This window comes from Mus caroli, unplaced genomic scaffold (assembly GCF_978045245.1).
Source record: "Mus caroli unplaced genomic scaffold, Mus_caroli_1 scaffold_7, whole genome shotgun sequence".
Classification (NCBI taxonomy): domain Eukaryota; kingdom Metazoa; phylum Chordata; class Mammalia; order Rodentia; family Muridae; genus Mus; species Mus caroli.
Genome location: NW_028227262.1, coordinates 59,569,423 through 60,146,138, shown reverse-complemented (window position 1 = coordinate 60,146,138; position 576,716 = coordinate 59,569,423). Strand labels below are relative to the sequence as shown.

The following is a 576,716-nucleotide window of genomic DNA, read 5'->3' as shown; positions in this document are numbered from 1 at the left end:
CTCCTGTCAACCCAATTGCCAAGGTCTGAACATACCTGCAATGGCAGCTGCACAGGACTGTCCCCAGAGACCATGGAGGGTATAGGAGTGGTCCTTGGCTTTCATGAGCCCTAAGCCAGTTGGACCGTCCCTTGGTTTTGCTGAAGCCTATCACAGGCTGGATTCCCCAGGCTCAGCAAAGCCCAGAGACACCTGCTACCAGGTGGGAACCTGCCGAATGGCTTCCTGGCTCAGGGGACAGGAACCATGAAGAACTTGCCTGTCTCAAAACTGTGGGTGGCATCCTCTCCTCTCTGTCATTAGCCTTTCTTCCCAGATTTATTGAGTTCTAACTGTATTTTAAAATTTTGAAACAGAGTGTCTGTGTAGCCCAGGATAACCTTGAACTCACAATCCTCCTGCCTCAGGCCCTAGAATGATGAGAAGACACGATTGAGCCAACACACTCGGCCATTTCCACACTGTTATTTGAAGAATTTCAGTTGTTGAAATAATAGGAAGAATGGATACTGTTTTTTTTTTAAATCTAAATATAAAGACAGATAATCCCCCTGGCCCCATGTCCACCGCATTGTTCTATTCAGAAACAAGAGCAGTTACAAAGGGCCACATACCCATCTATCAACCTGTTAGATTATTCCAACCCAAAATGCAGATGTCTGCCAGGTTCTTAAACCTCTAAGAAAGGAGACTGCTTCTATATGGCCTTCTATCATGATCACACAGATCAAAATTAGTGCTCTCATGATCTAGTGCTCAAAATGCATTCAAATATTCTCTGTAACACCATACACTTTATAGCTTTGTAAAACCCAGGTGGAGCCTGTGGCTAGTCACATGTCTTATTTTTGGTGTGACCAGGTTTTTCTTGCTTTCTTCCTTGAGCTGGTATGGGCTGTGTGTGTGTGTGTGTGTTTATGCATATTATTATCGAACATGTGCATGTTTCTTTAAATAAAAGTGTTAGCTATACACATTCCCTGTGGCTTTCCTCTCTCTTGTCTATTTCTTTCTGTCTCTCTTTGTGTCTTTCTCTGTCTCTCTGCCTCTGTCTCTGTTTCTCTCTGTCTCTGTCTCTCTCACAGTACATGCTGGTATATGAGTAAGCTCAATTAGTCATACATGTATGTGGAGGCCAGGGTTGATATCAGGATCTTCCTCTATCACTCTCTGTCTTATTTTTTGAGAGCCATCTTTCACTAAACTTGGAGCTCACTGGCTCAGTGCGCCCAGCTGGCCTTCAAGCCCTGGAGTTCTTCTTGTCTCCCCAGTGCTAGGATCTCAGGCACAAGTTCCATGCCTGGCTTTGTCCCTGGTCCTGGGGCTCTAACTCTGGTTAGTCACAGCAAGCACTTTGCTGCCTGCTCAACCATCTTTTCAGCCTCCTTTTTACTTTTCAAATGGCATCTGGTGGTCAGCAGTTCTGAGTTGTATGAAGATCTAAATTATTAAAACTTCCTCTTTGGGGCTTTGAAAGATGCAACTGATTGCTTTGTCTCCCTCAAGGTTTTGGATAAGATCTCTGAGTTTTTTTTTTTAAACTGAAGCTTTATTCTATTACAGTATTTTATGTTTACATCTGCTGGCCCTCTGACATTTATTTTGAAAGGTAGTGACTTCTTACTTTGGGCCTAAGATCTAGTACTTTAGAAGATTTCTTTTGCAAATTTTAAGATTCCTTAGTTGTAGGATGTAGTAGTCTATGCCATTTAGGTCAAGTTAGTTAATCATTTTGTTGAATACTTTCATACTATTGACCTTATTGTTGTCTTATTGCTGTTGCGAATTAAAATATCAAGCTTGAATGTAAATTATTCCATTTCACCTCTTAGTTATATTGGTTTTGCTTTATATTCTTAAACTTATACTATTTGGCATATACACATTTAGTGTAGTAAGTAATATCTTCACAACAATGGGTGGGTCCTTTATATCCTTATAAAACATCTCACTTGGCATCTTTCAGTGCTTGGAGCATAGTCTGGCTCTCTACGGCTGTGTCCTGCTCTGATTTCAGTCAGTTTGTGTCTTTGTGTGCAGCTGTGCCTCACACACAGCAGATGGTGGCTCTGGTTTTTAGATCCAGCCTGATTTGTTCTTTGTCTTTCAGTTAGATTGTTTCTTTTCCATTTATATTTAATGAAATCACTACTGTTATTGATCTCCGACCAACATCCCTCTACCTTATTCTTTCTACTTACTCTACTCTTTGTTATTTAGTACTTTTCTCTTGGCACCTTTCACACAAAATATTCAGATGAGATCAGTCATGTTTGGGGTAGTATGGTTAGAAACCTTTTCATAAGGCAACCAGCATACCTTTTATTACATGGTTCTCCTCCATCACTGTTTAATTATACAGTCGTTTGGTAGTCACTTTAGAAATTATAATATGTGCCCTCCATGCCCTGATCTGCTTTACAGTGGTATATTTTGATGCTTTGTAAACAGGTTGTGCCTTCCTACTGTTGTAACTCCTGTCTTCCATCTGCCTTGCACCCTATTGTTCGAATGTTACTCTAGTTCATTCTGGAGAAGGGACCTTATTGCATTAGCACACATGACCTTTATCTCCAAACATGTACCCAGTTGTTTCTGTTTCCAGCCCTCTCCTCTCCTTCCTGGATCTCCACGCCTCCACCTGAACTCGTTTTCCTTCGACCTGGAGACCTTCCATGGTGCATCTGTGGTATGTGAGAAAGTCTTTCCCGTTTTTATCTGTCTGGGAACATCTCTGCCCTGCTTATTTTTATTACACTATCTGTACAGATTTAAGGGAGATATTAAAAAGTCAAAAAAAGAAAAGAAAAGAAAACAAAACAAATGCTGGCTGGGATGCTGAGAAAGGGAACACTTCACACTGTTGGGAGGAGGGTTATTCGTGCATCCGAGATGGAAACCACCATGGAGAGGCCATTAAAAACTAAAAATAGCATGAATAGTGTGATCAGGCAAGCCCTCTGCTGTGTGCACATCCACAGGAACAAAATCCTATCATCAGAGAGACACCTGCACCCCCCCACCCGACACACACCCCTATTGAAGTACCAGGCTCAACAGCAAGTCTGCTGATGGATGAGTGGATAAGGAAAATGTGCTGTGTGTACAGAGAACATATGCACGGAAGTGCATCAGCCTCTTTTCTGAAAGTGAAATCCTGAGCAGGGTGTGTGTGTGTGTGTGTGTGTGTGTGTGTGCAAACAGTGGAGATCCCAGTATTTGGGAGGACTAGGAGGATCAAGAGCTTGAGGCTAGCCTGGGATACACAGTGAGACCTATCACAAAAGAGAAAAGAAAACGGATACACAGAGACAGACAGACAGACAGACAGACAGACAGGCAGACAGGCAGACAGACACACGGAGCAGGGGTATCATTTGCAGCAGCCTGGGTGGAATTAGAGGTTTTTGAGGAACATATGCACAGGTGGCTGCACCTCATTTGCCAGCATGCCTCCTTTGCCTGACTCCTTTTGCTCCGTTGGCAGGTTTTCCTTTATGTCTCCTCTGTTTCATGGAGGGATTGTCTCACAGAACAAAGAGGCTACTTTCAAAAATGGAACTGCTGCTCAGCCATGTGATGGGAACACCCAGTACCCCAGAACACCACTGTAATTTTTTTTTTTTCAAATTATGAGCTGTAAGTTGTTCCCATTGCTCCAGGACAAGGTACATACAAACCAATTCTTTGTGACTTATTGCTCTTATTAGTCCAGTAAACTTTGTAAATGTATTCTGAAGTATGTATGTTTGTTGAAGGGGTTTGTATGCATCCATTTGACCAAGTTACTAAAGCGAGGATCAAATCTTTCAAATGCTTGACTGTCATTCTTAATTGCTTGATTGCAACTTTAATTTTTTAAACCCTATTTTTAATGATGGTTCTTAAGCAAGTTAACCTCCCTTTTAACCACCAGTCTCCAGAGGTAGTGGAAAAGAAAGGATACATGGATATGGACCTGTTTATAAAGGTTCTTTGGAGCAACTCCCGTCTGTGTTGTCTAGAAATCGGCAGTTCAGTTCACAGGTCAGCAACAGCAGCTCGATCCACTCAAAAACTCCTCACGGATACACCAGCAATCCAGTTCTGTAGCATGGGTATAGCAAACACCAATCACCTAGCAGAGACAGCTAGGCCTCAGCCTCGGCACTGAGCCATCTGGGGAGACCAGGAGGACTTGGCTGTGTCTCTCTCAGGGAAGTGAAGACATTGTATGGCTAGCTCTATGAGTAAGCCTAGCTCAGCCTCCATCACTGTCTGTCCAGTCCTGCAAACATCAAGTGGCCTCCACAGGTCTGTGTTGGCTGTTGAGCTGACACCACCCTGCCAATCAGCCTGAGTCTACGAAAGCAACAAGAAACTGCACGTCACCACCAGATGTTTTTCGTTATGTTTCTTTCTATGGAGTCTTGAGAAATTGAGCTCAACTATACAGTGTAAGTCGGACCAATATATATGTGTCATTAACAAAAAAATCCTTCATCATGTGACCCTTTATGTGTTTGCTTTAGCAGAACATCCTCTTACCTGTGTCTGCTTCTGCAAAATATTATTTTACAAGTCTGCCTTAGTCTTTTACCTGTGTCCACTTGAGCTAGCAAAACACCACCCAACCGACTTAAAAAAAAAAAAAAACCCTTAAGTTTCGATTTCATTTGATCTTTGTGTTGGTTAAAGACTTATGCAGAGTATAGGATTGTTGAGCTCTGTATTACTCCTGGTGTTTTTGAGAACCTTACAAATTGCAGAAGTATTAAAAATCTATTTAATACAGCTGGGAAGATGGTTTAGTAGTTAGGAGCACTTGCTGCTCTTGCAAGTGGATTTCCAGAGCCGGCATGGGAGCACACAGCATCTGTAGCTCCCATTCCAGGGCCTCTGACACTGTCTTCTGGCCTTTGCATGTGTATACACATGGTGCACAAACATAATAAAGACAAAACAACCATACACCTTAGGATAAAATGTTTCCTGAAATGACAACAAATCCCACCAGCCCTTTTCTGCACTGCCTAAGCGTTATTTTGCGTGAATAACTTGTCGCCTCCCACAGCCCACAGAGTAGTGAGCCACGCTGACTCACACTGGCTACACTGAGACGAGCAAAACCAAGGCTTTTATTTTGGAAATGTATCTTTCACTGTATTTGTTGACATGGAATTTATAACAACTTACACAATGTAAAAAGAATCTAGTTGTGTTTTCTTGCACTAAATCTTACCAGTTTTGAATTCCAGGTAATACGGCCTCAAGAAGTAACTTGATAAACAACAGAAGTAAATTTCACTTTTCTTTTTTTGAGAGGAAAATTTTCCTCTGGAGGTTACTTATAAGAAGGTTTTGGAAATGAGCCTATAAAGCTGTTCATGGTTGGGATGTTTGAGGAATAGTAGGAAGCTATACGTCTTAGTCTTTGTCAACTTGATACAACTCAGAGTCACTTAGAAAAAGGAAACCTCAATTGAGAAATTGCCTCCATCAGACTGGCCTGTAGGCATGTCTGTGGGGGCATTTTCTTGATTAATGATTGATGCAGGAGGGGCCAGCATACTGTGCGTGGTGCCCTCCCTGGGCAGGTGGTTTGGGTAATAAATCAGGCTGAGCTAGCTATGAAAAGCAAGCCAGTAAGCAACACCCCTCCATGGCCTCTGCATCAGTTCATGTCTCTAGGTTTATCCTTGAATTCCTGCCCTAGCTTCCCTTTATGAAAGACTGTAAAGTATAAGATTAAATAAATCCTTTTCTTCCCAAGTTGCTTTTAGCACAGCCACAGAAAAGCACTAAACAGAAACCATCAATTTGCTTTTTCATTTACTTGCAAGTTGGTAGTGTTTGCATTTCTTTTTTTTTATAAATATATACACATTTTATTAATTTTTTAGGAGCACTTTTATCATGTGATTGGGTGTTTGCCTGCACTAATGTATGTGCATAACATGTGTGCAATGCCCACTGTGGCCAGAAGAGGGCATTAGATCCCCTGGAACTAGAGTTATAGTTATGAGCCATCTGTGAGTGGTAGGAATCAAAGCCAAGTCCTCTGGAAGAGTAATCAGTGGCCTTAACTGCTGAGCCATCTCTCCAGCCAAGTGGACTTCTTTTGCAGTTGTTGTGTATATTTTTATTAATATCAAGTTGTGCTGGTTTGAATAAGAATGGCCCCTATAAACTCATATATTTGAACGCTTGGTCCCCAGTTGGTTGGACTGTTAGGAGGGATTAGGAGATATATCCTTGTTGGAAGAGGTATGTCACTAGGTGTTGGCTTTTGAAGTTTCAAAAGCCCTTGTCAGGCCCAGTCTTTCTCTGCCTGAAACTTGTAAATTAGCTGTGAGCCTTCAGCTTCTGTTTGCTGTCCTGCCTGGCCACCTGCTCCCTGCCACCACACTTCTCCAGTGGTGATTGTCTTAGTTAGGGTTCCTATTGCTGTGAAGAAACACCCTGATCACAGCAGCTCTTATAAAACAAAACATTTAATTGGGGCTGGCTTACAGTTCAGAGGTTTATACCATTATTGTCATGGTGGGAAGCATGGTAGTATGCAGGCAGACGTGGTACTGGAGAAGTCGCCAAGAGTTCTACTTCTGGATCTGAAGGCAACGGGAGGAGAGAGAGAGAGTGAGACAGAGAAAGAGAGAGAGACACACAGAGAGAGACAGAGAGACACACAGAGAGTAACAGAGAGACACAGAGAGAGAAACATAGAGAGAGAGACAGAGACACAGAGAGAGACAGAGAGACAGAGACAGAGTGCCACTGGGCCTGGCTTGAGTATTTGAAACCCCAAAGCCCACCCTCCAGAGTCACACTTCTTCCAACAAGGCCACATCTCCTAATGCCACTCCCTCAGCATTCAAATGTATGAGTCCCCAGGGGCTATATTCAAACCACCACAGTGATGATCATGGACTGACACTGAAGTGTCAGCAAGCCCTTCACCTTTCTTTTGTTTTTTTGTTTTTGTTGTTGTTGTTGTTGTTGTTTTCTGAGACAGGGTTTCTCTGTATAGCCCTGGCTGTCCTGGAGCTCACTTTGTAGACCAGGCTGGCCTCGAACTCAGAGATCCATCTGCCTCTGCCTCCCGAGTGCTGGGATTAAAGGCGTGCGCCACCACTCCCGGCGCCCTTCACCTTTCTTAACTACCAATATTTTGTCTCATTTCCTGGTGTCATTTTTTTTTTTCAAATTATATTGTGTGTGTGTGTCCGTCTGTCTGTCTGTGTCTGTCTGGGGGTATTCCTCTGGAACTGGAGTGACAGGCATTTGTGATGCTGGAATTGAACTTTGATCCACGGGACCACTTTTCCTCTAAAGCTCAGAGCCATGTCTCAGGCCCCTGCTGGTGGTGTTTTTTTGTTTGGTTTTGGTTTTTGATTTTGTTCTTCATTTTTTTTTATTATTTTATTAGTTGTGTTCAAACATTTCTTTGTTTTGTTTTCACGGATTTGTCCATTTTTCTAACATAACTTGAATGTGCAGTTCTCTCTCTCTCTCTCTCACTCACTCTCTCACTCGCTCACTCTCAAGGTCTGCATTTTCTGGAGAGCACAGACTGTTTTAGGTTTGGGTCTGCAGTATATTGTCACCATCAGGAACCCTGTAGAGCACAGGAACCCTGAGTGAGACCAGCTACCCCCTCCCCTCCTCTCCAACCCCTCCCCCCCAAGCCTTTGCCACATTGCAGTAGCTGCTGGGACCAAGCTTTGCTGAGCACTGACTGGGTGCTGAGCTGCTCTTCGCTGCTGCTCCTCTCTGTCCACCTGCACATGTGTACACAGCACCCATACTTGCTTTGTGTACCCCAGCAACTCTTCCAGGTTACTCCACTGCAATGGCTATTCTTCACTGTCAACTTGACTAATCCAGAAGTGGGCACACCTGTGAGAGAGGTAAGAAGACATACCTCTGATCCAGATCTTGAGGCTGGAAGACACACGCCTTTAATCTGAGCCACATCTTCCTTTGGAAGCCTATATGGAAGAAAGAAGGTATTTGCCCTCACTTTGCTAGCACATCCATTCCTTCACTGACATCGGAGCCTACTTCTTCAGGATTCCAGCATATGCAGACTAGCTGAGACTGCACAGCCAGCCTTGTGGGACTGAGCAACTACTAGATTCTTGGATTTTCCATTCACAGCTAGCCATTGTTGGACTGTAGCCTGTAAGTCATAAGTCATTCCAATGAATTCCATATATGTGTGTGTGTGTGTGGTAGATAGATATGGATGGATGGATAGATAGATAGATGGATAGATAGATAGATAGATAGATAGATAGATAGATAGATAGAGATTCATTCCATAAGTTCTATGACTCTAGAGAACCCTGACTAATATACTCACACTTAGACATGGGCCTAAGCGACTGAGGCTCACTGAGCAGGCCTGAGGAAGACCTGGGGAACCATATGAAGCTGCTGTGGATATGGCCGTTGCTCTTTTGAGCGGAGTCAAGAATGTGCTCAGCACAGATGGTGCAAGGACTTTGTTTCTCAGACAGTTACAATGTGCTGTGTCCTGCCTTCTTGTGGTCTCACCCTGACTTGGCTGAGCTTGGCTTTCCGAGATTGCTCATGTCTGATGAAAGACCAGCCCTGCCCCACAGTAAGCTCTAGCTGGCTTCCCAGTGCCAGGAGCTGCTCTTTTCTCTCCTCACAAGGCATCATGGAAACGACCCTCATTGCAGTTTCTCAATCTCTGGATGCTCCTGCTTAGACCCTGGTGGGGCTCCTCACAGCTGCCTTCAGCCAGCTTGGATACTGTCTTGGGGTTTTTATTGCTGTGCAGAGACACCATGGCCACAGCAGATCTTATAAAGGCAGGCGTTTAATTGGGGCTGGCTTGTAGATTCAGAGGTTTAACCTATTGTCATCATGGCGGGAGGCATGGTGGCATGCAGGCAGACAAGGTGCTGGAGAGGTCACCAAGAGTTCTATATCTGAATTGGCAGGCAGCAGGAAGAGAGAGTGACACCAGGCCTGGCTTGAGCTCCTGAAACCTCAAAGCCCACCCTAAATGGCACACTCCTTTCAATAAGACCACACCTACTCCAGCAAGGCCACACCTCCAATAATGCCACACCCGATGAGTTTATGGGGGCTATTTCATTCAAACCACCATCGATACCTATGAGCCTTGCCTTCAGGCTTCCTGATAGATGGTGATTCTATCACTCACCCTGAGCATGAGAATCACAGGGGATGAGACATTGGTAGCCCCTTCTCTCCAGACGAAGAAACAAAAGCACACAGACTGAAGGCCCAGCTTACTGCTCTAGCTCTGGTAATGACTGAGCTAGCCTCCCATAAGGTGCTGGTGCTAGCATTCACTGAATATACTGTCCCTGGGTCTCAGCTCTGCCCCCTTCCCCACCGCCCCTGCTCCCCTGGTACCACTGGCTTTCCAAAAGGTCGTTCCCTAACGTGCCCTCCCAATGCTGTTACAGCTAGTGCTAACAAGTGCTGACATTAATTGAGAGTCTACCATGTGCCTGAGGCTACAAGTGACTCCTGAGCTTGCATGACAGCATTACTAGGCTGGTGCCACCCTCAGGGCCACCACAGAGATGGAAAGCCTGCCAGAGTGACTAGATGGTTTAGAATCAGACATGCCATATGAAGTTCCACTCATCCTGAGGGACAAGTCCAACTGACATCCCAGGGAAGCCCCTCAACTTCAGCTTCAGACTCCAGCACAGCACCTGAGCCTCCCCCACATTTCTTACATCACCCACCACTCTAGAGGCCCTTGCTTTGGGCCCATTTACTCCCGTGCTTGTAGCTTAATGATGTTAGGCCCAGACATGGGGCACAAGCCTTATATCAGGAGGTAAGGCTGCCATGGAGGTTCTTCGGCCCATGTAGATGAGAGCATGGGGAAGCCCACTCTTGCTCCATAGAAGCCAGACGTTTTCACCTGCTACTAGAGAAGTAGGCTCATAAGGTGGGAAGCTTCCAGCAAAGCTGAGGACCAGGGCTGAAATTCCTGAATCTTTTGGGCAATGTTAGCTGCACATTCCAAGCTAGGTCAAGGCCCTGGTTCTCCTAGGCCCCAGACCTAGGGTGTTGAGTCGGGAGCAGCAGTCAGCCACTCTGGCCCCACGTTGTTCTCCAACTCAAGCCCATATGTAACTAGAGATCTCAGATACTTTACTAGTGACACCGACACCGTGTGCCTGTAAGCAGCTTCTTGTAACACCCCAGGGGTGCTGACTGGCTGGCCTATATTTCTGGTCCCCAACTTTCATCTCATAAGGAGAGCTGTCCTGCAAAGTGGCTGCACCTTGCCCTTTATGCATAAACCAGAGGTGTAAGAGATGGAAGGAGGACCTCCAGAGGTGGGACTAGTGGCTTGTTCAACTGGGCTGCAATGTGGAGCAGCTTTGTGGACAGGCCAAGTCATCAGACCTTTTTGCCTTTGACATTAAGAGTCTTCTGTCTGCCGTTGGTGGGAAAGAGGCAACCGATTGATGCTGGCTGGGAGGATGCTGGAGCTCCAGCATCCATCTGAACCACTTTTACACACACTGGAGCCCCACTGAACTTCCCAGCTTCCCAACAGAAGTGAGAAGTGCTTGCCTTGTTGGAATAGGCTCAGCACCATGGTTATACCTGGAACAAGGAACCTATTTTGTACTTTGCTCTCAGATAGTCCAGGATGAGGCAAATGGGGATCTCATTGGAAATTCTCACTATAAACCTTCGGCCAGCTGATAATATCTGCCAAGAAGAACCTAGCAGCTGGCAGGACCATATTGACTGGGGCACGGATGCAAGATGGGACACAAAAACTATGGATTACTTGACTTGGGGGAATGTAGGATAGCCACAGAGACTATGGCCTCCATGAAGGTGGTTGAGCCTTCATAAAGAACAGGAGTCAATTGGTGAAATTACAGCTCTTGCTGTCCATCAGTTGGCCCCCGTGTGGCTAGGGCCTCTGCAGGAACAACAAAGCACCTGTCACTCAAGTGCCAGGATGGCTTCTTGAAGACCCTTATCCTGGACAGGGGAACAGTGGCTGATGGCTGCGGTGTCCCAGGAGTGGTGCTTTCTTCCAAGAGCTACAACAAAGGGCATGTGTTGCTGTGTGCTCAACGGGAAGCCCTGGGACATGGAAGACTGTGATCTGCGCTCCACCCCCTCAGCTGGCAGGATTCTCAGGAATATTCCCAGGCTGTTGGAGCCAGTAGGCAGAGACTTTGAGGGGTCTGAAGTCACGCATAATCCCCTCTGTAAGCGAGGCCACTCCAGTGAGACAGGACTCCTGGGAGTTCAGACTGCCCACTCAGTGCTGGGCCCACACGGTGCTGTCCACAAAACCAGTGCAGTGAACGGAGGGCTAGAAAGAACAGTAAAGTCTCATTTTGTTTCCCCGTGGGAGAAGAGGGTGCTGATGTCATGGAGCAGGGACAGCAGATGAAAGAAGTCCCTGGGGGCTGGATTATGGCACTGTGGTGTAAGCTTGCCTAGCATGCATGGGGCCCTGGATTCCATCTCCTGCCCTGAATGAGGACAATAAAACTATTGAGAAGATGCTGGGGGTGGAAATGTGGAGCTTTGAAGACCTGAGCAGCAGGAGACAGAGAATTAATGAGCCAGGAGATGAGGCTGAGCTGTTGCTTAGAAGGCAAGAGGAAAGGGCAGTTAAGAGGTGTGAAGACCAGAGCCCCCACATCTGGATGCTGGAGTCTCAAGGGAAGACAGAAAAATCCTTAGAGAAACAGTACCCGAACTCTTGGTGACCTACATTTGCCAGAATTAAAGTCACTTTAAAGAGTAAGACACTGAAAAGAAGAGGGAAAGCAAACACCCACCATCTGGACCCACAAGGAGATGCAACACTTTCCAGCAGAAGGAAACCTCCAAAGATTCCCAGTAGGGAAGTTCCGAGCAGCAGGGATGCTCTACCCAGGGCAGGCAAGGCTTCCTGGTCTTGCAGCTCTCCACCCTGCTCTCCCGGATGGTCACAGGAACCCAGAGGGACAAAAGAGAAGCTGGTGGGCACCATGTGGCAATGCTAAGCTACATGGAACTGCCCACAGTATGAACCAGCAGCTGTCACACCCTAGAGACCCTGACCAAGTGTCACATGCCAGGGGAACTGTCCCATCTAAGCAATCAAGTTCACTGAGCACACCAGTTCCTGGTAGGTTGCTGAGAAGGACGCCTGCTCTCCCTCCTTCAGCTCTGAGCATCCTCAGAGCCACCCTGGGTCATATCTTACAGGTCTGATCTGTGTGGGTCTGAAGCTTCTTTCACTGTTTGGAGCAATAACTGTCTTGCACTTCATGCTGATCTAATGAAGCCGAAAGTCGAGGTATCATGAGGCTCCAGTTCTAACCTGGTGGAGGTGCTGTGCTTGAGTCTTCTGCTAAATGAGGCAGGGATCCAGGATCTCATCTGTAGGAGAGACAGCAAAGGAAAAGGACAGCATAAGATCCCCAGTGATTACGTCATCCTGGGCAGCATGCTGAGGAAGCTCGTAGTATGCAAAAGTGCAAAAAACAAATGAGAGAGAGAGAGAGAGAGAGAGAGAGAGAGAACCTCTTGTTTTCTAGCTAGGGGACTAGGAAATGGGCAGACCAATAAAGTAGAAAACCTGCAGATAATTATTAATAATGCCAGCCAAATACCACAGAAAACTGATTTCAGTCCATAGGCAGAGAGAACCCAGACCCTACCCTTGCCTGGTTCTAAAGAAGTACTGGGATGTTTGAGAAGGCTGAGTATGTTGCTGGAAGCCACTAGGAAAGCCTAGGTTTCCACATCACTATGCCCCTCCCCAATCCTGTCAGAAATGCCTTGGGAGCAAGCCAAAGCTTCATCATCATCATTCAGAAGATGCCATCTGGGGAACAGAGCAGGGTACCCAGCCTTCTCTGCTATATTCATGGAAGCTGGTGAGGAGGCAGAATCTCATACTCTTCCCCAGGATGCCCTCCCTGCTCGGCAGGCTGAGAATGCAGACCTTGATCACCTCTGAGAAGTCACTGCTCCCTTCTCACCACATCTGGAACCAGAGGAGCCCAGGGAAAATCAGGTTTAAATACAATCAGAGTTTCATAACACAGTCCCCAAAGGTGCACCAAGCCACAAAGACCGCCTGGAACTGAGAACCCAGGGAATTTCAATGTAAATAAAACAACAGCCAACAGAAGCCTGTGCTGAGCCAAAGTCAAGGTCAGAATCACCTTCAGGGGTCCCCTTCAGAACTGGGATGCAGCTCAGCTGCACGAGAGAAGGGACCTACGTTCCATTGCCAGCACCCCTTAATTAAACAAGTAACAAACCCAGGAAGGATTCTTCAATGAACAGTTCAGAATGTTCTTGAAATAAAATAGAAAACCTTGGCAAAGGAAAAAAAATACAGCAATCAGTGAACACTTAAATAGTTTGCTGCATATGTCTATCGGGTGGGGCCGGGAGCACACATCTGTGCACACAGGAGCACCAGGAGCTTGCAGCAGTCTTGTCTCTTTCCACCATGTGGGTCCTCAGGCTACACAGCAAGTGCTTTAAAGTGCTGAGCCAGCTCACCAAGTCCAAATGGACACATTAGAACAGAAAACCACAGTATTGGAAATTTTACAGCTCAAATAGCTAAACAGCTCAACAAGCTAAATGAAGAAAACTTATTGCCCAGCCTGAACACTGAGCGAACCTTTGGGATTTGTGGATCTCTAAGTAGACCGTCTGTTGGGAGAGTGGGCAAGCAAAAGAAGCCAAAGGGGTCTCTCAAACTCCACCGAAGACTTAAGGGACCCTAGCCAGCTTAAGCATGGTAAACATGGCTCCAGCAAGCTCTGCCTTTCTCCCATATTTCCTCTGTTTTGCTGGGGGGCGGGGGGGACCTGTTAGATTATATTCCTAAAGCTCACCACCAAGGTCTGGCCACTTCCTCCTCCCGAGGCTGACTACCAAGGTCCAGCAATCAAAAGGCCCTTTGGCTCACCCAGTTAACACCCCCAATTAAAGTTAAACACCTCCCCCTAGCACTTACCTTTATAAACCACCATTTTCCTATGGACCACATCTGTCTCCTCTGTCTCCAGAGGCAGTCACTTGTTCTCCAAGACAAGTATCCCTTGGCCCTCTCCCTTGTTCTCTTCACCCTTCTCCCACACCCTCTATCTCTGTCTCTTATTCCCTGCTGTTTGTCCCTTTGGGGCCTCCTGGCTAACACAGTCCATGGATGGGAGCTTCCGGTGGGTGGTAGAAGTAGCCAACTGCCATGCTATACATGGAATGTTCTAGCTTCCCTCTCCCCGAAGCTGGTGCCCAGCAAGGTTTCCTTTGGGGTTTCTTGTGAATGACATGGAGGAATTGAAAAGGAATGGCATGCAGGGGATTTTGTTTCTTCTCTTGCAAGTCTGAGGATTGAATCTAGGATTTTAAACAATGCTAGGCAACTACTCTGGCCCTGAGTCCTAGCCCAGCCCCTCAGCTTTAATCTTTTCACTTTCTGTTTTGAAATAGGGTCTCACTGAATCGTTCAGATTGGACCCGGCACTTGACCTGTAGGTCAGGTAAATAATAATATTTTAACAAAGCAGCAAGAAAGAAATACAAACCCTATTATAGTAATACAGTGTTGAGAGAATCTCTTGTGTGTTGTATGGAAATGTCATCCGTCAATAAAAGACTGATTGGCCAATGAATGAGGCAGGAAATAGGAGATGGGGGTTCCAGCAGAGAGAGGGTTCTGGGATAGAGTGAGGCCCATCAAGAGATTCTCCCCTTACTCTGAGGAAGAGGATCACATGAGCCTGAGAGTACCATGTGGCAGAACTTAGAATAGAATAGAATAGAATAGAATAGAATAGAATAGAATAGAATAAACAGGAGAACTGAGTTATGAGCTAATGGGTCCAAACCAAAGCTTTTGGCCTAGGCAATTCTTTATAAATAATTCAGTATCAGAGTGGACAAGCCCTCGGTTACAATACAGATATAATAATAAATGAGAATACTGACCTTATCTCAAAAAAGAAAACTGGACTCTGAAGTGTGATGCAGATTACACATAAGGTACAGGGACATAGACCACAAACAAACCATGGTGCCAAACCTAGCTCCTGCCTCCATATTGTATTTAAGCAAGACAGGATGTCAGCACTGGAGGAGAATGAGACCTCTCTCTCTGAAAAAAACATTTTTTTTTTGTTCTGGGGGTCCCATGGTTTCTCTGTGTAGTCTTAGCTGTCCTAGGACTTGCTCTGTAGACCAGGCTGACCTTCAACGCACAGAGATCTGCTTGCCTCTGCCTCCCTAGTGCTGAGATTAAAGGTGAGAGTGGCCATCACTTTCTCTCTGCTATCTTTACAATTTCCCGGAAGTCTGCAGTAATTACACATTTGAAAGAGTCACAGATTGTAACCAACAAACCTATTTTAAAAGACCAACACACTCCTTTCATACAAAGAAGAAATGAAGTGCATTTCCCAGGCTTGAGAAGTGGCTCAGCTGGTAAAGGTGACATGCACAAAACCCTGGGTTCAATCAGCAGTGCAGTGTGGTGGTGCATGCTTGTCACCCCTGCACTGGAACAGTGGAGGCAGGAGGATCAGATGTTCAAGGCCAACCTTCACTATACAAGTTAAAGGCCACCCTGGGCTACAAGAGACCTGATATATATATGTATGAGATCTGATGGCATAATTTCATGCTTTCTAGGGTGTCATGCCCATATATTTACATAAGGACACCTTTTAATATTTATACATTGTGCACGTGTGTGTGTGGGGGGAGGGTATATATATATATGTATATATATATATATATATATATATATATATATATATATATATACATATTCATTCCCTGGGCTGATAAGATGGCTTAGCAGATAAGGGGATCTCTTTGTCAAGGCTGATGACCTAATCCCTGGATCTACAAGGTGGAAGGAGAGCCCCTGTGAGCTGTTCTCTGGTCTGTGTATGTGAGCTGCCAACTATGCATGTCCCCCCCCCCCACACACACACACACGTGCACAATGTATAAATATTAAAAGGTGTCCTTATGTAAATATATGGGCATGACACCCTAGAAAGCATGAAATTATGCCATCAGATCTCATACTACCTCTTACTAATAAGTCTGGATTTGAGAAAAAAAAAAAGCAGTGTTATTTCCACACCAAAAAAGAAAGAAGAAAGAAAGAAAGAAAGAAAGAAAGAAAGAAAGAAAGAAAGAAAGAAAGAAAGAAAGAAAGGAAGGAAGGAAGGAAGAAGAGAGAGAGAGAAAGAGAGAAAGAGAGAAAGAGAGAAAGAGAGAAAGAGAGAAAGAGAGAAAGAAAGAAAGAAAGAAAGAAAGAAAGAAAGGAAGGAAGGAAGGAAGGAAGGAAGGAAGGAAGGAAGAAAGGAAGGAAGGAAGAAAGAAAGGAAGGAAGGAAGGTAGGTGGGTGAATAGCGGTCACATTGGCCAGTGTTCAGTGTGTTTATATGTAAAATGAGTTCTCTTCTAGGCTTCAGTGGCTGTAGAGCGTTTCACCTGAAGGACAGGCACACTGGCACATCAAGGACAGCTATCCCTAGGGAGGGACGGCTGGCTGCTGGAGCTCACCCAGATTCTGTAGTTCCTGCCCACTCTTCAAATATCACAGCAATCAGAAAAGCCTCTGAATGTTTTCAGATGCACTGGGTAGAGAGCTGTCGGCCACCATAGAAGCCAGAAGCTAGGCTCCCCTGGGGACATGCCATCCTTCTGTCTCTCCAGTGTGACAGTCCTTGCTGTGTTGCTTGCTTTTCTACCTACTTCCAGATGCCCAGGCATGTGCCTTCCAACTCTTTGCCCCATCCCAGACCTCTTGCTCTCTGAATTCCCTCAATCACTTCATCACTATAGGTCTTGTCATTAGTAGAAACTATGTCCATTCCTAAGTGACATTAGGACATTGTCTCTCCACAAAAGTCACTGCCTCTCAAGCTCACTCTACCTAATATCCTCCATTCTAATGATTTCTTGACCCATTTAAAACTCCATTTGAGCTCAGATGTGGTAGGGCATGTCTATGATTTCAGCCCTGTAGAAGGCAGAGGCATGAGGCCCACACTTAAAGAGTGAGACCTAGTCAAACAAACAAACAAAAACCAAAATCTGGCCATTTGTTTAAACCCACCATCTTCCCACCACCCTTGCCACCACTCAAGTCTATCTCATGAAACATCATCCCCTCATTCTTTCTTTCCTTATCTATCTATCTATCTATCTATCTATCTATCTATCTATCTATCTATCTTGAGATGAGATTTCTCTGTGTAATCCTAGCTGTACTGGAACACTCTCTGTAGATCAGACCAGGCTGATCTTGAATGTAGAGACCCACCTGCCTCTGCCTCCCAAGTGCTAGGATTAAAGACATGCACCACCTGTCCTATTGACCTACATCTCTCTTTAGCTTTACTGCCATAATGTAGCCTTAGCCAAACCTAGTTCTCCATGCACTCTATTTATACTCCCAAGAAGAAGGTGAGTTGAGCAGGAACTTCCATCATGCCATGCACTATTATCTTAAACTATCTTGGAGCACTGTGTTAGTGTAACTTTAATTTTTTCAATGATGGTTCTTAAACATGTTAAGAACCCTTTAAGCTCACCAGCCTCCAGAGGTAATGGAAAGGAAAGGATATGGGGAAGTACACCTGTTTTAGAAAGTTTCTTGTCTGGTTGTCTGGAAATCAACAGTTCAGTTCACAGATCAACAGCGGCAGCTTGACCCACTCACAAACACTTCATGGATATACCAGCAGTCCAGTTCGGTAGTGTAGGTATAGCAAACATGAATCAAAAGCTGTGGGCACAATCATCAGGAGAGACCAAGAGGAATGCCAGGAGTTCTTGGCTGTGCCTTTCTCAGGCAATCAAAGATCAGCAAAGAGGAGAGACCAACAAGCATTGTACAGCTAGTTCTATAAGAAAGCCTAGCTCAGCTGCCTCATAGTCAATGGAATCTTTTTGTACTTCCTCCAAACATCATGTGTCCTCCACATGCCTTGCCTCAGCACGGGAGTCTGTCTCAGCTGTCATCACTCTGCCAATCAGCCCAAGTTCAAGGAAGCAGAAAGAAACTGCAGCACAACACCAAAAGTTCTTGGTGCATTTTTCTCTATGGCGTCCCAACAAATGGAGCTCAACTATACAGCATAAGGCAGACCAATACATGCTGTTAGCAAAGAATCTATAATGTGTCCTTTCACTTGCTTGCTTTAGCAGAACATCCTTTCCCTGTGTATGCTTCAGTGAAGCGTTCCTTCACAAGTCTGCCTTAGCCTTTCATATCTTTGTCCATTTCTGGAAAATATTCCTTCATGTGTTTGCCCCAGCAAAATACCATCCAACACAACTGACTTTCCAAAGACACCAGAAGTTTCCACTTAAGTGTTAGGGTTTATTTTGCTGTGATAAAACAACATGAGAAGGAAAGGGTTTATTCCACCTTAAAACTCTCAGGTTACACTCCATCACTGAAGGAAGTCAGAGCAGGAACCAAAGGCAGGAACCTGAAAGCAAGAACTGAAGCAGAGGCCTGGATGGCTCATCATGACTTGTTCAATTTGCTTTCTTCTACCAGGAGGACCAGCAGTTCAGAGGAGACGCCACTCATAGTGGACTGGGCTATCACACACCAATCATCAGTTAAGAAAGTGCACCACAGGCTTGCCTACAGGCCAATCTGATGGGAACATCTTTTCAATTGGACTTTCTTCATCTAAAATGACACTAGCAGTTATCAAATTGACTTAAATTTAGCCAGCACAGCATTTGAGGTAGTTTGGATGATAATGATCCACAGGGGTTCAGATGATTAGATACTTGGTCACCAATTGTTGGTGCTGATGGGAAAGTTTAAGAGGAATGTACCCTTGCTCAAGGAAAGATGTCACAGAGGAAGAGCATTGAGGGTAGAAAGCCTCATTCCAATCCTAGTTCACTGTCTCTGCTACCTGATAGCAGTTTGAAATGTGAGCTCCCAGCTTCCTGCCCCAGCCAAATCTTCCAATTTTGCCATTACAAATCATTATCTCTCAGAAATTGGACACCATCATTAACTTCTTCCTTCTGTGTTGCCTTGGTGATGAGATGTTCTCAGAGAATTACTAAAGAAACTAATACAGGTATAAGTGAAGCAATACTTGAATATTTTGGATGAGCATTTTCAACTAAGAATCTCCAAATAACTGAAAAACACAGTCAAAGCCTAGAAACCAAGCATGACTGATCTTAAAAGTCTATGCAACATTGCTCATGTCTGAGCAATAAACATAGTAATTACAGAAGCACCCAAGGAAAAGACCACAAACTACTGAGAGAGGGCAAGAAGAAGAAATTAAAGGAGAACATAGGGAACATTAAAGCAAAGTCCTCTAAGGCAAGCATAGGGAAACACAGAAAGTTAGGTCTGTGAGTACAAGACTACCTTGCTCTACACAGTAAGCTAAAAGACAGCCAGGTCTATGAAGACAGAATCTTTATCAAAACAAACAAGTAAGCAGCCATACAAATATCACAAGATAGATTGGTGTATTCCGGCACTCTCCCTCCCACTGGCTCTGGGACTGGGGCTTCTTCATTCATCTCTGAAGGGAACAGGCGTCTGAATTGGGAGTCTGAGAGCATTTTCCATTCTGGTCACCCATCATGATGGCCCTTAGGGGCTCCAACCTGTCTATGAAGAAGAGAGAAAGATGAGGACCTAGATCATCCCCCCAGCCCCAGCACGGCACTATACTCAGAGTTCTAGTCAATAGGATGGGAAGGCAGGGCAACACACTCTTCAACTCAGCACAACCAAAACCTGCCCTAGAAGGAGCCTACCTCCACAAGCTGAGAAAGAACCTACCTAGATTACCAAACAGGCTGTGTGTCTTGTGTGACTCATTTTCCTGGATTGGTCTTCCTCACAACATGCTGATGAGAAAACTTCTCGGGCTGGTGAGATGGCTCAGTGGGTAAGAGCACCCGACTGCTCTTCCAAAGGTCCAGAGTTCAAATCCCAGCAACCACATGGTGGCTCACAACCATCCGTAACGAGATCTGGCGCCCTCTTTGGGAGTGTCTGAAGACAGCTACAGTGTACTTACATATAATAAAAAAAAAAAAGCAAAAGCAAAAACAAACAAACAAACAAAAAGCCTAAAAAATGAAAAAAAAAAAACCAAAAACCAATCAATATATAAAGTATGGTGTGGTGGCTCAGGCCTTTAATTCCTGCACTGGGGAGAGAGGCAGATGGCTCTCTGAGTTCAAGCTAACATGATTGCAAGAGTGAGTTACAGGAGAGCCAGGACTATGTAGAGACACTATGTCTCAAACAAGCAAGTAAAAAACAAACAATCACATGAGTGAGAAGTCATTTAAAGCTCATGAAAAAGAGTGATGGTTCCTGCAGCCTCCCTCCCTCCAGCCTCCTTTCTTTCTACACCAATGCTAATTCCCAGTATTAAGAAATGAGACAAGAACCAGAAAGTAGAGAACACTTCATTGCATAATGCAGCAGGGTCGTTCCAGGAGTGACAGTGGTCTGTGCTAAGGAGAAAGGACACATTGTAGGGCATTGGGAGGGTGGTCTCACATCATTTGAAAGGCTAGAACTGACATCTGGGCAGGGCAGAAATAGAGGATGGGGGTGGGTGATGGGGTCCTTTCTTAGAGGAAACAACAGAGAGTCCTGTTACCACCTTGGCACAGTGGAATGCCCTGGGGGGAAAAAACTTCAAAAATTGGGAGCCAGCACCCAGGGGACAAATCCTGCCAATCTGGGAACCAAGGGAGAATCCATGAGAGTCCACAGTGCTGGGAAAATCTCTCAAGCTGCCCTCCTTGCTCTTTGTCTTCTGGAGGTCCGACTCTGGCTGAGAGTTGTTCTGAGTCAGGTTGTGGATTTTATGCTGGAGGGCTCAGATGCACAGCCCCCCCATCACAGCAAGGTTTCCTGAAGTAGGTTGCTTCTGACCAACCAGGGGTATGAGATGCTATTGGGCCAGTACAGAAATGGCCTTTTCTGATGGAGTAGACCAAAACTCTAGGAGGGCATCTTGCAGGCATGTCAGTGAAGATGAATGCAAGGGTCTGTTTTAAGACTGTAGATGAGAGCTAAGGGGTTTATGACCAAAAATCCTTAAGACAGTAGAGCATGGACCCTGGCCAAAGAAACACTGTGTGGGGTGTTTCTGGGGAGCAAAGATAAACCATGGAGCCTTAAAAGAGAAGGCACCGGGGTAAAACCCTGACACTGGAGGTGAGAAGGTGCTCCAGGGCTGGGCTGGAGGCTCAGAAAGAGGCAGGAGTTCTGGGCTGGATTCAGGTTTTGGAAAGCCAGGATCCCATCTTCTTATACTGCCTCTCAATGGAGTCTATTCTGCAGGACTCAATGAGTTGTCTGGTTCCTCTTCCTCTTCTTCCTCTTCCTCCATAAAGTTGAAAAAATCTCCTGGTAGAGTGAAGACCACCAAGGGGTTGGGTTTTTCTGGTCCCATGGGATGATGACATGGGGCAACTGCGGCCACTATGCCAGCAATGTGTTGCTCCTCCTTTGTGGAGAAAATCTGCAGGTCCGAATTGACCACACTACCAACGAAGCAAGAGTCAACCTCATCCAGTCGTCTGTCTCTTTGGGGGTCCAGTCAGACATTTGGAAATCAGGGTCATAAACTAAGTGGCTGGATTGTGGGAGCTTCTTGGTCCATGGTTCAAACTGGGGCACGGAGGTGATGTCTTCCTATGAGAACTTCCTTGCCCGAAACCAGGGATCTTGCTGCATCGGCTCTGGGGCTCTGTCTCCTTCATTCATCTCTGAAGGGAACAGGCTGTCAGAATCCAGGGTCTGAGAGTGATTTCCATTCTGGTTTCCCATCATGACTGCACTTAGGGGCTCCGACCAATCTGTGGGGAAGAGACACAGATGATTACAAGACATCGAAGAAGAAGATGAAGCCAAGACCAAGAAGCTGTCCTGAGATGAACAACTGGAGAGGAGACCAAAAGTCAAGGGCACAGCCTGTGGGGGTGGGACTGGGCCATTACAGGGGCTAATCCCCAGAGTAGCTAGGAAGCCACTTTAGGACACACAAGCTTGGACATCTAAACACAACCTCTGAGGCAGGAGGACTCCAAGTTCATCCTCTACATGACCTACAGGACAAGCTCCAGGCCTAGATCTCAGGCCAGCCTGCCTGCTTTTGAGAGACTATATCTTACAAAACAAATTCATAGGATCAAAAGAGCTGAGGGGCTGACTTGGGGCTAAGTGCCAGAGCAAAGACCCAGAATAGATGTGAGTCAGGAATCCATCTGAAGAACACAGGGCTAAAACACAGTCTTCCAGCTGCCATTCCTTTTGCAATCTCTCCATGTAATTCACTAGAAGCCCCAGGGGGAACATTGCTGCTGTGCTTGAGTTCCCTAGATCATTCCCCCAGCCCAGATCGGCACTACATCCCTACTCCTTCTGCCCAACTCAAAACCACTCCTGATTCCCATTCACCCAGCATGCTAGCCAAGAGGCCAGGACACAGGGCAACACACTTTTCAACTCCACATAACGACTCCCTGGCAAGAGGCAGCCTACATCCCCAGGCTGAGAAAGACCCTACCTGGACCTCCAAATAGGCTGTAGGTGTTGTGTGACTCATTTCCTGGCTTAGTCTTCCTAACATTATGTTGGTGACGATTCTTCTCCAAATCTGCCAAACTGTCCTTTGAGAGGGTGTGCCTTTGCTCCTACTGTGTTCTAGAACCTGAGAGAGAGCTTGCCTTCACTCCTACCTGCTTCTAGAAGCTTTGTCTAGGGTTGTCTGTGACCAAAACCCTGGTTTTTGCTCTTTTATATCCCGGAGATGCCTGGTGGGTGTGGCTGGACATGAAGAGTCAATCACTCCATGGAGATGATTACACCCGTATTGCACACCTCTAAGCTTAGCTTATCCCACAAGACATTGGCAATTTTTGTCAAGGATAAAGATGGAAAAAGATGTAAAGGTGCCCCCACCTGAAACTGGGTGGCCCAGCAAGGCCTTTGGGAGATGCCCTTTGGGTGCTTCTCTGTGCCCATTCGAGTACACAGATTCATTCTTTCTTTCAAATGACTCAGTGGCTGGGGTGCTACTTATCCAATATGGGCTGCCATAAATTGCAGGACATGAGGGTTTAGTAGTTGTTTTGGTGTCAAGGCTGGAGGTCTCAGCTGAGATTCACTATAAACCTGCATGCTGATACCCCTCCTGTGCCCCAAAATAGGCTCTAATCCCAGGGAAGGAGTGGACTGGGTCATGAAGCCAAGGTTAGCAGGCAGAGGGCAGAAGCTTCAGTTTTCCCTGTTCTTACATTGGCTTCATGTAGATTGCAGGTAGGTGTGTAGGGGCCTTTCACAGGACTTTTGAAAAGGTGGAAAACACTGAGACAACAAACATGTTTCAAGTGAATTAAAAAAAACTAACAAAACAAACAAAACAAAAATCATTCAATATGAAAGGCAGGGTTTGGTGGTTTAGGCCTTTAATACCTGCAATTGAAAGATCCTGACAGAATGTAAAAGGTCACAGAAGCCCTGAAACTGGCAAGATAGATGACACTGTTAGCAGAACTAGCTTCACTGATTTAGAAAAATAGAGATACACAATGCTCTGGCCACTCCTTGAAACTGTGTGTCTGCCAATGTTTTGACCATTCCTTGAACCCATGTGTGTGCCCACTGATGAAGCCCATTGCCAGGTGTTTGTGGTATTGGTTGCTGAGAAAGAGTCAGAAAATCTCCCCAGCGACCACAGCCCGGCGAATCCTGAGTTACTACATCTGCCCCAGAGTCTTTACTTGTACCCCTCCCATACCCATTTCTTAAGAATAGACATTGCTTAGATCTGAAAATCCCCTACTCCCCCCCTTCTCCTTTCTACCCTGAGGGCCTATAAAAACTGGGACCTTTATCCCCTCGAGGTAGACTCCTCTACCCATGCGTGGGATATGAGTCGTCCCCAGAGCTCTGGCTTTCCCCAAATGAAACCTCATGTAGTTTACATCAAGCTTGGTCTATTGTGAGTTCTTGGGTGTCCGCTATTGTCCAGAGGCCTGAGCAAGGGGCTCATCTCGGAGTCTTTCACAATGAGGAGACATAAGCAGGTGGTTCTCTGAGTTCAAAGTGAGTTTCATTGCAAAAGTGAGTTCCAGGACAATGTAGAGTCACTCTGTCTCAAACAAACTATCACACAAGTGAGCATCCTTGTAAGTCTCCCGAGATAGGGTGATGGTTCCTGCAGCCTCCCTCCCTGCAGCCTCCTGTTTCTTCCTTGTACCCCAACCCCATGCTAAATAACCTGAGTTAAGAAATACGACAAGACCCAAGAGTCAATCACTCAATGGAGATGGTTACACCTGTATTGCACGCCTCTAAACTTAACTTATCCCACAAGATGCTAGAAATTTAGTCAAGGATAAATATGGAAATAGAGGTAAAAATGTACCGACCGGAAACTTGGTGAACCAGCAAGGCCTTCAGGAGACGTTCTTTGGGAGCTTCCTTGTGCCTGTGTGTGACTGCAATTTTTTTTTTCCTTCAAATGGCTCAGTGGCTGAGGTGGTACTAATCCAATAAGGCCTGCCTCAGATTGCAAGACCCAAGTATCTAGAACCTTTTTAGGCTGTAAAGCTGGAGGTCTCAGCTGAGATTCACAATACACCTACATACTACTGCCCCCTCTTTACCCCTAAATAGGCTTTAATCCCAGGGAAGGATGGACTGGGTCATGAGCCAAGGGTAGCAGGCAGAGGGTAGATGCTTCCATTAATCCTGTGCTTACACCAGGCTTACATTCACATTACATGTAGGTTTCTTGGGGTCTCTGATGTGAGTTTTGGGATATGGTATAATGTTGAGACGTTAAACATGTTTCAGCTGAATAGAAAAACAAAAATGTATGTCTGGTAGGGCTTGTTGGGTCAGGCCTTTTATCCCAGCAATGGGTAATCAAAGGCAGATGGATCTCTGAGTTCAATCTCAACCTTGTTGCCATATTGAGTTCCAGGAGAACCGGGATATATAGAGACCCTCTCTCTCAAAATAAACAAAAGAAAATCAATCAAATAAAAGGTGCATTGAAAAGGTGTTGTGTGACTCATCTTCTTGAATTGGTCTTCCTATCACCATGATTGTAAGGTTTCTTCTCCAGAATCTGGAACATTCTTCAGGTGGGCTTGCCTTGTCTACTACCTAGACCTTGAAGCTGTGTCTAGGGCTGTGTGCCACCAGAAGGCTGCTATGGGTATTTTGATAGCCTCAAGATGCATAGTGGTAATGGCCCAAATACCAATAGTCAATCACAAAATGGACACTGTTCCACTGGATTTGCAGGCATAGCTCTGCTTAGCTTATCCCACAAGACATTGGCAATGTTAGTCAAAGATAAAGATGGAAAAAGATGTTAATGTGTCCCCCACCTGAAATGGGGTGGCCCAAAAAGGCCCATGGGAGTTGTTCTATGGGTGCTTCTCTGTGCCCATTCCAGTACACAGATTCATTCTTTCTTTCAAATGACTCAGTGGTTGGGGTTCTAATTATCCAATATGGGCTGCCTCAGATTGCAGGACATGAGGGTTTAGTAGTTGTTTTGGCGTCAAAGCTGGAGGTCTCTGCTGAGATTCACTATAAACCTGCATGCTGCTACCGCTTCCTGGGTCCCCAAACAGGCTCCAATCCCATTGACATTGTGGACTGGATCATGGGTCCAAAGGACACAGAGGAGGGAAGTATCTTCTATTTTCCATGTTCTTACACGGGCGTCATGAGGATTACAGGTAATTTGTTGGTTCTCTGATAGGACATTTCAAAAAGTAAAACTTTCAGACACCAAATATGTTACAGGTGAATAAAAAAAAAAGCTAAACAAATCAAATAATCCAAAACAAATACCAATTAACATGCAAGGTAGGGCGTGGTGGCTCAACCCTTTAATCCCTGTACTGGGGAGACAGAAGAAGATGGATCTCGAGAGTTAGGACTATGTAGAGACACTCTGTCTCAACCAAGCAAACAAACAATCACACAAGAGATCATACTTGTAAACCTCCGGCAGCAGGGTGATGGTTCCTGTAACCTCTCTCCCTCCAGCCTCCTCTTTCATCATTCTACCCCCAGCCCAATGCTAATTCCCTGGGAAAAGAAATGAAACAAGGCCAGAATGTAGAGAAGAATTTATTGGAGAATGCAATGAGATGCTTCAAGGAGTGACAGTGGTCGGTGCTAAGGTGGGATTGGGGGGAGGGGGGCCTGGTGGTCTAACATCATTTGAAAGTCTAGAACTGGCATCTGAGGGCAGGGCAGGGCAGGGCAGGGCAGGATTAGGGAATGAGGATGGAGGTGGGGTGATGGGGTCCTTATCAGAGGAGGCACTAGAGAATCCTCTTGTCACCTTGGCACAGCATAATGACCTGAGTGAAGAAACTTCAGGAATTGGGAGCCTGCACCCAGGAGCCAAATCCTGCCAATCTGGGACACAAGGGAGAATCCATCAGAGTCCACAGTCCTGGGAAAGTCTCTGCCCTCAAGAAGCTGCCCTCCTTGCTCTTTGTCTTCTGGAGGTCAGACTCTGGCTGATACGGGTGGTGGATTCTATGCTGGAGTGCTCAGATGCACATACCCCCACACTAATGAGGTTTCCGGGGGCAGGCTGGTCCTGAACACCCAGGGGTGACAGACCCTATGGATGGGGCCAGTACAGATGCTGGTAGAAGTGGCCTTTTCTGATAGAGTGGCACTACACCTACACTCTGGGAGGGCATCCTGCAGGTGTGTCAGTGGAGATGAATGCAAGGGTCTGCTTGAAGCCTGGGGATGAAGGCTAAGGTGTTTATGACCGAAAACCCTTACTTAAGGTAGTAGAGCATGGACCCTGGCCAAAGGGACACTGTGTGGGGTGTTTTGGGGGATCTAAGATGAACCACTGACCCTTAAAAGAGAAGGCTCCCAGGTAATACGCTGAAAACTGGAGGTGTGAAGGTGCTCCACGGCTGGGCTGGAGGCTCAGAGACTTAGGACAGGGAAGGAGAAAGAATCAGGAGTTCTGGGCTGAGATCAGGTCTTGGAAAGCCAGTATCCCATCTTTTGATACTGCCTCTCAATGGAGTCTATTCTGCAGGATTCAATGAGTTGTCTGGTTCCTCTTCCTCTTCCTCCATAAAGTTGAAAAAATCTCCCGGCAGAGTGAAGACCACCAAGGGTTTGGGTTTTTCTGGTTCCATGGGACGACGACATGGGGCAGCTGCGGCTGCTATGCCAGCAATGTGCTGCTCCTCCTCCTGTGGGGAAAATCTGCAGGTCCTCATTGACCACGCTACCGATGAAGCAAAAGTCAACCTCATCCAGTTGTCTGTCTCTTTGGGGGTCCAGTCAGACATTTGGACATCAGGGTCATACACTAAGTGGCTGGATCGTGGGAGCTTCTTGGTCCATGGCTCGACCTGGGGCACCGAGGTGGTGTCTCCCTCTGAGATCCTCCTTGCCCGAAACCAGGGATCTTGCTGCATTGCCTCTGGGGCTCTGTCTTCTTCATTCATCTCTGAAGGGAACAGGCTGCCAGAATCTGGGGTCTGAGAGCAAGTTCCATTCTGATCACCCATCATGACGGCTCTTAGGGGCTCCGACCAATCTGTGGGGAAGAGACACAAATGATTGTAAGACCTTGAAGAAGAGGACAAGATCAAGGAACTGTACTGAGATGAAGAACTGGAGAGGAGACCTAAGTCAGGGGCACAGCCAGTGGGGGTAGGACTGGGTCATTACAGGGGCCAATTCCAAAAGAGGCTAGGAAGCCATTTTCAGACACACAAGCTTGGGCACCTAAACACAACCTCTGAGGCAGGAGGACTCCAAGTTCATCATCTACCTGACCTATAGGTCAAACTCCAGGCCTAGATCTCAGGCCAGCCTGCCTGCTTCTGAGAGACCCTTTCTTACAAAACAAAGTCATAGGATCAAAAGAGCTGAGGGGCTGGCTTCGGGGGCAGGGCCTAGCAAGCACCTCCATGGGTGAGAGCCAGGGATCCAACCTGACAACCACAGGGGGAAAATAAATAAATCCTCCATGTGATTTTTTTTTGAAATCCCCCCACCAAGTCATTCACCAGAAATCCCAGTGCTGTGCATGAGCCTCGAGAGGGCCTAGATCATTCCCCTAACCCCAGCTCTGCATTACATCCCTACCCCTTCTACCCGACTCCAAAGTGCTCCTGACTCCCATTCAAACAGCACAAGAGCCAAGAAGCCAGGAACACAGGGGAACACACTCTTCAACTCAACACAACCACTCCCTGCCAAGAGGGAGCTTACTTCCCTCCAGGATGAGAAAGTCCCTACCTGGACCTCCAAACAGGCTGAAGGTGTTGTGTGACTCGTCTTCCAGGCTTGGTCTTCCTAACACTATGTTGGTGACGATTCTTCTCCAAATCTGCCAAACTGTCCTTTGAGAGGGTGTGCCTTTGCTCCTACCGGGTTCAAGAACCTGAGTGAGGGCTTGCCTTCACTCCTACCTTCTTCTAGAAGCTGTGTCTAGGGATGTCTGTGACCAAAAGCCTGGGTTTTGCCCATTTATAGTCTGGAGTTGCCTGGTGGGTGTGGCCTAGACACCAAGAGTCAATCACTCTATGGAGATGGTTCCACCTGTATTGCACGCCTTTAAGCTTAGCTTATCCCACAAGAGATAGGCAATTTTCCTAAAGGATAAAGATGGGAAAGATGTAAAGGTGTCCCCATCTGAAACTGGGTGGCCCAGCAAGGCCTTTGGAGGATACCCTTAGGGTGCTTCTTTGTGCCCATTTGAGTTCACAGATTCATTCTTTCTTTCAAAAGACTCAGTGGCTGGGGTGCTACTTATCCAATCTGGGCTGCCTCAGATTGTAGGACATGAGGGTTTTGTAGTTGTTTTGGTTTCAAAGCTGGAGGTCTCATCTGAGATTCACTATAAACCTGCATGCTGCTACCCCCTCCAGGGCCCCAAATAGGCTTCAAACCGAGGGAAGGAGTGGACTGGGTCATGAGGCCAAGGTGAGCAGGCAGAGGGCAGAAGCTTCAGTTTTCCCTGTTCTTACATTGGCTTCATGTAGATTGCAGGTAGGTGTATAGGAGCCTCTCACAGGACTTTTGAAAAAGTGGAAAACACTGAGACAACAAGCATGTTTCAAGTGAATTAAAAAAAAAAAAACTAAAAAAACAAAACAAAAACCATTCAATATGAAAGGCAGGGCTTGGTGGCTAGGCCTTTAATCCCTGCAAAGAGGAGACAGAAGCAGGTGGGTCTCTGAGTTCAAGGTTAGTGTCATTACCATAGTGTGTTCCAGGTCTATGTAGAGACACTCTGTCTGTAACAAACTATCACACAAGTGAGCATCCTTGTAAGTCTCCCGAGATAGGGCGATGGTTCCTGCAGCCTCCCTCCCTGCAGCCTCCTCTTTCTTCCTTGTACCCCAACCCCATGCTAAATAACCTGGGTTAAGAAATGGGACATGACCCAAGAGTCAAATCACTCAATGGAGATGGTTACACCTGTATTGCACGCCTCTAAACTTAGCTTATCCCACAAGATGCTGGAAGTTTAATCAAGGATAAAGATGGAAATAGAGGTAAAAATGTACCGACCGGAAACTTGGTGACCCAGCAAGGCCTTCAGGAGACCTTCTTTGGGAGCTTCCATGTGCCTGTGTGTGACTGCAATTTTTTTTTTCCTTCAAATGACTCAGTGGCTGAGGTGGTACTAATCCAATAAGGCTTGCCTCAGATTTCAAGACCCAAGTATCTAGAAGTTTTTTAGGCTACAAGCTGGAGGTCTCAGCTGAGATTCTCTATACCTGCATACTACTGCCCCCTCTTTACAGCTAAATAGGCTTTAATCCCAGGGAAGGAATGGACTGGGTCATGAGCCAAGGGTAGCAGGCAGAGTGTAGACGCTTCCATTAATCCTGTGCTTACACCAGGCTTACATTCACATTACATGTAGGTTTCTTGGGGTCTCTGATGTGAGTTTTGGGATATGGTATAATGTTGAGACATTAAACATGTTTCAGCTGAATAGAAAAACAAAAATGTATGTCTGGTAGGGCTTGTTGGGTCAGGCCTTTTATCCCAGCAATGGGTAATCAAAGGCAGATGGATCTCTGAGTTCAATCTCAACCTTGTTGCCATATTGAGTTCCAGGAGAACCGGGATATATAGAGACCCTCTCTCTCAAAATAAACAAAAGAAAATCAATCAAATAAAAGGTGCATTGAAAAGGTGTTGTGTGACTCATCTTCTTGAATTGGTCTTCCTATCACCATGATTGTAAGGTTTCTTCTCCAGAATCTGGAACATTCTTCAGGTGGGCTTGCCTTGTCTACTACCTAGACCTTGAAGCTGTGTCTAGGGCTGTCTGCCACCAGAAGACTGCTATGGGTATTTTGATAGCCTCAAGATGCATAGTGGTAATGGCCCAAATACCAATAGTCAATCACAAAATGGACACTGTTCCACTGGATTTGCAGGCATAGCTCTGCTTAGCTTATCCCACAAGACATTGGCAATGTTAGTCAAGGATAAAGATGGAAAAAGATGTTAATGTGTCCCCCACCTGAAATGGGGTGGCCCAAAAAGGCCCATGGGAGTTGTTCTATGGGTGCTTCTCTGTGCCCATTCCAGTACACAGATTCATTCTTTCTTTCAAATGACTAAGTGGCTGGGGTGCTACTTATCTATCCAATATGGGCTGCCTCAGATTGCAGGATATGAGGGTTTAGTAGTTGTTTTGGCTTCAAAGCTGGAGGTCTCTGCTGAGATTCACTATACACCTGCATGCTGCTACTGCTTCCTGGATCCCCAAATAGGCTCCAATCCCAGGGACGGAGTGGACTGGATCATGAGGCAAGGACACAGAAGAGGGAAGAATCTTCCATTTTCCATGTTCTTACACGGGCGTCATGAGGATTACAGGTAGTGTGTTGGTTCTCTCATAGGACATTTCAAAAAGTAAAACTTTCAGACACCAAACATGTTTCAGGTGAATCAAAAAAAAAAAAAAAGGCTAAACAAATCAAATAATTCAAAACAAATACCAATTAACAAGCAAGGCAGGGCGTGGTAGCTCATGCCTTTAATCCCAGTACTGGGGAGACAGAGGAAGATGGATCTCTGAGTTCAAGCTTAGGCTCATTGCAACAGTGAGTTCCAGGAGAGCCAGGACTATGTAGAGACACTCTGTCTCAACCAAGCAAACAAACAATCACACAAGAGATCATACTTGTAAACCTCCGGCAGCAGGGTGATGGTTCCTGTAACCTCTCTCCCTCCAGCCTCCTCTTTCTTCATTCTACCCCCAGCCCAATGCTAATTCCCTGGGAAAAGAAATGAAACAAGGCCCAGAATGTAGGGAAGACTTTATTGGAGAATGCAATGAGATGCTTCAAGGAGTGACAGTGGTCGGTGCTAAGGTGGAATTGGGGGGAGGGGGGCCTGGTGGTCTAACATCATTTGAAAGTCTAGAACTGGCATCTGAGGGCAGGGCAGGGCAGGGCAGGATTAGGGGATGAGGATGGAGGTGGGGTGATGGGGTCCTTTCTCAGAGGAGGCACTAGAGAGTCCTGTTGTCACCTTGGCACAGCATAATGACCTGAGTGAAGAAACTTCAGGAATTGGGAGCCTGCACCCAGGAGCCAAATCCTGCCAATCTGGGACACAAGGGAGGATCCATCAGAGTCCACAGTCCTGGGAAAGTCTCTCAAGCTGCCCTCCTTGCTCTTTGTCATCTGGAGGTCCGACTCTGGCTGATACAGGTGGCAGATTCTATGCTGGAGTGCTCAGATGCACATACCCCCACACTAATGAGGTTTCCGGGGGCAGGCTGATTCTGAACACCCAATGGTGTCAGACCCTATGGACAGGGCCATTATAGAAGCTGGTAGAAATGGACTTTTCTGATAGAGTGGCACTACACCTACACTCTAGGAGGGCATCTCGCAGGTTTGTCAGTGGAGATGAATGCAAGGGTCTGCTTGAAGCCTGGGGATGAAGGCTAAGGTGTTTATGACTGAAAACCCTTAAGGTAGTAGAGCATGGACCCTGGCCAAAGGGACACTGTTTGGGGTGTTTTGGGGGAGCTCAGATGAACCACTGAGCCTTAATAGAGAAGGCTCCCAGGTAATACCTTGAAAACTTGAGTTGTGAAGGTGCTCCACAGCTGGGCTGGAGGCTCAGAGACTTAAGACAGGGAAGGAGAAAGAATCAGGAGTTCTGGGCTGAGATCAGGTCTTGGAAATCCAGGATCCCATCTTTTGATACTGCCTCTCAATGGAGTCTATTCTGCAGGATTCAACGAGTTGTCTGGTTCCTCTTCCTCTTCCTCCATAACGTTGAAAAAATCTCCCGGAAGAGTGAAGACCACCAAGGGTTTTGGTTTTTCTGGTTCCATGGGACGATGACATGGGGCAGCTGCGGCTGCTATGCCAGCAATGTGCTGCTCCTCCTCTTGTGGAGAAAATCTGCAGGTCTGCATTGGCCATGCTACCGACGAAGCAAAAGTCAACCTCATCCACTTGTCTGTCTCTTTGGGGGTCCAGTCAGACATTTGGACATCAGGGTCATACACTAAGTGGCTGGATCGTGGGAACTTCTTGGTCCATGGCTCGACCTGTGGCACCGAGGTGGTGTCTTCCTCTGAGAACCTCCTTGCCCGAAACCAAGGATCTTGCTGCATTGCCTCTGGGGCTCTGTCTTCTTCATTCATCTCTGAAGGGAACAGGCTGCCAGAATCTGGGGTCTGAGAGCAATTTCCTTTCTGGTCACCCATCATGATGGCTCTTAGGGGCTCCGACCAATCTGTGGGGAAGAGACACAGATGATTGTAAGACCTTGAAGAAGAGGACAAGGCCAAGAAGCTGTACTGAGATGAACAACTGGAGAGGAGACCTAAGTCCGGGGCACAGCCTGTGGGGGTGGGACTGGGTCATTACAAGGGCCAATCCCCAAAGAAGCTAGGAAGCCATTTTCAGACACACAAGCTTGGGCACCTAAACACAATCTCTGAGGCAGGAGGACTCCAAGTTCATCATCTACCTGACCTACAGGACAAGCTCCAGGCCTAGATCTCAGGCCAGCCTGCCTGCTTCTGAGAGACCCTTTCTTACAAAACAAAGTCATAGGATCAAAAGAGCTGAGGTCTGGATTCGGGCTCAGGGGCTGGCAAGGGCCTCCATGGGTGAGAGCCAGGGATCTGTCCTGAGAACCCCAGGGGGAATAAAATAAATCTTCCACGTGATGTTCCTTTTGAAATCCCCCAACCTCCCATGTCATTCACCAGAAATCCCAGTGAGTGCATGAGCCTCGTGAGGACCTAGATCATTTTCCCAGCCCCAGCTCAGCACTACATCCCTACTCCTTCTGCCCTACTCCAAACTGCTCCTGACTCCCATTCAACCAGTACACTAGCCAAGGAGCCAGGAACACAGGGGAATACAGTCTTCAACTCAACACAACCCTGCCAAGAGGGAGCTTACTTCCCTCCAGGATGAGAAAGTCCTTACCTGGACCTCCAAATAGGCTGTAGGTGTTGTGTGACTCGTCTTCCAGGCTTGGTCTTCCTAACATTATGTTTGTTTGTTTGTTTCTTCTCCAAATCTGCCAAACTGTCTTTTGAGAGTGTGTGCCTTTGCTCCTACCAGGTTCTAGAACCTGAGAGAGGGCTTGCCTTTGCTCCTACCTTCTCCTAAAAGCTGTGTCTAGGGATGTCTGTGACCAAAAGCCTGTGTTTTGCCCTTTCATAGTCTGGAGTTGCCTGGTGGGTGTGGTCTGGACACCAAGAGTCAATCACTCAATGGAGATGGTTCCACCTGTATTGCACGCCTTTAAGCTTAGCTTATCCCACAAGACATTGAAAATTTTTCGTAAAGGATAAAGATGAAAAAGATGTAAAGGTGTCCCTACCTGAAACTGGGTGGCCCAGCAAGAACTTTGGGAGATACCCTTAGGGTGTTTCTTTGTGCCCATTCGAGTTCACAGATTCATTCTTTCTTTCAAAAGACTCAGTGGCTGGGGTGCTACTTATCCAATCTGGGGCTGCCTCAGATTGCAGGACATGAGGGTTTAGTAGTTGTTTTGGTTTCAATGTTGGAGGTCTCATCTGAGATTCACTATAAACCTGCATGCTGCTACCCCCTCCAGGGCCCCAAATAGGCTTCAAACCGAGGGAAGGAGTGGACTGGGTCATGAGGCCAAGGTGAGCAGGCAGAGGGCAGAAGCTTCAGTTTTCCCTGTTCTTACATTGGCTTCATGTAGATTGCAGGTAGGTGTATAGGAGCCTCTCACAGGACTTTTGAAAAAGTGGAAAACACTGAGACAACAAACATGTTTCAAGTGAATTAAAAAAAAAAAACTAACAAAACAAAACCATTCAATATGAAAGGCAGGGCTTGATGGCTAGGCCTTTAATCCCTGCAAAGAGGAGACAGAAGCAGGTGGGTCTCTGAGTTCAAGGTTAGTGTCATTACCATAGTGAGTTCCAGGTCTGCATCCTTGTAAGTCTCCCGAGATAGGGCGATGGTTCCTGCAGCCTCCCTCCCTGCAGCCTCCTCTTTCTTCCTTGTACCCCAACCCCATGCTAAAAAACCTGGGTTAAGAAATGGGACATGAGCCGGGCGTGGTGGCGGGCGTGGTGGCGCATGCCTTTAATCCCAGCACTGAGGAGGCAGAGGCAGGCAGATTTCTGAGTTCGAGGCCAGCCTGGTCTACAAAGTGAGTTCCAGGACAGCCAGAGCTACACAGAGAAACCCTGTCTCGAAAAAAAAAAAAAAAAAAAAAAAAAAAAAGAAAGAAATGGGACATGACCCAAGAGTCAATCACTCAATGGAGATGGATACACCTCTATTGCACGCCTCTAAGCTTAGCTTATCTCACAAGATGCTGGAAATTTAGTCAAGGATAAAGATGGAAATAGAGGTGAAAATGTCCCCACCTGAAACTTGGTGACCCAGCAAGGCCTTCAGGAGACCTTCTTTGGGAGCTTCCATGTGCCTGTGTGTGAGTGCAATTTTTTTTTTTCCTTCAAATGACTCAGTGGCTGAGGTGGTACTAATCCAATAAGGCCTGCCTCAGATTGCAAGACCCAATTATCTAGAAGTTTTTTAGGCTGCAAGCTGGAGGTCTCAGCTGAGATTCACTATACACCTGCATACTACTGCTCCCTCTTTACAGCTAGATAGGCTTTAATCCCAGGGAAGGAATGGACTGGGTCATGAGCCAAGGGTAGCAGGCAGAGGGCAGATGCTTCCATTAATCCTGTGCTTACACCAGGCTTACATTCACATTACATGTAGGTTTCTTGGGGTCTCTGATGTGAGTTTTGGGATATGGTATAATGTTGAGACGTTAAACATGTTTCAGCTGAGTAGAAAAACAAAAATGTATGTCTGGTAGGGCTTGTTGGGTCAGGCCTTTTATCCCAGCAATGGGTAATCAAAGGCAGATGGATCTCTGAGTTCAATCTCAACCTTGTTGCCATATTGAGTTCCAGGAGAACCGGGATATATAGAGACCCTCTCTCTCAAAATAAACAAAAGAAAATCAATCAAATAAAAGGTGCATTGAAAAGGTGTTGTGTGACTCATCTTCTTGAATTGGTCTTCCTATCACCATGATTGTAAGGTTTCTTCTCCAGAATCTGGAACATTCTTCAGGTGGGCTTGCCTTGTCTACTACCTAGACCTTGAAGCTGTGTCTAGGGCTGTGTGCCACCAGAAGACTGCTATGGGTATTTTGATAGCCTCAAGATGCATAGTGGTAATGGCCCAAATACCAATAGTCAATCACAAAATGGACACTGTTCCACTGGATTTGCAGGCATAGCTCTGCTTAGCTTATCCCACAAGACATTGGCAATGTTAGTCAAGGATAAAGATGGAAAAAGATGTTAATGTGTCCCCCACCTGAAATGGGGTGGCCCAGCAAGGCCCATGGGAGTTGTTCTATGGGTGCTTCTCTGTGCCCATTCCAGTACACAGATTCATTCTTTCTTTCAAATGACTAAGTGGCTGGGGTGCTACTTATCTATCCAATATGAGCTGCCTCAGATTGCAGGACATGAGGGTTTAGTAGTTGTTTTGGCGTCAAAGCTGGAGGTCTCCGCTGAGATTCACTATACACCTGCATGCTGCTACCGCTTCCTGGGTCCCCAAATAGGCTCCAATCCCAGGGACGGAGTGGACCGGATTATGAGGCAAAGGACACAGAGGAGGGAAGAATCTTCCATTTCCCATGTTCTCACAAGGGCGTCATGAGGATTAAAGGTAGTGTGTTGGTCTCTGATAGGACATTTCAAAAAGTGTAAAACTTTCAGACACCAAACATGTTTCAGGTGAATCAAAAAAAAAAAAAAAGGCTAAACAAATCAAATAATCCAAAACAAATACCAATTAACATGCAAGGCAGGGCATGGTGGCTCAGGCCTTTAATCCCTGTACTAGGGAGACAGAGAAAGATGGATCTCTGAGTTCAAGCTTAGGCTCATTGCAACAGTGAGTTCCAGGAGAGCCAGGACTATGTAGAGACACTCTGTCTCAACCAAGCAAACAAACAATCACACAAGAGATCATACTTGTAAACCTCCGGCAGCAGGGTGATGGTTCCTGTAACCTCTCTCCCTCCAGCCTCCTCTTTCTTCATTCTACCCCCAGCCCAATGCTAATTCCCTGGTAAAAGTAATGAGACAAGGCCCAGAATGTAGGGAAGACTTTATTGGAGAATGCAATGAGATGCTTCAAAGAGTGACAGTGGTTGGTGCTAAGGTGGGATTGGGGGGAGGGGGTCCTGGTGGTCTAACATCATTTGAAAGTCTAGAACTGGCATCTGAGGGCAGGGCAGGGCAGGGCAGGATTAGGGAATGAGGATGGAGGTGGGGTGATGGGGTCCTTTCTCAGAGGAGGCACTAGAGAGTCCTGTTGTCACCTTGGCACAGCATAATGACCTGAGTGAAGAAACTTCAGGAATTGGGAGCCTGCACCCAGGAGTCAAATCCTGCCAATCTGGGACACAAGGGAGGATCCATCAGAGTCCACAGTCCTGGGAAAGTCTCTCAAGCTGCCCTCCTTGCTCTTTGTCATCTGGAGGTCCGACTCTGGCTGATACAGGTGGCAGATTCTATGCTGGAGTGCTCAGATGCACATACCCCCACCCTAATGAGGTTTCCGGGGGCAGGCTGGTCCTGAACACCCAGGGGTGACAGACACTATGGATGGGGCCAGTACAGATGCTGGTAGAAGTGGCCTTTTCTGATAGAGTGGCACTACACCTACACTCTAGGAGGGCATCTTGCAGGTGTGTCAGTGGAGATGAATGCAATGGTCTGTTTGAAGGCTAGGGATGAAGGCTAAGGTGTTTATGACTGAAAACCCTTAAGGTAGTAGAGCATGGACCCTGGCCAAAGGGACACTGTTTGGGGTGTTTTGGAGGAGCTCAGATGAACCACTTAATAGAGAACCTTAATAGAACCTTAATAGAGAAGGCTCCCAGGTAATACCTTGAAAACTTGAGTTGTGAAGGTGCTCCACGGCTGGGCTGGAGGCTCAGAGACTTAAGACAGGGAAGGAGAAAGAATCAGGAGTTCTGGGCTGAGATCAGGATTTGGAAATCCAGGATCCCATCTTTTGATACTGCCTCTCAATGGAGTCTATTCTGCAGGATTCAACGAGTTGTCTGGTTCCTCTTCCTCTTCCTCTTCCTCCATAACGTTGAAAAAATCTCCCGGAAGAGTGAAGACCACCAAGGGGTTTGGTTTTTCTGGTTCCATGGGACGATGACATGGGGCAGCTGCGGCTGCTATGCCAGCAATGTGCTGCTCCTCCTCTTGTGGAGAAAATCTGCAGGTCTGCATTGGCCATGCTACCGACGAAGCAAAAGTCAACCTCATCCACTTGTCTGTCTCTTTGGGGGTCCAGTCAGACATTTGGACATCAGGGTCATACACTAAGTGGCTGGATCGTGGGAACTTCTTGGTCCATGGCTCGACCTGTGGCACCGAGGTGGTGTCTTCCTCTGAGAACCTCCTTGCCCGAAACCAAGGATCTTGCTGCATTGCCTCTGGGGCTCTGTCTTCTTCATTCATCTCTGAAGGGAACAGGCTGCCAGAATCTGGGGTCTGAGAGCAATTTCCTTTCTGGTCACCCATCATGATGGCTCTTAGGGGCTCCGACCAATCTGTGGGGAAGAGACACAGATGATTGTAAGACCTTGAAGAAGAGGACAAGGCCAAGAAGCTGTACTGAGATGAACAACTGGAGAGGAGACCTAAGTCCGGGGCACAGCCTGTGGGGGTGGGACTGGGTCATTACAAGGGCCAATCCCCAAAGAAGCTAGGAAGCCATTTTCAGACACACAAGCTTGGGCACCTAAACACAACCTCTGAGGCAGGAGGACTCCAAGTTCATCATCTACCTGACCTACAGGACAAGCTCCAGGCCTAGATCTCAGGCCAGCCTGCCTGCTTCTGAGAGACCCTTTCTTTTTTTTTTTTTTTTTCTTTTTGGTTTTTCGAGACAGGGTTTCTCTGTATAGCCCTGGCTGTCCTGGAACTCACTTTGTAGACCAGGCTGGCCTCGAACTCAGAAATCTGCCTGCCTCTGCCTCCCGAGTGCTGGGATTAAAGGTGTGGGCCACCACGCCCGGCGAGAGAGAGACCCTTTCTTACAAAACAAAGTCATAAGGTCAAAAGAGCTGAGGTCTGGATTCGGGCTCAGGGGCTGGCAAGGGCCTCCATGGGTGAGAGCCAGGGATCTGTCCTGAAAACCCCAGGGGGAAAAAAATAAATCCTCCACGTGATGTTCCTTTTGAAATCCCCCCCCACCTCCCATGTCATTCACCAGAAATCCCAGTGAGTGCATGAGCCTCGTGAGGACCTAGATCATTCTCCCAGCCCCAGCTCAGCACTACATCCCTACTCCTTCTGCCTGACTCCAAACTGCTCCTGACTCCCATTCAACCAGTACACTAGCCAAGGAGCCAGGAACACGGGGGAACACACTCTTCAACTCAACACAACCACTCCCTGCCAAGAGGGAGCTTACTTCCCTCCAGGATGAGAAAGTCCCTACCTGGACCTCCAAATAGGGTGTAGGTGTTGTGTGACTCGTCTTCCAGGCTTGGTCTTCCTAACATTATGTTGGTGACGATTCTTCTTCAAATCTGCCAAACTGTCTTTTGAGAGGGTGTGCCTTTGCTCCTACCAGGTTCTAGAACCTAAGAGAGGTTCTACCTTTTGCTCCTACCTTCTCCTAGAAGTGTGTCTAGGGATGTCTGTGACCAAAAGCCTGGGTTTTGCCCATTTATAGTCTGGAGTTGCCTGGTGGGTGTGGTCTGGACACCAAGAGTCAATCACTCAATGGAGATGGTTCCACCCGTATTGCACGCCTTTAAGCTTAGCTTATCCCACAAGACATTGGCAATTTTCGTAAAGGATAAAGATGAAAAAGATGTAAAGGTGTCCCTACCTGATACTGGGTGGCTCAGCAAAGCTTTTGGGAGATGTCCTTTGGGTGTTTCTCTGTGCCCATTCGAGTACACAGATTCATTCTTTCTTTCAAATGACTCAGTGGCTGGGGTGCTACTTATCCAATATGGGCTGCCTCAGATTGCAGGACATGAGGGTTTAATAGTTGTTTTGGCTTCAAAGCTGGAGGTCTCAGCTGAGATTCACTATAAACCTGCATGCTGCTATCCCCTGCTGTGCCCCCAAATAGGGTCTAATCCCAGGGAAGGAGTGGACTGGGTCATGAGGCTAAGGGGAGCAGGCAGAGGGCAGAAGCTTCAGTTTTCCCTGTTCATATATTGGCTTCATGTAGATTGCAGGTAGGCTTATAGGGGCCTCTCACAGGACTTTCGAAAAGGTGGAAAACACTGAGACAACAAACATGTTTCAAGTGAATTAAAAAAAAAACTAACAAAACAAAACCATTCAATATGAAAGGCAGGGCTTGATGGCTAGGCCTTTAATCCCTGCAAAGAGGAGACAGAAGCAGGTGGGTCTCTGAGTTCAAGGTTAGTGTCATTACCATAGTGAGTTCCAGGCCTATGTAGAGTCACTCTGTCTGTAACAAACTATCACACAAGTGAGCATCCTTGTAAGTCTCCCGAGATAGGGTGATGGTTCCTGCAGCCTCCCTCCCTGCAGCCTCCTCTTTCTTCCTTGTACCCCAACCCCATGCTAAATAACCTGGGTTAAGAAATGGGACATGAGCCAAGAGTCAATCACTCAATGGAGATGGTTACACCTGTATTGCACGCCTCTAAACTTAGCTTATCCCACAAGATGCTGGAAGTTTAATCAAGGATAAAGATGGAAATAGAGGTAAAAATGTACCGACCGGAAACTTGGTGACCCAGCAAGGCCTTCAGGAGACGTTCTTTGGGAGCTTCCTTGTGCCTGTGTGTGAGTGCAATTTTTTTTTTTTTCCTTCAAATGACTCAGTGGCTGAGGTGGTACTAATCCAATAAGGCTTGCCTCAGATTTCAAGACCCAAGTATCTAGAAGATTTTTAGGCTGAAAAGCTGGAGATCTCAGCTGAGATTCACTTTACACCTGCATACTACTGCCCCCTCTTTACAGCTAAATAGGCTTTAATCCCAGGGAAGGAATGGACTGGGTCATGAGCCAAGGGTAGCAGGCAGAGGGCAGATGCTTCCATTAATCCTGTGCTTACACCAGGCTTACATTCACATTACATGTAGGTTTCTTGGGGTCTCTGATGTGAGTTTTGGGATATGGTATAATGTTGAGACGTTAAACATGTTTCAGCTGAATAGAAAAACAAAAATGTATGTCTGGTAGGGCTTGTTGGGTTAGGCCTTTTATCCCAGCAATGGGTAATCAAAGGCAGATGGATCTCTGAGTTCAATCTCAACCTTGTTGCCATATTGAGTTCCAGGAGAACCGGGATATATAGAGACCCTCTCTCTCAAAATAAACAAAAGACAATCAATCAAATAAAAGTTGCATTGAAAATGTGTTGTGTGACTCATCTTCTTGAATTGGTCTTCCTATCACCATGATTGTAAGGTTTCTTCTCCAGAATCTGGAACATTCTTCAGGTGGGCTTGCCTTGTCTACTACCTAGACCTTGAAGCTGTGTCTAGGGCTGTGTGCCACCAGAAGACTGCTATGGGTATTTTGATAGCCTCAAGATGCATAGTGGTAATGGCCCAAATACCAATAGTCAATCACAAAATGGACACTGTTCCACTGGATTTGCAGGCATAGCTCTGCTTAGCTTATCCCACAAGACATTGGCAATGTTAGTCAAGGATAAAGATGGAGAAATGGGGTGGCCCAGCTTGGCCTTTGGGAGATGTTCTATGGGTGCTTCTCTGTGCCCATTCGAGTACACAGATTCATTCTTTCTTTCAAATGACTCAGTGGCTGGGGTGCTACTTATCCAATATGGGCTGCCTCAGATTACAGGACATGAGGGTTTAGTAGTTGTTTTGGCATCAAAGCTGGAGGTCTCTGCTGAGAGTCACTATACACCTGCATGCTGCTACCGCTTCCTGGGTCCCCAAATAGGCTCCAATCCCAGGGACGGAGTGGACTGGATCATGAGGCAAAGGACACACAGGAGGGAAGAATCTTCCATTTCCCATGTTCTTACACGGGCGTCATGAGGATTACAGGTAGTGTGTTGGTTCTCTCATAGGACATTTCAAAAAGTAAAACTTTCAGACACCAAACATGTTTCAGGTGAATCAAAAAAAAAAAAAGCTAAACAAATCAAATAATCCAAAACAAATACCAATTAACATGCAAGGCAGGGCGTGTGGGCTCGGGCCTTTAATCCCAGTACTGGGGAGACAGAGGAAGATGGATCTCTGAGTTCAAGCTTAGGCTCATTGCAACAGTGAGTTCCAGGAGAGCCAGGACTATGTAGAGACACTCTGTCTCAACCAAGCAAACAAACAATCACACAAGAGATCATACTTGTAAACCTCCGGCAGCAGGGTGATGGTTCCTGTAACCTCTCTCCCTCCAGCCTCCTCTTTCTTCATTCTACCCCCAGCCCAATGCTAATTCCCTGGGAAAAGAAATGAAACAAGGCCCAGAATGTAGGGAAGACTTTATTGGAGAATGCAATGAGATGCTTCAAGGAGTGACAGTGATCCGTACTAAGGTGGGATTGGGGTTCAGGGGGGTGGTGGCTGGTGGTCTAACATCATTAGAAAGTTAAAACTGGCATCTGAGGACAGGGCAGGGCACGGGAGGGCAGGGCAGGATTAGGGGATGAGGATGGAGGTGGGGTGATGGGGTCCTTTCTCAGAGGAGGCACTAGAGAGTCCTGTTGTCACCTTGGCACAGCACAATGACCTGAGTGAAGAAAACTTCAGGAATTTGAGCCTGTACCCAGGAGCCAAATCCTGCCAATCTGGGACACAAGGGAGACTCCATCAGAGTCCACAGTCCTGGGAAAGTCTCTCAAGTTGCCCTCTTTGATCTTTGTCTTCTGGAGGTCTGACTCTGGCTGATACAGGTTTTTAATTGTTTGCTGGAGGGCTCAGACACACATCCCTTCATCATAACGGGGTTTCCGGGGTCAGGCTGATCCTGAACACCCAATGGTGTCAGACCCTATGGACAGGACCAGTACAGAAGCTGGTAGAAATGGCCTTTTCTGATAGAGTGGCACTACACCTACACTCTAGGAGGGCATCTTGCAGGTGTGTCAGTGGAGATGAATGCAAGAGTCTGTTTGAAGCCTGGGGTGAAGGCTAAGGTGTTTATTACCAAAAACCCTTGAGGTAGTAGAGCATGGACCCTGGCCAAAGGGACATGTTTTGGGTGTTTCTGGGGAGGTCAGATGAACCAGTGAGCCTTAAAAGAGAAGTCACTGCCAGTAGGTCCTAAAAACTGGAGGTGTGAAGGTGCTAGAGGGCTGGGCTGGGGGCTCAGAGTGTAGGGCCAGGGAAGGGAAGAGAGGCAGGAGTTCTGCTCTGAGATCCGGTCATGGAAAGCCAGGATCCCACAATTTTGGACCACCTCTCAATGGGGTCTTTTCTGCAGGATTGGTTGAGTTGTCTGGATCCTCTTCCTCTTCCTTTTCTTTCATAAAGTTTAAAAAAATCTCCTGGCAGAGTGGAGATGAACAAGGGTTTGGAGTTCACTGTTCCCATGGGAAGATGACATGGGGCACCTGCGGCCGCTATGCCTGCAATGTGCTTTTCCTCCCTTGTTGAGAAAATCTGCAGGTCCTCATTGACCACACTACTGCAGCAGCAAGAGTCAACCTCATCCAGTTGTCTGTCTCTTCGGGGGTCCAGTCACACATTTGGACATCTGGGTCATAAACTAAGTGGCTGAATCGTGGGAGCTTCTTGGTCCATGGCTCGATCTGGGGCACTGAGGTGGTGTCTTTCTCTGAGAACTTCCTTGCTGGAAACCAGTGATCTTGCTGCATGGGTTCTAAGGCTTTGTTTCCTTCATTCATCTCTGAAGGGAACAGGCTGTCAGAATCCAGGGTCTGAGAGTGATTTCCATTTTGGTCGCCCTTCATGACAGTGGTTAGGGTCTTCCACATGTCTGTGGGGAAGAGAGACAGGGGATTACAAGATGCCATTGAAAAAGACTCCAAGACTAAGAAGCTGTCCTGAGATGAAAAACGGGAGAGGAGACCAAAGTCAGGGGCACAGCCTGTGGGGGTGGGACTAGGTCATTACAGGGGCCAATCCCCAAAGAAGCTAGGAAGCCATTTTCAGACACACAAGCTTGGGCACCTAAACACAACCTCTGAGGCAGGAGGACTCCAAGTTCATCATCTACCTGACCTACAGGACAAGCTCCAGGCCTAGATCTCAGGCCAGCCTGCCTGCTTCTGAGAGACCCTTTCTTACAAAACAAAGTCATAGGATCAAAAGAGCTGAGGGGCTGGATTCGGGCTCAGGGCCTGGCAAGGGCCTCCATGGGTGAGAGCCAGGGATCTGTCCCGAGAACCCCAGGGGGAAAAAAAATGAATCCTCCACGTGATGTTCCTTTTGAAATCCCCCCCCCCCGTGTCATTCACCAGAAATCCCAGAGCTGTGCATGAGCCTGGAGAGGACCTAGATCATTCCCCTAGCCCCAGCTCAGCACTACATCCCTACTTCTTCTACCCGACTCCAAACTGCTCCTGACTCCCATTCAACCAGCACACTAGCCAAGAAACCAGGAACACAGGGGAACACACTCTTCAACTCAACACAACCACTCCCTGCCAAGAGGGAGCTTACTTCCCTCCAGGATGAGAAAGTCCCTACCTGGACCTCCAAATCTGCTGTAGGTGTTGTGTGACTCATCCCCACATGAAACTGAGTGACCCAGCAAGGCCTTCAGGAGAGGTTCTTAGGTTGCTTCTCTGTGCCTGTGTGTGAGTGCAGATTTTTTTCTTTCCTTCAAATGACTCAGTGACTGTGCTGCTACTAATCCAGTAGAGGCTGCCTCAGATTGCAAGACCTGAGTATCTATGAGTTGTTTAGGCTGCAAAGCTGGAGGTCTCAGATGAAATTCTCTATACACCTGCATACTGCTGTCCCCTCCCCTGTCCCCAAATAGTCTGTAATCCCAAGGAAGGAATGGACTGGGTCATGAGGCCAAGGGTAGCATGCAGAGGACAGAACCTTCCATCATTCCTGTACTTACACATGCTTACATGTACATTACAAGTAGGTTTTTGGGGGCCTTTGACATGACTTTTAAAAAGTGTATAATATTGAGACACCAACCTTGTTTCAGCTGAATCAAAAAAATAAATAAAACAAAACAAAAACCAATCAATATATAACGCAGGGCGTGGTGCCTCAGGCCTTTAATCCCAGCACTGGGGAGTCAAAGGCAGATGGATCTCTCTGAGTTCAAACTCTATCTGGTTTTCATAGTGAGTTCCAGGAGAGCCATGGCTATGTAAAGATACTTTTGTCTCAAACTAACAAACAGAAACAAACAAGCCCTGTCAGAAGCCTTGCTCTCTGCCCTGTTGGCTGAGGTGTGAGTGGCAGCAGTTGAGTGTTTTGTGGTTTACTTTCTAGATTATTTTGGAGGCTTGTCTCCAAATATTTTTCTGTATATCTTGTATTTCTGTGTCTCTGTATCTCTCTATTTATCTATATATCTTACTATGTCTTTATATATTTGTCTATTTATCCATATATATTCCTTGATGGATAGATTCACATGTATATGAGATACTTGTGCTCAGCCTACTTTGAAAGAGAAAACTGTCAAAAGATAAACCTGTAGAGCCATTTCGCTCAGTGTCATGTGAATCCTATGGAGATTGCTTCAGCCATCTAGCCCCCTACCCTCCTGCCTAGGCTATAAGGATGCTAGTTTCTATTCTTAAATAGCTAGTTCCCGATGATGTCTAGATTTTACATCAGAACAAGTAGCTCTTAGGAACAGAATTCGGAAATCTATGTGTAGTTGCTTTTTCTTCTTCCCTGCCTCTTCTAAAACAGTACCAAGATCTGTTCTGAACAGATTTTAGGCTTACCTCCATTAGTCCCACTCTCCCCTAGGAAGCCCACAGTAGGATCCAGAAAAAATCAATTAAGAAAAAAATAGCAAAGCCGGTGTATATATACCAAAAACTCATGTATCAGTCCCAAAATAAAGAGTAATGAAACACACATTCCCAGTTGTTGCAAGGTGTCAGGCAAAGTCATGTTTTATTTGTCCTAATTAGACAATAAATACCTGGAGAGACAGTTCAGCAGGACACTGCAATCAGCCTGAGTTGGACCCTATCAGAATTTGAACCAACAAATGGCTTTGGGAGTGTAACTGTTCCAAGGTCACATTTACACTGAGGGATGCTGAAGTTGAATTAAGGTGCCATTGCTTTGACCTTGACAGTCTTTGCCAGAGTTCCATGCAGCTCCTATGCAAAACAAAACGGAACAAAACAAAACAAACAAACAAACAAAACTTGTACAAAAGGTTTATACTTGTCTTATTCCGTAAAAAGGAACTAAACTGAAGCCATTTTCAATAACACCTCCATTTTGAACAGCTTTCAAATAAAGTTTAAGTCCCCTAGGCCTCTCTGGGTAACTTACATATCCCTTGGCAGAAAGAGATATGTCGGTAGGCAACTGACTTCCTGGTTGTTAAATTGCAACATGAATGCTAGGCAAGTTGCCCCGGCACTGTTGAATAAGCCAACCAATTGGAACAGGATAACTGTTCACGCTCCTAAGGGAGTCTCTTATCCCTAAACTCCGATTGGTGGCATAACTTGGCACAGATTTTTGAAGATTTTGAGCTTAAAATCTCTCTACCATTTGGCTTGGGGTCCAAGTTCACCTCCTGAGTATTTTTTGGTATCCACGATCAATCAGCAGCAGCCTGGGTAGGATAAATTTGTGTCATCTGCTTAGATACTTACTAAGATGAATGTTTGAAGATGAAGTCAGGTCCTGAGTCTGTGCTGTTGTCTCTGACCAGTCAATTTTTGCTGCTTAATTTAAATAAAGATCTTGCTTTGCTGGACTTTCATGACTGCTTGGGTTGTGTACTGGCTGGTTTTGTGTGCTAACTTGACACAGCTGGAGTTATCACAGAGAAAGGAGCTTCAGTTGAGGAAATGCCTCCATGAGATCCAACTGTAAGGCATTTTCTCAATTAATGATCAAGGGGGAAAGACCCCTTGTGGGTGGGACCATCTCTGGGCTGGTAGTCTTGGGTTCTATAAGAGAGCAGGCTGAGCAAGCCAGGGGAGGCAAGCCAGTAAAGAACATCCCTCCATGGCCTCTGCATCAGCTCCTGCTTTCTGACCTGTTTGAGTTCCAGTCCTGACTTCCTTTGGTGATGAACAGCAGTATGGAAGTATAAGCCAAATAAACCCTTTCCTCCCCAACTTGCTTCTTGGTCATGATGTTTGTGCAGGAATAGAAACCCTAACTAAGACAGGTCGTTTTGGTTTTTTGGACCCCAGCAATTCAGATCTTATACTTGGTACCCCAGGTGCAGTCAACAGCCTCTGTCTGAGCCCCGGCTCCCCATTATCTCACCAGCCCTACCTTTTCAGGCCAGAATTGGCACTGAGGTCATTGTTTATATACCTCTAGGCACTTCACCACTCCCCCATCCTTTTTTCCTGCTTTCCAGGATTCCAAAATTAGTCCCTTCATTCAAGATTCAGCATGGACACCCCAGACAGCAGTCTTCATAGAGACCCAGCTCTGAATTCTCCAGAGGTTCAGCCCGGAGTTGTATTTTGTCTGAGGATATTGTTACCAAACACACTCTTTGTGATACTGCCAGTGTTTTTCAATTAATAATTTGACTTGGTTCACATTTGTTTAATCTCAAATTAGCAACCGACATCGTTCTTCCCCTCCAAGGAAAGAAGCCACTTACCATCCTGTGTTGTCTTCTGTGAAGCTCCTAGCACCCTGGGTGAATGTTTGGAATCTTGACTTGATCTCAGTGTAAATATATATATATATATATATATATATATATATATATATATATATATTATATCTGTGCTTAATTAGAGTTGGCAATAGCTCTCACACATGACTGCTCCATCACTTATGACCTACATAATTCCTTTCTGAATGCATTTCCTTAAAATTTTCTTCTTCAGCTTCTATAACATGTAACTCATTGCATTCCATCATTTACATTTTCCTTTTATTCTTTGGCGAAGTTGGAAAGGTTTGGGGTATTTTGATTGACAATCTGTTTGGGTTTAGAATTCCAGGTGCAGAGTCTTTGCCATTAGTTTGTTTGTTTGGTCCTTATCGTTTAATTTACCTCTTTCCTCTCTTTTGCTGCTGAGAACTGTGATTTTTATCAGAATCTGTCTCCTTATAAATACTCTTTTTTCTGCTTGGGAACTAACAGGATTTCCCTCTTCCTTTGATATTTCGACCTGTCACCGGGTTGTAATTACACCTTTTTTCCCTCCTGCAGGGGTTGTTCTGCTACACGCTTAGTGTGACCTTTCCACTTGAAGTTTAATTTCTTTCTTCAGTTTCAAACATCTTACACATTCATTATGTTGATTAATGAGCTGCCGATTTCACCAAAGAAGTCCATTTCTGATACCTATCATAGCATTCAGCCAGAAACAACCAAGATGATCTTACAGAAGAATGAAGTTGGGGAATTTACAGTGCCAGAAGTTAAATCCTACTAAAGATACATCAAACATGTCAGCATGGTATTTACGTAGGAACAAATAACTAATGAAATAAAACACAGGGTCCGTACACAGACCCATAACCATGTGCAGCAGAGACATGAATAGCTCAGTGCAGAACTGAAGGGCTTTTCAGCTAATGGGGCTGGAGTTCATGGGTTCACATATTAGAGAGAGATACACAATTCAGGCATCAGACTATATGTGAATTTGCAATGATCACAGACCTAATTTAAATGACAAAATAGTAAGGCAACTTAAAGAAAAATGTACTTTATTTCTTATATTAATAGTTGTTTTCTGGTTTTATATGACAATAAATTTAAGGGCAGGTAAATGGCATTGAATTTTCTAGAATGTCCTGCAGCATTCTGCAGATTTGAAGTTATGTTTAAATAAACGTAAAAGAAATTAGGACACCACTTCCCTAACTTTGAGATATCCAAAGATTACCTAATGAGACAGTTAATGTTGACTGTCAATCTGAGGAGTACCTGGAGTCACCTGGGAAACAGAACTCCAGGCAGACCAAGAGGGATTATTTAATTCAGGTTATCCTCTGGGCAAGCCTGTGAGGGATTTCTTAATTTAATTGAGGTGGAAAGACACACCCTAAAGGAGGGCGAGACGAATCCCTGAGGTTGAGTCCGGGACTGCATGAAAAAGTGAGCTGTGCATGATATTTACAGACCACCCTTCCTGACTGTGGATGCACTATGCCCAGCTGCCTCAAATTCTGGCCACTAGGAATTCCCTGCCATGGAGGATTCAAACTGTGAGCCAGAATAAATCCTCCTCCCCCTCCTTCCCCCTCCCCACTCCCCCCCTCCTCCTCCCCCTCCTCCCCCTTCCCCACTCCCCCCCCCTCCTCCTCCTTTTAAGACAAGGTCTTCCTATGTAGTCCTGGCCATCCTGGAATTTGATATGTATTCCAGGCTGGCCTAGAACTCACAGAGATCCTCCTGCCTCCTCAGAGCTGGGATTAAAGGTGTGAGTGACCACCTGAGGTCAAAGCAGTTAGGACTCACAGCCAAACAAGCTGAGAGAGCCCTGGGCCCCACCCAAGAGCACTGTAACAGTAAGTACTCGGGAACACCTGGAAGACAGAAATTAGAGGAAGGCAACGAGGAGACAGAAACACCAATTAAACTGACTTGGTCATTGTCTATCACATCCCAGGATGGAAATACCTACCTCACCATATCCCATAAATAGTTACAATTAAAATAAATAAAAAGTCAATGTCACAGTGAAAAAGAAAGCAAAGGCTTCAAATTACCAACTTGAAGCATAAAATATGATGTATTATGATCTCAACCTGTGCTGCAGGAGCAGATTCACGAACATCCACACCCAGGAAGGGAAGTGGCACACTCTCAGACCACCCTAGAAAGAGCAGCTCTAATTGGGTCAAAAGATACAAAGTGGCAGGCTTGGTGGCACACACCTTTAATCACACCATTTGAGAGGCAGAGAGGTAGGCAGATCTCTGTGAGTTGGAAACCTGTGTGGTCTGCAAAGAGAGTTCCAGGACAGAGAGGGGACTATTTCACAGCCCCGGAATCATAAAAAAAAAAAAAAAAAAAAAAAAAAGAAAGAAATTAAAAAAAAAAAAAGAATACAAGCTGATGCCTGAAACAACAGTTATTAATGTAATCATAAGCGAGGGCACAGTAAAACCACCCAACTGAACCACCCCATGGGTATAAAAAAAAGTGTTAGTGGGGATCACATTGCCAAGGCCAAGGCCAGGGTGAAAAAAGGCCATTTGGTGGAAAAGCCTTCAATTTCTATCCCAGCAGAGTGGTATCTTTGAGCTGATACAGGCTGTTTGGGTTGACCAGAAATGATGCCCTTGACCAAGTTACTTCTTGATCTTTGGGACAGGTTAAAGGAGGCTCCTGGTAAACAGAGGCCCAGCTTTAGGCCTCTGTTCCCAGTAACAGTCCTTCTGTTGACCTGGTGAACGTTCTTCTGTTTATGACATTGTCTCCAGAACTGTCATTTGGGAGAAGGGGCACTTAGGACCTAACAACAGGGTCCGTGGGCAGTACCTTCGGGGCTGTGGGTTAGCTATGACTACCAAAGTATAAGCAACTAGAGGACAGCTGTTAGGCTTCCCCCACCACAAACGCAGTCAAAAAGCCTGAGCTTCAAAGGAAAATTGCCTAGCAAGGCAGGATGAAAGAACCCACTTTTAATCCCAGCACTGGGGAAACAGTGTCAAGGTCAGCCAGACAGAAAATCCTGAATTCAGCAGGGAAAGGGGGCTTAGAAAATATGATGGGCCTAGGAGGCACAGAGCTTTAATCCCAGCACTCAGGAAAGAGAGGCAAGTGGATCTCTGTGAGTTTGAGGACAGCCTGGTCTGCATTACAAGTTTCAGGCCAGCCTGGGCTCCATAGTAAGACTTGCCTCAAAACCAAACCAAACCAAATGGTGATAGGTTGATCTTGTAGAGGACCTGAGTTTGGTTCCCAGATCCCACAGGCAGCTCACAAACATCTGTGACTCCAGATCCAGGGTGCCTGATGCCCTCTCTTGCCTCTGTGGATACCAGGCATGCAAGTGGAACACACTGTTAACCCCATCGGGTAAGAATAAGACCACTACCACAATTTTGAGCCAAATTTGAAGCACCCTCAATAGCTGGCCAGCATCTACCTCCTAAGTCAGGTTTAAGAGTCCGTTTCTTGGGCTTCTTTTAAGGAGGAAAATCACAAGTAATTACAAGGGAGGTTTACAGAAGAGAGACAATGGAGTAATAAGCAAGCACAGAAAAAAATAATCTCAAGAAACACCATGTGGCTGTCATGGGACTGGGGGAGGTAATTATAAAGAATTAGGGAGAGTTAGGGAGGGCTGGGCGTTCTCAAAAACAAGTCAACTCAGAGGATGGCAGGTTAATCCCTCCCTTTAATTCCAGCACTCAGAAGGCAGAGGCAGGCAGATGTCTGTGAGTTCGAGGCCATCCTGGTCTACAGAGTAAGTTCCAGGACAGCAGGGCTACAAAGAAAAATCCGGTCTCAAAAAAATAAAAAACAATTAAAATTAATTAAATAATAAAATTAAAAACCATTCAGCTCCTACGGTAAATGGGAACTTATTTTCAATAATACAACATAATGGCTTCTGCCTTCAAAATAGAATCAGGATGTTTTGCCAATTCATACATGTAGGCAAAACACTCATACACTAGATAGATAGATAGATAGATAGATAGATAGATAGACAAATTACAAAATAGAGCTAATGAGTTTGGTGAAATGGAAGGGCACTAGTCATACATTTTAAGATCTATCTTATTTCTGTGGTGGTACAGTTGTACAATCTCAGCATTCCAGCGGTAAAGATGGCAGAGGCTCACGGTCATAGTGAATTTAAAACATATCTGAGCTACAGCGCTGATCCCCATCTCAATCCCTCCAAACAAACCTATTATATTTCAGTCACAGGAAGCAGTCATAAGTGAAAATTAAAAATCCATTTATAATGACATCAAAAAGTAAGATATTTAAGAAAATATTTTGCAAAAAAAAAGTCTGAGGGTTGTAACTGAAAATGGCAAAATATCACTGACAAATATTAAACAATAAAATAAATAGAAAGGCATCCCATGTTCACAGATAGACGGCTTAGTAGTGTTAAGATAAATACTCCTTAAATTGATCAGATTCGCTATAATCCCTGTCGAAATCTCCAGCTGGCTTTTTGCATAAATTAACATGGCTCATCCTAAATTTGTATGAAACTGTGGGAACCAGAAAACAAAAAAATGAAGAACTTCCCTTCTCAGTTTCAGCAACAGTAGCCACCCCTGTAGACAGCTGAAGAGGACCGAGCAAAGCTAGAACCACTCACTGACAGCTGAGTGATCTTAGACGAGAACTCCTTTCTGGTCTAGAAAAGATCTCAGGTGGTTCAGCTTAGCCAAGTGACATTTTTTGGTTTTGATTTCTATTTTTAGGTAAGTTTCTTATTGCACATGTTTTTGTAATCATTCATCTTCTCACATGCAACATTTCAGCCACCTGCCTCACTTGCTGTACCCTGGTTGCCCTGGAAGCTGACCTCTGTGGCCTGCATCTCTCTCTGCAATCCAGAGACCAGAGAACAAGGGACGGGGGTTTCTCCATTTTTAGTTTTCCAATGCATAGCTCCTCTCTGCAGCCTGCAGGTGGGCATCTCTGTGCCTGAACAGCTGCTGCTTTTCTTCAACTGCAGTTGTTGTGGATCCCAGGGGTCCCACTCACTGCTTCTCTGGGGGGGGGGGGACTCCAGCATTTCCTGTGGGCTACTCTAGGCTTCTCAATACCTCTGTGGATGAAGGAGCACTTCATAAATATTTCCTCTCATAGCTATTGCTAAAATTCCTTCTAGTCTGATCTGATCCATTGGTGTTGGGGTGTGTGTGTGTGTGTGTGTGTGTGTGTGTGTGTGTTAAACCCAGGGCCTCACACATTCGAGGTAACTACGCCACCACTAAGCCACATTCAGCCTGCTTTTAGCTCTCCCAAGTGGTTTTGCCTTGAACCTCATTTTGTCCTGTGTGACTAATACTTCATCATATTCCTTTTTTGATACTACCAACTAGCCAGTTTTCATCTCATTGCAGATTTATCTAATCCATTCTCATCTACTGACCTTATTTGAGAAAAATCAATGTCATGGTCTTTCTAGATGGAGGCAGCCTGCATGGAATTATTTTTCTCATCTTGTTTCACAGATCCTCAAACAATCTCTAATCAATACTTCTGTAACTTGCTACCATTCCAGGGCAGCTCCCTGTCTTCCATGGTTTCTATCTGGAGCTTGTGCCAATGCTGAGACCCTCCAAAATTGGGTTCCTCTGGTGTCTAATGGTGTAGTAAGTCCCTCTAGATTCTTTTTCACTCTATACATTCTTCATCACCTCTACATCTTAGTTGAAGATGTGCCTCAATAAAGAACTGTGGAAGTTTGAATGACAGTCATCCCCTAGGTTCACATGTTTGAATACTTGGTCCCCAGCTGGTAGAACTGTTTGAAAATGATCAGAAGGTGTGACATTGTTGAAGGGGGTGTGTTGTAAGATATTTGATCACACCATGACTACCAAGATTGTATTATTTATTGGGGGGGGAAATCCCTGTTTCTAGTTATGGTATGGCTCAGCCCAAGAAGAAAGACCTTTAATCCAAGAGCTTTCTATTTATTGTAAGCATAGTTAAATATAGTCAACTATAGGTCAAGAGGCAGAATAATCAAGCAACCACTGAACAGGGAGTAAACATAGGGAAAAAACTTAGATTGGGAGGAAGTCAGAAGGTAGGATAGAAAGTCACAGGAAGTAGAAAAAAAGGACATTCCATTTGCAGGGTTTTTAAGACAGTGTGGAGAAGGAGACTGGGCTTTTTCTTTCTGGGACATCCATAAAGAAAAGGTCAGCTGTGTGCTTTCTCTGCCTCTCTGAGCTAGCAGGCTTTCATTCCAGCATCTGGCTCCTGCATTTTCATTTGATAGAATAGAATGATTGGGATTTTGTTTTACAAAACAACATTTTGGTACTCAATGTGGGGCATGACCCCATAGACAGAGAAATCACTCCAGCTGTAGACAAGCTAAGATGCCATCAGATTTGGTAAGTCACCTGTGAAGTCCTCAAGGAGAGAGTTAAGGATGGGAAATACTGTAATACAAGGTGATAAGACTCTGCATAGCACTGCTTTAGATGGCTTGAAAATAGAAGCAGAAATGAAAACCTAAATGACTTAATTATAATTGGTTCGTTACCAATTGCGATTGTTATCGTTTTGGTATTTCATACTTTATCCTTAATAGCCATAGTGGCTTTTTGTACCCTTTCAAAGAAAAGAGCTTTAAGGATAAAGAAAAAAATATGAAAAGTAGATTAATAAGATACAAGCCTTAAAATTTTTTATAGATAAAAATAAGAAAAATACTCAGACATAGAGAAATTTAGACAAGCCTTTGAAAAACGTATAGATGGAAATAGGAAAAATACTAAGACACAGAGAAGTGTAGTCAAGAACCTACCATGCCACTATATGATGAAACTGAAGAGGGGCATCCCAAGGTTGCCTAGAAAACCAATCTTAGTCTATCCTATAACTAGACAAGACCTCCCAGGATGATAGGCACCCTGTAGGTTATGAAGAAATTAAGTGGGATCCTATAGCCATATTAGATTTGAGACGATTTAAGAAAGAAATTATTTCATATGGTATGCATTCACTCTATGTGAAGCAGAAATTAAATTCATGGACAACTCAGAACAGATTTATCCTCCAAGACTGGACAAATTTGGCAACAGCATTATTAAAAGCTGGTTCTCAGTTACAGTGATGAACATGGTGGAACAAGGAATCTAGGGCCATAGGACAATGGCATAGCCTAGAGGTATTAATATTTTCTGGATTGGTTACTAGGTGAAGGTCAATATACTGAGTTACAAATTCAGCTTGAATTTGATATTCACACCTTGGCACTATGTTATTGAGCAGGTTTAAATGCTTGGGACAAAGTTGAAGAATCAAGAAGGAGGTCTGAGTCATTTACTAAAAGTATACAAGGCTCAAAAGAAGTCTTCACTGATTTTTTTTTTTTTGCAAAGATTGATTTCAGCTATAAATAGAATAGTATCAGATTCAGAAGTCAGATAAATATTAGTCAAATCTTTGGCTTTTGAAGTGTTAATTTAAAATGCAAAAGGGTGATTAGACATTTAAAGGCAAGATCAGTTCCAATGATGAACAGATTAGAAATACAGCTGATATTGTTTCTCACATTTATGATGATACTCTGATAGAAGAAGTAATTTCTAAAAGTTTTAAGAAAAATAAAAATGTCAAATGTTTTAATTGTGGTCATTTGAAAGCAAGGTCATTTAAAAAGGGATTGTCAACAAAGTATTCCTAGAAACAATTTTTTTTTTTTCTAGAGATAATCCAAAGAGAAGTCCCCAGCCTTCTGGAGTATGTAGAAGGTATGGCAAAGGCTGACATTGGACTAATAAACACAGATCAACAAGGGTTAGGCAAGGGAATCTTTTGGTGTTGGAAAATGTCCTAAGGAAATTCCCACAGGCCTGATATCAACTTTGATTCAATCATTCCCTGTCACTCATCCACAGAACAATTGAAAGATTTAATGCGGGCTGGTGAGATGGCTCAGTGGGTAAGAGCACCCGACTGCTCTTCCAAAGGTCCGGAGATCAAATCCCAGCAACCACATGGTGGCTCACAACCATCCGTAACAAGGTCTGACTCCCTCTTCTGGTGTGTGTCTGAAGACAGCTACAGTGTACTTACATATAATCAATAAATAAATCTTTAAAAAAAAAAGAAAAAGAAAAGAAAGATTTAATGCCTGTTGTTAAAAACTAGACTGCTCTGGATATATTCAAAGACAAGTCAACTCCAGTGAAATTGAAAGTTTAAGGAGCAGATGTAACAATCTTGGCATCCAGATTGATCTCTGCAAGAAGTAAATTCTCACCTTCTAGAGTTTGGAACTTTATCTCTAGTAAAACAAAGTGCAGGATGGGTTGACTGTATAGGGCTGGAAGAACAAAGAGGAAAATTAAAGCCACAGGTGGCTAATATAGTCATGAATGTATGGGGATGTGGTAATGGGAAACACTGACTAACATTTCTCCAGTCTCAGAAACAAACCATAAAATAAAAAAAAAAAATTGCTTCTGAGAAAAGTATTAAAATGTATTATCAAGAACAGTAATGGGGCTGGAGAGATGGCTCAGCTCTTAAGAGCACTGACTGCTCTTCCAGGGGTCCTGAGTTCAATTCCCAGCACCCACATGGTGGCTCACAACCATCTGTAATGGAGTCTGGTGCCCTCATCTGGTGGGTCTGAACGGAGTAACAGAGTACTCACATACATTAAATAAATAAATCTTTAAAAAGGAAAAAAAAAAAAAAAAAAAAGAACAGTCACAGATTGTCCAGATTGTCTATAAGCAGAACACAAGAGCTGCAGAGAGACATTATATTGTTTTTTTAAATGCTGAATTAAATCATGCTGTATGTTTTTAATCTGTGGACCTCACAATGGAAACCGGATATGTGTTACAGTGGGGAAAGGTTTTGCCTTTGTTTTCAGAGGAAAAGAAAAGCTGTGGATACCATCAAGATTGATAAATAAACATGAGATTTAAAGAAGAGAGATCTCCTGAATACAGAGAGGTGATAATTCATTAGACAGGTTGTTCATTCAGTCCACACTAGTTTATAAAGACTAACAATTGTACTTCACTTGTTCAGGCATGGAAACATTGTTTCCAAATGATAATTTACCAAAGACACACTTGCCTTACTGGTTTTCTTAAACCACATGTCTTAATTCCATGTTAGAATGTTAGACTGTAGATTGCCACATGGCTCACTTTATCTTGGACATCAGCTTTTGAGTTTTCTTCTTAAACAAAACAAAACAACAACAACAACAACAACAAAAAAGGATATTTTTGTAGTTTGGAATTAAAGACACAGGTAAGAGATTTCACGTGTTTTAAATAAAGTCAAAGGTTTACTACAGCTCAGACTTATTTTCTAAATCTCTAAGAGTTGGAGCAATTTGAAGCTAAGTTAAAATATTTGAGTGGGGCAGTGCTAGGCCATGCCTTTAATCCTAGTAGAGACAGGCAGGTTAGTTGTTGTCTAAATTCTAGAGTTTCAGTGAACAAGGTGGTGGTGGGCCACACCTTTAATCTAAGCACTTGGACATCAGAAACAGGCACATAAGAATTACAGTGATTTAAATTTAAAAGCCTCTTACAAAAAGCAGGTTGAAATTCAAAATGAATGTCCTTTGTGATCTAAAAATAAATACACTTAAACCTTAAATGTATACATAAAGAGAAAAAGAAAACATCTGTATATTTATCCACTAAGATATATTTAGTTTCAAATTTTCAAAAGATTTTTTTTGTTTGTTTGGTTTTTTTTGTTTGTTTTTGTTTTTGTTTTTCCAGACAGGGTTTCTCTGTATAGCCCTGGCTGTCCTGGCACTCACTTTGTAGACCAGTCTGGCCTCGAACTCAGAAATCCGCCTGCCTCTGCCTCCTGAGTGCTGGGATTAAAGGCGTGCACCACCACGCCCGGCCAAAAGATTTTTTTTTTAATTTCAATTGACAGATAATACTTTTTCTGTTGTCAGAAAAACATTTTGCCTAAGGAAAGATATAACCCGCCAAAATAGAAAGCCCCATAGTTAGGGTTGGGGCAGGGTTTTGTTTTTATCTTTCCAGGAGCATAAAAGCATCCAACTAAGGAATCCGACCACCAGACAAGTGAAACATCTGAAGGAAATGACAGATCATCAAGAGAGAATGTCCCCCCAAAAAAGAAAAAAAATTGGCCAAGTGGTCTTGCTGCCCTCTATAGACCTAAGTGTCAAATGGTCTTTATGTGGTCCTAATTCGATTAAAAATTAAAGCTGGCTGTGGGGTTGGAACATGGCTCTCTTCTTCTCTAAACTCATGAATGCTTGTTGAAGGAAAATCCAAAATCTCTGTCTTATATCTGAAGAGCCACCTGGTATGGAACAGAGGAAAAAAGGGGGAGCGGGGTGGGGACTATTCTATAGCCACTATCATAATCTTTTGGCTTCATTTGACTATTTAAAACTTTTTAAGGTATAAATTTCTCAAAATCTACAAGACCATGATATATACACTTTCTGTCATGATAGCAGTTGTCATAGAGCACTAACTAATTCTAGAAATACACTTCATCCAGCCTCATGTTTGTGTTTTCAGGTTTGAGTCTGAAGTAGATAACTAGGAACTTGTGACCTCAGATGAACTTAATAGATTGTGGTCTTCAAACCTTTCTGACAACTGCTGAATATGGCATTTAAAATTTTAAAGTTTTCCACCATGTCTAACAGAAACCTTGGAGGTCTTCAAGAAGATGTTGGGACTCTGCAAAGATGAAGCCACATGGATTGTGGTAACACTAACCCCTGGGGAAAGTTGTCCCATGCCTCTCCTGCCACCAATTTTGCTCAAACAGTGGACAACTTTGAGATGAATGCTCTGCTCTACCTAACCAGGATTGCCATTAAGCTGACAAACACCAGCCCAAGAACAGCTTTGGACTACAAACTGCTCAGGTTGTTAAAACTGCTGAGTTCATATGAGATTGACATGAACATTTTACAGAACTTTGAACTCAAAAATACTTATCCTAAAACTGCCAAATATAACCAAGCTGAACAATGTGGGAAGATTGGCAGACATAGCTTCATTGTTGTAAATAGTTTTACTGTATTAGAGTTAAAAATCTTTCCTTTTATTTAGAAAAAAAAGGGGGAAATATTGCAGGATATTTGATCATGCTATGAACCCTGAGATTGTGTTTTTTACTAGAAAAAAACCTGGTTCTGGTTATTGTGTGGCTCAACCCCAGAGCACACCTTTAATCCAAGAGCTTTCTGTTTATTGTATACAGGATTAAATAATGTAAACCATAGATCAAGAGGTGAAGCCAGCAACCAGTTGACAGGGAGTAAGCATAGGGAAAAAAACCAAGAGAGTGGGAAGAAGTCAGGAGGAAGGACAGAGAGTCGCAGGAAGTAGAAGGAAGGGACGTTCAGTTTGCAGGGTTTTTAAGACAGTGTGAAGAAGGAAAATGGGCTTTTTCCTTCTGAGATGTCCACTGAGGAAGGTCAGCTGTGTGCTTCCTCTGCCTTTCTGAGCTAGCAGGCTTTCACCCCAGCATCTGACTCCTGAGTCTTCATTTGGTAAAACTGAACAATTGAGATTTTGCTTTTAAAAAAAACAAAAATGTGTCACTGGAAGCAGAGTTTGAGGTTATAAAACATGTAAGCCATTCCCAATTTTCTCTGACTGCCTCCTACTTGTGGTCAAGATGTGTACTCTCAGCTATGCCCCGCAGCATATGTCTGTTTCATCATGGGAAGTGTAAGCCTAATTGCACTCTTTCTTTTATAAATGACTTTGGTCATGGTGGATTTTTTTTCATAGCCATGGAAAAGAAATTAAGACAGGGTTTAGTACCAAGGAGTGGATTATTGCTGTGTTATACCTGACCATGATGTTTTGGGAAGGAATATGGAAGACTGGAACTTTGTACCAGAAAAAGAGGTTGAACACTGTATGCAGGGCTTAACAGACCATCCTAGATATTGGAAGAGAGTAAAGCTTAGAGCAGTGTGGACCATGGAGGCCAAGCCCAAAACATTTCAGAGGAAAATGATATTAGCAACTTTGGTAGAGACCATTCTTATGATAGTTTGGCAAAGAATGTAGCTTCTTTCTGCCCCTATCCTAAGAATTTGCTTGAAGATAAATTGGAAACTAATGGACTCATTTCTTTGGTGGAGGAGATTTCAAGACAGATTAATATTGGCTCTGTCACATGGTGAAGAACACCATCAGAAACAGAAAGTTGGTGAAGATGTAATAGATCAGGAGGGCCATGTCCCAGCCCCAGCAAGCAGCAGAACTTGGCAGCTTCAGCCATATGGTTCTGGCTGTAGAGTCAAGGATAGAAGAAAGAGGTTATAGATTTTCCTTCCTCAACTAAGGAAAGCGCCATTGAAGCCAGGCAGGTGTCAGGGGTACCCCTGCATGCAGGCCTAGAGAGGGCATTACAGGAAGCTGGGATGGTGAAGCCTGAATTGCCTTGGAGACCCCAAAATGTTGGATATGACAGAGCTGTGGGATACCTACTAAGGTTGGTTGCTAACAGGGGGTGGAACCATCCCAAGAGAAAGAAGTATGTTGCAGTCAACAAAGCTGAAAGGATCTGGAGATCTGAGGAGTGCTTTGACATTAGACATGGAGATGCAGAGTTTGGAGTTTGGTCTTGCTTTTATCCAGTATTTCTTCATTATGTTATCTTTACTCCCTTTTGGAATTGTAATGTGCATCCCATGCTATTGTATGTTGGAAGTATGTGATCTGCTTTTTCATTTTGACTTTATAGGCAATTATAGTTAAGAAATTGTGTAAGGGTGTGGTGGCACATGCCTTTAATCCCAGCACTTGGGAGGGAGAGGCAGGAGGATTTCTGAGTTCAAGGCCAGCCTGGTCTACAAAGTGAGTTTCAGGATAGCCAGAGCTATACAGAGAAAGCCTGTCTTGAAAATAAAAGAAGAAGAAGAAGAAGAAGAAGAAGAAGAAGAAGAAGAAGAAGAAGAAGAAGAAGAAGAAGAAGAAGAAGAAGAAGAAGAGAAAGAAAGAAAGAAAGAAAGAAAGAAAGAAAGAAAGAAAGAAAGAAAGAAAGAAAGAAAGAAAGAAAGAAAGAAAGAAAGAAAGAAAGAAAGAAAGAAATTGTGTAAGTCTCAGAAGAGACTTCGAGCTTTGGACAGTTTTTTTAAATTATCTATCTATCTATCTATCTATCTATCTATCTATCTATCTATCTATCTACCTATTTATTTGTGAGTACACTGTAGCTGCCTTCACACACAGCAGAAGAGGGCATCAGATCCCATTCCTGATGGTTGTGAGCCACCATATGGTTGCTGGGAATTGAACTCAGGACCTCTGGGAGAGCATCCAGTGCTTTTAACCACTGAATCATCTCTCCAGCACTCAAACTTTGGACTTTTAAACAAGTTTAAGACTGTTATAGACTATGGGGGCTTTTGAAGTTGGACTAACTGCATAACTGGAGTGTCTTCAGGGCAAGACCCCCACCCAGCTAACCTAAACTTGTGAACACAAAAAGCCTAAGGAATTTTCTGCCCCTAAGAAACAACAAAGGAAAGTTGTTGCAAACATAATTCAAGAGGTCCAGAGTCTACCTCAAGCTAGTAGTCAAATTTGGTAGTATAGTCCACATGATTCTGGCATTAGAGTCATAAATGATACGTGAGTGTGATGGTTTGTATATGCTTGACCCAGGGAGTGGCACTATTAGAGGTGTGGCCCTGTTGGAGTAGGTGTGTCACTGTGGGTATGGGCTTTAAGACCCTCACCTGAGCAGCCTAGAAGCCAGTATTCTGCTAGCAGCCTTCAGATGAAGATGTAGAACTCTCAGCTCCTCCTGCACCATGTCTGCCTAGACACTGCCATGCTTCCTTCTTTATGATACTGGACTGAACCTCTGAACCTGTAAGCCAGCCTCAATTAAATGTTGTCCCTATAAGAGTTGCCTTGGTCATGGTGTCTGTTCACAAGCAGTAAAACCCTAGCATGAGTAAAGGGGTTGTAGAATCTTTCCCTGTGGTTAAGCTGCTGAGGTCACGTGTGTAGCAGGGGAGTCCCTTCATGGAGGTCCTGCAAGGCCATTACATGAATCGGTGAAAGTCAAGCTTGGAATGCATTGGAGATCCCAAGATGTTAGAGGTGACAAACCCATGGGATATCTGTCAAGTAGAGTTACACACAGTGAGTGGAGCAAGGCAGAGACAGTGATGCATGTTGCAGATAGCAAAGCTGGAAGCACAGAGCCTTCTAAGCTTTTTAACATCAGGAGGGAGCTAGATGATTTGAAGTTTGCCCTGTTGAGTTTCAGGCCTGCTATGGTTCAGTATTTCCTCACCATATTCAAATGACACCCCCCCCTTCTGCAATGGTCAAGTATATTCTGTGCTGTTGTATGTTGAAAGTATGTAATTCACTTTTTGATCTTACAAGGGGTTATAACTAGGATATTTGCCTTGAGTCTCAGAAGAGATTTTGAACTTTGAACTTTTAAACAGTGTTGAGATGATGAAGGGCTTTTGAAGTTGGACTAAATGCATTTTGAAGTATGATATGACCAGGAGGCATTGTGGGTGGAATGTGGTGGTTCAAATAAGAGTGGCTCCCATAGGCTCATATGTCTAATTAATGTCTTATTACTTGGTTTCCAGTTGGTGGAATTGATTGGGAAGGATTAGGAGGTGTGGTCTTGTCAGAAGTATGTCACCGAGGGCAGAGTTTAAAAAAATAGTTCTCAACCTGTGGGTCATGACCCCTTTGGGAGTCAAATGACCCTTTCACAAGGGATGCATTTCAGATATCCTACACATCATGCATTTGCATTATAGTTCATAACAGTAGAAAAATTAGAGTTATGAAGTAGCAATGGAATAATTTTATGTTTGGGGGTCACCATACCATGAGGAGCTGCTGTATTAAAGGATCTTTGTATTAGAAAGGTTGAGAACCACTGCTTTGGGATTTCAAAAGGTGTGTGAGCTCTCGGTCTCCTACTTGTTGATCAAGAGGTGAACGCTCAGCTGCTCCTGCTGCCTCCATGCCTTTGTGCCACCATCATGGACTCTAGCCTTCTGAAAACATAAGCTCAATTAAACTCTTATTTTATAAGTTACCATGAGCATGCTGTTTGTCACAGCAATAGAAAAGTAACTAAGATGAGAGCTAGGCTAGGGTCACTATGCACAGCTTTGTGAAGATATAGTTGCGTTATTTCTAGTCTTAGCTGCTGCCACTTATATCCAGATCTCATTGTAGGAAATCTCTTGAGTTTGGTTGGAACTTTCATGGAGTTTCATTTATCTTGATGTAATGAACTTTAACATACTGTATCCAGTTTTTTCTTTTTGTTTTATGGAGATTTTATCTTCAATATGTTCCACATATTGATTCAACTTGAAAACTGTTTCATGCATTCTAGAGCTTCCCAGCCTTATTATTGGACAACATGACAGACACCAGCTCTCCTTCTGGTCTGTTCTTTGTCTTTCTTGGAAATCTTGTAAGTAGGGATGGAAAGCCTAGTGTCTCTTCTCTCTCTCTCTCTCTCTCTCTCTCTCTCTCCCTCTCCCAGAATTCGCTTCTTCTGTGCTGCATTTCTCTGCAGTGTGTTGAGCTACTAATCTGTTATATGAAACATCATATACTCCATTCCACAAACCCCTTGGGTTCTTTCTCATACCCCTGTGCTTGTTATGGATGGAGTTTCTGATCTTTATATCTCCAAGCATGTTAGACATACACACAGAGACACACAGGGTGTGTGGGGCGGGGAAAGGTAATGATAGAGAGTCTGAAGATTCACAAGTTCTCTTTCTCATGCAGGGGGATGGCTTTAGCATCTCTACATATTTGCTGGCCCTAGATGTACTTGGTGACTTGCTCACTCACCACCCCTCTGGACAGAGATTTTTCTCTGCCATGTGATCCCATAGACTGTGTGCACATAGCCTTGGGTCCACCCAGTAATCCTCTTCTTATTCAGGTGAAACATCTATTTCTGTCGAATTGTTGAATATTTGTATTTTTATATGTATTTAGCCCAGAAAGGGGCAAGCCAAAGCTTAGGTTTAGCACAGGAAAGGAGTTTTAGCTTACTTTCTCTAAAGAAACATAATCGGTAGGAGGGAGAGATATGGACTAATACATAGTTAACTAGGTAGACAGATAGACAGATGATAGGTAACTAGGTAGATGGATGATTAACTGACAGATGACAGAATAGAAAGGTAGAGAGGAGAGAGAGGGGGGGATAGACAGAAAATTACATTACTAATACTAAGATCAAGTACTTGACATCAGCAGCTTACAGAAGGACAGGTTTACTTTGGCTCATAGTTTCACAGTTCGGAGTCAGTCCACTACAGCAGGGAAGGCATGGCCAGGAAGGAGGTGGAAGCAGCTGCTCATAGTGCATCATTCACAGTTGTGGGAAGCAGAGAGAGATGAATGCCGGTGCCCAGCTTATGGTCTCCTTTCTATCATCCCGGGAATCCAGCCCAGGATGGGTCTCCCTATCTCAACCTAATCTAGGAAAGTTCCTCAAGACTTTCCCTGAAGCTCATGTCCATGGTGACTGTAGATCTTGTTGGGTTACAAACAAGATTGACTATACAGGTTGGTAATTAGGTAGCCCAGGGTAGAAGGATGTTTATTCTAGGAACTGATTCACATAGAAGTACAAAAATCCACCTCCACCTCCATTATGTGCAAGTTGAGATCCAAGGATGGTCTGGAATTCACCCTGAGGTACTGTCACCCTGAAGTGCTGACATCTAGGGGCAGAAGATAGGCTTGCCGGCTCAGAGTGTGAGGTACCTTTCCCAGTCTCCCCAGCTGGTATATGATGCCTCCTGCACTAGGGAGGGTGAGTCTTACTCAGTCACTGTTATAACACCAATGACTTCCAGAAACTTCCCTCAGACACATGAGACATGACGCCTCACCAGATACTTGGCCATCCCTTAGCCCAGCCAACTTGCTCTGTAACCTCACACATCACAGGGCCACTTCAGTATGCAGAGTCCCCTGTCTTGGGCTAAGACTCTCCTCTGTTTTAAGTTTTTATTTAGACTCATTTGAATTTTCATTTTTAGTTCTATTTATTTTATTTTATGCGTATGGGTGTTTTGCCTGCATGCAATATGCATCATGTTCATGTCTGGTACCCAGAGAGGCCAGAGAGAGTGTTAGATCTCCTAGAACTGGAGTTACAGACAGTTATGAGCTGCCATATGGGTCCAGGTCCTCTGGAAGAGCTCTTAATTGCTGATCTATCTTTCTAGTCCGTTATTTAAGATTTTCTACTTAGTTATTTTGTGTAGAGCCATGCAAACAGTGTGCCTTGCCGGGTGTCCATCCCTGGAAGGCTGTCATCCACCATATATCTGCTCACTGAATCCTGAAGGAAGACAAGTTCCTCTGGAAAGGTGATGGGCGATCTGTCTCTGTGCCGCTCATATTTTTTAGAAAAGCTATTTGCTTGCATATATTTATCTTCCATTTAAACACCTACAGAAGCTTCTTGACTGTAATTAATTTTCTCTCTATTGAGGGGGATGTAAGCATGCCCAAATTAATTCATGATGAATGTATCTGTTTACCACAGTGGTCCCTCCCATTTCAGCTTCTTACGTTAGCCAAAAGCAAACACCCACAGAAGAAAAGTTGCTGAAGGCAGCCATCACTGAGAACCCCTGTGGCTCTTGGTGTCACATTAATCTCCTGCATGAAACCAGGCATTGCCAATGTTGTCTTTTCTTCCTCTTAAAGGAAACTCAAGTCACACCAAAGCTCAGCAGATGGGGTTCAAAGCAAGAAGAGCACATGTCCAGAACACAGCAGGCCCATTCCCAGTGTCTTGGTTAGGGTTTTACTGCTGTGAACAGACACCATGACCAAGGCAACTCTTATAAAGGACAACATTTAATTGGGGCTAGCTTACAGATTCAGAGGTTCAGTCCATTATTATCAAGGTGGGAGCATGGAAGCTTGTAGGCAGAGCTGAGAGTTTCTACATCTTGTTCTGAGGGCAAACAGAAGACTGGCAGCTTCCAGGGTGAAGGTCTTAAAGCTCATGCCCACAGTGACACACCTACTCCAACAAAGCCACACCTCCTAATAGTGCCACTCTCTGGGTCAAGCATATACCATCATACTCAGCATCTGTGTTATTACCATGTATTGGTGATAAGCCATTGAAAGATCATTTGATCTTTATGAGTCCCATCCCACACTCATCTTGACAACTTGTGCCTACTGACCAGCTCTTGGACTTCATGCTATGCGTATAAATCTCCACTCTAGAGCTTCTCCCAGAGATCTCTTCACACACATGACTCTCCAGCTCTTACAATCTAACTTGCTATAGGTTGGAAAGTTTGGAAAGCTCACTGGTACTGGAGACAGAGGTTCTCATGTACACCAAGGTCTGAGAGCAAGTTGGTTCTGCTTTCCCATGATCCTCTGTGAGTCATTCCTTCCCACCTAGGGACAGTACCTATCATAAGAACAACCTAAACAGGAGGGGACTTTCAAAGATGCTCCTATCCCTGGCTTGACAGAGCATGCCCAGATGGCAGAGGGATGGGTGCTTTGAGCTCACCCCTTCATTCTGTCTCTACTTGTCCTTCTCAGAAGGACCTTGGGTCTTCATGTGTCCTTTGTGGATCAAGCTGTGTGTGCTGCCCTCCAAAACCACACCTGATGGCTGTTTTCCTCTTGCTCATCTTCGCTTCAGTTGTGCCACTGAAGACCCTCCTTGGATCCAACAAGAACCTGGGCCTCCTTTACAGATCACACCACTGGCTAGATCAGCCCCAAGATGTTCCTGGACTGTCTGAGGCCTCCAGCACTAGCTAATCTCCTGAAAGACAGAGGCTGGATCGGCACACCTTGGCATCAGAGTAGCAGCTGGACTGGGACTGTTCAGGGTTCATTGTGCCCAGTTACAGTTTCTTTTTCCTTGGGGCCGGTGGTTCTGACTCTCCTGTTCTGGGGAAGCCTGGTGGTGCTTCAACAGATATTTTTGTTTATGTTTTCAAAGAGTGAACTGCATTCAGAGAAAGTATGAGATAATCGCCCAGGTGGCACAAGCCACTGAGAGACAGAGAGGAGAACCGCTCAAGGGCATTGCTCCACAGACGCTAGGTATCACCTGATGTGCAGGCTAATTCCACCCTACCTGTATGGATGCCACATGCTGAGGTCCCTTTGTGTCTCCATTCTTCTCTACACCCCCCCACACACACACTCCCCACGCTTCTCACTCTCTCCCTGCCCCCTCCATATCCTTTCCACGTGCCCTCCATGTGCCTGCTTCTCTCTTCCATCCCACTTTGTGAGTTCAGATACTCCCCTCATCCTTCCCCGTGCATGTGGCGAGAGTGAGGCACAGGGAGGTGAAGAACTGGTCATAGGCTACCCAGCTCAGTAGCTTAAATCTAGGTGGCCTCCCACAGCACGGTCCCATCCACCCTACCCTTTCTGCTTGGCCTTTTTGGCCATCAGTGGGACGGAGACATGCCTCCATCAGGCCTCCAAGCCTCCATCGGGGCACCGAGTCCCAGGCAGGCAGGAGAGTGTGGCTCCTCAGTGTTCTCCCAGACTATGGTTGTGTGATACTGGCAGCAGAGGTCGCAGCCCTGGTGTCCAGCCCCTTTCCAGACACGGGTGTGTTTTATGACTTAATTAAACAGAAAGGAGCATAATTGACGTGCAGCCCGCTGGGCGCTGCCGCTTCCTGGCTCTTCCCCCGTGACTCAGATGCCGAGTGTGGGCTAATAGATTCGCAACGCTGATCGCTGCTCCAGACCCACTTAGCGAGGCTCTGGGAAGCTCTCACCGCCCTGGGATTGAATTGAATTGCTTTTCATTTCTAACCACGACCCATAAATCCCTCACACATCAGCCCCCGCAGAGAAGCCTCCAGGCTCAGGTCTCTCTGCCCGCCCCAGCAGTTAGCGGGACGGCTGCCTCATAGAAGAACCACTCTGGCGCAGGGTCAGCTGCACGTTCACGGCCTGGACAAGCATCGGCATAAGGCCAGCCAGACCGGAAACTAAAGAACCGGCCCACGGTCCTTGTGGCAGCCGTGGCTTATGCTTTCCTGGGTCACTTTGGACTGAGGTATCTTTCCCACTGGGGGAAAAAAACGAAAACAAAAACAAAAACCAACCAGCCAAACAACAAAATTGAAGCAATACTCACTCCACACCAGGGGCAGTGGAGTACCTCCAGCATGACAGACATGCTCTAGGGACTAGGACCTTGGTTGTGAGACTGTAACTGTAACACGTTCCTGCCCACTGAGAGGTGCTTTACCAATGGAGAGAAGCAGACGAGGCGGCGGGATAGAACCACCAAGACAAAGAAAAGCCCGTGCAAGTACAAGCTCAGGCTGTTTGATAGGACAAGCTCAGGCTGTTTGATAGGGGAGGGGCTGAAGCCTAAAGGACCAGTGAGAGCCAGAAGGCCAGAGACAAGACACACAGGGTCAAGGCTCAGATCAGTACCGCTACAAAGAGACCAGAGGGACCAGCCAAGATCAGATGGAGATGTGTTGTGTGAGGAAGGGACAGGTTTCTTTGCCACTCCCAAAGGCTAATGGGAACACACTGTGTATGCTTTTTTACAGAACCACCCAGAGCACTTCCTCGCGCCTCACCCCAGCCGTGCCTGTCTCTCCACGTCACCGTCAACATCATTCTCCTTTGTCCTTCCTCTCTCCAAGGCCATGCTTCCCAGCAAACCCATACCTCCTACACCCCAGCTCTAAACTAGGACTGAGAAGAACCTTGTCCCCTCCTGCAAACATCTCAGCAAGCGGCCATCAGACTCAATTCTCCGTCATCTCCTACAGAAAAACAGAAAGCACACATTTCCCTCTTTGATTCTCATGCCCTAGCTGCCCTGCTTGTTGTAGCCCCAGAACCCTCTCTCTTCATGCATCGTCCTGGGGTGACATCAGTGTGACCAATGGGGTCCATGCTAATGGGATCCAGGCTCTGTGCTTTAGCGTTGAGGGGCCAGGGCTCCAGGAATGTGTCATGTCCTATCTGGGCCACAGCTGCTACTCCTTGGGCTGCATGGCTGACAAGCAGCTGGGACTCCAAAAGACTCTGTGATGCGGGACGGTCAGCTCCGAGGTGAGGACCCAACATGGGCAGTCCTGGGTGTGGTCATTCCTAACTACCTGACGTTCCTTCCAAGACTGCTTTGTCAACACTGATATGTCACATGGTCCTGGCTAGACAAGAGACCCTGGTTTCATGCTTCTCTGGCTCAGCTCTGTGATGGCCACCTATATCCTGTGGCCCCACCTTTGCTGTCTAAGGGAGATATCAGCAGGCTTCATCTTGCCCTGTGGCCAGCCATGCTGGCCACACGCTAGAGAGTCTCCTTGGCAGAGTGCCTGGTGTTCCTGCCTGTGGAAGGTGATCTCATCCCTAGGCAGTAACCATGGAAACAGGGCTAGGAGCAGCTATAGCTTATGTGAAGATGAGGTCTCTTAATGCTCTTCACCTGAGCTGCCACTGACTCCCCAGCCCTGCAAATTACCCCTTCTAGTGTCCTCGAAAGAAGGAATGGCATCCACCCTCTCTTGGGGAGGTATCCTGACCCATCCCCAATACGTACCAATTTGCAGCCTCTGTTACCCACATGGGGGTACTTTAAAAATTCTAAAGTGACTGTGTTTGTACTTGTTAGCCCATTGACAAGTCGCACCTTGCTTGCTCCTCAGAGAGGGCCAGGGATTTTCCCACAGTTCACGGAAAATTTGAATTCAAGCCCTTGTCTCCTCTCTCCATCTCTGTAGGTCCAGGGCATTATGGGGAAGGTAGGGAGAGACATCATTAGCCTGAAAGGTGGTAAGAGAGGTGATACCTGAAGCTAGGATGGTCAGATGTGGGGCACAGGCTTCTGTAGCTGGGACTAAAGCTATGTGTGCTCACACAAAGAGCCGAGGCTGGAGGGAAAGACTCAGCCTGCTGGATGTGGAGAGTGAATCACTCGTGGTCAAGAGTTAAGTACAGAAAGCACTTGCTCCGTGACGCTGAGCTCACTAGAGATCAATTTGAGGAAGGGGAAGGGACAGGACTAGGAATCGCTACCTTGCACTGTAGACTCAATTACCCGAGACACAGTTGGTGTCAGTGTCCATATTTGGAAGCACAAATGCCCATCTCAAAACTGAAAAGACAGAGATGATGTAAAGCTAAAGCTGTAAAAATAGAGCTTCCTGACTGCAAGCTATTTTTTAAGTGTGTGTGTGTGTGTGTGTGTGTGTGTGAACCAGAGGTTGGTGTAGGATGTTTTCCTCCACTTTATTTACTAAGACAGAGCCTCTCACTGAACCCAGAGCTTGCTGGTTTGGTTAGTTTAGCTAGCAGCTTGCCCAGGGCATCCTCTATCTCTGCCGCTGGAGCCTAGGGTTATGGCAGCTTCCAAGAAACACCCAGCATAGATGTGGGTTCTGGGGGCTCAGGTTTCAGTCCTTATAGTTCCATAGGAAGCACTTTGCCCACTAAGCCATCTTTCCAGAGTCTATATGCAAATTAAAAGAATATAAAAACTGAAAGCTAGCAGGACAATACACAGATTTGCATCAGGAAAGACAAGGGTCACCAGTGGGTCAGAAGCATTTTCCAAACCAAAGCTCCTGTAGGTTCTTAGGGCCTAGTGAACGTGCCCTGTCCTCACCCTTCATCCGGAGCTGGGGGTCAAGTGCCGAATGCCATGTCAGTTTTATATCGAGTGACCTCATGATGTGAGGAATTGAGTGGGTGTCAGCTCTGTTGCCGTGCAGGGACCCCGGGTGCCCCATGATCAGCACAGAGTCCTCATCATCCTGTGGACGCCCGACCTGCCAGCACATGTCCGGAGGGGGGGGGGGAGGAAATCATGAAACTCCCAGCTTCAGTAATTCCACCCCTGGGAATTCTCTCTGAGCAAGCAAGGCAAAAAGGACGCAGGGAGAAAAAGCCTCAGGCGAGAATATACGGGTGGAAGCACTTTTTAGCATTGATTACGGAAAATGTCAACTCCACACAAAAGTAGAGAGACAGGAATAACGAATGTGTGCCAGCCGCAGCTTGGAGGCAGCATCCACAGCCGGTGTGCCTCCACCCCCTACACTCCCGTACACACGATCCGTGTGGCAAGTGAGCCTCATACGTCATCGGACCATTTTATCATAAATATTTCAATTTGTGTCTCTGGCAGATAAGGAGTTTAAGACATCTAATCTTGGTATCATCACGCTCAACAGAATTAATAATTCTTTAATATCGTTTAATTCTCAGCCTGTGTGCGAATTCCCAGATGTCTCCAGTGATCTCTTTGGAGTTAGTTCAGCAGCGGCAGCAACCGTCGGAATGCAAACAAGGATTTGCGGTTGTTGCTGCTGCATTTCTTTTAGGCCTCTTCTTCCAGATCAGCTTTCTTTCCCTTCTTCCCTTTCCACTCATGGAAACATTTTAAAATAATGTCCTCAAAATGGAAAACAATCTCACATGTCCAATGCCAAGGACCACTTAGGCAGCGTATGGTCCCTTGGCCTGGGGAGCCCCAGCGTCCTGCTGTCCCTGGCTAAATATAACCACAAGCAGCTGGCCGTGGGCTGCCTGGAACGGCTCTGGCCTGGCCTGGCTGCCCGCCACCCGAGGTGCCTGGCCTTGCTGGCTTGGCTGTGCCCTCGGCTGCCCTCCTTGGGATCTGGCAAGCCACTCATGGCATGTCAGACCTGGCCCTGAAACTCCAGCCAAGCAGCTGTGCCCAGCAGCTGGAGCAGAGCCCACCAAGCTCCCCTGATGACAGCACTCAAGTGTTAAATCATCAGCCAGGAGACCATTGAGCTCTACGTGGGAGTAGAGAAAGATCACTTGGAACTGTACATGGCTCTATGTGGGGGTAGAGAAAGATCACGCAGGACTGTACACAGCTCTACGTGGGGGTAGAGAAAGATCACCCAGGACTGCCCACACTGACACCTAAGAGCGTATGTGTGGGAGTATCATAGGAGAAACAGAAATGTCCATCAAGCAAACAATAAGACAGATTCCTGAGAGAAAGCCAGCAGTCACTGTAAGGAGCTAGGAGAAAGTTGAGCACGTGTGATTTTTTTTTTCCTGGATTGCTTTCAGATGTAGCTATGGCTATAGCAAACCTCTTCATCCCTTGTTTATCCACCATCCATTCTAGCTGGATCCACCTGTTGGAGAAAAGGAGTGGCTACTGTTTGTTATTCACTGGGTTGCTATAGGAACACTCTCCTTCCAGAAGAAATGGGGAGGTCCCAGCAGGAGGGGAGGTGTGGACTGTCACTGCTACCCCAGCGTGGGCTTCCTCTGCCTTTCTTCCTCTAACCACAGGAGGTGGCTGGCTGGCAAGGAAGGAGGTTGACAAGCACCCTCGGGTGTCTTCAAAACTGTGAGCATTTCACGATATGCTGTCATTATTATTCAGGTGTGGTGAGAGCCACAGGTCAGAGGACCGCTACTGAAGGAAAGATGGCAGTGCCCCACTTTTCCCTCACAGCATTAGGGCCACAAAAGGACAGGGCTGCACCAGGTAGGTAGGGTGTGGGGCATGTGGACATGCAAGGCTGTGGCACCTGCAGAAAGGACAGGGAGGGGATGAGCAGGGATGGGCAAGGGGCTAGTAGGACAGGGACCATCTCTGCCTGATGATGTTGGACACTGGGTTATTCAGGTGGTGGGAATCCAGGAACCCAGTGGAGGAAGTGCTGGGTGTGAGAGTGTAGATGAGGTGGTCTATGTAGGAAAGCTGTGACCCTGTGTGTTGTTTCTAAACTCTGGCTACACTGAAGAGAGCCTTCTTCTCTCTGGGGATAGTAAAGCTCCTGGTATCAAAGAATAAGACTAAGAAAGAACGCTCTCTTTATCTCAGTCCATCTGTCTAATCAGCAATTGCTAAGGAACAGCTTCCACATGGAAACCTGTTCCTTCCATTGCCTCTGGCTTTCACCCAATAAATACCCTAACCCCCCTTGAATGGCGCTGTTCCTTGTCTTCACACCCCACCCACTCATCCACCCCACCTGACCTCTGCCCAGGGAAGACCTCTTTTCCAAAAATTGTTGACACAAAGTCTCTTGCTCCTCATGATTTCTGCATGGTGGCTGGCCCATGCTGCACATAGCCCCAAACGAGGTTGATTGCTTCCTTTGTGTGATTATGAAGAAGTATTAAAAAAGTATAGCAAAGTAAAAACAAAATTCGAGGCTTTTGGGCCCAGGCTTGGGAGTGTAGCCTTTGTGGCTTAGTGCTCCAGGTACTGGTCATAAAACAGATAGCGACATTCCTCCACCTACCCTCTTCCTGGGTTCAATTCAAAGAATGGCACCCTGACCATTACTGGAACCTGCAATGCAAATGTGCTATCTTTAGGGGCTCTTAGATTGTTAGGGGCTCTTAGAAACTGTCTTGAGAGATAACCTGACACTTGTGACTTTATACTTCCTTGTGACTCTTAACTGGTATTTTTGGTATTTTCCAACAACACCCTCCCCACCTCCATGAATTGTGGTTTCTTCCTTTAAATACCCCCTTACTCAGCTACTCGGGGCGCCATGGTCCTCTACCCCTGCGTGGTGTATGACCATGGGCCCGAGAACGCTCTCGAATAAAAATCCTCTTGCAGTTGCAGCAAGATCGTTTCTTGTGGGTGATTTTGGGGTGTCGCCTCTCCTGAGTCAGAACGTGAGGGAGTCCTCACGTTGTGGGTCTTTCAATTAGAACTCAAAGAGCAAGAAATGATGGTAAAGATCCCGTAGAGATGGGGAGAACTAAGAAAGCGGGGGAGGGTTTTCTGCCTTCGACGAGGGGCAAGGGTTGTGTGAGTACAGGAGAGAGCAGAGCCCATTGTCGTTAGGTTGTTTCCATAGCAGCAAGAGTTAAGACACTCCAATGAGAGATGGGAAAAGTGAGCATGAAGGGTGGTCAGGAGCTCACAAGTCCTCCAATGGTAAGAAATTTAGCGGTTTTATGTGGGCGCAGTATACATTGTGTTGTTAAGTTTTAGTGAATCATACGAGTGTCTTAGTTACCCTTCTACTGGTGTGATAAGACACCATGACCATGGCAACTTATAGAAGGAGCGTTTATTAGGTGTTGGCTTATAGTTTTAAAGGATGAGTCCATGGTAGGGCGCCTAGGAGCAAGCAGGCAGATGTGAGGTGTGGCACTGGAGTAGTTGACACATCTCCAAAAAGCCATACCTCCCAATCCCTTTCAAACAGTTCCACCAACTGGGAACCAAGCATTCAAGCACATGAATCTATAGGAGACATTCTCATACAAAATAAAACACACACACATACGAGTTAGGGTTGTAAAGACTCATTTTTATATCTATGGAGCCTCTGCTCTGAGCCTGGCACCTCACTCACCCTGAGAAAGTCGGGGTATAAAACTGATAGAGAAGCAGGCTCCGGGGGATAAGCCAACAGCCACAGAGCTAGGGCGGGGCAGGCTGAGGCTTAGCCTGAAATCCTGCATGTCCCAGAATTCCCAGGTAATAAGGAGATATCTTGCACAACAAGTGGGCCATCAGCCCCCACCCAGGAGCTGGATCCCATCTGTCTGGTCCCCATTACTCTTCAGGCCATGAGTAGTATGTGGATGTGTAAAGGCAGGTCTAGCCATCTGAACCTTGTTGTGTGAATGGCCAGCCTGGTCCTAATGGCCTGTGTGCTGACCCCACCCAACCTGCAGTGAGGTCCCTCCCCTCATCTCCTCCCACACCTGCCATCGGCCTGGAAATGATTGCTGTAATTACAGCCTTGTCTTCCCAAGGTCTTGTTTGCAGAAGACCATTCTCTCCAGGGAACAGGGAATAGCTACAGTCCCCTCCCTTCTTCTGCTCCAAGGCCACCAGGAGGTGCACTGCCGGGCTTCAGGCTTCGGAAAGGTTCTCCAGAAGGTAAAGGGCACGTTTGAAAGTTCAAAACATGTAGAGGGTCAGAGACTGCAGGGTTAGCTAGTGACTGATGCCCCTGGAGACTGCAATATCAGCATTTTCAGCACGGCTGGGTGGACAGCTCCACACCTCTCCCCCTCCCCCATCCCCAGGCTGCACCCTGCTCCCAGCCTGGGCTGAGGCTGGCTCAAGAGAAGGAGCTAGATACTCCATCAAGACCAATTCAAGATAGAGACTACTCCATCCAGGGTACAATCTATCCCCTGGTGATCCCGGATCTGTCCACCTGTCACAAAGCAGAATTTCCCTCAGGATAGAGACCTGCCCTCATATTTTCTTTAGCCAGCTGCTGCAGCCTCTCTACATCCCACCCAGCCCCTCCCCCTCCCCCAGCTCAGTCTTCCCTTTTAAGGCATTAAGTACAGAGATATTAAAAGGGATTGTTCGGGCCGGTTAATTAGCTTGGAAGAGGCCTCTGCAGTGGCCTGGGTCACAGACGTCCACCTCTCTTTATTAGCTGAATTGATGGAGACAGCAGGGCCCAGATGGGAATAAATTGAATCCGATGGAGAAGAGGCTTTTGCACGAGCTATTAACAGGAAAAAGAGTGGGCCTCACACCTCACTCCCCTCTATGCTCTCCTACCACCGCACGCTTGCAGATGTCTACTCAGGGGCGTTCCTCTGAGTGAACATCAGGTCCTAGGAGATTCCCAGGGACCCATTGCACAGGGCATCAGGGAACATCAACCCAAGGTACGAGGAGTGCCTCAATCAGCCAGTGCTCAGGGTCCTACTCCAGTTAAGGCACCAGAAACCCTGAAGTCCAGGGACACAGCACCTGTTTCCTGAGCACACCATCAGCTCCTTTGTGTCTTCTCAGCATCGTGCTCTGGAGAACTCTGTCCCCACAATTGGGGCTCCCAGGTGGCAAAAGACTTGTCCATGTTGCAGAGCCAGGAAGGGCCAAGCAAGACACTTACCAGCAGCCACTGTCCACGCCGTGGGCTATAGGTGATGGATTGCCCCTCATGCAGCAGCCCATTGGGTGGTCACTGATGCCATACAAGCTGCAAGAAGAAAACGGCTCACAGTAGCTCTGAAGCTTGACTGGAATCCTCAGCAGGTGGGGCAGCTAGCAGGACACAATATCTGAGTCCATCATTTTAGCTCCAGACAAGGCCTGGATTGGTTGGGGTGAGCCAGAATTAGTCCAGGATGGAGCTCAGCATAGTAAGTCACACCCACAGATGGCAGGCACTCACGTCAACTCTTCTGCAGCCATGTTCACTCCTTTCGGGTTCCTGTCTCAGTACTGCCTCCTGGTCACCCAATTCTATATCCTCTTCAGAGGTACCCTTGAGGTCGAATCCCTGTTGACTTAATCCTCATCTCCCTTGGGGACAGTCTTGTTCACAGACCATTGGCCTCTGGCTGCAGGAGACCCTGATTGACTGTAAGTCAGCCTGTGTGGCAGGGACCGTTGTCACAATCTAAATACTGAACACATTATAGACCTTCATGCTCCTTTCAAAAGGAGAACCTACTTGTCACTACTCACTGGGTCACTAGGTGGGACCCTGAGGAGCAAAGGTGTGGTCGCCGAAGGAAATGGTGTCCCCAAGGCCACAGCTACCAGCTGCCACCCAGAATCTGCCTTCTTCCTTCTCAGCCCTGGGGACAGAATGCAGGAACTGTCAGTTAAGAGAGTGGGAGATAGCCAGCATAACTTCCCAGACCCTGGAAAGGTACAACGCATTCTGGAAATCTCTGACCCACAGCAGAGGATCCAGGAGTGCTAAGAGCCCCACCCCACCTCCCCCTAGCATCCATTGTACCTCTGTTCTTATCTCCATCCCTGAGCCTCTAGACCTGTGCCCTTTTACACATGGTCCCCTGCTCTGCTTTCTCCTGGTCTATCACAGTGAATCTGTACTGAACTCACAAGATTCAGTTCTGCCTACCTACAGATAGTCCACCACTTCTTCCTGAATGTGGGCTCTAACTTCCAGGGCTAGGACTTAAAATGCTGGACTCATAGCCTCCTGATTCCTCCAGCAGCAGATGGGACATGGCTGATCCTGGAGGTGTGGAACAGGGGTCCTTGTGTGGGGATTCTTGCCTTATGAACCTCATGAGCACAAATGGTTCTCCATGATTCTTTGCCAGGTGCAGGCATGTATGAATAATAAGTGACCTCCAAGTATGACCTAGATGAATATCAACTTGAATTCTTGCTTTTCTCCATTCCTCACTTCCCTGGAGACCTCAAAGGATAACCTCTCCTGGGTTCCCAACTCCTCAGTCACAGATGTGCAAAACTCCAGGAGATTCTGGGGGGAGTCGATGCAGTGGGGAGTAGCCCCTTGGCTTCTAGTACTTTCCAACTCCAGCTGGTACCCCTGCTGGTAAGAGAAAGCCATCCTGTCATTCAGGCATTCCAAGCTCTCTCCAGGGCAGCATCTGCACTGAAAGGTGCAGGGGAGCCTGGTGGGTGTCAGCCAGTGGGGTTCCTCTCCCACATAGCACAAGCTTGGAGCTCATACAGGGCCTGGCTCTTAAGAGAAGCATTTTCTTGGAGTGTTTATTGACTGCCTGCAAACCAGTCACAGAGTCTACGCCCGCCTTGCGCACAGAGTCAGTCATGTGCCTTTAGCTGACATGCTAGCTTCCTTCTGGCAGAGGGCAGCTGAGCAGCCAGGGCAGAGGAGGCCTAGATCTAGCTTGGTGGGCAGCCCTACCCTTGGACAGCTCCCCACCTCCCTCCAGATCCTGATTTCCTCAGCCATAGGTGAATTTTGCATGGCTTGGTTGAGCCAAAGAAATGGCATTTGTACAGCTCTGCTGAGAGCCAAGTGCACAGGCACATGGATGGAGCCCACCAGTGCCTCTGCCTGGACTGCAGGGGCCACTGAGCTGGAGGATGCCCTTCCTCATCCTGCTCCAGGATGCTGGTCTCCTGGGCTGCGGCCTGCTCGGATCAAGCCAGCAAGGACATCAGCTAATCTGAACAGTCCCCTTTCCAGAATACGGGGGTGAAACGGGGAGTGGGGTGGCAAAGTCCAGTTGACCACTTCTACATCCATAACCCTGGGACTCACTCCAACCCTGGCTATGTAACCCTCTATAAGGCCCTCATGGTGGCGCTATGCTTCCCTGGGACAAAAGAAACCCTGGAGGCAACTCATGTGCCTGCCCCCCAGAGAATGCAGATGTGCTGGGCATTCAGACAAAGGGGCCACTTGCCTCGGCAGTGATTAATGTGTAGGTACGCACGGCAGCGGGAACTCGTGGCAGAGACAATGCCCCTGACAGAATCAAGTCACACAAGAATACACAGGTCCGATTCCATTTGCATGATGCTTTTTAAGAAAAGCAGCAAGCCCAAACAGTTCAGGGGAGGGGGGCTGGGGAAGTGGTTGGGGAGGCAGCTGCATGCCACCAGGACTGGCCAGCAAAATGGCGTGGCAGTGTAGGATATGGAACATGGAGTTGGGGGAGCCATGGGAGTCAGACATGTCCTCTCATTTCAGATTCTCTTAATTCTTTCTCAACCCAAAAAACATATGGCTCAAGCTTTAGAGTGGGTCAAATATTTGACAATAAAGCTTTTTTTAAGTAAGGGGGGAATTGAATGCTGGGGGTCTGTTTTAGGAGAATTAATAGAAGGGAGAGAGTTGGTGAGAGATAGAGCCCGAGACCTGGGAAGGCACACACATGCCCCCTTGCTCCCACACTCATCTCCTCAAATGTGTTCACACACTCTCAGATGATACTCACACTTACACACCCAAATACTTGCATTCACACACAAAGGCCACCACAGCCCCAGCAGGTCCTCTGACTGCTTCATCTCCTCAGCCTGCCCCAGACATGCATCGCTGTTTCAAGGTGTTGTCCCTGCTTGCTCTTAGCCCTTCTTGACCCAACAAAGCCACTAGTAGCCCTTGTACCAGGGGAGCCTCTCTAGCTTCATCTAGTCTCAGAGCCCTGATCAGGGACAACCACTGGATAAATCAGGGGTGCCATCCAGGATGACTCTGGACCCTGTTTCCATCTGACCATGGCTGTGGGAGAGGCAAGGGAAAGCTCACCTGGCTGTGTCCACCCGTGCACTCCAAGGACCAGGAGAAACATGAAATAGGATCCCAGTGTTTCAAGCTGCCTTAGCCAAAGCTTTGTGTCACACCTACGTACATGGGTTAACCCTCTACCCATAGTGTGTCTGGAGGAGGGGTCCTTCGTATGGGTAGACAGAGCCTGTGGTAGAAAGTAAGCTAGACACTTTGGGACTAGCACAGGAGGATACAGCAAGATGTGGGTGTAAAGCTGGGACACAAGTCCTCGCCCAGACTAGAACTCCCTGGCTCCTTGACCCTGGGTTTCTAGCCTCCCAATGTGGTGTGTTTGTTATGTAGACTGAGCTGACAGAGACAGAAAAGTCCAGGACGTTGGGCAGCTCACAGATCATTGGATAACATTATGTGGCTCATACTTTATGTGTGAGAGAAACACACACACACACACACACACACACACACACACACACACAGAGTTAATGATCTGAGTGTATAATCCTTGATGTAACACTTTCAAATGTCACCTAGAGAAGCACCCAAGCCTCAGTTTCCCCATCTGTTAAAAGAGATACCAACAGTTTCTGCCCCACAGCTTGGAAGGGAGGATGGTGTAAGTAGGTCTGTCTGACGTGTCTGATTGGCATCGGGCACTGAGCAATGTTCAGCCATGTTAGATATAAATAGGGATGGCAGATTCATAGGAATTGAGAGTTGGTACTAGTGAGTATATCTCAGACCATTGGGTGTTTGCTGCTTGCCCTATTGTTGGGAACCATGAATGCCTGGGTAAAAATGCTGTGTTTGGGCAGCAAGTCACAGAGAAGGGACATCCAAAGTGGTGGGCTCAGGATGGGAACCTCAACCCTGACAGAGAGCTGTATGCTTTGACCCAGCTCAGAAAAGTGAACCTGGTCGACTAGCCTGGCCTGAGTCTGTCCTGGACTCCTGCTGAAATCAGGCAGAGGTGCACCTGATTAACTGTACGCACAAAGCGGAATGCAAACCCTTGCCAGACCCTGCTGCTCCTGGACCCTGGAGCAGCTACCAGCCTGGTGACCATGGCAGCACGAGCCAGAAGGGCGAGCATCGCACCTGGACTTCCTGTGAGCCATTCCAGGGCACAGGTGGTCTTGGGAGGAGCTAGGGAGGAGCAGATATTTCTAAACCTGCAAGTAATTTACTATGTTTATTAAGTAGTTATTGTAGGTTAAATAACCAACCCCAGCTTATTAAAAATCCTCTGGGATGGTAATCGCTCGCGCGTTTGTTCGCGCTGGCAGCAGAACTTGCCATCCTGCTGGGAGCCGGTTTCCTTAATGACTCTGCAAGGGCCTTGTGTGGCAAGCAACTTCAGGAATCCTCATCTCCATCGCTCCTGACAGCTTTATGCTCCATAAATACTCAGAGATTATTAAAAACATATTTATTTAAGATGAACGGCTCTCCTGCAGATACAAATCTAAGCCGATAAGGCTCATAAGCCCACTTACAGTTGTCAATGACAGTATTTAAACACACCAACAGCCTTGCTTAAATTCCAGGTGCCTACCTCTGAGAGGAGACCTTGACTGGGCTCCCATCAGTAGGGGACCCTAGGGCACAGAGGTCGGGTCAGGCCATGGTAGATAGAACCCACTTCCTCCATAGCAGCTTCATCTTTATAGATCTGTTTTCTCGTTTATACTAACGGCTGTGGTGATTTGTGTTAATTATCAATTTGACAAAAGTTAGAAGATAAGCCTGTCTATGGGGACATGCCGTGAGAAACTCCCTCCTCTAGCAGACACTCGTCCCTGTAAATGCCACCTCTCCCCCGCAGCCTTCCTTGACTCTCTTTCTCTGAGCAAAGTGTTAATGGGCTTGGCACGGCTTAGTGTTGGAGATCAGATGAGATCTGGTGTGTTCAAGTTGATGTGGCCACAGATGGCTGTCCCCCGTTATCATGGCAGATCATTACTAGAGTCTGAAGGGTGACTTCCTGTCTCCTCTCCCTGGACCAAGAACAATCTCCGCCCCCAATCTAGTGTTTACCGGGTTGGTCCTTGTGCCCAGCATGGAGCCAGGATCCAGTGATGTGGTAGTTTGAATATGCTTGGTCCAGGAAGTGAGTGGCACTATTAGGAGGTGTGGCCTCATTGGAGGAAGTGTGTCACTGTGGGAGTGGGCTTTGAGGCCCTCTTTCTAGATGCCTAGAAGCCAGTCGTCTCCTGTTTGCCTTTGGATCAAGATGTAGAACTCTCAGCTCATCCAGCATCATGCCTGCTTAGATGCTGCCATGCTTCCTGCCATGATGATGATGGCCTGAACCTCATAACCTGTAAGCCAGCCCCAATGAAATGTTGTCCTTTATAAGAGTTGTCTTGGTCATGGTGTCTGCTCATAGCAATGGAAACCCTAAGACAAGTGAGGTTCAAGTTTACTTCTCACGTGTGACCAGAGGGCTGAGCTAGCTGAGTCTGTGAAAACGCAGCTGTATCCTGCAGCCCTTGCTGCACCAGACCCAGGAGCCTTTTAGACTTCAGTTCAGGGACCATGGCCTTCCTGGCTTTCCTATAATGGGTTAAATTTGAAAGGCACATTGACCAGCTTTGCAAGCTTTTAAAAACAACCTTTGCTATTTTAACCACTTCATCCTTAGTTTTAGTAGTTTGTTAGATCCCCCCCCCCTTGAATCCTATATTTTGATTGGGTTACTGGGAGGCAGGGATGGGGTGAGACTCCTGTAGGTGGGCTGCAGTGGGCGGCCACACTAGCGCTTAGTGTCTTCAGAGGAAGCTTCTTTTACTCTGAGTTATCTCTTCACATGTGCTTCCTCCACCCACCTCTCCTCCTGAGGGGAGCAGCCAGGATTGTGGGTCACGGTGCAGGTGCTCTGCTGAAATGCATCCCCAAGGGATACAAACAGCATCATGTTTAAGGCCCACCTGAGACTGCTCCCCCACTCAGCTCTGTTTACTGGCGAGGTGGTTCTGTGTCCTCAGAGTTAGCCTGTCTTCTGTGACCAACTGCCACAGCGTCAGTTTGCCCAGCCCCTAGCATGAGCTGCCTGTGCACTTCCAGGGACATGTACAATTCATGCTGACAGTGAAGGGACTCCTACCTGCTGGAGTTTTCTGCTGTATTCTCACCCAAGGTCCCTGATGTGTGGCCAGTGTCACTTTTTTCCCATTTCTTGAGACAATGTCTCTCTATATAGTCCTGGCTTCCTGGAGTTCACTATGTAGACCAGGCCGGCCTGGAACTCACAGATATCCACCTACCTCTGCCTCCCTAGCGCTGGGATTAAAAATGTGAGTCACCAAGGCCAGCCAGTGCCACTGCTTGGGCAGAGGGACATGTAGAATCAACTCTGCCTTTCTGACTCCTGTGAGTTTGTGCCCAGGCATCCCCTGGCATGTGGCTTTCCTCTGGGTCTCTGAATGATCTGCAGGAGCTCCCTCTAGGTACCTCCTAGACACCTTCTATGAGGTTGCCTTTGTCCCCAATTCCCACCTATGTGAGGGCACTCTATCATGGGAAGAGTTTGAGGCTGGCTGTGAAACAGGAGGCCACAAGCCCCAGCTGCAGACAATCTTCCACTGCGTCAGCACAAAGGCAGCAAGTTCTCACTCCTTCCTCCCATCACAGAGAGGCTGGCTACTTGGCTGTGCTTGTAATAGGATTGAGATGAGCAGTTAACCCCAAGACTGGAAGCCACCCATTCATCCATCCACACACCCATCCTTCCTTAACATCTATTAAGTCATCTAGGTATCCACCTATCCCTGAAGTGGAAACTTCTGGTTTCTTTGGAAAGTCAGTTATATCAAATGATGGTTTGCTGAGACATGCAGATGAAAAGATGTCTTGCTGAAGCAGACACAGGAGAAAAGATGTTTTGATATAGCAAACACGTGAAAGGACTCTTGATGAAGGAGTATAAATATGACCCCACAGACAGTGGGAGACAAACACTGAGCATTGGTTTGCTCCACCTCGATATTCTTCACTAATGACAAGCATGTAGTGGTTTGCTTTACATAGCATCGTCGAGCTCAACTTGTGGTAATAAGACCATTGAGAGAACTTGGCAAAGAACTGCTTGGGAGGTTCCTGTGGCAGCTTGCCACTTCTGCCATCTTGCCTCAGGTTGGCTGGTGAGCCTTCAGGATTGAACTAGAGCTGCTAGTTCGTGCATGGTGTCTGCCTTCCAAAAAGACTGTAGCTGCTGGTTCATGTGTGGCATCTGCCCGCCTAGGGGACTGGTCTGTGGCTGCTGAGTCACATTTGGTGTTTGCCATGGGACTGAACTGCTGCCAGAGAAGATTGAGCTTCACCCCCAAAGAACTATTGCTGAACAGGTCCACTTCCCGTATATCGTAATAACTTTTCTCTTCCACTATCTCTACTGATTGGTGGGCTAGAGGAGAGGTTGAACCCTTATTGAAAGTAGGTTGCAAAATATCCCACCCACCCATCCATCCTTGTAACCACCCGTCTCTTAATCCATTCCTTTATATACCTGTTCATTCATCCACCTACCCACAATCCATTCACCTATCTGTCCACCCATCCGGCTGTTCACCTGCCTACCTACCACTCTTCCACCCACTTACCTACTCACCCATCCATCCACCTGTCCATCCCCAACACCAATCATTCACTCAGAATCATCTGTAGCTGCTTGTCAAGCACCAGTGCAGGATATAAAGGTAAATAAACAGATATAAGCACTTATGCCCATGGGCATCCAATCCTGAAGGAACCAACAGACAGTCCTCAAGCTATAGAATATAGCAAGTAATTACGGTAATGCAGGTAGGAGGGGGATCAAAGCAGAGAAGGGGGTCAGGGGGTCAGGGGGTCAGGTAGGACTGAAACTTTAAATGTGTTGCCAAATGAAGCTTCTCTGGGGCTGCACTATTGAGTACAAGATGCTAATGAACTGGGGGACAGGTGAAGGAAACAAAGACAAAGGGGCCACTGCCATCCAGAGAACACTGGGACCATGGTGAGGTCATGGCCCTACCTAGCAGTGTCTGGAGATGGGAAGGCAGTGCAGGCAGATTGGGCAGTCAAGGTGTGGGATGGTTGTAGATGGCAGTGGAGGTGAGGAAGTGGACAGGGTCTAGGTAGCCCATGAAGATGAGGTTTTTCACAGTGGAGCAAGAGAAACAGCCATAATAGACACTGAGTGCCTAGCTAAGGTGAGTGTTAACTCTGGGTGAAGGTAGAGATGCCAGCCTCTTCCTTACAGGGGCTGTACTAGCAATGGGAGTCTGGGGAAGGCCATGTGTGAGGACTCCAGGCTAGTGGGATGTACTGGAAATAACACTGCACTAGTTCTAATCCTAGACCTCAGAAGGCTTACTTTCATACCCACCCTGGGAACTCTGGGATCAGAATGTGAAGAAGCCCAGGACAGCTTCAGGAGCATACCACCTGTAAGGAAGACTGTTATCCCAGCTGAGACCATGCAGGAGTCAGACCCAAGAGAACAGCTGAATTGGTCAGCCTGAATGGCCAACAATAGAATGGGAAGCTCAGTGAATAGTGGGTGTCCTGGTTGTCTCCCTTCTCTTCCCTTCCCCCTCCCCTTCCCTTCCCCCTCCCCTTCCCTTCCCCCTCCCCTTCCCTTCCCCCTCCCCTCCCCTTCCCTTCCCCCTCCCCTCCCCTCCCCTCCCCTCCCCTCCCCTCCCCTCCCCTCCCCTCCCCTCCCCTCCCCTTCCCTTCCCTTCCCTTCCCTTCTTCCTTTTCTTTCTTCCTTCCTTTTTTCTTTTCTGTCAGTTTTACACAGGCTAAAGTCTTCTGAAAAGAAAAACCTCAACAGAGAAAATGTCTCTCTCGTGTTCCCTGGTGGGATTTTTGCAGGGCATTTTTGATTGGTGATTTTATATGGGAGGCTCTGTTGTGGATGATATTTCCATTGAGCTGGTGGTCCTGGGTGCTATAATAAAGCTATGGGAGCAAACTAGTAAGCAGCATTTATGTGTCTCCTGACTTCCCGCAGTGAGGGAGTGTCCCTGAGACTTGTAAGTTGTCTCCTCACATTGCTTTTGGTTCTGGTGTTTTAGCAGAGCAATAAAACCTAACTAAAGGAGTGGGTGTGAAGCCATGAAGCTTTGGAGGGTTGGAGGTATTTGGTAATGCAGAAAAGGTGAGCTGATACAGATCCCGCCTGTATTTTCTTAGCCCCAGAATGACAACCTCCTCTGTCAAGTCCCCGCTGTCTCACGCTACCTGCACTCCCCATCACACTACAGCTGCTTGGGTCTTTTCCTGGGCCTGCTGCAGTCCTGAGCTCTTCTGCAACAGCTCATAGCACATGCAGTGGATGCATGCAACACTCATGCACACAGAGACAAGTTCACATTCAGAGGCCCACACACAAACATAGGTACACGTGCAAACACGTATTACACCAAATCCTTACACAGAGTACGTACACTGTGGTACACAAACACGCATGCACCTTCCCATGAACATGCAGCTGCCACATGCACAGACCTGCAAACACTCACAGGCCCCCACAGCACACGTGGGCACACACGCACCATCTCAGGGGAATGCTTGTCTTCTGCTAAGGTATGAGACATCCCCAGAGAGCAGGGCTGTCTGTCTAGGCTCAGCATGGATCTCCAGGGCCTGGCAGCCACCCATCATGCATAAAGCATGAGAAGTTCCTATCTGGTTGGCTGGAGCCCCTGTGTCACGTGGTTGTTAAAAAGACTTAAATATTGAATCCTCACTACAACAAGTCAGTATTAACCACTGGCTTAACAAGCCACCGTGGACTCAGCCCATGACAGGGGGCTCTGACTCGTCCTCACCTGAGACACTGATGTCTGGATCCCATTCTTAGAATCCTAACTGGCTGAGAATGGGTCGGGTCTTCAGGCAGTAGCCTCCATTCCCCAGAGCTTCTTCCCATCAAGGTTGATCTGGGGCCCTAGAGCCTCCCTCCTTCCACCTGTCAGCTCCCTCTGACATCCTCCTCTCTCCTCCCCTCCCCTTCTCACCTCCTCCCAGGAAATGTCACTGTGACAACATTGATAAATATTTATAAAGGCAGCCGAGGAGATAGCGTACCAACAAACCAAATAAATAAGCACATTTTAAACTGCAGTGCTTGACAGTTGACTTTCAAGCATGTGTGTGTGTGTGTGTGTGCGTGCGTGCATGTACGTACATGTGTGTTAGTCATCATGCACATACATATACATACTACCTGCTGCACAAAGACACAAATAATGCCAGAGTCTTTCAGGTCATTTCTAGGCAGGGTCACTCTACCCATTGATATAGGCTCAGAACTGCTCAGCTGGGTGTAGCAGGTAAGGATGCAAGCCTGGCTCCTGCTTTATGCGAACTCATACAGGTCCTGCCACCTAGGAGGGGGTCCGCTGTGACTTCAGTCTCCTTGTCTCCTACGATGCCCACCTACCTGCTGCTTCTGCTTCTGACCTCCACACCCCATTGTGCCTCAAGTATCTCTATCTCCAGAACATACTCTCCACCTGTGATGGCCGCTCCTACAGCACCTCCCGTGAGGCATTCTAGTCCTTATTAAACTGATGTAGACAGAGTCTTCAGTAGTGACACATCCCAGCCAATAGGGACACTCTGCAGAGGTATGTAAGCTGCTTCCTCTTCCCCAGCAACCTCTCCCCAGACTTGAGCTCCCAGCATCTAGCATGTACCTACGTGGCTCTGGACCCCAGCATTCACACAGAGCACTGAGATCAAGAGAGCACCATCCTTCTAGATCACAGAGACTATCTTCTCTTACGAGTTCTTCTCCTGAAGAGCCTGGGAGCCTATGAAAGGGAGCTTCACTCCTCAGTTTGAGTAGAGTCTGCAGAAGCTGTACATGTGCCAAGGTGTGATCCAGGCCTGGGGCAGGCTGACAGCCAAAGAGCCCAGGGTCTGGGTTGGGGCACAGCAGGATACAGAGGTTAGGCAGGAAGCAGAGCCTGGGCTGAATCATATCTGAGGCTCCCCTATAGTCACATGCTAGTGGACATGGGAAGATTCAGGACGTTCCTGCTGTGTGTGCTATCTCTATATCGTTGTTCTCTCTCTCTCTCTCTCTCTCTCTCTCTCTCTCTCTCTCTCTCTCTCTCTGTGTGTGTGTGTGTGTGTGTGTGTGTGTGTGTGTATGTGTCATCTCTCTGTTTTTTGCTCTTTCCCGTTCCTATTTCCTCTTTGTCTCTTCTCTCTTGCTGTCTCCCATCCTCTGCTGGGAGGCCATCTCTGATGACCTCTTTACCCTCTGTATCTCTGCATCTGTCTTTGTCCCTCTCTCTGCCTTTCTCCATACCCTTGTTTCTCTTTTCCTATGTCTCACAAAGACACACACACATACACACACACACACACCCCACTCCCAGCTCATCATTCTCACAATCAGCCTTGCTGCCTTTAGCCCAAGCCCAGAGCTCAGCATCTTCCCCTCTGGCCCCTCCTTTTCCTTTTCCTTCCCCAATTAGCCCAGGAAACAGGGGCTGCAACAGCCAATTCAGCCTCAGCCTGGGGCACGCCCGCAGCCAAGAAGCACCTGTCACTTTCAGGTTGTGTCTCAGCTCACTGACGTCTGGCAGAGTACACAGCACACTCTGCATAGAATGTGGAGGTTTTCAGGGCCTGAGGGGTGAGCAGAGAGTACACGGGGATGGAGCCCCACCCCTGCTTAGCCAGCATCCCCTCAACCCTCTCTATTCAGCCACTAGAAATATCTCATGCCCTCTGAATGGTAGGCTCTTTGCAAGTCCATGGGTGGTATCCTGACCCCCCCAAAGCTAGCCTTGCCCTGGATGGGAAAAACCTGGCATCTAGAAGAAAATAGATGCTCACAGGACTATGCATGTCCTTGTGTGCCAGGCGCACCTGTAAGCATGAGCAGGTAAGCTCCTGATGTGTATGCCCACTACCTGTACTGCAAACTGATACAAAGGAGCTCAAGACTGCTGCAGACATCTCCTGTCGCTCACAGTGTCTGTTCTACTAGGTCACACCTCACCCCACACTCTCATCAGTTGGAAGAGCTGAAAGTGATCTGCCGGTACACAGCGAGAGGCAGGCAGTGGCCTTGGTGAAGGCCTGAGAAGCCTGTGTCTGGGACATCTGAAAGCCAGAGTGCTGCACAGGACGACAGACAGAGCATCAGGGATGTGAGCTGTGTGGGGGCTGCCATAGGTAAGGCCAATAGGAAACAGGCACACCCAGCAAGCGTTACCCAGCAGAGGATGCTGTGGCCCCCAGAAGTCTTCCCAGGGGCCTGGTACTAGAAAACAAACCCCATCATACAGAACCAGAGGGGCCCTGAGATCCTCTGGTGGTACTGGAAAAGGCCAGCGTGAAAAGGAGCCCCAACTTCCTTTTTCCAGCAGAATCAGCTGACCTGTGACATAAACATAATGAATCAGTGAGTTTCTATCGTGTAACACACCATCTAGATGCTTAAGGCTCAAAAGAACCAAGCTCTGGGCATCTGGGTACAGACCTAACCCAGCTCTACCAGGCTCTCCCATACCTTGATTAACAGACGGGACCATTGCTCACTCCCAGGCTCCCTAGCTGAGTCTCAGCTTTCTCATCCTCCTACAATGGTTGCCTGGCTCACCCCATGGCAGCCTCTGCAGACAGCAAGTTCTTATCCATGTTTCCCAGTGCCCCTTGGCTAAATCAAGTCATAAGGCCGGGCCTATTCCAAATGTGAGTAAGTAAACCCCTTCTGGAAAAGAAGGACTGCAGAGCCCTGTGATGAAAGTTAAGCCCAGGGAGAAGTGGAGGGAATACGTGGATGGACAGTTTTACAGGTCAGTCCTCTGGAGGACGTGTAGCCATCCCCAGTGGCTACCATGCAAAGTCACAGGGCTACACCGGTATGGTGTGCAGGCAGAAGCCAGCCTGGGTGCAGCCTACTGCAGGAAGTCAGGAAACTGTGGCTCACGTAATGACATCCTGTCTAAGCACCAATTCCACCCAGCACAGGCTTGCCACTTGCCGGTGTGGCTCCTGTTCCCAGTGGTTCCAGAGAAGTTGGCCATCTATGACTTCACATGAAGTCTCTGGAGTGTTGAACGTTATCCACTAATTAAAACTCTTCCAGTGCTCCTGACAGCGTCTGCGCTTTGGAATGCTGTTTAATGATGATACCACATGCCACAAGGGATGTGTCAACCCTGAAGGGACATGCAGCTCCATGAAGTCCTTGTGTGGCTACAGAACCTTTGGCCGGGGGCAAGCAGAGGGGCTAAGCCAGACCCTGAACTCCCTGGAGGCTGGTTTAGGAGCAGGATATTGGGCAGGGGCGGGAGTGTGTGTGTGTGTGTGTGTGTGTGTGTGTGTGTGCTTGAATAGCAGAACTGCAGACACTGGAGTCAGAGGGTGAGGAGGCTGGGAATGCCACAGGCAGGCTGCTGGCTTGAGATAGGCTCCTCTCTCATCTTGCTGCTGTTCACCTAGGTGGACATAGACTTCTGTGCTCAAGAAAGCTGAGCCTGACTGGGCTTCTAGGTCAGCCTTGGCTGATTAGTGTTGGGCGCCCAGGAAGGCACCGTAGTCTGTCTACAGTAGCTGTAGCTATTGTTCTGCAGTGTCTGCAACAATGAGAAGAGGCTGGAGCTGGGGTAGGCGGGGCAGGACTGTGGCAGATGACTGAAGGCCTGGTGACCTGATTAGTTTTGTTATTTTGACTCAGCTAGTGTTATCTGGAAAGAGGAACCACAACTGAGAAGATGCTTCCCGTAAGATTGGCCTGTGGGCAAGTCTGTGAGGCATTTTCTAAATGGTTAATGTACAAGGGCCCAGTTTACTATGAGTGGTGGCACCCCTGGGCAGGTAGTCCTGGGAGGTCTAAGAAATATACCTGGATGTCAGCCTGAGGAGTAAGTCAGCAAGCAGTGTTCCTCCATGGCCTCTTCAGCTCCTGCCCCTGGGTTCCTGCCTTGGATACCGGCTCTGACTTCAATTCATGGTCGACTGCTAGTTATAAACTGAAGTAAATTAAAGTTTGCTTTCTATTACTGCTCTAAAACACCATGACGGAAGGTAACTTGGGAACTCCCCCAAGGTTGGGTTAGGGTTAAGAATTAGGGAGACTAAAGTTAAACACCATGAAAGACCACAAGTCTCTAGAAACCTGCACCCTGGGGTTCCACCTACCAGGGACTCCAAGGATAAGACTGAGCCTACAGTGGCTCTGTCTCCAGCTTATAGGGGAAGCAGATAGACCAAGGAAGGCCTGGTTTCTCATTTGTGTGACTGTGTGTATTGAGGCCCCAGCCCGGATTCCAGGCCAGGGGTTCTGAGAGGGACACTGCTCATCTTCTGGGTGGGGGTATTACTCATGTGCTCCCCAGAGCTTGGCCTCATCCAGATCCTCACACAGAGTGGAGTCCATCTGGATGGCTGGAGTACTATGCTGGCTACAGGATACCATGGCAATGGGAACCTGGAAGAGAGGCCTGGGGTAGAGCGGCGGTACTGTTATAAGAGGTTCAGAGCTTGCTGAAGGGACACAGGAAGCCAGGGATGCAGCATGCTGGAATCAACCTGCCCACTTCTGCAAAAGCAGCTGTCTAGGTGTCCAGCATCCAGCATTAGGGCCTGCTCTTATCTAAGATGAGCTACCCTACCTGGACAGGTCTGAGTTCCATCACCTTACAACCTGCCTTCTGTCAGGGTTAGTACATGGCAGGGCTGTTCCTGATTCCCCCAGGGATGGCTAAGCTATACCAGAATCCCTTCTAGAGAGGAGAAAAAAGGAGCAGATGGCTAGCTGGGACTGGGGTTCCTGGGAGCTCTTAGGGAAACTGACACAGCGTGGAGGAGAAAATGACAGAGTGGAAATTAGGTCAAACTCTGAAGGAGGAGAGAAGAGCAGGCGTGATGGCAGAGAGGGGCCCAAGAGGGCCAGCGCTGCCACACGGAGAAAAGGGTGATGGGAAAACTTTCTCCAATTATGTGCAGGAGAGCCAGTGTGTGTCAGCCAGGCTGCCTTATGATAGCAAATGACTGGGAGAAGCAGGCGCTTAATGGGTTTTTCACTGCCATCAGTTAACCCGAGCAAGTGGCCCTGGTGGCAGCATGGGACAGAGGAGGGTGCTGGGCTCAAGAGCTCTTGGGCTGGCTGATTTCCAGTCTGGGTTTGGCCACAGGATTTCCGTGACGGTGACAGAAGGATGTACGGGACCAAGGGTGTGCTTACTCCTCAGACCTGCCTCAGACCACATGCTCTGCTTTACCTGGCCTGGCTGGGACCCAGGGCTCACTAGCAAGAGCCACACGCACTCCCCTCTAAGGGGCTACTGTGACGAGGCCAAGCAGCGCAGTTGAGACGGAGCTTGTACACACGCCTGGGGCAGCTACGCATAGATGCACAAACATGACTATTCTAATGCCCGCCGAGTCTCTCATACACTAACACACACACAGATACCCAGACCCACTGGAACACGCAGGCACACAGCAGGACACAGACCCACACACGTACTCACTCATGAGCACAGGCATGCTTATAGACATCCATGGAAATCCAGACCCAAAGGTAACAGATAACCAGACAACAGACATCCAACATACCTCCTCACAAAGCACCCAGGCACAGAGAGAGAGTCTCTGAAAGAGACATAGGCAGATAACGATACCCCCCACACACACACATACATATTCATAGGCACCCAAGGACACACAAATGACACCCCAGACACTCCCAAAAGCTCATGATCATACACATAAATAGTGACCAGAACTTTCTTCAGAACACATACTCACATAGTCACACAACGCTCACAAACACAGCCCAAGTAAAGCACAGCGTTCCTCACGGTCAAATCCCTCTTCCTCACAGTCAAGAGCCAGGACCCGACATCAGAGCTCTGTAGTGTGTACACTTGGTCCTTTTGCCTGGTTCAGCCTCCTATTGCACCCCTTTCCTTCCTCCAGGCTTTCTACATCCAATCCCCACCCCCACTAAAGGGAAACAACCTGGAGCCTAGCCCAATCTCATACCTAAGGGACAACCACATCCTCCTCCCGGCACTGCTGAGCTTCCGCTGACTTCTGCCTCATGTTCACTTGATCAGCCAGTGAAGCCTGCAGACTAGGGTGAGGCTGGACTGTAGCCACTTGAGCTACACATGTAAGAAGCTCACTAGCCCTACAACCCATCACACTGGGACCAGAAAGCAGTGGGAGCCAGATGAAGGAACTGAATTCCAGGAGAGGAGTCCTGGAGAGGGCAGGGGAGGCACCTGGGGTGTGCACAGCCAGGGCAAAGAGAAGCAAGAGGGCTACCATGCACCCTGCAAGGGAGGGGGCGTGCCAACTATAAGACCAGTAAGACAAAGAGGGCATCAGCCTAGGCTGCACAGGCCCTGCTGAGGGTCTGCCATTGAATGAGACATTCACAACTGGGCAGCAGGTGGGAAACGTAGGCATGGTTCAGAAGAGAGTCACCAGGTTCTTCCAGAGGGTTTTCATGAAAAAATGAGGGGGAGAGGAGCAAGGCTGACCATGACTGAAGTCTGAGGCAGTGAGCCCTCAGGAAGTGCTGGGGGGAAGGCAAGGCTAGAGTTCTGTTTGCCTGGTCTGCCTAGACAAATGTCCTTACAGATGTCCATATCCCAATCCCCCAGACATGTTGCAAGGCAAAAAAAGGGGGGAGGTTCCATATGGTTACTGAAAGGACCCTTAGGTAGAGAGGTGGTTCTGGGTGACCCAGGTGGACCCTCATGTCATCCCCAAGACACTGCAGGAGGTAGGAGGAACAGAGTCACAACACTCCAAGGGCATTGGTGGTAGATGACTCTGAGGGTCATGGCAGTTATAATCCATTACCTCTGCTGGGCATGCCAGGTTCTCTTAGCCACTTCTGTCTGGCTTGTGACCCCCTAAAAGATGACACCAGGATCTGAAGAGTAGAAGAGTCTATGAGCCAGGAGACATGGAGCTTTGAGAAATGGATTCCCCATCCTTTCCTGAGTGTCAACACCTTGACTCTGGGATGACCAACCTGGAGCACCGAGGAAGGGTAAAAACTGGCATTGCTGAGGCCCAATAGCCTGTTTGTTACAGCAGCAAGAGAAGGTTCCTGTGATAGGTTGGCGCTGGAGGGTATGTAAAGCACTTAAAAGTGGAAGTTGTTGGTTTCTAGGAGGTCCTGATGCTGAGATAACCCCATAACAGGTACAAGAGAGGGCTCTGCACAAGCCCTGAGGTTCTCAATAGAAGGTCAAGGAGATGAAAGAAACCAGAGAAGGAGGGTGGGGAGGAGGCCTCTCGGAAGCTAAGAAAGCACGTTTTTCAAAAGGTAGGGTCCACGTGCATGCATGTGTGCATGTGTGTGTGTACCTGTAGTACCTGCCTTGGAAAACACTTCCACACCATGAAGAGCAGCACTGCCTGTCCACACCACGTGTCTCCACAGCATCCAAGCTGAGGAACAGATTCTAAGCTTCTATCCCTCGTTGCAGTGTTGCCCCAGAGCTGTGGCTGGGAATAATAGCAGTGATAGAAGAGAGGAGGCTCTCGCAGTGCTTCAAGGGTTCTACATCTGATTTGTAGCAAAGGCTAGGGGCAGGAATGCATTTCTAAAGACTCAGGGAGTGACCAGCTATTTCAGATGCTGTAGACAGATGAAGCTGGAGAAGGACTGAAGCCAACCAGCTTCATGACACTCATGAGGCATGAACCAGACAGGGGTAGGCAAAAGAACCTGGTTTATCCAACAAAGGCATGAACTGTGACAGCCTGAAGCAGGTGGAGCCATCTGTCACCTTCACTCCTAGTTGGTCAGTGGACCTGTCATGTGGCCTGCTAAGTTAGCAGCACAAGGCAGGGTGACTCAGGGAGAGAGGCTACAGTACTTCCACCTCTATTCTCTATGGCTGGATGTTGTCGCATGAATGTAGGGAAGCTGGGAGCTACAGCAGTCATACTTCCACCACCACATGACACAGGAAAAAGCAGAAACAAAAGACTGTCATTCCTCAGCTTTCTGAAGCTACCCTTGGCTGGCTTCTCTCCATCCTTCTCAATGCCTACCTGTGCCCCCAAGGATGATCATGAGCTCCCAGCCCAGCCTGTAGGTGGCTCCTCTGAGAGTCTCCCCTTCCCAGCCATAGTTAGCTACCTTAGGAATCCTATAAGTTGGAGATTCCTTCACCAAATCCTAGAGACTATCTCTCAGAGGAAATGTTTCAGTTCCACTAATCAGCTACATGACAGAGGGGAACAAAGATTCCCATGATTTTTTCCCCCTTGCTCTGCTCCGTGCCAGCTCTGGAACTGGACTTCAATATTGTGGGGAAGCCAAACTGATCTGTGGTCCACATGCTGGGGTGAGCTTTGAGTCAGCCATGCTCTTCATCTATACCCCTGTAAGGAAATCCTCAATCATACCCCGTGAGTGACCCCAATAAACTCCATGACTCAGCAAAATAGATCTGTATGGAATCCTCTCTCTGGTTGGTTACTGGTGTCCTGTCTGCGGTGAAGACTCATTTATTTGTTCATGTCTCCCCAAGAAAAGTCATGAGACACTCTCCCGTCCTAGCTCCCTCCTCCTGATCCCCTATAGCTGCTGTCATTCTCTTGGAGCAAGCCTGTCCCTCCACTGGGTCAGCACTGTCTTCCCCCTGCCCCCTTCAGCCCTGGGAGGTGGCAACAGCTGCTGATTTCTGGGTATTTCAGTGACCCTTGAGATTTTCTCTGATCCTGTCTACACCAATATAATAACAAAAAAGTCCCTTTGATGCAACCTCCTGTGTCCCAGTTTACCATTAGGACCATCAAATAACTGGTTGCATTGGAGTACAACTTGTCAGTAAGTGTTCCCAGGAGACAGGGGTCCATATGTCAGGAGCTGGTACCATCCCTATCAGAGGCCAGCACACCTCTGGGCATAGAAGGGAGCCAATGTGTCCCAAGCAGAAGAAGGTACAGTCTATATCAATCAGGACATACCCTAGTGGGAATCTTCAATAGGAGGCCTCCAAAAAACTGTGTTTTGTTCTCTGCTATGGAAACTAGAAGCACAAGGTCTAAAGTGGGAATCTGAAGGGATAAACACACACACACACACACACACACACACACACGCACACACACATACACACACACACACACACACACACACACACACACCTTGCTACTCTCTGAGATCCATCACAAGCCAAGAGGATGGGGAGATGGCTCAGTGGTTAGGAGCACAGGCTGCTCCTCTTCCAGAGGACCTGAGTTCTATTCCTAGCCACAGCTCACAACCTCCTGTAGCTCCAGTTCCAGGGGATGGACACCCTTTTCTGACCTCTACATGCACTGTGAATACATATAGAAGCAAGCAGGAAATATACCCATAAAATAACTTTTAAAAAACTTTAAAGACAAAAAAGACAACCATAGAATCTGCCATAGGGAAAGAAGAAACCCGGAGTGAGGAGGCAGATGAAGAGAGGGACTATTAATTACAGTAAGTGCCTGACACACTGTTTTACAATAACCACCTAACGAAAGAGCCAATCGTTCCATGAGGAGTCAGACGATAACGGAGTAAGTACCATTCATATGAGATCCTTCTAATGCAAAGTTATAAAAGATAGAAACACACCAGCATAAAAAATCCGAAGGAGCCTGTGGGTCAAGTGCTCACTTGAGGTTCAGTAGCATATGACAGAGAGCATCCCACAGGGCAGGAGGCACAAATGGTCATGAGATCTTATGTACAAATTATAATGCATTCTAAAAGAAAGTGAAGCTTTTTCTTAGGTTTATTTTTGTTCATGTGTATATGCCCATGTATGTATGTGCACATGAGTGCAGTGTCCATACAGGACACTAGAGGCTTGCAGATCCCTGGAGCTGCAGGTATAAGAGGTTGGGAGATGGCACACATGGGAGATGGGAACTAAACGCAGGTTCTCTGCAGGAGAAATAATTGCTCTTAACTGCTGAGTCACCTCTCTAGCTCTGAAGCGAGTGAACTACAATTTATTTTTCAAGCTCTTGATGGCACGAGGAGACAAAAGAAATTAACAAAGAATGTAAATATGTTATTAATGGCATTGTGTGCATGCACAAGCTCATAGTCATATATGCTTAGATGTGAAACTTGGAATCTGACATGTCAGCCTTTCTTCATGACAACTCAGGAGTAAACTAGTCAAGTATTCAAAATAAACTGTCAGGATATATAAATAAAAAAATTTGATGCCACACGCTTTTAATCCCAGCACTTGGGAGGCAGAGGTAGGCATATCTCTGAGTTTGAGGCTAACCTGATCTACAGAGGGAATTACAGGACAGCCAAGGCTACATAGAGAAACCTTGTCTTGAAAGAGAGAGAGAGAGAGAGAGAGAGGAGAAAGAAAGGAGAGAAAGGAAGAGAAAGAAAAGGAAAGAAAAGGGAAGAGAAGAAAGGAAAAGAAAAGAAAAGAAGAAAAGAAAAGAAAAGAAAAGAAAAGAAAAGAAAAGAAAAGAAAAGAAAAGAATTTAAAGGGCAAAAGAAAAGAAGTAACAGCCACCAAAAGTTCAAAGGGGATTGCACAGACCCTGTTCTCTGCCCCCAGTGTAATTCTGACTAGGAAATTTTTAACTTCCATTTTAACTACAAAAGTTTTCAGAGAGATCCTTCAGAAGGCTTGAGTAAAGGCAGACACATGCCTTATCATTGCTCAAAAAGGAGAAGCCTTAATGTGGCTCACTCAGCTTTAGCCCAGATAGGATGATGGCATACCATAGCCCACAGGAAATTTCACCTCAAGAGTACTACAGAACTGAACAGGAAGGTGTGGCAGGAGTGGACAGAAAGACTTGAGAAGCCAACGGGAGACAGATTCACTCATCCCCCTGTATCTTCAATGCACCCCTGATGAAAAACTCAGACATCCACAGAGCAGTGCCGAGCACAAGGCAAGCACATGCTCCTGTGACGCCCATGGGTAACAGGACAGTGAACAGAAGAGGCGTTGTGTAGTAATATCAACTAGCCAAAAAGCATTCAGCTCTAGGGGAAAAATAATTTAAGAGACTAAGGATGTTATTCAATAGAGCAATACTTGCCTATCATACGCATAAGACCCCCAATACTGTAGATAGATGATAGATAGATAGATAGATAGATAGATAGATAGATAGATAGATGAAAGGTAGATGATAGATACATAGATGATAGAAGAAAGATGATAGCTATATAGATACATAGATACATAGATGATAGATGCTTAATCATAATGTCAAAAGCAAAAGTCACAATATTTGACTTTACTGTCACCTTAAGCATCTTCAGGGTTAAACAAATGGAATAAAGAAAATGAAAATTAAAAGCCAAGTAGAAAAGAGGTAATGGGTGTGGGGAAATGATTTCAGTGCTCCTGTATGTACCCAGGTAAAGGGTTAACATTTGTAACACATTAAAGAAACAAGAAAATATTAACATACAAATAGAAAAATGAACAGGGACTATGAACCCCCAACTTTCGATGAAAGAAATGAAAATATCAAAAAGCATTTGGGGAAAACGCTCAGCCTCATTAGTATTCAAGTACATGCAAATTAAAACAACAAGCCCCCAATTTCACCTATGAAACTGGCTCTTCATTATTACTGTTTTTGCACCTGGGTTAGGGAGTGGGTGAATCTGGGCGTTTCTGCTTCCGGGCAACCTGAAGTGGCATTGCTTGTTATGGGGCAATTTCATCTTCCATATCCATTCTGCTCACCTTTGACCCACCTCTAGTAGAATTTTGTCTTGAAAAACAAAGAATTAGCTTGAGGGTTGCTTATTGCTGCCTTTGCCTTTTCTTGTAATGTCAGTTAATCGGTGGCTGTCTCTCTCTCTCTCTCTCTCTCTCTCTCTCTCTCTCTCTCTCTCTCTCTCTGTGTGTGTGTGTGTGTGTGTGTGGTGTGTGTATTTTCCATTTTCATACAATAGAATTCTATGTCCATCCATGACAGCATTGCACAAGTCTGTGTGAAATGTACTATTGTGTGAAAAGAGCAGGTAATGAAATAATGCATGCAAAGATAAACCAGTCTCTGTAAAACTCGTGCAGGGTACACCTGAGGTATCAGCACCTTCCCCCTGCATTGTGATTATTCCCACTTTTAAGTCTCTACAAAAACCATGCATTAATTACATGATACAAGTACGCGGTTTAAAGGACATTGGAGACCACATCAATTGCAACCCCATCAGACCGTCACAATCAACAGCCTGGGGAAGGTGTACTGTAAAATTGTATGCATGATATGAAAAGATGGTCAGCCTGTGTCCTTAAGTGAAGACAGGGTAGCACAAAACAGTGTGTGTGCCATAATCTCCTTTTTGTTGAAAACAGAAAATACATCTATTTATATGCACCGGACATAGCAGATTATAAAGTGAAAAGCCGGGAATGGTTGTCTCTGGCTGCCACAATAGGATGATGCCAGCACGCTCTTTGCTTTCTGTATTTCTGCATCGTCCGCATTTTCTGCAGCTAAAATGTATTATTCTGAAATTAAAAACTGTCCTTCTTTCTAAGAGGCTTTTCATGTCCTTATGTAGTACAACCCCACTGTGCCACCTCTGTTTTGAGGAAATGGCCCATTTCTGTGTCTGCTTTCTCACCCAGTGCTTCTGGCTCCCAAGGAGAGTGTCACAAGGGCCCCAGAGCATCTGTCACACTGCTGACTATCACTCTGGAGATGCACGTGGCTTCTGGAAAGAGTCCTAGGACAGTCCTCCAGCAAGCACTGTCTGCCTCAGCTGTGAAGGATCTGAGGCCAAGAGCCCTGTCTGAAATCAACACACTCGCCGTTACCACTTAGAAAGCAGAGCATTTCCTCCCTGTCTTGCAAAGGGTCACATTCAGAAAAGCCAAAAAGCTGAATGTACCTAAGAAGACATCCAGGAGCCTGGGGCATATGGAGGGTGTCTCATTCTACAGCAATCACTATAGCAGTCCAAGCATAAATCTCAGGCCATTTCCTACCAGTATAAGAAAATGCCCAACAGGGGCTAATTTATGAAGAAGAGAGTTTATCTGGCTCAGGGTTCTGGAGTCAGGGAAGTCCAAGAGCATGGTGACATTTGGCATCTAGTGACATTTGGCAAAGACCTCAGTTACATCAAACATGACACAGGTTATCACATGGGAGGCGGAGCATCATTCAAGTTCAGGCCTCTCCTCTTCTGCTGATGTCACCTTGGAGGCCTCCTTCCCGATCTCTTTTACACCCAGTCACTTCCCAGACACTGCATTTCGAGACACCATTAACATGTAAGTTTGGGGATGGAATCTCCAACACTTGAGCTTTGGGGGGTGGGGGGAGGCATATTCCAACCCCAGAAGCACACCAAACAGAAAAGAAAGAAGATTCTACACACAGGGCTGAGATGGGAGAGTGTACAAGGCTGCTCAGGGTCCATGCTGGCTGGAGGAATAGCTGTGGCATTGCTTCTGTGATAGAGCCTCTGCAGTGCGGTGCAGACAGAGCCCGCCCCACCACCAAAGGAAAAAGCAGAGCCTCCTTGCCTTGTACCTGGGGCCAGACTACCACAGCTGCCATCTCTCTGTTGTCCTTCCAAGTGACATCATTAGCTCACATTGACATGCCGGCTTGCAATGAGCCCAGAAAACACAGCTCCCATTCTTCTAGCCTTAAAGAGGGAAGCTTGGATTGCACCCTCAGAACCCAGCCACTTCCTTATTCTCCCAAACAAGAACAGCACTGGCACATCCCATTTGTAGCCATTTCCTGGACACATCCTCACATTCTCACCTCTCCCCAAAAGGCAACATGGACCCTGCTTTCAGTTCCAGTCGCCGTGCAGCCTAGATACTCTCTGGCATTTGGTTAAATGTTAAATGCTATAGACTAGTAACAGGGGACAGAGAAGAAATCTGGAAACATTAGAGAATAAATACATCCTACGCAGAGGAAGATAGCACGGCTACACTCCCTGATTCTGCAACCAGAGTTCTTTCTTCCCCTCTTCTATCTGCTTTAAGTTCCCTTTGATTCCAGCCAGCCCCTCCACTGTAGTTCTTCACTAACAGTGAAACCAGCTGGCCTCCACTCTAGCTTTTTCAGGTCGCTATCCTCTTCCACTGTTCTTTATCACCAAAGATCCACAGAGGTCCCCAGAGAGATTCCAGACCTGACCCCCACAGTCCCTATCACCCATTTCCCTTTGACAGACAGATCTGTTCCCGACAACCAATACAAACCTCTCTTCCTTCGTTGGCTCAGAACCTGTAAAGGCCAGGTGCATCACCAGGGGAACCACCACTGCAGTCCCTGTTGGAAGCATGGCCACCCAAGAAATACAGTGTCTAACTCAGCAGTGCCAGGGCCCTGGGGACGGAGCCCCAACTACAAATATATTGCCTCATGTGTTCTTGCTTCTTCCCTTGATTCCAGACTCACAGTCTGAATATGGATAAAACAGTACCCTGTGTAGGTCACAGGTCTAAAGCCAGACCCCCTGTGAACATCTTCCTTACTTGCTCCACTACTGAGTCTCTGGTAGTTTATATCAGGGCTTGGCAAACTGCAGGCCATGGGCCAAGTCTAGCTTGTCTTCCCTGATACTCTGCCTCTTTTGAGAAGTTCACCCATCCTCCTCAAGTCTAAGCCCCACTCCCCATGAACATGTAAAGGAGCACACTTCTGTTTGGATCTGTAGCCAACCAAACAGACCTCATCTTCATGAATTGCTGGTCTGGAAGCCTTGCTGTACTAAACAAAAGCATCTGCAAACTGGGGATGTGTTTTTTTTCTTGCTCTATCAATGGGTCATAGGAAAATTCCCATGGTACCATAACGATCTCCTCTGAGACAAGTATCCTGGGGCACAGGAAGAGGCTTCTGCTGGCAGCTCAGCAGACGAGACTCCATGTTCTCCTGGGGAAGTTGCTCCTGTGAACTCCTCACGGGCTTCTCAGGAAAGGAGAGACTCATCACTCCAGACAGCAAGAAGCAGCTGTTTTTCAGACTCATCCAAGTTCAATAACATGCCCTGGCATCCTGCTCCTCTCTGATCAGTGCCCCGGCCTTTATAAAACACATCTGTCAGAGCTGCAAATTCAATCGACGTTGTCACTGTGCACCCGTGTGATCAAATTGTGAGTCTCATTTTCAGCTGGATCAGCCCTGTAGCTACAAAGGAAAAGAGATTGCTTCAGGATGCAGTGAGGCCCTATAATTCCTCTACCCATCTCGGATTTCACAGCCTGCGTTTTGTTGCTTCCTCTCTGTATGTTGCCTGGACAGTCAGAAACAGCTGGACACTCCCTGGGTTCCTATGGTCACCACCCTGCCCAGCCAGTCACCTAGTTGGTAGCTGGGTAGCTTCTGTCCCGTACCCTGAGTTGGTATATGGCAAGAACTGGTGTCATCATCTTCAGGTAACCAGGTGATTTTTCCCTTGCCATTCCATATGTTCTGTTATAATTTTCTCTAAGATAAACTTCCATCCCATTCTACTGGGAAACCCATTAAGCTCAGAAATAAAACAACTCAAAGCCTTCAGGAAGTCCCCGAAACTGACCAGATTCACTAAGTCCCTCCTCCCCAGGCATATATGAACTGCAGAGAGACAATCTCAAACAAGCTCAACTGCCTAGCAGAAGCACAGACCTCCTGAGCTATCTGAAGGTAACATCTCCAACCTGTCAAGTTGTCTACATGCTGTGTCAAGTGCTGCAGGTATCTAGACTTCATGAGCTGCCATCCCTGCTGAGGTTTTGGTGATATAGTTGTCTTTGAGTCCCTTCTTCTCCTTTAAGTAACTCCTCACCCATACTCTTGTAGGTAACTCCAATAAACTCATTGGTTTATTAAGCTGGACTCTGGTTTATCATCAGTTTCCTATCTGGGGTAAAAATCACATGTCCCCAGGAATAGTGTCACCACAGCTTGTGAATTGTGTGACACCATGACCCCAGCTACCAACTCTAGTGCCAGGTTCATGGTAGGCACCATAAAGATGCAGAACAGTTGTTGATGAAAAAGATCATACCCCTGGGGTCATACAGCCAGGAACACAAGGGAGCTGGCTTGAAGTACCAAGAAACACAAGACACTGGGCTCTATGACACAGGTGGAGACAAGGTCTCTCCAGCATAAGCAGAAGACTGGTTTCTGCCAGCTATCTCTTGACCGCAGATTTATCTCCAAAGGTAGAATGTCAGAGGGACACTGCTGATTGATCCATCTTGAGACTCATGACCTTCTATAACAAGGCCTATCACCCCTGACACTTATGTCAGCTCCTCAGAACCATATAGTAGGACAGGGATAGTGAGCTATGCCCAAGATGGGGCTTCTGATTTACTGAAAGAGACACATACACCACATATGATGCACATATATGATACATGCACACAGCATACATGTGTATAGACTCTTGCTTCAGTGGAAGCTTATACATCCAAGTTATACAACATATATGCATTGCTTGCATACAACACATGCACTCTTGAGATAGGGCTCCTGTTTTATTAAAATGAGATGCACCAAGCATTTGTACTTCACACATCCATACATATATACAGGGCACATGCCACAGATATGCAATAGAACAGATACGAACACTCAACATGCATGCATAAAGTTTATGTACAGCAAACACACATGGTATGGTAACCATTTCATTACAAGAAAGAAGGAGCTGGAGAGTTGGCTCAGCAGTTGAGAGAGTGTGTACTGTTCTTGCAGAGGTTCTGGGTTCTGTTCCCACCACCTACAGCAAGTAGCTCACAACTGCTTATAACCCCCGTTCCAGGGGATCTTATCCTTCTGACCTCTGAGGGCACCTGCACACACATGGCACATAAACTCACAAGGGCACATACATAGATGAGTAAATGAATAAAGAAATAATCATATCTTTGCTGGGCATAGATGTGTGTGTGTTTAATTTCAGCACTCAGAAGGCAGAGGCAGGTGGATCTCTGCATTTGAGGCCAGCCTGGTCAACACAGCAAGTTCCCAACCAGGGCTACATAGTGAGACCCTATCTTAGAAATAAAAAGAAGAAAAGAAAGAAGACAGATACTGAGCGCATGACACAGGCACACATCGCACACATGCACAGCACACGGAGAAACATATCTTTGACTAAACAGAAAGAATTGGAAGCTATTTGACTGTCTGCCAGGGACTTGTTAGGAAATCACGTTGTATTACTAAGAAGAATGAGAGAGCTATACAGAGACCAAGAAATGTCTCAAAGCACACCATCACCTCAGAGAAACCCAAGATGGCATAATGGTACACTGTGGGCCCATTTATTTTTTAAACAATAATTATATATGTATATGTATGTGCATTTTTAAAAGGTTAGGACAAAAACACAGATCTTTGATAAAAAAGAAAGTCTTCCTGCAGGGTGGAGGGGTAGTGTGGGGGAGGCAGCCTCCGGCAGACTGCAAGCTTGCGTTCTCTCTCCCCTACTCAGCTCAGAGCAGCACACAAGGAGCCAAGTTTCCCAACTTGATACGAGTCCTGAGGCAGGAAGACCAGCCTGTCATCTGCTTCTGACTGGGTTCTCAGCCTCCCTTGGGCTTCTCACGTGGCTCCCCACTTCCTGCCCCATCCCCTCTCTTGCCCCTCTACTGTACCCCACACTGCTTTCTTTCAGCCTCTGGACCATGTTCCACTATATGGGGCTTTCTTGTTTTTTCTACAAAAACCAGACAGGCCAATGCTTTGCCAGCTTGTGAAATCAACCCCATATGTTGGGATCGTGGCTTCCATCCTGCATGGCCTGGTAATATTTGCCCCCATCCTGATTCTCAGGGCACAGAAAGGAAAGAGCCTACAGATACCCGCAGACAGTTCTTTCCCACCAGCACAGGGGGGAAAGCCTTGTGTGTGGCAAGCTCTAAGGAGGGTGGGATTGCAGACAGACTGCAGGGGATGCATGGGGACCCAGGACCTCAGGATGCACCAGTGTCAACCTTCAGCACAAGTCAGCTGTGGGATGCAGTGGTGGCCCTCACACTGGACAGACACAGGAACCAAGGATGGAGGCTGGGGTGAGGGAGGGAACTGCCCAGGACATGTGGCTGAATCTGACAGAGCCCTGAAGAGATTCTTTTGAAACAGCCCCAGACACCACTAGTTCTGTGCTATGTCCTGGCCCTCCCCTCCCACTCTGGCTTTTTGCGATCTGCAGCCCACACTACAACCACACAGCCTTCAGGGTCTCCTTTCTCCTTCTGACCTTCTCAGCTGAAGTGCAAGTCCCCAGAGGCTTCCCAGGCTAGACCACTCCTAGAGATCTTCCCTGCACTTGGATGCTTACTACTCACCTGAGTGTTGGGAGATTGACTGTCTCCCTAACTTGGCTGCTAACTTTCAGATGTGGAGACCTGTATCCATCATTTTCACTTCCGTTATTTCCTCGTCCCAGCTCAGGAGCACCATGTGAGAGACACTCAGTCACTGTGGCCACAGTAGTTTACCTCACCAGGCATCGCAGTGCACGCACCAGGCATCATCACAGAGGGAGCACCAAGCATCACAGAGGGAACATCAGGTACTGCAGAGGGAGCACCAGGCACCGCACAGGGAGCACCAGGCACTGCAGAGGGAGCATCAGGCACCACAGAGGGGCTACCACAGAGAGGGCACCACACAGGGAACACAAGGCACTACAAAGGGAGCACCAGGCACCGCACATGGAGCGCCAGGCACTGCAGAGGGAGCATCAAGCACCACAGAGGGAGCACCAGTTTGGTACCCTTGCACCTGCTATACTTTTCTCACTGTGTGTGACCTTCAGCAGTCACTCCATGTCCTCACATGACCCTGACCAACGAGAAATGTGTCAGAGTGATTTGAGGTGATGCAGCAGGCCTCCCAAACAATATAGGCAATACATTCCAGAATACTCGCCAAACTTGCAGTGGATGTCTGGAGCCATGGGCAGTATCTGCCTTAATCACTGCCTTCTCACCTTAGCTACAGGATTGGCACGATAGCTATAACTTTTGGAGTTTGCATGGTCTCAGCAGAGATGACCCATATATCTTTTTCTGTTCTTAGACTTCCAAGGCTGGAAGCTTATTTTGTCTTTAAGTCTTAACAGTCTTGGTGTGTGTGACATTTTTCTTCATTAAGCATTGTGCTTTATGACTCTTCTGTCACATCTGAATAGCCAGTTCACTTGTTCTTTGGGGAGACTGGAAACCACAGCAAGAGCCTCTTCGTGACAAGCACTGCCATACTGTGACAGACAGCCTAATCTCCAAGATGATTCCAAGAGACTATTGGGAGGGTAGTGCATACACTGGACAGGGGCGGGTCACATCCTGACCAGGACAGGGTAATATAGTACAAGATCTCATCCCTCTACCCAAATGGCATGTAATTTAAAGCTCAAAAGCAATCAATTGTCGTCCTCCATTTAATATTATCAGGTCCCAGGTGCCCATAGGTGGCTGAAACTCTGAACGTGAAGCCACCAGTAAAGGAAAGACTGCTTAGAGTGGTGTCAGGACTCAGGACAAGTCACATCAGTGACAATTCGAGTCCAAGTCAAAATAAGCAAAGGGCAGGACTAGATTAGGGACAGGACTACCTGAAGGTCTGGGAGTTGTGCTTTGTCCATCTGCTTTTCTAGGTCAGGAGAGTGAGGAGCCTACAGGAGATATGTTCAGCCAAGTGGCACTTCTCAGAGAGTGGTCAGCAAGCAAAGAGGCTGACACACTGGGCTGCGGTCCGCTCACAAAGGACAGTCCTTCCTCTAGAAAGGAATCAAATTCACCAAGGTGATTTAAGGTGGATGCAGGTATGTGTTTCTCAGAGTCCTCAAGGGGCATGCGTGCCAGGGATACACTGGGAGGCAGGTGCCCTCATACTTTTATACTTATAATCTGTCTCCCCAGCTTCTCAGTCGTCCAACCTGGAACTTCAAACATCCACCATGGTCCTTGTCTTCTCCTGACAGGTTCAAGTCGGTCTCTCCTCTCCTCCCACCTGAGCCAGAGAGGCATGCACCAGGAAAAAAAAAATCAGGAAGGCACCTAGGGGCCTCTGGATGGACACCTGTCACTGCTCAGTACCCAGCATTCTCTTGGTCAGGAATGAAGCATGCGGCCTGAACTCAGGATCCGGAGTTTTCTTGCACGGGTGGTGTTCCCTGTGCTCTGCAGTTGCTGATGATCAGTCATCTCATCCATGACCCGGGAGCTGAGCTGAAGAACACAGAGGACCATGAGACTGCACAAGAACCAGGACAGTGTAGAGTGGCCATGTCCTCAGGTGACACTGAGATGTGACAGGTACAGGGGACAAACTGTTTCATGTCAGTTAGCTTCTGCTATGTAAGAGATGAACCCTAAAGCACACTGAGCTGTGGGCTCACCATTTATTTAGCTCAGAATTCTGGGATTAGTGTTTAGGCATGGGCTCCCAAAGGGGTCTTTTAGTCCACTGCTTTCAGCTGGCTTTGGGCACATTAACTCTTCAACAACTGGTCATCTATTGTACAGGACTGTCCCCCACACCAAACTGCCTCTATCTTCAGGAATCCAGCTGGACCCTCTTGGTATTGACCTTCCCTCTTGGAAAGAAAGAATGAGGAGGCTCACGGGACCCTCACCTGAGTATCCAACTACCTTTTCCAGCCAGTAGCATGTGATTCTGCTCTAATTGAACATAACCTTGGAGTCTCTGGGAGATGCTAGAGGATCTGGGTGGTGAAGATTAAGGGAGTGGGTATCATCTGCACACCCACAGGGAGCCATCATCTGATTTGGCTGTGGACAGTCTATGTTTAAGGTTACTCATGCTCTTTGCCTGTAACCCCTCACTGGTTACTCTGTAAGCCTAATAAATGCCTTGGTTTCTCAGAGTGAACATTGGTGGAATCACATCTTCATTTGTCTTTGGGGTTGTGGGAGGAGGGGCAGGTGATCTCCACATGGGAAGGGATTTTAGCAATACTGGTGGAAACGGGGCTCAGGATGGACTCAGCAGGCAGTCTGTCCCATATAAGTCCCATACTATGGTAGGCTAGCCAGGGCTGGTTCCCAATGCATGAATACAAATCACCCACTGAGGCTGAAAGCCAGTACATTCTACCAGCCAAGACAGGTCTCAGCCAGCCTTGAGTCAAGGCTGGGGAAGGGACCCAGCCCTTAGCCTTTTGTAAGAGATGCTGCATGGTGTAGCCAAGATGCGGGATGCAGAGAGCAGCTATTCTTGGTACAGGTGTGCAGGTTGAAACAGGGCAAATTGTAGCTATGTTTGAAACAGTCCACCATAGATTCTCTATCACTGATGGGCACCAAGAAATTCTATCAAAACTTCAGCAAACAATTTCCACTTACTTCTAAACTTGATGGACCAGACCCAACTAGATGGCTCTGAGAGACCTGCCAAAGGCTCCTCTTGAGGGAACATGAAAGGAGCCCTTCCTTCAGAGATGCTGAGACTCTGGTACAGCAGGCCAGTAAATAATTGAAGAATCCCTGTTGCTGACAAGCAAAAACCGAATAAAATATGACAAGTGCCTCTTTAAAAGAGCTAGGCTGGGCAGTGGTGGTCCATATCTTTAATCCTAGCATTTGGGAGGCAGAGGCAGGCAAATTTCTGAATTGGAGGCCAGTCTGGTCCATAGAGTGAGTTCCAGGACAGCCATAGAGAATCCCTTAAAATATGAGAGGGAGGGAACAAGGAGGGGGGGAGGGAAAAGGAGAGGGAGAGGGAAAGAGAGAGAATATAAATGGAAAAAAATGGTTTTAAAATGGGGGCACAGTCAGAGAGGCAAGTATTTGTGGACTGGAAGGGTGGGAACTCAGACCCTGAGGGCACTGTCAGGATGAGACCTTGACACAGGACAAATTGGAACCACTCCTGGTTAAAGTCTTAGGGTACAGAGACAGCCTGTCCCAGATGTGAAGGTTACTCTCTGGCACAATGTACAGCATTTAATGTATTTATGATATCCAACCCAGGAGTGCCAGACAGACCTGTGGGAAGTCAGTCCATGGTCACCACTGCCAGGATGAGAGCCCAACGATGTGCTTATGATAGCCTACCCAAGTGTCCAGGATGTGGTTAAGAGTGGACAGCTTCTGTAGCATTGACCTGTTTGCAATTTAGAACTAACTGGAGGTGCCAACTGAACAGACTCAGTGTCACACAGGACCCCCTCAGTGTCACACCATAATAAAATAAACCAGAGGGCACTCACAGGACTGTCAGAGCAGATGTGGGACACCCAGTTACCATGGCTCAGTGACTCACAGCAGAAACTCCTAAGGAGGAACAAACAAGAGTTCAGAATGGTTCAATGTGAGGAAACAATCTGCTGTAAAGTCCCAATTCGTGGTCGGACCCATTCCAGTAACTGTCAGGGACACCAAGGAACACTCAGGGACACCCACTCCCACAGGGCTCACTCGGCATAGTACCCAAGGTCTTGCCTTGTGCAGTAAGACATGACAAGGAAATCTGGTTTGTAAAATCTGGGAAAGAAAAAACCAAAAGCGATCCCCACAGCATGTGATGGGACCTGATGTGGAGAGTTACAGAATTACAAACAATTTAGTGCAATTAATTCACGAGTCGAGCAAAGTTGTGGGGCAGAGGAGCAGAGCACAAAGAGGAACTGTGTTCCTGTGCCACGGCAGCTTTCAGAATTTTTTAATTTTAAAAAGATGCTGGAAAATACAACAATGCCTGTATAGGATTAGAGAGAAATCTAGTATAAAGTTATGCATAATCTTTGCACAGAAAATTATAAGACCTTATTGAAAAACATAAAAGAAGGCCGGAGCAAATTAGTCAGATATACCACACTCACGGATGAGAAGGATTGATGTAATAAAACTGACAATTCTCTCAAATTGATCTATAAATTTAATTTAATCTCAACTAAATCCCAACAGAGAATTTTAGAGAACATGACAAGCTAATTCTAAAATTTACGTGGATGAATAAAAGAATCTGAAGAGTTTGAGCTGCTGAATGAAAAGGCGGGGCTCCTGCTGGGGCTCTTAGATCCCTGAAAATTCCAGACTGACAGAGTGAGGTGTTGGGCTCAGGAAGAAATCAAACCAAAGAGACAGAGAGAGCATGGCAGGAAGGGACAGGGGCTCAGAGTACAAGGAAATGAACTGTCAAATCCTGACTTAGGAAACGGGATTGAAAACTGGAGTGTCTGTTGTATGTCTGTCTGTCTGTCTGTTAAGACAGGGTCTTACTATATAGCTTTATCTATCCAGAAACTCTCTATGTAAACCAAGCTGGCCACAAACTTGTAGAAATGTTCTGGGATTAAAGGTATGAGCTAGCATGCCTAGCAAAAGTAGAACTTTCTAGAAAGGAGAATATATATATATATATATATATATATATATATATATATGTGTGTGTGTGTGTGTGTGTGTGTGTGTGTGTGTATGCCATTCTTTTTGGATAACATGACAAATAATAAAAATAAAATTCTTAATTCAAGGATAGATCACTTTAAAATCCTGGCATGTTGCAGAATTAAACATGAAAGAAAAATCACAGGCTGGCAAGATGGCTCAGTGGTTAAGAGCGCCAACTGCTCTTCTGAAGGTCCCAAGTTCAAATCCCAGCAACCACATGGTGGCTCACAACCATCCGTAATGAAATCTGATGCCCTCTTCTGGAGTATCTGAGGACAGCTACAGTGCACTTACATATAATAAAATAAAATAAAAAGAAAAAAGAAAAATCACGGACTTCTAGGAGCTGTGTGTTTCAGGTGGAAATGACTCTTTGACAAGGGTAGAAGATCACAAAATTCAGAGGAAGAGACAGAACATACTGAAGGCATTCGGATGTAAAACTCAGGGAGACAAACAACGCAGACCAAAATGAAAACACAGGCCAGCTGGGCGAGCTGTCAGCGCTACAGTTAACCCAGAAAGACTGGTACCGAGACTATGAGAAAGGCTGGAGTCAGGGAAATGCTAAGGGTCCCAGCAAAGAGTAAGCAGAAGAGGGGGGCAGGGTTCAGGAGGGGATTGTGCAGGGTTGAATCTCTTGAGAAGGACTCTCAGCCCAAAGGAACCTAGAAGGCACAGCAAGAGCTCCCACTGGCTTTAGGTTTTTGGAGGGTTTTGTTTTGTCGTGTTGTTAGAGAGTGTGTGTGTGTCTCTCTGTGTGTGTCTCTGTGTATGTCTCTGTATGTGTCTCTGTGTGTATGTGTGTGTGTGTGTCTGTGTGTGTGTGTGTATGTGTGTGTGTGTGTCTCTGTGTGTGTGTGTCTATGTGTGTGTGTCTGTGTGTGTGTCTGTGTGTATGTCTCTGTATGTGTCTCTGTGTATGTGTGTGTGTATGTGTGTCTCTTTGTGTGTATCTGTGTGTATGTCTCTGTATGTGTCTCTGTGTATGTGTGTGTGTGTGTCTCTGTGTGTGTGCATGGTGTGTGTATGACTATATGTATGTGGTGTGTATTTGTTTGTTTTCAGATAGAGTCACACTTTATAGTTCAAGCTGGCCTTGAACTTGTGATCCTTCTGCCCCTGTCTTCTTTGATGTACAGTTATTAATTGCCCACCTTTCATGGGGCAGTTGTCTGCCACTTAGAGCACTGGATGGTTCTTACACTGAATGTATGTACATAAGTAGGGGGATTTGTCTACCCGATGACCCAGCAACTCCATTCCTAACCCCATATATGACAAGGACACCCACAAATGCCCACAGATTTTATGAAGAAAAAAAGAGAGAGAGAAAAGAAATCTAATTGTTCAGCTCAGTAAGACAAGGCATACAAATTGTCTATTCAACAAAAAACTCAAAACAATTGTCTCCTTATGCAATGAAAAGCAGCAGGTTGCAGAATTTTGCACATGACACCCCATCTCCTGAGGGATTTAAAAGCATGTGATGTCTCTGTGTATATGTCTGTATGTGTCTGCATACAGCACTACTTTCCCTGGCCACCAAATACAGCTCTAGTAAAAGAATAAACTTCTGTATAAACTTGAAAAACAAAAAGCAAAACCCAAGCTCATGCTGCTAGCTTTGTTACAGGGGGAGCAGAATGGACAGGGACAAGGCACTTGGGGATAACACCTAGGGGGAGCTCCCTGGGGGTTGCACAATCAGCACACTGTCCCCAAGGACAGTAGTCTTGGGACATCCTAAATAGCATCCTGCAGATAGCACCTTGACACAACACCCTGGGAACACAATCCTGGAAGTAACTCCTTAGCACCCTCATAAGTACCCTGACACTCTGACACAGCACCCTGACATAGTACCCTGGAACAGCACCCTGACACAGTACTTGAAACAGACTTCTGGGGGGGAAGTCCTGCTTCTGCTTTCACTTCCCTTGGTGTTAAAGACCTCTCCTAGTCCTGTCCTCAGTTCCCTCTGCTAGGACTGGCCTGCGCGTCTGAGTCATGCGCCTGCACAGTGCTGGGTGAGGTCCAGCCTAACCCTTGGAGTCAGCTGGGGTACTGCAGGCCTGCCTTCCCTGGGCTGGAGTGGCTTGCTGCCTGTAAACATCAAGAAAGGGTGGCCTGCCAGAGGACCACGGCAGTAACAGGGAAGGAGAGGCCTGTTTGGACTGGCTCCGTACTGGCAGACCAGCCATCCCTACAACCCATTCCAGTGGCCTTTGCATGGTTGCTTCCGTCCTTCCCTGAGCCAGAGGAGTCTCAGATGGGTGGGGTCCTCGGGTAGATCATAATGCTGCCGACCAGCCCTGAGCTGCACAGACAGACAGACAGCTCACAGGATCATCTACCCCTCACAAAGGCGTTACCTCCCTCTGACCCAAGATGGTCCAGGAGTCACCATCTTCATTTCAGAGGAAAGAAGCTTGAGGACCAGAGGACCAGAGGGGTGGGCAGCAGAGGGTAAACTGGGATGTCTACTGCTCCCTTTATGACCTCTCTTAAGATTGTCTTTCAGGCTCTGCCCTTGCACCCATGTCTAAACATACTTCTCCCAACTCTACCTCTCCCTTATCTCCACCCAGAGGGTAGCTGAGAATCAAGTTCCTAGATCCAAGCCTTTACCCAGCTCTTCCCAGTGTCCAGGCAGAGCCTCGCTCCACCTGTGGGGAGAGGTGAGTGACAGACGGAGGCAGTGCTACCACACCTCATCCAGTGTCCACCCTCCAGAGTGGCAGCCCCATCTTTCCTGAGCCCCCTCCTTGGTCTCCACACATGGGCCTGGACCAGCAGTGTGGCTGCTGTTGGCAGATTAGTCTTCTTAATGGACCGACGTCCTTGGAGAACCAAGAGCAGGATATGCCTAATAAAGTCATTATTCTGCCGCCCAGCTGCGCGGGACGTGAGGATGAGAGAGGGAAGTGGAAACTGGCACTGGGAGGTCTCCAGAGCAGGGACAGACAACTGAGCCAGTTAATTATCAAGCTGCAGACGCTGTAAACCTGCATACAAGCAGGTCCCAGCCGGAGGGGGCTCTTCAGAGCCTAGCCTCACTCCATGGAGCTGGTGCAGAAAATGCAGCATGGAGCACCCCAACCCCGAATTAGCTCACTCCCGGCAGGGCTAGTTTCTGCCCTGACTCCAAGCCTAAAGAAAGGGGGTTAGGGAAGGGGGAGTCCAACCCCAGAACCACACCCCCTCCCTCCTCCTCCTTCCAGCTGCAGACCCAGCCCTGTGCTCAGAAAACTGCTACATGAGAATGAGAGGCAAAGCCGGCTCTCTAAGATGTAGCTGAGTCAGGTTCTCCAAAAATTCTCTCCTCCACAGAAGCACGGAGCACCCTGGCATAGATTGTCAGAATCAACATTTCAGAACTCTGAAAATTAACCAAAGGCTGGCAGCCCTCCGTGGGCAGAGTGGCACTTCAAAAAAAAAACAACAACATCAAAAAAAAAAAAAACCAAAAAACAAAAAACAGCTGACTCTGGAAAAGCTCACAACTCAGTGGCATTTAAATCTGTCCCATCCCATTCCCCTCCCCCCAACTTCTCCAAGAGACCTCAGACTCCAACAGCCTACAAGCACTGAGAAGCCAAGTAGTAGCAAGCAGCCAGTAGAGGGGCAGGGTCTTTATTTGACCTGTCTGGTGTCTTTATTTGCACAAACTCAAGAGTTTACTTAGGACAAACAGCCTGTGTCTCAGAAATATTTGTCCCAGACTTTCAGAGACAACTGTGGCAGACAGACAGGCCAGCAACAGGTTCACCATGGAGTAAAGGAAAGCTGGCAATGGGGTTCCACAGGGGTGGGGATGCTGAACCCACCTGATGCTGGTCACCTGTAAGATGTTGCAGGAATGAAGGGGGAGGGAGAGGGGAGGGGAGAGGCTGTGTCTGCACACCAGGAAGTACACATGCAGGCTCAGGAGAAGGCCTTTAAGGCTGAGGCTGCAAGCATCCACCAGCTGGCTGACTCAAGGGCCTGCGTGGGAGGAAGGTGGAGCAGCCTGGACTCACGCTGGAGGTGTGTCCTGCACAGAGTCTCCTCATCTACTAAGACACATTGGCTCCAGAAATTTGGGAGATCTCTGCCAACATTTGAGCTGGCCCAACAGAGAAACCCCAAACCACAGAGGACACATTTGCATTGAACAGTTTGCTGTACTCAAAGGAATGGAGGGTGGTCACATCCCAACAGTCCAGTCAACTTCAAATTACAAAAAAGAATCCTGGTCTAGGAGAGGCATGCAGGGCACAGGTCGTCGGTCTCCAGTGCTCACCTGTGCCCACTTTCATTCATCTCTGAATGTACAGGCATCCTGGTGTTTGTCTCAGACTTTTGAAAAATTTGATTAATTCATTTGTTTTATGTTTATGAGTACGGTTTGCTTGTATGTACGTGCACCATGTGCATGCAGTGCCCAGGAAGGCCAGAAGAGGGTGTCAGATCTCCTGCAACTGGAGGTACCAATGGTTGTGAACCACTTTGTTGTGTGTGTGATGGGAACTGAACCTGGGTCCTCTACAGAAGCAGCAAGTTTTCTTAGTCCCTGAACCATATCTCAAGTCCCTGTTCTCAGTTTTTGACACTGTCTCCTGATCCATTACAGCCCAGACATGCGGGCATGTGCCATGAGGGCTGACCACAAGGGCTATCTCCATGGAAAGAGGTTCATCCACAACTCAGCTTGCCAAATGTGTACCAGCTCTGCACTGGAAACAGCCTGCTTCTTGGTGAGAGCCTGGAGCAGTGGCACTAATATCAAAGCACAAGTACACACTCACACATACTCAACACATGCACATGTACACCACATGTCAGCGCACATTCATGCACATCTACACGTGCACGCGTGCACATGCACATTCTCACACATATACCATGCAGTGTTCCCACTTTCCCAGATTCTTCTGTCCTAAACACACGGGTGCTCAGGAGTTCTGCAGAGGGTTAGAGATTGTCACTCCCTGAAGCATGGGTCCTTTCTCAACTGTTCTACTGATGACAACCTTGTAAGATTTTGGTTTGTTCTAGGAATTCAATGGCGGCTCGGTATTAATAGTAAGAACATGACAGTGATAACTTAGAATCTGAGATCTACTCCAGATTAAGGGTCAGAACATTTATTCCATAAAAATCTGAATGACAAATGTCAGGCGTTACCAGCCATATGCAACCTTTGTTGCAGATTGTAGCACGCGTCTTTAAATAGAAGGGTGCTCTCAGCTCACAGAAACAGGCCACCTAGATTATGTCCTTGGATCTGCCAGCCCCTGATCTTGACAGATATATGAAAAGTATTTATGAAATAACATATATTTTTCCTAATATAACTGGTGACAAGCTAAAAATGAAATAAGAAGTTTCCAGACTGTGAGAAGAATTGCCTACTTTAAATTAGAAGCTAAACTCACTCTTACTGTAACACAGTGGGAGAGTTTCCACGGACTGTACTCAGAGAAGAGTCAAGGATGCTAAATATGGCTGACACCACTGTTCCAAGATGCCTTGGAAGTTCAAGCCAGTGCCATAAGACAAGAAAAGTAAATCAAATTTTACAACTAAAACATAAAGTGATTAAATTGTCTTTGGTAGAATTAACTGAATGACTACTGGAGGTATAGTATTTTATTAAGTTACTGCACAAAAATCAACCTATAGTTAAGCTGTAATATGTATTGGGGGGGTGGCGGGGACACTTCCAGACCTAGCTTGGTTGGATATTAAAACACTAGGAGTACTGTGGAGATTTTCCTGAGAGCCCCGAGTGTTTTCAGCAGTCTCCCTACCAGGCAGAAGCAGATGTGGCCTCTCTAGCCCTCTCACCTGTGAGGAGGCGTCATTCTGGGAGTTTCTCACTTCCCAGCTTGAGTCCTCTGAGCCCACTGCCACAGGAATAGAAGGGACAAGGGCGTTCTGCTTAGCCCAGATAGCATGCATTCCTCTGGACTTGGTGGCAGGAGAAGGCCACCTGTGCCACAATGGTAGAGCAGATGCTTCTCTGTAGGAAAATCACCTGCTATAACAACAAAGGAAGGAAACTTAGCCCTGTGCAGAGAAAGAAAGAATTCAGCCCGTTCTCATTCCTCTCCTGGCGTGATATCTCCACTGTCTTTGATATCTTCATGGCACCTCATCTTCAGCCCTGTCAAATGGAACCTTTTTTTGCTAGTAGAACGTCTAGTTCTTCTGAGATCCAGTCCCTTGCTCAGCAGCTGCTCTTAGAGAAAACAATTAGTGAAAAATGAACGGCTTGTGCCAGTCCAGACTAGATCATACCAGAACAGAACCGCTCAGATTAGATGAAAAACACCAGAATAGAGCGTATAAGCCCAGTTTAGACCAATCCAGACAAGGCTGGAACTCACCAGAATTAACCAGCCAAGACCAGCTCATATCAGACCAGACCCAGCTAGACTCTATCAGCACAGACCAGACCAAAGAAGAATAAACCAACCCAAAACAGACTACTATACACCAGAACAGAAAACAGAACAGAACAGAACAGAACAGAACAGAACAGGTTAGATTTAACTAATCCAGACCAGGCTAGGACATACCAGCACAAGCCAGACCAGACTAACTTAACCAATCCAGACCAAACCAACTACACCAGAATAGTTTAGACTAGATTAGATCAGGGTAGATCACACTACTGTAGGCCAGACTAGACTAGCTTAGACAACACAAGAATAGACCAAACTGGGCCAGGTTAGACCAAACCAGACTATACCAGCCCAGTAAAACTTAGACCAGCTCAGAAGTTAGACCAGAATAGACAAGCCCAGGCCAGCTTAAATGAATATAGGCTAGACCTAGACCAAATTAGACCAGCCCAAACCAGATAAAGCTATATCAAACCAGACCAGATTCCAGCAGTCCAGTCCAGATTAGCTTTGATCAGAACATTCTACTCAGTTCTTGGTCATGTGATATGGGCTGGGTCCCAAGGGCTGGCTATATCCTACACAAAGCTCACCAAAGGTCAGAACAGGTGACAGGAGGTCACAAGTGGATACAATCTGCAAGTCTGTCTGGGCCACCACTGTTGAGCCATTGTTCCTATTTAGACATTAGTCCCCAACAGTGCTCCCTGATACACACACCAGTCTAACCTCTCAGAAAGGAGGGAGGCCTGGAAATGTGACCCCTGGCCCACCCCCTTACACACAGGCCCACCTGGGTGGCAGCATCCACAGACTGCTTCCTTTGAGCTGGACCCCTGCTGTTCCTGATGTCTGAGAAGTGCTGGTTTCACTGAGATCCCAGCCCCGCCACGTGCAAGCAAGGCAGGCTTCCTGCTGAAATCAAAAGAGGAAGAGGGACCTGGCGGCTGGCTTTTACCTGCTCATCATTTCAACCCCCCTCTGGGAAGCATCCCCTTTCCCACTGCAAAGTGAGCACCAATCCAGGTGGAACATAATGAGGAGAGAGAGAGAGAGAGAGAGAGAGAGAGAGAGAGAGAGAGAGAGAGAGAGAGAGAGAGAGAGCTGAGCCAGGATCCGAGATCAAAGATACCAAGCAAGGCTGAGGCCAGTGTGGCAAGGCCTCCCCGCCCACTGCCCTGAGTGCTCCATCTCCTGGGGACAATAGTGGCCTCCTCAAAGGCATGGGCTGGGTCAAGTTGTGCAGGAGGGCAGGGTCCTCATGTTGGGGACTTCCACAGCACAGCTTTTCTCCTTCAGCTTTGCCTTCATAGTTGGAGAGCAATGGCATGTTTCTCTCATATCCTGCAACCTCCGTGATGACAAGAATCTCAGTCTAGGGGCTAGGGAGGTGGTTCTGCAGTTAAGAACACTGATTGCTCTTGTAGAAGACCCTGGTTTGGTTACTGGCACTTACATGGCAGCCTACAGCTGACTGTAACTCCAGTGCCAGGGGATCCAACACCCTCTTCTGGCCTCCAAGGGCACATGGTGCACATACACATAGGCAGGTAAATACACACACACACACACACACACACACACACACACACACACCCTCTCAGCAGGCTGGAGGACACAGTGCCTTTTATCCATCAGCAGACAGATGGGAGGCAAGCTGACACTCACCCTCAGTGGTGTTGCCCAAGGCCCCCAGACTAAGTTTACTCTGAGATGACCTCATTCTGTCTTCTCAGTTTGAGATTTAGTTGCCAGGGCAACAGTGTAAGGGGTGGAGCTTAATGGGCGGTGCTAAGGACAGAGGATTTCCAGCCTCAGGAAGACAGGATTTTAAACACAGCTGGTTTTGGTGTGCTGTTTTGTCCAGAGCTGGATGAGGCAGAAATAGCTCCCAACCTTGAACTTTCCAGTCTTGAAACCAGGAGAAATGCATTTCTTTTTCTATACATAGCTCTTCCTGCACCAGCAGAGAGAACACACGCCCCTTCATGCAGTCTTCATTCACACATTACTACCTACACTTTCACTGTCTAAGGGGCAGGTCATGAGAGACACCCACAGACCTTAAACATTCTGGCTGTTACTATTGTGTTCACGCATGTGTGTGCATGTGTGCGTGTGTGTGCAGGTGGACATGAGAAGAAGTCAAACATCAGTCTTGGGTGTTGTTCCTCAGGAGCCATCTACCTTGTTTTGTGAGACTGGGTTTCTCATTGGCCGGGAGCTCTCCAAGCCCAGAGCAGATTACAAACACATGCTACCGTTTCCAGCTTTTTCTTTTTTTAAGCATGGGTTCGGTTCTGCAGGTTGAGCCCATATCTCTGTGCTTGTAAGCCATCTCCCCAGTCCTCTTATTTAGCTTTGCTATTTGAGACAGGCGCTCGTTATAATAGCCCAGGCTAGCTTCAAACTCCCCAAGGCTGGGATTCACTACCACTGAAAGACCCACAATGTGAGGACTCCCCCACGTTCTGACTCAGGAGAGGCGACACCCCAAATCACCCACAAGAAATGGTCTTGCTGCAAACTGCAAGAGGATTTTTATTCAAGAGCGCTCTGGGGCCCACGGGGGTAGAGGACCGTGGTGCCCCAGTAGCTGGGTAAGAGGGTATTTAAAGGAAGAAACCACAACTCAAGGAAGTGGGGAGGGGGTTGTTGGAAAATACCAAAGATACCAGTTAAGAGTCCCAAGGAAGTGCAAAGTCACAAGAGTCACAAGGAATACCTGGTAATTGTGCAGGTTATCTCTCAAGACAGTTTCTAAGAGCCCCCAACAATAGCACATTTGCATAGCAGGTTCCAGCAATGGTCAGGGTGACTTTCTTTGAATGAACACTCTTTGAATCCAGGAAGCAGGTGGGTGGAGGAATGTCGCTATCTGTTTTATGATTAGCATACCTTGGAGCAATGAGTCACAGAGGTCACATTCCCAAGCCTGGGCCTAAAGGCCTAGAATTTTGTTTTTACTTTGTAAAACAAACCCAGCTTCATTTCTCCCTTTTTAAACGGGGATTTCAGGAGGCAGAGGCAGGCAGATTTCTGAGTTGGAGGCCAGCCTGGTCTACAGAGTGAGTTCCAGGACAGCCAGGGCTACACAGAGAAACCCTGTCTCAAAAACAAACAAACAAACAAACAAAAAAAGATTCAATTTATTTGTATTCATGTGTGTGCACATGTGGGTACAAGGCACCAGATCCCCTATAAGTGAAGTCCAGGCAGTTGTGAGCCACCAGGTGGGTGGTGGGAACTAAACTCAGGTCTTCTACAAGAGCAGCAAGCCCTTTCCTGACTGAGCCATCTCTCCAGCTAGGTTGTCACATTTTTTTTTTATGAAGATGCAGGGAGAATACATTCAAGTTTATTAATATGTATAAATTATTTTCCCGTCACTATGAACTGACACAAGATAAGGAAGGCTGCTATACAGTCTCTGCTACTCCTTTTGTCCTGTGCACGCCTTGGGCTGAGGGCTCCCCATCTTAACATTTGGGGGGGGGCAGTGCTTCCAAGACCCAGAGTGTCACCTGTCCAGAGTGCTCCACCATTGAACCACACCAGCCCTTCCCCCTCTGCTGCCCTCCAGAGATTCTGAGATTCTGGGCCTTTGATGAGCTGCTTCCTGTTTCCGGAGATTACCCAACTCCCTCCCAACAGGTGCATATATTTGCATACAATTGAACTGTGAATACCTGGGTTTAAACTGCTATGGGCTGTTTTCAGCTGACAGAGCTGGTCCTCTTAAAGGGGAAACAGGTTTCTTTGTTCTGAGAGTTTGAAACTATGGAGATGCTGTTTTCTGGACAAAGAACCTGGTGGCTTCCTTGATGACTGGGATGTTTAGGGCCAGGAGGCCTCATCCCTTCTGGCCCCTTGTTCTTAGCTGCTCTTGTGGAGAGAGGCACAAACCCGAATAGGGAGTGGGGTGGGAGGCCTACTGGCTGGGCTTTGTTTGATGAACAGCTGAAGCCCCTAGAAGCTCACTCTGGGAGTGCTGTGGCGAAACTAACTAAGGTGACCTGGGATCTACAGGGATAGGACCCACAGCATGGCAAATAGATAGGCCTAGAGACTTTAGGGTTAGGTGGGCCAGGTGGTAGTTGGGGGTATTTAGGAGTGGAGGGAGGATTGCGGTCCCAGACTTTGACCCCAGACTCCTCCTAAGTCTGTAACACTGCTCCAATGTTAAATGAATCCTTTGGGATCTCTGAGGTCTTGAGTTTGCTGAGCAGGGGTTCAGGAATTTGTGTTCCCTGGTCCTTATGGGCCATAGGAAGAAGAGAGTAAAGCAGGAGCTGGGGACCAGAGGCTTAGGAAGGTTGGAGTGTGTCTCACCATCCCGGGTGAGTCAAGCCAGGGTCACACAGTTGTGCTGAGGCCGGATCCAGACCACAGCACACATTATTCAGGAGTGGGAACCCGGCCTGGTGTGTTTCAGTGTTGGGAAGCAGAAGTGACTGGATGGACTCCAACCCCTTGCTTGCCCCCAACTGTGTTTCCCTAATGAAAATGCTAAGCAGCAGAGAGCACACTGAGAGCTCAGTAGCACCTATAGCTGGGAAAATGCAAACCACACTGAGTGGGCACAAGCACAAGCTTGTCATGGCAGCATTGTGGAGCATGGCCCACCTGGGCTATAGCAGGAGTTCAAGGCTAGCCTGGGCAGTTTAGTGAAACCTTAGTTATGGTTTCTATTGCTGTGATGAAACACCACGACCAAGAAGCAAGTTGGGGAGGAAAGGGTTTATTAGGTTTACACTTCCACTGCTCATCACAAAGGAAGTCAGAACAGGAGCTCACCCAGGGCAGGATCCTGGAGGCAGGAACTGATGCAGAGGCCATGGGGGGGGGGGGGGAGGGATACTGCAATACTGCTTACTGGCTTGCTTCACCTAGCTTGTTCATCCTGCTTTCTATTGAACCCAGGACCACCAGCCCAGCGATGGCACCACCCACAATGGGCTGGGCTGGGTCCTCCCCCATTGATCACTAGTTAAGAAAATACTTTACATCTGGATCTCATGGAGACATTTCCTCAAATGAGGCTCCTCCTTCTCTGATGACTCACAGGGAAAGGTTGAACAGGTAAAGTGCTTGCTATACATAAAGGCCTGAGTCCAGATCCATAGCCCCACAAAGCCAGGCGGCATCCCAGCGACTGGGGAGGTGGAGACAGGGAGGACCTCTGGGTCTTATCCGCCAGTCACTCAAACTGGCAAGTATTCTCCAAGTTCAGTCTCAAAAAAAAATGGAGTGAAAAGTGGTTGAGGATGTGCATACACAGGTAGATAGATAGATAGATAGATAGTAGATAGATAGATAGACAGATAGATAGATAGATGATAGATAGATGGTTGATAGATGATAAATAGATAGATGATAGATGGGTAGATAGATGATAGATAGATAAATAGATAAACAGATGATAGATATAGATAGAAGATAGATAGATATATTATAGATTGATAGATGATAAATTGATAGATAGATGATTGACAGGTGGTAGATAGATGATAGAAAGATATAGATAGATGGGTAGATAGATGATAGATAGATAGATAGATAGATAGATAGATGAATAAATAGTTAAACAAGGACTGGGACCATAGCTTAGTGGCAAGCACCTGGCAAGCATCCAGGAAGCCCCAGTTCCATCCCTAATGAGGAAATAATAGGAACCTAGATGAACTTTCCCCTCACACCCATTAGGATGCTCACCATAAAAAGTGCAAATTGCTCATGGTATGGGTTGGTGAGGATGTGGCAGCCTTGGGGGCCCGGGACACTGTGGCCTGCAGTGTACAGTGGTAACCCCACTGCAGCAAAAGACTGGAACTGAGGCAAGATCTCTAGCCTCACAGCACAAATGTTTGCACACAGCACAAAAACAGCGCTTTTCAAAGCTGTATTTTTCAATCAAGTAAAAGGTCAAACCCTCTAAATATATCCATGTACTGAGTAGAGTTAAACCCGGGAGGATTGAAACATACCATGGGATACTATGGTGTATAGGTATATGGTATATAGCCTTATATAGGAAGGCATTCTATACATGCTAGAACATGTGTGAGTCCTGAGGACACAATGCTATGAAAAACGCTGGTCACTAAGATAAGCCCTGTGTGTGTCACTCACAGGAGAAGTCAGACTCTTAAAGTCGTAAGTGGAATGTGACTGCCAGGGGCCAAGGAGGAGAGAACAGGATGCTTCACGAACCAGTGAGGAGAGTCTCAGAGCATGCTGCCCTGACAACACTGCTGTTATCAACAACGGCAGAGATGATACTGTGCTCTGCACATTTAACCGTGGTTAGAAAATTTACAAACAATAATTAGAATGTCCACAGCTAAGATATGACCTCTTAGTAAAAAATAAAATGTACACAACAAAGTCACAACAATATCAAGTGGGGAAATGTGTCCCTCCTGCCCTGCAGGCTGCAGGCCAGGGACTGCAAGCTGTTCTGTGCCATCCATGACCTTCCAGGTTACGCTGTCTCTGAGCTGGCACGGAGAGGCACCAGCCAAACAGTGTTGACACGGGCTTTCGGAGCTGAACAGTTGGAGGTTCCAGAGGGTCCACACAGGGTGGCCGAACACCTGGAGGGTCACGTGCTACAAGCAGTGCTGTGCCTGCTCTGTCCCTGTGGGAAGCTGCAATGGCTTTCCCACTGACCAGCCAGAAAGCCAGAGCAGGTAGTTATGTAAACTAGTCATGGCCATCCAGGTGGACAGTCATAGACAAGGTGCATTGCTCACCCCTGCCATTTAGGACAGTCCAGGGATGGAGACTCCAGCTTCCCAACAAAGGACTTCCCTCCTGCACTGGCATCTGTATCATCAGGTCCCAGGCAGATGTCAGAGCTGCAGAGGGTCCAGAGCCCATAGCTTGGTATCTAGCTATACTAGATACAATAGGAAGTGGGTGCCATGAAAGGGGTCTGGAAAGACTGGCTTGCTTTGCTCTTGTACTCGCCTGATATGACAATGGCCCAGCAGGTGCTCTGCAGCAGGAGCCACACATGCAGGGGGAGGGGGCTGGGCATGAGTGTGACCAGTGCTCAATCATCATCGCACTGGGAGGCAGACAGCTGAGGCTCTCTGCAGCTCTCCATCTTTAATTAAAGCATGCCAGACCCAGGGTGTGGTCGGGGAGGGGTCAGTGTGGCTTTAGGCCAGGCTGCAATTTCACCTTCCTCTCTTGGCCCTTCCCAATTTTCTAAAGCCAGGACAGAGATGCTGAACAGGAGACAATAGGTAGACAATCTCTGCCACAGAACTGGACAGAGGCAGAAGGGCCAGGAGGAGGCAGTGCCCTCATCCCCTGATATCTCAGGCCCAGGAGGAGTCAAAGACCTGGATTCAGCTAAGCAGCTTGGCCATTGTGAAGGGATAGAAGGAAGGTCAGACTTCTTTCAGCCTACAGAAACAGGATCTCTGTTCTCCACTCTACCCAGAGCTAGAGTCCAGCAAGGGCTCACTTGGCCTTCAGTCTTAGTGGCCTTGGTTGAGGAGGTGATCACTTCAGAGGAGGATGGGCAGGGCTGGGGACACACATGCACATGAGATTAAGGGACCAGAGTAGCTTGGCTTCATCCCAGGACAGGCAGGGGGGCAGGTGCTATGGGGTCTCTCATTCCCTGATTTAGGATGACTTCCATAGCCTCAGCTCTGCCCCGGTTCCCTAACTGGAGGGAGCAGGCCCACTGTAACTTAATTAACTGCTGGCCTGGGTCCTGCCCTTGCTACTACAAAAGTGTGGCCCTGGCAGCCACTCTCAGAAGCTATAAGGCTCGAGTCTCCATTTAGTTCTGAGAAAAGCAGCCTTCAGACACAGATATCTAGTCGGCTCATTCAGTATACGTTGTGGCCTCGGCATGCATGATGCCCTGGCCAGGAACTTGGTCCCCCATGCTCTGTGCAGTGTTTTTGATGAAATGTCACTCACAAGGCACTATTCCTCGGCCACCACTGTCCAAGGGTGGAACTTGGGGCTTTTAGCTTTGGAACACTGGGAAATGATTTTAGCAAGAATCCTAGAAATCACCAAGTTTAGATTGCACAGAAGTCCCACTCAAACCTGTGTGAGTGCCAAGACCCCTGGCATGAAGGTAGAAGCCTCATTCCTGCTTTCAGTTCTAGATGAGCCTCTCTCTGCCTCAACCTACAGAAAAATAAAATGTTGCTGGGCCCAGGTTGCCAATGGCCTTGAAGCCCAACCCAGCCACCAGCCACCTCCAGGTCGGTCAGTGCCCAGTGCCAATCAGAGCCACAGACCATGCAAGGCATGGACCTGGGGTCTGTGAACCTCCACTCATAGCCTCATCCTGCTGAGCAACTGACTAGGCTGTCCCTAGCCCCACCCCCAGCCCAATAAAAATAATCATAGCCCCTGCTCTACTGTGTCCCCAGCAAATGACAGGCTTTTCAGGCCAGGGTAGAGACTCAGCCCATAGATGGAGCTTCTCTGGTGGGGCCATGGGAGGGGCAGGCACAGAGGAGAGGGAGCTAGGAGGTGGGCTTGAGGATGCAGGGCCTAAGTGAGGTTCAGCCAGACCCCTGCTAGACCAGCATCCTGAGTCCCTGGTTCCACACTCACCTCCTGGCAGGGCTCACTCCTCATTCCTCCACAGGAAGAAGGGCCAGACTTAACCTTCCTCAGTGGATACGGGCCCATCTGAGGTATGCTGCTGGCTGGCTCAGATCTCCTGGGCTTCAGAAGACATGTGAGCTATGGGACCTGCTGAAGGCAGGACCATCCTGGTCTCTCTCAAAGCTGAGTCATACCTGCTCCGGTGCCCCAAGCCCATGTCACAGCAGTGGACACACACTGGGATTGTTGCTAGTCCTAGACCACAAGAGACAGATAACTCTGGATGATGACACACTAACCCTACCCACTCCAGTCCATCTTAGCCGAGCCTGGGTCCCAGGACCTAAACTCTATGTAGGCCTGCACGCTCCTCCCTGGTCTCTGTTCTGGGAGAGCCACATTAGAGCCACTGATATGACCAACTTACAAATAAATGAAGCTGCCACAGGTCATAGAAGGGGCTGAGGGGGCCTTGAGAAAATGACACGGAGGAATTTTAGGTCAGAAAGCCTACAGATAGAGGGCAATGGCTGCCCACCAGTCGCTAAGGAAACTGTGAGAATTTCCAGGTCAAGTCCACAGGAGAGATACTGATCAGTCAGGAAGTAAGACCCAGAGAGAGAGACTCAAGGAAGGAAGGAAGGAAGGAAGGAAGGAAGGGAGGGAGGGAAGGAGAAAGTGAAGGAGAGAAGAAGGGAGGGGGGAGGGAGGGAAGAAGGGAGGGAGGGAGGGAGGGAGGGAGGGAGGGAGGGAGGGAGGGAGGGAGGGAGGGAGGGAGAAGGAGAGAAGGGGCCCTTGAATGACCTTGCCCACATGTCCAGCACAGATGCCCCACAGAGGCATTGGGCAGAGCAGATGCTCACAGTGGTCCGCATGTTGGCCTTACAGACAACAGGCAGGCTGTGTCTAAGGGGGCTTCACTTAGAGGAGCACACAGCCCAGACCCAGCACCTAGAGAACACACTTACCATCCCATAGTTCCTCTGTTGCCTGAGAAATAGCATAGTCCTTGTTCGCACAAGCTGGAAGCTAGACCTCACCCAGCTCACCGCTCTGTCTGGACTTCATGATGAGAACATAAGGCACAGAGCACGAGGACACCACCACTGACCAGTGAAAATCTAGGGTGTCCCAGGCTCAACAACCTCAGGCTAGGCTCAGGACTATGGCTGAGACGCCTCCTCCCCACTTTGACCTCCCTCCTTCCTTCCTCTTAGCCTTGTCCATCCTAACCAGGTTCTCATGCTTCTATTCAAGAGATCGAGACACCTATATCAGCCTTTCTCTGGGGACAAATAGGGCTTCCCTGCCCATCTCCCAAATAGTCTCTGCAGCCACAATGTGTGTTCTGGTGACTCACAGTCAGAGCCTTGGCTGTGTCCAGAGAGCAGAGCAGCCACTTCCCACTGCCAAATCCCCATCCCCTGCCCCACAGAAGAGTGTACTTCCCCTGGGACCCATGACCTTCCCCTGACTGACAGAGATGATGACTGCTGGTTTCTCACGGGACTTGGCACTCATTTCTAGGCAGTGGAGTTTCTTGAAGCCTTTCTCTCCCCTGGGTCAGTGGGTGGCTGTACCCCAGCCTGGTCAGTTACCAGGTTTTCCTCAGTCAGTCTAAGATGGACAAAGGAGGTGCCATTATATGTAGCAACTGGAGAGAGGTGCTAGAGGGCTGAAGAAGGCCAGCTCAGGGCAGCCCAGCATGAATGGTCTACTGAGACTAGAATGAGAACAGAGATGTCAGAGGAAGGACAGGAAGAAGGCTGTGGCCATCCTGGGTATGTGAGGCAGGTATGTCCCTGTTCTGGTTTGGGAGCCATGATGCTTTCTCTTCTCAAGCCAATTCCACTCAATCCACACCCCACACCAGCAGGGACCAAGCTCTTCAGACACTGCAGCCCAGGGGCAGCCTCCTTGCCACAGCCTACAGAAGGTCTGCTCTCAGCCCTCATGTTGGCACTTCACCCTCAGCCCCACCCTGTCCTCCATTCTACGTCCAGTGTCCCACCTTGGAGGAGCCACTGGTCCAGAGGAAGCAAGAGGAGAGAGGCAGTGAACAGATGCAGGGAGTGTACAAACTGCAGCAAGGGCTGCCTAGGAAACTCAGGGAATGTTCCAGAGCCCAATAGAATCTTCTGTGAGATGGGCCGCTCTTCCCTGGCTGATTGTGAGCGATGGGCTCCCGTGAGATGAGGACCTGAGGTTTTTATGCTTTATTGAATTTTAAGTAATTTGAATTAAAAAAAATGGAAGCTCAAATCAGTTCAGATATTTTAGAACTACTTGGGTATGTAAATCTCTTTCAACATAAACTCTATCAAATCTAAATGCAGATCGAGTGCTTCTGATAAAAATTTAGCTTTGGAATTGACACGGGCCAAAACTATAAACCTCATCAGATTTCACAGACTTAGCACAACACAAGAGTATGAGAAGCATTCGTTGATATTTTTACATTGGTTACCTACGGAATAGTAAATATTTTTGATATGTTGGGTTAAAGGGAATTAAGATAAATATAGCTAAATACTTAATATGCATGTAAATATTAACTGTCCCAATTAGCATTAACTGTCAAATTGTTACCACCTGAGAAAGAGTCTCAGCTGAGTAATTGTCTTTATCAGATTGATCTGTCAATGTGTTTGTAAGGGATTGTCTTCATTGATGATGTGGGAGGGCCCAGCCCACTGTGGGCAGCACCATTCCTAGGCAGGTAGTCCTGGGGTACATAAGGAAGCTAGCTAAGCATGAGCCTAAGAATGAACCAGCAAACAGTGTTCCTCCACAGTTCCTGCCTCCAGGTTTCTGCCTTGAATCCCTGCCCTGACTTCTTCCTTCAATTACAGATGGACTGTGACCTGAAAGTGTAAGCCAAATCCTTTCCCCATCAAGTTGTTTTTGGCCAGAGTATTTTATCACAACAGAAAGAAACTAGAGTAGGAACTAAATGTAACTTCTCATTAGCCAGGCTGTTGTAAACTTTTAAATTACCTACATGGCTTATGTGATCTTTCTAGTCTACGGTCCTTTTCTAGAACATTCTTGGATAGAGGAAGAAGGCCTCTCTGAAAATGTAATATTGGTACTGAGCCCTTCAGGAACGGAAAGAGCCTGGCACCTGGGGACCAGCACATGCAAAAGTCCTGAGGCCCTTGGATACATTTGGCATGCACGAAGAACTGAAAGAAGATAGGTGCCTAGAAATGAGCCAGCAAGGGAGGAAGCAGACCCCTTCGACAGGCAAACCAGGGGCAAGTTGTACACAGAGCCCGATTTCCTGTCTCATGTGCTCTTCTGCATGAGTGGCACAGCCTCTCCTCCCTCTTCTCTGCTAGAAAGACAAGGTGCCTCTGCACACTGCTTCAGTGTGGAAGCTGTCCTTCCAGTGTTCACAACTCACTCCTGACACCGTGCTGAGGATTATGGGGAACACGAGCCAGTTTGGAGACACCACAGGCACAGTATAGAAAGTATATATACCACCTAAGGAACTGGAGTCCTGGACCCCACCTACTGGGAACATGTCATGGAGCACTCCCTCGCCCTGCTGTGTGGGACACTGGGAGAGGTTAGGGTTGGAGGGGAGGGCCTGTGACCTCAGTCCCTTAAGGCAGTCCAACCTGCTGGTGGAGCCTTCACACATCCCGGCTCCCAAGGCCTTACTCCCTTCAGTAGAATCAGGACATCACATGGTCTTCCTGCCCCACAGCCACCGATCTGTTGAGGCCCACTAAAGAGATTACAGCATGCCTTCTACAGACACCCAGGGCCTCGAGGCCAGCACCACTAATCCCGACAAAGGATAACAGCCCCTAATTAATTCTTCGAATCTGATGGTGGTGTAAACGCCAGCCAGGCTGCCCGCCTTAATGAGTTTAATCGACTGGACTTGATGATTTTATTTGAAACCTAGGGCCGCAAATTAAGCTCTTAAAAATGTACTTGAACTTGATTGGCAACTGTAATCCCAACAAAGTCAGTTTAATCCCTGGGCTGCTTGGGCAAGAGAAGCCTGTGTGGTGCTCTGGGCTCCAAAGCACCCACGGGAGCCCCTCCTTCCTTGGTACAACTGGCTGCCCTTGGCCTCAGCCCTAATTTACCCTATTGGCCACGTGGTGAATGACCCTGAACCCTTCATCAGTTCCTCTTAGAGCTCCAAATGCGTAGCTCTGTCTGCAGTCCCCTTCTCACCCACTGTGCTCTCCAGGGCAGAGGCCACTCTTGAAATCTGCTGACTAGGCATTGAGATGGCCAGTTTGACCGCACTGCCCCACACGTGAGCTCTGTGGCCTCATGCCCATCTGGGGTGGTGGACAGAAAAACTGGCCTCAGGATCTCCCTCACTTATACCCACAAGGTTCCCGGAAAGTTCTGCCTACCTAGGACCCTTCCTCCCAGCCGGCCTTTCCTCACACAGCTTCTGCACACAGTAAGCCTGCCCCTAAGCTGTGTAAGGTCCAGTGCAGAACAGCACAATCCAGTCAGGCTCAGCCCAGCCCAGCCCAACCCACAGCATCTATCCAGTTTAGTCGTCTTTGAGAGTAGTGCTTGGACCATTGTTTTTGGAGGTGACTGATACATACTGCCACTTCTGTCTTCTTCCCACCTCTATGACCCAGCTCTCCACACAGCTATGCTATGCCCCTCCTTTGATCTTCACGGCCTCAACATGTTTGGCAGTACCCAGCCTTAGCAATCAGCTTTCTAAGACTAGTCCCTGAGCACAGCCTGGCCATACCACCCTGCACATACTCTGGTCAGCTGTCCTGTCCTCAGCCTTTGCCCACATGTCCCTTCCACCAGATCTGTGAGAGATGCCTGAACAACCCAGAGGGCACAGGACCCTATACTTATACTATACTTCCTTCTCCATAGACAGACAGACACACACACACACACATACACACGCATGTACACACACGCACAACACATTATCACTCACATGCACACACATTCACACGTACACATCTACTCAGACACATAAACACATGCACACGCATGAGCACAAACACATAAATACTCACATGCAACACACGTGCACATACATGCACATGCATGTTTGCAAGCCTCTGTGCTCTAGTTACATGAACAACCTGCCCAAAGAAGGCAACCTCTTTATGCTTCTTTGAATGGTTTTCCTTACCAAATTGGGCAGGCTCTTTCTGTTGGCAAGACCTAAAGCTGTACCCTGCTCATTGCAGGCACACTTTGAAAAATAACTGATATCTTCAAATCAGCTCAGACAAGGGAATGGTGTCTCTGCCCGCACAGTGGGGACACAGGTGTGTTCCCTATATACCACCCATTCTAAAGTCACCTAAGGGCATGATTTTGGTTCTTTAATATCCACCAAGTGCCAGGGTAAGGAGTAAATGGAACCATGGCAGTTACAGGCCTGGGACCCTGAATGTCCTGTCCCCTGTGCCTCCTGCACCCGGTACCCACATTGCCATCTGCATTGCCCATGGACGCAGAAAGCTGGTACAGCATATTTTCTGTCCCCCTCCCCACTGCAGTGCACACACTAGGCACATCCTCAGCTCTCCACCCGGCCCCACCCCTGGAACATCCTGGGCAGTCCAGCTTGATCAACAGCAGGATGCCTGGACTCCCCCACCCCCACACCCCCACCTCCAGGCTCCTCATGCTTGTGACCAGAGGCCAGTGTTTTGATGAAATTTTCAGAAGCTATGCATCTTTCAGGAGCAGGGAGGTGGAGAGTCAGTGTGGAGGTGGGGAGTGGGGGATGGAGGTGGGGTAGTGGTAGGGGTGGGGGTCGGCATGGAGAATGGTACTCCCTGGATATTTTCTCTTTGAGGAAGTTTGAGCCCAGTATCTGGCACAAGCCAAGGCAGTGATGTTGGCTGTCATTCGGCCCTGGTCTAGACAGGCCTCTCGTGTCCTTGTCCTGCACTGAACGGCACAGGAGAGGAGCAGCTTCTAGCTACTGTCTGCTGGGCTCATCCAAATCCCAATCTAAGTTTCTGAAATTTAGATGCTAATGGAAGACAGAAGGTGGGAAATTAAGGGGCCTGAGGAATGGAAGAAGTCCCTCATCCTGGGGCCCAGGTTGCCTTCCTGCTGACTGAGCACTCGGAAACTTCAACAGAACCGATAAAATCAAATTGCCCACAGAGATAATGCCTGCTTTCCTCAGAGACAACTCTCACAAGGCTGTGGAAAACAGTACGTTCTGCTTGTATGGGGATAGAAAGTCTGTCACCTGGAGTTTGACGCTGAGTGTTCTCTCATCTAAAGCAAAACAGGGCTCTCTGGTAATTTTACTCCTTCAGGAAAGAGAAAAGTGAGCCAGTGCCTATTTCTATGCTTAGATTTAAACATTGTTAATCTTTAAGCCTTACTGTAAATCACACCCTTTGGGTGAGTGACTTGGTAAACCCCAGGATCAAAGGAAACCATTCTAAATTCTCCTAAGAGTGCCTTACAGCCTTGCTTGGGTGTAGCCTGTCTTTTTCCCATGTGCCCCTCCAAGAAGTGTGTCCTCTCGTCAGCTTCTTTTCTGCTTAGAAACTCACCAACTCTCTTCACTCTGGCTTATCTCCAAATTACTTTTTTGCTTGGGTGTAGTCAAGGACCTGACTTCACCTGAGTGGAGGTCGCTAGGATCCGAGGGAACTGAAGCTGCTCACATCCCTGCTGGGCTGTGGACGCTGGCACATCAGCAGACTCATAGTCAGCCAGTTCTAAGAACTCATTGCGGTACAGGATGCAGGCCACAGGGTCCAGCTGCCCAGAAGGGTCGGTTCTGGCAGGAAGTTTTCCTCTTCACAGGAAGGAGGAACTCTGTGGCTTTCTGGCTTGTTACCTCTGCTTTGTCTTATTGGCTGGTGCACCATCGATCTCTCTCATAGTCTCCCCGCAGCTGACCATGGTCTGCTCTCCTTCCCCGGGCCTGGCGGCTTAGCCTGGAACAGGCTGGGTTGCCTCTGTGTTTTTCTCTCCATTTTGCAAACGCATTTTTACTCGTAGCATCTTAGCCCTTGACCCTCATTTTCCATCTCCAGTTTCATCTCCTTAAGCAGTCTTATCCTTAATCCCTGCTCCTTTGCAGCCTTCCACGGGACGCCACTGGCTGCATGGTTTCTATCTCTCCATCTTCAACATTACCTTCTTACCTTTTCCCATTCTCTACATGTGAAAACTCTCCCCTTTCTTAAAATCTCAAATCTCTTCTTTCTAAATCCATGTCAGACATGATGGTGTCTATTCCTAGGTTTTGCTGAATTCTTAACTTTTGTCTCTGTGGGACCCTTCATGTCACTGGCTCCATCCGTGGCTGCTCTTCACAGTGGGAGGATCAAGGGAAGTTGAAAGTTGATGGTGGCCCTGGATGACCCACAGCTTTAAGGACTGTTCAAGGAGCTTCACTGGGACCGTCATCCTCTGGACACACCTGCTGAGTGGTTCATGGTACCTCGGGATCACCGTGCCACAGTGTGCGGGAGTTGTCCTTGGCCTGAGGCCCACCCAGTCTCTCCTCCTACAGTTCAGCACCCACCACGGGCAGAAGACTGGTTTGCTGAGCCTCTGACACTACAGAAGGTGTCTTGAGTTCCAGAGGACCCCTACCTACCACTACCCAGGCTCTGGCCTCCATGGAGGTCTTCCTCCAAAGCCTGAGAGCAGAATTTACTCCACACGAAAGAGCTCTGAGCTCCACTTTCAATCGGGCAAATTGCACAATAGTGTTTGCGTAGTCGTAGTTCAAATCTCAAGTGTCTCTCCCAAAAGCTCATCAGCGGAACACTTGTTCCCTAACTGGTGGAGTTGCTTGGGGAGGTTGAAGAGACATTAGGAAGTGGGTCAGTAGGGCTAGGTCTTTGGTTGTTATAGCCATCCTCCTGGTTATGTCCTCTTTGTTTCCTGGTCCTGTGTGTAAACAGCCTCTGCCACACCCTCGGTCATCCACACACAGCCACTCCTCCCTGCCCTCCCTGCTGTAAGCGAGTGAAACTGAGATAAAGTAAACCTTCCCCCCTTCAGATGCTCCTGTCAGACATTTTCTCACGACAACACAGTAACTAATGCACAGAGCCCAGCCTGTTTCTAACGCACATAGGGATGCAGTTCTGTTTTTTTCTCATGTTTTTCTTTTCTTTCTTGAGGAGAAAATGGTGTGTGAGTGTTTGTGGAGGAGTGTGTGGAGGTGTAGATGTGTGCGTAAATAAATATGTGTATGGAGTATGTATGAGGAGGCGTGTCTGGAGGAAGGGTGTGTTTGTGTATGGTGTGTGTAGTGGTGTGAGTGTATGTAGAGGGGTGTATGTGAGGGTGTCTTAATTAGAGTGTCTTACTAAGTTCTATTACTGCAATAAAACCTCATGACCAAAAAGCAAGTTGGGGAGGAAATGGCTTATTTGGCTTACACTTCCACAGTGTAGTCTATCACTGAAGGAACTCATGCAGGAACTTAAACAGGAGAGAAACCTGAAGGCAGGAACTAATGCAGAGGCCAAAGAGGGGTGCTGCTTACCAACTTGACATAAAACCATCCAGCTCAGGGGGTATATATGGGAATGTGTATGGAAATGCATGTGTGTTTGAGGGTGTATATGGGGGTATGTATGGGTGTGTATGCAGGGGTGGGGGGAGGGCAAAGGTGTGAGTGTGTGGATGTATATGGAGAAGGTGTGTATATGTAGGGTGAGTATGTGAATAGAGAGGTATATGTATGGTATGTGTATATATGTATACATATGTGTATATCTGTACACACATATGTATATGTGTATATATGGGAATGTATGGGTGTGTATATGGGGGGATGGGATGGGCCTATGTGGGATGTATGTGAGTATAAGGGTGTGTGTGTGTGTGTGTGTGTGTGTGTGTGTGTGTGTGTGTGTGTGAAAGAGAGAGACAGGGTACATCGGAGAACTCGTGTCAACACCTGTAGAAGGGGAAGTGGACTGCTGAGGCATCCCCAGCCCTGGTTCTCAGGAAAGTGAACAGGTATTACACCTTGGCATTTGTTCTATGCACCTCTTTGCTGTATCTTCCTAGGTTTTTAGTAACAGTCTTATTAAAATAGAATAAAGCATGGGGGTCTCCAGTACAGGATTCTCATTGCTCCCACTGGGAAGCTGGAGGATCATCTGGGTTCTTCACCAGTGGTCCCCACTCAGCTGGAGTGAGTGTGAGAGGGGACCCTGGGACTCAACTGGAGTCTAAGGCATGGGAGAAGGAACTCTGGTTCATCTGCAATGGATCACTTCAGTTAAAAGTAGCCAAACATCTAACCTTGGGCCAATAGACATAAAGCCCTAGAAAAGCAGGGGAAAACTGTTAGTATGTATCCTCGGCGAGGGACTCAGGATCCCCTGAGAGATCTGACAGTCCAACCCAACTGCCTTCCTTGAGGGTGTGGTTGTGGTATACAGGGGAGAGGGGTGGCAACACAGCCTCCAGGCCAGAGACTGACAGCCACGTTCCTTCCAAGTTCTGTCAGTGCCTTTCTCTCACATGACTTCCCTTCCCATGAACTTAGCCACTGGCTTGGGCAGACTGGAATGAGTGGCCTAGGACAGCTCTACCTTAGATGTACTTGACCTGACCACGGCTGCCTCCTACAATGTGAGCATGAAACATGGCCCTGAGTTATGAGAGCAGAGGGCACAGATATTTTGAGGGTGGAAACCCAGCATGGCCCACAGGGAAGGGCTGACGGGTCCAAATCTTGATTCTTCTATTCCTTCCTAGCTGTGTGACTTTGGGCAAGTTGTTCAACTGTTCTGGGCCTCAGCTTCATCTCCAGGGGAGCCACAAGCAAGGACAGTTCTCAAGCGTTTAGCCCTGTGCTCGGTATTTCTCTGAGGGATCCAGACTTGGTGGAGGCCCCACAGGTGATGCGCAATACCTTCTTGCAGCTGAGGGCTACAGCTGTTGAGGCTGCAGAGGACCCTCTGATATAGACACATGCACCAGTAGGAGCATGGCTGTCTCCAGAGCATGGAGCAGCATCAGGTATCCAAAGAACCTCATGCCTCGTCACAACATGCCATCTAGCATCTGTCCAGTATGTGGACACAGGTTAGGGTGGTGGCCCTCCTATCCAGTCTCTTCATTCTTCTCAGTCCAGCAACCAAACTCAGCACCACCAGAATACCCCGCTTGCTCCAACCTACCAGGGTTTGTTTTCTATGCTGTTATATTAATTACTTTTCTCCTTGCTGTGATCAAACACCTGAGAAAAGCAACCCAAGGAAGGAAGGAAGGAAGGAAGGAAGGAAGGAAGGAAGGAAGGAAGGAAGGAAGGAAGAAAGGAAGGAAGGAAGGAAGGAAGGAAGGAAGGAAGGCAGGCGTATTTTGGCTCCCAGTTAAGGGTACAGACCATCATGGCTGGGAAGTCATGACTGCAGGAGCCTGAGGCAACTGGTCACATTGCATATGCAGTCAGGAAGAAGAGAGGGATGGATGCTCGTACTCAGCTTGCTTTCTCCTTCTTAATGACAATGCCTGCATTTAGGGTGGGTCTTCCACATAAATTAATTCAAGCTGGAAAAGCCCCTCACAAATGTACCCAGAGGTTTATCTCTTAGATCCTAGAGACCCACACGTTAACGGTCAGTGTTACCATCACAATCATATAGCCAGAAACTACTCACTCAGTGACATCAGCCATCACCTCTGAAGACCTGGTGGTGTCTACAGGTCCAAGAATCCATCACTAGGAGGTGGATGCTTGTGGGTTCCATAGACTGGTTGTGTGTCTGCCAGCTGGACTATGTTCTTAGCCAAGCCTAGCTTCCCAGGTTCTCCTTCAGCCCAAATTCTGTTGTTGACAGAATTTGGCTCCTAGCAGGGCCAGTACGAATATCTCCATGGTCTTGGTAGCAGGGGGAGGAGGCACCTTGATCAGACCCTGGTTACTGTGCTCTATAGGGACCTGACAGCTCATGTCATACCAGTAGGGGAATCCTTTCTGTGATGGAGTCCCCAGTGGCTTCCAGTCACTACCCTGCCATAGGTGGAGTCTGACAAGTACCTAGCATCCCACAGTCACAACATGTCTTGGTCAGGAATCTGTGGGCTGTGTCAAACATGGGTCGTCATAGCCTGATGTACCTTAGCATTCCTGAGGTCCTCAAAGAGAGAGCCTTGACTCTTCACTCATTATGAATTTGCCTAGCAACAGTTGCCAAGCAACCACCTTCAGAAATCGAGGCCAGAGAACTTAGCTTGTGCTCAAGGTTGGAATGAGGAAATATAGGTCAGTGGGTGCTGGGCTCAGGGTCCACCTGGATTCCTCTGTAGGTCTTCCTGGGTACCAGGTCATCCTCTACTGTGGGACCCTGACAAAGTCACGTGACCACATGGGAATGTTGGGTTCCCTCTGTTGTAGAGATGGAACATGTCTAAGCAGAAAGGGAAGGTGAGAGCAAGGGAGTGGGAGACTCCTAGGCCCTGGAATGCTACAGCTGCATAGAGGGAATTGCATCAGGAGGCCAGCTTGGACCAAGCATCCTCACTTCTTTTTAGTCAGGACTCTCAGTAACCACTTTGGGCACACCCCTGTGAGTACCCCCAGGATCCTTCACTTGCCTGCCCCCAGTCACTCATTCATTGGACAAATTTGCTGAGAGAGAAGACAAGGAACCATTACATGAGATATTACACAGCAAGGAAGATGGAGAGGACTCAGCAGAGATGTAGTAGAACAGTGAGACAGAGCTATCCAGAGCGTGAGAGCTACAAGTTTAAAGCTCAAATCAAGTAGCTGGGGCTGGAGAGACGACTCAGTGGCTAAGAGCACTGGCTGCTCTTGCAAAGAAATGGGGTTCAATTCTCATCACCCACAAAGCATCTGGCCCACAACCAACTGTAACTTCAGGAGATCTGACTTCTTCTTTTGGCCTCCACAGGCATCAGGCACACATGTGGCACATACATACACAGAGGCAAACACTCACATAAAAAAATAAAAGTAAGTCTTTTAAAAGTTTTCTTACATAAGTAATCGAGGAAAGTCTTTTTTTTTTTTTTTTTTTTTTTTTTTTTTTTTTACCTAGAGCTTTGAATGACACCAAAGGACAAAGACAAAACAAAACAAAACAAAATGGCCAGGCGTGGTGGCACACGCCTTTAATCCCTTTAACACTTGGGAGGCAGAGGCAGGCAGATTTCTGAGTTCAAGGCCAGCCTGGTCTACAAAGTGAGTTCCAGGACAGCCAGGCTATACAGAGAAACCCTGTCTCGAAAAACCAAAACAAAAAAACAAAAAAACAAAAACAAAACCAAAAAAAAAAAAACCCAAACAAACACCCCCCTCCCCCCCCCCACACACACACACACGCACCACACACACACACACAAATCCACCGGTATCTGAGGCAAAGGGCACAGGCAACAAAGACTAAAGAGCACTTAAGGTTCTGCAGGAGAATCAGGAAGTGACTTCTAATCCATGCTTGCTAGGAAGCTGGCAAAAAGGACAAAGCAGATGTAGCTGTGCCTGAATAGAAAGAAGGATGTCTCTGGTAAACTCTAACTGCAACGATCAGCAATCAGGAGACTGTTGGTGGTCTCTAGAGAGTGGTGGCTGAGTGATGGCAGGAGGAATGGGGCTGGGTGGAGCTGGATGAGCAGGAGGCACACCTGTGACAGACAGGAGGGAACACACTGGGAAGGAAGCCCTTGTCCCTAAGACAGGAGCTCTGTCTAGAGCTCTGGAGAGTCTGGAGTCAGAGTCTGGAGTGCTGTGTGAGAGAGAAGGGAATCTGGCTTGGTTCTTGACAGGGCTGCCTAGACTGACCATGACCCTGCTTTTGAATCTGAGACAAGCCAAGCATGATGACTCATACCTGAAATTCCATTACTCAGCACTGAAGCAAGAGAATTTCTGCAAACTAGAGGTCAGTCTGTGCTACACAGTAAGGCCAAGCTTCCCCAGAATACAAAGACATGAGATAAACCTATGCAGGCACCAATGAGCTGCTAGCCACTGGATGTTCTTGCAGTGACAGGGAGTTCTTTCTTGAGGAGTACATCTCTGTGGCTGCCATGGCCACATGACCAGAGCAGCACAAGGGGAACATGGACACAGATATAGCATACTATATTTATACACTATACTTGTTTTTGTGTGAGGAAAACTTGCTCCCAACAGCTATGACATGAGGGAGTATGACAGTGGGGAGACTGTGAGAAGCCTATTCTCTTCTATGTTGCTTTTCATCAAGATATGTGTTACAGGGATAGAAATGAAACTAGACACCATAACAAATGACTTAAAGGAGGAGACAATGAAGCATTAGTGTCAAGTACTGAAGAAATGTGAATTCCCAGCTAGGATTCTATACCCAGCCAAACTGTCCCCTGCACATTGTTCACACCAAGATTTTCACATGCTCAAGTCACTTACAGTAAATGGTGCTATATTTACATATAACCCATGCAAACCTTCTTTACACTTCAAATCACCTCAAGGTCACTTATAAAAACATGATATGCATTTACTTACATGAGTAGGTAGATTAAATAAAATAGCTCATATATGGAGTACTTACAATGCCTTGTAATATAGTACATTGCTGTTGTGCATAATCCCAGTGCTGTGGAAACTGTGTCAGGCTGCATTGTCCTTTGCAGGTAATGTTGTTTGGGGAGGTGGGAAACCATTAGGAGTCAGGGCCTGATTGGAGGAGATGGGTGTTTGTGGGGTGGGTCTTGAGATTTATGTCCACTTTGTTCACCATCCTGTCTCTGCTTCCTCATGCACCCAGATGTGAGTGAGGAGCCTCAGGCTCCTGCTGCCATGGCTTCCCCGCCATGATGAACCATACTCTTTAGACTGTGAGCAACAAAGCTAGCTGCAGGACCAACAAAGTGGCTCAGGGGTAAAGGGGCTTGCCACTAAGCCTGACAATCAGAGTCCTGTCCTCAGTACCCACGGGGTGTATCTTGTCCTCTGACCTTCGCAAGTGCTTGGCATGGATACCCACCATACACATACGTACAATACAAAATAAATGCAAGAAAACCCACACATAACAAAACTAAATGGAACAAACACAAGTGCCCTTTGTCTGAAATTTTTAATTCTCTTTCCCTCTCTCCCTCCCCCTCCTGCTCCCCCTCCCCTCTTTCTCCTCTATCTCTCTCTGGAGAGCAAAGATAATTTTATTAAGGAAAAGTGAGAAAGAATTTCTGAGAGTAGAAGGGGCTCCAGAGGAGGAATGCCCCCATATATATTATTTATGGACATAGGTGTTTGCCTGCATGTATCTGTGCACGATGTGTATGTAGTGCCCTCAGAGGTCAGGAGTGGGCAGCAAAAACTTGGGGCAGGAGTTACAGACAGTTGTGAGCCACCATGTGGATGCTGGGAATCAGATCCCAGTCCTTTGTAAGAGCTCTCAACCACTGAGCCATCTGTTCAGCCTCTAAAGCTTTCTCTCTTTTAATTTTTTATGTTTATTTATCTATTGTGTGTATACATTGACATATATATAGGTTGGAGGGAAACTTGCAAAAGCCAGTTTTCTCCTTACATCATGTAGAGCCAGTGAGTGAACGGAGGACTTCAAGCTTGGTAGTAAGTTCCTTTGCCTGCTAAGCCATCGAGCCAGCCCTCTCTCTCTCTCTCTCTCTCTCTCTCTCTCTCTCTCTCTCTCTCTCTCTCTCTTAACTTTGGTGCTCATGTTCCTCAGAAGAAAATTTACAGCCCTGGTGTTAGTAAGAAGGGCTGGAGGTAATTTGATCCATTTCCAACTTAAGAGTTAGGAGAACAAGACACTCATGACTGTTCTTCAGGCCCTCCTGTGTGTGAACACACATTCCATGAGCTCAGTCTCCAAGAAGAGCAGCCCTCAGAGGGAAGCTGATGCTTATGCTGGTCTTTCTGCATGGGCCCAGGTGGTTCTCCCATGCTAAGGAAAGCTAACCTGGGCAATAGTGCAGGTGACTTTCAAGGCTGACCACAGCAGGCACCAGGGCCTTCCTCGGGCTTCCTCTCAGGGAATCTTCCCTGGAGAAGACAGCTGCTGTATACTAAGGATGCCTGAGTGGCTCCTGTGGGGATTGCCTAACAACAGTGACAGGTGTGCCAGTGTCCTCGGCATCAACTGCAGCAGAGTAAGGAGCAGGACTTTAAGGGGAAAGCTGGTGACACAGACAACCAAGAATGGTGGCAACAGCCACTATAGCCTTGGGAGGGTGCAGATCAGATAAGACCCAGCTGGACAGGACATACCAGCAAGGACGACTCTGTAGCCAGCCTGTGACTTAACTTGCTACCTCTGGGGGTATGAGATGTCCCCATAGTGCCCTTCTGCAAGCTCTGTTCCATATAAATCAGAGGTCACCCTGCTGTCCACAGGAAGCTCTGGCCTCTGCATCTGGCTGACTCTGGCTGTGTTTGGCCAGCACAGCTGAGCAGTGTTATCACATGTAATGTGTACTGACCTCCTGAGGAGTCACATACCAAGGAACTGAGCAGGCAGCTTGAACCTACTGAAAGCCTCATGACAGAGGTAGGCCTGGAGAGCGACAGTCCGCTAGGACTTAAAAAGATGATGGCAAGGCCTCACCCACCATTAGCAAATCACCAACTGTTCCAAAGAAAGACTCAGCTAATGATATCATTTTAGCCTTGAAGTATGGGCACACCCAGGACTAAAATATGCACTCACGACTGAGGCAAACAATGAGCTGGTGTGAGCCCCGGAGGCTCAGCACACACTGGGCAGGCAGGGGAGTAGGGACCCACTGGGTCGATGTGCAAAGACTGTGTAATTCAGAGCAGAACATGGCACTGGGACATTCATTTTTGCCATTTCGGGATGTTCCTGGAACCCTAGTGCATAGAGGGAAGTGGCAGTTTGGGACCATATGCTGAGTTCTAGAGCCCTTGCAGGCAGGAAAAGCAAGCCACAGGTGCCAGGTCACCTTGGGTGGGGAGGGCTCAGTCAACAAACAGGGACCCATTCTGCTGTGAGGCTCATTGTTCTCCCTCTGGGTGTGGTCACTGCTCCCTTGACCCTTCATTGTCCAACTTCAGAGGATGGACATTAATTGCCCATGGCACCCACACCATTCTTCTCAGTCTCTCAGCCAGTGTCTTAGTCTCTCTCTAGGCCCCTGCAGATGCCAGGACCTGGAAGCCAAAGGGAATCTGAACGCCAGCCATAGAGGCCATTTAAATTGACCCAGGACTCACAGCTCTCCAGGGAGGTTGGGAAAACTGGAATAAGAGAAAGCCACTGCCAGGACCATGGCCAATGTCACACCACAGAACCTCTGAGAGGAGTCAGGCTCCCAGAATGGGGCATCCTCGCTCAGCTGTCTCCCAGCAAGCAGTTCCTGAAGCCTTGGGGACCTTAGTGATCTGACTCTGCGCAGGTCATGGTGTCCTGGCTGCACAGGTGGAAGGTCACACTTTGGTGAAAAGCTGGCAAGATATACGGGGAGAGTAGCCACACGGGTAGAATCTGGGGCACACCAGGCTTCTCTAGCCCAACAGTAACCCACAGAGCAAAGGCTGTCTGTCATCCCAGTACCTGATGCACATGCCCTGGCCAACTCCAGTCAGTCTTCCACAGTGTCATGGCTTGAAAGCCAGGGCTAGGGACATCTGGGATCCTGGTGATCACTCACTAGAGAGGCTTGGAGGACTACAACTCATGCTGGAACAAGAGAAGCTACTTTGAGACAAACTTCTAAACACAAGCAAAGAAGAAGGAGGAGGAAAGGAAGGAAGGAAGGAGGGAGGGAGAGAGGAAGGAGGTAGAAGAGGAGGAAGATGGAGAAGAAAGGGAGAAGAGGGAGAAGAGGAAGAAGAGAGGAGAAGGGGAAGGAAGGAGAAGGGGAAGGGAAGGAGAAGGGGAAGAGGAAGAAGAGGAAAAAGGGGAAGAAGGGAAAGAAAGAAGGGGAAGAAGGGGAAGGAGGAGGAGGAGAAGGAGGAGGAGGAGGAGAAGAAGAAGAAGAAAGAAAGAAAGAAAGAAAGAAAGAAAGAAAGAAAGAAAGAAAGAAAGAAAGAAAGAAAAGCTACCTAATTCCTTCAGTTTACCAGCATGCTATGGGATTTTCAGTGTGGCCTGGAAGGATACTGGAGATGCCAGCTCTACAGAGCCCCTGAAGCTTATAATTCCAGGTTGTGTGGCTTCTGGAGACCATTCAGGGTCTCCAGGGGCTGATTCCCATAAGTGGGTCAGCATGATGGTATCCTGCTGCCTCAGGAGGCCTCAGCTCTGCACACTGTCAGCTGGTGCTGTTTGATGAGCACTGCAGGGTTGGCAAGAAACAGTCCTGATAAAGTGAATTCAAGCCAAAACAACGTCCAAAACCACATTTCTTACAGTCAGACACTTATCAGGTGGCCCAGTGCTCAGCCTCCTGAAACCCTGGGTTCACGCTTCACAGCCCTGACTGCTCACAGGGTCCCCAACTGGCCTTTTGGTTTTCTGGTTCTCCTGTGTATGCTTAGGGACAGCTTGTGTCACAGCATGTCTTGGGTGGGCATAGTTGGGGTGGTTGGCTTCTCTTTGCAAGGTCTCACACCCTCCAGCTGCCTCTTGGAGCCTCTGAGTTGTCCAAGACAGAGTGAGGCAGCATCTCTGCCACGCCTCTTTGGTTAATTCAAGTCACCTGTGACCAGAGGTGGGCGTGAGGGACTCACAGTCTTCATGAAACGAGCAGTTCAAGACAAGGTAGGGCAAAAAGATAGAAACTCTTCTGCGATTAGCCATTTATACAGCTTGGGAAACAAAAACCTGAAGCCCATGGTGACTTCTGCACAGGAGGAACACATGGAGTCTGTCCCCAGAGCTTCCAGCGACACAGAGATGGCAGCTGGGATCACAAGGAAGAGCCAGCCTCGGGAAAGATTTGCAATTTCTCCAAAACACTCAAGTTCTGTTCTGGGATAAGGAAGGGTTTGGATTGGAAATGTCCCCCAATACCTACACAGGCTGAGTGGTGGCAGGGTCTCCATCGCAAGTGGAGCTGAGCTGGGTCTTTGGAGAGGTACTAGCATCACAAGGCTCTTACCTCATCTTGGGTCACTCCACTGATGAACTTCTAATACCGTGGTAGTGCTGGCAAGGGATAGAGTTAGGAGGTGGCCCAGATGGAAGAGGTGGGTTGCTAGGGTCATGCCTGGGCAGGGATTCTTTGTGCTGTGCCTCTCCTGTCTCTCTATCTTTGCCTCTTGGACAATATGAGGTAAGAAGTTGGGCGCAGTTTGCTCTCTCTCCATGATGCTCAGCTCCATCCCAGTCTCATAGAAGGAACAACTGGATCAAAATCGCCAAGCCTGTAGCCAAAATGACCTTCTCCATATTTAAGTTATTTCCCTCAGATATTTGGTCTCAGGGACAATAAATTGATCAATACAACAGCCCATCATAGTAGGGCCTGGCAAGGCCCTGGGACCTATTGGAAAAGTCAAGTTCAAGGGAGATGGGTGACAGCCTGGTGCACTTGCCTAGTCACAAACGGGACAAGGTCCACAGAGATGTACAGACTGCATGTGTGCCAAGACTAGCATGTGGTCATTCATCCACTCAGCAAACACGTGATGAGCACTGAGTGTGTGCCACATATCATCCTAATGTGGGATGGAGACAGACCAGTCTACCTGCCCTCACAGGCCGGCAAGATAAACAAAGCAATAGCAGCGTGCCATGCCGGGGAAAGATTGTTGTAAGGTATGGCTATTTTGAATTCAGTGGCCACCAAGGATGTAACACTGATGTACCTGGAGGGAGAAAGAAGAACCACAGCCTTTCAGAGTAACTAACACAATGTCCTTTCTAGAACCCAGGGGCAAAGCAGCCCTCAGCCAGGCCCTGCCAATCCTAGTGAGTCAATGAAGATCCTGCATTGAGGGGGGGGGGGAGGGGAGAAGGCCCACCATGGGAGAGGATGTGAGCCAGTGACTGTGGGAAATGGGAGCTTGAAGCTGGCAAGAACTCCAAAGTCACGACCACCCGCCTGAGCTTCGAGGGCCTCTGCCTGCAAGACTTAATGGGCCTTTAGCAGCATGCTGAGAGCATGCTGGAACCAAGTGGCTCTGGGCTGGCAGCTTCCTAATCCAGGATTAGCCCACCGTGGGATACAGCCGTGGCTTTACCCTTTGTGTTGACGTCTGCAAGTGAGTCACAGTGGTCCCTGACTTGTGGGCAGAAGCCTGAGGGAACAGTTTCAGGTGTGTGATGTGTGTGTGTGTGTGTGTGTGTGTGTGTCTGTCTGTCTGTCTGTCTGTCTGTCCAACTGAGCATACTGCAGTCTCTAAGTTGGCCATATCAGCTCTGAGCAGACACCTGGTCCCAGGTGACAGATGAAGGGCCATTTGCCTCTCAAAAGGGACAGCCACGCTCTGCAGACCTGTCAGGCCTCTCAGGCTAATGTGGCTGACGGTGGGAAACAGATGGGCAATGGTCAGTGCATGGGGGCAGTATAGATACCTCATGTCTTGGGTCCCAACCCTTAGAATGAGCTTCATAGCTGGACAGCCCAAAGAGGACCCACAACTCTCTCTTCACAGACTCTGCCCCTTGTTACAAAGTAAAATCAAACCAAACCTGCCACTTTTTTTTTCAAGGAAGAAAGCTGCCTCTATGGTAGCCTGGTGAGCTCTACCTCACGGAGCAAGCTCTGATTTGCCAGATGTCACATGTCTGCCAGCCCTCAGAGGAGGAGGATTGCGACCCCCACACTGCCCTCAGCTTGTGGCATCTGTCGTTAAGTGCATATACACGCCGCTCAGTTGGGTTCCCCGATGTGCTTCCAAACCATCTGTGACTTCTCCAATATTGCCCCACAGGGAGGCAGGGTCAAACCTCAGACTTTAAAACTGCCTCAATCCCATGCTATTAAACACATCTTTTTTAACAGTCTCTGTTTTGAAAATGTCTTGGTTCCAGATCATCTTTCCCAAGAGAAATGGCTGCTCCCTTCCTTTTCTTCTTCCCCAGATGGCTTAAGGTCACCCATGGCACAGCACGTGGGTCTCCTGACACTAGGAAAGAGAGCTCAGGTCCCTTGTCAGCTCCAGAGGAAATGTCACCTTGAACAGCTGGGCAGGCTAAACACTGAATGTTACCATGGGTGATGTGAGCACAGACTGTTCTCTTGGGTGCTGTATCCCATACAGCTTGGGTCCTGGAATCCCAATTAGGAGCAGTGAGGGAATGTAGGAAGGACAGTCAGATGGACATATGTACAGTCAAGCTGGGATGCAGTGGAATTCTGCTCCCTTAGCATATTTAGTAGGTATAGCAGGAGAGTGGGGTTTTTGCTAGTCTCTACAGGAAGTCTATAGGGAACAGTCTCAGACTGTACACATCCTGCAGGAGGAGTTGCAGTTGCACACACTGATAATCATTCATAATACTTGGTCTCCTAAGGAGAGCATGGCCCTCTTGAGCCTGGCCCCATAGGTCTGAGGGTTTGGAGTCCTTCACATGGGTCGTCGATGTCAACAACAGCCATTCACTCAGGATGTCACCCATGCAGGGCTTCCTTAGCTCAGCTTCCCACACCTTATAACTCTCCTCTGTCCCTCAGCCCTGAATGGCCCTGTCAGTTACTTGTTCGTTTGGCCCCAGCAGCCTTCTCCTTCACTTGGCTCCTGGGCCTTGACAGGCTGCAGCCAACATCAGGGGCACAGTCCACCCCAGGAAATGTCCTCTTGTACAGCTGGGCAGGTTGTCTCCTTCTCTCTCCTCAGTCCCACCAGGAGAGGCAGGATCTTTCTGGCTTGACCTCTGACCCCTTGATCTCTCCACATGAACTCTTCTGATGGGCACTCAAGGCAGCTCAAAGGCTTAGATACTCCTCCCTCGTGCCCATCACCAGGATGCTTCAAACAGTAAGTCAGCCTGTCTGACTTTTTCACAAGCCTTCCCCGACTTCTGCCAGTGGCAAAGTGCAGTAAGGAGGTGATCCGATGTTCCTGCCAAGCTCAGCTACCCTCCCCACCGCATTAGTGGACGCAAGTGCATCTAAGTCATTTACTCCTAGAAAGACAAGTGGGATTCTGGGTCTTCTAAAATCTTATTAGATTCACTCACTCGTTTGTTTCTTTGTTTCTTTATGAGCAAATAGGGTGGGTACTTATGGGTTCCAGGGGTGCAACTTAGGTTGGGTCATTAGGTTAGGTTAGATAATAAGTGATTTCACCAGCTGAGCCCATCTTGTCTGTATACGGCTCTTGCTTGAGCAAAAATTCTGTGTCCTTCCTCTGGTCCTTTTGGTCTTAGCCAATGAGCAAAAGCCGGGAGGAATGTGTCAGTTCCTCCGTGGAGCCTTCCAGGTTCCTGGCTTCCAGGTTTGGGCTTCTGTTTGTGTGGGCCTGGCACCACTAGGTATGGTAAGTTCCCTACCACACAGATATGACATGGAACCGCAGCAGAGACCCTCCCAGGTAAAACAGAAATAGTAGGACAGAGAGCTTGTCTGGGGACAGCTCTGAATAAAGATCATGGCCAGACCCAAGCTGCAGGTAAGCTGGTGGGCTGACAGTGAAACCAGAGTTCATGGGCAAGAAGAGCTAAGTTTCTGTTTTAGTTCAAAGGTGTGAACAAACATCTCTTGATAGCAGATAGTGCTGGGGACCCTCCTGAAATGAAGAGCTGAAAGAGCTGGGCGGGCTCTCTTTGACAGCCAAAAGCCACAACTGGTTGGAGTGGTCCAGGGACAATCAAGAGGTTCCTCTGCCACCATCTGACTGCCTTCTTACCTCTCAGTTGTTCAGGTAGCAAGAGAATGAAACACATGTGCACACACATGCACACACGTGCACATACACACACACTCACACACAAACGCACACCCTGACTGGTGCAAAGCCCACACAAGAACCCTGGGATGCAGCAGGCTGTATTGGGCAGAGAGGATTGAACAGTTCTGGACTTTTGATAAGGCTGCCTGGTTCCAAGTCCCCAGGATCCTTAAGCAAGTTCAGTCTCTGGGCGGACAGTACACCAAACAAGAAGAGCTATGGGGAGATTTCCACCTTTCCAGCTTTCTCTGAAACATGAAATGGGCATAGGTATCTCTCAAAATTTGGTGGGTTTCTCTTTTCTCTTTGCGGTTTGATAGCTCTTCGCTTATTGGTCCCATTTTATATCTTATTTGCATTCACATACATTCAGCCAATCAGCGTTCACTTGGTCCAACATCAACCCTTTCAACACTTCTCTTTGCAGCATACTTTGACAGAGAGAAGGCTTCAGAGCCAGCTCCTGGCTCTGGTCAAGTTTCCACATCCTCTGTGGAGAAGAAAGACTGACCTCAAAATTTAAGGGGGACAGTCCTATCAGAGGCGTCCATGCCTGAGGGTTCCAGAAACCCTCTAGACTCTGGAGTTGTAAGCTTGCTGCCAATCTCTGGGCTGGTATCCTCACGTCTGCCTAGAACATGGAGCTGTATGTAAGACCTGAAGCCTCTCTTGGTTGGTATCCTGCTGCCATGGAGGCTCTCAGGATTCCCACTTTCCTGTTATGTAAATCTTCACTCCTGTGTGGCAACGTAGGTTCCCTCATTCCCTCCTCTCTCTCTGCTCACTCTCTTGTTGGAGGCAAAGGACAAGCATCCAAGAAAGCAGAACTAATCATCTCAACTGGGCACCAATGACTGACCAAAGACGATTCCACCCAAGCCTCACTTAGGGAACCAACAAGTTTATTGGTGCATGGGTGACTTCGTAGCAGCTGAACCACTGAAACGTCTGACCTAGCGTGGAGAACCACTCTCAGAATTTGCATCCCTGGAGCTCCCTGCACAACCTTCAGGCAGTTCCACAGGGAAGTCTCCTGCTCAGAAGTTGTCACTGCTGACTGGGGAAGGGGGAGGGGCATGTCTCATGGATCTTACAGCTTCATGAGTCTTAGAAGCCCCCCTTTTCTCTCCAGGAGGGAATGCTACAATGCCAAAGAAGTTGGGCTTAGGACTGTGCAGACCAGGACCTGTGCATGGCCACAGCTCTGAATGATTGGCAAAACTCAGGCTCAAGTGCACTGGCCATTCTCCTGGGCATGTGCCTATGTCCAGCTAACCAGACTATCTCCTCCAGGCCAGATTAACGGGCTCAAACACTTGTAGCGGTCCTAAAGGTGGCCAATGAAATCTCCACCTAAACCAAAGAGACCACTGCAATTCGACAGCCATCAAGGAACTAATTTGACAGGAGGAGAAAGATGGGGTGCTGTGACCTCACAGCCACCTACCAGAGATGCCTGCATCCAGCCAAGAATAAAGTACCACTGGGGTTGCTATGTGGAAGACATCTCTGGCAGGTGGCTGTTCTAGTCTCTGATTATCTATGAGGTGACTGGCCACACCTAGTTAGGCACCTGGGTCAGAGACTACCAGCACAGCCACCTGCCAGAGATGTCTGCCACACCGCACTCCCAGGGGATGAAGCTGTGCTTTGGCAGAGGCCTCCCAGCAGCCTTTGATGACCAGCTGGAGCCACCAAGAGCAAACCTAAGTCGGCTTCCTGCTTCCCAAGGACTGGCACCCTCATTCCTCTGTAGCAGCCTGTCCTGGCTTCTGTCTCACACAGGCCTCTCCTAGGTCTCTACACTGGCCCTGATGCTTAGGTCACTCCTGCCTCTGCAAATGGCCCGTCCTCTCTCCGGGCTACATGGTTGGCAGGTCTTCTTTCTTTCTCCCGCCCCTGGCTGGCTTTGGTTGGCTCTTGATCCGGCCCTCTGAGCCTCTGCTAGGCTTCCCCACATCCTTGAGGCTTTCAGTAGACTTCTTCTAACATGGTTTTCATCCCAGCTTACTGCTTTGTCCTCTGCTGGAGTCCTGGGGCTGCTCTTGGACCCAGGAAAGAAATGCAGTAAAATGTCCCCTTGATCCAGTGTTGAGGACAGGATCTGTCCTCATGTCAAGCCTCTGCCTTAGGTGCTCAGAGCCACCACAGTGCTGTATGGATGGATTGCTGCCTTCTATAAGCTGTGTGGCAATCAGACCCTGCTTGCTCTAATCATGCTTGATCACCCTGTGCAAGGGCACTGATTGCTGCTTTGAGAGGTTGCCTCAGTCTCAGATGGCAGGGCTGGAGCCCGTGGCAGGCTAACGAGGGTAATTCAGGCAGAGCTGATTGTGCCAGAAAGTTGGGAGGGCTCAAGAGACAGAAACGGGCCATGTCACACCCCAAACGGGACCACATTTGCTAAATCTGCTTCCCATGCAATTTTATGGTGATTATATTGCCTTTTTTTTTTTTTTTTAAATAACTGAGCAGGCTGGCAGGACAGTTCGGCTAGGAATGGAGGACTGATTGTGGCTTACGGAATGCCTTCAGAGCCCAGGGGGGCAGTGTGGCCTGGGGCCTCTGAGGACAATCTCACCTCACCACTGGAAGCTCACTCCCTAGCCTTGGGCAGTGGGTAAACTATCATCAGACATGGCTCCTAGGGAGGTGGTATGCCTCCACAGCAGAAAGCTGTCTCTGTCAGTGCTACTGTGCCCAACTTGACACAACACCCTGCCAAGCTGAGGAGGGCAAGGTGAGGTATCTGAGCCACATCATCAAACAGCAGACTTATGAACTCTTCGCCCATGAAACTGGATGGGTGTGCACATGGGCGGTCCCACACCAGGCTCCTTAATGGGAGGCCATGGTGATCCTGCCTTATACATGGGTGGCTCACAGTGATGACTGTACATGGTCCTGCCACACAGACTACCACTGAGGAGGTTCCTGCTCTGTTCCAATGAGGGGGTATGCTGTTTGTTTTCTGCATTAGATAAAACTGTCGGGCAGGAGCTCCACGGTGCCCACTGTTACCCCTGAGGATATAAGCTATTTCTGTGGTCACCTCTTGGATTCCCATTCCACTAAAATAAGACTCAGAGCCACGAGCTTTAGCAAAAATGTTTAATCTCTCCTTAATGTGTTTATTTACAAGTACTAAATCTGAAGAACCGTAAAATAGGAAATAGCCGTATATTTACACATCTGATGGCTGAGCGTATTGGCTCTGCCGCTTCCAGAGAAGCAATGGCCGAGGCCTGGTCTACTCAGACCATCCAAATGACCAGGGATTTTTTGGGTCCGGGTGGGAGGAAGGGGGTAAGAGGGAGTGTTCTGCGGCATTAAAGGACAGCTAATCATGGGCTTCACCTTAAAAATATCTTTCTCTCTCTAAATATATCTACTCTAGCTTGTGTAGCACCGATGTGAGCCACCAGATCCAAACTGGGGAAACTGGAGTAGAGGGTGGCGGTCGGGCCCCTCTGAACCAACAGAGGTTGCTGGCCTGTGCCTGGACTCAATGCAGTGTCTCTTGGGGACACATCAAGGCCCTCATCCCTGCTGCTCTGTCTATCTGTCCAACCATAAGAGAGTGGGGCAGCTGGAGAGCAGAGTCAGCCCAAGGCATGTGGAGGCCAGGCACCCAGGCCCAGCTTGGAATGGCCCAGGCACTCCTGAGTCCAGGTGCAAAGGGAAAGACCAGGCAGGAAGGGGGATGGGGCCCATGGCAGGACGGCAGTACCAAGAGTGTTAGGGCCAGGCTGGCTGGAGTAGTGCTTGCCCACCTCCCTGGACCCTAGGCCTGTAGAGGGTGGCTCTGAGCATCCACCACCCAGTGTGCGGTTGGCTCCAACCCCAAGCCATATTGAGGCTGGAGTGGAACCCTTTACAGGATACCACAGAGATGGATGGCTCTTGAAGACCAAGGACAAGCAGATATCAGAGCCCAGTCCAGAAGTGGCAGGGAAGTGAGGCCTGGCCCTGATGGCTGTGCCAAGAAGATGCGTGGTAAGAACAGCTAGGGCAGTTCGCATGTAAACAGAAATGCTAAAGTGCTTGCGAACAAACACCCTGGGAAGCTGCTCCAGGCCACCTCACCTCCTACCTGACACCCACATGGGCAAGGTGGCCTGTAGGACAAAGTGAGGCTGGCCTATTCTGAGGGAGCCTGGGGACGTGGGGCTGGATAGTGAAGGCATTGAGCCTAGAAGCTGTGCGTGGTCCAGGCAGAGCTGGAAGAACTGGGGGCTTCCATCTGAAGCCTACAACCAGGGAAGACTTTAGGGGAAACTGAGGCTCCCACCCAGGCACAGCCCGGAGGCATCAGAAGGAAGAGAGGGGTATATCCATGGGTAGAACCCCAGGCAACAACAGGGGCTTCTGAGAAACGGCTATATCCAGGCTCTGACCCTAGTATCAGCCCAGGGAGTGAGCCACAGAGTTGGGGTGGGAGTCTGACCAAAATTCATGGCCCAGGGTGTCTAGGCTCATGACTACCACAGAGGAGTTGCTCCCTGAGTCCTTGTACCTGCCACATAGCTAATAAAGGCGCAGCTCTAATCTGACTTCCACCCTGTCCCATCAGCTCCCTAGCTTGGAGTGTGAGGGACCACAAGACTAGCAGCCCATGAATGTGGAGTGTGCTGTCCCCAGCACTGATGATGGGCCTGGCCACAGTTAGCTGTCCCTTAAAATCCATTATAATCTTTAGTACCATCAAAAAGGTGAACTTGAAAAGGGAATAGGCCGCTTGCTTGCTTTTCCAATGACTAATTTAAAAAAAAAAAAAAATTTAAAAAAAAGGGTCTAACCACCTCTAGTATTCAACACTTGCAGTTTGAAAAGATCAACTCAGACTAAACGCTAGCACAGTCATGCAGGTCCACAGCTCTGCACCCAAAGCTCGGGGCACGGAATCGTGGGCAGCGGCTTCTTCCATCTTGGGGAAGTAGAGGCCACATCAGATGGCAGCTCCAGGGTCCTTGGTTTTGCTCTCTTCCACCTGGGTTCCTCCTGAATTGCCTTTCCGTGTCTCCTCCCTCAAATAATTGTACAGCACCCCATTGGGGCCAGGGCCACACACACATATATATATATACACATACATACATATATATATGTACAGGGTCCATTAAAAACGTACTGTTGCTCCTTGAGGGCAGAGGTGGACACAGTTGACCTCTAGTCCCTTGGGTCACTGCCCATGGTCAGCAGGGTGGCAGAAATGCCCCCCCACATCCCCAGGGCAAAATACCACAGGATTTCTTGTTCCCTTAAAAGCAGTACCCAGATGTCCCACTGCAGAGGGGCCAGAACACTGTTGAGAGGCCAGACTGGAAGCCACCAGGACCATCAGGGGCGGGGAGGATAAAGGATGGTGGGAAGGTGGCCTGGTATCCTCCAGAGCTCTGTGGTGGGCTGCGATAGGAGCAGGAGGCGGGGAATAAATAACGGGAACATGCACTCTGACTGGAGCCCCAGGACCAGGAGCTCCCAGAGGCACAGCCCTGAGGACAGAGAAGGGTTCGCCTAGCCATTGTCCACATGTCACTTGGAAGTGGGGTCTGCAGGCCCTCCATAGGAGGGGAGTGGGGCCTCTCTCCCCAGCAGAAGGATGTGGCACTCCAGCCTTGGCCGCGCAGAGCACGCGGTGAATCTGAGGGTGGTGGCAAGCACAGGGTGCTAGAGTAGAGGCTGGTGGGACAGCCCCAGGCTGTGACTTATGTGGCCTAGCCTTGGGTATCTCACCTCTCCCTCAGACTCTGCCTGCTGGTAGCAGCTGGAGAAGCCAAGAACTGTGAATTGGTCCAGCCCCTTGTCCTGCTGCCCTCCTTCTGGAGGGCCTGGCCTTCTATCTCGGCCCCTCAGAGGCCACCTCTCTCCCAGGAAAACCACTAGCAGCTCTTGTCAAGCAGCAAATATCCCTGGGCAGAACCAGCCACGCTGTGCTATCCTTGCCCCATGGCAGCAAGCCCCAGGCACAGAGGCGGCTCAGCAGGAACCCTTACATCCACAGCGATAAGAATTGGCCCTGCATGGCAGGGAGAGGAAGGCGAGGGCCAGGACCCAACCGCAGCCCCCACACCTGGCACTTGGTACAGGTGGGCCAAGGGCTGTCTCCTGGGTCCTCTGCTGCCCTCCTGCTCTGCCTCCTGCTGGGTGGGCACTTCCACGGCTCAGCTGCTCAGGGCCATTGTGTCCACCACCTGCTCCAGTTTGCTTCGAAGCCGCTGCCTTCGAGCCTGTTCATCTTTCTCCAGAGCCACCAGAATCTGCAGGGGTGGGGTGAGGGGTGGGATAGGGTCAGAGTCAGGGTTAGCTACCCACAGACATGGGCTGGAAGCTCTAAGGGAAGTAGCTGGACGACGACACATGACCTTGGTGTGCCTGACTCCCAGTTCCTAGCTGTGCCAACAGTTCTGATCCAGAGTACTACAGCACTTGAGGGTGAGCCCCCAAGCTCATTACCTCCACCCTCATCTCCCTCAGCAATAGGCTGTGGCTCCTGGCCATGGCCTCTCCCACCTTGTCCTTCTCAGGCTTCTGGGAGTCTTCTATGAAGTGCTCCATGCCCTGCTTCTGATGTGGCATGGCTACTGTTCTCTAGTGTGGCTGGGTTTCTTATGCTCTTCGGTTGTCTTCTTGAGTATCACACTCCTACCTAAGTCTATGTGGAAGCTCAGGCCCAACCTCCCATCCTATTCCTTAATCACTACAACCTGTGAGCCCTTCCATGGCTGGATTGATCCCAGAGCCCTTGGCTCCACGATCTTAGACCTGTCTCTGTGGCTTCCCACCTCCAGACAAGCTACCTGGTTATCTACCTCACTGGCTCAGCACAGCCAAGCAGACCATGGTCTCCCTGCCTATCTAGATCTATAAGAATCCATCAGGCTCAGGGACACAGCCAAGCTCCAAGCCTCCACACCTAGGTCACCCTGGTCTGTATATCTTCTGCCTCTGCCCAGGTGGGCCCTAGCTCAGCCATGTAGACTCTATGGATCTTGGCCTGCCAGGCCCTCTCAGTGCCTTGGCCGGCACTGCCCACACATACCCAGTCCTTGGCTATTGGTACCCATAAGCTCCAGCCCAGAGTCAGAGACAAGTCATTCCAGAGAGAAGAGGCAGGGGAGCTGCTTCTTGGCAAAGGACAAGGAGCAACCTTTGCCAAGCCCAGAGATACCATCCAGCCCAATAAACTATTATAGGACCACAGCTTTCCATTCCAGGAAAACACTGTCACCCTGTCTCCCCACCCTGCCCCAGAGAGCCTTCTTTGTGCCCAGAATCTCTGATTTTCTTACTAGCCCTAGGAAAAGCTGGGCTGTCAGGTACAGAAGCAAAGCAAGTATTGGGTGAGCTCTGAGACACAGGTGGAACTGGGGTCGGGGAAGGGCGCACCTCGTCCTTGTACTTGGCGATGTAGGAGTAGATCTCGTGCAGTGCACTCATGCTGTTGAACTGGCTAAGATGCAGCCGGGACTGCTCTGCCAGGTAGGCGCTCATGTCTTGGTCACTGATTGCGGGCATCTTGGCAATGTCAGCATAGTACCTGACAGTAGGTGGCAGGGTCAGCACGGGTGGGGTCACAGGGCCTACTCACCCACCAACCTGTGGCCCCTGCATGACCCCTGCTGGCCACCTACCTTTCAACCCAGCTCTTGTAGTTGGGGATGTCCTTGGCATAGAGCAACTTGTTGGAGGGCGAGTCTTTGCCCAGCTTGTGCTCTGATGTAGAGCAGGAGTCCATGAAGGTCTGCGCTACCACTGAGAGGCAGGCATCTGTTATGCTGTTCTTGTGGATGTCGAACACGAACTGAGGGTTCTTAATCACATTCACCCAGAAGCGCAGAGGGAGGCTGTGGACAAGCAGGCCCAAGAGTGCTCAGGATGGCCATTCTGCAGCCCATCCCCTTCTGGACAGCAGCTAGAGTGGCCTGACTCTGTCCCCCAGAGAATGACTGGATGCCCACATGCTCAACTGGGACAGGCCCCTCACCCCACTGGCCAGACAGGACATGCTGCCAACAACCTGGTGCCTCTCAGAGCATCAATCCTCACGTTCAGCTTACGTCCATGGCCATCCCCGAGGCCTGCACTGGCTTATATCCTGCCCCTGTGCTCATCTCCAGTCCAAGCACATATGCCTTCACGCCCACCCCCTATGCCCCACAAGGCCTCAGACAGCCTTGGCTGGGCACCCAATCATAACACATGCTTTTCAAACATTAACTAAATAAAACTGGAGACTGAGGCTATTGTGACCATAGGCATGTGCCAAAAGCCTGCTAACTCCATATGGCTGAGGCAGTTGCTCTAGAATAGCCAGTGCTGTCCCACAGCAGCTCCTCCCTTGCTGGGACCCCTGACGGGCAGCCCAGATGGACCTGGGCCTTAGGCTCCCACAGCCCTGGAGGGAGACAAAGATAAAAACCAAGAGGGATCTTGAGAGGGGAAAGGAGGGATACAGGGCTCTAGGCTGAGGCCAGGACCATCCAGCACACTAGGCCAAGGGTCATGAGATTAGGAAAGCGAATGGCCAACTCTACTTGGAGGTCAGAGCACAAATTCAGGGTAAAAGGTGCTAACGGGTGTGGACATGAAAGGTGTGCCGCCCTGGTGGGAATGTAGAATGGAGGTCTGGTGCAAACTTGTAGGAGAGGAAGGTCAACTGATCAGTCTTCAGTCCAAGTGGTCCTCCTCTAAAGTCGTGGGCTATGGGGGTGGGAAGACCACACACAGTGGTAGAGCCTGCTGGGTCAGGGTTACACACAGCAGAAGCCCACAACTGTGCTTGACAGTTAAAGCCAGAGAATACTGAGCAGCCCCAATCGGGAGCACGGGACTGAGGGGCCCATGGTTAGGTTGCAGGCATCAAGGGCTGGTCTAAAAGTATAGGTGGTCTATTCTGGGAGAAGGCAGGTCAGGGCTGAGCACAGGGGAGTCACAGGAAGCACTGGAGTGAACCAACTGGGGTCTGGGTGGCTTGAATTCTCAACTGCTCTCTGAACACAGGCTTGTGCTCTGAACATCACTTCCTCTATGTTATCAATTGGGTCTGGCCCACCAAACTCTGTTTCTTACATGGCAACCCCCCACCCATGGAATTCCTACAGGCCAGAGTAGTGGGGTTGTGGCAGGATCCAGGGCTGGAAACTGGGAAGGTCCAGGGTGATCCTGGCACTGTAAGGCCCGGGCCCTGGCAGTCCCACCCCTATGGTAGTCGCACCAATTGCTCTTCCAGGTATGGCGCACATCTGAGTCGTGGATCTGGTGCTTGTCGGCCTGCTCATCTAAGAAGTCAAACATGTACTTGATGGCCAGAGGTAGGGCTGAGCCACGGTGCGCCGTGCTGAAGATGGTCTCGAACAGGTCATCCACGAACTTTTGTAGTGTTCCCTGCAGGGTGAGTAGTGAGCTTCAGGGCTGCCCAGGGCACCACCCTTCTAGGACCTGGACAGGTCTGTAGGAGCTCAGGATTTGGTCATGTGTTCTGGGCATTTTCCCATACACCTACCTTGGTGGCCAGCAGCCTGGTTAGGTAGATCTCAGAGACCATCTTGCTGCCACGGTCGCCTTCACGTTGGTCCAGGTGGTCGTGGTTCTTCACCAGGTGCCACAGTTTTGTTCCACTTTCCAGGTCTGGCGTGATCATGGGTGTTCGTGAGCGTAGGCTGTCGGGGCTACTGGCTGTACGCAGCATGCTCTCTGCAGGAATAGCCTGTCAGCTGGCAGGGATGTGTCCCTCACCCATGGCCAGACCCTGCCCTACCCCAGCCAGTTTTCCTTCAGAGGGCACCAAGGCTCCTGCTAGGTATGTTGGGGAATAGCCACTGTGGTCACATGAGATCCCTTGTTTATAGGCTATGAGGACAGGCATTGCTTCAGAACTGACAGGAAGGCCAAGAACCACGAGCCACATGTCCCCTTAGTCCTGGCATCCAACACACTGGCAGAACAGTAGGAAGGGCATCCCATCCAAGTCCACTGCCCACCCACTTCCTGCTTGCAACCCTGCCGGTCCCTCACCGTATCTGCTGAGGGACTTAGTGAAGGTAGAGGAGTTGGAGATGTTGTAGGCAGATGTCTGCTTGGGTACTAGTGCCACCGATGACCCATCCGTCACCTGTGGGCAGACATCAAGGATACAAGTCCCAGGGTGCCACTAAGTGTCCAGCCCAACCTGGGAGGATCTAAAGACATCCGTGGTTCTTCCCCTCAAGGCAAGTCATGCCACCACTCTGAACCTCCACTGGGATGGCTCCAGGGCAGATAATTACTTGGGCATGGCACAGTCCACACCTGACGAGGCACGTTCCAGTTTAAGGGAAAGAAAGCCCACACAGTGGTCCCTGGACGGTAGCGTTACCTGATAGTGAGCTAGTGTGTTCAGCCTCTTCCAGTCATTGTCAATTTTAGTGGTGACGTCCTCATCCTGAAGAATGATGCGTGCCATGCGACCCTGGCGCCACTCTACAGGAAGTAGGGTATTAGAGGTGGGATCCCCCTTCCTTCTCTCCCTCCTTTTCTTCCTCTCTACCTTCTATCCAAGCTCCTCATTCTACTGGCACATAGAACAAGGGAGTGGGGGAAGAGAGGAAGACAGGGAGGGGCTTGCTCTGCACTTGAGGAAGAGCCTGGGATAGAGCCAGAAGCTGAGGCTCCCCCACTGGATAGCTACACTCACAGGCTCAGAGGTGGCATAGTCTGCCCATGGGGTTGGCCATTCATCTGGTGCCTGGTTGAGCCCAAGAGGTAGGCCCTGCTCTACCCAGGTTCCAGACATATCTCCTTGGGATCCCAGAACTGTGTCCCACATTTTTTGACTTTTGACTTTCCCCAGTGCAAAGTTCTCTTCCTTCAGCTCAGACAGCCCTGGCTTCCCAGAGAATACCAAACTTACACCCAGCTGCTTCTCCATGGGTCTCCTCCATCACTCTACTCTGGCCTGCAAACCGTAGCTTATTCTGTCACCTCCCTTGAATGCCTTCCTACCATAGGACAGCCCACCACTCACCCAGGTCCATGTCCCCGGCCTTCGGCCGCTGTGAGTAAGGCACACCCTTGTACACAGCATCCAGGAGCTTCTCCTTGACCTGGGTCACGGTGTCACAGTTCAGCCCCTTCACAGGAACCTCCGGCGCATTCTCATGTTCAGGGTTCACACAGTTCAGGGTCTGTGTGTGAGGAGGGTGGTATTGTAGCACCAGTCACACCCCTCACTTCTGCCAGTCCTGTCTACTCAGTTCAGTTCACCGGAAGGGGAGGATCCAGGAAGGGGGGGGGGCGGAGTGGTGGGTGGGCTCACCAGGGTCTTGTAGTCAATCTGCTGCCGAATGAGCTTGTCTTCGCTCAGAGAGTAGCGGGCCTCCCCTGTGATGGCGTCAATAGGGCCCTTCTCCATCTGCTGCTTGATGGCACAGTACAGCATAAAGAGCGGCTCCCCAGCACACTCCTGTGTGGGGTGGTAGGGTATGAGGCTGGGATAGGACCTGTCAGCCCTTTAAGGGCTATCTAGCTATTTCCAGAAGCTCCATCTCCTCTTGAAGGCAAGCCTGTCTCTGGAGCCAGCACCAGGCAAGGATATCTAGTGAGCGATACCCCCAGTATCCTTATGACTGTAGACACAGAAATCCTTGAAATACTACCCTCACTCACACCAAGTGCGATCGTGATCTGCTAGATGACTAGAGGCCAACCTAGCCAGAAGTCCAGCATCACGAAGAACATGCTTTCACCACAATCACTAGCACACACACACTGACTCCTGATGTTCCTTATCACCAAGGGACAGAGGAACCCACAGACTGGTGGCAAGGAGAAACAGGGACTGGCAGGGTAGCCTCTGCACACTTGGCAAGAGCCTGCATTGTCCCTACCCTCAGCTGTCATCTGGCTTTGTGCACTGCAGGTGTGGGGCCAGAAGTAGGGCCACATTACTCAGCAAGCTGAGCGGAGCAAATGCTGGAGCTCAGGCTGGTCCCATGGCCCTGAAGGCCCACCCCTGACTGTAGCAGTCACTCCTCACAGAGGCTGCTGGCTGAGAATGCCTAGGCCAGAGGCTAGCCCAGGTGGGCCCTTGGCAAGCCCATGGTGACTCTGTACCCAGATGTCCTAGCCCCTTGTTAGCATCTGAGGCAATTAAAGAGACAGCTGCTAAGGAAGGAACAGCCAGGAGCATAGATCATCCCTAGACCTTCAGACAACACGCCTATCTTTGAAATTATGTTTCATTTGCAAACTTGGCTTCATTAAGTCAGCTAGGAAGTGGGAGGGAGGGGGAGCAGGTTGGGACTCAGAGCCATCAATAGCTGCCTGTTTTGGCAAACACTCCCTCATAAGGTTTCCCCAAGTTAGAATGCCTGCCCATAGGTTCCTGAGCAGAGTAAAAGGAGCAGAGGGGGCAGGCCAGTGCCCAAGCCTTGGATGCAGACTTGCCCAACCCTAATGCTTCTGCCCCAGGAAAGCCAGGGCTTCTGAGAGAAAGCTCAGACCCAGAAGGACCTGAAGGCCTGGACTATCACTTTCACCAGGCTTTCCAAGACGGTGAAAGAGCAGTCAGAGCCCAGAGCCCAGGGAAGAGGCGGGCCCAGAACAAAGCAGACCTAAGCCTAAGGGCTCTCTCTCTCTGGGCCTCATTTCCCTGTCCCATTACAGGGGAAAGGTAGGGCCCCAGCTTCCTGTCAACCCTGCTGAGAAGGTGTAGAGAATAGTTCTTTCATAGAGAGGCAACAGAGCAGAGGAGCATGGCAGTAAATGAAGCAGGGCACCAGCTTTCCATCTTCAAGGAAAGCCAAAGTTAACCCCTACCCATACCATGCACTTCACCTGTAGCATAAACACTACAGATGATGGAACGTTGGTATTTAAAATACCACCCCCCACCCCTTTACCAAACTAAAAAAAAAAAGAACCCTAGAAAATATACAATTGTGGCTTCAAAGAAAATGAAGGTGGCTAGTCAAGCAAGTTGTTTAACTTGTAGAATAAACGGCAGTCAAGGAAGCGTGCTGTCCGTACTCATGCACATCTCCAGGGATGGTATCACAGCACCCAGGCCAGGAAGGCTCTAAGTCAGCAGAGCTTATGCTGCAAATGAGGATGCACCTGTACTCATTCTGGAAGCCCTCACAGCTCCAGCAGAAGGCTGCTGTGTTGGGGAGAATTCACATTCCCCTAACACCTCTGCCAGTGTGACAGAGGACAGTGAAAGTGACATTACTGTGTGCCACCTGAAGACATGGGCCTAACCCTCCTGGGGTGGGGTACTAGGACCCTCTGTGAAAATCACTGAGGGTAGGGGGTGAACTTCGGACCAGCACGTCAGTACAACCAGAACTCAAGACAAAAAATGTGAACAAAACCTGTTCCTCTACCTGTAGACATTTGCTTCCACTCAGGTCAGTGACCCACACTGGATAGTGATGGCTGTGACCACCAGAGCTGGGGCCCTGCCCCCTTACCTCACATTGTTGACAGTGTAGTGACAGGCAGGCAGAACTACCTCCCTCATACATTCTAGTCCCATGCATCTGTGAGCAGGGGATGGGCTCAGATCCTGCCCAAGTGCAGACTCATGAGAACACCATGCATTCTGCTTTCTTTCCCTTCTGTTCTCCCCAGGCAAACTGAGCTGTGTATGTGGGATGGCTATGCTGGCCAGGCAGGGCGATTCTCATTCTAGGAAGGGTCTGCTCATGCTTCTCAGAGAGTTCTCATGGCTTAACACACCTGCATTTCTAGTTGTCCATTACATACTGTGTGCTGTAGTTGACTACAAGCGACTGACCCGAAGGAAAGCACAGTAGCAGTGCAGGCCACACACCTGGGTCAAACCAGCCAGCAATGCAAGGTCTTCATGGATAATTCTGCTTAGAGGGCATCCCCACATCAGTCAAATTCAGAGGCAGAGATGATAAAGGTGGTACGGTGGAGGGAGAGAAGAGGGACAAGGAGTGTACCATGAAGACAAGACCAACGGTGCAGAAGATGTTGACAAGGGCTGCACTTTACAGATGTACTAACTCTAGTGACTTGTACACACGCCAGAGGCTGAAGCACGAAGGTCATGAGTTCCAGGACAGCCTGGGCTATCTAGGGAGACCTTGTCTCAAATAGTAAGATAAGGGTTGGTGAGATAACTCAGCAAGTAAAGAAGCCTGCTGCCAACTCTGCCAACTTGACTCTGATCCCTGGGACCCACATGGTGAAAGGAGAGAACCCACTCCTGCAAGTTGTCCTCCCACTTCTGCGTGTGCATTGTGGTAGACACCCACATAATAAAGAAAAAAATGTAATTTCAAAGAAATCTAAAAGGTAGTGTATTTTGTATTATGTATGTTTTAATCCAGTAAAGCATTTTTTTAAGTCTGTGGCATGGTAAAAAGAGACCAACTATTAAACCATGAAAGGGTGAAGGACCCTGTCTTATGCCTGAAAGAAAGCACTCTGGAAAGCTATGTAGAATGTGAATGGAGCCTTAGACTCCAGAGAAGGCAGAACTATGGGCAGGAGAATCTGCTGCAGCTCAGGGAAGTGTATCTTCTCTCAGCACCACAAAGCAAACATGTATCAAGAGGCCTATGTGTGGCGCCATGGCCACAGACGGGGGAGAACAAGCCCAGGCCAATCTGGCTCACTCCTAGAGTATCAGTTTTCACTGTACAGCTCAAAAGGCCACACAAAAACCAGAGCCGAGGAGACTAGAGGACCTGAGAGTAACCCTGGGGGAGTCGGCCCATTTCACTTCTCAAGCTTTGCTTCCTGCTGCTCCCCCAGTCGCCTTGCTCCCCACCCCCATCAGCATTCCTACACCCTGACTGCTCTGAGACACATGCCCTCCGTGAGGCCGTCCCAGATGTCTGATGGGCTCTGCTCCCCCTGCCCCACACTGACAGGTGCAGAGCCAGCTCTGCCAGCTTCCAGTGGCGGCCTGCCTCCCCACACTGCAGCAGCAGACATTGCAGAGCTGGCTCAGGATCTGAGACCAACGGGGTGAACTGCACCCGCTCTTCTCTTGCTGTGGAGAATGAGGATCAAACAGGGTCAGCGCGTGTCAGGACCCAGCATGGGCACAGCTGCTGGAGTGCTGATGCTTTTGCTCGGCCTTGCTGCTTCTGGTTCAGAGCCTGCTTTAATGACCATGTAAACAACTGTCCACAGAGCGGCACTTTCATAGGAGATGGGCACATAACTATCATGGGGGCCGCTGTACACACAGGTCCCCTCTCCTCACCTGTCCCTGTGCCATCCAGGTCACTTTTCTTCATCTCTGGTCCCTCAGACCTCCCGTCTCTTACTCACTGCCATGTCCTATCACTGGCTCTCCTCCTAGCAAGTAAAGGCATCCCACCAGGGATCTAGTTCTGAGCAGACCCACGTGCTAGCACTTCTGGCTCATCCAGAGCTCATGGGGAGGACAGAGTCCAATGCTGGCAGACTCAGCACCAGCCCCACCCTTGCCACTGAATCCACACAGCACTGGTCAGGGCTGACACACACAAGTTACACTCCCAGGTAGACCCACTGTTACCACTTGTGACATGCATCCCATTGGCCATGAGGTCAGAGGAAGCCAGACTTTGGAACTGTGTAATTACCCAGTCTCTTAAGTGCAGGCAACCAGTTCAATCAACCAGCCCACCCTGGCACCTGCAGGGATTGTGGGAGCTCTGGAGAGCCAGAAGCCCAGGACAGACTCACACCCCACCAAGGGGCACTCAAGGGCCAGTGTCAGCCCTCCCTCAGAAGCCTGGCTAGATGTATCCTCCTTCTGAGGCTGGCAGCCAGCTCCAGGTACCAAGCAGAGATCCAAGCTTATATCCAAACTCGAGCTTGGGCACTGACTTCAGAGCGTGAATGTAGCAGCAAGTATCAACACAAGAAACAGCTAAGAACAAGTAGTCTGGGTGGCTGGGCTGGGCCCTAGGACCTGGCCTCTGCCTTCTTGGCTTCCTCCCCTCCCCAGCCCTTCCCTCCACTCATTGGGCCCCTGAGGCCTACCTTGAGGAACTTATACAAAAGGAAGGTGAACCAGTTGGTCAACATCTTCTCTGCCACTGATTCGGTCCTGTGGGGAGGGAAGCAAATGGAAGAGAGGAGTCGCTTTCATCCCCAGCAGGTGGTCCCCACAACCCCCACAGTGACCCCACCAGCCAAGCTTCTCTCACTGTACCTCCGTAACAGGAGCTTGGGGTGGTTCTTGCTTTCCAGGTTTTTCTCGATGAGGTCGGACAGCAACTGCTTTAGCACTCCTGTGGCATACTCCATCTCACCCTGCAGGGCTGTCATGATGAGTGAGGCCACGTTCCCACGGTCACGCATGGAGAAGCTACGCTGGGCCTCCAATGTGCGGATGAAGGTTAGCAGGAAATGCTTCTTGGTCAACAGCTGTCCGAACAGTGTCAGCGACTTCTCCACATTGGCCTGCACCTGGGGGCACATAGGCCTGCTCAGACCACGGGGTACATAGCTCCAACAGCTAAGGCAGGGGAAAGGTCTTCTGGGACACCGAGCTACTTGGGCCTGGAATACACAGGTAGACCAGATTGCCCTCACTGCACATCGAAGCTCAGTACCTAGATCCTCCAAGGGACCCAGGCAGGTGGATGGCAGAAAGCCCCCACACAACCAAGCATAAGGAGAGGAACCAGGATCTCAGGCTAAAGGGCAGTTGGCTTGGGTGAAGCCTGGGGCACTGTTCTATGCTTGGGGTCTCCTTCCAGCCTCCTGAAGCACTATGGGCAATGGTGTCACCCAAGGCAAGCTACCTGCTCCAGAAATCAGGCCCTTGCCCCAGAGCTCAGGGTCCCAACCCTGTGTTGGCACCAATATGGGTCTGACTCCATACTCCCAACTTGGCCAAGCCCTGGAACTTTCTCTGGAAGGCCATACCAGCCCCCATTTCCTTGGCTGTCCACCAGCCCCCAGGGACCTCTAAGGTGGCAGTCCTACCTCCATCTCCTTCAGTACAGGATGGTCCTCAATCCCAGGAAACAGCACTCGCATGGCATATGTGCGGTAGTCAAGGAAGGGGATGCCAGCACCATCCAGGTCACTGGTCAGCTCATGGATGTCCGTCTGTAGCTCTGCAAAGGCTGTGCCCAAATGTGGGGTCAGGGGCAATGTGAGATTAAGGACAGCACATTTGAGGTTCCTCTCCCCCTTCTCAGTCCTAGTCTGCCTACTGTGTGGCCAGGATCACTGGTCCTGACCTTAAAGAAACCAAGTGCCTTTCTGTGCCTCAGATTCCCTAGTTTAGAACAGAGGGGCAGGGCAAGCTCTGGAGCACCTAGCAGGTTTGGTGAAGTGCTACAGCTTCACTTCCTGGTTGCTGCCAGGCATCTGGCCTCCCCTCTCTAGCAGGTCTTGGCCCTGCACAAGTTGGCAGAGAAGGTATCACGTACACTGGATGTTCAACCTTCCTCTGTAGGTTGGAGCCAAGGGCCTTCATTCTCCAGTCCTGGCTCATGTCTGCTTCCTGTCCACCAAAGTGGTCTACAGGGCAGGGTCCCAGCCAACCATTCGACTATCTAGGACTCTCAGGGGCTAAGCATGATCACCTGTATGTACTCTTGCCTCACTATGGTTATCCAAGGGAGTGGGCACTGTTTCTGTGCCCATTTGACAGACCAGAAGATGGATATAAAAGATCAGATGGCATAAAATTATAACTAAATTATAGCTGTATAGAAGGTGGTCCTTTTACCAGTGGGACGATTCTGCCATCTGTCATCTCCCTGGGACTGAGCCAGACAGAGCCCAGTGGTGGTGACTGACTCAGCACTCAGACTACCTCCCTGGCTCTGGCCCTACCCATCTCCCTGCTGACCTTCCTTGCACTCGAGGGCCACCCGTGACTCCAGGTTGTCCATCTGGAGCTGCAGCCGCTTGAGGGTACGGTCAGCATCCCGGGATTTGCGTTTGTAAGCGATGAGCACAGCCACGATGACCAGCAGCAAGAGGCCACCCCCACCACCGATACCCACAATGGCCGGCAGTGTCAGCAGGCTGTCCGAATACACCTGCAGCATCCCAGGTGAGAACTCGAAGCCCCCGGCCCGCACCTGCCAGATGGAGTAGAGGTACTCAGAGGGCATCGGCCCCTCAGAGCCTGAGGCCCTGTGCAATGGCCCTTAAGTCGCCCACAGCATCTATCTACCTGCCTGTGGACAGTATCTTTCCAGCAGGTGACAAAAGTGGATAATGGTGCAAGATGCTGGGACATGAGCAGACAGATGCCCAGCTCGTTAACGTCAGTCGAGAGAGGGGCTCCAAGTAGGAAAGATGGCAAGGACTGAATGGGGCCTGCATTAGAACTCAGCTCCATGGGGATTTTCTCAGAGGTGGGGTTGCTCTAGTGGGGGTGGGGTCAGCAGGTCAGGAGGGTGGTTCCAGGAGACCACAGATAGGCTGTGACAGGGATTTCCTGGCCCACTGCATAAAGAAAGCTTAGGGTATGTACCGTGACTTTGTGCTGCCCCGTGAGGTTGGGTGCTTCACACAGCAGCTGTGTCTCAGACACGGTGAGGATACAAGGTGTGGAGCCGATGAGCACCGTGTAGTTGAGCCGGGAATTGCCAGGAGCAGGTGGCAGGAGATTCCGCCCCTACAGAGGTCAGGGTGAAATGAGGGCAATCCTGAGGTCTTTCCACAAGCCCCATCCCAGAGCAGGCTCTGCAGCAGGAGGCCACAGTGGCTGAGACCTACCTTGAGGATGAGAGGGGAGCTGGGCTTCAGCTCCAAGAGCCCAATAGGGCTAAGTGGCTCCAGTACAGGGTCCGGGTAGTAGAGGAAGGCGGAGCTGTTGAGTACTAGCAGCGTGCGTACATTGTCCATGATGAAACCAATCTCATCTGGCCGCTCTCCCAGCTCTGGCGGGCTGCGCTTTGGGTTGTCTATAGACGGCGCCCGGCACACCATGGTGGTGTCATTGTACACCATGCAGCTCTGGGACACAGGTACCAGGACCTCAGACAGGCTTGCTTTCCCATTGTGGGCCAGCTACCCAATAACAGCCCCACCCAGGGAATGACAGCTCCCTGTGTAGATGACCTAGGCACCAAGGGAACGCTTGTTCAAGATGTCCATTCTTTTCTAGTCTGGGAGCTGGACAGGCCCAGGGATCACCCCTAGCTGACCACTTTGTCCTCAAGGCCTCAGCACAGACAGGTAAGCAGGGGGAGGCAGAAGCAGGGGTGTTAGCAGCCGTGGTTACCAGTCTAGAAAATACCCATATGGCCAGGAGGGGAGTGAGAACAGAACAGAGTGAGGCAGGGGATCAGAGGCACAGGATATCCACTCACATTTTCCCTCTCAATGCCTCCATACTTGGCCCGGATTCGAGGTTCACGGACAGTGGCCAGATTGGTGCCTGTGACTGTTAGGAGGGTCCCACCACTAAAGGAAGAAGACAGGAATCAGACAATGCCCTAGGCCTAGAAATATAAGAGACACAGTCTCTTCTTGCATGAGCAGGTGGTCAAAGCTCAGCTGGAGCACTGCTTGCCAGGATTAAGAACCTTAGGAGGCTGCCACTGAACAAACCACCATAGACTACCCTGGAGAGGGACTCCCTGACCCAACGTGGGGGACAGGGAGAGGCTTCTGGCTTCACAGCAGGTCTCCTACCTGTTGATGCTCCACTCAGGGTCAATCCTCAGGATAGTAGGGTCTTCAGTATAGTTGTACTTCACCTCGGGGTTGGAGAGCTGGGCACGATTGATGTTGATAACAATAGGGGCGCTGCCAGGAGCGTGCCCGGGTGGTGTCAGGCAGCGGATCTCTCGTGAGTTTCTCCTGGGATGGGGTGAAGATGGGCGTGGGCACTGTGAGGGCAGCATGTCAACACACCAGCAGCTCTCCACTGGTGGCTGAGAACTGGCTTCCAGGGAAAGGCTGGGGCCTCCCTCGGGTGGCTACTGGGATGACTACTTTTGACCTTTGAATGCCCACCACTGTCGGTCCCTACCCTAAACCCTGACTGGCCTCTCTCATCCACATTGGGCTGTATACCTACCTCCCTTAGTCTTGCCTTCCACCGCACTCTAATGACATCATCTCTAATGCAGATGGATGAAATGGATCCTGCCTACTGATGCTGGCTATTCGGGAGACCCTGGCTAAGCCTGTCTTCTAACAAGTATCAGCCAGCCGTCCCAGTCTACCCTGCCAGGCTTGGGATAAAGACACCTTGCAGATGACAGGCTACTGCTCTGGAGGTCAAAGAGACTAAATTACAGGCCTGACCCTTCCCACCTGTCAGCACTGCCTTCCTCAGACCCCTGAGTATAGAGTCCCACTACTACCTACCAAGTGCTTTGAACTAACCAGCTCCCTTTTTCCCTACTGTACATACACCTGGAAAAGACCCTGCACCTAGCAACCGTAAGCTGGCCTGGAGCATGGGGTCACAGGTCACCTTCACTAGCAGTCAGCAAGGCAATACCTGCTCTGAGGCCCTGTCACTTGGCTATATCACTGCAGCCTGGAGGCCTCATAGCCTCCAGACTACAAACACCAATGATTAGTTTGATAACGGGTAATTACCACAGGAAAATATTTAAAGGGCCTTTCCATTATCATCCTTAATCTAAAATTATCCACTTCAAGTCTCGAGGCTTTTGTTAAGATGTCTGTTTTCTCTATTAAACTTTTTTAAAATACTTTTTATTTTGCTTGTAAGATAGATGTCCCCCCTTTTTAGGAGGAGCTACTGGAACCAATAGGCAGTACCCTCTGAGGCCAGGCCACACCCCCTTTCTACTCTGGAGGCTGGCCCCCTATCTCCATGGCAACCTCTCCTGCCTCTAGGTTTCCATAGTGATCACCCCAACCAGGTTTTCCATACCCGTTGCCCAGGCAACAGGAGGGGGACAGCAGAGCCAGGAGGGAAAGCCCTGTGTCCCCTGACTCCTCTCACCCCATACCAGGAGAAGGAGCAGGGCCGACCGCCAATGGACACAGCTACATCACTGCCTGCATTCAGATGGCTCCCTTCGATGCCAATCCAGGTACCTCCAGACAGAGGCCCACGGGAGGGGCTCACTCGGTAGAAGGTTGGTGTCTGCAGGAAGATGACTTGTTAGAGGGAATTCCCTCTTAGGTGATCCTCTAGCATCTGGGCCCCTTACCCTGTGTTCCCACACAGGCAGCCCTGGGGGCAGGGGTAACCACTCCCTTGTAGCTGGGCTCAGCCTAGGTATGGGCAACGGGTGCAGTGCCCTATACTAGAGATGAGTCCAGGCCTACTTCTGCAGTATCCTTAACTACTTTCTGGGGGCAGCAGGAAGCAGAGGGCAGTGGGGTGGGGCTTACCACAAAAGTGAAGCGTTTAGGGGACAGCGCTCGGTAGTGGAGGGAGCAGTCCCGCACACACACCTCCACCAGGGCATCATGGGCCCGCAGCGTGCTGGCATCTCCAATCTCGCAGACAATCCTGTGGGTACGGTGGGGCTCAGCACTTCAAAAAAGCTCCCCCGGCCACTGAGGCCCTCACCACCCAGCCTAGTCTGCCTTACTGTTCTGCGCTGATGTACTCGCTCTCCACAGGGCTGCAAAGCACCTTGCCCACGTGCACGCCTAGCCGCACATCCTCAAACCGGAGGCCCAGATTCTCACCGGTGATGGTTAGTCGAGTCCCTCCCTGCCGAGGGCCTGTCTCTGGGGACAGCTGCAGGAAGGCAGAGGCTGGGGCGGACATAGCAAGGTCTACCATGCAGGGTGGGAGGAGATACTGGGTGGGCTTACAAGGGTGGGGCTGCCTAGGTGTTGGACTGGGTTTCCAGCTCCTACCTTGAGAATCTTGGGGTCTGTGCAGCGGCTGCTGCCATGGTGGGCATGCATCCAGGAGGCTGGTGAGTCAGCTGGGCAGTGGTGACGTAGGGAACAGCGGCGCTCAGCTACACACCAGCCGCACTCAAAGCGCGGGTCTGCCTTGAGGCAGAGGCCGCAACTCTGGCGCAAGGCTGGGCACTTGTAGAGGTGGGCTATGATGGTGGGAAGGTTAGTCAGCACGGACCATCCACCATCCACCCACCCAGGCCACCAGCCCCGCTACTCACCCTGGATGTTCTGGGGGTTGTCAATGACAAAGTTGCCATTCCACACAACTGACAGGTTCACGGGCAGATCGCTGACATCATTCCCCTCATAGGAGTACTGTTGGAAGCAGGCACAGTGATCATGCTTAGGGTGGTAGGCTACCACCCTGTGCTACATGCAAGGTCATTGGTGCCTGTGGGGGCCCCTCAACATCGTTGAAACTGACTACTGAATGGGCTTGCCTACATGTAAGCTGGACTAGAACACATACAGCTCTTCTGGTCATCTTTCCACACATGGCTTCTTTTCTAGCTCCATGGCCCTGCTCCCTCCTGCCAAGTTCTATCTCCTACAGCCATGAAGAAACCACATCAACTGCCAGTCTCCATGTGTTATCCTCCAAGGCTGTCTCAGACACTACTTCTAAGAGCAGGGCCATCCTGCCTGAGAGGAGGTGCAGTCAGCTGTCTGGGAGAGTAGGGCTAGCTGAGCCCAAGAGCATCAGGAAAGCTCTGTGAACATGAGTTTTTGTCTGCTGAGTTGGCAGGACTTCTGAGGTGTGTGTGCTGTTCCCACATCTCCCCAGGCTGGCCTGCACTTAGGGTACAGCCCCTCTCAAGGGCCAGGCCTAGGCTTAGTTGCCTCCCACTTTCTGCAGCTGATGACTTCAGCTCTGTACTGTGTTTGGGCCCAGGCTTGGTATCTCAAAGGGGTGGCTCAGCAATTCATCACTATTTTATCTTGAGGAATTTAATTGAATCCTATCAAATTTCCTGATACCCTTTCTTCCCTTTAAACACTGCTGAAGGGAAGATAAATGGGGGTCTGCAGAGAAGAGGACAACAGAGACAGGGATGGAGAGACACAGGAAGCAGAAGCAGGAAAAAGGGGTGATAAGAGTCAGAGGGAAGTGTGGGTGGTGCAGGTTATGTGAGGAGCCAGTAAGAGAAGGATGGGAAGTGAAAGAGGTGAGTACAGCCTTCCCTATTTGGTAGAGAGCTGTCTACTCTGACCCCAACTCCTACCCTGTAAGACATTCCTGTCAGCCAAGGGCTGCTGGAACCAGGGGCGAGGACAACTGAAGTCTTGCCAACAACCCGGTGTACACAGCTCTAATAATCTGGGCCTAAGCCTGTTCCAAAAAATTCATTGTCCTCCTGACTGTACACTTCCTGGACGGGGAAAATGCGGCCTGCCAGTAGTCAGGAGCCAAAGGAGAGCTCAAAACCTGAGCTCAGGTGTCCCGTGCACACCCTGAAAGGGTTTGTTCTCCAAAGAACTCTCTGCTCTAGGAAAGTCCTCAGTACCAGACTGCTAAACTCAGTGGCAACTTTGGGAACGTCACTGTGAGATAGGAGATTTCCACCATGGGTTTTCCCTACCCACCTAGCAAGGCCACCTGCTGATCTTCAGACGGCCATGGTGTGGGTAGTCTTCCTTTATGGCCAAAGGACACAGACCCAGGCTTTGGTCGCTTTACCTGGCTGTTTCACTTAAGAACCTGATGGTGCAGCCCCACCACCACCCCACTCAGCTACACCACCCATACTCACCCAAGGACTCAGTGTTGGCCAGGAAGCCAACAGAGCCCTCAGATCGTGGCCTTTCTTTGCTAACAAACCAGGTCTTGGGACCAAGTAGGCAATGACCCACTCCAAAGCATGGAGCATCCCACCTGCCTGCCCGACTGCTATTTTCTCACCGAGGAGTTTTGGCACTGCAGGCTGGAGCTGTTGAATCGCAGTGCAGTGACTCGGGCTGGGCTGCCTGGGATGTGGAAAAGGCACTCGTACCCTCGCTGACCCGACTGTGGCTGTGGCAGGTTCCGTGCAGCCAGGGTGATGGGCTTCACCACACCCACTGGCACATAGATGTGGGTAGAAGGCAGGATCTGTGGGCAGTCCTGAGGACAGCAAAGCACTGGCTGAGCTGGGTGTGATGGCAGCAAGAGGTACAAGTTCCATTGCGGCCCAGGCTATGGGGACTCACAAAGCCAGGTTCCCTGTGTCACTCTGCATGTGGGCACCGCAAAGACAGTGGTCTTCAGGTCCTGCTCCAACCAGGCTGTGGCTGCATGGGGCTAGCCTTTTACTCTTGCCATATTCTAGGACCTCACTACTCACTCTCGTGGCCACAGGTACCCCATCTGGCCCATAGCTGCAAAGACTTGAAGCAGGAGCCAAAAACAGGGTGCTGGGGTAGCAGGCTCTCAGCTGGGGGCCCGTGGAGTGTAAAAATAGCCTGGGCCCTGTAGAAAAACAGCAGGGTCCCCCAGGGCCAGGGTTTCAGCAACAATAACTGATGCAACGCCCGGCTTGCTTGCAGCATGGCTGGCAGCAGCCTCAGGAGGAGGCACCCCGTGGGAGCGTGTGGTGCAGCTTTAAATAGGGACGCTGAAAACAGGCCTGATCCCTGGGGACTGGCTTGGCTCCCAAGATGTAGGCCCAGGATCTGCTCTGCAGAGCCCAAAGAGCCTAACCTCTGACCCAGCCTCTCATGGTTTGACCCTAGAAGATCTGGACAGGCTCAGTGGGCAAGACTGTGGGATGGCCCTGTGTTTACTGGCCATCAGCCCCAACTCAGGTGGCAGCCCTGGTGAAGACACTGGTATGCAGGGCCACATCCACATTGCTGTCTTCCATACCATCTGAGGAGCACTTAGTGACTACACCCCAAGACTCAGGCTGTGATGGGACCTAGCTGAGAGAACAGCAACAACTTAGTGTCAGCCTCCCCTGAGCCCCCAACGGCCCCTGTGAGCTGAGCTTACCATCCATCTAGTATAGCATACCAGGCCCAGAGCCGAGCATTGCTCACTGACCCCTGTAAATACCGTTGGGTGACTGCAGCAGACTGAGGGCAGACATGGCTGAATCCTCCTGCCTGCCCCACTAACCCAACACTGTCTTCCCAGCTCAGTCCACCAGTCACATCCTGGATGGAAGACCTGCTTGGACCTCCGGTGTAGCTTCCACCTCACCTAGCCTCCTGTATCCTATCCAAGCCCAGCAGCGCATCTTCTAATTATAGATTCTAGAACTCATAGGCCAGGCTGAGTGGGACCCTTGGGGCACACAAGGTCAAGCTGAATTAATCCCACCAGACACTTATACCTCAGGCCCTGCTAAGAGGAGGTCACAGAGCCTTTGGGGTCTATTGGTTCAGGGACTAGCAGCCCTGAAAGGTCTAACTATTTCCTTGTTTCTCAGCAGCCCAAGGTATGCCTGGGAGACACTGCAAACACTGCGGAGTGGAACCAGTGTCCCTGCCTAAGGGCTCCTGATTATGCCTTCACTCCAGGACCAACCTGGAAGTAGGCAAGACAAGGGGATGTTTTTGGACTTTGGTCAGCTCCTAGTCATCTGACCCACAGCCCTCTCCCTCATGCAGACAAATCTACTTCCCTATTGAGAACTCAAGGTCATCCTAGGGCTTAGCGAGGGAGAGAAGCCAAGAGTAAGATCCACCAGACCACTGGGAAGGCCACTCTCCACCCCTACAGCAAGGTCAGAATGTGGAACTACTAGGACATGCCAGGTCCCCAGGACTGTCAGCGTGAGCTCTGATGACCAGGTTTCTGTGAGGTTCCTTCTAGGGCCTAGCACCCCATGCTGGCTGCCTATCTCACTACCTGTTCCGCAAGCCCCCGAGTACAGGGTGGCAAGGTGAGTGCTTACAGGTCTTTCTGCATCTTCGAGCCAGTATTCTGGGCACAGAAAAGGATCTTGGGTTAGAAAGTTTGAATCTGCATGAGGTCCCCCAGAGCCAGAGGCAGGGAGATGGGGTGTGCTGCCTGCCACTGTATATGCTATGTCTATGGCTATATAACACTGGTGACCTTCCATACAAAGCTGCAACTAAAGAAGAGTATGCACACATGGGATCAACCCATTCTCCAAAAGTCCCTTCCCTGACGCCAGCCCTGTGCAGACAAACCAGGCTCTATGCTGCCCATCCCACCCAGAATACTATGGCTGCTTGGGTATGAGAACCTGAGTAGGTTACCATCCAGGGGGAGTCCTCTGTTAATAAAACTTCCTAGAGGTGATGGGCTACTCAGAGCAGGATTAGAGGGAGACCAGAGAAAAAACCTGGACTGCCTTGGCTTCAGGAACCACCAACAGGGGTCTCCCCTGCCTTCTACTAGCATACTGCTGTCTCCAGGGCACTGCACAGGCCTCTGGAAGTGGCCTCAGGCCAGCCCTGGCCAGGTCCCAAGGCCCCTGACTTGGCTCCTACTTCCTACCCTAGATACTATGATCCAGTTCTCCAACTGCTACCCTCCTGGAAACACCCCCTCACCCCCACTGTGTCCCCACTCCACCCACTGTCACAGCTCCCCTCACCATTAGGTTCAGGGTCTTGTATTTTACTGCCACCTTGTCTAGGAGACATGAGACCAGGAAGCAGCAGAATGGTGGGAGGGTACAAGAAGGAGGGACAGAGGAGGGCAGCTCATGGGGCCCCATTCACATATGAACTTCTGCCAAGTTTTTCAGATAAGTCCAGTCTGGCTGCAGCTCCCACAGACCCAAGTAACAGAATTCAGGGCCTCCCCTTTCCAAACTCAGCATAGTATTCACAATGAAATGAATGAGTCCTGACTTAGGTTCTGCTGCACACCAACATGTACCCTAGGACCCTGTCCCCACTTCCCATCCTGTATGCCCAGGATGTCACAGGTTCCAGGAGAAGTGGCTTTCCACTCATACAGTCAAGACTCAGCAGCAATTACCATGTGGAGCTTCAGAAACCCCCACAGCACCACACTGGTAACTTCCCTCCCTGTCTGGGAAAAGAACTATTATGAAACGTGCTGCTCAGGCTGCCCTGGCACAAGCTACCACAGGGCCTCTGTCTCTCAAGGACTACAAAGGACACCCATGGCCACCAGTAAATAGTCCCAGTTTGGCCTCAGGCTATGACATTCAGGAAGTTGTCCCCGCCTTGGTCACACCTCATAGTATACAACTGGCACCCTAGCCACCCATGGATATTGTTGGGTGATGATACCCTGAGGCCCACTGGTACTTCTGAAGCCTTCAGGCCACTTATCCAGCCTTACCTCAGACATGTTGACGCGGCCTTCCAGAAAGGCGCAGTCAGCCGCATTGTTGGTGCAAACATGGCGGTATTTGCACCAATGGCAGGGGAAGGAGCCGTTGACACATGCCAGGCAGCTGCAGGGGGAAATGAGACAGTTAGGCCTAGGGAGTTTCAGCTTGTGCTTCCACCACAAGGACCTAATGTGCTGCTTCTCCTTGAAGTGTTGTCACCTCAGGGCCTTTGTAATGGCTGCCCCTGGCTGAGAGAAGGTCACCAGACCTGCTGCCTGCTGCCCAGGCCTCACTGAGTATGGTCTTCCCTCCTCTGACTCTCTTCCTCTTCAACCCAGTACTAGTCACTGCAGTGACCCCTGGTCCCCATGACAGAAACAGAATGTACTTGCAAGTACACCAGAAGCATGTGTCACACTCTCCACTTCAATGGGCTCAGGCTGGTGCACGTGGGGAGTGGCTCCCTAACTGCTCAGGTCTCAGTCCTCCTCCGCCTGCCCTATCCAAACCTGTTCTACTTAGGTAGGAGCTGTTCAATGTGCATCTCATAATCCTGGGGGCTTGCAAAGAGACAGCCTCATGGCCTCCAGAATACACCTCCCTGCCCTATAGGACAGCCCTACCAGTTCTGGTCACCTTGCTCCTAAAGACAACTCCAAGAAAACTGTGGAGTCTCTCAATAAATGAAAGCAAGATTGAAAAGCCAGCCAACCCCATGTCCCAGGCCAAGCCTGATATGATTGTCTCTGAAATCCCCACCCTTGCCCTGGTCTTCTAAGGACCCTCTCTTGACCAGTAATGAACCTTAATATGTCCCCAGCTTCCTTATATCTGAAGCTAGGTGCTTACAGCCAAGATGAGAAAAAGCAAACAATGTTGCCCCTGCCCAACTCCCTGTGCCACCCAGAAGCCCCAAGAACCAAGCAGAAGCCAATGCCTGGGTGTCCTACTGTGCAGCAACTATTTCCAGGCCCAGAATCAGCACACACTGAGTTGTCATGTCTGGGTTCTACAATGGCCCAGATCAATGTCTCCCTTGGAGGCCCTGGTCCCACTCTGCTGGCCAGCAGGGCTTCTCATAGGTCATATCTCTCCTACCCAGTTCCTAAAACAGCTCTCCACAGGTGCTGCAATACCAGCCACAGCCTCCTTCCATGATGCCCTCAGGGCCTTTCCCAGATAGCTCAACTGGCAGGCTGCTTTTGTGGGGTCTCTTATCCTGTCTGCTTGACTGGATGTCAGCTGCAGGAGAGCAGGCCTGCAAAGGAGTGTTTGCAGCAAGACCACAGGGATGCGACTGCAGCAAGGGCAGGATCTAGGGACACTCACGACTGGTGAACACTGCAGTTATAGAAGACAAAGTCCACAGATGCAAACTTCTTCCCTGTCTCCTTGGACTTGAGGTAGAGCTTCACCACCCGCTGGTCTCCTGCAGAACATGAAGGCTAAGCCATCAGGGTCAGAGACCACAGACCTGGCACCCACAGAGAAAGCCCAGATATAAACCAACACATCACTCCTCTAGCCCGGGCCCCAGGTAGCTGATGCCCCATCCTTAACTGGCCAGTAAGGAATCAGAACACAGATCCCTCATGAAGGTTGGGCTAAATGGGATATTTGCCAAGCACTGACTGAAAATGGACCTTAGCAGGCAGAAAGGCATGTGCTCAAACCAGCACCAGGCTTTCCTCCCACGCAGCACAGACATTCCCCAGCTCCACTCTGATCCCTTCTGAAGCTTCGTCTGGCTCCACATACCTCCTGCTTTTGACTCTCCTCCTAACCTGCAACTGCTGAGCAGGAAGAACCCACTCACCCTGACCCTGTGTGATGGGCGCCACTTCCCGGGCAGAAGGTGAGTGGCAATGGATGCGGCCATCTTCCAGGATGCTCTCAGTCTCCGTGAAATCCTCAAAGGAGCAGTTGACACCAGCTGAGAGGTCAGGCACATTCCAAGCCTGCAGCACGAGCTGGCCATGGCAGAAGGAATGGGTAAGTGCTTACCTGCCCCCTCCCGCCCCCCACTGCTCCCTCCCAGCCATCTCCAACAGCCACACTCACCGGCACCTGGGACATGGTGACTGACACATTGCGTGGCTGGACAGTTAACTGCACACACTGCAGCAGGTCAGAGGCAAAACGCTGGGGCTCTTCTGCCCGCTCACAGGCATCCTGCCTAGAGCAGCTGCAGGAAGAATATGCCTAGGTTGGGCTTATAGGTCCAGAATCTCCAAGGCCACTGGAGAGGGGTCCCTGGGCTGAGGGCATGGATTCCTCTGCCCCCACCTGTTAACACCCCCATCACTTGTCAGTGGGGTCAAATGAGACCTAGGGCAGCTATGACTATGTGAGATACACACAGTAGGCTTCCAGGGGCCACTAGGCCAAATGCCACCCACCTCTTCAAGCCAGACCTCCCAGACTCACATGCTGTGCAGGACACACCAGCCACAGTGGGGGTCCCGAGACCCCAGACACAGCTCACAGGAAGTATATTGGACACAGCTTTCCACAGGCACCTGCGTCACCTGGGGAAGGATCACAGTGAGAGGCCTAGCTAGACCCATCCATCCCAGGTTCCCAGCCCATCCTGAAGAGCTCAGTGTACTCAAAAGCCAGGCTGGGTCACCCTGCCTCGGCCAAGTGGATCAATAGGGACAAGAGATCCAAGGCAGGCAGCTAGCTGGGACCTACAGTTGGGACCACACTTTGTCTCCCATCTGTCTGGACTCCTTTATGGCCTGGACTACTGAGGAATGGAGACTTGTCAGCTTGGTGAAGGAAGACTGGGGCCAGCCCAGTGGTGCAGAGGAGCAGGCCAACTCTGGGTCTCCCCAGGTCTCAGGACCCACCCCAGAGGCAGAACCAAGAAGGATTGCAGAGGAGAAGCAAGAGCTGACGTTCTGCCTGTTCCCTTCCAACTACTACCTGCCCATCTGCCATAGGGATGCCAGTTTACATAGAAAGGGGAGGAACAGGCAACAAGCTGGTAAAGCTGGGCACATAAGAATACCTTGAAGACCTAGGCAAGCCAGGCTGGCCATGTCTTGCCAAGGACATAGCCACAACCCACTGTAGACAGCCAGAGCCTGAGCCAGATAAGCCCAGCCCAGCGTCCCAGTTCAATCCTCCAAAGGCACCTGTGCTTGGACAGTGCAGTCACCTAAGTACCAACTTCCAGGGTTGAGGTCACAGGGAGAGAACAAGGGCCTTCCATATGAGGCCCTGGGGAGTCTGAGGCTACATGGATAGCATGGAACCCTCATAACCACATCTCTTAGCAGGCCCACTGCTCATCTGTCTGTAGAGTGTCATGTCAGGTATTATAGCCAACAGGACACCACCATGGGGGAAAGCAGCCTCTTGACTCCAGGCAAGCCATTCCTCAGGTTCCTTATGACTGGGATCTCTGACCGGGGATCCCACCCCAGCCACCCTAAAAGCTCATGCCGATCAGCCAGCAGCACCCACCTGCTTCTCCGTCATAGCATAGAGGTACTGGCGGTTGGGGCTGAGGACCAGGTCACGCAGGATAGGGTTGCCCTCCTGAGCCACCACACTCTCATAAGCCAGGGCCGGCCTGCCACTGGGGTTTGCAAGGTCCACCAGAATCTGTAGTAGCAAAGGGTGCTCAATGAGGCAGGCCCACAACACACTATCCTAGACCCACCTTACCCAATGCAAAGGGTCCAAGCCCTCTAACAAGCACCTTCCCACCAAAGAACCAGGCTGATTCAGAATGAGCCAAGGCTGACCCAGTTCACTGTCCCTGACCCAAGTCACCCCAAAGACAGAGATAGGACAAGACACACTGGACAGGTGGGTGTGCCTTGGTTCCTCTACCAATCCAGACACCAAAACTCAGTGGTAGGGTACACGTGGGCTCCAGTGCCTACCATCAAGCTGCAGGGAACCTGGCAGGCAGGAACCTCTTTCATGGGCCACCATGAGGCTTGTGAAAGAAAGCAAGTTTGAGGTAAGAGGGTAGGAGGAGCCCTTGTGATTGGTATAGTCGAGGAACAAGACCAGGGGCTCACACACAGAGAGGCCAAGGCTGGCCTTGGTGTCTTGGGATGAGGGATACCCCAGCAAGAAAGTGGCAGGGAGAAGGGGACCTCATCAGCGCGGAAATATAGTTCAGATCCCAAACAAGCCAGGCGCTAATTAGCCTGATCCTCTCCTGCAGCCTTGGTGCTGCAAGTATTTTTAGTTGCTTTTACCAAACAAATGTATTTAATTAACAGAGAGACCCATGGGGGCTTTCAAGATGGGACTCGTGGGGCGCGTCTGCCCAGCTCAGCTGGGCCCAGGCACAGTCTCCTGGCACAGGACCTGCAGCTTGCTTCTACCCACTGTGCAGCTAAGGCAGCCAACATCTACCTCCAGCTTCTAACCCATCTGGCCTACCTCTCTACTTCTGGGTATAAGGCTGGAGTGAGCTTGGCCTTCTTTGTACCCCACAGTAAGGGGGCAGAGCAGACCTGGGGGCAGCAAGGGCAGCAAAAACCAGCACCCTGCCATAGGCTAGCTCTGTCAGGAGCTGGGCGAGGGGCCAGCCAGGGTGGGGCCTGTGTCTCTGGGCCAAGAGACTGCTAGCTGGGAGAGAGGGGGAGGGTCACATTCCTGAGAGCCTGGGCCACCCCCCACATCCGCTCAGCTGCCGCTCCACCAAGACAGGCTTAAGTCAAACCAGACCCGGAAGAGCTGGGTAAGTAGGGAGGTCCTGGGAGGCCTGAAGGGGCTGGGCTAATAGTTGCCCAAACTTTATTCCTCCGGCCTCTGGATGGACAAGCAGGAACAGCTAGCTGAGACAGAAAGGGCCCACAGCAGCCCAATAACCCTGGGGCTGGCGAGGACACTAACCTTAACCTAAACCTACCTAGCCTAGCTATGCCAGAGCAGGGGAGGGAGCCAGGTCCTGGATGACTGCTAGAGCAGATCATATTAGGCTAGCTTACACTGCTGTATTAAGTGGATAGCATGCAGTCAGAGACAAGGCTGGACTCACACCACCTAGGCCAAAATTGGCTTAGATGTATCTGTTTTCCTACTCCTGAAATGGGAATGAATCATGCTTCCCCCTCCCCACACGGTGACAGAGACAGAAAAGCTTGCCTGAGACAGGTGCCAGGAAACAAGCCTGTTCAGTGGGCAGGGGACCGAGAACTCTAGACCAATGTCTTACAAGCCTCCAAGACCACAGCCATGACTCTACTCCCCCACACCCTAGGCTTCACCCACATCCACATCCCAGAAAGATCCCATCCTCCTCACCCCTGGGTGGTAGCCTTGCACCCAGCATACAGGGTGCCCTGGACAGAGACTAGGGGAGTTTCCTCCTGCCACAATGACCACGTAACCCCCAGCCCTATCTTGCCTGCCACCACCTGCTACCACCCTTCCCAGACTGGGTAGACACACTAGCTCCAGGCATGCAGGAAAAGGACAGGCCAGAGCAGAGAGCAGGCCTTTCTCTAGAGTCCATAAGGAAAGGATCACAGGCCATCCAGGCTCAGGAGGCCCTGCCCCCAGCCTGCCAGCCTAATTGACTGGGACAGGTGGTCTCAACAGCTGCAGTTGGGGGCATGTGAGTTCAGCTGTCCATCCACCTGCCCAGCAATGGTCCACATGCACAACCAGGTCCTAGGGACACAGCTCAGTAGAGGCTAACTCCAGGGAGGAGCCACTGGCAGAGCGTGGAAACCATTCCTCAGCTAGAGGAATGTGGGCATCAGGGAGGTTATAGACATGAGTGTGTAGCAGTACTCTGCATTGAGCCAAGCCATGCTCAGGCCTGACAGGACCTTTGTGCACATCAGTGTCACAGTGTCTCTGGGTACATATGCGATGACGGAGTTTATGTTTTGAATATGAAATGCCTGCCATAGGCTCATGTGTTTAAATACTTCATTCCCAGCTGCTGCCACTGTAGAGAGAGGTTGCAGAATCTTTCAGATGTAGGAGTCTTGTTAAAAAGTACATCACTTGGGGTGGACCTTGAGGTTTACAGTCTGCCTCCACTTGCTTTTCTACTGCCATGACCTCCCCTACTATAATGGACTCTATCCCACGGCGAGCAAAAATAAACCACTTTCCTCTTAAATTGCTTTTGTCAGGGTAGGTATTTTATCACAGATTCAGAAAAAGTAAATACAAGACACCTGTGACAACATCTGTGTGATGGAGTCTCTAGGTGCATGTATGATGGGGGTCCCTGTGTGTCCATGTATGTAATGGAAGTCCCTAAGTGTACATATAACAGGGTCGGGCCCCTGGGTGTATAGCATGTGATGTAGTTCCTAATGTACTCCTAATGGGGTCTCTGTGCACATGTGGGTAATGAGGCTCCTTTGCATACATATGATGGGATCCCTGTGTATACACACGGAACAGGTTCCTATATGCATACATATAGTGTCCCTATGATCATATGTGCAACGGATGTATCCATGACAAGTTTTTGTGTACACACCAGTTGATGGGGCTCCTGTGTACACACTTGGGACAAGGGCCATAGACCTTACATGTGATGATGGGATTACTGGGCACATGTGTGATAGGGCCCCAATGTGCATATGTGTGAACGGGGTCTCAGTGCATACATATGATAGGACCCTGTGTGTACACATGTGTGATGATGTGGCCTCTGCATACCCAAGTATAATGGGGCATATATATGTACATACATGTTCTAGGCTCTGAATATAAATATGTGATGTTCCTTTGTATACACATGATGAGTGTGTGAGCACATGGACATGTGAAGCAAAACCTATGAACACATGTGATGGGCTCTCCATACGTACATATATAATGGGTCCCTGTATACATGTATAGATAGTCCCCAGGACAATGCATCACACAGTCTTTAAGGGCATATGTATGAAGGGAGAAACTATACACGTGTAGGATATGATCCATGTGCACACATGTATGATGAGGTCCCCATGTACATGTGTTTGATAGGACCTATGCAAGCACATGTAGTGGAGACCCCATATACACACATATGATGAAGTCTCTGTATATACCTGTTTGATGGAGTTGCCAGATGATAAAATTCCCCCAGGATACATGTGTGTGATGGGACCCTGTCTATACATGTATGTAATGGAGCCCTCCAAGCATATGTAACAGGGTCTCTGTATAAATACATGTGTGAAGGGGGTCCCCATTGTATATACCTACGTAATGGTGGTTACTGTGGATATATGCATTTGATGAGGTCCCCAGGTGCAAACATGAGGGGAACACCTGACTGGAATGATGGTCCCCAAGTCATGCTGTATCCCACCAAGCTAGAGTCACTAAAGTACAGCCAGCTTCATCAGACCACATAGACAGTAAACTGAGACTCAGAGAGCCTGTGAGAAGAACCAAGTTCTAGGCACCTGATTGTAACTGGGAACACAGTCTGCCCTGGAACATTGGGGAGCCGGCCAGGAGGGCATCCCAGGAGGGCAAAAGCAAGAGCTTCAGAAGGCAGAGTAGGCACAGGGCCAGGGCAATAACAGCAGGGCAGCACTGACATGGCAGCAGAGCCCACGTGCCAAGGGCTCAGCCCACAGCTGTCCACTCTAGGGCCACCCACCTGGAGACAGCTGCTCTGGCAGTCCCTTGCAAAGCAGCTGGGCAACTGGCAGAACATGGGAAGGCATGGGCTGGGGCATCCTGGGTATCCTTACCATCTCCAGCTGTTGCCTTCTTGTTTCTCATTCTTTTCCCCAGACACCAGAATCCTCTATAACTGAACAGCACATTGCCTCTAGAAGCTGTGGTGGAACCACCTAGCCTCCTTGGACACAGCCCCAAGCTGCACCAACACCTACTCACCCTATCTTGGTGACATAGTCTTTTCCATCCTGCCTGTGCTGCTTAAGTCTCAGGTCTCTATCCTATCTGCTGAGATGGACCTGAAATCTGAGCTGACCCAAGAGAGAAGCCAGGTCAGACTCTGATCTCTCCAATGGACAGGAGGACCCTGCCCATGGGTCCCAGGACACTTCAGGAGAGGCCATACAGAGGGGAACCTGGTCAGGCTGGAGAGGAGGCTGTCACCAGTGGGGAAGGCCAGAGCCTCCAGGCTTGCCAGCCTGCCTGCTAGGCTCCAATCACCTCTAAGGCCCTGGCCAACTGCTGCAGGGCGGGTGGGCAGGCAGCTGACAGCCTGGCCAGGTCAGCTGTCCGTCCAGCCCTGAGCCAACAATGGGGCCATTATCCAGACCGAGGGCAGGCGGGGTTGCTGAAGAGGATGTCTGGGCTATCCAGGCTGTATGCCAAGGCCGGCACGCGCCCTAGCTGCCCGGAGGCAGGGGGCTGCCCAGTTTTGCCCAACCTAAGAGAGGTTGCTCTGCTTGCCCCAAGATAGCAGATTGGGCTGACCCTACAAACTACTTAGCCCTGGCCTCCCTGCTTGTGAGAGTGTACTGGGTGATCTCACTCTCCAGGACAGGGTCTAGAGGAGAGAAGAGATCAGGGGCAGCAGCCAGTGAGCATAGTAGTTTCTGCAGATAAAACTGCCAAGCCTGTCTTCTGTAGGAGGTTGTCATAGAAGGGGCTACATAAGGCAGCCTCCATTCCCATAAAGGCCCTTCCTCTAACCCCCTGATCACCACCACCCTCAAAGACCAGGCAGGTTGACAGTATAAGAGTAGCTGGCACTTAGCTGTCCATAACTGGATGACAAAACATGGTTTGCAGGTGCCCAATAGCTATAATTGGGCGAGGTATAGGCAGTGGTTCCAGGGGTTACATCTTTCACCTCTAACTCTGTCACACATAAAAGAGGCTAGAGCTCTAGGCAAAGGACAGCCGGGGCTGTGAGGACCAGCTAGCTGTAGCTCGCTCCAACACTGACCTTCCCCACACAGTGGTCACTCAGGCCAATACTCACCTCTTGGGACTGAGAATTCAGAGGCTAGCAGTTCTACAGGAGGGAGCATCTGATTAGAGGTTACTTGGAGACTCTCTGCTATGGCCCCACTGTTTCCCACTCATAGAACATGTTTCCTAGGACAGCCCTGGGCTACACTACTGTGGCCTCCTCTGCCATGGATGGAACCTAACTGCTCCCAGGGGAAGAGCTGCCCAGGGTAGGTACTAGGAGTAAAACACATTAAGAGTGACTTCCATGTGCATCTGGGTAGCCTGTTGGCCACTAGGAGCTAATATGCCATCAGCCTGGGGCTAGTAGCTAGATAGCACTGATCAGGTCTGTGTCTTGACTCAGTCCCTGATGGCAGGTCTCCTTTAGAACCAGCAAGAAGGAAGCAGTGCTCCCAGGAGACACAGATGTCTGCTCAGCACTACAAGAGTACATGGGTGCCACAGGGGCACATCTACTCCACAGAAGACAGACAGCCTGGGCCCCTTCGTTTCCTACTTACAATTAGCCAGGGGAGAAAACAGAAATGGGTCCTGCTGAGTAGACATGGGTCCTACCTAGTGCTTGGAACAAGACATTAGTTGAGAAGTTGAATAGAAAGACCAAGATCAAAGCCCTGCAACTCTTCCTGCCACCATCAGAACCTATGCCCCAAAGGCTGGGTCCTTGGAGCAATGCTGCATGAAGCACTGCATGGCAAGCAGAGGGTTGTATGCCTGACCTGTATGTGGCCCACAGTGTGGAGCTCACAGACCCAGAGCAGGCCACAGCTTGGCACTGTGGTCAGGATGAGCCTGGCGGCAGCTGAGCAAAAAACACAAAGGAAATACACATGACTCAGCCCATTCCCAGAACCTTAGCCACAAAGGGTCAGCCAGGGCATCCCTGGAGTAGGCAGAGCCTGGGAGGGGCTCTGGAGATGGTGATGTTGGTAGTGTGTCCTCCAGTGAGCCTTCACCATGGGCTCCATTATGGGTGCCTCAGAGGACACAGGGTCTCTAGCAGGGCTGGGTGCAGAGGAAAAAAGGGCAAGCTGGAGGCATCCAAGGTCAAGGGCCTGTGTTGGCAGGCAGGGCTGCTTGTCCCCAGGCAGCCAGGCTGCAGCAGCACAGACTCTGATAGCAGCAGAGACAGCTGTATATGAAGGCCACTGGCACACTTGAACTGCAGAGTAAGCCAGTTGGAGGCTTCACTCCTGCTCCAGGCTTTAGATGTGCTGAGCAGAGCTGTGCTCACCCCTCAGAATATCATCTGGAGACACTGTGATTAATACCCTGGGGAGCATACACCCTTGGGAGAGCCAGATATCTCTGCCTGGACAGATGGGGCAGCACAGGCTGAAGAGTAAGGCCTTCCAGGCTTGTGAACATGGTCTGGCAGGACAATGGGCACCGCAGCCACACCTGTTCCAAAGGATCACAGCAGCAAGAGGGCAAGAGAGAATGGTGGTCCTGGGTCATAACTAGAAGACCACTACCCCATCCTACCCCGACCCCAGTCCCATCTTCCACCCTCTCCAAGCCTCTGGCCAACTCACAGGGAGGCTTGGCCTCATGCAAGTCCAGGAAAGGAAAGAGGCTTCAGGGGAGGCTGGCTGATCAAGGTAGACCTCCTCAATGGTTGGGCCCCATCAGGCCCCCCGAGCAGACGAATGCAGCCTCAGGTGCCGCCTGAGGTCCTTCCTTCCCTCAGCCCTGTCATGCCCTTTCTCAGCTGTACAATGCCACAGCATGGTTCTCTGGCCCCAAACTAGTGCTTCATATGCACATTAGGTGGTTTACAGAGGTTTCCAGAAACAAGGGGTTAATTGCCAACATTGAACAATCTCTCATACATTAAAAAAAAAAAAAAAACCCACAGATAATTTAGATTATCCTGAAAAAAATGAAACAATAAACAAACAAACAAAAATGCCCTAGCAAAAGAGGCTATATTCTCCCTGGCACGCTTACCAGGGGACCTGGCTGGACCTCAGGCCTGAAGTGTAAGTGGACAGGGTTACTGTCCTGGGGTACCCCTTCCTTCCCTGGGCAGGAGTCCAGAGCCCATTTTTGTAGAGGTACCTGGGCCATCTTGCAGGACCAAACAAGGCCTGCAACTACAAACTCAGGCCAGAAATGGCTCTTTGGAGGCTGTAGGGGGAGCTACTCACAGGGCTGGGTCTCTGGAGGCCCAGGAGGATGCTGGGAAGGGCATTCCAGAGAGATGGCCTCTATTTGGGGGAGGGTCATGTTGGCAGGCAGGGCTCTGGAGAAGAAGGGGGAGGTAGGGGCACCCCAGCCAGCCTTGAGCAGCTGAAGTTGGCAGGTCTTAAATTAATCGCTACAATTTTACACAACAACACGTTTGGCAGGGCCTGGCCTAGGGCCAGGCAAGTCTCTGGAGCTCCCTAGATGCTTTTTAAAGCCCTGGAAGTCCCAGGCCTGGGAAAGATGGGAGGGGCCTGCCCAGCCCGCCTGCCCTAGGTCAGGCAATGGCCTGGGGTCCCCAGAGTACAGGTTCCAACAAGCAGTGCTGAGAGCTGGGGAGGAGGTGGGGTGGCGAGCACCCCTGCATGCAGTTAGTCAGCAGAGCCAGGCCCAGAAGCCTCAGGGGTGGGAGGAGCCTGGATAAAAACAAGAGGGCTCAGGAGGCCACTCCAAAGCCCAGATGCAGGAGGTGGCCTGCAGCCCACAAGCAGCGGACTAGTACTGGCTTGAATGGGGGACCACAGAAAGTTGCCCATCTGTCAGGGCCATGACCCTGGGGAAATACAAGCTGTGGGAATCTTGTTGCCTGGTGGTAGACTAGGCCCCAGGCCCAGCAGTGGGAGCTTCAGGCATTTCCAAGCCAGGCCAGCAGGTAGAGGGGATTCCACCCTACTCCCAGAGACAATCTAAAGCACTACATGGAGGCCATGCCAATCTCAAAGGCCATCATAGCAGCCTGTGATGCAGTCCTGGGGACCAGCAACAGAAAGGACAGCAAGGAAAGAGGTTCCCCCAATCACTGAAGCACAGTCTGGGTCTCAGAGCCCTGCTAGGTTCCAGTCATCCTCCAAGGACCCTCTAAAGAGGGGAGGGAGGGAGGAAGCAAGGGCCCTGGAGTCATGTGACATGACTGCTCTGTGCCTCGGTTTCCCAATCTGTGAAACAGATGCTGGGATTGTTGTGAGGCTTCTGGCAAGTCAATCACAAGAACACTGGGCATATGCTCACAGCAAAGGAGCTTGTCAGGCCCTGGAGAAGTACTGAACAGAGGGCTTAGAGAGGCTCACACAGCCAGAGAGAGCGAGCTGACGAAACTTCAGAAACACCTCATTTGCACAACACTGGCAACAAAAGATGATGGATAAGACAGGAACGCCAGTTGAACTGTTTGATGAGATCCCACAACTGGGACAGGTGGATCGGTGAGAAGGTTCAGATGGCAGGGGCCCCAGGACACAATTATATCCATGCCCTGGGTGGCGCAGCACGTACCCAGCTCAACCACAGAGCTCCAAACAAAATGTCAGTCCAACTGTCTACCCTCCCTCACACACATCTGATCCCTTACCCCAGAAAGGCCGCATCCACTCAAGAGCTGCACTTAGTCCAGATGCAGCCAGAGATGCAAGGAGCCTAAGTCACAGGCAAGGTGCTGGTGGGCACAAACAGAGGCCCTTTGGCCTGAGGAGGACACTGGCTGGGGCAAAGGGTCACTCAGACCACTTCCTCAGCTGGACTGTCTAGCGGCTGTCCATACACAATCTCAAGGCAGCAGAGGGGACTCCACTCCTACCTGCCCACCCACCAGCATAGGTATGGGCAAGATGGGAGTAGGAGAGAGGATTGGGAGAGAGCTGGGAACTCAACCTCCTCCACAGGGTCACCCACAATGCAGTCTCCGCTCATGGACCGTCTCCAAGGTTCCACACGCCAGGACTCCGTTTCCTTTCTGTGGGAGCACTGCCAATCTAGACTCCGGGGAACAGGTAAGCTCTGAGCTCACCAGTCAAATCCTGGAACCAAAGGGGCCCCTGGGGCCCAGGAGGCAGCCAGGCGAGACAGGACTGGAGAGACCCGTTCTCCTAGCTTCACTTGGGCCTATCTGCCACCCCCTCAGTCCACAGGACATCAAAAGGGGCACTCCCAACCCGGAAGCCCATCTCTAGCTGGGAGGTACTAGAGAACCCCAAGAGAAAGTCTCTAGGTTTTCTGCACCCTACCTTCCATAATCCCTCTCAACACACATCTGACTTCACTCAGCGGCTCCCCAGGCTCATGGACCTCCTTGAGGCACACCAGTTACAGAAGAGGCTATACTGGAGCTCCAGGGCACACCTCTACCACCTAGGAGTCGCAACAAACAAGTCAGGGCTCCAAGCGCAGTGGAGGCCTGGTAAGAGCTGCTCAACCAACCACCTCCACTGATCAGGTGCCTGGCTCTACAACATTGAGTCCACAGGATTCCTTGTTTACTGAGCCCCTCAATTACCAGCTCAGGCCCCAGGGCCTCAAGACCACCAACAGCACCCTAGACTAGGACGGTGACCAGAGAACAGGCAAGGATGGGATGTGATTCCCACATGCAAGGCTAGGACTGAGAAGAGGCCAGGGCTTCCTGGCCCTCCCTGGGCCCAGTCTCACCCACCGGCTCATGAGCAGGCAGGCCAGGGGGAGGAGGGCTGTGTCAGCAAGAGATCTCAGCTGTTATTTCATCTCCTGACCCTCCTGGTCCTTTGGGTACCCAGGCAACTCTACCTTCCAGTGTTATTGGAGGCTTCTTCCACCCAGGTGGGGCCCCACCTACTGCCCTTCCAGTGACAGGCCGATCCACAGCCTCTGGAAGCCCTCTCTGTCCTAAAAAGGAAGAGAGTCTAGAGACTAGACAGGCCAGTACATAGAGCCAGGGTCACCCCAAGGCCTGAGCCGGGCCCGCTGTCACTCAAGTCACCAGCTCCCTGGGAACCAGGAGGGGTATGGTGTGATAGGGGAGGGCTCTCCCCTTGCCCTGCCCTTGGCCTCAGCATTGCTTTGCTGCATGGTGGGTGGGAGTGGGGCTGGCAGAGGCAGAATGCTGCTTCAGCAGACACCAGATCTCCCAGGGCTGAAAGAAGGGCCGAATGGGGAGGGGGGCTGCATAGTCCTGCCCAGTCCAACATCGACACCAGCTCCCCACCCCCAGCATCTAGACACACCCAAGCCTCTAGGACCCAGGCTTCTTTCTGAACAGTAGCCCTGAAAACCCTGTGCAGCAGAACAAAGCCAATCACAGGAAAGAGGGAAGCACTGGCTCCTCACAAGCCCATTTACCCATGGGTCCTCAGACAAACAAAGAAGGACTGGAGAAAACTTCCCATGGGAAGCCCAGAAAGAAGGGAGCCTTTCAGAGGCACCCAGACATCTGAGTCCTTCAAGGTCACTGGGCATGCACCTACCCACCTCATGCAGACCCAGTCTCCCTGTCAGAGAAAACCTGGTTTCTCTTTCTTGGATGGGACCTGAACACACACAAACACACCATCCAGGGGTGGCCCTTCCAAGCCCACACAGGCCTGACCTTGCGGATGCGGCCGCTGCGAGTGCCAGCAAAAACCACGGTGCGGCCTTGGTAGTCATAGGCAGCCACAGCAGTCAGGCCATCTTCCTTGTCCACAAAAAGGGGTGTGCCCTCGATGGTGACCGTGCCCCCCAGTGGCTGGTTGAAATCCTGCCCGCAGAAGTCGTCATCAATCTGCAGGGGCTGTAAGAAGTGGTAAGGTTAAGTACTTAGCAGCTTCAAGGACCTTTGCCTACAACAGGGACAAGGCTGGGGAAGGCAGGCCTGGGCTGGGGGCTGGGTTTTATGACACCCAGACCTAAACAAGGCTACACAATTCTGGAGAAGAGACAGAGTCTGTGGCAGCCCAGGTCCAACGAATGCCCAAAGTGGGAGATGGCCCAGAGAAGGTGACTTGAAGGAAGGGCAGGTAAGTCACAGGACCCACAACTAGGCCAGCCCCTCAAGAAGTTGTCATGTTGGACAAAGAAAGAAATGGCCTCGAGCTGGGAGGCAGCCAATGGAAGTCTTCCTTCTGCAGATCTTACATTTGCACCTTGCAAAACAAAAGCTGTGTTTAAGGCAGGAGGGAGTGGGTACAAGCAGAAGGCACAGAGAAGAGAGGGGGACTTGCTGTGCGTGCAGGAAGCGATCAATACCTCAAGGTTTCCGGAGATGGCTTTGAGTGGAGGCACCAGGAGGGGGCGGAAAGGCAGGACAGCAGTTTGGGGAGAAGGAAGAGGACAGCTGGTCCTTCTCTGGGGACTGAGGTTTATTGGGGTAGAGGCTACTACCATGGATGCAGAGGGAGGCCAGTCTGGCCGGGAATCCCTGGAAATAATCAAGGAGTAACGGGCAGGTCTGAGACCAGGGGCAAGGCATCAAGGGGACACATGGGGACACAATGCCTTTCCTGAGAAGCCAAGAGAAGAGCGGTGGCTTCACCTCCCGCTGCACTCAGAGCCCAGTCACACTCACATTACTCCTATAGGAGCCAGGCACTCCTGCTGCTCTACTCTATTCTGAGGAGCAGCCTGTGGCTCCAATTCTGAGATAGAAAACCTGCTGTCTCCTGAGGGAATAGCTGGCTTGGGGGCAGGGAACACTGGCTGCAGAGTATCCATCACAGGGTATCTGGGCCGCCCCTGTCAGGGCCCCTCGGAGTGTATCCACCCAGCGTGCACTCAGCACTCACTGGGCACAGTGGGGGTCCTGCCGGGAGGATTAACTCCACAGAAGCAGTTCCTGGGCTCCTTGTGATTAGCTCCAATCTCATTCTACCTCTAACTGGCTGTGTGAGCTTGGGCAAACCAATCTATCCCTCTGATCCTCTATAACCTCATTTGTAAAAGGGGAACAAACTAAAAATGGTCACCACCACTCAGTGTCCCAAGGGGTTTGGAGCTGTGTGGACAGGTGCCACCAGCCACTTCCTAAGGTTCAAGGCAATGTCATGGTTAGAAGCAGACTTCAGGCCCAATATGCTGGGTTCAGGTCCTGCCTCACAAGGTTGGGGGGAACCAGGGAGGGGAAAAAGTAGAAAGCAGATCCAACAAAGAGCAGGGCCACCAAGGTGTAGGTGAAATGTGACCCCAGGAAGGGTGGCGGGAGCCCCCACCCACACTGCCCTACTCCTGCTCACCGAGTTGATGCAGCCCAGCTCCTTGTTAAGCAGCCAAGGCAGGGAGAGCTTGCCTTCTCCACGGTAGCAGGATTGGATGCGCTCCTTGATTTTCTCCTTGATGGCCCTCAGTGTGAACAGGCACAGCGCTGACTCCTTGGGTGGCTTCACACGGTTCTTCTGGCCCTGTGCGAACACGGTGAATAACACCTCCTCATCCTCAGCCAGGCCCAGTTGCTTGGCCAGGGCCTGTCCCGGCCGGCTCAGGTAGGCGTCCTGCACCAGGCGGTACTCCACGCCAGCCTGCTCACAGCCAATGGGGAACTCCACGTAAGAGTAGAACTTGGGGTCATTCACGCACAGCCGCACAATCTTGGAGGTGAAGAAGTGCTCGCCAGCGGCGTCGGGCGAGGTAAGCTGCGTGTCCAGCTGCAGGGTGAGGTAGTATACGAACTGCTCGCTGCGGAAACTGTACACATAGTAGATGTCAAAGGCCGGGAACTTGGACAGTGTGTCTGAAGGGATCTTGAGCTGAGATGACACAAACTCATCCTGGTACACAAAGCCAAACATGTCAGCATCTTCCTCGTTGGCCATGAGCCGGCGACTGGACAGAGTGGGGAAGTACTCTGATTTGCCATCGATGGGTGTGCCCACGAAGAGCTTGGCCTGTCCCTGGCCGGGTGGCCCAGCAATGAGCACTCCCGCCATGCTGCCAGCCTCTCGCACACTGGACAGGTAGTGTTCCTTGCGGTGGTGCGGCTCGCCCAGCTTGAAGAGATCGTCCAACCTCAGGAACTGGCAGATGCCCTGTGAGGCACTGCCACAGGCCAACAGGCGGTTGGCAGCATAGTCCAGCAGCAGAAGCTTGTTGACGTTGTCTGTGCTGCCCAGACCATGTGGGCACGATTGTACACTGGGGGGTGGGTAGCATTTCTCATTGTCTTCTACAGGGCCTGTCACATGGGCCCGAAGCAGGGTTAGGTTCCCCGACAGCTTGTAAATACGGTTCACAGCACCAACATATACCTCTCCTGTCTGTTCGTGAACTACCAGGTGAGTGAGGCCCCAGTCACTGGCCACAAAGGTGCGGAAGGCAGGTTGTGGACCCAAACCAGCCGGGGGTGAGCTGATGGCTATCCACACACCCCTCAGCAGCAGCAACAGCAGCAGCAGCAGTGTCCGAGAGCTCAGAGGTGGCAGTGGCATGGTGGGCTGGGGCCTCAAGCCAAAGTATTCAGGTCCTATAGGGGCGAGCATCATGGGACTGGGTTTCTTGGCCCTGGGAAGAGCAGGGAAAAGAGGGTGTGAGTGTGGTGCTGCCCACATATGCGCAGGGCATCCATGCACGGCCTTCTCATTCTTTGAGCTATTCACCTGTGTGTTTGCCGCTGTGCTATACAGATACAAAAAGACCCTCTACCACGACCCAGACAGATTAGAGCAAAGAAGGCACTTTGGTGTCCTGAGACACAGAGGCAGCAAGAGTGAGCCAAAGTGTCACAGGCATGCAGCAGTAGCATAGGATACCTGCCTAGCAGCGGGGCGCTCAGCTATAGCCTGGGCTTTGCCACCCTTGGCAAGACACGAATGGGCCCAGGAACACAGCGACTTCCAAAGGTCTGGGGTATATATGACGCTGACCCAGAGCCTGCCCATCCCCTAATAAGGATCAAGATCCTTCAAAATCCTCAGTCTCAAATGGGTGACATGTTTCCTGCATCAATGTCCCACCAAAACAGGGCAGAAATAGGCTGTAATTACACATATGCTCTCCCCACAGAGTGCCAGTTGCTTCGATGCACCATTTGGCTTAGGGTAGCCATGTTCCACACTATTACATACCCTCCAATGTGTGGACTGCTCCCGAGACTCTAACCAGCCCCCAGCACAGCATCCACACCCACAAGGGCCAGAGAGTGTTCCCCCCACCCACGCAATAGTTCTGAGCTTGGGTCAGGCTAGTCTGGGCCACTTTCTATGGAATCTTGACCCTGGCATTGCTCCCTGGCTGACCTTGGCCTGGTGTCTTACAAATTCCAAGGCCAGCACTTTAAGGACAGATCTAGAGGCAGCAGCTCCCACTAGAATCCCCACATCCCCATGCAGAGGACACTCCCCATGATGCCTCCTCCCAGGTACTCCACCCTCACACTGGACTCTAAGCAGAGAAGACTTCCAGAGAGATTCAGGGCTTCCTAAATTCCAGCCCTCAGACCTCACGCCTGGTTCCTCCAACATGTCCACCCACGGCCATGATACAGTTTGGGCCACTTTTTAGGCCTGCACTGCCTCCCAAACTTTAGCATGACACCTCAAATCCAGCTGTATACCCACTGTCCCTGAAAGGTGCCACCTTCCAGGACTGAGTAGTGTCTGTTAAATGTAACTGCCCTAATGGAGACAATCCTTTTTCCTCAGTTTCCCTAGCTGCCAAAGGAATGACAACACTTGTTTCAAACTGGATTAAACAGTTTGAAGATCATGTAGGCGCCACACTCTTGAGGACAGCAGGGCCACAGAGCCTGCCCTGTGGGCTTGTGGCTGGGGGTTTTACCCCACTCCTTGGCTGATATCTGACCATGGAAGTGTTTAGTGTGGTGAGTGGGCAGTCAGCCAGTATACACAGCTTCTTTATACTCCCACACATGCCCTCCCCCACAGCCCCACTCACAGCTGGGAACACCGAGGCTTAAAGATGATGCCTTCTGTAAGTCCAGGTGGGGAATTAGCCAGAGGCAGGAAGTCAGTCACAGGTGCTCAGCCCTTACTCCTCTGGTCAGAGTCTAGAGCGCAAGGCACCTTGCTCTGCTCTGCCCCACACCTGCTCAGGTAACCCTGAGATGCATCTTCTGATCTGCTTGCACAGGCAGTAGCTGGCAGCACGCAGGTGCCTGTCTTAATCTGTGGCATAGGTCTGGCTAGTGGCTCTGGCTTACTTATTGCTCAAATGTTCTCCCAAAAGATCATAAGCTGGGTGCAAATAGGTCACTCTGTCCAGAGCCACCGGGCCCAGGCAGATTCAGCAAACACTGTGATTGAGTGAGCAAGTAAGTAAAGACACTAGGAGTGGCCAGGCCTGGGCAAAGCTATCCTCACCATACATGCAGACGGGGAAACTAAGGTTCAGGGCAGCAAAGAGTGTTGGCCTAAATCCCAGGGCAAATGCAGGGTGGTACTTCCTTGCAGGAACCCTCCTTGCAGGCTGTCAGCTGCTTTATGTCCCTAGACCAGCAGCCAAGAGGAGCCTCCACAGGCACCCAGAAGGGGAGCACAGCATCGGCCTCCCACCCTCAAAACCAAAGCAGACTAGAGAGCAGGTTGCTCGCAGACAAAACGGGCCTGGGCTGAGCACTGAGTCTATGTGAACTCTAAAGAAAACATGAATCACTCACCGTTTATCAGTTCAAAGCAGGCCTGCAATTACCAGGGGCTGGGCTCTCCCCTCCTCCGGGATAATTATACACGTCTTAATGCAATTACGGGCCCTACTTTTTATATTAAACAGGAGGGACCTGGCTGAAGAAGCCACCATCCAAACTCCAGCCTGGCCCTGGGCCCACTCCCCCTCCTCCCAACAGAAGCTGCTGGGAAGGGATTGGCCCGGGGGTACAGGGCTGCCATCCAGGGAAGAGGGGATCCCAAGCCTACACCTACCATGGCACAAAGACTAGCCAAGACGCCCAGGCTACGTTCCCCAGATACAAAGACTCAGGATCCAGACAGATCCAAGGTCACACAGCCAGCCCTGACAGAAAGGAAGCAGAGCTGCTGTGGAGACCCTGGCAGCACAGGGGCCAGGTCCCTCCGAAAACAATGTTTGTCTGAGAAGCATGGTCTGATACTGCCTGCTGAGCTAGGCTTGGGGAGGGGAACAGACAAACTCTGGGCTCTGCGAGCTGCCTGGCCACTGTAGCCTACGGAAACTCCCAGGTGACGCCTTTCCACCTGCTCTACAACAACCAGGTCCACTGGATGCTGGTGGGGTGGGGGTCAGCATGGACCTGCTGGACACGCAGATGGGAGCACTACAAACGGCCATAGCTCCCCGATCCGGACAAGTGAGAAGTCAAACAGGAGGGCCATGGTGGTGCTGGGTGTGTGCAGCAGGGACCAGGAGAGAGAAGCTGGGCTTGCAGATATGGTGGGGACTCGGCCAGGGGCCACGCTGGAGCAGGTCTCCAGTGGACTGCAGAGAGCTGGTACTCTGCTCTCTCCCAACCCTGGGTAACACTATGGTTCTTGCTCAGAAACAAAGCCCTCAAAGCCCTCATAGGAGGACAGCTTGCTCCCTGTGCCCAGCTGCTCTGGAGCCTTATGGTTGTGGACAGGCTTACTGACATCTCACCTAGTGGTTCCCCATCAGCGGCAAGAGAAGGATCGCCCTGCCTTGTCACCCTGCCCCACCCTGTGGGAGGTCATAGGAGTTGGTCTCCAACGGTCTACTCTCTACAAGGAGGCCCCGGAGTCCTGCTCTCCAGAAAGGGTGCAAGCTTCTAGTCTTCCCTGGGGTCCCACACTTCCGGTCCAGGTGCTCCAAGAGATGTGGCTTTGTCCACCACATCTTGTCTGGTTCCAAACCCAAGAACACATTCCTCAGCCAACACTGACCACACACCCCAAGCCTCCACCCATGCTGTCCTCTGTGCCTTTAGACACCTTTGGTGGGCTTCAAGTGGCCACCTCTCCACTGCCTGACAGCCTAGCCCTGAAGCAAGAGTCCCTGTTTTGCACCTCTGCCTAGGGCACTGGCTGAGTGCTTCCCCAACCCAGCAGACTCTTGGCCAGCCTAATGCTGCACCACCTCCTCCTGCTCACCCCCAACAAGCAATGGACCCGGAAAACTGGGGGTGCTCCAGGAGGGCTGGAGAAGCACAGGATAGCACCACCCTGATGGGACTGAAGACCCGCAGCACCTGCTGGAAGAGGTAGGTAGCACCAGGAGCCAGAGACAGAGGTAGGAGCCTGGCAGAGGGGCAGAGGCTCAGTTCGTTCCCATCCCCCCCCCCAACACACCCCTTTCTTTCAAGGGGCGTGGCCCCAGCACCCCACCGATGAGACTGAGAGGGCTCCGGCCACCTAGTAGCCTTTCTGAAGCCCTCTCGTATCCTTCCAGGGCAGCACCTGGGATCTCTGCAGCGGAGGGGGCCTCCCAGGAATCTACACTTGCCCTTCCCTACAGCAGCCAGAGTCAGCCCATCACCGCCGCCGTCCTCGCTGTACACCAGGCCTGGGACTGTCCAGGAAGCAAGAGGGGAATCCTCCGGGGAAGGAATGACCCGTGGAGGCCCTGCGCAGGGGGAGGCCGAGGAGGCCCGAGCCGGCGTCCTCTCCGGTGGCACCGCACCGCCCCTTGCAGCCGGGTGGAGGGCCTGCGGGCCTGGGTTGGCTGCGGCGCCCACTCGCGCGCCGGAGCCGGAGGGGGCGGGGGTCCCCACGAAGCCTTGCAACTTCCACCCCACTGCCTCAGGCCGGCCCGAGGCGCAGCCAGGGACCTGCCCCGAATCCCGCGGCCCTGCCCGGGCCTGCCCAGCGCGGCGCTCGCCTGCGGCCCACGTCCCCACCCGCGGCCCGGTCCGACCCGGCGCAACACGGGCCGACATGGGCACCCGCAGGGCCCTTCCCGCGGGGCCACTGCAAACTTTCTCTCCTGCCTGGAGGAAGGGACCGCAACTGCGGCCACAGACATTGCGCCCCCCCGGATCGTAGGGCCCCGGACGTGCTGCGACCCGCCGGGACGCGGCAGCCCATAGCGGAGACCGCGCCCGGACACACGCGGGCGCCCGGCCGGAACCGCAGGACACGCCAGCCGCGGACACGCGCGCCGCAGTCCCCGCGCACACCCCCCTGGCCGCCGCCAGCGCCCCCCGGCCACTCGGGACCCCGGGCCGCGACGAGCCTCCCGCCGCCCGCGGGGAAAGTTGCGCCCCGACTCACCCGCCAACCCCGGGCGCGTCCCGCCGCTGGCCATCGTTGCGCCCCGCCGCTCGCCCCTCTGCGGGGCCGCCCACGCCGCGCAGGCCGCCCAGGCCGAGGCCGCCGCGCCCGGGCTCCGCTCCGCTGCGTGGCTGCGTCGCCGCTGCCCAGCATGAATGGGGCGCTGAGCTCCGCGCGGCTGCGGACCGGCCTCGCTCTCGCCGCCCCGCGGAGCGCCGTGCCACGCGCATGCGCCGGCCGAAGCCGGGGGGCGGGGCCGGGGGCGGGGCGGGACCCGCGATTGCCTGCAGGGGGCGCTCGGCCCCGCGGCGAGAGCGCGCGCGGCGGGCCCCACCGCTTGCCTTCAAAGGGCGATGGCCACCTCAGCCTTAAAACTCTGGACTGGGGTGGGGGTGGGTGAGGTGGTCCGGGTGGTCCCAGGAGTCGATGCACTCTTTAAGGAGCACAGGCTGGAAGTACAGCTTTCGTGCACGGAAGGGTAAACTGAGTCCGGAGGCAGCACTTGCCCTGGTCCTATTTGCTCATCTCGGCCTGCGCAACGATCGCTTAGGTGGGACCGGCACTGCACCCCGCAGGCCCCAGGAGGTGGCGCGTGCCAGGATGCCTAAGCTCAGAGGACGACTGTCCGGTCCGGTACGCGGTCCTGCAGCGGGGCGTGTTAGAACTACCCCAGCAGGATAGAGACCTCGCCGGGTCGATCGCGGGCGCGGGGCTGGCCTGCAGAGCTGGATTGCGCCAGGTCTCGGTCGCGTAGAGAACCTTTCTCAATAAGGCCACCCAGTGCAAGGCATCCAGACCAAAGCAGGCAGCTGTGCGCAGAACAGAACAGAGCAATCAGAAAAGGTGGTCGTGGGAGGGGCGAGTGCTGACTGGGCACAGCCTGGGGGACTCAGTGCAGCTCATCCGGTAAGGACCATTGTCCGTACTCATTCGTCTCCCAGGCAGTCATCACCCTCTTTCCCTGTGCTCATCCTTGTCTGGTTTTTCTTTGGGTGTGACCGTTTACATTTTGTCTCCCTGAATGACATATTCTTTTGTGTAGCTTGTTTGAGGATGCTATAGAAATGGTGTCCCACCTTCCTCTCTGATAGGAATGCAGGGTCGTGTGGTCAGTCTTTGCTCTCACTGTGTGGCACAGGCTATTCTGGATAGTTAACCCTCTCTTCTGCTACTGGACTGGAGCCCCCTCCTCTAGACCTTGGTAGGTATGTCTTTAGCTTCAACAGAGGATGCAAACTTGGTTTTTCCCCAAGTGAAACCCCACCCCTCCACGTGATGGAGAAGTGTCAGCAACAGTGGAAAAGGCTATGGTTTGATTTTGCCAGGCTGAAAGTAGGCGCTGGTTCTTTCTGCTTCTGAATGGTGGTGAGACCCTTCTTCCACAGTTACATTTACCGTCGGACTCCACAGGCACTACATACTGAATGTACAAATCTCTGCTGTGCTGTACAAACGGGGTAGACAGACTGTGCAGGCCCTGTGACCTGCCTGCCCAAGCTCCCTTGCTGGTTGGTGGCAGAGCCTGGAGTCTGGCCCAGAGGTGCAGTTCAAACTGTGGTCTTCCTAGTTGCACAGCTGTCTGCTTCCAATAGTTGGCTCTGCTTTCCAGCCCACAACCTTACCTGACTCACAGATTTGGTAATCTACTTGCAACGCTTTGGGGAGGTTACAGGCAGACTGGGGATGTGCCTGTCCAGCTGTTCCCTGAGTTGCCTCTGCTCCTTAGCTTCAGAGGCTTACTGCCTCTGCTCACACCTGCCTTTGCCAACCTGTCTTCCGAAGTACAGCTAGGCAGGTGCTCATGGCTCTTCCTGTTTTGTGACCCACACACAGTGGATAGGTATCCAGAATACATGAAGAACGCCAAAGAAGCTACACAAAGAAGGCTACCATCCCACAGGAGGGGATAGGTGACCTCTGCAAACCTTTTTCTGGAGGAAATCCAGCTAGGGGCTATTGGTTTGGATCAGTTAGTAGTTTCCACTGATCCCTCTCAGCTGCACTGTGCCTCCGCTGATGTCTCAGCTCTTTTTTATGTGGTCTTATTGAGTCTCGAGAAGCAGCAGAAGAAGAAAGCCTGTGACCATAGGAGAGCTGGAATTGAACCTGGGCCTGCAGCTTTGGCTTGACCACATTGCAGAGAAAGGAAGTGAGTCAGCACAGCTGCTGTGACTGCTGCTGCCAGGGCTCCTCCTTCTGCATTTCCCCTTTGGGGGTCACTTCCCTGCAGGAACTGGAAAGGAGAGGAGTCCCAGGAGCAAGGTTCTGGTCAAGGGGACCTAATAAGGTTCTTAAGGCCCCTCCCTTCACATGCTCCAGCATTGAACAGTTTCAGGGCCATTTCTGCACCTGTGACAGACCCTCCTACAAATGGGCTCAGCTGGCTCTTCCTCCCCTCAGACAGCCCCATATTAGGGGTAAGAGATAAGGAAGAAGGCATAGGGAGAGCCCAGGCATGCTGGAGGACCCACTTCTCCCAGACCCAGGTTAAAGCCTCAGGCCATTTCAGTCTTCCCCCTGTTCCCTCACCAGAGCCTCCTAGCCCATTTCACCCTCTTCCCTCCTGCCACCTCCTAGCTGGGGGGTTGTGGGCCCTTCTTGTCTCTGGCTTCCACCCATGACTCAAGGGTCAAAGTAGAGTTGGTGGAGAGCCTCCTGTTCAGAATTCTCCACATATATATGCATGCACATGTACACACATCACACAGGTATTCATAAATGTACAGGTACATATACATATATATATACTCAGATATATAAACACATATGTACTCATAGGCACGTATATGGGACACTCATGTATAGGCATACATACATGCATACATACATGTACTCAAACTCAGGCATGCATACAAATGTACATATCCATGCACTCACACTCAGGCCTATATACATACATTCACTTATGTACATATACTCAGGCATATGTACACTGTACATACACATTGCATACACCCACATCTATAGCCATGTACACACAAACATGAGCTCACATAAAGACACATGCACATACCTGGGGAATACTTGCATATACAGAACATATTCACAAACATATACTGTACAGCTCTCCATCACAGAGGGCTCCATATGTCCACCTGTTGGCCTGCTCACCCCTCTGGTTTACCAGTATGCCCCTCCAGTTCATGCATGATTTCCCTCTCCACACATACCCACACCCACACATGAGACAAGTCCCGCTCTGGCCTCTAACAACATTCCCTCTACTGTTTCTGCCACAGCTTTGCACGGCCAGTCATACCCAGCCCATGGCATGGTCCCCTGGTTCCCCTGATGTCTGTTGAGCAGGTGTGTGAGAGAAGAGCTTCCCACCCATTGGCTTGTTTTCACATCCTAGGACAGGAGAGGCCTGACAAGGGGCCAGGTACAATCACCTGACTCTGGGAAGCCCACTCTGCTCCCTGAACAGAAACCATCAGTGTAAATGCAAGCAGTTGTTCAGGGCCAGGAGCAGGAGGGTGTCCGTGGAAAGTATTTACAGGCCCCATGCTTGGTCTTGGCTCTTGTCCAGCCCTCTAAAAGGAAGAGAAAGAGAAGTACCTAGGCTAGGAGCTGGGACTGCAGAGAGAGGGCTTGCTTGGCCACAAGCACCCTCATAGCCTGCCTATTCTCTTCAGGTAGATGGATGCAGCTCATCAGGACCTGGGTTCTCTGGGGCCTTGGCACTCCAAGTCAGTGGTGCTGCTGATGTCCTCAAGGATGGAAAGCTTCTTTAACCACTCCAGAAGCCCCCATGGGAGCTCTTGGCCACTGCAGTGCCAAGTGCCAGAGAAGCAGGACATGAGCCTCCTGGGTGCACAGGAGATTTTTTTGTTTGTTTGTTTTCTTTCTTTTTTTTTGTCTTGTCCAACACCCCCACCCCCATGGCTCTATAAACCACTAGACAGAAGTATAGAGGTTAGACTTCTCTTCCCTCTTGACAGTGATGGGCAGTGCCACTCTGACCTCAGGTACTGGGTAGAAGAGAACAGCTGTGACATAGAAGAAGGAAGCAGGATCTAGAATCTCAACAAACCAAACTCAAAATATTCAAGGGCTGATTAAAAAACAAACAAACAAAAACCTGAGAGGCAACCAAGTGCTACCTCTATAGTCTATTGTTTTGGGAGTTACTTTGACTACCCTGACCAACCATTTGAAAGGAAGTTTCTTGGAACAATGGTGATGTCTATAGACATGTTAACACAGAAGGGGATCTGACCCATAGACAAAGAACTACTGGCAACTAATGACTGCTAGGAGAAGGAGACTTAGCTTCTTCCAGGGATGAGCTCCTTTTGTTCGTCCAGTACAGAGTGGTAAGCCTTGGAACCCCGTACACACAAACAACATAAACAAACTCAATAGGTTCTATTTCTATAGGTATGTGAGCATATGTATGCATGTAACAACAATGAAGAGAAAAAAAAAACTATCAACCTAAAGGTGGGAGGAAGACACTGGAAGGCCTGGAGGGAGGGTAACTGAGGGGCTGGAGGGAGGAAAGGGAATGAGACATGATATAATTCTATTTCAGTGAAAATATTTCTAAAACTCACCTGTCATAGCAAGGACCATCTCAAATGGTATAAAAGGTATCATCAACAAGGATGACATCAGTATTGGCATGGTCTGAGGATTTTAAAGCAGCCATCATAGAAGATGTCTCAATGAGTAGTTATGATCGTGAAGGGAACAATAAAAATATGGCATGTGACTAAGGAAATAACTACATTGTATAAAGACAAAAACAACCCCCCCACACACTGATAGTGCCACAACATGACAAAGGGGACAAAGGAACAACAATCTAGTGGTAGAAATATAAGTGGTAGAAACTCTCCAGTCTGAAAAGCAGGGGAAAAATAGTTATGTGGGGGAGGGAAGAAGCTCAAGCCTCCTGGGATAGAACAACCTATAACATCCATGTCATCCAAGTACCAGAGGGAGAAGAAAAAGGGGGAAGCTGGAATAATGACTGGAAATTTCTAAACTCGGCCAAAACAGAAGTAGCCATAAAGATTCAAGAATTTGAGTGAACCCCAAAGAGCAAAACCTAAAGAAATACACACTAAGACATACCACACTCACAAAAACTTTTTAAAAATTCTTGAAAACAGCTTTAGAGGAATCCCACTTTCCTTAGGGGGGTATGCGATTCAAATAACACAGATTTCTTATTAGAAATTATAAAGTCTAGGCAGGGCAGTGATGGCACACACCTTTAATCCCAGCACTTGGGAGGTAGAGGCAGGTGGATTTCAGAGATCAAGGCCAGCCTGCTCTACAGAGTGAATAGGACAGCCAGGGCTATACAGAGAAACCCTGTCTTGAAACCCATGCCCCCTACCCCCAAAAAAGAAATTATAAAGTCCGGAAAGATGCAGAACATTACTAAATGCTGAAAGAAGACATGATAATCATACATTTTATACCTAGTAAAACTATCCTTCCAGGACCTCAATGGAAAAATCCATAGGCAAAGGAGAAATGAGAGGTGTTCACCAGCAGACTATCCAGTCCATACATATGCACACTCCTTGTAGCTAAAGAAAGCTATGACACAGCAGAAAGGAAATGATAAAAGGAAGAATCTTGCGATATTTTTAAAAATAAGAGAAAGCTGACAGATATATGCAATGGACAGTTGCAGCGTATAGAAATTTAGATGTTGTCTGGTGTCCCAGTAGATGATGTAACACTAGCCACAGAAATCTGTACACACTAAAAATAAGGTAGAGAAGACAAGATTAAACACCAAACAGAAAAAAGAAAACAAAAACAACAAACTGGAAGCAAAGCAATATTAAAATGCAGATAGCCATGTCATCAATAGTTACAGTAAACAAATGACATGATTCCATTTGTATAATATTTTTGGGATGACAAAATTACAGAGATGGAGGGTAAACTAGAGGCTACAAGGGTGCTCTGGTCTGGCTGTGATTAGAGCAGGGCCCCTGAGGTTTGTATATTCAAGTTTAAGCCCCCTGTGGAGTTTTAAGGAGTAGAAACTCTCCCTATGTTTAGGGCCAGGGCCTGTGGGAAGACTAGGATATAGAATGTCAGATGTAGACCCTCTTTGAATCCTGGTGGCTTTAAAAGAAAAGGGAGGCAGGACCAGAAAATGTACACACATTCATGCTTCCTGTCCCTCTTTACATGATACCCTGAGCAACAAGATTCCATAGCAAGAGACCATCACCAAATGATACCCTTGACCTTGGACTGCCAGAACTTCAAGCCAAGACAAATTTCTCTTCTCTTCCTTCCCTCTCTCACCTCCTGTCTCATCTGAAACAGAATCTTACCAGGTAGCATCAGCTAGCCTGGTACTCAATATGCAGCCTAGGCTGGGCTCAAACTTGCAGCAATCCTCCTGCCTCAACCCCAGGAATGCTGAGGTCATATGAGTAAGCTACTATTTCCAACTCAAGGGAATAATTGCATAACTTGACGTTGGTGATGGTGATATAAGTCCACATGACAAAATGACACAGAAATTGTTGACCCCAGGATCAATGCCCTCATCTCAAGATGGTGTGACCACTGAGGAGAACAGTAAACACAAGACTCCCTCTGCTCTTTCCAACTTCCTGTGAGTCTATAATAATTATGATTTCAAAATAAAGTTTTAGAAAATTCCTTGGCTGTTTCTTTGACCCTTTCCCAGCTTGCTGCAAGTTTTGCTTCTTGGACAAGGCTGCTACAGGGCCTCCAGGGTCCACTCTTGGAAGCTACTATAGGGGCTTAGAGAGCTCTAGTCTCCAGATCCCAGAACTCATCTCTTCATTCTCCGGGGCTGGCTCACATCCTTTCTCCAGAACCCCGAGCCCTTCATGGGAGATACTCCCCACTTGGGTTCATTATTCCTCAGCTCTTAGTACTCCTTTGTCAACTTAGCTGTAATTGGTTACCCCAGAATGGGAACTTCATGCAGCCAGGCCCCATCACCCTTACCATGTAGTTCCGTGTCTGCCACAGCTAGAGTGTGGCTGGGTTAGGGATTGAATATGGCATTTATTAATGTCCTTAGCCCCTGAGATGAAAGGCTTCTGAAAGCAGCTGTGTAGTATCCCTGACTTCTGCTGGGTATTCAGAGAGGCAGTAGGAAGGGCAGTCTATGTTCCAGTGGCTGAATCCTTAGAGCAGGACAGCCACAGGCTGTGGTTCATCACTGACCACTGACATGTTGGCTGTGTAGGTTACAACTCTCCTGAGGCTGGGATCCTTGGTGACTTACCTGATCCCTGTGTGGCTTGTGACATGGCTCCTCCTGCACGGTAGCTTCAGGGCATGACTCCAGGAAGGGGGCCTGGAAAGTAGCATCCCTACCTATGTGGGGAGAGTGCCGATCTCAGCCTCATGCCTATCTGTGTGAGCACTTGGAAATCCTGTTGAGTCCCTGGAAGATATAGCCCAGCCCTGGGGTGGCAGCAGGACCTAGGGCATGGCCCACAGCTATGCCACTTGATGCTCTGCGTCTGTCTGTCACAGTTCATTTGCTCTGAGTCTAGGGTGTGAATGGAGATGAAAAAGTTAAGGATGGTAACCAGGGAGGGTTTTCCAGGTAGTCCGGTCACTTTCTATCCCCACTGCATCAACTCTACAAGGAAGCCTCCATTACAGGAATGGCCCAGGACAGTCATAGTCTCCCTCTGAAAGAGCACAGGTCTACAAGCACAAACAGGCAGACACCTCAGCCTCTTTTGGGGGCTCATGGGCAGATTCAGGGTCACTAAAAACCAGAGCAAAAGCAAAAGGTAAAGACTCATGCTTTGTGACCAACAGGGGAGGTGTGTGTGTGTGTGTGCGCGCGCGCGTTAGTGTGCATCATCAAGAAGCAGAGTGACATGCTCTAGGTCAGAGTAAGCGACCCTGGATGGCCGGGCACCAAGTCCAGAGAACCTGTGACACAACAGTTTGTGGGGAGAGAGGCTCTTCTCTGCAGCTGGCACCACCCCGAAGACTTGCTCTGCCCCTGCTAGCCTCTAGGGATTTCCCTGACACTATGTGCTGTGTGAATGGTACTCCATTCTGGAAGGATATCCTTCCGTGGGATCATCCTATTGATCTTAGCTGTGGCTTCAGACTCCCCAAGCCTCTGCTTGGGCCAAAAAAGTCTGGACAGAATATCAGCATCTTTTGCTCTCTGGCTTGTGCTGACAGTAGCTCAAAAGCAGTGATATCTGTCATGGGCTTTGGGATTCTTCAGCATGGGCTTAGATCCACAGGGACTGTGTGAAGGTACCAGAGCCATTGCTTCACATCCAACTGCTCAGCCTGCTCCTCTTAGGCACACACTACTTGGCCAATACTCCATGCCCTGGAAGCACTGTCCAGAGTAGCAATATTATCTGACTCAAGGAGCAGACTCTAAAATGACGTTCCAACTATTTAATGACTAGAATGGACAACAGACATCAGCAATGGGCAGGAGCTCACAGGTGTGGGCTGGCCGACATCCGTCCTTGTGGAAACCCGGCTTTACTAACTGCAGACTCACTCTGGCCCAAGGACATTGAGCTTTAGACATGGCTGAATCCAGGGACACTTTTCTTGGCTCCACCTTAGCACTGTTCTCATATGCTGAAAATCCATCCTTTTCACATGGCTCTGATGCAATAGAACCACACAAAACAGTCCTCCTTTGCTGCCACAGTTTAGGAAATACAAGAATTTTTCTTAGCCTAAAACCGTAGCACGTACCTCTCAACTGTGTGGGGCAGCATGGTGACAGCCCCAGATCCCTGCACCTCCATGCAGCCCAGCCTTTAGCTGAAACAACTACTGTTTTCATGGTTAACATAGGTGTTCTTTTCTTTTTATTCAAGTAGTACATAAAATGAAACACAATTAGAAGCTTTTCTTCAAGTCCCACTCAGGACAGCAGGAGAGAAATGATAGCAGCCTGGGCTCAAACAGCCAAGTGCAGGACATCTCCAGTCCTCTGCAGACACAGTCTGTTACTCAGAAGCATCCATGCATGTATTTAGTCTGTCTTTCCTCTTACCAAAAGGTTGAACGACTACTCCTCAGGAGCGCCTAAAGATGAATACCTCCCCATTTTCTCTACCCTGCCTCCTCTCTATTTCTCCTCCTCCCCTTTCTTCCCTTTCATTTCCATAAAGTGCACAGGCTTAAACATGCAGCACCACACCATTTTATGATTATATACATATATGAAAGTCCCTCATTCCTGATGCCATAGCATGTTTACCTACTCCACATCTAGGGTGAGAGTAGAGATGACAAAGGAAATGAAAGTATCTAGGGAGGCTTTTCCAGGTAGCCCTGTCACTTCCCCCCGCCCCTGCCCATGCCAGCATGAGTGCTGTAGTCCTGCATCTATGATCAGAAGTACTATGTCACATCTTTGCCTCCTCTTAGATGTGTGATTAGCTTCTAGATAGGGCAAAGGAGCGGAGATGCTCTGAACATATATATGTTATGCAAGAGAAGAGACAGCCTTATAAAATCAAGGGCCATGAGACAGCTGGTGACAGCCAGGGACACACAGTAAAGTTTTGCTTTGGAGGAGCAGTCTGGTCACTTCTACTCTGCAGCCTGAGTGACTGATGATGCAGGTGACTGTGCCCAGCATCAACCCAGATTGGTGAGATGTGTGCTGGGCTAGCCCAGGTTTGTGGTCCTGTTGGGGAGGGAACAAAAGCAAGCAAACACATGGGTTGGGAAGATGGCTCAGCTGCTTTCCCAGAGGACTGGCGTTTGGTTCTCAGCATCCATGCCAGGTAGCTCACAACTGCTTGTAATTCCAGCTCCAGAGGGATCCAACGCCTCTGGCCTCTGTGGGAACCTGCATTCATGTGCATGCATGCACACATACATGAATGCACACGATTTTGAAAGAAAGCAAACATAGCAGTGGGTTCTGTGAAGGTTTTCTCTCTTGCAGGACTGCATGGTTCTAGTTCTTCACTGTACAGTGTGACTTCTCAGGAGCACAGGTAGGTTGGGGCTGCTCTAAGTCCTTGGCTTCTGTGAATAAATCTATGTGACATCCTGTATGGGCAGAGAGGACAAAGGTGGTCATTCTCTTGAATGCCAAGCCAAAGGTGAAGCAACGGCATCTCAGCTCCTTAAGAAGCCACCAGCGGGTTAAGAGCACTGACTGTTCTTCCAGAGTACTGCCATTCACTTTCCAGAATCCATGTGGTGGCTTAAAACCTTCTGTAGCTCCAGTTCCAGGTGACTCTATATCTTCTTCTGGCCTCTGCAGGCATGGAATACATGTGGCACAGAGACATACATTCAGGTAAAACATCCACACACACACACACACACACACACACACACACACACACACACACACACACACACACACACACAAACCAAACCAAAAATCTCCCTTCTCTCCAAACCCCACCAAGCCATTTCCATCCTTTCACACCACTTGTCCCCAGTAGCAGCATCAGGGAGCCTGTGTAGGGCTGCTTGCTCTTCATTTCTGCCCTGGCTAGGTATATAGGACTTTTTATGGTTTTATTTTGCATTTCCTCAGTAAGTTATCATGGCTTTGTTCGTGTTCCAAGAACAGGGCCCAGAAGTCAGGGCTTCACACACATGAGACAGGTGCTTCCTTGAGCTGCACCTATGCCTATATTTATGAAACTCTCAAGAGTTTCATGATGTTAGATATTTAGTTGTAAGGTGGTTTAAAAAAATGAGTGTGGATCACCAGGCTGTGGTGGCACATACCATTAATCCCAGAACTTCGGAGGCAGAGGCAGCCAGATCTCTGAGTCTGAGGCCAGCCTGGTCTACAGAGTGTTCCAGGATTGTCAGGGCTACACAGAACCAACCAACCAACCAACCAACCAACCAACCAACCAACCAACCAAATAAAAATGATCTCGAATCCCAATCTGAAAGTACAGGGAAAAGAAATTTCATAGGGTTAAACTGAGGCTTTGTTGGGACTTCCAAGGGCAACAGAGAAAAACAGCTAAAGAGACTAGGTCTCAATAAATGGATTTTAACCACTAGATCTAGCTATGCCTGAGGCTCTTTTGAACAACTCAATCTGATAAGAATTTTTATTTAAGGTGGCTGTCGGTCAAGTCTGTTGCTCATGCTGAAGGACTGTGATTTCATATGACCCCAGTATGCCTAGACGCTGATTCTCCAGGATATGAACATTCTTTAGGGCTCCTATTCTCTTGGAAGGAAGCAGGAAAGGAGCTCCTCTGAGCCAGGCTCAGCCGTCCCTACCTGCTGCTAGTCTATAACCCACCTCATTACCACGTGTGTCTTGAGGCTGAATAACCATGTAATTGGTTCATACATTCCATAGTCAAACTTTAGCAAATATGTTTTTCATAATTAGTTGATGTTTATTTAACAGGAATAACCAGCACATTAAATTTAATGAGGCAGGTTTTCATGTGAGGTGGAATGTACTTCCTTCAGAGTGAATTGCTTTGGACTTCCTGGTCCCAGATCTAGGGTGACTGCAGGCTAGCCTGAGTCTGCAGTGGGAACCTGGAGAGGGGAAAAGAAGAGCACCAGAGTCCACCTCAGGCATTCTGTGACCCTACTAGTTTCCTTTTATTATGTCTTCCCACAGGTCTCCACACTCAAGGGTACCCTCCCCTGGTTTTACTCTGTGCTGTCTTCAGCAAGTGCCTAAGAGTGACTGTGATGCACACCAAGACGGTCTGTATGGGTATCTGGTGGGTGCAGAAAGGCCTCTTGCCTGATCGTCTCTCAAGGATAAATACCCTAGACCCTGCCTTTCTGCTGGCCTCTGCTTAGAAGGCAGAAGCACCTTGCTGTTCGAGGAGGGTCAAACTGTCCAGGATTGGAGCAAAGCTAGCCTTTGTAACAAGAGCCAAGGGCTCAGATACATAGGAGGGAAGAAGCTGCCTGTCTCATGACCTGAGGCTATAAAGAGCCACACCCTCTTGTTTGCCCATTGCTGGAGCAGGGGGAAAGCTCAGTTAGTAGACACCTGTCTAGCGTGCAGTAGGCTTGATACTGAAGCATTATATAAACTGGCAGTGCAGGTCTATGATCTCAGGACGTGAAAGACAGGGGAATCAAGAATTCAGGGGGAATCTGGAAGAAAGACACCTAGGTACTCATTGTGGGCACCACTATAATGAGAGAATAGGTGATGAAAAGATGGGAAAGATGGAGTGTGTAGTGGAGAGTTGGGGGAGAAAGTGATGCTGAGGGGTTTATACACTGGAGGAAGGTGGACTGGAGACTCCATGCAGTGAGAAATGGGCAGATACAAGGATTCTGTGCTGCCACTTGAGGCCATGGTGACATCCGGGCCCATGCTGCCACCAAGCCATGTCTTGGTCCTTGGTACTGTAGCAGCAAGTGACTGTGTTGATGTCTGAGGCATGTATTACTACCAAAGGACATGCAGATAGCCCTGGTTTGGGCTGCTACCTGAGGCCATGTTGATGTCCAAGCACTGTGCCGAGCTGGTCCCACCCCATTTGTGGTGTGATGGCATGGGTGAGGGAGAGATGCTCTCATCCCCATTGCTCCTTGCCACCTGTGCAGGTGGAGAGCTGGCCCTGCCCTTCACCAGCTATGGCATTGAGTGAGCTAGCATGGGCAGTGCTAGAGAGCTCTCCCTGGGGTGTGGGTGCATGAGAGCTAGTGGGCTGATGAACTCAACTATCACCCAGACCCAGTTCCAGGGCTTTGAGTTGGCCAACCACATATCTACTCCATCTATGAACTACTGGAGCATGTGAGGGGGCAAGTTCTACAGATCCAAAGCTCTGTACATCTCCATGACACAAGGCAACAACAGTATATCTGAGGGGAGTCCTGAAGAGGACAATACCCAGTATTGCTTGTATAGCAGAAGCCAGAGGCTTTGAACCAGACCAATGACTCACTGCAATGAACATTTGCAAGTAAAGATATGTGGACCCTAGACATAGGTATTCTGTGTGACACACTACAGCTGCCACGATGAGAATTTTTGTTTTGTATGTTTATTTATTTTTTATTTTGGGGGGGAAGTTGCAAGGGTGGAATGAAGATATAGACAGATGAGTGGGATTTTTGGGTGCATGATGTGAAATTCACAAAGAAAATCGATAAAATGTTAAAAAATTTCAAAGCCACTACTTAGCTACACAGTTGAGTTTTGGGACATCCTGGGATATGAGAGACCCTAACTAAAAAAAAAAAAAATGTCAGTTGAGAATATTAGAAAATAGTATTAGTATCACCCACAGCCATTATCCTATTCCCACGGGAGAGCTGATAACATGCTCTGAACCTCTGGCCTTTCTCTCTGGATGGACACCCATCTTTGTGTCTTGGTAAGTTTCCTTCCTTCCTTCCTTTCCCTTCCTTTCCCTCCCTCCCTCCCTCCCTCCCTCCCTCCCTCCCTCCCTCCCTCCCTCCCTCCCTCCCTCCCTTCCTTCCTTCCTTCCCTCCCTCCTTCCCAAGAGGCTTGCATTCATTTCTGTGCTGCACAGCAAGTACCTAACACTCTTGTTGGAGTGGCCCTGCTTATGGATTGATCACTCTGTCTTATGTCCCCTACCCACAGGCATGTGGACCTTGCCCTTACAAGGCACTTACTTCACCAAGCCAGTTCTGGTTTAGCTCTGAATTCAACATTCCCTTTCTAATCCCTGCCTCCTTCCACTTTGATCCTTGAGCGGGAGGACCCAGGCTCCAAGCTCTCAGGGCTTCCCACTGATGGACTCACCATACCCGACACTGGATACCCATCTCTCTTGCTGGACTCTGACCACATGAGAAAATGGACTGCGTATGACCCTTCCTTGAGAGTCCTCAGGACACAGTGATTATGCTAGGACACTCATTCTCTGTGTAGCGATGCAGAAGCAAGGAGTAACCTGAGCCTGCAGGACATTTATAGAGAAACCTTGTGCTGGCAAAGGGCAGGCAGTAGAGGCAGAGGGAGAAGCAGGGCTACCAGAGTCTCCTAGCCCTTGCCCAGCCCTGCAAGGACCTCCTTTTAGTTACCCCACACTGAGCACAAGAGCCAGCCTGAGTCACTCCTCATCAGATGTAGGATCCAGTCCTCAGCTTGTCCTTCCTGGAGGAAGAACTCAGTGTTCTTACCAGCAGCCCACAGTGGCAGGTCTTGGAGGAACCAGGTGGGATCTCAGCTCCTACCACTGGCAGGTTGTATGGGCACATATAAAGAGAGAAGGTAGATGGCACAAGAGCTGCTCATGGCCAATGGAAGAACTGCCTTGGGCTCGTCTGTCAGGCCTTTACAACTTGGCCTGAGAAGATGCCTGGATCAATATTGTTATGCATCCATGTGAAAACTAACTCTTCCCTCACTCCCTCACACTCTCACCCTCCACTTCTAGCACCAGTTCTGACAACTGCTGGACACGAGTCATGCAAATCCTAAATCTGTAAATGCAGTGTTGGTTTATTCAGTCAAATCTGCAAATTTGACCTTGTATATTTTGCAGCTTTAGTGTAAGGTGTGTAAGGCTCCCGTGAACTGTCTCCCTGTTGTTCCAAAGGCTCAGTCTGGTAGTATCCTCTGTCTCTGTCTTGGATTGCAGCCTTCTCTGCTCTCCTGAAGGCAGCTGCAGGCATATCTTTTTCTACCCCTACCCCCCTTTCTTCTAGTCAGCTCGTGACCCCAGAACTAGGGTGCTATCTTCTGTATACAGCACATAGAAAGCTTTTACTTGCTCGCTTTTTGTGAACTTGGAAACTCTGTTGTTAGTCTGTGGCACTGGACCCACAGCCTGGCAACTAGGCAAATCTACCGCTGAGCTACATCCTCAGTCCTTGGGAATATTTTATTTTAGAGACAGGGTTTTGTTAATTAAGTTGTCCAGGTTGGTCTCAAACTTGTAGTCCTCTTGTCAGCTTTCTGATTAGCCAGGATTACAGGTGTGCACTACTATGCTCTGTGAGACTGCATTTACTTAATTATACATTGGGCGTTCGTTCAGCATCCACATATGTCTCTGCACTACTCTGTGTGCCTGGTGGCAGTGGAGGCTAGTGGATGTCTGATCTGGAGATTGGAGTTACAGGAAGTTTTGAGCCACCATGTGGATGGTGGAAATCAAACCGGAGTCCTTTGGAAGAGCATCCAGCGCTCTTAACCACTGCACCATCTCTCAGCCCTGGAATCCTCCATTTTAAAAGACAAAGTTTGATGCATTTACCCAGCCAGCACCCCTAGGAAGTCACAGTGACTGCCCTGCTTTGTACTGAGTACTCTCATCCTCTTGTAACCCCCTGCACTAACTCTCTGGGTGTCTGCCTAAGGTCACAATGGAAGGACAAAGTGGGGCAGATCAAGTCTGTCCCAATTTGCAAGAGTTTCAAGGCTACCTGGCTGCTGATACTGACTCATTGTTGTGGACAGTAATGTCATGAAGGAGGAATGGGCTGTCATCATATAGCCTCTACAGCCAACACTAGGCTTGTGTCAGGGTCGCTGTTTGGGTAGCCAGGAACAAGCAAGGGCATTTCAGAAGCAGGTTAAGGGTAGCTCTGTCCCAGACACAGCCAGGGCCCACCTCCAATAGGTGGTGTAGGCTGAGGGCAGGGGTTGAAGGCCAGGCTGCTCTGAGTCCCGTCTTTGGATCTTCCTGTGTACTCTTTGGCAAGTTACTCACATTTTTTACGCCTTACTGTCCTTATCTATGAGATGATTATAGTCGTAATTATGCCATATTGCTGTGTAAGGCTTTAAACAAACATGCACTGTTCTGGTTCCTGTTTAAAGTCTGTCAAGTGCTAGGTTTGGCTGTTGGTATCATTCTCTGCCAGCTGTCCACTACCTGCTAAGACAGGGTATAAACCACACAGGTCCATGCCCATCCCTGCACTGACACCCACTGCTCATGGCCATCTGGGCACAGGCACACATGCCACCACAGAGCAGTGAGCAGCTGCATCACGATTCAGATCCTTCCTTCTCAGTAGGGGCAGCTGCATCTCCCTCAGCTGCCTGAGCCTCTGGTTCCCTGCTGTGTCTAGCTTTGGGAGGCTCAGTGATGATGGGTAATGGGATGAAGCTCACTAAGCAGGGGACAGTTCTTTCTCCTCCATGGGCAGCCCTTCCTCTGTAGCTGTGCCTTGTACCCTCTCGGCATCCCCATGGTACCAGCAATCCTTTCTCCTTGTGACTCTAGCCCTTGGTGGGCCAGGAGCTTCCTGCTGTTGCTCATCTAGAGTTTATCACAACACCCAGCTGAGGTTTCTGTTCCTGTCTCTTTCTGTTCCCTCTGGCCTCAATAATCATGGTGTTCTCTACTTTTCTGGTTACACTGAGAATGACAAATCACATTGTTCTCCAGCAGTAGGAATTATTAGCATTGCTTCAGGACATTCCTGAAGTGCACACTGTCTAACATACCCCTCATCCAGGCAAGGTTCTGGGTGTACCAATGTGCATACACAGAATACACCATGCATTGTCTCCCCCCCCCATACACACACACACACAAACACACACACACACACACTTCCTAAAGGGAAGCTTGCTTTTGGCATCAGGGAAGGCATGGAGGTGGGATGAGGTCCAGCCTATATCAGCAGGTGTGCTGAGGGAGGCTGGCCACTTGGGTACACAACAGTATACACAGGAGAACACACACCAGACCATACATACATACACAAAGCACAGAACTCCCACTCCTCTATGGACATGTGCACACCCACACTTGCACACTCATACACCATGCACACACAATCTCTGTGACCCAGGAAGAGAAAGGTGCAGTGAGAAGTCAGCCATACCCCCTCCAATCCCACCAGGGGACACACAGAGACAGGAATCTGGCAGAGGCAGTTAACACACCCTCATTCTTTGGAGTATCAAGGTTGGGGTAGGGACACGGGGCCGCTAAGGGTGGGTAGGATGCCTAGTTGAGATGACCACTTCCTCTCCCAGCACTGGTGTCCCCGACTTGACCAAAGCTGAGTGGAAGAGCTCCTTGGGTGCCTGTGGAAGATGCTGCTGCATCATTGTTGCAGCCCTTCCTCAGCCCAACAGCTTGGCTCAGGAAGAGGGGAAGTCAAGATACTGTGACAGGGTTTTTTTTTTTTCTACCACCATGCTCTGTCCTAGGGATTCTGCTGCAAATGACAGAAAACCTGTGACCACCACACCTGAAAAGAAACAGCCTTGTTAGCTTCAGGTCTAGCCCCTCCAGGCTCTCTCTGACCACGTGCGGTGTGTCTCTGTCTGCTCTTCTTCTGTGGGAGGAGAGACTAGGGCTGGGAGGTGGCACTCCCTGCAAACTTCAACTGTTTGTCCAAGAAAACAGAACACTTCACAGTCATCCCTAGAGATCCCGGACCTGGCTTTAGCTGTTTTGTAGATGGGGAAACTGAAGCTCAGGGACTTGCGGGACTGAGTCCCTAGGTCTGAGGCCCAAGTTCTTTCTCTGGTAACCACATGCCAGCTTTCCCACTCTGAGTTAGAGACAAAACCATTCCAGAAGCAAATAGTATAGCACAGGAAATGATGGATGAGGCTTTCGTGATAGGTGGTCTGTCCACTCCAATGACCCACCTCAAGTCTCAGGAGTTGTGGAGGCTCAAGGACCTCAGTCTGGATGTGCTGGCTTTGTCAGGGTGGCACTGGGAGGTGGAGGCGGAGACTTTATGGAAAGCTTTTCCTGAAGTTCTGCTGCCATGAGGGGTGCTTGTGGTACAGTAGGAAGGGAGGATAGAGGCTGGGGGTGGTGTGCCTTGAGTTCTGGGGAGGTAGTAGGGGAGAGCCAGGCCCACTTGCAGTTGGAACAGTACAACCTGCTCTTAGGACTAAGCACCAGCTAAGGAAAAGCAGAAGGATGTGATATGGTGTGTGTGTGTGCGTGCGTGTCTGGTGTGTGGTGTGAGGTATGTGTGTGTGTGTTGCAAAGTGTGTGTTGCAAAGTGTGTGTGTGTCTGTGTTTGGTGTGTGCTGTGAGGTGTGTGTATGTGTGTGCTGTGTGGAGAGACACAATGCTGGGAGACCCAGGCTAACAGCACTGTTAAGAGTTCACAGATGGCCATTTTTCAGATTAGCCATGCTAGGGCTCTAGTACACAAGACCATTCTAGAGTGAAGCTACTCCTTCCTGCTGGGTTCTAAGTCCTCATGCTGAACTCTGAAATGGACCAGTTTTCCTAGAACAGGAGCCCCCGCGGTGGCCAATCACAAGGGAAAGTTCACTGCACTGCCCCCTTCTGTGCTTTCTTTAAGGGGAATAATTCTGAAGTGGCTAATCTCCTGTGTAGGATTTCTGCTTTCCCCAGCACTTTCTAGGAAGTCAGCCTCCTTTGTTTGGCTCTAGACACTCATCACTTCATAGGATGAGGCATCTCCCAGCTTTAGAATGACAAGTGAAAGCCAATTAAGATCTTCCTCCCCGCTGTGATTCTATGGCTGCTCTCAGTTCCGGTGGCCAGGAAGCTAGGCTGAGACTCTGGATAAAGGGCACAGGGTCGGTCAGGCAGCCTGCAGAACACTATATAGCCCAAGGACCTGTGCCCCTATACTGTCCTGACCTTTGCTAGAGACTGGAGTTCCTCAGGGTATCCCAAGTCAGCTTCTTCTGAGCTCTGATGTTTTGGTCCTAAGACCCTCTAGGCTTTGTAGTTTAGATAAACCTCACAGCCACCTGTTGTCAGTGAGATGCCTTGACAAGCTGCTCCTGTGGTTCAGCCCCAGGGTTTCTTTAGACAGACCCCAGCTGAGGCTGGTCAGTGTTGCTATTCCCAGAGAAGAATACGGTTCCACAGAATTCTGAGGCCAAGACAGCCCTCCCTCTCTACCTCAAGCAGCCAGCAGTGCCACCAGTGCACTTAAACTAGAGGCTGTAGGCCAGGGATGAGGGACTATGTATCTGCTGCAGCTACTGCTCAGATGGCTTGAGCCCGAGACCAGTCCTGGCCTGCAGAGGGACACAGAGAAAGCTATGTAGTCTGGCAGTTGCTAGGCAGGAGAGGGAGATCCTAGGGGCCAGTGGCTGCCTGTTGACCTGCCAATGTCTGCAGATACAAGCAAGGTACAGGGAAGCTGAAAAAGAGCAGGATAGAAGCTCTGCTCAGCAGTGCTGTAAGTCACATATATGCTGCCATTTATGCCAGGTCTGGAGGAGGCCTGTTTCCCAGCAGAGTGAGCTGGCACAGGATTGTGCAGTCTAGTTCCCAGGTGTTCACACGCCTGGCAGTGTCCGATGCCTAGCCCTGGAGTCTGACTGAGCTTGTAGAATAGGAGGAATGTCTGTGTGTTGCCACTCTGGGATTTCCAAGACAGACAATGTGGAGTAGCGGGGGTCTCTGGGGGAGGGTCTGAAAGGATCATTGTTCCTCGATAGAGGATGCTCTGGTATCACTGAAGGTCAATCAATAAGCCATGTGACCTGTGACCTCTCTCATCCCAGCAAGTTCTTTTCCCCTGCAGGGCTCAGGCTAAGGCACTCTTCAGCTTCCCTACACACTGTGAGGCACTCACCCAGAACACAGAGGGAGGGTGCTGTGGCTGCCTTTCTTGACCATTGATCCCACAGTGTGGCTAAATAAGACCGTCAGGCAAACCTGGCTAGATTGTGAGTATCTCTCAAACATTAATTTTCCCTTGGGCTTTGAGGGAGAGGTACAGGGATGAGCTGCTAAGCCGGAGTGTGGGGCACTCAGCTCCAGATGGCACAGGGACTCCCTGAGTGAACCTGAATGGGAAGTACAAGGTTACCAGCAGAAAGGCCAGAGAACTGCAAGTTCCACCCAAATCCCTGTCAGGACAGGACATAATGCAGGCTACAGTGTGGTCCTGGTGTTTGGTGTGCTGTCATAGAGAAGAAGGTTGCCCACTGGCAGGCCGGTCCTCACACTTGAACCACAGTGTTGCCACCTGCACCATATCAGAGCCTTGAAAGCTGTCCACCCTTTCTATCTCCTATTCAGACACCTGCTCTGGCCCACCAGAGCAGGGTGGCTTCCTCCTCCTGGGCAGTGCAGACCACAGTGCTTTCTGCCATGGCCCTACCTCAATCTGCCCCTCCTGTGAGAGAATGACATGGCTCCAGGTACCTGAACAGCACTGCCTCTGCTCAAGGCCTGGCTTTCCCAGCCCAGATGCCCCTTTCCCAACTTCCTTTTCTTCTCATGCCCACTGCCCCCTTAGCTACAGAGGGGCCTCCTTACCTGGGGCCCACTCCTCATGGCTCTGCTCTGTCCTGCAATTACCCACCAGTCTTCCTGAGAGTAAACAGAAGGTCCTTCTCGATGCTGGCACCATCCCTCCAAACACCACTTCTCTTTTTTCCTCTCATACTTGATCCATGGTGGCTTTTGTGTGTCCATGTAGTTATGGGTTTCCATGCTATCCCCTGCCAGGCCTAGTATTCCCCCTGAGAAGCAATCTGTCCTGTGAGGCTCTGTGCTACTGGTGACCAACAGACGGCTGGACAAAGAGTCAACAGAAGTGACTGGGTGCCAATGAGTGAATGACTGCAAACAAAGACATCTGCTTTATTTGTTTTCAATCAGTAGCACATACTGTTTCTTGAGCATGGCAGCCCCATGCTCAGAGGCATATGGGTGCTCAGTTAGAGACTGCAGGGCCTGGGGGCCATGGTCTGTGGTCCCATGATCGGTCCCTTCTTCAAGGCTCCAGGAAGGATGCTGCTCCTCAGCCCTTCAAAGAGAACAGCCAGAGTTCAGCTGAGCCCTCTTCATCCCCAGAGATGGCCCAGGCTGGGGCTGTAAGAGATCTCAGCCCCATGATTTCCAGGCTCCTGCAGACTGCACTGGATAGTGGCCATTTCCCTGCAGTATAACTGGCTATGAGTCAGTTAGCTGGCCTGAGACCTAGACTGGGTCTCTCCCCACTGCTGAGCAGGACATAGGCTCTTACTTAACATGTTCTGTAGCAATAATAGCCAGCACCACCTCTTTATCCCCAAGGGCCCAGCTCCCTTCTCTGTTCTTACAGTGGTATGGCTAACCCCCACCCTGGCCTAGTGCAGCCTTGCCCACTTCTGCTCTACCTAAGTAAGATCCTCCCTGTTCTCTAGCTTAACAAGTAGGGATTTTCTAAGAGAAGCACTGGGAGAATGCAACTATGCAATCAGGTTCCTGCTCTAGAGAGCTCTGCATACCTCTAGGCAGGTTTATAGCTCTATACCTAGAGGAAAGCCCTCAGGTGTCCTGAGCTGGACAGGAATGCCTCTGCCATCTAACTGCTTTTGGAAGCACGTCTTTCCTGAGGATTCTTCATTCCTATCTCACTTCTGCCAGGGACCATGTTCTGTGCAGCTGGCAGAGGACACCAAGTTTTTCCAGTAGGGCATCTTGGTCACAGGGTGCCCTGTGAGTCTGGGTGCTGAAGCCCACACTGTGCCAGACTGCATGCACAGTTTAGAGGTGGCTTGGGGGCCCAGCTGGCCTCTGATGTTTCCAGGAACATTAGGTGTGGGGCCAGGAAGGAGAGCTTGAAAGGTCACAAGCCTCTTTTAGGCATGTGTAGTGACAGAGGCACATTGGAACTTCCTGTAGTCTGTCCAATATCATCAGTATCACCTTTTCCAGGTTTTTACTCAGTGCAATGAAGGTACACTGGTGGGATACACTAAGGGGGCACAGGGACTGAAAATGGCCACCGACACAGGGTGGAAGGAGCAAGGCTTAGAGCTGTTTCTGTCAAGGAAGGCTAGGGGTATAACTGGATAGTCCTTTTCTCAGCCCCTCTGCTGAAAGGTGAGAAGTTTGCCACTTGTTCCAGGAAGGTGGACAGATTACATAAGCCTAGCCAGGAAGAGGAGCACAGGGAATACTACTCCCACGGATATGTTTGGGGTCCCAAAAGTGGTGAAAAATGGTTCTGAGCAAGGTTGAGGATGGGACGTCTAAATGCAGGGCCCCAGGCATACACACTAAGGCAGGTGGCCTCACCTTGCGGGCAGTGCTCACACAGTGCTGGTATGCCTTGACCAGGTCTGAGCACAGAAGCACTTCATGCAGATGGTCACGGTAACAGCGGAGGATCTGGGCTTGTAGGCCAGAGCACACAGGCTCCACTCTGCGGGGCCTGGGGGACGATAAGAACAGATGGCTGGTATTAGAAGGCATGAGAGGCAAGAACTCACACTCAACACCCAGAAAGACACTAGATAAGCTCTGGATGTCTATCCATGGGCCAGCTCACTCCAAAGTGAGGAGTGCAGGGTCTGGTCCTCTGGCCAGTGGCCAATACTGAATGGGCTGGGGTATAGGGCTGTATGCTGACTGGCTGCTGCCATGAGTCCCCAGTGTCACCAGGAAGGGTGAGGAGCCTGGTGGCAGCTGGGTCAGGCTCTGTCCAAGGGGTCTTCAGTGCATTGTTGACCTGGTACCACAGCCATGTGAGACAGGAATGCCACTTCCTCCCAAACCCTTGTTCTAATTTTACTACTGTGACAGAGAAAACCTACAGAGATAGCCAAAAGATAAAACAAAAATATGCGTCTTAGAGATAGTTTGTAGTGATGTGTTGAGGCATTTTACTATATTTTCTTTCTTCCTTTATCAAAATAGTTTCAGAATCTACAACAAATGAATATGCTGGCTTTTTACTATTATGATGCAAAACAAGTGATAAAAAAGTAAACAACAGATTACACAGTTACAGGTGCCCCTCCCAGCTCCCTGGGGCCACCTTTGACAGGACCACTACCAGATGCCTTTTTGTTCCATGTAAGCTCTCTTCCCCTGCCTCCTTCACTGTCACATATCCAGTGCTCCCACAACTCACACACACACAGCTACACATACTCTCACGCACCTTATGCACACTCCCACACACATTCTCCTATGATCCCAGAGTCCCCCCACTTGCATGCACTCACTCACACCCCTCCCACATCTACACACTCCCCTCACCCATTCTTTCACACTCATTCTTTAACACCTTTACTCAGGGTCCTCTGCACACTTACGCTCTTGCACCCCACCCCAGTAGCTCACACAGCAGCACTCTGGTGAAAAACATTCCCCCATTACCTCTCCCCGCACATGTGGGGCACATGTTATTTATTCTTCCCTATTTCCTTCTCCCATATGAGAAAACTGTGGTATGGAGAAGTTACATCACAGAGCCAGTGTATGGGGAGGGCATATTTATTGACATTGTGGTGGTGCCATCTACCCATCAGCTTTCCAGATGGGTTTTCGCCAAAGCTCCCCCATGTTTGTAACAGCTGTGGTGAACTTGTAGTGACACCTGACAGTTATAAAGCTGCAGTGAGCCATTCCTCACATTCTTTGGCAATAAAAAGGATGGGTATTCTGCAAGCTGTGTTCCAGGCCAGCTTGCTGTTCTCCTGCCCAGCACCTCTGAATTGAGAGTGTCAGCCATGCAGCAGACACCAGAGGGGAGAGTGCTGTTATCAAGATAATTCAACCAAGTGAAAGTCATCAGTTAAGGAGAACCAGCAGCAAAGTAATGAGGGGCTTAGGACGTAAGTCTGCAATGTCTTATGCCCAGCCCAGGTGTCTGAATGGGCACTTTTGACCACTGCCATTTGCTTCATGATGCTGCCTGGGGTCCATCCTTCTTCCTGAACCAGCCCTGGACCACAATCATCATGGAGTATCTCCTCTTTAGGCTCGGTGCCTCATTTAATCAGGCCTGACTTCCTAGAAACCTCACTCACCCAGTTCACCTTTAGCAGATCTTAGTCATAGGTCTATCCCTAAGACATGTGCCAGTGAAGGAGTGAAGAACCCATATTTAGCTGGGACAATAAGAATCAATGGAGGTCTGAACAAGATAGAAGGTTTGCAACAGAAGTAGGCAGGGTGGCTGGGATGCTATGGCAAGCTGCCAGGCCACAGGAGAGAAAACCCATATACAGGACTGAAGCTCCCCAAATCTCATAGTTGTGCCCAATGCTGCTCAAGGGGGCTTCCTCCCAACAAGTCATCTGGGGTCTTTGCCTTCGCATTTATTTACATCACATCTTCAGATACATGAGGGAGAGTTGCCCTTTTCCTGATCCTTTGGAGACCCCCTTGGCAGGTTCTACCTGATGTACAGAGAGAGGAACTGTGGGTACTGTGGCATTATTTCCTTTGTAACTTCCCAAGAGCTTGTCCATTCATGGGCCTTTTGGAGTTGTATGGCCTTGGAAGACAGAGTTCTCAGTGGCTTCATGTCTCAGACAAGTGTTCTCTATGAGCAATGCTCTGTGGTCCCTCATCACCTTAAGTCCTAGCTTGCACCCCTATCCCACTGTCTCCCCTCCTGGCTCTGTTCTCTGTCTCACACCTGGGAAGGTGCAGGCATCCTCCCTGCACAGAATTAACCCTGCATAATCATGGCCTGCAGGTACCAGGCAGATACCAGAGGCTACTACCTCAGCTCTAAGTGGTATGAGGCTTACTGGCCTTATTGAGAAAGTACCCTGGCAGGCTCCTGGGCCCAGTGTGAGGTACACTGGGAGCCAGCCTCTGACTCACATTCCCCTCCATACATGTACGACAGAGCTGCTGATACAGACTGAGCTGCAAGTGAGGAGAGAGTGGCTTCATCACTAGCCTCTTTTCTCATGGCTCCTAGGGCTGCCCACCTCACTGATGACTGCTCTCTGATAAGAGGGCCTGGGAGCTGAGAGAAAACTTCAGAGAAGACTTAGTGGGTTCCTAGGCAGGGAGAAACTGGGCTGTGTGAAATCTATCTCTTGCACAGCATTGCTACTGCTGAGGCCACGATCCCTTTCCACAGGGACTTCAGCACAGTAGGAGTACACACAGGCAGGCAAATGTCAACAGTTTTATCTGTTGTGCACAGAAGAATCTGAGGAGAGGCATAGCTCCTGAAGTGAATCTTTCTCTGAAGTAGGGTAGGGCTAGTCAGGTCAAACCATTTGGAAGCAGGTGTTGGATGGCTTTACCCCATTCAAGGTGACCTGTTACAAAACAGCTCCAACCGGTAAGAATACTCTTGTGAATTAGGTGGTCAGCTGACGAGGGCAATGGTCTCAACACACACTCAGTAAATGCAAAGTCTTATAGCACATGGCTCAAAAGTCAGATCCCCAGTGCCACAGCCCTCACCCAGATCACACATCACCTTAACATACCAGAAGCAGGTCAGGTTTTTCATTTCTGAGGTGCACATCTATATTTCTGCTTAGTTTACATCAATCTGGAGCCCACATGTCTGCCAAGATAGAAACTGGCTCTCAAAGGGGATCAGGAATAAGCACATCTAGAAGTGAGAGGCTCGGTGTTTCCTCTACTGATTACATCCTTCCTGGGCCTTGGAACATGACCGTATTTGGACACAGTGTGGCTATGGATACACTTAGTAAAGACAGGTAACAGAGAAGTAGAATGAGCCAACCCCAGTGGTAATCTAGTTCACACTCTCATGAGAAGAAAAAGGGCAGAGACAGCCACATGAGACGTTTGTGCTCTAAGGGCAGAGGTGAAGGCTGTACTACACCTTATCAGCTAAGGAGTGCAGGGGGCTACCAGGAGTACCGGCAGCTCCTCCACTGCACTGGGTCAGAGGGCCAGGAACTGCACATACCTTGCACTTTGGTGGCCTTGAGTGGCAGCACAAGAAAACACAGGAGGCAGAGTGGCAGTGGTGGAGTGGAGGATGGCAGCGGGGTATCAAGGTTCAGAATGTCCTCGGCACTAGCTTCTGGGCTACCAAACAGCTACTATGCATGCACCAGGATGGATACCAGGCTCAGCAATGTCTCTGACCCCAACCTCGTAAGACAGTGACTAGTTTTATGTCAATTTGACACAAGCTAGAGTTGTTTTGGAAGAGGGGATTGTAACTTAGGAAATACCCCCACTGTGGGCAAACCTGTTGTACATTTTCTTGCTTGATGACTGATGTGAAAGGGCCCAGCTCACTGTAGGTGGTGCCACTCCTGGGCTGGGTTCTATGAGAAAGTAGGCTAAGCAAGCACTCCATCAGCTTCTGCTTCCAGGTTCTTGCCCTGACTTCCTTCTGTGATAAACAGTGATGTGGAAGTATAAGCCAAAGAAGCCCTTTCTTCTCCAAGTTGCTTTTGATCATTGTGATTCAGTAATGGTTATAGTAATGGTAACCCCAATGAAGTCAAACACCATCTACACTTAGAGGTAAACTGACTGTGGTCAAGAGAAGGGTAAGTATCCCATGAGCAGCTCTACAAAGAGACACCTTGCTCCCTAAGTAGCCCACACCCTGGGAGACAGCTGGGGTGAAGAACAGCATGGGGAAAGGAGAAGGCAAAGAGGATGTATAATCCAAGTAAACAGCCTAGGAAGAAAGCCCAGACACGTATGGGAGAGCATGTAGGTAAAATCTTTGCTATTCTGATTAACTCGACTGTGCTAGGGCCTACTGTGTCCAACATATAGTACTAACACTGTACCATGTCCCCCAGAATACAAACAGCAGCTTTGTGAGATAGGCATTGCTGTCTCACTCTGCACGCAGGGACGAGTCTCAAAAAGCCTAAGTGGTTTTCTCAATGCATGCAATAATAAGACATGGGCATGACAAGAAGAGCCTGGGTATCCATTTCCACAGCCCGTGTTTAAAGACACTTAACTTTTAGAAAATGCCACAAAATTCAAAAGAAAAGACAATCAGGGGTACGGGAAAGAAACAAAACACAGGCTTATACCAGGACTTCTCCATGGCCTAGAAACTTGCTGACTCAACTTGGGAAGGGTGTTGTAGGGAAGGCTCCACACAAGGGAAGGCAAAGTCGGTGGTAAACCAAGGAACATGACAAGGTGGAGACAATAGGAGGCTAGAGGGGCAGGATCTCCCCTGCTCCCATGCCAGCATCACTATGGGGATAGCATCTTCCCCTGTTGTCACTTACACTGCAGCCTCAGCAGGCAAGAGGAGTCCCTGCAGCAAATCCAGGATGCTCCTCCTTCCCAAGCTGCCTCTTGTGAGGTGCTCACTGTACACCTGCTCACATGCAGCCCCCATCCTTTGTCTCTCTCACTTTATTTAATAAATGGGATCTCATCAACTTATCCTTCTCCTATTATCACTGCTAACATCAATCTGATAGTATTGGCCTGGTATGGAATCTGGCTATTATCTGTCCTCCTCATATTTAATTTCAAGGAAACATTGGTGTGGACCTTGGAGCAGGCTTTTTATTATAGCAGCAGCAGCGAGATTCCACACACACTAGCCATTCATCTCCGTCACGTCCTGCCCAGCTGCTCAAAGGCGGCTTCTGTTCCATTCTGTGGCCAGGGTGCAGGCACTATTCAGACAGGCAGGCTGCAAGGGACTGGGTTAACTGGCTGCTATCGACCATGTGCCACTCAACCTGGGTAAATGGGACCCAGGGATCCACTATTGATTAACATGCCACTCGGGATCATTGTCAGTCTGCTCTTCAGATGCCCATCCCTCCGAGAACTATAGTCTGGTAAGAGGCACAGGGCTAAGTGGGATGAGAGGGAGGAACTGTATGTATACTTGTATACTCTCCCCCGCCCCCCCCCCCATGTGTGAAAGAGCAGGTAACTGTGGTCTTCAATGTCTGAGGGTGACTATATTGGGACAGATGTCCCACAGTAGTCTCTGTAGTTGTGATCTGAGGCTCTCCGGCAACTGAAGAAGGGCCCTCAGTTGGGGCTGAAGAGATGTTTCAGTGGCTAAGAGAGCTTGCTGCTCTTCCAGAGGACCCGAGTTTGGTTGCCAACACTCACATGGTTTCTCACAACTACCTGTAACTACAGTTTCAGGGGACCAGGTTCCTTTTTCTGGCCTCCTCAAGGAAGGGCCCTTCCTAATCCCATTCCATTCTCTCTGGAATCTTGGTCATTTGCCACCTGGGAAAGCTGTCCATCTTCACTGGTTTATCATACTCTAATCTGTTCTACTTCTATAATTCAGCCCTCTGACACTAACTAGAGGGATCTCTCTAACCAAGGTCATACTCTGCTCTGAGGGACCGTGCCATCCATATGGGCCTGGTTTTTGAGGTCTGCTTTAGTCCTAGTGATAAGCTCAAAACCCAAGGCAAAGCCAGCTATGCCCAGGTCAAGAAACATGTGTCCTGCTCAGCCTCTTCCACAAAGTTGAGGTTCTCAGTGAGCAAGTCCCAGTACAGACCTGGAAACTTTAAGTGTTTGCTGAATAATGCTGAGTATGACAGGGTGAAGACAGAGCCTTAGTCTTGTGCCTAGTCCCTCTACTCCTCGGACCCCAGGAAATGTGGCAACTTCTTGAGTAGATATTGTCCACCTACCCTCAAGCCAGAGGTCCATAGGCATTCTTAGGGTGGCATCTGGGCTTCTCCATGATGCAGCCTAGGGTTAGCTTTCTCTTGCATGAAGACCCCAGGATAGTACCTCTCAGGGTACATGGAAACATGCCAGAACTTTCCCCTGCCACTGTTGGGAGATGCGCCAAAGCTATAGGAGGAAGTGCTGTCCTCCACAAAGACCAGTGTATTTGGCCAGTTTATGTTGCAAGAACCCAGGGATGCATGTGGTATATGGTTCTGAGGGTCCTAATAGAGGACACTAGCAGTGGCCATGGCTTCTGTGGAGCAGCTCACAGTGGCTGTCACACTGTGTCTGGCCCTACAGTGGCTTTGACTGTTCTCATGTGTGAAGTCTATTCTAAAGGAAGTCAAGTGCTAGGAATGTTGTTAGAAGTACAGGGCATTGGGAGCCCTGGTGTAGAGGGTGTCTTGGTGTTTTGGATGGAGGTCATACTCTTCAGGTTGGCTGACTTGCAGATGCTGATGCTCTACCACAAGAAGCCACGGGAGCATGGCTCTTATGGAGCTATGGAGAGCGGTAAACCACTGGCATTGGCTGATTAGTGAGGAAGCCCTAGGTCTAAGACAGCATAGCTGATTTACACGGAAAGGCCCTCTGTATGATGGAATGGGACCGACCTGACAGGGACGGGCACACAGCAGGCAGGCCTACTTCAACTCCAGAGCCAAGCTCCTAGTCAGAAGTTCCCAGTATCTTACAGAGAAATACTGTAAGGCCTGGACCACTGCAGAGAAGCCTCACTTTTCAGGGCTCTGGCCTAGCAGCCTGAAGCTGACTCTAGCAGCAGGGAGAAGCCCACTCTTAAGAGCCGTAGCCTGGTACCCTGAAGCCGAGGGTCCTAGTAGCTGGTTGAGCTCAGAGAATTTTGAGATGTCTGGCATATTCCCCAAGAGCTACCAGCCTCAGTGCTTGAGGCTGAGGTCTTCCGGGTTGCTATTCCTCCTGATCTATGACCTATTATCTCACTTGACTTCCTGTCTTGCATCTTTCCTAATGGTCCTGTGAGCCTCTGAGTCCCACATTAAACATCATTTTCAGAATTCATGTGATTGTAACAATAGGAAATGATGCATGATCAGATTGTCTATTCTGTTCCTCTCTGTCTTCCCAACTCATTACTAGCACCTGCATCATTCTATACCCCATTCTAGACCCAAGGACACCAGTTCTTGTTTTCTATGATGTGCCCTCCATCTGAGTATGCACCCACCTATGAATGTGGTGTGTGTGGGTACTGGCTCCATGTACCAGTAAAAGTACCCTGGTGAAGAGAACACGCCTACCTCAGCCTTGAGGGAGCCATAAAGCACAAAGTAGAGGCCCCACCCCAACCACAGCAGCCAAAGCAGTTGAACCTGCACAGACTCTGAGGTAGTCTGGTCTGTAATCGAAGGACAGCACCGCTGTGATGTGTATATGCTTGGCCCAGGGAATGGCACTATTTGGAGGTGTAGCCTTGCTGGAGTAGGTGTGGTCTTGTTGGAGTAGGTGTGTCACTGTGGGCATGGCTTAAGACCCTTGTCCTAGCTGCCTGGAAGCCAGTATTCTGCTAGTAGCCTTCAGATGAAGATACAGAATTCTCAGCTCTTTCTGAACCATGCCTGCCTAGATGCTGCTGTGTTCCCATCTTGATGACAATGGACTGAATCTCTGAACCTGGTAGCCAGCCCCGAATATATGTTGTCCTTATAAAAGTTGCCTTGGTCATGGTTGTCTGTTCACAGCTGTAAAAACCTTAACTAAGACAACTGCTTTCATAGGATTTGTCCCTAAGCTGTCCTGGGACAGGTGACAATAGGAAGGAGGTGTCTCAGAGGCCCAAATGGGGCAGAGTGGAATTGTATTGGAGCTATCCAGATTCCAAATCCCAGAAAAACCTCTGCTCACCTGTCTGTTCTGGCCACCTAGATTCAGGGCCCATATTCCTCAAGCCTTCCATGGCTTCTGGATTTACTGTCCTGCTATTAGCAGGGTGGAAGATCATCAGACTGCAAGGCAGCCCCCAGCTCTTCACTGGTTCCTGCTACCTGTTAGAGATGAGAACCCTCTACAGTCATGTGGATGTTCAGAGCCCTCTACAGTCTATACATGACTCTAGCATCCCAAGGCCTAGAGTCTGTGTATGCCCTCTCACATAGAAACAGCTGTCTTCTGAGCACGAGTTCCCAGGGGACTCTGACTGTTCTCGCTGCCTCCAGCTCTCCAGTCACATAGGGCCTGTGCTCACCCAGCAGACTAGCAAACCTACCTGTCTCCATGCTCAAGTTCCCCTCTTTTCTACCGAGAACCTCAGTACTGTAGGCTGAAGCTGGATGTGGTGACCGCAGAGTTATCACTGGCTGCATTTCCTTCTCTTTTCTGCAACTCTTACTATTGCCCATTTACTCTCAGCACTGCCAGTACTGCATGTAACAGCTGCTAAATGAGCTGCTGCTAGGAGAACACACTATGGGTCATTCTCTTAACATGTGCCATGCTCTTCTGGGTCCATACTGTCTTACTACTGCCTACCCATGAGAGTGTGCACTGGCCTCCTATCTCTCTGGTTCCCTCTCACTGGGAGATGTGTTCTTGACTCTGTCTCTGCATCCAGGTCTCCAGTCACCTAAGGCTTTGTGGCCCTTGTTGGGCTTCTGCTGCTGCTGCTGAGGGTCCTAGGCCCTACCTACTACCCACCTGAAAACCATACATGCATGCTGTAGGAAGGTCATGTGAGAGCTGTCTCTCCATTAAACCAGGATGCCTGGAAGGCAGGAGCCATAATATATTACATTTACTTTTGCAGGTCTGCACAAAATACCTAGCAGTAGGCAGATACCCCTTATCTGAAGTTGGCAAAGCATCAATAACTAAGAGTCACAGGCACTCTACTGTGCACAGGTTCTGTGGCTGAGACTTACATGGGCTCTACTTTTGTACATGCTGGTTGGGCTTTCTTACTCTCTCTGACAGTCAGTGTCTTCTTCTGGAGCCCGCTTTTCCCCTGATACTCACCTCCCACATTTTGTGCCTGGCAGCCTTTGTCCTAAGTGACTCCGCCTCCCTTTTCCTCCAGATCTGAGGAGTCTTCCAAGGCTAGAGACCCTGCTATATCCTCTGGTTCTGTGTGTGGAACCTGTACACATGGAGCATCTTCAAGCAGCAGCTGCCTGCTGTGAAGTGTTCTGCAGCTCACCTGTACAGCCTGGGCCAACTGCACAAGGTAGCATCTAGAAGCATCCAGAAGAGGAACTATTGGTATGGTGAAACACCATAAGCAAAGCAAGTTGGGAGGAAAGAATTTATTTGGCTTACACTTCCATATTGTAATCCATCACTGAAGGAAATCAGGGCAGGAGCTCAAACAAGGCAGGAACCTGGAGGCAGGAGCTGATGCAAAGGCTACTGGGGGAGGGAAGGACAGCTTACTATCTCTCTCAGCCTGCTTTATTATAGAACCCAGGTACACCAGCCCAGGAGTGGTACTACACACAATGGGCTCAGCCCTCCCCCATCTATCAGTCATAAAGAAAATGCCCTATAGGCTTACTAGAGTCTGATCTTATGGAGGTGTTTTCTCAGTAGAGGTTCCCTCCTTCTAGAAGACTCTAGCTTGTGTTAAGTTGATACAGCACTAGCCAGCACAGGGTGTATCTGCATGACAGGACTACTCCAAAGGCACCCATAGCCACCCACCCAATTAGTGTGGCTGGCTAGACTGCCATAGCCTAGAGCTCAGGTTGCTGGGCATGTTCTGCTTCAGTTTGCCACCCAAAAGGGAAAGTGGATCTCGTGCCATGTGCTCTTGAGAGAACACTGTCATCTCATAAGACATAAGACAGGAAGGCAAGCACTTGAGCCTGTGATGCTTAGACATCTCCTTGTGGGTCTGCCCTGCAGGCACCCTCAACACAGTCAGACCCTTTCTCCAACTCTAACTTGCACAGCCTCACTGTGCAGTATATTCAAACCAGCCTCTTGGATCCCTCGAAACCTGGGCTCCCAAATGCCATTAGCACCCTAGGCCTTCCACACTCTCGACACTAGGAATACTCTGAATATTTTCAGTGTTTTCTCTGGCCTCAGCCCCTAGATCTAGCCTGACCATGCACACCCTCTGTCTAGTGCATTACACCTGTAATCTATCTCCATGCTGTCTGCTAATACTTCCCCTAGAGCTCTACTCACTCTCTGACCCTTCCAGACAAGACTTGACTAGAGCAGTGGCCATTCTGGACCCACCCCTTCTTCAGCCATCCTCACTGTCTTAATGAAGTCCAGTGTCAATCCATTCTCTCACCATCAAACTCAACTCCTTTGACTCTTATCTTCTGGGAGTTTGTGCATTACATTTAGGACTTTGATCTATTTAGAGTTTATTTTTTGTGAAACTCACTGTTTTTGGGGATTCTAGGAATGCACACAACTGACATCTCACACGTAAACTCATCCCACCCATGGGTCCTGCCCCTCCCGCACCACCCTTACCTGAACACATGTAGATACTGGGGCCATATAGAAAAGCCTAGAATGAGCTGTGTGTTTTCTAGGAAGAAACCTGGTCACTGGGTCTGTTCCATCATGTGCAGGCAGGCAGCAGGATGACAGTTCCACTCCCTATCTGGTGATTAAAGAGGAGCCAAAGAGGATCTTCTCCAGAGCTTCCCTTCTCCTGAATCTCACATGTCACTTAGGATAAAAGAAGCGATGTACTCTTTGTGCAGAAGGCATCCCCAAACAATCATATCCTCTGCTACCTGAACTTGACCTTGAACCAGAGCTGACCTCACAGTCACAAGGCAGGCCATAACCTATGGCGGTCCAGTAGAGCCCTTGACCCTCTGGCCCTTGGAGAGGAAACTGACCATCGCCAGCCATGTGATGGTCACAATGTTCTGTCTGTTTTCTGAAATTGTCAATCTGGAGTCCTTGAAGGGTTTTGTGCTTGTTTCCTGAAACAGGAGACTAGCCCTTTCCCTCCCATCTAACCCTCCAGCATAAGAAGGAGAAGTGGCATCCTGATAGAGAGGGTACCACGAGAATAATGCTGCTAAGAGGGGCAAAGGGAAATTAAGGCAGATGGCAAAAAGGCAGTCTAAGTGCTTGGGAGAAGGCTTCAGCTGAACACAACAGTTCATTGACAGAGAGCAGCTCCTATGCTGACGGTAGTAAGGGACCATGGAAAAGGGCTAAGAACTTTTAGGTGTTGGGAATTTTGATATAAACGATAGAAATGGAAATCCTCAAGGATACAGTTCTGCACATGTGTACACATATGAACATCCATGTAGTCCATGCATACATGTGTCTCCTAGCTCACTTACTGAGACTACCCAGAACAGTGAGAGCAGCACAGCACCAAGAACACCCAGGCCCAGAAGCTGGTGTCCAGTATTGTCCATTAATCAAAGGCACATAACTCCTTAAATGGCAGGCTCCACTCGTGGAACAGAGGGAGATCAAGACCACAATGGAGACATTCCCTGAACAAGTTAAGATGTACATTGAGAAAGAAGAGATGAGGGAAAAGACAGAGGAGCAGTCTTAATCCAAAATCTGAAATCCAGGCCATTCCATTAAATAAGTAAGAATAAACAATAAGTAAGAATGAACAAATGTGACTTCTGGGCCTTCCACATAGAACCAGGTAAGTGAATGTAGAGCTGGAGGTGGAAGGTGAGATTCTCCAGTAATAGAATAGCAATCCAGAAACACAGGAGACATTCAGAACATAAGCAATCACCCCTCAGCATCCATCACTGTGGTGGCTGACTGGGTGAGCATGTCAATACATACAGGCTTTAGTGACAGTCTGGAGATGTCAGCTTACCATGGTACTTCTTGATAAAACACTACTAACTGGTAACAGAGAACATGGGGTCTTTACAAGCAGAATAGGCCTATGTCAATATGCCCAAGTAATAGATGGGAGCCTCAGGTCTCCCAATGGGACAAAACCCTGTTAGAACATAGCATTGGTCTCCAAGGACATATGGCTTGTCTGTGGTTGTGAGGGGACACTGGGCAAACACAGGCCAAGGTATCGCCCTACAGATGAGAGTCCTATACTTTCTTTAAAACTGTCAAGGTTGTTAGTGGCAGAAAAGGTAAAGGAGCAGGCCTGTATGAAGGACCTAACGACTAAGTCAGGACCAATTCATGGACAATGTTCTGGATCAGAAAGGAAGGAGAGGCTGCTAGGGCAGCAGGTGGAACCTCATTTATGAGGTGGTAGTTGTATTCAGGTAGAGGTTTCATAAAGGAAAGGCTGTATGTTAGTCATGGAGGACACTTTGGGAAGTACATGAAGGGCACATGCAGTTGAGGAGGGATGAGTTACCAGCTCAGACCAGGATATGGCTCTGCAGAGAAACAGTGCTGAAGCAAATCTGTGACAACTACAGCACTCAGGAGGCCTGGTTAAGGGCACAGGATTCCTCTGTGTTGTCCTTAGCCCGGCTATGGGTTGGGAGTGCCTTCCAGATAAGCAGCCAAACAATAAGGATGGCAATTTGATTGGATGGAATGTACTCAAGAGGATGCACTTATCCAAAAAAAGACCTTACCAGATTTTCATTTCTTTTTCTAGCTAGGAATGAGTAGGGTTGGAGAAATTTGACAAAATGATTCTAAATACATCTTAAAAAAAGAAAAAAAAACAAGTTAGAAAAAGATAAGCAAGGTAGAAAAGCTTGTTCTACTAGAAATATAATATTTTGAATCATGGCAGTTTTATAATACATTTTAAGTGTGTTTAAAATATGCAGGCTGATCCTGGGAAAGAGTCTAGAAGCAGATCTGTGTATGCAAGTGGGACTTAGCGTGTGGTAGAAGAAACTTAGATCATAACCAACAGGACAAAGGATTCCTACTCAGAGAAAATAGAAGTTGATCTGTGCACACGTCTGGCTCCCAAGTGGACCCCAGTGGGCTATTTAGAGTAACAGTTTAAGGGTACGAAATGAAAAATCACACAAGTACTATTGCCTGGGATTACAGTCATGGGGGGAGGAAAGCCTTTGCAATACAACACAAATCACAAACAAAAACATGAACAAAAATATACTTGGTTCCTATCTAAAAATCAGCCCCGAAAGCAAGTGTGAGCTAGAGCAGTCCATAAGAGAGACCAGGGTTAGTGGCAACACTAAGGCACAGGCTCGTAAGAATGAACACAGGCTGCCAGTAAGTGAGCCACGGAAAGAGGAAGTGGACAGCAACACTTAGTAACTGAAGAAATGAGTTGTAGAAACCAGGGCTGTCTTCCCGAGTGAAATTGGCAAAGGTGTTTTAAACCAAACCAAACCAAACCAAACCAAACCAAACCAAACCAAACCACTGTTATAGTACCAGCTTGGGAAGCCATGGGAAAATGGACACCCTCCTCCATCACTGTGTGCTGTAGAAAATGGCACTTGTACTTCCTGGAGGGCCAGTGGAAAAAACATCAGTATACTAAAATATGTGTATTTGGCTCTCTTGGTACAGGTTTTGAACTAGCCACTTTTTCTAGATAAACTTAAACAAATGTGTAGGAAGCCAGGCAAGTCCATTTGTCAGAGTGCAGGCCACCTTAAGAAGGGGCTGGAAACTACCCAAGCTTGTGATAGGGGACTGCTCAAGAATCTCTGAAGTAACCATATGGAAGAGTGGCAGGTAATTAATATGAAGACATAATTAGACATCTACTGACCAGAAAGGTGTCCACATATGAATAAGGTTAGTCCAAGGACAGATGTGCACTGCATGAGACCCATGGCTTATTTGCCTGGTTTGTGGCTGCACTCTGTGAACTGAGTGATGATTATCCCAATATAGGAAAGACTTAGATTAAAAAAAAACTTTCCTTATATTTTTCTATATTTTTATTATATAGTAACATTACATATATGAATATAAAACATGTATACCATTTTTATAATTATTCAGTCAAAAGATGACACTGGTTTTCATTTTGAAAAACATCTTTTTTTTTTTTTTTGGTTTTTCGAGACAGGGTTTCTCTGTGTAGCCTTGGCTGTCCTGGCACTCACTTTGTAGACCAGGCTGGCCTCGAACTCAGAAATCCACCTGCCTCTGCCTCCCAAGTGCTGGGATTAAAGGCGTGCGCCACCACGCCCGGCTCCGAAAAACATCTTAAGATGAAGCCTATCTATAACTACATACATACACAGATGTGTGAACTCTCTGGTATGTATTTTGTGTTACTTGTAATATGAAGATGCTATAGAAAACAGTAAACCAGACTGAGGGTAGATGCCAAAGACATGTACTGCAAATGGCAAGTGTTCAGCATGGGACCTAAGTGAATTTTCAGTGTCCGTTGTCACAGTACTATCTCATATAAACACACTTCACCTTTAGTAACTATAAAAGGACACAAACCTCCAGGAAACACTAGGCACAAAAGCCCTGGCCCACACAGTAGAAACTCAATAAAAATTCACTGAATTAGAAGATGCAAAGGCTGCCAGTTCCTCTGAAATTCAAAACTGAAGTCTCAAATAATGTTGCTGGGAAAAGGTGTGAATTCCAGGGTGTTTGTGAGGGGATAGTCTCATTTCTCAGTATCCCCATCTTGTTCCATCACTACCCAGGTATGTGAGAAACACAAGTCACAGTTGTCATAAGCCAGTGGCTGCATGGCTAGAAGCCAGCTGCAGTCAGTCTTCTGCCAAATTATGCCCCCCACTCATGATGGATGTGTACATGCACACACATGTGTGTACACAGTGAGGCAGTTACACAGACTGAAAAAGACAGGCTGGAACAATAGGCTGGCATATGCATGAAATCAGATAGACAAATGTAATTTCTTGGACTTGGGTTTAGGATGGAAGAGTTGTGCCTTAGCAGACAATACACAGCTCCTAGAATTATCTCCTGAAAACACCCATCTGATCCTGTCACTTCAAAGCTCAGACACTTTTGATGGCTTCCCAAGACAAAACCAAACCCAAGTCCCTGGCATTTGAAATTCCACTGTCAGTCCTGTGCCAGCCACGTTCCCTTGCCATACCTCCTGTGTGACAGCTGATGGAGGATGGCTGACTTGGACAGAAACCTGCGGCTGCTACTCATCAGCTCTGTGACCTTGGTGAGTGCCTTCACTTTGGAGACTCCCCATCTTACTGCCTATAAAATAAGGCAATAAATGGGAGATAATGTATTCAATGTCATTTCCCAAGAGCACAGAGAGGGTCTGATAAATATGACTGCCCATTGTCTACATGAAGTCCTAAGGGAGAGGCATGCAGGAGGAGTCGGTGTTTGGGAAAGAACACCCAAAGGAAGGAAACTTCAGAAGGTGGCCTCCTTGGTCATGTTGGTGACAAACAGAGCTTCTGTAGAGACTTCACAGTAGGAATGAGAGAGGAGCCTAGGTCAGTCCTGAGGAGGAGCCTAGGAGTCTGCAGGGCCTGTGGGTGACACTGCCTTGGTACCTACTGGTGTGTCCTTGTTAATCTTGTCAATCTGACACACATGGGAAGAGGGAACCTCTACTATATCAAGAACTATATCAAGAGGACTGGCTTGTGGGCATATCCGTGGGGCATTTTCTTGATTGCTAGTTGATGCATGAAGTCCCAGGCCACTGTGGGCAGTGCCATCCCTGGGCAGGTGGACTTAGGCTGTAAGAGGAGGGACCTAATGTAAGTGTGGGAGCCAGTGCAGGCTATCCCTTTGCTTCAGTTCCTGACTTGAACTCCCTCTCTACTTCCCTAGATTACAGTCTGTAACTTATGAGCTGAAATAAACTATTTTCTCACAAGTTGGTTTTGATCATAGCAACAGAAAGCAGACTAGGACAAGGCCCTACTAACATGACCCTAGGAGGAAGGGCACAGGAACACCCTGATGACAGACTTGTCCTTTCTTGTTGTGATAGGCATTCATTTTAAATCCTGGCATTTGTCTTTTAATGAGATTGATGTTAAAAACACATGCACGCATGCACACATGCACACACGCAACTTTGAAGAGTCTAAATGGAGCACTGCATTCTAAGAGTCAGTGATGACAACGAATAAGCACAGCTTCCACACAGCTCATCCTCACCCTGAGCCAGACCCTGCTTGGTGCTTTGTGTGTTTGCACTCATGCCATGTGAACTCATCTTGGAGTCAAGGTGGAGACTGTGTTCAAAGCCAGTTTAGTTCTTGCTATACTCAAACCAAAAAAATCTAGTGACCATACAGTGAGGTAGAAGTCACAGTACCCTCTCCTCAGAAGCCACTTGGGTGGATTCTCACTTGCCTACTGATGGCTCCTGGCCTCCCTGTGCTCAAAGCAGAAACAAGAGGAACTGCTGTTTATTTCTCCAACTCATCACCTGCAGGACCCAGTACTATTCTCTCCATTGGGGGCACACATGCTCTCTTGGGTAGGGTTGCAATCATGGTGGTAGGCATGCTAAAGTAGGAAGCATGCAGGTCGTGAGGAAGGGGAGGCAGTATTGCCTCCTAGTACAAGTGGAAGGCAAGCTACATGCATGCTTATAGTTTTCTAATAGTTTCATAGCAAAAGTGAAGCAGGTGAAATTAATTTCAATAGTGCATTTCACTTATATAAACAAAGGGTTATATAACAAAGGGTTATTCCAACATGTAAGAACAGGAAGGCGTTATGAGACATTACAGAGTTTTGTTCTGGGTGGTTGAAATCCATGTGGACTTAGGGCTGGCAGCACATCTCAGAGGGGACGAGTCTTATGTGAACAGCTGCATGTGGTGAGCCTAGTAGTATCTCAACAACCTAGGACTAGTACTTTTCTGAACTGGGTACTCTATATACATGACTATGTCAGCCACATTCTGTCACTGTAACAAAATGCCTGAGACACAGAACTTGAAAGGAGGAGATGTTTATCTTGGCATGTTTCAGTTCCTGGCTGCTCATCCCAGTTGTTTTTCCACAATACACCACAGCAGGAGTTGATGATAGAAAGGCTGCTTGCTTCATGGTGGCCGAGATGCAAAGAGACAGGAGGAGTCTGGGATTTCCCATATTAAGGGCATGTCTCTAGAAACCTGACTTCCTTTCACTAGGTTTCCCCTCTTAAAGGTTCCGCTTTCTTCTACTAGCATCAGACAGAAACCAGGCCTTCAAGACTGTGGAGGATACTCTCAATCCAACACTGTTATCAGTTACCTCTCACTATCTTCCCACCTAAGCACGATGATTCAGAGCAAAGGAACCATGAACATGCCTTAGCCCAGGGTAGGAAGCCATGAGACAGGGATGTGAAGGTGGGTGGCCTGGCTGCAGGTTGTGGGGATGCTCTGTTCCCAGAGGGACAGTCTGGTCCTGAACATGAGAAGCAAAGAGCACTAGGCAGTTGTCCAGAGGCACGAGCTGCTGGGTTGGGAAGGGCTTGAACCATCTACAGTGCAGGGATCAAGTGAATATATACTCCAGGGGAGCAGCCAAGGCCTTTCCCTTGATGGCTTTCCCAGCATTTCCTGTCACCTCAGCCCCAAGTGGAAGCAGAAACCCTGCCTTCCCACCTCAACCAACCTGTGCTTCTGCCTTTCAAAACTTGTGGTCATGTTGGTAATTAAGTGAGAGCATGTTAAGTCTGCTCTGCTCATCGCCTTCACACAATTTAAAAAAATTCTATAAGATTCACTTCTGCTACTTATAAACACTGAAATGTAGTTTTGTTCATTTTTATTATATGAAAAGTGTCATACATTTTACATCCATGACTCACTTTAAGCTTTGTATCGTGAATACCCTCTTTGCTCTTTATGTCTTCAAACAGCCTTCTAGCCTTTGCTTAAATAGATGTTTAGACCAAACAGCACAAGATTTTGAGCAGATGTAGGAAGAATCTGTATGGTAACAACATCCGAATGCAAAGCACCTTTTTTGTCATGGTGGTTCCTGGCCTGCATGCTCGTCTCTGCAGAACTTTGCTTCACCCTGCAGGGCTGTCCTCACCTCTGAAACACCAACCTGGGACTTCCACAGAGTTACTAAGAAGCTATATCTGCAAATCTCTGGGGTGTCTAGACGTCAAAGAAACCAAATAATCATGTATCAGGCTGTACTAGGCCTGATGACCACTCCTGTGGAGGGCAGGAGACTCTCAAAGGGTATAAGCCCTGAGAAGTACCATGTCTTAGACAGATGCCTTGCCTCTGCATCCTGCCATGTTGTCTTCCTGTTCCTTGACAACTTGGGGTTGAGGGGCATGTTAAAGATACTTGCTGAGCATCCTGAGGGGGAAAGGTAATTGTGCTCACTGGGGAAGCCCAAGGCTGCAGGGCAAAACAATGTTTCTAAATGATTCCCAGACTAACACAACTGTTTCTTGAAAACTATTTCATCTAGAATCTATATAACCACTTTTCCGGTCTTCATTCTAAAAATCCATGTTTCTAATCCGTAAGTAATTTAATGAGCCAAGGAAACAATGTAAAAGACAAAAGGAGGGGCCAACAGGACATGTGTTCCCAGACTCAACTTCCAGTAGAGCCTGACAAAATGCTTTGTGACAGTGATGCAGTACCCAGAACACCGCCAACACTGTCTGTCAGGACTAATGACCCCAGAGGCAACCATTATTAGCCAGTTCACTAATTAGGGTCTGTTTGCAGAGCTAATGGGAAGGGCAATCACTTGTTAATTTAAGTAAAACTCCCAGGCATTCTTGACAACCATCATACAGAACACTGGAAGGCATTCCAGTGAAATTCAGAGAGTGAGCCTGACAATACAAAAGTACACACAAACTCTGGGAGGAATCTGCTGTAGGCACACTTTCCTCATAGACCTTCCTCAGCTACAGGGAAGTGTGTCTCTGGAACCTTAGGGACTACTAGCACAACAGAGAGAAGAATTGCTCCAGAATGCCGCAGGGAATGGAGGGAGCTGATGCTAGGCTGGGTGTCCATGCATGCAGGAGGGTGGTGTAGAGGTGTATCTCTGGGTGATATTCTGACTTGGCTTTTGTGCTAAAGATAAAGCAGTAGTTGATTGTGATTGCATTACGTACAACTTAAAACCCGTGAACTGTGAAGAAATCTTGTTATTAGAAGGTATTTCAGTGACTGCTGAACCAATGCCTATTATTTAGGAAAACATTCTGTAACTCACAAATGTGGGTTATTACAGTATTAACTCTCACCACTAGTATGTAATTTAATTAACCATTTAAAGCTTCCAGAGATTTCACCTGGATCCTAGAAATGGCAGGAAAGGAGGGATAGGGCATAGCCAACACTTCAAAAGGAAGCAGGCCTGGGGAGCAGTGGAACTAATACTCCTCTGGGCCTTGAGAACCTGTGGTCCAGTTATTTCACAGATCAGATGAAGATTTGAGGCCCAAGGTAACTTTTTGGCATAGTTAGCAAGCCCACTAACAGGGCAGGACTGACTCTGACCTCACATTACCAGGCTTGAAGCAAAGCTCCCTGGAAGTCGCCCAAGAACTTGACCCTAGAACTGGGCTCTTGTTAGGAACAGTAAAAGAATTCCCTTCAGATGAGGGATGCGGACTCCTAAAAAGGCAGGAGTCCTGAGCTACAGTGCATCTTGATCAACAGAGGTGCAGCTGTTACATCTTCTTACAGGCCTGGCACAACCACTAGGGCCTTCCTGTGCTCATACTCCTGGCATGCCCACTGTGCCTGGTCACTGGGTATGTGTGTACTCTGCAGAAAGTTGGAAGACACACTCAAATGTGAGGCCTTGGGTCAGTGAGGCTACAGGGCATAGAACATTTCCTTCCAGAAGGGACCCATGTTCTCTACATTCAAGGCCCTGGCCCTAAAAAAGAGACAGCTGCTCACACAGGAAAAAACAGTAGGTCTTTTCAATCTCTAGGGTCCCTGAGGTAACTCAGAAGCCAACCTAGATTTAGTGGCTTTCCCTGGGGGACTTTACAGGGCAAGTGATTAATATGTTGGCTATAACACACTCACTTGGCAGGCGATCTCACTCGAGGGTGCACAGTGGCCACTTGAGAGTTTGCAGGCAGTGCATGTTCTGAGGTCTTTGCTTTAGCAGAATGCAGGATTTTACAACCCATGATTCTAAGCAGACCTGTTTATAGCCTGATATGAGCCCATGGGCCTACGAAGCAGTAGTGAGTTATGAAGGCTACTGAGGGAGGCTCTCAGGCAGCAGGGCACAGCAGAGGCTTTGAAGAGAACATTTACTTGAAGCAGCTCTACTCACCAAGCCACACATGACTAGAACCTCTGGATCCTCACACAAGCGGACTATTAGCAGCTACAAGATAGAACTTTACATTTCCAAGGCAGGCCCTGAATCCTGCCTCTATCCTGTTCCTTCACTGGATAACCCAGAACAGGAAAGCAAGCAAAACTTCAATTTCTTCATCATGAGAATGGGGAAAGGATAGCTCTCTGATGTAGTCAAGTTTAGTGCTTCATGGGTCTTGTTATTCAGTTCCTGAGTTATCTGAACCAGATCTCTTGTCAAGTGCAGTAAAACTAGAGCTATATGTTAGAGTTTTCAAGAGTTTGGATCCATTTCTCCTGGTAATCACCTTAGAGCCTGCAAAGATCTGGGCTGGGTATACACTGAGGAGGAGGAGGGGAAGACCAGGCAAGCTAAAATGATCCGGGGTTGTTAAGACTGAATTTGTAGCCAGGGCAGAAGAGTGTGAGGGCAGAGTTCCCTAGCTCCTAACCCATAGCATGGACTCAAGGGACATACAGTGCAAGCACAAGAGTCCTCTGGTCCATCCTTCTAACTAGGATTGTAAGCAAGGGCTAAACATGACAGTCTCTTGGGACCAGAGACTGGCTCAGAAGGCTGAGAGCCAGCTTGACAGATCAAGGTTGGCTTCATCAGCAGATCTGATGAAGAGGGAAGTAAAAGAACATCTGGAATGGAGTTAAAGCTTAAAGAACATTTATTGATAACTAGGTAATCCTGTCTCTTTATGGGAAGGGAAGATAGGCAGTCCTGCAGGGCTGAGGCCAGGCAGGGCTCCAGGTGTTGGGCAGGACAAAGATTCACACAATTCTGCCATTGCTGTACCAAAGCTACCACCAAGGGAAGAGGAACATACTATGCCTTGCCAGCTTCCTGGTGACCTTGGCTAGGCCAAGGAGGCTACAAGGAAGAGGCTGCCAGGCAGAAGAGGAACCTTGAGCCACGGCAGTCCTCATTCTCTGTACTCCAGGCTGTGGGGCTCTTGGGAAAGAAGCAAGGAGAGCATATATTCAGATGGGCTTGAGAGAGAATGAAATGGAGACAGAAACAACTTCCTATCTGCCTTCTGAAGGAGATGAAGACTCATATCACAAATCTGAGAAGGAACATAGGATGGACTCAGCCCTCTCCACAGCCCTTGGGAGCTACTGAGGGTATGGTGGTTTGAATGCTTGGTCCAGGGAGTGGCACTATTAGATGTGTGGCCTTGTTGGAGAAAGTGTGTCACTGCATGTGGGCTTTGAAACCCTTCCAGCTACCCAGATGCTACACTTCTCCTGATTGCCTTCAGAACAAGATGGAGAACTCTCAGCTCATTCTCCAGTGTCATGCCTGCCTGGACACACTAAGATGCTTTCTGCCTTGATAATAATGGACTGAACCTCTGAACCTGTAAGCCAGCCCCAATTAAATGTTGTCCTTTATAAGAGTTGCCTTGGTCATGATGTCTCTTCATAGCAATGGAAACCCTACCTAAGACAGAGGTCAAGTGTTAGAGACAATACAACTGGAACTGAGAGGGGCCACTATGGGAGACACTGATAGGATTTGGTTCTCTGCTTCAAAGCCCATGGGCTACTGCATGGAGCTGGCTCCTTCCTAGAAAATAGAACAAATGCTAGGAGAAAGCATAGAAAGGTCTTTGTGGGCAGGAGGATGATCAGAGGGCCATGCTTCTTCCCATGTCTACACCCCCTCCATCCACTGAACTGTGGTCAAGAACACAGTTTGTGCAGTCTGAAGAGCATGCCACTACTGGTACATCCAGCAGAGAACAGGCACAGCACACTCTAGAGGGGTCAAGTCACCCCAGTAGATGCTGGGTTGGCTTCAAGAGACTGGTTTGGTGAGGCAGCAGCAGGAATGTATGGGTCTGTTGAACATAAGGTCCCCACCCCCATCTCTCCTTTCCTCCATCAGTAATGCATGAGTCCGTTGAACACACATCCTCCATTTCATCTTTCCTTCTCCAGGAATCCTGGCTATGGCAGTGGGCACTAATGGCCTGACAGCTCCAGTCTCTACATTCCTGGAAGGTTCTCCTTCACCATCCAGCCTGCAGCTATGGAATGATAAATACAAGGTGATGGCTAGGGACTTGGCCAAGGGCTGTCTGAACAAAGACACATGGTAGAAGTCTTAATGGATGTTTTTAGGCTTGAACAACTCCCAGGCTCATCAGTGACTTACTTGAAGTATGAAGAACAGTGGCCAACAAGTTACTAGAAGGTGGAGTATGAGGAGCAACGAGATACGAAATTACATACATCAGTCCCCAGGCTGGATTGAGTCCACCTAGAGTGCCACTCATAGAATAGACACTGGGTCCTGATCCTAGGGCCCAAGCTGAGCTTATGTGGAATTGAACATGCAGGAAGCTTATGCCAATGGCCAGTGGAGTCAGTTGAGGAGTCAGCAGGCATCAGTTTTCCAAGGGGGATCAGGTGGGTGTGGCACTGTTGACAGAGCACAGTCTGTGGATGAGGGAGATGGTGCCTACAACACAGCAGCAGTGAGAGGAGAGGACTCCAGTGAGACATACGCCTCTTCTGTGAATGCTGAGGAAAAACCAAGGCAGGGGAATATGAAAGATCCTGTCACCTAACTGTTAGGGCCACAGACAGGGAAAGAGGAAGCTTGTGAGGCTCATCTAAGCTGTCATTATGGACACTCTCTGCTAACTTCCAGGCCAAGCAGATAGGAGATGGAAGGTATAAGGATGGTCACTGGTGACTCAACCTTTACAGGTGGGTGCTCCAAGAATGACCTACAACCGTGCTTACAATAGGCTTGTCTAAGGGAGCCAGACAATGTCAGCTCTCAGAAGGTGAAACCCTCACACCGCTAGAAATAGGATTTTTTGCTATGGTTTAGAGACTACACCTAGGACACTTGTCTGAATCTCCAGCTGTTCTGAGCTGTCTTTCTGTGACATCCACCCTGTTCTCCTGAGAACTAGATGTCAGGGCCAGAGACAAGGCTGTCCTGACTCCAGCCCGGCAGGCCTCTGGGAATCTGGCAGGTGAGAGCCCAGCAGCCAGCACTAGGTAAGCAGCCCTCACTGACAGCACCCAGCACTGACACTTTGTTTCCCACTTGCCAGGCCACGCCCCTAGGGAAGCAGCATGTGTGCACCACAGAGCTGCACTGCATGGCTTGGCTCCTCCCAAGTCAGGAGCAGATGCAGCCTCAGCCAAGTTTCCCCCAAAGATTAGGAATGGGGAGGTGACACAACCCAGGAAAATAATCTAACAGCAACACTGCTAAGCAGTCACCTCTCTACTGATTAAAAAAGGAGAAAAAAAAGATTGGACTGTAATACCATTTAATCCCCAGAAGCTAATCTAAATGTAACACTCAGAAGAAAACAAAAGTGGCACAAAGAGATGCGCCAGCCCTGCCTTCAGGGAGACTGGCTTTATTCCCAAAGTGAGCCCATTAATAGAGCTGGGAATGAAATGCTAGTTCTGTCTTTGTAAGGGGAGGGATTACTAAACTGCTGTTTCTAAGATCAGTTTTAAGTCATGGATCTCTGAACATAAAGAAAGCCTGGGGCTGAGGCAGCCCTTCCCATAAGCCTATGGCCAGTGCTTCCAAACCCACCCAGTGGGTGTTGGCTGGACAAGTATGAGCCCCGGGCCATTGGAACACACAGACTGTAAAGAACATGTCACCCCATGGTCCTCAGACCTGCTCCTCTTCCCATAGCCTGCAACACAGGAGGTAACTCACAAATAGGGCCTGGTCAGATGTCCCTGTTCTCCAAAGCTCCACAGCACCCACCCACCTTCCTCCTGCATCAGTGCTGCACAAAGTCCATTGTGACTCTCAACTGTGCAGCCCTGGTCATCATCTTCCACACTGTCCTGCTCTGTTTCCTCCATGGCACTTTGTATCACTCAGTAGCACAGTCTTATCCTCCCTTCCCCATATTCTTCTCTTTCTAATATATATGTATATGTATATGTATATGTATATGTATATGTATATGTATATGTATATTCCTTCATACACTTTGTATTTGTCTCATTCACTGCAGATTGTCTGCTTTGCTGACTGGGAGAGGGTGGCTAGGGTCTTGTCATTCTCTGTCCCTGGAACACTGCAGCCTGTGGCTGCAGGATGGGTGAGTCATTCCAGCTGGCAGTGCTGAGTCCTATCTGTGCTCTCGACACTGTCACTTCGTCCTCCCCAAGGCTGCCAGTTATCTTTCTAAAGCGCAAACCCAATCCTATCAATTCCCCACTTAGAAGATTTTTTTTATGACTTGCCGCAGCCTGCAGAGCAAGTTCCAAATGGCTCTTGTGCATTGCTAGCCTTGTGTCCAGAACCAGCCTCAACGTCTGGCTTTGTGCAGTGAATACCTCTGCCACCTCAGGTCTGCCTTCCTGATACCTCACCAGAACCTTTTGGTAGGTTCCACTCACTCTGTCGCCTAAGCACAGAGCTGACTGCCCATCTTTCTGGGGCTGCCTGGTGAACTCTAGGGACTCAGATGCCCCACTCTGATCAGCTCATGTTACCACCCAATAGTTCAGGCAGAGACTAGTGTGCCATGGTCTCTGTTCCAGGAGAGTTTTACCATATTCCATGGCTCCCATTGCTCCCAAGGGGCCTCTGTGTCCCTAAGAGACCCTTGAGTACTTGGAGTGTTTGGGGCTACAAAGATGAGGGGAACAAAGCTCCTCTCAGCAAGAAGCCTGCATTCTGTAGACTAGACTGTGGTGACTAGGCATGGCTAAAAAGCCACACTAAGGGGGAGTGGAGTTGGGTCCCGTGAAGATAGGGCTTTACAGTACAGAGTCAGGGGGATTGCCAAGATGTCTTTACAGAGAGCTGGTTAAGACAAAAGCAGTGAGATTTGCCTGGGGAGAGGGTATGCATAGACAGAGCAGCCTGATATCAGACACAGCAAGGACCACATCTCATTCTCAGCCGAGGAAGGAGGCCGGTACCAGCTCAGAGATCACACCACTTAGTCTCATGTTTAGGAGAAAGAATGATGAAAACAGTAAGGGGAGGAAGCTTCCAGACAAACACACAGGACCCCTAGCTTCCTTCTGCCAATGGTAGGCCCAGGTGCCAGAACACAGACCATAGCTGAGTCCCAGGTATCCCCAAAATAAAATACTTGGCAGCTCTTCCTAGAAGATAGATACTGATGGTTCACCAGGGGAGAAGAGACAGAGGAAAACACGGGCCATACTCTTGAGTACACACCACACTATTTCTCCTTAAACATTCTGATAGAAGACAAAGGCTGGACATTACAAAGGCTCATGGCAAGTCGGGAAGTTCTTTCCTAGACCTCATCTGAGTTTTCATAGCTGCAGTTCATGTCTCTGGCCTTGCTGTTTCTCAGATAAGGTTTGCTTCTTTGATGAGTGCCTGCTGCCAGTTTCTTTTCAGGACACAGACTATACCTGCCTTTCCTGTCCTTCCCTGTGGGGCCTTTCCTGTCTTCAGCCAGGCCTGCAGGGCTTAGGACTTGGTTAGCACTCATCACTAAGGCTAACAGGACAGAGCAGGGAACACAAAACTGCAGGCAATTCCTACATCATTCGTCCCACTTGTCCCTAGCCCAGCATTCTTAGAAGCTGGCCTTGGGGCTTGAGGTCCTCAGAACATTGGGAAGTCTCCTTGTAGTCTATAATACCTGCACTCCAATCAGCTTGTCTGTGTCTCAGGGGTCAAGAGTGGGTATCTTTTTTTTTTTTTTCCTGATAAAACCCACAGACAGGGTCTAGGTCCAAGGGAGAACAGGCTAGCCTTTGTCACAGCTGTTGCTGCTTGGTAAGAAGACAGCAGCCCTAATCTCTATTTTCCCCATCCCACAATTCCCTTTAGTAATAATCTTCCTAATTTCAATTATACAGGCTACCCACAAATACACACTGTTTCAAAGTGAACATTTTCATTTCAGTATGAACAGAACAGTCTCTTATTTGGCCCTGTCAAAAAAAAATCCTAAGGTTCCCTGAAGTCAGTACCAGTCTCCACCTGGAGGGTGGCTTTTCCCCGCCTCTCTGTATCATGCACCCACACCCCCAAGAGGAGAACATTAGGTGTCATGTGGCATTTGGGCATATAGATACAATACCCAGTGTCTCTCTTTTGTGCTTGCCTATCCCACTGTGGCTCACCCTCTGTGGTACCTACTATTCCAGAATCAATAGCTATAGAGTCGTCTATCAGCTGTAGTGAGCTGCTCTGGTGTTTTATACCTACAAACCACTGCAGTGCTCCATCCACAGCTGCTTGTATCCAGAGTACCTCTAGGGCAGGGCTCTTCAAGGACAGCTTCTAGGTACCAGCCTCCCCTCCCTGGCCCTTGTGGCTCCAGATTCAGTTGTGACCACATTCTGTGTATCAAGGGCAGGTGTGCTTCCTAATATGTAAGCTAGCACTACATATAACAGTGCATACTGTGTGTGCATTATATGCAAAGCTAGAGGTTTAACAAGCACATCACAATGCTGTCTAAACAATCTGCAGAAATGTGTCTCAGTAGTTTGTAGTGGGTTGGTCTGATGCTGCTATATATTCAAATGCTAAATTCTGTACCCAAAGATCTGGTTGCTCTAAGACAAGGAGATCCTCTTGTAGACCAGTTTTTGTTATGTAAACCTTGCCCCACAAGTTATCCCTGATTGGTTAATAAAGATGCCTACAGCCTGGGCTAGGCAGAAGAGAGGGGATGGAGCAAAGGTTCCTGGGTTTGGGGTCTCAGGCAGGGACTACCACAGAGGGAGAAGACCAGGAGGAGGAAGGAAGAGAGAAGTCACCATGGGGTAGTAGTGCATGTATTGTGAGCACATGGCCATGAAAGCCAACCTATGGAGTGTAGGAGCGACCCAGGCGGAACAAAGAAAATGGTATCTCGGGGTTATTAACAGGGTCAAATAGCAGAGAGGGTTTATATCTGCCCAGTTCTAGTGCTTTTAAGGCTTATTATAAATATAAAGGTTTGTTTCTTTTATTTGGGAACTAATGATCTAAGCGGGGTAAACCCCTCCAAAACAATATTAACCACAATAGTAGTTCTGATATCTGTCACGGGCCATACCCTTAAGCAGCACACAACTGTGATCTGTATAAGCACCTGACTGACCTCAAAGTCCTTGCTCTGGGGAGATCCTGCTTCCTGTGGCAGAGGCTTCCATGGAACAGTATGTTTTTTCTCCCAACCCTACCTGGGACAACAGCTCCCTTACCTACCTTTCTGGTGTACTTCTACCATGCCATGTTTTGGGCTGGGTGGTGGGGACATAGCATGATACTGAATGAACTCTGGTAACAGGACAGCAAACAGAAAAGGAGCTTAAGCAAGAATGATCTAGACAGAAATGGAAGGATATGCTACACAGAGAGCAGAATATATAAGGACACATAACACAACAGTGTCTGTTTTGATAGTGGGAGCCAAACAGTCTTAGACTCACAATTCTAACAACTGAATTCATCTGACCCATTGGTGACAAATGGGTTTCAGCTCAAAATCTTATCCAACTGCTGCTATTGGTCATAGGAGGGCAATGCTTAAAGTAGCCTGGGAACCACATGCAGGTTCAGTGAGAGGGTACTGGGGTCCACTTGTGATGTGTACCCCATTGCTGACTGGAGCAGGTGACCATTCAACCATTTACCCCCAAACACCATGCTATGGAAACCAGTTCTTTTCATTTTCATTGGGGCTCTTTCTTTCCCCAAAAGACATCAATTTGCAGTGGCATGGGAGTAGTGTCTTGCCAATGACCCTGCAGCTTAGAAAAAGCTCAAGCACATGCACACCTGCATCTTACCTACTCCTCTTCTCTCTTCTCTTCTCCCCCCCCCCCTTCTCTCAGACAACATTGAGGCAGCCAGCTAGCCTGTATATTAGTAATTTGTCCCTGGCCTTAGGTAGAGTAGGGAGAATCAAGTGGAGAACAATAGAGGCTTGCCTCTATGCCCACCAAAGTGGTTCTCTGTAAGAATTTGCACAGGAAAACACCAGAGTTGTCTCAGTTTCTACACCAGGACGCTGTGTTTGAGAGGCCGACTAACCTGCCATGGCTACCTTGTCTGCCTGCATGGATACAGCCTCTGCCTTAGGATGGAAAAAGATGGCACGTAGGGTGTCACAAAGCGTCTGTGTCATAGTTTCCATCCACTGGATGTACTGAACCACCTCTGATGGGAACTGAGCCACTGGCATCCCATGAGTTCAGAGAGAGCTGAATTAAGAACGATGAATGAATGCTGCTTTACTTTGTGTTCAAATCAATGTACACCATCTTAATAAGTCAACTGTCATCAGCTCACTAAGTAGAAGCAAACTGAAGGACTCTGGTGAGTCACCAACACAGTTTGTGTACTAAATCTTATCTTCCAGGGAGGGTACCAGCTCAAACCAGCAAGTTTCAAGGGACATTAGTCAGAGATCCTTGGATCAAAGTCCTAGGAGCACAATGACTCGGTTTCAGGAAATAGTTAACAACTCTCTTCCTCCTGGCTTGATCTAGATTCTCTAAAGCTGGCTCTTTGTGGTCTAGGAGGACAGTGCATGCTTCCTGACAATGAGAAGCCAAGGCAGGCTGTGAATGAATCCCATGGGAACAGGACTGAAGGTTGTCATAAAAAATAGATGTAGCACAATAAATGCAGGCTGTTCCCTTGGGTCTTAATCTCTTCCTTCAGAAAACTAGAGCAATCCCGTCCACAGTGCTTGCATGAGGTGGAAGGGCATATACACTGGGTATTCATATCTACACCAACAACTCAATTCTTCCAAAACAAGAGTCCCCAAACTGTGACTATCTGCCTCATCAAAAAGACTGACCTAGAGGCTGAAGTCGTAGGGATCTTGACTCAGGCCTCTGGAGATAATCGGAGTTTTCTAGGACCAATCCCGCTTTGCTGCTAGAGCAGCTCTGCCAAAATTATATTAAAACTTTCTGGTTTTTGAACTTGCTGGCTGAGTCCAGCCAATTCTCAGAGGCTGCTAGCTCTGCCTCAGCAGCAGTGGAGCAGCAGAGGGAGACCTCTACTCCCTTGCCAGTCTCTGCAGGTGTCTAAGTACCAAGGAAACCAGAATGAACAGGCCAGGACCTGAGAAAGGTCCTGCAGAAGTGGCTGTGCATTCTTGGGTCACTTTCCCCACAGCATTTCTATTAGTTCATGGCTTCAGTGAAGGCCTGGAGGTCAGTAGGGTGATCTCACAGGGATGCAAAGAAATAGCATTCCTTGGGAGTCTGCCACATAGCTAGCTCAAGGCCCAGGAGTCTAGGTGGAAGGCTAGAAACTTAGTTCTTTTCTTCTTTTAAAACACTTAGAAATTTCAGAGCCACTTAAAAGTAAGGGGCTAAGAAACTCATGTAAAGGCTTCAGAAAGGGTATTTCCAGAAGATTTTCATGACTGGAGAAACTGAAACCATGGTTCAGAGCTTTAGGAAGGAAACATTCTGGAGCCACACCCTGGGATAGGGTGACTCAGCTAACTGTCAGGAAGACTATTGTAGCTGGTCAGCTGAGTCCCTGAGAATAAGATGACCTGTTTCATCTGAGCGGCCACCAAGGACATCTCTGAAAAGAAACCATCCCTGAAGCCTCTACAGTGCCTGACCTGCAGTTGAGAACCACCAGGAACACAAAGAAAGATCTATGATGGAGAAGGGCAGCAGGGGTGAGTGATCCAGCCCACTAAAAGAGAAATCCAGCTGTTTCTCCTCAATGGAGGTAAGGAAACTGTGTCTGGAGGGCAGGAGATCCTTTAGGCTACCTCTTGATGTTCCCATCGACATATGATTAAGGTCATCAGGAAACCAAAACAAGCCAATCCAGGACGGATGAGAAATGGCCCAGGTCCTTCAGGAAAGAAGTGAGAGTCACCCCTCGAGGTAAAGAACCAAGTAACAACATCAGTGACTTGCATGTGAGCAAACAACTTTACCCAGTGAAGTGAGGACATGTCCACTGCAGAATTCCCTTTTAACTGCACACAAAGGCTAGTCCTCTTCTTTCTCTGGTACTTAAAGCACATTCCTCTCCTACCCACTCCACATTCCTTCCACCCTCAGCAGACAGGTCTTGGTTCTTTACCTAAGAAGGGTGACTCACATCTCTTTCTTGAAGGGTCTGGACCATTTCTCATCCTTCCTGGATTGGCTTGTTTTGGTTTCCTGCTGACCTTAATCATATGGCGATGGGAACGTCAAGAGGTAGCCTAAAGGATCTCCTGCTCTCCAGGACACATCTTCCTTACCTCCATTGAGGAGAAACAGCTGGATTTCTCTTTTAGTGGGCTGGATCACAGCTGTGAAGGACACCAGGAGCCCAAGTGGCCAGGGAAATCTTGGCTTCTACTTCAAAGGGATGACTGTACCTTCTGGCAGAAACACTCCTGTTCTGGAATCAAGAATTCTTTCCCAAAGGAGCAAATAGTTGCAGGAACAAGAAGCAGAACGATAAATTCAATGCTCAATTCATCCCCTCCCTCCCCTTTCCCATCCTATCCATGGTGATGGTGCTATCCACATTTAGGGCAAGTCTTCCCTCTTCAGGTAGACTCTACTCAAAGGCAACACACAGAGGTGTCTTCCAGGTAACTTTAAATTCAGTGAAGCTGACAGTGAAGAGTAACCATGCAGGACCATATACTGGATAATAAATCAAGCTTCCAAGAGATTTCACTTTCCTGTTCTCAAGTCACTAATTAGCAAACTGAACTAGAGAGCAAACATACCAAAAGTAGAAAATCATCAATATATTTCTTCAAGAAAAGAAATCAGAATTAAAAATTTTAAAAATTGAATTAAATTGCAATGAAAATACATCAGCTCAGAACTTAAATGCTGTAGCAAAGCTATATGCTCAAGAGAGAATTCCCAGGCATGACCACAGATAAAAGAAAGGAAATAAAGCTGGGTGTGGTAAGCTTATCCACTGCTCATCCACAGCGAGCTGTTCTGAAGAAATGTGTTGTTAACAACATCATGTGAACAGTAGTAGAGCAGCTTATTATTTCTCTCTTAAACCAGCCAAATCACACGATACAAACCCTGATGGCATGTGTCAATCATTTGGTGTGGCCTCCGAATCAACTGAGACACAGCATCTGTAAGATGGCAGCAGCTTACATTATGGCTGATTTTTTCTTTGTAAAGTAGAATGAGCACACATTAAAATAATGACCAACAGTAGCCTCATATACAGAGCACTAAACCAGCAGCACCACCACTTGTGATCACCAAACATGGTGTACTGTACACAGATACCTGTGCTGTTATCTCACTGGCTGCTCAGAGGTCTTTGTGCACTGACATGCAATGCTGTAGAAGTAAGTGTTCAGCCCCTCTGTGCTCCTCTGGCCTAATGCCCATGAGATCCAAAGTTGTTTAAGGTGCTGCTAAATAGCACATGGATGCACTTTGCATTCTTAATAAAATGAAAATAGACCATGTGATTTTAATGTAACCCTTGCTTACTTCTAGGAACTTCATCTACATCTCTCTTCCCGTGCATTACTCTGGTTATACTGGTCATCTTTCTGTTCCTTAAGTGAACTACAAGACTTCTTGTCTCAGGGCTTTTTGCACATGCTGAAATTAGCTTCCCCTTCCTTCCTCTGGCAACTCCTTTTCATCTCATAAGAGTCAGTTCAAATGTCATTTCCTCTGCAAATCCAGCCTAGGTCAGGTTCCTTGCTGGACACTCCTAACTCGTGCACCATATTTCATAGTACTATTAGGCCATTGTGAATGTTTGCTGGGAAATTGCTTTCTCTGCAATTCAGTTTAAGAAACTATTTTTCATATCTCAAATGTCACTAGGTTCTTCCTGGCAGAGAAAGAAGCTGTCCTGTTCCTAGCTAGAACCTCAGTTCTAGCATGCTATTAGGAACAGGAGCCACGCCACATGTGGTAAATGAATGAACAAAAACATGGACAGAGTTTATCATCTCAGTAATCATTTGGTTTGCTCAGAGCTGTTAGCGATGCTCCACTGTCTTGGAAGGAAACTCCCACCATTTCTGCCACTAGCAGCTGGCATTCATTCCTGTGACATTTACAATGCAATTTGCAATCATTTGCTAATCTGAAAAATTTCACAAACATTTTTTCCTTTGATATTTAAGGAAAATACTTTCTAACTTTGCACTGTTTACTACATGAGGGAAAAGACAGTATTCTAGAAACTCAATTCATCAAATCTTTCTCTACCAAGCAAGTGTTGTGAAGTCACTCAATGGCTGCCATTATTAAAATCTCTTAGTACTGGTGGAGCTGAGACTCACAGATGGTTCACAAAGAACATCCACTTCTTGAACACAGTCCTAAAGGCTGGATACCCATGTGGCCCAAGGGGTGGCAGTTCCTGGGTAGTGAGGCCCATAGCCCTGCTTCATGGACAGTGCCTTCTCCCCATATCTTCTCAGGATGGGAAGGACAAGGCATCCTCCTAGCATCCCTCTCACATAAACACTGATCCCACTGACAAGGACTCAATACTTATGACCAGATCATCTCTCAGAGATCCAGCTGGGTTCCTGAAGACTGCTGACTCAGCCTCTAGCCAAAAGTCATGCTGCTACCACACCATCAGCAGCTGACACAATCCTATGCCTCCCTCCTCTGTGGAGGCTGTGTGCCATCACGTAGGGTATTGCAAAGTGTATCCTATTTAGAGGTAAAGAAACAGAGACCTCACTGATTGGAGTGACTTCCTAGTAAGTGTAGGGCTGAGGGCTGAGCCAGATGGTCAGGCCTAGTGATCTAAGGCCCCAGCCACCTACCCCAGGTTCAGAGAGTTCTTAGAGCAGAGGGTCCAGAGAGATAGTCAATGGTTAAGATCATTTTCTTGAAGAGAACCTGAGTTTGGTTCCTGGCACCCATATGGGGTGACTAACAGTTGTTTTACACACACACACACACGCACACACGCACACACACTCACACACACTTCTTTATTTCTTATGTACATTGGTGTTTTGCCTACATGTATGTCTATATGAGGATATTGGATCCTGCAGAATAAGAGTTAGAGACAGTTGAAAGCTGCCATGTTGGTGCTGAGAATTGAACCTGGGTGAGCAGTCAGCTCTTAACACTAAGACATCTCTCCAGCACTCCTCTTTCAAAACCAATGATTATTTTTAATATGTGTTTTTGTACAATATGTCTATGTGTGAGCATATTCATGACATACATATATTAAAAATAAAATAGATCTTAAAAAAAAGAAAGATATCAGAGACAAAGATATAAGACAGAGTGCTGAAACAGTCTGAGTTAAGCTTTAGCCCCAGGCCTGTTACACATCCACTGTGTCAGATCAACTTAACAGGGGGAAAAGGACATGTCTACTTGGCTTATTGATTCAGAAGCTTTAGAACATGGTCACTTGATACTGAGGCTTTGGGCCTGTGGCAGCACAAGACATGATGCAGGGACTTGTGGTAGAGGAGGCCTGCTTACCTCACTGCAGCTAGAAAGCAAGAAGCAGGAGATGGAAGGCCAATATGCCTTTCAAGGCTATGCCTCTAATGGTCTAACTCCCCCTTTCTAGATGGTATCTTCTAATGGCTTTACCATCTCACAACAGCATCGTGGTTGGGGATCATGTCTTTAATTTCTGTGACTTTTGGTGGGTGTGACATGTAAGATACAAACTATACCAACCAGCTGTGATCTCAGGCAAAGGGTCCTTGACATCTTTTCCAGCTCCTTCTAGCCATGTGTACACTGAGAGCAGTAATAGCATACTAGAGAACCAAACTGAAGGTGGGCAAAGCACTCCTAGTCAAGATAGGTTCAGCAAGAAGCAGTGGTCATCCAGGTGTGCTACAGACACACAAAACTTTCACCTCATAAAAACCATATTGGTCCATTTCTACCTTGTCTTCAGAGGTCAAGAGGATGCAAAAGCAGCCTCTGACAATGAAGTCGGGTTCACAAGGGCAGACGGCAGGGCACCAGGTACTGAAGGGTGAAGCAGCTTTACTTTCCTGTTCATAGAGAGGTGGGCGCCGCATAGGGATAGTGGGTATTACCTGACTCCCATACTCCTTCCCAGTCTGGCATGAGGCTTTCACAATCTGGGGTGAAGCTAAAGCTCAGGAAGTCTTTATAAAATAGGTCCTGTTGTCCCTCCATGAAGGCAAGGACACCTGTAGGCAGATGACACACCTAAATGCCCTCTGTCATTCAGGAGACATGTACTATTCAGGTTCGTGGGGGTGGTGGGAAAGGACAACATTCCCACGGTTGTGTACCCATCCCTTTCCAGTCTCCTTCCACCTGATGGGAAAGCCCTGCCTGCCCACACTATAGACTCCCATTGTCCCTAGGACTTAGGGTTTCAAGCCTGTTGTTTTCTGTTCCTTCCTTGGTGCTGCTTATCAGCATCCCTTAGCTACAAGTGTTTCACAAGGTGGGAACAAAAGGAACCCTGTTCCATATGGTACCCCACCATACTCTCAGGTCTCTTCTGACTGTACATCCCCATTCTCTACCCTATTCTCCTGGCTCTTTGCATGGTTCATGGATATCCATAGCATTTTCTTTTACAAGTACTTGTCACCTCATAGCTATGCAATCCTCCTCTGACACTTTCTTCTCATGGTATCATATCCAACCATTTTGTATCATGATGGGTTTTTCTGGTGTCTCACCTAACTTGCTGGGAGAGAGACTGCCAAGGGAGCAGAAGGGGTTAATAGTTCATCAGAGAATCCCAGTCTCCTGGCACACAGACCATATTCACACTTAAGGTTTTCTTTTCCCAAGAATCTATACCCCAAATGATTCATGAAAAAGCCTATGCCTCCCTGTTTCTGACATCCTGGCTCAGAGTGCTCATGGACAGCAGCACAGGAACATGGCAGATGGGGCTAAGTACTGGCACATGCGTCTTTGACCTCTCTGAGCCTTTTTCATTTGGGAGCACAGCATGAATGTCCTGAGCATGAAGAGCACTGTGTGTTCAGCAGGAACAGGAGGCTCCCACAGGGGAAATGCTGACACTCTCATCCCCACCCCCCACTCTTCATAAAGTAGAGGGCCAGGGCTGACCCCCAGATTCCATGGAGCCTGTTCACTGCTCCTCACCTAGCTAAATAACAAAGCAGCTGCTGCCCCAGAAAATGGCAGTGGCTGCAGCCCACTGCAACACACTGAAGAGCTGAGAAGAGCTGTGTGCTAATCTGGGTAATTACTGATGGCCAATGGCTACCTTCAGCCCAACTGAGGGGGCTAATGAACAGATGGCTGTCTTGTTATTAGAGAAATTTGCCATCAGGCAGGTGGCAGCAGGTTTCAAGCCACACATGGGGATTTCTACAAATGCAGGCAAGTTTACAAAGAACAATAAGCAGATTCTTACTTTATTATGCTCTCTGCTTTTGAAGCCGCCTCATGGAATTGTTGGGAAGACAGTTTATACAGCTCAGCATTCTACAAAGAGAAAACACAAAATTAGTTACCAAAGGTTACCATCTTCTTCTAGAAGCTTGTGGAACACAATCACAATAGAACTGGACAGATGCTAATATCTTAATTGGTGTCAGCATAACCTAGGTCCTAGCTCCCACGGCATGCTGATCACTGTGATGGAATCCCAGAAAAGTGACTGCTGAAGGCAAACCATGATAACTTTTAGTTCAGGGAGTGGCAAGCTGCAGGTCACAGGCCAAATCTGCTGGCTACCTTGCTTGTAATAAAGTTTCCTGGCTATACACACCCAGCTTGTATGCTGCAGGATCAGTGGAATGGCTGTGGTGGAGCCTGCATGGTCTGCAAAGCCTGAAACATCTATTACTTATAAAGAAGAATGTGCTGACATTGATCTATTCCCATCCCTACTGGACAAATGGGCCATGCTGCCTAAAGAGGTCAAGTGACAAGCCAAAGTCATACAGTGAGCAGCAGTGTCAGGGCTATCCAGTGTCTTGACTCTTAGACTAAGGCATGCTCTGTTGCTTCCCATGATGCACTGTGGGAGAGTCTGAAGGCATGGACCTATCCTCTCTGGTTATCCATTACACATATACCTACAGACTCAGGATGGCAGGACAAACCTAGGAGCAAGAACATGCCAGCTGTGTTTGATTCTGGTGTTACAATGTGATTTTCAGTAAGTTGCTTAACTTGTTAGTCACTTCTGGTCACACTGGCCTAGCCTAGCACTTTTCCTTTTTCTCTAAAGCTCTGACATCTTCGTTTGCTCCCAGAGAAGACGGATACTGACATCCTTTCAGCCTCAGGCCTTTGCACTCCAAGTGGGAGTACTCAGACCCATGCAGTTGGTCAGACATACAGACTGCAGGGGAAGGCCACATCTGGAGGTTGAGACAGGGTGGGTTAAGTGGGCCCTGTACAGAGATGTAGGGTAAGTGGTCAGATGTCTTGAGTGGGGTATGAAGCCAGTAACAGACGCCTTTGTGTGACCCTTTGTGGATGCCAAGGTCAGGTCCTACGCACAGCAATGTATTCACTCCTGAGAAGGGACTCTTGGCATTTGAGATGAGCAAACAGCTTCAGGTTCATCAGTCCTTGCAATAAACTGACACGACAGTGAAAGGACTCTGGACTCTTAGGGCTGGACCTCCTTGCACATTTGTCAGGCTCCACCTGGCTCTACCTACCTGCTGAAGAAAAGCAACAAGCCAGTCCCTAGATGGACAGGAAAAGAGAAGTCTGAATACAGGTTGCCAGGAGAGCACATTATGTGGTGTGGAACCCAATTAGGTCTACAGGGAAGGGAACTAAGGCAGAGAACTTCCTCTAGGAGACTAAAGGGGTGAACGCAGGTCTGGGCTGGAATCAGGCTCCACCTTTACCTGCTCTCTGACTGAGATTTCCACTGTCTAGAGTCTCAGGCAGGATTGATGGGAGGTCATCATGAAAAGGAGACTCTTGGAGGAGAGCTTAGGAACACAATCCCTGGCAGGGAGGCCCAGGAACTAGAAGGTGGAGCAGGTCATCTAGCTTATTCCTTCTAGTTTCCTCTCTCCACACCAGGGAGCCTTCTCTAAGGCATGGCAACAACTTCAGTACACAATAGGCATGAAATAAACACAGGTTTTCCTCACAGCCTGGCAGTAGAAGATCTATATTAATGCCACACTCGGGAAGCTTTCTGCTTCTCCTCTGAGTCCTTGCACTCACATCCCTGCTTCAAATGGTGTGACATTCCCTGATATGGCTGTCGTGGCTGAGGATAAAGGCAGAGGCACCCTGGTCACTCTCTCCCAATTCTCTAGTACATGTTCCTTTGTGACCACTGGGCCACTGGGCTTCTGGTGGAGCCTCCTGAGGATGTGGCCTGGCTCATGGGCTCACAGTATGACAGCACTTTGGTGTGTACTGGCCGCAGTCTGTGGTAAACCACTTACTTCCTCTAAGCTTTGATTTCTTAACTGCAGAGTGAGAGAAAAGCACCCAGATCTCCCCAACCCACATACACCGTAGAGCTTCTGAAGCCAAAAAGAACCTCATGTTCTTTCCACGGAAGCAGGTCTTTCTTCCTCATAAAAAACCCACCCAACTCTTTGAGATTCTTTTCTTCTATATGTTCATGGGTCAGATCACAGGCTTCCAGGCCCAGTCACTTGTTGAGTCCCTCTCAAAGAGAGGACTCAAAGGCTGAGATGGGGCCCATGTACTGTGGGCAAGCAGAAGAGGCCTAGAGCCATTGCTCTGTATGGTAGGCAGCATGCATCTGTCCCAGGGGACATGGAGCCAATCATGTGGTCAGTAGGATTTGTCATAGGAAGTGTCCACAGGCCAAGAAGTGGTTACTGCCGCCCCCTGTAGCTTCCTCTATTTTCCTCATGATGACTCAGTGAAAAATCCCCCATTGGTCCCATCCTGACTGCCATGCAGACCCATGGCAGTGGGCTGTGTAACAACCACTGGCCCAGAAGCACAGGAGAGGTCTCCAAGCCACAACAGAGGTACATTTGTCCATGAGCCCCTGGTTCTCCAGCCTTCCTCATTAAGGACAAGGATCCTGTAGACTACAACTTGTCATAATTGTGGGCTTCTTAAGGACTGGTCAATTTGTTCATCCTGAGAACACTAGGAATGGGGGTGGGATCCAAGTCAACTGGAGCCTGTGCCCTGGCCATATGGATGCTCAGACACCACAATGTCACAATTACAAATGGGCATGAGGCCAGTAGTTTGAGCTGTCGGGATACCTACCAGAGCAGCCTGTAAACTTGATCAGACAGTCTTCTTGGGAACTGATACCTGAACTGAACCCAACCAAAGTATTTCTCTCGCTCCCCCTCTCTGCCTCTGGTGGTTACAACAATGGAGTCCATGGTCTAGTTCATGGCAGACTAGCACTCAACTTTACAGCACAATTTTTGTCACATCAATATTTTCAAAAGTGAAAGCAGGCCAGGGGTTATAGTGAGTGGCAAGCATGCTGGGGCTTGTATCCTGGCCCCACCCATCTCCTTCCTACTTCTGGGTGAGGTCATGGTACACTTGTGAGCACCTTGTGGGCAAGTACTTTAATTAGAGAGCATTCTGTGAGGCATGCTGTGAGTGGGCACTCTGAAGGCTGAAGGACCACACTGAGAGCACACCCTGTGAAGGAGCACCTTGTGAGGGAGCACAGTGGGGGGAGGGCTCTGTGAGTAAGCCCTCTGCACCTCAAGTCAAACAGCTCCTACCATGTCCTCTAGGCCAACAAATTCTCCTACTGTTGTAAACAGTGCTGAGGAGAACAAGTGCCTACCTGCAGCTCTGTGTGTGAATGAGTCTATCTACAGAGAACACTCTAGAAGTCAGGGTCTTGAGACAAAGACTATATTTATTTCTAATGAACTGTAAAGGATGAGAAGATATGAGCCAAACAAGGAGGAGGACCCATGAGGAGAGAGAACAATATGTGGGTGCCCAAAGGGCAGTGCAGGTACATGAAGGTAGCAGGGACTGTCAAACAGTAGGATCAAGGGCAGGGAGGGCTAAGATACTCAGTGGGTGCAGCTGACTCAACTTCAGGCTCAGAGCCTGAGTCCCAATGGGAGGTGAATAAAAGCCTGGCTTTGTTTGTTTTGTGTTTTTGAAACAAGGGTTTGTTTTATAGCTTAGGCTAATCTGGAACTTATTATGTAGATAAGGCTGGACTAAGAGTCACAGTGCTCTTCCTATCTCAGCCTCCTGAGTGCTGAAATTACAGTCCTCAGCTACTATGCCTGTCTGTTTAAGTGAGGGAATAGCAAAGCAATTCTGTTTTTAAAAGACTGTGGCAGCTGTGGACAATGGAGTCCCGTCTTTCTGGAGGGGTCATCAGCACTGGAGGGTCCTGGGCTGCCCAGGACCTGGGAGCTACAGTTATCACAGAAGCTCACGGGCTTTCTGACAGCTCTATGATGGGCCTGCACTGTCCACACATCATCTGTGCCCACCATCATGAGCGATAGTTTTGGAGACTTTTCTTCCCATAGAGTCCTCAGGTTCCCACTTCTGGAATGCCTTTTCCTCTGCTCTAGACAGCTGCCCCTCCTCCGCTGCCTGCAGCTGCTTCTTGAGCACATCTGAAGGCAGAAGACCTGATCTCCATTAATTAAATCTGCCATTAAAAATTAAATAATGTGAGTAAGAAGGTGTGAGCATTATCTCTGTGGGTTTCAAAAGTCGCAGTGTTTCTTCAATTACTTCCCAAGCAGTTTTCATATTTCATACTGTCTGATTTCTCCAAGGGCCTGGATTTGCAAGATCAAAAGAGAGTGTGAGGGTGAGAGAAGCAAGGTGGGAAGGCGGGAAGGGGAGGATAGCATCAAAACATGTCGTGGGCAGGAGAGATCGACCTGCTATCCACAGGCAGAGCTAGGAGAAGCAGCAGAATGGAAAGATGTAGGGGCACAGAGGTTGGCAGCAAGTCTCCCAAGTGCAGGTCAGGGTGAGGCCCATGTGTCCATGTATATGACAATGGATATGGAAACAAGAGCGTAACCTATATGCCTGGAAAAGAGTGCTCCTGAGCCAGAGCCCTCAACATAGACACATAGGCCAAAAGCATTCAGGAATGATCTACTAAGGAAAAAGAAAACAGGGCTGGGTGTCATGGAGACCCAGCTTGAGAAGGGTCATAGCATTAGAGAGAACTCAGCTGATATCACTATGGAGAAACCATGCAGGGCCATGTAGGAACAGAGTGGGCTTCTGGTGTTCAGGTCAGGACCTCTCCTCCTGGTGTGGGTCCTGGGCAAGACTTGCATTGCCATGTCTCTCCTCTGTACAGTAAGATGGTGGAGTAGTCAGCACAGGCTGGGTGGAGTGGGGGCAGGGCAATGCATTATAGAATTACAAAATGCCTGGCACACACTGGACACTCAGTAAATGTTTTAAGAACTTAACAAACATCCCTCACTTTATGCAATATGAACCTACAAGGCCAGCAGAGTGTGGAAGAGTTCTGAGAGCTGAGGAGTGAAAGAAGGCTCTTCAGGGGTGCATGACCTCCACCATCATAGGGCTTTTAGTCTCATTTGCTCATGGTCTATCCCCAGAGCCTGTGAGAGGGCCTGGTGCAAGAACTGCTGAATAAATTCAAACCAAGGCCAGAACCATAAGAGTGATGCACAGGCTAGTCAGGAGGAAGACAGTTCCTAAGCTCCAGCTCTGCACTGGGTCTGCATTTATAGATTTAGCAGGCTACTGCAGACCAACTTGGGGTAGCACATGGTGACTAAGGCATGGCTTGGGGAGGGCAGGCAGATTGAAGCTCAGGGACTTGGATTCCTGCCCAAACGGTGGGAGTATTTTAACACAAGCTGTGGGAGGATGCAAGAGGCAACAGTCACATGTGTGCTGGCCTTAGCAGCAATATACACAGAATCAATATCCAATGGGGGTGAGAAATATGTCTCCTCAGAAGGTTCACTGGTCTTCCTTGGCCAGGCACTATTGTAGGGACTGCCCAGCATGCCGATTTGATTCCCAGAAAGCTCAGAAGAGTTATTCTGAGGTAAGAACTTAGCAGATGAAGAAACTGAGGAGGCCCAGAGAAGCAAAAGGACCACCAAGGTGAAAGGACAGGAGGTCAAAGAGCAGGGTGGGACAGGCACAGGTTTCTTCAACAGTCCCATGCCCAGCTGTGATTCAAGAAAAATTCAATAAGTGACGGTCCAACAGAGATCTGAAGCAGTTACAACCAGGTGAAGGGTATATAGGTGGGAAAGGGCCCACAGCTGGAGGCCAGAGGGAATACTAGAACTCTGAGAGGAACAGATTAAACACAAGACTGCCCCAGGCCAAAGTGCTACCACAGTAGCCAGCACTCTTGTGTGCTCACGCTCACGCGTGCTCGCACTGGGAGAAATGCTAATTCTAAGAGAAGCAAAGGTGATTAACATATTCAGGATTTGGAGTCTTTATAAGAGTAAACCGGACTTTTTTCTTAAAGCTCTAAATCATTAGCACAAGATATCAAGAATTTGTGTGCTGGACACGGAACTACTGCACTGAATGCTGAAATTCAATTCTGTCCTAGCCAGCAATACTTACCATGTACCATCCTGTGGAGCGGAACCCCCATTCTACCCTGGAGCCTGCCTGCAGCCCTGAGCGTAGGCCATCCTGATAGGTGTCCCCACACCAAAGCCCACAAGTTCTACCTTTCACCTCACACGTCCTATTTCTTGTCTTTAGAACCTGTGCCTGCCTAGCCCTCCCCAGGCTGGACTCCATCCTCCTGTCACTACAGTTCATAAAGGCTCTGGGTTGGTTTCCTTGTCTGTTCTCCCTGTGAGCCACTCAGCCACATGTCTCCCAGCTCTCAATTCCCATTGCCATTGGATACTCCACTCCTGCCAGAACACTTTCTTCTAGTGTTTACTGCAACTCTATCTCTCACCCTTAGAGGGACACAGGTCACACATCTGAGATACCGATCCCAGTTCCAATGGACACAGAATGGCAGATACTAGCTAGCCCTTGGCCTGTTTCCTCATGGGTCTAGTGGACAGTGAAATGCACTGAGGAGATGGCCAGAAATGGATGCAAACATGCCCAGCCCAACACACCATAGTTCCAACACACCACTTGCTTCTTTTGTACATTCAGTAAGCATATATTGGGTGCTTGCTATTTGCCAAGGCTTGCTCTACAAGCAGTGAGCACAGCAGGCGAGGGGATGAAGTCCTTGCTCCACAGAGCTAACAGTGTGGATATGGAAGAAGTAAACAGATAATTTCACTCAGTGTCAATGCCACTTGAAAGATCACATCAAAAGCTTAAGGGGCTATGGTTTTCATAAGATGTCAGGGAAGGCGTCTCCCCCTGCCTGGCCACCTCAGGCAGTCAGCTAACTGACATGAAGTCAGGGCTTGGGCAGGGTCTGACAGAGTGACTGCACTAGGTGAGTTCTTGATAAAACAATAAACACAGACAGCCTTTCAAAGTGAGACGAATAGATATTGAAGGTAATCCAGGGATGACCACAAATGCAGAACCTGTATTAGGGACAGGAAGAAGCCACTGGAGGCTGTGCTATGAGATATGGCACCAGAGATCCCTTTTAGAAGGATCATGGGCAGTATGTAGCAGCCTAAATGGAGAGCAGTGGAGGCAGCCTGGCTACCTAGAGGCTACTGCAGTGGCCTTGGTGAGAAGGCCAGGTCACTTAGTGGCCTTGGTGAGAAGGCCAGGTCACTTAGTGGTGGACAAACCATCTCTGTGGCAGTGATGAAGAATGAGGCACAGATCTTTGCCTTGGTTGGTGGAGATGGCTGAAATTGAGGACAAAGCTGGCATTTTTGGCAGGTTCCACTTGCTAAGTATTGGACGAACCTGGAAAGCCTTTGTGTTCTTATCAGTACTATATCTGACTACACCCTGTTCCCTTTCTTTGTCCTTTCAAAAGTATCCTACAAAGCCTCCTCTCTCCCACACCCCTACCCCTGGTGTTTTTATTACATTCCTGCACTAGAGAATGTCACCCTCCACCCAACTCCTGGAGATTAACTGTCAATTATCACTGCTTCCTGCCCCTGGGGTCTCCAAGTCAAGCTGCAGCTGAACACGTAAGATGGCTTTGCCTCCAGATCATCTGAACTCCTTTCCTTTCTCCCCATGGTGCTCTTCTCATTCACTCCTCACCATGGTAAAGTGGGCTATTACAGACTGCACTGCATGCAGATGCCTTTGCTGTCCCCTGTGGTTGCATCCTCTGCCTCCAGCTCACCATCCAGGCAGTGGTAAGAGCGGTCTTTACGGGCACTCTGGGCTGGGAACTTCCAAAGACTCCCAAGGATCCCTGCTGGAGACAGGGCCTCTCCTAATGACCCTGGAACTATCCTCAGTCTCTGTGCACCACTTGCAAAGCCTTACTTATTCTTGAAGCCTCCAGGATGTTCTAAATACTCCTTCCTCTGTGAATTCTTCCCTGTCTACCTGGGAAGCTCCTGGTCCTGCACTGAGGCCCAGTAGCATCCCTTCCACTGAATGAATGATATTTGTTGGTCTCTCTAGTCAGACTTCTCAGGGCCTTCTCCATGCTCTGTATTAAGATACAATTTTCAGTAGCATTTCTCACTGTGTACTGCAGTCATCTGCTAATTATCTATCTGTCCTGGGAACTGTTTGAGCTCCAGGGTAGCTTTGTACCTTTTTGCCAATGCTTGGGCAAGCCCTGAGCCTAACCAGTGAATATTTTTATTTATTTATTTTTATTGGTTTGTTTGTTTATTGAAACAAAGTCTCTCTTTGTAGTCTTAGCTGTCCTAGAACTTACTATGTAGACCAGGTTGGCCTCAAACTCACAGGCTCTGTCTGCCTCAGCCTCTAGAGTGCTAGGTGTAAAGGTGTGTGCCACTCCACCCGGCCCAGCCAATGTATACTTAATGAATGGCTGAAGGGCATTTTAAATTTATTCTGGACCACTTTGTACTCATCACCTTTGGTCTACCCAATTAGATACAGGTCCCTCAACTGTCAGGACCATTTTCTTAAAACAATTCTATCATACCCCAACCCCTTCCTTTTCTAGGGCATCTACCCTTACTGTTTCAGGTACCCCTCATTCCTAAGGACATTAGTCTATGCTCTTATTTCTTAACATACCTGCCATCTAAGTTCCCCAACCACTTCTAGGTCTGAACTGCTAATTAGAGAGCTGGTGAGGTGGTTGTAGGTGAGATCCTTTCAAAAGTATTTGCATTTGTGAAGAGGTAGAGAGAAGCACACACACACACACACACACACACACACACACACACACACCACACATCCCACACCACACCCCACACACCAAAACACCAAAAACTTCCTGCCACTCTCTGTTCGCTCTGCAATCTCCTCTATGCCTCTTTTATGGGTTTGGTGGCGCCTTCCAGCCTTTCAGCCACTCCTGGGGTTGTGTATGTTTTGTTGGGTGTGTAGCTGGGGTGGGAGAAGAATTTACTTGGGCATATGTGCTTTTTTATGTCTGTACACAGCATGCATATATATCACACATAGTAACAAAAATGCAAAGCTGTATTAATTGGCAATAGCTGCACATTCTCTGTGATGATTTGCACTGAATACTAAACAGAAGGCAGCAGACCTTCAGGGATGAGAGGCTTCATCCAGAAACTCCTCCTTTCTGCAAGAGCAAGATGTGTGTCTGTATATGTGTGACCCTTTGGCATTCTGGTACGGAGTGACAGAAGGTGTATCTTGTAGCTCCTTAGGTAGGACAGATACCACAAAACTTAGGAGAACTGAAGACAAGACCACATGTGTGTCTGGCTCCTTCCACCAGAGCAGAGCATCCTGCAACAGACAGGTAAGAGCCTGGCCCTGACCAGTAAGAAATAGCCTAAGACTCCTCAGAAGGTTTTGTATTTGAGTACATGACAATGGGTCTGAAAAGGTGAATGCAGGGCTTACTCAAGAAAAACTTCCAAGAAGTTCCTGATAAACAAAATGAAAAGGTCAAAGTTCTGTTTAAAGCCATGTGAGCAAACTGATCTCTGAGAGTGTTGCAGTACTGAGAGGTCAGATTCACTTGCCCAGACCTGGACTTATAGACTGGGATTGGATCCCTAGAACTTCTTGAGGCCAGGGAGCAGGTGTTAGAGAGAATGGCCAGCACAGAGTTTGTTTAGCTATGAGAATAGAGCAGTCCTTAACCTGGATGTACAAAAGCCGTGGCAGGGAGGGAATTTACGGGTGCACTTGGAGAAAGTAGGACTGACAAGGTAATCTACCAGTGTAAGCACTCCACTGGCAGAGCATAGGGAGAAGGCACACAGTAGAGAGTTACAGCACTCTAACAAACACCAGGCAGCTAGCCATGCTTTAGGGCTGCTTGTTAGGTAGGTTTTTGGGTTTTTTTTACATTTGCAAAACATATTTGGCTAGTGAATATCTAAAGTATGAAAACAAAATGTATAGCCTGACACAAAGTAAAAGTCAAATCAAGAGCTGTGTGTCTTAATTCTAACTTTGCTACTGATGGATGATATGACCCTCAATAAAATTACACAGGGTCTTAATGCTGTGGGGGTATGCTGGTTCTCTGTAGAAAAAAAGAACAAAAATTCCCGAGGACAAACCCATAGCTGTAAAGGCAGAGGCTGGAATTCCATGGCTAAGAAACAGCTATAGGCCCTGGGGATCCAGCTTGTTCAAGCGGAGGAGCACATGAGGGCTGTGCTTTCAGGCCACAGAGGCAGGCAGAAGACAGGTCAGCTCTTTGTGCTGATCCTAAAGGTTCAATTTGCAGAAGAATTACAGAAGCAAGGCTGGCTGAGGCTGCACATTCAGCATTCTCAGCCCTTTGTGACAGGGCCTTCTGGGATACTTCAGAGAAAAGGTCTTATCTCTCCTAGAGGACTTCTGTGAGAAGGACGGCCCCAGGCAGGTCTTCCTACCCTCACAGAAGAACCCTTTCACTGAGTTTCTAGCTGGATGGTCTTGGGAGGGGGCACCTTTGTCTTGGAAGTTTGCTGCTGAGCCACTGGGATCTACATGGCCCAAGAGTTTGATCAAAGGCAAGACCCCCCTGGAGCTCACACATACCTGCTCTTCACGAGATTGCAGATTCATGCATAGCGGAGGCCCAAGATACAGGTATGAGGTGGCAGGCCTCTCAGTGCTCATTCGTTCGTTCGATAGAGTACTGAATTGCTTTAAAAAAAAACAACTGAGTCTACTTGATTGGATCTTGTTCTTCAGTTTACCCTGGTTCTTTTATATCTACAACTCCATGTGCCTGAAGTTCCCATAGGGCTCTAAAGGCAGCTGTGCTGTGTTGCTCAGTTCAGCCTTTAAAGTATAGGTCTATGGTCCCCAACCTTGGAATATCCTGGAATTACCTGAGTCACTTGTATAAGCTACACCTGAGCCCACCCTCAGAGGCTGGTTACTGGTGAAGGCTGGGCTCTGTGGGCATAGGGATTTTTAAAATGCTCTTCTCAGGGATGTAACTATGAAGCTAAGGTTGAGAATCACTTTTCTAAGGTCAGGGGACCCCAAGCTTGAGATGTGAGCTTATATCCTAGGTCTCTTTCTTACTATTGCTGTACCTCTAGGCAAGATGCATAATTGTACTTTATCTTGGTTTCTTCAACTACTCAGTGGTTAAAACAACCTATCAAGTTTCTTCCTTTCTTCAAAGTAATACAAAAATCAAGGAGACCACAAAGGTGGAGGACACTGTACAACTGATCCACCTTCACATAAGGTTGGTCACACAGAAGACTTACCCAACCCTTCTTCCTCAAGAAAGGAAGTGATCCCCAAATTCAAGTGATCCCCAAATTCTGCGTGTACTGTTTAGAAAAAAGCCTAAGTCCGAGAGAAGGATATTAGTCTGAGCTGGAGTCTGGAGCCTGCTTTTTCCTCTTGCATGGTAGACATGTTAGGATGTGCCAAGTCCCCACAGGCTCATGGGCTGAATATGTAGGCTTCAACTATGTTAGAATATTTTGGAACCTTCAGGACACAGGACCCAGCTAGAAGAAGTAGGCTACTGGAGCAAGTCCTTGTCCCTTCCCATTTCCCTCTTCTACTTCCTGTTTGTCTAGGACTGAAAAGCAGCCTTCACCACAAAATGCTGCCATTGGAATGTTCTGTTCAAGCACAAGGGTCCAAGTGACCATGGACTAAATCCTCCAGTCAGCCAAAGGAGAATATCCACCCTTACTTTTTTTTTTTTTTTTTTTTTTATACTAGGCATTTTGGTCACAGCCACACAACTCTTAGAGACTATGAGCTTTCAGGGTGGGTCCACCTGAGTAAATCTATTCTTTATACCCTTTCTCCCCCTCTGAGTGCTCTTGATTTCCTTTGGGAAATCCATATGGTTTTACAGAGTCTAAGGCCGGTGTGGAGTGCCCAATGCCAGGCATCCAGTATATCAATACCCTGGTCACCAGGATGGTGAGTAGCCAATAGTGGCCTGGTCCAGATAAACTAAACAAGATGCCTGCTGGAATTCCAACCCATACAGCACAACTTATGAAGTGAACTGTATGGCCCCCATTCCAGCTCTGATTATTTGTTATCATATAACCTTACTAGAAAATGAAGGTCACTATAGATGCAATTAGTTCCATGAGGCCATATTGGAGAAGGGTGATCCAATCTAGAATGACTGGCATCGTTATGAGAAGTGGAGATTTGGATATGAGAGACACATGCACAGGGACATTGTCACATGAAAACTGGAGCTGCACACCCACAAGCCAAGAGACTACCAGAATGGAGAGGAGACCTAAAGTAGATCTTCCCTAGCATTTTCAGAGGCAGCATCATCATCTACATCTTGACTTGCAGCTGCCAGACTCAGGAGTCACACATGATGCAATTAGTTTCGTGTGTGAGACTCTCATCTCCGGGTCCTCTGTTCTGGGAGTTCTAGCAAACATAGACCCTCCTTGCTGCCATGGGAGACATCATTTATCACTTAGCTGATGGGGATGTAGTAGTACCTCCCAAATATCAGGAACTGGCTCAGCAAGGACCACACTGACCCAGGGGTCTATGGGCTAGAGGGGCATAGACAAGGTAAGCTGGCAGGGAAGGGAGGTATTTACTGCCGCACAACAGATTAGAGGGGACCATCTCCAACGTGCTGAGACTTAAGTGATAAAGAAAGAAGAGAGAGAAAAAGAGTCAAGCAATCAGGGTTTAGAAAGCCTGCTTCTTCACTTGTTATCTCTACTGCCATGTGGAGCCAAGCAGCCCAGGCTTGGCAGGCCTGCTCCATCTCTTGCTGCCACATGACTATGTGGAGTTGGGAAAGCCAGGCTCAGTGGGCTTGCTCCCTCACCTGCTACCTGGGTATCTGTGTGCAAGAAGTGTGGCTGCTTGGGGGGGGGGGGTGAGGGTGTGCTGCCTAGCCCAGTGCCTAGCATAGTCACATGCTCTGTGGATTTACAATCGCATGTTAACTAGTAACTTTCCAGCTGAGGAGAAGGGATCTCAAACAGGCAAGTAGCAGACAAAACAAGCTTTCCTAGTTTTTACTTTCAGCTCTGCTGAGGAGGAAGTATCTGGCTCTAGTTCCCAGTCTGCCTACTATGTGTCTGAAGAGTAAGCCCATCAGGAAGTGGGCTTGAGAGGTGGTGGGTTTAGTGCTGAAGCGTGGACCTGAGGAGCCTGGCCTGAAGCTTCCAGGGCCTATCAGAGCCACATCCACAAAGTGTCATCCTGACAAATGTTCTGGAGGAAGCTCTCCATGTACCTATCACCCCATGATCCTCATTGAAGCATAAGGCAGGCTCCGTGTCTCCTCCTACAAAGACTGAGGTTACTGCCTTCCTTTAGGGTACCAAAAGTACTTATTAGATAGGACAGTCCACACAAAAAAAGTTCCATGCTCATGTTCCAACTGAGTCTACAATGCCAGGCAGCTGGAAGAAACGAGGTATGGAGGGCACCTCCAGCTTTGGCCCTATGGGGATGCACTGGGAAAAGGTCAGAATGGCTAGAGGGTCTCATCACCTAATATATTAGACCTCATTAAGATCTCCCACAGCGGCCAGGGCACCATTTTTATAGATGAGAAGAGATTCAGACAGACAAAAAACCTGCACAAGGTCACAGAACCTGTGAGTAGCAGAGGCAAGGTGAAAATTCGGGTCTGTGTGACTCTCCATGTCATCCCCTGTGTTACTCTCCATTACAAGTGAGCAAGTGTGCTCTGTTCCTAATGTCTGTTAGAGGAAGTGTCTCCAGCACATTAACCAGTGTTGCTGCTGTGTTAATCTAAGAGAAGAAGAAAAAGACATCAGGGTTGCTATCTACAGATAACATGATACTCTTGTGAGGAGAACCTCATACATATCACGGCACACAGACATGCAGGATGGTTAATGGCACTGAAACACAGCTAGCCTCCATGATAAAGATGCCAGCCTGTTCAAACAGCCAATCCATCTGTAGTACCTCTGGCCCTGGCAGCAGATCTCATATACCAAACAGGGCCTCCCTACATTGAGGCTCTGCTCCCTCACCCTTTCCTCCAGGTGCCAGTGACACTGTGCTCTGGCTTAGCCTGGGAGGAAGCCTATTTGGGCAACCTGCTGGGAGGAAAGCATTACAGCCACTTGTGTGGCAGTGGGCAGGTACTCCTTCTAACTATGGTGTACTGTGGGAAGCATGGTAAGGCAGGAGGGTCTTGGACAGGATGCCCATGGAACAGGCAGGGTGTGCTGGGGACAGAGAGCTCACTTCTCTGGGAGCTAGCCTGATCACCAGTGTACACACCCTTCTAGACCAACCATTCCAGTCTGCTCAGCAACCTAGATAGTGGCTCAGCTAACTGTGTCTTTTAAGGTGACCCTGAGCCCATAGGAACAGCAATTCTCAGCCTGGCCAGTGTTCTATGAGCATACTTAAGAAAATGAGATGAGCCAATCAGATTTCCAGAGAGATAGAGAAGGAGACCAGTAACAATGGAGGTGACATAAGAGATAGCCATGGTGGTCAGGGTCAAGGAAACCAAAACCATTCAGGAGAAATGCTGAAGAAACCAGAGAACGCAGAAGAGTGCTCAGATACAAGGCAGTGGTGAGTGGATACAGCCCAGTACAGAGGGGAATCAAGGCTGGCCTCTTCACTCCTAAGATAAACTTCTACTTCTGGGGCAAAGGACTTCAATCTAACTAATGTACTTTCAGTCAAGTCCCCATGAGGAGAGGGGAGCTAGCACACACCCTCCAGGGTCCAGGGGGGGGGGGAAAGCCTGACATGCCTGAGGCAAGGAAGGATAAAATTGCTTTGAAATTGCCTCTTTTATCTTGAAATGTAACTTGAATTTTCTGTGCTATTCTATAATATCAGTGTTTGCTTTAATATAAAAATAGCATTTCTGTCCTCTCAAAGCTTTGTGTCAATTGGATGTACCAGGAAGACATGCCCTTTCAGGTCTGTGGTTTCACATCCCATATCCCCAGGGTGGGAACACATGCTGATGGACAAGTACCTGGGGGGACAAGCTGGGCCAAGGACTTGCACCTATAAATTAGGGACCAGAGGGCTCTGCTGCATACAAATGGCCTGGATATGACAGTTTAGGGTCAACAGACCTATGTCATGTGGGTCAATGCCAGAGAACAGTAGTAGTGTGTGGGGATAAAGTCAGGAAACAGCAAAGGACCATGTATGGAGAAAGGAGCCACACCTTCCTGCCAATATATCCTACAAAAACTATAGAAGAGTACAGCAAAGACCCAGCAGTTTACAGAAGAATGTCTGTCTTCCAGATAATGGTGAGCTCTGTTGATTAGTATAGATATTGGAGACCCATGCTCATGCAGCCCAGAGCACCTTCTGTCAGACTCCTACAAGCCCCCTTTCAGCATGTACAGAGGGCAGCTCAGCCTTCTTCGCTCCCCTCTTTCCTCCCTGCTGCAAATGGACAGCTGAGTACCATCATTCCTACTTGTTAGCCCCAGTGCTGGCCCTGGTGAGATTTTTTTTCCTTCTAGAGGACTCTCAGAGGAATTTATTTCTCTCCCTAATACGCTGTACCCTCTGGCAAGTCACCTCAGTCCTCCAGGCTCTAACAAAATGAGGCAATTAGATCACATTGATTTGGAAGTTCTTTCCAGTTTGAAGAATTTATTATTTTAGCTAGGTTACAGCTAACAAGAATGAGAACGGTTTCTCCATCCCAACAGAAAGAACTGTAAGACATATTATTAAAGTAGAAAAAAGCAAGTTGCAGAACAATACAGTGTGATTCCATGTGGCTAAAATATATACTTGAATATGCATTATAATTTCTGAAAGATATGCAAGAAAGCACTAAGAAAGGTAACTCTCTGGCAAGTGGGATAGGGGGTTGACACAAAGGCAGTGCTTAGTTTTACAATGGCTTGAGTGTTGGGCCATGTGCAGATATGACTTTTACATGAAATAAATAAAAGCACAGAGAGTACCTATCACCATATGTGTTCTGAAAGCCCCCCCCCCATTTCTACTTTTGATCTCTCATGCTGGAAGCACAACCCAGTATCCCTTGCTTGTGTGGCCCTTTGTTTTACATAGACAGGAACCTTAGCATAACTGTCTCCTGAGAGACTTCAACCAGCATCGATGGAAACAGATGCAGAGACCCACAGTCAAACATCAGAAAGAGCTCAGGGAGTCTTGTGGAAGAGTGGAGGGTAGAAGTGAGTGAGCCAGAGGGGTCAAGGACACCAAAAGAAGACCTACAGAGTCAACTAACCTGGACCCATGGGGGCTCACAGAGACTGAACCACCACCCGAAGAGCATGCAGGGGCTGGACCTAGGCCTCCTACACATTTGTAGTAGATGTGTAGCTTGGTGTTCATGTGGGTTCCCTAACAATTGGAGCGGGGTCTATCTATGACTCTGTTGCCTGACAATGGATCCCCTTCCCCTAACTAGATGGCCTGGTTAGGCCTCAGTGGGAAAGGATGTGCTTAGTCCTGCTGGGACTAGATATCCCAGAGCAGGGTGGCACACAAGGGAGGCTTCCCCTTCTCTAAGCAGAAGGGGAAGGGGTAATGGGGGAAAGTATTTGTAAGGGTAGAACTAGGAGGAGAGAAGGGAATGGGGCCTATGATTGGGATGTAAAGCGAATAAATAAATTATTGCAAAAAAATAAAAATAAAAAGGCTTGGGTTGCCCAATAGAGCAGACAAGCTAAGCTGCTAAGCTTCAGAGGTACTGCTCCTATGGACTGCAAGCCCTCAGAAGCCTTCTGGAATCCCTGTTTAATCTTGAGAAGAAGCCAGTCCCAGAGGGAGTTAGGGCCTTAAGTATCTCCCTCAGTTTCTGTTTCAGGGAAGGGTACAGGAGTCCTCAAACAAAGGTACACAGCAAGGTGGGACCCTGGGGTGTGCCTTGAACTTTTTAGGGGAAAGTGCCTGAAGAACCACTGTGGCGTGGTCAGAGGAAGGAATTGGCAAGGTGAGGCAGGAAATATAAAGGAGTGCTAGCCCAGCACAAGCCTCCCAAATCCATCCAGCTCTCCCAAGGTGGTCCTGAAAGGCGTTGTTTACTTCTCTCTCCTGGGCTTCCTACTTTTGTCATTGTAACCACAATATCTGTCAGAAACCACTTAAGGAAAGATTTAGTTCAGTTCATGGTTTCCATCGCAAAGGAGGAAGGCAGAGAGGATAACAGCTTCCTAGGCATCAGGTAATAGGGGCCTGATGTGACATACTCTGAAAGGTCTGCCTCCAGGGGAACTATTTCCTCCAGGCCAGGACACAGCTTCTCAAAGACCTGTGCCTCTAGCTGGGGACAAGTACTAACCACATGAATCCAGGGAGACATTTCAGATCCAACTCTCATACTCAGTAATGGAGATGGTGTCTAACTGACAGCAGAGTCCCAGGCAGAATCAGCAATTGTTCTCTGCTCGTTCCCTAACCCTCTGTATTTGGAGATACTCGGATCCCTATACATGCTCCAGCAGGAATAGTCTGATTTCCCCACAGATCTAAAGTACCTATTTGAGTGGATTTTCTTCCAGGCCCAGAACAGAGCCATGCTGGACACTGAAATGGACACAGCATCTTCACTCTGCAGCAGGGGTCTGGCCCCTCAAACCAATCTTTCATCTACATCCTTCAGGGGACTCCAGTATCTCCAGAGATCTCTGCTAACTTGGGGCTTCCTGTCACAGACCCTCTTCTCCCTCTGCAGCCTTGCTCACAGTATGGCATCACTTCATTTTTTGGTAATAATAATAAAGAATGGTGCCGGGTGGTGGTGGCGCACACCTTTAATCCCAACACTTGGGAGGCAGAGGCAGGTGAGTTCCAGGACAGCCAGGGCCACACAGAGAAACCCTGTCTCGAAAAAACAAAACAAAACAAAACAAAACAAAACAAAAAGAAAAACAGGACTGACAGTATTAATGGCCTTCAGACTTCAGAGCAATTCCTGAGGAAGACTTGAGAGTTGTTAGGTATGCTTTAACATCTGTCTCAACCTCATTCAAGGTAGGCCAGCATAGGAAGCTGCATCACCAGCACACAGGATGGGTGAGACAAAGTGGAGAATATGAATGAGTTGTTCAGGGCCAGCAGACACCTCAGAAACAGAGCAGGGGATGATACTCCCATCCCAGGAATCAGATCATTACACACTGCTCTGTCAGAGCTTAGAGATCACTCAATTAAATATGAATCAGCTGGAGTGACTTACAAGCAATAAGAGCTACTTAAGAAAGGGAAAGTCAGTCCCAATGTGCACTATTTCCAGCCGAGACACAGGAAGACTGAAGTGCGGGTCAAGGGATGAACATGTGGACTTACAGTAGAGGGCCTGAGTTCGGTTTGGATCTCTGAGGAGTCAGTATGACAGACCCTGAGGCAGGTGGTAACAGGAGCAGAAGGTTTCTAAACTCATATCCCATGGAAATAAAACCAGGAGGTCAGAGGCTGGGGAAGCAGGGCTAATGCAGAGAGACAGGGGTACGAATGCCACCATGATTGGTGATATTAATTGTCAACTTGACAGGACCCATAATCACCTTAGTGACAAACCTCTGGGCAGGTCTGTGCATAATTTTCTAGATTAGGTTAATCATGGTTTACAGACCCACCCTAACTGTGAACAGTACCACTGAGTGGACTGAGATCCATGGGAGTGATGACTAAGAAGGAGAGAGTGAACTGAGCACTAGCAGTCTCTCTGCTTGGCAGTGACTTACTCTCATGTCACTGTGCCACCTCAGCCATGAGAAACCATATACCTTCACACTATGGGCCAAAATAAATCCTTCCTGCCTTAATATGCTTCGGTGAGATTTTTTTTTACAGCAATAGGAAAAATGATACTGTCATCTCCAGATCAGATGTGGACTAGGGACATATTGTGATAAAGAGTTCCATGGGCCAGGGCTGTAGTCCAAAGCAGTAAACTATACTATGAGTTGGGAACACTGTGAGAGTCAGGGGCTTTTTCTGGAGATGCTGTAGGTAAATATTCTGGACAGCATTTGGAGGCAAGGATGGTGTCTACTAATGAAGGCCAGCTTGGCTATGATATTGTTGTGGCTTCTGGCCCCAGGTTTCAGCTCAGTCTCTAGACACTGTAATTATGTCATGAGAGACTTTCAGGCTTTATAGCCCTGGTATGGAGCTGGCCCCAAGGTCACCATGTAGTCCTCTGAGGGAAGAGTGGCTACAAGCAAAGGGAATACCTGTTGGCATCACATAGGCAACAGCATGGCCTGACACCCACAGACAGGTTGCCAAGGCAACAGGCACCATATTCCCAACATTCACTTGGCTCACCTCCCACCTTTACCTCCCTTATGTCATTTTCCATATAAATAAGGAGAACGCCCCTCCCTCACTCTCTCTTCCTCTCTTCTCTTTCTGCCACTACCTTGTCTCTCCCTTCCAAAAAACCTCTTCCATGTGGAACTGCCTTGGCCTAATGTGCTGTTGAGACATGATCTGCCACTCTACACTTCAATACCCCTCATATTTGGCTCTGAACAGAGGCCTGGGGTCCACATGAGAAAACAAACAACTATATAGGGTATGGGGTTTTCTGGGTGAAATAGCTGGGCTCCTGCCCTTTGGGATGTATAGTGTAGGCTCTGCAGCATACTTCTCTCTTAAGTGCTCGAGCACAGCCACGAGTACTATGCTTCCCAAATGCCTGGAAGCATCACCACAAAAAAGCCCAGATGTACACTGGGGCTATGGGCTGGATGCTTCGGAGTAAGTCTAGGTCAAAGATTCATACCTCCACGCCTAGTCTTCCTGATCCCCTTCACCTAACAATCTAAGACAAGAGTGTCAAGCCATACTTGAGCTAGCTCTCTCTGTAAATGATCCCTGGATGCCTTTGGTATGCTATGTTAACCCCAAACATAGTTCAAGTCCAACTACTTCTTGGTTCAACACTTTCAGACCTGGCGTCAGCCATGCTGCTCTCATATCACAACGATTCATCATCTGCCTCCTTACTGCATTCAGATTCTACGCCCACTCTTCTGGTTCCTCCTGAACGATGCAGCCATTTTTTCAAAGGCTATGTGGCACCTCTAAAAGCATGTCATCTAGTGTGTCCAGACCTTCAGAAGAACAACCAAACCTATCCTTTATGTAAACTATATCTTTCACCTTCTTAAGTGACTCCACAAGCCTAGCTGATGTTCCTACCATGCCTTTTCTGATACTATATCCCTGATGGCCTTAGGGCCCCCATTAACCTCAGAAACAACCTCTGTAATGTCTAGCTACCACTCTCCAAGGCCTGTGTGTCCTAGGGCTAGGCTATTGTTGTTGCTAACCTCCAGCAACTAGGACACATAGCGTCTGAGAAACTTAACTTTCATCCTTCTGCAGAAAAATCCCAGTCCCATGGTATAATGCCTACCAAGAAATCTCTCACATAACAGGAACACTGGTCAGACACTTTGTCACCATCCTTCCTGCCCCCTGGTAACTGCTGCCAAATCAGATGGTGCCCCAAGGGCAAGATCACTGCCTTAAGGTGGGGTCCGACAGGAACAAAAGTGAGGCTCTGCAGCACACACAGCAGGAGAATCATAGTAGCAAATAGTGATGGGGCTCTTGCTGCATGTGTGATGGTAGTGCCTCATCTCATGATCCTGATTCACCAGGAGCTGGGCAGGATGACACAAAGGCCTTACAGGTTAGGTGGCAAAGCTACCATGCAAGCAATCTCGCATGGAAGCCAGATATACCTGACACCCTAGAGTCTGCTGCTTTGTGAGAGTACAGAGCAGTGCTCAGCCTTAGCTCCTATTCTCACTCTCTGCTGCCCTGAGGGCTTCAAGGAATTTTGGGGACATCTGCAATTCCTCTCAGAAGGTCTTACCTAACCAATGTGTCTTCATTGCAGGGTGGGATGCTTTTGCTGCTTCTAACTCTTGAGGGATGTGGTGCACTTGTGTCATTCAGCATGAATCATCTGCTATTCAGGTATGTATCTACCTGAAATGTTGCTGAGCCCAAGCCCCTACTCTATTTAACACACCACAGCAAGCCTTCTGCTGCTGGGGTTACATTTTATCCAAAAGACTAAAACATTTTCAATATTCTTAGGAACTATTTCCTCTCAGGGCTGTTGAATCCTAGGTCTCTTGTTTTCTCAGTTCCAAGAAAACCCACCCTACTGCTGAGCAGCTGGGATGGATATGAACCAGAAAGCCCCCTAAAGCTAGCATGCATTTGGGGTCAGTATATTTCCCTTACTGGCCTCTCTGTACAGGCTAGGCAGGTCATAAGGAAAACAGTGGCAGCTGTAGCATGGGCACCTATACAAACAGCTTGCCAGTCAGTGGCCTGTGAACTGCCCACTTGGAGCAGCAGGTGTGGCTCCTTTGCAAGCTTCTGCATCCACATGAGTGGCAAACTGTGAACAGAGGAGCAGGGCCCAGCTGGCTATACCCCTCCTTTCATGAGCATTTTCTATGGACCTAGTTGGAGACTTCAGACCAGGCAGCAGGCCGACTGCAGGGTTGCTGTGGCAACCGGCTTCTTCACATAAATGATGTTCTTGACACAGGCCTCAGCCTCAGAGAATCACAAGTTGGAGGTGAAAAAAAAGACAGAAGGAAAGCAGATGTGTAGCGGTGTGCATGAAAGTATCCATCAAAAAGGGCCACTGAGTCACAGGAATGATGCTGGAATGCTGTGTTTCCACCACATGGAGGAACTGGTACAATAGCTGCTCTAATGGGCACCTGTCAGGACAAGGGCTCAGCAGAAGGCTGGACTACACAGTCTAACAGAGCTGTGGTCAGGGTTTGTTGGCACCAACAAGTCCAAGTTTCCTGGGCAATAGGTTCTCAAACTGCTTTAAGCCTATAGGAGGTCACCCCTGGGGACACAGCAATGGAGGGACTTGTCCTCTGCAAAGCATTAAGGAACACAATGGCATGAGGATTCCAGCCAAGTCCAGGCCACTTGGTGCCCTTGGCTGCTCTACCTGGACCCTTTCCTCCTGACATGACACTAGCTCTGCTTCTCTGGACAGCCTAGCCTCTTCTCCATGTTCTCAGCAAGGCCAATCCCTATTCCTTCTTTATGAGCATCGTCTCCTTCAAGAAGCCTTCTCTGACTGGAGAGAACTAACTAGCCACTCTGGCCTATTAGAGGCTGGCCACAGACTCGATCTGATATTTTCAACAGGCCGTGAGAGCTTCCCCAGGGTAGAACTTAGTTGTCTCTACACCTGATCAGGGAAGAGGTGGAATATGTCTGTGGAGATAATCACCATGAAAGACTACTCATAGGTACAGGGATTGTTCTGACTGCTCTCTTCCTGGAGAAAAAGTCCAGAAGAATCCCAGGGTCTGCTGAGGCCAGGGTTACATGTGAAGCCATGAAGGTTACATGCAAAGGATGGACACAGCTTGCTCTGCCATCAAATATAAGTACCTGCCCTGTGATTCAGGCCAGAAAGTTTTTTTTTTTCTTTCTCTAGCATTCTTTTATGTCTACTCACATAGGAGAGGTGTCCCCTATGCCTGGGTATGACTGCTCAGTGACTTTTCCACTAACATTCAGAACATATCTATGGCTACTGTTGTGTAGTCATTCTCAGAAAACCTCTAACTCTCACAACCTCTGTTTGGAGGAGTCATGCCCTTTAAACTGGGTACTTGGGGAGGAAGGCAAAGCCAAGGGCATGGGAGTATGCTGTCCTGAAGAGGGGGCATGTTTTTTTTTTCTGTAGGGCACCTGATCCTTGAGGTGGACCATCAGGTCACACACACCTCTCCCATAAGCCCCATTCCTCAATCTGCAACCTCTATAGCAATAGGCAAGCTCTATAGGCATAGGCAAGCGTCCCAGTATTGCCCAAGGGCTGCATCACCTCCTCAGCCCCACAAATGCAGGGCTTGTCCTGCTTGTTGGCTGTTGTCTAGCCCTCTCTGGAGGGTATCAGGAAATGCCATCCCACAAAACTTAGCAGGCTGAGGAGTGGGCAGAGCTGTGAGAACATCTCCTTGTTTCATCACTATTGACTGGAACACAGCCATGGAAGGGCCCAGCAGACTTAAGAAGGAATGGCTCAGTGGTAAACACAGGGGACATCTCCTGTCCATGTGCAAGGTCTGCAGCTAGATGAGTGACTAGCTATTTATCTGTTAAGGTTGGATTCAGCCATAGGTAACAGAGAGCTTGCAGCAACAGTGGTTCTAACCACAGATAATCTCTACTCTTTCCTCAAGAAGCTAACACACAGGCCCTGTGGTAGCATGCTGACCCCACAGGCAGCACGGCCTCCAGCTGCATACCCATGCTTGCTGGCTTCAGCAAGTCCTGAACACACATCCAATTCTGCTAGTCAGAGGAAGGCAGTGGCCCATAATCAGCAGTACCCTACTCCTGTGCCTCTGGCTTAAATAGGGTTGTATGGGCCCCTGGATGGCAGAGAGGCTAGCAGGTGGTTCTGAGCAATATTCTCTCTCAGCTTCCACAGATGAGTGAGAACACATAGTCTCTATCCTCTGGTATCTGGTTTGATTCACTTGATGTGACTTAGCCAGAATGGAACGCTACCACCCATGGAACCACCCATGCTTTATGCCCTAAGTAATTCTTGGGTGTGAATGGTTCCAAACCAAATGGCTTGGTAACTGAAATTTGGACATTCTTGTGAGGCAGGCTACTGGTTCTTTATTCCTAGAGTATCGAGAATGGGGGTACCAGCAATGTTCATGGTAGCCTGGGGAACAAGGTAAAAATACAAAGTGTCAAGGTGGGACCTTCACATGGTCTCTTAAAAAAATTTGATTGATTGTGTGTGTATGTGTGAAGGTCAGATGTCAATTATTGGAAGTCAATTCTCTGTGGGTTCTTAAGATCAAATTCAGGTCATCAACAGGCTGGTGGCAAAGTACTCTTACCTGCTAGGCCATATAACAGGACTTTTGACATTGATTCCTAATGAATATGCACTGTAGGAGATAGGTAAGCATTGACTATCACTAAACCCTATTTCTCACTCTTGAGTCCTGTGCTGAAATTACTTATACCTAGCAGATAATATAGTCTGGGCCCATATAATCTGTAAGTTCAATCTGTCTATGAACTGACAAGTACACTGAGTGTGCCTCCCTCCCCCTTTATTACTTTCTGCCTACATCATTCTAGGAGTGTTAAGGCCTCATCAGCATTACCCCTTCCTGTCCCTCTTCATGCTTTTGCTTCCCAGGATGCCATGAGATGAGTAGACTCCAATACTACATATTCTCACCATGGTGTGCTGTGCTACTACAATCTCAAGGCAACAGGACTGAGTTGGGAGTAGGAAGAGACTTCTGAGTCCATGAGTCACAGCAAGCCTACCCTTCTTACAGCTGCCTATCCCAGGTATTTAGTCCCAAGGTGGAGAGTTGGGATGCTGCCCACTGGGAGGTCAGGAGCTTCTGCAGCTAATCCAGCTTTCCCCCTCCAGCCACTCACAATCCTCTGCTTGTCTTTCCCCTACTGTGTTATAGGCGCAGTGACACAGCAAACTTCAAATGCTCCCTAAAGAAGGGCCCCCCAACTCCTTCATGTGCTCTTACAGGTCCAACCATGCTGTCCACATCACCTCAAAGGTCCACCTTAAAAAAACCTTGAAGACTTAATACTCCTAGATGTACATCTTTATAGCTATCCTGAATGTCATTTCTAAGTGGCTACCTGTCCCACTTAAACACATATTCTGGCCCTCACTGAGGAGGTAAGATTTGGAATAGGGTCTCTTCTGAGCCACTCCAGCCCTGCTCCAGAGCTTTGCCTGCACCTTCTCATCTTCCTTGCAGGTAGTGAGAGGCAGAGAAGGCCCTGGGTAGGTCTCCAAGGCTGTTGAACCCAGGGACCTGAGGATGATCCTGTCTCTTCCAATAAAAGCTGAGCAGGGTAGATGTTAAGGTCAATAAGGGCTCTACCTGAGGTGAGAAACTCTCTGCCAGAAAAGTAGCAGGGATGGGAAACAAACAGGTCATATGTTTCGAATATCCCTAGGGTGTGTGCTGAGCTCCTGCTCACCAATGGCCTCCCAGGCCCTCTAGCCCCAGAACTCAGGTGTGCTCTGGCATGATGGTCGTATGCAGACTGAACAGTGAGCACTCAATGCCCAGGCCCTGCTGGAGGAAGATGGGCTAGGATACCCCAACAGAGCAGACCAGCTTCCCATTGTACACTCAGGGTTAAAATGTAATACCTGGGACTACCAAACTGCACTGGGACAGAGTCATCTACAAGTTTCTTTCTTTGGTGCTGGGGATCAAACTTGGGGCCTAGTACATACTCAACATATGTTCTGGCACTTAGCTACCACAGCCCCTTCCTGGCTTTTGAACACATGGACAAAAAGAACTCACAGACATCCTTCAGGCCACCTGTGAGTTCACTTGTCTGAAACTGAAGGCTGAGCAAGCTATTAGTCCTAGAGAAGGCTAACATGCTTCCACGATGGCACACAGCTAGACTTCTAAGGATGTCTGTTCATAGAAGAGCTTCATGGCTGGGAGCAGAGGTAAAGGTCTGAAGTCTCAGCAACTGAAAGTCTGAGTCAGGAATGTAAGTTCCAGGCTATGTAAAACACAGTAGACCCTTCCTCAAAACAAAACAAATAAGCCAAGGAGAATGACTGTGAAACAGAATGGGCCTTGGTTTGGTGGCGACAAGTACAACTGAGCCTTACCATCACTGCCATCAGGTAGCCTCTTCAGCTCTGCTGTCCTCAGGTAAGGTGAGGCCTAGTTCCAGAGCTGCTGAGGTGCTTCTCCCACTGTGTCTTTACTCTGGTTTTCCTAGGCATTCAATCTAGGGACACCTATCCAGGCAGCCAGAGCCCATCTCTTTCTAGGACTCCTGTGGTTCTTACCCTCCTAGGGTCTGGCTTTCCTCTGCTTCTCACATAGGAATAGCACAGAGACCAAGGCAGGGTGACAGAGCACATGCCAACTCCCCCCAGTTTCACGGTCCACAAACAGTTCAGTAGCTTTTGCTTCTGTCTAAAGGAAAGAGATTTTCTGCCACAAATGCATTCTGAAAAAACAAAAACAAAACAAAACCCTGTTTACTCAAAACAGTTTTTAAAACCAAGATTTCACTGGCTTTGAGACCCATGTCTCTGAACCACTCTCTACTGAGGTGCTCTATCTCCAAATGGGTGCAGCTCAGCATGAGGCATCCTGGAACCTTATCAAACTGGGGTACAAGTTCTCTCAGAAGAGAAAGGGAAGAAAAAAAGGAATATAGGAACTGTTAAGGAGTCCAGAAAGCCAAGAACACTCAGCGTTCTTTACATCTGAACCAAACAAGCAACAGCTTCTTTCTGAAAGCTGGGTATGCAGTATTCAAGGCTACAATAAGCCCAGGTAACCACCATCCTGGGCACCATCTGCCTGTGCCATGCCTCTCCTTTTTGCTCTCCCTCCTTCTAGGTGGCGTGTTACCTGGGGTGCGGGTGCCATGCTGCTTCTGGGAATGGGCTATCTGCCTACTGAACCCAGACACCAGGCATGTCTTGTAGCCAGTTTCAGTCACAACAGGGCTGCTTACCATGTGTATTTCTAGTCCATGCACTGAAGAAACAAAGTAAGCAAGTATGAGGAATTAGGCTCTTCTAGACTTTCCAAGAGCCAACCCACAAGAAACCCATTGAGTAATGTGTGAAACATGCCCTTAAAGTCCACCAATGAACTACAAAACTAACTTTTCAAAATTGGGAATGAAAGATGGGATACTGTACTGTGATCCTTTGAATTCAGTTTTCCAGTTGCTAGTAGGCAAGAATTGAAGACTGACGGCCGGCTGGCTGGCTGGCTGGCTGGCTTCCTTCCTTCCTTCCTTCCTTCCTTTCTTTTTCCTTTCCTCTTTCCTTTCCTTTTTCCTTTCCTTTCCTTTCCTTTCCTTTCCTTTCCTTTCCTTTCCTTTCCTTTCCTTTCCTTTCCTTTCCTTTCCTTTCCTTTTTCCTTTCCCTTCCTTCCTTCCTTCCTTCCTTCCTTCCTTCCTTCCTTCCTTCCTAAGCTGTATGAACACTCTCTTATCCTCTTATCCCTGTGCCCCTATCATGGACCCTTCCCTTTCCTGGCTGCTGCCATTCTTAGGAGAACAACAGATGCACTGGTTTCTCTCCTTCACAGGACGGCTTTTCTTCATGGTTTGTCAACTCCTACCAATTCCAATTTCTAATTTTAGAACAATTTCAAAATGTTGGTAGATAGTGGGATTTTGTGGGATAATATAGTTCACTGTGTATGCTGTGCAATTTACTAGCTGAGTTAAAAATAATTCTCTTCTGCCAAAATCACCAATATTAAGCACACAAAAGGTTCTAGCCTAATATGTATTCAAGGCTCTAAGACTCTCCCAGCAAAAGAGATTGCTGGATGCTCCCTACTACAGGACAGGGGAAGACACCTACTTTAAAACCCTTCCTGCTTTTGGAATCATAGCATTGGCCTTGGAGGAGGCTGAGTCAAATCCTCCGATTCTCCCTGGCCTCTATTAGTATCTAGTACCCAGCATAGTTAAAAAGACAAAAGAAAAACTTGTTACAAAGAAAAGTAACAGATTCAAGTATTTTGCTTCTTCTAAAAAACCAAACAGCAGATGATCCAAGCCCTGAACTATGCAATTGAGAACAGGAACTAAATCTGCAGCCCCAAGTGCATATTTGCTCTCCCGGCTGTGCAAAGGCAAACAGGAAATGTCACCGAACTGAGAAAACCGAGAGGTTTTTTTAAAACCTAATCCTAATGTTTGGGGGCTTTGAAAAGGTATTTTCTAAAAGGTTCCATTTTCATATCCACAAATACAGCCCAGCATATGCAAAGACAGCTAAGGAGCATTACCAACTCATAAATAAAACAGGACTGGGGTCAGAAGCCACAGCCCTCTTGTATGTTTGACCTTGTTAGCAGCTAATGTGTCAGGAGCTGTGAGCTTACAGGTAGAGGGGACAGTATGGCTGACACAGCTGTCTGCAGGTGAGGAGAGAGCCTCAGGAGACTGTCCCCATGAGCAGCCTTTGAAGCATGGGCTTTAAGTGAAGGCACCAGACTCAGGAATCTTGGGCTCCTACAAGGTGCTGTTCAAACTGTTCTTGTATAAAATAGAAGTAACTTATCTTCCCTATAGATGACTGTAAGAAATACAAAAGATCATTTACAATATGTGTCTAATATGGGGCTCGGCCTCAGTAGGTATTGAGTGAATTATAGCTGTCGTGGTTATTATTATCAACACTGGTTGGTGAAAGAAATTCATTCATGACAGAATAAATTAAAGAGGGAGGCCAAGCCTCCAGGTGGGGAGGGAAGGACTTTCAATTAGTACCACAGCTATCACACAGCACTTTGCTCCTGTTATTTGGCACTCTCTTCCTCTATCCTGACAATAGCTCTGAGACATCACATCTGGATGCTTGATTCTTGGTTCACAGGGTAGAGGTACCCATATACCTCCACACATGCCCACTAGGTAAAAAGATGCAGGGCTGGGAGACAAATCCAGGCTGGTGTTTGGAGTTTGCACTTTCTACTGTTCCATACTGACTCCTGTTAGAGTGGCTATTTCACAGTCCTTTCAGTTCCCTGCAAACCTGAAAACTTGGGCAGAAGCTATGACATACTCAACCAGTTAAGACTCTACCTAGACAGGTCCCTGCCTTCCTGTGAGGTGGCCTGGCAGCTAACTACAGATAAAGGGGCAGCTGGGGACATGGGAGGCTCCAAAGATAGCATTCTACACTGTTCAGGACTGAAGCTCTACCATGGGTCACATTTGAGGTCCCTTGGGGAATCTGTCTGACCTAGTCATATGTCACCACAGGCATCTTATCAGCCAGTCACACCCCAGGTCATCCCACAGGAGAGGCCATCATTCATACTCTGTCCCTCGGAATGGATTGCTCTAATGAGGTGTTTGTCATAGTGTTCCCAAAGCTGGTAGCATAGACTTCAGAACCAACTGCATAGATAAATGACGAATAAATTCAGGGATACACAACCAGCCCCACTATTAATTGACAAAAATCCCAAGAAGACCTGAGATGTTTTGCCAATCAGACTGGCCAAGATGAAAGTCCTGCTATACCAGGCACAGTGCTTGAGGCTATCGTGGCACATCTATGTAGCTTTTCCAGAGGCGAAGCTGTGATATGCTCTGGCATGGTTAATGAGCACACTGTCTTAAGGAAGCAGATAGAGTACAGAGATACAGATTAGAGGGATTCTACAGCTGTACTGTTTATAACAGGGGGGGGGGGAGACCCTAGTAACCACCATGGAGGGAGTGCATAGTAAATAAATTATGGTGCACCCTAAGAAGAAATGCTGTGCAGACTCCTGCACACATTGCAAATGAGAGATGTCCAGGATATGATACCAAATCAAAATATCTGGTCGCAAAACATCTGCTCCTATTTATATAGAAATAAGAAATATACTCTTAAATAGAAACACCAGGAGTCTGGTGAAACACAGCAACTGGGAAAAAATCCAAATGTGGCAAACAGGATGGCCTGTGATGCTAAGACACTCCTGTAGAAAGGGAAGCCTGGGTTGCCTATGGCATACCACTCCTCGAGGCATTACTTCCTTCATGGACTCTGAGTAGCTGACAATATATACAGGCATCTCGCAGCACACAGTCTGGGAACAGTTAGCCAGGAGGATAGACAGGCTAGAAAGAGGAAAATGAATGACTGACTTGTGGCTGCATCCTGGGTAAGCCTTGACTGGACTACTTTCTGCCAGTCAGCTGTTCTTGTATACCAGAGCCAGCTGCAGGGGATAAGCCTGCATGTAGGCAGATGAAGCCTCTACTCTCCAGAGATGGCCAGAATCACTCATTTTAGACTTTAGGGTAACCCACCTCTATATCTATGTGCCAGTTTGTTTTATGTCAACTTGACACAAGCTAGAGTCATCTGAAAGGAGAGACCCTCAAATGAGAAAATGCCTCCATAAGATCTGGCCTGGCTTCTATGAGAAAGCATGCTGAGCAAGCCATTATGAGCAAGCCAGTAAGCGCACCTCTCCATGGCCTCTGCAACAGCTCCTGGGCCTCCAGGTTCCTTCCCTGTTTGAGTTCCTGTCCTGGCTTCCTTTAATGATGGACTACAATATAGAAGTAAAAGCTGAATAAACCATTTCCTCCCCAACTTGCTTTTGGTTATCATGTTTCATTACAACGATAACCCTAACTAGGACAATCCATGATGACCAGGTCACAGGCAGGTGTATCACCTTTCCTGGTGTGGCCTGGGTTCATCTGCCTTATGTCTTCTGGGGACATCAATCCTCCAGGGACTCTCTTGAAGCAATGGCACAGTGGGGCCAAGCATTTACTTTAAGGGTTGCCATCCTAGAGGGCTGCTTTCCTCACTGGAGCCATGAGAATTGAGAACGATTAGGATGGAGACAAGGCCAGGGACTAGAAGGAGGCTTAGAGCTCTGCAGTCACTACTTGGGGAGGGGCATCACCACCTTCAGGTCACAGATGCATCTCTCAATATACATAGTAGGAGCAAACTCCAGCAGTCCTCTGCTTCACCCCAACATTACTGCTCAGAGTACACATTTCCCTTTCCTCAGCACTCACTCTGGATCTCTAAATTGCTGTTTTTACAGCGATTTCATGATTTGTCAACTTGCAATATCAGAGATGAATTTCCTATGACGGGTAGTAAGGGTTCACTCTCTATGCCTCTTCCCACAGAAATGTGGCTTGCACACTTCTATGAAGATGATATTCGCTATTGTGACAACATATTGTCCATTGCTGATCCACTCTGTGCCATAATTGCATCCTTTCCTCCACAATGAAAATCCCCTCATTTAAAGATCTATTTTCTTCAAACCTAGCTCAGCTTCTTCAGTTCTCTCAAGCAGCTCTCTGTTGTTTTGCAGCCACCTAGCTCTCTGGCCTTGGCCAGCAGTGTTCCTGCTTCAGAGCCCAGGGCTGCTCTCTGCCTGCAGCCTGGCACTTGTCTGAGCATCTCTTTAGCACAGCTCCTGCTACAGAACCTTTCCAGAGTTCTTGTTTGTCCTCAGTACAGCTTCTGCATCCTCCTAATCAAGGTGCCAGGATATAAAAATTTTGAACTATTTCTGTTCTCACATTCAATTAACAATTTGGTTGAATAGAAGATTGTAGATTGGCACCATAGCTGAGTACTTAATGGTTCTTCTGCTCCCTCCCTGTACACTTAGTCTTTAACCTAGGATCCTTACATCTCAGTCCCCTAGGTGAGTCTATCTCTCATCTGAAGAGATGCCAGGATGAGGGCAAGACCCCCCTCTAACCTAGGCCTTCAACTGTGGCTATAGTTCAGAGACTGGGTCCCATTACTCCTGTGCAGACTCAAGCCATTACTGTCTCCAAGCTCCTTCCAGACCTGTCTTCTAGGAGGGTTGTAGCCTGGTGGTGTTCTTGGACCCTGCATCCTGTAGCATGGTAGGTGTCCTAGGCAGTGCCTCCCAGTGGCTAGCCTCTTATCAGTACTGCTCCAGCCTCATACTTAGACCTTCCTCTACCCACCCCTGTCCCATACAATGTTTTAGTGTTACAGATGTCAGCTTTTTGTTTTGTTATGTGTTTCAAATAACAAAGTAGAGGTGATTCACTAGGGATAAGTCTTTGAAGAAACTCCCCCCCCCCCCGCCCCCAGCTCCCACCACCAGAATGTACCTACCCAGCCACCACACCCCATGATGGAATGTACTACCTAAAACTGTGAGCCAAGATAAATCACAAGTATTTTGTCACAATGCTGTGGAAAATACATAATTTATTTTGTATTCAATTTCATTTTCAGGTGAAGACTTCTTTGGTTTCATGTTCAGCTTCTGGAATCAGAGGCAACCCTGCACTCTTTGGGTTTGTCTCAGCCATCTGAGGGCAGTGGGTTTCCTGCTAACCCTAAAGGTCAGCATGGCAGCGCAGAATGCTTCTCTGTTAGTGGGTGTTGAAGGGGACCCCGCCAGTGCCACAGCTCCAAGTGGTTCCAGGTAGGGGAAGGGAGTGGTTCTTGGATACTGTTGTGGTATCATGTCTCCTGCTGATGTGGGCCAGTTATCAGCCCTGAGTGGAGAATGGAGTCTGATTCATAGGGCAAAGCATTCTCAGCCCCTAGATTACTACCTGGGGACAGGAGATGACTTCTCTGTAGGATGGAGTGCTGCTCCTGCCACTTAATGTCTTCCCTGCCCCCATCTCTTATTGTTGCTATTGGGCCCACCTCCTCTCAATCCAAAGAAGCATGGAGCCTGACATGTGATACTATACCAGTGCTGGGAGATGCTGGGCCTCAGACACCCATGCTAAGTCTTGGGTCTCTAGTTAGCCAGAACTGCTCCATCTCTTTCAGAGCACTGCTTTGGCTGCCCAGAAACACTTGCAGGGTTCATAGTTGTTCTTGGAAAAAAAGAACGGGGAGAAATTAGTCTACTCATCTTGCCTTGACCAAAAGCCTAGTGATGTTCCTTTTACAGGGTCATGGTGTGTCCTTGAAACACAGGAAGATATTTATTTCTGTTTAAACTTACTTCCCCTCTCTTTGTTGATCTACGTTTTGTTGGTCTCACTATATAGCCCAGGCTAGCCTAGATCTTATATATTCTCCTAGCTCAGCTTTCCAAGGGCTAGGGTTGCAGGTGTGTGCAACTACAATCAGCTATTGATATAATTTTATTTTTTTATCCATTGATACTTTCACACATATGCACACACATATGAATTTCATTTTCACCCTCTATTAATCTCACTGTACCTTCTGCTGAAACCCTACTTTCTTTTTTTTTTTTTCTGATTTCTTTCTTGTATTTTTAGGTAAAAACAAAAAAATTATGCTTTTTTAAAATATTTTTTTATTACGGATTTTCCTCAATTACATTTCCAATGCTATCCCAAAAGTCCCCCATACCCTCGCCCCCCACTCCCCTACCCACCCATTCCCACTTTTTGGCCCTGGCGTTCCCCTGTACTGGGGCATATAAAGTTTGCGTGTCCAGTGGGCCTCTCTTTCCAGTGATGGCCGACTAGGCCATCTTTTGATACATATGCAGCTAGAGTCAAGAGCTCCAGGTACTGGTTAGTTCATAATGTTGTTGCACCTACAGGGTTGCAGATCTCTTTAGCTCCTTGGATACTTTCTCTAGATCCTCCATTGGGGGCCCTGTGATCCATCCAATAGATGACTGTGAGCATCCACTTATGTGTTTGCTAGGCCCTGAAACCCTACTTTCTAACAAGTACCCCTACTTTAATGTCATGTATGTGTGTATGTGTGGGTATGTATGTGTATGTCCTTGAGTTTAGTCAGGGTTACCTGTTGGGAGTATGGGGGGATGTTATTAACTGCTGATATAATTTTTATGTAAAGAAAACAATATGGTTTAAAATTCAAATGCACATAAAGTCTCTTATCAGACAAGCAACCCCCCCATCTTCCTCTTACTCCTCTTCAGCCTTGTCAGTTCATGGCTATTCTTCCTGTACTTCTTTGTGAAAAATAAGCAGGTTCATACCTTTGTATTCTTGCTGCCCTTGTTTTAGCAGAGGCCTGAGAGTCTGTTAGCAGTTGATGATTCACACCCCAGAGACTCCCAGTACTCACAACCTGGAAGAGTCTCCTGTCAGCACCCTCAGAGGCCACCATCTGTATAAACCCTTTCTCTCCATTCTGTTCATACTCTTCAGTCTGTCTCGTCCCTTGACTGTTGTCAACCTTTTCAGATGTTACTGATGCAGGGTGTTTTTCCCCCCAGACTTGCCTCATAATTTCAATCATTTATGTGTATGAGTCTGTCCGATACAAACAAGGAATCTGTGCATCCTAATGCAGTATCCATTAGAGTTGGCTGGGAGTCCACTGATAGATAGGGCTGGCCAGAGGATATACACACTGGGTGCTGAGGTGATGTGCTGCTTATGATCATATAAGTGAGATATTTTCCACAAAACATAGTCGATAAAACATAAAATGTTAACAATTATACTTCACCACTTTTGAAAATGTCACAAAATAGAAACGATACTGAACACTGTCATAGTGCTGGCAGGCTGCTCTGTTACCTCACAGTTCACAGGAACAGGCAAACATCCCTGGAGGTTTGGACTGACTCAGCTTCTTCTTACTGGAGGCAATACCCTTTACACTAGTTCTTTCCTGGATTCTCTGAATAAGCCAGGCCTCTTTCCTATTCCCTCCCCTCTCGGCACAGCCTCAGCACAGGGACGGGGAAGACCCTGCCTTGCTCACTAAGTTCATACAACAAGCATTTCTTGAGTATTTCCTGAGCTGCAGGCTGCAAGAGCTAATACTTATGAAATGCTTGCACAGTGTCTGCCACACACAGGAGTGCAGTAAATATCAGTCTTTATTCTAGACAGGCAAAGTCACTGGCTGATATCCAAGAAGCACCAGCAAATTAGCAGATTCTACATTCTAGCCTCTTATTTTGCCAGAAGCTGGTGTTCTCATTAGATGCCATTAGAACAGCAAAGATACTTGCCAAAGCTGACCGTTTTAACAAGCGACAATGAAGTGACCTACATTCCTCCCGGGAGCTACAGGAAGCACAGGCGCCTACAGGTTTTCAGGAAGTATTCCTTAGGGAGAGTGTGTGTGATAGTAGAGGAACTTTTAATACTCCCGATCATCTCAGACAGAAACAAAACACGGTGTGCTGCTTCTAAGAAGGCCTTTCACATACCCTGTGACTTGGGTAAGTAACTTGAACCGCCCTAAGCTTGAGGCTACAATCTGGGCTTTCAGATTTGAAGATCATTGCCTGCCTTTGCACTAATTGGCTTTGCTTAGACCAGCACAAAGTATATCAACAGTCCTTACCTGATGCTCAGCACTCCTTAAAAACACTATAAACCTGAACACACCTCATATGGCCTGTTTTCCACTGGCATTCTAAACATATAAGAGAAGGCTCTTATCCTATGGTGTTCAGATGCCACAATGCCACAATGCCACTGTGGCCGGGCAGTGTACCCCTGGCCAGCTGAAAGCTCCACCCTCAGCTTTCCCGTGCTCAAAGTGGACCTCAGGTGGCTTAACCAGGAGGAAAGATACTATTCCTGGCAGTCTCTAATGGCCAGTCTGTTGCTGAAGGTACACAGGACATGAATCTCCCCAGGATCTGTATTGGGTAAATACTTTTCCACAGGGCATCCATCTTTTCTCTCCCACTTCCCTCCCCGACCCCCTTTCTGCCTGAGATTCTGGTATTTGAGGCTGTGATACTTAAAGATCTTTTTTTTTTTTTTTTCTTTTTCTTTTTTTCCTGGCCTGCAGTTTGGGACAGGAAAACAAAACCATTCAGTCTTGGGACGTGGAGGCCAGCACAGGACTTCTCCAGGAAGGTTCAGGGAAGGTGTCCTGAGTCATAGGATACAGAGTCTGACTGGCACTTCCAACAAGGCTCAAGGAACATTGATGTCTGTAGAAGTATCAAGTGAACCCAGAAGTAGGTCAGTTCGGCTGGTGGGAGTATGGGTAAGGTTGGGATTGTGAAGCAGTAGCTATGTGATAAGAGTATCCTGTGATCAGAGCACAGGAAAGGTCACCTTGTGTACTCACTGAGTCTAGAGCTAAAGGCCAGGAGGTCATTAAGGCCCAGTGAATAGATGTTGGCAGCAGAGATGGAAGGTGGTCATTTTTGACAGTTTAGAAATGACTGACATGGGTAGTGGGGGAAAGGCCCACTAGATTCTGCATTTCCTGATTATCTGTCAAAAGGGCACGGTTTGGGAGTAACAGTGAGTGGAGCACACATACCTGTAGACAAAGAACCCGCACACAGTAGCACTGCAGGAGTCTTCAGTCTTGAATAGAGCTGGCCACCTTGTAACTCTGATGACACTAGTTCCTTATAGCCCAGTCTACAGCACAAGCTCCTGATAATTGGTTTCATGACATTTTTCTTCTCAATGAACTCCATCCAGTTTGTTTTGTTTGCTTTTCCCTTTGGAACAGGGTTTCTCTATGTAACAGCCCCACTGTTGTCCTGGAACTCCTGACCTCCATACTGGCCTCAAACTCATAGAGATCTGCCCGATTCTGCCTCTCGTTAGTGTTAGAGTGTTAGGATTAAAGGTGTGTACCAGTAGGGGCTCTTCCAGAGGTCCTGAGTTCAATTCCTAGCAACTACATGGTAGCTCACAACCATCTGTACTGGGATCTGAAGCTCTCTTCTGATGTGTCTGAAGACAAGGAACAGTGTACTCATATACTTAAAATAAATAAAAAATTCTTTTAAAAAGGGGGGGTGGGTGGGATGTGTGCCACCATTGATTGGTTCCAGTTCTTAAAACTTACTTAAGGTTGTTTCATTGTGAACACTTGAACCAATTTGAGAGAGTGATAAAATTGTAGGAAATTTATTTTGCAAATAAATTTCTATGGTAAGTGGAAGGAATCCCAGTCATCTCAAGAGGGTCATGCCAAGGATGAGCCAGATGTACCTGTGACTAACTTTTCCCAGGTGACATGAGATCAGTCTAAAGGGGCCATGATTGGGCCAGGGATGCAGAATAATTAGAACAAGGCATCCAACTCTGCTGGCTGCCGGGTCACTTCCCATTTTTGATGGCTCAAATTCCTGCCACTGCAATATAAAAATCATAGTTTAACAGTGGAGGCAAAACCACAGACTTCAGATTAGCCAGTGCTGCGTTTAAACTCTATTTTCACCATCTACTCAGCAACTCTATGCACCATAGCCCCAAGTTCCACCATACAATGGAAATAGCTGCATATACTCAAGAGACCTGTGGCAACTAGAGATAAAGCCCCTGGCAAAATGCCAAGTACTGAGACATGCCACAAATGGAAGTTAGAGGAGGTTCCTTACATGCTGGCCTAAAATGAGGCCACGGGAGAGAAAGAAACCTTCCCCCCTGCCCGCTTGAGGTGATGCTTAGGCAGACCTGCAGAGGCCCCAGAAACAGCATGAACCAGCAGGTCTTATCACTGCACTGCAGCAGCCCTGACTCTGGATTAGGTTCCCCTGGCTAGTCAACCCAAACCAAGTCCTGGCAGAATTGGCACCTCATGGTGTCCTGAGCAAGGGACACCTATAGGCCAGGGGAAGACACTAAACACACCTGGAACCTTTCTGTCATCAGAGACTGAAGTCTCCCTTCCTTGGCTTTTCCTGAGCACACCCTGCTGATATCTGTGAACCATATCCTGAATAATGAGCTACAATGAGGCAGCAAACAAAGTAAGACACAGAGGTTTCAGAGGACAGCAAAGGTCTAACAGGGAAGTCAGGCACGGGACCATCACCACAGTGCATTCCAGAAAATGGTCTGTGGTCTCTTTTTGGCTCCTGCATTCTCTTCTACCCAGAGAAGGTTTTTTAGAAGGCTTATGACAGTGATTCTCCTACCTCAGTGTTTCCAGTTATGGGCATGTGTCATCACACCTGGTAAAGCCTACAGCCTTTACCAAACACCTCAGGCTGATGAAGTGCTAGAAGCTGCTCTGCAATGGGGTTGTTGGACCATTCTGGCACCATTGCTGGTCTCGTGCTGAATGGCTCCACATCATGGTCTCTTCCTGGTGGAAAGCAACACCCTTGCCCTTGGTCCCTTACTAGCTGAACACAGTACCATCTCCTTAACTGTCTCCAGATGTTACCAAGCATCCCTTGGAGTCATAAACATCCCTGAGGGAAGACCACACTCTGTGAGGGCAAGAGTTCAAACATGCAAGCAAACACACTTGAGAAATAAAATGTTCTTAAAAGGAAGGAGGAGCTTGTGAGCTGTCCCCACCCCCTGAAGATCATGACACTCACTGATTGTAGCTCACAGGGTGAAATAGATACAGGGCCCAGTGGAACAGACCAGTTTGTAGGAAGGGAGTCCATGAGTTTCATAGGCCTCCCTAGATCTGAGTTAGTAGGTACTTTTCTAGAAATACCTGTTTCCAAAGGAAAGGAAAGCATAGAACTGACATTAAGGAATGATCCAGGCATGTAAGGAAAGGGTCAGGAGAGCTGAGGCCTGGAAAGTTGAGCCTTTAAAAAAAAAGGAAAGGGGGAAAGAAGCTTTTAAAATTGGATTAGGAGTGATAAGAGCAGGAAGGGTTGGACTCATATTGGGGTGAAAGGTGGCCAGTTAGCAAGATGGAAAGAAAGAACTCCTAAACTCTCTCTGCTATCAAAGAGAACAATCTCCTGACTGAGACTGAATCAAGCACTGATATGAGGGAATTGAAGCTCAAGGCAGGAGAGATTGCAAGAGAACATTCAGTCACACTAAATGAATTCAAATCTCCCCATTCAGATGCATCTGGCCTCAGCTTGGATTCACTCACAGGAGAGACTTTGGGGCTGCAGCACTCCTGAGGATTCAGAGTAAATGGGAAGATGCCCAAGACAAGCAGTGTCCAATTTATCAAAGGGGAAAAGGACAGACCATCACTAATGACAGATAGGAGAGCAGATGTAGGGTGTCAGATATTGCCTAGCCCAGAGCCATTTCCCTACCTTTTGTTTTCACATATTCTAATGAGAGACAGGAGGGTCATGAGTTCCAGACAGAAATGAGGGTGAAGAGAAGTTCTTTCCAATTCTAGACACAACACACATGCCCAGATGGTAGTGGTGACCCAGTGACTCTGTAACAGCTTTGTCACTCTTCAGGGTAGAAGAGAACCAGTGGCCACCACTGTGCCCTGGAAAGCAATTTGGTTTCATGTAAACAACAGCAATTGTCTATCAATAAGATGAACTGAACCCATGAGCACAGAAGGAAAGGAAACTCTTGGTTTCCTAGCTACATCCTGGCAGGTCTGGCCACCTCACGCCCTCAATTCCCTAAGAACAAGGACTCTAAGCTCAGCAGAGGTGACTCATTGACATAAGGTCAGTTAGCCAGAGCCAGGGCAGAAGTCAGATCTGGGTGAGGCTATGGATTCCATCACTGATAATCACCTAAGGGGAGATAACAAGAGGCTTGTAGCATCGCTAAGAGCTCTGATACACAAGAGCTTTTAAGACAGCACCAGAGTTTCAAATCAAGAAATGGAACTATGTAACTACTAATAAATATGATTTTAAAATAATCATGACAAGAAGAGTAAAAATGGACAAGAAAGAACATTTAAATTTAATCACAAAACAGATAGATTACCAATCTCTAGCTGCCCAAACAGCCTGTCATCCCAGCTACACAGGAAGCTGAGGTGGAAGGATCATCTGAGCCAACCCTGGGCAAAAGTGACTCTGTAAATCATAAATAAATCCCACAAAGAGTATCTTTGAATAAACGTACCAGAAAAAATGAATCTTTCTAATAATAAATATTTTAATCACTTGTTAATAAACATATCACTTTTAAAAAGACCTATAAATCAATTAAAAAACACAAATGACCTAAAAGAAAACGGCTGGCTGATATAAAGAGGCTATTCCCAAAAGAAAAAAATATAGGGTCAAAACAGTGTTTCCAAAAAGATGTTTATTATGCTGATAATTGTAAAGTGTAGTCACTCTTACAAGGGATAAGATGCTGCAATGGCACAAGTGTGGGGAGCAACCTGAAAAGTCTTTTCACTGGAATATATTCCTGAAGAGAATCTGGGGATAACCATTAAAACCAATTGTGACAGAGATGATAACCTTCCATGTCATTAACAGGAAACCACCAAATAAACATAAGAGATTCCCATCATGCCCTTGTCAAAAGGAACAAGTGAGATTGATGTGCAGAGAAAGCTGGTATGTAAAGTTTTCCAAGACATATTGTTATACTCAAGCTACAAAGTAAGTTGCAAAATAAATTGCAACTCTGTTTGTGAACATCTATGTCTGTACTGTTGCAGTAGTAAGGCACCAAGCAGAGAAAGTATTTGTAGGAAGCTACCCCAGGTTGGATCTGCAGCCAGCCATGTTTTCCACACTTTCTGCAAACAAGCATTATATCTGTAATTCATTTAAAAGGTGATGAGGAAAATATTGCACACATAAAGTCAGGGGAACCAGCATTGCCACACACCTGTAGTGGAGGGTGAGCTGCATTAGCATGTCCTGCATGTATCACCTCTGCCCCTGGAGATGTACAGAACTCATGACCCAGAAAATGTAAGTCTAAATATGCATTTTTTTTTCTAGAAAACCAGTCCAGATGGCTCTAATGCTGGGAAGACCTAGCACAACACAGTGTACTGACAGGTAACTGGTATGTAAGGCACGGACAAGGGGCAGGGAGCTGCTAGTTACACTAAGATAAACTGGATGTGAAAGGCTGACGGCAGAACCAAGAACTGAAGGACACTGGGAAGCATGTGTGCTTATGGTCCCATTTCTACAATTACTGAAATGTTACCCTGGTCTGGCTGGGTAAGTGAACACTGAGATGAACAACTGTCACTTTTTTTAAGGGCAGGCTGAGTTAGGTAATTTCCTTTTAGTCTTTATGCTTATCTGTATTTTCTGAATTTCTTCTAACTATGAACACATATTATTTAAGAAATAAACAACAGGCAATTTAAGGAGAAGGCAATGTTATTCCATGGCTGGGTAAATTCCAAGCAGATGGCCCAGTAATTCCTATGACACACGTACTCAAGCAGAGTTTAGGGACTGGGAAGGCAGCAAAGAGCACCCAGTGCCATTCAGAGAATACTCTCCATCTCAGGTCCACACAGGCCTGGCTGTGTATACTGCTGCATGCTGACCTCTGGGTACTTCAGGCACTGAGCTCTGAACTCTGGGGACAAAAAAGGGGAGGGTCAAAAAGTGAATTAGGTAAGCCCATGACAGGGAACAGCTTTGTTGGGACAGCAGGCACATGTAGACAGCACAGGGAGCGGTAGGAAGGGGCTTCCAAACAGGCAATACTTGTCAGGCTAGGAAGGGCCCCGAGACACAAGCCCAACCCAAACCAGAGTCTTGCAGCCTAGGCTGAGGAATCTTGGCCTTGTCCTGATTTGCAGTGGAAAGACAATGAAAATCTTGCTGCACAACTGGATGCTGGATCATGGGTGGAGTCCAGGAAAAAAAAGTACAATAGTGGGAAGGAAAGACATGGCTTCAGTTCATATAAGAGACTACCAGGCTGCCATGATGGAGGGAGCATCAAGGTGGGCCAGGAAGCACTAGCTCAGTGATATGCGGAGGACACAGTCCCCAGCACTAGGTCACAGGATACTGAATCCCGATGTCAAGGGTCCCTTTTTGGCCTCCCACTACCATATCAGCATGGTCAAATCCAGCTGATCTTGGCCTGTGAGGGGAGCACTAAAAAGGAAAACATGGGAACGGTCCTGGAGCAACTATTTATTGAAAACTATTTAACAAAATCCTCTCCAACTGGAAGAGGTGACAACTTGCATGTGTGATGAAAAGCCACTCCTGGCTCTCCAACCTATAAGTGTCCATTCAGGAGACTTAATGTGCTGCGGGGACCAACATAAAATACATGTGAGCAGGAAGCACTGCATATTGTGGCTACTGTAGGAATGCACAGAAACTACTCCAAGATACTGATTGAGTCTGGGCTGAAAAGGACCCTAGCAACACTAAAGAGCAAACAACACAAATCAGTAGCAGTAAGCAGCAGTTTAACCACAGGGCTAGCCTCTGACCTGGGTGGCAACTCCCTTTCCTAACAGGGTCTCCCAGCATTTAATTTAACTTCTCTGGCTCAGGTTCCATGCACTGAAGGAGGAAAAAGGGCAAGTCATTGTCATGAAAAAGCCTAACTTGTATGGCCATGGGCTTCAGAACTAAGAATCAACTGTAATATGACTGTTGGATAAAGACTTATACCCCAAACAAATAGAAATCCAAATATCCCGGAAGAGGGTATTTTTGGAAAAAAAAAATCGAAGGAATTAATGTCTATCCCCTGAAGTAAGATGAGGACATTGTAGTTGCATAAGAATTCCACTTTTGAGACTTATGTGAAGTACCCAGGGAGAAAGGCCATGGTTGCTGGAAATTGGCTTTTAAGGTGCTTAGGCAAAGAACAAGGCAGAAGCAACCATGCCACGGGGAGGGGTGCTTGCAGTGCTCCTGTGTGCTCCACTCAGGAACCTTCCCCAGCAACAGTGTTGACTTGAGCCCGGCAGATGCTAAATATTGATTCCCTGAATTCAGGTGGCCAGGACCTCAGGGCAGCAAACTCTAACTGCTATCTGTAACTCCACCCAACTTGTGGTACCACTGCTGTGGATGGCCATGCCAGTTCACTGCCCAGTAGGCTGGTGAGAGTCCCCACTTCCTGGACTTGTTTGAGGATGGGACAAAAAAAGAATGAGAATGAACCACTCACACTATGCTGACCTCTGTATCCCCACTCTGGCTGCATCTCTCTCAAGGTTTCTCTCTGGGAGTCCTTGTCACTTGTTTCATCTCTACAAAAGTGCCCTGCTCTGCATCTCAGTGGCACCTCTGGGTAGGCCTCCTGTACTCAACAGAGGTGTCTAATGGACATGTCTGTGCAGCTGTTCTTGCAGCAATAACAAGCTTACTCACTCTGTGGCCTGATCTCTTCACTCCTAAAGAACCTGTGGCCATTTGTTGGCATGCCCATTTCTGACTCTGGATTAGCTTCTGCTGGACCCTTTCCAAAAGGTGATAGGAGTGTTCCTTTCGGATATACAGGTTTTCCACTCCTTTCTCAACTACAAATATACTCTTGATGAAACTTCTTGAAAACCAGCCAGCCCTTTCCTCCTCACATGCCTACCTCTCCCCTATAAAGCCCAGTGTTAGCTTCTCCAGAGAGGAGGACTGACAAGGCTCCCTGGGTGTGGCTCACAAGTCCTGCTACACAGGCTTTCTTGGGTCTATGCTCTCTGGCCCCACAGAATCCAGCCTGTTTCCCACATTCTCTTCCAAGCTGATGTAGAGAGGCAGCATGGTGTGGTGAAAAGAGCAGACTCCATCTATCAGCTGCATGGCTTCTGGCAGCTTGCTCAGCCTGTTTCCGAGTTCTTTCATTTGTAGAACACATGTAATATAATCTAGCTTGCAGGGCTGAAGCCAGGATCAGCGATAACTTATGAAAGGGGCCTGGCACATGGTACAGGCTCACAAAATCAGAGTGACTATTGTCTTGTAGGATCCACTCCTCTTGCTTAACACTTCTTAATCATGTGCTGGACATTCTGCCTCATAAGCACATGCCTAGAATTAAGCTCATCACAGGCCCCAAAAGCAGTAGCTCACATGACTTTCTTTCCTTCAATGGTACCATTATTTTTTTTTAAAGATTTATTTATTTATATGTAAGTACACTGTAGCTGTCTTCAGACACTCCAGAAGAGGGCGTCAGATCTCATTACGGATGGTTGTGAGCCACCATGTGGTTGCTGGGATTTGAACTCCGGACCTTTGGAAGAGCAGTCGGGTGCTCTTACCCACTGAGCCATCTCACCAGCCCTGGTACCATTATTCTTATAGGCTTTCAAGCTCAAATCTCTCTCCAGCTTTCAGGCCTTACAGACTTTAAAACTATCTAAGGCCACACATTTCAGTGAGGTCCCTCAAAATCACATGCCAATTTCTATTCATCCCCACCTCCGATGGCCTATGTGTGAGGCACCTCTGCTGAGGCTGGGCCTCCACCTTTTAGGCTGCCATGGCATCTTGGTCATTCTCCAAACACTGCTTCCACTAAGCAGCCTTCTTGGCAAAGCTCCCTTCTTCCCCTCCAGAAACCCAAATGCATTTGTTTCCTGTTTATGTGCACATACTTTGCTCTCTTTATTCTGGAAAATATTTACTAAGGCCCTATTATATGCCCAACACTGCATTCCTGGCCCCCACCGATGAATCACCCTTTCTTAATGACACTGATCAGGACTGTGCTCAACAGCTTTTAAAGGAAGGAGAGAAAAAGCCATAGACACTAGCATGGACTAGTCAATGTGGTGTGTGCTGTGTGTGCTATGATCTGTGGGAGGGCCCCAGGCCCCAGGAGAAGGGAGAAAGCAGCAGAAGATATCAGGCACTCCCTGGTGGCCTTTCCTCCTCAATGGCAGTCCCTTTTTTCCCAAAGCTAACATACTGATAGGTGAATCTTTCGTAGGTCAGAGAGTGGATCTTGGTCAACCCATGTACCTGAAGTGACCAGTGTCCCACCCCCTAGCTACATATCTTCCAGTCAGGCTGTCTCCACTGTTCAACCTTGTAACCCTCAGATCTGCTTTGCTGTTTTTATGCAGATAGATCACACATATCTCTTCCACACCTGGCCTCTTTTACTTCCTTCACAGGGTTTGCAATCTTCATCATTGCTGTCTGCAGCAGCACGCTGCTCATTCTTGCTCTTCACTGGATAGATGAATGGATTCCTTGATTCTGGTCTTAGGCTTTCCTGAGCACTGCCCCATGGCTTCTTCTGGAGAATCTTTTGCATCACTAGGTACATCCATACCTGGTCATAACAGACCTGGACCTCAGTTTCCTGAAGTGGCTTTGTCAATGTACTCCCACGGCATTGTCTGAGACTCTCACCTGCTCTCACCTCTCTCATGGTGGCCTTTCTGCTGAGTGTACGATAGTGTCACCCTGTGGGTGAAGGCCATGCCTCCCTGGTGTGTACATGCTCACTAGCAAGTGAAAACATTGTGGATACACTGATTGACACCCCAAGAGACAAGGATGCCTGTGCCTAGTCAGGCAGGCTTTGTGAGTGTGTTAGTAAGATGGCTGATCAGGACTGGAAAAGGAGGGAAAAGGGTTGACCATTCAGGAATAGGCAAGCAGGATGTGTACAGACGTCTGTGCTAGGAAAGAGCCAAAGTCTAGGAAGAATACAAACATTTCTGAGTTTTGTGCTTTCTCCAAATTCAGTCTCGGAAGCTAGTTTACAAGCTTTCTCCTCTGTGCAGCTGGCAAGTTTGGGAAAGTGAGATGAGGTCTTACAGAAGTGGGGAGGGGGTTCTTTGTGGCCCAGAAACTAGAGCATGAGTATCAATCAGTTCTCTCTATTCCAGAAGACTCCACCAGGTGGAGCCACACATTGCTTATGCCTCACAACCTCCCCTCCACACCAGAGGATCCATGGCCTGCCCCAAGCCTCACCACCTCCCCTCCACACCAGAGGATCTGTGGCCTGCCCTAATCCTCACCACCTCCCCTCCACACCAGAGGATCCATGGCCCGCCCCAATCCTCACCACCTCCCCTCCACACCTGAGGCTTCCATGAAGCAACAAACTTGAATCGATGTGGAATGGTTATGTACTTAAAATTAAAAAAGAGGAAAGGGTGAAAATAACATTAAAGAGAACTTATTACTTATGTCAGTATGCATCCTAATGTTTGCTTTACACAAATAATGACTCATGATAAAATAATGGGCAGATAAACACCATACTCAGCATACTTGTTGTTCCATTACCAAGGCTGAACTAGAAGATGTCTACAGGACCTTAAAGCATACTTGTCCCCTCTCTTACTCAGTTCAATGGGTGGCCATGGTTAGTCACAGTCAAATGAGCTTTTACCAGCAAAAGTGGTCAGCTCTGTGGGCTTTTCAGGCATTTCACAGGAGTCACTGTGAGAAGCAAATGCACTGGCTTAAGAGATACAAGTCACCCCAGCTGATTCTGGGCACACTGTGGGGATCCTACCCCAGTTTGTTCATCTCCTAGAACAAACATGACAGCTAAGTGCATGCTCAGCTGGAGTGCAAGCACGATGGCAAGAGATCCTCTGAGCACAACTCTGAGGACAGTGAGGGTGTCACCTACCTGCTGCATGTATCTAACACACAATAAACATTCTCTTGGTGTGTGAGAAATGCCAGTGCAAACTAGCCCCAGCCCCCTGCACAATGCCTTGCTTGTGGGACTCCTGGTAGGCATTCATAAAAAGCCTTATAAAGCCCAGAGAGGAGGTTTCTCCATCTCAGAGAGCAGGAGATGAGGACAGACCATCTTCAGACTGAAACTCACCTCTGCATACCTAGGTTCAAACTCACAGCATACATGTATGTACCCATGAACATGCACCAATCCCAAACTAAAGAACTCACTATGACACCATATAGGATCCCAGGTGGCTACAGGGCAAAACCAGAATCTTGTCTAGGGCAACATTTCCATAGGTACTGCCTACATTAGTCTCCATTCTCTCTTCACAGACAGCACAGATGAGTCTATCTTAAAGATGAAGAAATGGAGACATAGAAATGAGAACTGCAGAACAACAGAGACAACCTAGCCTTTCAGACACTGATACCCATGCTCTGTCAGCTCAGCTGAATGGATGACTGTCTCCTGTGACTAGTGTGCCTACAGTTTTTCCTCAGGTGCATGAGAACATTGGCCCATGTCCTCAGCAGTTTACTGTTATCCTTGGCAAAATTCAACACTCTACACTTATAGCTTTCAACGTGGTACACTGTATAGTTATTTGGAAAGTTTGTAGCCTCTCCTTCCACACTAAAAGGTCATCATGGCAGAATAAACACAGCTGTATAAAAGCACCACAAAGTCTCCTTCTCCTGGACCATGAGCTTGGATGGTGCAGACTTTCCTTCCCTACCTGTCATAATGGCCAGGGGAGGCCCACATGGAAGCCCAGGACTGGCCCCAAAATGGCAGAATTCCAGCCTGAGGACTCCACCATTCCACCTTACTCTTGCCTTGCCCTGCACCCTGACTTGTTCAGAGCTCTAGAATAAGCCCTTCTCCTCCTGGGCACGATCCCACTCTCCATGCCATGAAACCAAATGGGGTTCCACTGTCCACATCTTCCCCACTTACTCTTAGATCAGGCTCTGTTGTCGGTGCCTAAGCTTAAAGAAACAGAAAAGGAAAAGAAAGGGAAGAGAGGAAGAAACAGGAAGGGGATGTTGAGGGAGGGGATGAGGAAGGATGGGGAGAGGAGGAGCATGATGGCTGGAAGGTCTGGGAGCTGCAAATGGCAAGTCTAGGAGTGTTCAGCAAACAGAAGCCAAACTGAAGAAAAGCAGCATCTATAGAGAGATTGTCCGAGGCTGTACTTTCCTCTTCTCAACCATTACCAGAATGGGCTTATCCATGGAAAAGATCACCCTCCCCACCCCCACACCTCCTTTCAGAACTAATACAGGTAAGCCTTACTCCTCGGCCTCCCTGCAACCCCACTACCTCTAGCCTGATCTCCATCTGCTGGGATGTGGGGTATTTTCCTCTCTATTGTTGCCAGCAAAGCACTACCAGAAAGGAGAGCATACTTATGACAGCTCCTGTCGAAGCGTAGAACTATTCACAAGCATGTAAACTTCTCTGTGTGAGGAGTGGGGTACCCCTTTCCCAGCAGTAGGGAGGAAGAGTGAGGTGGAGGAGCCTGCTGGGAATATTGCCTCTCCCATGGCAGAGCAGAAACCGGCCTAACAGAGAAACCCAGGAGGAAGAGGAACGAGATGAAAGGAAACCAGATTTAGAGGGGGAAAGCTGCTACAAGGCCATTTCCTCCCACCCTACAGAAGCATGTGCACAAGCTCGGAGTAGCCAAGCCCAAAGCAGAGATGAGGAGAGCACAGCAGGAAACAGTACTGCACATACAACCAGAAAGAATATCTCCATGCCTGAGAACATATGGGCGACTGTGATAATTAGAGCCATAGCTGGTGGATTTTTTTTTTCAACTCCTTTTTGTAATCCCAAATCACAATTCTTAACATGGCATGCTACAGTCAAACCTGCACACGTGCTGCTTTGTGAAAGCTGGCTCCTTAAAGGCCGTTTGGCACTGCTCAGGCACGTGCTTAGGACTGCAGGGTATCACTGTCAGGGCTCTATCCTCAATGCTGGCTTTCCTCTACATGCCTGGCAGAAGTGGGCAAGCAGGTGGCTGTGAAGCAGGGAGCCACCGCCCCTTGTCCTCATTACCTGGAAATCCAGAATCCACACTTCTGCCAGACTCTACTGTGGCATGCTGCAGGAGAAAACCCCCATGGAAAGCAGGCCCCTCAAGCAAACTGTCACTTTCAAAGCTCCAAACCATGACAAATGACAGGAGAAGACTTGCTTGCAATAGCTGGTGGCTCAGATTGCTTGGCATGAGAAAGAATACTTTTCTTAGGCATGAGGAAGAATACTTTTTAAAAAATTTTCCAACCATCTTTTCCCATGTTATAAGCTATTTCTTTGGAAAATCTGTCATAATCAACAAATTAAACCTCCCAAAGTAAGCACATTACCAAATAAATTTTCAATCATAAATTGCTAGCATTTAACAAGGTAAAAATGCCTGTGACTCTGGCATTCCTGGCTCATCCTCAGCAAGCATGCAGCAGCAGAGCACTTTGATCTTCCAAGTCCCAGGAGAAAATCGATGATACAACTTTAATGCATTTGTACAGCAAGGCTTCATGTTATTATTATTTTTATCCAATGTAGCTTAACTCAGGTAAGAAAGGGACACTAGGTCTCAGCACCGCCCTGTGGTGAATGTGAATTACTTTTCTAAAACTGGATTGTAGTAGAGCCAGCCACATTCACAGAAAATGGCCAATTAAAAAGCAATTATCCCCTTGATTGCAACTTGTTGAAAGGCTGGGATCGTGGTGCTCCTGTGGAGGCAAGAAGATGGGCATGTCCACAGGGTGACTGGTGTTGGAGTAAGCCAGCATGAGACCTGCTGTTCTCCCATCATGGTGGTCGGCTCTGGTCAGGTACCTTGGGACCTATCCAGAAGGAACCAGGCCTGAGTTTTACCTTTTCCTGGATGCGCCCCTGTTGCTCCTTGTAGAAGGTGTCACGGCGGCTGAGCTCGGCCTCTCTGTTCTCCAGTTCCCTGGCCTAGTTGGAGGAGAACAAAGCCTGAGTTAGCTGGCAGCAGTGGTGCTGAATGAGTGTCACAGGGAGAAGGCAGCTGACATTTCTGCTCACAGTCATGCTCAATGAGAAGGACAATGGTAATGTACACAGAGCCTACGCTGTGGATGGTCATGCATATGTGTTATTCTCAATTTTCACAACAGCCTTTCAAAGTGGGTAATTAACACAACCATTTTGCAGATGATAATCACTAATGTTTCTTGAATGCTTACTGTCTGCCAAGTCCTGTTCTACATGCTTTTTGGACATTTCTAGGTTCCTTCCAAAGCCTAAGAGGAAAGCAGGGTGTACTAAGCTAGTCAGGGTCAAGAGTCACAATGGATCCCCATGACAGGAGATACAACAGAGGGAGCAAGTAACTATTCAACAGCTCACAGCCAAAGCATGAACTTCAAAGGACTCATTCAAACACATCCCTTAGGTGGGTAGAAATATATACCCTCCTCTTTAAGACTCTACCTCTCTTCCTGTACATGGGGACTCCTGCCATGATAGCTCAGCATATAGGACACAGAGCTCACAAAGCAGAGATGAACTTGGACCTGGCTAAAGCACCAAGCTGCCTCCAACCTCACAGATGGGAAAGAGCAGAGTTTGGCACTGTTTTTGGAATCCTGCTATTTGGTAGCACACCATGCCACTGTCCTACATGCTGAGCTATCATGGCAGGAGTCCCCATGTACAGCAAGAGAGGTAGAGTCTTAAAGAGGAGGGTATATATTTCTACCTACCTAAGGGATGTGTATGAATGAGTCCTTTGAGGCCAGCTTAAGAGAGCCTCCCTCCTTCAGTCATAACTTTGAGAGCCCAGGTGAACAGCTTGGAGTTAGCAGCCTAGGGGTGCAGCCCAGTCCTCTCCTTAAGTAGCCAAATGACTCTGAACTACTTCCTTGCTTGCACAGACCATCTCTCTAGAGCAATGGCTAAAACTAGAATAGAAGTGTTCTCTGCTTCCCATGCCTACAAGACTGTCTGAAAGCTGAGGGTACCCCTTAGAAATGAGCAGGGTCAGAACAAGGCCTCTACACAGGTCCACAGCATTGGGGCAGCTGGGAGCTTAGGGTAGCTGGGAGTATGGACTGGAATACCCACATCTTTACTGGGCTTTCCAGTACTATGTATCAAGTTCCATTGCCTCTGTCCTCAGTATACAGATGCAGTCATCATGGGCCTGAGAGGTTAGCACAGTCTGGGGTACGTGGACAAGGAACATCACTCCTAATTGTCATCTACCCATATGAGGACTGTGTGAGCAAGCACTGCACTAGGCTCCTGGTGGCACTTACCCTCATCACCCCCAAGAGCACAAGCTTATCAATGACTGAGGCCTACTGTGAACATGAGTCCACATAATTTCCAAGTCCTGAGCTTTTTATTTTAAGCTACGCTATGGTATCTGCAGAGGAGTCTTAATCCCTCAAAAGTACAAGAGAAGAAAAGGGGTAAAGATTCTGAAAGCCCCCTCCTTGGCAGTGATGTACCTGTTGGCTTAGAACCTTCTAGAATAGTGCAATAAGAGCTGCCTGCATACCAGTGTGAGCATGCACATACTAAAAGGGCTGGAGAAAAGGGCCAAAGTTTAGGTAATGCCAGGCCAGGGGCTGGACAGAAAGATAGGCAGTGGCCTCTCTAGTCCTGGGTAAGCTGCCTTCCCCTTACCTGTAAAGTGGAGCAAAGAAACAACTTGGCTCCCCAGAGGCTGAAGAATCTAGAAATTCCAAGAAGGTCCCAGAATGCCCATGCTTCAGCAAAGCTAAACACAGACAAGGGACTGTATGCTGGGATTTCTCATAAGATCTTTCAAGAAGGCTCCTGGAATGCCTCTGGAATGCCAATACTCCAGCAAAGCTAAACATAGACAGTGGACTGAATGCCAGGGATTTCTCACAGGATCTTTCAAAGCACGATGATGAGCTGATGAGGCTGTGTCCCAGGCACCCAGGCATGACTAATATGTGTGTGGCCTCTCAGTAGCCCAGCACCAACTGTGAATGATCTCTGGTGCAATCAGAGAAGCAGCACATCTGATACAATTAAGCAGCCAGTATTGGAATATCTTGCAGGGCGCGGACCTGCCTTTTCTGACCGGTAGCTCCAGCCAAGCAGAAATATGACATCTGAAGGCAAAACTATCATGAGACTCTTCATTTGCTGTTCCCTGGGGGATACTGGGGCAGGAAGGACAAGGAGGCTCATCCAGGCATGTACCCAGTCTCCAAATGACATATTGTTATCTATTCATACTGAACACTCAGACAGCAGCCACTAGGACACACATCAACAAACATCTGCAGAAGTAAAGCTCTGGGCAAAGATGCCTTATCATAGACTTAACTGCCTAGGCTAGAGCCTGGAACTTACTAATGTCTTCATGCAAAAGACTATAGTAAGGGCACTATGTCCTTTCATTACCACCTGTAAGGCTGGTAAGGAAATCTCCATGAGCAATAATAGCCAGGAGGTAACTCAGACAAAGCTTACACTAAGAAGGCTTCCTAGAAACAGATATTTCTCCAGGTAATATTTAAGTGGCCATCATGGTCTCAGCAACTCATTGGCTGTTCCCAAGTGTCTATTATGAATGAGGCATTCCTGAAAAGGGGCCTCAGCTGTATCAGATGTGTTCATGGAACTCAGTCCTGATAGGGAAGCAAATATGTGCACTGATAGTTTTGGAGTCTGATGTACTGGAGAGATTATGACCTGATAACTGACCCAATAGCAGCAAGCAGATTGCCATTTTGTCTAAAGAAATTCCCACTAAGTATTTGAGGAAAATAAATACTAAGTCAAACCAAGTTTATTGCTTCCAATACACAGGACAAATGATGACCTGTGATATGATGATATCACCATGATGACAATGTGCACAGTGTAAGGCAGGCTTTGAGCAGGAGTGGAAGGGATCTTGAGTGGATAAGTAGAGGACCTCCTTCTATCAGACAACACTGAGTATGCACTTTGATGCACCACTGTAGCTCCACACACAGCAGGGGCAGAGAGAACACATGCCTGAAAAGACATAGTCAGGTCCAAAACCAAGATTAAAGAGCCAACACAGAGGGGATACTCAAAGCAGTAGGCAGAGCAGGAGCCACAGGCCTGCTGGGCTGGGCAGCCAGGACCAACCTTACAATCTTGAAGGATAAAAATAAACCCTGCTCTTCAGAGGAAGAGCAGAAACCAATCTGGACATCTGGAGCTGAGCATGAACCCTGAAGCAAAAAGGAGGCATTACAAATGTCCACAGACCCCCCTCCCTAGCACATGGTTTTCTGTTTGCTTCATCCCAGACAGGTGAGAGGCCCCAGAACCAATGCAGGACAAGAACATCACCCACTTTCTGAGGCCTCTGCAGTGTATCATCACAGCTGTGCAGACAGAAAGAGGAGCTGGGCCTGACCTAGTAGGTATAAGCAGTTAGAAAAATGCCATCAGGGTACAAAGGCCATGCTGGAGGTGAGAGGGAAAGAAAGCAGCCAGACAGGTCTCACACTGAGAATCTAGACTCATTTGGGTGAGGAAATATACTAGCAAAAGTGGTAACTGAGACACAGATTCAACCCAGATCAAACTAATGTCATGGGACAATGTCACAAGGACAAAAAGCTTTTTACTCTGAAAGCTTTAAATATAGGAAAAAATGATGTAATATAAAGTTAGATAGCATCACCAAGCTTCAACAACCAAGAACTAAGACACCACATGCTCAAACACACAGACATGCACAAATACCTGTCCCAAGCATGCCAACAAGTCATGTCATCTGTGTAGGCTTCAAGGTGCTATTCTAAAAGACAAGGACTTTTATGCTCCTAAACAGAACAAAAGTATCACCTTAAAAATAAAATAGGCTCATCAAATATGCAGGGTATTAAAATCTCCCACTGATAAGATATTTTAATCACTGTTTAAGTTGTCCCAAAGACAAATGAATGACTTCTAATTTTATTATTATTATTATTAGGTATTTTCTTCATTTAACATTTCCAATGCTATCCCAAAAGTCCCCCCCCAACTTCCCTACCACCCACTCCCACTTCTTGGCCCTGGTGTTCCCCTGTACTGAGACATATAAAGTTTGTAAGACCAATAGGCCACCCTTTCCACTGGTGGCTGACTAGGCCATCTTCTGATACATATGCAGCTAGAGACACAAGCTCCAGGGGGTATTGGGTAGTTCATATTGTTGTTCCACCTATAGGGTTGCAGATCCCTTTAGCTCCTTGGGTACTTTCTCTAGCTCCTCCATTGGGGGCCCTGTGATTCATCCAATAGCTGACTGTGAGCATCCACTTCTGTGTTTGCTAGGCCCCGGCATAGTCTCACAAGAGACAGCTACATCAGGACTTCTAATTTATAAAAAAGAAATTATGAGCATGAAATAGGCAAACCCCAGAGGACATAAATATTCAGTTCTTCAAAAATAAAAACTTCAGTGTGATACAATAAGTCATAAGCATTGGGCAGTAAAGGGAAATAAGGGAAGTGGGCATGGTACTGAGTGCAGCAGGTGGGGGGTGGGGGTGGGGAACAGAAATGAAGGAGAAACTTGGAACTGGCCGGCACAGGCAAATGGCTACCAGGACAGCAAAAGGATGGCAGAGGCAGAGTCAGAGGGCAGGGGTCCCTTAATAGTAGAATGCAGTCAAGAAGGCAGCATCGAGCACGCTGAGAGTAAAGATAGGGAGAGGAGACAGGGAGCAAGATATAGAAGTAAGGAGACAGGGTTTGGAGAAAGGTAGGCAGACAACAGTAAAGAGAAAACACTGAAAAGCCTACAGAAAAAAAAAAAATGAGCTGTTACAGAAATATGTGGTAAGCCTCCAAGAGGCAGAAACTCTCCTCCAGTTCCAATTCAGGCCTTGTATGGTTTCCTTCCCTAAGAGTGGGTTGAACTTGGAGACAGTGCTAATCAGCAGGGTATGTCAAACAGTGTGATGTCACTTCTGATCTCTGTTTGGCTCTGCTGCTCTCCTGTCCCTCTTGCTTACTCTTAGCCCATAAATTTCCATGTTCTGAGCTGCCCTAGGGAGATTCTCATGTGATAATGAACTGAGGGCTATGAGGAAGGGAGCACAGCCAGCAGCCAGGGAGAAGTTGAGGCCTGCAGACCCTCATCCTTCCAGCAGCCAGAAGGAAATATGCAAAGGTCCTTCCTCCAGGGAGGCCTTCAGCTACAATGGCTGCCCAGGAAAACACCTGGCCAGCCGCACTGAGAAGTCTAGAGGCTGAAAAGCACCCACAGAGTCAGATCTCAGATTTAACAGTGCCAACACCACCGTGCACTGATAAAAGCCCCTTAATTTTTAAAATTGATATTTAGCAATAATTATAAATTTTAAATTGATTCATCTCATCCTTAAGGAAAAAAGATGATCACTTTGGATAAAAGAAAAACCAAGTAGATGTTACCTCCAAGAGATCTAGACATCCATACAAACAGTCATACAGAACACCATCAAACCCTTCACTGGAAAGAAAGAAATACTGTAGTGTGTGCTACTTTATACATAAAAGGACTAGTATTATATTAAAAATCTAAAATGTATGTGTGTGTGTGAGAGAGAGAGAGAAACACTAACACCACTAAGAGATAAAATACTAAAAACAAATCCCCAACAGTTCAGATACCAGAATCAATACACTATGCTGACATGTGAGGGATCTAGCAGAGAAGAGAAGATGTGAATGAAAAGTCAGAATTTTACAATGATGGAAATGGCCTCCAATAATACAAATCTGCTGCTGATAATCTTACTGAGGATTCCTTACATGTGGCTACCTTGCTTCCTTTGAGATTTGACTTTAGCTTCTTCCAACACGATTACCAAGGGACTAGGTCTGCGTCTGGGATCTCACAGTCTACATTGACACAGTCTAATGTTTCAGGAACCTGTGGCAGGGATTTCAAAGCCTTTGCTTTTCTTTCTATACTTGACACCAGTTTTTTGCCTAAATAATCACCTTTGCAGGCTGTTGAATAATGGCTATTTTTCAACAATTATTTATGGTTGGTTTTAGACAAACTCTGGGTGGGGGGGTGTGCAGGGGAAGTCTGTAATGAGACTGAGTCGGGTCAAATGAAGATGATCTTTTAAGTGGGGTCTTTCAGAGAAACAGGAGGCATATAACAACACTGATAAGAGTGCCAGTGATAGGAGGCTGACACACTACCTGTGAGCTGCTGTTTTTGAGACTATCAAGGAGCTTTGAAGAGGGAGAGATGGAATAGAGCCAGTTAAAATGACCAAAGCTTTGCTGTTCTGATTAAAAGTCTCCCATTTTCTTATACAAATGTCCTTGCATTGGATTAATGTTCAGAACTGTGACAAAGTATCAGGTTTACTTGCACTCAGGAGGCAAGAGATCACATCCAAAGACCCTTCTAGGTCTATGTGATCTGGCTGGAATACACATACTCCTTTAATTCCAGGAGACAGAGGCAAGCAGGACTTTGAGTTCAAGGCCAGCCTGATATATAGAGAGCAAATGATCCAAGCATAGTGGTATATGCCTTTAATCCTAGCACTCAGAAGAGAGAGATGTTCAGATCTCTGAGTTCTAGTAAGTTCTATCCAGTCAGTTTGTGGAACTCAGATACAGTTTTTACCAGGAGAGTTTTACAGAGACAGGTTGAAGAGAGAAGCTAGAAGACAGAACGAGCCAGAGAATGAGAATGAGTCAGAAGATTAGAACAGATTGCTAGAGAGTTAGTTTGAGGCCAAGTGGAGTAACTCAGTTAGAAGTGAGAGAAGCCAATTTGCATCAGTCAGCTTGGAGAGGAATTTGAGCCAGAACAGCTGAGTTGACCAGCCAGTCAGAGCTAAGAGAAAACTACAAAAGGTGAGCTTTATTCAGTATTAAGTCTCAGAGACTGAACACATTCTAGGCCTAGATTAGATTGTACAAAGACTAGAAGCTTCCAGGACTAGGCCTAGGTAGCAGATGGAGGCTACAATCCACGAAGACAACATTTACTACAAGTGAATTAAAGTTACTTTCACAAGGATCCATAAAGAAGATCCAAACCAAAATAAAACTGGAAATGAAAAAATTAGGTTGTCAAACAAAAACTTCAAAGGGAAGCCTCACCAAGAGATTACAAGGCATGGAAGAGAGAAAGCCAGGCCGTGTAGACAAAGAAGCAGAAATGGATAGGTCAAAGAAAAAGTTAAATATAAAAATATCTAGGCACAAAACATTTAGGAAATCTGGGGCACTATGAAAAGACTAAACCTATGAATAAAAGAGAAAAATCTTAGGTCAAAGGCACAAAAATATTTTTAAACCAAATTATAGAAGGAAAATTCACCAATCTTAAGAAAGAGGTGCCTATCAAGGCACACGAACTGTACAGGACACCACATAAGCAGGACCAGAAAAGAAATTTCCCATAACACATAATAATCAAAACACTAAATGTACTGAATAAGAAAAAGATATTAAAAGCTGTATGGGAAACAGACAAAGTCACATATAAAGGCAGACCCATCAGAATAACAATTTCTCCATGGAGACTCTGAATCTAGCAGGATCTAAATGGATGCACTACAGACTCTGACAGACCACAGATACTATCAATCACAAGCAGCAGGGAAGGAAAACATTCCACGATAAAACCAAATGTGAGCAATTTGTATCTTTCAATCCAGTTGTTCTGAAACTATAGTGAAAACTTACATCTGAGGAGGTTAATCATACCCAAAAGGACATAATAAAGAAATAACCCCATAATAGTACGTCAAAAGAAAGGGGAAAAACATCCAAACTACCATAACAAAATAATAGAAATCAAGAAACACTGCTCACTAACAAGTCTCAACAGTAATGGTCTCATCTCCTGAGTAAAAAGACACAAACTAACAGACTATGAGAAAACAGGATTCATCTTTCTGCTGCATCCAGGAAACACACCTCATCATCAAGGATAGATACCACTCCAGAGTAAAAAATGGAAAAGGTATTCCAAGCAAACAGACTCAAGAAACAAGCAGCATAGTAGCTATTTTCATATGTGAAAAAACAGAATTCAAACCAAAATAAAACAGAAAAGATAGGGTAGGACAATATATACTCAATAAAGGAAAAATCCATCAAGAGGATAAAACATCTATGCACCAAACACCAACATTTATTAACTGAAATTTCATTTGTATACAAATGCTTTATTTAACATTTGCAGGTTAAATAAACATTAAATAAACATCGGCTAAGTTGTGGATATTTGGGACCCAGCAGCAAGGTCAGCACAACCTCTGAGCTTCTCTTTCTGACTCCAATAGGGTGAGTTCACCACCCTCTCGAACAGGGCCTTTGACGTTTTGGATGATAGAGAATGGCTGGTGTCATCTATAAACTCCACATGCACCTGTGTGCAATGTCCCTGAGAACTGGTTCTCCTCAGCACTTTGTTTACCCTAGCCAGCTTGAGGGGCTGCATGCAACTTGTGTCCATGATGGTGGCAATCTGGCGAAGAGCTGAAATTTCATTTGTTATGGGACAGAAAAACTTCTGTATTACAAAGGACACCATCACTCAGCCAAAGTGGCAACCAACAAAATAAAAAATATTTTTTAAAACAATTACATATCTGATAGAAGGTTAGTATCTAGAATATATAAAGAACTAAAAAAAAAAAAAAAAAAAAAAAACTGAGCATTAAAACAATGACCAAAAATAATCAATTTAAAACTGGGGTATAAAACTAAGCAGAGTTTCCAAAAGACGAAATGCCAATGGCTTTCACTGAACACTTATATAAGTGTTCAATAGCTTTAGTCATAAGAAAAATGCAAGTTAAAACTTCTTTGAGATTTTATCTTTCCCTACGCTGATAATAATCACAGATAAGATAAGATAAGATAAATAATCACACATGCTGGTGAGGATGCAGAGAAAGGAAATACATAGTCGTTGGAGATGGGAGCAAACTGGAACAACACTATGGAAATCAGTGTATGGTTCCTCAGAAGCTAGGAATTCATCTTCCTCAAGATCCAGCTATCACTCTTGGGCATATACCCAAAAGACTATGTTCTATGACAAAGATTTTTGCTCATCCATGCTCATTGCTGTGCTATTCATAATAACAAGGAAGTAGAAACAACTTAGATGTCCATCAACTGATGAGTCGATAATGAAAATGTGGTACATTTATACAACAAAATATTTCTTAGCTGATAAGGAAAATGTAATTATGAAATTCTAAGTTAATGGAGACAGAAAAAGAATCATCCCAAGTGAAGTAACCCAGACTCTAAAAGACAAATACAGTATGTTTTTTCCTATATGTGTATGTTAGCTCTGAAAATGTGTTATAATCTGATTAATCATGCAGGTGAGATACTTAGAAAGGGACCAGGGCAGAAGAGATCTCCCAAGGAAGAGACAACAGAATATATTGTTATGGAGATTCAAAGTGGAAGCTACAATAGGATTAAATTGGAAAGGGGATGGAAGAGAAGGGTAAAGGAGGAACTATGGGGAGAGATAACTAACATTATAGGTTATTTGAAAAACCATATGGAAGTGTACTGTAGAAGCTTCCTAATATAAAAGGAATCTAAATGAAGTTATCAAATAATAAGGGAGACAATGCCCCAATGAGACATCTGTCACCAAACGGTAGGAATGGGCTACATCTTGTTGAGTTGTTGGACAAAGGGGCCTCACGGAAAACTAGATATCATAGGGTTTGTGAAGACTATGGATTACCCTCCACAACCTGATGACAAGACCCTATTGCTGACTACAACACTTCCTTATGTCAGTGGATACAGAGAAGTAGACTGGTGCCTAACTAGAAGCGTTATTCCTACTGACTAGGATTTATGGCACTGAAAGGTATTCTGAATGCTACTAGAGAAGAAAGGAAATTATCCATAGCAACCAGGTAGAAATACTAAGGCCCACAACAACGACCTGTTTGCAAAAACATATTGGTCTAATAGTGGCACAAATGCTATAAGAGTAAACAATCATATCTTGATTGGATTTAAGGCCTACTACATGAGATGAAACCCATACCTGACAATACTAAAATGGCCAAGAATATGAAACAAGATAGGTCTTGGGTCTAGGGGAAAACCTAATACTATTATTCTGCATGAGGAGCAAAGCAATAAAAGGACTCCTGATTACATACTGCTATACCACATAGATCAGTGACTTGTTCAACTCACATCACAGAAACTTCCTCTTGCAACAGATGGAAATGAACACAAAGATCCACCCCACACCCGCTCACAGATCAGCTATCTATGTGGAAGAGGAGAAGAAATATGAGAGCCTGATGACTCCAAGGAAACGTATCTTACAAGTACAACAGGACCAGTGTACATATGAACCTAAGAGACTAGAATAGCACACATAAGACCTATATGGGTTCAAGCCAGATGGGGGTCTCATCACTGAGAGGGAGAGGTGGATATGGGATCCAATCCCTAACTAGAAGCTATCTGCAACCGATTGCTACTTGAAAATGAAAATCAGTTTTTCTCAATGGAGTCCAGGGCACTGCCTCATGCCTAGGAGTACTTGGCCAACAAAAAATGGACTCAGTGGTAGATATTTCTGTGGATTTTTTGTTTCATTTGCTTTGTTTTGACTTGTTTTGTTTTGTTCTAGTGGTCTTCTGCTTTGTTTATGTTTTTTTTTGGGGGGGGTATTAGTTTTATTGTTTCTTAAGGACTTTTGTTTGTGTTTGTGTTTTTTTTTTTTTTTTTTTTTTTTTTTTTTTTTTTTTTACAGGGTTTCTCTGTAGCCCTGGCTGTCCTGGAACTCACTTTGTCGACCAGGCTGGCCTCGAACTCAGAAATCCGCCTGCCTCTGCCTCCCAAGTGCTGGGATTAAAGGCATGCGCCACCACGCCCAGCTTGTGTTCTTTTTGAAAGAGAGAAAGACATAGAGTTGGTGGGTAGGGAGGTGAATAGGAATTTGGGACAGAGAAGACACAGTTAATATATTATTATATGAAAGAATCTTCAATAAAAAAGGGGGGACTAAAAAATCTAAAAGAAATGGATGAATTTCTAGATATATATGGTGTACTGGCTAGTTTTGTGTCAACTTAACACAGCTGGATTTATCACAGACAAAGGAGCTTCAGTTGAGAAAATGCCTCCATGAGATCCAGCTAATAGGCATTTTCTCAATTAGTGATCAAGAGGAAAAGGCCCCTTGTGGGTGGGACCATCTCTGGACTGGTAGTCTTGGTTCTATAAGAGAGCAGACTGAGCAAGCCAGGAAAAGCAAGCCAGTAAAGAACATCCCTCTATGGCCTCTGCATCAGCTCCTGCTCCCTGACCTGCTTAAGTTCCAGTCCAGACTTCCTTCAGTGATGAACAGCAATGTGGAAATGTAAGCTGAATAAACCTTTTCCTCCCCAACTGCTTCTTGGTCATGATGTTTGTGCAGGAATAGAAACCCTGACTAAGACATATGACCTACCAAAGCTAAGTCAAAATGAAATGAGTAACTTTAATAGCCCCATAACATCTATTGAAATAGAAGCAGTATTTAAAATCCCCTTCTCCACCCTAAAAAGCCCAGGACTAAATGAATTCAGTACAGAATTCTACTGGACCTTCAAAAACGAACACACATCATTACTACTCAAGTTATTCCATAAAATAGAAAAGCATTACAAAGTTTTTTAGGAATCCAATGTTTCTCTAATATGAAAATTAGGCAAAGTTCCAACAACAGAAAATATCAGTAATGAACATGGTCACAAAAGTTCTCATCAAAATACTTCCCAACAAACACATAAAGATAATTCGCCATAATCAAGTCGGCTTCATCCAGGGATGCAGTGGATGGTTCGACATATAGAAATTTTTATAAAAATGTAAGTCATCACATAGAAAGACACTAGGACAAAAACAATATACTCATCTCATTAGATGAGAAAAGGCCTTTGACAAAATGCAATATCCTTAACAATAAACTCTCTGAGGAAATCTAGGAGTACAGAAGACATAGTTCAACATAATAAAGGCAATCTGCAGTGAGCCCATAGGCCATATGATGAGTGGAGAAAATCTGGAAACACTTCCATTAAGCTCAGGAATAGGACACCCCCCACCCTCCAAGGTACTTGAAGACTTAGCTCAAGCAGTAAGCTGAGTAAGAGATCTAGAGGGACCAAAACTGGAAAGGAGTCAAAACATTCTGATTTATAGATAGTATAATGCTTTACATAAAGGAAACTAAAGATTACACCAGAAAACCACAGCTGATAAACACATCCACGAAATTAGCAGGATACAAAATTCACACTAAAAAAAACAAAAAAACAAACAAACAAAAAAAACCAAAAACAAAACAGTAGTCTTTCAATATATAAATGGCAAATACACACACAGAAATCAAGGCTAAGGTACCTTTCATAGTAGCATTAAAAAACAAAAAACAAAAACAAACAAAAAAAAAAAACCCAAACTTGAAACGAATTTAATCAAGGTAGTGAAAGACTTGTACAATGAAAACAAGATACCAGAAAAAACAAAACTGAAGACAATACCATAAGATGGAAAGACCTCCCATGCTAATGGATTGGTAGGATTAGTAATGTTAAAACAGCCATCCCACAAAAAGCAATCTACAGATTCAATGAAATTCCCACCAAAATTCAGTGCAATTCTTTACAGAAATTGAAAGAAAAAAAAAAACCTTAAATTTCATATGAAAATATAAAAATCCCAGGGTAGCCAAAAACCAATCCTGAACAATTAAAAAACTACTGGAGTTAACACCACCCTGGATGTGAAGTACTACAGAGATGTAGTAACAAAAATAGCATGTTATGGCATAAAGAGACACATGATCAACAGAATCAGCCTGAGAGCCCATGAATAAGCCTGCATGCTTACAGTCATCTGAGATGCGTGCTGTTCACACTGGATAGCTATAGGCTGAAGAATGAGACCAGATCCAATCTCTCACCCTGTACAAAACTCAACTCCAAATGCATCAAAGACATTGACACTCCTATAGAGGGAAACTGTTTGAATTTAAAATGTTTGAACTTAAAGGCCCAAGAAAATATTTTTTTTAGCAGGACCCTGGAACTGTAAGCATTAAGACCAACAACTGATAAATTGGACCCTGTGAAACTAAAGAGTCTCTATAATGAAGGACATTAACATTCAAGTGAAGAGGATAGGAGAAATAAACAGAAATATCTAGAGTATACAAAGAACTAAAAAAAAAAAGTCAACATCTACAAAATCAACAACCCCCCAAAATAGGGCATGGAACTAAACAGAATTTTCAAAAGATAAAACATAGATATTTTAAAAAATATTCAACACCCTTAGCCATCAGGGAAATGTAAAGTGAAACAACTTTGAGATTCATATTATCCCAATCAGAATAACTAAGATTAAAAAAAATGCTAACATGGATGGGAAAGGGGGATACTTAGTCACTGATGGTGGGGGCATAAATGTGTATAACTACTAAGTAAACCAGTATAGAGGTACCCCAAAGAGGTAGAACTAGATCTTTCATATGATCCAGCTATTCCACTCTTGGGTATATACCCAAAGGAGTCATACTATACTGCAGAGATGTTTGCTCAACTATGTTTATTGTTGCTCTAGGCACAATAGCCAGGATGTAGAAAGAAACTAATATCTATCAACTAATGAATGGATAAAAAGAATTACATTTACACAATGAATTATTATTCAGCTGTTAAGAAAAACAAAATCATGGAATGCACAAGTACTGGATGGAACTAGAAAAAAATTATTCTGAGTGAGGTAACTCAGACTTACAAAGAAAAATATCATATGCTTTCTCTCATTTGTGATTGTTAACCGTTACTAGGAATATCCGTAGATGTCAGGAAATTAGTAATGGGCCATTAGGGAGTGGGGTTTAAGAGTAGAGGATACAGAATATAGTGGTAGAAAAAGTTAAGGTTTCAGAAAGGGTTAAGTGGGGTAGGGGAGGGAAGACAGGATAAAAGAAGGAATAATTTTTTAAAAGCTATATGGAAACTTTCTGTGAAAGCTTCATGAAATATAGACATATAAAAAGTCTTTAAATGAGGACTGGAGAGATGGCTCAGCAGTTAAAGGGCTGTTCTTCAGAAAGACCCAAATCAATTCCCGGTAACCACACTTGTCTCACAACCATGTGTAACTCCAGTTCCAGGGGAGTCCAATACCCTCATTTGGCCTCTGTGGGCACTGCATCTTCTACATGGTGCACATACATATATGCAAGCAAAACACCTATACACACTTAGAAAAAAATACTTTAAATGGAGCTATAACAGGACAACAATGCCCCTATTAGATACCATGGGCTAACAAAATAAAAAATCTCAGTGTCAGGAATGAGTTAGCTCTTTTGGAATTGTTTGCCAGTACAGTATCTAAACTATGCTGATCTATTGATTACTCTCCAAAAATCAGCAGTAAGATCCTTCTGCTGAAGAGTTCATATACTTGAGTAAGAGAACATGGAGAAATTAAGTGAGTAGTGACCATGGAGCTTCATCCCCACTGGCTTCTGTTCACAACCATCATGGAAATAATCAGTCACTTTCTGATTGCATTTGAGCCCCGCTCTGCAGGCCAAGAACCCATGGTTAGACAGGTCATAGGGTCCTCTAACTGACTCCTAAGGATTTGCCACAGTACCCATAGATGAGTGCATCTCTCGGCCCTCATGAGAGGAGCTGTTAACACAGACCCACACTTTTCAAGGTTCAGAGAATAAGGGATTATTGAAGGCTCATCATGAAATGGGACATCTTTATCACATCCTTTCCACCCAGTGCTCAAGGGCCATTGCAGAAGAAAGGGAGGAAGGACTCTAAGAGCCACAGGTGGTAGATGAATACAATAAAACAGTATTTTCTGGATACAACAAGGCAGTTGCACATATAAACTCAGCAGTTATGACGACATGCACAAGACCTGTGCAAATTCAAGCCAGACCAAATCCCAATGAGAAGGGGGAAGGGAGCACAAAGTCCCACCCCTAAGTAAGGAGCTTTTGGCAATTGATTGTGGCTAGGAGAGGATCTGTAAGTTTTTTTTAAGGATGTGGCCCTTGTGTGTTGCCCACACTTCAGGGAATAACCATTAAACCTAAAACTCTATGGGCAACACAAATTGGAAACACAAACTGGACTTGATGGGCTTAAAAAAATAAAACGAAGCCGGGTGTGGTGGCGCACGCCTTTAATCCCAGCACTCGGGAGGCAGAGGCAGGCGGATATCTGAGTTCGAGGCCAGCCTGGTCTACAAAGTGAGTGCCAGGACAGCCAGGGCTACACAGAGAAGCCCTGTCTTGAAAAACCAAAATAAATAAATAAATAAATAAATAAATAAAAATAAAAATAAAAATAAAAATAATAAATAAAACGAGGATACAAGGTTAGATGGGTAGGGAGGTGGAGGTGTATCCAAGAGGAATTGGGGGAGGGTAATATGCTCAAAATACAGTGTATGAAATTATCACGGAATTAATTTTAAATTAACTAAAATTTTTTAAAAATAAAAACCACATAGAAACAAGGGAAAACACTTTAAAATTAATAACAGAGCTAGAAGTGATCACAATGGAACAGACCCCACCAGAGCTCAGACACAAGCAAGCCTGGGAGGGGGTGAGGATCTCCAAAATACATACCTGAGGTGTGCAAAAAGCACAAAGCAAACGCATTGTAAACATCTTAGTAAGTACTGAAGAAATCAAATATTCTTGAACATAGAAAGTCATTGAGTTAGAGAGAGAGAGAGACAGAGAGACAGAGAGAGACACAGACACAGACACAGAAAGAATGTAATTTCTATAGCAGCCCTAAAAAAGTAACCAAATAAAAACCAACAAAGGTCACAGGTTTATAGAAAAACTGATTTATTTAGGGGTTGATGGGATCCTTGCATCGTTTCTTAGAGCATTACCAACAACAACAAAATGAATAAGCCCTTGTGGTTAAACGCACATCAATGCTATGTATCCTACAGGTGCAGAGGCAGATGTTCAATGAGGATTACCTGGCTAAGTCGATGATGGTCTCGAGGATGGAGCCTTCTAGGAAAAATCTTTTCCTTACAGTCTCTGGATTTAATGGATTTTAGGGTCTAGGGGCTGCTCTTTTCTCTTGGCTTGTGACTCTACATTGAGCTTGACCTCACCCCTCCTTATATCTTTTCTGACTTTCTTTTATTTTACCTTCTAAGGATCCTTGGGTTACTCTGAGGCTATTTGGACAAAAAAGGACAATCTCTGCATCTCATGATGTCCTTAAGTTGATCACACCTGAAGAGTCCCTTTTATATATGGGATATAGTCACAGGCTCTAGAGATAATTAAGTGGTTACATTATTCTGCCCTAATGAAAAAGCAAAGTCCTAATGAGATCCCCTTGATACAAAACAAAAGGTTCTAAAACACAATGAATGCAGGTACACAGATACCTCTCTGGTAAAGGAAAGCCAGTGTGAATGTGTTAGTAGCAGACATGAAAGCCTTCGATTGAGAATGTTCCCAAACACAAGGAAGACTGTTTCCAATAAAGCAGATCAGTATTCCCAAAGAAATAACAATGCAAAGTAAGTGCACACATACTTAGTAAACTAAAGTACTCAAAGCCAGCTGACAGGTTGGAGGCCTCAATACTCTCTACTGTGGAAATGCTGACAGAACAAGTAGACTTCTTGAGGACAGGAAGATATCAGCATGGCCACACAACCTGACAGACAGTCTGCCTGGACTGAGGGACAGTTGCACCACTGAGTACTCAGTGCTCAAAACACGTGGAGCTGAGAGGCACATGCTTCCTGGGAGGCAGAGGCAACGGAAGCCATCTTTGTGTGTGTTGGGGGGGTGGGGGGTGGAGGGGCAACAACAAGTACAATTTGCCAAAATGTGATCATTTTTGAAGACCAAGTAAGGCACGTGACACTGGCTTAGTGAAACACTTTCCCCCAAGATAAAAGAAGATAAATAAGGAAAGGCTTAGAATGTTTGTGAAATACACCAGTGAGACTGATGAATGGGCACATCTAGAAGCCTCCCTCCCAATCCCCTACCCGAATGCTTCCATTCCCTGAGAGTTCATCTGACAGCTGTAAAAACTCATCACTCCTTTAGGTACAATACAACACAACTACACAATGCAGTAAAAAGAATGACTAAAAGTCAGTTTTAGTAATGTATCCTACTAAACTTGGGAATTAAAAGAATATAATAGAAATTTCAATTACTACACATTATATACATGAATCAAATTATCATTGTTATCCATGAATATGCATAATTGTTATGTCAAATAAATACTCTGAAATTTTGTAAAAGGGATAACGATTTTATATTTAAAAGTACATGGCCAACCTCTGCACATATGTAACAGTTGTGCAGCTGGGTCTTCATGTGGGACTACTAAAGCAGGAACAGGGGCTGCCTCTGACTCCACTGCCTGCCTTTCCCCTAACTGAGCTGCCTTGTCCTAGCCTCAATAGAAGATGCACCTGGTCTTACTGCAACTCGATACACAAAGGTAATTAATATCCATGGAAGGTCTCCCCTTTTCTGAGGAGAAGGGCCCAAGGAGAGGTGGATGGGAGAGAGTGGGGTAGGGTGAGGGGAGGTGGGGTATAGATGAGGGAGGTGAGAGGGAGTGCCTGGGAGAAGAGGAGGGAGGGGAAGCCTTGACAGAATGTAAAGTAAATAAATAATAAAAAATACAAAGCACCGCATAGCCAAGCCAATCAATCTAAGAGGCAAATTCACAGCTTTGAAGATTTTGTAAAAATTAAGGTTTAAACAAATCTCTCATTGACTATACAAAGAAAGTAAGACTCAGATTAAGTAGTTTCGAGAAGATGGTACAGATGCAGAGTTATGAAGACAGATTCCTTTCTCCTAAGTAACCAACTTCAAGCAGTTAGCCTATCTGGAGATATGTTTGGATAAAAGAAAATCATAAACCCTCAAATTGGATGCCATGCATAACCTGTATGGCAACAATGTGTGTCAAACACTTAGTGTGCACTTGAGTTACCTAGGATTTTGATAAAGGGCAGCTTTTCAAGCAGCAGGTTTTAAGATAAGCTCAAAAGTGTATGTTGTTCACAGATGCTAGGCAGCAAGGCATGGATACAAGCAGAAAGCAAATGATGAGACATCTAGATCACTGTCCCTAAAGTCCCTCCTTTCCATCTGTCAGGGTACTCACTAGTGTTGAAAGATATGTACAAAAGAGCTCCAAACAGCAGGCTTGCTTTGCAGTCAGAAATTCTGACCTGACCTGAATCTGTCTTCTGCTTGAGTGTCCATGGTCAGCTTCTCTAAGCCTCAGTTTCTTAATTTCTATACCCAGAATACTGACAGCAGCTCTGTCTCCTGAGGCTGCAGTGAGGTTAATAAGAGTGTGCATATAAAGCACCAACACAGTATCTGACTCAATGCAATGCTTTCAAGTTAAATGTCAGCCAAGAACTGTCTTCGTGATAATAAAAGTGTTATTATTAAGTATCCAATCACGAAAAAAGGCATGCCTATCCACCGCTGCAATGGGTAACCTGCTTTCAATGTAAAAAGCCAAATCTCAAAGACAAATAGAATTTTGAGATGATCTGAGATCATCTCCACTAAAGCACCAGCATGAAGACCTTTGGGAGGTGGTGTCAGTGACTGTACTGTGCTTACTTTTATTTTCTGACCGCCTGTCTTCAGGTACCCACCTATAGAACTACCATGGGTTTTTAAAGTACATTCTTGCACTTTAAACATCAATATATAGCTTGCATATGATATGATATGATATATGATCACACCTTCAGAAGCAGTCCCCTTCCCTTCCCCTACACACAACCACACAATGACATCAACTAATGAATGGATTTCAAGTGGAGTGCTTCTATACAATTTGGCCAGAGCAAGGAAGAAAGCCCTGATACACAAATGAATCTTGAAGACCTCACAATAAGAAATAAGCCACAGGCTAACAAAAAAAAAAAAAAAAAACTTAGTGCCTAGAATGGGTTACCTCATTTGGAGTTGTTAGCTAGTGAAGTCCCAGAGACCTCCAAACTTGGTAGTAAAATCATTTTGCTGAAGACACCACATACTTGAGTCATAGATCATGGAGAAAATCAAGGATGAACCCGGAAGCTTCATCCCTACTGGCTATTTTCCATAGTGCTGCAAGGTGCTAAGCATGCTATCTACTATCAGAGGAGAACACTAATCACAAAACCTACCCACCTGTGAACCCCAGAGCTACCGTGATGACTGTCCTGACAAGACACGCCCACTGGTGCAAAAGTGGCACAAGCATGGCAGGAATAATCAACCATTTTCTGATTGCACTTGAGCCCCACTGTACAAGACAAGACCCCTACCTACACACCATTATCAGGCCAAGAACCCATGGTTAGACAGGTCATAGGCTCCTCTAACTGACTGCTAAGGATTTACCACAGTACCCATAGATGAGTGCATCTCTCAGCCCTCATGAGAGGAGCTTTTAACACGGACCCACACTTTTTTAAGGTTCAGAAAATCAGAGATATAAAAGGCTCATCACCAAATGGGACATCTTTATCATACCCTTTCCATTCAGTGCTCAAGGGTCATTGCAGAAGAAAAGGAGGAAGGACTGTGAGAGCTACAGGTGGTAGGTGTCAGGAAACAACATCTTCCAGACACAGTATAGCAGCAGCATCTATGAATTCACAGCAGCTGTGACCTGTGCAAGCACAAGTCAGATCAAATATAAGCAAGAAGGGGAAGGTGGATATAAAGTCTCACTCTCATCCAAGGAGCTATAAGTGTATAGACACTGGTAAGTCAACCACTCTCCAGTGGAAGGCTATACTACAAGAATCTATGGGTGAAATTTGACTTGATGGGTGAAAAAAGAAGAACACAAAGATGAGTGAGTCAGGGCGACTTCAAGGTCAGTCAAGGATACAAATTAAGAAACTGGCAAGAAGGAAAAGGAGGAAGAGGAGGAGAAAGAGAAGGAAGAGAAAGCAGCAGCAACCATCTCTGCTGTTGTCAGTGAATACAGAACACAAGGCCTTATGGTTCTGGCCTGATGTGGGAAGCCACACCTACCCATACTATAATAATAAGTGCCATCGGCAGCCTTTCTTTCCTAAATGGCCGTCACATCATCACCACAATAATAGAGTGCAGCAGTTAGCACAAGGAATACTCATCCAACTGCCAAATTACTGCCAGAAATGAACTTACTGTGTGCGCTCTTGTGTCTGCTAGGACATAAGTTGCAAAGAGGGAATGTGGACATGTCTGCCTGCTTACTTGCCAGTACTCTTTCCTACCAGTAGGTCCTTACACTGTCTTCCACGTCCACACACAGCTACTATGTGGTGAGAAGACAGAAGGAATACAGCACTGCTGATGTAGGAGAAGACATGAACAGTGAGGGAGATGGCTCAGCAGCTTGGGCACTAACAGTGATTTGCCATGAGCATTGAGTGGTGCTGCTTTGCTCCAGCCTCCTCAGTTTGCAGTGCTGCTGTGGGGGACTGGTGCATTTATGCTCCGGTGCTGGGGTCCTGGACATGCCTGTGCTTGCCTGCTCTGGGTCTGAAGAGAAACCATCTTACAGGATCTGGTCCTCTCTTCCTTCTTCCCTTCCCATCCCAGCCGTGTCTTGATACCCACATTGAGAGTCAGCACTGTTCAGGAAGGGGCTACAGAGGTACAGATCTTTCATTCATTGTCAGATGGCCTGGCTAAATCAAACCCAAATGGAACAGGCAGAAGCCAAGAAAAACCTTGCTGTGTGATAACACAGGATAAGGTGACAACTTCCCAGAGTACATAAAGTATCCAGGGAAGACCACTTTTCTAGAATCACATCCTTCATCTTCCAACCATGTACCTGTGCCAGAAAGGATCCAATTCATAAATGTTCAGCTGAGAGGGACATTCAAAGTCCTGTCTTTTGTTCCTCATTACTCCACGTGTGTTCCCAAGATTCACTGATGCCTCGCAGAAAACTTTGAGAAAACATTCTATTACAAGACCATCTGCCGAGCTATCATATACTCTCTCTGTAGCCCCCATTTCTTTTTATTACCAGAGAACGAGGCATGAAAATAGGTCTCATTTGGAGACGGTGCCTTCTGATGCTACATCCGTCCAAAAATTCTATTCACAGGCTGTCATGCTAAGGTATACATCCTCTCCCACCCAGACTGGGGATGTACTGTCCATGTTAGAGACAGGAGAAAAGAGGGACTGTGAGGGACTATACAGCCAAAACATGGTATATGATATATTCCCTGTGGTCCATGGAAGCAAAGAACAAAACCATAGAAATCAGACAACAGAAAGTTCCAGAGGCAGCTATGTGCCTGATACATTCTATGCAGCGTACCCATTGGCACCTTCTTCCTCTTCCTTTTTAAAAAAAAATTATTTATTTACATGCCAAATGCTGACACACACACACACACACACTCACTCTCTCTTCTCTTCTCTTCTCTTCTCTTCTCTTCTCTTCTCTTCTCTTCTCTTCTCTTCTCTTCTCTCTCTCTCTCTCTCTCTCTCTCTCTCTCTCTCACACACACACACACACACACACACACACACACACACACACACACAAATACTCAGTCCTGGGAGAGGATGCACCTAACCCTTCTTTCTCTTAATGGCACTTCAGGGTTGGTTAGCAAGAATACATGGCAAAAATATCACATAATATGTTCCTTCTTCTGAAAAAGTCCACCTGGTATATAATTTTTCAAGCAAGACTGTGTTAAGCCATTTATCACTTTATAGTCTCATCAAGTCCCAGGAAGGGAAACTACATGGTTGGAAACAGGCACAACACTCATTTGGTATATGCCCCATTTGCCCCAGGCTAGGACAAAGCCCAGGTTTGCACAGAATGACAACCACACAGGACATCTCATACTATAAAATCTCCTGAGGGTGGGACTGCTGGCACTACACCCAGCCTGCTCCTGCCCCTACCACTGTGCTTCCTATCTGCATCCTTGGCTTGCTGCCTTCCCATAGCTATGTCACCAGAGTGTGGTGCTGGGGACAAAGAAGGACCAGCAGAGGCAAAGTAGCAGAGACCCATTTGTACCTCCCTATAATACCCTCTCTCCTGTTAGCACTTTGGCCAAGTCCTGCTGCAATCCTGCTGTTACTTTAGGCTTCTATTACTGTCAGTCTAAAACAAAAATGCACTGAACACCTGTGGCCTGAGACTGCTCTCAGAGCTAGGACACCTCACTGAATACCCATAGTCCTGGACTGTTCCCAGAGCTGGGGTACCACACTGAATTGAGAAAGACAAGGAGTGTTGGAAGATGAATGAACATAAACTAAAGCAGTGGATAAGGAGAAAATAGAGGCCTCTGAGCAGAAACAAACATTGGTACATCCAAGGGATAGAAGCAAGAATATAACAAACACAATAGCACATAGCTGGGAAGCGGGCAGGAGCAAATGCATAAAAACCAGGCTGATGCCTAGAGGAGCAGGGCTGGCAGGCTGTGGTGAAAGGTTCATGCTGACTTCTATGAGGTGAGAGCAGTAGAATGATATGATCTGACTTACTTATTTTTTAAATCCAGTTCATAAAAGCCAAACTGGAAGGTGGCTGCCCAAGAGGACGGCCTGATTATCTCTCTCCACACCAAGCACTTGCATGCACGGGCACACAAAATATCAACTGTGGTTATGACAGCTGTAGCTGCACAAAGGCAGCAAGGAGAAACCTTTACAGAGGAAATAATATGCAATTTTCTAGCTGAACACCTTTTAAAAAGTAATGATGGAGAATAAAATCCTTGCCTGTGAGGGAGGCAGCGGATGTCTCTGAGTGCACTGTAACAATGTGCCACTTGAAACAAGCCAGAGTCCAGTAGCGTAGAGCTCATGGGTGGACCTGATTCTGCAGGCTAGAAAGGCAGCTGGGGAGAGGAAATGGATGCAGTGCTCAATTCAGAGGCCTGCTGCTTCACTTAGCATCTCTGAGGAGTATGTGTTCAGAGAAGTTGCTTAACGTGACAGTGTGACAATCGACTCCTTACAGAGAACAAGGGCTGAGAGATAGCCCCAGTTTTTAATCAGAAGGAAATCCATAGCCAGCCATGGGTTTCTCTAAGACAATGGTTCTCAACCTTCAGAAGGCTGTGACATTTTAAAACAGTTCCTCATTTTGTAGTGACCCACAACCTTAAAATTATTTCATTGCTACTTCATTGCTGTAATTTTGCTACTATTATGAACCATAATGTAAATATCTGATATGCTACCCCTATGAAAAGGCATTTTGACCCCTGCTTATGGGATTACAACACACAGCTTGAGCTCTAGGTTCAGAGCCTATAAAGCAAGACATGGCCCACACTCATTGAAACTTCAGAGTGGAGGGTTTTGTAAGTTTCCGAGGGTTTTGTAAGTTAGAAAGGGTCTTCAGAGTGTTCTGAGACTGAGAGTCAGAGAAGCAATGTGCAACCGACCAGAGAAAGGTTGCTTGGCCCAAGCCACCCTCAGTCTATAAAGATAAGCAGGAGGGCAGCTGTCTCCCATCTCCTAAGGAAATTAGGGGCTGTGTAGGCATCAATACTGTCCACAGCCTGGGCTGAGACAGTGCTGGTGAACATGGAGTTTCCCCCGCAGAGAGGGAAAATGGGGCTTACAGAGTCTGGATTATCCTCTTGGTCATTAGGAAAGCTGTCCCACTAGGAACCTAAAAGCTATGTAAAACCTGGATCCACTTAGAATCTAGGTTTGGGGTCTTTCTTGTAAGAAAATGTATCAGAAATTGACCAACCCATAGCCAGCTATAAAATACTGTCCTTAGCACACCCAAGCTCTAGCTGTCTATGACACCAGGGTTTTCATGGTCCTTGCTTCTGGCTCCTTCTGCTCTTTGCCTTAAACGAACAAACAAACAAAAACCAAAACAACACACACAAAACAAAAGAAACAAACAAACAAAAAACCTTCTCCTCCCTACTGCCTAGAAACTTTTTAGGACTCTGCTCAAATGCTCTCTGCTTTTTAAAAAATGTCTAGAACCCAATCAAACACTTCCATACTCTAGTAAAACTGCATGCTGGCATCTTGAGAAAAGAAGTTGCCCTTTTTGTGAAAGGGACCAGATATGTGTATGTCCTTTGCCATGAACTGGTCAAGGAGAAATGTCAGACTTGACTCAGACAGTCACCATCTCACAAAACTAAATCCTGTAAAGACAGAGGCTGATGAAGACTGATTTGACAGGGCCAAGGGCTATGGCAGGCATAGCACGAGAACCCAAGTGGCAGGTGTGATGCCCACTCCCAACACCCACTGGTAAGACTTGCAATCCAATCCATTTCTTCTGTGTTCAAGATGGCCCTAGCTGGTTTCTATGACTGCAATTAAGATGCTTGACACTATTTTTTATTTTCTATCTGAACAGAATTGCACCTCCCATCTGTACTCCTATAGCACTTGAGTATCTTTTATAGCTATTCTAATTATTATTACACTATTTATCTATAGCTATTGATCATCCAGATGCGTCCCAACAACCCTCAGTCAATTCTGTCCCATGGGGCCTGGGAGGTAACACATCACACAGATGTGTTGAGTAGATTTAGATCTTCAAGTTGCACTAATTAGTCCACTCTCAGACAGAATGGTCAAAAAAAAAATGCTGATATTAGATGGCTCAGGCCATCTAATGCTGTGCTGTAATCTTCACACATTGTATCAGGAGGTCAGATCTTTATTCTCCAACTAATGATGAGCAATACTCATCATTTTGACAGCTACTGTCCATCTAGCAGGTGCTGAATAAGGACCCTGGGATCAGACTTCACAGCTGTCAGGTGGCTATGCTGGATGAGGACCCAGGTTGGTGTGGGTGTGAAACCAATACTCTTTCCATTCACTATCATCAAAGAATGCCCCCACAGGTGCGCACGCACTCCCACCCACCCACCCTCCCACAAACACAGAGGATAGTACAAACTTTTTACAAAGCTGCTGCTGCACAAAACACTGTTTAGAAATTGCTTAGAATAATCACACACAGACCTTTAACAGCAATAGCACTTTTTCCTTTAAGTGGGTTAGCAAGTTTCTAGAAGAGCTATCTATCTTCCTGCTTCTAGGCTAAGCCTGCCAGAGTACAAATGTGTACCCACCTGTCAAAGACAGTGGTTTCCTATCAGGGATCCTACAACAGTAGCCCTTTGGAATAGGGTTCTGACTTCACTTAGAATACTGAAGCCCACTTATACTTGTGTGCATGCCGGATGGGGGCGAGCACATACATGCATCTGTATGTCTGTGTTTTGCATTTGTATACATGTGTGTATATGTACACTGATGTCCACACTTGTGAGGGATATAATCATACAGATGCCTATGGGATAGTAAAGTTCATATACAGTGACTTGTGACTTGTTCACATACAACTGGTGACTTGCCATTGTGCCTGGGGGAGTTATGGTTCTGCTCCTGGGAGTAACATATCTCTGTGCACTATGTCTTTCCTGTAAACCTCTATTTTAAAAAAAAATTTTTTTAATTATGTGTACGTATGTATGTCGTGTGCAGGCAGGTGGCACATGAGTTCCAGTGGCTCAGGAGGCCAAAGGCATCAGATGCCCTGAAGTTGAAATTATATACAGAGAGTTGTGAAATGCCTAATGTGAGTGCTGGGAATTGAGTTTGGGTCCTCTACAAGAGCAACAGTTGCTCTTAACTGCTGAGCCATCTCTCCAATCCTCCTTTAAACTTCTTAACCATGTGGGGCACACCCAGTAGACATGATCCAACCTCTGAAGACAATGAAAGGCCAACCCTATATCAGCAGATCTCAAGTGGGAGAAATCACACCATTATAGCCCAGTGTTCCTCTAAGAAGTGAGACAATGGCCCTAAATCAGCTGGCTCTGACCTTGGCTGGACCTCCTCCCTTCTTGAGGCTGGATTACTTTAGTCCTGTTCCTAAGGGTTCTATATAAAGCAGAAAGAGCAAGAGACAGGGAAACACAGGGATGGTGTCTATTCCAAGAACAAAAGGCTCCTCGGGAATCTCATTTTCTCTTGGTGGCAAGCTCTGAGGCTGTCACTACTCAGAATTCTAGAATACAACCAGATGTTTTTGGGAAGACTCTGAAACTGTTGTAGCGAAGCTGGTACATGGGGGTGCTTTGACTTAAGTCCTGTAGGAGACATCCCTAACACTAGATATTAACAGATAGACTAGCACAGGTCAGAACAGGAGAGTTTGAAGAGCGGAGGTGACAGGATACTTACTCAGGATCCTGTAGTAGAACACAGTCACATAAACATGCCACTGAATTCTCAGAATCAAAGGGGACTGTTTTTGAATCCCAATTCTGAACATCAGTAAATATGTGGTATTAGATAAAGTGCCTCACCTCTTGGAGCTTCACTTTTTCTCTCTGTTCTTTTTTTTTTTTTTAAAGATTTATTTATTTTCATATGTAAGTACACTGTAGCTGTCTTCAGACACTCCAGAAGAGGGAATCAGATTTCGTTACGGATGGTTGTGAGCCACCATGTGGTTGCTGGGATTTGAACTCAGGACCTTTGGAAGAGCAGTCGGGTGCTCTTACCCACTGAGCCATCTCGCCAGCCCTTCTCTCTGTTCTTGATTTAAAAAATGGGAACGCCTTGGCATCCTGAGACCTCACTAGTCAGAAGTTCTTTTCCCTTCATTTGTTTTTATTAACACCTGGTGGTCAAATATTGTATGTATTCTGCAAAGCATTGACCTTACATTTTACCACTGTTCTGTGGAACCCACACCACACACAGTGTCAGTACCAACACCACAGAGCTGGGTCCCTTATAGTCCTCAACACTGCTCACCTCAACTCCATGGCATCCTCCCTTTAAGACACTAAGCCAAACATACTTTCTTTTATGATAAGGGACTGGGGAGTAAAGATTGCTAGTGGGTAACCTTCCTTGAATTCAGTAGAGCTTCCTCTTTAGGGAACTAGAAGATTATATATACAGTGTCAATTAGTTTCCCAGTGTGGTGGACCCAGGGTATACTTGTTGAGTCCAACCTGTGAATTTGGGGAAGACATAGACATTTGCTCCATAACATCTCCTACAGAAAATAAATGATACATTTTGGAAAAACTGGAAGACCACAACCCTGGACAATGACCTACAGTAGTGGAGACTGGGCAGTTAATACATGAACAGGGAGGCACTGGCTGAGCTCACTACCGGGAAGTTCTTTTCCCTTCATTTTTTTTTTTTTTATATTAACACCTGGTGGTAAATTTTGTGTGTATTCTGCAAAACATTGGCCTTACATTTTACCACTGTTCTGTGGAACCCACACTACACACAGTGTCAGTACCAACACCACAGAGCTGGGTCCCTTATAGTCCTCAACATTGCTCACCAGCTCTCACCAGGTGGTATCCCAGGAACTTGGAAATCAGTCAGAATATCTAGATTTCAGACTGAGGTAACACAGCATCTGCACATGAGGAAATATAATCCTGGAAAGGAAGTCCTATCTTCCACAGATTAAAATCTAATGGCCCTGAAGTACACACAGAGCAGGATTTGTAAAACACAGTAGGAAGTCCTTAAAAGGAGTATGCACTTGAGCCCCAGGTACACAAGGAATACACCAAATCCACACGGTGTAGAAGACTCAAGACTAAGAAAACCAAACAAAATCGAAGAATTAAAGTAAAAGTACTAAAGGCATGGGTGGGAAACAGAGGAATAAACCAAACAGTGAAAATGCAGTCAAAGCTGGTTCTTTGAAAAGCTCAATGAATTAATAGATTCCAAACAAGACTGATCAAGACAAGGAATGCAAACTATCAATACCTGAGACAAAGGAGGGACAGCACCTTGTGCCACAAGTAGAGAACACAAATAATCCATGCCAGAGACCACAGAGGGACATTATCATGTCACAAGCAGTGCACAGTCATTACTCGCAAACTGAAAATAGCAATAAAACAGAAACCAGTATAGGCTCCCAGGCTTGAGTAGGACACAAAGGACTTTGTTGCTAGACATATTTGAGGAGGGTGTCTCCCTAAAGGCAGCTCGGCCTGAATATAGGGGTTGGGGGGGGGGCTGAAATAAACATTTACAAGGACCTGCTACCTACATAATCCCCAGGCTAACAATCCTTTCCTTTTATTGCCAGAGGCCTCAAGAAGCCCATGAGGGCTACTGTGAATAGAAGAGCTTGAGGTTAAAGTGTTGGCCTCCTCCCGCCCACTGGGTGGACCAGCAAGATAGAAGTTCCTGCTTCTCAGGCTCTAGGGCAGGCACCATTCCGCTGTGAATATCCTACTACTTAAACTAGTTGTCTCTACTGTCTCTTGACTAAAGTCCCAAGTGACAGCAGCAGCTCAGCATACCTGGTCAGGTCAAACTGCTGCCAGAGGGACTGAGCAACATGGACAAAAGGTACAGCTAAGCTTTTCCATGGCCAAGAAGTAAAAGAGAGAAGCAACCATGAGAAGCCCCTTGGAGCCAAGGAGCGTCTGAAGTGAAGATGCAGCAGTTCTTCAAGGGGAGGCTCATGTCCTTTACCAAAGGATAGTGTAAGACCCAGGCAAGAGCCAGGTGTAGGGGTACACATCTGTAATCCTAGTACTTGAGAGGCTAAGGCAGGAGGATTGTTTTCTGTTGCCCATAAGGATGGGGCACCATGATACCCCCAACATATTAGAGGGGTCCTCAGTTCCTGGATGGCGTAGTTGAGTTTAGAGCTCAGCCAGTCACTTGCACATTTGCCCAATTAACTTATCCAGTTTTTAGGTCTGGAAGGAAGAGGTGTTTTCTCTTTTATAGACTTGAGGTTTTTGTGGAGGTTGTTCTCCTATGATCCTGATTAGCACACTACTTACAGTTAAAAACTACAAGGAGTCAGACCATGACTTACCATAGCATTGCATACAATCCCCAGGAAGAACTTGGGAAGGGAGAGGATGATCCAGACAGCACAGATGCCATTCTCTGTGGTACCTGTGGTGCAGGTGAATGTGCTGCCTGCATGGCTCTGAAAGAGGTAGCACAGAGGTGGGCAGACTAAAGCCGAGAGTGAAGCAAGGAATTAGAGCAAGAGGCTATTCACAAGGGACACACTTTTAGATACAAAGGATGCAAGGAGAGTGTTCAGCAAACACAAAGACTTACATGACATCATCCTCCAACATGGGAGAATACGTGACTAATGATGATTTACATGTTTCTTATATTAAAAGTAGAGGTTTGCAAGAATCAACAGAGAAATAGACAAACCATAAAGCATGAGTGGAGACTGGACCATCAGGAACCTGCAGGAAAAGGTGTTTTAGTATCAGTGAGAATCGACGGCAGAGCTGAGGACAGACAGCAGTGCTGAGCCAGTCACCTTGATAACAGGAAGCAGACAGCAACCACCAAACCCCAAAGCAACACATGCTGCATCCATAAATAAGAGAATAGTTTCCAGAACTAAACATGGGCCATAATACAGTTCATTGACTGAAATCTTGCAAAAAATGGATTTCAACAGCAGAAGGGCAGCTCAGCAGCTGAGAAGATTCCAAGTGTTGAAACCCAAGACTCAAATCAAAACACAGTTACGGAAGAATTAGAAAGTAACTTGAGTTACATAACAATAAATATAAAAACATCAAAACTGTGTCTAGAGGAGCATGGTCAGCTTCAGAAGACAGCCAGGGAAGAGCACTTCAAATCAACAGCCCAAGCCACCACTACAAGAAGCAGGGAAAGAAGAGAGCACGCTAGCCAAAAAGAAGACAATAAACAGCAGTAATGAGGAGCTGGTGAGACAGAACTGAACTGCAATTAACACATCAGGAAAGGCTAACAGCGGTCTTGAAAACAATCCTAAGCAACCTGGAGGCACACCTGATAGGACATCTGCAGGAACCCACAGCTGACAGCAAAGGACAGTCAGCTACCAGCAACCCACCCCCAGCTGAAACCCACAGAAGAATGCCCACTGTGGTGACTTCTGCTCAGACTGTCCCAGATGTGCAGCCAGTGCAACAGCCAAAGATAAGGAGAAAGTCTTTGAAAGTCCTACCTACTGACCAGAAGGAAAGAGTAAGCTTGCCATGACTTGCAGATGACAGGAAGTAATGAGGCAATTTATCAAGGTTGCAGAGTAAGGTCAACATAGAAAAAAAAATCAATTCTATTCTATTTACCAGCAATAAACAAAATTGAAAATGAGGAAATGAAGTTTAAAACAATAGCATTTTGGCCTAGGGATATATCTCAGGTGAGAATGTGCTTGTCTAGTTTGTAGGAGGTGCTGGATTTGATTTTCCAATACTACACAAGTGCAATCTGTGATCCCAGGACTTGGGGGAAGCAGGCAGGAAAATCAGAAGTTCAAAGTCATTTTTCAGCTACACATCAAGTTTGAGGCCAGTCAGGGATACAGGAGATTTTATCTTAAATAACAAAACCAGAAACACTGTCCTTAGTAAAAATAAAATAAAAACCTGGGATATATCTGATTAAAAAGGCCTAAGATACTACAGAGAAATACCTGAAGCATGGCTTCATGGCCAGTGCAAATATACCCAAATACAGAGACTACATATGACACATATAATGTAAACTCTACCATATATGTGGATTTGCATTATGTATTGTACATATGATCATTATCTTAGAGCAGTGGTTCTCAACCTTCCTAATGCTGCAACCCTTTAATACAGTTGTTCAATTGTTCAGTTGTGGTGACCCATAATCATAAAGTTATTTTGTTGCTACTTTATAACTATAATTTTGCTACTATTATTAATCATAATGTGAATTAAATATCTAACATGCAGACTATCTGATATGCAACCCCTGTGTGAGGGTAGTTCAACTCCCAAAGAAGTCCAGACCCACAGATTGAGGACTACTGTCTTAGAGTGTCTTCTCTATATACTAGCATTACACATGAAAATAGACGGCAAGACCCAAGAATGTCACGACAGGAATTCTGTCTATCCCCATCTGTAGATGGTAATTTGATGAGCTGATTCTAAAACAGATATAGAAAAGACAAGGGTCTGCAAAAGAAAAGGCAATCTTGAAGTACAGCCAAATGAAGGGCACACACACAAGGTACAAGCTATCATAAAGCTAAAGAGTACCATTCAGTTCAGGAGAGCAGCACAGAGCAGTGTAACTTTAACACGTTAGCTGGACAGTCCAGAAGCAGCCCCTCATAGAGAATGATCCACAAAGCCTTTCTGCAGTCCCATGAGCAAAAGACAGGCAGGAATCATGAGTGAATAGACATTGCATTGGACACCTTACATAGGCTAATTCATAGAGTGTCTGTCTGAGACCAATGAGAATTGTATAAAAATGATCTACAGATTCAGTCTAATTGCCACCAAGAGCACAGCTGCCTATTTTTCAGAAGTAGAATAGCAATCCTAAATTCACACTGGATGTCTCAAAGAACATCAAATAGCTAAGTTAGGAAAAAGAAAAATCTGGAGGTTTTGCATTTATTGGCTTCAAAACTACAAATAAAGACAGTGTGGCATTGGAGTAGGATCCCTATATTTCATATTTAAGTCAAATGACTTGCAAGGAAGCGCAGAGTCCACACCAGAGTGATGTTGAACTTTTCTCCAAGAGAAAAAATGCACACCATATATGAAATCTACCTCAAAACAGATTTAAAAAACCTCACTATTTAAAGGTTAAAACTATACAATTTTTAGAAGTAAATCAGGAATCAACCTTCATGATCTTGAATTTGGCAATTATTCTTAGATACAACACCAAAAAGCATGAACCATTCTTCAACTCCCAGCCCCCCACCCCACCCCAACAAACTTTCCATGTCTCAAAGGACACCCAAAAAAGTGAAAAGACAATCCAGCATGGCGGCCTGGGCTCACAGTCATAGCACTTTGGAGGCTTAGGTAGGATCTCAAAACAGCCAGCGTTGCACAGTGAGACGCCTCAAACACACCTAAGAACAAAAGCAAAAATCAAAAACAAAACGAGAGGTAACGGGAGAATCTGCAAAATGGGAGTGAGCACCTGTCAATCATGCATTGTAAGGAATCTGTGTTTGAAATATGAAGAGAATTCAACCTAACTCAAAAACCAAAAGACAAATAATCTGTATGGGCAGAGGAAGCAGACATTTCCTCAAAGACAGAGGCACAACAGCATGTAAGAAGTCGTGTGGCCCTGCTAATCCTAAGTACAGTGCAAATCTGTGCTGCAGTGTGACACCACTGTGACACCATCATCAAAGAGACAGAGTAGCAGGCAGGCACTGACAGAGGATGGGAGACAGGAACCTGAGCTCCTGGTAGAAATCGAGAGGACACAATAGCTTTCAATAACTGTCATGGCAGTGTCTCAAGGGGCTAATCCTGAATTGCCAAGTCAGAGAGTCTACATATCCACTATACAAAAGAATAAGCATACACTCTACAACTGGTTCATGATACATTTTTAAAAGATTTTGGTTTTTTTAATTTTTGTTTTGTTTTGCTTTGTTTTTCAGGGGTGTGTTTTCAAGGCAGGGTTTCTCTCTGTATTCCTGGCTCTCCTAGAGCTCATTCAGGAATAACAGACTGCTTCTGCCTCTAAGGTGCTAGGATGAAAGGAGTGTGCCACCTCTGCCCAGCTTTGGTTTGTGATTCTTATAAGCACCATTCATAAAAACTAGGTAATAGAAACAACTCAAATATTGATCAGTTAAGGAATAAATACAGTATTATTTATTCACACACAATTGAACACTCACATGTTACAGAAATGCACCCTAAATATGTGTGTAGCCAGAGACACCAGGCACAAGGGCTACATGGTATATGATCATAGCAGACAATTCAATTTCTATGAAATGTCCAGAATGGGACTATCTACAAAGACAGAAGGCGTATCAATTTTTCTGCAGGCTAGACAAGGGTGAGAGTTAGCAATTGTAGTGTGGGGCTGGGGGGATGAAATGGAGAAGTCCAGAGTTCATGATTAGTGTTTGGGGGGATGGAATAAGTCCTGAGTTAGATAACTAATGTTGAATCTCCCCCCAAGACAATGAACATCAAAGCCATAAATGTTGAGAAGAAGAACATGGAATAAATGAACTCTTAGACATTACTTATGGGAGTACAAACTGGTACAATCACTTCAGAAAACTATTTAGTCTTATCTACTAAAGCCATACACATGTTCAGATCCAGCAGTTGCCTTTTAGGTGAATACTTAACAAAAATAAACACTTAAACCCACCAAAGCTCATCTATAAAATATTCACAGCAGGGTTGGAAAGATGGTTCGGAGCTTAAGAGCACTTGTTGCTTTTGCAGAGCATCTAAGTTCAGTTTCAAGTACCACATGGTGGCTCACAACCATACAAAATTCTAGTCTAGGGGATCCAGCACACTCTTCTGACTACTGCAAGGAACAGGCAAGCATGTAGTACACCTACATATATGCAGGCAAAGATTCATACACATAGAAAAATAAATCTAAGAGTAAAAAATTTTAAAATTCACAGCAACATTATTCATACTAGCCTAGCCCTGGACAGCCTCAGCACCCAGCACATGTACTGGACAAGTAAGCCATGGCACAGTCAGATGGAAATGTTATGAAACACTGGGAACAAACAGAAAGCTGTCAGATGCAACACAGGTAAATCCCACAAGCACACTGCAGAGCCAGAGGCACCATGGCACATACTTCCACAGGCTCACAAGCCAGTCGGGAGTAACAGGGTCAACATGGTGGCCCTTCTGTGATGCTAGAAATGGTCTACATCTTGGGTCAAAGAGTAATTATGCCCGTGTAAAACTGTTTGGAGTTGATGGCTTCAAATTTACATGCCTTCTGTCATGCCTTAAGAAAAAGTTAAGAAAAGAAAAAGAAAAAAGAAAGAAAGAAAAGAAATACCTGATCAACCACTGTGGCTATGGAGACCAAAGAGGAGATAATCTGAAATAAATCTCCAAGAAAGATTGCTGGAAAATGGCTGGAGCATAGTAATGGCCTCCAGAGGCATTATTCAGGGCTAGATGCATTTCGCAAGTTATACCCATATCAACAACACACAGATAGCAGGTAGCAGAGTGGGGATTTCCAGAGCTGGTTCTTGCATCATAGCTACCATTCCCTGTGATAGAACAACTCAGGCAGCTATCCAAAGTAGACTCCCAGGCGCCTTCTATTAGACAACCCTCAAGTATCCTTATCAGCAGAGAATTCCTTAGAACAAGGTCCAGCAAGTTCCTATATATTGGTAACCAGTCACAGCTAGAATCTCAGCTTAGGTATATTGTCTTTATGCCCTTATGTCCATATGCCCAAATGATTCCAAGACTTGCCCAATCTTCCCTGGGGGTCCAACATAAAAAGCTAGCACTCAAATGGGCATATGGGCCTCCATCTGCCCAGAGACCTCTATCAGGTGTGGCCTCTTAAGACCCTGGTCAACAAAGAGCTACTGAGAGCCAAGGAAAGCAGGTTTCTGGTGGGCCGCAGCCAGCTGGCTTCCTCACCTTCATGGTAGTCACTACCTGGCTATGCTGTAGCCTGACACTAGGGGAGAGGAGCAGAGAGGCCAGTCTTCCTGTTGCAAGTATCATATCAAGAGGTAGACTATGATCTTCCAGCCTTGTCAGCTTCAGCCCAAGCTAGAGTTGCATTTGTGCAGCATGCAGAACCCCAGGTGCCACACAGCATTCTGGAACTGAGTTAGCTGCTCTGTTCTTCTGGATTGCTCCTGGTAAAATTTAGACTTATTGTGCCTTCATCCAGCCTTAATAGCTTGTTACTGCCCTCCCCTAAAAACAAACAAAACAGAGAAAAGGCTAGGAATAAGCCTGTCTTTCCATCATGAGAATGGAATGGTGAGCAGAACTTCAGAGGATAGTGAGCTGACAGCAAAAGGGTCTGTGCAAGGCATGGTGGCACATAACTGAAATCCTACCACTAGCACTCAAGAGTTAGCACAAGGACTTAAAAGTTCAGGTCCAGATTCAGTGATCCTCTCTCCCTATGAATAAGTACTTAAGAGAAGCTGGCATCTTCCAGTGCAGAGAGATTCCAGAGAACATGGAAGCTGCTGAGAGGTGTGGTAAGGCTGATGACACCACACTGAGGTCAAGCCAATTTGCTACACAAACATCTTAGAAATATCTACTCCCACCTCACCATGCTCTCACAGGCCTGGAAGAGAGGCAGCAGGCATGCAGATAAAAGCCATATGGGCCATTGCTCACCCCAGGCCTGCTTTAGACAGTGCTACAAGGCCTGATGCAGGAGGGGGTCAAGAGGGAGACATGAAGGACCAAGACAGCTAGATGATGATCCCTGCTGAGGAAAGGTCCCTGGTAATGAGGTCTGCTGGCTTTCAGGAAGACTTGCTGCACAGAGCACTAAGTAATGGTGGCCAATCCGGTTGGATTCTGTGGGCAGAAGAGTTCATCTTCTTAACTAGTGAAATGTGAAGGCTACCATGTTGCCATGGTGATCTGCATTAGAGAACACTGGGCCCCACACTGACAGACTCCCTTTATAAGGCCTTCACTTACTTTCTCTTTACAAATACATTTTAATACAGAGTCAAAATCAGTTCAGGTAATAAACATAATGAAAGGCAGAGAGGAAGGTTGCCTATCTCCCTGGGGAGCAGCCACCTCTGGGAGCCTGACTCTGACTCTCTGAGTTTAGTGGTACACCTTGTGCACATACTTATGGAACAAGGTATCTAGGAAGGGCTTGAGTGGCTTTGTGTAGGATGAGCCCAACATAGTCAGGTCAAAGCACCTGTTTAAGGAGGGAAAAGAGCCTTTTGCAAACAATTGCAATACAGTGAGAAATACTACTTCTACCTGTTAGCTGCTAAGGCACGGGCATAGAGAGAAGGACTTCCAGTCCAGCAGCATAGGAGAGTTGTCTAAAGCAGGCAGACATCTGGAGGCATGTCTTGATGCTACTCTTTGCTTTACAGGTCACCTTAGACACTCTTCCTACCAAGACTACCAGGGCATTCACCCTGTCCTTAAAGGAAAAAGCTCTGTGAAGAGCTGGACTGGATACACAGGACACAACCCTGGCCTTTCTGCCTTGTCCTCAGGTACATTCTACTGCTCATAACTGTCATGAAACATGATCTGGACAGACTTCTCTCTAATAGGAAGTGGGGAAGAAGGTGTAGAGGAAGATCAGGGAAGACAGCAAAAGAGGCAGCACAGCACAGCACAGGGCCAATGAGAGAAGGAAGAGGTAAGCTGAATCAGCAAATGAGGAGATAAAGGAAAGACCAGATGCAGGCAGATCTCACAGGGCCTTGAATGCCATGAGAGTCGTGAAAGCTGTAGCAGGTTCAGGTCCAGCAGAGGGAGGGTGAAAGTAAGGTCATAAGAGTCTAAGCAGGAGGAACAGACCCGTGCTGGGGGCCCGCTGTCACAGGCCAGGCCTTCACCAGAGCAGGCACTTGCAGGCTCAGCCTTCTGTGAAAAACAGCACAGATGTGGGGCACTGAAATGCACAGTCAGCTGGCGGGGAGAGGAAGCCAGGGGCTTTTTTAGGTAACTATCAATGCCCTAGAAGTGGCTTTACGACATCTGCCAGAAAAGCTTTTCATTTGGAAAAAAAATGTAAAAAAGCAAGAGGAAAATCTATCTGGCAAAACCCCAACATACTTGATTGTAAAGAAAAAACAACCCAACAACACTCCCCTCTTGCATAAGGCTCTGCTGCCTTCTGGCTTTCAGGCATCAGCACAGACAGGCAACAACATTTTGCAAGGCTGCTGGGATCCAGATCACATGTTGCCATCTACTAAAAGTGAGAGGAGGTTGTGTAGGCTGCAGAAGCCTCCTCATCCTTACAAGTTCCCAGCTGTGGATCCTCTAGGACTCAGAAGGAAAAGTCCATTGTGCTCTATCCACATTAGGTGAAGCTACTCCCAGGATAAAGTGCAACAACAGTCAATTCTTGAATCAGGGAAGTTCAAGAATCCTGGCCCACTCAGCACTTACAGAGCCCTAAATCTCTGAGAACTAGCTCCTTTAGAAGGCCCTCAACTTTCCCTCAGTGACAGTGGGTGCTGGCCAGTTGAGGCCATTGATCATCACACCCCATCAGATCATAACAATGGCAACATGATCACTCTTTCAACTGGCAGTTAACATAGCCAACAAGAAAGCACTAAGCTTCCATGTAAGCTCCCTGTAGTTCCCCTGAAAAATCTTTCTCAAGCATCCAACTGGTAGTTGCTGCTAATGCCCGAAATTGTTAAAACAGTGTTCCTGCTCATATAGGCCTCTAGTGTGTCCTCATGCAGGGGTAGAGCACAAGAGTATCCCAGCGGCCTTGCTGTAGGAGTGGGACAGGGTGGAGATGGGAAGGAGAGCATGGGCAGAATGCAGAGGGCAGGGAGGTGTTTGATGTTGATAGACATTTATTTCTGGACAGGGGAAGGGGAAATGCCATCTGAATAATCATTCCTGAACTGTTGATTGCTCTGCACATGCTGAGGAGTTCCTCGTACCTCCAACAAAGGTATGTCTTCTCCTAGAGAAAGCAGGGATGAGGCCAGCAGAGGCACAGCCACATACCTTGGCTTCCAAGTTATAAAAAGTTAGATTTGGCCACAAAAATGAAAGATATCCATCACATAGTCTTTTAGTGGGAAACTATGGCAATCACAAGAGAACCAGGACTAATGAGGCCACAGGAGCAGCAAGGGGCTACCTTAGAAAACACATCCCTCTGCTCTACACCCTCCTTACCTACACTCTCTCACTCTCTGCTCTGTCCTTCAACACAGCATACACCAGCTGTAAAGGCATAGAGCTGGTTTAGGTTGACCATAGGAGTTTGTTGCCAGAATAAATTGCATTAGTGACTTGAAGGCCACTCACTGTGGCTTGAGGAACTTTCAGGAAACTATGAGTTCTAGATTCTAGTTACTTCCCACCCAGTTGGAAGAGTCATATGTACAGGAGTCTCTCACCACATTTCAGAGCTCGTAGAAAAAGGCTCTTCAATGAATATGTGCAAGATCAAATAAAGCTATAAATTAGCCTGCTTGGTGTTATGTCACCAGCAAAGTTATTTGCAACAAACATGGTTCCAAACAGTCCCTTTGGGGGGATATCGATAAACAGAGCCCCACCTACCACTATGCAACACAGTGCAGGAGGAGGAAGGCAGAGACCTACTGACAGTCATGCAACCCACAGACCTGCCCTCCAGCACACAGCACAGGCTGGCTGTAGATACCCAGTTGGTGCCACACCACATAGAACAGAGGGAAGATGTCTTAGAGTTTTACTGCTGTGAACACACACTATAACCAAGGCAACTTTTATAAGGACAGCATTTAATTGGGGTTGACTTATAGGTTCAGAGGTTCAGCCCATTATCATCAAGGAAGGAGCATGGCAGTATCCAGGCAGGCATGGTACAAGAGGAGGTGAGAGGTCTACATCTTCATTTGATGTAAAAGGAGAAGACTGGCTTCCAGGCAGCTAGGATAAGGGTCTTAAAGTCCAGGCCCACAGTGACACACCTACTCCAACAAGGTCACACCCACTCTGACAAAGCCTCACATCCAAATACTGCTACTCCTTGGGCCACCATATTCAAACCATCACAGAGGATGTCACCTAAGGGACACACCAGATGCATGGCCAGCCTGCAGAGGGAGTCACCATGTGGTCAGATGGGAAAGAAAGAGAAGTGGAGCAGCTTGAGCATTATGAAGAGTGCACTTGGAGACTCTAGGGTGTAGAGGAGTATCCTATGGCCAGCTCTGCCACCTGGGGCCATAATGAGGTTCCAGCCCCAGCTGCCACTAAGGGCTATGTCTGGGTCTGTGGATACACAGCAGCAGGGGTCAGTGTGTCAATGTCTGTGGCTTGTATTACCACTATAGAATATGGGGATGCCCCTGCTTGGGGCAACAGACAGGGACCACAGGGATGTCCGGGGGCTTTGTAGGCCTGGTTCCATTCCTCACTAGTTGAGGTGGCGTAGAGAGCTGGCCTCACCTCTCACAGGCAGCAGCACTTGGGAAACCAGGCACCTTACCCAGGAAGCACAGTGGAGCTGGCCTTGATGGCAGGGGGCTGTGGGGGAAGGTAATGGATGGGAATGAGATGGCCCAAAGGCTTAAGTGTGGGAAAGCTGAACCCACCATTTTTCTGCCATGAGGTGGTGTGAGCATGTTGCCCTCCCTTCCTGCCAGCTGCAAAAGTTGTGAGGGCTGCCCAAAGGGTCATGAGAGTGGGTGAGCTGGCCCTGTACTTTGTCAGGTACAGCACTTTGGAGGGCAGGCCCCGCACTGCACCTGAGCAACACGGTAGGGCTGGTCCTGGTAGAAGGGGTGCAGGGAGCCAGCCCCAAGGTAAGAGTGATGGAGAGCTGTAAAATGGTATGGGTGCAGGAGTGATGCTCTCCCTCCCTTGCCCCTCACCACCTGCAGTTGTCAGAAGAGTAGGTTCTGAGGGCATGAGAGTGGAAGAGCTGGCCCTGCCTCCTTACTGGCTGTAGCACCGAGGAGAGTGGGTCCTGCACCTCACCTGGGCAACACAGTAGAGCTGGCCCGGATGACAAAGGCGCAGGTGAGCTGGCCCAAGGGCATGAGAGCAAGAGAGTTGACCTCACTTCTTACCAATGTAAGCGTTGGGTAGCCTAGCTGGGGCAGTACTGGAGAGCTCACTCTGGTGGTACAGATAATGGAAAGCCAGTGTACTGAACAGCTCAGCTGTCACCCAGGCCCAGACCAAGGGCTCTGAGTTGGCCTACCCCCAAATCTATATCATCTATGAATGAGTAGGATATGTGAAAGGGCTAGTTCTGCTGATTCAAAGCTGTAGGATCTCCATGACACAGGGCAGCAATGGGATGACAGGAAGGAGTCCTAGTGTGAGTCCAATATTGAAGGTGTCATAGAAACCAAAGATCTTGAGCCAGATCCAATGACTCAATGCAATGAATATGTACAGATGAAGATGTATGGAAAGAGGAATATACTGTGGGACATACTGTGATGTACTATAGATTCTACAATGAGATGTTCTCTATGCTGTGTGTGTGTGTGTGTGTGTGTGTGTGTGTGTGTGTGTGTGTGTTAGTTACTTTGGGGTGGAGGAGGTTACAAGGGTGAAAGGTGGATATGAGGGAACAGAAAGATGAGTGGGACTGGGGTGCATAATGTGAAACTCACAAGGAATTTTTTAAAGTTTAAAAAAATAAAAACCACCAAAAGAAGGCACATATGAAGACACACTTCTGAATGCTGCATTTACATCATAGAGTGCATATGTCAGATGGAAAATTAATGTAGAGTATCAATTTGCTTAGTAAATGTTATTGTTTTAAAACCATTACTGTGGGGCTAAACAAAGTATATTTTTTAGATTAAAAAAATTATTTTGCTGGGTGGTGGTGTACATTCTTAATCACAGCACTCGGGAGGCTGAAGCAGGTAGATCTCTGTGAGTTTGAGGCCATGTTGGTCCCCAGGGCAAGTTCCAGGACAGCAGGGGCTGTTATACAGAGAAACCCTATCTTAAAAGAAAAAAACATTGTTGCTAAAATGTGCTAATGATTATCTGAGCCTTCAGAGAAGACTAATCTTTTTGCTAGTGCTGAGTTTCCCCTCCATGTTAACATTTGCTGGCAAATCTGGGTAATGGCTGCTATAGGCTGCAAGGCTCTTCTTACAAATGGTTTCTCTGGGCAACTCTGCTATTTTGACAGCAAATTACTGGCATAGAACTTCTGCTTAAAGTAAAGAGTTAACTGCCCCCTGCCCCCCAGCTTTGATGCTGCCTTATCAACTGTATGTCTATAATACCCTGAACCTACCATGTGGTCTCAACAAAAATCACAGCTTCTCTGCAAGGAGTAGATTCTATCTTAAGAGTAGACTGTCTTTGTTCATCCTAACAAGCATCAACTGCATTTCTCATGAGGTTCTGCCAGTCAGCACATCTTCAGGCTTTACTCTCAGTTCTAGCTTTCCTGTTATTGCTACCACACATGCACTCACTGCCTCCATTTCAGGCTCAACCCTCTGCAAGTCATCTATAAAGGCCAGAGTCAACTACCAAAGCCCTATTACATCACCACTCCTGTGATTCACAGACATTCTTAATGGCAGAGAGTGGTGAATTCTTTCTAGATGGTTTTTGGCTGAACCTGCCAGATCATCAATAGAAATGCCTCAGGTGTAGCTATAGTCCTATGAAAAGCAGTTCTTAAATATGAGACTTAAAAGTCAAAATCACTCCCTGATTGTCTGGCTGGGGAATAGATGCCATGTATGGAGATGTGCCAACACTGACATCACTGTTCTTCTCCATCAGAGTTCTGGGTGACCACAGGAATTGTCAGGTTGCAGCAGGTCTAAATAATAAGCTTGAAAAACCCAGCAACCCATGCTGTAACCAGATGTGCTAGCACATATACTTTGCTGTTTCATTTATGGAGCACAGGCAGAATAATAAGTCTTAGGATTTTTAGAATGGCAAATGAGCGCTGGTTGGCTTAGTCATCCACCAGCTGCATCAGCCCCTCAAAAGAGAATCTGCATGTCCTTTGAAGCTTTGAAGACAGGCACTGGTTTCTTCTTGATAGCTATTTAAGTCCTGGACAGCACTGTATTCTAATGTGGGGCCATGTCACCTGTTCTGGAAGCCCACTGTGGTTTACACCCATCTTCACTAGTGACCTTAGTCAGACATTCAGGGTCACTTGCTGCAACCTGCACTTCAGCCCCTGCTGCTTCCCTTACACTTTACTGTTATGGAGATACCTCCTTTCTTATATTCCACGAACCAGTCTCTGCCAGCTTCTTGGCCTCTATGAGACTGAAGAAAATTAGGGCTGTTTTGGATTAGGCTTTGGCTGAAAGAAATGCTGTGGGTGGTTTGAGCTTCCATCTATCCACTAATACTTTCTCCACACCAGCAGCAAGGCTGCTCCACTCTCCTCCTGTGTCTCTGCCTAGCACCAATCACTTCTCACCATTCATAATTTGCCTGTTTGTTGCCAGGTCTTGCCTTTGGCCCATCACAGCATCTAACACCCTTCCTCTCTAAGCTTGATCAGTAGTATTTGACTGAAAACATAAAGGCTACTATGTAACTGACCTAATACTGGTGTATCTTAAGAAATAGGGAAGCCTGAAAAGTAGAAGGCAGTGTGATATAATACCAACTGATTAGATTCACAGACTTATATAGACATAGTTCAAAATAATTACAGCCATGACATCACAGATCAACACAAAAGATACAATACTCACGAGAAAGCTTGAAATACTGTAGGAATCACCTCACGACACAAAGATAGGTAGCAAGCACACATTATTGATAAAGTGCTGCTAATAAATTTGTTTGATGCAGCCTGATACAAACCTTTAGCTGTAAACAAACAAGCAAACAAAACCAGGAGAACAAAGCACAGGGAAAAAGATATGCCTGCACAATCAGCAATAAAAACCAAGCAGCAAGAACAGCACCTCCACCAATGTTTTTGGTACTCATTAGTGCTGTCTTAATTCCTCTTCTCATTTCCCACAGACACAGCCCATCTGCTCCTGACCAATTATCCATGAGCTGGTGCCTGACACTGTCTCAAACCAGAAGTCCTGCCTATAAGGACATCTGATATGCCTGGACACTTAGGCTTGAGGTGTCCACAGCTGAGCCATCCTCTCCCATGACCAGCCTGCTCCTTTGTGTTCAGGAGCCTAAGAGGCATGTACCATTCCTTTAGTTGCCCATTAATACAGAGACACCTTCATCTTGTGTGTACCGCTCTCTCTTTAAACAAGCTTTACGCTGAGAAATACTTGTAGGCTTACATAAATAGCTGTGAAGACATTGTAGAGTACAAGCACACTCCCCAATGTGAGGGAGCATCTTACAATACCAGGGTTCCTCTGTCAAACTAAACTGAGTTTACTTCATCACCAAAGTTCATTAAGTCCAAGTTTACCCACTATCATCATTTTGTTAGCATTGGTGTTCCAGAATCCAAGATAGGAGAGCACTTTACATTTTGATCCTGTCTCTTTGGCAAGTGTTTCCTATTAAAATCAAATCACACACACTAAGCTTCTCTCCACTCTCCTAGGCTGACTCAGACCTCTGAGTTGCTTCTCAAGTATTTGCCTCCATGTTTCTAATCCTGCCAGTTACTGACTTTTTTCATACAGATGCCTCTGAATGTCTACAGCCCTCATCACTTGCAGAATACAGTGTGCTATGACTGAGCCAGTATTATTCACAGCTGAGCCATGGAATGTTCTCAGATTTCTTTTCTAGAATAACTGTTTTCTGCAGAATCAAATTTTGTTCTCTTTTGGGAACTTTGAAAAGACAGCTCCTTCTGCAGCTTCTACCAGCTCTATCCTGTGGCTTCCAGTACACTGGAGTTAGTGTGATTCTTTGATACAACCTGTCATTTTTTTTCTTTTCTTTCTCTCCCACTTTCTTACTTCCTCTCCCATCCTTCCTCTCCCCTCTTCCCTCTCTTTCCCATAGCCTGCTAAAAAAAAGCCTCATGATCTCCATCTTCTCCATCCAATTCCATCATCTTCATCTCAGCATTCAGACTAAGCAACAACTGGTTAAAGCACACACACCTTTAATGGCAGCTTCCTCTCTGACGTCTGGCTGGACTTGTGGTCTCACTTCTGAAAACTGACAGGGTAAAAGTGGTAGGACATCACCCAAGATTTGGGACATGAACTGCTGTTTGTCCATCTTGCCCTCACCAACAGAGCAAGCTGTCATGTTACAAGCTGTCTCAAGGAGAAGTCCAAGAAGCAAGGAGCCAAGGCTCTCCCATCCAGCAGCCCACAGAAACAGAAATTTTCCAAAACCCATGAAATGAGAGTAGAATCAGATACACCCAGAAAGCTCACAGATGGTTTAATCTCCTTGCTTGAGGACCTTTGGGTGATCTAGAGCCCAAAGATCCAGCAAAGCTATAGAAGCTCTGAGACATGAACACTAATATTCTCAACCCAGAGTCAGTGAGCCACAGCCCTGTCCCAACTTGTACTTTCCGAACTGTCTGACAGGAATGGCCACAGCCACTGTCTCAAGTACTATTTGTGGCTGCCATTGCATTATCATGACACAGAGTGCTACAGTAGATCCCAAGGGACTCTAGGTTCTGGGGTGAGTTGATGGCAGCACAAAATACTACTGTGCTCCTCTCTGTATGCTTTTGGGGCAGCTAAGGTTCTTCCATATTCTAGAATTTCATGAAGTGGACCTGGTATAGATCCATTCTCCACAGCTAATGGGCTATTCCATCTGCTGGGTCTGTGAAAGGTTCTGCAGTCACTTTGCTAACACTCTGCTGGTCTCTGGCATCTCTTCACTCTGATGCTGGACTGCCTAAGCAAATACTCTTGTTTCCTTTAAAAAAAAAAGATTTATTTTATTTTATGTGAATACACTGTAGCTGTACAGATGGTTGTGGGCCTTCATGTGGATGTTGGAAAATGAATTTTTAGGACCTCTGCTCACTCGGGTCAACTCTGCTCGTTCAGTCCCTGCTTGCTCCGGCCCAAAGATTTATTATTATTATACATAAGTACACTGTAACTGTCTTCAGACATCACCAGAAGAGGGTGTCAGATCTCATTATGGGTGTTTGTGAGCCACCATGTGGTTGCTGGGATTTGAACTCAGGACCTTCAGAAGAGCAGTCAATGCTCTTAGCCGCTGAGCCATCTCACCAGCCCAATGCTCTTGTTTTCTAAGCTTCTTTTATATTTTCTGCCACTTGTTTTCATTTCTGGGCAATTTCCTCCATTCTACTTTCTAGCCCTTCAATAGAATTTCCTATTTCTGTGATTGTGTTTTTAACTCTAAGAGCTCTTTTTCTATGTTGTTTTTAAAATAGCTTTCCGACCTTCAGGAATACATAGTATTTTCTTTATCAGAGGGCCTTTTTTTAATCTTATTTTTTCTTCTGCTTCCATACATTATTCCTATTTTCAATTTACAAACTCTGTACAGAGGTTAAATGTGTTAGTCTTCATTTACATCGGCTTATATTTTAGCTATCAATGATCCCTCTGTAGAGTTGATTTCTCAAGTTCAGAAGTAAGCAGCTCCATGTTCTTTCTCTCCAGGACCTGCTTGTCACTTGCCAGATGACCTATCAGAACACTTCATAAGAAGCTTTACATTGTCAGTCTTTACAGGCCTTATCCTGGGTTCTTTAGTCTCTAGCCTGGGAGGCTTAAGCCTGTACTCTTGGAGCAAATGGAGAAAGAAAGAGTCACAGGTTAGGATGGAAGGCCCCTCCTACTCATAGGGAACCCTCCCCATGAAGCTTGCAGGCATCCAGACCCTTCCACTTTTACCTCATCAAAGGGTTTGGTCTGCTGGTGGAAAGGAGCTTCAAGAAGGACAGGTTTTGACACTTCTTATATAACTTCAACCTAACTCCTCCCATTATTTTGTTGTGTATGTGCTGTATGTGTGCACCTCTTCTTGTAGGAGTGTGTTAGTGTATACCTAAAGCTCACCAAGTCAGCTAGGCTAGCTGGGCAGTGAGCTACAGGACCCTATTTGTGTCTACTTCTCCAGAGCTGGGAACATATCTGTACTGCTGAACTTGAATTTTCATATAGATACTGGGGGTCAGAGCTTAGGTCTTTGTGCACTTTACTGACTGAGCCATCTCTCCAGCCCTTCCGTTCTTTACTTTTTGAACCCCACAGAAGTTAGCACTAAGGTTCCCTTCAATTCTAAAGCTTTGGGGCAGATGTGAAGTGCAGCCATGGGCATAATTCCCCATTGCAGGCCTCCTATTACCTAAGCAATCAACCCTGCCATCTAATCCCCCAACTTCACAGCACTGCTGCTGCCCCATATCTTCACTCTTGCTTTAATTGGACTTGGGGATGAAACTAAAGAACTGGCTATGCTCATTATGCCATTTACACAGACAGCCTGGCTGTTCTAATCCTCATACACTATGATCACTGAGCTCTATGATTCTGTTTACTAGGTATCTTCTTAATCACCTCTCAAGTCCATGGTTGTTTCTACAGGCCAGGCCCTTATTTTTCATCAAAGTACAGCTAGTTCCCCAGTTTCCTTGACCTCTAGTCTCTCTCCCTCCATCAAAGCCACTATCCATGTTGTCAGATTAAAATGCAAGTCAAACATAGTATTTCCAACTACTGGGGTCTGGATTGTGGTCCTGAAAAATGGGAAGCTCTACCCGCATTACTTCTAGAATGTGGTCTTATTTGAAACTAAGATGTTTGCATGGGTTATCAAGTAAAAATTAGGTCAGTGGGATAAACCCAAACCCAATATGACTGGGGTCCTGATAAAATAGACAAAATGTGAGAGGTTATACACACAGTACTTGAAAGATGGGTGTAAAGACAGACACATGAAGGACCAAGGAATGTCTAAGGCTTCCAAAAGAACAGAGTGGGTCCTGAAAAGTATTTTCCTCATAACTTCATTTTTTTTAAACGTGTGTGGGTGTGTATGTGTGTGTGTTTGTTATGTTTGCATATATTTTCTGTGCACCATGTTCATACCTGGTGTCCATGAAGGCCAGAAAAGGGAATCAGACACACTGGACTGGAGTTACAGACAGTTGTTAAGCTTCCACATGGGGACTGAAATCAAACTTTGGTCTTCTAGAAAAGCATCCAGTGTTCTTAAACACTGAGCCATCTCTCCAGCCCCCAAATGTCTAGCTTTTACAACTACCACACGATAGATTTTACTTGTTTTAAGCCACTTGGTTTGTGGTACTTGTTATAACAGTTCTAGGAAACAAATAGATTGACTTAAGTTAATTTTTTCTAGAGACTTTTCTTAGAGTGAATAAGAAATTCCATGTTTAGGGATTTACCCCAAAGAAAATAACAAAGGAAGCCCCTTCCTCCAACAGAGATCACACTTGCTGCTTGAAATCAAGATAAGGACCCTGCTAGAGAATCCCCCACTGCCTCAGTGCCTGCTCAGCCTGCTGGCAACAGCCTTGCCTCTCCTTACCTCCACATCCTGGACTAAACTCCACCAGAAATCTCCTATTCCACCAGAGGTCAAGCTGGCCTCCAGAATTCCAAGCCCCAACTCCAGTAAAGTAACCTTGGCTAAACCAGGCGCCATGCCAGCCACCAGAAGTTCAGCCCCCAACTCTTGTAGAGACCCTCTATGCAACCACAGGCCACTCCAGGCAGAAGAGGAAAGAAGAAACAGAAATCAAAGATAAACTACCCATCCAACAAAGACAAACTCAGTTCCCAGACCAATAATTACCCCAAACCTAGATGCCTAGATGCCAGCTTAAGAACACAACAACAACCAAATCAATATGTCACCACCAGAGCCCAGCAATCCTACTACAGCATGTCTTGACTATTCCACCACAGCTGAAGCACAAGCAAATAACCTTAAACCAATTTTAAAACCATGATAGAGACCCTTAAAGAAGAAATAAATCCCTTAAAGAAATTCAAGAAAGCCAAGAAAAAATAAACAAATAAATTTATGAAGGAAACAAATAAAAGTGTTTAAGACCTGAAAAATGTAAACAGGAGCAATAAAGAAAACACAAACTGAGGGAAATAGAAAATTGAGGGAAGCTAACAGGAACTACAGATCAAGTATCACCAACAAAATACAAGAGATGGAAAAGAGAATCTCAGGTGTTGACAATATGATAGAAGAAATAGACATATCAAAGAAAATCTTAAATCTAAAAAATTCCTAATGCAAAACATCCAGAAAATCTGGAACACCATAAAAGGAAATGTTAGGAATAAAAGAAAGAGAAGAATCCAGTTCAAAGACTCAAAAAATATTTTCAACAAAATCATACAAGAGATTTTCTAACCTAAAGAGGGGGCTGCCCCCTCAAAAAGCTTCATCCTATTCCAATTGGTAGGGGTTTTGCTACTTGCAGTTTTCTCTTATTGGTGTTTTCATTTCCTCTTCAGAGACGGAGCTGATCAGTTTCTTCATATCCAGATGATCCTGCCTTGGCTTTTTCATTTTAGCTGGGATTTTCATAATTTCTGTTATCAGCTGCTAAATCTGCTGCAAATATCAGTTTGGAGAACAGTAAAAAATACATACGAAAAAAGACATTAACCTCACCATTCAAGAGACTGATGCTGGAGAATGGCTGGAAGTTCAAGGACAGTCTGTGGTATATTGTAAGTATGAATCCAGCAAGAGTCACAACTGTTTCCAAAAAAAAGGTATGAGGGGACTTTTTATACTATCTAACATACATGTACAGAGAATCTACTCAAATAAACAGATGGTCTTTTTAATAATAAAAAGGGACCTGCCTATAAAGGTACAAGAGGTTTATAGATCACCAAATAGATTGGACCAAAATAGAAAGTCCTCTCTCCTCATAATAATCAAAACATTAAATATACAGAACAAAGAAAGAATATTAAAAGCTATAAGGAAAAAAAAAAAGGCCAGGTAACATATAAAGACAGACCTACCAAAACTGCACCCAATTTCTCAAATACCAGAAGGGCCTAGACAGACATCCTGTAGACTTTAAGAGACCCCAGATGCCAGCCTATACTACTATACTCAGCAAAACTTTTAATTACCATAGATGGAGAGAACAAGCAATTGCATGATAAAGTCAAATTTAAACAATATCTATCCACAAACTCAGCCCTACAGAAGGTACTAGAAGGAAAATTCCACTCTAAGGTAATTTATACCTATGAAAATACAGGAAATAATCTCACACTAGCAAACCCAAAAGAAGGGTCACACACACAAACACACACACACACACACACACAACACACCAGCACCACCACCAACAACAAAATAACACAGGAAGTAACAATCACTGGTCACTGATATCTCTCAGTATCATTGGACACAATCCCCAAATGAAAAGGCACAGTCTAAGAGAATGGATGTGAAAACAGGATTCATCTGTCTGCTGCACACAAGAAACACACAACTTCAAAGACAGACATTACCTCAGAGTAAAGGGAAAAAAGATTTCCCAAGCAAATGGACCTAAGAAACAAGCTGGTGTATCCATCCTAACAGCTAACAAAATAGACTTCAAAATTAATCCAAGAAATGGGGAAGGACACTTCATACTTATCAAAGGAAAAATCTACTAAGATGATCTTTCTATGCTCAACATCTATGTTCTAAATGCAAGGGCACCGACATTTGTAAAGGAAATACTAGTAAAACTTAAATCACACATCAGCCCTTGCACATCGGTAGTGGAAGACTTCAATACCCCGCTCTTAACAACAGGCAGGTCATCCCGACAAAAACTAAATAGAGAAATAATGGAGGTAACAGAGTTATGAACCAAATGGACAGAGCAGATATCAACAGAATATTTCACACAAACAATAAAAGAATACACCTTCTTCTCAGTACCTCATGGAACATTATCCAAAGCTGACCACATACTTGGTCACAAAGCAAATCTCAACAAATACTAGAAAGTTGAAATAATTCCCTGTATCCTACTAGACACTACAAATTAAAGCTGGATTTCAACAACAGAAACAACAGAAAACCTATAAACTCATGCAAACTGAACAACTCTGTACCAAATGATTTCTGGTTGTACTGGCTAGTTTTGTGTCAACTTGACACAGGCTGGAGTTATCACAGAGAAAGGAGCTTCAGCTGGGGAAATGCCTCCATTGAGATCCAGCTGTAAGGCATTTTCTCAATTAGTGATCGAGGGGGGAGGTCCCCTTGTGGGTGGTGCCATCTCTGGGCTGGTAGACTTGGTTCTATAAGAGAGCAGGCTGAGTGAGCCAGGGGAAGCAAGCTATTAAAGAACATCCCTCCATGGCCTCTGCATCAGCTCCTGCTTCATGACCTGCTTAAGTTCCAGTCCTGACTTCCTTGGTGATGAACAGTAGTATGGAAGTGTAAGATGAATAAACCATTTCCTCCCCAATTTGCTTCTTGGTCATGATGTTTGTGCAGGAACAAAAACCCTGACTAAGACACTGGTCAAGGCAGAAACAACAAAATTAAAGACTTCCTAGAATGAAAATGAATGTATAAAATATATGGTAGAAACAAAGAACCAATTCCCAGAAGTTTTTCTCTGTCACATGCACACTGTGGTACATATGTACATATGTTCTCTCTCTCTTCTTTCTCTTTTTCTCTTTCTTTCTCCTCTTTTTCTTTCTTTTTCTCTTCCTCTTCCTCTCTCTTCCTCTTCCTCCTCTTCTCTCCCTCCCTCCCTCCCAAAATCTGTAATGAGAAAGGCTGTTTACAAATGGTATATTGTGCACCATCTACACCTGAAAGAGGCCAAGACTCTACAGTCTCTTTCTCCCTCAGAACTGCAGTCCTGGTGTTTATCTACTTTTGCTGCTTGGGAAGGGAAAGGATAAAAGGTAGAAAAGTACAGTGGTCTGTCATCCACCAGATGGGCTGGGGCTATGCTATGATGCCTTCCAGGGGTCTTGCATAAGAAGATTGGAGCTGAGGCCAGTAGGGTTACCACTACCTCTGGGTCTCACGTCACCACAAGTTGTTTGGGTTCTGCCTCTTTGAACAACAACTTCTGCCTCACATTTTGTCTCAGACAAGGTAAGATGAGCCACAATTCATCAGATAAACACTGTGGACATGAACATTATTTTAGTGTTCCACTAAAAAAAAAAAAAAAAAAATGAATGAGCCACATGACCAGATACAAACATCCCACAGCCCGTATAACTTCAGACCTAGCATTCCAGTCTCATGATCTTCCCTCTAGCTCTCTTGTATGGGTGTTTTACAGCCCCTGGTACCCCTACCTATGTAGCAAAGACAGCTACAAACAAGACTCTTTCAGCCACCCAATGCCTATTTTATGAGTCTCCACCAAGTTCCTGGCCCAATGCTACAGACTCAGAGATGACTATGTCTTTGGGAACTCGGGAGAAGAATATGACAATGTAAATGATGAAATCAAGGCCAGGACATCTAACCAACCCAGGGAACATGGGCAGCTTACTTTTGATGTAAGAAATTCATGTCTTGGGGTATGGGAGCAACTATCTATGGAATAAAAGTACCTGGATTGTTCAAAACTAGAAAACTTTCTGGTCTAGAAAGTCAAGAACAGGGAGCCACACAGAGTGAGGAATAGTGTTGGCCATTCCTGAGTCCTGTGTAAAATCACCAAGTATCTATGTGTAATAGCTGAGCAGTAGTTTGCAGACCTCAGAGATTCTGCCTTTGTTAGTAAGAGTTCATAGGAGGGAGAGAGAAAGATGGCACTGTGGTTAAAAATGCTCCATGCTCTTACAGAAGACCCAGGTTTCTGTCCAGGGAACCCACGTAGCAGCTTATAACCTTCTATAACTCTGGTTCCAAGGGGTCCTCTTCTGACTTCTGTTGGCACTACATGCATGTGGTACATTTATATATATGTAGGCACACAAAAATAATAATCTTTAAAAACAAAATAAAAAAGACTCCAGAGGCCAAGCAGGTGGCTGAGACCCAGCCTTTGCCTTCAGTGGGCAGTTTAGCCATGGGCTTTGGGCACACTGTGACAGACATCAATCTGTCTGGGAACTTGACAAACACTGGTCTGGGAGTGTGTAGCTTTGAAAGAAAGCAGGGAGATGGGAACAGTGTGCACTAGGAGGCACAGCTAGCTTCCAGATCAATAGCCCAGGTAACCTTGGCAAGCTCAAGCTCTCTCTCCACTGAAACCACTTTTTTTTTTTTTTTTTTTTTATGGATACAATCAGCTTTGTCTGTTTGGTGCTGTTTATATGTACATGATTTCAGGGTTTACCATTTAATATTGGCTACAGAGTCACCAGGTTCCTGGGGATGACTACTCTCTCTCCCTCCCATCAGTCATTAATCTCTCCCTATTTCTTTAACTAGGAATGGGGCCCCTTAAGATTTATCCTTCCACATTAGCATATCCATTGTCCTTTGAAACCACTTTCTGATGTCTGAACAACAACAAGGATTTACTGGGTTCACTCTCTCCTTTCCTCTCTAATTAGACAGACAAAAATAAAAGTCACTTCAATGCCAGCTCCCTTTAACTTGTCTTTTCAGAGGAAGCAGGAACCTCACTTTTGAGTGGCCTCTCAGTCTTAGACTGGGAGCAGGGGACCCTCAGCACTGTCACTCTGAGCTCAGATCCTCTCCTACCAGCAGGCTACCTGGGTTTCCTTGCCATTCCCTCTACTACAACTTTGTGGTTTAAAATATAAAGCATTTTTAAAGAAAGGGAAATGTTATTAAATGCACATTAACAGCATAGGCCTGAGAAAAAAGAGCACAGCTGAGTAAAGTGTTCTCTTCCCAATAGCCTCTGATAAAGGCAGCAGGCACAAACATGGGGTGCCCTGACACTTTCCCTTCTGTCCCTCCTGTAACTGCACCACATCTGGCATCAGGGAGGCAGAGGACAGCGGGTCCTGGTGGTGGAGCTCACATAGTAAAAACAAGTCCAGAATGATTCCCAGCAACCCATCCTCCAAAGCTATCCTAGGAGTAACATTGGGGAGGAGGAGAGTACACAGACAGACCTTCACTTCTTATTTTAAGAACTTCTGGGCATGTTAGTGTTTAATGGAATATGAAGAGAGAGCTCAGCAGTTAAGAACATGTACTGATATTCCATAGGACTCAAGTTCAACTCCTAGTATCAACCTCCAGCAGCTCTGTAACTCCAGCTCCAAGGGATCTGATGTTTCTGTCCTCTTTGGGCACTTGCACCTGCACAGGCACGCACACACACACACACACACACACACACACGGTGGGGGTAAATAACTTTTACAACCAGCATGAGACAGGCTTTCTTTTGTAGTCCTGGCTGTCCTTGAACTCACTCTGTAGACCAAGGTGGCCTCAAACTCACAGAGATCCACTTGTCATTTCTTCCCAAGGGCTGGGATTAAAGGCATGAAGCATCTCTATCTGGTTTAAAAAGAAATCTTAAAACAGTGTGTTATACTTGAAAGCACATACCACATTTATAATTTATGAGTAAAGAAAGAGCTTAAGGTAAATAAAAGGCCTAAGCCCTAAAGTAGACTCAATCTCAGGTCATCCCAGGCACACTCCATTTTCTGCCCACAAGCAGGTAGGGATGATCTACCAGAAAGGGACCTGGCGATCACCACCTCAAACCAAGAGCACTTATGTAACACTAGCTTCTTCTGAAATGATCCTGTTTGCTGCCTCATCCACCCATCCTAGGCAGACCCATTTTTTCCTGCTTTCTGGTACCTCCTTCTCCTATACGCCCTGCAAAATCCTGAGAAACTAAGGGGCCCACCATGATCTTATACCTCCCAATGAAGAAGTCAAAAGGGAAGAACTTACCCACAGAGCCTGAAAAATACTGAGCAAAAGACAGGAGTCGTAAAGTGCCTGAGAATGCTTTTCTTGGGTTAGTTTCAGTCATGTTCAAAGGGGCTCCTGGCCCCACTGCCTAAGGCTGCACATAGCCAGAGTGGGTCCTCAGCAGAGTATGCACAAAGGCAAGCTCCTCTCTGGCCACACAGGGAGGCCAAGAAAGGGCAAAAGTCAGGGGACTCTTCCACAGAAAACTCTCATAACACACTATTGGGAGAATTCTGATGTCCCCATGCTAACAAACCCAGCCTTTGTCCATAGGAACACCCTCACAACATGTTCATCAGACAGCACCTCAGAGCCAGTTGGAGTGTCTCAGCAGCCAGTCAACTTGACACTCCACAGTATTCTGGAGACTATGGCTCTCCTTAAAGAACTTTCCTCTAAAAATGTCTAAGTCATTCTAAGAAGATGGTAAAATATTCAGCCAGAAATACATAGGATTGTATACTGAAGAAAAGGGAAAGAAGGGGGATTCAGTCAAAAGAGGGAGCAGACAGAACAGTGTGTTCCTGGCAAGTGAGGGGCCACCCAGAAACAAGAAGGAGGAGAAACACGGGCACTTTCTAGCTGCAGGGGAACCCACACCTGGCACCTACAAGTAAGTTCTCACCTGCACTCCACCTCCACCAGGCACACACAGGCACACAAACATGGTATGCATGCATGCACACATGCACAGGCAGGTCCTCATAGATACTGTGACTGTAAGTGACAAGTCAGAACAGAAGGAGTTGAACTATCTTAGAGGTACTCTCTGGAGGTGAAAAGCTGAGAGGTGTGCACTGGGTTTAATCAACATTCAGTGTTGGCTAAAGCTGGAGACTGCTCACTTCTTGTGCTGCTCTTCACATAATGCCTAATAACAGTACGTAACACCTGGGGGAGCGGTGCTCGTGATGACGCCCTTGTATGATGACACCAAGACAAAAAGCTTTTTAAAGATGAAGTCTTATACAAAGAGCCAAACCAGAACTAACTTCTTAAATTTCTAGAAACCCAGAACCAAGTAGAATCTTTTATGAGTAACTTCTGTCTCCTTCCTCTGTTGAAACACACCAGCAAACAAATGTACACTCAACTCCTAACCCAGCCAGGAAAGGAAATTCTCAAGCTTCAGAAAGAAATGGAGAAAGAACAGAGCCTGCTGAATGCTACCTGCTTGCCAACACTAGATCTGTAACATCTTGATTTATCAATGGATAACCCCCTGGCTAGCACTTCTGAACTCATTTCACATGAGAGAAACTGAAGTCAAAAAGGAATGAACACCTGGTTTGTTACTTTCTTGGCATTCCTTCTAGGCTCCGCCCAACAGTTACCTGGCTGCAGCCAGGTAGGACTGGCTTGCTATAAAAGGAACTGTTTGGCCTCTCTTCACTCTCTCTGCCCCCTTTCTTCCTCTCTCCCCTTCCCCCCTCCACATGTTCCAGCCAGCCTCTTCTCCCATCCTCTCCTTCTCCCTCTGTGTGTGTGTCCCCTTCTCTGTCCCCTCTCTTTCTCTGCCTACTCCCTTCTCAACTCCCTTTCCCACGCCCCTAAATAAACTCTATTTTATACTACACTCATCATATGGCTGGTACCTGAGGGAAGGGGGAGGGGATGCCTCAGCACTCGCCCACTGAGGCAACCCCTCCCACCATACCACATACCATACCACGCTTAACAAAACATATCATTGTTGGCCTGGCCACACCTAATAAAACTTCAGAACTTGGGAGGACTCAGTTGATATCTTAGCACTTAAAGTCCATCCACATCTTCCCATCAGGCCACCAGCTCCTGTGAGCAAGAAACAGGCAGAGACTCACAACAGGGTAAAACTGTACTCCCTGACTGTATACAGGACAGGACTGTGTAGCTGAAAATGACAAGAGTATGTTCAATCAAAAAAAAAAAAGTAGGATAACAGTAATAATAAGCAAGAACAGAGTCCTAAGGGCACAGGTCAAGTCCAGCTTCCCACATGGAGTATCTGCTGACTGACATTAGCTGTATCTAGCAAAATTGTCATTCTGATTAGTAAACAATACTCCTGGCTTCTAGTCATTCAACAGAAACCACAGAGTGTGAGGTTTGCTTTGGGAGTGCCCACAGTAGGAGGATGGGTGTTGTATCTAAGATCTCCCTGGCCATGCTAGACATCAGAAGGCAGGAGGGAGATTTGTCAAAGAGCTAATGCTTTGAGAGGTCCTGGAAGTTTTATATGTTACCTGCAAAGAGTAAAGTAAAATTTCAGATCAGAACAGATAAAATTCACAAGGCCCAACTGTAGAAGCATAATTGAAAGCATTACTTAATAGAGCAATCTAGACAGATAAGTAATTAAGCAAAAAGAAGAGGTACCTGGAGAATGTACTAATCCGCCTCCCCACCTACCCCACCCCACAGTTGTTTGTTTTTGAGATGGGCTGGCTTCAAACTTAAAATACTTCCATCTCAGACTCCTACTGCTGGGTGCTCACTACATCATGGGTCTTACTGCGCAGAATCACAGCATCAATATCACTCCATCAGGTTATATAGGGTTGCAGTGTGTGTGTGTGTGTGTGTGTGTGTGTGTGTGTGTGTGTGTGTGGTGTAGTTTACAAAAGCTACACCATTATTAAGTGGCAATTCTCCAGCTTCACTATAATTTATTCTTTACCTACAAGGTCAAGACCATGGATCTCAACTTTATGTCCAACACCACATCTAAACTGACATGCCTACATGTTTGACTGCAGACCCCGCCTCCCTGCGTCCACAACTATTGTGACAGCAGCTGATTTAAAAAACAACAAAACAACCAACCAAATAAAAATGTCTAAGAGGCTCCAGGATTTAAAAAAAAAAAAAAAAACAGCAAGAAAAAAACAGTCTAAGAAACTTCAGGCCAAACAGTTTCAATCCTGCAAAAAATTCTCAAAATTTATAGCTGAGGACTTTGCAAACAGCCTTTTAGATAGTTCACTGTAAACATATAGAAACACAGTGATTATGTATGTTCATATCTGGTCCTGTTGCTTTGCTAAATTTGTTTGTTGGTTCCAACACTGTCTGAGGTCATTAGGACTATCCATGAATGTTATCATTTCAAATGCAGAGACTACTGAACCCCTTCCTTTTATGTGTGGATGCTTTCCTTTTTCTTGCCTAAGAGTCACAGCTAGCATTTCTAGTACTGTGCTGTGTAGAAATAGTGACTTACTGTGGGCAACCATATAGTCTTTCCTAGGAAAAGCCTTCATTCTTCACCAGTGTGTCAGCTGTGGGCTTGTCACACTTGCCTTTGTGTCCTTAAGCAATATGACTTCTAGAGTTTGTATTATAAAAGGATGGCATACCAACTGAGGTGATTATATGAAGGATTTTAGTGAAATAAGCCAGTCAAGGAAAGATAAATACTGCCTGCTCCCACACACATGCAGAATCTCAAATAGATACTCTTTCTTTAGAGAAAGAGAGTAAAGTGGCTACTAGAGCTGAGAGACAGGGACAGGGGAGATGTTGATTAAAGACATGTATGAACTTTTACATATAAGTAAAAAAGGTTCAGGGGACTTAACACACAACATGTAACTAAGACCAATAACAATGCACTACATGTTAGAAACTACCAAGAGGAAAGCTGGTGTATTCTTATGACTCCACACCAAAGAGCAAACTGTGGTGTCAGTGCTCATTAGTGTGACTGTGCACACCAGGGCTCAAAAGCCCTGAACAATGAACAATGAACTTCACTGTCACTAATAGATCAATCAGTAAAACAGGGGGAGGAGGGACACACACACCAGTGATGTCAGAGCTAGTGCATATGGTTACTGTGGGGAGTGAAGCAGGGTGTCCAGGGGGATCAAATGGACATTTGGGGTACCTAACCTGAAGAATGTAACTTATACATTCTTATACTCTAAGTTCAGCAAATAAAATGTCAACTGACAAGGGAGACTAAAATGTGAGCCCAGAGAGAGGAAAAACTTTCACACCCATATGGTGTCGGTCTTTCTACCTGTGAGCTCGCTTCCTGTGGAGAAGGAAACACTTCTCCATGTGACGACAGGAAAGAAGAGATGACTACCCTCAAGGTTGGGGGTGGAAGCAACGGGGCCTATGCAATAACTGCCTGTTAGCATCCTCCCTCTCAGGTAGTGAGGGATGAAGTACAGCAAGAGAACCACTCCCCTCACAATGCCTGAACTGCTGGAGAGACAGAAGTGCCCACTGTCAAGTTGTCTCTGTGTCTGGATGAGTAGCCTGAACTGGCCAAGTATGAGAAGGCAGAATGCAAACATGGAAGCTTGTACTTACACTAGTGCTGCTGTGGCCTGCCTGCCTGATGACTGGTGCCTAACTCCTTCAAGGTATGCTTCTTTAGCTGTCCTCTTGCCTCATATAAGCTTATCCTGCTTCCAAGAAAGACTTCTGGCTCTCTGGCTGGAGTTGACCAAGGCAGGCTTTGTTGCTTAAAGAAAACCTAGCAGCATCAGATGGGCTCCCAAGTGACTGGCTTACTCTCCTCTGGCACATACAACCTGAGCCTCACTTGCCATCAATGGATGGCAGTGCCAGGGAGCAACAGTCAGAAGGCCAGAATAGGCACTGAAACCTCCAGGAAAGTGAGCGACGGCCAAAGACTAGAGACAGAAGGGCCTGGCATGGTGAGTATGCAAGGACAAGAACAGAGCCCAGCAAACAGGCAGCCCTTCATTATCCAATTACTCCCTCTGCAGATCAAGAATTAGTGTTCACAGGTTCTGGTGAGTGACATAATTACAATTTAAAAGGGGCAATTAATCATTGCCTTGTTGTGCACTGCCTTGTGGGAACTGCTTACTCCATAAGCACATGAAACCACAGAAGCACTGACCATGTGAACTACTGTGACCACCAAAGTCCAGCCTCATAGCTCCTCATCTTCTCTTCCTGAAGCCACTCCAGAGCCCACGCCTGTTTCCCATTTGCTGTACTCTTTTTTGCCTAGTCTCCACCTTCTTAGCAGTGCTCCTACTCTTCACTGCTTGGGACAATAGGGCTCCTAACACTGTTGGCCTCTGGTCTCAGTTCCAAGGGCTGGAGACTTGAGTGGGACAGAAGTTGAGGATGGGTTGTGACAAGATGACAGAAAGACAGAAATATGGATGAGCTAGGTGGGGACCAGAAGAACCAGAGGATAGCAGCATAAACACTTAGCTCAAAAAACATGGCTGGCCACAGGACCCTCTCTGGATCAGCATCTTCCTACAGACACCAGTTGCCCCATCTCTACCCCTTGGCCCATGCCCAGCTACTCCCTCTGATTCAGTTGCAGGTCAGGGCAGAGCCCTTTTTATTCTCTTACAGCAGGCACAGGAAGTACTTTGGAAGGCATTTTACTAGCTCTTCCTCCCTCTGGGCAACCCTGGAAGGGGACCACACTAGGGAAATGGGTCTATGAGTAAGCCTCCTGGTAGCAGAGTCCACCTTACTTCGGTGCTAAAACTGCCTTAGCCACGTCTGGATCACACCATTTCTGCTTCCTCTTCTGAGCTGTGCAAGTCAATGATAGTTGAGGCTTTTCAAAGCAGACATCTGCCTGGGCCTTTTTCTGGCCTTTTCCGTGGTCCAGCTGGATAATCCCTCTGGCAGCCTGTCTCCAGAGCATCTGTGCCCCTCTACCATAAAAGCCCCATAAGACGGTCTGCGGGAGGTAGAAGCTTCCATCTCAGAAAAGACAGCCCTCTGGCCACTGTGAGGAAGGCTTTGAGATCCAGCTCCAATCCATCCAGCGCAGAGATGCTCCGGTAACCAATGAGGCTATGTGTAGGCTGCCAGTAACCTTCCTCCTCGCTCCTTCCCATACTGAGCAGACACACCCACAGTACCCATCCTTCCCCTAGTACTTCAGCAGAAGATACAGTGGTTGCTGGCTGTTAAGCCCCTGCTTGTACCTTCTGCCCTTTACAGCCTATGGCAGCCCTCATCCACAGCATGGTGAAAGCCTCTGGTTCAACACTGCTAAGGTGGGAAGAAGCCCAGTGCAGAGCAGCTGGGTATGGAAGGAGCCATCCTGGCCACAACCAACCCACAGAAGCAAGCCAGGCAAGAAGGTAATCCTGCAAGGCGAGGGAGAGTGAGACCTGGAGTAAGCGCTGATCTGGATAAGACAAGTGGGGAATGTTAAATAGGATACTTTTTCCTTATCATCAAATGGCCACTAGATGAGTACAAAAGAAATAAATGTTAATCTTTTCCCAGATTAGGGAGTCAGGCACTTGGAGTACTTGGGTAGTGCACCTTTTAATGTAAACCTACTAAGTTCTTGGCTTGGCCATCTCAATGCATTAGCTACTCAAAAATAAAGTTAAAAGTAGAATTAGCACACAAAGAAGAGAGAGACTCCACTGTGGGCATTACATTGTTGGTGCTCTCACTTTGTGTCTGGTAGAGATTTTTTGTTTTGTTTTGGTTTGGTTTTCTGTTTGGTTTTAATCTACTTTCACTTTTTAAAACCTAAATTGGTTTTAGTCTTTAAATAACTACCAAGAATGAAAACACTGTCACTTGCCATAAATAGAAGTTATGTATAAAACCACGTAGAAATGATGAAAATAAACCACTCAGATTCTAGATGAGGCCCAAGCTTCTGAACTTGTCACATACTCTCATTAAAGAGGAAGATAGACTGTAACATATAGACACTGTGCTTGTTTTTCTAAGTAATCAGAAGTTAAAGTTCAGAGGTAGCATCTCAGTCACTACACAACCTGCCTGGGGCAGCCAGTGTGGAACACCTGCTAGGTGGGCCTGGGACATCCTGTGGCACAGGGATGCTGGCATGTGCCCATGGGAGCAAGCTCTTTCTACTCACTTCCAGTTACTTGGAAGTCTGATGTACAATCTATACTGAGCTGGATTGAAAGGAAAGGAAAAAAAAAAAGACAGACAAGATATCTCCTTCTCATGTTCTAGAGCATTTATAAACTAAAATATAGTTGAGGTGTTGTTAGTACTTCTTATAGAACAAACTGCACAGGCTCAGTAAGACTCTCCCCGTTTTTGACAAGTGTACCAGGTTAACTTGTCATTGATGGATAATGTAGCTATTCTTGTTTGTCAACTTACTTCATCTGGAATTAACTAAAACACAGTGGCTGGGTATACTTATGAGAGATTTTTCTTGACTGTATCACTTGAGGTAGAAAGACACACCTTAAATCCAGAAATTTTGAGGTGGAAAGATCCATTTTAAATTTCGGCCTCATCTTCTGGTGGCAGCAGAAGGAAACATCTTTTTTGCCTGCTTGCCCTCACTGTCACTGAAACGTTCATTCCTTTGCTGGTATTAGAACCTATTTCTTCTGGCTACTGGTATATATTAAAGACTAGCTAAGACATCAAGCCTTGTGAACTAAACAACTACTGGATTCTTGGACTTTCCAATCATAAACTCTAATGCCAGTGAAGGGATGGACTTGCTAGCAAGAGCAAGAGTAGGTAGGCAGAGAAAGAACAAGTTTCTTCTTCCACGTCCTTTATATAGGCTGCCAGCAGAAGGTGTGGCCCAGATTAAGGTGGATAATCCCACCTCAAAAGATTTGGATTGAAGGTGTATCTTCCCATCTCAAAAATCCACTTTAGAAGTGGATCTTCCTACTTCAAATGATTTAATTAAGAAAACACCCTGGGGTTGGATAGGTGGGCGGAGGGAACACTCTTTCAGAGGCAAAAGGGATCGGGAGATGGGGTGAAGAACTCTGGGAGAGGGGAACTGGAGGGAGGACTTTTGGAATGTAAATAAATTATTGAAAGAAAGAAAGAAAGAAAGAAAGAAAGAAAGAAAGAAAGAAAGAAAGAAAGAAAGAAAGAAAGAAGAAAAACGTCCTGAACAGGTATGCCCAGCCACTTAGGTTTTAATTAATTCCAGGTGTAGTCAAGTTGACAAAAATAGCCATCACAGTCCACCCCTTGTCAGCTCGACACAAAATCAAATCCTATGCCATGCTTAATTTCCAAATAAAAACAATAACTAGGTCATAATGACATCTACATTATTTAACTATTTCTCATAGAATCACAAAAGCATTATAAATTTAGAATGGTGGTAATATCCCTGGACTTAAATATTTGATAGCTAATGATATTCTCTTAACTAATATTATATTACATTATAAAGAAATTGAGGAAAGAAAATACAAATATATGTACAACAAATTCTGTTTGTTTGTTTGTTTGTTTGTTTGTTTTTTGAGACAGGGTTTCTCTGTGTAGCCCTGGCTGTCCTGGAACTCACTCTGTAGACCAGGCTGGCCTCGAACTCAGAAATCCACCTGCCTCTGCCTCCCAAGTACTGGGTTTAAATGCATGCACCACCACGCCCAGATTTGTACAACACATTCTTAACAAAATACAACAATCATTCATGTCAATTATAATCTTCATTTCTGTAACTGGTCATGTAGCCTTAGCTGGTACTTATAACTAACTTTCTCTACTACCCATTCTGTATTTCCTCCACCCTCAGCAAACATCCTAACAGGTCTTGGCTCTTTTCCTGGAAGAGTGACTTAAACCTTCATTCCTGAGGGGTCAGTGCCCTTTGTCATCCTGCCTAGATTGTTCCTGTTTCTTTAATCACAGAGCAATGGTAGCACCAAGAGATACCATAAAGGAAATGCAAGCCAGACATAGTCTTTCTTACCTCCATTATGGAGAAGCAATCCAATTTCTCCTTGGTAATCTAGATCAATCATTCCTCTTAAGACTGTTACTCCTTTCTTAGCCTGTTGGCTTACAGGCATCAGAAGCACCAAGTGGCCAGAGGGAAGCCTAAGCTTCCAGTTCAGTGGAATGTTTGTTATGTCTCCTTGCAGGAGCCTTCTCATCTCTGCTGGCCAAAACTTCTAGGCTAGCAAAACTTAAGGTCACAAGAAGAGGAAGTTAAACTTTTCTTAGTAGATCACTAGAGGTGACAGTGAGAAGAACTATTTCCCTTTCTACCCCTTGATTCCTGGATCCAAGGATCCTGACTAAGGGAGAAACTGTATCATATAATGGATGCTGACTCAAAGCACATACTTCCTTCTGGAAAATCCTACCACAGTTCTCCATGCTGCTGCCATCTAACTGGCATTGTAACCAGGTCTTCAAAAGGCCATTCTACCCTTTTAAAGGCCAGCTGCTTCAGAACAGTCTGGGACATGGTAAGACCAGTGGATTCCACGACTGTGGGCCCCACTGTTGCACTTCTCTGGCTACAAAGTGAGTTCCTTGGTCAGAAGTAACATTGTGCAGAATATCCCAATGGTGGATAAGGCATTCGGTCCACCATTGTGATATGGTAGTTTTGGCAGAAGCATTACATTTAAGAAAGGCAAATCTATAATCAGAATAATTATCTACTCCAGTAAAATCAAAGCATTGTCCTTTCTTTGGGGTACTAACTTTAAACACATAGATTACTCTCTCTGTTTTGCTCTCCCAAGCACTGGATTAACAGCATGCACTACCACACTAGAAATTTTGTTTTATATTTGGAAATGGAGAATGTTGATATCATTTCAATGAACAAAGACTTAGAGATGAGCTAAGGGAGCCTTGCAGGGCTCTCATGCAGGCAGAGCCTGAGTGTGAGGTACTGCATACTGTGCAAGCAGAAAAGGTTTTTCAACAGCCCCAGTCCCTGGTTCTGTTAGAGGACATTTTCCCACACTCCCGAGTCTAGCATTTGGTCATCAGAACTCTTCCTTCAACCTATCCCCAAACTCTGCTGCTGATTCCACCTGCTCCAACCAACTGCTGAACAAAGTACTGATCTGCTAAGGAAAAATCTGCTGAAAACACACCTGGTCTGATTTGCTGCTGAAACAGGGATTCTCCCAACTTGCTTCACTAGACTTCCTTCCCAGAGGCTCCCACAGCCAGCTGCACCATGTTTGGCTTTAACCTCAAGTGCTGATTTGGGGCCTCCATGCCTTGTGGAGATCAGACTCTAGTTAGAATTCAGTGTAGAAGCCTAGCAAGGTAGGAACCTTAGGAAATGGGTAGGTTTCAAGGAGGAGAAAAAGAGCTGCCTGGAGGGCAGAGAAGGCTGCTGTGGAGGTGGTCGGCCAAGGCAGGCAGGTAACAGGCAGCCAATGATGAGGGCAGGAAGGACTCTGAAGCTTGACAAAGTCTGATACTGTGTTTGTCCTCACTTTACCCCATCCTAGGATTCCCAATTTAAGAAGAACATTATACCCAAATGAACCTAACACATTACCACCTGTAAGAAAGAATACGACCATTTTATCACCACAAAGAAAAACACACTTCAGGTAAGACACCACTAACAAAAGTCAATAGTGAAGGACTGGAAACAACATTCATCTCAGAACTCTAGATGCAGTGCTAGCCACTACTTACCAGCTGGCAGGAGGTGAGCACTAACCATATAGAACACATGGCTATTTCTATCAATACTTAACAAATGTACCCTCCAGGTTCCCTGGGTTACTGGAGATGCGCCTCACAGATGATGTGCTATAGCTGATATATCAGCTATAATCCAAACTACTCTGGGAATATGCTCTAGGGCTCTCTCTTCAAGTTGCATGGTAGTGTTCAACATGGTTACCAGCATACAAAATGAACTAAACTATACATGTTCAAAATGCAACTAGGAAGCCATATTGTATCAAAACAGAAACATCTACAGCTTAAAAGCATACTCTCTATGGTGAAATGTCTGAACTATTCAAAGAACAGAAATCTCCAAACAACTCAGTACAGAGTACATTCAGGTCTCCCACCCCACCTGCGCACAAGGCAGCACCCATCATGGAACAACACTGAGTTCTTAGGCCATGGCTCTCATCTCTGGTCTCTGCTAGATTCTTTGACCTGGCCCTCGATGGTAGTAAATCCCAATTCAGCTTGTGCAGCTGCCTGTCACTCAAGGGAATCTACAACTTGAGTCTTCCTACTCGATCAGGAACCTGCTAACAACCTGCCCCCTCATCAGCTCTTAACAAATTCGCTCTGTTCCAGAGATGGCTCTGGTTTCTATCTCCTGACTAGACTACTAGTACTAGACTATAGCTGATAGGCAATACATTACCTCCTCACTGTGGTGTGTGTGTGTGTGTGTGAAAGGAACTGATGGTATTAGTCCCAAATCTTAACAATTTAAGTAAAAAAAAAAATTTTTAAAAAGAGGCACCAATGCAGTACACTCATGCCTTCCTATTCGTTCTGTGAGTATAACTAGAATTATACAACCAGCTAGCACAAAACCAGAAGATGACTCTGTGATAAAAGGAAGGCTGTCTGACCAAAGGCCTCATGACTCAGCACCAAGTCCCCTTAGACATCTGTGGGAGCAGCCACATCAGAAGGCTTATACATGGGGTTTCTATTGCTTCTGATTTCAGAATACCACCAGAACCCACTGCTTAAAATGTGGGTCACAACTACATATGGAGTGGTTCAGTGAAAGGTTTGTAATGACCAAAAACTAATTCAAAATCAAATGCACAATGAACCCAAGACAGCTTGGCAGCACTCAAGATATCACATGGCTGACGTCACTGCAGCTTTGGTTCTGAACACATAGTGTCATTACACCACACACCACCAATGAAGAGTCTGAAACCCCTCAGCTTCCTCATTGGAAGTACTGTTCTTACAGAAGCAAAATGGATTAGTTACAGAAAACAACAGCTTTCAATGTTTTCCTACCAGCATTCCTCAGCATATAAGTAGCAAATCAGTATGTCTTTAGATTGAATTGTGTCAGAATATTTGAGCTTAAAAATTGCTGTCTAAGTTGCTGACTTGTATTTCCTAAAACACTGTTAAAGGAATTTTGGGATTAGGCCACAGTCTTCAACAATTTCCGAAATGGCCTCAAACATAATTCTGCCATTTTGTCCTGTTTACAAGTTCTCAACATTGTTGATTACAAAACCAAAATATCAACCAGTTTAAAAAAATGCTATAAATGCTCCCTGTCCTACTGTTATCAAGTATTCAGCCAAAAAGTAATTTCCACTATAATTCCATAACTATACTGGTGTGTATGTGTGTGTGTGTGTGTTGCACAAGTATATGAGTACACGTGCCTGTGCACATACCTGTAGAGAGCTGAAGTCAACACTGCGTGTCTTCCTCGATCATTCTCCACCTTGGTTTTGAGATGGATCTCTCATTGGCTAGATGAGCTAGACAGCAAGCCTTCAGGACCTGCCTGTCTCCACCTCCCAGCAATGGAAGTGCAAGAACATGATGCAGCCCATTACACCAGGATTTTTACATGGGGGCTAGAGATGCAAATTTGGGTCCCCAGGTATGCACAGCAAGCTCTTGAATCACTAAGCCATCTCATTTTACTCCCAAACTTTCTTTTGTTCTTAATAAAATGGTAAATGATTTGTGTTCCAAAGAATTGTTTTCAAATAAATTTCTTTATGGTCTATTAATCAGTAAATGTTTTATTTATATACCTGTCTTACAGTCCCTATAGGAAGTGAGGGTCCTATCTCCCCTCAATGTGAATGAGATCATGACTATTTCAACTCACAGGACAAGGCCGAGGAGGTACCACTTGAGTTATGTCAGTTCCTAGAGAGACAAGTTTTCACTGAAGGTTTCTCCTCAGAGACTCTCTCTCAGATCACTTCTCTCCCTGAGCTAGCTTTACACAACAATTGTCCAGAAGTACCTACACTCCTTCTTTCCTTTCCCTTCCAAGCCCCACGGAAGGTCATAAGAGGTCTTCTTAACTGAGCTCAGCCTTCCAGGTACCCTACTCAGGGTGAAGAACCTACACATTCCAGCTCTCAGGTATTTGAGTCTTTCCAGCTAAGGCTCAGACTATGGCCACTTAGTCACTTTTATCATAGAACATGAATGGTCATTCAAAGAAACAAATTTAATGAATGTCACATGTCTTCAAAGTCCAGATAGCAAACTTACTACAGATATACCTACAACAACTATTTTAAATATGCTCAAAGAATTAAATACAAGTTAGTAGCAACTGTGACTAGACAGTTGATAGCTCTACCATCCAACCCCAACAAGCAGGAGAAAGAATTGTGTGAAAACAAAGCTGTAACAATGGAAATCATGGCATCTTGGGAGCAAATGGGAAAAATATAATACAAGGGAACACAGCCAAGGGGGCAGTGTGATAACAACACCCTTTTCCAAAGTCCCACAAAGGAAAAAAAAAAAAAGATGAAGGAAAAGCAGGAAAGCACACAAAAGAAACAATGACTGAAGATTCCCCAAATCTGATGATAAACACCCACAAATCTAAGATACTCACTAAACTCCAGGGAGTCTGAATTGGAAACCCACGCCCATACATAATGGCAAACTGCTAGAGCTACAACAGAATCCCCAAAGCAGCAAGGTAGAGACATATCTAACAGCCCACCAGGAGCTCTGCTTGACAAGAAGGCAGGGAGATAACAGACTTAAATATCAATGACTGTATTCAACCAAACTGTAAACCTCATTCAAAACATGCAGAATAGCCTAGAAAAATTCCAAGTAGACAAAATAAGAAGGGGTTTGTTTCTTCTAGACCTATGTGACAAGAATGTGTACCAATGGGTTCTCCTACCTAGAGCAAAGAATGCCAGACAAGACCTCAGCTCTGCATCAAGAAATCAAGGTCTTCAGTCAGGTAGACCTGTAGAATTGTGCTTTGGACTTGTATACACACTTGTTTTATTACTTATGATTTATAAGACAAGGGCATCAACAGTTACAAATTTATGCTATTAGGAAACAATGTATAAATGTAATTTGTGACAGTAAGAAAACTAAGGGCCTAGTTATGTTGACTTTTGAACCTTTATAAATTACTAAAAAATTTACCATTGCAGCTGTCTTAGAGTTTTACTGCTATGAACAGACACCACGATCATGGCAAGTCTTATAAAGGACAACATTTAATTGGGGATAGCTTACGGGTTCAGAGGTTCTGTCTGGAAGGTGGCATGGCAGCATCTGGGCAGACAGTGCAGGAAGAGTTGAGAGTTCTACATCTTCATCTAAAGGCTGCTAACAGAATACTGGCTTCCAGGCAGCTAGGACTAGGGTATTAAAGCTCACACCTCCTTATTTATAATGCTACTCCCTGGACCAAACATATACAAACCATCACAGCAGATATTTTTAAGTACATGACTTCAGGAGTCTTAAGAATGTAAAGTGTTATAGCAGTGAAAGTGCATGCCTTTATTCCCAGCAGAGAAATCCTTCTCAATCATTACTTTAAATGTAAATGGATCAAATACTCCATTCAAAAGGCAGAGACAGGAAGAATGGATGGAAAGCATTATCTGTTTGCTCTGGTTCCTACAGGTAGATTACTTTAGCAACAAGTACATGGGTTAAAACTGAAAGACTGTTGTTGTTGTTGTTGTTGTTGTTTTAAAAGCAAAAAGCAACTAAAGAGAGCTGTAATAATATGTAGAAACCTTTGAATGCCTAAATTAAAAGGAAAACGTCCAGTCCAATGGCCTGTACTTACACGAACAGAGAGAAGAACAAACTTACAGTAGGAAGGTAGCCAGAAGCAGAGCATTTACCTGGCATGTGTAAGGCAGTGGAGTTGATTGCACAACTGGAAAAAAGTCTCAAACTAAATCCAAACCTAGCAAAAGGAAATAATCATCAGAGTGGAAATAAAGTAGAAGATAGAAAAGTAAGAGATAAGACAAAAACATCAATTCTTAGGAATCAAGAAATTGACAAATCTTCAGCTAATCTTGTAAAAATGAAAGCAGATAGAAACATCAGAACAAGGAGTGGGTGCACAATTAATGCCATTGCAGAAATGTAACCATAAGATCACTCTGCAGACATCACAGATCGTGCTGATGATCTGGACAAAGTAAGAGATTCTGAGAAATTCACAAATTGTTACACTAAAAATACATAGAAAAGTTTAAATACCTAGTAAAAGTAACGTTTTTATGAAAAGTAACCAAAGTAATCAAAAGCTTCTCATTATGAAAAGTCCATAAACAGATGTCTGTAATGTTAAGTTCTATCAAACCTATAAGGAATCAATAACAACCCTTCTCAGACTCTTGCAAAAAAAAATTCTAACTCATTCCATGGGAACAGCACTATCCTTAAAGCAAACCCAGCTAAAGATATCACAAGAAAATAAAACCACTGTAAAGTCCTCCATAAACTGTCAATAAAGCAAGTCTGACATCATCTCAGAAGGATCACAACCAAAGTGGGATGTAACAGAAGAATGCGAGGCTGGTTCAACACTAAAAAAACAGTGGGAAATTATATTCAATTATATTAACAGACAACGAAAAGCATCCACACCATCATTCTGATGTATTTGACAAAATCCAGTACCTTTTCATGATAAAGATTAAAAGAACAACAACAACACCCTTAGGACATGTGGTGGTCTGAAAAGGAATGGCCCCAATAGACTCATGAAAACCCCAATTAAAATATGTCTTAGTCTTCTATTCCTGTGAACAGACAGAATAGCTGAGAGTTCTACATCCAGATTGCAGGCAGAGAGAGCCACTGAACCCTCAAAGCCCTCCTCCAGTGACACACTTCCTCTCAAGTAGTGCCACCTTTTTTTTTTTTTTTTAATTTCATGATCTCTTTTTTTTTTTAATTATTGGGTATTTATTTCAGTTACCTTTCCAATGCTATCCCAAAAGTCCCCCACACCCTCCCACACCCACTCCCCCACCCACCCACTCCCACATCTTGGCCCTGGTGTTCCCCTGTACTGAGGCATATAAAGTCTGCACGACCAATGGGCCTCTCTTTCCACTGATGGCCGACCAGGCCATCTTCTGATACATATGCAGCTAGAGACACAAGCTCTTGTGGGGGGAGGGGGGGTGTAGGTACTGGTTAGTTCATATTGTTGTTCCACCTATAGGTTTGCAGATCCCCCCAGCTCCCTGGGTACTTCCTCCAGCTCCTCCATTGGGGGCCCTGTGATTCATCCAATAGCTGACTGTGAGCATCCACTTCTGTGTTTGCTAGGCACCAGTATAGTCTCACAAGAGACAGCTATATCAGGGTCCTTTCAGCAAAATCTTGCTAGTGTATGCAATGGTGTCAGTGTTTGGAGGCTGATTATGGGATGGATCTCCGGGTATGGCAGCCTCTAGATGGTCCATCCTTTCGTCTCAGCTCCAAACTCTGTCTCTGTAGCTCCTTCCATGGGTGCCTTGCTCCCAATTCCAAGAAGGGGCAAAGTATCCACACCTTGGTCTTCGTTCTTCCCGAGCTTCATGTGTTTCAAAAATTGTATCTTATATCTTGGGTATTCTAAGTTTCTGAGCTAATATCGACTTATCAGTGAGTACATATCATGTGAGTTCTTTTGTGATTGGGTTACCTCACTCAGGATGATGCCCTCCAGGTCTATCCATTCGCCTAGGAATTTCATAAATTCATTCTTTTAAATAGCTAAGTAGTACTCCATTGTGTAAATGTACCACATTTTCTGTATCCATTCCTCTGTTGAGGGGCATCTGGGTTCTTTTTTTTTTTTAATTAGGTATTTTCCTCAATTACATTTCCAATGCTATCCAAAAAAGTCCCCAATACACTCCCCCCCCCCAGTCCCCCACCCACCCACCCCCACCCCTTGGCCCTGGCATTCTCCTGTACTGGGGCATATAAAGTTGGCAAGTCCAATGGGCCTCTCTTTCCAGTGATGGCTGACTAGGCCATCTTCTGATACAAATGCAGCTAGAGTCAAGAGCTCTGGGGTACTGGTTAGTTCATAATAATGTTCCACCTATGGAGTTGCAGTTCCCTTTAGCTCCTTGGGTACTTTCTCTAGCTCCTCCATTGGGGGCCCTGTGATCCATCCAATAGCTGACTGTGAGCATTCACTTCTGTGTTTGCTAGGCCCCGGCATTGTCTCACAAGAGACAGCTATATCTGGGTCCTTTCGGCAAAATCTTGCTAGTGTGTGCAATGGTGTCAGCGTTTGGAAGCTGATTATGGGATGGATCCCTGGATATGGCAGTCTTTAGATGGTCCATCCTTTCTTCACGGCTCCAAACTTTATCTCTGTAACTCTTTCCATGGGTGTTTTGTTCCCAATTCCAAGAAGGGGCACAGTGTCCACACTTTGGTCTTCGTTCTTCTTGAGTTTCATGCGTTTAACAAATTGTATCTTATATCTTGGGTATCCTAAGTTTTTGGGCTAATATCCACTTATCAGTGAGTACATATTGTGTGAGTTCCTTTGTGAATATGTTACCTCACTCAGGATGATGCCCTCCAGATCCATCCATTTGCCTAGGAATTTCATAAATTCATTCCTTTTAATAGCTGAGTAGTACTCCATTGTGTAAATGTACCACATTTTCTGTATCCATTCCTCTGTTGTGGGGCATCTGGGTTCTTTCCAGCTTCTGGCTATTATAAATAAGGCTGCTATGAACATAGTGGAGCATGTGTCCTTCTAACCGGTTGGAACATTTTCTGGATATATGCCCAGGAGAGGTATTGTGGGATCCTCCAGTAGTACTATGTCCAATTTTTTGAGGAACTGCCAGACTGATTTCCAGAGTGATTGTACAAGCTTGCAATCCCACCAACAATGGAGGAGTGTTCCTCTTTCTCCACATCCTCGCCAGCATCTGCTGTCACCTGAATTTTTGATCTTAGCCATTGTGACTGGTGTGAGGTGGAATCTCAGGGTTGTTTTGATTTGCATTTCCCTGATGATTAAGGATGCTGAACATTTTTTCAGGTGCTTCTCAGCTATTAGGTATTCCTCAGGTGAGAATTCTTTGTTTAGCTCTGAGCCCCATTTTTTAATGGGGTTATTTGATTTTCTGGAGTCCACCTTCTTGCGTTCTTTATATATATTGGATATTAGTCCCCTATCTGATTTAGAATAGGTAAAGATCCTTTCCTAATCTGTTGGTGGCCTTTTTGTCTTATTGACAGTGTCTTTTGCCTTATAGAAGCTTTGCAATTTTATGAGGTCCCATTTGTCGATTCTCGATCTTACAGTAGTGCCACCTCTTGATGACTAAACATTTAAGTATATGAGCCTATGGGTCCCATCATATTCAAAACACCACAGAACACTTCATCATAAAGATATATATATGAGGAAGCCAATGGTAGAAGAGGAAAAGCTTTTCCCTAGAATTAGGAATGAGACAGAAATGTTTTAACTAGAATTTTCTGATAGGTCAATAAGAAAAGAAACAACAGGTACTCAGATTGGTAACAGAGAAGCAAAACTGCTATTTGCAGAAAAACAAAGCTACAGACTTGGGCACAGTGGTGCATTTCTGTAACACCAGTACTCAGGAGGGCAAGACAAGAAGATCTGAGAACTGAAGGCCAGTTTGTACTGCAACAGTCAGACCCTAGCAGAAGAAAAAGGAGAACAAGGAGGAGGACAAGAAGGAAGAGAAGATGGGGGAAGAAGGAAAAGGGTAGGAAGAAGAAAGGTAGGAAGAATGAATAACCATATAAAGATGGAGACAGATTAGATTATTCAGGTATAAGGCAGGACATAGTAATGATTTTCAGATAATGCTAGATCCAGGAGAAAAGCAAGGGCCAGACTCTACCTAGATCCTTAGGAGAGATGGGCCTCCAGCAACATCTTGATTTTGGACTTTCAATCCCTAGAACTGCGAGAGATGGTTCAGAGCTTATTAAATCCATGCTAGTCATAGCACTGTCAGAGTAGCCCTGGAAAATGAACACACTACCCAGAGCAATCTAATGATCCAATGCAAACTCCACCAAATTCTAAGTCTTGGCTTTTAAAAATGCAAAAGTTGATCAAATCCATACAGAATTGTGAAGGGGATCAAAGAAGAAAGATTGGTAGAGGATCTGTGATGGCCAATCTTGATTGTCTCAACTTGACTAGATGTAGAATCAACTACAAGACAAGTCTCCGGATACACAAGGAATTTTCTAGATTATGTTAGTTGAAGTGGGAAGGCCCTGCCCAAATATAGTCAGCACCTTCTGGAGGTCCAGATATAGGGAAGTCTAAGAGAAAAGCTTTTGCTCTTTGACTGCTTGCCTTCATGTCTTACTAGCCAGTTCATCTACCTTCTTCAATTCATCTGTGTTGTTCTGCCACTGCTGCTGCTGCTGCCACCATCTTTCCCAAACATCAGCCTACTTCTTCAGCTTCCAACATGGACTGAAGAACAGTGGTTCTCCGGGTATCCCTCATTCCTACAATTCCAGATGGAGATTTCTGGGGAACCTAGGGTTATGCAATGAGCAGCTACCAATTTAAGCTTCTTCCAGTGCAGATGGCCATTGTTGGACTACCCAGCCCCTACTATGTAAGCCAACCTAGTAAACCCCTTTAATATACACTTATTTAATCATCTGTTCCTCTAGAGAACCCAATATAAAACAACCCACTTCAATACCAACTACTAGCTTTAAAACAGTTACCTTCAGTTACCAGAACAATGTGGGACTGGCTTAACAACAGACATACATAATGAAACAGAATGGGAAGTCTAAAAATAAATCCAAATATGTAGTACTAATTAATTTGATAAGGATATCAAGGCGATTTGAGGGGGGATGATCTACTCAACAATGATGCTGATACAATGGGATTTCCCATGCAGAAGGATAAAGTGACTAACTTCACACCATATACAAAAACTTAACTCAAAATAAATAATCTCAATGTAAGAAAAATCATAAATCTTAAGAAGAAAACATAGTTGGTAAATCTTTGTGACCTTGTATTCAGAAACAAGTTTTTGATACAGTACTGTCATAGAGTTTCTATGTCTATGAGGAGACACCATGACTAAAGCAATTCTTATAAGAAAAAACATTTAATTGGGGCTGGCTTACAGGTTCAGAGGTTCAGTCTCTTATTGTCACAACAAAAAGCATGATGGCATGGTGTTGGAGAAAGAGCTGAGAGTGCTACATCCAGATTGGCAGGAAGAGAGAGTAACAATAGGCCTGGCTTGAATAGCTGAGACCTCGAAGTCTGCCCCCAGAGACACACTTCCTCCAAGAAGCCAGACCTATCCCAACAAAGCCACACTTCCTAATAGTGCCACTCCCTATGAGCCTATAGGGGCCATTTTAATTCACATCACCATAAATACCAAAAGCACTAGGAAAAGGCTGGGGAACGCAGTAGTAGTAATTTGGATTTCATAAACATTGAAAAGTTTTACGTCTACCCCCAAGAAAGGAGGTGGAGTAAGGTGGAATATTTGCACCTAATAAGAGATTTGTGCCAAAAAAAAAAAAAAGAAAGAAAAAGAATTTCCACTACTTAACTTAGATGTGGTAGCTCACACCTGCAGTCCCAAAACTTGGTAGGTGGAAGAAGGAGGATCAGGAATTTAAGGTCAATAAGCTGATGGGCCTATGAGGTTTGTGAGACTATCTTACCCCTCCCCCAACACACACACAAATTCCCATAACTCAATAATAAAAAGATAATCAAACTGGCAAAGAATCTAAACAGACATCTTTAATGAAGACATACAAATATCTACCAGGCACATTAAAAGATGGTTGCCATCTTTAGAGACATGCAAGGCAAAAACCTCAATGAGGTAACTTTGTACATACCAAGACAGCAATGGCTATAATTTACAAAAGACAAATATTCAAGCAAGCATGTAGGGATACTGAATCCCTCAGAAACTGCTACTGCTACTTTAAAGTGCTAAAGTGGAGGCTGAAGGGATGGCTCAGCAGATAAGAGCAGCAGCTGCTCTTGCAGGGAATCTGGGTTCAATTCCCAGCACCCACATGGCTGCACATGTTTGCCTTTAACTCCAGACCCAAGATATCGTGATTCTCTTTTCTGGTCTTTGAGGAAACAGACAGATATACAGACATAAATATAGCCAAAACACCCATACATATTTTTTAAGTTAAAATTTTTACACGTTATGTACCTACTATAGCAGGTCTTCAAAATATTAAAAATAAAGTTATTATGTTGTGGAGAAATTTTACCATGAAGAAAGATAACTACAGTACATACACAAATGGAATATTATTCAGCTTTGAAAAGGAAGGAAATACTGACTCATGATATAATGTGGATGAAACTTGAAAACAAATTTATTGAAATGAGTTAGTTACGAAAGAACAAAGTGCGTTACACCCTTACAGCAGTCAAATTTACAGAGAGTAAGAAGAGTACAATGGCAGCTGCCAATGATGGGGGGTAAGGGGACAAATGTCATTTATGGCTACAGTTTGTAATGACATTACACATGTGAGTATAACTAATGCCACTGAACCGTGTGCTTAAATCACAAATTTTAGTGGCATTGTTTACCCCAAGAAAAGAATCCTTTAAAAAATTAGGAGCTATAAGCATGTGCCTATAATCTCAGCTACTAGGGAGAATGAGGCAGCGAGAATCTTGTTAAACCCAGGAAGTTCTGGGACCCTTTGGGCAACACAATGAAACCCATCTCAAACATGAACACATTGATGGGTAGAAAGTCACGAATAAAGAACTGTTTCAAGGGACAAGGTACAGTTTTACATTACCCATTCATTTAAAAAAGAAAAAGGCACCTTTATCACCTTAACCAAGTCACCAAATTTAATGTCACCCTTAGTCATACAGCTGGGTTGGCACCTTGACCCAAATCTAGACACAGGGAAAGGTCAGATAAATGCAGAGAGAGATAGTCTACAAGGCCACTGTCCCACACTCTTCAACAATGTTTATATCATAAACAACTGAACAAGGCCTGGACAACCTTCCCATTTGGCTGAAGAACCCAAAAGTTGTAACAATACAAGCTTGTGTGTCCTCTGACCATATCATGAAATTCTGAAGGAACTTCAGCAGACTGGGTGGAGCAGGCAGGAAGAATGTCCATGGCCTGTGCATTAGATATGCAGCATGTCCACTGTGTTAGGAAAGGAGACTCAAGCTGAAGTGTTTAGGATGAAATGACAGGGTATCAAGTCATCCTGCATGACTCAATAGTCACAACACTGATGGAGAGAGACTGGGAGAAAGTGCTGCATGAAGAGGGCAGGAAAGGCACCCAGAGATCATTCCCAACGAGTAACAAGGTTGGTCAAAGATTAAAAACTGTACAAAGGAATAAACAAGAAGAGCTGAGGGTCTCTGCCGAGGAGGCTGGGAAGACAGCAGGGAGGTTGTTCAGGGGGAGCAGTCAGATGCCCACTGCATCAGGAAGAGAAGCAGCAAGAGTCCCATAAGCAAACAAGTCCCACAGGCAAACAAGAAGCAGCCAGAGACTAGGAGAGTGAAGCCTGGCCTCCTCACAGCTGTCCATCCAGGACACGTCACATGATAACCTGAGGGTCACAGCAGACAGCAGGAAAATTGAGCTGGAAGACTTACTTCTCAAGGAGGTAGGGAAAAGAATCTGAGTCTTTTTTTTTTTTTTTCTTATAAAAGAAGGTATTTAATTTGGGGTTCCTTATAGTTTCAGAGGTTTAGTCCATTATCATCATGGCAGAGAGCATGGTAGCAAGCAGTCAATCATGGTAGCTGGAAGGTCTGTATCTATATTCACAAGCAGCAGGAAGAGATAGACTTTGGGCCTGTCTTGGTCTTCTGAAACCTTGAATCCCACTCCTAGCAAATACCTCCTCCAACAATGGTGCACATCATATCCTTCTCGAGTAGCACTATTACCTGATGACTAAGGATTTAATTAGATGAGCCTATGGGATCATTCTTTTTTTTTTTTTTTTTTTATATTTTTATTACATATTTTCCTCAATTACATTTCCAATACTATCCCAAAAGTCCCCCTTAGCGCCCCCCACTTCCCTACCCACCCATTCCCATTCTTTTGGCCCTGGCATTCCCCTATATTGGGGCATATAAAGTTTGCAAGTCCAATGGGCCTCTCTTTCCATTGATGGCTGACTAGGCCATCTTTCGATACATATGCAGCTAGAGACAAGAGCTCCGGGGTTCTAGTTAGTACATCATGTCCTTTCTTAAGGTGACCAGCAAGGGATAGTCTTCTAGGTCCTGCTGACCCTTCTCTATAGGCCAACGCCTACCAACCAACCCCCCACCAGCACCCACACACACACATAAACACACACAGTAGTGCAGCTGTTAGAGAATCAAAGCCAAAGCCCAAAAACACACTGGCAGTGAACTGGCCCACAACCAGTCTTGAGGTGAGCTTGTGTTCATCCCATGGGAACTCTGTACAGACACTTTTATTTTTCCCGATTATTATTATTTATTTATTTATTTATTTATTTTTCAAAACTCTCTGCTGCATCTCCCTTTGGATGTAGTGGACAGCCAACAGGGCAGCATATCATGATTTGATTTGCCGTGAGAAATGAGTTGTAGTTCAACACCACTGTGATTTGTAATGCCATTTACATAATTAAACATAAGACAAGCAGCACAAGAAGGTGGATGTGGTTAATGGAGTTACACAAGAGCTAAAAATAGCAGACAGCTACAGGCTTCAGAGGACACTGGGGTGGCACTTGCTGATGGGGCACTGATGGCCATGGAAAGACTGTCAGTCTGCCAGGAGCATCTTCTGTTTAGCTGAGCCCTCTTAATCAAGACTTTAACGCTCCCCAGACGTGTAACAGCTGGTGGTGGCCTGCTTCACAGGTGACAAACTGAAGGTTATCAGCAGGGCCCCAGAGCTTAGTCAGTCTTAATGTAAGTGCAATACCTTATCGCCTACACCTCCAAACCTGACAGTGAGTTCACCTAACCAGCTTAAATCCAGCAGCACTGGGCCACAATGGCCTTTGCCTTTCCTTTGCATATATCCTTATATTGTGATTCTTCTTCCTCTCCTCCTTCTTCCCCTTTAAAAGCTAAATTAGATCCTGACATTAGATCCAGTGCCTGCAGCTCAGCATCCCTGGGCTCAACTAGCACAGGCCTCATTCCTGCTAGACTTATCGTTCTGTTACTGGAGAGAATTTAAAGTTTGAAGCTCTTACCTCTTCCAGATGCATGGGGTAGCCCTGTGGCCCCACCCTATTCCTACACTACAAAGAGGACCATGGAGCTTCTGCCTTTTCTATCCTGCAGACCCCAAGCAGTAGGCAATGGCTGGGTGAGTAGCAAGCAGGTGAAAGAGCAACACCTCTCTCCATCTTTATACTCTGTAACTTCTATGTTACAAATGAGCCGCCACCTGAGGCCCCAAGGGACAGGGCACATGCTTAAGATGTTCCACTAGCACCCTACAATGTGAGTGTGAAAGAGCATAGGACATTTTGAATGATTCTGAGAGAATGTGGCAAGACACAAGCCTCTGGATCAGAGGATCTTCTCTGGGGGTGGAGAGGTAGAGGTAAGGTAAGCATACAGCAGCATGGCTCTCTGTAGCTCTGCTAGACACTAAGGCATAGTGCTTTAACAGTGCTCTCAGCTCTCCTTTTATAGACTGGATTCTCAGTAGTGGGCATGTTTAACAGAACTACCCTGACCTCTGAAATCTCTACTTCCCCTCCTACTCTTTTACCCAAATTCTAATGTATTTTATATAGATTAATGTGCTCTTCCCCATTCCTGGTCAGAACAACCTATGCTGATATCTCTCATAGAGCTAGGGAGGGATCAGGTGAGGTGGTGCCCCAAACCAGAAGCTCTGTCCTGTTTTGTAGTTGCCACATCCACTTGGCTCTCCAATGTCAACATCTATAGATAGGCATTAGCTACAGCAGAACTTCACTGTACAGTTCTACATGCATCTACTACAGAGGTCAGGGCAGCATCAGTGTCAACCTCAAAATGGGAGTGACACTGTCCCTACCTGACAGAGACTCTAAGGATCAAATAACACATACAAAGCCCAGGATCTAGGCCTGGGGGTACATGGCCACAGATGTACAACACAACCACAAACACCTAGGTGTTGATGAAAAGAAGTCACCAGTGATGACTTCATTCCCATTTCCTAAATTTAATGACAACAGATTTTGATATACTGAGTTTAAAAATAAAGGGGGCTGCTGGTGTTTTTTTTTTATATAGATTAATGGAATGTTCCATTTTTTCAAACCACATAAATATATCTGCATCTAATGAGACAGTTGTGCCTACCTGTCAAGCCTAAATAATCAAGCTGCCAAAAACAGAGTTACAATGACTCAAATGCAGACACCCTGCAGAATCCCTGGGGAGTGCACACCCACAGGGTTTCAGGAGCAAGGGAAAGATACTTCCAGATACCAGCTGTGCACTGCAGTGTCAGAAGTGACTGACCCTCCAGATAGGGTACCAAGTCAGGACTCAGGAGCCTGCAGACACAGGTGACCTTCACCTCCCTCTTGAGACTAGCAAGATGAATACCACTCTGATGCTCTATGGCTGTCATCTCCTTCCCTTGGAGACATAGATCTGCTGCCTACAGCTAGGGAGGCTGCTGTGGAGAACCCTACCCTCCATCCCTGGAAGCTGCTCTCTTCCCCATTCCTGGTCAGAACAACCTATGCTGATACCTCTCATAGTGCTTGGCAGAGCCAGGAAAGCTGGCCTTTCTTTAGGACATTTTCTGCACATACTTAGGAAAGTCTCTCAGATTCTCTTTACAATCTTTCTTCTCCAGGATTTCTGAATATGATAGCTAGCAACCTCTTCTGAGCAAAATGCCAAACCCAGGTAGACTGGCAGGGGCCTTGCTTTCTCATGGTAGCCATCTCCTCTACTGCTGGCCAGCTTCTTAATACGGGTACTGCTCTGAGGCTCAGCTGAAGGTGTCTAACAGTTCATCTCTGGGGTTCGTTCCATATCTAAAGTGGCTACAGATGGAATGTATTTGGAGGTACGTTATCCCTAAGGAAAGACCCTGGGGCTCCTGGCAGCATCACACAGGCAGAAATCAATCTCTTTGTAAACCAATTAGGGGTAGCACACATGCTTTTCACTTTGCAGTGGAGCAGTTAAACAGTCTGCTTTGGAAGGAAACATCAGGAAGAATGTTCCTGAATAATTTTACCTCCTCTCTCCCCAGTTTGCTAAGTCTCAGCACCTTAGCAACAGCTTTGCCATGAGGGAGTGTCCAGGCAAGCACAGAAGTATACAGTCCTGAGAGCTGAACCATGGCTAGCTTTAGGCATCTTCCCCTTGAGGGGGAGTTCTACTGGATCCCACTTCTTCTTTGGCGACTCTGTAACACAACGAACCAGAACTCTAATTGCTAGGATGATTTATGGACTGATATGCATATTAAGTCCCTTCCTTTTTCTACCTGTATTCTAGAAACTGTACACAGAACGTTGGGGGTATCAGCACTGCTGTGGTCAAAGGAATGTGCTTCTCTTCTTCCATCTGGAACTTACATAGCCACACCACTTTCAAGGCAGTATTCTCCCCCATAAAGGCTAAGCAGCAGAGTCCTTCCTCCCTATCCCTGAGGAATGACAGTCACTATGGCAGGCACCTTGTGAGTAACACCAACTTTTAGTGAGCTGGGAATGTATTTATGCTGTGCCCTTGAGACCACTGTAGTACAAGAGCTTGCAGGACAGGAGGACCAAACCCAGATCTCTCTCTTCACCCACTGCTACCTAAAGGACAGTCATGAAGGCTCTGAGCAACTACTAGGAAGCAACAAAGGCATTTAGGCCAAAACAGGTGGGGGCAGCTGATCAGTGTCTTGGAGTGGCTGCCAAGAAACTGAGAAGAATATGGCTAGGACCAGCTCTCTGAGAAAGTCGTCCCTACAGAGACCTTCCATATTTACATGAGACCCCACCCTGCTGTGGAGTTGGCAGCAACCAATTCGGGGCAAGCCAGAGTTATGGTAGGCATGCAGGCCAGCTACAGCATGCTCATAGGAATGTCACAGATGATCTTGCCATGTCATCCTCCTGGAGACTCTCCAGAAGGACACAGAAGAATAGGACTCTTGCCACTAGACCCTGGCTTCTTCAGAGAAATGAGCATCAGTGGCTGTACTGGGAGTCAGCATTAGGATCCTTTAACCTAACTGCTATTCACCACAGTTCAAGTCACCGCTAGGTTAGCTGAGTTCCCTCCATGTCTTCTCCAGGCCTTGAAAAAAAATCTCCCTTGCTGCCAAAACTGGCAGTCCATCCGCCTACAAGAAAGTCAGAATCTGCTTGTTTTGTACAAAGAAGCCAAGAAAAGGCACTTGAAGGATGTCACCAGCTCTTAGAGAAGATGGTGCAAGGAACCCTCTGTCTCCTAACCATCTGTCTGAGGACAAAGTCCACAGAGCCACCCTTAATCCCACCCTAATTTGAGGCATTAGGCTATGAGCAGCCTGGACTACACAGCCCGGGAAAACAGTAACCTATGGTTGATAAGGGAATGACCCAGACGATCCTTCCTCAAACCTCAGCATTTCTCACCCTGCCCCCCATCTAAGCCCAACTGTGCCTCTATTGCTCTGGACTCAAGCCAAGCTGCCACCAGCAACATCCTCAGAAAGAAGCAAACCACAGCAAGAAGAGGGAGCCCATCCTCCAGCCAAGTGCATTACAGGGGCTGGAAGATCCCCTTCTCTGGTTCCCAGGGGCACCACTTGGACTCTTTGAACTGAAGCAAGCCTAGGGCAGCCACAACAGGAGAGTAGAGTTAGCATAATCAAAGGCTAGGAGAGAGGTGGAGAGTCTGCCAGAAGAAAAGGCATCTCTGGCTTCCTAACCAGGTTCAGTGTCTCTAGAATCAGCAGTTACAGACCCACTAAAAGGCATTTGGGCAAGAGGACCCTTGCTCTCCATCCCATTGGATCTCTTGCAGCATTTCAATCGTCCCCACCAACAAGTGGCCCAGGACTGCCACCTAGTGGGCTCTGCTCAATAAGCACGACAGAGAGGGGCCAGACCCCAGAGAGGTTGGGGGTGGATATACAGCAGTGTGACCTCATTCCCAAGATTCAGTGGGATTCTCCCAAGCTGTGCAATAAGCCAAACTTTTGAGAAAACAGTTACCCAGTAGTCAGAGTGAAATTCAGAAAGAAGTCAGTTTATGAGTCTGTCCTCCTTCCCAACTTTTCCCAAGAGCAGACAGCAGCTTCCCTGCCCACACCTGCCCTATGGCAGTACAGGAAAGGAAGTCCATGGAATAGGCACACCAATTCCAAATGCCCTTCTATGCTGCTCCTTCCAGAGATTCCAGGACATGAACTTCTTAGAAAATACTTTACATGGCCATAAGAAGTGGCTCACTGTGGACACAAGAGGTGTTCCCTAGAGGAAGATAGGAACCCAGATCGAGTATGTCTGGTAAAGGGTAGAGGATTGCACAGACCTAGTATACGTCAATGTCCTGGGCCTTCTGCCTCCCTTTGCTTCCTAGCCAGGATGAGATGAGCAACTTAGCTTTGCCATGTCCTTCCACCTGTCTCCTCACTGCCAGAAATACAGCCAGCTATGAGCAGAGACTTCTGAAACCATGAGCCCAAGCAAGCGGTGCCTCCCTTTCAACTGTATCTCTCAAGTACTTGTCACCGTGGCCAGCACAGTTCCTAATGGCTCCTAGAGAACAGAAGCCACACAGAGTTCAGAACAAGATGAATGTGGGAGTCACTGAGGGTGGGGCAGTGAGGAGGCAACAGCAGAGAGAATTTCCATCTGTCCCCAACAGCCATGCCTCCCTCCTCCACTGTGACAGAGCTTCAGCTTGACGCCAGTTAGACACAATTCCTAAATAGCCTATAGCTGAGAGAGGCCACAGGACCGTCCAGCCAACAGGACATGTCTAGAAATGGTGTGCTCAGTTCTGTTCTTGCTTTTAAACTGGCCATGATCTCACCAGGCTCCCCTCCCCACCAGGGAGAGCTAGAGCAACCACCTGGAAGCCACACATGCTGAGGCTGGAAACCCCACTAGCCCAGACCACCAAGCTATGGAAAAAGGTGCTGTGTCTTTCTACTTGTGTCACTCACTGTGCCGCTGGGCTCCCAGTCAATATCCTACCTATCTACTCAGTCCTCAAAGACAATCAGTGTCCCATCTGATCATCACAACTTCCCCTGGGATTGTTGGTGAGCCTCCCACTGATCTTGCCTCCTTCACTCTGAGCCCTCCTCCACCTTGATAAAGACCTACCATAAGCTCCCTCCTATCTCCAACCCTGACTTTCCCCTCTGCTTGAGAAACCTTGTGACTTGAAGGCTCCCTTGCTTGCCCCTTTTAAGTCACAGCTTTCTCAGCTTATGCCCCCAGGCTCTTCAACAAGTTCTCCTCCTCTGATCTTGACTGTAGTGCTGCCGCTCCTCATCCTCAGACCTCCCCCCTCCTCCCTCAGTCTAAGTCCTACTGACCCTCAGGCTTGGTCCAAGTGTCAGTTTCTCAGACCTCAACCTACATTAGGTCCTTTTTGCTACTCTCACTAAGCATTGTCCTCCTCACTAGCATCACTCTTAGCTCAGTTTGTAGTTCAAGAGTGTTTGCTTGTTTTATGTCTGCTTTTCCAAGGGGAGTCTAGGCCACAGCAGAGCAGGTTCTATGTCAATAATGCATGTCCAACACACTAAGACAACAAAGCCCAGATAGACAGCTGCAGCACAGGGAATAACAGAAATCCATGTGAGGACAGTGAAACTCAATGGACAGATTTGTTGGAAAGATCATAGAGACATCTGAGGAGGCATTCATGGAAGTAGAAGCCAAACTGTCTGAGAAGTGAGATCACAGCTTTACCACTGCACCTCCACCACCCTCCATGATAAAGGGACAGGAAGAGGAGGGAGGAACCTAGAAGGGCTGCTTAGGAAAGGATATTGTCTTCAGGAAGGGTGCTAAGTATAAAGAATGGGGCTCTGGAGAGGAGGAAGGGACTAAGTCCAGGATCCAACCCAGGTCACTTGAAGGCAAGGTACCTCAGAAGCAAAGACTTAGAAGCTAGGAAGAGGCTAGGGAAAGGTGTGTGTGGCTGGTGTGGCAGGGAGTCTTTGCAATGGGATGCCAGGAAAGGTTATCTTTCTAGACCCTCAAGGTCTCTCACAACCCTCAGGAGCTAGGCCCAGGTGTAGAGGAGCATCTAACTGAAACACCCAGGCTGAACAGTCAAATGTGGCAGGCCTAGAGGAATGGGATAAAACAACATGCAGAAGCAGTTCTCAACACAAACTTGTCAGACAGGAGAAATGCTCAAGATTAGAAACATTGCAGGCCTTGGAGAAAGCCAGAAAGGAAGTTGGAGGGGCAAGAAGGAGAAAGTGAGCACAGTTTCTGACTTGAGATGCAGTCCAGAAAAAGACGCCCCTAGAATGTGGGAAGGCTCAGTGATGGATCTGGAAAGAGAATCAGGAATGCTGTTGTAGAGCCCCCCTGCTGTCCTGGCTATCAGGACCCAGGGGTCACTGTTGTTGAGGGTTTGTCATCCTGTTATCTTCTGTCACAGTAAGAATGGGGGATCTGTCCCACAGATATCAGCAGTCTAGCAGGCCAACTGGCTCCCACGCAGTACACCCAGAACTGTGAGTCCTGGCTCTGGTCAGAAGGGCTGACACATCACCCCAGCAGTTGAAAAGAAATAGGAGGTAAGCAAAGGGGAGAAAGCAAAGAATTTGGAAGACTGAGTGTGCTTGAGAAAGGAAGCAAGCCTGCAGGCCCAAAACCACTGTGTATATTTGGGATATAGGGGACCTGAGCAGGTACCCTGGGTCAAACACCTCAGACAGGGTGCAGGCTTTCCTGCCACCCCTGACCACCTTGTGTGACCACCACAGGGATACTATACCTGTGAACAGCCAAGGCCCCTGGGCAACAGAGTGTCACCCTGTAACAGTGGATTAAATAAACTTGTGAGGCAGCAAAGCCAGCTCTCCTGAGGGAGGATTAGGGAGGCACTGTGTTGAATGAAGAAAGGCTAAGAAAGGAAAGAAGGAAGCCTGCCACATCCCAGCTGCCGAGTTAACAGTCTTGCTCGTTTCTCATCAAAAACCTCTTCGGCAGAGGTTAAGCACACAATGGCCATAGAGAGCACTGGCCTGGTGTGGCTGCTTGAAATTCCATCCACGCATTGCCGAGTTGTATTTCTATTAATGTCCAGTGTGTGTCAGAGCAGAGATAAGGGCCGACATCATGTCCAACCAGTCAGCTAGAGAATGGGCCCATGTTCAACACTGCCTGACATTGGATGCCTGTGAATGGAGGCCCCACTGCCCGTGTATGCTTTAGCACTGGCTGTCATCACCACAGTGTGGCAGTATCAAAGAGAGCAGCTCAAGGCCAGGTTCAGGCAACCCATTCCACACACCATGAAAGAGGTGCAGACAGGTTAGCTGGGAAGAGGAGTAGGCAGGGCCCAGGAGACCCAGGGGCAGGAATAGGGAGGCAGCCCAGCCCTGGATGGTCCTTCCCAAGTGAAAGGACAATATATAGTCACAGAAGCCTACACTACACCACTAACACTCCCAGGGCATTTCAACCCAAAATCATTAGATCTTTGTCTCTTGCTATCCTCAACATTGACCCCTGTCCCTCAGGTTCCAGCCAAGGGTACCACAGAAGAATGGCAGGGAAGTCCTACTGGGATGTGGCACTGAGAGGAGGGCTGAAGAGGGCAGGGCAACGCAACTGCCAGAGGATGCAGAGGTACCCAGGAAACAGAGCACCCACAACCTCCTTCCTTAGTTAGCTTCACATGGGTCCATGGCTAACAACTCTCAAGTCCTAGTGTCCAAATGGATGCAACCAAGAGTGCCAAGAACCAAAAGCTGAGCCTCCTCTCCAAGTGCTCCAAGATTGAGTTGGGAGCACCAAAGAGAAGTGGATGGTTCTGAGAGAACACAAGACCATAGGAGAGGGGATGAAGTAGGAGGCAAAAATACTCCAGTGTCCTAAAGCAGTTGTCATTGTGCCACTGGAGTGCTGTGCCTGCCCCTTCTTTGCTATATTGAAACAACATGACCTGCCTAGATTCTCTTGTCCCCTTTTAGTCACCTGCTGGTCTTCTCTGCATTTTGAGGAGGTTGGGCTCCATGCTAAGAATTCACTGACCACTTCACCTGACAGAGCAGAGCACAAGGGATGCTTAGAGTCTGGCATTCAGGGTGGAGGCACCCTGGTGACTGCAGGGGAAGTGTGCCACGTGACCAGAAAGAAAGCTGAATCTCAGAGGCAGAACAACAGGCACAGGTCACAGCAATAGTACCTTCAGTCTTCAAGTCAGAGTCCAGAGGTCAGCCACTTCTAAGCTGCCACACTGTAGAAGGTGACTATCACCAGTCACCATATTATCACTTCTTGAATGACATAACCCCAATGTCTTGGTGTCAGAAAGTCCTATGCCCAGCTAAAATGACTTACTATCCCAACCTTCCTTTCAGCCAGAGATGTTCATATGTCAGTTCTGCCAGAGACTTCCTGGATCTTTTCAATAGAAAGTAGTAAAGCTTCATTAGGAAATGGGCTTTAGGACCTTTCTTCTTTCTGAACTAGAAAATGATGTGACAGCCACTCCACATCCAGGAGGAGAGGTACAATGAGGATCAGAAAGAGACTACACCCCCTCTGACACACTAACCTACCACATCTGCCTGGACTATCTGTTCCTGGGTATCTGAAGCACAAGATAAACATGCCCTACTCTTTAAGCCACTAACAAATGGGCTTCTATGACAGCACAACCTCTCTGTATTTGGTGCCCAGGTTAGTATATCAAAACACAAGATGGTGGCATGGTCCAGCCACTGAGTGGACACAACACAGATGAGAATCTAAGATCCTAAGGCTCCTGTTCAGTTGGTTGGTAAGATTAGCAACCTTTTTCAATGCTTTGCCTTCCCGGTAGCCAGCAGTGGCATCTATCCAAGGGGCAAACAGTTTGCTTAAGCAAGAAGGCAAAGGTGGCATTATGCAGTCACAGGGACATTCATACCCAGACTTACCAGCCTCTTAGAGGCAGCACAGACGTGGACACAGGCCCTCCCACCAAGCAAAAAAGCATAAACAGCCAAGATAACAGGAACAACAACATGCAAGGTAAGTGACTTCCACCACAGGAAGAGGGCAGAATGGGCACCTGGGTATCTCTCTATCACTTCACACAGGCAAGGAGGGTGATCTAGTGCTGAAGCCAGCTGTCCCACAAGCTTGGGCTTATGCATGGCACCAATAGCTCTGCTCAAAACACTGCCCAGAGTACCAGCTGGGCCTGGCCTTCCACAAGTCAGAATGTTGTGGAAAGTGAAGAAGGGCATTCCCTATCACTCTGACACCCCTATAGTTGGCAGCTAGTAGCTCACTTCCTTGGAAACCCACTGGATATACAGAGGCAGAGGGCTTGACTGCAACTGTCAGCCTGGTTGGTCTTCAAGAAACTGAAGAGAAAATGCTTCCTTAAGAATTTTCTCCAGGTCCCAGCCTCAGCTGTCAGCCTGCTCATTTGTGCCTAGTGCTAACATAAATTTTCATAGACTTGCAATCTGCTAATTAAAAGTAACGACATTGAGAATGGAACCACAATCAGCCACTTGCCTAACAAAGTTCGCACTAATGAGGACTTGCTGCTTCTGTGGGCACACAGTGGAGGGCACTGAGGTGCCCCCAGACAGCTCTATGAGGCCATGCTGAAGGTGTCTATAACCCTGTGATAGGGGCCAGGCTTGAAGCCCACCCCAAATCCTTACTATTTCATTGGAATACAATGTGCACACTTATGCTACTGAGAAATGGGGCTTCCACTGAATGTGACTCTGAGCAGACCACAGAGCAACAGCTTTCTTAAAACAGGTCCTCAGGATCCCTGCCTCATCCTGGGGAGACTATTGCCCAACTCTGCCTTTCCTCTGTAGAACAACTCAGGCCACCTTATCTACACCAACTCCTGTTCTAACACTTACCCTAGCCTCACTACCTTGTTCTCACACTAACCTCATGGGCCTCTACCAAGGGACCACTAGCTGCCTGGAGGCTGATGGCATGGATGTCATTACCACACATTGATTCAGGTGAGAAATGAGTTTCCCAGGAGAGAAACTGAAACTTCCACCTGCAGGCCTATTGGGCCTGCCTAAGGACATACCCAAGTGACCTATATCAGTAAGAGGACCAGCAATAATATCTCATGTGCCCCAGAATAGCTTGCAAAGGGTCCTTTTTGTTCTGGTACTAGCCTCCCACATGGCCTGGGTGGCAGGTGCTGCTCAGGGTCCAGGGATTCACCTGGGATCACCAACATCAATCATTTTCTGACTGCAGCAAATTCCTGATAGCTATTTCCTACAAGGCTAATAAGCTCAGGGTACCTGCACCCCTTCCCTAGAGATAGCTGATTACCTTCCCAAGCTACCATGGGCTAGAAAAAGAGCACTGTCCTGTATTATTTTACAGATGACGTCCAGGAAAAGAAATATACAGAAAAATAGAAAAAGGTGGCTTGTTATTAAAAAGAAAAACACCCAGCCGGGCGGTGGTGGCGCATGCCTTTAATCCCAGCACTTGGGAGGCAGAAGCAGGTGGATTTCTGAGTTCGAGGCCAGCCTGGTCTACAAAGTGAGTTCCAGGACAGCCAAGGCTATACAGAGAAACCCTGTCTCGAAAAACCAAAAAAAAAAAAAAAAAAAAAAAAAAGAAAAACACCCAATAGAACTGTTAAGTAGAAACGAGAGTTTTGGACTAAACTCAAGTATGGACCATGCTAAAAAGAAAATGGAGTCACTCAAGCTAAAGTTCCTTACTGTCAAGCTGAAAGTAAGCTGTTTATCCAACCTTCCCAGAAATAGGATTAGAAAGAGAACAGCGAAGCTTACACACAGACCAATATGAATCAGTCTGACCACAAAACTCCAAATCCTTACACAAAACACAGTACTCTCAAGTGATCTATCTGTCCTGTCTCCCTGTCCTCACCTTAGAAAGAAATGGCTGGCATAGTGCAACCAGTCTCCTTTTTGAATCTGTTTCTACTGCCTTCAGAAAATCTTTCTGGTCAGACTGCTCAGACCCCCTTTACAGCCATTAGAATACTAGTCTACTTCATGGAACACATACAGTGTTGCTCAGTTCTAAACTGAAAATAAAGCCAAGTATGCTCTTTCAACCAGTGTTAGAATTTGGTCATCTGACAGAGCCAAATTTAGAGATGACCAAGATGTAAGAACTATAGCATCTTCTGGATGCCTGTGCTCAGAGGATGTGCAGAAAAGGGTGGCACAGTATATGTTGGAGGGGGGACACACAGAAAAGGGTGTGTATTTAATGGAGGAACACTTTTTGCACTATATAAAATGGCAAGAGAAGCAAACTGGAGTGAAAGGGGAGTTGGGGCTGTCCCCACACAGATCACTTCTTTGTCTCCAGAGAAACAATAAATACTCACTGAAAAGAAGACCTGGGCTCAGACACCAGCCAACACAAAATCCTCCCACTACAAAACTGAGGCCACCCAACTCCATGTTTCTTTACAGATAAAAAGACTAAGGCTATACAGATGGCTTTGTGGTGAAAAACACTCCCTACTCGATTAGGTTCAGAATTTAGATCCCAGCACCCATATCAGGTGGCTCACAAATGCCTGTAACTCTAGATCCAAGGGCTCTGATATCCTTTTATGACCTCTGCAGGTTTCTGCACATACACACAAGTTCTTCATTTTCAATCTCTCCCTCTCTCCTTCTCTTCTGCTCTTCCTCTCTCCCTCTCTTGCTCTCGCTCCCCCCCACACACACACAAATAAGTTTTTTTTTAATTTTTTTTTTAAATCAAAAGATTGAAAAGACTGGAGCCAAGGAACTGGGTACTCAGGGATACTTTTAAGATTAAAAGCCCAGCTGGATGTAGTTCCCAGGCCTGAAATCTTAGTAGTCTGGAGGCTGAAACAGGAGGATTGCTACAACTTTGAGGCCAGTTGGGCTACACAGTACATTCCAGAGACCAGGTCTCCAAAAGCAGAAAAACAAAATAAAATCCCCAGAGGTGAGCACTGTGGGTCAGTTTTTCTGCAATACAGTAAAATCCTGCCATGGGGCTCTTTTGATATGGCCTCTGATCCAAGAACAGTCCAGGCGTATTTTAGTGTCCTAAACACTACAAAAGCAAGCAGAGATTGTGTATGGCCTGTAAAGCTGGGAGTATTTCCTCTCTGGATCTTAACAGAAAAAAAAAAAAAAAAAAAAAACACAAGCAGCCTCTGATCTGATTTGATCTAAAGACCAGGCTCAACAACAAAACAAACAAAGATTTAAGGACTTGAAGGACAGAAGAGAGGAATGGCAAGGCTGTTGTCCCAGTTTAACCTTTTATCTGCCATCTGGGTACCAGCAAAATAGACATAGATGGGAATTCAAGATCTCAGGAAGAGGCCTAGTTGTAGACAAGACCACCAAGGTGCTCAGTTAAATGTTATCCCAACTTCAAGACATGAGGCCTGAATTCCTCAAACCCACTTGTCCTGCTTCCTGGCAAATAAAGCTTAAAGTCTACTAAGTCACTGGTTAACAATCAAATAAACATCTTCTTAGTTGGTTTTCTTTTGAACTTTTTTTTTTTTTTTTTTTTGAAACAGGGTTTCTCTTGTATAGCCCTGGCTGTCCTGGAACTCACTCTGTAGGCTGGCCTCAAACTCAGAAATCCACCTCCCTCTGCCTCCTGAGTGCTGGGACTAAAGGCGTACGCCACCACGCCCGGCTCTCATGAACTTTTATTTACATGTATTCATTCTCTGTGTGTCTGTACCACGGCACACATGTACAGGTCAGGAGACAATTTGCAAGAGTCAGCTCTCTCCCACCATGCGGGTCCCTTGAGATGAACTCGGGTCATCAGGCTTGCAGCAAGCACCTTCCCCTACCACCTAACTGCCCTCCCATTGGGATACGGTTTTGCTACACAGTAGCAACTTGTAGTTCCAACTAACCTCAAACTCAAGGAAATCCTTCTACCTCGGCCTCCTGAATGCTGGGATTAGAGTGCAATAAAACACACCTGTCCCTGATTTGGGGTTGCTGCTGCTGCTGCTGCTATTGTTGTCTGAAAGTGCTAAAACTTTGTATTGCTATCCATCCTAGCTGTGATAGCTGTGATAGGCACCTGCTTCCCACTCTCAGCAGCAGGCCTCAATGAGACCCTAAGGACAGCTGGGCAGCTTAACCAGTCTTTGCTACTTTGAGGATTCTTCTTTTTCCTCCCAGTTTCACTAGGATAGGAGAGAAAGGAGGATGGGGGTGGGGGTGGTGGGAGGGGGAGGAGGAAGGGAGGGAAGAAAAGAGAGAGACAGAGAAAAAGAGAACCCTGAATTTAAATTCTTCTTGTTTCTTCTTTAAACATGACTACTAACAAACTGTAACCAACGTCCATAACCACCACCAACCCTGCCTATTGGGGCCCTAGCATTTATATACCCTCTGCAAAGTTCTCAGCATTCCAAACATCACACCATCACAGAAACTATCTGCAGCTGGCAAACCTATGCCTCAGCTGGATCAGGAGGCAAATCATAGTCAGCTGCTTTAAAGCAGCTCCACATCCCCATACCTGGCACTAGAAGGAAGGCACATTATTATAGTGTGTGTGTGTGTGTGTGTGAGTGTACATCCCCATACCTGGCATTAGAAGGAAGGCACATTATTATAGTGTGTGTGTGTGTAAGAAACCAAAATTCCAAAATTGTCACTACAGGGCAGTAGCCTTCCAGCTCTGCTGTTCATCAGTCAATCATTGTCTGTCTACCTGCTGAGTGAAGAGACCAGCACACCACCACACAGCTCTTACTCTCCAATGGTTCGTCTGCAGAAAGGCCTACAAAACTATAGGAGGGAGATATTTGGGAGAAGGGTTAAAACTTCCTGCCACATTAACTTTGGAAAACTGCAACTTAGAGCCTTTCTTAATGTTTTCCTCACATCGTAAGCTAGAGATTCACACAGCTTATTATGTGGCAGTTTCTGGAAGCATTCAAACAATGCAAGAACTGCGATAATGACCAAAAGAACCTTCTTATCTGAGGAGTGGACAGAACAGCCAGTATATAGGTGAACTCTTAGGCTTAGACTGGCCATCTGAGAATGGAATGGCCCACCAACTCCGAGGACCTCCGAGCCCATGGCTGGATTTGGAACTGAGTACTTCCCAGAGTTGATTCTGAGCTCGTTCCTTCTGTATCCTGTGAGGAGAAATGCCCCTCCCGAGCTCTCTCTCAACCTTCCTGAATGTTATTGCACAACGGGCTTCAGTGGCCTCCCTGCCTGCTGCACCTTCCACTCTGGCCAGAGAATCCACCCTCCTTACCAGCCTTTGTCTCAGGCTCATTCACCCCAGCATCCTTCCTCTTCCTCACCTAGCACCTTTAACAATTCTTCAGACCCAGTTCAACTGTCTCCTTTTCTTAGAGGCCTTCCTCATCCTCCAGAAGCTCATCACCTTGCCTCTCCGGCATCTTCCAGTCCCTCCTTTCAACTTTGCTGTGCCCCTCAGGAGAATCTGTCACTATCCTAACAAATATAGCTGCTTAAGCACAGGAGCTGCCTATTTATCTCCATCGAGTAGAAAACTAGCTCAGTATCTAGAATGTTATGGAGAGAGAGAGACACACACACACAAAAGATCAGGAAGAGGGGAGGGAGGGAGGGAGGGAAGAAGGAAGGTTTCTATTGTGTGTTGGGTGCACTGAGATCTCTCATACCTATTAATCCCCACCTTGAAAGCAGCAGGCAAAACTGTGATACCACTCTGCCAGGACTTCATGTCTCTATCCACTATGTCTCAGAAGACTCAGCTCCCCAGACCATTTCACTTTCACCTGTCTCTACCAGAGTGTTTGACTTGAATTCCAGACTTCCTCCACAAACACCAAGGAAGTCTCAGCTCACATAGGCCCCACCAACACTCATGGCCTTCATTCACAATAGAGCTGGGTCTGAACCCAGCTGCAAGGGCAGGAGCAGGTGTGGCACACAGAACTAACTGGTCATTACTGCTGCATTAGATGGGAAGTGTTAACACTTGTCAGCAGAATCAAGTTATAAAACGTATTACCTTTCCTTCTCATTAGTTTTATGAAACTTTTCCCAATAATGAACTCAATCATTCCCTCATGCAGAAGAGGATGAAAAATCAATACTATAAAACTGAGAGGGAAACAGAGAGGGCAGAAGAGTGCATCAAATACCTGATGCCTCTCATTAAGTCCAGACAGGGCAACAGACCCAAGGGTGTAGGACTTAGGGACACTGAGTCACAGAGGCACTAAGGAGACTTGGGAGCTAATTCACTCCAGCAGTCACTAGGTGTGCCTCAGACCCACACACATTTCCAGACTACCAGGCCACCAGAGCTCTGCCTTGAAGGCTGCCAATCAATCCCTAGCCTTTCAGCACTTGTACGCAGGAAGCATAGAAGGCATGCATGAGGGAAAAAATCTCCATACTTAGTTCAAGTTTTTTTCTCCATCTTTTTTCTTCTCATTTAAATGTTTTTTCCTCTCATTTAAATGTGCCATAGTTAAAACTCTCTCCACTGAACGCACTTGCCAACCCTACCCATCCATAGCAAGCTGCTTCCTTTGCACTGATGGCAACAGCACCTGCCCAGCACTTTAACTGCTGACACAAAAAGGGGCCTTAGTTCCCTTCTCCTACAGGTGGCCGCAGGTCTCCAGAACCAGCTACTATAGCATCTCTTCTAGACAGTTCCATGATGCACTTGCCACAGGTCCTCGTATAAGAGGTGCACCTGCTGCAGCACTGCCTACAGAAACCAACTCCAGCAAACTCAAAAAACAGTGAACTGATAGCTCTCAGCAAATGACATGATCTTCAAGATTGCAGGAGGACCAGAGCGAAAACAAGTGTACCCTAGAGTGGTAGGAGAGAGCAAAAGTCATAGCCTAACAGCATAAGGGGCCTCACAGCCCACCTAGGCTACAATAAATAACTGCCACCCTGGCCTCCCACTCTCCCTGTGTACTCAGTTCAGACAAAAGTCCCTAGGAAGGGGCTATCTATCCCTGGCTGAACTTGGAACATATGCCCAGATCTAGCTTCCACAGAGGCACTGAAATTAGAATCTTACTGAGACCGAAACCACAGGAGACAGGAAAGCTCCTGAAAGAAGATCTGAACTCTAGTCATAAGGAGAAAAAGATGTTGAGCAGCCAAAAGTAGAAGTGCCTACAAAAGTAGATAAAATATTTTCAGCTTGAAGGGACTTGCTCTACTATTCCCTGGAAATAGTTTGCAGAGGGCGTTATCCATCTAGGAAGCTGGGAGAAAGCTGGTAGGGCACATTTGCTTCATCCTAAGGTAGCAATTCATTACCAAGCACACAAAAATCCAACACCTGCACCCAGGAGCACTCAGTCCTTCCCACATTTCCCCTAGAGACAGCCAGAAAGCAAAGACAGGAGGGAAGGCTGTCTCCTTTGCAGGTGGAGGGAAGAGAGGCTGTCAACTCCCTTCACTGTAATTATCACCTTCAGGTGAGAATGAAGCAGACGGCATGCTCTGCTCTACAACTGTCCCAAGTAAACGACACCTGCCTTGCTCAGTCCATGATTGACCTTATATCTCTGTAAAGTGATCTTCTGTATTACTAGCTGTCAGGCTGCCTGCAGGAAGGTGACAACCTGCCTCTCTGCAGACACCCTCTTCTTCGGGAAACTGTTCTAAAAACTGCTCAGATTCTGTTGTAAAAGCACAAGTCAGACAGCCCATTCCCATCCTTATAACTATTAGAATGTCTCTACTGTTTTAGAGGCATTGAGGGTTGCTTTGTTGTTAGCTCATCAAGTCACCCAAAGCCTTCCATAATCTGACTTCAGGCTTTGACCGTCTCCATCCTGTATCCTACCCATCTTCCAGGGAGAAGGTCAATGTCATTTCTGCCTACCAGCAGGTCACAACAATCCCAAATAACTCATCTCTGCCACTTAACACTGGACTTGAACCATCTGGCCTCTTTCAAACTTCTATCTTCTCCCCAGTTCTGAGAGCCAGGAGCTAAAGGCTTATACCTTCCAGAGCATTTCACCCACTGTGTGCTTCCCACAGCTGTGTGACTATTAGGTCTGTTAGCTTATCTCATCCCAGAGTTATAATCTCACCCCAATTTCTGCAGTCTTCTGTGTGCATAGGCTGCTGACCTAATAACTGAGGCAAAGCTGCCCCTAGTCTGAAACCCATGGTCTCCAAAGCAATTGTCATTAGATGCTGCCAACAGCCAGACTACCCCACTTGCCATCAGCCTGGGTCTGTCTGTCCACTTCTCAATCATGGCAATGAAAGGATCCTAGTTGCAGATAGCACAGTCTCCTTAGTCCCTCTGTGTTTGAATGTTAGCCCTGGGTGCCCAGTACAATTCAGACCAATGGAATGGAAGACCAGTGCTGCTGGGAAACCTGTCCTTGCTGACACAGACAGGCTGGCACAGATTCTCTTCTGCTGCTCTTCTGTTGTAATCATGAGGTGGCAGCAGCTATCATGGAACTGTAGCAACAGTCATCCTAAGTGTGGCTGGTTGACTGGGGAAACAGTGGAAAGGAGGAGTGCCGAATCCCTGATGATGCCAGCAGCTGCTGAACTGGCCCACCGGGTGCTCCTAGACATCTCACTTGTAAAATAAACTCTGCATTAAAGCTGAAGAATCCTGACTAACAGCTCCGATCAATTAGATGCATTAATAACAGTATCAGCAGTCATAGCACTCCTTCATTGTTTCCCAGCTCCTGCTAAGCCCTGGGTAGCTATTATCTCTGACCCCTGGGGCAATCCTGTGTGTGAGCATCATGATCTTCCAACAAGGCTCAATGTGCTGAAGCTGTAAGCAAAGGGCTAGGCTTTGCACCTGGGCTGCCTTGCTGTGAAAATGATGCTCTTGGTATCATACACTGCATGCCCCCAAACCCCACCCTATACCCTCTCAACACACACAGCACTGCAACCCTTACACCAGTGATAGCTATGACAAATGAGACTCTCAATCCCCCATGGCTCTAGAGGCCTGAAGCCACAAGAATAGACTTTGACAAGGTGGCAAAGCAAACCAGTGAGTCAAGAGTCCGAAGACTCCAAATTGCCAGTGCCTGGAAAACACCTCAAAGCCACAGCTGATGTAGCCAGCTGCTGCCCATTCCTGCATACACTGGCAGACAGGCCAGCTCTGAAAGACACACTCACTAGTCGAGCTGACTGCTGTTGCTCGTGGGTGAGGCTGGCCTTCTTCTTGGGCAGGGATGCCTTCAAGTGCTTCTCAGCTGCCTCTTTCTCCTTTTTTGCCACCCTGACCATCTCATCCTGGACTGCCAACTGCTCCTGTTGGAACCTAGGCCAGAGAGAAACAGAGAGAAGCTGATGCAGAAGGCATGGCTAGAAGAACATGGGTAGGAAAAGACCTGCCTGCTCACTGTACCTGTCTAAGCAGGGGTGGGGTTTCTGGCCCTTGGCTGCCTAGAACAGAATAAGAAACCATAAGCCAATTCTTTCACCTGAGTGGAAGCTTCAGTGACAGCCCCCTAGTCAAGGGACAATGACATTTAGGACAACTCAGATCAGGAACAGGAGAGCTAGCCATAGGCAAAGAATGAGTGTCCAGGCAGGGCTGAATCCCATGTGAGCCATCCTTTCAAACAAGTAGGCAGGGTGGGGTATGGCATTCTTGTTTGGCTGAGAGCCTGAAGGTTTTAGACAGCAGCTCTTTTGAGGTTTAAACACCTAACTTTGTCTGGAGTACAATCGTAACCTTTGACCTATTCTGGCATTCTGCTAGTGTATCACAGCAGATAAAAGCTAGGAGGACTAAGATGCCCTCTGTGTTGTTCATAGAAGTGAAATAGCGCAAGCAGCAAGCAGCAAGGTCATGGTAGAGAAAAGGCCACAGCATCATGAAAAGCTATACCACAGCTTCAGTGCTAACTTGGATTTATATGTAACAAGTTGAATCTAAAAACTGAGAATGAACAAACAATCTGATTAGCAATAAATGTGCTTGAAAGCAGGTGTAACTAATGGAAAGTAATTATAATAAAAAGTAAGCAGCAAGATATGAAAATGCCTAGGACGTTAATATAAACAAGTTAAGGTAAAGACATTGACTGCAAGAGACACCCAGAAGAGCCACAGCAGTTGCACTGAGATAATGAGTCTATGGAGATTTGTTTTTATTTTATGTAGTTTTAAAAAATCTTTTATCAGCATGTATTACTTTAAAATTGCTAAAAGTTACTGAAGGGAATGGGGAAGTTGTATATTCCTGGAGATACCACTGGGATACAGGAGGGTAACTTTTGAGACCATGAGTCTTTACCTAGGGTTGTTGTGCTGGAGGGCAAACCCCCAGCAAACTGGGCCCTGGGACCATAGAGAGGCCATTTCCTCAAAGACAATGAGGAAGCCCATGCATAAAGAGCACAGAGGGCAGGTACTGTACTTACCCCTGACTATGCCTCTATTAAGAACACCCTCCTCTGCAGTGATTTCTCTAGGTAACAACTAGTGGGTCAAAAAAATCAGAAAGCTGGCCTAAACATAAGGGGCCTCTGTGCCCTAGGCACTTTTCTACACATCCTAGGGACAGAGAAAATGGTACTGTTTCATGACAGTTGTGAGCTCTCAAGATCATGGCCTGAGTTGGCAGGAAGTTTATCAGGCAAGCTCCACTTCCTTCATTCTTCCAAGAACCTGCCTCCTCAATTCTGGATTTTAAGGATGGATTTTTAAGAATCCATCTCTGGTAACCAATTCCCTTGTGCCCTTTCCAACGGACCAGAGCCACCATGGCATTGTTTCAACACAAGCCAACATTAAAAACATGAGGCATTGTGCTCCAGGGAGTTGGGGGGGGAGTGTTGGGGGAGGGGGCAGTGTATACCTGGAAGAAGTCAGCTTTGGGGGTTGGGGGCAGCAAGGGGATACAGACTCTTGGGCTTACTTCTTAAGATCCTCCTTCACTGCAGAGGACTGCAGACCACCACCACTCTCTGCACTGGGCACTTTAACGTCTGCAATGGAACCAGAGGAAAAGGGCCAATTAACAGCACCCAGGATTGCCAGGACTGACAGGACACACACACAAACACACACATCAATCAATATACTTCCTCAGGAAACCACACTCTGCATGTCCCCAAGGAAAAGCATGCCCCATGGACAGACTGCAGAGTTCTAGAGGCAGATAGGAGCATAACCTCAAATCAACCAGTGTGCAGAGCCAAATGACAGGAGGCTGCTCTGACCATAGGTTCTGCAGCAGGACACCCTCAATGTGGGGCTGGCAGCAAACCACCTGAGTGCTGCCCTTCAGGTTCACCATTACATGTCCCACATTTGTTAGCACTCAGAGACTACCTCCTAACCCACAAGCCAGAGATGGCTGAGGGTAATCACTCTCTGTCATGTATCTGCAAGAGGAAGGCAGAGATGCTTGTATCCTGTTTCTTTTGGAACCTGCCATGGTTTGAATGCTTGCCCCTCTAAAACTCAAGATGGTCTAACTACACTCTAACAACAGTAAGAGGCAAGGTCTTTAGTAGTAATTAGGACTAGAAAGCTCCCTACCATGGATGGTATCATTTACTTTGTAAGATGATGGAAAGCCTTCAGCTCTCACACTTGTTCTGTCCTCCATGTGATGTCCTATGCTGCCTCAGGGCTCTACCCAGTTCCCATCAGCAATAAAGCCCTGACCAAATGCTGCCCTTTGATTCTGGACTTCCCAGCCCCTTGAACTATAGACAAAAATTGACTTCTTCATAAATTATCTCATCTATGGTATTTAGTTACAGTAACTGAAAAGAATATCCATTTCTACAGATGCTGGTGTGGCACTCTCTATTAAACCTATTTTATTTCTAGAGTTATCTAGAACTATTGGGTTGCTAGGGACTTCTCTTATGATGACCCCTTCCTTTGTAGTCTGCTATGGTGGCTGAAACCTCTGCATCTCGATGACTTTGGCTCTTGCAACTGAGCAACCATGTGAGGGAATGATTTAATTTTAACGGTGTTTTCTAACTTTGTTCTATCTAACATAAAGGCAAAAAACTATGCTTAAAAGGTACCTTAAAATCAGCCCATTTTAAGTTGGTTCATTTCTGTTGAATCTTTTTTTTCCACATTCAGAAACTTAAAATACACTATACAAAATATTTTGTTATTGCTAAAACTAAGTGACAACTAAAGTCCCATTATTCCTTTCAAACAGCTGAAACTAGTCAGTGCATATTCTCCAAAGCTGAGATAACAATACACTGTGACAATCTCATTTTCCCATAGTTCTCTCCCTCTTCAGTTAATCTGCTTATTAAAGTTCACTGGGTCAAGCTAGACCCCTTTCAGTCTCTCTCACCTCTAGGGCAAAGAATTCCTAGGGAAAAGGCATGCTGGGTACAGAATTCCTAGGGAAAAGGCATGCTGGGTACAGAATTCCTAGGGAAAAGGCATGCTGGGTACAGGATGGGGATGGGGACTGGGAGGCTGAGCTTATTCAGTCCTTTAAGGTCCAGAGTGAAATTCAGGCTCTGATTGGCTCTAAGGCCTGTGAGAAGCCCTGAGGCTTACAACACAATGGAGTAGTGTCAGAGCCCTCTAGGCCCTGTTGAAGGTGACCACAGCCAATGTCTCCCCTTCCTTTGTACTTTGTAGTCTGAGAAAGCAAACTGCTTCTACTTCCTCACCAGCCCAGGCTGTAGCCCAGCTCTAAGTCTCTGCTCCTACTGTTCACCTGCCTGAAAACCCCACCCACCACAGCCCTGTCTTCCCATATGCAGGCAGCCTCTACCTCACATAAGGAGCCTGTTCTTACCACCCCTGGCCTTAGGCAGCTGGTATGAGCTTCTGATGTGACATGGTGATGCCATGTCATGAGCCCCAGGGTGAATATATGGACTCTAATCAGAGCTGTGTGCACTCTCAGAGAGGGGGCTGGCTACTGCCTTGTGTCCCAGCAATGCTACTGGACAAAAGTGGACACTCTCAGTCTCTAATACAATCCTCTAAGAAAATGGGTAGGAAGAGCAGCAGCAACTGGAGGCCATGCCAAAGCTCCCACAGGGGCTACCCTGGGCAGAGTCTGCCTTCTGCAGTTGTTTACTTAAAAAAACAAAACTAAAAACAAACACAAACAAAAAATAAATCCTAAGTAACAGACCAGATTCTCACAGGGATTCACTGACTAGAACGGCAAGCACTCCAAAGCCTTCTGAGTACCATCCCTACTGTTCCTCGAAGCCTTCTCTTCAAGGCTTTTTGCTTCTCTGTGTTTGCTACATAAGCAATTGCTGGGGAAGAGCTCAACAAAATAGCACAGCTCCACTGTGGCCAAGGTGTCTTGGAAGGGTTGGCTCAGGGTGTCTGAGGCCAGTATCAGCACCACTCACTACTGTACCTCAATGGCCTATTTTCATATGCCTCATTCTTTGACTGGCAGCTAAGATAGAGCTGCCACAACTGAGTGACAAACACTTCTGCTTCTTCTGCATCCTGAAAAGCAGATGGCTTCCTACCTGAGCTGTCACACCACTACCTTCTGCCTCGTCTTTTATATGTGCAGACATGAAAACACTGCAGAAAACAGTCTGGCCACATTATACAAGCTCTAACTATGGTGCAGCCTATACCACACCAGACAGTGTCTGCTGCACAGAGGGCAGTGACTCACACGATTCAAGAGTAAAGGCAAGCCTAGCAGTAGCCAGGCATATCTCTCCCAACATACCTGTCAGAGGGCCTTTACAGGTGCCTCCTGGCGGGCCATGTACAGAGGATGAAGGAGCAGTAGGCACAGGAGTGGTAGGTGCAGGGACAGTGGGCACAGAGATGGTTGGTTCAGGGACAGTGGGCACAGGAGCAGAAGATGAAGGACCAAAACCAGGAGCCAGCTGTTCCCCTGCTGAAGGCTGGCTGCAATCCTTCATGCGGTTCACAACACTTTCAGACAGCTTTGGGAAGAAGGGAGGAATAGGAAAAGTTACATCATAGAAACCTTGAAAATTCATGTCCCAGAACTACTGAGGTTTTCTGAAGACCAGCCCCAGCAATAGAATTCTACTCAAGAGCCTCTCATGGTGGCTCAATGCTAGCCCACCAGGAATCCCAAGCCCATCCCAGGAAGGCCAGCTGGGCTCTGCAGCTTCTTCTCCCATCTTGTCACCCCCTAGACACACCGTACCCTGGGGTCACATGACTCAAATCCCTCCCTTTTGTGCACTCACTCACACTGACCCTCTCAACCTCACCAGCCCCCATGGCCACTGCTGCTCATCATCAGTGCTCCATTCAGGGCAGATCCATGTTCCCTTCCCAGGAGCTTTCGGATGCACTCGGGTGAAGCTCCAGCTCTCTCACCCCTGTGCCCACTGCTACAATGCACGCCAGGGAAGCAGCAGGCCTGGCTTGCTGGTGTGTGGAAAGCTCCAGCACTGGGCCAAATGGCACTCATTCCTCACCTGCTCCAGCCGCCGCCACACAGGGAAGATAATCAAAATACTTGTTGATTCATTTCACCTGATTCCCCTAATGAAGCCTGCGTAACTGAAAAGCTCACTCATTTCAGAGGAAGTAAAATGGGCTTGAGGGTATCATAAAACAGTTTACATAGATGAAGTAGTGAGCTAGAGATAAGTCCCAGATAAAAACCCTTAAGAGTTCACTTCAGTAAATATTTATTAAATGCCTAACATTCACGGGCCATCATAAAGCACAGCTGAGGGAAAGACATTAAAAATAGCTTCAGGACAAAAGGCACAGTCAGCAGTTCTTCCTCCAGATACCTATGGAAAGAAAGCAGTCCCCTGTGAGCAAAGGGTTGTGCTAGGATGCTCATTGTGGGAGAAAGACAAAACCAAAATGTTGCAGCAGGACTGGGTGTGGTGGCACATGTTTTTAATCCCAGCACCTGATAGACAGGCAAGATTCTGAGTTCTAGGCCAGCCTGGTCCACAGGGGGAGTACCAAGACAACCAGAGCTATACAGAGAAACCCTGTCTCGAAAAACAAATTAAAAAAAAAAAAAAAAAGCTGCAGAATATGAACATCCAGGAGGGAAATGGTTAAAGAACTCCGTGCACACATATATTCTGTGAAACGTCAGGAGCCACTGAAGATGCCAGAGACAAGGCATGCATGCACCATCAGGAAGGGGCGTGACCCGCTGCTGACCTCTGCAGGTCCTCTATCCCTGTATCTCAAAGCAATGAAAAGACACTGACTATGAAGATGCAAACAAATCTAACTAAATACACACATGCACATGTATAAACATAAATCCAGTGATTTTTCACATCTCTGCACAAATGAATTCACAGGTTCTGCTCAGAAGGCCAATTCACATAGCTCCTCACCAAAGTTCTGAAGAGAAAATGGGCAAGGTGCATATACACATGTGTGGTGGCTTGAATATGCTTTGGCCATGGGAAGTGGCAGAATTAGGAGGTATGGCCTTATTAGAGTCTTGTTAGAGGACGTATGTCACTTTGGAGGTGGGGCTTTGAGGTCTCATATATATACTCAAGTCTGGCCAGTGTGATCCAGACTCTTCTCCTGGTTGCCTACAGAAGAAAGTCTCCTCCTTGTTACCTTTGGATCAAGATGTAGAAATCTCAGCAACTCCAGCTTCAAGACTGCCTGCACAAAGCCATCCATGGTTCCTACCGTGATGATGATGGCCTGCACCTCAGAAACTATAAGCCAACCCCATTTAAATGTTTGCCCATATCAGTTGCCTTGGTCATAGTGCCTCTTCACAACAATAAAACTCAAACTAAGACAACGTGTATGCATGTTTATGTGTATCTATATGTATTTGTATGTGGGTTTATGCCTTAATTTTTTCTTGCCATGATCATCTGACATCTAGAGAATATATTAATAATTGAAGATAGAATAATAATTATAATTATAATAAATGAGGATATAAAAATCAAGTAACTAGTGATACAGGACAATCCTACCCATCAGTGGAAAAAAAACAGGAAGGCCCAGAATGAACCTGTATGTCTATGGCCAACTGATGGTTCAAAGGGTTATATGGCTAAGTCTGGTCCCAGGGGTTTTTGTTGGATTATGGTACACTGGTCCTCAGTGTAACCATGCTGAAGGGTGATAGGACCTGTAAGAAGTGGGCATGGGGACAACCATTACTCTTCTCCACTCTTTGGCTTCCAGTCTGGAATGTGATGTCTCTCTAACATGTTCTTTTAGAAATGGAACTTCTAGGGCTGAAGAGATAGCTCAGTGGTTAAGAGCACTGACTGCTCTTCCAGAGGTCTCCAGTTCAATTCCCAGCAACCACATGGTGGCTCACAACCATCTGTAATGGGATCTGATGGTTTCTTCTGGTGTGTCTAAAGACACAGCTACAGTGTACTCCTATAAATAAAATAAATAAATCTTGAAAGAAAGGAAGAAAGAAAGAAAGAAAGAAAGAGAGAGAGAGAGAAGTGGAACTTCTGCAGACATGCCATGAGATGATGTAGCCAGAAGCTCACTAAGCAGACATAGCACCAGTTAAGGGTTTGGTCTGTTGCTATGTATTGTAATACTAAATTCTATACTTGAAGGTCTAGGCCTACGAGTGACTTATCATGTTTACAAGCTTTTGTTGTGCAAACCTTGTCCCTTGATTTAAAACTATTGGTTAAATAACATTGGCTACAGCCAATTACTGGAGGGGTTAGAGGTAGGTGGGTCTGGAGTAACCTGGCTGGGGGAGAGACCAGAGTAGGAAGAAGAAAGGGGAGAGAAGACACCGCCATGAAAGAAGATGGACCATGAGCATGTAGCCAGGAGAGACAACAAGTATCTGGGGTACCCCACTGGGAAACACAAACATGAACAGCCCAGTGGCAGTTGTTTTGTCTAATAGGAATGAATGAGAGCTGGGACTTAAAAGGAAAAAATGTGATTCCCACATTATTGAAAGAACATGGGTAAAGGAGAAGTGAAGAGAAACCACTAAGAAAATAATACACTACTGTGTGGATACCAAAAATCCTGAGATCAGAAACGGGAAAGAGCCTTCAGAGGTCATGTTCCTTCTCTGAACACAACTGGGAAGTGAAGGTCAGTTTCAGAGCAAGAAGCAGCAGACACATACTGAAGTCAGCGTACTAGGGTACACTGAGTATAGTATTCCCGAAGGGAGCCTCTGAGGTGAGAACATAACAAGATGGAAAGAGTATGTGGCCATCCTACCACTGTGCAGGAAACAGCTCCTGAAAGCTGATTTTTAAGTTTTCAGAAAATTTAGCAAACTAATTGACATCATGATAGCTGTTTGAAATTGACCTGGGAGGGAGTATTTCTACTACAGAAATTCAGAAATCAGAAAACACTACCAATTGGTTCTTGAGGGGAGGGCGGGGAGTAGATCAGGGTAAGAGGTCAACCCTGACTCCAGGAGAAGAGGAAGTCAAAGTTAAGGGCTGCCACAGTGAGTCACAGGCTCTGATTTGCCAGCCCTGGCATAGGTGGCATCAACAGAACCACACTGCCTGGTGAATGAAGGGTTAAGGAAAACATTGGCACAGTTCTTGTTGGCGGTAAGAAATTTGTAATATTTTTTAATGTTGCTACAAAATACAGCAAGTAATATTTTTAATCAACAAACACACACACACAGTAGTCATGCGAGAATAAACACCATCTGGGCAATGCTCCCTGCACCAACAAAACCAGAACAGAGGACTCCAAAGCCAGACAGGGCTGGGTGATCAGTGCCACTAGACCTCTGGTCACTGTACCACCAGAGGAAGAAAGAAAGTGTCCCATGTAGCCAGCAGAGAGCTGTGGCAAGGGATCAGGGACAAGGATCTCTTCCTATCTCTGCGCTTCCCTTTCCTGACCTAAGTCAGAAGCATGCTCAGGCTACTGGCTTCCATACAGCTCAGGAGAAAGAGTCCTGCAGTCAGGCCCATCTGGGTCTGAATTCTAGCTAAGCTGCATGACGTTGGGCAGGGGCCTTCTTATCTCTAAATCAGTTTCTTCATCTGTGATGAGGAAATAATGGCAGTGACTTCAGGGCTTCACTGAGGTAAACTGCAGAAAGCATTTGCACAAAGAAAACCATAAATGTTAGCTATTCAGTGTGACTGGTACATACCAAACCAACATGGGTTATAGTTCAGGCCACACACATGCCAAGTGCACACAGGTAAAGAAAGGATTGAACCAAGGAACTTTGAAAGCAGTGTGCTCAGGCTTTACTGACCTCGTGCAAGTCTCTTCCCATAGTGCCCAGAATCCATACCCAATGATTGTAGGTTCTATTTAATACACCTTCTGGGTCTGATAACATCCAAGTCTGATACCTGGACCTGAACTTATGCTGTTTGTAGCAAGGGACCCTAAGGAGAAGGAGTCTGTTCCTGACACTGTGGCATGCTAGGCTGACACTTCCAAAATTCCCCAGAGTGAGGTAAAGAAGGACCTCTTTCCTACTTTCTCCAGCCACTCATAAAGAACTATGCAGATAGTTACATAGTCTGGGCCAGTCATGTGGCCACCCTGTAAATGAAAGCTGTGAAGAGCCAGTGCTGCTTTCCCAAGTGAAGTACCCAACAGAACAACTATTGACAGATGAGCTGCATCCTCTAATCCAACTAAAGAAGATCAGAGTCAAAGGAAGTACAATGTATGCACTAATGTGCCAGGGAGCAAATGCCTGGCACCCCTCACACCCACCTCCCACCCCTGGTAATCAAGGTGCAAAGCAGATGAAGAAGCTACCCCAGCACAGCAGGCCACTGGAATTCTGGGTCCATGTTTTAAATGGTGTTCCTCTGTGCTGGAGCAATGGAGTATTTGTTCTCAAGAGCAAGAAGGCATGCTCGAGATACAGCTCTCTCCATATGACCCTCAGACACACATGGCTCACACACATGGCTCACACAGGCATGAATTAGGCAGAGATGGCAAGTGAGCTAAAAAAACAGGGAACACAACGAAGTCCAGAGTAGGCTAAGCACAAGGAAACTTGGCACATCTCCCTGACCAAAACCCTGCCTCCACCTCCCACTCTCAGTACTCTGCCTGATTTCTCTTCATGGAACTTCACAATCTGACACAACATACACTTGATTTCTTGTCCACCAGCACCAGAATGTAAGCCCCAATCACAACAGCTAGGATTCCACTATGCTCTAGCTGCATCCTCAGTGCCTCAAAAAGTCCCCAGGCACATTAGAAATGCTAAAATACTTGTTAAATTAAATATGTAGTAAAGGTTCATGTACATAACACTACATGCAGGCAACAGAGTATTATTAGTCAATTCCTATAACCATGACAAATTATCTGAGATAATCAACTTAAAAGGAGAAAATGTTTATTCTGGCTCATGGCTTCATCCAGCCCAGGGTCCTTGGTTCCACTGTTTTGGGCCTGTTGTGACCCAGTACATTCTAGCAAAGGAGGCCCATCCTAATTTAGCTTTAATGATCAAGTCATCTGAGAAAAAGGCCTAGATTGAGGATTTGCCTAGATCAGATTGGCATGTGGACATGTCTGTGTGTGTGGGGGGGGGGGCAGGGGGGGTTGTCTTAAATACTAATTATTTGGAGAGCCCAGCCCACTGTGAGCAACATCATTCCTAAGCACGTGATCCTGGGCTATCTAAGAAAGCTGGCTAAGCATGAGCCTATGAGCAAGTCAGCAAGTAATATTCATCTACAGTTTCTGCTCCGGGTACCTGCTTTAATTTCCTGCTGTGACTTCCCTAATAATGGACTGAGACCTGGAAGTGTCAGTTGCTTTAGATCAGTATTTTATCACACAGAAGGAAAGCTAGGGCAAAGCCTACTCACTTCCAGAGCATCTGAGAAGCAATGACCGAGGAGTGGGGTCCTAACAACCCCTTCAGAGCCACACTTCCAATGACCTAAATTCCTTCTCAGAGAACTGACACACCTTAAAGATCCACCTCCCAGTCCCACCAAAGACTGGAAGCAAGCTTTCAGCACATGGCCTCAGAGGCAACATCCAAACCAAAGAAGCATGCCAAGTTCCTTAGCTTCAACTGTTCAACAAGCTTGTCATCAGACAGGGATGAAAAGGACAGCCAGAACACAATCACAGAAACACAAGCAGTTCAGCTAAGTGCTCCAAGAGCTCTATCCCCTAGAGAGATGCCTAAATGAGGCCTTGAACATATCCCACAATTCTGGGTAGAACAAAAATATACTTTGTAATAAGGGGTCAGGTGGAGGGTGGCCTGCCAGAGCTGGGAATGGCACAAGCAAATGCACACAGAAAAGAATACAGAAGTCCTGAGATTCTGTCACAAAGAGCACAATGGGTATATTTAAAAATTAAGGTGCAGAGGATTGCTGGGCTCCACCTGATGAGGCTTCCAAATGACAAGAAGCTAGAGTTTATTCTGCCATCAACTAGAACCACTGAAGCTTCTGAAAGGGGCCCAGCCAGGATTTGCTCTGCACAAAAGTCTGGCAAAGGAGAAAGGGGGCTCAAGGTAATGAAAGCATGGAGAAAGTGTGACGACACAGGATGCACAGAGAGGCTGGGATGTGCGCTGGCTGGACAGTGGACAGAAGGGGTAAACACTGAAGATACCAAGGAAGAGAAATTAGTTAGGACCTGTCTGAAGGCACAGACAAATGAAAGAGCAATTCACAGAACACCACATCTCACTGCACAAGCCAAGGGGAAGAGCACATTGTATATAGGCTTGAGGAAAGTCTGAAAGGATTCATGAGAAATTGTGAACAGTTGGCATTTAAAAATAAGATGTATTCTGCAAGAAAAAAGTCATAAAGTAATGGAGGAGAGAAAAGATGACAGTGAGACTCCAGCCTGGCTTGCTGTAAAGGAGGAGGTGTCATGGCTGAGCCAAGAACAGCTGATGTGTGAAGTGTTCCGAATGCACCCAAGTAGCTCTGACCCTCTGCCACTCCAGAAGCAAAACTTGTTGAACATAGAGGAAGAAGTCATGAGGGACCCTGTGAGAGAGCCAAGAGGCAGACTGGAGGAAGGAGGTCATTTCTCAAATTCCAGTAGAGGGCAATGTTATGGATATTCTTGGTTGTCAACATGACTATATCTGAAACTAAAACCCCAAAAGCACCTGTGAGGAGCTTTTGCTTGATTTGAAATAGAAAGGTCATCTTTTAATCCAGATCTTTGAGGTAGGAAAACACACCTTTAACCCAGATCTTGAGAAAGACATACCTTTAATTCAAATCTTTAATCCAGATCTAATCTGAGCCACACCTTCTACTAGAAGGCCATGGAAGAAGGGAGCTTTTGAGCTTTGCCTGTTTGCCCTCTCCTTCATTGGCATTTGAGCCTACTTCTTTGGGATTCCAGTATATATTAAAGACCTGCTGAGACATCTACCCTCATAACTGAACAACTACTGTATTCTTAAGACTTTCTGTTCACAACCAGCCCTTGTTGGATTAGCTGGACCACAGTCTGTAAATCAATCTAATAAATTCTTTCTCTGTTACTCTAAAGCAGTGCTTCTCAACCTTCCCAACACTGTGACCCTTTAAAATAGTTCCTCATGTTGTGGTAGCCCTCAACCATACAATTATTTTGTTGCTACTTTATAGCTGTAATTTTACTACTGTTATGAATCATAATGTAAATATCTGATGTGAAGATGGCCTTAGGGTGACCCCTGTGAAAGGGTCATTCAACTGCCAAAGGGGTCACAACCCACAATTTGAGAACCACTGTTCTAGAGAACCTTGTCTAATACAATCATCAAAGCTGGAATAGAGGCAGGCATACCCCAGCATCAGACCTAAATGAATCTGTGTATTACAGGGACTCTGAGCACACACAACATGCAAGGTTCCAGTTAAATGTATTCTCTGTGCATTGCCATTTGACAAAAAACAGTCAGGGAGGCTAGAAAGCCAACCACGATCACAGATGTCCTAAGTGCTAAGGCCCAACCTAAACTCTGGAATAATGTGACACCTGAACCAAGGAAGGTAGGAACATGATGCTCCCTGGAGGTAGAAAAACCATGTTATGCAAGGGCTGGCCAGAAATCTTCAGCCACATTGCTTCCACCAATAGGCTTTACAGAGCTCAGCAAGCAAGCTGTATGAATATTAGTGCATTTCTTAGCCTCACAAATCTCACTGTGTAGACACAGCTGAGAGGTAACAGTGTGGAGGCAGCTTTTGTCACTTCATGAAGTAAAAAGGTGTCAGCTCTCTTACAGGCAGGAGAGGTGTCACCAGAGCACTAGGGATAGGAAGTGGCTTACAGGCTAGCCAGGCCTATGTGAACTGTCTGCCCATGCAGTACCATGTTTTCTAAGGTCTCACTGGGTGCAGGCAGTAGCAAGCCCAGGGCAACTAGGAAACCAAATCTATTCTGTGCCCTCTCCCTGCCTAGGTCCACAGCTCCTGTGGGCAGAGGCACAGGCTCAGCCCTGCACCAAGGTAATGTCAGCTACATGATCTCTAAAGGAAGCAGTTTACCTGATATTTCATTGTGTGAAGCCCCTAAGGCCCAGATACCCCAATCCTTGAAGAGGCACTGCCTATTCCTGTAGTGTTTAAGACTCCTCCTCTCCTAGCGGGGCTGTTGCCTTGGAGACAGCGTTCCTTGTCCTTCAACTTCTTATGGGCTGAAATTAGACCCACCGGCTGCTCAGCACAGATGTAAATCCCAGAATGTCAGGACAAGAAAAGCCCTCGGGGACCTCCAACACCAAGCACGGCACATGACACCAAGAGCAGCACACATAAGTGCCTGCTGGGGCCAGGTAGGTGACAGAAGCAAACAAAACAGGCATAGCAAAGAAAAAAAAATCATGTAAAGCTCTGTGGTGGGAATAGAATAGTGCTGAGGGCAAAAGGGGGACAAACAGACTTGTCACTCACACAAAGTGCTGCCATACGGAAAGACACACCAGACTGTCAATAGTTTTTTTCCCCCTTCCAAAAAATGCTAAAAATCAAATTATGTAAAGCCTCCCAATTTTTAATTGGTAGCAATTAATTCAAACCTATTAATAACATAAAGTTTCTGGGCTCACGGTTGGGGGCAAGAAAACCAGCCAATATCTTCAAATTCTATCCAGCTAGTATCACACAGATCTGTAGCAGGCACCAAGCCATATCCAAGTGACTCTTGCTCACCAAGCAGAAAGGAAGGGGCAAGAAAGAGCAATTTTGGCTCAGGGCAGGAAGCAGTGAGAAGCTAGTGGGTCTGCAGGTGCTACAGAGGAAGGCTCCTTCAGTGGGCAGTCCCTTCCCAGTGTCCTAAGGAAGAAGGAGATCCAGCCAATCAAAGGGGGAGAAAAAACAATTAATCCAGAGGACAGCGCCATAGGGTGACCAGGGAACAGCACAGAGCACAGCAGCAGAGAGCTGTCTGCAATCCTGCTAGATGAAAGTGTGCCAGCACATGGAGTTCCCAGTTAGCCTGGCACAGCAATAGCCTTTAACCCAGTAGCAAAATTCAACTGTGACACAATCAGCCTTGACTCTGAACAGAATCTCTGACAGAAGAAAAGGAAATGGGCTGCTTCTGAGAGGAGGATAAACCAGGGCACAAGGATGAGGTTTCCTGACCTGCCTCCTTTGAACTTGAGTTTTATGACCATTTACCAGAAAACCAGCCCAAAAGTCAGATGAAGAGCAGAGGTGTGGACCTGAAGTGAGGGGGAAGTAGTAAGAAGAGGGCTAGAGATGTGGTTCAGGGGAGCTTGCCTAGCAGACACTAGGCCTTTGATCCATCCCTAGTACAGGCAGCTGGGGAAAGAATAGTAAAGACAAAGGCACAATGAAACAGAAACTGCTGGAAAGACTTGTCACTAAAGGTTGAAAGAAAAAATGAAGAAGACTGCTGACTTTATAGGTGAGGGACAAAAGGGTAGAGCCATTAACCTAAGAAATGGGTCCTTTTCTAAGGGAGGTAAGGACGGGTGCAGGCAGATCCCATGTGGACAGTGGATTAGATAGACACACAGCGCATGTGCTGTGCAAGAAGTCATGAGTAGGCCATTTGTAACAGCTCTGGGCTGGAAACTCAAGTCTCAGAAGTTATCAGCTAATGAATGAGGACAACAGAGGATGACTGGGGTCAGGGTACAGGAGGGGCAAAAGATTAAACAAGAAAATACCCTGAAACTTCTGTCAGACTCAGGCAAAAAAACAAAAAAACAAAACAAAACAAAACAAAACAAAAACCCCAGTATCCTAGATACCTTTCTGCTGCTGTGATAACTCACTCTGACCAAAATCAACCTGGGGAGGAAAGGGTTTATTACAAATTACAGGCAGGTCTCAAGCAGGAGCAAAGGGAGAAATCATGAGGGAAAGCTGCTTACTAGCCTCTTCAAGGCTCAACTACCTTGCTTGTTTAGCCCAGGGCCACTTGCCTACGGATGCTACTGCTCACAGCATCACACGCCTACACTGGTTAGCATTCAAGCAAATGCCTCCACAGGCCAATCTAATAGAAGTAATTTTTCAGGTGAAGTTCTCTCTTCCTGACAACCAAGACTAGGTACCACATACAGAAATTGCATTTATCATCCTAGACCCAGAAATACTAAGAAAAAGTAGAGCTCTGCCTGCCAAAAGACAGGATTTGCCATCTTCAAGGATGGAGGATGCCTCCGGGGCTACACCTTTCTTTCCCAAATGAAGGCATCAGCCTTCCAACAGCCAACCCTACATCTACATTGGTTTTGGGGGGATGGGGGAGTGTTCTGTGATACAGCTAAGGTGTAGTGCAGAATTTCATCTTATATGAGGGTAGCATCCCCAGCTCAGAAGGTCAGATGGAAGTCCCTGCATCTCTTTGTCCTGTTTAAGCATTACTGCTGGCTATAGAGGGGTCAAAAGCAGTACAAGTATCTCAAACTGCATGCACAGTTCTTGACTGCCATCACACAAAATGTCAATCTGGAAACCAGGAGTGAGGAGAATGGAGGGAACCAAAGGCAAGGGCCTTCAAATCCTCTGCCTCCTCAGCTGAGGAGGGACAGAAAGACCTAAAATGTTCTGCCTCCCATGAGAGCTTGCTCTGCTTTGTCTTCTAACACCTAAAACTATCCACAAGATGTGACTAGTGAAGCTCTTAGCCCAGGCAATGTGCACTCAGCAACTATGTGCTGCTGGACTCTAAATCTGAACTCCAAAAGTGGAAGAGAAGCTAGCTGCCTATCTCCTAGCTTTCCAAGTTGGCATTTCCTTTTGTGGATCCATCAAACTATACTCACTTGTGAGTCAAGGAGAGCTTTGCAGCTGAAGGACACTAGAGGGGAACTGTGCTCAAGTCCTTGTGTGCATCTGTCCTTAAGTGGTGCATGAAATGCCACATCCTTTCTGCCCTCTCTCCAGGAGCAAGGCCATTGCCCAGGTTTTCTGAGATCACTGGTTTGTCTCACTGACTTTAAGCAAGTCAAACTAAGATAAAGGATGCAACCAGAGAGCAAACATGGTAGACTGGACAGGACCCTAACTAAGCACAGAGTAACATCTAACAAGAGTAAAATAAAGGCATGGAACAGGAGAGTGGGATGGGACAGAACATGATACACAGCACTAATGCGTGACACCTGAGGAGGCCGGTGCAACACTGCTTGACATTAGCATGGTGGGAAGAAATCTTCTGCATGAATACGCCCTAAGTCCATAAAGCCTTGGAAAGATATGACCCTCATTCTCAGCTGACATGTCAGCTTGGATAGAAGGGCTGTCAACTCCTTAAGTCAAGTTTGGAATCTAAAATGTACAGCATAATAAACCAGACATTCCAATTTTTAAAAGTTAATCTTTGTACTCTTAGAATTTCCAAGAGAAAAACAGTAAACAAGAGCTGGAAGGGAGGGGTGACAGACGATTAAAAGGCCATCAAACCCTAAAGGAAACCTACCCATGACCCATAGCTAACATGCTTAGTGAGGGAAGATCCAATGTTTTCTCCCTAAGCTCAGGCAAGGACATTACTCTTACCACTTCCACTCAACATACACTACTGAGTCTAGCCAATGGAATAAGAAAAGAAAAAGAGGGTTGGCAACATGGCTCTGAGGATAAAAGCAGTTAACATACAAACCTGATGACCTGAGTTCAATTCCCAGAACCCAAACTGGAAGGAGAGAACAAACCCCTAAAAGTTACACACAGAGAGAGAGAGAGAGAGAGAGAGAGAGAGAATCCATTTGTATACATCATCTTAACCATAAAATATTCTAAGGAATCAACAAAAAAGCTGCTAGGATAAAGGAACTTAAGAGTCTGTGAGATCAATATACAAAAATCAACTACATACAAGCAATGGCAGAACCTAGGATAAAATTAAGAAAATAATTTCACTCACAATAATATCAAAAGAACAAAACCTGTGGATTACACTGAAGAAAAGCAGCACACTTCTTTCTGTGCACTCAAAGCAAAAAGTGTTGCTGAGATAAATAAGGCTCCCCTACACCCGGAAAACCTCTCAGATCCACAGGCAGGCAATGCTACGGTTAAACAAGCAATGTGGGGACTGGGGAGATGGCTCAGTAAATGAAGCACTTGTCCCTCAAGTGTAAGGACTGGAGTTCAGAGCCCCAAGAGCCAAGGAAAAGCCAAGGAAACTTGGGGGCCAGCAAGGACAGGGGAGTCTGGGAGTGAAGTGAGTGCCTAGACTAGCTAGAAACAGCAAGCTCCAGGCTCACAGTGAGACTTTGCTTCAGCAAAGATAAATGGAGAGCAACTGAGGGCCCAAAGTCAATTTTGAGCCTCTACAAGCTCATGCACACATGTACATGTCATTCACCCACCCACATATGTACTTGTGTTTGCACACATCCACATGCAAAAGTAAGAACAGCAATTTCCCAAAGCGGAGTGCAGATTGAAACCTAACAGGCTTCTTTCTATAAAAGTTGATAAATTGATCCTAAAATGTATATAGAAACACAAAGGATTCAAGACAATCTTGAACAAATTTTGCACTGCCAACTTCTGAAACTATGGAACTGTAGCAATTGGGATGGTGTGGTCCAGGCACAAAGGTAGACACAGGGATCAATGGAAAGAACTGAGCACCCAGAAATAACCTCGTGTTCACTCAGTGCATTTTATGAAGGCAATACGGTAACTCATTGGGAAAAAACAAGTCTTCTCAACAAACAGTACAAAAAATAGGTATCTCCACTAGCAAGATTTTGCTGAAAGGACCCAGATATAGCTGTCTCTTGTGAGACTAGGCCGGGGCCTAGCAAACACAGAAGTGGACGCTCACAGTCAGCTATTGGATGGATCACAGGGCCCCCAATGGAGGAGCTAGAGAAAGTATACCCAAGGAGCTAAAGAGATCTGCAACCCTATAGGTGGAACAACATTTGAACTAACCAGTACCCCAGAGCTCTTGACTCTAGCTGCATATGTATCAAAAGATGGCCTAGTCGGCCATCACTGGAAAGAGAGGCCCATTGGACTTGCAAACTTTATATGCCCCAGTACAGGGGAAAGCCAGGGCCAAAAAGTGGGAGTGGGTGGGTAGGGGAGTGGGGGGGGGAGTGTATTGGGGACTTTTTGGATAGCATTGGAAATGTAAATGAGGAAAATACCTAAAAAAAAATTAATTAAAAAAAAAAAGAATTCATTACTGCTATCCCATGCTATTTTGGAAAAGAATATTAAACCTAGTCACAAAGAAATTAAACCTAGTCACCTGAGTTGTCATGGCCCTAGAGTGACAATATCCTTTTAATTGTGAAAGATCCTGAGAGAGAGTGAAAAATTATTTAAGCCCCTAGACCTGTGTCCAAAATAGACCTCACTAATGGCAGGGAGTAGAAGTTTAACTTGCTCCATTGTTCCAGGAAATGTTTGAATGCCAGGTGTTTGCAGTTTTTACCTTTCTATAGCCCAATGCCAGGTGTTTGCGGTTTTTGCCTTTATAAACCCCTTACCCCTTGAGCTCGTGGTTGACTCCTCTACCCCTGCATGGGATATGAGTCGTCCCCAGTGCACTGGTCTTTCCTGAATAAACTTCTTGCAGTTTGCATCAAAAAAAAAAAAAATAGGTATCTCATGAAAAAAAAAGCTATATTTCTCAAAATTCAGCAAATATTCTTGAGTGAAGCCTAACCCACCACTTGACCTCCTAAACAGGTTTTCAGTGGGACATAGCTACAGCCATGCATTGATGGCAAAACTAGGCAGTTATGACAAAGTCTTTCTGATATACAAAACCCAAGTACTTACTATGTCCTTCCTAGGATGATTTTGTCAATCTCAATATAAAAACTGCAGTGATGTACACCATACACAAAAAACTAACTCAAACAGATGATAGCCCCAATAGCAAAAACTATAAACTCAAAGAAGGAAAAATAAAAGACATTTTTATGACTTTAAAGCAGGCAAAGTTTTCCTAGATACAACACCAAAGGTACAGTCAATATTTTTTGAAGTTTAAAATTACAAACACTTGCACTTCAAAAACTATTATAAAAACAGGAGCAAGCCACATTTTGAAAAAAAAAATGGCTTCAAAATAGAATGAAGAAAGGGTTTGGATCCAGCAAAACCAAAACATTACTGAATGATAAAATAAAATAAAATAAAATAGACAGCCAAATTAAAATGTGAAAATGACTGAATAAACATTTTACCAAAGAAAGCATGTGGGTAGCAAATAAGCCCAAAAAAGATACCCACTGCTCCTCCCCAGAGAAATGAGTTCAACCTATCACAGGATGCTCTCACAGCACTAGGATCACTGCAATCAAAACAACAGCAAGAACAAGTGTGGAAAGGACGTGAACAACATTCAAGTATGGCTGGTGAAACCAGAAAATGGGATATCTTGAGGATCAAATGAAGTTTCTTTAAAGTTAAATGTAACCATATAAGAATGATCCTGAAAACAGACTCTTGAGTTTCTATCCATAGGAAAAGATAATGTACGTGGGGGGACAGGACAATAAATAAATAAATAAATAAGAAATGTCTGCAGCAGCTTTATTCATTATAGCCTAGAATGGAAACAATAGCACTTGGGAGGCAGAGGCAGGGGGATTTCTGAGTGCTAGGCCAGACTGGTCTACAGAGTGGGTTCCAGGACAGCAAGGGCTACACAGAGAAACCCTGTCTCGAAAAAAAAACAAACAAAAAACAAATACAAAAAAAAAAAAACAAGAATGAAAACAAGGGCTGGTGAGATGGCTCAGTGGGTAAGAGCACCCGACTGCTCTTCTGAAGGTCCAGAGTTCAAATCCCAGCAACCACACTGTGGCTCACAACCATCCGTAACGAGATCTGGCGCCCTCTTCTGGAGTGTCTGAAGACAGCTACAGTGTACTTACATATAATAAATAAAAATAAATCTTTAAAAAAAAAAAAAGAATGAAAACAATACAAATGTCCACCCACTGGTGACTGGATAAACAAATGCACTATTTATCCACACAACATAGTAGATTCAGCCACTAAAACTCTCACATAACAGGTAAACACAACTACCAACAAAGCAATGCCACAACAGTTTAACAGGGGTAGAAAGGTGGCTCATTAGTTAAGAGCACTGGCTGTTCTGAGGACTTGGATTCAATTCCCAACTCCCACACTGGTGGCTCACAACTGCATGTAACTCCAACTGGATCTGACACCCTTTTCTGGCCTTTGTGGGCAATGTGCATATGAAGCACACAGATGTACACTCAGGCAAAATACTCATACACATAAAATAAAAAGTGAAAAGGGAAAAAAAGGAAGTTTAGCATGCTAGGTGTGGCTTAGTAGTGGGGCACTTGCCTAGAACGCACAAGTTCTACCTCCACACTGCACAAAGAATTACACTAAGCAAAAGAAGCCAGGCTTGCAAGATATACAAACCCACCTATATGAATTCTCTAAGAAAGGCAATTTTACAGAGGCAAGAGGAATATGGTTACCCAGGTTTGGGGATAGGCAGTAGGAAGTGTCTTAGGAATAAGATAGCTTTCACATCTTGTAAATGTTCTATAAGTAGATTAGGTGAAAGTTGCTCAATTCTGTACATTTACTAAAAAAAAAAAAAAAAGTGGTAAATTTATATTTAAAATACATCTCAATACAGTTTTAAAATGACCACACAGTCTTTGAAGACTGCTACTGTCTCGGGATCTGCAATGTGAATGTGGCCTCCAGACTAAAGTTTCACAGCCTTACCTGGCTGGCTTCCTGAGCCCAGGCTGATCCTGCCACATGGCAAGGCTTCCCAAGTATCAAGGATACCCCTCGTGGAGGCCAATCATCTTAATGCTGCTTCAGAGTCAGAGCTTGAGCCAAATCTTCCACTAATTAACTATGTGACATCTGAGCTCTAAAACGGATGGGGACAATGACATTGCACAAGGTCAGCATGCGCAGAACCTGAAGAAATGTCCTTAATATACTTGGCACAGCACTTAGCACAGTATACATATGTATTCTTCCTAGTGGTAGCTCAGGTCATATATACCAGCAATGTTGCCTCATCAGAGAGGCATTTCCTCACCAGCTCACCTCAAACAAGTCTAAATCTTACTACTTTGCATGCTTTTAATTCTTCTTCAGAACTTTCAGGGTTTGGGAGGTTTGTTTTGGTTTTTTCGGTGTTCTGTTTTGGTTTGCCTTTTTGTTTTCTTTCCAGTGTCCAAGATGGCAGAGAGCCTGGCTTTGTGCCCCATCTCTGTAAGACCAGACCAGTGTTGGGTAAGCACTTTGGCAGTGTTTGCTGAGGAGCTCAGGTAGTGCACTGGCAAATAGCCTCCCTGGCATCAAATGTTGACTGTCTCTTGTGTATCTGACTAATCTTTCATCGTATTCCCTTCCCGAGTTGTCCAGAACCTGCCTCAGAGGAACAATGAGTAATGATAGAGTTGATCTAGCCAGAAGGATGGAATGAGCATGGAATGAGCTTAGGCATCTGGCTCCGTACGAAGGTTTCCGAAGCATGTGACAAAATAAGAGGTGAATCGCTGAAAAGGGGGAGTGATTTGGGAACTATTAGGAGTCTGGATTTCAACAATCAACCAAGTTCTGCTGAATGAAGAGGACGGCTGCTTATACAGAGTGAAAAAGAAGAAAATAGACATTTGTAAGATATTGTTGCCTTCTCTTAGAAGACCATGAGGTTCAATGTACTAGCTGAAACAATCTTTATGTATTTTGTGCATGCCTGCTCTGAAATCAGGAGTTGAATATAATTGCAGCATTTTGCATCAATTAAATTTCTTTTACCTTCCACAGAATTAGGGCTTGAACTTGCTATGTAAATTTATGCAAATTCACACACAAATGAGCAAGGCCCTAACACTTAATTTTAAGGAAATGAGAGCACTGGGATCAGGCCCCAGGGATTAAATACAAGTGGTCTCTAAGAATATTTAATTTTCTCTGAAGGAACTAGGGCAGATATTCTCTTGGAATCTACCTCTTGCTGACTTCTCATGTGTTCAGTAGGGCAACTACTTTCTTTATTGGTCTGATTTTTAAAAATATTTATTTATTTATTTATTTATACTGATTTTTACTCATCTGTCTTAAGACCAGAGGAACTCTTAAATCTTCAAGTAACTACTCATAAGAGACCCCACCATCACCAAAATATTTACCATAATGTTCTTTCTTCCATCTTCCTCTTTAAAACCAGGCACACTAGACATGTTTTCCCAACATTGGGCCAACCACCTCACTGACTATCTCTGGCCAAGCCATTATTCTCTTAGATTAACTAGAAAAGAAAGCTAACAACTACTGAAGTTCACTCCACTTTAATTGCCTGGTAAAACTAAGCAGAGTCTTAGCATCCTTGTCAGGCCGTGTAGAAGCAATGTCACAATTTCAGACTTCTAAGACATGTGTCCTCCGGCTGGTGGGAAGTCTGATAGAATTAGATTAGTTCCAAACACTACTCAAGTGGCGCCTTAGGAAGTCCTTACTGTCTCTAAGCTTGACTTTCCATCTTGTTTGTACTAGGGTGTGGAAGAATGGCTCAGTGGTTTAAAATGCTTATCGCTCTTCAAGAGGAATTGGCAGTTCACAATAATCTGTACCTCCAGTTTCAAGGGATTTCATATCTTTTTTCCACCCTGAGCACCTGCATACGTGTGGTACACATACAGATAAGCAAGCATGTGCGCACACACACACAACATTTTAAGGAGAGAAAAAAATGTAAAGACTTTGTACTCTACAGAATTACTAAGAGAACTAGAAATTAAAAGTCTGAGCCACCTCCAATGGTGCTTCTCTGAACATCTGAAGACTCAGGCCTGCATCCCCCCTGAAACAGGAGACCCAGCAAAAAAAAATGTGAAGGGTATCCTGAGTCAAAGCTGTCTTCCTAGAATCTACCCTACTCCTTCCCTCTCAGCCTTTCAGTAGAAGCCATCTTCCCCTGCTTAATTCTTGCCACAAGCCAGGTTGACGATTCCAGCTGGTCAGCTCCTGACATGTTGCACATTCTGAGGCCCCCCACAAAGCATCCTGCATGTCTTCTCCATTGCTTCACACACATCTTCATCTGATCCTTGATAGTACCCAGGATAACCTCCAAACATATCTCTCTCTCTCTCTCTCTCTCTCTCTCTCTCTCTCTCTTTCTCTCTCTCTCTCAAATTAAAAAAATAGCTCTTGTAAGCTAAATAAAAAATAGCTCTATTAAGGAGTACAGATGTCAGACCCTCTGAAGCCTTTTTCTGAACCTCCTCTCTAATTCACCTAGACCCAACTCAGAGCATTTTGTTTGAAGTTTATTTCATTGAGTTCACTCATGTAATTACTTAACAATTATCGACCAAGTACACACTAAGTGCCATGCACAGGTATATAAGGAAGTCTAGCAAGAAGTTTAACAAACAGCTCTGGGGCTGACCTACTTTATAGTCTTGGGTCTCCTACTTTGTTACCTGTGCGACCTTGGACAACTTATGCCAATAGGGCCTCAGTTCCCCATAAGCTACAAAATGGACTAACCGGACTTTTGGTGGTATATGCCCCTCCTTAATCCTAGCACTCATGAGACAAGCAGACACAGAGTCCTGGGCTAGCCTGAGCTAAATATTGAGACCCTGTCTCAAAACAAAACAGAGGAAAAGGTACTAACAATTCTACTGCTCATTGATCAGTTGAAAATTAAATATTACCTGTAAAGAGCTGCCAGTCTGAAATAAAACAAGAGCTTTTATTCTTGTAAGTTCCGGTGATAAAGTCATGAATCACACAAGAACTTCAGCCAAGCTATCAGCTAGAGCTCTAATGGGAAACACAATAAACACAATTTGTTTCAAACTGTGTTGGATGCTGAGAAAATCATAAACGTGTGGCAGTGGTGTGGGAAGTCACTTGAGACTGTGGTCAAGGAAGGATTCTTGGATGACATCTGAGCTGTAACAAGAAGACAGCCAGGTTAACGATAACTGAAGAAACATCGAACACCTGGGATCTTATGGAAAGAACAAGGAGGTCCTGAGGCAAAAATAAGTATCTTATGAAGATGAGAAAACAGGCCAGGGTAGGGATGGGAAGGACAGTGGGCAGCAGGACATCTTGTAAAAGCCAAGTGAGGCTATCCCTCCTGTTCGACGTGGTAAGGACCAACTGCAGGCTTTTAGTTGAAGAGCGGATAAGGCATATGACCTAATATATGGTAGCTGAAACTCTCCTTTTGCTGCCTCACGGAGAAAGGCACGTGAACAAGATTGGAAATGGATGAACACTTTCAAAACGTGCTGCAGCACACGCAACGAGAAGCACAAGACAGGTGAAACCGGGTAGAGCACGGAACAAAACTGGAACCCAGAGAGCCAAGGCGGTGGAAAATGACTTGAGGCGGCCGGCTGCCCCTGAGTGCCAGAGGCCCCCTCCATGTGTCTGGTCCCCGGGACGGCGGCTCCCATTCCCGCCCGCACGCTCCTCCTGCCCGCGCCCTCCCGCCGCGCCGCTCACCCGGATGCCCTGCAGCACCCGGACCCGCTCCTCCTCATCCATCTCGAAGGACACCCTTCGGGCCTCGGCGCTCTCGGCGCTGCCCATGACAGGAGGCGGGCAGGGCGTGAGGCCACGCGAGCCGGCTCCACAGCAACCAGGACGACGCTGCTCAGCGGCCTACGCTCGTTACTCGGGACACAGGCCAGCAACACTGCGCTCTATTGGCTGCTGGGGCTGGCGCGCGTTGCCCTGTGGGATTTGTAGTCTAGCATTCTGGCGCCATTAAAAAGCTCTGGAAGGGGGCGTGGCTCTCTGAGGTAAGGGTACCTGTCGGCTGGAAAATTGGACCGAGAGCCAGCCAAATAGATGCTGAGACAAGGTCAAGGTTTGTTATAAATGTTATCCCTGAAGCAAAGTAAAAGTCGTGTTCTGAGAATAAACTACCAAAGATGCTAAGACAACTGTTAATGATCTATGTTCATGTTAAGCATTCAGCAGACTAGTACTGAGCCACCCCATGTAACCTGCTTCAGTCATAAAAGAAACAAATTTCAAACACAAGTGAATTTACTGTAGTGCATGGGAAACGACACTGTAATACCGAGAGACGAATTAATAAATTGTGGCAGCCTCACAGATGGAGCCTTTAAGACCTAAAGGTGAGTGTAGTTTGCCATGAGATGATAAAGTACTATGCTAGGGACAACTGTTAATCCCAACGATGGAAGGAGAAAGACCACCGACCCAAACCATCCTGGGCAAATTAATTAAAACAAACTTTTAATTCTTGTCCATAGGCTGTCTCCTCCTAAGATAGAGTTCAAGAGGTCAGACTTTGAGGTAGAAAAGATTTTTATAGCTCAAGGATAAGGGGTTTCCAAATTTGAGGTGGGGTGGGGGGGTATGGGAGACAAATAGACGCAAAATATAACTAGTTAGTCTTAACCTCTTGTGAAACAAAGGCATGTTTTTTAGTGTTTCTATTGCTATGAAGAGACACCATGGGTGACTCTTAAAAAGGAAAACATTTAGCCTGGCGTGATGGCCCATGCCTTTAATCCCAGCACTCAGGAGGCAGAAACAGGCAGAAACAGGCCTGTGAGTTTGAGGCCAGCCTAGTCTACAAAGAGAGTCCAGGAGGGCTTGTTACACAGAGAAACCCTGTCAAAAAACAGAAACAAAAACAAAAACAAAAAACAAAACAAACAAAACCAAAAACCTAGGACTGGTATGGTGGTAGAGGAGGGAATGAGAGTTCTGTATCCTGATTGACAGGCATCAGGAAGCAAGATGTCTTGAGCTTCTGAAACCTCAGAACCCATACCACCCCAGTGACACATTTCCTCCAACAAAGCCACACCTACTCCAACAAGGCCATACCTCCCAGTAGTGCCACCATTCATTCTCTATGGACCAAGTATTCAAACACATGAGTCTATGGGAGCCATTCCTATTTAAATTGCCATAACATGGTTGCAAGTCTGAAAATCACTGATTCTTAATCAGGGCTAGTGGAATTTGCTTAAAGGGTTAAGTAATCTCTAACATGATTAGCTAGGTGTACGGCAGTTACATTAATACAATTTCTGATTGCTTGCTATATTAATTTTACCATTTCTGGTCAGAAATTTCAGTAACTAGCCTAATTCAGAGGTTTTTTTTTTATCTCTCTCAGCCAGATGTCCCAGGAACTGACTCAGTTCTGGTTCATTCTCCCTCTCAGCCAAAAGTCAGGACCCGTATTGACTAACGATCCATTGTCTGTGACTCTCCCAAGGAGTCTTTCCTGCTTCTTTGGGAAACTGAAACTTAAGGCCTATATGGCTGCCTGTTCTAAAATGGAGTGGTTTAGATCCTCTCATAAGGTGGTCCTAATAAGGTACTCATAACAAAGTGATCAAGTCATAACAACAGGTACCCATAACAAGGTTGTTAACGATAATTTATAAGTGTTGAAGATTTTCTCTTAACTCAGCTAGCTTCCAAATAATGGATACAGGGCTGTTAGATTTATTTAGCAGCTTTAAGGCACAACAACTGAGCAGTATTAATCTATTTTAATCCTCTAAACTAAACTAATCTGGCTGCCTCCCAGCCAAAATTCCCAACATTGAGGACATTGTTTATACAACAATGAGACAGGAGGTTCTCAGAATAGGGATTGCAGCCAGGTATGTGAGCACAGAAATTAGCATTTGAATAAAACAAGGATAATCTTCACACAGTGCACAATAACCTTTTGCCTACACAAGGTAGTCATAGCAACAGGTGGTCGTAAAAACTTTTGAAACAAAAGCATGGTTGACATTTCCTGGAACATGCAGAATAGATTCATTTGTAGTTATGGTTATAGGTGGGGCATAGCCTAATACTTGAGAAACAGAGATTTAATCATAAACTGAAATTAACCTAGTTTGTCTTTATTATAAAATGTCTTTCAAGCCTAAGGTAGAAGCAGGCTGGCTGATCATCCCCCTTTGTCTCATGCGTCCCTGTTAAATTCTTTATAGGGTCTTAGAATTTTTTATCGAGGGGGTTGCAAAATTTGCAATGCATCAAAAGATACAGTGCTCATTCATAAATTATATCTATTGGATTAGCATAGAACAAAAATTTTAAGATCATATAATCTTGGTATGCCAATAGGTACTATAGGTAGTCATTTTTGTCCCTTCTGCCAGGGAGTTTCCTCTTGATCTAATATTCCAACCATCTGTTGAGGATAAGGGGTGAGCATCATCTTCTGTGACTACGTCCTGCTGAAATTAGGGCACCATTGTCGAGACGGGGAAGACTGGGATGTTGGTGAGAGGCCAGGGCAAGGGGGCATTCATCAGAAGCATCTATCTAGTTTGTTGTCTCAGCAGAAAAGACAGGGAGCAGTCACATCAAAGGGACTGTTTGCATCACTTTTCAGTTTGTACAGCAGTTTGTAGCCCACAGCTGATTTCTGAATGGTGTCTACTGACTGAGTGGAACTCCAGCCAAGACAGATGTAGACTAGGTCCAGAAGTTAAAGAACTTAAGGAAGCTTTTACATTTGGAGCTTTCCCCTCAGGTGTAGACAAGAGCTGGGAAGCTGAGATTGTTGATTGACAAGACTACTTATCTGGAGTCTGACCTGTGAGAGGTAGAATTAATTAATTAATTTTATGAATTTCTTAATTCCCTGAAACTTACATTACCATAGTTTGTAATCTGTACTGAAATCCACATTGGAGAAAACAGCTGGAGTGGATTCATACCTCAGAATTATGGCGAAAGCTATGGCTTTAGGTTAAAGGCGTGAACACTTCCTTTTTCTGTTCAGAGGACTGGGTATATATAGACTGGACAGAGGTGTTTTTAGTATAATGGTAAGCATTTTAAGTCTCTACTGAGAAGACAGTCAGACATAATTTAAAATCGTGAGCTTGTGACTGATAGTAGTAGTCAGTATTTTAACCATTTATCAGAACTTTATTGATTAATGTTAAAACTTTGAACTTTTGAAATCTTAGTATAATAGTAGCATAGAGTAACTTGTATTTTTTTCCCTAAATAATTTTAGATAACTTATTTAGATGTTCATATCCTGAGATTTTTTTTTTACTCATAATAACTATTTTAATTACAGGGTTAACATATTCACCTAAACTTCACTGTCACAGAAAGATATCCCATAAAACTCAGAAAATATTCAAGTTGTGGTGAAGAGGAACAGGAGGGGCAAGCCTTTTGAAAACTTCAATGCACTGGATGGAATGGCTCCAGAATTTCAGCATAAGTTTTCTTCTCTCTTTCGGGAAAATCTTCTGGATGTAATTTTATATAGCCAAACATGTCATGGTCCTTCACAGCATACAAACATCAATCGTCTTAACATTTTAAATAAAAATACCCAGCAAAGAAAAAGGAATTAGCAAACAGAAGCTGGCGATGCTTTCATCACAGGTCTCATCCACATCAGGCTGTCCATCAGGCCTGTGCAGTAGCCAAGGAAGCCTATGTAGACAAGCCTCGGGTCCTTCAGCTCGGGCAGAAGGACCTCATCCGGCAGGAATTTTAAGGGCTCATGGCCAGGTCATTCGTTCATCATACTGATGCAAGTTCCATGTGAGGTTTGACCTCAACTCCAACTATAAGAAAAACAATGACTACAAACACTGTGACAGAGCTACCATCTTCCTCCACACTCCAGGCTGAAGGGCATTCGAGATGTTTGTATTTTAAGTTATTTTAGACCTATATAATTTATATAAAATTTAAACTTATCTAATTATTTACCATTAAACATACATAAATAGTTGATTACTATTAGCGTTCATTGCAAGGCAAGTTCCTTTAAATAGTAAAAGCAACCTGTTTATCCATTAGAATGAAGCCTGTTCATTAGACAAACCTGTCTGTAAATTTGCTTTTTTCATCAGGTGACCTAATAGCTCTAGAAAAGCAAGTCCTGGTTTTTATATATGAAATGCATCAACCAGGAAGTTGCTGATTGACACAGGCTGAACCCAATCAGAGTCCCTCAACCTAGGGAGAATCAGGGTTCTGGTACTCAGGTGGGCAAGGCGTCAGTAAGTGACAAACAGGCACGAACACAAGAGAGTGCTGAATCTGAGTGTAATTTCTCAAAGCAAGTGTCAGACTTATATTACAGAAGAAAACAAGGAAGGTAGGTGATACATTGAGGTCATCTGATGAATAATGACTCTACACAAAGCAGAGGAATACATACATAAAAGCTAGCAGAAACCAGGCAGTGTTTACAACTGAGATAAAAATCAGCCCTATCTAAGGTCAGCTTATTCTTAGAAGCCAGGGGCAAGGGCTTCACACCCTAGTCATAGTTCCAATTCTAGTCTATTGTATAATCCACCTTCTCCCTAGGACATTGTAAATTCCTGTATATGGAAGTGATTCAGTTGTTATTCTAAGTATTACTTTAGTTCCTTCTTAAACCACAACCCACCTTCTTTCTACTATTATGTAGTCTACCATACATGACTGTAATGAGAATTCTAAGTTTACTTGGTTGAACTTGCCCTGAGATTTCTCTTATCCAGTAAACTGCAATGCCTGATTTCTTTCACTATCTCTCTATCAGCACTAGAGGCATTGAATAAGTAATAGTCTTACAAAATTCAAAGCCCAAGGTTGGCTCACCTTGATATTGGGACACTGGTGGAGGTCAGGAAGCAATGTTCAATCTAACTTGGCTATTTGTCAAATCATTCCTTGGGGGCACCTATAATAAAACAATACTGAAAGAAAGCACGCAAAACCCTTCACCAACTATCGCAAGAACATATCTGGACCACATCTGTGTTATGGGACACCAAAGACTCCAGGAGACCAGTTTCCATGAAACTTTTTGCCCCAGGACTGCGGCCAAGCTTTTGGACTTGTCTTGCAGACTCCACTGGAGTGGGTGGGGCAGCTGATAAACTGATAATGCTACAGTTAGCTGTCAACATCATCAGAGAGCTGAGAAGGATAAATTACAGCAGGAAGTATAATCCAAATAGCATATGTATCAATTAAAATTACACCAACTTACCATTACCTGGGTAGATATCCTAGGCTTCTGTGGTCTTTGTGGCTTTGTTGAGGGCAGAAGTAGTCGGTCTTCAGCTGTCACATAAGGCAACATTACATCTTCAGTTACTGCTCATGACAACATAGCCTCTGTCTGTCAGACCCGGAAGTCTGAGAGATTTTCCTGTGAAGGAAGAACCTGGGATAACTGACCCACTGTGATGAAGCAGAGTGGTTAACCTAACAATGTTTACAGTGTGAGCAGAGCCCTGATGTTAGGGGCAGTTTTTCTCACTGGTTAGCATCACCATAATTCAGGTAGAATTGTCTGTACCCAAGCACCTTCTTTAGAGACCTTAGTGTCACCTCTAGGTGCTGGCATTTCTGTCTATCATAGGAAGCTTTTTCTGTTAAACATTTTAAATATTGTATTTAACAGATCTCTGAAAAGTTTTGAGGGCCATCTATTAAGTATACTTGATTTTAAATAAACTTTACTTGTTTTTAGTTACTTGTTTTAGGTCAAACCTTGAAAACATATGCAGGAAACTAAATAAAGCTTATCAGAATAAAGCATTAATCATAAACAGAGTCCGGAGGGAGCCTGGCAACTTTATTGTCCTGGTCTTTTTATATACACTATTGCAGAAGATTAGTTTCTTGTACGATTCGGTTCATCAAAAATAGCTAAAGCTTAACAAAGCGAGTAAAGACACGGAAGAGCTAAGCATACATTAAGTCTCTGATACCCCCTTTTCAGGGTGAGCTCTTAAGCATAAAAGCCATGTTTTGGTTTGACATATTTCAGGTAACAAGAACAGTTAGCTGAAAGCAGACCTACAGGGATTAAAACCTAAAGTTAGTTCATTTGGAGACTTTCCAGAATTACAAACTTTGATAGATTAGATCTTTGTTTTCATTTTGACTGATGGTGCTGTCTAGGTGCTGAGTTTTACAACCTAAATGATAAGATTACCTATGTGTAAATTTCTTTTTAATTTTTAATATTTTTATTACATATTTTCCTCAGTTACATTTCCAATGCTATCCCAAAAGTCCCCCATAGCGCCCCCCACTTCCCTACCCACCCATTCCCATTCTTTTGGCCCTGGCATTCCCCTATATTGGGGCATATAAAGTTTGCAAGTCCAATGGGCCTCTCTTTCCAATGATGGCCGACTAGGCCATCTTTCGATACATATGCAGCTAGAGACAAGAGCTCCGGGGTTCTGGTTAGTACATCATGTTGTTCCGACAATAGGGTTGCAGATCCCTTTAGCTCCTTGGGTACTTTCTCTAGCTTCTCCATTGGGAGCCCTGTGATACATCCAATAGCTGACTGTGAACATCCACTCCTGTGTTTGCTAGGCCCCAGCATCAAATTTTTAGTTATTAACCCAGTGTTGTAAGTTTCAAATCAACTTTTGTTATGACCACCTTGTTATGATTACCTGTTATGATGATCACCTTGTTATGACTAACTTGTAACTATGTCTTTATTCCACAAGAGGTTGTTACGACCAATTTGTCTGTTCTGCTTCTATAACCTCTCCTATTTGCCTGCCATACCCTCCAATTTGGAAACCCCATACCTCTAAGCTATAAAAACCTTATCTTCCCCACATCCAAGTCTCATCTCTTGAATCCCACCTTAAGGGGAGGCAGCATGTGAACATAGATAAAAGTTTGCTTTAATTGTATTCTTTAATTTACTTACTTACTTAACTTGGCTATGGTGATTTGTGTTAATGGTCTTTTTCCTCATATCTTTGGGATTAACATGTGGAGGCCTCATCATGATCTAAACCCCAACCCAAATTCAGAAACTCATAGCCAGGACCCTTTCCTCCAGTCCTCTGGGACTGAAGAGCTGCTCCTTAAGGGTGAACACTGTGGAGACATGCCAATGCCCCAAGGTGGACTGCCTGAATGAAGGGTCACAAAAACAAACAAACACAAGCATCAGTCTATGGAGGCCTTCTCCTGGAGAATCCCCTAGCCTTGCAGCTTTGGGGCCAATATAAAACCCACTGTTTATGTTTCTGTTTCTCTGTGGTCAGTGCTACATTAGGGAGACAACCCTGTCTGACAGAAAGTATAGCTTCCTTAATTTGACTAAAAGAACCTGGGTGATGGTATTTACTCTCATTTGGTGGGATTAACAAAAACTGACATTGATGAAGGATATTATAGAAGACAAATGCAGTATCTTCATCAGTTGGAAGAAGGATATTGTTAACATATTCAAACTTCCCCAAATAATCTTAGAGTCACTACTATTAAATTTTCAATAGTGTTTTTTACCAAAAGCTATTTTAAAAAAGATATTCATTTTCTGTGTATGTATGCATGCCTGAGTGTATTTATGTGTACCACATGTATTTAGGAATCCATGGAGGTCAAAAGAGGTGCCTGATCCCCTCGAACTAGAATCACAAAAGCTTGTGAGCATTGTGCTGGGGCTGAGAACTGAACCTGGAGCCTCTGCAAGAGTCGCAAGTACTCTTACCCACTGAGTCACCTCTCCATTTCCATTAATATTATCTTTATTTTTAAGTTGTCCCCAGGCTTATTGGAAATAATACAGAACAGATTCAAACAGCTCCATGCAGTGTTTTAACTGTAGACTTTGTGACCTGCAGGTTGGAGAAGCTGCCAAAGTCCAGACGCTTCAGCACTTTCTTGCTGTCAGGATCTACCTCAGTGACCTCCTGATCTAGGGCTAAGCAACCTTGGGAACATAATTTTATCTCTCCTCTCTTTGTTTCTCTCTAGCAACTTGATCCAGGTACCTCTTCCACGACCTCTCTGAATCCATCCACTTCGTTAGATGCATAGCAGGGCTCTCTATCTTGCTGCAGAGTTTCTTGCTGGTGATGATGGTGATCCCCTCATACATGCACTTGGACCAAGTACATATAGTACTTCTTGATGATGACCCAGGCCACCTCCTTCACAGTCTTCGTATGAACATGGCCCATTTTAGTAGGTACCCAGCTAAAATTAGCTTAAGGAAGAAGACTAACACTGCAGTCACCACACTCCCTGGCTTCAAAATATATTGCAAAGCTAATGTAGTCAAAACAACAGAATACATAGTCTAAAGCCTAGTAATAAATTCATGTTAACTAATCATTGGTGCTAGCATACAGTGGGAAAATGGAAGTCTTTAATAAATGATGTTAGTAAAACTGCTTTTCACACTCAACATAATACAATTTTTCTTGAGCTGTGCACAAAAATCAACTACAAATAGGTCAGAAACTCAAATGTAAGATCTGAACCTGAAATACCCCTAAAAGAAAGTATAGAAGAAAAGCTCCTTAATATTGATCTTAACACTAATCCTTTAGATATAACACCAAAAACCACAGTCAACAAAAGCAAAATAAGCAAGTATGACTACATTAAAGAGAAATGGCTCAGTGGTCTAGAGCACTGATTGCTCTTAGAGAGGACCTGGGTTCAATTCCTACAACTCACATGGTGGTTCACAACCATCCATGCATCCAGCTTCAGAAGATCCCATACCCACTTCTGACTTCTGTGGGCACAGGCAAAACATTCATACATATAAAGTAGAATAAACCTAAAAACAAGTTTTTTAGCAACAAAACAAAGAAGGCTTTGTACAAGCTGGTAAGTTGATCCAGCAGGCAAAGGTGCTTGTTGCCAGTGCTTGAGTTTGTTCCCTGGGACTTGCATGGTGGATCAAGAGAACGACTTCCATGAGCTGTCCCCTGACTTCTACATGCATGCCATGAATGTGGTATGTGTTCTCGTGTGCGTACATGCGAGTGCGCACACACACATACACACACACACTGGTAAATGTAATTTTAAAATTAAAAAGTCTTACATAGCAAAGGAAGCTTCTAAGAAAGTGAAAATGCAGCCTAAAGACTGAATTACTTGCCAGCTAGATAACTCCTACTAAAGGGTTAATAATATCCAAGATATTAACTTAAAAGCAAGAAGTAACCCAACTCTAAAATGTACAAAGGACCAGAACATGTCCTTTTTTCCCCTCATATCATGCAAATAGCACTGAAACACATGAACAACATGTATTTTCTGGTGTTCAAAATTACCAGTCAGCTCAGAAATGTGGATCCAAACCAGTCTATCACCACTGTCTGTTAGGATGACCACTATCAAAAAGACAAGTGATGACAGCTATTGGTAAACACTGGCAGGAAGGAAACCCTTGCACACAGTTGATGGAAATATAAATTGGTACACCCAATATGGGAAAGGATATAGAAGTTCCTCACATTTTTAAAATATGGTGGGGGATACACACACACAATGGCCACAGCGAGGGAGCAAATGTCTATAACTCATAGGTTATTTGCTCTGCAGTGAATATGGGGGTGTTGATAATAGAATAGAATATAAACTTTCGTTATAAGATGAAAAGGCTTGGGGATCTAGTGTGCAGCTTGAGTTGTGAATGACATATTGACTAGTTTGATTGTAATAAGCATTACACAGCATGTGTTTGCACACCTTGTACTCTTTGAATGTATATGATCTTTATTAATTAAATATATGTAATTAGGTTTGTTGTTGTTAGAGTCATGGTCTTATTTTGACGCCCTGGCTGACATAGAACTTCTATGTAGACCATGCTGATTTCAAACTTGCCCCCCAAATGTTGGGATTAAAGGTGTTCAATCTGATGCCCTCTTCTGGCTTCCTTAAGCACTGCACACACTTGGTGCATAGGCATACATGCAGGGAAAAGACCCAAACACATAAAATATTCTTGAATATTGTTCCATGATTAAAATTTGATCGTAACTACACATTGGTGGTAACCAATGACTAGATTAACTACCTTGATTGTGGTGATCCTTTCGTCAAGATTCATCAAGTCTTGTATATCTTAAATATACCCAATTTTGTCATTTATAACATAATAAGCTGGGCTGGGGTGCTCTGGTGTCCAAACATAGGCATGATTCTATTGAAAGTTATACTCTAGTGCTCCTGTAGGATCAGGTTGAAGCCTGTCACCAGCTTTGACCATGTCACATCAGCCAGCCATTGGCAGCTGAGGATAGTTCCCTAGAGAAGGTGACATCTGTGACTCATCAATATCCCACACCCATAGCACTGGGAAATGGTCTCAGTGGTCAGTAAACAAAAATCTCGGTGAGAAACCTCAAATATCCATTACATGGCCCAGACATTTTCAGGGTCTCCTAGGAGAGTCAAATGGATTCTCCATTCAGGAAAGTCTGGGTCAGATGATGAAGTGACTAATACAATGACCTCCCCCTAAAAAGTCAGCAAAATGAGTCAGAGCCAGGGAACTCCTGAAACTGTGCCTTCAGCGCTGCTGTAAGAGATCTTAGTGGACCCTTGAGATACCACAAGTCTTCCAGGGAGGGTGTGCACATGCCCAGTTCACAGATAACTGAGGAGCAAACAGAAAAAAAGTAGTGCTATAAATCAAAAGTAAGATGACTGCATTTTCTGGTGCTGGGGTCAAACCTAGGATCTCACGTTAGGCAAGCACTCTGTCACTGAGCTTCACCTCCCAGCTCCTGACAACATTGAAACAAAGGCAATGTGATAGGAACGGAGAGGAAAGGGCAGGGAAGGATGCTGTCCATATTAATCCACGACCGATTAATTGAGTCTGAAAATCCTCAATGCTATGATCCCACCTAAGACCCAGGGAACTGAGGCTCTGGAGAAAGTAAAGTGTGACACCTCTTACTGGCTGCCACATATCCATCCCTCTCCCTACAACAGAATGCCAATTTCCTTCTGTCTAGCCATGTACCCCTCTAGGAAAAGGGGCCTGGTTCCCACTGGTCAAATTTGAGTCAATTTGAACATCAAGAAAGACAGTAAATGAGGCCAGAGAGATTACTCAACAATTAAGAGCATTTACTGTTCTTAGTGAGGAACTAGGTACAGTTCTCACCCCCAGCATGGCAGCCCATAATGTCTGTAACTCTGGCCTCTGTAGACTCCTGCACACAAGTGGTGCGTATAAACTAATGCAGGTACATGCATATATATAAAATAAACCTTTTTAAATGAATGATAAAAATAATGGCTTATAATGCATTTAATATTTTTAAAAATCCACTAGTCCAATTTTAAAAGTGTGTGAGCACACATATGATATAGTAGGAGCTCACATGTACCACTGTGCACATGTGGGGGTCAGGAGAACTTATGTGAGTTGGATGTCTCTTTGTACTATAGACTCTAGGGATCAAATTCAGATTATCAGACAGGCATTTCAGCCAGTTGAGCAAACTCATCAGCTCTAAACTGTCTTTTTATAAAAAATAAGGGTTTGTTTCTTTTATATATGTGAGTACACTGTCTTCAGACACACCAGAAGAGGGCGTTGGATCCTGGTACAGATGGCTATGAGCTACCATGTGGTTGCTGGGAATTGAACTCAGGACCTCTGGAAGAACAGACAGTGTTCTTAACCACTGAGCCATCTCTCCATCCTCATCTGCTCCATTATCCCATTCTAAAGAGGGAAACGGAGACAGAAATGGTAAAGGGATGCAAACTTCCCCTTTTGAAGACTTGAACGTATTTGTGCAGATGGGCACATGCATGCCACAGCAGGTGTAGAAGTCAGGAGAAAACTTGTAGACATCAGTTCTTTCCCTCTGCCCTGTGGAGTCCAGTGCTTGATATCAAGTTATTACACTGGGCAAAGTGCCATTGCCTGCTGAGCCATCTCAGTGGCCCAAAATCTCTTCTTTATAAATAAAAATACCAGCTAGTCAATGCCAAAAAATATTAAGATTTTTTTTAAATTGCCATTTTGCTACCCTCAGTGAAATTTAATGAAGCTGGCGCAAGTCATCAAAACATATTAAAGCCACTAGATGGAAGGTTAAGAAGCAGACCATTCACCCAGCCTTTTAGTTTTGAAAGATGTCTTACTATTTACCAGTAAATGCTGTATTATGATGAGGAGGCCTGCTGGTCACTGCTTTTACTTAATGATCATGCTTCAAAAATTCTGGGAGAAAAAAAAATGTGTGCTCCTCAGCGGAACTATGTAGCAAGCTGCTGTGGAGTGTTCCAGTCAGTGTGTGCCCTGAATGTACTGGGGTAGGGGGGATAAATCCCCCCAAGCCCAGCCCCAGTAGATTTATTTTTAAAAGTGTGGGATGGGGTCAGGGTGGGGAGGGTTGTACACATGAGTGCAGTGCCCAGACAGGCCAGAAGAGACCGTTGGATCCACCTCAAGTGGGTGCTGAGAATGAACTCTGGTCCTTAGGAAGAGTGGTCAGTGCTCTTAGCCGACCACTAACCTATCTTCCCAGCCCCTTGGAAAGTTTACATACAATATAACATCCTATAGGGTTTGTTATTGTTGTTATTGCAACTGAGATTGACACAAGGGTCTCCCACACACTAAGTGTTAACTGGACCACTGAGTGAAACCCCTGGCTTTCTACATTGATTAATACTATTCGGTAATTATTTTGGAATCAACATTCTTTTTCTTTTTAAAAAGCTTCAATTTTATACATATATGATTGTTTGCCTGGTTGCTGATATGCATACCACATGTGTGCAGTGCTTGTAGAGGCCAGAAGAGAACATCACAGCCATTGGATCTCCAGGTACAGAGGTTGTGAGTCACCATATGGCTGCCGGGAACTAAACCTGGACAGGATGCAAGACTAGCAAGGGCTCTTATCTGCCGCACCTTCTCTCCAGTCCCTCTATCTTAATTTTCTTGTTTCTGGGAGATGTGTGCCAAACTATTTAAGAATGCTGTGTCAAGAGTGTCTGCATCTTACACTCAGATGGTTCCGAGGGGAAAAGTGTCAGGAGATGATTCTAAGTGAAATATATCTTGCAGTCCATTACATTACTTCATTGTTTGAATGAGCTTGGGATGCTTTCAGAATAAGATAATAGGAAAATAAAGTTCTGAACTGGGTGGGGGAAACAACTCTCTGAGATGTGCTTGTCTCTTGCGGCTTTACACGATCTCATGACCTAGCTTTGGCCTAGAAGGTTTCAGAGCAGTGTCTACTCTTGAGCAAGTTAGGGATTCTCCAAGCTTCATGTCTCTCATGTTACAAAACATTGAACAATCAAGGCCCCAGACCTAGTGAGCATGACAAGGGTGAATGGCTTGAGTTTTAAATTAGGAATTTGGCAAACAGAGTAGACAGCGCCCTGGAGTAGCCTCTCTGAGGCAGCCTGTGATGGATTGGACTCTTCAGAATCAGAAGAAAGAAGAAAGGAAGAAAGCTGATGTGGAAGCAACTAGCTTGTCCATTCTAGAAACTGACTGACAGCTTCCTGCCTTAGTCAGGAGCCCTGTGGCTGCTCCTGTTGCCTCTGCTCAGTATGGCACTAGCAACCCTAGGAAGGTCAGCAAGGCCTGAGAAAATGGAACTCAAACCATCCAGATTGGAAGGAAGAAGCAGTTATTCTCAATTCACAGGTGATGGGATCTCACAGATAGAAAAACCCCAGGGATTGCACAGTTTTTCTAAACTGTCACAGGTCACAAAATAACTGGCTTCTATTTCTATATAGGAAGAACAATCCAAAACCATAGAGTGTGAAATTGTACACCCCAAAACTATACAATACCATTTCCTGGGAATGAGGATGGAGAGTGAAGAAAGTTCCTGTTTTGTTGGGCGGTGTCTCTGTCTGGGCCTGCACTGTGCTGCAGCTGCCACTGCGGCTCTGTACAACAGTTTGTAGGTGAATCTTTGGGGTCATTGAATTTTGGAGTTGTAGAGTCTAGATATTAGTCCACCAGTCTGTGTGCTGTTTGGAGCAGCTGTGGTATCAACATTTACCAATAGTTACCATGGTAACTATATTTTATTTCCCTTCTCTTGGGGTTTGGAGGTTTGTTTTTAATGTATTTATTAATTCTTTGAGAATTTCAGGCATTTAGTTTAATCGTATTCTCCTCACTTGCCCACCTCCTCTCAGATCCAGTCCCCCCTGTAACTTTGTGTCTTCCTCTTTTTTAAACCCACCAAATCCAATTTATGCTGCCCTGGGTGTGCGACCACCCACTAGAGCATGGGCAACCTGCCAGTGTGCACACCATTAAAGAGAACTAACTTTCCCTCGCCTGGCAGCTATCGCAGCTGGGGGAGGGGGGCTAGGACTTTGTGTCCATCTCTTCCCTCCATGACAGGGTTTTGTCTAGTTTGATCTTGCTTTGTTGTTGGTGGTGGTTGGGTTTTCCTGTTTTGTTTTGTTTTGTTTTGAGACAGGATCTCACATGATTCAGGGTAGTCTGGAACTCACTCTCTAGCTAAAGATGACCTTGAACTCCTGATGCATCTGTCTCCATCTCCCAAGTTCTGATATTACCTGTGTGTGCCACCATGCCTGGCTATTTCTCTTGTTTTTTATTAATATTTCTGTTAGTATACAGAATGAGTTTTATCATGACATTTTCTTTTAAAATGTTTTACACTTATGTATTGGGCAGAGGACACCATTTATCAGTTATGTATAGGGCAGAGGACAACTTGGGAGTTAGCTCTCTCCTTCCACCATCTGGGTCCTGGGGGTCGAACTTTGCCATTGTAGTTTACTTCATATTTGGCACTCTCTCAAGTCATCACTGGCCAAATAGTCCCTTTCTTGCTTTCATGGCAGACAAACAAATCTAGGTTTTACACAGGAGACAAAACACATTATTTTCATTTGCTCTCCTCAAACCTGTCCCCCATCTCTAGACTCTTCCTTTCCCCTACATAGCCCTTGTTCTTCTGACATGTCTCATATAAGTTTATATGTGCATGTATATTCTACATAGGAGAAAGAAAACATCTCTCTGAGCCTGGCTTGTTTAACACAACAAACTTCAACCTACTTTCCTGAAAATGAGATGACTTCATTCTTTTTCATGGCTGATTAAAAGACCACTACATATATGTATACATGCACATATGCACATATATATACATATATATATACATATATATACATTTTCTTTATCCAGTCATCTGTTGATGGTTCCTTATCTTGACTATTGTGATCAGTGCAGTAAACATGGATACACAGGTACCTCTTAGAATACCTTAGAATAACTTAGAATCCCTTAAATATACCCAAGAATAACTGGATTATATGTTGTTTCCATCTTTAGGTTTGTTTTATTTCATTCTAAAATATTTTATTATTTTCATTTATGTGTATATGTGGAGTGGCAGTTATGTGCAGTGCCCCTTGAGAAAAGGAGAGGTCGTCAATTCTCCTGGAGCTGAAGTTACAAGCTGCTGTAAGCTGCCATGGTGATGCTGTGAACCAAACTTGGGTCCTCTGAAAGAGCAGCAGATGCTTTTAACTACTGACCCATCTCTCCAGTGCCGTTCTTTAGTTGTTGAAGAGCCACTATACCAACTGCAGCGTGTAAGTCTCCCCTTGTCCTGGGTCCTCCTATCCTTGTTCATTTTCTTAGGCTAGGCATTGTGGCTGGAGGGAGGATTGTATCAATGCATTTTAATTTGCATTTCCCTGGTGGCTAAGGATATTAAACTTTAAAAAATATATTAGTTGGACATTTTGTATTTTTCTCGAGAACTCTTTGTTCAATTCATTTGCCTATCTATTTAACGCTTGGTGTCTAATTTTTGGTGTTCTTTATAGACTCTGGATGTTACTCACCTGTCAGGTGTATATGATTCTCTCCCTCTCGGTGGCTCTTTCTTCACTCTGCTCATCATTACCTTCGCTGTGCAGAAGCTTTTTAATGCCATGCAATTCGATGTGCCAATTTTTGTCATTATTTTCTAAGTTAGTCGGATTCTTTTCAGAACGTATTTGGGTACCTGAATTTTGACATGTTCTGCCTGACAGTTTCAGAGTTTCAGATATTTCATTGAGGTCTTTGATCAACTTGATATTGGTTTTGGTGCAGAGTTAGAGACCAATCTATCTCCATTCATCTACATGTGGATATCCAGAGTTTTGTTTTTTTTTTTAACCCTACTTGACTAAGAAGCTGTCTTCTCTCCAATGTATGCTTTGACACTTTTGTCAAAACTTGGGTGGCTGTAGCTACAGCGCTTATTTCTAGGTCCTCTGTTCTATTCTGTGGGTCTTTGTGTCTATTTTGGGGCCTGGGCTGTTCCTGTCATTACGGCTCTGTGGTAGTTTGTGGGTAGATATAGAGATGCCTCTAGCACAGGCTTCTCTCAACCTGTGGGTCAATAGCCCATTGGGATCAAATGACCCTTTCACAAGGGTTGCCTAAGACCATCGGGAAAACACAGATAATTTACACTGCAATTCATAACAGTAGCAAAGTTACAGTTATAAAATAGTAACAAAATAATCTTATGGTTGGGGGAGTCACCACACAAAGAGCTGTATTAAAGGGCCCCAGCGTCAGGAAGGTTGAGAACCACTGCTCTAGCAAACCCTGTAATATCCCTTTGTCTACTTGGGCTTTTTTGTGCTTTCACAAAAATTTTAGGATTCTTTTTTCTAGTCCTGTGAAGAATGTCATTGGCATTTTGATGAATGTTGCACTGAATCTGAAGATCTCTTTGGTAATATGACATTTCACAATTATGTTTTATTTCTCACTCAAAATGTGGATAAACAGGAAGGCAATCCTGGCTCACAGGACCCCCTCATGCTTTAACTACACCAATGGTGGGGAAACACGACTCCATGGTCAAGTCAGCAGGAAAAGCAAGGCTGGGAGACTGGAGGGACCACACATGTCCCTGCCATTCCTCTGGTGGGACTGGCCACACAGTCCCCTGCTTGAAGTGGCTGAGAGGAGCTGTCTGTCCTGAAGAAGGAAGAGGAAATTGACTCAGACAGTGACAGGGCTCATCAGCCTCTCGAGTCCATCTGAGAAAACAGGCCTGCAGCAGGCAGGAGATCACACACACGGAGGAGCATGAAGAACCAAAGCACAGCATTTCAGGAGCAGATTGTGTGGAAGAAGTGTTTTTGTATGTTCCTGCTGAGGGAGGCTCTGTTTCCAGCAACTTCCACCTCAGGAGGAGGTGTCACCTGGCCAGGGTTTTAAAAGACACTTGCTTCCATGGCCTGCCTTTGTTCTTTTGTTTCATTGTTCAGTAATTACGTAAACTAACAAACGAACTCCCTATATTGAAGTCCGAAAACTTCAGGTGAGGAGTGGGCCCCTGCATGGAGAAGGAGGCCAAATGAAGAATGCACCCATGGAAAGACTGGGTGGACCCCAGGTCCAGTGCCACTAGGGAGAAGGGACTGGAAGGACTGGGCCCAGGTGGCGCAAACATCCAGCCTCCTGCAGCTGAACCCTAGCTTCTTCAGCCACATCTCTCAGCAGGGCTGACTGGAGCATCAGTTCCCACCCGCGACACAGAATGAGACACAGTGGGGTGGGGGTGGGGCTCGTGCTTTTCAGACTGTTGAGGATGATTAATGCCTCAGTCCATAAAGTGCATGCTATCCAGGCTTCAGGACACAACATCCTCTCTCCACACAAAGAAAATCTTTCCCAAAGCCATCTTCTGGAGTCCCGCCGGCCAGTCCTGGTCACACATTTTACCCCTAAACCAGACCATGCCAAAGGACCTGAGAGGGCTATGGCTCCTTGAGACTATCATCATTCATCCCTTACAAAAACCATCCCACTCCACCTTTGTTTACAGCCCTTTTCTCCAAGCCCCGATAAGCCCCCATTTGCACAGCCATCTGTTCCTGCCAAGGCTGGATTGTTAGCTGTTTGCTGTGTATGCAGTGGGAGTATGCTGCGTCTGCGCCAAGTGTGTGCGTGTATGTATGTGTGCGTGTGTGTGTGCGTGCACACAGGCTTGTGCGCTAGTCACTGCAGATAAGGAGTAAGTCAGCTCAGACAATGAAGCTGCTCAGTCCATTGTTTCAAAGCCGTGTGCTGAGGTCCCCACCTGCTTTCCCGGAAAACCAGGAAATTCTCAGTGCAAGACAAAGCCTCCAGATGGGAGAAATTAGCCAAGCGGTTTTAGTGGCTCAAGCAGAAAGTCAGGAGCAACCTCCTTGGCCCCAATTTCCTTTTTTGCCTTTCAGAGTTTTAAGCTTCAGCTTTGGCCCTGGATTTGACTGTTTAACCAAGTGGATGGCTGCTTAGCTAAGCTCTGGAGGGCCAGCTTCCCCTGGACTCTGACACAGGAATCACCTTTCAGAGCACTCCCAGACAGGGATGCCTGGGTGTGGGAGAGGACAGGAACATAGATGGCCGAGAATTTCAGGAAAAAAAGAGAAGTTAGCTTGATAAAGCAAATGGGCTCAGAGCTCTCTGGGATTGCTGTGAGCCTGGCTTGTTCAGTCTGGACTGTTTCCTCTCTGTTCTTCCTCCCTACACACATGGGGTTTGGGGTGGGGGTGATTGGTGAGAAGGGAGAGAGAGAGAGAGAGAGAGAGAGAGAGAGAGTGAGTTAATTCTGTTATCTGAAGGGCAAGGCTGGGCTTCCAGGTCTCTGTCTGCGAGGTCTTGCTCTGCTCCCAGGCCGTATCTGAAGGGAACTGCATATATCTAGCTCACCTGAAACAGGTCCAGTCTTCGGTGGCCATAGCCAGACCAAAATACAGGCTCTAGACTCAAGAGCAGCCATGAGCTTTGCCAGAGCTCACAGGACCCAAAGGGCAGCCAGCTGAGCTTCTGGCTCTAGACCTAGCACCTAGGACAGCGCCCAGGGCTCATTGACATTCATTAAATTATTGAATCAGTGACTATAGGACTTGCTTCAGGGTAACTAGTTAATGCCTTACCTGACGGTGACATTCCAAGGATCCAGAAGGAATGTGGACATTAGGGTTCCTCCCTAAAGAAGTGTACTTCCCTCCCCCATCCCCTCACCACCCCCAACCCCTCACAGGGTTTCTGTGACCCCAAGCAGTTAAGCAAATGTACAGTTACAGAATTGCATCCTGCCTCCCCACCATGAGATCTGTGCAGTTGGAGTTTTATGAATTCATTAAACGTGCTTGCAAACTTGTAAGGAAACAGCGCTACTCTGCAAGGAGAGCTACAAATTGGCACAGTCCCTGTGAGAGCTCGGTGGTAACTCCGCTTGCCTCCCAGGCCAAATGGTTTTCCTGCTTTTCTTGCAGTTCCTCAGCCTGAAAAGGGAGGGTAGGACCTCTGGGTACCCTATGTGTTCTGAAGAACTGCATGGTGTCTTCCTCAGAGACCAGGGGTGACCAGAGAGAGAGGGAGAGTAGGTTCCCTTCTCTGCATTCAAGACCACTATTGGAATCACACATCCAAAAGGGCTGTCCCAGGGGCATTTGGAGGCCTTCCATACTCCCCGTCTCTCACCCCTGCTAAGCAAACCTAAGCACAAACCCTGTATTTCCAATGCAAATGAGAAGACTGGCCTTCTGTGTCCCCAAGCCCTCCACAGGCCACCGTGGAATTGGCATAATTGCGCTCATTTGCATCTGTCTGCCTGCCCTCGAAAGTTCATGATGGACTCCCGAAGTTAAAAGTCACATGTGTGCAGGGTCAGGAGCCAGGAGAGGTTCTGTATGCCTGCAGGAAGGGCTGGAAGTTGGTGTCTCCTGGATGGATTTGAACTCAAGGTGATCTTTGGTCCTGGTCTCCTGTCAGCCTCCAGTCCTCCATGGAGCATCCCACCCACACAGAGGCTTCGTGTCCCATGTGTGTGGTAGAAAGCGGGTGAGGAAAGAGGGGCATGCGCAGATGTGGTGGAAGTTCTCTTGTACCCTTGCAGCCATCACCACAGTAAATGTCAGCAATGTAACTCTTTCCTATGTCTGCATTGTTAAACACGCCTGGGACAGCCGGCCTGGAAAGTGCAGGCATTCAGCTCACACATCTGAACATGTGGCCCAAGATTTATGGGGATCATTGCTCTCGGGCAGTGAGGGGACTTTGTCATTACAGGAAGCAGTTTCTTGGGGAGAATGTAGCTGGTTTTAGCTACTTTGTAGGTTCTTCTTTTTTCCCACCTTTTAACCCCCCCCCATTTTAGCTCCTATCATTAGATTGGAGGAAAAGGCTAGAGGAAGGGAGTGGGGAGAGATCCTTGAATCTAATTTATTTCTTCTTGTTTCTTCTTTTAGCACAACTACTAACAAATTGCAACCAATCCCATTGAACCAACAACCAGTGACCCCCCACCTATAGGGCCCCAGCATTTATATACCCTCTGAAAAGCTCCCTGAATTCCAAATGTAACACAATTGCAGAAACCATCTGCAGCTAGCAAAACCATGCCTCTGCTCAAGCAGGAGGTACATCATAGCTGCTGAGAAGCAGCCCCATATCCCTACACCTGGGATTAAAATTAGAACATATTTCTATAATATTTGTGTATTTTTATAAGGTTTCAAAGTTCCAGAATTCTTAAGAATGTCATCACAGGGGAGGCTGGATCCCACCATCTCCTTCCCTTCCCTTCTCTTCCCTTTCTTTCCTTCTTTTTCTTTCCACACATTATGTAGCCCAGGCTAGCTTCACGATGACCTGAACCTCTTTTCTCATCACCTCCCAAGTGCTGGAATTGCAAATGGTGTTATCACACCCAGTTCTCGAGGCTGGATACCGATGCCATAGAAGAATGGCCTCCAGCATGCTAGATAAGCACTCTACAACAGCAACATCCCCAAACCCCTAGCATCACATTCATCAAGATATCTCCTGTGGCCTAAAACCTCCCTAGGCTTCCCCACCTCTAAGTGATCCCACCACCCCCTGTAGCTCAATGCTGGAAACCAAGCTTTACATGCAGTCCTTCAGGAGACATTCCAGAGCCAAACTACAGAATCTCCATCACAGGAATGATAACCATGGGGCAGATGGAAACCAACCTATGCACAACTGTAACCAGTGAAGACAGACCGCATCGGGACAACCCACCTAGAGCCTGCTGGAAACTCTCCTGCTGGCTGCCGGGACTGGGGTGATAGAACACACGGCACTCCAGGATCCTCTGGGCAGGTGCAGCGTGTGGAAGTCAGGGGAGGCAGATGGACACCGCTGTCCTCTCCTGCGGTGATCTTCTCCCCACCTAACCAATGGCTCATGGTCATGAACTCAAACCTGGCTACGGAAAGACTGCTGAAGAACAGAGCTTAGGAGTGGACTTGCTCCTTCATATGCATTCCTTTAGCTTCCGTAGATGTTCCTAAGTTTCCCTGCAAAGATGCTGGGTGGACATTCCCACCAACCAGCTAAGTCTGTAAATGCTCATCTCCCCACATCAGGTGCTGCTACCTAACTTTCTGTTATATGAAAATGAAAAAAAAGTTTCAATTTCAGTTGGATTTCCCAAAATACCTAATCTAAACTTAAGTGTCTTTTACATTTGATTGGCTATTTATATGTCTTCTGTCTATGGGTTACCTTTTTATAGATTTTAACTACTTTAATCATTTTATTATTGACTTGTTTGACTTGTTTATATATATATATGTAAATTAAATATATGTATATATGACTTGATATATATAGATATATAATTGACTTGTTATATATATATGTATATATATATATATATATATATATATATATATATATATATATCCTTGTTATCTCTCTTTTTCAAGTGTTCTAGCTATTTAATTCCAGACTGCCACTGCATATTATTGTAAAAATTTAAATTTAAACATTAAAGGGGGGCAGAGAAATGGCTCAGCAGCTAAGACCACTTGCTGCTTTAACAAAGGACTCAAGTTCAATTCTCAGCACCCACATGGTGGTTCACAACCATCGTAACTCCATTCTCAGAAAATCTGATTCAGGCCTCTGCCGGCACCAGATATTCATGTTGTGTAAAGACATAGGCAAGACACGTAAAAAAAAATTTTTTTTAAATAGAGGTTTTTAAGATTTATTTTTTTAAAATTGTGTGTGTACATGCATGCACGTGTGTGTGTGTGTGTGTGTGTGTGTGTGTGTGTGTAAACACATGTGAGTATAGGTGCCCACAGAATTCAATAGAGCATCATATACCCAAGAGCTGGAGTTGCAGGTGCCTGATGTGGGTGCTGGCAACCTAACTTGGCTCCTCTGTAAGAATATCTTTTAATCACTGAGCCATCTTTTCAGCCCCTAAAGATTAGTTTTTGACAAACACAATTTAAATTGTTTATGATACATCTTTAAATCATACATCTTAGGTGCCATGAGGTTTTAAGTGTTAGTAGAAAGTCTCTCTAACTGGGGTTGTTAACTAGAATTTTTCAAATATATATTTTAGAATCATTTATGGTTTCATTATGCTCTGGGATTATACTACATAGGACTTTTTTGTATAGACAACCAAACGTACACCCCTCTAAGCATTTATTGAATAATTTGTAATTGTACTATGAACATTTTTATTTATTAATTAATTAATTAGCTTTACATCTCAATTGCAGCTTTCCCTCCCTCCTTTCCTTGTAGTAACCCACTCTCCTCCGCCATCTTCCCGTCCTCCCTTTCTCTTCAGAAAAGGGGAAGCCTCTCATGGATATCAACTGGCCTTGGCATATCAAGTTGCAGTAAGACCAGGTGCATCTTCTCCTATTGTAGCTAGACAAGGCAGCCCTGTTAGGGGTAAGGGACCCAAAAGGCAGGCAATGGAGTCAGAGACAGCCCTTGTTCCTGCTGTTAGGAGTCCCACCTGAAGACTCAGATGCACAACTGTTAAGTATGTGCCAAGGCCCTAGGTCTATCTCATGCATGCTCTCTGTTTGACAGTTCAGTCTCTGTGGGCCCCTATAGGCCTATAGGGTTACTGGACTCTCTAGGTTTTCTTGTGGTATTCTTGACTCCTCTGGCTCCTTCCATCCTTCTTCCCCCTCTTCCACAGGATACCCCAAGCTCTACTTAATGTTTGGCTATGGTTCTCTGCTTCTGCTTCAGTCTGTTGCTGGGTGAAGCCTTTCAGATGGCATTTATGCTAGGCACCTGTCTGCAAGTATAGCAAAATATCAATAATCATGTCAGGGGTAGGCTTTCTTTCATGGCATAGTTCTCAAACTGGACCAGGCATTGGTTAACCTCTCCCTCAGTTTCTGCTGTCTTTACCCCCCCCCCCCCTTTACCTCTTGCAAGCAGCCAATTGTGGGTTGAAGGTTCTGTGGTTAGTTTGGGGTCCCAGTCCGTCACTGGTACTCTTCTCTGGTTACTGGAGATGGTCATTTCAGGTTTCATATCCTCCATTGCTAGAAGTCTTAGCTAGGGGTCCCCAGAGGTGCTCCCCCACCCATGCTCCCCCAGTTCTCTCTCCTTCCACCCTTTCCACATTAGACCCCTCCCCACACCCCCCTACACCCAGTTGCCTCCCTCCATTCACCCCCATATCTATTCTATCTCCTCTACTCAGTGAGGTCCAAGTATCCCCCCTTGGGACCTCCTTCTTACTTAAATTAATTTACTTTTTTATGTGCACTGATACTTTGCTTGAATGTATTTCTGTGTGAAGGTGCCAGATACCCTGGAACTGGAGTTATAGACAATTGTGAGCTGCCATGTGGGTACTGGGAATTGAACCTGGGTCCTCTGGAAGAGCAGCCGGTGCTCTTAACCACTGAGCCATCTCTCCAGCTCCCTGCTTTGGAATTTGTCGTTTTCACAATGAGCTGTTTGTTCATATATACGTGTTCTGCTTATGGTTTACTTCTCTGTCTTTGGTTATTTGTAGAAAAATTACCATGTGTTTCCCTGCCATAACTTTAGAAACTATTTGAGTCCCCATCTGATAAGGGAAGTTATTCCCTATTTTATTTCTATTTTTCAAAATTTCTTAGCTATTTTAACAAATTTCCAGGAGGAAGAAATCATCTTGCTATCTATGGCTGACAGGTTATCTAAGATTCTTGGTGGGGTTCTATTGGGTCCACTGGCACATCCATAAGAGATGTGGCAGAAGCTATTCCATAGAACTTGCGTACTTTCCTTATGTAGGTCTTGGTTCGTGCTCCCCCACCCCACTACTCTCTCTGTGCCCCGGTGCCTCTCTGTCACTTTCCTTGTTTTGTTCTGTTTGTTTGTTCATTTGTTTTATTCTTGATACAAGGTCCTATGTAGCCAAGGTCAGGTGGATACTCACTATGTAACCGAGGATGACCTTGAACACCCAATCTTCCCACCTCTACCTCCCAAGTAGTGGGATGAAAGCACTGAATCACTATGTCTAGCTTAGTTTTAGTTTTTTTGAGATCCTATTCCTGCATAGCTTGCTCCTGCGCCTTGCCTGTTGGGATCCAGCAGACACCACTGTGTCTGCCCAGTTTAGATGTTTTGACTGGGTTTCTGATGAGGTATTTAGGAGAGTGTTGCCTTTTAACACTTTTTGTTTGTCTGTCTTTTTTATGTGTGTGTATGTTTACCTGTTCATGTGCGGTGCCTACAGAGGTCAGAAGAGGGTATTTGATCCCCTGAGTTGGAGTTACAGGCAATTGGGAGCCATCACATGGGTGCTGGGAACTGAACATAGGCCCACTGAGTCATCTCATCTCTCCAGCTCCATTTGTTATCTTTAAAAATGAGTTTATTGTTTATTTTCTTTTCTTTTTTTTATTAGGTGTTTTCTTCATTTACATTTCCAATGCTATCCCAAAAGTCTCCCATACCCTCCCCCCCTACTCCCCTTCCCACCCACTCCCACTTCTTGGCCCTGGCATTCCCCTGTACTGAGGCATATAAAGTTTGCAAGACCAATGGGCCTCTCTTTCCAATGATGGTCAGCTAGGCCATCTTCTGATACATATGCAGCTAGAGACATGAGCTCCGGTGGGTACTGGTTAGTTCACATTGTTGTTTCACCTATAGGGTTGCAGACCCCTTCAGCTCCATGGGTACTTTCTCTAGCTCCTCCATTGGGGGTCCTGTGATCCATCCAATAGCTGACTGTGAGCATCCACTTCTGTGTTTGCTAGGCCCCGGCATAGCCTCACAAGAGACAGCTATATCAGGGTCCTTTCAGCAAACTCTTGCTAGTGTATGCAATGGTGTCAGTGTTTGGAGGCTGATTATGGGATGGATCCCCAGGTATGGCAGTCTCTAGATGGTCCATCCTTTTGTCTCAGCTCCAAACTTTGTCTCTGTAACTCCTTCCATGGGTGTTTTGTTCCCAAATCTAAGAAGGGGCAAAGTGTCCACATTTTGATCTTCATTATTCTTGAGTTTCATGTGTTTTGCAAATTGTATCTTGTATCTTGGGTATTCTAAGTTTCTGGGCTAATATCCACTTATCAGTGAGTACATATCATATGAGTTCTTTTGTGTTTGGGTTACCTCACTCCGGATGATGCCCTCCAGGTCCATCCATTTGCCTAGGAATTTCATAAGTTCATTCTTTTTAATAGCTGAGTGGTACTCCACTGTGTAAATGTACCACATTTTCTGTATCCATTCCTCTGTTGAGGGGCATCTGGGTTCTTTCCAGCTTCTAGCTATTATAAATAAGGCTGCTATGAACATAGTGGAGCATGTGTCCTTCTTACCAGTTGGAACATCTTCTGGATATATGCCCAGGAGAGGTACTGCGGGATCCTCCGGTAGTACTATGCCCAATTTTTTGAGGAACTGCCAGACTGATTTCCAGAGTGGTTGTACAAGCTTGCAATCCCACCAACAGTGGAGGAGTGTTCCTCTTTCTCCACATCCTCGCCAGCATCTGCTGTCACCTGAATTTTTGATCTTAGCCATTCTGACTGGTGTGAGGTAGAATCTCAGGGGAGGGTCAAATTTAAGTGGATCAAGGAATTCCACATAAAACCAGAGTCAGTGAAACTTATAGAGGAGAAAGTAAGGGAAAGCCTCGAAGATATTCCTGAATAGAACATCAATGGTTTGTGCTGTAAGATCGAGAATCGACAATGGGACCTCTTTACAAAGCTTCTGTAAGGCAAAAGACACTGTCAATAAGACAAAAAGGCCACCAACAGATTGGGAAAGGATCTTTACCTATCCTAAATCAGATAGGGGACTAAACCCAATATATATCAAGAACTCAAGAAGGTGGAATCCAGAAAATCAAATAACCCCATTAAAAATGGGGCTCAGAGCTAAACAAAGAATTCTCACCTGAGGAATACCGAATGGCTGAGAAGCACCTGAAAAAATGTTCAGCATCCTTAATCATTAGGGAAATGCAAATCATTTTCTTTTCTAACTGACTTTTGTGAGTGAGTAATTAAACCTCTTGATGTCTCTTCTTTCTCACCATCTTCCTTTTCCTTTGATGATGGTGATGGAACTCTGGGCCCTGCTCATGTGAGTCAGGCACCTTTCCACCCAACTGCCCAGACAGCTCTTGAATGTTAAGTTGACCTGCTAGACTGCCAAGCCCTCTTGAATTTTGCCCATTGATTCCACTGAGCATTTCCAAGGTGGATAATCCTCTATCTGGCATTGTAGATACCACTGGATGTTCTGTCCCTTTCTTTTTGGTGCACACAGCATTTTTCTTCCATAGTGTGCTGTTTGGTTTTTTGTTCAACTTGGTATAAACATATATGGGAAGAGGAACCTCAATTGAGAAAATTCCTCCATCAGATTTCCTGTAGGGAAGTGTGGTGGTTTAAATGTGCTTGGCTTATGGGAAGTGGACCAATTAGGAGGCTTGGCATTGTTGGAGTAGGTGTGGCCTAATTGAAGGACATTCTTCACTGTGGAGGTGGGGTTTGAGCTTCTAAACTCAAGCTCTGCTCAGTATGGAATGGAGCCTCCTGCTGGCTGCTTGTGGAAGAGAGTATAGCTCTTGGCTGCCTTCAGATCAAGATGTAGAATTCTCGGCTCTTCCGGTACCTTGTCTGGCAGGATGCTGCCATGCTTCCCACCATGATGATAATGGACTGAACCTTTGAAACTGTAAGCCAGCCCCAATTAAATGTTTGCCTTTATACCTTGGTCATGATGTCTCTTCACAGCAATGAAACTCAAACTAAGACAAGAAGTATGTAGAACATTTTCTTAAATTAATGATTGATGTGGAAGAGCCTAGCCTACTGTGGGTGGTACCACCCCTGGGAAGGTGGCCCTGGGCTGTATAAGAAAGGAAACTAAGCAAGCCAATAAGCAGCATTCCTCCGTGATGTGATCTCTGCTTCAGTTCTTGCCTTGGCTTCCCTTGATAATGGATTGCAAGGTGTAAGCCAAATAAACCCTTCCCTCCCATTATTTATCTGATCAAGAAAAATCCTAATGAAGATACATAGTATAATGCTGGCCAGACTCCAGTAGAAAGGCTGGTGGACTGCTGGCTAGACTCCAGTTCTCCAGACAGAACCATAATGGTAAAATGGCTTCTTCTAGTTCATCATCCAGTATACCGACTACCCTTGCATTCTGAAGACCATTGTTACACTGAGCAATATAGGCTGATAGGCTGGAAACTTTATCTGGGGACTCCCCACCCATGATTTTAAGAAGATTGTATTTGTAGAGTAGTTTTAGATTTGCAGCAAAATTGAAAGATACAGAGATGTGAGATGTTCAATCTACTGGATCCCCCCCCACACACACACACACCCTGCCACCAACATGGTCCCTATCACTGACATAGGTGAGTTTGATGCAACTGAAGAAGTCATACTGGACACATTGCTGTCACCCAAAGTCCACAGTAAGTGAGGGTGCTTAGGGTGGTGAGCATTCTACAGCTTTGGACAAATGTATAATTATATGTAGATCATTACAGTATCACAGAATGGTGTCACTGTCCAAAGACTTCTCTGTGTGTCACCTGTTCCACAAGCCCTGGGCAGAACAGGTCCTTATACTGTCTCACACATTTTTCTCTTTCACAGTATGTCACACAGTCAGAATCATCTTGTAAGCAACCTTTTAAAGTTGGCTTCTTCCATAAACTCATGCATTTAAGATTCTTCCATGTCTTTTCATTGGTTTGTAGCTCATTTGTTTTTGGAGCTGTAAAGATATTCCATTGTTTGGATGTGCCACAGTTTTTTAACCATATCCTTACTGGAGGTCTTCTTGGTCGCCTCCTGTCTTGGCACTTATGAGGTATCTGTGAGCATTTGTGTGTACATATTTAAATGTAGATTCAAGTTCTCATCTCATCTTGGTAAAAGCAATGAATTCATCGTTAGATCATAAATGGTAACTGTGTGCTTAGTCTTGAAACAGGCTGCCAGCCTGTCTTCCTGTTTCACCTTCCCACTGAGTGACACTTTCTGTCACTCCACATCCTCACCAGCGTCTGGGGTTGTCATGGTCTAGATTCCAACCATTTTACTAAGTGTGTTGTTTGAAGCTTTTCAGAAAATATGAAAGTATATGTATATATATATATGAATATTTTCTAAGATATTTTTGTACTCCAAAGAAATTATGTAGTTCTTCTTGGACTCTAGTAAAAGAATGATTTAAGTTGGTAGATTTTTCTAAAATTTAGCACACACTTGCATTTCTAAAATGTCTTTCAGTATGCTGCAGAACTAAGTTTGCCAATTCTTAAAAAGTAAACCAATCAAAGCTTACCTTAAAAGACAATACTGTAAAATGATCTGTTTGACAAGTTAAAATTAAGACCAAGAAGTGCATTCAATTAAAGACATTTTAAAATTGTGTTGTTTTATTTTTCCCTTAGTTGGAAAAAAGAAAAAAAGACAAGAAAACACAAAAAGGAGAGTGCTCATTTTCATAGAAATCTCTTGGCACAAAGGTAACAAATATGTAAAATTAAAGAAAAAGACAGAAGGGCCCCCTGACTTAGGTGAACATAGGAAGAAGAGGCAATTCCACTAATGATGAACAAGCCAGAAGAAGCTCATATAGAATCGAAGCATTCAGGAGGCAGAGGGCAGAGGCTAGAGGATTGGGTTCAAGGCCAGCCTGGATTACATGAGACCTTGTCTCAAACCCTCATGTTCTAGTTTTATTTCTATTGTTTTGATAAGTACTCTCAGCAGAAAGCAACATGAAGAGGAAAGAGTTTACTTGGCTTACAGTTCCAAGTTGCAGTCCATTTTTTGGGGGTGGGAGGGGAAGGTCAAAGCAGAAACTCAATCAGCTTGTGACATCACATCCACAGTCAGGAGCAAAGAGAATAAATGCATATAATCTTGCTTGCTTTCATCTACCTCTTTCCTCTCTTATCCTGTTCAGGAGCCCTTGCCTAGGGAATGGTACCACCCATAGTGAGCTGGGTCTTACTACATTAATTACCAATTAAGACAGTCTCTGAGTAGTATGCTTGCAGACCAATCTGACCTAGATTAATTCCTCATTTAAGACTCTTTCCAGATGATCCTAGATTATATTAAGTTTACAGTTAAAACTAATCAGCACATCTCTCCCCAAAATAAAAATAAAAAAGATAAAAATGAAATGTAGGTCTCTGTGTACACAGAGCATGTAGGAGGGTAGGAAATAAGTCCAGACTGAAGAAATATAGATCCTTAAGCAATGTTTCAGATAAACAACCTTGTCCCCCGGATAACCATTGGTACTCTCCTCTATTTTATATTCTATTTACACCTGCTCTTTGTTTTTATTACAATCTTCATCACTTTCATTTCATTTTTCCACTCAGCTTTGGTAGATGTGCCAAAGTTTATAACATACATGTAACTAGATGTGTTTTTATTCAAACAACATATTTTTCTCTTAATGAACAAATTTAGTCCATTCATATATATTATAATGGCTGATATTGTTGATGTTGTTCATGAGACTTCCATTTTCTATTTACTGTGCTTTTAATTTATTTAATGTATTTGCTTTGTGTGATGCTGGGAATCCACCTAACAACCTGCATCCCAGGCAAGTGCTCTACCACTCCTAAGCCGTATCTCCATCCATGCTTCTTAGTTGTCTCTTTTTCCCTTTTATCACAGTTTACTATATCACATTTTCAGGGGGGTTGCTTTTTTTTTTTAATAGATAAGCTTATATTTGAAGCAATTCCGTGGCTGTGTTGGCCCAAGAGTCAAGAAAGCACACTCTTAATTCCTCACAGATGTGAGGCAGCTCTACTTGGCCTGCTGTGGGAGGTGGTCTCTGCTCCAACTGTTTGATGGGTTTTCTGCTGTACTATTGATGAACACGTGCGGGTGCCTGACTGTGGGGTATTGTACATGATATTTTAGACTCTACCCTTTGGGTGCTGGCACCTGTGCATTCTTTTTGGAGCCACACCCAGGAGACTTGCTTGGTGGAGGAATGCACATGCAGCTAGCATTAGTGGCACTGTTAGCTTTCCTAGACAGTGCCTACAACTGTTGCTTAAAACTTCATACTTTTAAGTAATTAACACGTGGCCTGGAGAGATGGCCCATCATTTCAGAATACTAGCTGCATTCCAGAGGAATGGGTTCACCTCCCAGCAACTACATCTGGTACCTCATAACTCCAGCTCCAGAGAATCTCACACCCTCTCCAAGGCCACTCCACGTATATGCACACACAATCATCCACATAATTAAAAATAAATCTTAAAATATTAACACTCAAGTTTTTCCCCTCACTACTGGGGTTTGAACCAGGGCTTCCTGCATGCTGAGTGCTCTACTACTGAACTAACTCGCAGCCCTGCCACACTTATTCTGACAACTTTTGCTGTTGTATCTGGTCATCAGTGCTTCTTGCATCCCATTCTGTGCATCTTCACATTTCTTCTTGCTTCAGAAGCCTTCTATTATCTATCTTAGGGAAGTATGTTAGGCTCCTTTCGTGCCTGAAAGGTCTTTATTCTGAGTGATAATGGGCTTTATAATGGGCTGAGTCTGTAATTACAGGTTCCAAGTGATTTTCACTCTGAACTCTGAGGATACTGCCCTGAGGATCCTGTCAGTCCCAGAACTCACACCTTCTTGTGCTGGAGAGAATTGCTTTTATGACTTCTTGGGCAATAATTTTCTTCCTTCTGTCTGCTCTCTCTTTCTAGAACTCAGTGTCCTGATATTTTCCATTTTTCTCTTGCCTATGCTCTTTCCCTCCCTTTCAGACATGGGACCTCAATATGTTACCCAGGTTGGCATCAAACACATGAGCTCATGTGATCAACCTTATTCAGCCTCCTGAGCCCTGGGATTATAGGCATGTGCTGGCCCCTTTCTTATTACTAAGTTGTTTACTGTGGCCCTTGAATAGAGCCCGTAGCTTCACACATGCTGGGGAAGCACTCTGCCATTGACTCAGCAGCCCCCCCCCGTGTTTTTGTTTCTTCATACTTTTTTAAAAACAACAAAGATTTCTGTGTATGAGTGTTTTTCCTGCATATATGTATGTGTGTATGCACCTAGCCTGGTACCTGCAAAGACAAGAAGAAGACATAAGATTCCCTAGAACTGGAATTACAAATGGTTGTGAGCCACCATGCGGATGCCAGGAACCAAGAGCAGCCAGTGCTGGTAACCACTGAGCCATCTCTCCAGTGCCTCCATTTATTTATTTATTTATTTATTTATTTATTTATTTATTTATTTATTTAATGTTCTGTTCTGGCATAATTCCTCAGCAAATTGTCAAGTCACCATCTTGATCCCTGGCTGTATTCGTTCCACTTTTCCGTCTGCCTGATAAGCCATTTTCCTAGTTAAGGAATCAAGATTTTTCTATTTGTATTTTTATGAAGTCAGTATCCTTGGGCAGCGTTCTGCAGACATTCGTTATTTGAATTCAAGATTCCTGTTCTTTATATTAGGTCTGATTCCTGAGCGACACGTCCCTGTTGACTGACTCTGGCGGCTGTTCCACAGTGGCACTAGAAAGACTAATGCTCAGATTCTTAAACCAGCTCATAGATTTGCAAACAGATCTGAGCAGCTAGCAGCACCTATAGCTATGCATGCTGAGCAGAGGTTCCCACAGGACTGTGTCTAAGGGCTGTAACCCTACCACACTTCTTCCAACCCTCCTCTACTTCCCTGTTCCAGCACTTCTGGACAGGTTGGCTTGGTAAGACTTGGAGGGTGAGTAGGTCCTTAGGAATCGAAGCAAAGTGGAGGTATCTTTTCTGGTGGAAGGCAGAGGAAGAGGAGAGAGTCAAGATGTGTCAGAATCTGTAGGATGTGAGACTCAGAGACTCTAGGTTAAGTCAGGAAATGAGATCAGTTGTCCAATGCAGAAGTGGTTGAAAGGGAAAGCAAGGCTGGTAAAGAACTGATAGAGACCATGGTGAGCATGGTGACTGGCAGAGAGTCATCCCTAGCCAGTGTTACTGTGCTAACCTTGCTGAACCATGGGGTCTATGCATCAGTAAGTGGGGCTGGACCAGACACAGAAGCCTACTTTTCAGACTTCCCAGTCTTCTTCATTTTGCTTTTGGCAAGAAAAGCCCTGATGGTCCGGCTGTCAGAAGGAAAGGAGGGAGGGGGGAAGAAAAAGAAGAAAGCCTCCAGTCATCTGTGTTCCAGTGACCTGGCAAGTGCAGGGCTATCAAAACCCCACGGAGCTTATACATGAAGCAACCTCCAGCTCTTCCTCTGCACTCAGCCTCCACATCTCTGGAACTCAGATTTTCAGTCTTGCAGGCTATAAACATCTTGCTCACAAGACCTGAGGAACTCTCCCTCGCTCCTGGCTGCTAAGTTCCCCGGGAGCCCAGAACATCCTTCATTCTAACTTGACAAAAGCGCTGTGCTTTGAGGCCTGTTTTATAGGTTTTCTGTGCTACAGGTTTGCGGTCCGTTACCGTCATCTGTCAGAGTTATAAAGCAGCACTGTGCTCACTTTCCTGTTGGTTGATTTTATTTAGACACTAATTCCTATAGCTGTTTAAAAAGAAGAAAAAGGATGAGAGCAGGCAAGGAACACATTCCAGTCTCTCAGCAAATTCTCCTTACCTGTTCCATACATCACGTCTCAGAACAAGAAGCACAAATAACTCAAGAAATACGCATAAACAAGCCACCCGGCCTTTAATAACAGACAATTAGTGGTCTCCTAAGTTGCTCTCAATTTCTGGCTGTCTCTAGATACTGGCTCCTGAGGAAGGCAGTTTCAGGGCCAGTAACTATCACTCTATGTCTTTAGCAGTAGACAGGACTTTGGCCATGGAGGTACTGAATAAATTCTTGTGGGCAGAATGATTCCTGCAAGTAAGAACCAGACCTGAGAGGCCAACGTGCTGAGCCAGGTTGATAGAGCCATTTTTCAGGGGATGGGAGGAGAAGGGAAGAAGGAGGCAGGCTGCAAAGGAACCATGAGTAATCTTGCTTAGGTCTGCAGCCAGCTCTGTCCCTTCGAGGCTGTGTACCTGAGACAGTCATCTCCATAAAATGAGACAGGTATGCTTCGCTCTGTCACAGCCTGAAAGCTGCTTGGGCAGAAGCAAGAGGGACATAACCTCAAAGACACTGTTGATCTCTCGGTGTCTTTTTTAGTCACTGTGTAAAATCGGTACGTCTGTGCAGCCATTTACACAAGTCTGTTCACTGGATATGTAATCATTTACATATCATTTCCCAGTCCCAGCCTTAGCCTCTATTACATTCTAGAATCTACTTCAGATCCCAAACTTGAAGCATTTACTCCTTGAAGCAAAGCTCTTGTCTCTTCTGCTACTCAGACTCAGTGAAGGATATTGATTTTTAAAATAAATCTATTGCTTTTTAAGATATATTTATTCTACATGCATGGGTGTTTTTGCCTGTGTACCACATGTGTGCAGTGCCAACCGAGGCCTGAAGAAGGTATTGGATCCCTTGGAACTGGAGTTACAGGAGGGGATGAACTACCCGAGTAGGTGCTGGGAACTGAACCCGAGTCTTCTGTAAGAACCGCAAGCACCCTTAACCTCTGAGCCATCTCTCCAGCCCCTATTTAAAATTTTATTATCTATTTATTATTTTATTCAGTGTTACATGAAGCCATCTTCTCACAAGTATATATGAACTTTGAACATACCCCCACCCCATGACTCTCCCCTTCCTCCCTCTCCCATCAGCCCCCTTTCTTCATGTTGACAGTTTCATGTCTATTCTCACATGTGATTTTATGTGTTTGTAGATTTCATGTGTGGAACTCACCAGTGTAGGGAAAACTTGATGTTTGTCCTTTTGAGACTGAGTTAATCTGCTTTAAATGATAGTGTCCTGTTGCATTCACTTTCCTACACTGTTTGGCTGAGGAAAACTCCACTGTGTGTTTACGCCACATTTTCTGTGTCCACTCCTTTGTTGATGGAGCCTGAGGTCCGTTCCATAGCTCAGCTGTGTGTCATCTGCTCTTTTTCCTGTGGACTCTCTGTAGGTAGCTCTTCTGTGCAGCTTGGATGGACACACCCACCGATAGTGGCGGCATGCAGACAGAAGAGGGAGCTGAGGCAGAAGCCATGCAGACAGCATCCCTTAGGTTGCTAGGGTCATCGGTCTTTCCACTATTGTATTTCATTTGAACTAGGGCGGGGGCTGTGAGCTGGAAAGGGTCCCATATTGTCCCCCAACACCCTGCGGGTGACACACCTGTAAAGTGACCCTACTCTGCCATGAGCATTTGTTTAGAGCAACACTGTGAGTATCGGTAAAGTGCTGTTAATAGCAACGGTAGGACTTAATCTAAGCACCACTTTTAATGTTTATTTTTAACATAAGTGAGCTAAGATGTCGTGGGGGTGGGGGGGGGGTAGGGGTGGGCAGCTGTTAGACCTTTTCCACATGTTCTTGGCTTCCTGTAGTGGAGAACTCTGGGCCTGCAGACTCTCCAGACTGCCTCTAAGATAGTCCCATTGCTTTGAAGTTTCCACAGCTACTGGCTGCAGTAGCTTGGCTCAGAAGGCACTGGCCCCAGCCCGCTGCTTCCATAGTTCCAGGAGACCTTTCTGCCATCCCAAGCTCTGGTGATCTCTAACAGGCTGATGGGGAGCACTCCCTAGCAGCTCAGCGAAGGCATGTGATGGCTGTGCATCGGTCCCTTGCTACTCTCTCTCTGGGCAGTATGAGCAGGTAGTTGAGCTCGCTTTTGGAGTCAGCTTGGAGACAGTTTCCTGTCTGGTGTTGAGACCCCCTAAAGGTCTTTTCTTCCTTACTTATGATGTTTATCATTAGCAGACCTGGTTAGGGAGAGCCTATAGAATGAGAAAGTGACCCAAGAGACTTGGAAGCCAGAAGGCCAGGGAGGGAAGGCTGAAGGCAAGAAATCTCAGGCCCCATTCATTGGAAGATCCAAGGGAGCTACCAAGTCCTAAGGGCTGAAAGTCCTGGCATCTTGGTCCAGGAGGTGCGGAGCAGAGGGTTTCACCGCTCAAGGCCCCTAGCAGCAGTGCTTGCTGTTGCCAATCATCAGTGTTGGAAGCTAAGTGTTAAGAACCAGTGCTGGGGGTTAAGGCCCAAGGCCTGTAGCCTACATACCTGGATCCCCAAGTCTCTACTGCAGCCTGGCATCTGGGCCCCTGTTCTCAGGGCTCGAGTTACAGCCTCTGGCTCTGCCAACCCAGGTCCTGTGTTTCTGATGCTCAATGGGGGAACACCTCACCTGCTCAGATTCCTAACAGAGGAGAGGGACACCACCAGATGACCATCAGCACAGTCGTCTGTCTCCTGCCCTTTTCCTGCCTTCTCTCATGGTGTCCCTCTTTATAGTCTTTCCTCACTCCTATTTCTGCCTCCACGTTGGCCACTCAACACCAAATTCACAACTTCTTTGAGCCTCAGTTTCCTTGCCTGCTCAATAAGAGTGAGCACAGCAGCTCAGAGAGAAGCAGAGTTTCAATAAGTTCATTCATAGATGCTAAGTGCTGAGTGCCCTAAAGCCAAGGTGCCCACTCCAGGAATATCCTTCTAGCTGTTTACCCAGCAGCAGTATGGGTGGGTCTCAGCAGCCCAGCCAGGACAGCTTTTAAGAGCTGCCTCTTTCATTTCATCCCCCTTGCAGGCTCCAACCTCTGTAGTTCACAGGGCTTGCTTACCTACCCCAGCAACCCATGCCACCCTCCCCACTGTATTCTAGAGGAAGTCAACACCCAAAGAGGTGGAGTCAACCGAACTGGAACACAGCTCCCTAGGGAGCTGCTCTGGCTGCCTGCACTGACCACGCCTGGGTGGTGGTTGTTACTGGATTAAAGGCACGTGGCCACTTCCCTGTCGCGTGCTGAAGTCAGTAGGCAGCCAGCCTCACAAGTATCCTTATAACAGGGGCACCTTGCTATTTTGTCTGCGTCATAAGAAGCTTTGGCGCCACCAAGTGGTCATCTAGAGAACAGTATCTCGGTACTGCAGTTTTGAGATCAACCTGAGGGGTGGCATCTCTGTCTAACCTACAAATCCTGGTTCCCAAAGCTCATCCCTGCCTGGCTGCTCACTAGAAGTGGAAATGAGCTTTCTGAGGATGCTTCACAGTGCACTGAATCCACACTATATCCCTCTGTTGATGCTAGGCCCCGTGTCCTGCAATGAGGAAGCAGAGAGAGACCATGGGGGTATGACAGAGAAGGATCTGTCTGCCAGAAATGCAGAAGTGAAGCTCTGTGGACTTCCAAGTGAGGCCAGCTGAATTGTGTAGTGACTTTTAAGTGCCAGGAGCTAATCAAAGTCATCCATGCTGTCTCCTTGCCCTTACTGGCTATGGTTGATACAAATCCTGAATGTCAGGCTTGCAGCCTTTCCTGTCCAGTACTGTTATTATCAGCAATAATAACATTTGATGTGGCATAGGGATTGAACTCAGAGCCTTGAAGATGCTAAGCAAGCAATCTGCCACTGAGCTACACCCCAGCCATTAAAAGTCGTTCCCAACACCTGAGTTACCAACCTTTTCTATGAATTCTTGTCTGTATGCACGACCCAAGTCAGGCTCAGCAGAGATACCAGGGGTTGTCATAGAACGGGCACACCCCATGCCACTCAGATTCTCTATCTCTGAGCCTGTCCACCCTTTCCTGTTCCAAGCCTCAGATAACCCACATAGCCCTCAGGCTTCTATGAAAAGAACTCAGGCTCAGAATCCAAAGCTGTTTTCTCCCCTGAAGGCTCTTGGTACTTGTACAGATTTGCCATGGCCTTCTTCCTAGCTTTGTTTGTTAAGAACACTGGATAGGCAGGCATTTCCAGACCACAGACCACAAGCTTCTCTTTGCACCCTTTCTCAAAACAGCAGGGCTGAGATGCCCTCATTTATACAACTTAAGGGGACTCCAGCAATAATAAGGCGAATCTGTTCCAAGGTGACTTAAGGTCTCCTTTCATAGACAGGGGAGCAGCTGGCATCAGTCTGCGTTTCCGCTTGAGTAGGCACTTCCATTACCCTCTGCACCTCTGTGGCTGGTTTCTGGAAGGATCGACTTCAGCAGGAAAGGAAGGGCAGGGGCTCCTTCTCCCCAGGAGAGTCTCAGTCTGAATGCTATGACTCCCATGCATCACGGCTGGAGGGTGTCTTCTCTGACAGTGCTCTGCTCCAGTGGGCGATGAACTGGAGTTACTCTGAAGGCATCTGTTAGCTCAGGGGAGCCTTGCTGGAACCACCCAAAGGCCTCTCTGCACGTGGAACATAACGGCATAAACAGCGTAAAACGGTCCGTGTACACCTAAGTCCTGCGGGGATAGGAGAGCAAAGCTCTCACGGTGGATGAGGGAGGGAGACTTTGTGCTACCTTACAAAGAAGAAAAAGAAAAAAACAAAACAAAAGAAATGTTGTTGTCCATAGCAGAATGAATGCAAAAGTAGCCCCAATTTTGCTGCCCTCCCTATACCTATGTTCCCAAGCACTGTAACTGTAGCAGCTCCCAGGACACTCCATGGCATGTCTCCTACCCCTTGGATAGACCTGAGTTGGTCTTGGTACATAGTGTGGGGAACAGAAAGTGGCAGAAGTAATAAAGTTGAATAAAGTAGAGGCCTCCAAAAACTCTGCATGCTTTCTTTCTCTTGGGTCTCTGGACTGGACTGGTAGGGCAAGAGGACACCTGGATTCAAGAGAGTCATTCCAGCTGTCCTGGCTGAGCCTCCAGACACGTTAGAGCCCATCTGAGCATAGCCATCGCACATGGCTGCTCCACACTGCTGCTGTTGATACACAAGACCCCTGCAGAGTCTGGCTAAGCAGAAACACCGGGCACTCAGAAGTGATGCTGCCTGGTGGATACCCAATGTCACCAATGCTTGGTGATGCAGCGATGGCTAACCAGCATACCTGTTGTATCCTTCCACTACTGGACTTAAGTTCATCCAGTTGCAAAGCTGGATCTCTGGTTGTTTCCCTGTCTTCTGGAGCCATCTGCTATCCAGGAGTCTCTGTGGACCTGGAGAGTCAGCAGAGGGTGCATTCACCTTGGGAGACCAGGTGAATCACTAAATCAAGAAGAGGCAGCTGTGAAAATGGGCAGAGGTTGGGATTCAGCCCCTGTGACTTCTTCCTGAATGTCATCTAAGGGCCTCCATTCATATTTCCCCAGGGGTGGCCTGCAGCTTCTCCCTAGAGGCCATCTTCCAGGAACAGCTCGCTACTATGCTGATAAGCAGCCTCAACAGACTTCCTGGGAAATGTATGCATGGTCACACTGAGTACTGTTTCTGAGAATGTCTCTGTTTTGCTCTCAACATTGGCTTGCTCTCGGTGTCTATGTTTAGAACTATGGCCGCTCAGGGATTTGGGGGCAGCGCTCTGATTTCTTCTAGCTCGCAGTTAGGGAGTGTGCGCTGTGGAGGGCGTGGCTCTGCCTCTCGTATGCTTTAGAAGGTTGTAGGAGGGTTCTGCTCTCCCTGATAGGCTAAGATTTTGTGCTAAAATGACTTGAGTCATCTTTGCCCCTTGTGGTAGGGCCCCATTTAAGCTGAAGGCCTGGGGCTTGGGGTGTAGCTCAGAGTTAGGGAATTTGTTTTACATGCACAAAGCGATGCATGCTTTTGATTCCAGAACTGTGAGGATAAAGCAGGAAAACCTGAACCCCATAGCAAGCTCTAGACCAAGCTGAACTACATTTAAAAACAAAACAAAACAAAACAAAACAAAACAAAACAAAACAAAACAAAACAAAACAAAAACCGAGGGGCTGGAGAGAGGAGAGATGGTTCATCAGTTGAGAGTCCTTGCTCTTGCAGAGGACCCAGGTTCATAACCATCTTTAACTCTGGCCCCAGAGGATCTGATGCCTTTTTCTGGCTTCTGTCTGTACCAGACATGCAAGTGGTACACAGACATACAAGCAAAACACTCGTACATATGAAGTTTTTAAAAACTGGCTTTTAAAAGGCAATTGTTAAAAATGAAGGCCTGTGTATTTTTAATCTTTGCAAACTGTTCTGTCTCTGGGGCTCCCTTAGAGAACTTGGCCTCCGGACTGATCGTTCTTCCTTTCTTTACTTTCCTGTCTTCTTTCTTTGTGTGTTTTTTTTTTAACCTTATTATATTAGGGTACATATTAGGCCTGTTTAAATTTTTAAAACTTTATTTTCTGTATATGAGTGTTTTGCCTACATACATGTATGCTTATCATGTGTGTGCCTGGTGCTATCAGAGGCCAGAAGAAGGCATGGGATCCCCTGAGTCAAGGACAAGATTGTGAGCCATTATGTGAGTGCTGGAACCAAACCTGGGACCTCTGCAGGAAACGTACACTTACCTGCTGAGCTATCTCTACAGCTCTGAGAAATTTTCTTAGACAAAGACATATGCATATACATACATACACACACACACACACACACACACACACACACATATATATACACACACACAATAGAAGCATACATTTACTTCTTGCCCAAATATTACAGTATTTACAAAGACATAGAAATGTGCTGAAATGACTTGAGTCATCTTTGCCCCTTTGACAGTAGTACTCCAAACTTTTTGGGTTTTACCAATCACTTATTTTTCTTGTTTCCTTACCATTTTCTAAAGATTGAAGATATAACTCTCATGGCTTACAATGTGCAATTAAATAGACTTCCTTATATTCAATGAGTTTTGCACCAATCAAGAAAATCAACTCTCAAGTACCTTTATTATGCATTAAAAATCCCTTGTAACCCATTGCTTGAATCCCCAGCACTCCCACATCACGTGACTCTTCCTCTTGCTGGCCTCTGGCAACCCCCATCTGCATGCACAGAGTATTCTTGGCTCTATAGTCTGATTTTAATATATTTCTTTTCAACTAATTAAGAATTACAAGGGATAAGAGGGGATTAATTAGGCCATATCCATCCTAAGAGGCATATACAGAAGAAAAGGACAGTCACTAGGAAGGAAGAGAAGGGAACATGGTTACAGTTTACAGCTTCAGAGGGCCTCAAAGGCCAGGTCCTGGAGGCTCGGTCCTCAGCCTATAGCGTTAATGAGGGACGGCGAAACCTTTAGGAGGTGGGACCTGGTGAGAAGAAGTTAAATCATCAGAGACATACACATGGAGGGGATTTTAGGACCCTTAGCTCCTTCCCTTGTCTGTTGGCTTCATTTCATCTTAGATTTTTAAATTCAAATTCTATTTATAGTCTTTAAAATCAGTGTGACCACATTTGGGAAAAAAAAAAGTATTTACTTTTTGTCATAGCTGTGATCAAATATCCAGCAAAAGCAACTTAGGGAAGGAAGGAAGGAAGGAAGGAAGGAAGGAAGGAAGGAAGGAAGGAAGAAAGGAAGGGTTCCTTTTGGCTCACAGTTGAGGGTGTAACACATCACAGCTGGAAGGAGTGGGTGTCAGCTGCTCATATCGTGTCCACAGTCAGGAAAGCAGAAGACATGCAGGCTGGTGCTCAACTCACTGTCTCCATTTTGTTCAGTCCAGGACCCCATACCATGAAAGAGCAATTCCCACAGTGGAGGTGGGTCATCCCACCCTGGTTAACCTGATCTAGGAGCCCCCTCGTAGACATGCTCAGAGGATTGTCTCCCACTCAACTCTAGGTCCCGTGAGGCTGACAACACTCATCATCAAGGTGATAATCCTTTGCTTCCTTCTGGTATTTTACAGGCTCGTATGGACAGCTGGAACAACGCTCGCCACACACCGGTGGTGGTTTGCATTTTTCCGGAGTTGGGATGACCCTTGACTCACAGTTGTGCTTGTCCTTGACACTCCCATGCACTGAATGAGTCTGAATGAGAGACACTAGCGAACACGTGCTGTTGCCTGTGGGTGTTTATGTTATCGAAGAAAACAAGCTATCAATGCAACAGGAGAAATGAGGGTGGTGGTGGGGTGTTGTGCACACAAAATGATTGTGAGGAACAAATAAACAGCCATGTGGATTCTGTCAGTAGCGTGGAAACCGTGACAAGCAGACAGCTCTGGTAGAAACGGTTCAACAGATGGTGTTGGTTTTTTGTGTCTAGAACCAACAGAACACCTGAAACAATTGACTTCACGGGGGAGATGTTTATTTTGGCTCATGGTGCCTGAGGTGCTCCATCCTTGTGCTGTGAGACCCGTGGTGAGGTCTCACTGAAGCTGCCTTCTTGTTCTCCCCAAGGTCACCGCTGGTGGCAATCGCAGGCCAATGAAGCCTCGACAGGCAGAGAGGGGAGCAAGAACAGGAGCATGTGTCTTTGGGCAGGGGAACACAGTATATACAAACCACAGCAGAGACTAGAGATGAGACAGAGAGAACAAGAAGAATGGGGACATCCCTCTCATTCTGTCACCTTCTGTCCTTACTTTCCCCAACCCTGACCCTGTTCAGCCCACAGGGCCACTGCCCTTCTTCTACTTTATGTCATTGCATTAGGTTCCCATTTGTTTTCTGGAGACCGCACAGCAGTACCAGGCCTTGGCTCTCTGTTGGGCCCTGCTTACTCTGTAGGCATTAAGTTCTCTCTCACTGCCACCCATATTTGCATTCCCCAGTGTGCTCAGCTGTTCTGTCTTTGCTTGGCTTGGGATGGCCTCAGGGTGGCAGCACCAACTCCCATGTAATCTTCTCTGTGAAGCTGCCTCTCCAGCCATGCCTCTCAGTCTGGGCTTCTCTCTTAAGGACTCTGGCTCCCCAACACAGACTCTGTCAGTAAGCCTGTGTCCTACCACAACTCTGGCTAGGCCCCAGAGGAGTAAAGGCATTACATGGGTCACACAGGCCCAGGACAGGGGTGGGGAGTGTGAGGCAGCTTCTAAACATCTGTCTGTGTGCCACCTGCCTGCTTTGTTCTACATAAGCAAGATGAGAAGGGGAAGCGAAGTCACCCGACGTCACTACTGGACACACTGCAGATTTGCAATCCTGGACAGCTGCCCTGCTATAAGCCAGGCACTGTGCTAGACTCTACGGCTAGAGCTGTGGGCCTAATGATGGTCTCATCCCTCCCTCTCAGAGCTCACCTAGTAAACGGGCTGGGGCAGACAGTAAAGAGTAAACCATGAATTAAGTCAACATGATGGGACACTGTAGTCCAGCACTTGAGAGGTGGACGCAGGAAGATCTGGAAGTCAAGCTCATTCTTGGTACCCAGCAATTTCAAGTCCAACTCTGGCTGCTGTCTGAGTCATGGTTCTCTGAAGGAACAGAACTGATGAAATGAAGAAAGGTGATAGGTAGACAGACAGACAGACAGACAGACAGACAGGTTAGAGATATGTCAGGTGGGGATGTATTAGAGTAGCTAACTGGCTGTGGTTTGAATAGTCCAACAGTGGCTGTCTCTGGACAAAAAGGCCAATCGTCCAGTAGTTGTTCAGCCACGACGCTGGATGTCTCAGCAGTCTAAATCTGGTGCTGGAACCCTAGAGAACTGGTTTTCTTCAGTTCACCCATGAATCTCAAAGCAGTTAGTTCTAGAACCAGCAAATGTTAGTTCTCAACAGCAGGACGGATGGACTTGCCAGAGAGAGTTGGGGTAAGCAGGTGAACAGGGAACTTTCCTTCCTCTGTGTCCTTTTATCTGGTTGCCACCAGAAGGAATGGGACAGATTAGGGTGGATCTTCCTGCTTCAGATATTATGATCACGGAAATCCATCACTGGAGTGCTCAGCAGCTTGGGTGTTTATTGATCTCAGATGTAGTCAAGCTGACAGTAATATCAGTCATCACTGCCGAGTAAGAGCTTCTCTCAAATTCAACAGCAATCAGAGCATCTCCATCAGCTGCCTGGGTCCTTTATGCTCTGCTCAGACAGACCTCAAGAATAGGCAAGAAGCTCTCTCTCTCCCCATGCCCTGTAGCAGAAGGTGGTGGCAGTCAGGCAGATGAAAGCATCAGCAGGTGGCACCCCCTAGTGTTACATTTCTCCTGAGGGTATCAGTACTGGAACCCTTAACATCACAGGCATCCCAGAAGTGTGGCCTAGGATGGTGGTGTTGTTAGGATCTCTCAGCCTTTGGCAGAACCTTTGTTACAGTTCTATATAGGTCTGGAAGTCAGTTGAAGTTTTCTGGTCCTTACTACTGGGCACTGTGATAGCTCAGGGTGGAGCCTGAGGCCCTTGCCCCTATAGTTCTTTGGAGCCCCTCTGGTGACTAGGGCTGCAGTTTATGTTTCTGGCTCCATACTGCCTTCTATCCTTCAGTCTCAGCTCTCTGCCTTCTCTTGCTGCCTCTCTACTTTCTACTGAGTGTGAACTGTCCCCACAGGCTTGTGTATGTGAACATCTGGTCCCCGGCTCCCGACACTGGCTAGGGATGTGTTGCTGGATGACACAGGACTGTGAGGATAGGGCTTATGGTTATAGGCTGAGTTCCAGCCAGAGCCTCACTGTGTCCTGACTGGATGAGATGTGAGCAAGGCGCCTGTTGCCCCAGTCACCTGAAAGCCACACGTCTTCTCCACTAAATTGCTTCTGTTAGGCATTTTGTTCCACTGACAAGGAAAGAAATGAATACAGCTGCCCTTCTTCCATTCCCAGGCCCCTCTGAGCTCAGCCTGCTCAGCTTTTGTGGCCTCAGCCCTCGCTGCCATGCCTCCTGCTGCTTCTTTCTCCATGTTACCTCTCAGTCCACACTACCAAGGAAAGAGCACTCTGGGGGAGTCTAATGCTGCAACACCAGGGGAGGCAGCCCAGGAGGGGCTCTGCCAGGTAGCTCACCAAGCAAGCATGAACAACCTGCTTCTGTCATCCAAGAAGGGGTATCTGGATCAATCACAGCCATTGGCTTGCGTGTGTACCAACCACAGCCTTGGCACTTAACATCAGTCTCTTGGCCTACTCAATAAGATGACACCCATGTGGGACACTGCCAAAGTGTCCAAGAACCTGAGACAAGTTAGATCATGGACTCTTGGGGGAAATCCTACTATTCTGGAACAGTATTCTGGAACATAGCGATAAAATGACTCCTAATGGCATTGCTGTACACATAGAACAGTGACCACTCAATCCTCATCAGAGAATGTTGGTCAGTGGGCACTGGGGAATAAAGGGAGTGGGAGAAAAACCCGTGTCCAGCCAGAGTTCCAGTGCTCTGGGTGGGCGGATGTGGAAGGACTGCCCATGCTTTCCATGTGGCCCCGGGTGGGTGTCTGGCTGTGGGAAGCCACGGTGGGTGGTGAACAAGGGGCAGTCCTAGGTTCTCAGCCTTGGGCATCTTACGCTGGATACTTTGGAAGAGCTAAGAACAAATGGAGGCCTTGGGGAGGCTCATTCAGCCCCGGGACTGAAGGGAGGAGAGGTGGGGGGGACTGGGTGGTTCTCACTCAGGCGAGAGTCTTCGTGGCTGGAGCATAGGAAGGCCTTCTGGTGGGAGGTTAGACATGGTTCGTTAGGGGAAAGTCTATCCCATCGTTCAAGCACTGCGGGCCTTGACGAGCAGAGACAGTCTATGGTTTTAGAGCTTTATTGTAGAAAGGCCGGGGGAAAGAGAGAAGGTAGAAAGAGGGAGAGAGAGACCGGCCATGGCCACATGGAAAGAAGGGGGAATGGAGAGAGAGAAGGAGGGCTAGAGAGTAAGAAAGGTGAGGGCTTAAAGAGAGTGAGGAGGGGCCAAGCAGCTCCTTTTATGGTGGGCTGGGCTATTTTGTTGTTACCAGGTAACTATGGGGGTGGAGTCTAGCCAGAATGCCAGGAACTTGGGACATTGTCTGTGTGACTAATAGTCACACACCTCTCCTGTGGGGGCTGTGGGGATTAGTAACTTTGACAGGAGCCAGGGGTCCAGGAGACATGATCGAACACCTTCCGTTCCGTGTAGGTGAAAATCATCACCCATTGGGTCCCCTGGGGTTCTAGATCTTTGCTCGACTGGAGACCAGGCTGTCTGTGCGCAGCTCACTGCCCCAAAAGAGAAGCTTTTTCTTGTAGTGGATAGTAATTAACACAACAACCCACACAACAGGGCAATGTGCAGAGAGAGAGACATTGGAGCACTCAGTTCTAAATGGGATGGCTTCAGTAAACCCCTCACTATGGGGTTCTATGCAGAAGAGAAGGCAGAAGATTGTAGGAGTCAGAGGTGAAGGAATCCAAGGAATCATCTTCTAGGCACAAGACTGATGCGCATATGAGCTCAGAGAGTATGACACCATGCACAAGGCCTGCAACAGGTTCCAACCACAGATCCCAGGATCTTGAGCTGTGGGTCATGACCTCAAGTGACATGACACAAAATGTGGGGTGTATGACAATTTTGACAGCAGTAAAAGGTTTCTGAAGGGGGCTGGAAGGATGCTGAGCAGCGAAGAGCACTCACTGCTCTTATAGAGAACCTGGGTTTGGTTCCCAGCATGCACATGGTAGCTTCCAAGTATCTGCAATTCCAGTTCCAGGAGGTCTGACACCACTGCTGACATCTATGGGTCCTTGTATACATGTGGCATACATACATGTACTCCACACATTCGAGAGCTACCCTCCCACATTTTCTGAGGTTTTTGAAAGCCCAACAACCAATTCAAAACCAAAACATAATGAGTGATTCTGTCAGTCTGTCAGTTAGGGCTTGCCAGTGTTGTTACCTGACTTCAGTGAGACAGCCTCGGTTCCAAACACCATGTATGCGCGCCTGTTGCCCTGTGCATGCTATCAAACCTGCACACAGTCCACAAACACTGCCTGAAACACCATGCCTTAGAATGGAAGACGGCAATACTGTGCACGGCAGTGTTCTTAAGTCTAGAGCAGATTTTTCTGTTGCTATAAAAACGAATGATTTAATTACAGAAAACAAAGAATTTTAATATTTTCCTCCCAGCGTTCCTCAGCATGTAAGGAACAAATTAGTATATATTTAGATTTGTATTGTGTTAGAGTGTTTGATTTCAAAAATTGCTATTTGAGCTGCATACTTAAGTTTCATAAAAAAAATGTTAAATGAGTGTTGGCTTGGGATTAGAGCAGAACTTCCAACCATTTCTAAGATAGCTCTAAACACTCTTTGTATTTATGCAAAGCAACACTCTCGGTATTGACAATTATAAAATTAAAATATTGATCAATTATGAAAAACAGTGACAATGTTCTACCTTCTATGGTATTGAATTTTCAGCCAAGATTTGTTTTATGTAAAAACAAACAACCCTATCCATCCATCTCATTAGAATGTAAATTTGCTCTCATCTTTAATAAAGGGTGAAATTATAAAGGTACCTAAGATTTTCCTAAAAATTAAATTCATTATGATTTATTACCAGTAAATGTTTGTGAATCTGTTGAATGTACCTTTGAGATCATGTGAAATGGTTCAGGTTAAAAAGGGTTGCAGTGAAAAAGATTTGAGCTTTTGTAGGGTCTTCTAGGGTTCAAGGGCTGGTGATAACAAGTCTGTCTCAAATGTTTGAAGCAGCCCTGGTTGAGCCTGCCCTTCAGACGGGCACCAGCTACACTGGCCATGCAGTTTTCTCAAGGCCTCTGTGGAGTGGGCGTCCCAGACCACAGGTGCTAAGGATAGTCCAGCTAACTGCCTAACAGTGGCCACTAATTAGAGTCCATGCCTTTGCTCATTTACAGGAAGCTGAACTTCAGAAGGGGTGCTTACAGCAATAACTTTAAAATGTGAGCCCCGGGGAGAGGGCTCAGTTGATAAAAATGTTTGCATACTGCCTGTTCTTATTTGACCTTCTTTCCAAATGGTTCCTGTGTTGGGGATGGCTTGAGACTCCATTGTGCCCTAGTTACTTCCTGTTGCTGTGATAAAAACACTAACCAAAAACAACTTAGGGGAAGAAAGGGTTTATTTGGGAAAAGTCCCAAGTCACGCTCCATTATTGGGGGAAGTCAGAAAACCCAAGAAGGAGCAGAGGCTGACTGCTTGCTTGTGGGCTTGCTCTCGATAGCTCACTCAGCATGCTCTCTTACCACCTAGGACCACCTGCCCAAGGGTGGCACCCCCTCCCCAGTGGGCCAATGCCACCACATTTATCATTAATCAGAAAATATTCCACAGGCTTGCTTGCCTACAGGCCAATCTGAAGGAAGCATTTCCTCAGTTGAGTCTCTTTCCAGGTGACTCTATTATGCTCCAAGTTGATAAAAACTAAGCAGTGCACTGTCACAGTGAATTGCTGTGGGTGTGTGTGGGTTGAGGGGTTGGGAGGTAGTAACCTAGGAACCTCATATTGAAACTGAATTGCAATAGTAATTTTTATTCAGCTTCAGTAGTGCAAATTTAAAAAGAATCTGTATTTCCTAGATAAGGTTTTTGTCACATTTTCTGAAATAAAGTAGAGACATCTACCCTTCCTGAAAAGCACCTATTTTGAGATTGGTGGAGAATCAGGAGCGGATGGAACTGTAGAGAGGCCTCTGGGTGGCAGAAACTGTGGTAAAACGATAATGAAAACAGTAATTACAAGAAGAGCAGAGCATACAAGCTTGATACGGCACCTTTGAAAATAGCAAGTGACTGCCACTGTGCCACTGGGTGGTAGACTGAGTAGTTTGCTGGCTCACCGGGCGGAGCTAAGGGGGCGTAGCTTAGCCCTGTGGAGGCCTTGAAAGTGGGGCAAAGCTTTCCCGGGGGCGTGGCCTGTCGGTAGGCGGGCTCTCTCCGTGGGTCGCGCGGTCGGGGGCGTGGCCCCGTAGCTGTCCGGTGCGCCCGCGGCCAGTGCGTAGCGTTCTCAGCGGCTTTGCCGGCGTCGTCCCCTAGGCGGCCGCCCTCGTCCCGGTTCTTCAGCAGGCCCGGCTCGGCCCGGAGCGACAACGAAGCCCTGGAGAAGCCACCGTCCCCGCCGCCGCCTCCTCGGGCGCAGACCTCGCCCGGGCTGGGGAAGGTTGGAGTCCTCCCCAACCGCCGCCTGGGTGCTGTCCGTGGCGGCCTCATGTCGTCGCCACCCGGCCGCCGCGCCCGCCTGGCCTCCCCTGGGACCAGCCGCCCGTCTTCTGAGGCCCGCGAGGAGCTGCGGCGACGCCTGCGGGACCTCATCGAGAGCAACAGGGTGATGATCTTCAGCAAGAGTTACTGTCCACACAGCACGCGGGTAGGCGGGGCCGGCCGTAGCAGAGCTCTGGGGCGTGGCCTGGTGGGCAGGGTCTAAGCAATCCCGGTGGGAGGAGGGAAGTGAAGGTGAAGCCAGGACCTGGTGGGCGGGGCGGGGAGGAGCGTCGATAAAGAGGCTGGGCAAGTTCGTGAGCGGGATCTGGGGATTGATCAGAGGTCTGAGCAGTGGGCGGGGCGAAGCCCGGGCTCAGTAGTTAGCGCCTGGTGGGCGGGGTCTGAGCAAGGTTGGTGGGTGGGGCGAAGTGGAGGTCTGTGGAGGGTGCTTGATGGGCGTAACCGGAATTGGGTCTGGGCGGGGCTCATTGGGCGGATTGGAACCGTGGAAAGGGGTCCTGGTGGGAGGGGCTAATAGGGAGGGTCTGAGTGGAACTCTGTGGGTGGGACCTAGTGGGACCTAGTGTATGGGGGGTGGGGGGTAAGGGAGGGTTTGGGTGGAACTTAGTGGGCGGGCGGTCCTGCGCTGACACATGGAAGGTGGGCGGGGCCTGAGGGTGGACGGAGTAGGGCTTTTGTAGCACTTTCCCAGGTTTCTTTGCCTACCTTCTCTGACTCACTACGGGGTCCGGGGAGGTTGCCATCTAGGGAAACATTTGCTTTCCAGCCTGATAATGGGCTTTAGTTTAAAAAAAAAAAAAAAAGAACAACCAAAACAATATTTAAAATTGTTGTCTTATTAAAATGGGAGTGCGTGGCTAGCTGAAGCTGGATCTAGGTCCCATTTGTTAACTAGCATGTTTGGCTCCTTGACCAGGTTTCAGAACTAGCAGGGACCTTGTAAGATGAAGGTAGAGGAGGTTTTAAGAACCATGGAAGTCGTGGCTAGTTTAAGCTCTGTTGCACACTCTGTAATTTGGGGCTGGGTGGGCATTCGACACTGTTTTCATATTATTAGATAAAAATATTCTTATTGAAACCTTTGGAAGGAAGATGCAAGATGGGGCTGTTCAATATCTTGATGTTTACTTAACATTATGAGAAAGTTGAAACAATAAAGGCAGGTGTGTAACTTAGTGGGAGCAAGGCCCTGGCTTCCATTTCTAGCACAATTTAAATGAAAAAAAAAATAGATGCTTGGGCAGAAGGATCATGTATTCAAGGCCAGCCTGGGCTCCTATTAAGAGTGCTACCACAAGAAACGGGACGAAATGGTGCCAGCTCCAGGACCAACATTCCATCCCCAGAATTCGTATTAAAAAAGATGGCGTAGTGAAGTGCACTTTACCTCAGTGTAAGACAGTGTAAGTCCAGGCTACACAGCCTGTAAGCATCAGGCCAGTAAGAGTAGTTTACTGGAAAGAAGGTAGACAATCTTTTGAGAATGATAGCTGAGGTTGTCCTCTGGCCTCTGTAGCTGCAAGTGCACCTGCATGCAAAGATACATACAGACACAGTCATACATACATTAAAAATATGTATTCATTTTAAAAACTAATAAAATGTGGATGGCAGCGTGGAGACTACAGACTGCTTCCTCCCTCCCCCCAGGGTTAACCACATTCCTTATTCACCTGGGAGAGGTACCTGATGCTGCTCTTCACTAACAGAGCTCTGTTCTTTTGGCCTGCATGGGCCTTATGTGAGTCGACTCACATGTTTTACAGCTGTTTCCTCTGCAGTTTGGCTTGGGGACTCGTGCATGTTAGGACCTGTGGCTCTGTCTCATTACCTCTCACTGCTGTGATGTTCCCTAGGCTAACAATGAACTTAGGGTAATCCTCCTGCCTCGGTCTTCCAAGTGTGGGCATTATAGCATGAGCCACTACAACTGGCTTAATATTTTGATCTTAAAAGCAATATGGGTAGATACCTTTCTTTGGACACATCTGGGAGCACACCCTGGCCAACTTACCTAATTGCTTTTGAGCCATATGTGATCTTTGCCAAAAGCCCAGAAGCGATGGGCGTCTTTCATTGATTCATGGAGTCATCCCAGCGGCAGGGCGTTTTCAAGTATACTGATTTGGCCTCTGCTGATGAGTGTGTCCCCAGTCTTGCTTTCCAGCCTTGCTGACAGCTGCTGTGCTCCACTTTTTCAGTTCTGCTAGGTAATGCTCTTCCGTTGAAATTTTCATCTCCCTAATGAAGCCTACGTGTTATGGCTCCCTTGAGGAGTTTTCTCTTGTGAACCATTAAGACCACTGTCTTCTTGTTTTTCTTTTGTTGTGCTGATTTGTAGGTTTTCTTTACTTATTATAAATACTAATCCTTTGGTTACGTGTTGGGAAATCTCGCAGAGTCTTGTGACTGGGTCTTGTGGTAACTGAGGCTTGTGAGTGTCCCGCTCCACTTTCCTTTCACAGTGTGTGGGTTTCAAGTCTTATTTAGGATCCCTGCTTTGGTCTTTGCAGCCATAAACACATTCTCCTGACTGGACTCCTGCAAGTTTTGTAGTATGACTTCTACTGAGAGTGGCTGTTGGTGGAGTCCATCTTTTCTATCGATTGCATCTTCATATGTGCTGGTCTCTTTCTTGGTGTGTGTGCTGGTTTATAGCAGGGAGCAAAACGTTTCTTGAGGTAGGGTCTCTTACCAGTCCAAGCAGGCCTTGAACTCTCCAGCCTTTCCTGCTTCTGTTTGAATGATAGGTCTTCCAGCTCGTTGCTAGATATGTCCTAGAATTCCATCTTTTAGTAACCAATCACTGGCTGATTTTGTGGCAGTTTGTTCATGGGGCTATTAAATGCGTCACCCACAATCCATTGTGGTTTCCACATATGGTCCCTACAGAATCAAGAAGAAAGATTTATTCTTCCATGAAGTGGTTATGCTGTTTAACAAGCATTAGTTATTGGGTTCTTAGCATTGTAGAGCCATGAACATGGATGGATCTGGCCCTCAGGAACTCAGAATAGCTGAGCTGTCACCAGCCAGCTCTCACATACATTAAAAAGAGTTTTGACAAATAAGGGCTGTAGTAATGAGGGATAAAACAGTAGTTATTTAGACAATCTGCACAGGCCCAGGGAAGGTCAGGTGGGCTTCTGAGATAAAGAGGAGGTCTGCTTGTGCGGGAAGGTACATGACATAGTAATTGATGTTAGCAAAGAAAGGAGAGGGCAAAAGGAAGTGTGGCCCAATAGAAGGAGTAAGGAAGGAAACCGGGGTGGGGTTCCATGGAAAGGGCTGGAATTTAACTTCAAAAGTTTGTAAGTGTCTCACGATGTTTTACTGTAAGTGTGGACTTAAGAATATGGTAAAGAAATGTTACCCCCAACCTGCAAGGATCTGACCTGGCTGCCACACAAAACCTAGTAAGCCACAGGGACAGATGGATTCACAGGCGAGTTGTAGTTAAAGCATATGTGCAGGACAGCTCGAAGTAAACTAGGGCAAATGCCTTGATATATATTTAAACACATTTGTCATATCAATAGAGCAGAAGCAGTGACATTAGGTGTAGGGAGTGGAGGAAGCCCTGCATAGGTGAACTCCTGAGTGAATGTTTGCTTTTGACATGGGTAACAGCCATGTCAAGAGCTCCAAAGCCTGAAACCTTTGGGAAAGTGGCAAAGCCTCCCCAGAGTATGCTTAGGGAAACGACAAGCCTTCCCTCCTGGTCAAAGCACTAAAGTAGATAGTGTGCACATAAAATGCCTATCAGAGCTCCCCTCTCCTAACCCCTTTTCTACAGCCTTGAAGACTGCTCCCCTCCAGAGATGCTTCTACCAAGATTAGCTAAGCCTGTTTCCTTGATTCAGCTGTATGCAGTAATCCTGCCTGTCATCCCCACTTTCAACTCTATATGATAAATGCTTAGGGAGAGGATGCTGAGGGTTCTCCCTCGGAGACTTCAGACCACCATTTCTGTGTATCTTCATTCCCCGGCCACCCTGTGTCAGGTCCAAGTCCCCGGATGCATGGTCAAGGCCTTGGCAGTTAGAAAGAGTCACGTTGTTGGCCGCCACCACCACCACCACCACCACCACCACCACAGTCTTGTCTCCAGAACTTTCGATCTGAAATTCTAAACCCATCAACACAGTAACTAATGTCTTCACCTTCCCAGCCCTTACAAAGCACCTCCCAAAGATGAGTTTGACCACTCCAGGTGCCAGATGTAAGTGACATCATTTGGCGTTTGGCCTCTCGCTCCTGGCTTGTTTTGCTTACTGCAATATCTGCAAGGCTTGTGCATCTTATAATGTGAGCTGGAATTTCCCTTGTTCTTAAGGGTAAATAATGATCCATTGTGTGTGTACATGCACCTTGCCTATCAGTCCAGGCACCAGTTGATACTTGCCTTGCGTTTGGCTGTTGTGAGCTATGCTACAATGAACATGAGAGAACAAAGGCCTATTACAGAGAATTTTTAATTGTATTTTTCTGAGGATTTGTCCTTTTCCATGGTGGCTTCTTTCATTCACTGGCAGATTAGCTTGTCTCTAAAGCAGTGGTCCTCAACCCCTCTGCAGGGGGTATGGAAAGTCCCTTTCATAGGGGTTGCCTAAGGCCATTGGAAAACACAGATATTTACATTATAATTCATAGCAGTAGTAAAATTAGTTATGAAGTAGCAACAAACATAATTTTATGGTTGGGAGTCACCACAACATAAGGAAGAATATTAAAGGGTCACAGCATTAGGAAGGTTGAGAACCATTGCTCTAAAAGCTGTTGCCTCTCCTATTTCTCGCCTGCCCATCTCCATTGCCTTTGAGCTGGAACTTCCCATGGCCTGCTTCAAAAGAAGTCACCTAGGAACTCTCTGCTATTGTGGCCTGCCTCTCCCCTTGCATGATGTTCTTGAGCTGGAGGTGGGGACAGTGACCTAATTCTCAATGAGTTACACCTAGTTTCACGAGCAGGGTTCTTAATGGGCCTGTAGCTCTGGTCACCTTGGGTTACCTTTTTCTTCCTGGGACTTGATCTTACACAGATAGCATGACCAAGGCCCTGGTATTTTCTACCAGGCACCTCTGTAGAGCATTTGACCTCAGGGTTGAGAGGAGGAAGGGAGCCCCTGTTTTGAAGCTTCTTTGACTCAGAGCTGAGGTGGAGCTGAGGGGTGCTGGTGAGCTGCCATTTGAGGAGATACTATTTTGGGAGCCACACTCACTTGAGGTAGAGTCCTTGCCAGGAGAAGAAAGGGCAGGTCCAGGCCCCAGGGCTATAGCCTCTGCTTTTTCTGAGACTTTAGCAAATTTTCTGGAATAAATGTTCATTTGCTGAATGCTCTTAGGGGATTTTCAAAACTTGAAAGGGTCACTCTTAGATAATCATCATGGTTAGATATATGACACCAGGCCTTGGAGCCTCCAGGTTTTATCTCAGGGGTGGAAAGAGTTGAAGGGTGGTCTCACAAAATGGCTGTGAAAAGACCAGTGGCTGCCACTGGGAGAACTGGAGGAGGCAAAGTTGATGGTGACAAGAACATCTAAGCCAGGAGTTACTGTTGGGAACTAGAAAGTGGAACAGTTCAGCAGACAGAACTAAGACTTAGCCATTGCTGGCATTGGGTGGTGGTGGGGAGGATAGTGTGACCTGGACGATGTCTACAAGGCAGGTGTTCAGGTGAAACCTAGCCAGAGCTTTGCACAGTGGTTACGGTGCAGATTCTACACCGAGTGATGCTCATACTGTGGTCTCTCAGTCTTATCTAAGGGGCCAGACTCTGGGGTGTTTTCCTTAGTCCCAGTAGGTAAATGGGCAGTAGTTAAACTTTCATCATGCTCCTGATTCCTGCTCCAGAGGGTGGAACGTGTGTTTGTCCGGTTCACTGTTGCATCTCGTGGACTTGGAACTGTGGTTGACAGGTCTGAGGTGCCTGATGGTTGATTTGGTTGGATGGACTTAATGGCTGTTGAGAGGAAGCATAGAAAGGAAATGACACGGTTGAAGAAGATTTGCACTGAGGCGTGGTTCCCATAGAAGAATGCCAGGAACCTGTCCTGTGCCAGAAAAGAGATTTGGGCAGGAAAGTTGATTAGGAGTCATAGGAGGCCAAGAGTAGAGTAGAAGTGGCAGACTGGGCTAGTTTGGGAAACTATATAGAGGAAAATATGAGAAAACTGTTGGCCACACTCATGTTCCTAAGGATAACTCATGTCAGACATCTCATCGCCATATGTTACATGGGTACCTTTCAAAGCTGCTGAACTGTTTGAGAGCATGAAGTTCACAAGGGTCTCTCTTACAGGTTAAGGAACTCTTTTCGTCCTTGGGAGTGGTCTATAACATCCTGGAACTTGATCAAGTTGGTGAGTGGCCGTCAGTACATAATGCTGTTTGCAGTGAATGCCAACATGACTGCTCTTTTCCACACACTTTATTAAACTCTGTTTATTTTCACATCTTTTTATCAAATGAGCCCCTTTTGTTTGTATTAAACCACAGACGATGAACCTTCAAATGACAGACAGTTTATCCTGATAAAGATTTTCCATGGTTGAGGCAGGCCATGGGAGGAGCTGTAGGCTGCTAACTCTAAAGTGTCTGAGGCATTGCATCCTTGATTAAGCTGTCATAACAAAAGGAATCCACTCCATTTCCTGATTTGTTGCCCCTGGGGAAGAACATATTCCATGTTTAGTTTAGTTTTGAATCTTTGTCATCTATGGTGTGACAGTCACCGAATGTTTCACGGCTTCTGCTGTTTGCAAGAATTTAGAATGTGATAGTGACCAGAATAAAGCTCAACTGTTGACACCAGCTTACCACCAACTTGCCTGAAGAAGTGAGGTGCTCCTGGTTTGAGCCCCAAGTGTCACAGCTCAGCTTTATTTTCCAAGATGGGGGGTGAATTGCAGACCACACTCATGAAAACGTCTAAATGTGATTGTAGGAAGCATTTTCTTGGAAGCCATCATGACAGGTTCCACTTGGGGTTTGCCTTCTTAAAGGACACTTGTCCATGGTGTCAGCACAGCCATTGAGTATATAACCCAGATGCTTTGTTTTGAAAGGAATCCATGGGTGGGCCTTTGGGTTTCAGGTGTCCTCTGAAGGCATCACTGTTTTCCCATCTTAAGTCATTATTTCATAAACGCATGGAGCACTGGGCTTCATGGATGTGAACAGGCAAGCCATGAGCAATGGAGCACTGGAAGGCTTATGCTCTGCCAGGGGCCCTTTGTGGTATCTTCATATATTGTTTTATTCCATAGATGACGGGGCCAGTGTTCAGGAAGTGCTGACAGAAATCAGTAACCAGAAAACGGTGCCCAATATTTTTGTGAATAAAGTGCACGTGGGTGGATGTGACCGAACTTTTCAGGTAATGATGGTCATCAGACACGCTCCTCAACACTGTGTGTTCACATTGCAATTTAATCTATGTCAAAGGGGCATAGCAGTGGAAAGGCACAGGGGCTGGGTATGGGACAATCCTGAAGATGCAAGGGAAATGAGCTTTTCCATCAATACCTGAGAAGTTATACAATGCTGACTGCCAGGCACAGGAGGGACATCCTTGGCCTGAAGTCAGAGCAGCTGTGGCCCTCATAGAACTGAGTCTACTACCACTCCTCTATGTGTGTGTATGAGTGATCATGAGTCCCGTGAGGGATTCATGGTGGCTCAGGAGCAGCTCATGACTCATGGGGTGTCTCATGAGGCCCCATCCCTTCCTAGAGATAGATAAGCTGTTAATTAGGAAGACAGTAGTCTTATGCAGTAGTGTAGCTGACTGCAAGTTGCCCACTCTCCTAACAACTGCCCAATTAAACTTAGAAGTTCACTAAATGACAATTGGAATCATCTTTTTGTTGTGCCATATCTAAGGGGAACAGAGATTTGTTCTCATAACCCAGGAAAAGTGACAGATCGGTCACTGGGGCCCGGGCAAGTCTTTTCCTCCTGACAGGGAGTGAAGCACGCTGCTTCCCAGCAAGAGTTGGTCAACACCCACATCACTGTCTAGGGAATTATAATTCTGTCAAGACTGCCAATACTGGGTGCAAAGCACATGGCTTTTACCTTAATTCTTAAAATGCAGGAAACGCACAGGGGCCATTTTGGTAGAGAGTGACCAATTAAAACTGGATGTTTATGGAACATGGCTCAGGAGTAGAGTGGCTGCCTAGCATATTCGAGTCCCTGGGCATGGTCTCCCCTGGATGTTTATTAAATTGGGTCCTTATTCTATAATTAAGTTTTTTGAATTACAATTCAGTTTTGTTTTAATCCCTTATATATGTAAGCACAAGTAACCAGTGATTGACTAAGTATATATCTGAAATTTAATTAAGAATAATTTTTGTCTGGGAGGAGTGTCACATTGACTGTTAATCTCTAATCCATGTAATTATGCAGTAATAGCTCTGTTGTCCTGGAAGTGTCCCAACATGGCATAGGAAATAAGTGCTAGCCCCTTAGCACTGTGTCTAGCACTGTCAGTCCCAAGCTTAAAGATGATGCCAGAGAACATGGATCTGAAATTTGAGGAGGTGGATTTTCCTGAGTCACATATAATAAGAAGGCCAGGGTAGTTTTTTTCTCCATTTGAAAAACCATCCCAGGCACCATTCCTCGGGTTACATAGCTCCTTTGAATCTTGATGTTATGTGCAAAGTACCTGGGCTAGCTCTTATATGCTGCTTTCAAAGCAACAGGCTCTGCATGAAGACAGTGTTTCTGGGTCACTTACCTGGCCTCAGCCTATGGGCAGATTCTCATCAAGGGGGTCAAATGAACAAGAGACTCCAGAGCCTACTTTATGGCCATTGGGAAAGAAACAGTGAGGTGTGTGTTATAACAGAAGCCCCCACATCCCCAGCATAGCAATGGGATGTAGGTAGGTGTGTGTGATAATGGAAACCCTGCCCACCCCCTGCCCCCAGCACAGCAGTGGGATGTAGATAGATATGTGTGATAACAGAAGCCCCTACCCCCCAGCACTACAATGGGATGTAGGTAGGTGTGTATGATAATGGAAACCCTGCCCCCCAGCACAGCAGTGGGATGTAGATAGATGTGTGTGATAACAGGAGCCCCCACCCCCCAGCACAGCAGTGGGATGCAGGTAGGTTTGTGAGAGATCATGAAGATAGTCGCTGGTGCATAAGAGCCAGATTTCAAATGAAGACTAGCCCAGAGGAACAGGAACTTGAAAAGTGACACTTGATCATTTCACCATGGAAAGTGGCCTCGTTTGACACTGATAGTAGTAAGCCCAGCCCTCTGGCCATCCAACACATGGTTAGCTATCAGAATATCTAAGTCACACATAAATGTGTGTGTATCCATTGGCATAAGTTGTACTCTTCTTAAATCTAGATAGGTTTGAAGCGCCAGCACAAATATTTGATCCATTGTTCCTGAGGCTCTCTTCTCCTCCTCCTTGTTTTTTTTGTGCCAGGAACCAAACTTGGGACCTTGTGCTCCCCCACTAAGCCAAATTCCCCCACTTTGAGTGATTTTTAAGAAAGATTTAATTTTAATTTTCAAGTGTGTGCATGAGAGAATGAGGAGCGGGGAGAGAGAATATATGCTTGTGTGCCGGCAGTGGGCAGAGATGTCAGCTCCCTGGCAAGTCAGTTTCGGTCACTTGTACGCCCAGCACTTGTGTGCCACCCATCGTAGGTACTAGGAACTGGACTCGGTTTCTCAGCTACAGCAGTCTGTGCTCTTGACAGATGAGCTATCTCTCCAGCTCCAGATTTGTTTGGTCAAAGAATCCAAGCTGGTTGTAGATGGAGTCATGTGGTATTCTGTCCCCTCTGGTACTCCGTAGGCACATCAGAATGGTTTACTGCAGAAGCTCCTCCAAGATGACTCGGCTCATGATTACGACCTCATCATCATCGGCGGGGGCTCTGGCGGCCTCTCTTGTGCCAAGGTGGGAGCATGAGTGGCCATTATGACTTTTCAGAAGGTTATCTGTAATCTTGCAGGCTATGCTTTTATAATAGCTGGTTCTAAGGGGAGTGGTGAAGGAGTATAGTATCTGGCAAATTCAGATGTTCACTTAAGGGAGAGAAAAATGGGGGTGGGAAGGTGACAAGACACCTTTCCATGTGGTTGTTTTGTAGGAAGCTGCCAACTTGGGAAAGAAGGTCATGGTGCTAGACTTTGTGGTCCCATCACCTCAGGGCACATCCTGGGGTAAGTTCCTGCATGTCCTCTGCTCTTACAGGTAGCTTCTTTGCTGTCATCTCAGGCAACCCACCCATACTCAGCAGGGTGAGCTGTACAGGGGTACAGACTCTGTAAAGGAACACACAGACAGTTCAGTTTTACAAAGAGAATGCGGTACCATGGCCCAGCACCCTTGCTTCTGCCATAGATTTTGTATGCAAGTGTCAGTATTCTCTTACTGTTGCAGGCCCAGTGCATATGCTATGCGTGTCCTGGTCACTTTCCATTTCCATCTCAGGCTCACAGCTGGGTATGATGGCTGTATAGTGGCTGCTATTGTCAGTGTCCACCACTGTTGCCCTTGGTTGCAGGAGCAGCACATGTGGTCCCAGCCATGCACCTTGTCTGTGCACTGCAGGGCAGAGTGTACACCTTGCCGTGTGTGTGTGTGTGTGTGTGTGTGTGTGTGTGTGTGTGTGTGTATGTATGTATGTATGTTCCCCACCTCTTCTCAATAAAACAGGGCATGCAGATTTTGTGTAGAATGTTCATTCATGCTTCAAGTGCATTCTTTTGTCTCTGGTCTGCTCTGACATCTGGTCATCTCAGTCTCTGGTTTCAGACTGGGTTTTGTCAGTTTGGAACAGTAAGGAGACAGGGGAGGAAAGCTAGGGTCCTGGCATGCTAGGCCTCATCATCTGGGAAGCCACGCATGGTCAGTGCCACTGGCTCTGTGTCCTGCCCTTCCTCTGGCTCCTTGCCCCTTCTCATGGTCATGGCCCTTGTTCTCTCTGTCCATGCACTCTTCTGTCTAAACTGCATCATTGTTGCTCTATGGACTCTGTACCTAGCCTTGCTATGATTTCTTGTTCCACCTAGAACCATGATAGGCAAAGTATGAAAAAAAAGCATTGTTTGAAATGCAAGCTAATTCAGAACTTTAGTCTGGAATTCCCAGAATGCAGCAGTGCTCCTTGTTTGTTCCTTGACTTGTCCATGTGCCTACCCATGGCCTTTTCCCTCCTTCTGCCTCTTCCCCGTTTTTCTCCTCTCTCACCCAGAAATGATCCTACCACCTGCGCACTGGAGGAGTGCAGCAGAGAGTTCCTTACTTGAGTCCTTCCAAGGGGTACTCAGGCCTGGCCTGTTTTCTGTAAGTCACAATCAGAGTAGATGCCACTAGGCAGCTTGCGAGGACTGACAGTTGGCTCAGAGGAATGAGAGTTACAGAGAGATCCTGGAAGCTGAAGCCCAAGGGTACATTAGCTGGGGCAGCTCTCATCCTTTGAGCATCAGACACAAGTGAAAAATCTAGATTCTGTCTCTAGAGCTTTTCATATAGCTCTGAATTTTCCCACATTACTGGGTCTTCTTCACAGATTGCAAGTGAGATAGTTGACTTAACCATTTGTGCCCCATTTGGAGGATAAAAGTTGTCCCTGCTACTACTTGAGCTTATCTTTTTACTTCTAGAATGTTTGAATAGCATTGCAGTGAATTGAGAAACCTCATGCAAGCATGCTTGCCCCCTGGGAAACACTTGACTTGTTGCTTTTCTTTTCAGGCCTTGGCGGCACCTGTGTGAATGTAGGCTGTATTCCAAAGAAGCTGATGCATCAGGCAGCCCTCCTGGGGCATGCTTTGCAAGATGCCAGGAAATATGGCTGGGAGTATAACCAGCAGGGTGAGCAGTGGGGGTGAGCCAGGGTGGGAGCACCCCAGACAGACAGAGTCCACGACTCTGCATGGGTTCGTCAGCATTCCGTAGGCACATCACTCTGCCCATCAGCTGTAGAGGCTGCAGTTTGGCTGTTGTCCTTGGACTTAGGCCAAAAGACAAAACTTGAGCAGACCCTCAGCAGAAGGTGGGAGGCAGTGATGGCCATTTTCAGACCTTTTTCGAGTGTGAAGAATAGAATGAAAGTTTGTTGTAGTGTTGAATCTAGGATAAGAGTCTTGGCTGAGTCCCATTCCTGCTTGCTGTCTGGGCTCTGCCATGCAGGGTAATGACAGCAGATCCTGCCCAGAAGCAGCACCAACTTTGCAGAGTGCTTGTGGGGTCCCTGATGCCCCTCTGCAGCATCAGAGGAGCACCAAGAAAGCTGGGAGGATGAAGTAATCCTCTGACCTCTGTTATGTTATCCACCCTTCCCCCTTTTTCTTTTTGAGGCAGGGGCTTGCTTACCAGGTTCCCCCTGGTGGGATTTGAATGTGTAAGCTCAAGTGGTAAGAGTACCCCTACCTCCTGAGTAGCTGGGACAATGGACATGAACCACTATGCCCAGTTCAAGCTGCATCTTGAAAGCCACAGAGGAGGAGGACATTAGGGCCAGGAGCAGGTTGACCAAAACTGTAGATGTGAGAAAATATGGTATATGGGGTGGGAGTCAGAGAGCTAAGCAGTTAGATTTTACCCCAGAGCTGATGGGGATGTTGAACTAAGGCAGGAAAGAGGCAGAGCACAGCTTGGAGTCCAGCTTCCTCCTGAAGCACTAAGGTACCTAGAGAGGAGAAGAGATGGGAGGGCTAGGGCAAGAAATACCACCGGCCTGAACAAAGACGTCAAGGCTGAAAGTGGGAAGTGGATTTAGGGATGCTGAAGATGCAGAAGTGACTGGATGTGATAGGCAGCTAGACACAAAGGTGGAGGGTCTTCATGGTCGCATCTTCAGAAGAGCATGTGGAGGTTTTAAAAGTCATGAATGAATCATCTCTCTCCAGAGACCTTGATGTAGATGTATTGCAGGTAATGGACAATTATAGAAACAGTAGATTTACCCAAGGTGGAGAAGAGAGGCAGGCATCAGGCTGTACAATGGGCATAGGCTGTGGTTCATTGAAATAGATAGCATAGGCAGGCTCAGTTTGTAGCTGAGTGTGATCCACTTAGCTAGGCATGGTAGAGTTCAGTTGAGAATAGACGGCACCAGGCAGCTCACTGGAAGACACTAATGTAGGATCTGCCCATTGTACCTGGTGGGTTGGTTTCAGGGCAGGATTTCTGTATTTAAGAATATTCCTTCTCCACAAATCCCTCTGTTGTTTCATATTCTACTGAAAGCATCTGCCAAGCATCCTAGAAGGCTAGCTCTCTGGGGGAAGGGTGGTCTGGAGGGAGAGGGCTGGGCAAGAGCTGTGAAGCAGAGTCACAGCATATGGTGATAAAGTAGAAACTGGGGATGGCCATAGATTGACAAGACTAGGAAACAGGAGGCTGGGATATTTTAAGACTCAAGAAAAGTTAAGGCTAAAGTAACGATAGTACCAAGTGAATCTAAAAACAGAAAACTTCAGCCTGTGGAGGTGACCTAGCTGACAGGCATTAGTGTCTTAAAGGAATTTGTGTCACTTCTGAGGTCTCACAGTAGGTAATAAGAGGGACTTTTGTCAGGAATGTACAGTCACAACCCTAGGATCTGATGGTGACCTAAAGTCATTTCATGAAAATCTCATACCTACAGTGCTTTAAAAACTCTGTCAGCAAGGCTGACATAAGAAACTTCTTTTCATGATAAAGAGTCAAAAGCAAGGATTTATTGAAGAGTTTGATGTTAAATATGAGTTGGAGCTGCTTAGTGCATGGCTAAAGTGCTCCAGAGCCACCTAGTGAATGGCCATAGTGCTCCAGAGCCACCTAGTGAATGGCCATAGTGCTCCAGAGCCACCTAGTGCTTGGCCACAGTGCTCCAGAGTGACACAGTGCATGGCCTTAGTGCCCCAGAGCCACCTAGTGATGGGCACGGTGCCCCAGAGCCACCTAGTGCATGACTGTAATGCTGTTGGCTGGTGCATGATGAAGTTTGTTAGGAAAGAAAGGGCACATGCTTGGAAAGAAAGGGTTAATGGAAAGGTCTGATGTTATGATATGGTATATCTAGAGCATATAAAAGATTGAGCTTAGCAATATTAGAATTAATTAGTTCAGTTAGTGTGAAAATCACATTTCTTACTTGCCAGCCATAACAAGCTAAAAATACAGTGAAAAATGACAAAAATGACGAGATGCCTTGGAGCAAAGCTAGCGGTGTACATGGGAAGACTGTTAGTGCTATGAATTAGAGGGGTTGTCTCAATATTATGAAGAGGCCATATCTCAAGATTATCTCATGACTATGCAGACCCATCACAATCTGAGACCTTATTTTTTTTTCCTTCAGAGCTCAAAAGTGATCATTTTAAAGTTTATATTGAAAATAAACTTGTGAGACTAGCTGAGCTTTCTCAGAACAGAGGGTGACTTTTCTCATCCGGTTTGCTCTGAAGGAACACACAGAGTGGAACACAGCCAGGCCAGTCAGTCTCCCTGGAAAACTAGGATCTGGGACATGGTTACTCAAGGGATATGCAGGCTGGTGCACGGCCATGTTTGGGACCCTACTTTTTACAGTAAAAGTCATTTGGCTTGTGAAGAGACTGTATAGGACCCCTGCAGTCAAAGTTCCCCAGAGAGTGGAAGGAAAGGCCTTTAAGGGATGGGGCTTAGAAATGTGCCACTGTGAAGAACTTTGCATCTGAGTATATAAAACAACCTTTCCAGGATGCAAAGCCTAGAGCTCCCCTTACCCTAGCTAGTGTCCTGGGAAGGCCTGAGATCCACATTGACTGTACTGGGGGATGGAGAGGAGAGGGGCTTTCGGGGGGGGGGGGGGGAGGGATTGTGGAGAAAGGGAGGGAGGGAGGGAAGGGCAGAGGCAGGCCATGACCCTTGGCTGCTGGTTTTTTCTGAACTCTCATCTAGTTATGACCAGATTCCCCAGGCAGGCAGGCCCTTATGTCATATAAATGTGGAACTATGCAGTTGTGTATGAGCTTCTAGACCCAGCACTTGTAGACAGGATGGAATCCCACCTAGAAGAGGCAGGGGTGGCAGAAAGGCCCAGCCGTTGAATCCTAGTCTTGTGTCAGATAGAACATTGTAAGACAAAAGGCAACTCTGAGTTCAAACCTCATTTATTATAAAGAAATGTAAGGACCAGAGTGTTGCTTTGTAGCAGTTTGTGGTTTCCACCAGGAAGGAGTGACAGCAGGATGGCGCCCTCTAGTGTTATAGGTCTTGAGCCGCATCAGTAACAGGGAGGGATGGGTATCTTGGAAGGCTTAGGAAGTGGGGATTCTCCATCCCTAGGCGATATGAGTTTTGCAGTTTGTCATGGCTGCCTCAGCTCAAAGCTTCTCAGGCAGCTATCATCTGCAGGTGACACAGATCTGACTCTTCAGGAGTCTTTGCCACCTCTGCCCCTTGTCAAGAACTCTGATGGTTCCCATAGCCCTGACCTTGGCATCAGGGCTTGGTCTCTGGTTGTCTACTTCATCCAGAGCAGCCCTGCCTCCTTTGCTACCAAGGCCTCTGTTGGCACCTGGCTCCCCTCTTCTCTAGCCTGGCCTGCTGGCTGCTCTCCCAGCTCCACCTCTGTTGCAGCTGTTATGGCAGAGGGTGCTCCACAGTCTGCTGTCCCTGCTGCTGTTCTCACCTCAGCCTGCTCTACTAAAAACACACAAGGTAGCCACCTTGAGATAAGTTTTTACTTGGCCTAATATTACAACCCTAAGGGAGGCAGCACAGGAGAGGTCTCCCACACCCTGATTGGCTGAATGAGAGGAACACTTATGTTCAGAGAAGGGACATTGCCATGACCAAAACAAACCTTCTACACAAAGGAAGGCCTCTATTTGCATCAGTCATAGTCAAATCACTGTCCCTCTTAGCACCAGGCACAGCAGTCTCTCTGCTGGGTGGCTGGAGGAGGAACTCCCACTCGGGCCTCGGAAAGTGGCTGCAGAGTCATCAAGTGGTCACCCAGGCTCAGGACAGCAGAGAATGTGGTGCAGACTGTTTGAGTCAGCCCTGGCTGGGGCCGCATCTTCAGGAGCTGGAACAGGCAGCTGTGGTGGTTGTACAGTTTCTTTAAGGTATCTGTAGAGTGTTCAAAATGGCTGTGGTGGCATCCTGCTGGCTGTATGTCCTCTTGCTTATGGCAGCCAGGGCACAAGGGACATTGCAACAGCTGCCAAGGAGGGAGTCAGGTCACCCATCTCCCAACTTCCTTGTTCATCTCTAGGCAAATGGACACCAGAAGCAGAGCTTAGGTTGTGAACATACCCTGTGATTGTTTAGCAGTGTTGTACAGTGCTCAGCACCTGTCCATGCCCAGGGAGAAGGGTTTCCATGTCTGTCTCAACTGGAGGACTTCTTCCTACCCTAGGGGCTGGGAGAAGCATATGCCTCATGGTGTAAGAAGGGCTTCTGGGACGTGCTCCCTGTGACAGAGTGGCCCTCCTCTTGCATGGTGGGCATGACCATGTGGGATGTGCACCTCTCTGTGGCTTTCCCCTTTTTCGTCTCAGAACTCTGTCTCTTCTCTCTCCCACACTTTGTAATGCAAAGCTGAAAGATGAAAGCATAGCAGGAACAGGAAAGATTAAGGGGCACCATGATCTTGTCTTTAAAACAGTGGCTCATATGTGATCAATATGCCTGGATGTAGTGGTGCACACATAATTCTTGGGAGGCAGGAGGATCACAAGTTCAAGGCCAGCCTGGGCTGCAGAGAAATCCTGTTTCCAAAGTAAAGGAAATACCAGCAACAAAACCTCACTGTGTTCCTTTATCCTGGTTATTTCCCAGTGAAGCACAACTGGGAGGCCATGACGGAAGCTATCCAGAGCCACATTGGCTCCTTGAATTGGGGCTACAGGGTAACCCTTCGGGAGAAAGGCGTGACCTATGTCAACTCCTTCGGGGAGTTTGTGGACCTGCATAAAATAAAGGTATGCTGTGGATCTGCTGGGTTCATTGTCTCCTCTACTGTCATTGAATTTGGCCTTGCACTGAAATTAAAATTCCCTGTTGCACATTAAGGACCGCAGCCAGCGTGGCACACTTACAGCACGTGACCTCACGTGTGTGCTTTTCAGACCTCTGCTTGTTGGTTACATGTCACGTTAAATTGTAAGTGTGTGTGTTTTAAAGAACTTTTAATTTAAAGGTATTGTTTGCCTTTCATTTCATTGTTACTCAAAATATTGAAACAGCTTGAAGTGCAAACGACTAAAAATAAGTATTTCAGCAGCTGGAAGCTTTTAGAAAATGAAAACCTAACTTCAGTCTGCAGTATTCACGGGGCGGCTTACCGTGGCTATGCATGTGATGCTCGTATACCATCGAATTTCTGTATGCAAATGACCTCAGGAAGATTAAACTGGAGTTGGAAAGACATCAGCCACTGTCCTCAGTGGATCCCTGTGCCATCAGATCCTCATCTGAATTGTTTTGTACTTTTCTTTGCGAACACAGCATGAGGTAATCTTTGTAGGATCGTAGGTTCTTTTATGGCCAGTGAGAGCAGCTGAGACTACTGAGGACTGGTCAACTGGAAGTTGTTCCTTTGAACCTCCCAAACTCTATAGCAACTAAAGGTGGCTTGTTTCTCAGCCTGTCTGAGGCTTGGCAGATGGCCGAGTTGCCTTGCCCTACCCAGTGTCTTCTGGGACCTCATCTCCCCCCGGGGCTCAAGTTCAGAGCCTCTTCTCTCCCATCCCACCCTCATTTGTCTGCTTCAGGACCATCCTAAGGAGTCCCTGACTCAAGCTGTAGCCTATCAGGTGGTTGTGCCTCCATGTGTTTAAACGCCATTGTTGGTGTTGGAATTTCTTACCTGGAAATGCATTTTGAATCATTCCTACGATCACAAATAACCAGTAACTCTTGCTTGTTCCCCTTCCCTGAAGATCTGTGGCATGGTGTGTGAGAGCCTTCAGTTTTAGCTCTAGCCTGCCTCCCAGGCTTGCTAGAGTTCAGGTCATTCAGGGTAGGAATGCAGGCAAGATCAGAGGCAGGAACTGTGGAGGTGAGCTGCTTCCTGCTTGCTCTCTGGCTCATTTTCAGCTAGATTTCTTATGCAATCTTTCCAGGGTGGTACTGCCTCTCCACACCAGTCACAGCCAAGAAAATACACCACAGGTACTTGGTACTTTCCTTGTCTCCAGGCCTTCTGCAAAGCCATCCTAAACTAGCATTGTACTCACCACCTCACCCCTAGGGCAGGGCTTCGACCACTGTGCTGTGCAGTCTTGAGCTGTCTGCATTGCTCCAGTCACACGGTGCTGCTGGCTCTACATTCGCAGCCAGCTGCTGATGCTGCATGAGTCTACACGAGACCACTTGCCAAAATGTATTTTCCTTCTTTCAAGGCAACCAATAAGAAAGGGCAGGAAACGTTTTACACTGCTTCGAAGTTTGTCATAGCAACAGGTGAAAGGCCTCGGTACTTGGGAATCCAGGGAGATAAAGAGTACTGTATTACGAGGTAAGAGTGAATGGACGATCTCTTCTGTGCTGCATTGCGTGCTTGGATGTTTCTCTTTTATATATTCCCTGTTGCATAGCATGAAGAATCTGAGTTCACAACAGAAGTACACACAACACAAACAGCTGCAGTTAACATACTGAAGTGAAGAGATGTAAGATCAGGCAGGTAGTGAGGTCACTGGTAGAACCCACCCAGAAGCCATGCTGTTTCTAGGTAACTGCCAGAAGAGGCCAAAGCAAAGGTAGAAATCTAGTAGTGAGTTGCATGGCCCAGGACAGCAGAGAGCCAGGTAGTCAAGAGCAGATGGCTCTTTGGCTCTTTCTAGACTGCAAGCAAGTTCAGTCCAGTATCCCTGGGTGTCAAGTTAGAGACTATGACACTACAGGGACTTCAGACTGTGGGGCAGATGTGTGTTGAGGAAATACATTTTTATCACACTATTGTTTGGTTAAACATACCACTCACCACACATGCCACATACACTATACACACCCACACATCCCCATACGATGGTATCGCATACATTGTACACACCTGCACATACCCTGTACTATAGTATCTCATATACCATTCATGTCAGCACAGCCACATACACTACATACTATATACTATCCATTTCTCATACACTATATACATTCACACACACACACCACACACCACATACACTACGAATACCCTATATATCATCCACATGCATATAACATGCCAGATTTAATGTTTTCCATTCTATTTTTTTAAAATGCATTTATTTTATGTGTATGGGTGTTTGCATGCACATCTGTATACCACATGTGTGCAGTGCCCTCAGAAATCAGAAGAGGGCATAATAGGGCATCAGAGTCCCTGGAACTGGAGTTAGTGGTTGTCTGTGAGCCACCATATGGGTGCTGGGAACTGAGCCCAGGTCCTCTGTAAGAGCAGCCAGTGCACTTAACCACTGAGCCTTCTTCCTAGGCCCTTTGTCTCATTTCTTTAGTAATTTGCTTGTGGTATTATTTGATTTTGAACTCACTGGCCCATGTCTTCACTATATCCTCTCAGGCAGATCTAACTAGAAGCTTCCAGTGACTGTTGTGTTCTTTTGATGTTTCCACTCAGGCACCAAATTGCCATCTAACAACAGATCAGCATACACCGAAACCCGTTTCGTGATGACCACCTGCCCTCTGTCCTCTTGTCTCTTACAGTGACGACCTGTTCTCTCTGCCATACTGCCCGGGATGCACATTAGTTGTAGGCGCCTCTTATGTTGGTCTGGAGTGTGCGGGCTTTTTGGCTGGTTTGGGGTTAGATGTGACAGTCATGGTACGCTCTGTCCTTCTTCGTGGCTTTGATCAAGAAATGGCAGAGAAAGTGGGATCCTACCTGGAACAACAAGGTGTAAAGTTCCAAAGGAAATTCACCCCCATTTCGGTAAGTCTGGGCAGCTTGGACCTTTTGCTGTCTTTCTTACTCTTTTTAAAATTTACCCTCCTAACCTAATTTATTTCATCAAATGCATTAGTCCTCACACACTGACACACACACACAGCAAGGAAAGTAACACATCTACCTGCAGGTCTACAAACACCCCTTCCCGCCCCAAGTCTCCCTTCTTTCCCTCTGATCTTTTCAATGCTGCCTGCCTTCAGTCTCCTGGCTGTCCTGTTTTCTCATCAGTTTTCATCCTCAGGCAAACCAGCCCTCCCTGCCTTTTGACTGGCTCCCCACCATTCCTTTTCCTTCAAAACCATCCTCTGCACACCACCTCTATTTTTTTGCTTGTTTCAGTCGGATGCTTCCTCCCAATTTTTCAGTCCTTTGAAACTGCTTTTCAGGAAGCCCAGTGGTCACATCTGTGTCCACACATTATGGGTCCCTCTGCTGCTTGTAGTACATGTCTCCTCTGCCGAGCGAGCGAGCGCTTTCTGCTTTGGCTGGTGCAACCTCAGCCCGTGGCTTCCCATCCAGTCTGCTCAGCCTGCAGATGCTGGCGCTCATGGCTGGCCTGCACTTTCTATGGGTGATCTGTAGCTTTAAGATTTCTTTGAGCACTAATGGCACTCGGGTTGGATTAACAGCCCCTGTTGAGGTGTCTCTCCTGAACCCCCCACACGCATTCAGAGAAGCCCATTAGACACCAGTGCTTGAGTCCTCGTGAGTACTTCAACTTTAACAAGATAACATTTAAGCACCACGTTTCCCACTTAGACCCTGCTAATCTTTCTGATCCACACACAAGTGGAGCACTTACTTAATAAGCCAACACCTGGAAGACTTCCTCTGTTCCTTTTCTCTTTTTCATTTTTTGCTGCCTCCTGTCTCAGTGAATCCTCCATTTAATTCTATCTGCAAACTGCAGAGCCTGGATGTATTCTTTCTCTGCTTAGTCTAGAGAGCTCAAGTGTACCCAGCTACACATGCGATCATCACACTGCAAGCACACCTTTACATGCATGTCCTTTGGTCAGTTTGTTGTCTGCCATGTTAGAGCCAGTACTTTATGTGTCCTCACTAGGTTCAACAGTTGGAGAAAGGTTTACCAGGAAAATTGAAAGTCGTGGCTAAGTCCACCGAAGGACCAGAAACAGTAGAAGGGATATACAACACGGTGAGTGTGTGTGGTGAGTGTTCCTGGGAATGAGCAGACAGGGCATTGGGAAATGACCTTCAGCTTACTGCTCCCAACTCTGGGTAAGAAGGTGGGGGTGGGGGTGGGGGAGGCTGCGACCACACTCGTGGTCAGTGATGTGTTAAGAGTTTCGTGTGAAGTGTGCGCATATGTGACTGTGCACGGAAAGCTCTGGAAGCTCACATCCAAACCACATTGATCTCTTATTCTGAGAATTAGATACTTCATACATACATACATACATACATACATACATACATACATACATTTACTTGGAAATTTTATGATAAATATCAAGTATATTTTATAAACCAAAAAAATCAATAAATCAAGTTTTCCTTTTCAAAGGCAAACAATTCCTAATTCTTGAAGTAGCATGAATATGAATAGCCTGAGAGGCGAGGGTACCAGTGGGTGTCTTAGATGCAGTTTTAATAGGAACTGTACACTTCCTATGCACCCTTTATTTGTGTGCATTATGTAGTTATCTAAAAAGTAAACATAAATATATGGAGGAACAGGCAAGCTAGAAAGTGCATAGCCAAGCACAAGACCAGCCTCTGCCTGCTGAGGCTTTGGTTAAGGTCACATGGTGTACAGATGGTGGCAGTCGTCCAGGAAGAGTACAAATGTCCAGGTATTGAGATCTTAGAGGCTCCACCAGCAGTCACCCAGGCCTCTAGGAGATGAGAGCCTCTCATGGGCTTGTTCCTGGGAGTTGTGTGTTATGTGGTTACAAATGTTTCTCTCTCTCTCTCTCTCTCTCTCTCTCTCTCTCTCTCTCTCTCTCTCTCTCTGTATGTTTTTACTATGCTGCTGCTATACAAAAAGGCCAAATTTTGTGGGGTTTTAAAATTATTCATTTTTTGTGTGAATCTTATCTGAAGCCCTTTCCTTATATTGCTGTGGATTTTCTGTGCACACATTCATATTCTTTGGCAGTAAGTGGCTTAGTCTCCTCTCTGCTGTAATGCTGGCTAGGGTTTTTGTTGTTAACTTGACTCAGACTAGAGACACCCAGGAAGAAGGAATCTCAACCCAGGAATCCCCTCTTATCAGGCTTGTGTGTGGGCATGTCGTGGGAGGGCCAAGTCCACTGTGGGCAGTGCCACCCCAGGCAGGCGGTCCTGGGTTGTGTAAGAAAGCAGACTGGACATGAGCCAGGGAGCAGCTCCCTGCATGGCTACTGCCTCTGCTCCTGTTTGAGTTCCTACCCTGACTTCCCTGAGTGATGGGCAGAAGTGATACTCGGAAATATAAATTGAAATTAACCCTTGCCTAGGAGGTTGGTCAGTGTTTTACCACAGCCATAGAAAGCTTACAAGCCAGGGCTCTAGTGCAAGGTTTATAAATAGAGGCGACAGACAGCAGGTGACTTTCTTGTTTTCTGTAACAAGAGGCAAGTTTCGGTGGCTTCTTATGAACGAGTGATGCTCCCCTCAGTGTACGGTGGCAATTGAGGACATTCTAGGCTTTGTTTGCCAAGTGGGCTTTTTTTTCTTACTTTATTTCTTTATTTAAAAATTAAGCTCAGAGATTCACTTGTAACTTTTTCTCCAGTGTTTGGGAAACGTTAGGTTGGTTTCCTTCAAACCTGTCAAAGTATTAAGTGATTTTTAAATCAGCTTTGAATTCTTGGTATCAACCCAGTTCATTGATTTCGATTTGATTGTTTAAAATTTAAATGTCTATAGTTATGAGTCATGTTGGGTGTATGTATGTGTAAGAGCTCATGTGTGGTGTATGTGCACACTTGTATGGTTTGTGTGTATGTATGTGTATGTAAGCATTTGTCAGCTTTTTTTTGAGTCAGTCTCTCACTAAATAGACATGGCTGGCTTTAAACTCACTATGTAGTTCAGGCTGGTCTCAAACTCATAGTGATCTTCCGGCCTCGGTCTCCTAAGTGCCAGAATAACTATGTGTGTTGCCATGCCTGGTTTTGGTTTGTAATTAATTGTCTTTTACATTACTGCAGCATTACATCGTAAACAGTTTAGGCTTACCTGACTGTCGAGGTCGTCCTGGTTTATGGAAGACACTGATAGTGTGTTTATTTCCTTCTTTATCTTCTGGTCACATTTACGGAATATTAGGATTGGACTTTATGTATGGTGGGGTTTACTGATGGAAACTTCTAGGCTTAAATTCTACAGGGGAATGTGTGAATGCAGGTTTTTAAAAAATAGTGACTTTTGATTTATTGTGTCTTCTTTTAGGAATTAGTCCATTTCTGCTAAGATTTCCAACACATTGGCATACAGTTGCTCATATATGACTTATAATTGGATGATCAGACCTATTGTACAGTTGGTCATTTTTGGCAAATGCACGTGCTGGTCTAGGGCATACTCCTTTAAAGCAGTAGAACATGTCTGTGAGTCCAGAAAGCTCCGCACCCTTGCCAGTGCCCAGCCACCCCTGCTTGGTTCTGTCACCACAGACTTAATGTGTCCTGAATATCACACTATTGTAGTGTGCTATTTGCTCTCAGTGCCTGCCATGGTGTATGCAGGTGGCCATCCCAGGGCCACTGGTGTTGTGTCTATCTGTAACTGGGGGCAGGAGGATGGGGTAGACACTGCATGACTGTTGGTACTTTTCCCTCTCTGTGTGTGTGTGTGTGGTGTGGGCAAGGCAGAACAGCATGGCTGGGGTGCACAGTAGGAGCAGTGGGTAAAAGGAGCATGAGAAAGGACTGAAGTCCCACAGTCCCCTTTGAGGGCCTGCTCCTAGTGACCTCACCTCCTCTCCATAGACCTCACCACTCAAAGGCTCCTCAGCTCCCAAGGACACTACAGGCTGGGACCAACTCTTGAACACAGAGCCCATGGAAGACATCCAAACCAGAGAAAGGGCATACCCATGTGACCTCACTTTAATTATCACCAGATCCCTCCCTATCTCCAGATCCTGTCACAGGCTGAGATACTCTGGGCCAGTACAGAAACATGTAGGTTTGGAGGTTTCTGCAGGTTTCGTGGGTGAAATTAATGTGATGGTTAGTGCTGGACAGAACCCAGAGTCTCCTGGAAGAGGACCCCTTTCCATACTTGGGGGGTTATCTTGTGTTAACTGAGATGGAAAGATCTGCCCACTGTGAGCTGTGCCCATTCCCTGGCTGTGGCTGTGGCTGTGTGAATGAATAAACAGAGCCAAGCAGCCTACGAGTCCATCACGGTCTGCTTCCTGATTGTGGAAGTTGCTGTAAGCTTGAAGCCTTGACTTCCCCATCATGAACTGTGGTCAGAACCCTTTCTCCCCTAAGTTGCTTTTGTTTGGACTGTGTTTTTTTGTTTTTTATCACAGCCACAGAAAAACTAAGATGGTTATTAGGCAATGTCTCTGAAGGAGTCCATCTAATTTACTAGTCTAGGCCACTTACAGTATTTCACTGTTATTCTTTGAATGCCTCAAGCATCTGTAGTGGTATCTCCCTTGTCCTTCTCATGGGGATAATTTATGCTTCTGGTCTCCTCTCTAAATGCAGGTTTTGTTAGCAATTGGTCGTGACTCCTGTACAAGGAAAATAGGGCTGGAGAAGATCGGGGTCAAAATCAATGAGAAGTAAGTTTAGGGTCGTGGTACTGTTACTGAACATAACCCCATAAAAACTCTGCTAATTGCTAAGATACAACATTCAAATGCTTCAGATTTCTCAACATAAATATGATGCCAACCCAGTGTTATTATCTTAATCAGCCAATTAGGGACTCTTAGTACAGGGCTTAAAGAGCTTATGAATTCAATAGCAATCTAAAAACATATTCATAAAAATATGTTCTCCCACTGTCTATGATTTAGAGTGAATTTTAGTATCTTTGATCAGTAAAAGAGAAAAATTCCAAAGCCCTGGGTGATCATGGGGAACGTGGAAGCTTCAGATTGGCAGGAAGCATGGTCTAAGCTGTCTTCTAGGTCACTGAACACCGCAGTCCCCAGCTGTGGTGCCACTTAGCAGTACAGCTCTTTAGTGTGTGTGCTGTCCTCCTCACTCCACCAGGAATGGCAAAATACCAGTAAATGATGTGGAGCAGACCAACGTGCCTCATGTTTATGCTATTGGGGACATACTGGACGGCAAACCAGAGCTCACCCCTGTTGCCATACAGGCAGGCAAGCTGCTAGCTCGAAGACTCTTTGGGGTCTCTTTAGAAAAGGTAAGTTTATTTCTATTGTTGACCTGTTTGTATGTATGTGTGTTTGTTTCTCTATGTGTCTGTGTGTATGTCTGTGTGTTTAGCTATGTATCTGTGTGTTTATTCTTTGCATATGTGTGTATGTGTGAGCATGTGTATGTGTCTCTCTGTCTTTGTGTGTGTTTGTATGCATAAACATGTATATGTGTTTCTATGTGTGTGTGTGTGTGTGTGTGTGTATGCCTTTCTGTGTGAATATGTGCATACATTGTTTCTCTCTCTCTGTCTCTCTGTCTCTGTCTCTCTCTATCTATCTCTGTGGTGTGTGTGTGTGTGTGTGTGTGTCCACGTGCGTGTTTGGAGCTGAAGTCTGGGTCTCATGGAAAATCAAGTAAATTATTTACCACAGAGCTTCATCTCCAGCCCTGAGACATAGTATCTTACAGAAATTAGGATATCAAAATTAGTACAAATAGCACTCATTGACTCATTTTCTAAATAAATATTCTTAGAAATAATTTTCAGTTGAGTTACTTACTACTTAAAGAGTTGATAAAACTTGTGTTTTTTGCATCTTTGGGCTGTCTTGTGATAGTGAAAATTACCTTGGGTTTAGCCCTAGGACTCACGAGACAGGTGGGGCTGAGTCGCACAGGTCTCAGACAGTCCACATACAACAGTCCAAAAGTAGAGTTATATGCCAGAGTGCTGCGACCCAGTTGCTCCAGGGCAGAAAGAGGTGCCTGAGTTATCCGACAGGCTGGAAACAAGCTTCCTAAGTGCTCTGCTGCAGCTCTCAGTGGAGAGTGTGTCCTGATCAGGCTGCGAGCATTTCGCACTGCCTGCATGGTCAACCCCATTCACATGCAATTTCACTTCCATCTTTTTTAAGATGACAGCCATGAACAGCATTGGTCTCCCTTAGTGAGACATTTGGGATCTGGGTGATTCCACTGAGGAAGCAATGGACTTTTCTAGGAGTTGTACCATCAGATAAGAGCTTATTTGTGGGAATAATAGTGTCCTCATAGAGTCTTACCTTGCTCTGTGAGGAACACATTGCTCTGTCAGTAGCCCTGGGGACCTGTGGCAGGGCTGGCAGATGCAAGGTGGTGGCTCATCCCCACAGTGTGCATGGCACTTGGGGTGTCTGTAAGGGCAGTGGTTGTAATGGGTGGACAAGTGGAAGGAGGCTGGAGCCCAGAAATCCATGGTGAGGCCTCTTCCGTGCCATAGGGTGGTGGGGGTGGGCTGTGCTCCCCAGCTGCATTTAGGAAGACAGCTGGTGGCTCCTGTAGGAACCTCTGCCGAGGCGCTCAGGTCTCTGAGTTGTGCCGCTCAGCCTTCTCCTCTCCTTGAAATAGCTCTAGTAAATACACTTCTCTTTTCTGAGTTCTTGAAGTGGTAGACGTCAGTCTAATTTGCTCTAGCTTCTGGTGCTTGTGCTGCTTAAACACAAAGATGTTTCCCTTCTGACTAGTGTAGGGCCTTCCTGAGAACTCAGCAGAAGTTCAGCTAAGTCGGGGGATAGGACAGGGGCTAAACACTTGCCAGCACTTATAAGGACCAGAGTTGGAACCCCTTAAAAAGCATGTGTGGTGGCCCGCCTGTAATTCCAGTCTTGGAGAGCAGAGATGGGATCCCCAGAGCAAGCTGGCCAACAAGACTAGTTGTATCAGGCACATCTGGGATTGACTAAGAGAGCCTGTCTCAGTTGATAGGGTGGAAGAGTGATGGAGGAAGATTCCTGAAGTGAACCTCAGGCCTCCACGTGCATGTACATCCCCATGTGTGTCTGTTTTGCTTGTGTGTGTGTGTGCTCACATGCTTATAGCCCTTGAAGAAGAACCAGGTTTAAGTCCTAACACCTACATAGTGACTCATAACTGTCTGTAACTCCAGTTCCAGGGCATCCAATACCCTTTTCAGTCCTCTGTAGGCACTAGACACACAGGTGGAATACAAACATGCATTCAGGGAAACACCACACACATGAAATGAAATAATAAATACATTTCGGGCACGCTCTCTTACATGCTCACCAGCGGATTTAGGCTTCTCCAGTCTTCTATAACCGCCAAGTCCCTTTTGATCTGACATAGCCCCAGCTGCCTTTTACGAATCCATGTTGTCGAAACTTACCGGGAAGCAGGTCACAGAAGTCTGGTGTGTTTCTCTTCTAGTGTGATTATATTAACATCCCAACAACGGTGTTCACACCTCTGGAATATGGCTGTTGTGGACTGTCTGAAGAGAAAGCCATCGAAATGTATAAAAAAGAGAATCTGGAAGTAAGACCTTATGTCCTTTATAATCAGCTGTCTGTCCTTGAAGCCACTTTTTATGTTGTAACTTTGCAAGTCTGTGTTGTGCTGATGTTAGAGAAATCCAGGGATCCATCCCATAATTAGCCTCCAAATGATGACACCATTGCATACACTAGCAAGCATTTGCTGAAAGGAACCTGATATAGCTGTCTCTTGTGAGACTAGGCCGGGGCCTAGCAAACACAGAAGTGGATGGATCACAGTCAGCTATTGGATGGATCACAGGGCCCCCAATGGAGGAGCTGGAGAAAGTACCCAAGGAGCTAAAGAGATCTGCAACCCTGTAGGTGCAACATTATGAATTAACCAGTACCCAGGAGCTCTTGACTCTAGCTGCATATGTATCAAAAGATGGCCTAGTTGGCCATCACTGGAAAGAGAGGCCCCTTGGACTTGCAAACTTTATATGCCCCAGTACAGGGGAACGCCAGGGCCAAAAGTTGGGAATGGGTGGGTAGGGGAGTTGGGGGGAGGGTGTGGGGGACTTTTGGGATAGCATTGGAAATGTAATTGAGGAAAATACGTAACAAAAAATATTAAAAAAAAAAAGAAGTCATCTGCCTACTTGGGAGAGTTCTAAGTGAATCTAAACTCTGTCTCACTGGCAAAGTGAGAGGAAGAATACAGCTATGGCGAGGGGGAGGTCGGGTACGTGAGTCTTAACTCCTTAATTCAGGTCTGAAAGGCTCTCCCCCATGGATAATGACTCAGAGGAGCCTCCCCAGAGACATGGCTATCCAAGGAGGGTGGAAGCTGGGGTCAGTAGCACGGGTGTGGTGCTTCATCTCAGGAGGCAGGACAGCTCTGTGCCTGCTGATCTGCTAGGTTTGGGGTGAATGTGACACTAGGCAGGGGTCTCAGTAGTCACCTCAGCCCACACAGGAGCCAGCAACACTCTAAATGCTTGAAAATAGAGTTTAGCCGACAGGAGGCTGTTTGTATTTCTGACTAATGGCTGCACAAAGCAAAATCGACAAGTTGGCATTTCGGGAGCCTGGCTCTAATGCAGCCATCGGTGTGTTCCAGCTGGGACCCTGGGCTTCCAATGCTACACAAGCTGTTGCTGCCTGTCAGCTTAGGGTGCTAAGAGCGTATCAAGGAGTAGGTTTTGTATGATGCTAATCTCAAGCTTTTCCCTTCTGGTCTAGGTGTATCACACCTTGTTTTGGCCTCTCGAGTGGACAGTTGCTGGCAGAGACAACAACACCTGTTATGCAAAGATAATCTGCAACAAATTCGACAACGTATGTAGATGCTGGGTGCTGCGCTTTCCCGTCTGCTCCATTTTCTCTGAGGGTTGGGCCCGGAGCCTATCTGTGCAAAGTCCACCCTCTGCTCTGCGTTGCACCTCCAGCCTGACCCCCTAAGATTTTAAAATACAGCTTGGATTCTTGCCAGTTAGGTTTAATGGCATTTTTAAAGATGGCAGTCAGGGCAGGAGCAGGCTCTCAGCTGTTTGCAGAGGCTGGCACAGGAGCAGGTTCTCAGGTCAGCTGTACCTCTCAGGAAGCAGGAGAAGCAGCTGCTCATGGTTTAACACGGATGGTCTAGAACTGTGGCTACTGACACTTTGGCTACCATCCAGCACTGTGTACAGTGCACTGTGTACAGTGCACGTTTGCGTGTGTTTCTTCAGTGGTATGGCGCATGTGGAGTGCTGAGGGGAGGCCCTCAGAGAGAAGTTCCAGGGCACTAGGCAGGGACGTCTCATGCGCCTGGCTCTGTCCCCTCTGTCCCTTCCTCTGTGTTCATGGTGGATCAGAATGGAGGCCAGGATCCAGCCACAGCCTGTGGCTCCCCATGACCCTGACACCCACTGCGTGTTGCCTTGCTGACAGCCTCTGCCAGCCATTCCTGAACTCTACTGAGTGTCAGGAGCAGGCACTTGCTCACGGAGCCCACAAATCCTCCTCCTAAGATCATGGCCCCCGGGATCACACCAGTGTAGGGCCTTATTTCATATGTGCCATATTTGTGTGACCCTGTCTCAGTGGAATTCAGAAGTCATACACACCCATGAGCTCCATCACCAGTAGGCAAATTGAGTGTGCTAGTAAATTTGAGTGTGAGTTCTTACCACACATTTACCAACTCCTTCTACAGATCCTTTGAGAGGCTGTTCACTGCTCAATTCCTTTCCTGTGGGTGATCTTATTATATATTTTAGCTGTGAATGACAGGGAGTAGACTTCCATTCTGATCCTTAGCTTATGGGAATTCTACGTTCTGTCTCTATTAAAGGAACGTGTGGTGGGATTTCACCTTCTGGGGCCAAATGCTGGTGAAATCACACAGGGATTTGCAGCTGCAATGAAATGTGGGCTCACGAAGCAGCTACTGGATGACACCATTGGAATCCACCCCACCTGTGGTGAGGTAAGGAACAGGAGGGTATGTCTGTGTGTATCCGTGTTTGTGTGTGTGTGTGTGTGTGTAGGCCGAGGGGACAGCCTTGAGTGTCATTCCTTAGGTACTGTCCACCTCTTTTGGAGACAGGGTGTCACACTGACCTGAAGCTTGCCGATAGCCTAAGCTTGCTGGCCAGCAAGTTCCAGGATGTACCTATCTCTGTCTCCACAATGTGAGGGAGGACCTCCACATGGAGATTTTGTAAGCACGTGCTTGCACATTCAACATGGCTTTCAGGGCTTGAACTTGGGTCCTCACATTGCCAGCTCTTTACCCACTTTGAGTCTCCCCAGCCCACAGTGAGGTACAATGGCTTTAAGTAGCCTAGCTTCAAAACAATTTTGAAATTTGACGTCAGAGATTTTTTGATTCTAGTATGTTCTATATTAGCAACCTAACTCAATGTGTTCTCTCAGTGCAGCTGGAGCACGTCCTTGTTAAAGCAGCAGTAACGTTGCCATCTCTTGTCTTCTTTGCAAACAGGTATTCACAACATTGGAAATCACAAAGTCCTCAGGGCTGGACATTACTCAGAAAGGCTGCTGAGGCTAGCCCTGCTGCTGTTGGGTTTCCCTGTCACACTCTCACTCTGTGCCCATGACATCTGCTTGGGCACTGGAGACCAGTGCCGGACTTTCTCCCGGCATAGAGACGAGAAGGCGGCAGAGGACCAGCAGCAGCAGCATCTGGAGTCTCAGCTGACGGCATGCAGCAGCCAGGCTGCATTCTTGACGCCTTGGCTCGGAACCTGCAGAGGTGAGCCAAGGCCGACTTCTGCACGTCAGCCTAGACTTCCCCCCACGAGGCCTTGGATGGCACAGTGAGCCCACCTCCCTTTCCCAGTTGCTAGTGCTTTGACCCCTCACTTTGTTTCCATGAAGAGATTATCTTTTTTCAGTTGTGGACTTGACTGTAAAGAGGCTTGTTGCCCAGAGTGTAGCACTTATGGATCTGTGGTGTTTGGGGAGCCAGGTTAGAGCAGTTGGCTGCACTGGCCTCCCACTAATATAACCTGCTGTCAGAAGCCTGACTCAAACCTCACTCCTTGCACAGCTCCTGAAGGGAGAACCATGGAGCCATTCTCCTCCCAGCCTCTAGTCTAATGGAGCATCACAAAGAAGAGGAAAAAAAAATCCTTGTATTGCTATTGGTTTTCCATGTTTATCTTAAGGGTACTATTAAAAAAGATTTTACTACAATTTGTGTGATCTAATTCATTAAGTCATGATCCATTGAAAACTACTTCACTAAAATTTAAAAAATGCCTGTGTTGTTGTTTGTTTTCTGAAGCAGAGTCTTACTTGGTGTTACAATAGGCTGTCCTGGAATTCAAAATCCTCCTGCCTCAGCCTCCTAAAGGCTGGGATTGCAGGCATGCACCACCATAGCAGTGGCCCTTCTTCTTTACACATCCATTGTCTTGGGTAGTCTGAGCTGACTGGCACCACATGTTATAGGGAAATCATACTTCACAACTGATGTCTAACCAGTGCTCCAAGCACTGCCTGAACTATCAACCAAAGGACAGGCCTGACCAGGTAAGAAGATGTGTGGAGGTCAAAGGAAAGAGGTCTGTTTCTAGTTAGTGTGACTAGACATAGGCTAGATGGAGAGAGAAAAGAGGGGCAGGCGTGTGTATGTGGGGGAGGGGGAGGGAGCAGGGTCCATGAAGAGGGGTCTGACTGTCCTGACTAATGACTCCTATACCCCAGTGCCAGGGACAGACTGCACTCAGGCGTCTTTGTATCTAGAATGTCCCATGTCGGAATCAGCTTCTGGGACTGCTGGCTGTTCTCTGACGTATCAGAAGCACTGCTGTGGGATGCTATGGGTATCAGGTCACTTGGACCCAAGGCCACCAGGATCCCTTACCTGTGATCACTTTTGCCCAATTCAAAGGTGGTGCATGGCTGCTGCCCTTTGGGAGTGGTGAGTTCAGAGTGCTTACCAAATGTGTTCTCAGGGAAGGATTCCATCCTGGAACACACCGTGGTGCTTTTGCAGTTGCTGGCTAGGTGTTGTACACTTCTGTCTGGTCACTGCAGTGTCAGAGAGGCCATGCGGCCAGTTGTGTGGAGAGTAAGCATATTGGATGCACCCCCTCGAGGCAAACACTGACTAGTGCATAGCTGGTCTAGTGATTGACTTTATGTATGTGAGTATTTTGTTTCATGTATGTCTGTGCACCGTATGCATGTCTGGTACCTGTAGAGGCCAGAAGAGGGCACTGGATCTCTTGTGGCTGGAGTTAAACAGTTGTGAGCCACAATGGGGTACTGGGAACAGAACTCTGGTCCTCTGGAAGAGCAGCTGATGCTCTTAACCACTGAACCATCTCCTTATCTCCCAAACTGTATTCCTAGAGCATGTATGTTTCCTCAGTGTGTCTGCCTTGAGTGGCTAGTGGCCATGGCTGACCAGATCCGCACTTTGCCAGAGGTGGCCTGTCCACCATGCAGAAAGACTTCTTTATAATTGAATGTGGCTTATGTCTTCTGAAGCAAAAGCAGCTGAAACCAGCGGTGACTTGAGAGGGTGTTGTATATGGGACTAATTAAACTAGAAGCTGGTAGATACTCGGAACCACTAGCAACAGTGGCCTTCGGTTAGTGCTGCTGCTACTCAGGCTCTGTGGATTCAGCTCTGGCTGGAGCACATCATGGTGGCAGCCAGACCTTCCTAGGGCATTGTACATAGCGCCCTCTGAGTTTGCGTCTAAGTAGGAATGCCAGGCAAGGTGAACACAATCAAATAGTTTTGTCAGGCCCTGAGAAGGGGATGGGCATCAATGTACACAGTACTGCCCAGTGATAAACCAAAAGGGCTCACCTCCAGAAGAAAAAGATGAGGGAACTGTCCCCAGGGATAGCCATGTGGAGAGCCAGGACTCCCAACTTGTCCATGTGTCAGGGTCACGGGGTAGTGTGTTGTGACAAATAGGACCTGGCTCAGGTGTGGTGGTTTGAAAAAGAATGACCTCCAAAGGCTCCTGTATTTGTATGCTTGGTCATCAAGGAGTGGCACTACTTGAGAAGGATTAGGGGTGTGGCTTTGCTGGAGGAAGTGAGGCACTGGAGGTGGCTTTTGAAACTTTTAAAGCCCAACCCAGGCCCAGTGACTTTTGATTCCGTTTGCCAAGGATCCAGATGTAGAACTCTCAGTTACTTCTATAGCATCATGTGTGCCTGCATGCTGCCATGCTTCCCACCATGATGATAGTGAACTAAGCCTCTTCAGCTGTAAGCAAGGCCCCAATTAAATGTTTGAGTTGCCATGGTCATCGTGTCTCTTCACAGCAATATGATACATGACAAGGACAAGAAGTCTGTAACTTGCATTTATCTTCTCATTAAAAATATCGTTAAAGTGCACAGACAGAAGGCCATGTCCAGCCACAAGAAAGGGATCCGCTAAGAGCACTGCCTTTTCTTCCAGAAGTCTTGAGGTCAATTCCCAGTACTCACATGGTGTCTCGAAACTGTCTATAACTGTAGTCCTGTGGGATCCAATGGCCTCTTCAGGTATGCAGAAAATGCAAACAAAATGCCCCTATATATAGACAAATCTTTTAAAAAAATATCTAAAACTAAGTAAGATAGGAAGGCAGAGAGCCCATTTCACTTGGTGTTTCTTGGGTGGGTAGATCCACTGGTGCTCAGGGTGAGCACAGGGCTGTGGCTCATGAAGCATCCATGAGGCTCCTGCCCACCCTCACTCTTGTCATCACGATGAGTACTGAGGCCCTGGGACCACACAGCTGAGCTGGACAGGCAGCGGTGATGTCAACTACCTTTCCCTGCTATGGCTGCCATGCCTGCCTCTCCCAGAGCCTTATCCCCTTGTCATGCTGGCTGGCCCCTGTCTCTGCTAGGCGAAGGAGGCCCCACACCTCTTCACATAGCTTCTGGGACTCACGTTTTCCTGTTTAACATCTAGGGAATTAAGCAATTGCCCATTTATAGTCAGTGAGAAGAACCACCAACTAGTTCGTCTTGGTGTGAGCTCATTCAGATCTCCATCTGGCTTTCCCGGGTGGGGACCTGGTCCTTGGCTTTCATCGCTCTGTGGAGGTCTATGTTTATCTTCATTTCTGAAGGACATTTGCTGAATAGGGGAATCCAGCTTGGCTTGTGTTTCCTATCAGCACTGTAAGGGTTAATTTCCTGGTCGTCTTGTCCATTATCATTGTGACTGCATCATGACACTTTGTTGAGTTCCTTCTATGTGCCTTTTTGCATCACTACATAGCTATACTTAAGACAGCAGCTGGAGCTCCCCCTTGCTCAGAAAGGAAGGGCCTTGTCCCAGGGCTTCCAGTGGCTACCCGAATCCACAGATGGGACCAGACCTCGTCCTGTGCACACACAGAGGGCCTTTCTCATCCCAAGCTGGCTTCTGTCTTACCACATCTGCTCTGTGGTTGGTATGAGAGCCCCAAGCCTCTGAAGACTTCCGTGCCTTCTTCACAGCTCTGTGGGTAGAGGATTCATTCTTTCAGGTCACCACAGCCAACCTGGCACTCAGCACTTTTCTTTCCATATTGGTAATGATCTCTCTGGAGGAAGCTGCTCTGGGCAAGTGACTCTCCAGGGCCACTGCTTCTGGGACAGTAGTAAGCCAGGTGCATCTGAGAACAAGCAGCCAATCTGATTAGTGGGAAGGAGGAGTCTACGGTGGATACTCTGCATGAAGGAAGGCTCCATATCCCGGCGTGGGGGAGGGGGAGAGGGACCATGGGGTGGGAGTCTGCTCAGATGAACTGTATATTCCTGGTCTTCTGGTTAATGTTTTTAGACTGCAGTTGATGGGCAACTGAAACCTGGTCAAGCAGGGCGTCACACGGGGAGTTATGGTGGATGTTTCTTCATTCTTAGCCTTTCTGGGCTTTACTGAGCTTCTAGGATCCATGACTTGATGTCTTAATGGGAAAATTCTCAGCCATATCTTCCTCAAATATGTTATATATTTTCTGCTTGTAGACTAACAGTGTGGATGCACTGGAACTAATTTTGTGTACCTCAGATTTCTCTTGTTCCCACCTTGACTTGGCCCCAGGGACTCCCCCCCCCCCACCATTGTATCCTGTCCCATCCCATCTGATGCTAAAGGCCTTGCACAGATTTCCCTGGTGTTGCATTGTATGTGTAGATTTGGGTTTTCGCTGGTAGAACCGCCATGGCTCTTATATTTTATCTTTCTCTTCAGATTCCCCAGATATTTTCATATAGCATCCACCCTTCAGGCCATATGGCATGTTTAAAGTCCTCTGTTTTTCAGAGATTGGTCGTTCCTGTCTGGCTTTTACTGAATGTTATTCAGTAAACGATGTGGTTGCTGGGAATTGAACTCGGAACCTCTGGAAGAGCTGTCAGTGCTCTTAATCGCTGAGCCATCTCTCCAGCCCCTGTGTCCCTTTCTAAGGAGTAATCAGAGGCCACTCTGGTGACCATTTTAGGACCCAAGCTATCTCATCCAGTAAAGGAACATGGGATTTGTATTTTTTTCTTTATAATAGAAGAAAAATTAGGTCACACTAATCTCTATTTAAATTTTAATTGTGTTCATTATGCATTCTAATTGCATTTGTTTGTTTGTTTGGTTTTTTTGTTCATTTATCGTGGGAGTCAGTTATATCCTCCCACTATGTGGATTCTGGAGATTGAACTCTGTTCCAGCCACATCCTCTGCTCTCCTGCTTCTGTTCAGTGCCCACCAGGGTCTCCTTGGTATTGGAACTGTTTGTGATAAACGATGAAAGGCAGGAAGGCATCTATATTAAAGGATAAGGGGCAAGGGGTGGCTCTGGCCTGTGTCTTGCCAGCAACAAAGCAGGGCCTCCTACTGTTCCAGTTGACATCTGAAAATAACCAGGGCCCTGATGACTAAGGAGTCAGTTATGTCTGGGTCTTAATCAGTTGCTGAGGCCAAGGGCTGAATCTGCCTCCATCTCCCTGTTCTCAAGGCCTTATGTGGGTTGGTTCCCCCTCTGCCAGAGAAACTATAGGAGCAGGGTGCATGAGTTATGAATTAGTGCCCATGTCTAGCTTGCCCTGTTGTCTACTTCCACCCCCATAGGTTTGGAGGAAACTGGCTCTCACCACAGGCCCCTGGAGAAAGAGAGCCAGGGTGGAACCAGGATCTGTAAGGGCCTCACTGAGCCCTCACCCACAGAGATATATCATCCTATGTGGTGTGAAAGCCATGCATTCAGGACTGTCACATGAGGTGAACATTGGCTAACACATCGTGTCAATGTACTTAATTTGAAGGGTGTCAGGCCAACCTAGATGTTTTTAAAGACGGACAGCTGTCATAGTGAATCAGTTTCCCCCAGCTTCCAGCCACACAGTCTGGCTGGATTTGACGCTTATCAATGTGTGTGAGTTTCCTCTTTAACACACCCACAGGCTCCAGATTAGACTTTTAACATCCCAAGATGTCCCAGGCACACCCCCCTCTTCCCCTAATGAAGCCTTGGGCTTGGTGGGATGGAAGTGATAATTATCCAAGGTTATCTAGGCAGAACCCCAACTCACAGCCAGAAGAAGACTATAAAGTTAAAAACTGGGCAGAATGAAGGGAGTTATGTTCTGTGTGCTCATGAAGGGTGCAGCCCCATTGGATGTCACTGGTTAGAAGCTCCCCCCACCTCTGTCCCAGGAGAGAAGGAAGAGCAAGCCTGCCTAACCAGACCACCACCCCAGAACAGACGAGCCCGGGAAAGTACAGGTTCTGTGACTTCTAGGCTGCCTCATCCTCTCATGGTCACCATTTCAAAGGGTCCAGCATCCCTAAATGAGGTCTTGACTTCGCAGGGAGCCTGGAGACCTGAGCCTGCTGGCTCCTCCTGCCGATTCCCCTTTATACCACATGGTGGCACCAGAGAGCAGCGTATATTCTGCAGGGCCAAGGAAGAAACCCAAGGGCCTGCAAAGGACATGGGGGAATGCAGCTTCTAGAAGAGACGCCATCAATCTCGATGACCATTTACACCCCCTAGTCTCTGCTCATTTCCTCATCAGGGAGGCCTATAGTCACTCTGCCTCGCCTCCCGTGCTTTCCCTGACATTGTCTGTGGTGAAGTGTGTCTCTCCTTCATCCATTCCTTTACCCAGGTCAGGGCTCCTAGCAGCTCTGGGTACTTTTCAGAAAAAAACAAAAAACAAAAAACTTCCCATGTAATCTGTGTTTTCCTAAAATCACATACACGACCAAATACTAGCGGGAAACTACAACAACCTATCTAGGAGACTTGACAAAAGAAAAGCATTGGGCACGAATTTCTAGATTAATGATGGCACCACAAGGCAGCTGTGGATCCCACAGCCTTACTTTTCAGATGCACAGGCAGCCTTCAACTCACAATGGAAGCATGACAGTATCTTAGCCTTCACAGCAACCTAAGAAGGTTACAACCACATAATTCCGGTGAACAGGAAAAGAGAGGCGAATCACTTTGCCAAGACCACAGAAATAATCAATAGTGGAGTCCGAGTTTGAGGCCCTAGAGCCTGGTTCACTGAGCCCGTGGGAGTTTGGGGGGTGTGGTCAGCTGCTGCAGATTCCTCACCTTTTATTCACATGGTTATTGCTGCGCCAGGACTGAGGTGGCCTTCCCTCCTTCCTCCAGCAGGTGGCGACAAAGCACTCAAACGTGCTCCTGACCTGGTAGTAAACTTGGCTTGGCTGAAAACATAACCTGCACTTGGTCATGGGAGATGTCTTTCTTGGACTCAAATTAAAAGTTGCAAATGGGAGAGTAACTAGGCTAGCAACGAATCTGCCAACATTATGTCTGCAGCCAGTCCCAAGAATAGCTGATCTCATGTGGTTTGGGATCTTAGGGTGGATCGGATTCAATTTCCTTCTCAGAACTCTAGGTCAGGAAAGTACTAGCTGCAGAGCACACTCAACAAGTTCACACACGCACTTATAGAAAGAACTTGACGATAGCAGTGATTTTTAACAGCTCAAAGTCCCATACCATGGGTGGAAAGGGCTTGTGTGCAGACAGACAGACAGACAGACAGACAGACAGACAGACACACACACACACACACACACACACACACTTGTGACTTTCATTAGCACCGGTTTTATGATATTCCTAGACTTTAGTTATTTTGTTTTTATTTTCACTTTTATCATGGAATTTAAACTTTCCTCTTTATTCTTTCCTGACTCTGGGTCACTTTCCCTGGGTCCACTCTTAACTCCGGGTCACTTTGCCTGGGTCCACCCATCTCTTCTTTTTCCTCTATGTACAGTGCAGGGCAGCACTGCACTCTACTGTCACCAGTCTCCCCTGTCCTGCAGCAGATTCTCAGCTTTTCCTTACCTTTAAATATCTTGACAGCAGTGGCTAGTGCTGGGGTGGTGTGTGTGTGTGTGTGTGTGTGTGTGTGTGTGTGTGCATGTTTGTGTATCTAGACTGTTGCAGTAATTTTCAACCCCAATAAGCCCATATAGAATACACACAATTCAGTTATATTTATAAGTATAAGCCTACATTAGGCAGACCTAACACGACACTAACTTATTCTCCACCTATGAGACCCTTTGCACCTGCTTGTATTTTTTTTGGGGGGGGGGGGTTGGCTTTTCGAGACAGGGCTTCTCTGTATAGCCCTGGCTGACCTGGAACTCACCCTGTAGATCAGGCTGGCCTTGAACTCAGAAATCCACCTGCCTCTGCCTCCCAAGTGCTGGGATTAAAGGCCTGTGCCACCACGCCCGGCTATGAGACCCTTTGCTACTTGCAGTTCTGCTGGCCAGGTGGCTCTGCTCCATCTTGGCTTCCTCCTCTTTGTATGTCCTCTCTCCTTCCTTGTCCTCCTCCTCCTTCTACCTGCCCCAAGACCCCCTGTCCCAGCTTTCCTTCCACTGCCCAATCACAGCCTCTAGCCTTTATTTGACCAGTTAAAATGGGGAAAAGGTTCACCTAAGATCACTTGAGTACATGATCAACTGCTTGTCAGGGAGCAGCCTCTCTTGAGGAAGCAGAATTAACATCAGAATACAAATAGCATCAGGACAACTCACAACGTATCCCCCCCTTTTGTCCAATAACAAGGCTCTTTTCTCTCAGATATAAATTGAGCATAGCCCTAAAAATTTTGTAAATTATAAAGTATGATATACACTTAACATCCAGCCCTTCATATTTGTCAATTTAGATAAAGTACTCTATCATCTCTCCTAACTTAAGATGTTTATAGTTCTGTGCCTCAATTATGTTGATTTTAACTTGTATTCCCATCTGAAATCTATCCTTACAAATCTAGATTATTTTCCTTAATGCTAAACCACTTAAGTTTGATATGAGACTATAACTAGTCTTCCATCCCATCAGAGATCTGAGGAGTTAAATATTACCTGATGATGTAGGAGGCACAAAGATATAACTTCCAAAACCACACAGTTTGTGGTGACAGCTGACTTCCTGGACAGTCCCCTAATTTCTTACAATGTTGGAGCATCTATCTTCAGCCATCTGGCACATAAACATCTGACAGACCTTTAATGAAACAGGAATTATGAAGAACTAGCTTACCGTGTCTTGGCAGAGCTAGGCAGTCGACTATGCCACATCTGTTTGTCCTGTTTTGGACAGTATTTTTGTCTGCAGATGAATTAGGGCAATTCTTGCCCATGGCTACCTTGCCAAGATTGAAGCAACTCAGCCTGGAGGTAATGATGCTTAATAGCCTCCTTGAAGTGGAATGGGGATGCTCTCAGGATCACACCTGTCTCATTGTCAAATGATCTTCGATGATGAAATAATATTAAATTCTATATTCTGTGGATCTCTGAAACTTTTGAAGACTATCTAAACGTAGTTGTCAAACATTCATTATGCTTAGCTATTCACTATTTGAATACTATTTGAAAGCACTTGTTGTAATTAACTAAATTAGAATCTAATATGACCATAAGTTTGACTATCTAAATATTAACTTACATTACTTAGTCATTGTCTTAGTCAGGGTTTCTATTCCTGCACAAACATCATGACCAAGAAGCAAGTTGGGTTTTATTCAGCTTACACTTCCATACTGCTGTCCATCACCGAGGAAGTCAGGACTGGAAACTCAAGCAGGTCAGAAAGCAGGAGCTGATGCAGAGGCCATGGAGGGATGTTCTTTACTGGCTTGCCTCCCCTGGCTTGCTCAGCCTGCTCTCTTATAGAACTCAAGACTACCAGCCCAGAGATGGTACCACCCACCAGGGGCCCTCCCCCCTTGATCACTAATTGAGAAAATGCCTTACAGTTGGATCTCATGGAGGCACTTCCTCAACTGAAGATCCTTTCTCTGTGATAACTCCAGCCTATGTCAAGTTGACACAAAACTAGCCAGTACAGTCATCCTAAACAGTTTGTAATAGCAGCTATTAAAGGGACTCGGTCTAAGCCTTTGCATTCTTTTTATTTTATTTTTTAAAGATTTCTTTATTTATTGTATGTAAGTACACTGTAGCTGTCTTCAGACACTCCAGAAGAGGGTGTCACATCTCATTACAGATGGTTGTGAGCTACCATGTGGTTGCTGGGATTTGAACTCAGGACCTATGGAAGAGCAGTCAGTGCTCTTAACTGCTGAGCCACTTCTGCAGCTCCCAGCCTTTGTATTTTTATATGAGTTGCATAGGCATAATGCCTATCTATGAGCAATAATATTAATTTAAAATTTTGTATTAATATACAAAATTTTATACCAATGAAAACCTTAAACCAGTATTAATATATACAAACTCTTTACCAATGTAAGAAATTAAAACTTCCAATTTGCATCACGTATAAATGTTTCTACCAATGTAAGATTATGGCTATACAATGCCTTGTTTAAGAGTAAATTTAATATCCTATCTCTATTTCTCTAATTTCTATAATATTATTATATCCCCCACTTTCCTTTACAATCCCCTCTCCTTTATCTAAGAAGGAAGCACAGAGAAGAGGAAGGTAGAAATCCCTGAATCTAAGCTCTCTCTTTTCCTCTCCCTATCCAAAGTTACAACATTTGCACAATATCCCTCAAAATGACAACATATCTATAATTTATAAAATATCCAAAACCATCCACTCTAACCTAAGGGACTAGAATGATGATCTTCTTTTGTTTGCTTCTAGCTGAATTGGGGCAAAGAATTCATTTCTGGGGGCCCAAAGGGAAATAGGAAAATTTGTTTTGTCCAAGGAGGACTAGCTGGCATCATTTGCTGTCCAGCCTCTATGTACTGAGAAAGTCCATTGCTTAGCCAAAGTCAAGACTGTAATAGTCTGAAAGGCTGAATGGGCGAATTAGCTGTTCTGGAAATGTCCTGAAAGCAAGTCTTTAGATGTAAACAGCTTCGATATAGTTGAGGTAGAATCAAGCAAGGACCTGGAATGGAAGGGCCTGGAATCTCAGCATCCCAGAGTGTGAATTTTGTAAGGGATGTCTCCTCTTTCATTCTGCAATATACAAACCTTACAAGCAATACATAGCTCTGTATAGACATTTATATGAAAAGTGCAGGGTGCACATATCACTTAAAGAAGATCAATAAAGAAATACAACTGCCTTTCTTTAGAGGTTAGTTTGATCATATAACCAAACTACAGTATAACTTCCCATTCATGCCATCTTAAAGGATGGTATATAATAATAAATCATGAGAATTTTGTACTCAATAAGTGTTATTGGTTGTAAATAAACATTTAAGTTCCCGAGCTATCTCTGCGTACAGACAAAAATCACTTCTCTTGTTGATCTTGTCAATCTCCTTCTCGTCTGTAGCCAAGGTTTTCAGGGGGGCCTCCCTTTGTCATGTCTAATTTTTATTAACTTGGAAGAAACCCATAACTTTTATTTTCCTTTGGAATAATAGGCACAACTGTTGCGCATAATTAAAAAAAAATGCTTCTGCCTCCTTGGGGCCGTGCTCTCGCTGGTCTCACTCAACTCCACCAACTGGTGGCTAGTTTCTCCAAGATGCTGGCTAGTGCCTTTCCCAAGAACACCAAGGACTGCTGTTCATGCTCCACTGGCTAACTGCCCCAGCTACCTGCTTTCTCCTTCTGCCAGCCTTATCTCTGTGGATGGAAAACACTAGACAGTTTTATAACTTTAGAACTGCCGGGCAGTGGTGGTGCACGCCTTTAATACCAGCACTTGGGAGGCAGAGGCAGGCAAATTTCTGAGTTCGAGGCCAGCCTGGTCTACAGAGTGAGTTCCAGGACAGCCAGGGCTACACCGAGAAACCCTGTCTCAAAAAATCCCCCCCCCAAACAAACAAAGAAACAAACAAACTTTAGAACTAGCCAGATAACTCAATGGCTAGGCAAATAATCTCCTGTCCTAATCTTATCAAGTAGTTCCCTCTATCTTCCTTGGCTCTTTCTTGAGGCAGAGGCTACAAACTCCAGGGGTCCCAAGACCTACATGTCTGCTGCTCTTCCTTGCTCCAAAACCTGGTTGGAAAACTTTCTTTCTGCATCCTTTCTCTTCCTCTTGGGACTTGGAAGTTCCACCTTTCCCCCTTTGCCCAGCAATTGGCTTCCACCTCCTTTATTAACACAATCAAGAACCAATTAGGGTATTGACACCTCCCTCTACATCTCACCTTTTCTGTCCAATAAAAAATGAAATAAAAAACTCTTCTCCCAGATACAAATTGAACAAAACCATAACAATTAAGCAAACTACACAGTATGAGGTACAAATGACATCCAGTCCATCAATTTGTCAATTTAGATAAAGTAGTCTACCATATTTCCTAAATGAAAGAATTGACTCTATCATTGGATTATGTTTAGAATTTTAGCCTGTAACGTCACTTGAAAACAATGTTATCTACTATATAAACTCTATCTTATGCAACTTGAGTTTGATTATGAGACTAAAACTAGTCTTTATCTCTATCAGAAATCCGAGAATGACTAAATATTAACTGAAAATATAGGAAGCAGAAGGCATAGCTTATGAAACTTGACCAATTTATAAAGATGGTTGATTACCTGGACAGTCCTCTATTTTTCTGAATCCAAGAGCTTCTGTCTTAGGCCTTCTGGCCAAGGATCATCTATCTGACATACTTATTATGAAAAAAGTTGAAGGGCCACTGATCCTGTCTCAGCAAAGCTAGTAGTCAACTATACTGCAAAAATTGTCCTTCTCTGGACAGTATTGTCTGTAGATGACCTGTGTCAGCCAAGTGGCAGCCTTGCCACAGTAATCAAGCCCAACTGGAGGTAATGATGCTCAATATATTTTTTGAATTGTGATGGGGGGTGGACTATGTCTCATAGTCAAATGATATTTTAATAATGAAATGGCTTTAACTGTTTTATGATTGGTTATTATTAAAATTGGCTCATAAAAAGACACCTGTCTTTCACATGCTCAAACAAGGAGCAGAATTTCATCCTTAACTAGTCTGTGCACCCTACACAGAATAACACAATCCATACAGATATTTTGATGGTACTTGTCCTAGTTAGGGTTTTATTGCTGTGAACAGACACCATGACCAAAGCATCTCTTATAAGGACAACATTTAATTGGGGATGGTTTATAGGTTCAGAGAATATCTTTTATCATCATCAAGACAGGAACATAGCAGCATCCAGGCAGGCATGGAGCAGGAGGAGCTCAGAGTTCTACAGCTTCATCTGAAGGCTGCTAGCAGAATACTGGCTCCCAGGCAGCCAGGACAAGGATATTAAAGCCCACACGCACAAAGCCACACCTACTCCAAAAAGCCACGCCTCCCAACAGTGCCATACCCTGGGCTGAGCATATACAAACCATCACAGTACTTAAATTCTCTTTTGAGATTTGCATATTACAGAGTGTACAGCTTTGGTCAGATTCCTCCTCAGACATGCTGAATTGACGTGTTTGGACTCCTGGTGTCATGGATTCCATGATACCAGGAGTCAAAGTCGTCTTGCCTCCTTCAACCTTTCAGACAGATCCAGTCAGAACTTCAGTCAAGCCCTGAGCCTTCTAGGCATCAGAGACTGAATAGCAATTGCTAGCTTGACTTTCTTAAGGCCTAACCAAATCTCCTAATTTTCCTACTCTTCCCCTCCCCTTTAAAGATATTTCAGTTTACCAAACTCTGTAAAATGAAACACATCCATTTGCCAAACTTCATTTCTTTGGGTACCTTTAGGATTACTTCCTGTAGGTAATGGAGTTTGGTTATATAATGAGCAAGTATGACATTGCCTCACCATTTACCTGGCTTGTTGTCAAATGGCAAAAAATTTTTTCTTTAAACCCTTGCTGTTAACATGGTGTTTTTTATGTTTAGCAATCGAATATTAATTAATTAATTAATTACTAACTAATTAATTAATTTTCAGAATGACATTCTTTTTTATTAGATATTTTCTTTATTTACATTTCAAATGCTATCTTGAAAGTTCCCTATACCCTCCCCTCCTGCCCTGCTCCCCTACTCACCCACTCCCACTTCTTGGCCCTGGCATTCCCCTGTACTGGGGCATATAAAGTTTGCAAAACCAAGGAGCCTCTCTTCCCAGTGATGGCCGACTAGCCCATCTTCTGCTACATATGCAGCTAGAGACACGAGCTCTGGAGGTACTGGTTAGTTCATATTGTTGTTCCACCTATAGGGTTGCAGATCCCTTCAGCTCCTTGGGTACTTTTTCTAGCTTCTCCATTGAATGCCCTGTGTTCCATCTTATAAATGACTGTGAGCATCCACTTCTGTATTTGCCAGGCAATTGGCATAGCCTCATACGAGACAGCTATATCTGGGTCCCTTCAGCAAAATCTTGCTGGCATATGCAATAGTGTCTGGGTTTGTGGCTGATTATGGGATGGATCTCTGGTTGGGGTAGTCTCTGGATAATCCGTCCTTTCATCTTAGCTCCAAACTTTATCTGTGTAACTCCTTTCATGGGTATTTTGTTCCCTATTCTAAGAAGGAATGAAGTATCCAGGCATTGATCTTCCCTCTTCTTGATTTTCTTGTGTTTTGCAAATTGTATCTTGGGTATTTTAAGTTTCTGGGCTAATATCCACTTATCAGTGAGTGCATATTTATCTAATGAGTTCTTTTGTGATTGGGTTACCTTACTAAGGATGATATCCTCCAGATACATTCATTTGTCTAAGAATTTCATAAATTCATTGTTTTTAATAGCTGAGTACTACTCCATTGTATAAATGTTTTCTGTATCCATTCCTCTGTTGAGGGACATCTGGGTTCTTTCGAGCTTCTGGATATTATAAATAAAGCTGCTATGAACATAGTGGAGCATGTATCCTTATTACCAGTTGGAACATCTTCTGGATGTAACCTTTCTTTATCATGTTCACGTAGAAGAATTGTCAAAGAACAATCTTTTAGATCAATTACTATGATAGTCCATTCCTTAGGCAACCAGGAAGCCAGTGGGATTCCAGGCTGCAAGGAACTCATTGGCTGAATAATCTCATTAATTTCTCTGAGATCTGTAAACATCCTCCATTTTCCATACTTTCATTTTAAATGACAAATACCACAGAATTCCAAGGGCTAGTGGACTCCTCTATATACTGAGTCTTAACTGTTCCTGGACTAGGTGTTCTAGCACCTGTAGTTTTTCTTTTGTCACGGACCATTAATCAATCCAAATTGGTTGGTCAGCTAACCACTTTAGTAGTAAGGCTGTTGGTGTTTTAAGTGGCTCCTTGATGTAAAGCTGAATTGTCACCACCTATTGCATCATGTTTATGGACAGCCTGGTTAGTCTGTAACTGTATTTAATAACATTCCTTAACTAATTTGATTTTTTAAAAATTAGGAGCCTGACCAGTTTTGTGGCCAGCTTCTGAAACTGAAGGGATATTGATTTGTGTTTTCCACTGTTGTAACATATCTCTTCCCCATAAGTTTATAGGCACATTAGCCACAGATGGCCTTAATTTTCCTATCTGACCCTCAGGCTCTGTACATTTAAGCCATCTGGTGCTTTGCTTTCTTTGGGATAAAGTTCCGGCTCCTTGAAATTGTATGTCTACTTTTTGAAATGGCCAATCTGCAAGCCATGATTTTGGAGAGATAATGGTGACATCTGCTCCAGTGTTGACCATTCCTTCAATTTCAATATTGTTTACTAATATTCTAAGCTTGGGCCTTTGATACTCTATAGAAGTTTGCCAAAATATTTGTTTTTGGCCTCTTTTTAGGTCTTTTGAGTTGTTTGTAGAATTTACCTTGACCTTGTTATCTGCTCCCACAATGTCTGTTTTCAGTGGTGTTTAATTGTCCTGAGGAAGAGAACTCTTCCTGTCTGGCATTGGGTCCTGCAAGATGTGCCCTTGAGAGTTTTTGCACCATTTGTCTGTTGTTGTTCCACATTCCCTAGCCCAATGTTGGCCTTTGCCACATCTTTTACATATTCCAGAAGGCATAGACTCCTTTTTGGAATTAATTTGGTTTTCTCTGCAGTTTATTCTGAAATGACCCTGCTCACTAGAATTAAGACATTTGAAATTTTGGGTCATCTCAAGGCATTTAGTAGTAGCTTCTCCTATTAAGGTCATATCAGGTGTTATGGTTTGTATATTCTTGGACCAGGGAGTGGCACCATTTGAAGGTGTGGCCTTGTTGGAATAGGTGTGTCACTGTGAGAGTTGGCTTAATACCCTTTCCCTAGTTGCCTGGGCGTCAGTCTTCCACTAGCAGCCTTTGGATGAAGATGTAGAACTCTCAGCTCTGCCTGCACCATGCCTGAATGGATACTTCCATGCTCCCACCTTGATGATAATGGACTTAACCTCTAAAACTCTAGGCCACCCCCAATTAAATGCTGTTTTTATAAGACTTGCCTTGGTCATGGTGTCTGTTCACAGCAGTAAAACCCTAAGACATCAGGTGAACGAGGTCTAACATCAACTGTATATCTAATCCACTCATCTATTGATACTGACCTTGTCCTCAATGGTCTGATTACTCCCTTCAATTCACCATTCAAAATTTTCAAAGGCTAAGGACTCTATTAGCACCTTACTTGCTGATGGATCTGATATATTCCTTCCCACAGCAGAAGTCAGCCTTCACAGCAAAAAGTCACAGAATGTTTTTTTGGACCTTGTATGACTTGAAAAAATGCTTCAAGTCTTTCCCCTGTTTCTGTGACTTTGTCTGAGGCATTTAAGGCTGCCAAAGCAACACAATGCCAAGGTTTCTTCATCATATACAGCTTGCACTTCTATGTCAGCAAAGTGATCTTCATCAAGCAGCTGATCTGTGGAAATCTCTCTACTCCTGGCTCTATTTTGTTGTGCTATCTCCATAAGAACCATTGTATATTTGCAGCAGGTTCTTTCTATCTAGTATTGCTCTTGACATATCCTTCCAGCCTTGGGGGATTATTCTATTTTTAATAGCCCCAAAAGTCAGGATTTATTTTAGAAATGATGAATGCATTCCTAAATTAGTGACATTTTCCTTACATTTTCTCAGTTCTGACATATCCACAGGTTGCCATTAGAATTCCTGATAACCCTGTGGATGATCATCATCTGCTGGTCTTGTTGTAAACTAACTGGATAAACTAAAGTTTGTTTTCTAACAGCCTTTGGTTGGCTTTATCTAATTTTATCTTCTGTGTCTACCTGAGTATTTTCCCTAATTGATATTTTAAGTTCCCCTCTTAAGGTCTGTGCCCATGCTTCCTAACTTTCCTTTTGTTGTTCCTCCTGTTCCATAAGTTCCTGTATTCTCTGTCCAAGGTTTTGCTTCCACATTTTAATTTTTCTTCATATTTTAATTCTGATACTCTGCTGTCTATTTTATTATGATTGATTAATTTTAAAAGTTTCTCCTTCAAGCCTTGCTTCCAATGCTCATCATTTCCTCTCTGCTGGCCATTCTGATCTGTGAACTGTTGCATTCTTTGTTCTAGCATGTTTTCCAGATCCTGTCTCCAATATTCATTTTCTTCTCTCTATCACTTATCTTGACCTATAAATTCCAGTACCTGTTGTTGCAGGGTTTCCTATAATATCTTTTCTAAAGCTTAGAATCTTGTGTCTAGGGTCCTGTCTTTTGAGAAGACATGATAAACCAAGATAGTAAACATTGTAATAATAATAACTGACAACATATCAATTTCCTTTAAATACATCCCTGTCAAACCATTCAAAATAGCATCCCATAAAACACAAATGGTATTTATTGTGTTTCTCATCTTTAAATATCTATCTATCTATATAGTTAATTTATAATTCTTATTACCTGATCTGAAGCTTCCATTACCTCTGTTTTCTTCTGGTGTTTGAGTTGGGACTCTGCGGTTCACTTCTGGGTTGTCCTGCATTCGTTTGAGTCACAGCCACTGATCTCAGGTGGTAGAGTGGGTCTAGCCTGTTTAGACATGGTGGACATGGGGAAGTGAGTGTGGGAAGGATCCCTTGGGTGTAGATGCTGGATCAGCCTACTATAGAAAGCTACAGTGCAATCAGTCAAGCTCCAGGGTCCCCCAGATTCCCTAGGTTCAGGGAACCCCAACCATGTTGCACCACCATGCTGTCCAAGTCCCAGCTCAGGCTGGGGTGCTGCCCCTGGATGCTGTCTGGGGCTTTGGTAGAAAGCCTCTCAGCAGCTCTCTGAGGACCCTTGAGACTCACTCAGTGTTCAATCCACACTGCTGCAGCCCTAGATTGCAGCAACAGCCATTCACACTATGTGTGGGGACTTTTATCTCAGGTTAGTTGGGTTATAAGTCCCACATAGGGTGCATCAATTTGTTACAGTAGTTTTCAACTCCAATAATCCCATATAAAACATACAAAATCCAGTTATCATATTTATAAGTTATATGCTTAGATTGGGCAGATCTAGCACTATACTAACTTATTCTCCAACTATGATACTCTTTGCTACTGCAGTTCTCCTGGCCATGTGGCTCTGCTCCTTGTTTCTTCCTCTTCTTCTGCTCTATCTCCTTCCTTCTCCTCCTCCTTTTACCGGACCACACTCTCCATGACCTCCAGTTCCACCTTTTCCTTCCACTGCCCAATCATAGCCTTTAGCCTTTATTTGACCAGTTAAAATGGGGAAAAGTTTCAAATGATATCACTTGAGCATGTGAGCAGCCACACTTGAGGAAGCAAAATTAACATTAGAATACAAACAGCATCAGGGAAACACACAACTGGCTATTAGCACCAAGAATTATTGAAGGAAGACCTGAGATTCAAACAGTATATAAGAACAAGGAGTGGTCATTCGGCAGAAACAACCAGTATTTAGGAGTCATTACTGCTTCAAAATGGCAACTCAGACAAAGACATTCGGCTCTCTTTTATAATGGGATGACTATTACATCTTTTCTGATGTCAAAACTGTGATGTGAACACTGCCAGTCTTCAAGTGTCATGAGTTAATTACTTCTGAAATAGCTTAGAGGCATCTAAACCTTGAGCACATTCTAAGAGGTTGTAAAACCATTAACCAAAGTTCATAAAAATTGAGCTAAGGATTTACTATAGGGGCAAGGATAGAAGATAAAATATTGACTGTGTTTATCTATACAAAATTTCAAGGATTACTTAGTTATGTTTTTAACACTTTGTGAACCTGTAGAGCTAGTAACAAATGATGAATGTTTAGCCAGACAATTACTTTTGGCAGATACACATGTAGACATTTTCTTTTGTAAACCGTATTCAATTTATGACCTGAATTTATGTGCAAACTTGTAGAGAACTTTTTACCATGTATCATGCACTCTAAAAGACAAACAAGTCCTGAGAACTAAGAGCAGAGATAGGCCTCCCCCTCTCTTCTTCCTTCAACTTCATGCATTTCCTGCAGCAATAGAAAAAAGGCTACTTTATCTTAACCCCCATGCTTCCCTCCTCCGATGCTTTACTCTGAGGTGTTAAACTGGAGACTGCAGTTTCTAGCCTCAGAACAACTCAGACAGGCAGGTCAGCTACAGAAGCATAGCGACTTAGACTTAAGATAGGTAAATGTATTATTATATTGTTAGGGTTAGGTAATCTAAAATTTCATTGATGGGTACTAGGATATCACAGATGGGCTGCATTCCTGCATCATGAAATATTGACCATATGATGGGCTGCCCAGCACAGATGGCCTATCCTGAGATAAGATATTGCCCATTCAAGTGGCTATCTTTAGGCTGTTCCTCAAGTGGGGGATTTTATTGTCTTTTTCCTGGACTTTTGGGTCTCCTGCTAGATTAAATGTTTTATGGTCTACTTTCTGAGACAACATGGGGTGCAAAGGCCCCTTCATTAGATGATTTGCACTGAATAGGCAGAGGTGAAGTCATAACAGGGATTATGTAATGGCCAAACACCATCTCTGTAGTTACCTTCCATCATTTGGTCAGTTAACAGCAAAGGACTGAGGCTGGCTGAGCTATTAGAAACCATCATCTGAATATTGTGTCAGACTGGGTCTCTGTTGTGTGTAAGTTGGAAGATGGATATGATGAAGTCCAAACAGTACATCAACACAAAGAAGCTCATGAGCAGCAAAGGGTGATCCTTTGCTCCGGGGATGCCTTTGAAGAAAGGCTGGTGTTGTGAAGATGCTGGGCCTGCTTCCTGTGCTTACACAAGCAAACTACCATGTACCCACTGGAGAGGGTCATGAGAGCTAAGAAGGACACATCCTGATATATTCTCAATATGGAAAATAAGTGCCTGATGATATAACCCATGGGTAAAATAATTCAGGATTCATTGACAAATATGAGACCATGTAAAGAGAAGTTGTAGTCAGCAACCATGGAGGAGAAGTGAGCACCACAGGACATATAGAAGGGCACAGTACAAAAATGTAACACAGGCTGTGCTGTGGGGATTTATATTTGAATTTTGCCAAACAGGATCTTCTGGGGCTAAGGGTGATATCCTGGTGGACACTCAGAAAACAGGTAGCACAAAGAGAGAGGTCCCTCAAAAGCCTGTGCAAGTGGGAAAGGGATTTGATTTGATGTCATAGTGTCCACAAATTCTAAGATACAAAAATATCAACAGCTGTGAATCCCATGACTGTTAGCACCCCAAGGTGGTTGAGGATCAAGAGACTGATTATCAGGTCAGTGATCTGGAGCCTGTGGTCAAGAAGGAACTGAAGGATGTGGAAGAGGAAGAGGATACTGGTGAATGAGATCCCAATGTCCACTTCAGAGAAAAATATATTTTGTAAGTCAACAACTCCACACAGTGTGTTGTTCTTCTCACAGTATGGGACAAAGAAATAGAATAAATATCTGAGGAGAAAGGCAATAGAAAGTCTTTGCCACAAACAATCATGGTATAATTGGTACCCAATACAATTATTGCCTTTAGGAATACTAATGGACCCAGTTCAATGCATCATTTATACTCAAGTTTGCCTGGGGTCCAATACTCCTTCATTATCAGTCATGCCTGGATCATGAACCTGTAGATGGGCTCCTTTGGTGCCTAAAGTTCTTTTTGCATTAAAATGATCACATATTCTAGAAGCACTTCCATACTATTCCCCCACTTTGAGGTTTTTAGGGGGCACTGTGATATCTGGCTTGTTTCTGTCATCTTGTCTGGTATAGTAAGAGTTTCATAAGATTTGATTATTTCTAGTGGGATGTTTCCCCATTTCATTTTTCTTGCCATACCAAAACACTCTAACCAAAAATTGGCATTAGGGATGTTTATCTGGCATACACTTTCAGGTTACAGTTCACCAGCAAGAAGTGAAGTCAGGAACCCAAAACATCTAGTCAGGTCACATCAGCTGAGTTTGGTTCCTAGCATCTAAGTCAACTGGCTTACACCTGAGCTAGGGCATCAGTGACCTCTTTAGACCTCTATGGCACCGGCACTCGCATGCATACTTTGCACACACATAATTAAAAAAATAAAAGTTAGTAAATCTTATTTTAATTCATACTAGAAATATTTGATGGAATGTTTTCTAGACCTAGAGAAATGTCCCACAGACCACAGCCTCCAACAATGGACCCACACAACCCTAATTTCCCTAATCACCCAGTCATGAAAGGTTTGTCTTTTCTGTTAAGGAGCTCTGACCTCCCTTCCAGTACACTTGTTGGACATTTCTAATATCAGAAAATTATAAAGGATATTTATTCAATGACTATCATAGAAATGATTAATGAACATAAATATCATGTCCATTAGGAACATGTTCACTGTCTATTAACAATCTGTGTCCTGTAACCACACCACCACAGTGACTCAGGTGACTGCTTCTATCAGGCAAATAGAGGCAACGGGCTGACATAATTTTTGAAGTTAAGTAGGGAATAGAAAGGCTCTTAGGAAAATTCTAGTCAATAAAGGTCAGCAAAGAGCCCCTTGTTAGGTGAGGTTTGAACATACAACCCATTTCTTTTTCAATGGCTTTTAGAACTTTTAAGTATTCACACTATAGAAGCCAGTATATCAGAAACATTTCATTTATGGTACTAATTGATAGAAGCAAAATTAAGTGTATTTGTTTATATTTGAAAGAAAACACCATTTCTGTTTAAGATACAAACAAAGGATCACTTCTGAAAACCTCTAGAAATTACACCATACAACTTATGGATGATAAAGTAAAATTTGAAGTTAGGTCAGAAAAAGAAATTGAAATTAAAGTTAACTGACACCTTATAAAAATTAAGTAATTTTAGGACCTTAAGGAAATGAATAACCCAGGAAGAAACTGCACTTGATGCAGAACATATTCCTCTGTGCTGAGAGGCTGCTGGAGCTCAGCATCTCCTCTACAGATCCTGAAACTCCCGCTGCAGCCCCCAAGTTCCTCTCGCACAGCCTGCCTGGGTCTCATCCACTGTCTGATTCTGCTTTTGAGTGCAGAGCACTTACCCAGATGTACAACACAAAAAAGGACTCTGAACCTGAGGAGATCCTGCACAGGCTTAGGTGAAGGGAGCCTTTAACCCATCTCTGCAGCCTGTAATTTTGTTGACTGCAGGTGACAAGTTCCCTCTGGTGAGCAGGGACATGTGGGATCCCACTGGAACATTTTACCTGTTGAGTTGACTCTACTCTGTTGGATAACAGTCATTGTGAGAGAGCTGGGCCCAAAATTTTCTCTGAGATTCCTTGCCACACTTGCACAATGGATCAGGTCACAATGTGACCTAACCCCAAGTTTTCCCTCATACAAAAAGAGTCCTAATTGACCTTCTATTCCATAATTCATCTGCTTAACTTTGAGACCTCTGATGCTTTCCTTCAGCTTCCATGTTTCTGATTAAATCTACACAGTGAGTGACAGGCTGTTTCTTCCAGGTTCTTTCAACACACAGAGAACCTGTATCCAAGAAATCTTGGTTCTGTGACCCATGACTTATAGCTTTCCAGCTCTTAGTAAACAGTAAAAATGAATTTAAAGAAAATGTAGAAGTAATGGAAGACTTGGGAGTTAGGGATGTGCAATCATAGGCAGCTTGAACATAACTATGTGTGAGGCCAACCTTGAACTGGATTCTTCTCCCTGGGGAGCTTCTTTTCTGGTCCAGTCTATTTGGAGTTCTGTAGGCTTCTTGTATGTTCATGGGCATCTCTTTCTTTAGATTTGGGAAGTTTTCTTCTATAATTTTGTTGAAGATGTTTGCTGGTCCTTTGAGTTGAAAATCTTCATTCTCATCCACTCCTATTATCCGTAGGTTTGGTCTTCTCATTGTGTCCTGTATTTCTTGGATGTTTTGAGTTAGGATCTTTTTGCATTTTACATTTTCCTTGATTGTTGTGCCGATGTTCTCTATGGAATCTTCTGCACCTGAGATTCTCTCTTCCATCTCTTGTATTCTGTTGCTGATGCTGGTATATATGGTTCCAGATTTCTTTCCTAGGGTTTCTATCTCCAGTGTTGCCTCATTTTGGGTTTTCTTTAGTGTCTACTTCCCTTTTTAGGTCTAGTATGGTTTTGTTCATTTCCATCATCTGTTTGGATGTGTTTTCCTGTTTTTCATTAAGGACTTCTACCTGTTTGATTAGGTTATCCTGTTTTTCTTTAAGGATTTGTAACTCTTTAGCAGTGTTCTCCTGCAATTCTTTAAGGGATTTTTGTGCTTCCTCTTTATTGTCTTCTACCTGTTTACCAGTGTTCCTTTGTATTTCTTTAAGTGTGTTATTAAAGTCCTTCTTGAAGTCCTCTACCATCATCAGGAGATATGCTTTTAGATCCGTGTCTAGCTTTTCCGGTGTGTTGGGGTGCCCTGGACTGGGCGAAGTGGGAGTGCTGGGTTCTGATGATGGTGAGTGGTCTTGGTTTCTGTTAGTAAGATTATTACGTTTACCTTTCGCCATCTGGTAATCTCTGGGGTTAGTTGTTGTTGTTGTCACTGTTTAAAGATTGGAGCAGAGGCCCATATCAGAAGAGAGTCCAATCATCCAGGGTGGCATGCTCCTGTGTTTGGGTCTCAGAATTAGAAGATAACACTTTATAATAACTGTTTTAATATGTCAAAAGTTCACACAGGAGCAATGCATGACAGATGAGCTATTTCCAAAGAGGAGTGGACACATAAGGAACTAAACATATGTAAAAAACCAATAACATCTACTGTCTAAGATCTCACATAAGGCACCTGGGGAGAGGAATCCTCAGAGGAAAGGCAAGGCATCCATTATCAAATACCTAACTCATACCAATGTGGAAATCTGAATGCTACACAGTGGCTTCATGAACATTTTAATGCTCATACAACAGGCATGGCTCAGCTGGGGAAGAGGAAGTCACAGCATGGAGGACACTGGAAAATGCTCATACTTTGCCCATCCTGTCCCTTAGGGCTTCTGTCCTAATTTATTGCACAGGCCATTGCCATCTACTTGTCACCAGGTTTCCTGAAAGAACATGGGGGTTGGTGTAGCAAAGGTGTTGGCCTCGTAGAGGAGGTGACCTTCACAAGACCAAGGGCCTCTCCTCCTATTGATACTTGACAAGGTCATCCCCTGCTATATATGTGGGTGGATCCATGGGTCCAACCATGTGTACTCTTTGGTTGGTAGTTTAGTCCCTGGAGCTCTGGGGAGACTGGTTAGCTGATATTGTTCTTCCCATCGGGTTGCAAACCCCTTCAGCTCCTTCAGTCCTTTCTCTAACTCCTCCATTGGGGACCCTGTGCTGAGTTCAATAGTTGGCTCTGAGCAACCACCTCTGTATTTGTCAAGCTCTGGCCGAACCTCTCAGGAGACATCCATATCAAGCTCCTGTCCGCAAGCTCTTCTTTGACCAAGCCAGCTCAGTCAGTCAACAGGTTCTCCACTGCAGGAGTGAGGATTAAATAGAAAAAGGACAATTAGACAACATTGTAGCATGACCCCAGCCAGTTCTGAGACTGAGGCTAGTTTATTTTTTTCCCAATCCATTTTTATACCACATTAATTACATACAAGTAATAAGGTGAAGCAGTACAACAAAGTCAAATAGTCAAGGAACAAGCAAGGCAATAAAGTCTTGTGATCTCTGTTTCTAAGGACTTATCACATTGACCAATTTATCTGAGCCTACTTCCCTGTCCTAGCCCAAAGTGATATTCTTGCCTGAAGCCTACATCTTTGTTCTAGGCTAAAATTAGATTCCTGCTTGAACTTACTTCCCTGTTCTAGGCTAAAATTAGATTCCTACCTGAGCTTTGTTCCTTGTTATGGCCCAATGTCAAATTCCTACCTGAAGCCCACTACCTTGTCCTGGCCCAATGTCTGATTCCTGCCATGCTAGACAACATGGTGGTCAATGGAGGTTTTAGTGCTCCACCTTGGTCCAGTAAAGGGTCAAAATATCCTTCAAAACAAACCATTACTGAATAGGTGAATAAATTCCCTTTAAGCTATTTATTATTGGACAGCCAATGAATTACATTATGCAGATAAACTGTAGGTGATATTAGAAAGTAGAAAACTGCCTTTCTTATCTAGGGCTTGGAAGGACTTTTTATTATAGTCTAAAGTAGTCTTAGTAGTTTTCATGATCTTTATGTTTCTGATCGACTCTTTAATGTCAGAATCTCTTACTATGATTAAATATTTGAATCATTTAAATCTAGACTAGTGGTTCTTCCCAGGAGAATTTAGAGATGTGAAGTATAGATAATATTTTAAGTTATTGAAAATAACTAAATCATAACAAAGACTGGGCTATTTTTATAGCTTATTTAGTTTAAATTGTGGTATGTTTTTGATGTATATTGTTTCTAAACATTTTATATGGTTTGAAAACTGTCTTTTATGAGATTCAGAAAATTTACATGACCCCACATTTTGACCTAAAACCCAGGATAGCAAAAACTATTCTCAACAATAAAAGAACATCTTGGAGAATCAGCATCCCTGACCTCATGCTGTTCTACATAGCAATTGGGATAAAAACTGCATGGAATTGGTATGGTGAATTTTAAGTAGATTAATGGAATAGAATTGAAGACCCAGAAATGAACCTACACATATGTGGTCACTTGATATTTGACAAAGGATTTCAAACCATCCAGTGAAAAAAAGACTGCATTTATTTAAAAAAATGGTGCTGGTTCAACTGGAGGTCAACATGTAGAAGGATGCAAATTGATCCTTTCTTATCTCCCTGTACAAAGTTGCAGACTGCCACATAAAACCAGATATACTGAAATCAATAGAAAAGAAAGTGGGGAGAGCCTCGAGCACATGGGCACAGGGGAAAATTTCATGAAAATGAAACCAATATGTTCTAAGATCAATAATTGACAAATTGGACCCCATAAAATTACAAAGCTTCTGTAAGGCAAAGGACAATGCCAATAGGACAAACCAGCAACCAACATAATGGGAGAAGATCTTTACCAATCTGATAGAGGGATAATATTCAATATATATAAAGAACTCAAGAAGTTAGACTCCAGAGAAGCTAATAATACTATTAAAAATGGGTAACAGAGCTAAACAGAGAATTCTCCACTGAGGAAACTCACATGGCTGAGAAGCAACTAAAGAAATGTTTGATATCCTTAGTCAATAGGGAAATGCAAATCAAAACAACGCTGGAAATCAGTCTGTTGGTTCCTCAGAAAATTGAACATAGTTTATCTGAAGACTCAGCTTTAGGACTCCTGTGGTGTATATATCCAGAAGATGCTCCAGCATATAACAAGGACACATGCTACACTATGTTCATAGCAGCCATATTTATAATAGCCAGAAGCTGGAAAGAACCCAGATGTCCTTCAACAGAGCAATGGATTCATAAAATGTGGTACATTTACAAAATGACTTCATGAAATTCATAGGTAAATGGATAGAAATTGAAAATATCATCCTGAGTGAGGTGACCCATTCACAAAAGAACACACATGTTATTTACTCACTGATTAGCCCAAATGTTTGTAATACCTAAGATTCAAATCACAAATCACATGAAGCTTAAGAAGAAGGAAGACCAAAATGTGGATGGTTCAGTGCCTTTAAGAAGCAGGAACAAAATACTCATAGGAGGAAATAAGGAGCCAAAGTATGGCACAGAGACTGAAGGAAAGGCCATCCAGAGACTGCCCATCTATACCTTATACAGTTGCCAAACCCATACAGAAGCTATGGTGAATGCTGGGAAGTGTTTGCTGATGGAAGCCTTATATGTCTGTTTTCTGAGAGACTCTGCCAGAGCCTGACAAATACAAAGGTGATGCTTGCAGCCAAACATTGGACTGAGTGTGGGGGTCCCTGATGGAGAAGGGACTGAAGGAGCTGAGGGGGTTTGCAGCTCCATGGAAGAAGCAGCAGTGTCAACAGTCCATACCCCTTTAGCTCCCAGGACCTGGACCACCAACCAAAGAATACACATGCATGGATCCATGGCACTAGGAGCATATGTGGTAGAGGATGGCCTTGTTGGATATCAGTGGGTGGAGAGGCCCTTGGGCCTGAGGGTGTTTGATGACACAGTGCAGGGGCACACCAGGTCGGGAAGTTGGGAATGGGTAGGTGGGTAGGGGAGCACCCTCATAGAGGCAGGGGGGGGAGGATGAGATAGAAGTTTCTGAAGGGGAGACCTGGAGGGGAAAGATATTTGAAATGTAAATAAAGAAAATATCCAATGAAAAATGACAAAACAGGAAATGATGTCATTTTATGTGTATAAAATGAGGCAGGATATGGCATACAGTTGAACAGGGAGGCAGGTTTAGCTGCTCTCAGGGGTAACTGTCTCTGTAGGGGTCAGTCTTCAGGCCTTAAATATCTGGGCAAGGGGAAGCCATGGTGGACATTCTCTGCACACACTGAGAACATTTTCATTTGGACCAGAGGAACTCTTTGCCATCCTACCAAGCTTTACTCAGGGAAGGTTTTGTCCTTTTGTTGGGTCTGAGTCACTGATCATTGACAGAGCTGTGCCAGTGCCAAATTACCCACATTCTTTCAGGACTTGGCTAGTTCCCTACAGAACCATTCATGAGTCAGATCTCTCTTAAACTCTGAGAAATGTTCCAGTTTATTTGGCTAACAGCACTGTCATGGTGGGAAAGCAGCAGGCATGGCTGCTGGAATAAGAAACTGAGAAGTCACATTTTGAACCCAAACATAAAGCAGAGAGTGAAAAGGATGTGCTAGTAGGACTTTAGGCTAAACCTGGCCTATGCTGGGTTCAGGTGCCCATGACTGCCTCACAAAAGACTTTGAGCTGTGCCTCTCTTTCTCTAAACTTTCCTATCATTTCTTTTTAAATTTATTTGTAAATTTTACTCATAGCACGAATCCTGAAGCAGAACATATAGAAATTAAGGCATACAGAAGCAATTCTACCTGGAATCCTGATATTCAACCTGAGTACTGTCCCAGCAAAGGCTGACAATTAACACTGTAAGGCATAAGCCTCAGAGCCGGTGGTAAGTCATGGGAGGCCCAGGAGTCTTTCTTCCCAGATCAGAAAGTATTGCTAAATATGAAATGGTTTGGGATTGATTATACCTCAGGTTCAAAATGAGCAAAGTTAGAGTTGTCTAATTGGTGCAAACTTTCTGATCCCTCCCGAAGGTATTGCCAAGATAACTCAGATAAAGTTTGTGCCCAGCCCTCCCCTGATGGCTGTTATTCAGATCACTGGGAGTATGATCAAAGGCGAGGAAGATGCTCCACTGGAGTGCCAGGTCTCCATGCTCCTCCGAGAGAACTTGTCATGTTCTGCAGACACTAAAATTACAAATTGCTCACATGCATTAAAGACTCCCTCAATGCCGTGCAGGATCTTCTTAGGCACAGAGTCCTACCCTGCCATGTCTGTATTGGTAAGTGTCCTGCACCCAAGCGCAGAATACCAGGAAGGCTGAGGGCAGAGGCGTTTTCAGTCTACAAGGAGGTTTTCAGTGTCTGCAGTGGAGACACTGAGCTCTGATGGCTCTTCAGCACAGAGGACTATGTTCTGCCTGGGTAACAAATGTCTTTCCTTCTTAGGACATTCATTTTCTGTAACTCCTAAAATTCACCAATTTTACACACTTCTGGAATATCCACAGATTTTTGATTTGCATTCATTTTTTAAAGTGTATAACTCTCTGTCTCAGCACTTAAATCACACAGTGAATTTTCAAGCTTATTCTTTCTTACAGATCTCATGCTACCAAGGAAATCTTAAAGCCACAGCTTAATATAATGTCTTCAGCTCTGTGTCTGTCTAGAACTATTTTGGACTTGACTTCTTTGGTTTGAATGATTCATAGATTTGATACTGTGGTGGTTTTGTGATGTCACAGAGAGTCACACTACTAGGAGGTGTAATAGGTGTGTCTTTGTTGTAATAGGTGTGGCCTTGTTGGAGGAAGTGTGCCACTGTAGGCATGGGCTTTAATCACCTTGTCCTAGCTTCCTGGAAGCCAATCTCTTCCTGTCTGTTTTTGAAAATATATGTAGATTTCTCAGCTCTTCCTGCACCATGCCTGCCTCATGGATGCTGCCATGCTACTGACTTGATAATAAAGGACTGAACCTCTGAACCTGTAAGCCAGTCCCAAGAAAATGTTGTCCTTATAAGTGTTGCCTTGGTCATGGTGTCTGTTCACATCAGTAAAACCCTAAGAAAGAAGTTGGTACCAGAAACTGGGGATTTTGCTTTGATAGGCCTGACATGCTTTTTCTTGTAAGAATGTGAATTTTGGGACTTTGGATTTGGAGTGTAGTGGGATGCTTTAAGTGGTTATTAATGGGTTATCTTTGTAGGAATATATAATAATTGTTGCTGTGTGTGATTTGAATCATGCAAGACTGACATTAGAGGTTACAGAGGAAAAGAATATTAATATGTGACCCAAGCCCTTTGGATGACCCCAGAGATCAGGTGTGGATCTTAGACACTGGAACAAGAAGCTGTAAGTTTATAGTTGCCTTGGAGACCCCAAAACGTTCGAGCTGCCAGGGTTGTGGGGTATCTGCTGAGAAAAAGCTGCTAACAGGTAGTGGAACCAGCCAAGGAGAAAGGCATTTGTAACAGTCAACAAAAATGAAAAAGGATTTCGAGATCTAAAAACCAGTTTGACATCAGACATGAAGATGCAGTTTGGATTTTGCTCAGCTGATCTCCTATCATGCTTTGGGAATTATAGTTAAGTGATAGGATGAATCTCAGAAGAGACTTTGGACTTCTTCTATTGTTGAGATGACTATAGTCTCTGGGTTCTTTGGAAATTGGACAAAATGTATTTTTTATTGTGCTATGGCTAGGTATGGCTCCTGTAGACTCGTGTGTGAACAAGACTATGGTAGCCAGGGAGTGGAATGCAGTGGTTTGAATAAGCTTTGTCCAGGCAATGGCACTATTAGGATATGTGGCCTTGCTGGAGAGGTGTTGCTTTTTTTGCGAAAGTGTTTCACTGTGGGTGTGGACATTGAGGCCCTTCCCCTAGCCTTCTGGAAAATAGTCTTCTCCTGTTTACCTTTGCAACATGATGTGGAACTCTCTGCTTCCTGCACTATCCCTGTCTGGAGTCTGCCATGCACCCATCTTGATGATACTGGACTGAACCTCTGAACCTTTAATCCAGTCCCAATTAAATGTTGTCATCATAAGAGTTGTCTTGGTCCTGGTGTCTGTTCGCAGCTATAAAATCCTAACTAAGACAGAGGCTTTGAACAAGACATGGAAATGAAGCTGTAGGATCAATGCTGCACCTGTACAGCCTCACAGTGTACTGCAGCTCACTCCCAGTTCATCTATAGCTACTAGAACTCAGATGCTGTCCTTAGCCTGGGCTCTGACCCATGGGATGTCTCAGCTAGGAATTTGGTTGCCAGGAATGAAATATCAAGTCTATGGTGAACTTGGACATGGATTCCCCCTAAGAAATTCCTATTCCTGGTCCCAAGAGCAGGAGTTTATGACTCTTTTTTCTTGGAAGAAACAATTGTAAAGCAGTCAAATAATGGGAAAACCTGGATTTTGTTGCTCTCTCTAGGTCTGGTCTCTCTTATGAGCTCCCATAATTCCACAAACTGTATCTTCTCATGGTGTTAGAAATAGATAAACCAAATCAATGTCCCTTTTTCTTACAAAGGGACCTTCATAGGCACTGGACAAGGAGGCCTGTAATCCAATGTTTCACCATGGGATCCATCACATCTCAGGTTCTGTCAGGAAAAGTTTCTCCTGCAGAATGGTTGGGACTCTGTAGTTTGAAAAGGCATCTATGACAAAAACTCCTGTCAGGTGTGTGACAAGGTTTCTCTGGGATTTCCTTTCCACTCACCATATGAGCACACTGTCTTCTCTGGCATTTCTGAAGATGCATTTTTAATGCAACAATAGTCTAGCTGTAATGGTAGGCCTTGAGGACAATAAAGGTGTCAGCCACTTCTTATCCCCAGTTTTTCCCATGGTTTCCCTATCACACCCACAGAGTCATTTTCTTCATTTCCTCTCTGGACACAGTGCTGACATCTGCTTATTGATGGTTTTCCAGTCACAGGTGGCTTCTCCCTCAGTGTCTTTCTGGTAGTAGTCCAAGTAGACTTGTTAGATAAAGAATACTGCCTGATGTAACTCCATTTTAAACAGAACCCATTTCATGAAGCAGAGCCAGTCCCACCTTCCAAAGCCTAAGTTCATTGTTCAGGGCAGCCCAGCATGGATGAGAGTGATGGTAGCATGGTAAAGGTGAGCTGTGTGACAATGACAAACACAAGCACCCAGTTCCATAAACATAAGGATAGAGAGGTGTTGCTCAAACTTGCCTTCAACCCTACTCTTTACAAAGCCTCTCAGCACCATGGTGTAGGTAGACTGTATCCATGTTATAGAGGAGCACACAGACACTCTGTCTTTCTCCTCCCTGGATGCAGTGCACCCACAGGGCCATAAAAACCAGACATGCAGTAGGTTTTCCAGAGAGCTTACCCTCTTTCATTCTGCTCTTTACTTCCCCCCAGATGGACAGGTTAGGTCATAATTTTGCTGAACCAAGGTCACCTGATTGAGGCCTATTGATGCCATGTGTCTCAGGCTGTCCATGATTTGTGTAACTGAAGCATGTACAGTGATGGTTTCCTGGATCCATGCAGAACTTGGGGCTATCTCTGTGCTCCTGAGCAGTTCAAGCCTTTACAGTTGGTCTAGCATAGAATACTCATGATTCTTCTGTATATTTTTTGCTCCAGGTTTGTTTTGTTCTCCTGTTCTGCCCTCTAAACCTTTCCTTCCTCTTCCACAACCTATTACACAAAGCCATGTCCTTTCCTTATGTAAAAAACACCACATGTCTCTGGAGGAAACATGGTAGACCAGGATATAGAAGGTAATTTTTGGCATGGTACAATTGCATCTCAGAGAAACAGGCATTAGTTGTAGTCTTAACTGTTGTGCAAAAGTCTGTCTCTTACATCATTTTCCTGATTGCAGGCAGTGGCTGTCATGTTCTCCTATCTCCTGTGTTGTGTTAGGTTGCTATCCATGTGAGGCCTAACATCTGGGAAGACAGGCAATAACACCTCTTTTTAGCTGGTTTCTATGAAGTGTGCTGATTGTCATTAGAATGCTTTGAGTAAGAATGATGCATTAGCCCAACATGTTCTACATACCTTCACATAGGCACAGTTGTGTGTGCTGCAAAGCCTGGTGCTGGCAGGTGTTCAAGGCTGTTGTTTGTGTTTCTCCTGACTAACTTTTTCTCAGTGTTACAGGACATCATGTCACTCTCTCCAGCTGTTTCTGCAGAGAGAAGGGGACTATTAAGTTTCATTTCCATTCTAATAAGGATCTTCTGACTTCAGAACAATGATCTCCTGAATCTATGATGTCATGAACTTGACTGAATATTCCTGCCTCCTGAAAACCCTTGGCTTTCCTAAGTGATTTATGTTTTGTAGGTACTGAAGTGACTCTAAAAATAGCACAATGTGCACCCCACTATATAGAGGAAGACAACCCTCACTTCCTGGGGAGTTTGATAATGTGATGGCTTTGCAAGAACCTTCTCACCACTCCGTCTCTCAATCCCTCAAATTCTCCCTTCCCTTCTCTCTTTCTTTTCATACTCCTGTCTGTCTGTCTGTCTGTCTGTCTGTCTGTCTGTGTGTCTGTCTGTTTTCTTTTTTTAGCTCATATTTAGGTTGAGACATCTCCTTAACGTGACCAAGAGACACAGTCTCACAGCAAACTCCCTGATCACCCAGCTCTTCAATATTTCCACCCATCTCTCGAGTGTTCTCTGAGCCTTGGCTGCAAGAGTTCTTTGGTACATGGATCTACTGAGCCTGGGATCCACAACTCTACACACTGATTGCTTGTGGTTTTCTGTAATGGCCTTCTATTGCAGAGAGAATTTTTTTTTGATATAAGAGTAAATATTTACAACATTTTAAACACTTGTGCTTCTTGTTAATATACTACATTACAGTACAGTATGAGTTGAAAAACTATGAAATTATTTCATGTCCAACCCTTGATTTTCAGTTGATAATTCTTTACTTGTATCTGTGAATTTTTTTATGCCTTGTATGAACTAAGTATTCACTAAAGGAAATGTTGATCTACATAATATACCCATTGCATTACTCATGTCCTTTGGGCTGTCTTCACTGAAGTCTGGAGAAGCCTCTTGTACCTAGAGTGAAATGGAACACTCCCGTGGAGCCTCTCCTTCAAGACTGGGTGATACTTTTCATTTAATCATGACCTTAGAATGGGATGTCCCTGAGTTAATTGTAACTGTAGTTTTACTTACCACCCTGATTTTACATACCAAATGAGACAAAAATAAGAGTATGTTCATACTGACATTTGATTCTCGGGGTCTTTACACAGAGACATCCTGGCAGAAGAATAAAGTCATAGGTTGAATGTAGAGTCATTTAGAATTCAGAGAAAGACCCAGATTTCATACTGTTTGGAAAGGGTACTTGACTCCATCATTCTACTGTTTTGGTCATTTTTTTGTCTTTTCTGTTTCAGGCAGGCAAAAGAGCTGGTCAGTTATTAACAGAGATTCATAATCTCTCCCAGGCCTACATGACAAGACACTGCATGAGAAAAACATCAGCTGATATGCCTATAGAGATCATTGTGTGCCAGAAACAGTTCCATGTTTGGTGTGTGTACGGCATGTTCTTTCATACATAGAGTCCTATGACACAGGTACAGGACTGACTGTCCATATGTTCTAGAGGAGGAGACTGTAGCTCTGAGTGCTTAAGGTTACACTCTGAGAAAATGACAGTGGGTAGAATTTGATTATGAGTTCAAATTGGTAATCATTTGTTCTGGAGATTAATAAGAATATTTGACCTGGCTGGCCAGTATTGGTACATTTTTTAAAACAACCACTTCAAAGGTAGAAGCTGGTAGATATCTGAGTCAGAGGCCAGCCTCGTCTACAGAGTAAATTCTAGGACAGCCAAGGCTACACACATTCCCTGTCTTGAAAAACAGAGAAAGGAAGAGACAGAGAGAGAGAGAGAGAGAGAGAGAGAGAGAGAGAGAGAGAGAGAGAGAGACAGACAGAGAGAGAGAGAGAGAGAGAGACAGACAGAGAGAGAGAGAGAGAGAGACAGACAGAGAGAGAGAGAGAGAGAGAGACAGACAGAGAGAGAGAGACAGAGAGACAGACAGAGAGAGAGAGACAGAGAGAGAGAGAGAGATGAACATTTTATCTGGTGGTACAGGAGCACAGTACATTAGACAGAAAGAAAACGACCCTGTGTATATGGAACCTGTCATCATACAGTCCTCCAGGAAGGCATATTTCTAGTTTTGCACAACCTTCTTTATTCCAACTTGCTAGATATGTTAAAGCTATTGTATGTCCATCAGATGAGATGCAGATTTTGTCCCACAACAAACCAAACCCTTGGACAATGAGTGGAAATGCTTTTTAGAACTCATGGAAATGTTTATTGTACAAAACAGTTTATATTTGAAAGTAGACCCACAATGGTGCACACAACTCAGCCTTGATAGGAAAGCATTAGGACAGTGGGGACAGTGGTGGCTTTGAGGTGGTAAGAGCTGGAGTTGAGTTCGGATGAGATGGAATTGGGATGAATTGACATCTTGTTGCTTGGTGTTGGTTGGCATTTGTGAACAAGGCCATCTTTTGTAAAGAAGAGTTTTCTCTTTTCTCCTCAGGTTTTTGCTATTTGTTTCCTACCCACATACAATGAATAAGGCCAATATGCTCCAAACTGACACAAACATGCAAATCATGTTGTTCTCTGAAGTGAGTGTTGGGATCTCTGCTAACAGTATCCTTTTTATTGCCCATGTCTGCATGATCCTTGGTGAGAACAGGCCTAAGCCCATTGATCTCTACATTACTTTCTTGTCCCTAACCCAACTAATATTCCTTATAACTATGGGACTCATAGCTGTGGACATGTTTATATCTCAGGGGATATGGGATTCTACCACATGTCAATCACTTATCTATTTGCACAGGCTTTTGAGGGGCCTCTCCCTTTGTGCTACCTGTCTGCTGAATGTCCTTTGGACCATCACCCTTACTTCTAGAAGCTTCTGTTCAACAAAGTTTAAACATAAATCTCCCCATCACATCTCAGGTGCCTTTATTTTCTTCTGTGTTCTCTATATGTCTTTTAGCAGTCACCTCTTCATATCGATTATTGCTACCCCCAACTTGACCTCAGAGGATTTTATGTATGTTACTCAGTCCTGCTCAATTCTACCCATGAGTTACTCCAGGACAAGCATGTTTTCTGCACCTATGGCCATCAGGGAAACATTTCTTGTCAGTCTCATGGCCCTGTCCAGTGGGTACATGGTGGCTCTCCTTCAGAGGCACCAGAAGCAGGCCCAGCACCTTCATAGCACCAGCCTTTCTTCAAAAACATCCCCAGAGCAAAGGGCCACGAGGACCATCATGCTGCTCATGAGCTTCTTTGTGGTTCTCTACATTTTGGAAAATGCTGTCTTCTACTCAAGGATAAAGTTTAAGGATGGCTCAATATTGTACTGTATCCAAATTATTTTGTGTCATAGCTATGCCACAGTCAGCCCTTTTGTTTTTATTTGCACTGAAAAGCATATAATTAAGTTTTGGGAGTCAAAGTGTGGCAGAATCGTAAATATTTAATTATTTATTGATGGGTATGGACCCTGATATAATCCAACATATTATTATCAGAGTGTTGGATTATGACATATTGGAAGATTTTATGACTTAAATTGATACATGAAATCATCTTTTTTTTTTCTGTTTAGTCTGTTTACTTTGTGATCAGATGACAAGTATATAAAATAAAACTAAACAGCATGCCCACTCAGGTATCATATGAGGTTTATATTTCTCAGAACAACTTCAAAGGAGATCTGTTAGAGGTCTCTCATTTGACCTGGATTCACACATTGCATTTAAGTATGAAAAGTGTAAAGACCAATAAATCTGATATTACGAATAAGCAAAAATTTTGGTTGACAATGTGATTTGACCCTTTCATTCCTCTGGTAGGTGTGTTATGGGAATGTATAAGAAAAGGTTGATCCCCGCTCCTCCTACACCACAGAGTGCTGTTATCTAGGATGAAATACAGTAAAATCAAGAGGCAGAAAAAATTCTCCAGCAGGGATGCCATGTTTATGTTGCCCCTGTAGACTGTTATTATATACAGACATTAATATACTCACTGATAAGTGGATATTAGTCCAAAAAATCAGGATACCCAAGATATAAGATAAAATTTTCTAAATGAATGAAACTCAAGAAGAATGAAGACCAAAGTGTGGACTCTGTGCCCCTTCTTAGAATTGGGAACAAAACTCCCATGGAAGCAGTTACAGAGACAAAGTTTGGAGCTGTGACGAAAGGATGGACCATCTAGAGACTGCCATATCCAGGAACCCATCCCATAATCAGCTTCCAAACGCTGACACCATTGCATACACTAGCTAGATTTTGCTGAAAGGACCCAGATATAGCTGTCTCTTGTGAGACTATGTTGGGGCCTAGCAAACACAGAAGTGGATGCTCACAGTCAGCTATTGGATGGATCACAGGGCTCCCAATGGAGGAGCTAGAGAAAGTACCCAAGGAGCTAAAGGGATCTGCAACCCTATAGGTGGAACAACATTATGAACTTACCCGTACCCTGGAGCTCTTGATTCTAGCTGCATATATATCAAAAGATGGCCTAGTCGGCCATCACTGGAAAGAGAGGCCCATTGGTCTTGCAAACTTTATATGCCCCAGTACAGGGGAACCTCAGGGCCAAAAAGTGGGAGTGGGTGGGTGGGAGGGTATGGGGGACTTTGGGATAGCATTGGAAATGTAAATGATGAAAATATCTAATAAAAATATAAAAAAATCCAAAAAATAATCCAGAAACAAAAACAAAAAAAAAATTATAGTCTGCAGAGATCTATTAAAGGCTCCAGTAACAGAAGTTTGTTCAGATCTCCACAGGCAAAGGATACTGCTTTATCACATCCATCAGTGTAAGTGCCCTGAACCCAAGTGCAGAATCAGGAGATATTCATGTGTCATCCAGGCTGTCCGAGGAGGATTTTAGGGGTTGCAGGGAGGTTTTCAGCATCTGCAGGAAAGACACTGAGCTCTGACTGCCCCTCAGTACAGGGGACTGTGTTTTGCAGAATGAGGGGATTTCATAATAGAATACTTATTTCTTCAAATTATATAGCATTGATTTTGGCCTGAATTTCTTTTTTTTTTTGAATTTAGTGACTCAGTTTGACTAGCAGTGTAGGCATTTTGTGTTACATATGTGTACTTTTACAAACATATTAGAGAATTAATGTTTCCATTTCCAATTATAATTACTATTTGAATCTTAGAATGTCATACGACAAATACAAGTATTATAAGTGACTTCTATGTTCTAGTAATTAAAACAATTTTAGGATCTTTATAGAGGGGAATCACACCTCCAATCTCCAATATTTTAGATGGTATGCTCCCACTGCTACAAAGTATCTACCAGTATTTCCTAATTAGTTCTTTGTCTCCCAATTCTCCCTCAGAGGTTACAAACTGGTGTTGTTGGTTCTTGCCCATTCATTATAATTTAAGAAAGGTCAGCAAAGAACCATGATGGTGAGGAAGCAGGCAACGAACCATTGGACACACTGTGGATGTGATGTCCTGCCTGGACCCCGAGGCACCAGGAACTGATAAGTTCCCCAGCTTGGGAAAAACAATCAATTGTGTTCTCTTAACTCAAATAAATTTCCCGCCCAGATCCTCTGCTGGTGGAAACCCACAACTTCCCTTCCTTGCAGGAGCTTGGGGCATGCTGTCTCATTCCTGTCCTTTGCTCTGTGTTTGGCTTTCATATTTTCTTCAAAATGCACCTTTTATAAATGAAAGATTTATTTTTAAAATTTATTTATTTATTCACTTTACATCCTAATATCAGTACCCCTCACACAAGTCATCCCTCCATTTCCCTCTTCCCTTCTATTCTGACAAGGGGAGCCCACTTTGGGTATCATTCCCTCCAATCTGGCACATTAAGTCACTGAAAGACTAGGCATATCCTATCTTACTCAGTCCCAATAAGGAGGCACAGTTAGGGGAACAAGATCCACAGGCAGGCAATAGATTCAGGGATAGCTCCCACTCTAGTTGTTGGGGGACTTGCATAAAGACCAAGCTGAACATCTGCTATATGTTTGCAGAGGGCCTAGGTCCATCCCATGCTGGCTCTTTGGCTGGTGGTTGAGTTTCTGGAAGCATCGTAGGGTCCAGGTTAGTTGACCCTATTTGTCTTCTTGTGGAGTCACTGTGTTGTTCAATTCCTTCAATCCTCAGTCAAGGCTTCCATTAGAATCCTGAGCTCAATCCAATGTCTGGCTGTGTGTCTCTGCATCTCTTTTCATTGCCTGCTGGAAGGTCCAGCTTGTGCTTGCTCTTTGTTTGTTGGTTCAGTCTCTGAGAGCTCCCAAGGATCCATGTCAGTTGACTCTGTTGGTCTTCATGCGCATTGGAGCCTCTCAGAATAGTTATGCTAGGCTCCTTTCTACAAGCATAAGAGAGTATTACTAGTAGAGTCAAGGATTGCTTCTTATCCATGGGTTAGGTCTCAAGTTGGGCCAGTCATTGGTTGGCTGTTCCCTCCTTCTCTGCTTCATCTTTGCTCTTGCACATCTGTAGGCAGGACACATTTTGGGTAGAAAGTTTTGTGGGTGGATTGGTATCCTTAGATATCCACTGGGAATTCTTCCTGGCTAGAGAAAGTGGCCACTTCTGGATTCATATCCCCCACTGCTAGTAGTCTCAGCTAGAGCTACCCTCCCAGATGCCCTGGAGACTCCCCCATCCCAGGTCTCTGGCATCTCCTAGAAATATGCACTCCCCCTGCCCCCTGCTGGTTTCCATTTTATCTCCCCTGCTTTCCCTATACCTGATTCTTCCCTATCCCCTCTTCCAGCCAGTTACTTCCCTCCATCCACCTCCAATATGTATTTTATTCCCCCAATCCAAGAACGATTCTACCATCCTCCCTTGGGCCTTCCTCTTTATCTGGCTTCTTTGGGTCTGTTGGTTATAGTGTGGTTATCTTGTATTTTATGGCTAATATCCACATACAAGTGAGTACATACCATGCACATACTTTCAGGTTCAGCTAACTATTCATGATGATATTTTCTAGTTCTGTGGATTTATATGCAAAATTCATGATGTCCTGTTTTTAATAGCTGAGTAGTATTCCATTGTGTAAATGATCCACATTTTCGTTTCCATTCTTCTGCTGAGAGACATTTAGGCTGTTTTCAGTTCCTGGCTTTTACAAATAAAGCTGCTTTCAACTTCATTGAGCAAGTGTCTTTGTGGGGTGTTGGAGTCTCTTTTTAGGTATAAGCCCAGGAGTTGTATAGATGGGTCTTGAGGTAGAACTATTCCTATTTTTCTGAGAAAACACCAAATTTATTTTCAAAGTGGTTGTCCCAGTTTGTACTATCAACAGCAGTAAAGAAGTGTTCCTCTTGCACAACAGCCTTGTCAGTGTTTGCTGTCTTTGAGTATTTGATCTTAGCCAACTCAGAGTTGTTTTAAGTTGCATTTCCCTGGTGACTCAGAACTTTAAACATTTTATTAAGTGCTTCTCAGCCTTATGAGATGTCTTTGTTCAGTATTCTCTATTTTGCTCTGTATTCCATTTTTAAAATTGGGTTATTTGGGTTGTTTGTGTCTATGTTCTTGAATTCTTTGTAAATTTTGTATATTAGCCCTCTGTCAGGTGTAGGCTTGGTGAAGATCCTTTCCCAGTCTGTAGGCTGCTGATTTGTCCATTTGTCAGTGTCTGTTGATTTACAGAAGCTTTACAGTTTCATGAGGTCTCATTTATTAATTATTGCCTAATGCATTGTGTTTTTTTTTTCAGGAAGTAGTCTCCTGTACCAGTGAGCTCAAGGCTGCTCCCAACTTTCTGATCTATTAGATTAATGTGTCAGGTTTTACATTGAGGTCTTGGAATTACTTGGACTTGAGTTTTGTTCAGGGTTATAAATATGGATCTATTTTTATTCTTCTACATATAGAGATCCAGTTAGACCAGCACCATTTTTGAAGATACTTTTATTTTTCCATTGTATGATTTTGGTTCCTTTTGAATATACATTTGTCCATAGGGTTTATTTCTCATTTTTTTTTTCATTTGACTCCATTGACCAACCAGTCTGTGTCTGCAGCAATACCATGAAGTTTGTTCTTTTCTTTCTTTCTTTTTTTTTTTTTTTTTTTTTTTTGTTTTAAATCACTATTGCTGTGTAGTATAGCTTGAGGTCAGGGATTGTCATCGTACTAGAAGTTCTTTTATTGTTCAGAATTGTTTTGTCTATCCTGTTTTTTTTTTTTTTAATTCTATACAAAATTAGGAATTGCTCTTTCCATTGCTGTGAAAAAGTTGTGTTGGAATTTGTCCTGGGATTGCATTAAATCTGTGGATGGCTTTCAGTAAGGTGGTTATTTTCACTATGTTAATCTTTCTAATCCATGAGCATGTGCAGATCTTTTCATCATCTGATATCTTTTTAATGTCTTCCTACAGGAACTTGAAGTTATTGTCATACATTTCTTTCTCTGCACAATTATCATTTGTATAAAGGAACATTCAAATGTGTCTTTGAGTACATTTTACATTCAGATACTTTGGTGAGCAGAACTCTAGGAATTCTCTGGTAGAATTTTTCATCTGGCAGGGGCTAACTTGCTCTTCTGACTGGCTTGGCCTGAACCTAAGCAGCTCTCAAGCTATTCTTTTAAATAATTTCACTGCATGCTTTATTTCACACAAAATACACATTTTTTTAAAACTCAGAGGCCCATACAGAGAGAGACAGAGACAAACAGATAAAACATTTATTCTGTAAGTCTATAGAAGTCACAAAAAGTCCCATGGTGACAACATGCTCCATGGAACTTGGAGACTCATGAACATTTATTGCCATTTTACTGTAGAGAGAATCTCTTGTATACTGTGTGAAAGCATTACTTGTCAATAAATGCTGATGGCCTATTAGCAAAAGGCAGGAAATAAGAGGTGGGAGTTTTGGTAGAGGAACTCTGGGAGATAGTCAGAGGGACGAAACTGTGGAGATGTAACTAGTCTTGTAAAAGACATAAAATGATTAAAATGCCTTATATAAGTGGTGAACCAGTTGGGAAACAAACTCAAGCTTTTGGCATAGGCATTTATTTATGAATAAATGAGACTGGGACTCTATTAGTACATGCATGTTATGGAAACACTTCACATTAAATGGGAATAATTCAATAAAACTTTTTTACTCTAGATGTTATTGTTATGTAGAATATTCAGTCTATTTATTTGGCAAAATGATTAACTCTGCTAATGATGCTATAGAATTTTTATTTTAGAAAATTATCTTATTTTTTTACTTTGTTTCCTTATTAGATATTTTCTTCATTTATATTTCAAATGCTATCCCCCAAACCCCCTATAACCTCCCCCCGTCTTGCTCCCCAACTCACCCACTCCCACTTCCTGGCCCTGGCATTCCCCTGTACTAAGGCATATGATCTTTGCAATATCAAGGGCCTCTCCTCCCATTGATGGCCAACTAGGCCATTATCTGTTACATATGCTACTAGAGACACAGCTCTGGGGGGGGGTACTAGTTAGTTCATATCGTTGTTCCTCCTATAGGGTTGCAGACCCCTTTAGCTCCTTGGGTACTTTCTTTAGCTCCTTCATTAGGGGTCCTTTGTTCCATCCAATAGATGGCTCTGAGCATCCACTTCTGTATTTGCCAGGCCCTGGCATAGCCTCACAAGAGAGAGCTATGTCAGGGTCCTGTCAGCAAAATCTTTCTGGCATATGCAATAGTGTCTAGGTTTGGTGGTTTTATATGGCATGGATCCCCAGGTGGGGTAGTCTCTGGATGCTCTTTCCTTCCATCTCAGCTCCGAACTCCGAACTCTGTAATTCCTTCTATAGGTTTTTTGTTCCCATTCTAAGAAGGAGCAAAGTATTCACACTTTGGTTTTCCTTCTTCTTATGTTTCACGTGTTTTGCAAATTGTATCTTGGATATTCTGAGTTTCTGGGCTAATATCCACTTATCAGTGAGTGCATATCAAGTGGCTTCTTTTGTAATTGGGTTACCTCACTCAGGATGATATCCTCCAGATGCATCCATTTGACTAAGAATTTTATGAATTAATTGTTTTTAATAGCTGAGTAGTATTCCATTGTGTAAATGTACCACATTTTCTGTATCCATTCCACTGTTGAGGGACATCTGGGTTCTTTCCAGCTTCTGGCTATTATAAGTAAGGCTGCTATGAACATAGTAGAGTATGTGTCCTTATTACAAGTTGGACCATCTTCTGGGTATATGCCCAGGAGAGGTATTGCTGGATATTCTGGTAGTACTATGTCCAATTTTCTGAGGAACCGCCAGACTGATTTCCAGAGTGGTTGTACAAGCTTGCAATCCCACCAACAATGGAGGAGTGTTCCTCTTTCTCTACATCCTCGCCAGCATCTGCTGTCACCTGAATTTTTGATCTTAGCCATTCTGACTGGAGTGAAGTGGAATCTCAGGGTTGTTTTGATTTGCATTTCCCTGATGATAAAGGATGTTGAACATTTTTTTTTCATGTGCTTCTCAGCCCTTCTGTATTCCTCAGTTGAGAATTCTTTGTTTAGCTCTGTACCCCATTCTTTAATGGGTTTATTTGAATTTCTGGGGTCCAGCTTCTTGAGCTCTTTGTATTATGATACTGTCCCTGTCCTCTGTAGCTAGTCTGGCTAAGGGTTTATCTGTTTTGTTTATTTTCTAAAAGTACCAGCTCCTGGTTTGATTGATTCTTTGAATAGTACTTTTTGTTTCCTCTTGGTTGATTTCTTTTTTTAAAGATTTATTTATTGTTTTGAATAAGTACGCTGTAATTGTCTTTAGACGTACCAGAAGAGGGCATCAGATCTCATTACGGATGGTTGTGAGCCACCATGTGGTTGCTGGGATTTGAACTCAGGACCTCTGGAAGAGCAGTCAGTACTCTTACCTGCTGAACCATCTCGCAAGTCCCCCTCTTGGTTGATTTCAACCCTGAGGTTGATTATTTCCTGTCATCTACTCTTCTTGGGTGAATTTGCTTCTTTTTGTTCTAGAGCTTTCATGTATCCTGTGAAGCTGCTTGTGTATACCCTCTCCAGTTTCTTTCTTTTTTTTTTTTGATTTATTTTTTTTTCCAATTTATTTTTTTTAATTAGGTATTTTCTTCATTTACATTTCAAATGCTATCCCCAAAGTCCCCCAGACCCCCCTCCCACTCCCCTACCCACCCACTCCCACTTCTTGGTCCTGGCATTCCCCTGGTTCTTTTTTTTTTTAATATTTTTATTACATATTTTCCTCAGTTATGTTTCCAATGCTATCCCCAAAGTCCCCCATAGCGCCCCCCCACTTCCCTATCCACCCATTCCCATTCTTTTGGCCCTGGCATTCCCCTATATTGGGGCATATAAAGTTTGCAAGTCCAATGGGCCTCTCTTTCCATTGATGGCTGACTAGGCCATCTTTCGATACATATGCAGCTAGAGACAAGAGCTCCGGGGTTCTAGTTAGTACATCATGTTGTTCCAACAATAGGGTTGCAGATCCCTTTAGCTCCTTGGGTACTTACTCTAGCTTCTCCATTGGGAGCCCTGTGATACATCCAATAGCTGACTGTGAACATCCACTCCTGTGTTTGCTAGGCCCCAGCATCGTCTCACAAGAGACAGCTATATTTGGGTCCTTTCAGCAAAATCTTGCTAGTGTATGCAATGGTGTCAGCGTTTAGAAGTTGATTATGGGATGGATCCCTGGGTACGGCAGTCTCTAAATGGTCCATCCTTTCATCACCGCTACGAACTTTGTCTCTGTAACTCCTTCCCTGGGTGTTTTGTTCCCAATTCTGAGAAGGTGCACAGTGTCCACACTTTGGTCTTCATTCTTCTTGAGTTTCATGCGTTTAGCAAATTGTATCTTAAATCTTGGGTATCCTAAGTTTTGGGCTAATATCCACTTATCAGTGAATACATATTGTGTGAGTTCTTTTGTGATTGTGTTACTTCACTCAAGATGATGCCCTCCAGGTCCATCCATTTGGCTAGGAATTTCATAAATTCATTCTTTTTAATAGCTGAGTAGTACTCCATTGTGTAAATGTACCATAATTTCTGTATCCATTCCTCTGTTGAGGGACATCTGGGTTCTTTCCAGCTTCTGGCTATTATAAATAGGGCTGCTATGAACATAGTGGAACATGTGTCCTTTTTACCGGTTGGGACATCTTCTGGATATATGCCCAGGAGAGGTATTGCTGGATCCTCCGGTAGTACTATGTCCAATTTTCTGAGGAACCGCCAGACTGATTTCCAGAGTGGTTGTACGAGCTTGCAATCCCACCAACAATGGAGGAGTGTTCCTCTTTCTCCACATCCTCGCCAGCAACTGCTGTCACCTGAATTTTTGATCTTAGCCATTCTGACTGGTGTGAGGTGGAATCTCAGGGTTGTTTTGATTTGCATTTCCCTGATGATTAAGGATGTTGAACATTTTTTCAGGTGTTTCTCTGCCATTCGGTATTCCTCAGGCGAGAATTCTTTGTTCAGTTCTGAGCCCCATTTTTTAATGGGGTTATTTGACTTTCTGGAGTCCACCTTCTTGAGTTCTTTATATATATTGGATATTAGTCCCTTATCTGATTTAGGATAGGTGAAGATCCTTTCCCAATCTGTTGGTGGTTTTTTTGTCTTATTGATGGTGTCTTTAGCCTTGCAGAAGCTTTGTAGTTTCATGAGGTCCCACTTGTCAATTCTCGATCTTACAGCACAAGCCATTACTGTTCTATTCAGGAATTTTTCCCCTGTGCCCATATCTTCAAGGCTTTTCCCCACTTTCTCCTCTATAAGTTTCAGTGTGTCTGGTTTTATGTGAAGTTCCTTGATCCACTTAGACTTGACCTTAGTACAAGGAGATAGGAATGGATCGATTCGCATTCTTCTACATGTTAACAACCAGTTGTGCCAGCACCATTTGTTGAAAATGCTGTCTTTCTTCCACTGGATGTTTTTAGCTCCCTTGTCGAAGATCAAGTGACCGTAGGTGTGTGGGTTCATTTCTGGGTCTTCAATTCTATTCCATTGGTCTATTTGTCTGTCACTATACCAGTACCATGCAGTTTTTATCACAATTGCTCTGTAGTAAAGCTTTAGGTCCGGCATGGTGATTCCACCAGAGGTTCTTTTATCCTTGAGAAGAGTTTTTGCTATCCTAGGTTTTTTGTTATTCCAGATGAATTTGCAGATTGCACTTTCTAATTCGTTGAAGAATTGAGTTGGAATTTTGATGGGGATTGCATTGAATCTGTAGATTGCTTTTGGCAAGATAGCCATTTTTACAATGTTGATCCTGCCAATCCATGAGCATGGGAGATCTTTCCATCTTCTGAGATCTTCTATAATTTCTTTCTTCAGAGACTTGAAGTTTTTATTATACAGATCTTTCACTTCCTTAGTTAGAGTCACGCCAAGATATTTTATATTATTTGTGACTATTGAGAAGGGTGTTGTTTCCCTAATTTCTTTCTCAGCCTGTTTATTCTTTGTGTAGAGAAAGGCCATTGATTTGTTTGAGTTAATTTTATATCCAGCTACTTCACCGAAGCTGTTTATCAGGCTTAGGAGTTCTCTGGTGGAATTTTTAGGGTCACTTATATATACTATCATATCATCTGCAAAAAGTGATATTTTGACTTCATCTTTTCCAATTTGTATCCCTTTGATCTCCTTTTCTTGTCGAATTGCTCTGGCTAGGACTTCAAGTACAATGTTGAATAGGTATGGAGAAAGTGGACAGCCTTGTCTAGTCCCTGATTTTAGAGGGATTGCTTCAAGCTTCTCACCATTTACTTTGATGTTGGCTACTGGTTTGCTGTAGATTGCTTTTATCATGTTTAGGTATGGGCCTTGAATTCCTGATCTTTCCAAGACTTTTATCATGAATGGGTGTTGGATCTTGTCAAATGCTTTTTCCGCATCTAACGAGATGACCATGTGGTTTTTGTCTTTGAGTTTGTTTATATACTGGATTACGTTGATGGATTTCCGTATATTGAACCATCCCTGCATCCCTGGGATGAAACCTACTTGGTCAGGATGGATGATTGTTTTGATGTGTTCTTGGATTCGGTTAGCAAGAATTTTATTGAGGATTTTTGCATCAATATTCATAAGGGATATTGGTCTGAAGTTTTCTATCTTTGTTGGGTCTTTTTGTGGTTTAGGTATCAGAGTAATTGTGGCTTCATAGAATGAGTTGGGTAGAGTACCTTCTGTTTCTATTTTGTGGAATAGTTTGTGAAGAACTGGGATTAGATCTTCTTTGAAGGTCTGATAGAACTCTGCACTAAACCCATCTGGTCCTGGGCTTTTTTTGGTTGGGAGACTATTAATGACTGCTTCTATTTCTTTGGGGGATATAGGGCTGTTTAGATCATTAACCTGATCTTGATTCAACTTTGGTACCTGGTATCTGTCTAGGAACTTCTCCATTTCATCCAGGTTCTCCAGTTTTGTTGAGTATAGCCTTTGGTAGAAGGATCTGATGGTGTTTTGGATGTCTTCAGGATCTGTTGTTATGTCTCCTTTTTCATTTCTGATTTTGTTAATTAGGATGCTTTCCCTGTGCCCTCTAGTGAGTCTGGCTAAGGGTTTATCTATCTTGTTGATTTTCTCAAAGAACCAGCTCCTTGATTGGTTGATTCTTTGAATAGTTTTTCTTGTTTCCACTTGGTTGATTTCACCCCTGAGTTTGATTATTTCCTGCCGTCTACTCCTCTTGGGTGAATTTGCTTCCTTTTGTTCTAGTGCTTTTAGGTGTCTTGTCAAGCTGCTAATGTGTGCTCTTTCTAGTTTCCTTTTGGAGGCACTCAGAGCTATGAGTTTTCCTCTTAGAAATGCTTTCATTGCGTCCCATAAGTTTGGGTATGTTGTGGCTTCATTTTCATTGAACTCTAAAAAGTCCTTAATTTCTTTCTTTATTCCTTCCTTGACCAAGGTATCATTGAGAAGAGTGTTGTTCAGTTTCCACGTGAAGGTTGGCTTTCTATTATTTATTTTGTTATTGAAGATCAGCCTTAGTCCATGGTTATCTGATAGGATGCATGGGACAATTTCAATGTTTTTGTATCTGTTGAGTCCTGTTTTGTGCCCAATTACGTGGTCAATTTTGGAGAAGGTACCATGAGGTGCTGAGAAGAAGGTGTATCCTTTTGTTTTAGGGTAAAATGTTCTGTAGATATCTGCCAGATCCATTTGATCCATAACTTCTGTTAGTTTCACTGTGTCCCTGTTTAGTTTCTGTTTCCATGATCTGTCCATTGGTGAAAGTGGTGTGTTGAAGTCTCCCACTATTATTGTATGAGGTGCAATGTGTGCTTTGAGATTTACTAAAGTTTCTTTAATGAATGAGGCTGCCTTTGTATTTGGAGCATAGATATTCAGGATTGATAGTTCCTCTTGGAGGATTTTACCTTTGATGAGTATGAAGTGCCCCTCCCTGTCTTTTTTGATGACTTTGGGTTGGAAGTCAATCTTATCTGATATTAGAATGGCTACTCCAGCTTGTTTCTTCAGACCATTTGCTTGGAAAATTGTTTTCCAGCCTTTCATTCTGAGGTAGTGTCTATCTTTTTCTCTGAGATGAGTTTCTTGTAAGCAGCAAAATGTTGGGTCTTGTTTGTGTAGCCAGTTTGTTAGTCTATGTCTTTTTATCGGGGAGTTGAGTCCATTGATATTAAGAGATATTAAGGAAAAGTAATTGTTGTTTCCTGTTATTTTTGTTGTTAAAGTTGGCATTCTGTTCTTGTGGCTGTCTTCTTTTAGGTTTGTTGAGGGATTACCTTCTTGTTGTTTCTAGGGCGTGGTTCCTGTCCTTGTATTGGTTTTTTTCTGTTATTATCCTTTGAAGGGCTGGATTCGTGGAGAGATAATGTGTGAATTTGGCTTTGTCGTGGAATACTTTGGTTTCTCCATCTATGTTAATTGAGAGTTTGGCTGGGTATAGTAGCTTGGGCTGGAATTTGTGTTCTTTTAGTGTCTGTATAACATCTGTCCAGGATCTTCTAGCTTTCATAGTCTCTGGTGAAAAATCTGGTGTAATTCTGATAGGCTTGCCTTTATATGTTACTTGGCCTTTTTCTCTTACTGCTTTTAGTATTCTATCTTTATTTAGTGCATTTGTTGTTCTGATTATTATGTGTCGGGAGGTATTTCTTTTCTGGTCCAGCCTATTTGGAGTTCTGTAGGCTTCTTGTATGTTCATGGGCATCTCTTTCTTTAGATTTGGGAAGTTTTCTTCTATAATTTTGTTGAAGATGTTTGCTGGTCCTTTGAGTTGAAAATCTTCATTCTCATCCACTCCTATTATCTGTAGGTTTGGTCTTCTCATTGTGTCCTGTATTTCCTGGATGTTTTGAGTTAGGATCTTTTTGCATTTTCCATTTTCCTTGATTGTTGTGCCCATGTTCTCTATGGAATCTTCTGCACCTGAGATTCTCTCTTCCATCTCTTGTATTCTGTTGCTGATGCTTGCATCTATGGTTCCGGATTTCTTTCCTAGGGTTTCTATCTCCAGTGTCGCCTCATTTTGGGTTTTCTTTATTGTGTCTACTTCCCTTTTTAGGTCTAGTATGGTTTTGTTCATTTCCATCATCTGATTGGATGTGTTTTCCTGTTTCTCTTTAAGGACTTCTACCAGTTTGGTTGTGTTTTCCTGTTTTTCTTTAAGGACTTGTAACTCTTTAGCCATGTTCTCCTGTAGTTCTTTAAAGTCCTTCTTGATGTCCTCTACCATCATCATGAGATATGCTTTTAAATCCAGGTCTAGTTTTTCAGGTGTGTTGGGGTGCCCTGGACTGGGCGAAGTGGGAGTGCTGGGTCCTGATGATGTTGAGTGGTCTTGGTTTCTGTTAGTAAGATTCTTACCTTTACCTCTCGCCATCTGGTAATCTCTGGAGTTGTTATAGTTGTCTCTGTTCAGAGGTTGTTCTTCTGGGGATTCTGAGTATCCTCTGTCAGCAGACCTGTACAGACTAAGTTCGGCGGAGTCCCGGAGCCAAGATGGCGCTCCCTGCAGGGCAGGTCACTGTCCTCCGACTGGGAGGGTGCCGGATGTCTGCGGCCCCAAAAGGGTGCTGCCTCAGCGGCTCTGTGGCTCCCGCCTGTCCCAGAAGCTGTCTGCCTCTGTGGTCCTCACTCTAACCTGTAGACTAAGTTCGGCGGAGTCCCGGAGCCAAGATGGCGCTCTCTGCAGGGCAGGTCTCTGTCCTCCGGCTGGGAGGGTGCCGGAAGTCTGCAGCCCCAAAAGGGTGCTGCCTCAGCGGCTCTGTGGCTCCTGCCTGTCCCAGAAGCCGTCTGCCCCCGTGGTCCCCACTCTGACCTGTAGAGACTAAGCTCGGCGGAGTCCCGGAGCCAAGATGGCGCTCCCTGCAGGGCAGGTCACTGTCCTCCGACTGGGAGGGTGCCGGATGTCTGCGGCCCCAAAAGGGTGCTGCCTCAGCGGCTCTGTGGCTCCCGCCTGTCCCAGAAGCTGTCAGCCTCTGTGGTCCTCACTCTAACCTGTAGACTAAGTTCGGCGGAGTCCCGGAGCCAAGATGGCGCTCCCTGCAGGGCAGGTCACTGTCCTCCGACTGGGAGGGTGCCGGATGTCTGCGGCCCCTAAAGGGTGCTGCCTCAGCAGCTCTGTGGCTCCCGCCTGTCCCAGAAGCCGTCTGCCCCCGTGGTCCCCACTCTGACCTGTAGAGACTAAGCTCGGCGGAGTCCCAGAGCCAAGATGGCGTTCCCTGCAGGGCAGGTCACTGTCCTCCGACTGGGCTCCAGTTTCTTTTTAGAGGCACTCAGAGCCATGAGTTTTCCTCTTAGGACTGCTTTCATTTTGTCCCATAAATTTGGGTATGTTGTGCCTTCATTTTTATTAAACTCTAAAAAGTCTTTAACTCCTTTCTTTATTTCTTCCTTGACCAAGTTATCATTGAGTAGCGTGTTGTTCAGCTTCCTCGTGTATATGGGCTTTCTATTACTTATGTTGTTATTGAAGCTCAGCCTTAGTCTGTGGTGATCTGATAGGATGGATGGGATTATTTAAATATTTTTTATCTGTTAAGGCTTGTTTTGTGAATGATTATATGATCAATTTTGGAGAGTGTACAATGAGGTGCTGAGAAGAAGGTATATCCTTTTGTTTTAAGATTAAATGTTTTATAGATATCTGTTAAATCCATGTGGTTCATAATTTTTGTTAGTTTTCTTAGGTCTCTGTTTAATTTCTGTTTCCAGGGTCTGTCCATTCATCAGAGTGGAGTGTTGAAGTCTCCCATTATTATTGTGTGCAGTGCAATGTGTTCTTTGAGCTTTAGTCAAGTTTCTTTTATGAATGTGGATGCCCTTGCATTTGGAGCATAGATGTTCTGAATTGAGAGTTCATCTTTGTAGATTTTACCTTTGATGAGTATGAAGTATCACTCTTTGTCTCTTTTGACAACTTTAGGTTGAAAGTCAATTTTATTTGATATTAGAATGGCTACTCCAGCTTGTTTCTTGGGACCATTTGCATGGAAAATTGTTTTCCAGTCTTTTATTCTAAGGTAGTGTCTGTCTTTGTTACTGAGGTGAATTTCATGTATGCAGCAAAATGTTGGGTCCTGTTTATGTAACCAGTCTGCTAATCTATGTCTTTTTATTGGGGAATTGATTCCATTGATATTAAGAGACATTAAGTAAAAGTAATTGTTGCTTCCTCTTATTTTTGTTGTTAGAGTTGGAATTTTGTTCATGTGTCTATCTTCTTTTAGCTTTGTTGAAAGATTACTTCCTTGCTTTTTCTAGGGTGTAGTTTCCATCCTTCTTTTGGAGTTTTCCCTTAAATATCCTTTGAAGGGCTGGATTCATGGAAAGATATTGTGTAAATTTGGTTTTGTCATGGGATATCTTGGTTTCTCCATCTATGGTAATTGAGAGTTTTGCTTGATATAGTAGTAGCCTGTGCTGGTATTTGTGGTCTCTTAGTGTTTGTATAACATCTGTCCAGACCTTCTGGCTCTCATAGTCTCTGGTGTGATGTCTGGTGTAATTCTGATAGGTCTATCTTTATATGTTACTTGACCTTTTTCCCTTATTGCTTTTCATATTCTTTGTTTGTTTGTTTGTTTTTTGCATGTGGTGTTTTGATTATTATGTGAAGGTAGGGATTTCCTTTTTGGTCCAAACTATTTGGAGTTCTGTAGGCTTCTTGTATGTTCATTGACATGTCTTTCTTTAGTTTAGGGAAGTTTTCTTCTGTAATTTTGTTATAGATATTTACTGTCCCTTAAGTTGGGATCTTCCTTGTCACCTATAATGATTATCCTTAGGTTTGGTCTTCTCATTGTGACCTTAATTTTCCTGGATGTTTTTGATTAGGATCTTTTTCATTTCACATTTTCTTTAATTGTTGTGTCCATGTTTTCTATGGAATCTTCTGCACCTGAGAGTTTCTCTTCTAACACTTGTATTCTGCTGGTGATGCTTGTATCTATGGCTCCTCACTTCTTTCCTAGTTTTCTATCTCCAGAGTTGTTTTCCCTTTGTGATTTATTTATTGTTTCTACTTTGATTTTTTGATCCTCGATGTTTTTTTTTTTTCAATTTTGTCACCTGTTTTCTTGTGTTCACCTGTAATTCTTTTTTTTAAAAATTTTTTTATTATGTATTTTCCTCAATTACATTTCCAATGCTATCCAAAAAGTCCCCAATACCCTCCCCCCCACTTCCCTACCCACCCATTCCCACTTTTTGGCCCTGGCATTCCCCTGTACTGGGGCATATAAAGTTTGCATGTCCAATGGGCCACTCTTTCCAGTGATGGCCTACTAGGCCATCTTTTGATACATATGAAGCTAGAGTCAAGAGCTCCAGGGTACTGGTTAGTTCATAATGTTGTTGCACTTACGGGGTTGCAGATCTCTATAGCTCCTTGGATACTTTCTCTAGCTCCTCCATTGGGGGCTCTGTGATCCATCCAATAGCTGATTGTGAGCATCCACTTCTGTGTTTGCTAGGCCCCGGACTAGTCTCTCAAGAGACAGCTATATCAGGGTCCTTTCAGCAAAATCTTGCTAGTGTATGCAATGGTGTCATTGTTTGGAGGCTAATTATGGGATGGATCCCTGGATATGGCAGTCCCTAGATGTTCCATCCTTTTGTCTCAGCTCCAAACTTTGTCTCTGTAACTCCTTCCAAGGGTGATTGTTTCCAATTCTAAGAAGGGGCAAAGTTTCCACACTTTGGTCTTCTTTCTTCTTCAGTTTCATGTGTTTTACAAATTGTCTCTTATATCTGGGGCATACTAAGTTTCTGGGCTAATATCCACTTATTAGTGAGTTCATATCATTTGAGTTCTTTTGTGATTGTATTACCTCACTCAGGATGATGCCCTCCAGGTCCAACCATTTGCCTAAGAATTTCATAAATTCATTCTTTTTAATAGCTGAGTAGTGCTCCATTGTGTAAATATACCACATTTTTTTTTTGTATCCATTCCTCTGTTGAGGGGCATCTGGGTTCTTTCCAGCTTCTGGCTATTATAAATAAGGCTGCTATGAACATAGTGGAGCATGTGTCCTTCTTACCGGTTGGGTCATCTTCAGGATATATGCCCAGGAGTGGTATTGTGGAATCTTCCGGTAGTACTATGTTCAATTTTCTGAGGAACCGCCAAACTGATTTCCAGAGTGGTTGTACAAGCTTGCAATCCCACCAACAATGGAGGAGTGTTCCTCTTTCTCCACATCCTCGCCAGCATCTGTTGTCACCTGAATTTTTGATCTTAGCCATTCTGACTGGTGTGAGATGGAATCTTAGGGTTGTTTTGATTTTCATTTCTCTGATGATTAAGGATGTTGAACATTCTTTCAGGTGTTTCTCAGCCATTCCTTATTCCTCAGGTGAGAATTCTTTGTTTAGCTCTGAGCCCCATTTTTTAATGGGGTTATTTGATTTTTTGGAGTACACGTTCTTGAGTTCTTTATATATATTGGATATTAGTCCTCTATCTGATTTAAGATAGGTAAAGATCCTTTTCCAATCTGTTTGTGCCTTTTTGTCTTATTGACGGTGTCTTTTGCCTTGCAGAAGCTTTGCAGTTTCATGAGGTCCCATTTGTCAATCCTCGATCTTACAGCACAAGCCATTGCTGTTCTATTCAGGAATTTTCCCCCTGTTCCCATATCTTCGAGGCTTTTCCCCACTTTCTCCTCTATAAGTTTCAGTGTTTCTGGTTTTATGTGAAGTTCCTTGATCCACTTAGATTTGACCTTAGTACAAGGAGATAGGAATGGATCGATTCGCATTCTTCTATATGATAACAACCAGTTGTGCCAGCACCATTTGTTGAAAATGCTGTCTTTCTTCCACTGGATGGTTTTAGCTCCCTTGTCGAAGATCAAGTGACCATAGGTGTGTGGGTTCATTTCTGGGTCTTCAATTCTATTCCATTGGTCTACTTGTCTGTCACTATACCAGTACCATGCAGTTTTTATCACAATTGCTCTGTAGTAGAGCTTTAGGTCAGGCATGGTGATTCCATCAGAGGTACTTTTATCCTTGAGAAGAGTTTTTGCTATCCTAGTTTTTTTGTTATTCCAGATGAATTTGCCGATTGCTCTTTCTAATTCGTTGAAGAATTGAGTTGGAATTTTGATGGGGATTGCATTGAACCTGTAGATTGCTTGTGGCAAGATAGCCATTTTTACAATGTTGATCCTGCCAACCCATGAGCATGGGAGACCTTTCCATCTTCTGAGATCTTCTTTAATTTCTTTCTTCAGAGACTTGAAGTTTTTATCATAGAGATCTTTAACTTCCTTAGTTAGAGTCACGCCAAGATATTTTATATTATTTGTTGTGAGAAGGGTGTTGTTTCCCTAATTTCTTTCTCAGCCTGTTTATTCTTTGTGTAGAGAAAGGCCATTGACTTGTTTGAGTTAATTTTATATCCAGCTACTTCACAGAAGCTGTTTATCAGGTTTAGGAGTTCTCTGGTGGAATTTTTAGGGTCACTAATATATACTATCATACCATCTGCAAAAAGTGATATTTTGACTTCATCTCTTCCAATTTGTATCCCCTTGATCTCCTTTTGTTGTCCAATTGCTCTGTCTAGGACTTCAAGTACTATGTTGAATAGGTAGGGAGAAAGTGGGCAGCCATCTCTAGTCCCTGATTTTAGTGGGATTGCTTCAAGCTTCTCTCCATTTACTTTGATGTTGGCTACTGGTTTTCTGTAGATTGCTTTTATCATGTTTAGGTATGGGCCTTGAATTACTGATCTTTCCAAGGCTTTTATCATGAATGGGTGTTGGATCTTGTCGAATGCTTTCCCCGCATCTAAGAAGATGATCATGTGGTTTTTGTCTTTGAGTTTGTTTATATAATGGATTATGTTGATGGATTTCCGTATATTAAACCATCCCTGCATCCCTGGAATAAAACCTACTTGCTCAGGATGGATGATTGCTTTAATGTGTTCTTGGATTCGGTTAGCGAGAATTTTATTGAGGATTTTTGCATCTATATTCATAAGGGAAATTGGTCTGAAGTTCTCTATCTTTGTTGGATCTTTCTGTGGTTTAGGTATCAGAGTAATTGTGGCTTCATAGAATGAATTGGGTAGAGTTCCCTCTATTTCTATTTTGTGGAATAGCTTGTGCAGAACTGGAATTAGATCTTCTTTGATGGTCTGGTAGAACTCTGCACTAAACCCATCTGTTCCCGGGTTTTCTTTGGTTGGGAGACTATTAATGACTTCTTCTATTTCTTTAGGGGACACGGGACTGTTTAAATCGTTAACTTGATCCTGATTTAACTTTGGTACCTGGTATCTGTCTAGAAATTTGTCCATTTTGTCCAGGTTTTCCAGTTTTGTTGAGTACAGCCTTTTGTAGAAGGATCTGATGGTATTTTGGATTTCTTCAAGATCTGTTGTTATGTCTCCCTTTTTATTTCTGATTTTGTTAATTAGGATGTTGTCCCTGTGCCCTCTAGTGAGTCTAGCTAAGGGTTTATCTATCTTGTTGATTTTCTCAAAGAACCAACTCCTTGTTTGGTTAATTCTTTGAATAGTTCGTCTTGTTTCCACTTGGTTGATTTCACCCCTGACTTTGATTATTTCCTGCCGTCTACTCCTATTGGGTGAATTTTCTTCCTTTTTTTCTAGAGCTTTTAGATGTGTTGTCAAGCTGCTAGTGTGTGCTCTCTCCAGTTTGTTTTTGGAGGCACTCAGAGCTATGAGTTTCCCTCTTAAAAATGCTTCCATTGTGTCCCATAATTTTGGGTATGTTGTGGCTTCATTTTCATTAAACTCTAAAAAGTCTGTAATTTCTTTCTTTATTCCTTCCTTGACCAAGGTATCATTGAGGAGAGTGTTGTTCAGTTTCCATGTGAATGTTGGCTTTCCATTATTTATGTTGTTATTGAAGATCAGCCTTAGTCCATGGTGGTCTGATAGGATGCATGGGACAATTTCAATATTTTTGTATCTGTTGAGGCCTGTTTTTTGACCTATTATATGGTCAATTTTGGAGAAGGTCCCGTGAGGTGCTGAGAAGAAGGTATATCCTTTTGTTTTAGGATAAATTGTTCTGTAGATATCTGTTAACTCCATTCTTTCATAACTTCTGTTAGTTTCACTGTGTCCCTGTTTATTTTCTGTTTCCACGATCTGTCCTTTGATGAAAGTGCTGTTTTGAAGTCTCCCAGTATTATTGTGTGAGGTGCAATGTGTGCTTTGAGCTTTACTAAAGTTTCTTTAATGAATGTGTCTGCCCTTGCATTTGGAGCATAGATATTCAGAATTGAGAGTTCCTCTTGGAGGATTTTACTTTTGATGAGTATGAAGTGTCCCTCCTTGTCTTTTTTGATAACTTTGGGTTGGAAGTCGATTTTATTCGATATTAGAATGGCTACTCCAGCTTGTTTCTTCAGACCATTTGCTTGGAAAATTGTTTTCCAGCCTTTCACTCTGAGGTAGTGTCTGTCTTTTTCCCTGAGATGTGTTTCTTGTAAGCAGCAGAATGTTGGGTCCTGTTTGTGTAGCCAGTCTGTTAGTCTATGTCTTTTTATTGGGGAATTGAGTCCATTGATATTAAGGGATATTAAGGAAAAGTAATTATTGCTTCCTTTTTTTTGTTGTTAGAGTTGGCATTCTGTTTTGTGTCTGTCTTCTTTTTGGTTTGTTGAGGGATTACTTTCTTGCTTTTTCTGGGGTGTGATTTCTGTTCTTGTATTGTTTTGTTTTCTGTTATTATCCTTTGAAGGTCTGGATTCGTGGAAAGATAATGTGTGAATTTGGTTTTGTCGTGGAATACTTTGGTTTCTCCATCTATGTTTATTGAGAGTTTGGCTGAATATAGTAGCCTGGGCTGGCATTTGTGTTCTCTTAGTGTCTGTATAATATCTGTCCAGGCTCTTCTGACTTTCATAGTCTCTGGTGAAAAGTCTGGTGTAATTCTGATAGGCCTGCCTTTATATGTTACTTGACCTTTCTCCCTTCCTGCTTTTAATATTCTATCTTTATTTAGTGCATTTGTTGTTTTGATTATTATGTGTCAGGAGGAATTTCTTTTCTGGTCCAGTCTATTTGGAGTTCTGTAGGCTTCTTGTATGTTCACGGGCATCTCTTTCTTTAGGTTTGGGAAGTTTTCTTCTATAATTTTGTTGAAGATATTTGCTGGCCCTTTAAGTTGAAAATCTTCATTCTTATCAACTATTATCCGTAGGTTTGGTCTTCTCATTGTTTCCTGTATTTTCTGGAATTTTTGAGTTAGAATCCTTTTGCATTTTGTATTTTCTTTGATTGTTGTGCCGATGTTGTCTATGGAATCTTCTGCACATGAAATTCTCTCCTCCTTCTCTTGTATTCTGTTGCTGATGCTAGCATCTATGGTTCCAGGTTTCCTTCCTAGGGTTTCTATCTCCAGCGTTGCCTCATTTTGGGTTTTCTTTATTGTGTCTACTTCCCTTTTTAGGTCTAGTATGTTTTTGTTCATTTCTATCACCTGTTTGTATGTGTTTTCCTTTTTTTCTTTAAGGTCTTCTAACTCTTTTGTTGTGTTTTCCTGTTCTTCTTTAAGGACTTGTAACTCTTTAGCAGTGTTCTCCTGCATTTCTTTAAGTGAGTTATTAAAGTCCTTCTTGATGTCCTCTACCATCATCATGAGATATGCTTTTAAATCCAGGTCTATCTTTTCGGTTGTGTTGGGGTGCCCAGGACTAGGTGGGGTGGGAGTGCTGTGTTCTGATGATGGTGAGTGGTCTTGATTTCTGTTAGTAGGATTCTTACATTTGCCTTTCGCCGTCTGGTAATCTCTGGAGCTAGTTGTTATAGTTGTCTTTGGTTAGAGCTTGTTCCCCAGGTGATTATGTTTGCCTCTATCAGCAGACCTGGGAAACTAGCTCTATCCTTAGTTTCAGTGGTCAGTGTACTCTCTGCAGGGAAGCTCTCCTCTTGCAGGGAAGGTGCCCAGATATCTGGTGTTCAAACCTGCTTCCTGGCAGAAGTTGTGTTCCACTCACCAGAGGTCTTAAGATCCTGTGGAGGGTCCTGTGAGAAACTTGGGAGTGTCCAGAAACTCAGCGCACAAGGAACCCCGGTGCTGGAGTGGACCAGAAGGGACTTGTGTCCCTAATCAGGCCGGGTTATCTGTTTCCCTAGTTAATGCAGTCTCAGGTCCCGCATGATTGGATTGGAGCAGATGCTGTGTTTCACTTATCAGAGGTCTTAGGATCATGTGGGGGATCCTGTGTGGGTCCTTGCGGGTGTCCGGAGACTCCCCGGGCCAGGAACCCCGGTCCTGCAGTGGACCAGAAGGTGGTTGGATGTCAGCAGCCAGAAAAGGGTGTTGCCTCAGAAGCTCTGTGGCTCCCGCCTGTCCCAGAAGCTGTCTGCTTCTGTGTGCACACTCTCACCTGTGCAGACTACTTTTCGGAGGAGTCCCGGGACCAAGATGGCTCCCACCATTCCTGAGGCAAAAACCTTCCGGGCCGGGTGGACAGCTGTCCTCTGGCCGAGGAGGTGGTCGGATGTCTGGAGCCTGAAACGGGCGCTGCCTCAGAAGCTCTGTGGCTTCCGCCTGTCCCAGAAGCTGTCCGCTTCTGTGTGCACACTGTCACCTGTGCAGACTACTTTTCGGTGGAGTCCCCGGACCTTCTCCTGTAATTCTTTAAGGATTTTTTGTGTTTCCTCTTTAAGGGCTTCTCTACCTGTTTAGCTGTGTTCTCCAGTATTTCTTTAAGAGAGTTATTCATGCCCTTCTTAAAATCCTCTATTAGCATCAGGAAATATGATTTTAAATCAGAATCTTGCTTTTCTGGTGTGTTGGGTTATCCAGGACTTGCTGTGGTGGGAGTGCTAGTGTATGCAATGGTGTCAGGGTTTGGAAGCTGATTATGGGATGGATCCCAGGATATGGCAGTCACTAGACGGTCCATCCTTTCATTACAGCTCGAAATTTTGTTTCTGTAACTCCTTCCATGGGTGTTTTGTTCCCAATTCTAAGAAGAGGCATATTGTCGACACTTTGGTCTTCATTCTTCTTGAGTTTCATGCGTTTAGCAAATTGTATCTTATATCTTGGGTATCCTAAGTTTTGGGCTAATATCCACTTATCAGTGAATACATATTGTGTGAGTTCCTTTGTGATTGTGTTACCTCACTCAAGATGATGCCCTCCAGGTCCATCCATTTGGCTAGGAATTTCATAAATTCATTCTTTTTAATAACTGAGTAGTACTCCATTGTGTAAATGTACCATAATTTCTGTATCCATTCCTCTGTTGAGGGGCATCTGGGTTCTTTCCAGCTTCTGGCGATTATAAATAGGGCTGCTATGAACATAGTGGAGCATGTGTCCTTCTTACCGGTTGGGACATCTTCTGGATATATGCCCAGGAGAGGTATTGCTGGATCCTCCAGTAGTACTATGTCCAATTTTCTGAGGAACCACCAGACTGATTTCCAGAGTAGTTGTACAAGCTTGCAATACCACCAACAATGGAGGAGTGTTCCTCTTTCTCTACATCCTTGCCAGCATCTGCTGTCACCTGAATTTTTGATCTTAGCCATTCTGACTGGTATGAGGTGGAATCTCAGGGTTGTTTTGATTTGCATTTCCCTGATGATTAAGGATGTTGAACATTTTTTCAGGTGCTTCTCTGCCATTCGGTATTCCTCAGGTGAGAATTCTTTGTTCAGTTCTGAGCCCCATTTTTTAATGGGGTTATTTTACTTTCTGGAGTCCACGTTCTTGAGTTCTTTATATATATTGGATATTAGTCACTTATCTGATTTAGGATAGGTGAAGATCCTTTCCCAATCTGTTGGTGGTTTTTTTTTTTTTTTTTTTTTTGTCTTATTGATGGTGTCTTTTGCCTTGCAGAAGCTTTGCAGTTGCTTGAGGTCCCACTTGTCAATTCTCGATCTTACAGCACAAGCCATTGCTGTTCTATTCAAGAATTTTTCCCCTGTGCCCATATCTTCAAGGCTTTTCCCCACTTTCTCCTCTATAAGTTTCAGTGTCTCTGATTTTATGTGAAGTTCCTTGATCCACTTAGACTTGACCTTAGTACAGGGAGATAGGAATGGATCGATTCGCATTCTTCTATATGATAACAACCAGTTGTGCCAGCACCATTTGTTGAAAATGCTGTCTTTCTTCCACTGGATGTTTTTAGCTCCCTTGTCGAAGATCAAGTGACCATAGGTGTGTGGGTTCTTTTCTGGGTCTTCAATTCTGTTCCATTGGTCTATTTGTCTGTCACTATACCAGTACCACACAGTTTTTATCACAATTGCTCTGTAGTAAAGCTTTAGGTCCGGCATGGTGATTCCACCAGAGGTTCTTTTATCCTTGAGAAGAGTTTTTGCTATCCTAGATTTTTTTTTAAATTTTTAATATTTTTATTACATATTTTCCTCAATTACATTTCCAATGCTATCCCAAAAGTCCCCCATAGCGCCCCCCACTTCCCTACCCACCCATTCCCATTCTTTTGGCCCTGGCATTCCCCTATATTGGGGCATATAAAGTTTGCAAGTCCAATGGGCCTCTGTTTTCATTGATTGCCGACTAGGCCACCTTTCTATGCATATGCCGCTAGAGACAAGAGCTCCGGGGTTCTGGTTAGTACATCATGTTGTTCCAACAATAGGGTTGCAGATCCCTTTAGCTCCTTGGGTACTTTCTCTAGCTTCTCCATTGGGAGCCCTGTGATACATCCAATAGCTGACTGTGAACATCCACTCCTGTGTTTGCTAGGCCCCGGCATCGTCTCACAAGAGACAGCTATATTTGGGTCCTTTCAGCAAAATCTTGCTAGTGTATGCAATGGTGTCAGGGTTTGGAAGCTGATTATGGGATGGATCCCTGGATATGTCAGTCACTAGACGGTCCATCCTTTCATTACAGCTCGAAATTTTGTCTCTGTAACTCCTTCCATGGGTGTTTTGTTCCCAATTCTAAGAAGAGGCATATTGTCCACACTTTGGTCTTCATTCTTCTTGAGTTTCATGCGTTTAGCAAATTGTATCTTATATCTTGGGTATCCTAAGTTTTGGGCTAATATCCACTTATCAGTGAATACATATTGTGTGAGTTCCTTTGTGATTGTGTTACCTCACTCAAGATGATGCCCTCCAGGTCCATCCATTTGGCTAGGAATTTCATAAATTCATTCTTTTTAATAGCTGAGTAGTACTCCATTGTGTAAATGTACCATAATTTCTGTATCCATTCCTCTGTTGAGGGGCATCTGGGTTCTTTCCAGCTTCTGGCGATTATAAATAGGGCTGCTATGAACATAGTGGAGCATGTGTCCTTCTTACCGGTTGGGACATCTTCTGGATATATGCCCAGGAGAGGTATTGCTGGATCCTCCAGTAGTACTATGTCCAATTTTCTGAGGACCCGCCAGACTGATTTCCAGAGTGGTTGTACAAGCTTGCAATCCCACCAACAATGGAGGAGTGTTCCTCTTTCTCTACATCCTTGCCAGCATCTGCTGTCACCTGAATTTTTGATCTTAGCCATTCTGACTGGTATGAGGTGGAATCTCAGGGTTGCTTTGATTTGCATTTCCCTGATGATTAAGGATGTTGAACATTTTTTCAGGTGCTTCTCTGCCATTCGGTATTCCTCAGGTGAGAATTCTTTGTTCAGTTCTGAGCCCCATTTTTTAATGGGGTTATTTTACTTTCTGGAGTCCACGTTCTTGAGTTCTTTATATATATTGGATATTAGTCACTTATCTGATTTAGGATAGGTAAAGATCCTTTCCCAATCTGTTGGTGGTTTTTTTTTTTTTTTGTCTTATTGATGGTGTCTTTTGCCTTGCAGAAGCTTTGCAGTTGCTTGAGGTCCCACTTGTCAATTCTCGATCTTACAGCACAAGCCATTGCTGTTCTATTCAAGAATTTTTCCCCTGTGCCCATATCTTCAAGGCTTTTCCCCACTTTCTCCTCTATAAGTTTCAGTGTCTCTGGTTTTATGTGAAGTTCCTTGATCCACTTGGACTTGACCTTAGTACAGGGAGATAGGAATGGATCGATTCGCATTCTTCTACATGATAACAACCAGTTGTGCCAGCACCATTTGTTGAAAATGCTGTCTTTCTTCCACTGGATGTTTTTAGCTCCCTTGTCGAAGATCAAGTGACCATAGGTGTGTGGGTTCTCTTCTGGGTCTTCAATTCTATTCCATTGGTCTATTTGTCTGTCACTATACCAGTACCACACAGTTTTTATCACAATTGCTCTGTAGTAAAGCTTTAGGTCCGGCATGGTGATTCCACCAGAGGTTCTTTTATCCTTGAGAAGAGTTTTTGCTATTCTAGATTTTTTTTTAATTTTTAATATTTTTATTACATATTTTCCTCAATTACATTTCCAATGCTATCCCAAAAGTCCCCCATAGCGCCCCCCACTTCCCTACCCACCCATTCCCATTCTTTTGGCCCTGGCATTCCCCTATATTGGGGCATATAAAGTTTGCAAATCCAATGGGCCTCTGTTTCCATTGATTGCCGACTAGGCCACCTTTCGATACATATGCCGCTAGAGACAAGAGCTCCGGGGTTCTGGTTAGTACATCATGTTGTTCCAACAATAGGGTTGCAGATCCCTTTAGCTCCTTGGGTACTTTCTCTAGCTTCTCCATTGGGAGCCCTGTGATACATCCAATAGCTGACTGTGAACATCCACTCCTGTGTTTGCTAGGCCCCGGCATCGTCTCACAAGAGACAGCTATATTTGGGTCCTTTCAGCAAAATCTTGCTAGTGTATGCAATGGTGTCAGGGTTTGGAAGCTGATTATGGGATGGATCCCTGGATATGTCAGTCACTAGACGGTCCATCCTTTCATTACAGCTCGAAATTTTGTCTCTGTAACTCCTTCCATGGGTGTTTTGTTCCCAATTCTAAGAAGAGGCATATTGTCCACACTTTGGTCTTCATTCTTCTTGAGTTTCATGCGTTTAGCAAATTGTATCTTATATCTTGGGTATCCTAAGTTTTGGGCTAATATCCACTTATCAGTGAATACATATTGTGTGAGTTCCTTTGTGATTGTGTTACCTCACTCAAGATGATGCCCTCCAGGTCCATCCATTTGGCTAGGAATTTCATAAATTCATTCTTTTTAATAGCTGAGTAGTACTCCATTGTGTAAATGTACCATAATGCAAAAAGTGATATTTTGACTTCATCTTTTCCAATTTGCATCCCTTTGATCTCCTTTTGTTGTCGAATTGCTCTGGCTAGGACTTCAAGTACAATGTTGAATAGGTATGGAGAAAGTGGACAGCCTTGTCTAGTCCCTGATTTTAGAGGGATTGCTTCAAGCTTCTCACCATTTACTTTGATGTTGGCTACTGGTGTGCTCTAGATTGCTTTTATCATGTTTAGGTATGGGCCTTGAATTCCTGATCTTTCCAAGACTTTTATCATGAATGGGTGTTGGATCTTGTCAAATGCTTTTTCCGCATCTAACGAGATGACCATGTGGTTTTTGTCTTTGAGTTTGTTTATATACTGGATTATGTTGATGGATTTCCGTATATTGAACCATCCCTGCATCCCTGGGATGAAACCTACTTGGTCAGAATGGATGATTGTTTTGATGTGTTCTTGGATTCGGTTAGCAAGAACTTTATTGAGGATTTTTGCATCAATATTCATAAGGGATATTGGTCTGAAGTTTTCTATCTTTGTTGCATCTTTTTTTGGTTTAGGTATCAGAGTAATTGTGGCTTCAAAGAATGAGTTGGGTAGAGTACCTTCTGTTTCTATTTTGTGGAATAGTTTGTGAATAACTGGGATTAGATATTCTTTGAAGGTCTGATAGAACTCTGCACTAAACCCATCTGGTCCTTGGGCTTTTTTTGGTTGGGAGACTATTAATGACTGCTTCTATTTCTTTGGGGATATAGGGCTGTTTAGATCATTAACCTGATCTTGATTCAACTTTGGTACCTGGTATCTGTCTAGGAACTTCTCCATTTCATCCAGGTTCTCCATTTTTGTTGAGTGTAGCCTTTGGTAGAAGGATCTGATGGTGTTTTGGATGTCTTCAGGATCTGTTGTTATGTCTCCTTTTTCATTTCCGATTTTGTTAATTAGAATGCTTTCCCTGTTCCCTCTAGTGAGTCTGGCTAAGGGTTTATCTATCTTGTTTATTTTCTCAAAGAACCAGCTCCTTGATTGGTTGATTCTTTGAATAGTTCTTCTTGTTTCCACTTGGTTGATTTCGCCCCTGAGTTTGATTATTTCCTGCCGTCTCCTCTTCTTGGGTGAATTTGCTTCCTTTTGTTCTAGTGCTTTTAGGTGTGTTGTCAAGCTTCTAATGTGTGCTCTCTCTAGTTTCTTTTTGGAGGCACTCAGAGCTATGAGTTTTCCTCTTAGAAATGCTTTCATTGCGTTCCATAAGTTTGGGTATGTTGTGGCTTCATTTTCATTGAACTCTAAACACTCCTTAATTTCTTTCTTTATTCCTTCCTTGACCAAGGTATCATTGAGAAGAGTGTTGTTCAGTTTCCACGTGAATGTTGGCTTTCTATTATTTATTTTGTTATTGAAGATCAGCCTTAGTCCATGGTGCTCTGATAGGATGCATGGGACAATTTCAATATTTTTGTATCTGTTGAGGCCTGTTTTGTGACCAATTATGTGGTCAATTTTGGAGAAGGTACCATAAGGTGCTGAGAAGAAGGTATATCCTGTTGTTTTAGGACAGAATGTTCTGTAGATATCTGCCAGATCCATTTGATTCATAACTTCTGTTAGTTTCACTGTGTCCCTGTTTAGTTTCTGTTTCCATGATCTGTCCATTGGTGAAAGTGGTGTGTTGAAGTCTCCCACTATTATTGTATGAGGTGCAATGTGTGCTTTGAGATTTACTAAAGTTTCTTTAATGAATGTGGCTGCCTTTTTATTTGGAGCATAGATATTCAGGATTGATAGTTCCTCTTGGAGGATTTTTCCTTTGATGAGTATGAAGTGCCCCTCCCTGTCTTTTTTGATGACTTTGGGTTGGAAGTCAATCTTATCAGATATTAGAATGGCTACTCCAGCTTGTTTCTTCATACCATTTGCTTGGAAAATTGTTTTCCAGCCTTTCATTCTGAGGTAGTGTCTATCTTTTTCTCTGAGATGAGTTTCCTGTAAGCAGCAAAATGTTGGGTCTTGTTTGTGTATCCAGTTTGTTAGTCTATGTCTTTTTATAGGGGAGTTGAGTCCATTGATATTAAGAGATATTAAGGAAAAGTAATTGTTGTTTGCTGTTATTTTTGTTAAAAGTTGACATTCTGTTCTTGTGGCTGTCTTCTTTTAGGTTTGTTGAGGGATTACCTTCTTGTTGTTTCTAGGGCGTGGTTCCGTCCTTGTATTGGTTTTTTTCTGTTATTATCCTTTGAAGGGCTGGATTCGTGGAAAGATAATCCATGAATTTGGTTTTTTCGTGGAATACTTTGGTTTCTCCATCTATGTTAATTGAGACTTTGGCTGGGTATAGTAGCCTGGGCTGGAATTTGTGTTCTTTTAGTGTCTGTATAACATCTGTCCAGGATCTTCTGGCTTTCATAGTCTCTGGTGAAAAATCTGGTGTAATTCTGATAGGCTTGCCTTTATATGTTACTTGGCCTTTTTCTCTTACTTCTTTAATATTCTATCTTTATTTAGTGCATTTGTTGTTCTGATTATTATGTGTCGGGAGGTATTTCTTTTATGGTCCAGTCTATTTGGAGTTCTGTAGGCTTCTTGTATGTTCATGGGAATCTCTTTCCTTAGATTTGGGAAGTTTTCTTCTATAATTTTGTTGAAGATGTTTGCTGGTCCTTTGAGTTGAAAATCTTCATTCTCATCCACTCCTATTATCCGTAAGTTTGGTCTTCTCATTGTGTCCTGTATTTCTTGGATGTTTTGAGTTAGGATCTTTTTGCGTTTTACATTTTCCTTGATTGTTGTGCTGATGTTCTCTATGGAATCTTCTGCACCTGAGATTCTCTCTTTCATCTCTTGTATTCTGTTGCTGATGCTTGTATCTATGGTTCCAGATTTCTTTCCTAGGGTTTCTATCTCCAGTGTTGCCTCATTTTGGGTTTTCTTTATTGTGTCTACTTCCCTTTTTAGGTCTAGTATGGTTTTGGTCATTTCCATCATTTGTTTGGATGTGTTTTCCTGTTTTTCTTTAAGGACTTCTACCAGTTTGGTTGTGTTTTCCTGTTTTTCTTTAAGGACTTGTAACTCTTTAGCCATGTTCTCCTGTAATTCTTTAAGTGAGTTATTAAAGTCCTTCTTGATGTCCTCTACCATCATCATGAGATATGCTTTTAGATCCGTGTCTAGCTTTTCCGGTGTGTTGGGGTGCCCTGGACTAGGCGAAGTGGGAGTGCTGGGTTCTGATGATGGTGTGTGGTCTTGGTTTCTGTTACTAAGATTATTGTGTTTACCTTTCGCCATCTGGTAATCTCTGGGGTTAGTTGTTATCGTTGTCACTGTTTAAAGATTGGAGCAGACTCTGTGTTCCACTCACCAGAAGTCTCAAAATCCTGTGGCGGGTGTCGTGGGTAGCTGGCGGGTGTCAGCCGACCCTGCACTCTAGCTACCCCAGTGCTGGTCTGACCGGAAGAGACTTGTGGCCCTACTCAGGCTGGATTTCTGCCTCCCCAACCAAAGCAGTCTCAGGTCCCGCGCGTTTGGACTGGAGCAGAAGCTGTGTTCCACTCACCAGAAGTCTCAAGATCCTGTGGCGGGTGTTGTGGGTAGCTGGCGAGTGTCAGCCAACCCTGCGCCCTAGCTACCCCAGTGCTGGTCTGACTGGAAGAGGATTGTGGCCCTACTCCTCCTGTAGTCTTTTAAGGGAGTTGTTTATGTACTTCTAAAAGTCCTCTATCATCATCATGAGATGTGAATTTAAATCAGAGTTTTGCTTTTCCAGTGTCTTGGTGTATTCAGGGATCACTGTGTGGAAAAACTGGGTTATGATGATGCCAAGTTGCCTTGCTTTATGTTGCTTATGTTCTTGGCTTTGCCTCTTGCCATCTGGTTATCTCTGGTGTTAGGTGGTCTTGCTATCTCTGAATGTGGCTTTTCTCTTCTGCAAGCCTGTGTTTCAGTATTTCTGGGAGACAAATTCTCTTCAGGATGAATTTTAGTATGGAGCACTGTGGCACAGGCTCAGCTCTGGATTTTGTGGCACAGGCTACTGCTGTGCTTTATCCTGAGCCACTTCCTTCCACAGATTGAATCACAGAAGACTCGGGGTAGTTTTGAAATGAAGAAAGAACAGGCATACAAACACAAAAAAGCTGGGGTTGGCTTGCGATCTATGATGCAGAAGCCTCAGCACCCTTCAACGTGTATATTATATTCAGTTGTAAAAGGAAGTGATGTCATTGTACACGGATAAACAAGGAAGCAGGATATTGCATACAGTTGAGCAGGGAGACAGCTTTAGCTCATCTCAGGAGTAAGTGTCTCTGTAGGGGGCACACTTCAGGCTGTAAACATCTGGGAAAGTGTAAGCTGTGGTGGACATTCTCTGCACACACAGAGAACATTCCTATTTGGACCACAGGAAGGCTTTGCCATCCACTGAGCTTTATCTAGGGAAGGTTTTGCCCTTACCATGGGTCTGAGCCACTGATCATTGACAGAGTTGTGCCAGTGTCAAATTACACAATTCGTCCAAAACTTGGGTGGTTTCCTACAGAATCATCCATGAGTCAGATCTCTCTTAACCTCTGAGAAATGTTCCAGTTCATTTGGAGAGCAGCGCTGTCATGGTGGGAAAGCAGCAGGCATGGCTGCTGGAGTAAGAAACTGAGAAGTCACATCTTGAACCCAAACAGAAAGCAGAGAGTGAACAGGAGGTGGTAGTAGCATTTTAGGTTAAACATGGCCTATGCTGGTTTCAGGTGCCCATGACTGCCTCACCAAAGACCTCCAGCTCTGCCTCTCTCCCTCTACACTTTCCTATCATTTCTTTTTAAATTTAAGTGTAAATGTCACTCACAGCTGTGATCCTGAAGCTGAGCATATGGAAATTAAGGCGCATAGAACCAATATTACATGGAATTTAGATACTTCATCTGAGGGTTGACCCTGCAAAAGGTTGCCTGTTAACATTGAAGGACAAGAGCCTCAGAGCCAATGGGAAGACATGGGAGGCAGAAGAGTCTCTCACCCCAGAGCGGACACATCATAAAATATGACATGCTTTGGGATTGATTATTCCTGAGTTTCTAAATGCACTAAGTTAGAGTTATCTAATTGGTGCAAACTTTCTGATCCTTCCCACAGGTATTGCAAGATAATTCAGATAAAGTTTGTGCCTAGCCCTCCCCAGATAGCTGTTATCCAGATCACACAGAATAAGTTCATAGCCAGGGAAGATGCTCCAGTGGGTTGCCAGGTCTCCATGCTCCACAATGAGGACTTGTCATGTTCTACAGACACTAAAATTACAAACTGCTCACATGTATTAAAGACTCCCTTAGTTCTATTCAGGATCTCCTCTGGCACAGAGTCGTCTTGTCATGTCTATCTGTGTAAGTGTCCTGCACCCAAGTGTAGAATCACAAAGTGGTCTGGGCCCAGGCAGGATGAGGTTGAAAGAGTCCCCAGGCTACAGCAAAGTTTTCAGCATCTGCAATGGAAAAGCTGAGCTCTAACATCACCTCAGCACAGAGGACTCTGTTCTGCATAGGTAATGAACATATTTTCTTCGTAGGATATTCATTTTTTTGTAACTCCTTAAATCCATCACTTTTGCACACTTCTGGAATATCCATAGATTTTTTTTTGGTTTGCATTCATTTTTTAAAAAGTAAATTACTCTCTGTCTCAGCACTTAAACCACACAGTGAGTTCCTTGACTTATTCTTTCATACAGATCTTTTCATGTTTCCAAGGAAATCTTAAACCCACAGCTTAATGTAATGTCATATGCTCTGTGTCTGTTTAGAAATGTTTTGGACTTGACTTCTTTGGTTTGAATAATTTATAGATTTGATACCATGGTGGTTTGAATATGCTTGTCCCAGGGAGTCACACTATTAGGAGGCATTGTATTGTTTTATTAGGTGTAACCTTGTTGGAGGAAGTTTGTCCTAGCTTCATGGAAGCCAAACTTTTCTGCTTGTCTTTGGAACTACATGTAGTTTTCTCAGCTCTTCCTATACAATACCTGCATGGATGCTGTCATGATATTGACTTGATGATAAAGGACTGAACCTCTGAACCTGTAAGCCAGCCCCAATGAAATGTTGTCCTTTTAAGTGTTGATTTGGTCATGGTGTCTGGTCATATCAGTGAAACCCTAAGACAAATTGGTGCCAGGGACTGTGGTATTGCTGTGATAGTCCTGACCATGCTTTTGCCTGTAAGAATGTGAATTTTGGGACTTCGGATTTGGAGTGTAGTGGGATGCTTTAAGTGGGTCTTAATGGGTCATCTTAGTAGGAATATGGAATAAAGTGTTGCTGTGGGTGATTTGAACTGTGGTTGCTTGGCTCTAGATGTTTCAGAGAAGAAGAATATTAATATGTGACCCAAGCCCCGTGGAGGATCTCAGAAGATCAGGCATGGATTGCAGACATTGGAACAAGAAGCTATAAGGTTGAAATTGCCTTAGATACCACAAGATGTTAAAGCTGCCAAGGCTGTGGGATATCTGCTGAGGAAAGGTGCTAACAGGGAGTGGATCCTGCCAAGGAGAAAGACATTTGTAGTAGTCAACAAAAATGAAAAAGGAGTTGGAGATCTAAAAACCACTTTGACATCAGACATGAAGATGCAGTTTGGATTTTTCCCAGCTTGTTTCCTATTTTGCTTTGGTGAATATAGTTAAGTGATTGGATGAATCTCAGAATATACTCTGAACTTTGGGATTTTTCCATTGTTGAGATTACTATAGACTATGGGGACTTTTGGAGATTGGACAAAATGTATTTTTTTTTTTATGCTATGGCTAGGTATGGCTCCTGTAGATTCATGTGTGTGAATAAGCCTATGGTAGCCAGGGAGTGTAATATAATGGTTTGATTACACTTGGTCCAAAGAGTGGCACTATTAGAATGTTTGACCTTCCTGGAGTAGACGTGGCCTTTTTTTGAGGAAGTAGTTCACTGTGGGTGTGGGCATTGGGACCCTTCTACTAGGTTTTTGGAAGATAGTCTTCTCCTGTTTGCCTTTGGACCAAGATGTTGATCTTTCTGAACTATTCCTGCCTTGGTGCTGCCATGCTCACATCTTCATGATAGTGGACTGGAGCTCTAAACCTTTAAGCCATCCCCAATTAAATGCTGTCCCCATAAGAGTTGTCTTGGTCATGTGTCTGCTCATAGCAATAAAACCCTAACTAATGTAAAAGCTTTATAAGGAAATGAAGCTGCAGGTTCAAAGCTGCACAGTAGACAGCCTGATAGTGTGCTGCATCTCACTCCCAGTTCATCTAGAGCTACCAGAACTCAGAGGCTGTACTTAGCCTGGGATCTGACCCATGGGATGTCTCAGCTAAGGAATTTGGTTGCCAGGTATGAAATATCAAGTCTATGGCGAACTTGGTCATGGATTCCCCCAAGAAAATCCTATTCTTGTTTCTAAGAACAGGAATTTTTTAAAATTATATTTTATTAGATATTTTCTCCATTTGCATTTCAAATGCTATCCCCAAGGCCCCCTATAGCCTCCCCCTTCCCTGCTCCCCAACCTACGCACTCCCACTTCCTGGTCCTGGCGTTCCCCTGTACTGGGGCATATGATCTTGACAAGATCAAGTGCCTCTCCTCCCATTGATGGCTCACTAGGCAATCCTCTGCTACATATGCAACTAGAGACACAGCTCTGGGGGGTACCGGTTAGTTCATATTGTTGTTCCTCCTATAGGGTTGCAAACCCCTTTAGCTCCTTGGGTACTTTCTCTATCTCCTTCATTAGGGGCCCTGTGCTAAGATGCAGAAAGGTTGGGACTCTGTAGTTCTAAAAGGCATCTATGACAAAACTCCTGTAAGGTGTGTGACAAGGTTTCTCTGGGACTTTCTTTCTGTTTGCCATACGAGCACACTGTCTTCCCTGGCATTTCTGAAGATATATTTTTAATACTTCAACAACCTAGCTGTAATGGTAAGTCTGGAGGACAATAAAGGGTTTCAGCCACTTCTTAGCCTCAGTATTTCTCATGGTTTCCTTATCACATCCTCACAGTTCCCTTTCTTCATTTCCTCTCTGGACACAGTGCTGACATCTGCCTTCTAATAATTTTCCTGGTATGAGTCACAAGTGACTTCTCCCCCACTTTCTTTCAAGCAGTAGTCCAAGTAGAACTGTTAGATAAGGAATACTGCCTGATGTAACTCCATTTTAAACAGAACCTATTTTCATTAATCAGAGCCAGTTCCACCTTCCAAAGCCTAGGTTCATTGTTCAGAGTGGCCCAGCAGGGGTGAGAGGATGGTAGCATGGTAAGGGTGAGATGTGTGACAATGACAAATTCAAGCACACACTTTCATAAACATTAGAATAAACAGGTATTGCTCAGACCTGACTTCAATCCAGCTCTTTACATAGCCTCTTAGCATCAGGGTGTAGGTAGGTTGCATCCATATTATAGAGGAGAACACATACACTCAGTTTTTCTCCTTCCTGGATGCACTGCACCTACCCACAGGGCCATCAGAACCAGGCATGCAGTGGCTTTTCCAGAAGGTTACCCTCTTCCATTCTGCTCTCTACTTCTTTCCAGTTGACTAGTTCAGGTCATTCTTGTGCTGAATACTGATCCATTGTTTGAGGTCTATTGATGATGTCATAGACCTCAGGCTGTCCATGGTTTGAGTAATTGAAGGATGACACAGTGTGTACAGTCATGGGTTCCTGGCTCCATGCAGAAAGGGGGCTCTATCTCTGTTCTGATCATTTGAAGCCTTTATAGTTGCTCTAGAAATGGATACTCAGGATTCTGGAAATTTCTTGCTTCAGGTGTTTTTTGTTCTCCTGTTCTGCATTCTACGCCTTTTCTTCCTCTTCCACAACCTATTTCACAAATCCATGTCCTTTCCTTATGTACAAAACATCACAAGTCTTTGAGGAAACATGATATCCCAGGATATAGAAGGTAATTTTACCTAATTTTAGGCATGGAAAAATTGTATCCCAAGTACACAGGCAGCAGGTGTAGTCTTAACTGTTGTGCAAAAGGCATCCCATACATCATTTTCCTGATGGCAGGGAGTGGCCGTCATGTTCTCCTATCTCCTGTGTTGTGTTAGGTTGCTATCCATGTGAGGACTAACATCTGGGAAGACAGGCAATATACTTCCTTTTAGCTTGTTTCTATGAAGTGCTGATAGTCACTACAGTGCTTTGGGTATGAATGATGCATTAGCCCAACCTGTTCTACATACCTTCACATAGGCACAGTTGTGTGTGCTGCAAAGCCTGGTGCTGGCAGGTGTTCAAGGCTGTTGTTTGTGTCTCTCCTGGTAAACTGGTACTCAGGGTTACAGGACACCATGCCATTATTTCCAGCTGTTTCTGCAGAGAGAAGGGGACTGTTAAGTTTCACCTCCATCCGAATAAGGATCCTCTGACTTCAGAGCAACAATCTCCTGAATATATGATGCCATGAATACAGCTGAAGATTCCTGCCTCTGGAAAACCCCTGGCTTTCCTAAGAGATTTATGTTTTGCAGAGCTGTAGGTTCTGAAATGACCCTAAAAGTAGCACAACATGCATCCCACTATACAGAGAATGGCAACCCTCACTTCCTGAGGATTTTGATAGTGTGATGCCTTTGTAAGGATCTCTCTCTCTCTCTCTCTCTTTCTCTCTCTCTCTCTCTTCCCCTAGTCCAGTTCCCTCTCCCTGTCCCTCTCCCCTCCCTCTCCTTCATTCTCTCTTTCCCTCTCCTCCATTTCTCTTACTATGCCTGTTTTCCCTCATTTCCTGTCTTTCTGTCAATCCCTCTGTCCTCCCTCTGTCTTCCCTTTGTCTATCTCTGTCTCTTTGTGTTTGTATTCAGCAGAATATAAAATAATGCATTTCATAAAAGTAGTAGGAGAGAAATGTGTATTAAGATTATTTCTTAACAATTGCTAAATAATGCATATTTCATGTTTTTTTAAAAAAATATATATTTCATGTTTTTTTTTTTTAAAAACCTTTAAAACTTCACCAACGTGCACATTGTCTTCCATGAAATGTGTGTATGAAGAACATGTGTGCCATTCTGAATGCATATTGGTCACAAACTGACATTCAGGTCGAGTGCCACAGTAAACTGCTGTCCTTACATCTTGAAATCAGATGGAACCTTGATGTCTGTATATTTTCTTATGGTTATAATGACCCAATCTCAAGCATGTTGGCTGAAGGGCTGAAACTGTTACTTTGTTACCTCACTGCTGGATCTGAACTTCCAGGCCCCTCTTCTTTTTCTTCCCTGGTTCTTCCTTCTCCCCCAACCCGAGTCCTCTTCCTTGAGACTGAGGTCAAGGAGGAGCTCTGGTATTATAAGATACTTCACAAATCATAGGAATAAAATTTAGTAGAGCTTAGTCAAGACTCTGGGGATGATGACCACTGGTTTTTTGAAGAAATTTTTGTGTTGATACCATAAGTTTTTTATGTGAGGAAACAAAAGTTATTAAATGTTTCCACCAGCTATTCACCTCATCTTAAATTAATAATTGTTACCCAGTGTTTATGAATTCTAACATGTTTCCTATTGCTTCATTTCATAATTCTTTGATTTTTCAATATTATAGTACAATTATATGAGTTATCCATTCCCCTATCTTTCCCAAAACCTTTCCAAATAAACCTCAATGCTGTTCTTTGCTTTCATGGCCTCTTTTTTAGTACATAATACATATCCTTAAATGCATAACTTCAATATGCTCAGTCTGTGTAATGGTACTTGTATGTGTGTTTTCTAAGCAGACATTTGGTTTTGGACACTGAATTGATGTGGTTTCCCCAGAAGAAGACAGTTCCTTCTGAATTTTTGGCCTGATTGGGCTGTGTTGGTACATGTCTTTATTTCAACCACATTGAAGGTAGAAGCTGATAGATCTCTGAGTTAGAGGCCAGCCTGGTCTACAGAGTGAGTTCTAGGTTAGCCAGGGCTACACAGAGAAACATTGTCTTGAAAAACAGAGAGAGGGAGAGATAGAAGAGAGGAGAGGTAAAAGGGGCTATAGGGTAGGGAAACACACACACAGACAGCAGGGGGTGGAGAGAGAGAGAAAGAGAATGAGAGAGAGAGAGAGAGAGAGAGAGAGAGAGAGAGAGAGAGAGAGAGAGAGAGAGAGAGAGAGAGAGAGAGAGAGAGAGAGAGAATGATTTGACCTGGTGGTAAAGGAGCAGAATAAAAGAGGCACTGAAATTAAATAACCCTGTTCACTAGAACCCATGGGCACACAGTCCTCCAGGAGGGCACATTTTAAGTTTTGTTCAATCTTCTCCATTCTTATTCATCAAATGTATAAAGCTATTGTGTGTCTGACCATCAAGTGAGATGCAGCTCTTGGCCCAGGATAAACCACATCCAGGGACCAGGTGCTGAAATGTTTCTTAGAACTCATAGAAATGTTTATTGTACAAAATATTTGTATTCGGAGATATTCCCACAATGGTACACACAACTCAGCCTTGATTAGAAAGCATTAGGACAGTGGGGACAGTGGGCATGGTTTTGATGTGGTGTGAGCTGGAGCTGAGTTTGATGATGTGGAATCAGGATGAGTTGAAATTTTTTTGACATCTCAGTGTTGGTTGGCATTTGTGAACAAAGCCATAGTATGTAATGAAGGGTTTTCTCTTTTTTCCTCAGATTTTGGATATTTACTTCCTACCCACATATGATGAATAAAGCCAACTTACTCTACACTGACACAAACATGAAAACCTTCTTGTTCTCTGAAGTGAGTGTTGGGATCTCAGCTAACAGTATGCTTTTTATAGCCCACATCTGCATATTCCTTGGTGAGAACAGGCCTAAGCCCATTGATCTCTACATTGCTTTCTTATCTCTAACCCAACTAATGCTGCTTATAACTATGGGACTCATAGCTGTGGACATGTTTATATCTCAGGGGATATGGGATTCTACCACATGCCAATCCCTTATCTACTTGCACAGGCTTTTGAGGGGCCTCACCCTTTGTGCAACCTGTCTGCTGAATGTCCTTTGGACCATCACTCTTAGTCCTAGAAGTTTCTGTTTAACGAAGTTTAAATATAAATCTCCCTATCACATTTCAGGTGCCTTTATTTTCTTCTGTGCTTTCTATATGTCTTTTAGCAGTCACCTCTTCTTATCGATTATTGCTACCCTCAACTTGACCTCAGAGGATTTTATGTATGTTACTCAGTCCTGCTCACTTCTACCCATGAGTTACTCCAGGACAAGCATGTTTTCCACAGCAATAGCCATCGGGGAAACCTTTCACATCAGTCTCATGGCCCTGTGCAGTGGGTACATGGTGGCTCTCCTATGGAAGCATAAGAAGCAGGCCTGGGATCTTCACAGCACCAGCCTTTCTTCAAAAGCATCCCCAGTGCAAAGGGCCACTAGGACCATCATGCTGCTCATGAGCTTCTTTGTGGTTCTCTATGTTTTGGAAAATGCTGTCTTCCACTCAAGGATGAAGTTCAAGGATGGCTCAATATTATACTGTGTCCAAATTATTGCGTCCCATAGCTATGCCACAGTGAGCCCTTTTGTGTTTATTTGCACTGAAAAGTGTATGATTAAGTTTTGGGGGTCAATGTTTGGCAGAATAGTAAATATTTGATTATTCATTGTTGAGTATGGACCTGAATATTTTCCAGTATATTGCCACCAGAGCTATGGATCATGGCATGTGGGAACATTTTGTGGCTTAAATTGATATATGAAATACTTTTTCTGTCAAATCTGTTTACCTTTGTGTTGATGACAATTATATAAAAGAAAATTAAAGCCCATACCCTCTCAGATATCACAAGAGTTCTCTATCTTTCACTGTGTTTTCATAAGACATCTGTGATACTGCTCTTGTTTGACCTGGGTTCTCACATTGCTTTTAAGATTCTTAGAAAGATTTGATTTTACGTTTTAACTGAGTGTGTGTGTGTGTGTGTGTGTGTGTGTGTGTGTGAGTGTGTGTGTGTGTGTGTGTGTGTGTGTGTGTGTGTGTGTGTGTGAGAGAGAGAGAGAGAGAGAGAGAGAGAGAGAGAGAGAGAGAGAGAGAGAGAGAGAGAGAACTTGAGTGAAGGTTTTCATGGAGGCCAGAGGTGTCAGGTACTTTGAAGCTCGACATGTAGGCACTTGTGGGTCACCCCTTGTGGGTTTTCCTGATTGACTTTGAGTCTTCTATGGAGCATGATACTTAACTGGTGCCCTGTCTCTCTGACACATTCCATGACTCCAACTATGTGATAGGTATTACAATTACAATAATTCTGTTGCCTAAGTT

At 46.1% G+C, this 576,716-nt stretch overlaps 6 protein-coding genes and 3 pseudogenes across 12 annotated transcripts; 4 read left to right on the top strand and 5 right to left on the bottom strand.

Moving 5' to 3' along the window:
* Positions 1–148,550: 148,550 nt before the first annotated feature.
* On the bottom strand, positions 148,551–194,700 carry Plxna1 (plexin A1). Its single transcript, XM_021164374.2, has 32 exons — positions 194,484–194,700; positions 188,568–189,828; positions 186,947–187,129; positions 176,011–176,151; positions 174,967–175,067; positions 174,601–174,724; positions 174,356–174,509; positions 173,869–173,968; positions 172,548–172,662; positions 169,185–169,385; positions 167,503–167,599; positions 167,234–167,427; positions 166,960–167,111; positions 166,757–166,877; positions 166,369–166,505; positions 165,071–165,238; positions 164,746–164,839; positions 164,150–164,389; positions 163,905–164,048; positions 163,272–163,506; positions 162,395–162,537; positions 161,616–161,872; positions 161,444–161,510; positions 156,750–156,896; positions 156,459–156,618; positions 155,811–155,914; positions 155,471–155,567; positions 154,959–155,149; positions 154,671–154,840; positions 153,088–153,300; positions 152,843–152,993; positions 148,551–151,713 (listed from the first exon to the last, which is right to left on the bottom strand). The coding sequence occupies exons 2-32, from the start codon at positions 189,807–189,809 to the stop codon at positions 151,618–151,620; spliced, it is 5,739 nt and encodes a 1,912-aa protein (XP_021020033.1). The 5' UTR covers positions 189,810–189,828; positions 194,484–194,700; the 3' UTR covers positions 148,551–151,617.
* On the top strand, positions 191,947–194,473 carry LOC147003919 (uncharacterized). Its single transcript, XM_085840345.1, has 2 exons — positions 191,947–193,474; positions 193,663–194,473. The coding sequence occupies exons 1-2, from the start codon at positions 193,377–193,379 to the stop codon at positions 194,297–194,299; spliced, it is 735 nt and encodes a 244-aa protein (XP_085696471.1). The 5' UTR covers positions 191,947–193,376; the 3' UTR covers positions 194,300–194,473.
* Positions 194,701–214,923: 20,223 nt separating the features above from the next.
* Chchd6 (coiled-coil-helix-coiled-coil-helix domain containing 6) lies at positions 214,924–421,416 on the bottom strand. Its single transcript, XM_021164904.2, has 8 exons — positions 421,241–421,416; positions 401,059–401,281; positions 398,275–398,344; positions 396,525–396,669; positions 300,985–301,068; positions 252,257–252,327; positions 216,374–216,509; positions 214,924–215,117 (listed from the first exon to the last, which is right to left on the bottom strand). Exons 1-8 carry the CDS (start codon positions 421,325–421,327, stop codon positions 215,112–215,114), a joined length of 822 nt encoding a protein of 273 aa, XP_021020563.2. The 5' UTR covers positions 421,328–421,416; the 3' UTR covers positions 214,924–215,111.
* On the bottom strand, positions 309,354–309,565 carry LOC110296443 (small ribosomal subunit protein eS28 pseudogene; annotated as a pseudogene).
* Positions 421,417–424,844: 3,428 nt separating the features above from the next.
* LOC110297039 (NADH dehydrogenase [ubiquinone] 1 subunit C2 pseudogene) lies at positions 424,845–425,300 on the bottom strand (annotated as a pseudogene).
* A 44,203-nt stretch (positions 425,301–469,503) lies between these two features.
* On the top strand, positions 469,504–500,936 carry Txnrd3 (thioredoxin reductase 3). The gene is made up of 16 exons (XM_021165112.3): positions 469,504–469,908; positions 476,065–476,125; positions 477,032–477,141; positions 479,599–479,703; positions 479,897–479,969; positions 481,507–481,626; positions 486,568–486,710; positions 488,133–488,248; positions 489,439–489,664; positions 490,749–490,841; positions 494,353–494,429; positions 494,866–495,022; positions 497,185–497,292; positions 498,477–498,572; positions 499,570–499,704; positions 500,221–500,936. Exons 1-16 carry the CDS (start codon positions 469,750–469,752, stop codon positions 500,287–500,289), a joined length of 1,848 nt encoding a protein of 615 aa, XP_021020771.2. The 5' UTR covers positions 469,504–469,749; the 3' UTR covers positions 500,290–500,936.
* On the bottom strand, positions 500,322–530,700 carry LOC147003918 (vomeronasal type-1 receptor 90-like; annotated as a pseudogene).
* On the top strand, positions 528,819–537,402 carry LOC147003917 (vomeronasal type-1 receptor 40). 3 transcript variants are annotated; one of them, XM_085839644.1, is made up of 3 exons: positions 528,819–528,991; positions 534,193–534,324; positions 535,315–537,402. In XM_085839644.1, exon 3 carries the CDS (start codon positions 535,346–535,348, stop codon positions 536,276–536,278), a length of 933 nt encoding a protein of 310 aa, XP_085695770.1. In that variant the 5' UTR covers positions 528,819–528,991; positions 534,193–534,324; positions 535,315–535,345; the 3' UTR covers positions 536,279–537,402. The 3 variants fall into 3 exon arrangements, with proteins under 3 accessions (XP_085695770.1, XP_085695768.1, XP_085695769.1); XM_085839642.1 differs by having other exon boundaries at positions 534,142–534,324; XM_085839643.1 differs by lacking the exon at positions 528,819–528,991 and adding an exon at positions 529,058–529,133 and having other exon boundaries at positions 534,142–534,324.
* Positions 537,403–568,619: 31,217 nt separating this feature from the next.
* LOC147003916 (vomeronasal type-1 receptor 41) lies at positions 568,620–576,220 on the top strand. 5 transcript variants are annotated; one of them, XM_085839638.1, is made up of 4 exons: positions 568,620–568,962; positions 569,339–569,499; positions 569,774–570,229; positions 575,090–576,220. In XM_085839638.1, exons 3-4 carry the CDS (start codon positions 570,114–570,116, stop codon positions 576,051–576,053), a joined length of 1,080 nt encoding a protein of 359 aa, XP_085695764.1. In that variant the 5' UTR covers positions 568,620–568,962; positions 569,339–569,499; positions 569,774–570,113; the 3' UTR covers positions 576,054–576,220. The 5 variants fall into 5 exon arrangements, with proteins under 5 accessions (XP_085695764.1, XP_085695766.1, XP_085695763.1 ...); XM_085839640.1 differs by lacking the exon at positions 569,339–569,499 and having other exon boundaries at positions 569,774–569,873; XM_085839637.1 differs by lacking the exon at positions 569,339–569,499.
* Positions 576,221–576,716: the final 496 nt, after the last annotated feature.

What these genes read in the sequence shown, in the direction of transcription:
- Plxna1 (XM_021164374.2), bottom strand. Translation starts at nt 189,809, where the DNA reads ATGATGCTCGCCCCTATAGGACCTGAATACTTTGGCTTGAGGCCCCAG. An exon ending in CTGTACTGAAGGAGATGGAG is followed by an intron (nt 161,873 to 162,394) that starts GTAGGACTGCCA and finishes ATGTGCCCCCAG; the next exon opens with GTGCAGGCCAATGTGGAGAA. An exon ending in TCGCCAAGTACAAGGACGAG is followed by an intron (nt 151,714 to 152,842) that starts GTGCGCCCTTCC and finishes CCACCCCTGCAG; the next exon opens with ATTCTGGTGGCTCTGGAGAA.
- LOC147003919 (XM_085840345.1), top strand. Translation starts at nt 193,377, where the DNA reads ATGGACCCGGAAAACTGGGGGTGCTCCAGGAGGGCTGGAGAAGCACAG. An exon ending in CGCAGCACCTGCTGGAAGAG is followed by an intron (nt 193,475 to 193,662) that starts GTAGGTAGCACC and finishes GTATCCTTCCAG; the next exon opens with GGCAGCACCTGGGATCTCTG.
- Chchd6 (XM_021164904.2), bottom strand. Translation starts at nt 421,327, where the DNA reads ATGGGCAGCGCCGAGAGCGCCGAGGCCCGAAGGGTGTCCTTCGAGATG. An exon ending in GTGAAGGAGGATCTTAAGAA is followed by an intron (nt 396,670 to 398,274) that starts GTAAGCCCAAGA and finishes TCTCTGGCCTAG; the next exon opens with GTTCCAACAGGAGCAGTTGG. An exon ending in AGGGGCGCATCCAGGAAAAG is followed by an intron (nt 252,328 to 300,984) that starts GTAAAACTCAGG and finishes TTCTCTTTGTAG; the next exon opens with AATGCTGAGCTGTATAAACT.
- LOC147003917 (XM_085839644.1), top strand. Translation starts at nt 535,346, where the DNA reads ATGAATAAGGCCAATATGCTCCAAACTGACACAAACATGCAAATCATG.
- LOC147003916 (XM_085839637.1), top strand. Translation starts at nt 570,114, where the DNA reads ATGAATCTCAGAATATACTCTGAACTTTGGGATTTTTCCATTGTTGAG. An exon ending in TTTTTTTATGCTATGGCTAG is followed by an intron (nt 570,230 to 575,089) that starts GTATGGCTCCTG and finishes TTTTTTCCTCAG; the next exon opens with ATTTTGGATATTTACTTCCT.